Source organism: Pinus tabuliformis, chromosome Q, assembly GCF_031772625.1.
Source record: "Pinus tabuliformis cultivar Carrire ecotype Pingquan chromosome Q, CPIR1, whole genome shotgun sequence".
Classification (NCBI taxonomy): domain Eukaryota; kingdom Viridiplantae; phylum Streptophyta; class Pinopsida; order Pinales; family Pinaceae; genus Pinus; species Pinus tabuliformis.
Window position 1 is genome coordinate 474,610,406 of NC_142296.1, and position 576,716 is coordinate 475,187,121.

Consider the following 576,716-nt stretch of genomic DNA (forward strand, 5'->3'; position numbering starts at 1 on the left):
TCTTGCACCAAGTTTGTTTCTATGTATCTTTGGTATCAAGGCATAACAGGTGGAACCAAAGACCCTGAGATGCTTTACTCAAGGAATGTGCCCATACCACATTTCATAGGGAGTCTTGTTTTTGATAGCATTAGATGGACATCTATTCTTTATATATACAGCACATAGAACTACATTAGCCCAAAACATCAATTTTACATTTTTGAAAAACATCATGGAGTGCACCATATTTAAGATTGTCCTATTCATTCTTTCAGATACACCGTTCTATTGGGGATTATAAGGCACAGTTGTTTGATGTTTGATCCCATGTTGGTGAAGATAGTTTTCAAATTCATTTAAAGTGTATTCTTTTCCATTATCAGTGCGAATAGAGCCAATATGAGATTGTGCATCATTTTCAATACATGTATGAAAGTTCTTGAATGTTTGAAAAGCATCAGATTTGTTCTTCAATAGATAAACCCAACACATTTAGGTGTAGTCATCAATAAATGTCATCATATATTTATTTCCATTTACAGAAGGAATAGGCATTGGACCACATAAATCTAAATGAATGAGTTCAAGTTTTCTATGTGCTCTTGAATGTGAATCATGAAAAGACTGTTTGCTATGCTTTCCTAGAATGCAAGCATCACATTGCTTAAGTTTCCTAGGAATTGTAGGCAAACCAGTAACACCATTTTTCTTCAACAAGTGGAGGCTGTCATAGTTCAAATGTCAAAATCTAGCATGCCATAATAAACTTGATGGAAGTGTACCTTCTTCATAATGAGAATTGTATGAGAAATGTTGTGCACGAGTAAAGGTACCTTGCAGCTTGAGAAGCCTTTCTTCTTCTATCCCCCTCATGACAAGTGAGTGGTCGGATGCTTTTCTCACCTCAAGCTTGCCATCAAACATATGAATGGAGTGACCTTGATGGCAAATGTGGACCAAGGACAGTAAGTTTCTCTTCAACTATGGGAGATATAGAACATGATGCAGAAGGAAGTCTGGAAGACCAGGCAATTTAAGCATGATTGTGCTAAGCCTTGATATCTTGAGTTTTGATTGGTCTGCAAAGTATACTGCTCCATCAACATTGTCAGTAAATTCTTCAAAAAAATCTTTTCTATGAGTCATGTGGCAAGTTGCTTCTGAATCAAGCAAGTGAAGCATTAAATAAATCTTCATTTACTCCAATATTACATTGTGCCACAACATAATGAGCGGATTCAGGTGCTTTACCTTTGTCCATGTCATTATTTTTACCTTTGGGTTGGTTTCTTTGCTTCTCAATTTTGTCCCAAGGTAACTTGCATGTGAAGGCATCATGTGATCCATTTCTTTTGTAGCGTATGTAGTGCAAATTTGACTTTTCTCCTTGAGAGTGTCTGCCTCCCCTGCCTCTAAAATATCTTCCTCTTCCTCTTTGAACACCTCTTCCTCTGGAAGAATCTTGGGCAAGATTATTTTCTTTATGAGAAGAGCATGTAGCCTCTTCAGAAGATTCAGGGGCTGTCTTCTTTCCAAAAGCTTTCTCTCTTTCAGCAAAATTTTTCACAAGAGAGTCAAAGGTAATATCTTTGAGATTTCCATTTTCTTGCAAAGACTCAAGATAATTGGAGTAAGTAAGATAAAGTGCCTTGAGAAAAGCTATCAGAGGAATATCCAGTTCAACATTAGTGACTTTGATATCATGCATTATAGATTTTACTTCTGATGCAATAGAAAGAGGGTCATTTTTTTGTAATTCAAGAGTGAAGAGTTTAATCATGAGTTGAACAACTTCAAGTGCAGAGTGTGAGTCATAGAGTTCCTTTAGTTTTTGTAAGGCTTCGAAATCATTTGAAAATGGTGAAATATGTCAACTCACCTCTTCAATTACAGATGCTATAATTAATACATAAGCTTTGTTGTTCTTATTTTCCCAAATGGCGAACTCCTTATCTAAGGAAGGCTGTTCTGGCTCTTTATCTCCATCTCCAACACACACTCCTTTCCACAACTCATTGAAAATGAGGGTGTGTTTTATCTTCCTGGACCACTCAGGATAGTTCTCCTTGCCAGTGAGAACTACTCCCACAATAGATATGATTGAATGCATTATAAAATCTGAGTGCTGTAAAAATACTTCTGCTGTTAAATTTTTTTTGATTCTGATATATGGAGACAGAGGTATCACTGTATAAAATGTAATACCATACACCACAAGGTAATAGCATTCACCATTCACCGATTCTAATATTCAATGCCATATACAATGCAAAAACTCACAGTCACTAAAAAAATCATACCATTCGCGCAGGAGAGGAGACTCTCACTCCTAGGCTTTGGACAACAATAGCGTAGTGTGGGAGGAGAGGCCAATAGCATATCAATTTTAATGACAGAATGCTATTAATCAACAAGAATGTATACAAGACTCTCATGCATAGGCTCTGGACAACAATAGCATAGTGTGGGCCTTAGTTCTTCTCTCTATCCTTGTTCCATTAAAGAAGGCTTATCAGGGCTCAAAACTTGATTATTAAATTCAGAATTATGCTCTTTTCTGAAAAGACCTCTTTGGATTATAATGTGGAGTAGCGTATCAGTTGAAAAAAAATCAAGAAGTAGCGTTATCAATAATATTGTGATCCCACGCAGCAACGATCAGCATACCCCACATCTCCACCAGTGATCCCACGTAGCAACGATCAACCTTCTCATTCCAGATTCAACACTGTAGGCCCGTATGCATTCACCTCCACGTCTGTTGTGAGATCAATATACCAACAACGTTACAACCTTCAATGTAATATAACCTGGAGCGTTATATTGGAGCGGATTCATATGCCAAGGGCCGAGGTATCAGAGGACTATGAATGGAGGAGGGTCGTGGATGGAGAGTCATGGAGTTGATGAGGCGGGAGGTCGAATGAATCAATATTTGCAACCTTTTCCCTTCCCAGTTCATAGAGATATGCCTATATTCAGCATTATGGGAGTAGCATTCGTAACTATTGATATATTGCAGTTACGATACCATACATATCAGGTATGGGTATAGGTGGGGAGAGCGCAGAAAGGCTGAGCGTTTTGCAGGTATGGAGCAGCCACAAGAGCAGCATAGTAGAGAAGATAGCACAAGTAAGCTTTGATGGTTGTGGAGGGTGCCAAAATCAGTAGAATAATAGTGAGTCGCAGGGGAATAATAGTGCATTTAGGCCAGTGGAAGCGTCAGAGCTGCCAGGCTAGCTAGTCTGCATAGGATTTAGAATACCATAGGCAGAATAGGGAGTTACAAAGTAGAGGGAAGCCAAAAATGGTGCTAGCTCTGATACCATGTCAGACCAGGAGGTAACTTCTCAAAACAATTCATTGATATTCATTCAGGTTGGTCGTTATTATATACATGAGGGAGAGACTATTCATTTCATCTCCTGGTGGCTCTTCATATTCTCTATTATTTATTTACATCAGTTTCAGTTATTCACCCAATCCTGATGATTAGGTGTCAACAAGGATACAAAGAGAAGCACCTTCTTTAGCCAATTGATAAATCTCAAACAAAAGTGTTCAATGGCAGAGCACATGGAGGACTTTCAAAAATTGAATATAAGGGAAAATGATTTTCGAGAGAAGCAGAGGATTGATGTCTCCATATGGACTTTAAGGGATAACATTCAACATGAGGGTCGTCTTTGGGAACCTGATTCATTGGAGAAGGCATTCAGGTTGGCAAGAAAAGTGGAAAGCAAAATTATGGAAACAAGGAAGTCTACCCCTGATAACTATAAGGATGGAAGTGTTATTTCTCCTATCCTTCCACAACCTACAAGGTTGACACCACAACAATTGGAAGAAAAAAGAGCAAAAGAACTTTGTTACAATTGTGATAACAAATACATTAAAGGTCATAAGTGTGGTGAGAAGAAATTATTTTACATTGATTGTGAAGAGGAGGAAGAAAAGGATCAAGAAACATCAAAAGAAGAGGATATACACCACAAACCAAACCCAGAGAAAGAAGAATTGAATCCGACCATATCTTGTAAAGCATTGGCAAGAATTATCACTCATCAAACTCTCAAGATAGAAGGACATATCAAGAATAAAAAAGTTCAAGAAGTGAAAGATCACATCGAGAAAGAAGAAATGAATCCGACCATATCTTGTAATGCATTGGCCGGAATTACCACTCCTCAAACTATCAAGATAGGAGGATGTCTCAAGAAGAAAAATGTTGAAGAAGTGAAAGATCACATCGAGCATCAAGAAATGATTTCGACCATAACGCCACTTTGGTGCAGGATCGAATGAAACAACAGGCAGATCAAGGTAAAAATGGATCATGATAGTCTTAAATACTTTTTAGAATGAAGATTATCTTTAGAAGAGCAGAAAAAATGGGTCACAAATATGTTGGGTTATTGTGCCCTTACATTATTATTTTTATGTCGTCTCTAATTATATTATGACCCCTTAGACTCCTATATATAGAAAGGAGGTCTTGTCATTTGTATCATCCAAGAATTGTTCATTTGTGTAATGTAAAGGAGGTTACCCTCTCGAAGAGGCTTATTTCTAAGGTGTTGATCTATCTTTTCTATTTTTTTGTGAGATGGTTTAATAACACTCTATCAGTGCAAAGGAAGCTCAAGGGAATACTAAAAATGCAAAGGACAATGGTCCACATGTTGGAAGGCCCCACTACAGAGAAGTTAGTTGAGGAAGTGCAACAGGAAGCTATGCAGGGAATAACTGATATGCATGTTCTAAAGTTGGAGTTCCGTGAAATCCAAACGAGGATTGAAGTGCCAGCTGAGTGACTCGAGGATGAGTCACCAAATTGTATTAGGGGCCTATTGGGATGGGGTCCCCGGGGTTAAATTTTGTCAATTTTCTAGTTTCTTTTAGTAAATATGTAAAGTCTCCATGATTTGTGGAAGTGGAGCGCAAAGATAGTAAGAGTGAAAGGGGCTTGAGTCCCTTAGGTGGGTAGGTGATATGAAGATTTTGAGACTTGCCCATGGTCAATGGACCATGGTATTGTAAAAGCAAAGGCTATAAAGAGAAGAGTCAGAATGAGTCTAAGAGATCATATATTGATAGAAATCATTGTATTGGCAAATAAGATAAGGCAGGAAATGTATGTTTCATGTACTTAGGTGAAGGGGAAGGCTCCTACAACTAAGTGCGTGGAGAACTTGGTAAGTCCACATGATGAGTGCATGGGCCCTTGCAGCTAAGTGCACAGGGAAAAATAGTTTGTACTTGAATGATTACATCTAATAAATATTGTTTTGATCCAGTACTTGTGCATATGTGTATTTATTCTTACTTTTGTAGTTTTCTATATTTTCGCTCTGTATCGCAATTTATATGAATCAATGCTTACCTTATGCATGAAAGTGGTAGATCAATACAATTTATACATATTATGAATAATTAAAGGCCTTCATGAAGATCTAGAGGTTGTTTAAGTGAATTACTGTAATTATCTATTTTGGAAGGGTCAAGGTTTGTGAAGACAGAACTAAGTCCTAGAAGCTGTGGAAACTGATCACACATGCCTTTGGATGCAGAAACATGGTTCTGTCATCCCCCAATACCGCTTCGAGTGAGATTGCAGCCTGCACTACATGGGTTGTTGCTAAAAGGGCCAGCAATTTAGGGTTTTGTTGGTTGGCGCAATTAACTTTAAACCTGGGTCAGGCCCCAACAAGCTAACAAGAATCAAGTATACAAGGGTGATAAATGATGCTATAAAAACTATGAGCTCCTATGGGACAAATTTACAGGATAGGATCTTGCAGGTAGGTATGCAGGATGTCAGGTATATGTATATTGTGCACAAGTTACAACAGAGTACTGGTATAGGTACAAGTGATAGTATAGGTACAGGTACAGGTGGTAGTATAGGTACAAGTATAGGCAGTGGCACAGATAAAGGTGCAGGTGCATAGGATGTGGACTATTCCCTTACAGCAGATGGACTGGTTAGATTCAGAGACATGATATATGTGCCAGACAACAATGAGCTCAAGAAGGCGATCTTGAGATAGTTTCATGGGAAAGCATATTTGGGTCACCCAAGTTATCCAAAGACACTGATAGCAGTGAAGAGATTTTATTATTGTCCCTACCTGAGAGGGATGTAGCAGATTTTGTGGCTAGGTGTTTTGATTTTCAGCATTTGAAGGCAGAGTGTAAACATCCAGGAGGACTACTACAACCGATTACGATTCCAGAATGGAAATAGGAGGTCATTTCCATGGACTTCATGACAGGGTTGTCGAGGACAATGAGACAACATGATTCCGTCATGGTTTTTGTGGACAAGTTGACAAAGGTTCCACACTTCATCCCATTGAAGCCTACTTTATCAGCTAGCGATGTATCATTGGTATTCATGAGAGATATGATCAGATTGCATGGTGTTCCAAAGAAGATTGTGTAAGATAGGGATGCAAATTTCACTTCCAAGTTTTGGAAGGTGTTTTTTCAGGTTTGGGCATAGAGTTGGCCTTCACTACAACTTATCAACTATAGACTGATGGACAGATAGAGAGGGTCAATAGGATATTGGAGGACATGTTGAGGATGTATGTTATGCATCAAAAGAGGAAGTGGGAGGAGAATTTTCACTTGGCTGAGATCGCATACAAAAATGGTTATCAGGAGTCATTGATGATGAGTCCTTTTGAGGCATTGTATGGTAGGCATTGAAATACTCCCATCAGTTGGAGCGATCTAGTTAACAGGGTGTTGATTGGACCAGACATGTTGGTGAGCATGGAACATGAGATGTAGGTTATAAACAAGAATCTAAAGGTAGCACAAGATAGGTAGAGGATCTATGCAGATCGGAACAATGCATTGAAGGAGTTCCAGGTTGGGGAACAAGTGTACTTGCACATCAAACCAAAGAAGATCTCCTTGTGGATTGGATCATGTGCCAAGTTGGCACCATAGTTTTGTGTACCCTTTAGTATTATTGAGAGGATTGGACCAGTAGCCTATTGACTTGCACTAGCTCTGACAGTGAAAGTACATGATGTTTTCTCAGTGTCATTGCTTAAGAAGTATGTTAGAGATGTTGATCATGTGATTGACTGGTCTGTATTGCAGGTGGAACCAAATGGATAATTTCAGTTGGAACCCCAGTGTATATTGCAGAAAAATGTGCTCATGCTCTGGAACTAAGAAATAGAGAAAGTTAAAGTAGATTGGAAGAACTTTGGGTCCGATGAAGCTACATGGGAGATGGTGGATCACATGCGAGCTATGTATTCTTCCTTGTTTGGCAGTTGAGGCAAAGCAGTTTTGGTATGGTGTTTTGGTACATGTCTTTGGTATATATTTTGGTACATGTTTTGATGATGTTTTGGTATATGTACATATGTGTATGCATGTAAATATTGCCGTGAGATATGTTATAAAGCTCCAATAAGCATTATGGGTGTTATGTTATCATGCTATTATGTTATCATTTTGTTATGGTGTCATGAGGGTTGGCATTCAATAAGGTGATCATTTTAAATATTACATCCAGGTATGTCTTATTTCTAGCGGTTTTTATAAGGCATATGTGTGATTGAACACTAAGGACAGTGTCCCCCAAGGGGAAGGGTTCTATAATATCCTTGGTAAAAATTCCATGTAATAAAAGTTAAAAATAATAACCACGGTTGATGGGACACTTATTCCAAGCTGAATGTTGGGCAAGACATCCTAGGGGGTGTCCATTTGGTTTATTATGGCTAGAGAAATTGGAAAAGGAAATGGCTAAGGCTTTGGAAAGGTAAAATGACATTTTTGGCACATTTATTTATGAAAATAATGGAAATTAGGAGAAAAGGAAGGTGAAAGGTCACAGGTTGCATGTGAGGAGGAAAATAAGGGAAAATAATGGAAAATGAAGAAAATAGAGGCCTCATTAATAAAAAGGCTTCTTAGGATCAATTGGTAACTTTTTTGCAGTTCAGTTTTGGAGCTCTTTCATCATTCTCTCTCTCTCTCTCTCTCTCTCACTCTTGGACACTTAGAGTTTTCTTGGATCACTTGGGCATTGGATCAAGAAAGGCAAAGAAGGTAGGATGAAGTGAAGATCAACCATGGAAAAGCAGGATCAAGCAACTACAACATGATTCTTTGTAGGTATTTATTTGCATGTGTAATTTCCTTTCTAGATTCGGCATGTATTGTGTTGCATGCGATTTTTTTTTTATTTTTATTTTTTTTCTGTCACGGCATGAGTATTTCTAGGTGTAACATTATTTTATCAACCTAGCCTTGCCATTTCCTGGTGGCCTTGATGAGATGGGTTCTCATACCTTGGTTGAGATGGATTTCCAGATGGATTAGAAGATGAGTGGGCTGGATCTACAAAATGACAAACACATGGCCTAGTGGTCCCTCAACTAGATTGTGGATCATGGTAAAGCCACTGACCTAGTAACCCCTGAGCTAGACTATGGGTTGCGGTGAATCTAGGATTGTGTGCCTTGGTGGGCGTAGGAATCCTTTCCGGTGAATGGCAAGATATATGGTAAAGTCAAGAGGTGGATTTCTCTCCATTTGTCTTTGTAGTCCCGGGATGGGATGTACGGTAAAGACTAGAGAGTGGGTATCGATGTAGGGCATAGTGATCCATGTATCAAACTATGGATTACGGTAAATCTTGAGAGACTAGGAGGCACTCAAATTCCTCACGGTGTAGGTGGAGAACTATGGTAGCATCCATGCTTGTTTGGTTCTTATGACTCCCACATTCATGCATGGAATATGGCACGGGGTTGATTGGCTAAAGAGAGATTTGGTTTAGCCAGTCTATGGTCAGGTGCAACGTGGTAGTCCCATCCTCGGTTGGTTTCCATATTCATTAATGAGAAATTCATTCTCTTGGTTTTCATGCGTAAATGTACTCATTTATATGTGGATTCTATGGCTAATGTATTTATGGTATTTTTTTATTACTATGATGGTTATATATATGTTTTATGACAACAACTATGTATGAATCGAATCATGTTTTTACTTGTAAATGAATGGAAAATATATATATGACCTAATAGATGATAATGCAACAAATGACATGAGGGAACAATGGTTCTTAGTGTTTCTCAGATAATTATGAGATCCCTATACTTAAGTATGATTGTTTAGACCTTTACATTACATATTTGTGATGTGTTTGACGAAATTCTTGTCATGGCTAGTAGGGGTATTGTTAAGGGCTTGTTCAAATAATTTCTTTTGCATCATTGCTTCCCTGTTATTTCACTATTCTAAAAATGTAATTCCATTCTAGGCAGTCACCTCGGCTCTGGGCCTAAGAAAGAGGCTTAAATACTGGGGACGCTAGCACAAAACTGGACAAAATAGTCCCTAGACAGCGGCATACCTATAGCATGAGAGCGTCCAGAGCCTCTTGGATGTTGGGAAGCCTATTTCATGAGAGTGTCTAGAGGCCAACTGATCAAAAACTTCAGTGGGACCTAGGGGCAAGTTTCTTGCAGTGTTGGGATGGTTCTCAGGGTTCCTCTAGTTGATATGGAAAGTTTGTATGTGGTGTTTCCATCAATTCCATTTTCTTAAGGTCACATAGGAGGTTAAATATAATCATAGTAGCCTCTCATCGCATGTTTAACCCAGCTGGTCGGTTACTTGGGTAGATGTGGGAGGAGAGTGTTACAAAAGATCAAGATCACATTAAGACTCCATATTAATCAACCCCTTGGAGGATGAAGACAAATGACATGTAATATCTATCATGAAGATGAAGAGAAGGAAACATCTAGATTTACTTGGCAATGCTACATCATCATGGAGTTCCATGTCATCATTTTCAAGTCATGGCTTGTACAAGAGTCGTCTCAAGAGTCACATGTGTCATAGTGTCCTACCACCTCATTTTTGGAATGTAATTGTGTAATTTCCCAAAATCAGAAAATGTAAATATGTGGAATACTAAGTGTCCCACATGGAATATGAAGAGTCAGTGTTAAGTTCTAAAGTCATATAGAAGCTCAAATGTCATGTAAGAATTCAAAAGTTTATTGTATAAGCTTGGTCATGAGGGATGTCAAGAGTCACATGGGAAGTGGAGATTCACCTCATTTTTTATAAATACACCCTCATAACTCAAGAAAAAGGACTATGGGACTTAAATTCCCACCTTGGCTTCTCTAGCATTGGCATAGGAGAAAAGATCCTTCATTGGAGGAGCAAGCTGTGACTTAATGTTTCAGTATTGGCACTAGTATGGAAACATTGTACTTGTATATTTTTTCACTTCCACTTAATATATGAAGCTCGACGAGCCAACACATTTTCATGCATGTATCATGAATATAATAAGAATATTCTTTAGATGTTTCCAGTATGTGTTTTTTTGACATGTACTAAGGAAATTGAACTATTTTGGTGGATATGGTACTTACGTTGTTGAAGATGTGTTGTAATTGGTTTTATGATTGTGGTTGTCTTATAAACAACTTTTCAAGTTAACTAATGATCCTCTCATTCTCTTGTGTGTCTTTTTGAGGATAGTACTATTACTTTTCTTCTAGAGTCCCACTCTCTTTCTCCTTGTCATGAAAGTACCTTATATACATCTCACTTGTATGCCTCACAGTGTCAACTTGTTTGTTTCAAAGAATGTTTATAAAACCTCTTATGTTAATATTGGTAGCTACTAAGGAAAGTCCCTAAGGGAAACAATAATAGACCATATTTCTCGTTGGGGTTCCTACTCAAAACGGTGTGATGTCTAATTGGGAATTCACATCGGGGAGACCCCTTTGGTTGACAAATTTCCAACACCATCAACACCTTAACAAATTTATTCCAATGAGTCATTAAAAATGAGGTTGCACCTAATATTTCTAGACCACTCTTGGTAATTTTCCTTTCCAATGAACACCACTACAACAATGGACATGAGAGAATTAGTATTCAATAGATAAAATCCTCTATGAAATTATTCTATCCTAATGGAGAGGTTAAGGTGCAAGTTCAGAGTGCAGTCAAAACCCAAGGGTGAACATTGATGAAAATGAAAATGCGAATTTGAACTAATATAAGTGATCTATAAGTGATGGTACTATAGCTAATTACAAGACATAATTAATTCCTAATGCAAAATCAAAAGGAATGGTGCAAAGTATTCTCTATTGAGGACGAGAATATACTACATTTTATGCACATCCTCATATGAGTAGGATCTCACATTGGAATATAAAATAATAGTTCTTCGAATTTTATTATGATTGCCATGGATTTTAGATATTTTTATACTTCTTTACACATTTTTGAGTTACAATGGTAGTACCTACAAGAAATATATCCAAAGGAAGATCAGACAATCCAGTGAAAAGAGATATCAGATTCTCAAACACGTCTCTTCTCAGAACTAGCAAACTAGTTCAACACTTTATACATCTAATGCTTCTTTGTATGTGTCAGTGGTAATACCACATAATTGATCATCATTCTCTCTCAAATGATTAAGGCTAAATATTATGTTCATGTATGGTTGGTAGATGCCACCATTGTTTCATCCCTTTCATACTCTAATTGTTAGCAATGTCTCCCATTATGACTTTAGGGAATTTCAAAGAATGGAATACATAATTCTTTTATAAATCAATATTTTTGCCTATTGTATGAAGTTGCTTGCAACTCTTTGCTTCTAGTTTGAACTTCTTGTTAGACCAAATATCACACTGAGAGGGGGGGGTGAATCGGTGTAGAGGAAAATTTGTCATTTCAAAGCATTTCATCAATAAAAAAATATGTAGGAGTGTACCATAACCATTTTTAGCATAAAAATAAATAAAATCATGCATCAAGAATCCATTATCACATCAACACAAGTGGACATAAGCTTCTACATGGAAACCCTTGTAGGAGAAAAGAAAAAATTATTTTCTTCTTTCTCTTCAATTCATTACATAGATTTGCAGGCACCATCTTGCTGGAGACACCTACCCCCAACATGTGCAAGAAAATACGTGTTATAAGATATAAACCGATTGAGGCACCAACCTCGGTGGAGGAAACCACCTCCTTCTTCAACTTCTACTAGACCACTATTTATAATATTTGAAACTGGATCCACCTTCTCTTCAAAGTAGGTGTTGAAAACTGATCATTCTACTACTGCGATAGTTCTTTCATCAATTTGGCATATCTTGCCCATAAGCTGTTAAAACTTGTTCATGAATCTGGTCATGTAAAACCCTTCTTAGAACTTGCTCTAGCCCAATACATAGTACCAACTATTACTTGTTCATAAGCCCCAAAAACACATTAAACTGATATTGGACATCAAAAATATATGATTAAGCATTTTCATGCTTATAGAAATGTTGAACGTGACTAAATCTAGATCACCATGCATCTTTCGAAATCAAATTTTCATTTGAAATGAGCCAAGAAACTCTAAAAAAACATATAAAACAAAATTTCAATTAAGTATTCTACATAATGGAATATTCCAAGCACACTCAATAAAATGGTCAATTTCTAGTGGGAATTCTACAAAAAGGCCATCACTAGTTGATCCAAAATCGATCTTGAGTAAAACCTCTAAGTCTAAGGCTTCCATAATGTTAGAGACCTGACGGAGTTATAAAGGGAGAAGAGCAGAAAATCGCATTGGAGAAAACTAGCAGAAGTGTTAACGGACCATAGCCTTAAGAGAAATGCGATAGCGATTCCAAGTGAAACAACGTGAACCATTGATCGTGCGCACAGATCAACGGTCCAGATTAACTACAATATCACATCGCATGGAACCAAAGGGAGAACTTAAACACATGATAGCGGGCTTAAGCGATAAGCGATGGGAACTTTATCGCATCGCAATAAACTAAGGGAGAGGACTTAAAACAGGCACAAAGGCTTTCACCAGACCCGAAGGATTTATGAATAAACCAACAAAAGATTTGAGTTCTGTGGTAAAAGGTATTTTGGCCAGGCTTCAGGCGGTAAGTGGTATTGGAAGGGCTTCACCCGATCTGATACACTGGCCGACACGTAGCATGGCACAGGAGAGAGAAAACCACTTTTTTGGGTGGGTAATCCTCGTGAAAATGGGCCACCTGAAATAACCGTCTGTTGTTAGATTAATGATCATAGATCAATGTTCTGGATTAACTACAATATCGCATTGTAACATGGCCAAAGGAAGGACTTACCAAGGGCTCGAGACATTATGATATGCAATAAATGATCGCGATATCGCATCGCAACATGGCCAAAGGAAGGACTTACTAGGGGCTCGAGACATTGCGATATGCAATCGCCGATCGCGATATCACATCGCAATATCGCATCGCAACAATATAAAGGAGAGGGGCGTATGCAACATGCGACGTGAGATAGTGATAAGCCCGGAACCGAAAGGCTTATAAACATCATTTCATAGGATATTTGAGTTTCAATAAAATGTTTTTGTCGGGTTTTTCAATGTATTCTATGTATTTCTTTGTATTTCTGATCAAATGAAATAAGGTCCAAATATGTATTATGTCGGGGGATTTGTGCGGAAGAAGACCGAATAGTCGATTTCACCACGTCCGCCGATCCTTACGTTTCTAAAAGAAACTATTCTTATGCCTTAAGCGTTTTTAACAAAACGTGTCCACACCAAAAAGGGAGGTGAACAAACAGGGCCGAGAGGCTTAAAAACCACTCTATCGCAGACGAAAGAGGCAGAAGAGAGCGGAAGAGAAAGCAGAAGACAGAGAGCAAGAGGGAGCAGCTGTGTACTCTTTTAGACATGAGGTTTTCGAGGGAATCCTTGTGTTTTGACATTGTTTTGTTGAGGCTCTATTTGAGCTCACACTTGCAATCATTTGCTCTTGAAGACATAATATAGAGGTTGACACTGAAAGCTTGGACCAGGAGATGTAGCCAGGGGGGTCTGGTGAACTCCTTGATTATTTTGCTTGTGTTGATGTGTGACTGTTATGTTTTCTAATTCCTCATTGTCTATATTACTCACAATCTTTTCAATATGTTGCACTAAATAATCTAGGCACATTCCTGCACATAAGACTTCAATACCTTAATATTGATTTAAGATCTCATTTTCAGATCAAGTGGTATTAGAGCGTATGGTTTTGGTTTTGTTAAGGTTAGACAAGCTTGTGTTGGATTTTGAATGTTAACTAGATTAAAGCTCAAACTAGGAGAAGGAGAACTTGTTGAGGCTAATCTAGAGATTACAAAAGTCTATTCTTAGAGGAGAATGGTAGAAGAAGCTCCATTGGGATCAGAATCTCTATTTATAGACAGTTTTAAGGCACTCCAAGCCATGGTGGAAGAGATGTATTTGGAATTTAAGAAGGGTCGAGGTGAAAGCACTTCAAAACCTAAACCAGACAAAGGAGCAGAGGAACCTTTTCTAGTTTTCCCTCCAGAAGGCAAAGGAAAAGGGTAAATGCCTCCTCCACCATCTCCTCCATCATCACCTTCATCATCCTCATCATCTTCTAGCTCTTCTAAGAAGAAGAATAAAACTTCCTTAATCAAATTAGATGTGAAGTTTGATTTGCAAATTTATGATGGAGAACTTAATGCAGAAAAGCTAGATAATTGGATAAGACAAATTGATGTATATTGTAGGGTATAGAATGTTGATTCAGAAAGGAAGAAGATTCAACTGGCTAGCCTTCGACTTAGAGGAACTGCACTAGTATGGTGGGAAGGCAAGACACAAGCTGATCTAAAAAAACATGGTAAAATCATTTCTACCTGGAATGAATTTGTTTCTGCTATCAAAAAGAAATTCTATCCTTTAGCTTACATGCAACAGGAAATGATGAGTTGGCAAACTCCTCGTCAATTGAAGGGTCAAAGTGTACAAAGTTATACTCAGGAATTCAGAAAGAGAGCTTTAACTCTAGGTATATCATTAGATTCACCTGAGACTTTATTGAAGTATATAGGTGGTCTTCATAGCTATTTAAAGCATACTATTCTCACGTTTAATCCCACTAGCTTAGATGATGTATTAGTTCAGGAAACACATCTTGAAGCTAGAGGTAATAATGTAAACCCAGAGGTTGGGGGATCATCTAAATATTCTGTAAGCAAGAGCAAGGAAAAGAAGAAACTGAAATGGAAGGAGAGGAAAGCAAACAATGTAAAGAAGGATAAACCTTCATGCACTCATTACAAGAAAGAAGGACACGATGAGGCACACTGTTGGTTTTTGCATCCAGAACTAAAACCAAAGAAGTTCGGTGGTAAGAAGAAAAAGAATTCTGCTACTATTCAGCAGGACTTGGGATTAGATTCAGGCGATGAAACAACAATTACAGCCACATGTATTAAAGGTAAAGATTTTGAAGCATCCACAAGTAATTCTGCACGATCTGTTGATAATGAAAGTAATGAGAGGGAAAGAAATGAGCTTTTTCATATTAGAGTAATTTCCAAGCACAATAAAATTGATACTTTGTTTGATAGTGGATCACAAGTAAATTTGATTTCTTAAACAATTGTAAAGAAATTGAGATTACAAACAAAACCTCATGAGAAGCCATATCCATTAGGTTGGGTGTGTGATAAAATAAAGCTACAAGTAACAAGAAAATGTAAACTTAGGTTTGCTATTGGATCAACATTTGTAGATGAGGTTGAGTTAGACATAGTTCCATTGGATATATGTGGTATTGTTTTGGGAAGTCCATACTTGTATGATAGGAAAGCTATTTTCTATAGAGCTGAAAATAAGTATCAACTCACTAAAGATGGAATTGAATATATTGTAAGAGCTCATAAACTCAAAGATAACTATTCTCTCATAAACTCAGGACAGATGGAAAGAATTGTGAATTCAAGTAAGCAATTTTTACTAATGGTTGTAAAGGCAAAGGATCTTGGAAAATCCAATGCATTTGAAGGTTGTGATTCTAAACAGAAAGTTGATTTAGTTAAAGTTGTTTCAGAGTATGATGTTTTATTTCAAGAACCAAAAGGTCTGCCACCCAAGTGAGAAATAGTACATGATATTTATTTGCAGCAAGATGCTCCATTACCTAACATTGGAATGTACAGGTTGTCAGCTTTAGAGAATGTAGAGATAAAGAAGCAGATACAGGAGTTGCTCGATAAAGGGTTTATATGACCAAGAACATCACCATGTGGATCTCCAATCATGCTGGTGAGAAAGAAAGATGGTTCATGGAGAATGTGCATTCATTATAGAGCACTAAATAAAATAACGAACAAGAATCATTATCCTCTTCCTCGTATTGATGATTTATTAGATAAATTGAAAGAAGCAGTTCACTTTTCTAAGTTAGACTTGCGAAGTGGTTATCATCAGGTTAGATTTGTAGAATAGGATGCATGGAAGATTGCTTTAAAGACAAAGCAAGGACTTTATGAATGGTTGGTTATGCCTTTTGGCTTAACTAATGCTCCTGCTACATTTATGCGAGTTATGAATGATGTACTAAGACCATTTATTGATGGCTTTCTAATTGTTTATTTAGATGACATTCTTGTTTTTAGTAAGACATGGGAAGACCATGTAAAGCATGTAAGGTAGACTTTGGATGTTTTAAAAAGAGAAAATATCTATGTAAAACTATCAAAATGTGAATTTGGCAGAACATCTTTAAATTATTTGGGTTATATTGTAGGGGGTGGTGAATTGAAGATAGACCCCTCTAAGGTTGAAGTCATTGTGAACTGGCCTAAACCCAAATCTTCTACAGAGGTTAGGAGTTTCCTAGGGGTAGCACAATACTGGACAAAGTTTATTGCTAACTTTTCATTGATTGCAGCTTCATTACATGCTTTAACAGGATTGAAACTGTTGTTTCAGTGGGGAGGAAAACAACAGAAATCCTTCGACACCTTAAAAGAGAAAATCAGTACAGCATCACTACTAGCACTGCTAGATCTTCAACATCCATTTGAGATTGAGACAGATGCCAGTGACTACGCCATGGGAGCAGTGTTGATGCAACACGGAAAACCCATATGCTATCATTATGAGAAATTTACTTCTACAGTAGTTAATTATCCCACATATGATAAATAATTGTATGCATTAGTACAAAGTGTGAAAAAGTGGAAACATTACCTAATGGGTAAAGAAACAATCATACATACAGATCATCAACCACTTCAATATTTTCACTCACAAACTAAATTGCAGCAATCAAGACATTATAGGTGGATGGGTTTTCTACAACAATTTCATCTTGTCAACAGATATAAGAAGGGCATACACAATAAGGTTGCAGACATGTTATCAAGACCAATCATAAATGCATCTACTATACTTAAGCATAACTCAATAATGCATGAAAGTTACATTGAACAATATGATCAAGATGTAGATTTTAAAGATGTATATGCAACTTTAATTCATGGCAAGCAAGTAGAAGAATTGGATTATTATGTAAAGGACCAACTCTTATATCATTTGGGAAAGTTATGCATTCCAAAAATTGAAAGAGTTAACATAATTCGAGAAGCACATACTTCTCTTATATCAGGTCATTTTGGTGTAAGTAAAACAGTTGCACAATTGCAAAGGTTCTGTTATTGGCTAAGAATGCATGAGACAATTTCTAGATATATCAAAGGTTGTATTATGTGTGCTACAAGCAAGCCCAATAATCAGAAATTAGGCTTGTACACTCCACTTCCATTTCCTTCTTGTCCTTGGGAAAGTGTTTCCATGGATTTTGTTGGGGGATTGCCAAAATATAGGAAAGGTCATGATTATTTGTATGTTGTTGTGGATAGGTTCAGTAAAATGTGTATTTTGATACCATATAACAAGCAAGTTATAGTTGAACAAACAAAAAAGTTGTTCTTTTAGAATATATGGGTTCATTTTGGGTTACCCACTTCTATTGTATTTGATCGATATTCTCGATTTGTTGGGAAGTTTTGGTCAAATCTATGGGAGTTGATGGACACCAGGTTGAAGAAGAGCACATCATTTCATCCACAAATAGATGGTCAGATAGAAGTGGTCAACAAGACAGTGATCCAGTTGCTCAGAGGCTATTGCAGCAAGCATCCCAAGCTTTGGGATGAGCATTTGTGTTATGTGAAGCATGCTGACAACCGTGCCAAGCACTCTTCCACTCACAGATCTCCTTTTGAGACTTTTTTTGGTTTTATACCAAATCCTCCCTGTTGGCATTATGAGACAAGTGTCGTCCTTGATGGCAAACCACACTGATGAGAAATCATAGTGCAGAAGGACAGCAGCAAGGAATTGATGATCAGACTATAAGAAGAAGAGAAAGTTCATACACGCAGGTTCATTAAGCCCAAGTCGCGTGTACACGCTGGTTTTCTTCAGTAAAAGAGCGTGTATGTGAAAAACTTATCTTTGGTCCACGGCGGTTATTCCTTGGAAGTTGTGCCTATGGTTTTGGACCTTGGTGTCTCGACGGACGTGTTGATCCCTAGTTTTGAAGTTGATGGTATTGGATTTCTATGGTTGTGGCCCTTGGTATTGAACAAGGCCTAAAGCTATATAAGGAGAAGGAAATCATTAGGCAAGCGTATCGGAAATGTCTTGAATATCTGACGAAGCATTAGATCCAGTATGCAGGGTTATGGGTTGATGATGCATTGCTTGATCTGAGCTAAGGAGAGATCTCACCGGTTGATGGAGAACTAGATCTAAGGAGAGATCAGGGTCAAATGGTTTGAAATGAACTATCTTTATGATGCTTATTCTAGATCTACATACTGACGCATGTATTGTTCTATAAGTGTTATGAGTATGACTGATGTCTAGTACAGCTGCAAGTTATGAGAAATTATTTTTAGATCTGTACGCGGGTTGTCTTTGGAAAAAGCGCGTATACACGTGGGTTTGATTCATCGAAGTAGCGTATACATTGTAAAGCTTGATATTTGAAGTTGCAGATGGATCTGATGGTTATTACAGAGTTCTATGTCTGCTCTGTGTTCTGGTGACTGTTGTTAACAGGGTTTCAGTGATTCAGAGTTTGATGATTGTTTTGAGCTTCAATGATAGTTATGGGTCCAGTATGAAAATTGGATGAAAAGTGGCCTTTCAAATTATGTGTTGTGCTTCAGTGTATCCAGTCTGAAAATTGATGAAACGTGGTACCTGGAGGAGAGAAGATTGTAGGCAAGCACCTACGTACTAGTATCTAAGCTAGTACAAAAGCTAAAGGAGATCTTTGGAGCATTGTAGCAGGTAGCAGCCTGCGTACTAGTAAATGGATCGGCTAGTACAAGAGCAAAGGGGGTTGTAGCTCCCGTACTGGTATAAGACTGCACCAGTACAAACATTGTAAAAGGATTTTCTTATTAAGAAGAAGATTGAGATGACTTGCAGCAGGTGGTTTTCACCCACATTGGGTTTCCACCTTATATCTTTGTGTTCATGTGTGTGGCTCTTGTGTGATGTTCTGTTCTGTTATTCTGCACCTGGTTACTGTTAATATGCTTAATAATGATCTGATGTATTTACAGAAGATTAAAGCTAACTGAATTATAAGATCTCTGGGTATACGCTTGTTTCATTAGATACAGTCGCGTGTACACGCGGTTTCACTTAACTAAAGTAGCGTGTATGTTTCTGAGCATTGAAAAAGTTTTATAGTTCTGATAATACTGATTCACCCCCCCCCTCTCAGTATTATTTCCAATAATTGGTATCAGAGCTAGGTTCTTTGGTAGAAGCTTGATCGCTTGAAGGAGATCCGTGGAACAATGGGAAAGAAGCTTAAGAAGAAAGCTCATAAGAAGAAGAAGACATCTCAGAAGATCTATGACAGTGGGAGAGTCGATTGGGGATTAGGTATAAGAAGCTCTTCAGATTCAGAATCAGATTCAGAATCATTATCAGGTATGAATGTGTTATCCTCTGATGTTCCAGCTATATTTTCTTGTGAAAGAGATGGAAGTGATAGTGAAACTACTGAACATGCTTGTATGGGTGAGCAAGAAAAGTGTCAAATAGAGGCAGTATTTAGAAGGCTTGCAGACAAAGTTAAAGATCAACAAGATCTATTGAACAAAAGGGAATGTACTTTCAAAGAAGAAGTTACCAAACTAAAGGCCCAACTAGAAGAAGGAAACAAGGTAAGAAAGCTACTCAAGGACAAGGAAGACCAATGTCAAAAATTGCAGCATGAAGTGACATCATTAAGAAAAGAAGTCAACGAAAAAAGCACAACCATCAAGAAACTCAAAGATAGATCCAGCTACTATGAAAATCTTGAAGCTACAATCCTCTCACTAAAAGGAGATCTTGAAGAATCAAAGAAGCAGAATACAGATCTACTCCAAGCTATTGCAAAACAAGAAAACGAAGTCACCAGCTTAAAATCTCAACTGGAATGTGCCTTCCGAGTTCGTCAAATGCAGCAGGATCTGTATGAAGAACAAGAAAAAGAAATTCTCAAACTAAGGGAACAAATGGAAGAAGGAAGGAAAGCTGAAGAAGTTTTGAAAAAGAAATCTCTTGAAAAGGAAGAACAACTTCAGGTTGAGGTAAATATCTTGAAAGGTAAACTAGAAGAAAAGGATAAGCTTTTACGATTTCAAGATAGCTCTAAAGTATTGGATGATATTCTTAGTAGTCAAAGGTCCCCTGCTATAAAGACTGGTCTTGGTTTCCATGAATCTGTTGAAGGTGAATCTAGTTCACAAGGTGAGGCAAGAAACTCTAAAGAGAAAACCAAAATGATCAACAAGGAGATGAAAGGTCAATCCCATCAACAAACAAGGAAAGAGACTCCTCAAAGAAAATCCTTTACTCCTCCTATGAATAATATTGAATGTTATGCATGTCATAATCTTGGACATGTTGCAGCTAGATGTAGAAGAAGAAGAGTTCAAGACTATTATGCGGACAGGTCATCTCAATCAAGATACTTTAATGGATATTGCTTTGCTTACAATATGTATGGTCACAAAGCTGCTGATTGCTATAGAAGGAACATGAAACATGTTAGATGTTATGCATGTAACAAGCTTGGACATATAGCAAAGGAATGCAGGAACAAAGGATGGACATCACACCGAAAGGAGAAAACCTCATCACACTTGAATATATGGAGGAAGAAGGAAGTACAGTCAACACAATGTACTGAGACACAGCACAGCACAGACATATCAGACTCAGGGGGAGCTGAAAGTGTAAACCTTCAGTGTCCTGAATCTCATACGCAAGTTCCTTAAAGGGAAGTCACGTATATACGCGAGTTCGACACTGCAAAGTCGCGTATATGTCAGTCTGAGGAAAAGCAGTGGGGACAGGTTCAGAAAAGGGATCTGATATGATTCAGTCCATTATTTGCTCTATTGGTTAATAGCTACAGTCTGCTGAGGATGTGTGGAAATGTTTTGTTACTTGTATGATGTCTAGAAGTGTTTTGATCCTAACTTGAGGATGAAGATGTTTTGATGCTTACTGCTGATATATGCATGATCAGATCTAACAAATGGCACTGGTTGAGGGGGAGCATATGCCTTTAGTAATTCATTGTTGGCATTATGGTTAATAATCCTTGGTGATGATTCTTATATGGATAAATGATATATCTTGCTATGATGTGGTTGTGAGTTGTCTATGATAAACTCTCATATGATTCTTGAAGTTACATAGAAGATGTTCAGATCAGATTTATGATTGATTCTTTGATGTTGCATATATGGTGCTTACATGGTAATCTTCATAAGGACAAGGAGAAGTACAAAGCTTGAATACACATCTTCCTCTCTTGATGATGAGTCACTTATATACTGCTGTTGTCATATGCATAAAGATCATACAGTTATGATGCAGGCACTCTTGTGAATAAGGATTGTTGCTGTTGATGATATCAAGAAGTTTTGTCAAATGAACTTGAGCTCAAGATACATAGTGCTGATACATGGATGGCTACTCAAGGTTGCTTTGTTGGAGACATGGTGATGATTTCTTATCTATATAATGATAGGTTGATACTTGCATGTGTTGATTGATGCAGATGTTCCCAAGTAATGATACTTGGATCATGTAGAGCTTGATGAAATGGCTATGGTGGTTTCACACATGTGAATGACTCTGAATTCTGTTCAAAGGGATGAATTGATGCAGACATACCTTGTTATAGGTTGATGACTTATTCTCTACAGGACATTTACAGGTTGCTGATATGGAAATTGGTATACGCGAGTTGGATAAGGAATATCCGCGTATATACGCTTGTTTATGAAGATACAGTCGCGTATATGATAATTTGAAGGAAATCAGTGGGTCAAACTCAGGATGAGAAGATTCTGATATGGGTCTGACAGAGACCATCTGGCACAGGTTCAGGGGGAGCAGATAATCTTCCAATGATGCATTGTTGGCATTATCTTAGAAGCCTTTGGTTCTAGTTCACAAGTTGTTGTTGATTTCAGGTGAAACAAAGTCAAAATCAGAGGGAGAACAAAAGGATCTCTTGGTTGCTGATCTGAATGGTGATTGACAAGATGCTGGCGATTATTGGTGACTTTCATAAGTCTTAGTCTAGATTTGTTGTCTCTATGTCATATATCTCTTTTATCTCTTTCATGGTGTCAAGGTCATGTAACGGCCTATTTTGGTTTCCCCACTATGCCTGGGATGATTGATGCAATATGATTGGTTGTCATATGTAAACTTTTGATGTATCCCCACTTGGTTGGGTGGATGAGTCAATGTTTGTATATCCTCACTTAGTTGAGAGATGGATGTATGTATGAGTCTTTGGTGATAGGAAGGTCTTTTATGATGTATAGAGTCATGTTCTTCTTGAAGAACATCTTTTGTAGATCTTGCCTACAGTCAGGAAGAGCATGAACAGTACACTTCAGCAGTACAGAGATTCAGCATGTACTCAGAGGGAGCATGGATAGATTGGTACACCTTGGCATATACAAAGGGGGAGATTATTCAGAGATTTCAGCAGGTACTCAGGGGGAGTATGGACAGTGGAATGATTCAGCAAAGGAAGAGAATATCTTGGTCCACCCTTTGCCCTTGATGTCAAAGGGGGAGAGTGATTTGGTGTTGTTGCCATCAAGTCCAAAGGGGGAGATTGTTGGCATTATGATGCCTGTGTTGTACTTGATGGCAACCCTCTCATAGAAGAATATCTCACTTATGTATAACTGGATGAATCTTCAGAAGAGATATCAGATGTGACTGATGGAGGATAGCTCAAAGGAATCAGATGATAGTTCTAAGTGTGACAAGTTAGCTTTGCCATCAAGTCCAAAGGGGGAGATTGTTGGCATTATGAGACAAGTGTCGTCCTTGATGGCAAACCACACTGATGAGAAATCATAGTGCAGAAGGACAGCAGCAAGGAATTGATGATCAGACTATAAGAAGAAGAGAAAGTTCATACACGCAGGTTCATTAAGCCCAAGTCGCGTGTACACGCTGGTTTTCTTCAGTAAAAGAGCGTGTATGTGAAAAACTTATCTCTGGTCCACGGCGGTTATTCCTTGGAAGTTGTGCCTATGGTTTTGTACCTTGGTGTCTCGACGGACGTGTTGATCCCTAGTTTTGAAGTTGATGGTATTGGATTTCTATGGTTGTGGCCCTTGGTATTGAACAAGGCCTAAAGCTATATAAGGAGAAGGAAATCATTAGGCAAGCGTATCGGAAATGTCTTGAATATCTGACGAAGCATTAGATCCAGTATGCAGGGTTATGGGTTGATGATGCATTGCTTGATCTGAGCTAAGGAGAGATCTCACCGGTTGATGGAGAACTAGATCTAAGGAGAGATCGGGGTCAAATGGTTTGAAATGAACTATCTTTATGATGCTTATTCTAGATCTACATACTGACGCATGTATTGTTCTATAAGTGTTATGAGTATGACTGATGTCTAGTACAGCTGCAAGTTATGAGAAATTATTTTTAGATCTGTACGCGGGTTGTCTTTGGCAAAAGCGCGTATACACGCGGGTTTGATTCATCGAAGTAGCGTATACATTGTAAAGCTTGATATTTGAAGTTGCAGATGGATCTGATGGTTATTACAGAGTTCTGTGTCTGCTCTGTGTTCTGGTGACTGTTGCTAACAGGGTTTCAGTGATTCAGAGTTTGATGATTGTTTTGAGCTTCAATGATAGTTATGGGTCCAGTATGAAAATTGGATGAAAAGTGGCCTTTCAAATTATGTGTTGTGCTTCAGTGTATCCAGTCTGAAAATTGATGAAACGTGGTACCTGGAGGAGAGAAGATTGTAGGCAAGCACCTACGTACTAGTATCTAAGCTAGTGCAAAAGCTAAAGGAGATCTTTGGAGCATTGTAGCAGGTAGCAGCCTGCGTACTAGTAAATGGATCGGCTAGTACAAGAGCAAAGGGGGTTGTAGCTCCCGTACTGGTATAAGACTGCACCAGTACAAACATTGTAAAAGGATTTTCTTATTAAGAAGAAGATTGAGATGACTTGCAGCAGGTGGTTTTCACCCACATTGGGTTTCCACCTTATATCTTTGTGTTCATGTGTGTGGCTCTTGTGTGATGTTCTGTTCTGTTATTCTACACCTGGTTACTGTTAATATGCTTAATAATGATCTGATGTATTTACAGAAGATTAAAGCTAACTGAATTATAAGATCTCTGGGTATACGCTTGTTTCATTAGATACAGTCGCGTGTACATGCAGTTTCATTTAACTAAAGTAGCGTGTATGTTTCTGAGCATTGAAAAAGTTTTATAGTTCTGATAATACTGATTCACCCCCCCCCCCCCTCTCAGTATTATTTCCAACACTCCCTTGGATTTTGTCTTTGGTAAAGACATAGTAGTTGATGGACACAGTGATGTGGACAAAGCAACCAAGTTCATTAAACAAATCCAGGGAATTCACCAGGCGGTACAGGAACAACTGGAAAGAAGTCAAGCCAAGTACAAGGCAAGACATGACAAGCGTTGAGTTGAGCATAGTTTTCAAGTTGGTGATCAAGTCTGGTTTTACATCAGCAAAGACAGAATGCGAGGTGAAGGTAAGAAGCTAAAACCAATAAGGTATGGACCTTTCAAGATACTTGATAAAATTGGTGAAAATGCTTTTCGCCTTGATTTTCCAGCTTATATGTAGATCTATTCAGTTGTTAATGTAGAAAAATTGAGATTGTATGAACCTTCATTGATTGAAGATCCTGAAGAGCAAAGTCAGATGCCTCCTATTGAGGATATGTTGCCTGAGTATCTCAATGAGTTACAGGAAGACACAGTTTTGGACAAGAAGGTGAGAACTACGCGTCAAGGGGATGTTGAGTACCTAAGAGTAGGGCTCAAAGGTTCAAATCCAAGCAAGGCATGATGGATAGAAATTGGACAAGTGAGGGAACTGTATCCTCACTTGATCGATGCCTAAAACAAACTTTTGGTGGTCCAAAAGCTTTTCAGTGGGAAGGTGTGATCCAAAATGGATCTTGAGTAAAACCTCTAAGTCTAAGGCTTCCATAATGTTAGATACCCGACGGAGTTATAAAGGGAGAAGAGCGGAAAATTGCATCAGAGAAAACCAATAGAAGTGTTAACGGACCATAGCCTTAAGAGAAATGCGATAACAATTCCAAGCAAAATAATGTGAACCATTGATCGAGTGCCCATATCAATGGTCTAGATTAACTAGAATATCGCATCGCATGGAACCAAAGGGAGGACTTAAACACATGATAGAAGGCTTAAGCAATAAGCGATGGCCACTTTATCGCATCGCAATAAACTAAGGGAGAGGACTTAAAATAGGCGAAAAGGCTTTCAGCGGAACCAAAGGATTTATGAATAAAATAGCAAAAGATTTGAGTTCCGTGGTAAAAGGTATTTCAGGCAGGCTTCAGGCAGTAAGTGGTATTGGAAGGGCTTCACCCAATCTCATACACTGGCTGACACGTAGCATGGTGCAAGAGAGAGAAAACCACTTTTTCGGGTGGGTAATCACCCGAAATAACCATCTGCCATTGGATTAACGATCATAGATTAACAGTCCGGATTAACTACAATATTGCATTGCATGGAACCAAAAGGAGGACTTACCAAGGGCCAGAGACATTGCGATATGTGATCGTTGATCCTTACATTTCTAAAAGAAATTGTTCTTGTGCCTTAATCATTTTTAAAAAAACGTGTCCACACCAAAAAGGGAGGTGAACAGACAGGGCCGAGAGGCTTAAAAACCACTCTATGGCAGACAAAAGAGGGAGAAGAGAGCAGAAGAGAAAGAAGAAGATAGAGAGCAAGAGGGAGTAGTTGTGTACTCTTTTAGACTTGAGGATTTTGAGGGAATCCCTGTGTTTTGTCACTGTTGTGTTGAGGTTCTATTCGATCTCACACTTGTAACCATCTGCTCTTGAATACATAATATAGAGGTCGACACTGAAAGCTTGGACCAGGGGACGTAGCCAGGGGGGTCTGGTGAACTCCTTCATTATTTTGCTTATGTTGATGCGTGACTGTTATGTTTTCTAATTCCTCATTGTCTATATTATTCACAATCTTTTCGATCCGTTGTGCTAAATAATATAGGCACATTCCTGCACATAAGACTTCAATACCTTAATATTGATTTAAGATCTCATTTTCAAATCACTAGTTGACTTAATATTTTGATAAAATGTATTTCTATTTAGAAAAAATATCTTTTATTTCAAACCTCTGACCTCCCAAGATTCAAGCAACGTGGCAGCAAAATATGTTATACAATGCCTCATTTGAAGGAAGAATCATTGGTCCTATTTCTACTAATATCCACATCACTGTAAGCCAATCCATATTAGAGCCACACTGTACAATGTGAGCCAATCAAATCACCATGGCCTAGTCATTTAAGTCACCACAATCCAAACCACATCAGAGACAAATAGTCATAGACCGAGCCAATGTGAGCCCACCAAGTCACCATGAGTGAGTCCATGGGTGTTATAGCCGAACAGTCACAGAACAAGCCAATGCAATCCAACCAAGTCACCATGAGATAGTCTACCAAGTCACCATGAGCCAGTCCATGTTAGAGCCAAACAATCATAGCTTGAGCCAATGCATTATAACCAAATCACTATGAGCCTATAAATCAAGTCACCATGATCCAATCTTTATTAAAGCCAAACAATCATCGATTGAGTTTATGTGAGCCCGTGAAGACAATACACATTATAACCAAACAATCATAGCCCAAGCAAAAGCAAGCCAACCAAGTTACCATGAGCTAGTTATCCAAGTCAGTAAGAGCCAATCTAGGTCAAAACCAAATAGTCATATATTGAGCCAATGTAATCCCACCAAGTCACATTAGAGCCATAAAAAAAAATTGTGCCTTGTGGAACGCACCAATTTTGAGTTACTATAGTGACGAGCCAATGCAAGCCAATTGAGTGACTGTGAACCAATCCATGTTAGAGCCAAATAGCCATAGAATAAGCCAATGCAAGTCAAGTGAGCCACCATTAAGCCAAACAAACATCCTCGACATCCTCTAAGGCTTCAACCCTATGAAAACTTAATCAAACATACTACAGACTAGCCACACGGGTTGATATCTTTGTTTCTTCTATATTTTCATCCTTTACACTTTTGAACCACAACCTAGTGCCAATATATACATGTTGGGTCCTTACATTAAGGAGAAAGTTGAAGCATAAAAACTCACCATAAAATCCAGGGGATAAATTACAATTTTAAATCATCATCATGTTTTATAAATACCATGTGGCTCAGATTGAGTGTTCCACATGTCATCCATACTCATTCATTCTTATTGGTTTACCAACTGGGCATTGTTAGAATGCCATGTGTCAAGGTACCACATCATCCACTCTACCATGTCAACTTTTCCACCACATGGAATAATCATGAGGTGTCATGTGTCTTAGAACTACCACTCATATCTCCCATTGTACCTCTACTAAATGCCCGCCTTGTGTCAACATCTTATTGTATTGGTGGGAGTGCTTAAATTTCATGCATCTCTATTCATCATACACCATTTATATGTGTAATCACCATTATATTGGTCAAAATATTCATGTTCTTTAACCTCATTAAAAATTGCACAAGCTCACTAACCCAAAGCCATCCATTGACCTACCAGTGTTAGATCTACCCTCAACATGTGTGACCTTTAACGAATTTGGTGTCATAGGGTTTTAGCCCCATAGTTTAGGTCCTATGTTAATGTAAAAATTCAAATAGTCATAACTTCTCATCCTGGAGTAATTTTTATAAGAAAAATATACCAATGGAAATTCCCCAAAGAGATCTATCCAACCATACCATCCATAGATTCATTAGGACATAAAAACTTTGAAAAAACATGAGAAACTTCAAACAACTTAGACTTCTCTTGATGAGGGCATGTAAGATATCTAGTTATCATTCTACTTCATGAATGATAATGTTTCTTCCTTAGCTATCCTTTTTGACATCAATGACACTTGTTATCATTAATGAAAACACTATGTGCAACAATTTCCCCCTTTGTCATTGATGGAAACACTATAAGACATTGAGGTCATTGATGAAAATGACAAATATTTCCTTAACATGCACCAAACTAAAATATCATTGCTATGCACCAAACTCCCTCTGATATAACATTGGGGATGCCCCCTATCTTCCGTAAATATTCATCCTTATTTCATACCTTCCTTATTTATTCTCCAATGTCTCCCTTGTCAATGTTTATTTTTTCTCCTCTAATTTCTTCCTTGTCAGTTTCTATCAATATTTGCATTCGCTCATGATTTCTTCATTGTCAAAGTCTATCAATGTATACATTCTCTTCCCCTTTGAAATCAATGGAAAAGGAACTTGTTTGTCTACCAATGATTTCATTATTGTGTGCTAACTTGACTATATTCTTAATAGAGACCCCTCCTCAGATAATCTTCTCTTTATTCATTTGCAATTTCCTACCAATATTCTCCAAATGTTTCTGAACTTTCCTATAGACCTAATAGAGTCTCTCCCTAGGACCATGCTCTTATTCTTCATTTACAAGTGTCTGCTATTTATTTTAATGTCAAAATCCTCTAATTTCTCTTGTACTTTTTTGTAGACTTGATGGAGTCTCCCCTTCAAGTCATGCTTCCTATCATTGTTCTCCAATTGTGCCTGACCTCTCCTATGGACCTAATTGAGTCCCCCCATATAACCATGTTTCTTATTATTATTTTACAACTACACTTGACCTTTCATATGGACCTGATAGAGTCTCCCTTGAAACCATGTTTCCTATCTTTGTTGTCCAAATATTCCTAACATTTTCTATGGAATTGATGGACCATGCTTCGTTCATTTGTAAGGTCTTATCTATGAGTTCCATCAGTTCTATGGACTTGTGGGCCTAATAGAGTCTCCCCCTTATGTCTATGTGAATGTCATATTTTATTGCAAAGATTTTTATTTTTGATAATATCTATCCATGTACTTCTTTTATATATTGGATATTACCTTAAGTCCCTAACACAAATTCTTCAAATCAAAACTTTTGTTACTAATAATTGTTCTTTGTATATCTAGGCTTCCTTTTTGAAAAATCTCACTTCTTTAAAAAATACTAAATATATGCCAATGCTCTGAAAGTAAAATGATGTTTCTCTCATACCAATATATTCACATGGAAATTGATTAGTCTAATTGCATAGTCTTGCTTCTTCAAGTTTTGATTCAACTAGTTGTGATATTGAGGAAGTCTTCATCAAGGGATTAAATATGACGGGTCATATCGAAACTTGATTCTTCCTATCTCATCCTTTTTTGGAGGACTAAATTTTTTGAAAATATTTTGTAGTGTTAATGGAGGGGACCATGTGGAAGATATAGTGGTACAGAGAGAAGTATATGGTGCACAGTAGTAAGGACTAGCACAAAAGAGAGAGATGTGGTACAGGGAGGTACTGCGCATAAGGGAAAATAATGTCTAATAGGTGGTACACGCACGAACAAATATGGATGTTAATATTTTTCAAATTATGGGAAAGGGAGAGGGAGGTAACCATGGTAGGAGAATCTAGAGATATTTACAAAATGGAAGAAGTTGGTGGAGTGGTGACAAGCTAGTGGTAGATACTTTTAATAGGTTTGACTAGATGTGTTTATTTTGTGTGATAGCTAGAGAGAAGTTGTAAGAGCATATATAAGATAGTTAAGCTAACATGGAGGATATCTATAAGAGAGAGGAAGTAGGTTGAATAAGATTGAGAAGCTACGAAAGATCAATAAGAGGACCTGTTTGAGACAGTTCAAGAGTTGGGATGAAAGAAGAAGGATAAATAACTGAGACCATGTCTTTCATTACATTATTTCTAGATGTTAACTGTATGTGTTGGTAGCTGCTATGAAACATATGTGTAAAGGAAACAATCTATAGTGAAGCCTATTATGTTTTTTATTTATAATGGTTAGTGTACTCTTCCCTTGGAAAATACCGAAGGCTAGTGAGCCAAGTTTTAAATGATTTCCCTTGTAACACATTGTGCCTTTTTTCTTTCTTATGAAGTAATGAAAAGAACAATGGATCTCCTCCTTAGTATCAACATATAAATGTGATTTGTTGTTTCTATTATGACCTGTTTGTTTTAGTGCTTTAGTGATATAATGGTGAACTAGTATCTCTTAATGTCTCGAATGGTTGACAAGATCAATAGTCTTGTGACAGTTTATTATGTTAAGCATATATGTGATGAATGTTAAGTCATTTTCCTAATATTGAAAAGGGTGATGAGAAGGAAAATGTATTTCAGCCATAGTATAATTGTGGGTAATGAACAAAACATTAAATAGTAATTGTAAGAACCCAAGAATTCTTGCACAACACAAAAGCCTAAGATGACTACTAGGTGCTTTGGTGGTTAGTATCTGAGGTCTCACGCCGTAGGTTGAAGCCCTAGTATCATAGAATTCTAGTAATCCCATCTTTATGTGGAAACATGGTTCCAACAGTCCCCGATAGCACCTTGGGTGAGACTTCATCCACTTTGTGAGTTGTTGAAAGGGCTAGTGTTGAGCGAGTTTGTTTGCCAACTACATAACAAATCCTAGGTTTGTTAGAATCCAACATGCCAATAAATAGTTCCATTGTTGGGATTGAGATCATTTTATGATAGGATTATTCTAGGACAAAGATGTGGATAACATGGAATCCCATTGAGGAAGAGATTACTCAGTGGTTTAAGTGAAAGGAGCACAAGTTCATAACAAAACAAATCAGGGATAAAAGACTGAACATGGAGAATTGGTCGCAAAAGTATCTGTTTACTAAACTACATGAATTTTTCTTTGGATAATTCCAAAATATTTTAACTGAATGGGTCGAGTGGTTGAAGGATAATATGACCTATTTACATGAGGGACCAAGTCAATGGACTCTAGAGAAGGTATGTCAGTTACAAACAATAAGTAATAAAATTTCATGTGCTACATATTTCTAGATTGAAAGCATGTTGGAAGGTTATATTATTTAAATTACAACATAAGTGACAATATCCTATTGTGCATCACAGAGGAAATTCCTAAAAGGACCGTCGGGTAGATTCACATGGTTGCTACCATTATCCATTAAGATGCTATTGTGTGACCATGGATTCTTCCCATTAGAGTTAGACAACATGAATGCTAAACTACCCATGCACTAGGGGAAAGTGGGGAAGAACCAAGAGGTTGTTAGAATGAAAATGAAGGTGAAAAGGTGGGAAAACTATGCTCGAGGTTGACAGTAAGTATGGGATTGTGCAGCCGAGGAAGAAGAGATAGTATAAATATAGGGAGTTTTGAGAGTGGAACCTTGAGGAGTGGACGTAGGTTTTGACATAATGACGTGAGATGAGTTCAATCAATGTCAATTCCTGCCACACAGAGAAGCCTAGGGAGAGGGGAAAGGAAAGGCCACCAAAGGATGATGTAGAGCAAGCAACCAGAGATATGAGGGAATGCAATTTCATACCCCATGTACTAGAGCAGAGGAATAATAGAAGTTTAGTCCATAGAGCATAGAGTGCTTGGACTCTAGATGATAGAATCATACCATGCTTGGTGTCAGAGCCATGAACTCATGCACTTCTAAAAATATAGAAGTAAGTACTCAACACATTATAATAAATAGTGTAGAAGGTAATTATAGTCAAGGGGGAGGATGTGCTTGTAGTAAAGGAGTCGTTCAAGCACTATGTGGAGCAACACAAGGTTCCCAACTTTATTTTAGTGCATAAACAAGTGCATGGTTTTCTAGAAGTTTAGTGGGTGTGGTTGGAAGTACTTCATTAGGAAGTACTGCGGAGTGTATACTGACATGTGCAGAGATAAGGATTACTATGTTCCATGATGTTGGGGATCAGGACCCTAAACAACATTTCTTTTTGTGTGAGGCTATTAGGATAGTGAAGCAGGTCTAATACGAGGCAAAAAAGATTACATAGTTGGATCCTACCTTTAGAGATTGCACATTGACATTGTACATGAAATTTAAGTGCATGCCCCTAAATGGATAAAATAAGATGATGAATGATATTAAGTAGGATTTTTTTAGGGAGTTTCTGAATCCAAAGTATGAATTCCAATGTATTAACAATCTTAAGGAGATTAAGAAACATCCAAGTCATTTTGTGTGGGATTTTTACCAATGATTTAAGATTTTGAAGGATAGGTTGATGTTTGAGATTCTAGACATGCAATACAAGGAGTGGTTTATCGCTAGATTGTTTCCAGATATTAGGATACCATTAACACAATAGAAAATTGGATCATAGCCAAATGAATTGGTGCTTCCATTGAAGCTGAAATCTTTTCCCACCTAGAATGGAGAGAATAATGGTATGGCACAAGTATAATTACAACTAGTTGTGCTGACTCTTTAGCTACAAGATCTTACCAAAGGAAAAGAGAAGCGAGAGGTACCATTTTTTAGATGGAATATCACTACCAAAATGATTGGAGGTTGCTAACAGACTATATGGCAACCGACACAATGAATCTACTTACGTAGGGTAGAGGCATGTGGTGTGAAGCTTTCTAAATATGGGGCCATACCTTGCAGAACTAATTGATGATGAAAAAATATGAAGTGACTGTCCATACTTTGTTTTTTTATTTTTGTAAATTGGCAAGATATGATATCTACCATTATTGTGCATTCAAATTCATGCATGAATGTACCTTTGATTCATTTTAGGTACATGGACCCAAAGGAACCGATGTTGCAACAATAAGCTTCAATCAATCTAGATAAAATCAAACTAGACAATATGACTGACTTGTCCAAGGACAAGGAATGGAAGCTAGAGGTTTAGGAGGGCCAACTTGAGGAAGAGGATGATTTGGAAGAGGTTGGGGAATGATCTTTTGTTACAATAGTGGTCAACAGGGACACCATGGACATGATTTACTTAATCTTTATTATACGTTTACATATTGTAGAGAATTGGACCATGGTGGAATCACAATTTCCATTACAACAAAACTCGTAGGTGTCAGTAAATGAACACATTTCCAGAGTTAACAGATCCATGAAAGGGGGTTAAGAACATGTCATGAAACACACAGGAAGCACTGGTTTATCCAATGTCCAACAATCTTCCCCCCAACATGAGCCGAGTGTGATTTCAAACTTGATATCTTTGGCATTGATACCACCTGTTGGAATCATGATTTCCATTACAACAAAACCCACAATTGTTAGTAAATGGACGCATCACTAGAGTTAACAAATACACAGGAGGTGGTTAAGAACATGTTACAAAAGAGATGGGAAGCATTGGTTTATCTAATGTCCAACAAATCATTCTACTGAAAATTGTCCAGAACTAATTTCCAAATGGAAAGAGAAGAAGGGGAAAAACATACAAATGACAGTTGTTGAGCCCCGTAGATCCCAATAATAGGTTGGAACAGTAACTTGAGGAGGTGTCAGAACAAGATAAGATGTTACAAAGCATGTGACTCTACAACTAGAATGGGTTAGAAGGGAACCCGAACCTCCTTCAAAATTTGATCCCATCGAAGAGAAAGCAAGTTACAAGTAAGCTCGAAGGGAGATGGTTGTTGTAGAATGGGATAGACTAGATATAGTCCAAGAAGTAGCAAGGTCGATTTTATATGATGGAATTGTCTACAAGGAGCCCATGACAGAAACAGATCAAGTATGGGACCTACTACAAAGTTTCCTTGAGTTGGTGAAGAATGAACAGGCATTTGAGAAATTTAGGAAAATGGTAGAAAAATGTGCCAAGGACACTAAAGTATATATCATGTGAGCATAACCATATTTGGTAAGCTAGGTAGCACATACGAAGAAAATGAGTAAGTAATTAAAATTTGGTGCACAAATGGGAGAATATGAAATGGAAAGCATCATGTTGGACTTGGGGTCAAATCTGAATATTTTTCCCAAAAGTATGTGGGAAATGATGGGGAAAACAAAGCTAACCTAGTCCCCCATTCATCTAATATTAGCCAATCAACATTGTATCTTCCCCAGTGGTAGATTCAAAGGTGTAATAGTAAATATTGATGGAGTCATGAGTATTATTTATTTCAAAGTTATAGAGATCATTGATGACACCGCTCCATACCCAATCCTATTAGCGATTGATTGGGATTTTCATAATTAAGTGATTATCAACATGAAGAAGAGACAAATGATCTTCGAAGCTAGGGACATTCAAATTACAACTCCTTTGGATCCACGAGAAGGATACAAATATACTAAACTAGTTAAAGGTGAGTTGAGTAGGGAACAATTAGATAATATTTAGAATTTAACAGCTCATTGGGAGGATTATGTGGACCCTACCATTGATGGAGTGCTAAGTTGGAATAGTGTTGGATCATGTAATTTTGATCAATAGAGGCACTTTAAAAATGGGAGAACAGACTACATGAGGTCATCCTTGAAGGTGTTCACACATTACTAGGGTATTGTGCTGGATAGGAACCAAGGTGCATAACACACTTCACTTTGGTTTGAAGTGAATATTTTTGTCTAGGAATTTTAGGATCAGATACATGATTAGGTAAGGATTCCCATGATGGATGTTGCATTGCATGCAACTGTAGACATATGGTGGACTACACACAAGGATTAGGTTGTGGGATGGCAACAAGGAAGAGAGTTGATGTGCATCAAGGTGGAGACCAATTCTAGGGTACCCAGGGATAAATATTAGGGCATGGAGTGACCAAGGGCACACTTAAAATGGTGTGTTGTGGCATCAACTAGAGAATTATTACCACAATAGGAGTGGTTACATAGGTTTGTACAATCTCTGGACATTTTTCCTAGAAATTGGTATATTGATTTGGAGGTTTGTAGAGGGATGAAGGATTATGATGATATGGCGTTGAGATTTAAAGATACATTTAGTTTTAAGTCAGAAGAACCAACACTCGATGAGGCTTTGAAGGTATTGTGATAGGAATATTTTTCCAATGAAGACCCGAAAGTGATGGAAGAAATAACACTATGTATTACGCACAAACTTTCATAGAATATACATGAATTCATGGTGTTATGGCATAGAAAAATTTAGAGAGGATGATGAAAATCCCAGAAACATACAATTCCCAATAATTGAAGGGGAGAATCCAATAACTGGACCAAAGTTGCAATATGTTGAGTATGCACAGCCTATCAAAACCAGGGAAGTCAACACTGAGATAGAGGAAAGTACTAAGCTGAAGGTTATAGGAGATTATTTGGATGATGAAATGGTAGAGAAGGTTGTTGATATATTGTACGAGTACCACATTTTATTGCCCAACACATTCGAGGAGATGAATGGAATCGTAGGAGATATGGGTGACATGAGAATTCCACTAAAGCACGAGGCGAAGCTAGTAAAGTAGAAATCCTATCGTTTGAATTCAATCTACAAGGAGAAAGTCAAGAAGGAGTTCGATAGAATGCTAAAAGCAGGAATAATTGAACCCATGGAAGAATCCATGTGGATAATCCTGATGGTATTCTAGAGTAAGAAGACACAAGAAATCAAGATTTTTGTAGACCTTCAGAGGATAAATGATGCATGTGTATGTAACATGGCTCCCCCCACATTTACCCACTTTTATAAGGTCTCCATGGTAAACATGGGGCGAGTGTCACTAGAACATGACCCAACCTCCAAGATCCAGTTATGGAAGTGGGAATGACAAATCAAAAACAAATGAACATCCCTGAGGGACTCTAGACCACTCAGGAGTCTACAAACCACTCCAGATGGTTAACCCTTAAGTCGGAGATCTTTTCACAAGGAAAACTGCCCAACTAGATGCATAAGACATATTTAGTGCAGTTAGAAGGCTATAATCGCATGCATGAGCCTACTTCCATGTGGTTATGGACGAAATTTCACAGTTCATAGCGTACAGTCATGAGATTTGAGCCACTTTTTCAGGCCAACCTCCAGACCACTGCCCAAAACGGCCTGTAACTCTCCAAAATGATATCAAAGATGATGACAATTCTAGTCAAGCAAGATCTTGACTTAGACATGCCTAGTCCATGATATCAATTTCGTTAAACATATAGTAAACATGAAAGCTACAAGTCATGGATGCATATCTGATCATAAAATGATAGTCTTGATCTAAGAATATCCAAGAAGGCTCTATGCCCTTTTTTGCTAGCTTTCATAAGACTTTTTAGCCCATGCATTCATCAACCATTCAATAACTTATAAAAACATATCAAGAGGCATAGATAGAGTGCATCATAAAACCAAAAAATAACTAGAACAAAATCCATGGAAAATATGTTGGGTGTAGCCCAACTTGGCCTAGGTTTTGGAATTTTGTGGGGCGGAGCACACAATCGAGCTCACAGCGGAGTGCACAATGGAGCGTGCTACAACATGCATTTTTAGGAATTAAATATACCGCGTGGTGTCATGAGGGCTTTGGGGTCGCTCGAAGCCCCTCCTTTTTGTAAAATCACGTGATTTTATGAGGGATCAATGGTTTTGGGGCCATAGTTTCTTGTTTTAGGGAGTCCATGGTATTTGGATCATGGTATTTTAATGATATAAACCTATAATGTAATAATATATATAGGGTAAAATAATAAGAAGAGAATCATCCATTTTTTATCCATATCATTGTTATGGGTGAATTATTATCGTGATCTATAATTTGGTAGAAAAGGAGAGGATATGTCGCTGAGTGCACAAAGACCTGGAGAAGAGTCTACAACTGAGTGCACAGACAACCTATAGCTTAATTCGTGGGCCAAGAACTGGTTGTTATTCAAGGATTCATTATATTAAGAAACAGTTCTTATGTAGCCTTACACTGGGGTGAAGCACATTAATTTTGTGTTTTGATGTGTATATTTTCTTATTATCTATTGTAGAGTAGTAGTTATTATAGTTGCATTTTACTTCAGCACAGTGATGGTTTATGGTTTTATATGGCATGTTTAAGTGATTAATCTAATACAGAAAAGTGATTTATAAATACTACGAATGAGATAACATAAAAATACCACATCTCCTAATCCTTCAAGGCTACAGAAACCTTATTTTTCATCCTCCCATAATCACTTCGGGTGAGGCTACGATCTGCTTGCAGGTCATTGCTGAAAGGGTCAGTGATCAAGGGTTTTTCTGGTGCACAATATAGATTGAACCTGGGTCTGCCCAAATCAAGCCAACAAATGGTTCCATTACTGGTACCAGGATTTGTTTGAGGGATATGCAGATGTGGTACCCATCAAAGAAAGAGATTCAAGAATGGATAGACTTGAAAGAGTGAGAATTTGCAGATCAAGAGAGAAAAAACCCACATCTGACATCCCAAGATTGGTTAGAGAAGTATATTTTTACAGATCAATACGAGATTTTCTTCAGTGTTTTTCCTATTGGAATGTACGAGTGGATATCAAGGTTGACTGAAAGGAAGAACTATTTTAAGGGTGAATAACCTATGGTGTGTACTTCTGAACTGATACAATGACTCAAGAGCATTGAAAATAGGATTTCAAGGGCTATCGATTTCTGGATTGATAGTATCTTGGGAGGATTCAATATTAGTTTGCTGTAGACTCGACCGTGTCCTACAATGAAGTGAAAGGATGATTCTTCAAAGGACCGTGAGGTAAGTAGTTTAAACCTCTGAAACTTTGGATTAAGATGCTTCTATGTGAAAAGGGAGTTTTGTGGATACAATTAGATTTCTAGTTTACTTATGTTTGAAAGAAGAGAGAATAAATTTGAGCAAGATATCGGAGTAACACGAAGTGGAAAGAGATATACATTAGATACCAGAAAGAGATCTTTTGGACAAGACCCGAAGAAATTTGTAGAGATTGATTATAGTCCTCTTTTGAGTGGATCTGAAAGTGAAAGAGAAGAAAGCCACCCTGATAACCCTCAAACAACTTCGCAGTATTCACCCTCCTAGGCTGAGAGTTTGCAGAAGCTAGAATCCAGTAATAGCTGTGTGTTTTTGGCTTTCCCCCTCCCCCTCTCCCTCCTACCACCCATCCCCCTCCCATTACTCACCCCCCTCCTCCTCCAAGAAGAAGTATGGCTCACAATATTAAGCTACCCATTTTCAAAGGAACTAGATTGGAGGATTCGAAACAATTTTTGTTTTTATGTGAAGATGTATGGAAAACAAAGTAGATTAATGTTGAGAATATAAAGAAAGCGCAGCTCGTTACGACACTCTGGGATAAAGCATTGACAAGGTATATGAAGTATTCAAATAATCCGAATAGAACATTTGCAGATATTAAAACAACACTGATAAGAGAGTTTAAGAAACCAAAGTCTAAGTCATAGTGCCTCACCGAGTTGAAAGAGATCAAATAAAAACCTACTGAGTCTATTTATGATTTTGATCAGAGGTTTAAGGTGTTATTAGATCAAGTAATATTCAATGTAGCTCCGCAACAACATCAAGAATGGTTAATAGCTGCGCTTCTACTAGATATCAGATTTCCATTGATGCAACAAAAGATATAAAGTTAAGCCAAAGATATACAAATTGCGATGAAATTAGAAGCTTCGCCTATAGGAGATACTAATGTAGGCATGCAACAGGTTCATAATCAGTTAGTGAACCTAACCCTATAGATACAAGACATAAATAAAAGGAAAGAAGTTAGAGAAGAAGTTTCTAAATAACATTTCCCTATCTTCAGTGATTACATGGTTGGTGGGGCACTGAATCCCTTGATTACAGGATCTAGCTTGTGGTACAAAATATGGAAGACTACAAGCCAACATCATTAAAAATACTATTATTTGTTACATAAATATGTACAGACTCCAAGGAATCTATATTGCAAATTTTGTAAATCAGTAGGACACAATGAGAATAATTGTCATGCTTACGAACTAAAGATGGAGTGCAGTGTTGACGCTTATAGAATGCAAGCAGAAGAGCATGGACATGAGGAAAATGGACAATCTAATGTTCAAGGAGTTTACCAAGGAAGAGGTTGAGGTGGTGGAGCTAGTCGAGGATGTGGACAGATCATTTTCTATAACTATGGCCAGCTAGGTCATTTTGCAAGAGACTGCCAGAACCCCACAACGACATGTAAGTATTGTAAATCCTTTGACCATGTAATTGAAGAATTCCTGTACTTATGGAAAATATGCAAGAAAAAAGGAATCAACATCCGACACAGTATATTGAAATGATGACTGCTGAAAGGAGGACCGACGAACATCGAATTAGTATTTTCACTAGAAGTGGAGCTGCGACCGGTAGTGATAAAGAAGATGAAAATAAAGAATCTGAAAGTGAATGGGTCAGAAAGACTGCTGAGAAAGTTCTTGTTTTTTATATTAAGCAAGAAAAATAAGTATTTATGGAAGCAAAGCAAAGTTTTATGGATTTTGGATATTCGACCTCTAGTGCACAACCAAAGCCCGATAAAAAAAGTAACTACAATGTGTCATCAACTTCGATACAAAACCAAGCTCTGAAATAGGATTGTACTCCAACACAACACCAGGGTTCGGAAAATCAAGTAGGTATTTTAAAGTATTTTCTGCAGACTTGTATGAAATTTTTAAGATATCAAAAGGTTGTAGAAGGGCTTCAGGAGTTGATAGATTCCTGTGCATCCAAAGAAATACCGCGAAGTGAGATGCACGTAGTTAATAATTTGCATCAATGGAAGAGAATCATAAGAGAGATGATGCTTAAAGCGTAGATAGGAGAATATGAGGTGGATCAAATTATTCTGGATCTAGCATCTGATGCTAATGTCTTGACGAAACAAACATTGGAATTAATGGGTAATTCAGAGCTATTGTGGTCACCTATTTAGTTAAGGATGGAAAATGAGGAAAAGATCTTCCCTCTTGGAAGACTAACAGGTGTCACAGTGGATATTGAAGGAGTTTGCACTACTGCTGATTTTGAAGTAATAGAGATCGTCGATGACAGTAACCCTTATCTTGCATTGCTTGGAATTGACTGGGCATTTGACAATATCGACATACTTAATCTAAATAATAGATAGATGATATTTGAAGGAAAGAATACGAGAGTAATTATTCCCTTGGATCCATTAGAAGGAGTAAGATATACAGAACTAGTCAAAGAAGAATACCGCATAGCTGACATAGACAATATCTCTCAAATGACAGAGAAAGAACATGATTGTGTTAACCCTACTGCAGAGGGAAAGTTGAGTTGGGAGTGTGATAGTTCTTGTACCTCAGTCTCAGAAGAATAGTTGGAGAACTGGTAGAATAGGCTACATGAAGTATCCACAAGGCATTGTTGTTGGGCCTCCAAAATGTCATCCACTTTCACCTTCATTTCCATCATTTTACCCTCATTCTGTAACTCTATAGCCCCATAACCTTACATTAAGTAACCATTTTCATTATCATATGGGTTTAACATTAATATTTTCCAAGTCATTAATTTTAAGTATTTTAAGTGAATTTGTGATTAAATGTTAGGAAATTAACATATTTTCATATATATCTAAAAGTTTTATGAGTTTTGTGATATTGTAGGCCTACATGGAGATTCTAGAAGGGTCCTAATTGGCCACCCAACCAGAAATTCGAATTTCAAATTCCAAATCATGAAGATTTGTGGAGTAATTGTAGAAGATGTGGATCATTAACTATGCACATTCAAAGGAGAAGAATCATGGATGAGAGGATTTTGAAAGGATTTGTGTCTTACATTTTTAGGAGATTGGTTGTAACCACAAGAGATAAATGTGGATTTAGGAGAGATCTAAGGATCTATATTTATTGTGTAGTTATCCTCAATTTTTGTATAAATAGGATTGCACCCTTCATACAAAGGGTTGTTAATGGTTAGATTCAAGTTAGAGGTTGTGAGTGTTAGTGTTAGTTTCTAGTTGTTAGTTAGAGGTCCCAAGTTCTAGATGTAGTTTGTAAAGTGAGGAGAGAGAATTGTTGTAATATCTTGTAACTTCATATTTATGAAATACATACTGATATTTTGATCTCGAAGATGTGATAGTTGATTCAGTATGCTTGCTAAGGAATGGAGGGCCCCCATCAACCACAATTTGCATACCTTTGTACATATTGGTAACATAGTATAGTTTTTTTATTTCATTTCAATTATGCAAGTTTGGTGTGATTTCAATTCTACAAGTGTTGTGTGATTTCAATTCTACAAGTGTGGTGTGATTTCAATTCTGCAAGAGTGATTTCCTTTATGCAAGTGTGATTTCAATTTATTTATGTTTGGCTTGATTTGGTTTGGATTGGATTAATTTATTATGTTTTGTAATTAGTTTTAATTTCACTATAACTAATCTAATCTGAAAGATAAGCACCTAGCACATATAGTACATGTATACCTCATCAGTTCTACGAACCCTGTGTTGACAATTAATGACATGGATTTAACTTACAATTAAATCACCCAACAACTGTGAAAGAATTACCAAATTAGTTCATTGTATGATATCTGAGGTATGTAACCTTTCTTCTTATGATGGATTAGGTGATGTAAATATTTTTCTTAATGATTATGATGAACAAGTTCTAGAATATCAAAGGTTTTCAGCCTTGGATATAGCCCTGAAATCTACCCTTGCTAGATGGTGGAATTTAGACAAGAAGAATATGGGAGGTTTGTAGGAATGTCGAAGACTGATAGGGATAAGGTTCTGATAGATAGATACAGAGGTGGAGATAAAATATGATGGTGAAACTAATCCTAGGAAACATATCCGGTTATGCACTACAAAAAGGAAGGAGATTCTACAGCAAGAATGGGTACATGTATTCATTCATACATTAGAGACAATCCCTAAGAACTCGTACCTATAAATGGAGCTTTGACATGGTACCGAAAACTGGGCAGACATGGTTGATGGCTTCATATTAACATTTAGCTTTGAGGATGATTTCCCATACATATATTTGGCCCTTCAGATAGTCAAGAAGAGGATCTTTGAGAATGTAACCCCACTGACATGGCAACAACCTAATTGGGCTACACAAATAGAAAATGCATTGGAGTGCTATAACCTTACTGCAGATGAAGAAGAATATCCTCACAACATCGACATAGTAGAGTCATAAGGATACTACGAAGTAACTAGACCTGAGCTAGAGATACCAGACATAATGAAGCCACTAAAGACCAAGAAGGTGAACATAGGATCAGAGAAGGAACCCAAGTTTGCAACAATAGGAGACTACTGGGATGAGGAGACAGTCAATAAAGTTACAGAGTTACTTCATGAATATCAAGAAATATTTCCCACCAAGTTTTTAGAGATGAAGGGTATAATAGGATATCTAGGAGTCATGAAGATTCCCCTTAAGCCCAATGCGAAGCCTGTCAAAGAAAGACCTTATAGGCTAAATCCGAAGTATAACGAGAAAGTGGAAGTAGGGCTTGATAAGATGATAGCAAGAGGAATTATAGAACCTGTAGAAGAATCAGAATGGGTGTGTCCTATGGTGGTGCAAAAGAAGAAGAATCAAGGAGAAATTAGGATCTGTGTTGATCTGAGAAAGTTGAATGATGCATGTTTACATGATCCCTTCCCTACCCCTTTCACATATGAAGTGCTAGACAATGTAGGAGATTGGGAAGATTACTCATTTATAGATGGATTCTTAGGTTATCATAAGATTACGATTTCACTTGAAGATCGGCATAAGACCACATTTACTATAGAATGGGGCTCATATCAATACACAGTAATGCCTTTTGGATTAAACAATGCCCCTACTATATTTTCTAGGGTGGTGGTCACGGGTTTTAAGGAATAAATCCACAGGTATTTAGAGGTATATTTTGATGATTAGACAATATTTGGATTGTTGGGAAAACATGTTGGGAGTTTAAGACTTATGCTCAACACATGTAGACAATATCAGATCTCTTTCAACCTTAAGACGTGCATATTTTGTGTAGCTTTTGGCATATTGTTGGGACATATTGTTTGTAATCAAGGACTAATGGTGGAACCTGCTAAGATTGCTATCATTGTGAACTTGCCTCCACCTAAGATAGTAAGACACTTCGCACTATGTTGGGACATACTGGGTATTACAGGAAGTTTATCAAGGGGTATGTTCCGATCACTGTGCCTATGGAGAAACTGTTGAAGAAGGATGTAAATTTTCAGTGGAATGAAGAATGTTAGAAGAGCCTCGACATATTGAAAGAGAAAATGGTAACTATGACTATGCTAGTGTTCCCTGTTTGAAATGAGGCATTCCATGTCCATGCGGATGCCTCTTGTATAAATTGGGAGTGGTACTAACACAACCTGGTGTAGGATAGATTGATCATCCTATAGCTTTTGCAAGTAGAAAGTTATCTAAAGCTGAAATGAATTACACCACTACAAAATGGGAAGGACTAGCCATGGTGTATGTTTTGCGGAAGTTTAGACACTATTTTCTAGGGTCACACTTTAAAATGTTTACAGATAATTCTACATTGAAGTGTTTGGTTAATAAGCCTGTCTTAGGAGCAAATATTTGTAGATGGTTACTGTTATTCCAGGAATATGACTTTGAGATCATTGTTAAAATGCGGAGAATGAATGTAGGACCTAACCATATGTCAATACTGGAAACAGGGGAAGAACCAACCAGCATAGAGGATAATCTCCCTGATGCGCACTTATTTACAATCAGAGTGGCAGATGTCCATTTCATAGATATCATTCAGCTTTTTACCACAGGAATGACTCCTCTAGAGTATACTACGTAGCAAAAGAAAGGATTAGTGGTTAAGGCAGCTAACTTTTCATTAATAGAGGGATAGTTATATAAGATGGGACCATATGAGATATTGCGTAGATATGTTCCTGAACATGAAATATAGATGATTCTAGCAGAGGCTCATGGGTGTGTAACTAGTGGAAACTATGCAAGAAAAGCTACTACGTAGAAGATTTTGAGAGAATGATTGTGGTGGCCTACACTACATAAAGATGTGAAGGATTACTGTCAAATATGTGATGAGTGTCAAAGAACAGGGAAGCCTTCTAGAAGAGATGAGATGCCATTGGTACCACAAGTTACATTGCAGGCCTTTGATAAGTGGGAAATTGATTTTATTGGACCCATCAACCCAACTAGAAAGAGGACTAGTGCAAGGTACATAATTACAATGACTAATTACTTGACAAGATGGACTGAAGCAAAACTAGTAAGGGAATACAACGTAAAGACTACTATGAAGTTTATTTTTGAGTACATATTGTCTAGATTTGGATGTCTAAAGATTTTGATGAGTGACAAAGGTTCACACTTCCTAAATAAGACTATTGAAGCATTGACTGAGGAATTCCAAGTTTGTCATAAGAAGAGTACCCCTTATCACCCTTGAGGAAATGGAAAAGTAGAAGAATTTAATAATATTTTGGATAATGGACTTACTAAGATATGCAATGTGAATAGCTATGATTGGGACCTTACAATTCCAAAAGTGTTATGGGCTTATACGACCACATGTAAAAAGTTGACAGGTCAGACACCCTTCAGGTTAGTTTATGGGCAAGAAGTTGTGATGCCCATGGAGTACATCATGCCTAGCTTGTGGATTGCAACTTTTATAGATATGTAAGACCCTGATATAATGGAGGAAATAATGTCGTAATTGCTTGCTTTGGAGGAAGATAGATTTATAGTAGGATTCCATCAGTAGATACATAAAGCAAGAGAAAAGGCATGACATGAAAGACATATTAGGCAGAAGAAGTTCTAGGTAGGAGACCTTTCTCTCCTTTATGATAGTAAGTTTGTAAAGATTCTAGGAAAATTCAAGATACATTGGTTGGGCCCATACATTATCAAGCATATTATTGATGGAGGCGCAGTTCAATTAGCAAATTTAAATGGAGAATTGGTTCAAGGAAGAGTAAATGGCAGCAGGTTGAAGTTGTACAGGGACAACCCTACCCCTATAGCTTTGCTCAGAAGAAAGGAGAAAAGTCTTAGTGCCACTTGCAATTGAAAGTGGGCATTGGACTATAAACTATGTTGCAAAGAGAGCTTCGATGTAGGAAGTTACTTCACTACATTCTAGATTATGTCGAAGTTCGTAGGATCTTCAACATACAAGGGGTGTCTTCGCTACAATATGGGATGCATCAAAGTTTGCCGAGAAAATATGACTGTTAAAAAGGAAAGTTATCATTGAAACACGTGGAAAGATGCATTTATGAGGAAAGATTGAGTGGATCTAGCGATAAATATGCGATTAATTAACACAATCTAATCTAATTATGGGGTTAGAAATTCATATTTTTTTATAAAAAGCCGCATCCCACTTAGATTTGGCACTTTTTTGTCCTAAGAGTTCGAATATTGCTATTGCGGAGAAGTTGCAAAATTTTTTGTTGTCGTATGATGTTTGAGGGTTTTATTCATCTATTTAGTGAGAAGGGATTAGCTGAAGTCATGGAAGCATCATCTAATATAGCTGCAGTAGCATCACCACAACCTGGATGCATGTAGCAGAGATCTTTGTGAAAGAAAATGACCAAAAAGGAGAGAACAAAGAAGAAACCAGGAAAGAGACATATTGAGCCTCAGAAAGAGCTCGAACATGTGAGAGATAGTGAGGAAGAAGAAGAGAAAGTGTGAATGGAAATGGATGGAACGACATTTCCATCTCCTCCCCCACCATATATTCCACCAAGAAAACCAGATGTAAAACTGGTGACAGAGTCAAAGGACGTAAATTATGGCACCTTCACACCTTTATTGTCGGAGTCAGTGAAATTTATTAGAGAAAACCTTGGAAATATTCCATAGTTGGAGTTTGTGGACAATGATTTCACTGATAGAAAGAAATATTTACAGTTCACACCAGACAAATACTTAAAACAAGTGCACTACCCTAAGAGTGGTGTAACTAGGATAGAACTGCAACAATGGGTGGTTGGATTGGTGCAGTTGGACTTGTTGAATATGTTGAATGTGCCGAAATTCTGTAGAAGTCTAGGAAGCACAACTTGTGTGAGACAAATTCTCATGCTAGTGCACGATGGATGCCTATGGATGGGGAAGAGGATCCCTACCAATGTTAATATGGAGAATCACAAGGCTACCTTATCAAGGGTTGAGCTCCGCAGAGCAGTTTGTTGGGAAAGATTAGGACAGAACAATAATAGAAAACACGAAGAAGAGGTTTGGACTAACGAAAAGGAAGTAAGGTTATGATATCAACTCAATCAATAAATAGGGAGTTCGCTTCACAACACATATATTGGTTGGAAAATTCATGAGGAAGTGATCGGCTAATGAAGTACCTGCACTGGTGGTCTCATTAGCTTTGTAATGCTCTAATGGGGTTCAGTACAACTGGGCTGCATATCTTTGCCAAGAGTTTTTGGATGACTACTATGAGGCTCAGGAAAAAGGTACTCTATTTCACTATGAATGGTTAATTACGATAATTGCAATGCTTGCATGGAGAGAGGTGGAAGATTGATAGTTCCCTCTGCTAGCCTCAGATGTTTGTGAAGCCACACAATATGACTCACTGTGGTATACCACTGAACTGGTGTGAGCACAAGATAACATAATGTTTTTCATTTTATACGATATGGACTTGCACATGTTCATGAACCAACACTCTCACCTTTCACCAAGACTATACGAGTAGTATAACTTTGTCGCAAAGTTTAGGGCTGACTTTCACATAATTTACGTACAGGCTCGTAGGGACACAAGGAAGTCATGGAATCCTCTACCTTATTTAGTGAGAGAAGATGATCTCCTAGCATAGATACAATAGTGGCCCATGGAGTGGATCACTACGCTGGAGACACAGACAAAGGAGACTTCGATAGAGGAGACACGATGAAGCTCAAGGAAGTGAGTGGGAAATATAAGGATGAGCAAGGGTCATAGCAATAGGAGCAATATGACGAGGGTCTCCAAGATCCTCCTAGAGGTAATAAGAAGAACAAAGAGTCTGGAAAGATAAAGGCAGACCTAGTTATCATAGAGAAGAGGAAGGCATGTGCTAAAGCTGCCATAAGAAGAAAAAGGAAGAAGCAGGCAGACAAGACAAAGGACATAACTCCATGTGTCCTCACTGATGGGGAGTTGGACCAGATTGGGGATACAATTCATGAAGCATCATCAGAATCATGGAAGAAGCTAAAGGATCACTACGTCACACTTCTAACAGGTGTTGGAGAGTGCATTGTAGAACTGAAAACATTAGGATAGACAGTAGGACAACCAGTGCAGTCAGAGGAGAAACATGGAGAGGAAAGGCTAGTAGAGTCTACACTTGGGGTGCAGATAGTGTCGATACCTATCAGAGCCCTACAGTTTGACTCCTCCGAGGTACAACAATAGGCCAAAGAGTGGAATTACGTGAAGATGAACATCACAATAGTGCCACTTAAAAAATTACACAAGTTGCATCCAGAGATCATAGATGAGCTGAAGCAGTGTGAGAAACTCACTTCACAGTTAAATTTTCAGGTAGAGAGAGAGCGAGATTCTCTAAAGCAGAAGCTCGACCAGGTGATCCAGGAGAGGGATCAGGAAGTACAGCAACAACAAAAGATGAAGGAGGTGGTCGAAGCAACATGCCACAAGGTTATAAACATTGATGTCCGAGAAGAGGAACTAGTGGAGGAAAAGGTTGTGAAGCTCGACCTTGTAGTAGAATGATACAAGAATAAGATGGCAGACATAAAATTTACATATGAGATGAATATCAACAAGCTACAAATGAAGCTACAACCAAACACACCAAAGTAAGTATGAGAGCAAAGGGAGGCTGAATTGAAGGTTGTAATGGCCTGTTGGGTTGTGCTATATACTTTCCACGACTAGCCCACATAGTTAACCGGGGGGTTAGAAGGGGGGCGGAGCCCCCCCTTCGTTGTGCTGATTGTGTAGCGGGGGGGTCACAGGGGGTTTGAGGGGTGCAGGTAACCCCACTTTATTTTTGGACCCTATATTACGTTGGGCGGACCTACCTATGGTTTTGTGCATGATTTTTCACACATGATTTTAGACGCAATGGTTTTCGGTCCATGGTTTTGGACGCGATGGTTTTCGGTCCATGGTATTGGATGCTTTGGCATGTATAAATATGTATTGTAACATTGAAATGAATATAATGAAAAATCAAGTTGGTAGTCCCGGTTTTAGGATCCAGGGGAAAATCTCTATGTATATGTGTTTTATGTGTTATGCTCTCACATTGTTTATTTTTCTGTGTTCTTAGAATTCGTATGCAGGTAATTTGTATACTGGGTTAAAACCTACATTTGGTATTGAAGCTGTTTTGGCTTCAAGGGGATGCCTTTGTTGCTGAGGGGTTTCACTCGGGCCTGTGGTAGAACTTGTTCAGTGGGAGATCTGCAAGATCGATTCTGGTGGTGAAAGAAGATGGCGAGCAGTGGAAATATAGAGATCGAGAAATTTAATGGTCGGAGTTTTGAGTTGTGGAAACTCAAGATGGAGGATATATTGGTGGATAAAGATCAGTGGATCGCGGTAGATGCAGGTACTAAACCAAGGGGAGTGTCCAATGAAGAATGGAATAAGTTAGATCGAAAGGCAAAGAGAACAATACGATTGTGTGTCTCAGATTCAGTATTGCTAAATGTATCAGGGGAAGCTACGGCTAAGGCTTTGTGGGACAAGTTAGGGACTTTGTACCAATCTAAGTCTCTGGTGAATAAATTGTTCCTACAGAAAAAGCTGTATAACCTGAGGATGAAAGATGGAGACTCGGTGACAAAGCATCTGAACGCATTTAATACCGTGGTAAGTCAATTATTATCTGTTGATATTAAAATTTCAGATGAAGATAAGTGCATCAATTTGTTTTGTTCTCTACCAGATTCGTGGGATAGTCTGGTTATTGCAATAGGTAGCAATGCAACTGCCTTGCAGTTTGATGAAATAGTCTCATCCTTGCTAACAGAGGAGATGAGATGGAAAAATATGGAGAGCAAGAATGGTGATGCCTTATCTGTATGAGAATGGTCCCTGAACAGAAACAAAAATAAGTCATCAAGTGGGAGGTCTAAATCTAGAGGGAGATCTAAATCTCCAAGAAAACCTATAAGGGTGGTGTGCTGGAAATGCAGAAAGGAAGGGCACTACAAAAGGGACTATAAATCTAAAGCTCCTGATAAAGGAAAGGGATCTGATGATGCTCCTTCTGCAGAGGTGAAAACCACCTCAGATGAAGGTGGGGATGTGTACTTGGCTTCTTCAACTACACATGTAGATCATAAGGCATGGTTGATTGACTCAGTTGTATCCTTTCACTTCACTCCCCATAGAGAGTGGTTCTATGAGTATGAGAAATACAATGGTGGTGATGTCTTCTTAGGGGATGATAGGAAGGTTAGAATCATTGGTCGCGGAAAAGTAAAGTTGAAGTTGCAAGGTGGAAGGTTTAGAACACTTCCGGGTGTTCTGCATATTTCTGCATTGGCCAAAAATCTGATGTTTGTAAGCAAGCTCCATGATGCAGGTGTAAAAATAGTGTTCGAGAAGGATACCTTCAAGATGGTTCGGGGAGCACTGGTATTGATGTGGGGAGTTCGGATTGAAACTATGTACACGCTGCAAGGTAGCACTGTTGTTGATGGGTGCAATAGTTTTGTGGTTCTTGAAAGTGGAGCAGAAAATCTAGTGGTCTCTGGAGAGAAGACCATGTTGTGGCATCAAAGGCTTGGACATATTGGAGACAAGGGCCTTCGAATACTTCATGGTAAATCTATGGTAGAAGGTATGAGTAATAGCTCTCTGGATTTTGATTTTTGTGAAAATCGTGTATATGGGAAGCAGAATCAGGTGAGTTTCCCCTCTGGTGGTAAGAGGGCGAAACATATATTAGAGCTTGTGAACAGTGATGTGTTTGGACCTGTGAAGGTTCCATCACTGGGTAAGTTTGTGTACTATGTATCTTTTATAGATGACTTCTCAAGGAATACATGGATATATTTCCTTAAGAAGAAATCTGAAGTCTTTGACAAGTTTAAAGAATTTAAGGCTCTTGTGGAAAACCAGACAGAGAAGAAGATAAAGGTGCTGAGGACAGATAATGGTGGAGAGTTTTGCAGTAAGGAATTTGAAGAATTCTGTAAGAAGTGTGGTATAGCACAATAAAATACTACTCCATATACACCTCAGCAAAATGGAGTTGCAAAAAGAATGAACAAGACATTGATGGAAAGGGCAAGAAGCATGCTCAGTGGTGCTGAGTTAGGACAAGAATTCTGGGTAGAGGCGGTGGAGACTGCATGTTACTTGGTCAACAGATCACCTTCATCAGCGTTGGAGGATAAGACTCCACAAGAGGTATGGACTGGTAAGAAACCCTCTCTTTCACATCTGAGGGTATTTGGATGTGATGCATATGTACATGTTCCAAAGGGGAAAAGAACCAAGTGGGATAGTAAATCTGAAAAGTGCATCTTGATTGGGTATAAGGATGGTTTAAAGGGTTATAAGCTTTGGAACCTAATAACAAGGAAGGTTGTGTACAGCCGAGATGTGGCGTTAAAAGAGGTGAAAGATGTTATTGAACATGAAGTCCAACCAAAGGAACCTAAGAAGATAGATTTTGAAATAAAGGAGGAAGAATCAGACTCTACAGTAGAAGAGGAATCAGAAGATGAAGAGCCACAAACTCCGGGTGTAAGAAGATCAGTTCGAGAAAGAATAAAGCCAGAAAGGTATAGTCCATTTGCTTTCTGTTCAAATTTTTTTTTATATCTTTTGCTAATGATGATCCCAGAACTGTGAAGGAAGTAGTAGATTCAGAGGATGGAAATCCATAGAAAGAGGCCATGGTTGATGAAATGGCATCTTTTCACAAAAATGAGGCTTGGGATTTGGTGGAGTTGCCGGCTGGAAGGAAACCCATTGGCAACAAATGGGTGTTAAAGAAGAAGACAAATGTAGAAGGAAAGGTGGAGAAATACAAAGCTCGGTTGGTAGCAAAAGCTTATTCCCAAGTGTCGGGAATTGATTTTGGTGATATTTTTTCTCCTGTTGCCAAGGTAACTTCTATTAGATTACTTTTATCTGTTGTTGCTGCTTTTGATTTTGAGGTAGAACAGATGAATGTGAAGACAACATTTCTTCATGGGGATCTGGAAGTGGAGATCTACATGAAGCAACTTGAAGGCTTTGCGGTGAAGGGTAAGAAAGAACTAGTATGCAAGTTAAAGAAGTCTTTGTATGGGTTAAAACAGTCGCCGAGGATGTGGTATTAGAAATTTGATACATTTATACGGGGACTTGGCTTCACTAGAAGCAAAGCAGATCACTATATGTATTTTAAATTAATTGGTGACCGTGTTATTTATCTGGTCTTGTATGTGGATGATATGTTGCTAGCTGGAAATGACAAAGAAATTATCCAGGATTTGAAGACCCATTTTTCCTCCAAATTCAACATGAAAGATATTGGTGCTGCAGACTATATTTTTGGCATGGAAATTAAAAGAGATCGGATATAGAGGAAGCTCTGGTTAAACCAGAGGAAGTATGTCGAGACAATATTGTAGAGATTTAATATGCAGAATAGTAAACTGGTGAAGGTTCCTATTCCTGTAGGTGTAAAGTTATTTTCTGAACAGTGTCCCAAGACACAAGAAGAGGAAGAGGACATGTCCCATGTTCCATATGCAAGTGTAGTCGGTAGCCTGATGTATGTGATGGTCTGTACTAGACCAGACATTGCACATGCAGTGGGAGTATTGAGCAGGTTTATGTCAAAAGTAGGGAAGGAGCATTGGAAAGCACTGAATCGGGTTTTCAGGTATTTGCATGGCACTAATGATTATGGTTTGTGCTACCGACAAAGACCATGATTGGACAGAGTGTTGGATATTCGTGGATTTGTTGATGCAGATTGGGCTGGAGATCTGGATCAGAGAAGATCTACAAGTGGGTATGTGTTTAACCTATTTGGAGGTGCAATCAGTTGGATGAGTAAGAAACAATCTGTAGTGGCACTATCAACTACAGAGGCAGAATACATGGCAGCCACTCATGCAAGCAAGGAAGCAGTTTGGTTGCAGAGATTGTGTTCAAGTATGGGGTTAGTACAGGGAGCAATAAGGATAGACTGTGACAGCCAAAGTGCAATTTTCTTGGTAAAGAACCCTGCATATCATTCAAAGACAAAGCACATTGATGTTCAGTATCACTTTGTGAGGCATATGATAGAAGACAAAAAGGTGTTGTTTGTAAAGGTGGACACTTTGAAGAATACTACAGATGCATTGACAAAATATGTGAGCTCTGAGAAGTTCTCTTGGTGTAGAGAAACAATGGGCGTTGCAGGGCTGGATAAATGACTAAGCTCTCTTGTGGCCACCTATGGAAGGAAAAAAACAAGTGGGAGAATGTTGGGTTGTGTTATATTCTTTCCACGACTAGCCCACATAGTTAACCGGGGGGTGGATCCCCCCCTTCGTTGCACTGATTATGTAGCGTGGGGGGCGGGGGGGGGGGGTCATAGGGGGTTTGAGGGGTGCAGGTAACCCCACTCTTATAGGTTTTTGGACCCTATATTAGGTTGGGAGGACCTACCTATGGTTTTGTGCATGATTTTTCGCACATGGTTTTGGACGCGATGGTTTTCGGTCCATGGTATTGGATGCTTCAGCATGTATACATATGTATTGTAACATTGAAAGGAATGTAATGAAAAGTCAATATGGTAGTCCGAGTTTTAGGATCCAAGGGAAAATCTCTGTGTATATCTATTTTATGTGTTATGCTCTCGCATCGTTTATTTTTTTGTGTTCTTAGAATTCGTATGCAGGTAATTTCTATATGGGGTTAAAACCTACATGGCTAACATCTGTGCAACAGTGGTAGATTGTGGAAAGCTATTGGATGAGAGCTTACATATTTGGACTTTGCTGCATGAAGGTCCAAATGCGTAGAAACTATAAGAGGATATTCATCATAAGCAACAGGAACCGAAGGATATTCTACAAACAATGATAACCTGACCAATCTCACAAACCCTTGCAAAGGTCAATGAGGGAAATGCCCTCTAGAATAAGATAGAGGAGCTGAGGAAGGAAGATAATACTCTGATAGAGAGAACTCGAGCATGGAAGGATTAGGATCTCCAACTATCCCAAGCAGTGGATGAGAAGCTTCAAGAGCTTCGTCAAAGAGAGAAGGAAATGATGCATAAGGCTACGGAACTGGTGACAGAAGCACTACTAGGGGAAGTGTGCATCGAAGAGAAGAAGGTCATAAAAATTCTACAGCAATTCAACAATTCCTACAATAGCATTGAAGCTAAGATCAGAGGCAAATCAGCTAATCGACTAGGAACGAGTCACATGTGAGTGTTGGGGGCCTATTGGGTGCAACCCAACTTGGCCTAGATTTTGGCAAAGACTCCACATTTTTTGGGGCGGAGTGCATAGTGGAGTGTGCAGTGGAGTGCATTTTGAGGAATTAAATATACCACACAGTGTCATAAGGGCTTCGGGGTGGGTTGAATCCCCTCCTTTTTGTAAAAGCACATGATTTTGTAAGGGATCAAAGATTTTGGGGCCATAGTTGCTTGTTTTAGGGAGTCGATGGTATTTGGACCATGGTATTTTGATGATGTAACCCTACAATGTAATAAGGGTAAAATAATAAAAAGAGAATCATCATTTTTTATTGAGATCAATGTTATGGGTGAATTATTATCGTGATCTATAATTTGGTAGCAAAGGAGAGGCTCTGCAGCTGAGTGCGTAGAGACCTTGGGAAGAGTCTACAATTGAGTGCGCAGACAACCTACAACATAGTGCGCTAGCCAAGAACTAGTTGTTGTTCAAAGATTCATTATATTAAGAAACATTTCATGTGGACATAGCCCTACACTAGGGTGAACCACGTTAATTTGGTGTTTTGATGTTTATATTTTCTTATTATCTGTTGTAGAGTAGCAATTATTACAGTTGTATTTTACTTCAGCACAATGATGGTTTATGGTTTTATATGGCATGTTTAAGTGATTAATATAATGCGGAAAAGTGATTTATAAATACTAAGAATAAGATAACATAATAATACCACATCTCCTAGTCCTTCAAGGCTACTGAAACCTGATTTTGCATCCTCCCATAATCACTTTAGGTGAGACTATGATATGCTTGTAGGTTGTTGTTAAAAGGGCTAGTGATAAAGGGTTTTGTTGGTGCACAACATAGATTGAACCCGGGTCAGCCCAAATCAAGCCAAAAACATAGACCATAATGTCAAAATGATAACCAGTACAAGTGGTCATAGATCACAATACGAAAATAACTCTTATTAACATATCAAAATTCCAACCAAGTCAGGGACTTCCACATGCCACCCAACCATAGATTGGGATGAACCAAATATATCTTTTAGCCAATCACCCCCGTGCCATATTCCATGCATGAATGTGGGATATCATAGGATAAACAAAGATAAAACCAACTATGGCTTCTAGAGGCCAAAGAACCTTAATCCTCAACCACATTGATCTCACTTATATAGTCCATAAATCACTAACTTCAACCAGATCTGTCTCTGCCAAAGCTATCTAGGCTCTAGGAACTAGTAGCTCAACCCACGGCCAAATAAGGGCTCTAGAGAATTTGTTCCACCTATGGCTCTAGGGACTAGTAACTCAACCACCAAAGCTCTAGAGCATTTGTCCCAACCTACAAGTTCTAGGAACTAGTGACTCAACCCAAGCTATTAAAGGGCTTCCATAACATTTGTTCCAACCCACAGTAATAGGGAAGCTAAGAACCAATCAGAAAAATAAGTGTGAAAGCCACAACATGATGTTATCCAGGAAATGGTAAGGCAAGGCTGAACCCACTATCAATCTAGGAAATTCCTCATTCCAATGGCAATAAATAACCAAGGAATCACATTGATATACCATGCATCCATAAATCAACAATGGAATCACACATACAACCTATTACTTGCACATCAATCCAGGTATAGCCACTGATCCAACAATCTCCTTGCACTTCCTAGCTTTCATTTGATTTCTTTCTCCAATCCTGATGAATGCTAGAGTGCTCCAAGCATGCTCCAAGAATGATCCAAGTGTGCAAGAGTATGAGAGAATAAGAGAATGAAAGGAGAGAGCCAAAAGATAACTGAATAAAGCTAAGAAAAAAGAAGTAATGAACCAAAAATTGTGAATTGTTTCTCTGATGCATTTTTTATCATTGATGCCTCTATTTTTCCACATTCCTTCATTTCTCCTCTAATTTCCCTTGAATGAAAATTTGTGCCTCTTCACCTTCCTTTTCTCCTATTTTCCTTTATTTTCATAATTAAATGCCATTTATTCCTCTTTTTGTTTTCCAATTCCTTTGAAAATTTCCATAGCCATTATTAATCCACAAGTGATGCCCACTATAATCTTTTTCCCAACATTCAACTTAGAATATGTGTCTCATGACCTTGTTTTTATTTATTTACATGGAAAATCAACTAGGGGTTGTTACAATGTGCATGGCCCCTTTCCTACTCCATTTATTGATGAGATATTGGTAAATGTTGGTGGATAGAAGGCTTATTCTTTCATAAATGAATTCTCTGGCTACCATAAGGTCAAGATTCCTAAAGATGATCGTCATAAGACTACCTTTTCCATGGAGTGGGGATGCTTTCAATACATAATTGTGCCATTTAGATTAAAGAATGTGCCAGTTATTTTCTCATCCATATTGGTTGCAGTGTTTAAGGAATTCATTCATAATCTCTTGGAAGTTTATCTTGAAGATTGGGTTGTGTTAATTTTGTTCAAGAAGCATATTGAGGTATTGTGGTTAATTTTGGATAGGGGTAGACAATTTCATATTTAATTAAATACAAAGAAGTGTATATTTTGTTCACCTCTCAATACTTTTTAGGACATGGCATTTCCAAGCAAGGTTTATTAGTGGATCTTACCAATATTGTGGTGATAGTGGACCTACCACTTCCCACATCAATCAGGAAGCTACTATCTACCTTGGGACGCACAGATTACTATCAGAATTTTATCCAAGGATATGCTCGGATCATTGCCCCTATGGAAAAATTATCAAAGAAAGGGACCATTTTTCAGTGGAATGACAAGTTTTAGCAAGATTTAGATAGCTTGAAGGAGAAGTTGGTGTTGGTTTTGATTTTGTTTTTTCTGGATTGGCACAAGGAGTTCCACATGCATATTGATGCCTCATCAATTGCACTAGGCGCGATCTTTGTACCACCTAGGGAGGGAGATATTGATCATCCCATTTATTTTGCTAGTAAAACGATATCAATGACTAAGCGTAACTACATGAAAATAGAGGGAGAAGGTCTGACAATGTTGCATGCACTTTAAAATTTTAGGCATTATTTGTTGGGTAATAAGTTCAAATTATATGTTGATCATTCTGCATTAAAGTATCTCCTCAACAAGCTTCTATTGGGGGGGAGAATTTTCAAGTGGCTACTCTATTTTCAGGAGTATTATTTTCAAGTGGTGGTCAAGACTGGTAAGATGACCACAAGAACCGATCATTTGTTGCACCTAGAATCAAGATAGTATGCACATAATTTAGAGGACAGTATACCGAATGCACAATGACCATGTTGGATGACCATTTTGTGGATATTGCAAGATTCTTGAGTAATGGAATGGAATTAGAGTAGAATATTGTCACATAGAAGAAACACCTAGTGGTAAAAGTAGCTACCTATCAGTTAATTTCAAGTTCCTTGTATAAGTTAGGTGCAGATGGAATTTTGCACAAGTATGTGTTGGAGCATGAAGAACCTATTATTTTGATAGAAGCACATGTGGGTGTTGTGGGAGGACAATATGTGAGGCCGACCATGGCGTAGAAGATACTACACGTAGTACTATGGTTGCCTACTCTACATACTAGTGCCAAGGAGTTTTCTAGAGCCTGTAACATATCTTAGTGAGTGAGGAAGCCATACCATAGAGATGAAATTCTCTTTTCTACCCAACTCACCTTAAAACCATTTGACAAGTGGGAAATTGCATTTGTGGGCCTGATTAGCCCACCAACAAGGATTATTGTTGTGCGGTACACAATCACCACTACTAACTATCTAATTAGGTTAGCAGAAGCCAAGCCACACTAGTCAAGGAATGCAGTTTAAAGACAACTGCACATTTTTTATTTGACAATGTAGTGACTAGGTTTGGGTGTCCAAGAATCCTAGTGAATGATCAAGGCACTCATTTTTTGAATAAGACAATTGTGCACTAATAGAGGAGTTTCAGATATATCATCATAAAATTACTCCATACTATCAAAAAGCTAATAGTAAAGTGAAGGCATTTAATAAAATACTGGAGACAGTGCTTACTAAAGTATTTAATGCATAACATGATGAGTGGGATATGAGAACACCAACAGTTTCATGGGCCTATAGGACCACATGTAAAAAGCTGGCTAGATAGACACCTTTCCAGTTAGTATATGGGTAGGACGCAATAACACTAATGGAGTTTGTGGTGTCAATTTTGCACATTGAAGTAGCCACTTAACTTAGAAAATATGGCATAATGAAGCAGAGGTTATGTTAGCACCTAAATCTGCCTTAGGCTGAAGGAAGGCAGAAATTAGGGTAACCACAAACCATGCTCAGTCTGGTAGCTAGCCCTACCAGAGCAGGAGAGGGCTTTCTCCAAGTCACCCTCAGCGAATGGATAGGAAAAATGGTCTGAGATGACTTGCAATACAGTATTTACCTTAGGCTAGTAAGTGAAAAGGGATTTTGGAAAAGATTTTTGAAAGTGACCGAGCTTCTGGGATGTATGTGGGACTGGAGCTTAGCAAAGAACAGAGAAATGAGAATGAAGGCACAGATTATTCTGTGAGGCAAGGTAGGCGGGAAGCGCAGCAATTTCAACTTAAGGTGACGCGGAATGGAAAGATTGCTGAAGATAGTGAAAAGGGCATGGTTGCATGAATCCTTTTCAACAGAAGAATGACACTGCACATGAAATTTTCCCACAGGCAGAGCAATATAAACTGAATTCTACCTAATCTCACTTAGAAAATTTCACTGAAATGAAGCATGAAATGAATTATGAAACATAACAAGATACATATGGAACATAAGAACACATTTGCTACACTCACAACCACAAGAATCTCATGAAACAGAGCCGCTGCCTTTCATTAACTCTCTGTCAAAATATACACAGTGCAGAAACAAAGTTTCTTTCCCACAGTCTCCCAGAAGTTACAAGCCAGCCAACCCTTTGCAAATAACTTGCATACAATATATAGAAAGTGTAGAGAAGAGATGGAACACCCAGGGGTTGGGAAGTTACTCAAATCATTTCGAAAAGGAGATGGAGAGCCAACCATCAGCTACAGGTGTAGCGCTCTCAAGCATGACATTTGGCTGTGGTGACCCTTTGCATTCTTTCGCCACTTGGATGGATGCCCACCTCGAGAGAAAAGTATTTAAAAGCTGCCCTTGGTGCCAAAAAACTGAAGAGTAAATGACCGGGCCCACTTGGAGAAGTCGCGACCCGAAATTTCACGAAACGGGAGCATTTTGGCCGTTTTTCCCTGTGCGCCACGCCAAATTCCCTGTGCGTCGCGCCACTTTGGAGCCTGTTTTGGGGCACTTTCAGGTGTCCAAAATGTGCCCAAGTGGGCTTGTTGGAAAGCCTGTCCTGTCTACTTTCCAACCCAACTTTAATTTATGAATTTGAAGCTCATTTTCCCCTCCAAAGCTTCATTCTCCCAAGACTACTTTCTGTGTGTCCAAAAAGTGGCAGAGAGGCCATTTTTGGGTGTTTTTTGACCTTTAGGAGACCCAAAACTTGTCAAAACTTCTTGCCCAAACACCAGTAGATGTATTTTTCGATTATGAATTCAAATATGCAAGCGGTTTCTCCATTGGAGCCCTAGATTTTTAGCGTCGCGCCAGTGGTGCGGTGCACAGGGAGAAATTTCCTATTTTGTGCCCAAAAATTTTGCCTGTGACCAAAATTCGCCCAAATTTTTTGAAATTTGGGCTGGAGGTTCCCTATGAAGTGCTTTTCTATGCCAAGGAAGCCTCAGCCAAGATTCAAAGCCGATCTTGCTCCTTCGCCTCCTTTGCCTCTTTTGCCTCTTTTCTCGCTTTGCTCAATTTTGCCTTTAGGCTCCTGATTCTTGCTTTGGAACTCATGTTGCGTGCCTGGTAGTGATGAGTCATGTGCCTCAGCATGTCTTTCTCCCTGTTTGCTTTGTCCAACAGCCTCTCCAAATGCATGTTGACTCTCTCAAGGTTGGACTCCCGGTCTTCATTGATTTCTTGCTCCAAAAAGGTGAGCGGAACCCTTCTTCTTTGAGCAGCTTGGCGCTGCTCACGGATGTTCTGCAGCTCCATGTTTGTCTGTTGGTCCTCAAGCTATTTGTTTCTCCACTCTAGGTAGTTCATGTTCCACTTGGCCCTTTCTAGATCAATGGTCAAGTCTTCAATCTCTGAATGCTGCTCCTTGATGATCTCTATAAGCTCCTCATTGGTGGGTTCTGCATCTGTCTCATCATCCTGGAGGAGAACAAACTCAGTCTCTTGCTCACCTGATGGCCCTTCCTTCTAAACTGGCTCCTTGCCCTTACCCTGCTCCTGTGATGCTGATGGCAGAAGCGAGGCCCCTTCCACCCCGGGTGGAGATAACACTCGCTTTGCTGCTGCAAACAACGGTCTGGTGCCTTTCGGATAGCCTCTCTAATATGTGATGAAAACTGGCATGGTGGCAGTATCATGGCTCTCAAACCGATGTGAAGGACTTCCCATCTCAGGCTCAAACTGATATGAAGGACCTCCCAGCTCATGCTCAGACTGATGTGAAGGACCTCCCACCTCAGGTTCTGCCTCTGATATCACCGGTGGAACGCTGAAGAAATCACGAGAGATGAAGTCCTTCCAAGCAATACCCTACAATCCCAACTGATGGTCCACTAAAATTCAGATGAGAGCAAAATGATAGACACTGTTTAGCTGCTGTTGTGGGGTCTTGCGCTGCATGAAGTTTTTCATCTTCTCAATGTTGTTGCAGATGAAGAATGGGAGGCTCATTATTTTCACCCTGGTGAAGTGCATGAGCAAGCGGATGTGATAGGCATAAAGGTGAGAAAACCTCCCCTCGCAACTGAAATACTTCATGATCAATCTCATGAGTGGGGCATACTCCTCCCTCAAAAATCTGAAAGGAAAAACTCTAGTGAGCTGGCTCAAGTATCTGTTCTTGATGTAAGGCTCATAGTGATGCCTCTCGACCTTCTTTTTCTTATGCCACTGCTCCCCAACGTTAGGTATCCCTGTTGCCACTGATATAGCCTCCGGTGTCAAGGTGAAAGTGACCCCGCTAGGACAGATTGGACTCCCTATAGATGAAGTGCGAAAAGGTGGGCCAACTCATGATGTACTCTGACATTTGCCACCCTTTGGCAAAATTCATAACATGCCAAGTGTTGGAAACAAGACATGGCAAGTGGGCATGCTTGTAGCTATGTGAGGGTGTTGGGCTCGTCTCTGAGATGTCTGCCACTTCAGTGATGTCTCCTATGGGCCCTATCTCCTGAATATATGTCACTGTGTGTATCCCCCTCATAATCTGATGAATTTTCTGATGCCATCACTACTGCTTGTACCCTGAGTTTAATGCTGCCCTTTGAATCCAATGACACTGATGAATGCTCTGAAAATCTGTTACCAAGGGGACAATAAAATAGGGGAATGTTAGGAGGGGGATGATGAAAAGGGGAATAGGGGTTTAAAGGGGGAATTTATCAGGGATTTGGGAGTGTTTGGGGTGTGGTTTTGATGGGGTAGGTTTAAGGACATTTTGAGCTATAGGAGTAAAGGGGACAAAGGGATATGTTTACAATGTAGCGAGGGTAACTATTAGGAAAACTTGCTCCAGGAGAATTTAGCTGATAGAGATAAGATAGGAGCATATCTAGCTATCATGTTACTGTAGCATAACCCTAGCTCTTTGTCCCTCTTTGTGTCATTTTTGTGTTTGCTTAATAACAATTTTCCCTTTTTCTTTGAAATTTTGGCTCTCATGATAAAATTTTCGGCATTTCTTTGCGGTGACTGTGTGACTGGGCACCTGGCCATGAAAACCCTGACTGCATTTGAAAAAATCAACTGGCGATTTTTTGGAGAAATTTGTCATAGTTGACCTTGTTTGACTTTTCTTCAAAACAGAGTTTTGAAGAAGAGTCGATGTCTCTTCAGGTGGTGATGATGCTTTCTGAACCATAGCTGTATAAGATCTCCCTCTGACCTGCATGGCTTGTTTCTGGACATGTTTTTTCAAAGACCACATTGAAGATTTCTTAGACCCAACAATAAAATTGACTCTGTCCTGTAATATGACCAGACCTTGACTATCATGAATTTCATTGATTATGGACCAAGACCTGAACCAGCAGAGGCCAGACATGAGGGGAAATGAGTAGCATGACTTTCTCCATCAGATCATGGCATGTCCCTAGCGAAATGCAGCTGAGTGGATGGAGCGGGACACCTAAAATTGAAATGCACAAAGAGCTTTGATCTCTGACGGAGGGCTGACTAGACCGACTCTAACAGGTTACAGGAATTATTTCAGTTGGAGGAGGATCACATAGTAGCCAATTTTCACCAAAATGTATAGCAAGCTAGAGAGAGTGTGTGGCATGAAAAAAGGGTCAAGTAAAATACTTATTAGCTAGGAGATTTGGTACTGCAATATGAAATAGGAATTAAAGCACCAAAAATAGTAGTAGCTGTTACAGAGTGATGGGGAAGGAAAGTAGGTCATCATGGGAATGAAGGTCATGGACTAAGTGCCCTTTGTTACCTCATAAGGGTGAGGCCAAAGAATCATGGAAGAACACTACATCTCTGAGGATTGAAGATTCACATATCGGTTAGGAGAGTGTTAGTGTAGGGAAAATCTCAGAGACTATTAGGTCATTCTTTCCAATCAGTTACAGGGTAGAGCCCAAGTATGTACCACTGTTGATGGAGACAAAAACCGCTGCGTCAATTCCTTGCGATGCAAAATATGTTGTGGAGATAGAAGCCCTTCCACTTAGTGTTCACAAGAAAGGGAGGATTCAAATACTTTTTATTTTTCATTTTATATCTGGAGGAATCGGTAACTACAATAATTATTGTAATCGCATGACACAGGGTCAATACCCACCGACTACCAATATAACCCCAAGGTGAAACAACCCATCCCCCATGAACGAAGCATAGGTAAAGAAAGGATTGAACCCGTGACCTGCGTATCTGCATGAACACCTTAGTAGAACATTCGCTAACCAACAAACCAAACCCCTGTGGGTAGGAAGGATGTAAAGTTATCTAGATAGGCTTTGGTCTTTTGATCATGATATCTGTCGCACCACCAGACTTTTGGAGCAACAAGACTATCTGAAATGTACACAGATAGCTGATGGCTTAACTAAAATGGAGCCACAGGACTAGGCTCACAATTTAGAGGATAGTAGAATCATTAATATGTTTTTTATTTTACATTTTGGATGAGGGAGCGAAGTGAATGTGGTTTTCAAATTCCTACTAGCCTAAATTCATAAAATTTATTTGTGGCCAGACATGCTAGTGCAATTGACCATTGCTCTAATTCATGACATCACTGGCCTACCTATAGAAGGAGATGACCCAAAGGATATAATTACAAAAAAAACTCTTGGCACGCATGTTATTGAAAAATATAAAATTGTTAGGGGAGGTCGAGGGTAGGTAGTCTCATAAATTAATGATCGTGCTACTAGGTTTCCTATGTAAGCTCTAGCTTGTAAGTTGTTGTGCAAGTGTAGGAAAAATTAAGCGCCAATAGGTTTAATTTTCATATCCAACCGATGTACAAAGGGAGAGAAGTCGGGTTGAGGGTTGTACCTACTAAAACAATTCTAGAAAGACGACCTATATACCTAGAAAGACAATGTAAAATTTCATTACCCGTGGTTGTTAATCTCGATTTCCTTGGCTTCTTGGGAGAGTCTGGAGGGTTTCCAGCCAATAGATGACCCATCATTGTCCATCCTATCTCCCTTTAATTTGAATTTGTGGGCTTTTTATGACTTAGAAAAGAAAAAAACCAACATGATTATGTTTTATCTCTAAAGGGATATTGCTCCACAACACCATTCAAAATACTTTGTGTCTTCCTGATGAAAGTGTAGAAAATTTCAAAGGTATTTTTGTATTCAAAGTTGATCCACACTACATTTGGGTCTTTCCATGTAGGGATATGAATTTTTGTTGGATGGGAATGAGTTATAGACTGACAATCCAAGAAGTTCAAGAGATGGTAAGTACCTGGTACACCGCTTGGAGAGTGCTAATGGATGATACATAGGACGTTGAATAGATCTCAGGTAGTGAAGAGATTGAATAGCTCCAAAAATATAAGAAATAGTGGACCGATATGTATAATTGGGAATTGAAGGTTACTAATAAGTGTAATGAGTTATTGATAACAGTGCAACAAGCAAGCATTTATGACAACGGTGTTGTCACAGAGGATCCAACCACTGAAATTACAAAAGGAGTTATCAACAAAGGGGAAGAGATCAAGACTAAGATCGAGGCATAGGAGAAGGCCTTATAGGAACTAAAGAAGGCCACATATGGCAAGTTATCTTCCTAGAATAAGGACTGAGTGGCTCAAGACGAGCCACAGTTTTGCATTGGGCCTATTTGAGGTCGAAAAGTTTTAAAATTATTTTATAGTGTTAATGTAGGGGATCTCACACAAGAGATAATGACATAGGAGAGAAGTATCTAGAACACAATAGTAATGAATAACACATAAAAGAGAGATATGTTGTAGGGATATCCCATGCATAGTGTGTAGTAGCATCCAACAAACAAGATGCATGCAAATAAATCTAGTAGTTAGGATTTTGCAAATGATGGGAAAAGGCGAAGAAGGTCACTATGGAAAGAGAATTTGGAGATATTTAGAAATGGGAGGAAGTTGGTAGAGTGGTTATGAGCTAGGGGTAGATATTTTCAATAGGTTTGACTAGACGATTATATGGCATGGGATAGTCTAAGAGAAGTTGTCAGAGTATATCTCAAACAATTAAGCCAACATGGAGGTGATCCGAATCAGATCATGGAGGTGATCTGAATTAACTCACGGGACCACTTTTACCGATAGGACCCAGTTTGGTGAAACAAGATTTGAAACCTTCCTAGAGTATTTTGAGGCATCAAACGACGTTTTTTGGGGGTAAAAGTTTTCCGCTTTAGTGCCACATATTTTCATACTATTACACACACAGATACCTTTCCAATGGCGCCATAAGCACATCAATCAGAGTCTATATGCAAAGGTTATGCTACTCAGAAGTTGAACTTCCTGTTTTCATACCTATTTTTCGGGAGGATGCCACGTCAGACCCCATTACTCATGGTAAAGGGGATAACCACGTGTTCATGATGTAAAAGACTCTAAAAGAGTCTATTTTGTAAGTCTAGTTAAGAGTTAATGTAGTCAAACATAATGATTAGTAGGCTATCGGGTTGTGTTATAACCGAGCCACTAAGAGGAAGAGGCATTCAATTCTTTCAAGAGAATTTTGTTACATAGATGAGAAAAGATAGCCAAGATAGATAGGAGGTAGAGCACAAAAAGAGGATCTATGCACTGTAGCAGCCCACGGTCCACAAGCATTACTTCTTTGTACCTGTAGCCATATTTCCAGACAGATATAGAGAGCGAAGCGACCTCACCTTCCAACTGAGTTTTCTCCCAAAAGGGTTTCCTAGAGAGAATATCCTGTGTCTTGTGTGTGTGTGTTGCTTATCCACAAATTTGAAAGTTTAATAAACTATAATAGTGTAGAATTTTCAAAGTTTTAGTATAGAATTATTAGAGCTATTGTGACGAACCGTCCAATGGAATATCTATGGGAGTTTACACATAAGGAGGATAGCTATAAGAGAGAGGAAGAAGGTCGAATAAGACTAAGAATCTATGTTGGATCAATAAGGGGACTTGTATGAGGCAATTCAAGGGATGGGATGAAAGAAGAAGGATAAATCACCAAGCCTCTGTCTTTTGCTACAATAGTTCTATATGTTAATTGTATGTTCCCTTCGTTGATATGTAGCATAGGTGTAAAGGAAACAATCAATAATGAAGCCTATTATGTTTTTGCATTATAATGGTTAGTGTAATATGCCCTGATAAAATAATTAAGGATGGTGAGACAAGTTTTGAATGATTTCCCTTGTAGGGCATTGCATCTTTTTGATTTCTTATGAAGTAATGAAAAGAACAATAGATTTCCTCCTTTATATTGGCATACAAATGTGTTGTGATGTTACTATTATGGTATGTTTGCTTATTAGCAATTTAATGATATAATGTTGAACCAATATCTCTCAATGTATTGAATGAATGAGAGGATCGACATTCTTGTCACAATTTATTATGTTAATCATATCTAGTATTAATGGTAAGTCACTTTTCTATTGTTGAAAATGATGATGAGAAGGATAATATATTTCGGCCATAGTACAATTGTGGGTAATGGACAACACATTTACTAGTGAATATAAGAACCCAAGAAGTCTCATGCAACATGCAAGCCTAGGATGACTATTAGGTGTATGGCTGATAGGTATCTGAAGTCTTGTGTTGTAAGTCAAAGTATTAGATTCACAAAATTCTGGTAATCACACCTAACTGTGGAAACCTAGTTCTAGTAGTCCCCCATACCACCTTGGGTGAGACTTCATGCACTTTTTGGGTGATGTTGAAAGGTCCAGTGCTGAGTAAGTTTGTTGGCTAATTGGGTAGTAAATCACATGTCTCTTATAATATTGTGTTTCCATTTCATAAAGTTGATTATTAGATTAAAAGTCAGTTCATCTCTCTTGTTCTATCTCAAGTTGAGTCTACACTCGTGCAATATGTCCTTCACTGTGAGATACAAAATATACAATGTGGGTCTTTAATGTTGGTAGAAATTAACCATAAGATCTAGCTTTAATATGATCCTCATGTCTGAGCCTAGTTATTTGATAATACTCTCTACACCTAACACTCTCTACACCTAACCATATCATAGGTCCTGCAATCCTATGATTTATGGCTAAATCTTGTGCATGAAGAAAAATAGCCAAAGAACTTATTTTTATACCTAGAGGAATAGGGTGATCTTAATATTTTGAAGTTTTTCTTTGGAAGAGCCTCATCCATTTGTTCATTTCTAACTCTTTCTTGCTACTTGTGGATCGTTTGTGAATTTTGTTTTTCATGACAGGTTCCATTCTTTCATTATGGTTTCTTCCTTTTTGTGAATTAGATGTACCATGTTGATTCATGACATCATTCTGAGAGTCATTAGAGATGTTGAAATGAACATGTTTGGGTTGATTCATCATTTTCTTAGGAACTTCAAATGAGTTTTTTCTAGATGCGATGAATTTATGATCAAGCTTCTTAGGATGGTCCTCATTTGATGTGCATATAAGAGATGTATTCTTAGATGTATCACAACTTTCCTAATAACCAAGACCGATTTCAATGAGAGGAGATCTTTGAATGCTAAGGATGTGATTCAGATATTTAGATCCTCTATGAAGATTTAAGTTGTGTTTGAGATACTCCAATTCTTGTTTAAAAAGCACCACTTATCCTCTAATATTCCCTGAATAGGTTCCTTTTCATTCATATGTTCTAACAAAAAATCCTCTATCACTTTAGCTTCCTCTAGTTCAACCTTAACTGAAAGAATAGTTTGTTCATTTAGATCTTCATCTTGGAGTTGTTGCATTAGTTGACCTTCCCTTTTTCTAAGAGTTTTTATTTTCTTCAATGTGATTCTAATTTCTTATTCATAATCTATTTTTTCTTTAGGTTATTTAATTTTAGAGAAGAACAATATTTCACCTCATTCATAATTGATCACACTTTAATTTCTTTTGTAATCACTCTCTTCTTTTGAGAGGAATTTTTTCTTTTTGTCACAACACTTCTTATTTTGATTTTTAGACTTGAATCTTTGTTCACAATTCTGGAGAATTAAATAGGGAAGCTATTACTTTAATTTCTCCTTAATCTTAATAATTTATTCTGAACTTTATTTATCTTCTTATGTCTCTTTATTAGATCTTCCTCATCAAATAATTATAAAGTGCCAAAATAATAAAGGCAATGGACCTCCAAGCTAGGGAAAAACCAATCCAAGGGGAAAAGCCAAAAAATATCCTCTTCTTATAGAATATGCTTCAAATGAGAAAACTAGGACCCAAACCTCAAGACCAAATCCTCCTCTAGTACTAAGTCAGGCCTCCAAGAATCCCTTCCAATTCAGTCAAAGTCCAGTCAATTTCACAAGATTCAAGCCCTTCCAAAACTACATCAAACTCAGAATTTTGGCTCCCAACTTCAATATTTCAGACCTGTAGTAGGCATGTAACTTCAGCCCCTGCATCAGCTCAAAATATTTTCACATGTGAGAGAAAACTAGGGAAAAACTTGACCAAAAACCTGACTTTCCTTCCTTCTTGATTCAACTTATTTTTTCCTTGCCTTTATTGACTTTGCTCTTAAATTTTGCACCCTAGATCAAACTTCTTGATTGTAGATCAAATTTGGTTTCCAAGTGAGGTTGAGAAAATTCTATGTACACTCATCTATGGAGGTCAAATAACCCTCTTTGGTCCAACTTGTCTCGAGCAGGGACAACTTGTGCTAGGAGGCTTATTTTGATTGTATTGGCCCAAAATAAATTCTTTTACATGGTATATATTTCCCAAATGGATCGTATATACATGAAATTGATTCTCTTGAATCATGACAATAAATCCTATGATATGAAAAAACTAGAAGCATGAAGAATATGCTTTTCCTAGAAGACCTATCAAAAGAAGCATGAAACCCATGCTTTAAAATAATGAATTTTCTTTCTTATTTTCTTATTACATAAGATATACATATTAAGATTAATATAATGAAAATTATCCATATTGAAAATAGTTAGATTTTCCAATACTCCCTCTTAACTAGGGAGGTATTCATAATTGTACACCCTATTACATGGTTATTCTCAAATTAAAGAGTTCTCATAAGAAGAGTCAGATTGGTAAGTCATCATTAAGCATCAACATCATGACTAACATTGTTAACATAGTAAGGTCTTAACTTGAAAAGCTCTTTATAGTACCATAGCATATTGTTGAGAGGATTTATCTAAGATACCACAGTACCTCTACAAGGCACATACCCCATTCAGATGTTCATTATTTATGTTCTTTTAGGACTATACATATATTGGATTCCCAATCCTCAAAGAATATCGGTCCTCTTTGACCATTCTTGTCTTCGATACTTGTCCAATCCTCAAAGAGTGCTGGTCCATTTACTATATTGGATTCTTCTATCCTAAAGTAAAGCACATATTCTTATCTAATCATCTATTCTCCATTCTCCCTCCATGGTCTTCACTTAGATGTATGTTTATTAGTCCTAGTCAAGTGCATGACACATGCAGGAGAGAATACAAATGTAATGCTCATAATCACTCCCTCTTTTCTAGAGAGTATATCATTATTCCTGCTTTATTACAGAATAGATCCTTACTCCTATTTAAGGAGACTCCTTTACTCCCTCACAAATATAGACGAGATTCCTAATTTCCTTTCAATTGGGAAGTCATAGCCACAAGCTCTTTAGATTTTCTTCATAAATATATCAACTATCAATTCTTCGTGGAGATAGTTGCAAGGCTCCCTCTTTCCAATTTGTGTCTCATCATATTGAGCTTCTTCCTTCTTGGATATTATGGAGCCATTTTCTTCCTTTAATATTGTGACAGGTTTCGAGCCATCAAATTTTCACACCACTTTCCATCAAGCATCATCAATGAAGGAATTATGTTGAGTATTGTCAAACTTCAAGCTACTCATAGTTTCCTCATGAAAATGATCCTTTTTTTATGTAGGAACATGAACATCGAGTTATCTTCTTACACTGTTACCTTTCAATTTGAAGGCGATAATGCAAAAACCTTGACTATACGACCTTCCAATAATTGTAAAAACCATTTACTCAATTCATATTTTCTATGAATTGAGCTCATCACAACTAGCTGAACTTACCTCAATTGTGATCTTGTATTCCTATAGCGTCCTTCTAGGTAGAAAAATAATTATGTTAACCAAATAACCAATATCGAAATATAAATATAAAACTTACCTTATCATGATGGCCCCTTTCATCAAAATATTTGCATACTTGATTCCTTTTAGATCAATATCCTTTCATAATACATATCTACATTATATAATAATCCTTCCATGCATTCATTTCAATCAAACTGCCCATGGATCTAACTTGATTACCAAGCTACTATATATTCCTAGAATTTGTCATATTTAACTCCTTTGCTTTATTCTTGTACATTATACTTGATGTTGATCAACATTGTCATATTCCATGCAATTTTGTGAGAGAGTATTGATCTCCATTTATTCCATAGTATGTCAAATTTCTTCTTTCAAGCATCGTGGAGTCATATGGAAGACTTACCAAGAACATTCATAACTAACACTTCCTTCATGATTCTTGTAGATATTAACCATATTCTAGGGAAGAATATGCATACCTTTTCTTTCATATAATCATATATCCATCCTTTGAACGAAATTACTTATTATACGTATCAAATATAGGTTTATCTTTCCAAGAAGAGAAGGAATTTCATTATGTCTTTCATACTATAACTTGACCATTATCATTCCTTCATCCTTTAGAAATATTGTTCCCATATTATATACTAGTCATGATGTTGCTTCCAAAGATATTTAATGATGACTGTTATACAATATTGATGATCCATTTTTGCAAAATGACTACATCTAACATGATTTTATAAAATGCTTGGATGAACAATAATATGCAATATGGTCCCAAATTTCTCATTCTCTTTAAACTAGAAGATTTTTCCCAACGAAAATTAAACAAGTAGATTCTAATATTTCTATTATCATGTTCTTATATCTATGACACCATTTTTTTTACAGAACCAAGAATCTTCTAGAGTAATAATGCATGCTACTCTACTTTTTACTTAATAAAAGAAATACATAAATTGATAAAGAACCTGACAGAGATGAGACTTCCTTCAATAATAGAGATCCTTGGGATCTTCTCCTTTCAAATTCTTCTCAATTTCTACCATTTCCTTAGCTATGTTAGCTTCATTTCTTTGCTTTATATTGTTTTCCACTTTATTTTTTGGAAAATCCCTTTTAAAGTATCCATACTCATTGCATCCAAAGCATTGAATCTTGGACATGTTTGTTTTCTTCTTGGACTTTCCAAACTTCCCTTTCTTCAACTTCTTGGTTCTTGCAATGAAGGATTGAGAGCTTTCATTAGATTCAATGTCATCCTTTGCCTTGATCCCTTGATTCTTCCAAGATACATTGAGCCCAAAATTAATCAAAAGGAGTGGTATCTTTCTTTGAGTAGATGCTAGTTGCAAAAGTACTTCAATCAGGGAGTAAAGCATTTAGTACAAAGATATCCATCTCAGAGTTTATAATAGCCCCTCTAAGCCCTTTTAACTAGTCTCTTATTTGTGATATCTTAATTAGATAGGTGGCCATGTCTTCATCCTTTTATTTCCTTATCTGATATAATTAATTCCTCAAGGAAATCTTTTGACCTTGTGTGCTTATAGAGTACAACATTAGCAACTTATCATACATATACTTTGATGTCTTTAGATCAACAAAAGATAGAACAATATGATCTTTAGTGGATTAAAAAATGATCCTTTGTGCCCTTAATTCTCCATTTTTTTACTTTTCTAACTCTCGAGTCTTTTTTTTTTTTTTAGTGTTACTTATCCAAGGACATACTCCATGACTTCATACTCTATTAGTGTCAAGTTAATCATTTTCTTCCATGCTAGCGAGTTTTTTAATCCAACTAGCTTGTTGGTTTCCTTTCAAAATGTAGCCATGTTATCTGTAGATTGAGACATATAATACAATATACTACTTACTTTGTTAACCAATAGCCTTCCTTCTAGATGATGAATCCAACTATCTTGATGTTTTTCAAAACCTCCAATGAGACCTCAAAGATGTCCTGTATTTATGTTTTATAGGATGCCTTCAACCATGATGTCTTCAAAGAACTTCAAAGAGTGAATGATGATCCCAAAACTCCTTGCTTCTTCCTTATTTTTCAAGATGAAGTATACTAGAGAACTTCTAATGGGAACTTTGTTCTTTTCAATGAGAACTTGATGATGAGGTCTTCTTAAATGTATTAACCCTTATTCTAGGTCAATAGGTCTTCTTATTTTTTCCTTGTATCCTTCAGAAAATTATTCCCCTTGAAGAGAACCCTCTTCTTTGCCTTCCATATTCTCTTGCTCAACTTAGCTCTGTTTGCATGTTATAAAATGCAGTAGGTTAGTTCCTAATTTTATTTCTCCTTAACCTTAATAATTTCTTGTGAAGTTAATTACCTTCTTATGTTTTCTTATTAGATATTATTCATTAAATGATTTACAATGAAAAATAAATAAATATAATGAACACAAAAATTAGGCTCCAAGCGAAGGGAAAACCCTTCGAAGGGGAAAACCTAGAAAATATCTTTTCTTCTTATAGAATCTGCTTCAAATGAGAAAACCATGACCCAAACCTCAAGGCCAAAGCCTCCTCCATCACCAATGTATCCCTCTATGAAGAGATTATAATTAGGTCAAAGTATAGACAAGTCAACACAAGTCAAGCCCTTGCAGAAATGCACCAAACTCAGAATTTAGGCTCCCAACTTCAATATTTCAAACCTGTAGTAGGTATATAACTTTATCCCTTGTAGAAACTCAGAATCTTCACATGTGTGAGAGGAAGCTAGGTCAAATATTGACCAAAAACACGATTTTCCTTCCTTCTCGCTTCAAATTCTTGTCTCCTTTCCTTTCTTTATTTTCCTCTTGAATCTCGCGCCTAGATCAAACTTCTTGATTTCATATTCAATTTGGTTTCCAAATTATGTCGAGAAACTTTTATTTATACTCATATGTGGAGGTTGAATAGGCCTCTTTGGGCCGACTTGTTTTTGGCAGGGGTAACTTCTACTAGGAGGCTTATTTATACTGTCTTGACTCAAAATAATTTCTTTTATGTTGTACATCTTGCCCAAGTGGGTCTTACATACATGACATTTACTCTCTTGACTCATGATAATAAATATTATGAAATGAAAATCCATAAAAGCATGAATAACATGCTTTTCCTAGAATACCAATCAAAATAAGCATGAAACCCATGCTTTAAAATAATAATTTTTCTTTCTTCTTTTTCTTATTACATAATATATACATATTGACATGAGCACATTGACAATTATGAAGACCAAAACTAGTTACATTTTCCAATAGTCATCACTATAATTAATGTTTGCATAAGGACATTTATAATCATAATGTAATACTCTGCCACATTAAAAACACTTGAAAGGAAGCTTACCTTTAAACTTTCTTGTTCATGTCTTCAAAATTTTGACAAACTTGGATCCTTCTTTATTAGAGTTGGATTATTCTCTATTTTCAATATTTTTCCCTTACTTGGTTACTTGGAATGTTTCTTCCTTGAATCCCAATTTTTCCTCCTTTATCCTTAGCACATATGTTGATAGTGTTCCATGAAGTTCATCCATATCTATTAATTCTTGAAGGGTGGATACTTTTGAATTGAATCTTGATGGAACATATCTCAATACTTTTTGAGAAACAACATTATTCTTGAGTTCCTCACCAAGGCCTACAATATAGTTGACAATATTCTCTACTTAAATAAAATATGAAGCAATATCCTCATATTCTTCCATGTTGAAAATATTGAATTGGACCTTGAAATATTTTAGTTGGGCATCTTCAACCTCTGTGTCCCCTTCATAGAAAGTTTTAATCTTGTTCCATACATCATGAGCCAGCTTAAATATCATTACTTTGATGAGTTTTGAATCTTGAAAAACACTCAAAATGACATGCTTAGTTGTTGCATTAGATTAATAGAGGGCCTTACTAGCTATATCTATCATAGGAGCATCATGAATTTTACACTTGATTTCTAATAAGATTTACCAAACATTATTTCCCTAGGAAATGAGACAGGTCTCCATTCTTATATTCCAAAAAGAATAGTTTTATCCATCAAACTAAGGAGACTTGCTTACTAATATGATTGAGACCATATTTCCTAATATCAATCTTGTAGTAGACAATTGCTCCTGAAGGCGCTTTCTCTGATACCACTTGCTATACCAAACATCACACTAAGAGGGGAGGGTATGAATCAATGTAATGGAAATTTTGTCATTTTAAAACATTTCCTCAATAAACAAAATTGTAGCAGTGTACCATATCCATTTGTAGCATAAAAATAAATAAAATCATGCATGAAGAAGGCATCATACATACACAAGACGACACAAGATTTTAAAGGAAACCCTTGTAGGAGAAAACCACAAATTATTTTCTTCTTCTTCTTCAATTTATTACATATATTTGAAAGAACTAAACTACGAGAGGAAACCAACCCCAATATGTGCAAGAAACTAATTGCAATAAGATAAAACCTCATTGAGGCACCAACATTAGTGTAGGAATCCACCTTCTTATTCAACATCTTCTAGACCACTTTTCATAATATTTCAAAATGGATCCACATTCTCTTTAATTTAGGTCTTGAAAATTGATCATGCTACTATTATCATACTGATTTCATCAACCTATCATATCTTTTCCATGGAAAATTTTAGGGGCTAATGTTCGCCCAGTGGGCTAATTTTCCATGATTTTTCCACAAAAAAGATTCGCCAATTTCCAATTTTATAAAAGACGATTCGCCCAAATTTTAGAATATAAAATTATTTTACCTTAAAAATCGCCAACATTATATAGAGACTATATATAAAATAATTATAAATTTGATTAATTTTACAAATATATCAATAAACATTTATAATTTGCATATTAGGGATTAGTGAGATTCGCCAATGTTTTAAACTTCAAGAAAATTTTCCATCCTTAAAATTTTCCTTGATCTTTTCCATACCTTATTACAACTTGTTCATCAATATGGACACATAAAACCCTTCTTGAAACTTGTTCTAGAAATATCCACAATACCAACTACAAACTACTCATATGCCCCTAAAACACATTACAATATTATTGGACATCAAAAATATATCACTAAGGATTTTCATGACTTTAGAAATGCTAATCACTAAATCTTGGTCACTGTGTTATTTTTGAAATCAAATTTGGCTATGAAATGAGCCCATAAACCCCTGAAAACCATATAAAACCAAAAATTAAAATGTGATCTACCCAATGGCATATTTCGAGCACACTCTACAAAATTTCCAAACTCTAGTGGGAATTCTACAGAAAATCCACCATCGGTTTAATTAGTTATTAAAAAATGTATCTCGATTTAGAAAAATATATATGTTGGTTTGAACCTCTGGCCTCCCAAGAGTCAAGCAACATGTCAACCAAATAAGTTATACAATAGCTCATGCAAATGGAGGATCACCAATCCTATTTCTACTGATATCCACATTAATATGAGCTAATCCACATTACAGCCAAGTACTCCAATGCAAGCCAATCAAGTCATCGTAAGCCAGAAAATGAAGTCAATGCAAGCCAAATCATGCCAGAGAAAAACAATCATAGATTGAGCCAATGTGAGGCCACCAAGTCAACATTAGTCAATCCCCATCAAAACAAAATAGTCATATCTCTAGCCAATATGAGCCAACCAAGTCACTATGAGCCACTTTACCCACGGGGGCTTCACTATGGGAGAAATATGATACCACGTGGGTTCATATTGGGGGATGTATATTGAGGAAAAAATGACATAATATATTGGGGTATATATAGGGGGTAAAGTGTTTTTATATTGGCAGGTATAAAAATGGAGCTCAAAGCTAATGAAAAGATACAAACGGGTATAAAAAATGTTAATGAAAAAATGGGCACCTACAATATCTAGTGAATGTAGGGGTTTTTTCATTGGGTTGTGTTATATTCTTTCCATGACTAGCTGCCCTAATTAACCGGGGGGTTAGAGGGAGGGTAGAGCCCTCCCTTCATTGCGCCGATTCGTAGCGGGGGGGTCATAGGGAGAGCGGACGCCCCCCCTATATGGGGGGTTTGAGGGGGGTGGTTAGGCCCCTTCTACGGGGTCTGGGGCAGCACCCTAGGGAATATTATTTTTTTGACCCTATATTAGGTGGGGCGAACCTACCTATGGTTTTTTGCATGGTTTTCGCACAGGGTTTTGGGTATGATGGTTTTCAGTCCATGGTATTGGATGCTTCATCATGTATATATATGTATTGTAACATTGAAAGGAATATAATGAAAAATCAATCTGGTAGTGCCAGTTTTGAGATCTGGGGGAAAATCTTTGTGTATATTTGTTTTATGTGTTATGATCTCGCTATTATTTATTTTCTGTGCTTTAGGATTCGTATGCAAGTAATTTCTGTATGGGGTTAAAACCCACATTTGGTATCAGAGTTGTTTTGGCTTCAAGGGGATGCCTTTGTTGCTGAGAGGTTTCACTCGAGCCTGTGGTAACCCTGTTCAGTGGGAGATCTATGGGATCGATTCTAGTGGTGAAAGAAGATGACGAGTAGTGGAAAAATAGAGATCGATAAATTTAATGGTCAGAGTTTTGAGTTATGGAAACTAAAGATGGAGGATTTTTTGGTGGATAAAGATCAGTGGATCACAATAGATCCAGGTACTAAACCAACGGGAGTTTCCGATGAAGAATGGAGGAAATTGGATCAGGAGGCAAAGATCACAATACGATTGTGTGTCTTAGATTCAGTGTTGTTGAATGTATTAGGGGAAGCTACGGTGAAGGCTTTGTGGGAAAAGTTAGGGACTTTGTACCAATCTAAGTTTAGTGAATAAATTGTTCCTAGGGAAAAAGCTGTATAACCTAAGGATGAAAGATGGAGAATCGGTGATAGAGCATCTGAACGCATTTAATAATGTGGTAAGTCAATTATTATTTGTTGATATTAAAATTTTAGATGAAGATAAGTGCATTAGTTTGTTATGTTCTCTACCAGATTCGTGGGATAGTATGGTTATTGCAATAGGTAGAAATGCAACTGCCTTGTAGTTTGATGAAATAGTATCATCCTTACTGACAGAGGAGATGAGACGGAAAAATATGGAAAGCCAGAATGGTGACGCCTTGTCTGTATGAGGAAGGTCCTAGAAGAGAAACAAAAATAAGTCATCGAGTGGGAGATCTAAATTTAGAGGGTGATCTAAATGTCCAGGAAAACCTGTAAAGGTGTGATGGAAATGCGGAAAGGAAGGGCACTACAAAAGGGACTGTAAATCTAAAGCTTCTGACAAAGGAAACAGATCTGATGATGCTCCTTCTGCAGAGGTGAAAACCACCTCTGATGAAGGTGGGCATGTTTACTTGGCTTCTTCAAGTACACATGTAGATCGTGAGGCATGGTTGATTGACTCAGGTGCATCCTTTCACTTCACTCCCCATAGAGAGTGGTTTTGTGAGTATGAGAAATATGATGGTGGTGATTTCTTCTTGGGGGATGACAGAAAGGCTAAAATCGTTGGTCGCAGAAAAATTAAGTTGAATTTGCAAGGTGGAAGGATTAGAACACTTCCGAGTGTTCTGCATATTCCTGCATTGGCAAGAAATCTGACTTCTGTAAGCAAGCTGGATGATGCAGGTGTAAAAATATTGTTCGAGAAGGATACCTTCAAGATGGTTCAGGGAACACTAGTATTGATGCAGGGAGTTCAGATTGGAACTCTGTACAAGCTGCAAGGTAGCACTATTTTTGATGGGTGCAACAATTTTGTGGTTCCTGAAAGTGGAGCAAAAAATCTAGTGGTCTCTGGAGAAAAGAACATGCTATGGCATCAAAGGCTTGGACATACTGGAGATAAGGGCCTACAAATACTTGATGGTAAAGGTATGGTAGAAGGTATGATTAATAGCTCTCTGTATTTTGATTTATGTGAAAATTGTGTATATGGGAAGGAGAATCGGGTGAGTTTCCCCACTGGTGATAAGAGGGGGAAACAGATATTAGAGCTTGTGCACAGTGATGTGTTTGGACCTATGAAGGTTCCATCACTGGGTAAGTTTGTGTACTATGTATCATTTATAGATGACTTCTCAAGGAATACATGGATATATTTCCTTAAGAAGAAATCTAAAGTCTTTAATAGGTTTAAAGAATTTAAGGCTTTGGTGGAAAACCAGACAGAGAAGAAGATAAAGGTGCAGAGGACAGATAACAGTGGAGATTTTTGCAAGAAGGAATTTGAATAATTCTATAAGAAGTGTGGTATAGCATGAAAAAATACTACTACATACACACCTGAGCAAAATGGAGTTCCAGAAATAATGAACAAGCGCTGATGGAAAGGGAAACAAGCATGCTCAATGGTGCCAGGTTAGGACATGAATTCTTGGCAGAGGTGGTGGAGACAACATGTTACCTAGTCAATGGATCACCTTCATCAACGTTGGAGGATAAGAATCCACGAGAGGTATGGACTAGTAAGAAACCCTCTCTTTCACATCTAAGGGTATTTGGATGTGATGCATATGTACATGTTCCAAAGGAGAAAAGAACAAAGTTGGATAGTAAATCTGAAAAGTGCATCTTTATTGGGTATAAGGATGGTTTAAAAGGCTATAATCTTTGGAACCCAGTAACAAGGAAGGTTGTGTACAACCTAGATGTGGTGATTAGAGAGGTGAAATATGTTATTAAACATGAATTCCCATCAAAGGAAGCTGAGAAGATAGAGTGTGAGCTAAAGGAGGAAGAATCAGACTCTACAACAGAAGAGGAATAAGAAAATGAAGGGCCACAAACTCCAGTTGTGAGAAGATAAGTTCAATAAAGAAGGAAGCCAGAAAGGTATAGTCCATCTACTTTCTATTCAAATTTTCCTTTATATATTACTAATGATGATCCCAGAACTGTGAGGGAAGTAGTAGATTCAGAGGATGGCAAAGTCTGGAAAGAGGCCATGGCTGATGAAATGGCATCTTTGCACAAAAATGAGGCTTGGGATCTGGTGGAGTTGCTGGGTGGAAGGAAACCCATTGGCATAAAATGGGTGTTCAAGAAGAAGACAAATGCAGAAGGAAATGTGGAGAAATACAAAGCTCAGTTCGTAGCAAAAGGTTATTCCCAGGTGCAGGAATTGATTTTCGTGATATTTTTTGTCCTGTTGCCAAGGTAGCTTCTATTATATTACTTTTATCTATTGCTGCTGCGTTTGATTTTGAGGTAGAATAGATGGATGTGAAGACATCATTTCTTCATGGGGATCTGGAAGAAGAGATTCACATGAAGCAACCTGAAGCCTTTGCGGTGAAGGGTAAGAAATAACTAGTATGCAAGTTAAATAAGTCTTTGTAAGGTTTAAAATAGTCACCAAGTATGTGGTATCAGAAATTTGATACATTTATACAGGGACTTGACCTCACTAGAAGCAAAGAAGATCACTATGTGTATTTTAAATTAATTGGTGACAGTGTTATTTATCTGGTCTTGTATGTGGATGATATGTTCCTTGTTGGAAATGACAATGAAATTATCCATGATTTGAAGACCCAATTGTCCTCCAAATTCGACATGAAAGATCTTGGTGTTGCAAAACATATTTTGGGCATGGAAATTAAAAGAGATCAGGCAAAGAGGAAGCTCTCATTAAAATAGAGGAAGTATGTTGAGACAATACTGTAGAGGTTTAATATGCAAGATAGTAAACCGGTGAAGGTTTATATTCCTATAGGTGTGAAGTTATCTGCTGAATAGTGTCCCAAGACACAAGAAGAGGAAGAGGACATGTCTCATGTTCCATATGCAAGTGCATTTGGTAACTTAATGTATGCAATGGTCTGTACTAGACCAGAAATTGCACATGCAGTGGGAGTATTAAGCAGGTTTATGTCAAAACCAAGGAAGCAGTTGTTGGGCATTGGATCCCCCGCGCAATGGTTTTGGGGCTTAAAGCCCTACTTTTGGTCAAAGGAATGTAAATACCCCACAAAATGCGGGCACGGAGCGCGAGAGTCTAGGGTTGTCTGCCCTCAATTAATATATTTTAATATAGAGTGTCTCGGCCTACCCATGGTCCATGGACCATGGGATTGTATAAATAGAGTGAGGCTCTCAGTGTAAAAGTCAGTCTTAAGTCTTTTGGAAAATAATAGATAGACACGAAGGCATGGTTAGACTATAGCAGTGAATCTGAAGTGTATTGGGTTGTAGTTGAGGGTAGAGGCTCTGCAGCTGAGTGTGAAGAGGCCTAGTAGAGTCCACAGCTGAGTGCGTGGACCCCTGCTACTGAGTGCACAGGAAGGAGTCGAGTCCGTATGGGATCAAGCTTTGAAGCATTATTAATAAAGATGAGTTGGGTTGTGCATCTGGTTCATTGATCTGCATTTGAATGTTATGTATTGATAATACCTGTTTATTTATCTGTGCGCACTTATATGTATGCTTATAATTGAGAATCTCCTTAGTAATTAACGAACAAACCCTAAATAAGGAAGAACTGGGTAACTAATATTGATCGCACTGTGGTTGGGGCTGCGTGGTTCCACAGAACGCTAGAAACTGTTGAGTACGTGTAATCCAGTGAGCATGAAGGTTGGATCAAGCACCGATCCCCCACATCTAGACATCCCTAGGGTGAAAAAAGTTGGTTCTAGCACCCTCCCATACTACCTCGGGTGATACCTCAGTTTGCGCTCCATGGACTGTTGCTGAAAGGGCCGGTAGTACCGGGATTTGCTTGGCTAAACTCACTGCTGAACCGGGTTCAGACCCCAAGTAGCCAACAAATGGTTCTGTTGCTGGGACCGGGGTCTGCCTAAGCGATGTCTGATGTCGGAACACTGGAATCCCACGAAGAAGGAAATTGAAGAGTGGTTGGATCAGAATATTCACGAGTTGGTGACACAGGAAAACAAAACTCTGCAACTATCTGAGAAAAGGTGGCTAGATCACTACATGTATATGGAAATCCATGAGATTTTCTTCGCATCCTTTCCATCAAAGATGTATGATTGGATCGCGAGATTATCTAACAGGCAGGGAGGGTATAAGCTCGGTCAATCGATAGTGTCGACCGCAGAGTTGGTGCACAGACTAGAGGCATCCGAAGACAAGATCGCGAGAGTTGTGGACCACTAGCTTGACCGAATAATAGGGGGATTCATCACTGAGTTTGCAATAGACACAACCATGAGTTACAGTAAAGCAAAACTACGATTTCTCAGAGGACCGCAAGGTATGTATATTACATCTCTGAATACCTGGATTAAGATGTTGTTGTGTGAAAAGCAAGTCACGTGAATACATTAATGTTTGGAATGACACGGAGCGGAAAAATCTACAAAGGTAGCGATGATTAGAAAACAGTCCATTAATTTCACTGTCATGAGAAAGCAATGAAGACTTCGCTCGGTTCTCTCCAAGAAGTGCGGTCCGGTTGATAAAGCAGCGTATTCCGCAGTTACCACCTCCACCCATGCCACGACCCACTTCACCTCCTTCACCTACTTCTTCACCCACTCCACCTCCACTAACCCCACAGTTCAGCGTGGCAAATGCGATCAAGCTACTCATATTCAGAGGAGTAGGAAATGAGGACCCAGACCAGTTCTGGTTCGTGGTAAGAGTAGTATGGGAAGTGCAAGGGGTCATGGATGACAACATTAAGAAGGCTACATTGGTGAGTGCGCTGCAGGATCGTGCATTAACATGGTATATCAAGCACTCTAGTGATCACCCAAACGCAGGGATAACAGAGATCCAGAATGCGTTGAACAGAGAATTTAGCTGGCCGAAATCCGAGACACAGTCAATCATTGGGTTCAAAGAGATCATGATGCTCCTGGGCGAGACCCCCTGGGATCTAGATCAGTGGCTGAAGAGTATGATCTATGAGGCTAATATGAAGTTAACAGATGTGTAGCACTGCGCATGGTTTGTGGCATCTCTGACACCGCACCTGAGGACGGTGCTGTCAGAGCAGAAGCTTTCAACCTAAGCTAAAGCATTAGAAATGGCGATGAGGTTGCATGAAACTCCAATACAAGATCCTGGGTTGGGAGTTAAACAAATCCACGCGCAACTACAAAACCTATGCTTGGAGATGCAGAGTTTGAAACAAGATAGGGCACCATAGCCAGAGGCGCGCGAAGAAGTATGGTGTATAAAATGTAAAGGTCAGGTTCACGACAAGGATCACTGTCTAGTATTCGCAAACTACTTGGCAGGAGGGGGGCCAATGTTGTTGAGACTAGAAGCACAGGCAAGGCCAAGTGCGACACCCACGTTATGGTGCGCGATCTGTCAAGTAGGAGGAAAACACATGACGGACAATTGTCACTTGTTGCAGAATTATACCCAGACCCCACAACAACTGTTTTGCAAATTCTGTAGTTCGGTAGGCCACAATGAGCGCACTTGTCATAGTTATGAGCTAATGATGGATTAGACTCTAGCCTATAGGATACAAATAGAAACGGGAGCCCTTAACCCAGCTGCGGGGATGGCGCGCGTTGGATTTCAGGGCCGAGGTTGAGGACGAGGAGGAATGGGACTAGGAAGGGGCCGCAGACAGTTGATTTGTTACAATTGCGGAGGACCAGGGCACTATGCCTGCGATTGTACTAATCTAACGAGGATATCTTATTCGTATTGTGCTCAGTTTGATCATGAACCAGTGGATTGTCCTACGTTGATCGCACAGATGCACGAAAAAGGGGTACTCTAGTCCCCTCTGACTCAGAATATCCAAATGATGAAATCCAAACCCCATGATGAAGACCCCAACGTGAACGTGATGCTTAGAAGTGGTGCGACCATAGGGGAAGACAAGGGGAAGCAGCTTGAGGAAGATACATGGGTTCGGAGGGCTCCTGCAAAGGAACCTAAGTTCAACTTGGAACGGGCAAAGGAGACATTCATGGAAGCTAAGAAGAGCTTCACGAAGGCCTCCACTTCAGGTAGTAAGGATCAACCAGAGCCAGGAGTGGATCCTTCCATGCTTACTACCTTTCTAGAGACATGTATGAAATTGTTGTTCGACAACAAGGTAGTTAAAGGGCTACAAGAGCTGATCACTAGGTGCGTGGGGTCGGGAGAACCGTGCGTAGTCCAGAAATTGGGAAAGCATACATTGCGCACTAGGAGGGAGATGAGACTGATGGCGCAGATTGGTGAATATGACATGGATCAGGTTATCCTAGACCTAGGGTCAGACGTGAATGTGCTACCTAAGCAAACCTAGGAATGCATGGGCAGGCCCGTGTTGCAGTGGTCCCCTATTCAATTACAAATGGTGAACCAACAAAATATCATGCCCATGGGAAGGTTGCAAGGAGTAATAGTTGATATCGAAGGCGCGAGCACACAGACGAACTTTTAAGTGATAGAGATTGTCGATGACATCAATCCTTATCTCACATTGTTAGGAATAGACTGGGTGACTGACATGAATGGAGTCATCAACCTGAAGAAGAGGAAGATGGTATTCAAGAAAAAGTCCTTAAGTGTAGTAGTTCTACTAGACCCAGCCGAAGGAGTGTGGTACACTGAACCTGTGCACGGCGATGAGCTGGATTGTATTTACAAGATAATTGTGCGCGATCAGGATTGGGTGAATCCGACTGCAGATGGAAGAATCTTGTGGGAGCGCATAGGTTCCTACACCTCAGATTCAAACGAAGAAGATGAGTGCTGGCACAATTGGTTGAATGAGATAACAACGCTGAATTGCAACACGATGATTAGATCACTACATTGTGTAACAACACAGGCCCGAGAACTGCCAACATATGATGGATTGACAGCGGTGGATGAATTCTTGCAGAAGTTTGAAAGCGTAGTACCGGAACAACAGCGGTTCGATGCGTTGAAGTGGGCACCGCGTGCAACACCTACGCGCTGGTGGGGAACACACCAAGGAAGTTTTGAGAATTGGTGCGGATGTAAAAGGATGATGTGCCTACGGTTTGGGAAACTGCAACCACTGATAGAAGATAAGTACGATGGATGAGACGACCCGTGCACACACCTCGCGAAATGGACCAAGGCCTACGGAGAAGAACCACAGCCTGAATGGGTACATTTGTTCTACCATTCTCTGGATGTCATACCCATGAACTAGTATACTGAGACGAAACTCCGACATGGTACGGGTGAGTGGGATGTCTTGCACGAGGGCTTTTTGCTAACATTCACGTTTGAAGACCGGTGGTTGGATACTGTTGATGATGAGTTGCAAGCAGTAAAAGCCGCCATCTTTAGAATACCACAGGAGCCAATGGAAGTGCTTCAACCAGCATGGATGAACCAGTTAAGTAGTGCCCTAGAATGTTATAACATGCAGGTAGAAGAGGATGAGGATGACCCCCGAAAGGTTAATATTCCAAAAATTGAAGGTTGTCACGAGGTTCGAGGACCATCAATTGAGGATCCTGACTTCATCGCACTGCTAAAAACAAATCTGGTAAACATTGGCATAGAATCAGAGTCAAAGTACATGACACTTGGAGACTGTTGGGATGATGCTATGGTAGATAAGATTGTCGAGTTACTCCGTGAGTATCAAGACTTGTTCCCGACCAAAATCACAGACTTAAAGGGGATCATTGGCGACTTAGGGGTGATGCAGATCACCCTGAAACCGGATGTGAAGCCGGTTAAGCAACGACCTTACTGCTTGAATCCAAAGTATAAAGAAAAGGTCCGCGAAGAATTAGGCAAAATGCTCGCCGCCGGAATTATTGAACCCATGGAAGAATCCGACTAGGTGAGTCCTAGGGTAGTGCAGGAGAAAAAATAGAAGGGCAAAATTAGAATATGCATGGACCTCAGAAAGCTTAATGACACATGTGTTCATGATCCATTCCCGACACCATTCACAGATGAGGTATTGTAAAATGTGGGCAGTCAGGAAGCATAATCATTCACGGATGGCTTCTCCAGGTACCATCAGAACAAGATTGCACCAGAAGATAGGAGCAAGCCAACCTTCACAACAGAATGGGGCTGCTTTCAATACACTGTTATGCCCTTTGGACTGAAGAACGTGCCAGCGATATTTTCACGCATAGTGGTGGTTGCGTTCAAAGAATACATTCACAAGTTCTTGGCAGTCTATCTGGACGATTGTATTGTTTTCGGTTTAGTTAAACACCATATAGTGAGCTTACGATTGATGCTGGATACTTGCCGCCGACACCAGATTGCGCTGAACCTTAAGAAGTGCACCTTCCTCATTCCTTTTGGAAACTTGCTAGGATATGTGGTCTACAAGAAAGGCCTGATGGTGGACCCTCATGAATTATTGAAACAGTGCGAGAAAGCATGGCACGATTGCCATATCAAGTTGCGCACATTCAAGGTAAACGATTTAGTGTTGCTGTATGACAACACGTTCAAAACATTTTCGGGAAAATTTAGAATGCATTGGTTGGGGCCATATGTAGTAAAAGAAGTCACAGATGGCACTGTGGTTTAGCTAGTCAAACTTAATGGTGAACCCTTCCCAGGAAGAGTAAATGGCAGTCGCCTGAAGCCTTGCGCGGGTAGGCAGGCTATCTGACTAACCGACCAGAGCACAGTCCTCGCGACCCGAGAAGAAAGACAAAGGTGTGGGACTATAAACACAAGTAATAGAAGCTGGCACCAGAGTAGAGAATCAAGTCAGACGGAGAGAACTCAAAAGTAGAAATGGAGCAGATTCCACCGATGGTCGCATGATCTGCTAGGGACCTCCGCGCCGCGCAGGCACAGTGGGACAAACTTCGCGCAAAGATCGCTGCACCAGCCAAGTAACTCGAGGGTGAGTCACAATGTTTGTGTTGGGGGCCTGTTGGGCATTGGATCCCCCACGCAATGGTTTTGGGACATAAAGCCCGAGTTTTGGTCAAAGGAATGTAAAGAGCCCGCAAAATGCAGGCACAGAGCATGAGAGTCTAAGGCTGTCCACCCTAAAATAATGTATTTTAATAGACAGTGTGTCGGCCTACCCATGGTCCGCGGACCATGGGATTGTATAAATAGAGCGAGGCTGTAAGTGTAAAAGTCAGTCTTAAGTCTTTTGGAAAATAATAGATAGATGCGAAGGCATGGTTAGACTATAGCAGTGACTCTGAAGTGTATTGGGTGTAGTTGAGGGTAGAGGCTCTGCAGCTGAGTGTGCAGAGGCCTAGTAGAGTCCGCAGTTGAGTGTGCAGGAAGGAGTCGAGTCTGTACGGGATCAAGCTTTGAAGCATTATTAATAAAGATCAGTTGGGCTGTGCATATGGTTCATTGATCTGCAATTAAATGTTATGTATTGATAATACCTGTTTATTTATCTGCGCGCACTTATATGTATGCTTATAATTGAGAATCTCCTTAGTAATTAACAAACAAACCCTAAATAAGGAAGAACTGGGTAACTAATATTGATCACACTGCAGTTGGGGCTACATGGTTCCACAAAACACCAAAAATTGTTGAGTACGCATAATCCAGTGAGTGCGAAAGCTAGATCAAGCATCGATCTCCCACATCCAGACATCCCTAGGGTGCGGAAACCTGGTTCCAGCACCCTCCCATACTACCTCGGGTGAGACCTCAGTCCGCGCTCAAAGGACTGTTGCCGAAAGGGCCGGTAGTACCAGGATTTGCTTGGGTAAACTCACTGTTCAACCTGGGTCAGGCCCCAAGTAGCCAACAACAGCATTGGACAATAGTGAAGTGGGTTCTCAGGTATTTGCGTGGCACTAGTGATTCTCGTTTGTGCTACCAAGGAAGACTAGGATTGGACAGAGTGTTGGATATTCGTGGCTTTGTTGATGCAGACCGGGCTGGTGATCTGGATTAGAGAAGATCTACAAGTGGATATGTGTTTAACCTACTTGGAGGTGCAGTCAGTTGGATGAGTAAGAAACAATTTGTAGTGTCACTATCAGCTACAGAGGCAGAATACATGGCAACCACTCATGAAAGCAAGGAAGTAGTTTGGTTGCAGAGATTGTGTTCAAGTATGGGGTTAGTATAGGGAGCTATAAGGATAGACTGTGACAGCCAAAGTGCAATTTTTCTTGGCTAAGAACCCTTCTTATCATTCAAAGACAAATCACATTGATGTTTAGTATCACTTTGTGAGGGATATGATAGAAGACAAAAAGGTGTTGCTGGTAAAGGTGGACACTTTGAAGAATGCTACAGATGCATTGACAAAATCTATGAGCTCTGAGAGGTTCTCTTGGTGTAGAGAAACACTGGGCATTGTAGGGCTGGATAAATGACTAAGCTCTCCTATGACCACCTATGGAAAGAAAACAACACGTGGGAGAATGTTGGGTTGTGTTGTATTATTTCCACGACTAGCTGGCTTAGTAAACCGGGGGGTTAGAGGGGGGGCAGAGCCCCCCCTTTGTTGTGCCAATTGCATAGTGGGGGGGTCACAGGGGGGCAGGTAGCCCCCCCTATATGGGGGGTTTGAGGTGGGTGGTTAGCCCCCGTCTACGGGGTCTGGGGCAGTGCCCTGAAGAATATTTTTTTTGACCCTATTTTAGGTGGGGCGAACCTACCTATGGTTTTGTGCATGGTTTTCGCACATGGTTTTGGGCGCGATGGTTTTTAGTTCATGGTATTGGATGCTTCAGCATGTATATATATGTATTGTAATATTGAAAGGAATAGAATGAAAAATCAATTTGATAGTCCTAGATTTGGGATCTAGGGGAAAATCTCTGTGTATATTTGTTTTATGTGTTATGATCTTGCTATTGTTTATTTTCTGTGTTTTAGGATTCGTATGCAGGTAATTTCTATACGAGGTTAAAACCTACTTTTTTAAATTCATAAGGTGTATTAGCTTAATATTGGTAGGTTGTTAAATAATGTGATTTTTAGAGGTATATTCTAATACATAGTCAAATTAAGGGTATTGTTTAATATGCCATGAACGGACGCGATATGTTATAGGTTCATTAAGAGAAGCCCCCATGACTCTACCAGGTTAGGATGAGCCATTCCATGTTAGAGCCAAATAGTCATAGTCTTAGCCAATGAGAGCCAACCAAGTCACAATAAGTCAATTAACTAAGTCACAATGAGCTAATCTATGTGAGAGATAAATAGTCATAGTTTGAGCCAATGTGAGCCAACCAAGTCACTGCAATCCAACCAACTAATTCACCGTGATCCAATCCACGTAACAGCCAAATAGTCATAGAACAAGCCAAAGTTATACCACCAAGCCAATACACATCACAGTCAAATAGTCACAGCGTGAGCCATTGTAATATAACCAAGTCACTATCAGTTAGTCAACCAAGTTTCCATGATCCAATACATATCATAACCAAATGGTCATAGAAAAAGTCAATGCAAGCCCACTAACTCATGTCTGAGCCACAAAAAGAAATTGTGCCCCACGACACTCTCCAATTGTCAGTGACTACAGTAAAAATCCAATGCAATCTAACCAAGACACCATGAACCAATCCATGTCAGAACCAAGTAGTCATAGACCAAGAGAATGTAAGCAAACTGACTCATCATTAAACCAAACAAGCATCCTCGACATCCTCCAGGTTTTCAACCCTATGACCACTGAATCAAACACACAGTCGACTAGGCATGAGGGCCAAACTCTTTGCTGCTTCTAAATTCTCATCCACTACACTTTTCAAGCATGACTTGGTGCCAATATATACATGTAGGGTCTTTACATTAAAGAGAACATTTACCCATAAAACCCCGACATAAATTTTGGAGGCTAAATTATGCTATTAAATGCTAACATCATCATGATGTATACCTGCCACATGGCTTAGATTTAGTGAGCCATGTGTCATCCATAATCATTCTTATTGTCTAACTAATTACACCTTATGTTAGGCATGGGATGCCCTGTAACATGTTTTTGGGGCTCAAAGCCCAAGTTTGGTCAAGTATATTGCAAGACTCTGCGAATTGCAGGCGTGGAGCGCGAAGTCTAAGATGAGTCATAGGGTTGTCCACCCTAAAATATTGTAAGTTAATGTAAAGTTGTGTCAGCCTACCCATGGTCTACGGACCATGGGAATGTATAAATAGAGCGAGGCTCTAAGTGTAAAGATAGGTAATGATAGAGAGAATAGCGAAGGCATGGCTCGAGGTTAGAGTTGGATCTAAAGTGTATTGGCTCATTGTAGTAGTAAAAGGCTCTACAGCTGAGTGCACAGAGGCCTAGTAGAGTCTGCAGCTGAGTATGTGGACCCCAGCAGCTGAGTGCATAGGGCGAGATCGAGTCTATAATTGGGATTGAAAGCTAATAAAGAGAAGTTTACTTTGTGCATCTATTCTTGAATCAGTATTTTGTGGTTATGCATTACTTTTACTCTATGTATTTACTGCACGCAATTGGATAAATACTTGTATGAATTCTTATATATGAAAATAGTCTAAGTAATCAGCTAATAATGCATAACTAAGAAATACTTGGGTAAATAACACGGGTCACGTTGCGGCTAGGACCATGCGAAGAGGGTATCGCAGGGCGTGGGGTGCTCGCTGGTGCGCATAGCATAGTAAGTGTGAAGGTTGGACCGCGTGCTAATTCCATCAAATCAGACATCCCCAGGGTGCGGAAACCTGGTTCTAGCACCCTCCCATACTACTTCGGGTGAGACCTCAGTCCGCGCTCCATGGACTGTTGCCGAAAGGGCCAGTAGTACCAGGATTTGCTTGGCTAAATCACTTCTGAACCTGGGTTAGGCCCCACTAAGCCAACAAATGGTTCTGTTGCCGGGACCGGGATCTGTATAAGGGATGTCTGATGTTGTGCCATTGGAACCCAAAAAAGAAGGAAATTTAAGAGTGGTTGGACAAGAATATTCACGAGTTCGCGACACAGGAAAACAAAACACCGCAAGTATCTAAGGAATAGTGGTTGGAGCGCTATGTGTATATGGAAATCCATGAAATTTTCTTTACCTCCTTTCCTTTGGAGCTGTATGAGTGGATCACGAAGTTAGCTGATAGCTAGGGAAGGTGTAGGCTTGAAAAACCAATAGTGTGGACTCCGGAATTAGTGCATAGACTAGAAGCATCAGAAGATAAGATCACGCGAGCTATGGACCATTGGCTCGACCGGATAATAGGGAGATTTATCACTAATTTTGCAGTAGATAGGACCATGAGCTACAATAAGGCAAAATGATGATTTCTCAAAGGACCGCGAGGTAAGTATATTAAATCTAATACTTGGATTAAGATGCTATTGTGTGAAAAAAGGGTCATGGGAATACATTAATGTTTGGGACTACACGGAGCAGAAAGATCTACAAAAGTAGCGAAGAATTAGAAAACAGTCCCTTAATTTCACCCTTGCGGGAAAGTGAGGACCAGCTCGTGAAGGTTTCTCCAAGAAGCGCGGTTAGTTTGATAAGGAAACGAATTCCATGTTTACCACCTCCACCCACACCGCCACCTGGTTCGACCCCCCTCACCTCCATCTCTCCACCCACTCCACCTCCACCACCTCCATAGTTCAGTATGGTGAGCGCGATCAAACTACCAGTATTAAGAGGGGTAGGGAATGAGGATCCAGACCAATTCTGGTTCATGGTAAGAGAAGTATGGGAAGCACAAGGTGTCATGGATGACAATATTATGAAGGCTAAATTGGTGAACACCCTACAGGATCACGCATTAATGTGGTATATCAAGCACTCTAATGACCACCCAAATGTAGGAATAGCAGAGATCCATGCTGCGCTGAACAGAGAATTTAACAGGCCAAAGTCAGAAACACAATCAATCATCGGGTTTAAAGAAATCACAATGCTCCCAGGTGAAACTCTCAGGGATCTGGATCAATGGTTGAAGAGTACGATCCGCGAAACCAATATGATGTTGATAGATGGACAACATCGTGCATGGTTTGTAGCATCTCTGACACTGCACTTAAGGACAGCGCTGTCACAATAGAAACTTTCCACCTAGGCTGAAGCGTTGGAAATGGCGATGAGATTACATGAGACCCTGATATAAGACCCTGGGTTGGGAGTCCAATGAATCCACGCGCAACTATAGAATCTGTGTTTGGAAATGAAAAGTTTGAAGAAGGATAGGGCACCGTAGTTAGAGGCACATGAGGAAGTATGGTGCATAAAATGAAAAGGCTAGGGCCATGACAAAGATCACTATCCAGTGTTCATGAACTACTTGGTAGGAGGAGGGCCAATGCCTTTGAGACCAGAGGCACAAGTAGTGCTGAGTGCGATGCCTGCTTTATGGTGCATGATTTATCAGATAGGAGGGAAACACACGATAGATAATTGTCATTTGTTGCAGAAGTATACAGAAACACTTCGGCAATTGTTTTGTAATTTCTGCAGGTCGGTAGGTCACGATGAGTGCACTTGCCATAGTTACAAGCTAATGATGGATTGGACCCCTGCCTATAGGATGCAAACCGAAACACGATCCCTCGACCCAGATGCGAGGATGGCACGCGCTGGATTTCAGGGGCATGGTCGAGGATGAGGTGGAATGGGACCAGGAAGGGGCAGCAAACAATTAATTTGTTACAATTGTGGAGGGCCAGGGCACTATGCCTGCAATTGTACCCACCCGACGAGGATATCCTATTCATTTTGTGCTTAGTTTGATCATGAAAAAATAGACTGTCCTACGTTGATCACAAGGATGCGCGAAAAAAGGGTATTCCAGCCTCCTCTGACTCAGAATATACAAATCATGAGGTCTGAGCCGCGCGAAGAAGACCCGAATGTAAACATGATGCTCAGAAGTGGTACGACCACGAGAGAGGACAAGGGGAAATAGCTAGAGGAAAATATGTGGGTTTGCAAGGCTCCTAGTAAGGAACCTGAGTTTGACTTAGAACACGCAAAGGAGACATTCATGGAAGCTAAGAAGAGATTCACGGAGGCCTCCACTTCATGTAGTAAGGATCAACCAGAGCTAGGAATGGATCCTTCAATGCTCACTACCTTTCTGAAGACATGCATGAAACTGCTAAGTGACAACAAGGCAGTTAAGGGACTACAAGAGCTGATCACTAGGTGCGCAGGGTTAAGAGAACTACGCATACACCGGAAATTGGGGAAGCATGCATTGCCTACTAGAAGGGAAATGAGGTTGACTAGGCAGATTGGTGAGTATGAAATGGGTCAGGTAATCCTAGATCTGAGTTTAGTTGCGAATGTATTACCGAAGCAAACATGGGAATGCATGGCCTGGCCCGCATTACAATGGTCCCCTAATCAGTGACGAATGGTGGACCAACAGAAGATTTTACCAATGGGGAGGTTGCAAGGGGTGATAGTTGATATTGAAGGCGCGAGCGCGCAGGAAGATTTTAAAGTAATAGAGATTGTCGATGACAGTAATCCCTATCCTGCGCTGCTAGGAATAGACTGGGCTATCGATATGAATGGAGTCATCAACCTAAAGAAGCACAAAATGATCTTCGAGAAAAGTCACTACGCGTAGTGGTACTACTGGGGTACACATCAAGGAAATTTTGAGGACTGGCACGGATGTAGAAGGATGATGCGGCTACGGTTCAGAAGCACCCAGCTTCGAATAAAAGTTGGTCAACATGGACGGAGCAACTTGCATGCCCACCTTTCTCGATGGGTACAGACATGTGCTGTACAACCCGCACAAGCACACCCCAAACTCAAGATCGAAAATTGGAACAGGACGCAGCAATAGGAAAGGCGACGTGCACTACAAAGGTTCCACGTGGAAGCATTTAGTAAGGTGTACGGAGTCCTGAATAGGGTTCACCAAGTGAGATGAACTGATTGGGACCTGCGTGTGCCAGCGGTTCGATGGGCATATAGGACCATGTGCAAAAACCTGAGCACGGAGATGATTCCAAAGTTGCGGAGTAGAGTCGAGACCATAATTTCAGAAGAAAGGAATCCTCATGTAATACATCCCATAGGTGGAATAATACGCGAAGACCAGGACGAAGGAATCATACAGTTATGCAAGGGCGAACATATGCGGATTCACGAAGCCATTCGGTGAGGGAACCTTAGACTTCATGAGCTCGAAGAAGATCGGGTATGATTAAGGAAGAGAATCATGTTAATGGACGCTGAGATCAAAAAACTGGAAAATGAAATCGCGCAAGCATGTCTCGTCAATAAACTAAGAATGACAAGATAATATATGGACAACCATACTACTACATTAAAAGATTGTCGCTGAGAATTTATGACTCTGCTACCATGGTTGCGACCACACCTTACCAAACGAAGTAACTAGGGGAGCGCACCACATAAGGGAGACCGCGTGGTGCTGACTGTTGCAAGGGTAATCGAGGAGTGCCCACAGACTAGGCTGGAAGGTGAATTGAAGTCTCGCACAGGTGGTGTGACCACCTGACTAGCCGTAAGGAGCACAGTCTCAGTGCTCCAAGCAGTTGAAAGAGAGTGCGGGACTATAAAAGAGTCTGTGAGGGAGCTGCGCGATAAGGAGGTTGCACGCAGGATTATCCTGTCACAGGGGTCATGCCCACGCATAGGGCGCTGCGCTGCCAAGTGGGTAGGCTGGGAAGTGACCGTTGGTGTCACTGTTCATGAAAAGATGTCTAATTTAAGACAAACAAGAGCAAGCGGCGGGCAATTAAGACATGAATTAAGAGCTATATTAGGACGATCTGCCGCCAAGAATGCATTAATGACTAAGAAGTGGGGGGAATGGTCAAATTCAAATTCAAAAGATGCTATAAAACTACCAAGGCTGGCCACAATACAACACTTGTTCATTTGAAATTTGAGTTGTTACAAAGAGGATAGAGCATTGAGCACCAAGTAGTGTTTGAGCCCCAAAAGTCATGAACAACTATAGACAGTTTGAACAAAATGACAACTACTAGGAGAGGTGTGGGTTTTGTAGAAAGTACCACTGAGGAAGCCGCGCAGAGCCCTACAACACAGGGGGGGGATGCACCGGAAATTCCGAAATCACCTCGAACGCCGAGGCCCAAGAAGGACAAGCAGACAATGGCACTAGTCTGCATGTCCCCACGAAATCCTCAATTTGGTAAACTTTCCATGGAAGAAAAGGGTAAAATTGTCAACCTTGAGACAGACGATCAGTAGGAGGACCTATAGGCCTTCTTAGACGAGATAGAGGTAGATGAAGAGATGATAGAAGACATCCAACCAGTGCACACTGTAGCACAACTGCCTGAGTACGTTCCTCCATGGAAAGGGAAAGTTAAGGTTCCCAAGGATTTGGATGCCACTAAGAGCACACTCCAAACCCTGCTCCTCCCAGACGGAATTCTATTAGAAGGCTCGGCCCTAGGCTGAGTGCCCACAGTGAAATTTGAATACTGGGACATCGCAGATAGTGAAAAGTTCCCACATTTATCGACTGAGAACCTCATGAAAGAAAGTGAGGAGGGGTCCAATACAATGTTAGAACCGCAAAAATGGTTGCGCGGTGTGGAGAAGGCCAGGGTACCGCACCTACTATGGATTCCGCATTTTCACCGCACACCAATTACGATCTTTGTCATCAGGCAATTGCTTTGCCTGGTACATGATGGGTACTTATGGATGGAGGAGCCCATTCCCATCATGGCGGAGCTTATCCACAGGGTTTCTCAACTTCCTTGTAAGGGAAAGGACCCCATGGAGATAGTTGGAAAAAGCGGAGATTTGGCGCTTGTAGAGGCCATGAAAAAGAAGTACAAATTGGAAAAGAAGAAGAGAGGCTATGTCATCAGTAGCATTAAAGACAAAGGGGTGCACGTAGCCACCCAACTGCTGGCCAGAAAGGTGATGAGAAAATGTTGCAGCAACAAGGTACCAGCACCTGTGGTTGCGTTGGCCGAACAGTGCGCGGAGGGGGTCCAGTTCAACTGGGCTGAGTTCCTCTGTGAGGATTTTTTGACCAATTGCAAGGAAGCTCAGGAGCAGGGCAAGACCTTCCACTACACGTGGTTGCTCTTTTCCATCTTACTGGTGATAGGGGAACTGCTTGAGGACAGTCAATTTCCTCATATTGAACAGGACTTGCCAGAGGCTGCCAAATATGCATTGCTCTGGGCTAGGAAGGATGCCACATGGATCCACGAGAATAAGATCTTCTGGGTGCTCATGGAGGCTGTTATCAGTCAAGAAAAAATATTTCAAATTCTGAACATCAATTTTTAAATTTGTCAAAGGGTTGGTGTCAGTTTTGGGTCTCGTCTTTTCATCTTGTTTTAGAGTCTAAGAGTTTGAATAGGAGTCTTGTTGGTACGTAAAAAGGGGTCAATTCTCTACTTTAGTCTATCATTGGTCTCATATCTTACATGAACATCATATGTCGAAACTCATTTCAAAGTTCTTATGCGCTACGAAACTGTCTAGGTGATTTCGTAGTGCAGAAACCCAGTCTAGGTGATTTCGTAGCGCAAAACCCAGATTTTACACTGGCTGCGCTATGAAATCAAGGATTCGTGCAAATCCGTAGCAAATCTCATCTAGCTATCATATCTATCAAATTCCATTATTTTGGTACGTGCTTACATCATTAGTTGTCAGTCCATCAACTTCGCCTATCACATTCAACCGCTTATCCTTATCATTAAGGTCGTTAAATGTCTCGGTACGCTCAGATTGCAAGTTTCAAAAAGAGCCATGTTTTCATACTCGTCATTATGATTGGGTTCATGCATGAAGAGTGAATTGAGAAAGCTTTCAATTCGAATCTCTTAAAGATCAAGTGAGGTAGTTTTCAAGCGAGGCAGCTTTCAAACGAGGCAGTGATCGAAGTTGGAGACAGTACCAGTTTTTCAAATTTTCATTCCGCTGGAGTTTCATGGAGGGGTCTGTAGAAAGAAAAGAGAACAGGTCAAGAAAATGTTTAAGGAATGAACCTGAGGGCTTAGACAGCATCCTAAAGAATAATGAAGTTGAACAAGCTTTCAAACAGGTTGGCTGTTGGAGGTTTTGCGAAAAACTTCAAGGAGGCCATATGCAAGTCACCAAGGAGTTTGCTTTAAATTTCACAGGACTGAGTTCGAAAGTTGGGGTGCTTGAATTGCAAATATCTCCAGATGTTATATCAACAGTCACTGATATTCCAAGAGGAAAGGAAAAATGGTTCAAAAATTTCAAGTTTGACATGACCCCCTGCAAGGAATTTTTGAAACCAGAGTTCATTGATTCAGATTTAAACAAGTCCATGCCTAGAAGTTCTATCAAAGATTCATATGAAAATTTTCTTACCTGCATATAGAGGTATTTCACCTACGAAGGGAGGTATCATAAGGTATATCCTTATCACTTCAAACTGTTGCTTCATTTCACTGGAAAGATCTCTCTTGATCTACCCTTCTACTTGTTTCGTAGCCTGGGAAAAATGTGTGACAAGGTCTAGTTAAAGAAGGAAGCCTGTGAGACCTCATTGTTTCATCACGGCTTAGTCAAATTGATCATTTTACATGAGCTCCAAAAGATAGACAAAGAATGGTCCGTGTTCATGTTTATGTCTAGTTTCAAGAATGAAACTGGTCTCAGTCCTCAGGCTACAAAGTGCCCTCTACCAGAAATCAGTCATTGTGCAGAAACAAGATCTAGGAGATTCAAAAAATTGAAGGCTAGGAAACAAGTAGAGGAGCCGACTAGACCACTAATTATCCAAGACACACCCAATAGTCCCAGAAAGAGAAAATTCAGATCAAAGAAGGTGTACATGAATCATCTAAAGGTGAAGCAGTATACAGAAGAATAACCATGAGTCAATTAGCTAAAGAAAAAGGCAAGAAAGTGGTTGTTGAGGAAAGCCCGATCTCAAAGGGAAGTTTGAATGACTTGCTGCAAGCTATTGATATTGAAGAAACTCCTTTGGTTCGAGAAGACTTGATAGGATCAGGTAAAAACAGAACCAAAGGGGTCAAAGCCTCGAAAAAGCTCAAATTTGATGATCAGGTTTCAAAATTTGTCTTTAAACCAAGAAGACCTGTGACGAGGAGTTCAAAGGAGATACAAGAGGAGCTGCCAAAGTCAAGTGAAACAGAGGAGTTACCAAAATCTCATGAAGAACCTGTGATTATATCAGAAACACCATCTCAGCTGAATAAAAATGATAAAGGTAAGGAAATTATCCCTCAAGAGGAATATAGTGTTGAAGAGTTGAAAAAGAAGTTGAAATTAGAAAACCTTGAAATTGCTAAACTGAAGAAAGCCTCAAGGAAGCATGCAATCAAGGAAGCTCATTTTAACAAAATGGAGGCTCTGTGGGAAGACAAAACAATTTCAATACCTGAGGTGGTCGACTGTCATGCTCAATACTACACTTGGTTAGTCCCTGCAATAAAAGAAGCAAAATTCATCAGGAAAGTTAATACAAGACTGAGAGCGGGGATCAGAATCATGAAGAGGCAAATCAAGGATTTGAAGATACAGCTAAGCTAGCAGGAAAGATTTCCTTAACTAAGGAAAATCACGCAGCAAGTAAGGTTAAGTCCTCAAATTTTGATGATTTACCTTTTTGAATTTTTCCTTGAAAAATGATGCCTCTGCATTCAGTTTTGAACAACTTTAGGACAGATGAAAGGGACATTCCAAGATAAAGAAGCTCAGGACAGCCAAATTTTGGCATTAAGCTGTGTTTTCATGATTACATAGCAGTTTCATAGCGCGCTACGAAACTTCTAAAGATAATACCTAATGCACAGCAGTTTCGTAGCGCGCTACGAAACTGCTGTAGCTGCATATTTTGATGTAGTTGACCAATTTTGAGGGACAAAAGGGAAACCTTTTTGAAAGGGAGTTTCTGAAGAAGGATCATTTACACAATACAAGCATCCAGCAAGGGCAAAACGGGCAAAGGAAAAGCATATATGAACCATAAGCCATTTGTTATAAAAGTGATCACAACTAGCATTGTTCATCATACTTCAGGCAGCGTTGAAGAAGGTTTTGTCTTCATACAAGTGCATGGGCAAGGTCTACACATGAAAAACATGATAGTCCAAAGAATTTTTGTGTAATCAAAGAAGAACTGCATGGATAATTGATTTCGAATATCCTTGTGGAGACCAAGAGCAGAAAAACAGGGGCAGTTTCCTACTTTCCAGGAGCAGATAAGAGATGAGACATTAAGGGCCAGCAAGCAGCTTCAAACATCCACCAAAGCTTAACTGAAGAAGGCCATCTGTTAGAGAACGAATTTGGATTGTATTTAATGCTACTACCAACATGATGAAGAGTTAAAATCCTAATTGTTTTAGGTCTCTAAAACTGCTAGTTAGCAGTCAGTTGCATTTAATAGTTAGTTTTAAATGTTAATAGGTGTCATCATAGGAAAAATTCGAGTTCCCCTCATACTGGAGGAGGAATCTCAGTTATGGAAAGAGCTCTATATATAGTAGAAGAGATGATGTACAAAGGGTTGGAAAATTTCAGATAAATTGGAACTATTGTGCTATGTATATGACTCTGTTTTAGTAATACAATACTTGGCTTTGCTTCTCAGGAATCAGAAGGAATTTACTGTTCAGAATGTTGTGTATTATCCTCTCCTCAGTATTTGCAGTGGTATAGATGTGTGATTACTTAGAAATCATTGATTGTGCTCTAATTTCCTTCACATATTTATAAACTGTGTTGTCCTATATGTTTCTGGTGTGTTCTGAATGGTTGAATTCTAGATGTCCTGACTTCTATGTAAGGTTGATATCATTGTTATACTGAAATGATTTTGACTCCATAAGCCCAATGGATACTTTCTAATTGTGTTTCCACCACTTACATTTTCTACATTTGTTTCATAGAGTTAGCCATCTACTCATAATCAAAATATTTAATCTTGTGAGAGAGCCCTCTCAGGTTGAGGAGGCTAAGCCTCAGCCAAAAGTAGGTTTGAAATAGTTACTTAAAGTCTACCTGATCAGCAGCCTGTCAGGGTTTGATTTTGAGATAACAGAGGTGAGCGTCGGGATGTGGATTAACAGAAGGCCACGCCTATCCCCCACAATGTACAACAGTTTGCGGAGCTTTGCAGACTTCAAGGCAGATATGCACAATGTGTATATTAAGGCGCGTAATGATTCAGCGTAGAACTAGACCAAACTTCCTTTCATCGAGATTGATGATGCCATTTTCACCGTGCTTGACTCATGGCCTCCCGAGTGGTGCACCTCGGATCTAGCGGAGCGCGATACGACAATGGTACAAAAATAGAAGGATGCCACCAAGCTGTTAGCTCAGCAGAAGCACAAAGAGTAGTTGGCCATGGAGGTAAGGGTTGTCCGCGGAGCTAAGGGTTATCCATGAGGCAGCGAAGGCCGCCACAGAGCAGACCAAGGCCGCCGAAAAAGTAGCAACAACACAAGCAATAGGGACCACCACGGCACGGGAGGAAGGAGGCTCAGACTTGACCACGGGACAGGGAACAGAGGAAACAACAGAAGGCGCGGACCCAAGCATGACATCTACACAACTGAAACGGCCGTGCGGTATGGAATGACCAGGTCGACGGAAGAAGACCAAGGCTTCCAAACTGGACAGTGAACCTATTACACTAATAGAGGGTGACCTCTAAAACATCGGTGACATAGTTCGCGAGGTTACCAGGGAAGCGCTCCAGGAAGTGATGATGGAGTAGTAAAATGTGTTGGGGGCCCTCAGGGCATAGCTACAAGAACTTCAGGTGCGGGTCCCATAGGCGAGAACGGTAGCCACCTATAGTGCCACAGGTACATCAGTAGTGGAGCAGTTACTGTGGGCCAAAATGGCCAATGCCATCGTGTTGCCAGAAGGAGAACTAACAGTGGAAAGAACGGAGGACAGAGCCGTGGTGGGCAGGATCAAGGGACTTGGCCTAAACGTGGATACCCTTCCACGGGATACATTATATCAGCTACAGGACGGAGTGAAAACATAACTCCGAGCTAGGGAAGGACATGTAGTACAGGTGCTAAGTGAACAGAGAATCATCATCGAGCAGCTTAGTCTACAACACAATGAAGTGCTAGCGTAGAATCAACAGTTGGAGCAAATAGTAGAGGAAGCATGTCGTTGTGTTCCAGAGCTAGAAATTGCAACAGACCTACCAGTGGGAGTGAAAATTCACAAATTAGCCAGTGGATTTCGTGAGGAAAAGGAGGAAGCAACGAGGATATAGCTGGACCTCAACCTTCAGATTGCTGAACTGTGATTAAAGGCACAGTCATCCACGCCCCCATAAGTTAGGGAACAATGTGCTGGCACTATCCAAAAATCGCTGGAGGAAATAGGACAGGCAATACAGAACTGCACTACTATGTTGGAAGAATCCTTCGCGGTCCTCACTTCATTATAGGGGGACCCCACCATACATTGCCTGGAAACAGAGGTGCAGGAGCTTCAAGTGCAGTATGACAGTGTCCACGGAACATTGCAAAAATTTGTCCTAACCCAACGGCTGGCGAAGCTACAACAGGCGAAGGCGTTGAAGGAACAGGTGGATGCTGCGTGGCAGAAAGAGGAAGTACTTAAAGCACGCGCCCAGCCTTGGATTGATGAGGCCTTCCTCATCTCTACTGACATCGAAGGAAAGCTCGTACAGATGAAGGTGATGCATGCCTTATGACAGGGATTTTCCCCTGACAGTGAGCATTCGGTCAAAAGAGTAGAGCAGATCCAGCAGACGGCAGAACAGTGCGCTGCAGACCTTCGCGCAACATAGGCATAGTTGGAGGGGCTCTATGCCAAGATTGTCACACCAGCTGAGTGGCTCAGGATGAGTCACGATGATTGTGTTGGGGGCCTGTTGGGCATGGGATCCCTCGCAACATGTTTTTGGGGCTCAAAGCCCAAGTTTTGTTCAAGTATATTGTAAGACTTCACGAATTGCGGGCACGGAGTGCGAAGTCTAGGATGAGTCATAGGGATGTCCACCCTAAAATATTGTAAGTTAATGTAAAGTTGTGTTGGCCTACCCATGGTCCGCGGACAGGGAAAATTTTAAGAACCACCCTATATTTATATGTATAATAAATGGGCTAATCCCCATGATACATAGGAAAAATGGGAGGCAATTTTATCAATAATATAATATGTATATATAATTTTTTTGGCAAATCTCTCACCAGATTATATTATCTTGTATAGTGATGGAGAATCTTTCACTGAATTATAAAATCTTGTAAGATCTTGGCAAATCTTTTACTGAATAATAAAACATTGTGAAGTCTTAGCGAATGTTTTGTTAAAGTATGAAACCATATATGATAATAAGAAAACATATTCATTACACTGTAATATACTAACATAAATGTTTGGAAAAAATAAACATAATTTTCTCTTCCTACAAACAATGTTCCAAGTTTCAGTGGCCATGTTTGTCAAGGTTCTTACAATACACTCTTTCATATCCTTCTATTAGTTTTGATAATATTTCACAACAAAGTTCTTGTAGGTGTTGATATTGACCACAAGTTCTGTCAAGGTAGGAGAGATTAATCTTTTCTCTACAACTTTTGTCAAGCTACCACTTTTTTCAAGTTATCAAATTTCTTTCTTATTACATAGACTCCAACTGCGAGATAAAAAAGAACACATCAAGTTTGTTTACCCAAACATGCCAACAAGTAGCAAGCCCCAACTATATTATATAAGAAAGTATTAGGTATCCCAAACACTTGAAGGGGATCTAATTGAAAGAAGTGACCATTGTGAGAAGCCTTCCAATCAATATATGAATATATAAATGTAGATTTATTATTATTTTAATTGGAAATCTTCAATTAAATAATAAAATTTAATTACGTCTCTTCCAATCTAAATTTCTTATTAGCATAATTCACTACCCGTATACGTCTCACATTTTTTAACAGCGTTGTAACATGTAGATTAATTTCCTTTTTGGTAAACAATCTTCACCTTCTAGGAAAATATGGTGCAGTGGCTCCAACCCCTACAGATCATTTTGACAAATTAAGAATAGCACAGAAGATGAAAGGTTCTACAAACCAACTTATTCTTCAAACAACTAATCCAACATCAGTACCTAAACTTTTTCATGAAGATATCATATTGAGAATGTTTGAAAAATGGTGGGAAATCTTCTGCGAGGGTGATGCGGAAAGAGTGATAAGGTTTCACTGTTTTGATTTTTTTTTGTTAAATCAGAAAAACCAATATTAATGGAGATATTGGTATTTTTTACTAAATTTTGTGAAGTGACTAAATGTAGCTTTAACCATTCACCTTAAGATGTTTTTACAATATAATTTCCTAAGTCTATTTAATATCTTCATTATCATAAAAACCAACCTATATCCATCTTAACTCCACATCTACCACTCTTAGAGGGATGAAATCTATTTATCCCTCTGAGCACTTGGTAGACCCAGAATTAAGATGGATCTAAGATGATAGAATTTCCTATTAGTAATTTATAAAAATTAATAAAATTAATAATTGATTTTTATTTTATTTTTTATTTTAACCAAGTTAAAATGTTTAACATACATTAAATTACAACATCCATTTTTACTCTTGATCCACCAAGCCTTGAAAGGGATCAAATATTTTTTCACTCTATGCTAGTTTGCATATCACAATATTTGATCCCTCTCGGGGCTTATTAGATCCAGAGTAAAGATGGATCTATGCTGTTTTAATTCCCCCTTTAAATAGGCTACATTCCAAGTGAATACCATGGGTCAATACCATGTTCCAATTTTATTTTTATTAATACTAATATTAGGGTTAATAATGTTTTTTGCATGGTATTAATAATAATCTAGCCCATGGTATTTGGCCCATAGTATTTTGCCCATAGGTTTCACCTAAATATAACGCATACAATGCATTTTTTGAGTGTTCGTAAATATAAGGTGACTTATGGAGTAAATATAAAAAAATGTTTTATTTATTTACCATACTTCGTTTATTTATATTTTTATTAATTTTCCATACCTTTTTTACAAATATGGTATTTGGCCCATAGTATTCACTTAAATAAAACCTCTTTCTTGAGCCTTCATAAATAGAAAGAGGGTTATGGACTAAATATAAAAAGAGGTTTTATTTATTTACCATACCTCTAGTTTATTTATATTTTTATTTATTTACCATACCTTTTGAGTAAGTATAAAAAGATGTTTTATTTATTTACCATACCTCCACTTTATTTATATTTTTATTTGTTTACACCCTTGCATGCATATAAGGTGACTTACGGAGTAAATATAAAAAATGTTTTATTTATTTACCATACCTCTCATTTATTTATATTTTTATTAATTTACCATACCTCTTTTATAAATATGGTATTTGGCCCATAGGATTCACTTAAATAAAACCTATTCTTGAAAATTAGGGCAAATGGAAGGTTGTAACTCCTAATTTCAAGGGATAAATTTACCTTTTTTACCCTCTCCCTTAAAATAAGGTGGGCTAACCTCCATACCTAATTTTTTTATAAAATAAATTTGAGGCGATTTGTAAAAATGTACTATGATACAAAATATTTGCCCACTAAAAATTTAAAACCCCTTTATTTGGCCTAAGGTCGAAAATTCGCCCTTAAAATTTTCCATGTCCGCGGACCATGGGATTGTATAAATAGGGCGAGGCTCTAAGAGTAAAGATAGGTAATGATAGAGAGAATAGTGAAGCCGTGGTTCAAGATTAGAGTTGGATCTGAAGTGTATTGGGTCATAGTAGTAGTAAGAGGCTCTGCAGCTGAGTGCGCAGAGGCCTAGTAGAGTCCACAGCTGAGTGCGTTGACACCTGCAGCTGAGTGCGCAGGGCAGGAGCGAGTTTGTAATTGGGATTGAAAGCTAATAAAGAGAAGTTTACTCTGTGCATCTATTCTTGAATTAGTATTTTGTGGTTATGCATTACTTTTATTCTGTCTATTTACTGCGCGCAATTGGATAAATACTTGTATGAATGATTATATATGAAAATAGTCTAAGTAATTAGCTAACAATGCATAATTAAGAAATACTTGGGTAAATAACATGGGTCGCGCTATAGCTAGGACCGCACGAAGAGGGTATCGCAGGGCGCGGGGTGCCCGCTGGCGTGCGTAGCACAATAAGTGCGAAGGTTGGACCACGTACCAATTCCATCAAATCAGACATCCCCGCAGAAACTTGGTTCTAGCACCCTCCCATACTACTTCGGGTGAGACCTCAGTCCGCGCTCCACAGATTGTTCTCGAAAGGGCCAATAGTACCGAGATTTACTTGGCTAAATCACTTCGGAACCTGGGTCAGGCCCCACTAAGCCAACACCTTATTAGCATGATATGTGGTGGAGTGCCACATCATCCACTCTACCATGTCAACTTTGCTGCCACATGGACTAATCATGGGGCACCACATGTCTTGGAATTATCACTTAGATTTTTCATTTTACCTCCATTGAATGCTTACCATGTGTCAAAAACTTATTGAACTAGCGATAGTATTTAAATGTCATGGATATTTGTTCATCATCCACCATTTAAACATGTTATCACCATTACATTGGCTGGGAGATGCACATTTTTTAACCTAATTAAAAAGTGCACAAGTTCACATGCCCAAAGTTGTCAATTGACCTTCTAGTGTTGGATCCGCCCTCAACATGTTTGACCTTTAACAAGTTTGGTGACTTCAGTATAAGGAAAATACCTTCTAGTGGAGGTTATATTAGATGTTTTTAGTACTATAAAATTGAGAAACATTGTCAAAAAAACATCCACTAAAAAATCCATTTGTGATAGCGGATGTTTTAATGGAGATTATAATGGAACTTCATCACAACAAAAAAATATGGGCAACCAAAGGTTTTAGAAAATGGTTTTTTTTGCAATATTCTTCATGGAACAAGTAGCACGAGTAAACTACATATATAAATCCACTGGGCTACATACATAACTGAAAGCACGAAGGTGTTGAATGAAAATAACATATGTGCGTAATATATACCACACTAGTGCTAATATGAACAAAATAAATTTTGCACCGATTCTTTTGTTAATTTTTCAGAATGCATCAAGGCTAGAAATAATATTTTGTAGGACCAGGGTGTTGGTTCTACGAAAGCACTGGTGTGTTAATAATTATAATGTGCCAAGGCATTAATTGCAAACTATATCAGTTCTTGAAGAAATAAATGCCCTGGTGTTGTCCTTTTTCGAAAAGGAACCTGTCATGCAAAAAGATGTCCTCGTGGTGCTTTTATATAACATAACCCACGGTGTGTTTTTATGTTATGCACACAACAATTTTTTGTATGCGATTTTCTCTTTTTTGGAAACATCGACCCATGACAGTGCAATTATTGTAATTTTTTAAAATCCGTTATTCATTGAAAAATCGACATATATCATATAACAATATTCATATAAATTAAAATTTGATTAGTTAATTTGTATATGATGTTTGGATTCAATTTTTATATTATCAAATTTCACATCTCTTCATTATAATATTTAATCATCCATATATTTAATCAGTGGTGTAAGATTTCACAGCAACATTGGATAACACAATAGAATAAATTAAAATATATTTGATTATATATTAATAAGAGGCTCTTTGTTATACAAAATGGGATTTTTATTGGTAACCTCTTGTCTTTCAATTGTGAAGCTATATTCATTACATTAAACAAAATATTTGATTTTCACATACAATTATTTCAAAAAATACAAGAGGTTGCATTGAGATCCAAATATATCATCATTCTTCGCTGGAACTACTGTTAGTGTCGAGCCACTTCCATCACTTAGGTTATTTGGAGGAATGTTTTTTTGATTGCATCGATTGTTTTCATCTTCTTGATCTTGTTCCATCTACAAAAATAAAAATAAAGTACAATGAGTGTATCTACATTTGTGAGAATAATGAAAATTGAAATAAATAATATACGTAAATCTAAATCGAATATCAATGTACCATAGCAAGAAGTGACTCATACATTGTGCACATGATTTCAAAACCAAGTCTCATTCCTTGTTCCAACGAGTCTTCTACTGGCATAGTTCCATACTTTGTTTCTTGCATGTTTTAAACCCCATTATAAATCATAGATTTAATATAAAGGATATTTTTGTTCTATTAATTATAAAGCCAGAGAAGTAAAACAACATAGATACAATTTCCATAATTAATTTTTTATATGCCAACATATACTCACAACTCTTATTTAACCCAATGTCAATCAATTCTTCTAATGTATCTTCTTTGTATGTTAACACCTATTTGAATACATTCAAGGATAGTTGTTGTAAAACAACTTAAAATATACAAAAATGAAACATTGAGTTGTGTGGACAGTGCTGGATCCGCCAACATCAATGGATCACGCCAGTATGATGTCCCAACTAGACCTCACACCATTTGGTGTGGGAGTCCCATCCATTACGATGGCCCGATTGCCAGTATCTTAAGGATTTTCCTCAAATATTGCTTGTTAACCCAAGAGAGTGGTTTGCCTTGTCTTCGAGAAGTGAGGTCCGCGTGCCTGGTGAGTGTAAGTGTCACTTGTGTCAATGGTTCCTTCATTGTTGAGGGAAAGGGTGAGAGTGAGTTCCAGGTAGATTGGGAGCAGTCCCAACACTGCTAGGAACAAACAACACAATATGACATACACAGATTCTGATAGAGTAGTCCACACAAATGTGGCAGTCACACCACACAAGGGAAGATAACATGTGTAACACTCAATGGATTAGTCCACACGAGTGAAATCGTAGTTTACAACAAGTTCCTTGTCAAAGGTCTGTCTGATGTCCAGAAGAGTAGTCTACACGAGCGAGACAACGTTAACAGCATATACACCACATTCCCATTAATAGATTATGCATTACAATAAGTGAAATAGTTCAAATGTAGAACATGGGTTAAAGAAACATGCATCACAAGTGTTAAATATTAGTCTTACAACAGTTACAATACATGTGTCAAAATGTTCTGGCATGGTAGCAGTCTTCTGAATTAAGCAAAAGTTCCAAGACACATCGTTACACCATACATCACTGACCCCATGTGAGAGGCGTTGGAGCCATTACTTACTCCTCAAAGGTAAGATCACAAACTCTCTTGGCTATGAGGGAGGAGTTGAGGTGAAAAATCCTTTGCATTTAAAAATGAGGGGGTATCTATAGCCACAGATGAAAACTGACCCTTGTGGCTATTCGTCTACCCTCATGACTGTTTGACTTCCATGACTTTTCGACTTTACATGACTCTTTGTACAACAAGTGGGTCTCTTGGACTTCCACGTTACATTACATTGATTGACAACATAGCCCATAGTGGAGTGTAGGCGGTATGACTCATGACATGACTTGACATGATAACGCTGGTACATCCGTGCTGCTGCTCGATTACATGTCGAGCTACAATGTTGCTGGGTGATGGATGTCTTCATGGTGTATCATAGCTTCACCTCTGCATGGCAAAGTGTGCGGAGTCTTCAATGGTATTTGGTTTGCTTGATGATGCTTAGGCATGTTGCTCCTTGCTTGCATGTTGGAAGGCTTGACAGGATCATCTGTTCACGAAAGGTGCATTTTCGTCCGTTCATTTGTTCATGAGTACATCTTCCATGTTTGATCATCCGAACATCTGTGAACATATCTTTGCATGATCATCCATTCACAAGCACATCTCTTCGCATGCATCATTTTTTCATCCATTGGTGAACCTGTCCTTCTGGATGTGCTACCTTAGTTCATCCCATTCATCATCTTGCCATGTTTGTTGGCGTACTATACCTACAGTCACTCATGACAGGATGACATCAAATCCAAAACCTCCTAGTCTACCATGACACATGATTATTTCGGATGCAGGTGATTGACAGAGGCAACAAGGTTGTGAAGCAGGATGATGGCTCCAGGAACTACTGATGAAAACTACAAAAGAGTCACTCAGTGATGAATATGGGAAATCCAACTCGACATTGACTGTCTGTGAGGTTTGGCTCGGCTGGAAGGAAAAACTGTGCATATTTGTGAGGGATAGTCCAGGCTGCAGGAGGGCCAAGGTAGGCGAGATCTATGTAGTTTCCAGAAAGAGAGGGAAGTAGGGGTTGGAAGGCCAAATTTGTACAATTTTCTGGAGGAACAGGCTGGGCTGCAAGGAGGGTCAGCAGGAAGATATTGCACAATTTTTGGGAGGAACTACCTGGGAGCTTGGCAGCCAAACCTATGCAATTCCTAGAGGGAACTGGTAGTTGGCTGATGTGGTCACTGGCAGCCAAAACTATGAAATTCCCAAAGGGAACTAGTAGTTGCCTATTGGGGTCACTAGCAACCAAAACTGTGCAATTCCCAAAGGGAACTGGCAGTTGGTTGCTGGGTCACTGGCAGCATAAACTGTGCAATTCTTGGAGGGAACTAGCAGTCTGTTGCTAGGATCTCCTGGAAAAGGAAACTACACTGAGGTTGGGAGGTTGACCTACTAATCATCTCTGTGCAATTTCTGAGCTGAGAAAATTGTTGGGCAGTAGAAGGCCTGCTCATGAAAACTACACAATTTCTTGGATGAGCAGATCGTCGACTGCTGGGATGACTGACTGGGAAAACTGCACAATTTTATGAGGGAGACAGGGATGGGCACTTAGTGTCTGTCCATCCTATTTGCACAATTTCCTTAGTTAGTTGAGTGAGTAAGGTCAGTGGCCTCCGCGCAATTTTTGAGGGGAGTTAGTCCCGGGGTGACTGTCGGGTCCGACTATCTGGGTGGTCAGTATGAAAGTAGATTGAATTGCTTGTGGGTAGCACAGCCTGAAAATAATTGCTTGATTCTTCTGCACCGTCCTGGTTAACAATCGATCGAGTCGATGGCGGGGTGATGGTCTAGCTATCAGAGGTGAGTCTGATCATCAGAACTTTTGCAAAAATGACTAAGTGTCTTGTTTGGTTGTGTTATATTCTTTCCATGACTAGTCTGCCTAGTTAATCGAGGGGTTAGAGGGGGGCGGAGCCCACCCTTCGTTGCGTCAATTATGTAGTGGGGCAGTCATAGGGGGTTTGAGGGTGGTGGGTAGCCCCCCTCTATGGGGTGTAGGGCAGCACACCAAGGAAATTTTTTTGGACCCTATATTAGGTTGCGCGGACCTACTTATGGTTTTGTGCATGGTTTTCACACATGGTTTTGGACGCAATGGTTTTCGGTCCATGGTATTGGATTCTTTGGCATGTATTTATATGTATTGTAACATTGAAAGGAACACAATGAAAAATCAAGCTGGTAGTCCCGGTTTTCGGATCCAGGGGAAATATCTGTGGATATTTGTTTTATGTGTTATGCTCTCACCTTTGTTTATTTTCTGTTTTTTAGAATTCATATGTAGGTAATTTCTTTATGGGGTTAAAACCTACATTTGGTATCAGAGTTGTTTTGGCTTCAAGGGGATGCCTTTGTTGCTGAGGGGTTTCCCTCGGGCCTGTGGTAGACCCTGTTCAGTGGGAGGTCTGTGGGATCGATTCTGGTGGTGAAAGATGATGACGAGCAGTGGAAAGATAAAGATTGAGAAATTTAATGCTCAGAGTTTTGAGTGATGGAAACTCAAGATGGAGGATCTGTTGTTAGATAAATATTAGTCGATCGTAGTAGATCTAGGTACTAAACCAACAGGAGTGTCCGATGAAGAATGGAAGACGTTGGATCGGAAGTCAAAGAGCACAATATGATTGTGTGTCTCAGATTCAATATTGGTGAATGTATTAGGGGAAGCTATGGCTAAGGCTTTGTGGGTCAAATTAGGGACTTTGTACCAATCTAAGTCAATAAACTGTTCCTACAGAAAAGGCTATATAACCTGAGGATGAAAGATGAAGACTCACTGACAGAGCATCTGAATGCATTTAATACTGTGGTAAGTTAGTTATTGTCTGTTGATATTAAAATTTCAGATGAAGACAAGTGTGTTAGTTTGTTGTATTCTCTACCAGATTCGTGGGATAGTCTGGTTATTGCAATAGGTAGTAATGAAACTGCCTTGCAGTTTGATGAAATAGTCTCATCCTTGCTGATGGAGGAGATGAGATGAAAAAACATGGAGAGCTAGAATGATGATGCCTTGTCTGTATGAGGATGGTCCCAGAATAGAAACAAAAATAAGTCATCGAGTGGGAGACTGAAATCTCCAGGAAAACCTGTAAAGGTGTGTTCGAAATGCAGAAAGGAAGGGCGCTACAAAAGGGTGTGTAAATCTAAAGCTCCTGACAAAGGAAAGGGATATGATGATGCTCCTTCTATAGAGGTGAAAACCACCTTAGATGAAGGTGGGGATGTGTACTTGGCTTCTTCAAGTACACATGTAGATCATGAGGCATGGTTGATGGACTTAGGTGCATCCTTTCACTTCACTCCCCATAGAGTGTGGTTCTGCGAATATGATAAATATGTTGGCAGTGATGTCATCTTAAGGCATGATAGGAAGGCTAGAATTGTTGGTCATGGAAAAGCAAAGTTGAAGTTGGAAGGTGGAAGGGTTAGAACACTTTCGGGTGTTCTACATATTCCTGGATTGGCCAGAAATCTGATATCTATAAGCAAGCTAGATGATGCAGCTGTAAAAACAGTGTTCGAGAAAGGTACCTACAAGATGGTTTGGGGAGCACTAGTATTGATGCGGGGAGTTTAGATTGGAACTTTTTACAAGCTGCAAGGTAGCACTATTATTGATGGGTGCAACAGTTCTGTGGTTCCTGAAGTAGAGCATAAAATCTAGTGGTCTCTGGAGAAAAGAGCATGCTATGGCATCAAAGGCTTGGAAATATTGGAGAGAAGGGCCTTTGAATACTTCATGGTAAAGGTATGGTAGAAGGTATGAATAATAACTCTCTAGATTTTGATTTCTGTGAAAACTATGTATATGGGAAGCAGAATCGGGTGAGTTTCCCCTCTGGTGGTAAGAGGGCGAAACAAATCTTAGAGCTTGTACATAGTGATGTGTTTGGACCTATGAAGATTCCATCACTGGGTAAGTGTGTGTACTATTTATCATTTATAGATGACTTCTCAAGGAATACATGGATTTATTTCCTCAAGAAAAAATTTGAAGTCTTTGATAGGTTTAAAGAATTTAAGGCTCTGGTAGAAAACTGGATAGAGAAGAAGATAAAGGTGTTGAGGACAGATAACGGTGGAGAGTTTTGCAGCAAGGAATTTGAATAATTCTGTAAGAAGTGTGGTATAACACAACAGAAGACTACTCCATTCACACCTGAGAAAAATGGAGTTGCAGAAAGAATGAACAAGACGTTGATGGAAAGGGCAAGAAGCATGCTCAGTGGTGTCAGGTTAGGAAGGTTGTGTACAGCCAAGATGTGGTGTTCAGCGAGGTGAATGATGTTATTAAACATGAAGTGCAACCAAAGGAACCTGAGAAGATAGAGTTTGATCTTAAGGAGGAAGAATTAGACTCTATAGTAGAAGAGGGATCAGAAGATGAAGAGCCACAAACTCTAGGTGTGAGAAGATCATTTCGAGAAAGAAGGAAACCAAAAGGTATAGTCCATTTGCTTTCTATTCAAATTTTTCTTTATCTATTACTGATGATGATCCCAGAACTGTGAAGGAAGTAGTAGATTCAGAGGATGGAAAACTCTGGAAAGAGGCCATGGTTGATGAAATTGCATCTTTGCACACAAATGAGGCTTGGGATCTGGTGGAGTTGCTGGCTATAAGGAAACCCATTAGCAAAAAATGGGTGTTCAAGAAGAAGACAAATGTAGAAGGAATGGTGGAGAAATACAAAGCTCAGTTGGTAGCAAAATGTTATTCCTAGGTGCCGAGAATTGATTTTCGTGATATATTTTCTCATGTTGCCAAGGTAGCTTCTATTAGATTACTTTTATCTGTTGTTGCTGATTTTGATTTTGAGGTAGAACAAATGGATGTGAAGACAACATTTCTTCACGAGGATTTGGAAGAGGAGATTTACATGAAGAAACATGAAGGATTTGCATTAAAGGGTAAGAAAGAACTGGTATGCAAGTTATAGAAGTCTCTGTATGGGTTAAAACAATCACCAAGGATGTGGTATCAGAAATTTGATACATTTATACAGGGACTTGGCTTCACCAGAAGCAAGGCAGATCACTGTGTGTATTTTAAATTAATTGGTGACCGTGTTATATATTTGGTCTTGTATGTGGTTGATATGTTGCTGGTTGGAAATGACAAAGAAATTATCCAGGATTTGAAGACCCAATTGTCCTCCAAATTCGACATGAAAGATCTTGGTGTTGCAAACTATATTTTGGGCATGGAAATTAAAACAGATTAAGCAAAGAGGAAGCATTGGTTAAACCAGAGGAAGTATGTCAAGACAATACTATAGAGGTTTAATATGCAGGATAGTAAACTACTGAAGGTTCCTATACCTATAGGTGTAAAGTTATTTGATGAATAGTGTCCCAAGACACAAGAAGAGGAAGAGGATATGTCTCGTGTTACATATGCAAGTGCAGTCGGTAGCCTAATGTATGCGATGGTCTGTACTAGACCAGAAATTGCACATGCAGTGGGAGTATTGAGTAGGTTTATGTCAAAACTAGGGAAGGAGCATTGGACAATAGTGAAGTGGTTTTTAAGGTATTTGCATGGCACTAGTGATTATGGTTTGTGCTACGAAGGAAGACCAGGATTGGAAAGAGTTTCGAATATCTGTGGCTTTGTTGATGTGGACTTGGCTAGAGATCTGGATTAGAGAAGATGTAAAAGTGGGTATGTGTTTAATTTATTTGGAGGTGCAGTCAGTTGGATGAGTAAGAAACAATCTGTATTGGCACTGTCAACTACAGAGGCAGAATCCATGGCAGCCACTCATGCAAGCAAGGAAGTAGTTTGGTTGCAGAGATTCTTTTCAAGTATGGGGTTAGTACGGGGAGCTATAAGGATATACTGTGACCGCCAAAGTACAATTTTCTTGGCAAAGAATCCTGCTTACCATTCAAAGACAAAGTACATTGATGTTCAGTATCACTTTGTGAGGATATGATAGAAGAAGTGAAGGTGTTGCTCGTAAAGGTGGACACTTTGAAGAATACTGCAGATGCATTGACAAAATCTATGAGCTCTAAGAAGTTCTCTTGGTGTAGAGAAACAATGGCCATTGCAGGGATGGATAAATGACTAAGCTCTCCTGTGGCCCCCTGTGGAAGGAAAACAACAAGTGGGAGAATGTTGGGTTGTGTTATATTATTTCCATGACTAGCCTGCCTAGTTAACCGGGGGGGAAATCCCCCCCTTCGTTGCGCCGATTTCACAATAAGGGGGTCACAGGGGATTTGACAGGGGCGGGTAGCCCCCTCTACGAGGTCCAGGGCAGTGCCCCAGGGAAATGTTTTTTGGACCCTATATTATGTTGGGCAGACCTACCTATGGTTTTTTGCATGGTTTTCACACATGGTTTTGAACACAATGGTCTTCAGTACATGGTATTGGATGCTTTGACATGTATATATATGTATTATACATTGAAAGGAACATAATGAAGAATCAAGCTGGTAATCTCAGTTTTTGGATCCAGGGGAAAATCTCTTTGTATATTTGTTTTATGTGTTATGCTCTCGCCTTTGTTTATTTTCTGTCTTTTAGAATTCGTATGCAGGTAATTTCTGTACGGGGTTAAAAGCTACATGTGTGAACGATCGAAAGATGCATAGGTGATCATGCAAACACACACTATCATGACTCGGTGATGAAATGAATCAAACCATCCAAACACACATGTTCAACATGATTGAGTGACGGAGCAAGTGACAAGCGCGACACTCATGATTGACCATTCATTGATCGAGACGACGCTTGCATTACATTGAATGTTACTTCGTGTGTGAGTGCGACAAATGCTTACATATCAAACACAACAAGCACATACGAAGTGAAGACTTTGAGCATAACCAAAACATGGTAGCAAGCATGACTTAGACACCAGCATGCAGAAACTTAAATGAAATTAACAAGCAAGGCAGATGCAAGGACTCACACGAGCTCACAAAGTGAATCGGTGTGTGTGCATTCATCAAGTGAAAATCTCAAGGGAGTCTCCAAAATTGGGTGTGAGCTAATATTTTTGAGGGTGGTTGTAGCCTCTACAACACTTAGTGACACACTGGTAGAACTCGAGCTTCTTTGTTTCAATTCATTGCTAGAACATGGCCTTGGTATTTTGGGGAGTATTGAATCGTTATGCGGGTTACTTCAACTTCCCCACTTACCCCATGGACATAGATGGTCCACCCTTTGACAACTTAGTCAAACACAACCAAAAGTTCAGCTTGATCTCAGTGTTTCGAATTCGGGAAGGGTAGTTTAGCTTGCGAGTTGAATATTTTTAGAGTATAAGTTCTCATCTCTAGTGTTTCTCCACTGCCAGTAGGCCTGGACAGTACCTTGGTGGAGTCACACAGGAACACACACATTGCTCCACTGCCAGCGAGCCTAGACAGTACCACGGTGGAGTTGCATGCTTCACCTCTCTGCGCAGGAAGCCATTCTTTTCTTTCGCCTTTGTACTTTTCAAGAGGACTATGCGTATGCAATTATTTATTTTTGGGGAAGAAGAGGGATCCCAACTTATTTAGAGTAGAAGAGGTTGTTGCTTGAGAGAAGCATGTAAGACCTCTGACGTAGGATTGGTCGTTTAGATTTTCACCTTCTCCATTTCTACTAATTGGATGAGCTTGAACACATAGAGTAGAAGGTTGAGTATAGGCATGGGGCTTCCTAGTGTGGACATAGGTTCACGGTTGGACCAAAACTTCCCTTGCAGATGGTTCGTATATTCTGTCAATACTTCATTAACTAAAGGCTATAACCAAGCACAACGAAGATAGACACAAGATTGGCTAAGTGCTATAGTGTCACAAGTCTCTTCAAATTTCAACCACATACTCTATTCAAAAGCCAGAACATAGTAGTTGGAAACACTTATTCCTAGAAAGAAAATAGTAATATACCAAGAAAACAAAAGAAACATAAATAAAAATAGTAAGCAAATAAAATAAAGTGAAAACAACGACAAGAAAGCAAAGCAACCAAGTCAACAAGCAAATAATCATGTAAACTAGAAAGCAAATACAAGCGAAAGAGCAAACACTACTCCTACTCCTACGTTACACATTCGGGGTTACGTGAAACAAAATTTCCAATGAAGCCATCGTAGGTGTACCCGACTTGCAGTCACAAAGATACGAGCAATTAAATCAGATAAAAAATAGTTTTCAACAGAAAATCAAAAAACTTGAAAAACTTGCACACGAGGGAGAAGGTCTCGCCTGTGGGCGGAAGAATGTGTCACAACCACCCAACACACATGCTTACCTCTTCTGTGACTATTGTTTTTCAACAAACCTTAGAGGCCTCTTGCGATTGTGTGTTGTTCTACAACAAGTTTCTCCATGAGTACGAGGAAGGACTAAAGCTTGTTACCTGCAACATGACTCTCCAAGTAAGATTGTTCCAACCATTCAGCGATTGGATCATAAAATTTGTGATGGCTATTATGAAATATTTGTGATCTTTGAGAAGATGGATTCTTGATTCAAGATAGGGGATCATGATGGGAATCTGATACAGATAGATAGATCTGGTCATTCTCTCCAATCATGTCAAGACAATGAGGGCCTGCCATAGCCATCAGTGCAAGCCAAAGTGCCTTGCTTGACAGAAGTCTAATAAGAAAGATGTTACATGGTGAAGATCATAGTGCATGAAGCGACTGTCATTGGATGTATTGTTTGGAAAATGATAAACTACATGATAGCCACCCAAGATAGAAGAGAAATCAGACCAGTTGGTCGAGATGTTGGATTCCCAGTTTGACATGAATAAAGAAACCTTTTGAACAATTGTACGAATGCTCTAAATGAGGGAACCAAGTTCGTTGTGCACTAGGCATGATAGAACACCCACCTGCAACTGGTGAAAAAGTGCACAGGCATCATGGTCATCACAGAAATGTAGAAAGGATGCTAACACTATGAATGTGTGAAACTGGTTGGGGTGTGGCGAAATGAGAGTAACTTGATTCGCACGATAGGTTGTGCACTCGTCATCACACAGGGAGATTGTTAGTGTAATGAGTGGGCTGATTTGACATGAAAAAATTGCAAAAAGACCAAGGAGTTGATTATGAGAGAGAACATCTGATAAGTGTGATTCTAGATAGAGATGATCAAATTCACTGTCCCATGATTGGATGAGGGATGGACACTCCCAACCCGCACTAGATGTAAGAGAGGTGCATGAAGACAGACATATTGTAACGGACTCATGGATTCGATCATTAGCGAAAATATGAAATATCATACCCTGAATAGTAAATATTCTTTACACGGGGATCCACATCAAGTGAAACCATGAAGATAGATAGATTATGCGTGAGAAACGAGATTTGATTTGGTTTGTCAGGCTTACCAGAGTCGTGAGGTCTTGACGTAACCATCAACGAACGTTGAAGTCCCTAGACTCCCTGGCATGTCTCAAAACTTTCCAGAATTGAAAAATTGCATTTTTGGATGTGAACCAGATCATGCATGGCTTGAGGATGGATGTTGTTACTGATTTTAAAACTTCTCTTAGGATGGTAGCCATCTCTGTCATAGGCTTCATCAAAATTTTCAGCAAGCTCACTTAATGAGCTGTCTTCATGCAGCACACAAGATGATGACGAGTGGGAAGAGTCCTGTGTGTTGAAACTATTTTCATCATGGAAAACCTCATTGCCTTGTGTCGATCGAGGAGATAACTCATAATATGAAGAAAAAAGAGAATGTGGAGTGTCTATAATGCATGTTTATGCACTGTGAATGATAGGACACACGAGCAAGTGAGGTGCAGAGGAAGCTTCGATATGGATGTCCACTTTGATAGGTGCACATTCCAGATCTGAGTTAGAGTGTACATGAGATGATAATAGATCATATGATGTGCTTGGAAGTTCATCACAACATACAAAAGCGTGGGAGTGATAATAGCCCAATACTGGAGGTTGATCAAACAAATTGATTTTGTATGATGTTTCACCAAGATTCGTGGATCAAGGATCGAGCAAGAATGGAAGCTCAATGTTTTGGGAGATATTGATTGTGTCTTCACCATCCTTCTCCTCCACTTCTATGATGAGATTTCCTTGCTCATGAATGAAACTTGAGCCAGCAGCTCAAGAATCAAGAGAGTGTGCATAGGTAGCTTGTGAAGTAGACAGCTCAAGTGATTCATGCTGCAAGGAGTCATGGCTTGTAGATGATGGAGGATGGTAGAGATGTATATTAGACTTAAGAGTTGGGTCAAGAATGGTGATTTCCTCTTGCAAAATGGAGGGATGAGTTTTCGCCATAGGATTTCCTAACCTTTATGGAATTTCTTCTGTTGGGGTGGGAGACAGTTGAGCAGATGGATTGGGAACATGTTGCGCAGATTTCTCAGCTTTGAAACCACTGCAAGGGGGAGCCCTCTTCAAGACATGGGATGTCTCGTGATCTGCGAGAGTTGAGGAAGAAGGGAAATCAAGAATTTCACCATTTCTGGAGACATGAACTAAGAATTTTAGCTCTTGGCTCATGAAGTCAAGCTTGACAAACTACTCAGGAATTTTGTGACATAGGTGAAGGAAGTGGGTAGCAAAGTCCTCAACTATTTTCTAGGCTTCATTCTTAAACAAGAGATTCTTTCATAGAAATATTAGTGGTCACACCCATTGAAGGATTGATGGATCTCCATGACAAAAGTGAGAAGGGAATAGATGGAAGTAGGTGGTAGGGTATGACACCACCGATTAGCATGATCTTCAAGGGTGAGGAAGAAGAGTATGCAAACAAGCTCATCACTATAAATTTCATGAGATTCACAGAAATGAAGAAAATCAGAAATGTGCTTGGTTATGGATGTTTTTTCCTCACTGTCAAACTTTAACAAGGACAAGTGATCAAGAATCTCATCGGGAATTGATAACTGATTAAGGGATAAATGAGAGAAACACCCTAGGAGCACAAATCATGTATTATTCATTGGGTAAGAGATTCAACCCAGATGTACAGCCTCAACTTGTCATCTAGCCCTCCTTCTAGCACCAAAATTTTGATGGTGTTGGATCCACCAACATCAGGGGATCACCCTAGTATGAAGTCCCAACTAGACCTCACACTGTTTTGTGTGGGAGACCCATCCAGTACGATGGCCTAGTTGCTATTATCTCAAGGATTTTCATCAACTCTTGCTTGTCAGCATAGAAGAGTGGTTTGCTTTGTCTTTGAGAAGTGAGGTTCGCGTGCCTCATCAGTGTAAGTGTCACTTCTGTCAATGGTTCCTTCACTGTCGAGGGAGAGGGTGAGAGTGAATTCGAGGTCGATTAGGAGTAGTCCCAACACTACTAGGAACACACACACAACAAGATATACGTAGCTTCTGATGGAGTAGTCCACATGGATGCGGAAGTCACAACACACAAGGGAATATAACACATATAACACTCAATGGAGTAGTTCACACAGATGCGGAAATCACAACACACAAGGGAAGATAACACGTATAACACTCAGCGGATTAGTCCACGCGGTGCAATGGTAGTTTACAGCAAGTTCCTTGTGAAAGGTTTGTTTGATGTTCAGGAGAGTAGTCTACATGGGCGAGACAACGTTAACATGATATAAAACACATTCCCATTATCATATTATGCATTATAACAAGTGAAATAGTTCAAATATAGAACACATGTTAAATCAACATGCATCACAAGTGTTAAATATTAGTCTTACAATAGTTACAATACATGTGTGAAAATGTGTTGGCCTGGTAGCAGGCTTCTGAATTAAGCGAAAGTTCCAAGACACATCGTTACACCATACATCACTAACCCCATGTGAGAGGTGTTGGAGCCACTACTTACTCCTCAAAGGAAAGATTACAAACTCTCTTGGCTATGTGGGAGGAGTTGAGGTGAAAAGTCCTTTGCATGTACAAATGAGGGGGTATTTATAGCCAAGGGTGAAAACTGACCCTTTTGGTTGTTCAACTACCCTCATGATTGTTTGACTTCCATGACTTTTCGACTTTACATGACTCTTTGTACAACAAGTGGGTCTCTTGGACTTCCACGTTACATTACATTGATTGAAAACATAGCCCATAGTGGAGATGTGGGCGACATGACTCATGACATGACTCGACATGACAGTGTTGGTACATCTATGTTTCTGCTTGAGCTAGGTGATGGATGTCTTCATGGTGTATCACAACTTCAACTCTGCATGGAAAAATGCATGAAGTCTTCGATGGTCTTTGGTTCACTTGATGATGCTTAGGCATGTTGCTCCTTGCTTGCATGTTGGAAGGCTTGATAGGCTCATCTATTCACGAAAGGTGCATGTTCGTCCATTCATCTATTCGTGAGCAAATCTTGCATGTTTTCTCATTTGTCCATCCATGAACATATGTTTGCATGATCGTCCATTCGCAAGCACATGTCTTCGCATGCATCGTTCGTTCGTCTGTTGGTGAACTTGTCCTTCTACATGTGCTTCCTTCATTAATCCCATTCGTCGTGCTGGAATTTTTGTTGGTGTACCTATACCTTCAGTCACTCATGACGAGACGAAATCAAATCCAAAACCTCCTAATCTACCATGATACATGATCATTTCAGATGCATGTGACCCAGAGAGGCAGCAAGGCTATCAAGCGGGATGATGGATCTGGGTACTGCTGATGAAAAATGTGCAAGAGTCACTAGGTGATGAATATGGGCAATCCAAGTCGATAGTGACTCATTGCGAGGTATGGCTTAGGTGGAAGGAAGAATTGCGCAAATTTTGGGAGGGACAGTCCGGGTTACAAGAAGGCAAGGTAGGTGGGGTCTATGCAGTGTCTAGAATGAGCAGGCAGCAGGGGCTAGAAGGCCAAATTTATGCAATTTTCTAGAGGAATAGACCGGGCTGCAAGGAGGGTCAGTAGGCAGATATTGTGCAATTTTTGGGAGGAACTTCCTGGGAGCCTGGCAGCCAAAACTGTGCAATTCCCAGAGGGAACTAGCAATTGGCTGCTAGGGTCACTGGCAGCCAAAACTACGCAATTCCCATAGGGAACTAGCAGTTGGCTGCTGGGGTCACTGGTAGCCAAAATTGTGCAATTCCCTGAGGGAACGTGCATTTGTCTCCTGGGATCACTGGTAGCCAAAACTGCACAATCCCCAGAGGTAACTCGTAGTTGGTTGCAAGGTCACTGGTAGCAGAAACTGGGTAATTCCTGGAGGGAACTGGCAGTCTACTCCTAGGAGTTGCTAGCTGAGGAAACTGCACTGAGGCTGGGAGGTTGGCCTACTGATCATCTCTGTATAATTTTTTAGCTGAGCAGACTACTGGGCAGCAGAAGGCCTGGTCATGAAAATTATGCAATTTATTGGATGAGCAACCGATCGATTGCTGGGATGACTCACTCGGAAAAATGCACAATTTTCTGAGGGAGACAAGGGCGGGAACTTGTTGTCGGTCTAACCTATCTATGCAATTCCCTAAGTTAGTTGAGTGAGTAAGGTTAGTGGCCTCTACGCAATTTTTGTGTGGAGTCAGTCCCAGGGTGACTGTTGGGTCCTACTATCTGGGTGGTCAGTATGAAAGTGGATTGAATTGCTTGTGGGTAGCACAACCTGAAAAGACTTGCATGATGCTTCTACATTGTCCTAGTTGATAGTTGATCAAGTCGATGGCAAGGTGATGGTCCGCCTATTAGAGGGGAGTCTGGTCGTCAAAACTTCAGCAAAATGACTAAGTGTGTGAATGATCGAAAGATGCATAGGTGATCATGCAAACACATGCTCTCATGACTCGACGACAAAATGAATCAAACCATCTAGACACACATGTTCAACATGACTGACTGATGGTGCAAGTGACAAGCACAACACTCGCGATTGACCGTTCATTGATCGAGATGATGCTTGCGCAATAGTGAATGTGACTCTGTGTGTGAGTGCGACAAATGCTTACATAGCGAGCACATCAAGCACATACGAAGCGAAGACTTTGAGCATAACTAGAACATGGTCGTGTTGAAGCCCCAAAAATTGGGTCTACAACAAGGGGGATACCCACCCGGTCCGGACCTTGGTTAGCAGCTCCTTTTCCGTTTGGTATAGTGGGTCCGACTGGGGATATGGGACCAGTTTCCCAATTTAAGTGTGTGTGTGTTGAGAATTGATATTTCCTTTCTAATAATTTCTAAGTAAAATGATTTTATTCTAAATCTAATTTATCAACATGCAATTGTATCCTAATGAATAGAAATATCTAATTCTAAAACTAACCCGGGATTTAATCTTTCAGTTATGTGATCTAAAATAATTTCAAATGGAAATTGGTAATAAAGATCATTCAACTACTATGAGAAAATAATTCAATAAAGATAAACCATTTCGTATAAAAAGTTAGACAAAACAATTGTGAAAAACATATCGCATAATAAGTTACTCATATATTAAGCACAAATGGAATAGCTATCACCGTACAGAAGTGCCAAATGATAACTCAAGCGTTCAAGCATTCATATATAAATAACTGAACTTGAATATCTCCTTAACACATAAGCAGAAATCATTAAGAGATAAAAGTACCATTTATAACGAGTTCTACTCATGAGCTTCAGCGATAATGATCTATCTCTTCTTAATTTAACATCTACTAAGAGTACAAAAGTGCAACATCAGTAGTAGATATTAAACACAGATATCAATAAATCCTGTTCCATTCATTCATCAAAACCTCCCTGGAGGGTGCAGAAGTGCATGTTTTGAGGACAAGTTTTTGACAAATTTCAGGACCCTTCTCTAAATGCATGAGAAGGGTTTAAATACTACTAGCTAAATCTAAAAATAGTTTATTACAAAAATGTAGGAATCGGTTTAAATGACTGTCCTCATTTCAGGCAAAAATAAAGCAAAACTAAAACTAAAACTGGTAATTAACTATCTATGTATCTGTTCCTTGTAGTTGCAAGTGTTCAGCATTTTCTTGAGGAGAGTTGGATGGCCGACCTCTGACTTTAGCTATCTTGCGAAAATGGAATTGACAAGCGTTGGTGCCATCTTCTCGGCAGAATTAATGATACATTTGAGAGTCATGCGCTGGTTGTGTGGTTTTACCAAGTACGTCCAGTAAGAATCCCAATTCAACTTGGTTAACCTTTTGATGGACTCTGCTTTTTCTTGAGCCTTCTGCCTCCAGCTTGTCTGTAGATGCTATACATTTGGTAGAAATTTACATACCACTTGAGGATATCCTTGATAAATACCACTGGATTTTAGAGCTCAGGTTTTGCCTTTCACCTTTAGCACTTTTTTTTTCTACAAATTTCTGGGCTTACAGGCGACTGAGCATTTAGAGGCTTTCCTTCTCAAGGGGTTTTGCCTGGCGATGTGCTAATCGTGCATTGGAAACTGCCTCTGTTTCTTGATCCGAGCTTCCCTGGTGCTATTTTTCGCCTCTTGCGCGCTTTTTGTTAGAGGATATAAACCTTAAATTTTGTGGAAATAACGACTCCGTGAGTTCTTGGTTCTCAGTTTTAAATTCTCTGTCCGTTGTGTCAGGATAGTCTAGTAACCATTTGACCATGTCCGTGTAAGGAAGAATCTTGGGCCTCGCCACTATTTGGTGCGAGAATGAACATGCTAGTTCTGTAATCGATGCCTCAGACGACCCACGTGAATCTGCAGTAGCTGTAACCTCCATTACTCTGGGATTTTCTTCCTCGAGTAGGCTGTGCATGCTTTCCCAAGTAGTAACACCGGCATCTCTATTACAGGTGGTGTCCGTGTACAAGGACATCATTTCTTTATCTTCATAACTCAGAGCTTTACCCTTCTTTCCCATAATATTCTGAACACTGCTATGTATACTTCTCTGCTCTTCGCTCCTGTAGTTTATAAATGAGGTAAGAGTAATGATAAGAAAAAGGTGACGAGAAAGCTTTAAATGCCGAAAACATATAAAATATATCACCCTACGTGAAATGGCTCTTCGATCAGATCAAAACCATATTTCATTAATTATTACCAACGAACTCATTAATTATCATAAACGTGCATAACTGGGCATCAGTTTATGGGAAAAATGTTTTCGAATGACGAGCCCTGAAGATCTACTATAAGGCGATTTTGCGATTTGCTTCACAATATCGCAGATCGCAATATCATAGAACCGTTGCATGTGGCAATTATCCATCAATGTGTTTTCTGCGAAATGCGATTTGCAAGATGCACCATCGCATATCGGCGGTTTGAGGCATTTCACCTTAAGTGATATTTGAGGCATGCGATGCGATGAGTGTCTTTAGCGCATGATTTCACATCGCGATTTCGCAATCTTAGGATTCTGTTTGTAGGAAGGCATCCATTACCTTTTTGCGATGCAACGCTCTTTATTGAGAGAGTGGTTTTATTTGAACTTTATCATAAAACTTAAGTCTTTTTAGATTTTTTGGGTATTCTCCTAAGTTTATGATAGTAAGCTTTATTCAAAAATGGAATACAAGCACTAATTTATTTTTTTAATTTTTTGAATAAGGGTCCCCACTTATTTAGTATTAGTAATAAAACTAAATAAGAAGGGGGGTTGTTGCTGGCCACAACAATTGGTGATTCACTTGGAAGAACCAGTTATCTCCGCTTTTCTTTTGATTTTCTAAACTTCCAAAACTGAAAAATTTTCGAGAAAATCAAACTTTATTATAGAAAGATAAAGTACACTATGCTTTCAGTTGTTAAGGATAGTTTGTTTCTTCTATGTCAACTTTGGTTATTTACTTCCCAGAGCTAGTCATTATATTTACATAAGTCACTACTTGGTTTATAAAGATAAAAAACAAAGCCTTCTCTGTAAATCAGTTTTAAATATGCTCATTTGTCGTAAGTAGAGCCTCTGCTGCCAGCAGGCGTTTATAGCCTCGACAGGGTTACCTGTTACCCAGTAATGATCCTGTATCCTACTTGGAGAAATATACGATTTTCAAAGGGAAATCCATATCCACACTTATTTCTTTTATTTTTCTTTGAATCCTTAAAGAACAATAACTTGGTTTGGTAGCCAAATTATGACAGTGCCACTCACTTGATTTATAACTTTGCTGAACAAGCTGGCTTGTGATGAGACCCCTTGTCTTTTGATTGAAACAATCTCGAGTCATTGCCCTGTTGTGGTATGTAGTTTTGGCAAAGTCAGCAAGCTATAACATCTATGATCATGATAAGTCGGCTCGTGATGAGACCTCTTATTCTTTAAGTTAAAGTGTATCGCTAGATTTTTCCTTGAAGCTCGTAATTCCCTAAGTGGGGAGGAAGTTCATTGTTTCCTTAAGAATAGCTCTGGACGACAATTGTAGAGTTTTTGGAAAGATCTTTTCTACAGAGAATCTCCGTTTTGTTATTGATACCTTTCATTCGACTGATATAAAACAAATTCCCACTAAAGGTAGCTTTTAATCAAAATTTACAAGGTTGAAACTAGTATCATTTTTAGACTTATAGCCTTTGATTGTATTTTTGAATAATAATGACCAATTTCCTAAATCAGTTCTATTTATACAAGTGAAAAACAAAACTTAAAAGAAATACTAGTATTTTTCGTGAATTCCAAATGTAACCATTTACAACTGGTTTTATTATAAAAAAAAAGAGGGAAAAACTAATTTACAAAAAATAGAAGAATGATCTCCTATGGAAAGTATTTTTTGAGGATCTGCCTGTTAACAGGTAAAGCTTCTCTTTTTCCTGTAAAATCATGTAACATAAAAGTAGATGGACCTATGATTTCTGCAATTTGGAAAGGGCCAAGCCACATTCGTTGAAATTTCGCATGTTTGCCCTTTTCCTCATGAGCCTTATCCCATTTTAAAACTAAATCTCCAATCTGAAAGTCCTTTCTAGATATCATGTTTGAATCAAAAGAAGCTTTTACCAATGCTTGGTGATGCACATGAGTTATTTTAGCCTGTTCTCATTGCTCTTCTAGCTTAAGGATTTGCAGCTGCCTTAGTTGTAAGGAAGAAGTTGGTGTTTCGTCAATATATTGAACTAAGGCCAAAGAAGGAATCGCTAGATGAGTTGGAAGGACCACTTCTTTCCCATAAACTAAATTAAAGGGAGAAGTACCAATGGAGGCTTTCTACGTTATTCGGTCTGCCCATAGAGCATATATTAATGATTTGTGCCAATTCTTATGAGTTTGGTCGATGGTTCGCTTAATGATTTTGATTAAGTTTTTATTCATTGATTCGGCTAATCCATTCCCCTATGGGTAATAATTGGCAGAGTATTTGAGTTTAAAACCTCTTTTGAGCGTAAATTTAGTCATAACATTGCCAGAAAAATACGATGCATTATCAAACATTAAAGCAGAGGGTAAACCAAACCTGGTGATTATGAACTGATCTATAAAATCAATGGTATGTTCAGCATTAGCTGTCTTGAGGGGAACTGCTTCTACCCATTTAGTGAAATAATTTGTAGCTGTAAGGATATACCTATGTTGTTTAGAAGAGTGAGGAATGATCTCACCTATTATATCTAATTCCCATTGATCAAAGGGTTGACCGATATTGACTAGTTACAAAGGCAACGATAGTTTCTTTTGTCTTCTTGCAGCAGTTTGACAAACTTGACATGTAGCTATGTGTGTCTTTGAATAGTGTAGGCCAGTAATACCCTGCACGCAGGATTTTATGTGTTGTAGCATCTCCAGCATAATGTCCACCTGCTGGTCCATCGTGGAGTTCCTGCAACACCTTTTCAGCTTTAGATTTCTCAAGACATCTAAGGAGGACAAAATCATAATTCATCCTAAAAAGTACATCGTTTACGAGCTGATATTGCTTAGCCTTCAACCTTAGGGCTCTTTTTTTTGTATAATCAAGGTTTGAAGGAGCATATCCATTCTTTAGATAAAATATGATATCAATGTATAATGACTCAATATCGTTTAGGCTTACCTCATACATTTGTATTTCTGCAGATGGTGTTTCGGAAATAAGCGATGCTCCAGCCAGCATTTTACAAAAGCCTTGACCTTTTACAATATTTGCTAGTTTACTTTCAGCATCATATTCTTGTAAGGTAGTAACCCAATTGGCTCTTTTCTCACCCACATCTTTCTGTACTAAAAGATTTCTTACTACTAGAAACGGTACTATGATTTTTGTATGGGTTTTAAGCAGAAAGGGTCTGAAATGTTTGATCTCTTTGAAAACAACATAAGCTTGTTTCTTGACATCTGAATAATTTAATTCAAGCCCTTGTAGATTTGAACTGAAAAAGGCAATTGGGGTTTCCGCCTTGTCTTGATTTTCTTGAGTGAGTATCACAACATATGATCTATCAAAGGCAAATGTATACAAAATGAAAGGATCGGAAAAATTTGGAGTTGCTAAAGATGGAGTGTTTACAATCACTTGTTTAATCAGATCGAATGCTTCATATTCGTCTTGACCCCATTTGAAGATTGAATTCTTTTTAATCATTGCTTGTAAGGGAGATACGATTCTTGAAAAGTTGGGAACAAATCTCTTTACAAAATTAATCTGGCCAAGGAAAGATTGCATAGCTTTCTTGTTGTGAGGCAAGGGTATTTCGGAAATCTCCTTGATTCTGTCGGGATCAATATGGATTCTAGATTTTGACACTATAAATCCAAGAAGTTTTCCTTCACTTAATGCAAAAAAGGAATTTTTTGGATTAAGTGAAATTCCATACCTTTGGCAACGTTGGAAGATCTGTTTTAAGTCTCTGAGATGATTACCTTGTTTTTTGGAATATATAGTTATATCATCCAAGTAGATTACTACTGATTTGTTTACTAATCCCTTAAATGTGATGTCCATGGCCCTTTGAAATGTGGTGCCAACGTTGATCAGACCGAAAGGCATCTTTTGATATGCATAAGTACCCCATTTGGTTCTGAACGTGGTCTTTAATTGATCATCGGGATGGACCAAAACTTGGTTGTAGCCGGAGAAACCATCCAAGAAGGACATTAATTCTGACCCTGCAACTGCTTGTAATATTTGCTCCATGGGAGGCAAAGGAAAATTATCCTTTTGGCAGGCTTTGTTAAGATTTCGAAAGTCAATGCAAATTCTAATGTCTCCATTTTTCTTTCTAACGGGAACCATATTGGAAACCCATTTAAAATGTTGAACGGGAAAAATGATTTTGGCTTTCAATAATTTATTGAGCTCAGATTTGATCTAGTTTTATAAATTAGGATGGATCTTTCTCAGCTTCTGCTAGAAAGGTTTTTCATCATTTATCATTGGGATAGTATGTTGAATGATAGAAGTGTCGTAGGTCTTAAGTTCATCATAGTTCCAAGCAAAAACACTTTTGTATTGTTTTAGGAGACGAACATATGCTAATCTTTCTTTAGGAGTTAGGCCAAGACCTAGATTGATATTCTGCGGCTTGGTATTAGTTCCTAGATTTACTAATTCATAGTCCAGAGTTGAACTTTGAAGTTTTGAATTGGTAGATCTTTTGAATCGGTCTTTCAAATCATATAGGTCTTCTAATTTGACTACTGATTTTGGCATAGCATTATTAGTGCTATCTTGTTGCAATTGTTTATCATGTTGGTCCTCATCAATTATTTGATTAGTGTAAGATCCCTCTGATGTGAGGAAACTGACAATATCAGGATCATCGTTGAAAATTCTCCAATTGGTAATGTTATCAGGAGTCGAGGGTCTAAAGATTAATTCGATCGAAAATCTATCTGGGCTATAATCTTCTGAGGGAATGAGCTTGGAAGCTATGTTTGCCAAGAGGTCAGCACTAGCATTTTGGAGTCTAGGAATTGATGAAATATTGAATGCTATAAAATGTTCAGTCAGATCTTGTACTAAAGATTGATAATACTTTAAATGACTTGATAGACAATGTATAGTATTTCGTACCTGTCTAATTACAATTTCAGAATCTCCGAAGACTTGTAGATACTTGATATCTAATCCGATCACTTTGTATAATCCTTGTACTAAGGCTTCATACTTTGTAGTATTATTAGTGCAATCAAATTCGAGTCTGCAAGTTAGCATAGTTTTGTTTCCCTTTGGACTGATTAATACGCATCCTGCTCCTACTCCCTCGTTAGACTTAGAACCGTCAAAAAATAACTTCCAAAATAAAGATTTATTTATAGGACTATCTATGAAATTAACACATTTAGAACTATTTATTTGAGAAAAAATTTCTACTTGAGATAAAACAGAATGTTCTAAGTAAGGCGAAGTATGAGCATTAAAATTTCCTAAGAAAGTGTCAACAGAATAGTTGCCAATTATATTGTTGTTGTATGGTACAGGTTCATTTTCTCCTTCCAATTCTGTTACTATGTATTTTTGATGTCTTTCTCACTCAACCTTTATCTGATTTGGTTTACCATTGTAAGGGAGCCACATATGCGACCAGTCAGTTGCAAAATATCCATGAAACTTTTCATACCAATCCCTGTTAAGAATTAGGCCATAAAATTTTGGAATATCTGCAACTAAAATGTCGATAACTTGACATACCTTTGGGTTAGATGATAGCCTTATGGTAACCTGATTTAGTTCGCTGATCACTTCAACTTGCAGCCGGTCCAGCTGAACTATGCATACTGCTGAGTTTTGAGGTTGGATGTTCAACTTTGCACATATAGATTTAGGTAAGATATTAGATGAAGCTCCTGAATCCACTAAACAATTATGCAAATTTTTGTTGAAAACTTCATAAGTAAGAAGAAATGGGGGAGTATGAGATCTTGACCTTCCTCCAATTAAAACGATATCGTTTGGATCAACTTTATTAGTCACATTAGTTGGAGGTTGTCCCATCTCGTGAGAAGCTTGTGAGATTACAGCGGTAGGCAGAGGTGCAATAGGTATTGCATGTAACTCTTTCAAGAGTATTTTTTGCTGATGTTTTAACTTTATCAATTCAAAAAAAGTAATGTTAGCCCTAGTCTTCTTCATGTCTTATATGATGTTATACTCCATCTCATCAAAAACTATCAATGTTTTAGATGGAGCTGGTGAATCTGTTTGAATTGGGCTTGTTTGAGTCGCTTTGGGTGACATTTTCTTAGCTGCAACTTTATCTTTAGACATTGAGCTTGCGCTCTTTGGCTTCGAAGTAGGTTGTGGAGGATCGAGTTGATTTTCTACTTCTAGTACTGACTGGCGATGCCTCTTGATCCTCTTCATATGGGAGGATAAAATCCCACATTCCCTGTACTTCTACAACTTCCTCTTCATCGGTAGGCTGTTCGTTAGAAATTTCCTCTTCTTCTTCTTCTAATTCAGTATTTGTGATGGCATTGGGAGGCTTTGAATCAGTCGAAGGATTTCTTCTATAAGGCTTGTAAGGCTTTTTAGAAGAGGTATCTGCTACTTGTTTCTTAATGTCAACCATTTCATTAGACATGGTTTTCAAAACTTTCTGCAATCCTTCTAAATCGAATGGGTCTTTCGATTGTTTTTTCTTTGGATCTTCTTTAAAAGTAACCTTCTTGGATTTTCACTCATCAACAATGTTTTTCTTTTCTAAGGCTATGATACGTTTCTCTACGACTATTGCTTCCTTCATATTGTCAGCTAAAGTTGTTTTGTTAGCCCTATCAACGAAGATTGCTATGTTTGATGGTAGAGCAGAGATGTACCATACACTTCGAAATTCTTCACTAGGCTTGGAAGTGATAGGAATTTTGTTCAAAAGTTTATTGAAACGTGAGTTAAAATCTTTGATAGGTTCCCTTGACTCAGCCCTAAGATTAGACAGGTCGTTGATCAGTGTCGCAGTAGACCTGTCGTCTCCAAACTTAGTCAAGAATTGTTCTTGGAAAATATCCCAACTAGTGATAGATCCGGATGGTAATGAGAAGTACCATGATCTGGCTGCTCCTTGCAAAGTGTAAGGAAAAAGTTGGACAATAGCGTCTTCATTAGTAACCCCATTGAGATTTATAAATAACATAAAGTTATTTATGTGTTCTTCTGCTAGCATGCTTGCTTCAGGATTAAACTTAGGCAACCATTTTTCAGGATGGGCTGGTATTTGACTCAAGGGCATAGGCATTAAGACTGCCCCTAGGTTATTCCATGGAGTTTGGGCCATATTGAACTACTAACAGAGGAAAGCACAGATGATATTCCTTACAGTTGGGAAGATGAGGATATTACAGTTCTAGATGATTGAGAAGCAGATGTTGAAGTTCCAGTGGTCTGGTGAACAATAATTTGAAGTGGAGGGGTGGATGGTTGACTTCGCGGTGGAGAAGTTGAGATGGATGATGATGATGAACGAGTCTCACTATCAGACCCTTTAGGTGATTTCCTTGCTCTCTTCCTTGTAGGTAGAGGTAACTCAGTTGGTTCAGTACCAAACTTTTCACTCTTCAATCTGGTAAGAGGATGAGAAGGATTATACTGCGAAGTCACACTACCTTGAGATTTTTTAGATTTTTGGGGTGATATAGAAAATCACTGAAGTTTATGAATCAAAGATTCAACTTCAGGAGGTTCAATAGTAGATTTCTCTAAAATATTTGGGTTTGTGGCAGTGGTTGTTGTTTTATCGACTTCTTGCTCAAGATTTAAAGATTCTAAATGTGATGGAGAAGTCGGGGGAGATGGTGAGGGCGATTTACTCTTAGAATGGTATTTAGATTTAGATTTACTTGCCATTCATAGTTTGGGGCCCTCCTTCTAGCGCCAAATATGTTGAAGCCCCGAAAATCGGGTCTATAACAAGGGGGATACCCACCTGGTTCAGACCTTGGTTAGCATCTCCTTTTTTGTTTGGTATAGTGGGTTCGACTAGGGATATGGAACCAGTTTCCGAATTTAAGTGTGTGTGTGTTGAGAATTGATATTTCCTTTCTAATAATTTCTAAGTAAAATGCTTTTATTCTAAATCTAATTTATCAACATGCAATTGTATCCTAATGAATAGAAATATCTAATTCTAAAACTAACCCAGGATTTAATCTTTCAGTTATGCGATATAAAATAATTTCAAATGGCAATTGGTAATAAAGATCATTCAATTGCTATGAGGAAAGAATTCAATAAAGATAAACCATTTTGTATAAAAAGTTAGACGAAACAATTGTGAAAAACAAATCGCATAATAAGTTACTCATATATTAAGCACAAATAGAATAGCTATCACCGTACAGAAGTGCCAAATGATAACTCAAGCATTCAAGCATTCATATATAAATAACTAAACTTGAATATCACCTTAACACATAAGCAAAAATTGTTAAGAGATAAAAGTACCATTTATAACGAGTTCTACTCATGAGCTTCAACAATAATGATCTATCTCTCCTTAATTTAACATCTACTAAGAGTACAAAAGTGCAACATCAGTAGTAGATATTAAACACAGATATCAATAAATCCTATTCCATTCATTCATCAAAACCTCCTCGGAGGGTGCAAAAGTGCATGTTCTGAGGACAAATTTTTGACAAATTTCAAGACCCTTCTCTAAATGCATGAGAAGGGTTTAAATACTACTAGCTAAATCTAAAAATAGTTTATTACAAAAATGTAAGAATTGGTTTAAATGACCGTCCTCATTTCAGGCAAAAATAAAGCAAAACTAAAACTAAAACTGAATCTAAAACTAAAACTAGTAATTAAGTATCTATGTATTTGTTCCTTGTAGTCGCAAGCATTCAACATTTGCTTGAGGAGAGTTGGCTAGCTGACCTCCAACTTTAGCTGTCCTGCGAAAACGGAATCCACAAGCGCTGGCGCCATCTTCTCGGCAGAATTAATGATACATTTGAGAGTCATGCATTGGCTGTGTGGTTTTACCAAGTACGTCCAGTAAGAATCCCAATTCAACTTGGTTAACCTTTTGATGGACTCTGCTTTTTCTTGAGTCTTCTGCCTCTAGATTGTCTGTAGATACTGTACATTTGGTAGAAATTTACATACCACTTGAGGATATCCTTGATAAATACCACTGGTTTTTAGAGTTCAGGTTTTGCCTTTCACCTTTAGCACCTTTTTTTCTACAAATTTCCGGGCTTACAGGCGACTGAGCATTTAGAGGCTTTCCTTCTCAAGGGGTTTTCCCTGGTGATGCACGATTAGCGCTAGGCGCTAATCATGCATCAGAAACTGCCTCCGTTTCTCGATCCGGGCTTCCCTAGTGCTATTTTTCACCTCTTGCACGCTTTTTGTTAGAGGATATAAACCTTAAATTTTGTGTAAATAACGACTCCATGAGTTTTAAATTCTCTGTCCGTTGTGTCAGGATAGTCTAGTAACCATTTAAGCATGTCCGTGTAAGGAAGAATCTTGGGCCTCGCCGCTATTCGGTGTGAGAATGAACATGCTAGTTCTGTAATCGATGCCTCAGACGACCCGCGTGAATCTGCAGTAGCTGTAACCTCCATTACTCTAGGATTTTCTTCCTCGAGTAGGCTGTGCATGCTTTCCCAAGTAGTAACACCGGCATCTCTGTTATAGGTGGTGGCCATGTACAAGGGCATCATTTCTTTATCTTCAGAACTCAGAGCTTTACCCTTCTTTCCCATAATATTCTGAACACTGTTATGTATACTTCTCTGCGCTTCGCTCCTACAGTTTATAAATTAGGTAAGAGTAATGATAATAAAAAGGTGACGGGAAAGATTTAAATGCCGAAAACATATAAAATATATCACCCTACATGAAATGGCTCTTCGATCAGATCAAAACCATATTTCATTAATGATTACCGACTAACTCATTAATTATCATAAACGCGCATAACTGGGCATTGGTTTATGGGAAAAAAAAATTCGAATGACGAGCCCTGAAGATCTGCGATAAGGAGATTTTGCGATTTTCTTCGCAATATCGCAAATCGCAATATCACAGAACCATTGTGTGTGGCAATTATCCATTAATGTGTTTTCTGTGAAATGTGATTTTTGAGATGCACCATCGCATATCGGTGGTTTGAGGCATTTCACCTTAAGTGATATTTGAGGCATGCGATGCGATGAGTGTCTTTAGTGCATGATTTCACATCGTGATTTCACAATCTTAGGATTCTGTTTGTAGGAAGGCATCCATTACCTTTTTGCGATGCGACACTCTTTATTGAGAGAGTGGTTTTATTCGAACTTTATCATAAAACTTAAGTCTTTTTAGATTTTTCGGGTATTCTCCTAAGTTTATGATAGTAAGTTTTATTCAAAAAGGGAATACAAGCACTAATTTATTTTTTTAATTTTTTGAATAAGGGTCCCCACTTATTTAGTATTAGTAATAAAACTAAATAAGAAGGGGGATTGTTGCTGGCCACAACATGTCGCAAGCATGACTTAGACACCAGCATGCAGAAACTTGAATGACATTAACAAGCAAGGCTGATGCAAGGACTCACACAAGCTCACAGAGTGAACCCGAGTGTGTGCAGTCAACAAGTGAAACTCTCAAGGGAGGCTCCAAAATTGGGTGTAGGCCAGGGTGGTTGTAGCCGCTACAACAAGTTGTTATGTGGAAATATTAAAAATTTCTCTCAATCTTTGAAATCAACCTTTTTCTTCCTTGTATTTCTATTTTGTCTGTTGAATGAGTTCCATTTTGTTTTATTTTCTGCAAGAAAATACTTGAAAATTAGTATTTAATGCTAACTTATTTTTTTATATGTACAAATTCAATCATGATTACATACATTCAAAGCATGTTGTTGTTGAGATGGATCCTCCTGTGATGCAATTATGTCCATTTCTTTGACCATCTCCTTGTACACTTTTTTTATAATTAAATATTTAAATTAAATATTATAATGATTATAAACTCTTGATATATTATAATGATTATTCCAAATGATTATCATGTCTTCACATATCAACTTGCCGATCATTTGGGATTTTCATAATCTTCTTGAAAAAGTAACAAACTATTTTTATATTGATATATGAAAACTAAATATGACAAAATCAATATTAATAAATGAATCTTTTGTAGTAATATATACATATAATTCTAGAAAATAATTCTAATTAGTAATATTACCATCTTAATGATTATTTGTGTTGTATGTTTTTCCTATTTCAAGTCTAACATGTCTCATTGGCCATTTTTTTGGAAATGCTTCCTCTAGTTTATATATAATTTGGTTCCTAGAATCATTGGATTTATTTTTGTATTGTAAGTGTAAAGTATATATGTTTGTTCCATTAGATCCCTCAAAGTTTTGTAAAACAAATTCCCCCTTTCATTAACCTTCAACACCACTCCAGATGAGCTAAGTATCAACTCATCATCATTTACATGTTCTTTAATTTTTCTTTTCTTAGAAGGACATTGATCTTTTCGTTCATTGTAACTCACTGTATAATATTAAACATATATGAATTAGTAGATTATTTGAAACATGTTATTTAATATTCTTAAGTATATTATTAATGAAAAAAAAACTAATATTGAATAGCATTTTTTCATTCACCTGATTAATCCTTCTGCAATTTTTCTATCACACTTTTATGCTCTTCTGCACTTAGATTAGAAATAATCTTATCGACCTTATTCATTTTGTTGCTCTACATGACACACTCCAACCAATACATATTAGTCAAACATACATATAGTTAAAACACTACAAGAAAAAAGGACATTGGTGAGGGTGAAAAAATGTCACCATAAGCTCATTGGTGACGATAAAAAGAGCCTCCGTCACCAAAAATTGAACATCACCAAAAGTGGCGATGCCAAAAACTATAGGTGTTTTGGTGACATTCAGGGTCCATCACCGATAATGATTTATAATGACGGATAGTCACTGTCACTATTTCATATGAGCAATGGTGACAGACCTTAGCTTCTATCACCAAAAAGTTAAACGTCACCAAAGGTGGCGTTGCCAAAAATATAGGTGTTGTGGTGACATTCAAGGTCCATCACGAATAACCATTATAATGATGAATAGTTGCCATCACCATTTCATATGAACAATAATGATTTATTATGATGGACATTTCATGACTGTCACTATTGATGCATATATATATGGTGACGTTCCTTGATCATCGCCATTTCATATTTTGGCGAGGTTCGAAAAATGTCACCATAAGCTCATTGGTGATGGTCAAAAGAGCCTCTGTCACCAAAAAATGAACTTCATCAAAGGCCGCATCACCATTCCATATCAATATCAAGGCACAATGGAATCAAACCACCAACCTTCTGCTTGTAAAGAAGGTTCTCTTCCATTGAGCTAGCACCCTTTAAAGAATTAGACTTTAAAAAATTAGACCTTGAAACTTTATAAATTGTAAATTATACAACTTTCAATAAATTATAAAACATTGTAAATTCTTGAAAAATCTTTTACTAAACAAGAAAAATAGCATCAAAGTTGCAGGTCCCTACCTAATGGTTATGGAAGTTATGAAAAGTGGTTGGAGAGAAAAATAGTTACGTATAAGATAATATGTTCAGTTGAATATTCAATCAGAAGTGAATCTTTGAAGACATTTATATCCTATAAATCACTTATAATTATCAAACTTGAAATCTACAATTACACCAAAGATTGATTTCTCACCTTGTGAATCATGTAAATCTATTGTGACAGTATAAAAATATGTCTCTAAAAGGTTGATTTGCATGCCAAGAAGTAAAAAACAATGAGTATATATGATGCAATTATGAATAATGAGCTAAATACTTGAATCCAACTCTTTATGGGGTCTAAAAAACTAATTGGGAGTGCTTCTTGTTATTAATTAATTGGAGATGTCAAAATACAACACTCAATAACTATGATCTTGCAATGCAACCACCAAATAGATGTTAAAATTGTGAGCACAAAGTTTGGCTAATATCTGTTACACCAACAAAATATCCAACTGCATTCAAACACTTACAGATCCACACCAAGCATTAGTATCCAAAGATGCAATTGCATGGATACAAGGAAAACACTCTCTACCTCTCAATGATAACTACGCCCTCCCAGGAGTACTTCAACTAGAAAATGGGTGTGAAGACAAGAACCCCAAAGCAAAATGACCTAGACAATACAAGTAGTAGTTGCATCGAGAGGTGCAAAGGAATGTCAATAAGAGGACCAGGGGGGATGTGGAGGGCAATAATTCGTACATTATTTTGTGTAATATTTTAGGGTCGTAAGAGTTTCTATAGGTTGAATGATCATGATTAGCGCATCATAAGCTTAATATTTAGTTTCCAAATTGCAGTGGAGAGGCAAGAAAAGATTTTGCAGATAAGAGTAAGAGAACGTAAATATATCAAGAAAATTTGGTGTCATTCTAGTCAAAGTAGGCATATTATCATTTTGAATAAAGTTTTGTACAAGAAAAAAAATAAAATTACATGAGTAATTTTGCATGGTTGATTTGTAAAGATCATACAAATTAAAAATAATTGACGAGGTGTCTAATGATAAGTAAAGTTATATAACACCTCAATATCTTTCAAACTTGATTCTGACTACAAATCATCCAAAAAAGTTCAAGGACATATAATCATTGATGAGAAGTGTGCAACGACATAGCATCTGGCATAATATCAATGTATAATATGAACATCTACCCATAGTATAACTGAGCACCAGAGACCTTACATATCCTCTAGGCCATTCTCCAATTTATTTTGATGTTTCCAACTTAAGTTCCTTTTTCTGTTTCAATTTGAAAATAGAACCTGATAGTAAAGATATAAAAAAATGCCATGATCAGTATTAATGAAAAACTAGTATTATCACCACTATATCTAACATTGTAACATTGATAAAAGGTTAATTAGTTTCAACACAAAATTTTACAAGTTAATATAATGTTAAATAAAACTATGTAATCACTTCAGCAGAGAGAAATGAATCATGGATAACTATAATGCATCACATGAAATTTGGAATTTACCCCTAGTTGGGCTTCTTGTATTGTATCTATGTACACAAGCGATGTATACCAACAAATTGAGAAAGATAAGCAAAGCTAAAATCCTAAAATAGTAGGCTAGATGGCCTTCATTGAAATTGTCGAGTATCCATCCATGTTTTCCTCCTTTAGTGGTGACAAAAGTGACAATGGTAACAATTAAGGTGCTAAATTAGCTTCCTAATGCTATTATAAGAAGAGAAAGAGAATTGCTCGAGTTATGCATTGCATCAGGATACTAATCATAAAAAATATCTAGCTAGCCTATAAAGAAAAAAAAACAACTGAAGCACCAAGAAACACTAGGCAAATTTCCAAAACAAAGGTCATGGGAATTGGTGTGACTATATCATGTGACCAAATCAAGAGTTATGACAATATCAAAATGCTTGATTTCAACCAAGGCAACTACTACCATAGAAATTATTGATGTGAACAGCCCAATACCCATTTTTTGTAGCTCAGTAAACCCCCTCTTTTCTAGTGTACTTGCAAGCAATATGCACAATCATGCAATCATAAACTGGAACCCATATCATTACACTCAGTATACCAAATATAGACAATGATGCTGCAGGAATTTTGAAGGAACCAATTCTTGTGTTCATGGTCATTCCCTGTAGGACAAAAATTGTTGGCATTTGGGCATAAATAACAGAGAATACAATGGCATTCACCCATATGGGAAACATAGGAACCAAAATCGTCAGCTCCACTTGGGTCACAGTACATAGTTTCCAAGGATTGGAAAATCCATTGTCCTGAATATCATCATTTGTTATTATAGTTGTTTTTTCAAGACAATTGCAATAATTTTAAGCCAAAACCTAAATATTAATGGCCAATATCTATCTATATATCTATATATCTATATCTATATATATATGTATATGTATATATATATATATATATATATATATATATATATATATATATATATATATATATATATATATATATATATATATATATATATATATATGTATATATATATATATATATATATATATATATATATATATATATATATATATATATATATATATATATATATATATAATAATATATAATATATATATATATATATATATATATCTATATATATATATATATATATATATATATATATATATATATCTATCTATATCTATATCTATAATATATATATATATATATATATATATATATATATATATATATATATATATATATATATCATTTCACTTATAATACAATTATGTCAACTAGTAGTACTAGACTCTTGAAACTATCTGATGCACACTGCTCATTTCAATGAAATTATTTTGGTGAATAAAAAAATCATATAAAATCAGCCCTCAAAGTTAAAAAAAAAGAGTAAGAGAGGTACTTGAGATAATTTGTATGCTCTATCTTTTGGATTCCTTGAATAACATAACACTTGCCTTGCACCTCCTACAACACTGAACTATCTTGAGCGACTTCCTTTTGCAATTTACACAATGATGCAACTATTTCTTGGCATAACCTTGTAAGGGGATTGCCTCTAGGTTTCTGGAGTCTATATAATGGTGTCCCAAAAAATAAAATTGTTATATCTAATCCCATAAAAATGGTAGGGATAGTAAACCCCCATCCCCACAAAACGTTATCTTCAAACCATATAATAACATTGTTGGAAACAAGATCCTAAACATCAATTGAGAAGTAAAGCCAATTGAAGCTGGAAAGGCTGAGTTCAAACATAACTCTCTGATTATCAGAAGAACATGCTTCATCACCATGACTATAAAGGTTTGTCCAGACCACTTACAGAAAGATTTGAATCTCAGCTTATAATTGTATACATGCTTGAAATCACCTTCTCTTCAAAAGAAATATGATTTGAGCTTATGAGAGGCAGAGTGAAAAGTATTTACCTAACCCTTCCATGTACTGAGAGGAGGGTCAACATCACCCCTTGGGAAATTTCCTCTCTGGTCCAAAATAAAATTTAAAAATTAAAAATAAAAGTTACACCTCAATCAAACTGCAATAAAAGAATTACAATAAGATTGAATAAAAATGTCAATGCGACAATTGTTACATTATTGTGCACTCCTCTAATTTGCAAGTCAATAGCCAAACCTCTTGAAAATTAGTTGTTACTATTATTGAATAACTTTTGGGTTTCATGGGACATCTCAGAATAACATGGGAGAAGGCCATAACTTATTGACCACATTTATGGTATGCATAACTTGATTTTTCTAGTTATTATTAAATGAACCGATCATCTCCTCCTCGTTGTCCATTTACACTATAGTTAAATATCTGAACATTATCTTATTCTGAAATAAAAGGGAATGTTAAACATGTAACTTGAGTCATTTTATTGTTCTCATTTGAAAGAAGAGAATTAATACTTTGAAGGAAACAAGTGTTTCTGCAAACCCAAATTCTTCAAACGTGTCATTTGTCCATGCATCCAAAGTACAAGTCATTCATTTTGCATGTCATGTTAATAGAACTGAGTAATTTCAAAAGAAACATTGAATACCATAACATATTAGTTTTACATAAGTGGGTTTTGAACTCAAAAAAATGCACAAAATTTTAGTGAATGATAGCTAAAATTTTTGAAGAGGTATGCTTACTCCCAGCCATAATCAAATGCATAGTTGCAACTGACCTAATATTTAGTTTTGTGGTTATTTCCCACAAGTTAGAAAGACGAAAATCATTTCATAAGGAAGGCACTTGGAAGTAATCACTTTTTTTTCATTTGTAAAATTTTATGTTGTTGGATCTGTGAAAAATGAAAACTACAGTTTCAATTTGATATTAATAGTTTGGGTCTGCAATATGTGGCAAAAAATGAGATTGTTAGTATGAAACTCAACTCTCAAGAAAGATATCAAATGAAAGGTTGTGCTTATTTTTCAGTCACCTATATTTTAGTCATGATTATTTTGACTTAGCTGCTAAAGATAAAGTTGAACAATACATGTACATGGTGCAACTATGGTTGCATGTTAGCAAAAACTCTTGAAAATAACGGGGAAGGCTAATTTTAAAAGAAATACGTTATTTTTATAATCATTTGAAGACACAACAAAACAAAGGCATGCTATCTAGAAAATCTAGTGTCATCTATAAGGACTTCAACCTCAGTAAATTTAATGTTCTAAAATTATAAAAATATAAAATCCAAGCATAAAATAATGATAATTTCAGAACCATGAACCTTGAATCAAAATTTAAAACTCCCAAAGAAAACACTCAGATTACTAGCAGGTTCTAAATGCACACTGAAATATCATGCAATTTAACAAAGGTCTCAAAATGTCAATAGAATGATTTTCTCAGCAATGTTCTGTATAAATGGCATGAAAGGGACATGATCAACATTTAGTCCAAAGACAAAATTTTTCTAGGCACTATAGGTATCTTTAATTTCCAATACATTAATAAAATAAAAGAAGGAATGGAAGAAACAAATGTATATGATCCAAAACATACCTTGTATCCTAACAGTGAATGTATTATGTAAAACCAAGAAACCAGTGAAAATACCCTTTTCATAATAGTTTGTATGCGTTGAAAAAAAAAAAAAACAGACACACAAGGTTATTAAGAACTCCAAACTTTTCATTGAATATGAACTGAAATTTTTTAGTTCAGTACTAATGCACTCCCTTCAATTCCAAAATACCATGACCAAAATGACATAAAGAAGTTCAACAAAAGGGAAAAGCGACAATATGTAACCGTTTCACAATAATAATTATCTCTGGATATTTCCATGGCTTCAGGGAAGGCTCTTGAACATTTTATAAGGTGAATGTACTAAAACAAGATCCAAAAGAAGACATGTAGGGCTTAATGTCTCAAGTTCCTAATGTAATCAGGTAAAGTCCAAGGAAAGATACAACATATTCAAGCATTGTTGCCTTTCGGCAGATAGTCTGTGCAGGATGGAGGTTGAAAGGCCGAAACAAAGGCTAATTTTGTCAAAGTTTCCATTCCATGTAAATGTTAAAGTATGGTCATCACTAAAATATTAATCAATTAATAATAGAAAAATAAGCCAGCATGGAGTTGGTTCAATGCTCATGGAAACAAAGTGGTAAGCCATCCACAAGACTCCATTCTTGTTGGGGAGTTGGTTCACTGGTCAGGGAAGTAATGTTAAGTCATCTACTAAGCCCCATTCTTGTTATCGTCTACCCCATCAACACATGGTGTGAGTTACAATGTGGTGATACTGACTATAGATCCCAAGCAACATTCACAACATAGATATGCCAATCCCCTTAGATATAAAACCCTAGCCAAATAATTACCTTTCTATCACCTTAGATAAATAGATACCCCTCATACTTGACACCTTATCCCAATCTATATCCATGCACACTATGTAACAACAAAATATAAAAATAGAATTTAACATGCTTCGAAAACTAGAAAAAATTGGGCAAGATTTAATAATACAGTAAAGTAAATTCATTTAAACCAGAGAAAATTTGGGAAGGTTTCAACATAAAATAAATTAAATTGTTGAGAAAACAATAATTTTCCAGTATCTACGCCGGTATGCATCAACCAAAACTACCCGAAAACAATTATGAGATAGCATGTGCCTGACCAATTGCTGACATTCTTTGCAACATCCACATTCCCATAATGTAATTTTTTGACAAAATAAGTCACCAAATTTATGTTAATACCATAGTATGTCAGTCACTCACAACAGTCATTCCCTACATTGCATATCAAAGCATCCATAATGGGTATGATGTAACGATATATTTTGGCAATATTTTCTTGTATTTCCACAAATTCAAATGAAAATAGGACAAGTGTGAGGGGAACCTAGAACAAATGGGAAAGATCTCCATTTGTCTGTGTTTTGCCTCATAGAAAAACATCCATGGATATCCCCAAACCCATCCCCAATGTATTTCCCTTCTTGGCCGTCTTGAAACATACATATCTCAATAAATCGTGATAATCCCTACATGCAGGATGGAGAAAAAGGTTAAATCCAATCTCTTCCTATACTAAAAATATGAGCCAGAATGTACATACTATCATAAGGGTTAGCAATGTTTGAATGTGAGTCTTGTTCAAAGTTTTAGGATCACCCACTGCCTTGATTGTCTCTACTTTTCTTGATCTTGAGGCTCTAAGAGTTATAAGACCCCGTTTTCCCTTGTAAAATTCGATGGTGAAATATTCCACCCTAGTTGACATAGTTCTACTTTTTTTCTTATTTTTCTCTTTTCATTTTTGGCTCTGGAAAGGTTTTGGAAGTGCAACGGAATTATTTGATGATTTTGGTTCTTGGTTTTTACACAGAGATTCTAGAAGATCAACGAAACCCTCTCTGATCCTTATTTCTAGATCATGAGGTTTATTGCAAGGGCAACAAGTTTCTATAGTATTCTTGGCACACGAGTCGAATATTATGTGATATCAAACCACCTCTTGGAGAGATACCAAAGGTTTCAATTTTATTTAATCCTTTATTTTTGGCATAGGGTTATCATCATAAGGACAACATGATTTTTTTTTATCTTGGTCATGTTCTGAAGTAATATAGTAACGATTGCATAAATCTATTGTCTCCTATAGCAGACAAATTTGTGGAGCAGCATAAGAGTAGAAAAATTATGATCTAAGCCTATCCTGAGCATTTTCCAAAGTCTTACACCAACCCAAGTATCAGTCTAAGTTATTTTAGATAGGAACCAAATCATTGTGTCATTATACTCTTATCTGTTGGGCAAGAAAAGGAGTCCAGAGGTAGATCTGTAGTGTGAGAAAGTCAAACTTATTGGAAGGGTCAGATTTGGACTGGAAAATGTCCTCTGAAGTTGTCCATCAAAGGTTACTTCTGCAATTTGGATTTCTATATTGGAGAAGTCATCAGAACAGAACAGATTTCAAGACCGAGACTATTTAGACTAGAATTGGAAGACTAGAAATAAGGAATGAAATTCTCTTAAGAAGCATTGAAGTAAACATAAGATTGAAACGTCTAAGGCCAAATAATTTGTTGGAATCCAATTAAAGAATATCTCTAAGGCCAATAAACCACGCTCATGAAGCAACCAAGGCCTCCTATAATCATAATTCAAATTATGACTCCATCTCTAGCAAGTGGCCCAAATTCCCTAAGGCATGAATGAAGTTGACTAAACAACTGAGATATCCTACTTCCATAAATCAAGTTTGAATCTGTCTAACATAGGAAAATGCATTCACTATGGATAGTCATCTGAGCTAAACTTATTGTGTGACCGAATTGGGGGTGGTATTTTCGGTTAGTTGACTATGTAATTGAAAACGTTGGATTATAACTTAGTGTTAGGAACTTTATCTTTTGGACTTTCAGTTATTTCATTAACTATTGATTTGGTAATTTGTGTTATATGAATTTTCGGGGTACTAGATGGGCGTAGATTTATTATTAATAGTTAGATTATCATTGGAATAAATATTTTTATTTTTTGGGACAAAAGAAAGAAAAGTATAAAAAAATATAAAGAACCTAATTTCCTAGAGAAACCCTAGATCAAATTGCCCTATCTTATTACATGGTTTTTATGTATCTTATACTAGCAATGCATGTATCAGTGTCTGGGCCTCACTCTCGTATGAAGGGGATCAGTACAGGAAGATCACAAGGTTCTAATAAACATAATTCCATTGGATATGACAATAAAATCCAAAAGAGGTACATGCCTAATCAAGAGCAAGGGTCCTAGGCATGTATAAAGGAGAATGCAATTTGGGTCTTAATTACTCCAATTGTTTTACAAATTCCTTAGTATATATCCTTACAACAGGTGAAGGTGCACAACAACCCATTTTAAGTTGAAGAGCATGAAAAAATCCATCATCTGTCAGGCTCCTAATTCCCCTCAAAATTTCAATGTCAAAAATCTGTATGGTGCGTTATTCAAGCACTTCAGCCTTCGCAATACCAAGAAAATCCATAATCTCATTTGAAGGATTCTTACCTGGCCTCTTGGCCATCAATATTTATAAAATAAAAATATCAAAGTTGTAGATATCAGTCTTGGTATTAGCTCTCTTCATTTTCTGAAGCTCAGGAGCCTTGTAGCCTTTTAGACTTGTAGTTTCCATCATCTTGGCCGCAACATTAGAAATCATAAACCTAGCCATGGGATACATAGTATTCATCAACCAAAACATTCTTAGATTTAAGGTTTCCATGAATTATGAGTGTTTCAAGCGCTGTATGTACATGGGTGAGCCCCCAAACTTCTCTAAGAGCAATCTTTTACCTAAGAGCCCAGCTCAGAGGCTACATGCGTGAACCACAAATAACATCAGCCAAGCCACCTTTGTGCATAACAACTTTTCTCCCCTTTTACCCTCATAACATGCCCTCATAGGCCCTAAATTATTATGCCAAAGATGCCCCAGATCAATAACTGCAGGCAAGAATAATTCCCTACTACTAGGAATTCCTTCTTTAAGCAACCTAAGCACAATAATACCTCCTTGAACTAGAGTTTTCTTATACATAGTACCATAGCTTGCTTTCCCCAATAATTGTCTAGTTGCATTCAAAACATCTTAGACAGTGAGATGCTCCCCACATTCAAATAATCCCAACCTGCCCTCCCCTATTTCTTCTTCCTCAAAACACATTCGTAAACCTCCCGTTATCTTCCTATCATGAGTACTAAAAAGTGAAATCAAAATGGACGACACAACAACCAAAGAATCCATCAAACCAATCACAATTTTAGCCACCACACTAGGGCTCTCCTCTATCATGACCCTAATAAAAATGTACCCATAATTCAAAAAAAATCTCGATTTAATATGTCTATCTCATTGTAATTCTTAGAGATTGATATTGATGACCAGAGTCCCAATATAGGAAATTATTTTGATGATATGTAGGTATTTACTGTGGCATGCTTTTCTTTTGACATTATAGGCATCTAGAGCATCTTTGTTGATGTATTTTTGGTTTAGAGATGTATTTTTACATCTAAGTGTTATTTTGGTTATATGCATTCTTACTTGCCATATAAATGAAAATGTTTTGCATATTTTTGTATAAATGGTTTGGATTAATATGGATGCACATGACTATATATGTTTTTCTTTAAAAAATTTATATATTTTTTGGTTGATCAATTTTTTGGTCTAGTTTTTCCCTTCCCGATTCATGGGGTCGGATGGTTTGGTCACTGGTTTGATTTTGATAACATTGAGAAACATTGAAGAGCAGTGAGTCAGAGTGAGATTGGAAGCTAACAATTGTTTGGAAATGATATTGGGATATTTTTGGTGGATATTTGGCATCTAAGGGAGAGGCTACAACCCATTTTCAAGCTTGGAGGAGCCCACTATCCATTCTTCTTATTCCCAAGTATGTGAACAATAAAATGATAAGTTTGTTGCTACTTTTTTCTCTCAAAATGTGGATTTGATGTTTGGCCCTGCTTTTTTCTCTCCTTAAAATCCAGATTTCAAATCTGTCTTTACATTTTTGTACTTTCAACCCTCTATATTTCATAGTCCTACTAGCTTGAAACTTGAATTTGAAGTTTAAAGTAGGTTTTCAATGTTTCATATTTGGATATTTATTTCCATTTACCATGGCCCCAACAATGAAAGAACCTGCATGGATCCATCTTGATGTTTTTAATAATGATATGTACAACAACGTTTTCAAGAAACACAGTGATTCAAAGGATGAAACAACACTTCGCAGGTATGAGAGGCCAAGTTTCCCCATGCAAGTCACCATTAAATGATATTGGACAAATTATATTATAGATGCAAAGTTAGTTTGAAAAAATCGAAAAAGACAAGGCTAGGTAAGATGAGATAATTAATGAAATAGAGAGGAAGAGAGAACTTGTTTTAATGGCAACAAACGTTGGTTTTGAATTTGAGGTTGAAGACTCTTCCTCTATCCCCTATACCAATATCTTAGACCCCTTCCATTATGATCTTACTCCTGATAGTGCTAACAGGAAGCCTAACGAAGAACATCCAAAGTTATGTCACACCAAACCCCAAATCGCCTAGTGGCTCTCAACGAAGTCAAACTCATTCCACCTAAGATACCCATTGGAAGAAGAAATACAAAAATGCTACTTGCGAATACATAGCAATATTGTGGTATGATGTTGATATCCCCTTCAATGCTTCATGAGCTCTTTATTACCAACCTATGTGGGATTTTGTTATTGCTACAAGAAAGATTTTAAAGGCCCTAGTTTGCATGACTTGAGAGGATTTCTTTTGAAAAATTTATTTCATACATAGAGGAAAAATTAAAGGATTTTAGAGCTTCATTTGGCCAAGTTGTACCATGTGTTATATGGATGGACTACTGGAAAGAATCATATAATCATAAATTTGTGGAAATTGATGAGCCTCCTGTTAAGGTGTTGTAGTTAGTGGATGAGGAAAGGTTGGCTATGGGATACACCTATGAGGCTATGGATCAAGAAAAATAGAAAATACGAACATGCTATAAAGATAGAGTAGATAAGTATGGGTCTATCTAGGACACCATTGATAACAAATAAAACAATCATTTCCATTGCCATATACATGCAACTGAGTTTTTCTTGAAATCAAGGTATCATTACAGAGTTCACTTAGGGGAAGATAAAACTACAGAGGTCAAAGATGGATTACATAAGTGCTTAGAGCACATGGTTCCTAATGAAACAAAATAGTTGTAAGTACATCGATGGTTCAGTACTCTCACTACAGTGAGTTGGGTACCTTTCGCAAAAACCTAGAAAGGATTACAAAATATGTGGACCAACTAGGTAAGAAATTCCAAAGTATTTTTAAGATAAATTGTTTAAACTTTATATACTTGAATTTTTGACCACAGACACAATATGATTTGTTGAACTAAATTTGTCTCAACAACACATTACTAGGATTCAATTGGTATCTAATGTCCTCAAATGCAAAATTTTGCAGTTCGAGTCTTGAGCCAAACTTGTGATGCTTCTAGGTGTGAGAAAATTGGTTTGTCTTTGAGTGGATTCACATGAAAACAATAAACAATTTGGAAAAAGAAAGGTTAAATGATCCCATATTCATGCAATAAAACCTTCGACTAAGAAAAAAAATTGCTAAACAAAATACATGATACATATCCCATTACGTTGGATGATATTGATCCAACCTGAAAATGGGTGGAGTCTCACCTAGTAGTGTTTAATATTGATTTTAATATTCATCACTTGGAGTTGTGTGGAATTGGTTTGGATCTATATCCACTAGTATAGGAGAAGACATAGCACCAACCATGGCACACACAAGCACTAATCATGTAGCTCAACCAGCTTACGCTTCGACTAGTACTACTATAACCATTGAAATTGGAGATGTCCCTAAATAGTCTGAAGACCCTGAGGTAGAGAATGATTTTGTAGCTCCTCTTGAGGATTCCATTCCCAAAAATGGTCATGATTTCGATGGTTGATCATGTTGATCAATGATATGTACTATGTAATAATGTATTATGTAGTAGGCTAGACACGAATAACATGTTGCATGTCTTTTGGACTTTTGCGGCCACTTAGAGAGGCAAAGCATCATTAATTATGTATTTTCTTATTGATATGTATTGAAATCGATAGAATTTTGATATATTCATTGTGGAATTGAATATACATGAGTAGACTTTGCATTTTTTTGTTTGTAATAGTTTGAAATATTTGAAAAATAAATTTTCATTAAAATTTAGATATTTTTTTGTAGTTTTTTAGTAAACCAAACCATTGAAATCATATGAGTCCTAGTCAATATGAGTTCAAATCCAAGATCAAATTGATCATTGACCTGTCCCAAAGCCAAATCTGAGTTTTAAAACATTGATGCACAAACAAAGAATATGAATACCCTTTGAGAAATGACACCAAAGATAACACAGTACAGTCTCAATCAATAAGAGATTCCAACTGCCAAGGTATGGGTTCAATTACATGGAGTTGGATGACTTACTAAAAGAATAAAGGTGTCTAATTTCCATCAAAGGTTGTACTGAATAATGTCAAAATTCAAACACAAGCATCAATATCCTTCAAAATTTTGGGCTATAGCAAATTTAATTTTATAAGCCTCTTGGAAAAATAACGGATGCAATCCATGCATCTCATTTTACTAGCAATAAGATGTTCTATATACGATTATCTACAGTAAAACACAAACAAGAAATATTATTGCGTGACGTAGGTTGCTGAACACATGTTTTGTGTTCTTTAGACAATTTTATAAGGAAAATCAAAGTTCATAGCAAAATAAAATTTAATAAATATACAAAAAAATGACTTCAAAATATAACTATCCCCAACAAAACACAACAAAACTAGAATAAAGAGAGGTAATTTTACATCACCCTATCTGATCTGCGGAAGCTCTATCCAGCCCTATAGATTGCACCCATGAAGCTCCACAAAAGAAGTTCCTCCCTCCTACAACAATTGTAACCTGAGAAAGATCTTTATGTTTTGAGTCAACTAGCAATCATGAAATGTATATAACAATGTACAATAGTCTTTACCACCATTTAATGTCTTATCTCTCTCTCTCTCTCTCTCTCTCTCTCTCTCTCTCTCTCTCTATATCTATATATATATATATATATATATATATATATATATATATATATATATATATATATATGACACACTGAATCCATTGTTTCCACAAAAATAATTAAAAGAAGCATGCTTGTGACCATGTGTTTTTATAAGGAAAATACAACTAAAGAAATAATTAATAACAAAGATTCCATCCACTAAAGATTTGTTTGTAGAATCTAAAGGAAATGAAATTTTTTTGTAAATGTTAAAAATTAAAACAACTCTACACCAAGGCAATTAATTGTTGCAATTTCTTTGGCTATTGATGATGTCACTTATGGAAAAAGAAGATGAAGTTCCAATTGTCAACAGTCTCCATGAACACCAAGTCCCTTAACCAATAGTATCTACAATAGTATCTCGTAATTTTTTCTTATTCCTAACAACATAGAATACCACAAATGGTGAATCAAATATAAGTTAAAGTGTCCATCCCTTCTCTAGAAATACATTTTTTGAAGTTACATCCATTTTTATAATATGCATAAATATTTTTCTATTTCAATGATTTTGAAAAATATTCCAGTGTTGTTCTCCTCTACTTTAAGTAAGCCAAATCTCATTCAGAAAATTCGATTTCAATTTTAAATTTTTAATATTAAAAAACATCTAAATTTCTATGTTTTGACTTGAATATATTTCTTGCTATTAAAAAAACATGTAACCATATAACAATGAGGCAAATCGACTTAAACTTGAGTAATCCAGCAGTTTTAGCAAATTAGATTTCAGTTTAGACAATAGATTCTGTCAGCACTTACTAGCTATTCTCCAGCAAATATACATAAAATGGAAACACATAAAATAATGAAAACACATTATAATGTGATCAAGTTAAAGTAGTAACAATATGGTAATGGTTGAAATAAAATAAAAAATAAATTGAATTTATTAAACCTAAATTATGACAGGCACTGAACCTTGCTCTTCTCAACACTAATGGATTAGAAATTCAACTTATTTCATTATCAAATAATGCATAATTATATTTAACTATATAACGTTACTTCATTCTCCTTCCTCGGACATAAGAAACTATACAACCTAATACCTACTTCACCAAACTGTATCTACTACAATATTATTTTCAAGAAAATTATCTTCAAACACCTTCACATGGGATGAAATTTCTAGGAAATTAACTTCTACTCTTAACAAAAATGACCGATAGAGCATAGAAATAGCCACTAATAAGCACAACAATGTTTTAATACTAGTTTAGCCAACCAACATTACTAACCAACAGTGACTCAAAATGCTATTATTATGTTCACAGCTTCCACCTATCAGTACTTATCCATGGAATAATTCCTCAATTGATCAATCAATTAGAAATAATACATAAGATCATTATTAACCCTCTAGGACAAAAGCTGATATCTAAAGACCAATATTTCAAGAGAGGCCATCCTGATTAACCTTGCCTATGAAAGAAGCTTCAAAGCATGAGACTTTAACTAAGGATTGATGGGAATTTTAACGGCCAAGATAGATGTTTCAAACATAGTAGGTAGAGATGCAAGCCATACCTCTTGCAATCGAATGGTGTCTAGGGTGTTGAATATCGTTATGAGAGTCTCCTTTATACTAGTAGTCGGAAAAGGGTAAGTGCAAAGAAGTCGATGTGAGAGTCATGGGAAGTTATGAATCTGGTCCTCTTGAGGCCATATTACTTAACTCTCATCTGCCCATGGTGAAGCCTATGCAGGCCAACACGAAGCTATTGATGCACACATAAATGTTCAATGTGATGCAAAAACTTGAAATCCATGAAATTTCACACTCAAATCTTGTGCTCCAACATCACCACAATCTGATATTTTCTCAACTTCATGTCTCGAACCTTAGACCTGAAGGATAATTCCCTAGTATAGCGACTGACCATCCCAGATCATGACCTTATTAGGTTGGTACTAGGATTTGAAACCCCACCCACGAGGACCAAAATATTACATTGTAATCCACAATACCAATACCACCATTTTTGAAGTCCATTCTAAAGGTTTCTATGAACAGATCACAGTTGTAAACCTGGAAACCCAACTTTGTGCCATAGGTAAAAAAACTGAAGTCTAACCTGGAAACCTACATCTCTAGCTATTCTGTTTGAAACATTTATCTTGGACAACATGAAACTACTAATACACACATAAATATTCAATATGATGCAACAACTTCAATTCCACGAAATTGCACACATAAATTTTGTGCTCCAACACCACCACAATCCTGATCTTGTCTCAGCTCCATGGATCGAACCTTAGACTTGAAGGATAATTACCTAATATAGTAGGCTCTGATGACCATCCCATATGATGACCTTATTGGGTTGGTACTGGGATTTGAAACCCCGCCCATGAGGGCCAAAATATTACATTGGAATCCATAATACCAACACTACCATTGGGGAAACCTCCTTTACATTACACAAATGAACAATTCTTGGATGATACAAATGACGAAACCTCCTTTCTATATATAGGAGTCTAAGGGGTCACAATATAATCAAAGTCAACATAACAATAATAATATAAGGGCACAACAATAACAATAGTGGGCTTCTATGGGGCACAATAATAACAATATTGGTACAATAGGAGCACAACAATAACAATAAGGGCTACAATGACAATAGTAATGGGCGAACCACTAGTATTATAGGACCTAACATGCCCCTCTCCTTCAGAAACACGTTTTCCTCAATGCTTGAGTAGTTTTGGATGCTTCTGTAAAAAATTCCCATCCTCCCATGTGGAATCTTCATCGAGTAAGTTGTTCCACTTGAAAAGATACTCCGAAATTGAACGATTTCACAGTTGTCGAGTTCTTGTTTCTATGATTGCTTGAGGTTCCAATATGATTTTTCCTTCCTCGTAAATTTCTGGAAATATTGTTTGAACTAGAAGCTTGTCACCAATAACCTTCTTTAAGCATGAAACATGGAAAACTGGGTGCACTCGGGAAGCTGCAAGAAGATCCAATTTGTATGTCATAGTACGAATCTTTTGCAACACCTTGTACAACCATAATACTTTGGTGATAATTTATTATCCTTCTTAGCTTGCTAGAGGGACATTTTTTTATATGGATGTAGCCGTAGAAATACCCAGTCACCTATATCAAAACTTCTTTCGCTGTGATGTTGATCTGCCTGTTGTTTAATTCTATTATGTGCCAAAGTTAGGTTATCCTTTAAGAGTTGGAGAACTTGTTGTTGATGCTCGATGTTATCTTCCACTGCCTGAACCTTACAATTTTATCTTAAATATGATGTGATGGATGGTCGATGATATCCATAAAGTTCCATAAATTGGGTCATTTTTGCTGCAATATGGAAGGAAGTGTTATACCACCATTCAGCCAAAGGCAACCATTAGACCCATTGTGTTTGTTTATCAGATACAAAGAAACAAAGATATCCTTCCAAACATTTGTTTAATATCTCATTTTTCCCATCATATTAAGGATGATAAGATGAGCTATGAGCTAACTGAGTACCTAGAGAAGAAAATAATTATGTCCAAACAATTCCAATGAAAATGGGATCTCTGTCACTTACAATAATCTTTTGGTTTCCATGTAGTTTTTGAATATTTTTCCATAAATGCAGTAGAAACTGTACTAGCTTTAAATGGATGAGATATTGCACAAAAATGTGCATACTTGGTAAGTTTGTCAACTACCACCATGATGACACTCTTTCCTTCAGACTTGGGTAAACCTGTGATGAAATCCATTGAAACCTCCTTCCAACGTTGATTTGGAATGGATAAAGGTTGTCTTAATTGTCTCAACTTTATTTTTTTGGCAAACCAAACATTTCACCACAAACTTTTGAATATCAGATTTAACGCCATCCCGAAAAAACTCCCTCTTAACCCTGTGGTAAGTTTTTAAAAATCCCGACTGCCCTCCTAAGGGAGAGGCGTGCATTTCCATAAGAATCTTTTGTTTGAGTTGGGAATTCTGACACAAGTATAAGCGATCTTTGTACCATAATGAATCATTTTTCCAGCTAAATGTATCAGATGTACTAGGATCTTGTTGTAACTTTTGAATGAGTGCCCACACTTCTTCGTCATTTTTCTATTCATCCCTTTCTTCATTTATCCAATCTGGTTGGATAATATCAATGGCACAAAGCAATGCTTCCACATCCTCATCCTTTCTTGAGAGTGCATCTACCACAACATTTTGCCTCCATTTTTTGTATATGATTTCAAAGTCATAACCCAACATCTTTGTGACCCATTTTTTCTGCTCTTCTAAATATAATATTTTTTCTAAAAAGTATTTAAGGCTATCATGATCCGTTTTTACCTTGAAGTATCTTCCCATTAGGTAGGGTCGCCATTTCTTAAGTGCATGTAATATTGCCAACATTTCCTTCTCATAAATAGCTTTGTGTAAATACTTTCCTTTGGTTTGACGACCTTTGAAAGCAATGGGTCTTTATTCTTTCATTAAGACAACACCAATTCCATTTCTTGAGGCATCACATTCCACAATAAAGGTTTTTGTGAAGTACGGCATAGCTAAGACCGGTTCTTGGCACATTGCCTCTTTAAGATGTTCAAAGGCCTTCGTTGCTTCTGGAGTCAATAAAAATGTATCTTTCTTCAATAATGTTGTTAGAGGTGCTTCTATTCTCCCATAATTCTTAACAAACTTGCGATAATACCCTGTAAACCCAAGAAATCCGCGTAGATGCTTTATGGATGTGGGGATTTTCCATTCCTTAATGGATTTAATTTTGCTAGGGTCTACCTTAACACCTTCATGAGATACAATATGACCGAGATATTCCACCTCTTGTACTCCAAAGAAACATTTGGAGCCTTTTCAATATAATTGTTTCTCCTCTAATAGTTTCAGCACCCTGTCAACATGTTGAACATGATCCTTCCAAGACTTGCTATAGATTAGTATATCATCAAAAAATACTAACACAAATTTTCTAAGGAAGGGTTTGAAAATGGAATTCATCAAACCTTGTATTGTAGAAGGTGCATTGGTAAGGCCAAAGGCATGACCAAAAATTCATAATGACCCTCATGAGTTCTAAATGCTGTTTTCAAAATGTCTTCAGTCTTCATTCTGATTTGATGATATCTTGAACGAAGATCCAACTTGGTGAATTAAATTGATCCATGAAATTCATCCAATAGTTCATCAATGACAGGAATGGGAAATTTATCTTTAATAGTGATCTTGTAGAGCTCCCTATGATCTAGACACATGCGCCATGATCCGTCCTTCTTGAGTACCAATACCACTAGAGTAGAGAAATAACTTTGACTAGGTACAATTATACCAACCTCTAGCATTTCTGCAACCATATGTTCAATTTCACTCTTTTGGGCATAGGGATATCTATAAGGCCTGATGTTCGGAGGAACACTTACTGGAATCAAATTAATAAGATGATCATGATCATGAATAGGTGGGAGACCTTTGGGAGTCTCAAATACCTTGGAATGAGTGTCCAAGACATTTTGGAGATCTGGAGAAATAGATGATTTTGATGTGGGAACCTCTAGCGAACATAATTGTACAATTATGCCTCGTTGTTCTTTCTTTAGAAGCTTTTTCATTCCATTAGAGTTGATTATATTTCCTGGTTTCCTTGCGATACCTCTTAATTCAACTGCCTTTCTTTCCGAAGAAAATTTCATGAAAAGTTATTGAAAATTAAAAGCTATTGTACCCAAGGATTGTAGCCATTGGAGTCCTAGTACAACATCAGCACCACCCATTGGAATGGAAAGCATTGGGCTATTAAATACATATTCTCTCATGGATAGCTTGATATTATGGCACTTTGCAGAGCAATTTATTGTTCCTCCACTCGCAACCATCACTTGACATCTGGTGCTGGATATAGGAAGCAATTAAATTCCTTGGTTATCTTACAATGAACAAAATTATGGGTACTTCCCGAATCAATCAACACTACTACCGTTTTCTTCTTGATATGTCCTTCTATCTTGATATTTTTAGGAGTGGTAATTTCAGCCAATGCATTACAAGATATCGTCAGATTCATTTATCCTTTCTCTAGGATTTTTTCCAGGTGTATATCCTCTTTTTTTTACGTTTCCTGTTCCTTTTCTTCCTCCTCTTCACAATCTATGTAAAATAATTTCTTCTCAGCACACTTATGAACTTTAGTGTATTTGCTATCACAACTACAACAAAGCACTTTTTCTCTTTTTTCTTCCAATTGTTGGCATGTCAACCTTGTCGGTTGTGGAAGGCTAGGGGAAACAACACTTCCATCCTGATAGTTGTGAGTGGTAGGCTTCCGTGTTGCCATAATTTTGCTTTCCATTTTTCTTGCCAACCTGATTGCCTTCTCCAATGAGTTAGGTTCCCAAAGGTGAACCTCATGTTGGATGTTATCCTTTAAAGTCCCTATGAACACATCAATCTTATGCTCCTCTAGAATATATTTTACCCTTATATTCAATTTTTGAAAGTCCTCAATGTGTTCCATCATTGAACCCTTTTGTTTGAGGTTTATTAATTGGCTAAAAAAAGTGTTGCTTTTTGTATCCTCATAATGTGCTATCATTTCTTCCACAAAAATTTCACAAGTCACAATTTTTTTACAAGAGCAAAGTCATCGATACCATACAAACTGATTTGGTTCCAAATATAAAGTTGCAATGTGTACCTTTTGTGTGTTTTGCACATTATGGAGATCGAAATATTGATTCGTCTATAGTATCGATGTTACGAGATCCTTGCCATAAAAATTCCTCATATCAATCTTTGTAACATGGTGGGTCTTCAATCCAACATTAGAGTCTATGAAATCACAATTAACATTTCTTTTGTTATCATCATGAGTTTCCTTTACTACCCTTTCACCATTACTAATCATTTATTGTAGCAACTTATTCAAATCTATCTTCAAATCTTCCATCTTAGCGTCCATCACATTCATCTTAGCTTCCATGCCATCCATCTCAGCTTCCATGCCATTCATATTAACTTGCAGTCTATTCATATTAGCTTCCACACCATTCATCTTAGCTTTGGTTACCTTTTGTGAGAGTGAAATTTGTTGCACTTGGTCTCGTAATTCTGATATATCATGCTGCATTTCTTCCTCTTCTTCATGAGTCATGCTAGAGATTTCAGGTTGCTTACTAGGTGTTTCTATTTTCGTTCTTCAAGGCATCAATTAATGATAATTATCCTTCACTATTCCCTTTGAACTTCAACCTAATTTTTCAACCCAAACTTATGCAAAATCTTAAAAGGACTACACCCCTTTTTTTGCTTTGTAGAGGCTCGATAATGAATCTATTAGATATCTCTGTAATTTCGGATTTCCAAGGTCTGAAATTTATTCCTATGGTATCCCTCTGAGTCCTCTTTCCAACGCCACTAGTCTTATCAAAATAAGATTCTCTAAAAAGGATTTATGCCCAATCTCCCAAGATGACCTGATTATATAAGTTTTCGATAGAGCAAACTTCTATGACGTGCCGCGTGTCACTTTTTTGACCTTCGGATCTAAACGAGATACACAGAAAACTACTGTCTGTCCTCTTTTTGTAACTTCTTACAAAATTTCAATCTGATGCTCAGAGTGAAAGTGATGACGATTTTCCCAAGATCACATGTTTGGAATGTAATTCGAGAGTCTGCAAAAAACCCTAACTTTCTCAGATCATATCTCCGAAGCTATAGCAAGAGAAGCTTTGAAATTTAGACCCCATGTTCAAAACCATTTCGACTCAAATGGGTTTTTTTTAGATTCTGAAACGTTGTAGAAAAAAATTTATAGCGAAAATTCCACGATGATTTGTTTGGGGCAGTGAAACGCTAGAATCCAAAGCTCTGATACAAAATGTTATGAAACCAGCTCACGAAAAGATAGAAAATAAAGATCAACGCCTTATAATTCAACCTTTTCGAGGGGGAAACCTCCTTTACATTACACAAATGAACAATTCTTAGATGATACAAATGACAAAACGTCCTTTCTATATATAGGAGTCTAAGGGGTCACAATATAATCAAAGCTGACATAACAATAATAATATAAGGGCACAACAATAACAATAGCGGGCTTCCATGGGGCACAATAATAACAATATGGGGACAATCGGGGCACAAAAATAACAATAAGGGCTACAATGAAAAGAGTAATGGGGGAATCACTAGTATTATAGGGACCTAACAAAACCCAGGTCTGTGCCACAAGCAAAACAATTGAAGTCCAACCTAGAAACCTTGTTCTGTGCCACATGCAAAACATCTAAAGTCCTAGTTGAATGAAACATAGATCAATGAGGAATTTTCATTGGAATCCTCTGGGGAAGACGATGAATTTTGGATTCGGATCGAGAGATGGGTCAAGAATAGGGGTAGTACTACCGTTGTGCATTGAAAAATTTGTTGTCGTCGCTATTAATGAATTGCGAAATCACCATAGAGGAAAAGAAAATGATCGAAACCAAACAAAGCCATAAATACAAACATCTTTCATTTTAAAGAAAGTTGATCGTTGAAGCATTATTTTTAAATATTATTTTCATTATATAATTGTTTTGTTTTTTCAAGGTAATCTAAAACATCAAAATGTGATAATAATAAAATATGAGCATTGGACATGTATTTTGCAAGAGTCTTGCCAAGATATTTGATCTTTGGTCCTTCCCTCAGTTTCACTTGCATGAGGGATTGCAATTTCTTGTAGCTTTTGGCTATGAAAAGATTAATATTGTTATTGTTGGCTTAGATGGAAGGTCATTTTATGAATTTAGATTGGCTTTGAATGGTATTTCTTGTGTTTGTTATTGTTTGGAAGGAAATTTGTTAGCCTTATTGATATTTAACAAAATTATGATTTGGTATGATAAAAGCAATGTAGAAATACAATACGATAAGGAAAAGTTAAAAGTTCCTAACTATTTGGGCATTTTTATTTCATGTATGAAACTTATATAGACGTGTGTCTGATCCTGTAATTGGTGCAAAAGGAGTATGCTAGATTTTTGAAATCAGATGAATCTAGTGACAATTGATGTTTATTGATTTGATCTTGTAAGTGGTGGTGAGATATTGCAAAATAACTATGTGATATTTTCTTATATCAGATGTATCTAGTGACCCCTACACTAAAAAAAATGTTCAATTTTCTTGACTTTCCAAGGAGGTTCAAAAAACTGCTGCTAAATCCCCAAAAACCTTTTAGAGGCAATTTTGACAATACTTTCACAAGCCTAAACCACCCCTAAAGGTCTTTTTTGTAGTAGTGTTTTCATTATATCCCAATTACAAATAAGTTAACTAATCTAAAATTGACATGAAAATGACATTCACAAGATTGATGAAGGTAAAATAAGGAAATTTCAAATTTAGAAGGGTAGAAGTTTTAGAAATATATTAGGACAAAGATCAATAATCATGATAGTATACAAATTAGGGTTTTGAAAGGTACATAACTTAGCATTGACATAACATTGATTAATATTTAAACTATAGTTGTACCCTATGTCTCCTATATAATATGGAAAATAATAATGAAGCAATCATAACATAATTGCCAAACATAGCTGAGCAAGATGCCATAGAGGACATGGAACTCGATGATCTTGATTTCTCACCCATGGAAAAGGCTTTGACCATAAGAAGCGAGATCTAATGGAACACCCATAATTTGGTTTTATTGCAATAGTTCAATCAAAAAGTCTGATAAGAAAAAGATATTTGGGTTAATTACCATATAGAGTTAGAATATTGAGATTGTATTAGAGTTTAACTAGTTCTCTAAAATCAAGAGAATGTGATTATTTTAAGAAAGGAGCTCATAAAATGTTGGTTAAGGAGATTGTGACATAGATAAAGAATTTTGTGGTGGAAGAGGATTATGTGTCTTTTAGTTCACCAAACATGGAAGTGTAAGAACCAATGCTTGGAGGTGGCCTAGAATGAATTGGCTGAGATTGAATAACTAAGGGAATAAGGTGCCATGGAGGAAGCACATGCATTAAAGAGGGAAAAATAGGATTTGAATCAAAATGCAATAATTAAGAAGTGGTGGATGAACATAACGAAGGGGATTCATCACAATATTATGGTAATGAAGAGGATCATTAGTGAGGATGGAAACATAAAGACACAAGTAAAAGAGTTCAAAAGGTTTCAAAGGTCTCAAGAGAAAACCAAACATTTGTTCAAATAAGATTAATTAATAATTGGAAAAAGCTTGGAGAGAAGAATAGGTGGGGAGAATATGTCTAGAAATTTGGAAGAGAAAAGAGAAGTGATGGCACAAGGAGGTGAGCACGTTCAGTTAGATGGATCATGATTGTCCAAAAGGAAGCCTTAGTTTGTAAGGAATTGATTAGCCTATGGAGAGAGATATCATCACAAAGGAAGAAGAGGAAGAAACACTTGGTAATGTGATCTAATAGTTTGAGCTAGATGAAGTTCAAGTAGTAGATATTTTATAGCATAAGAAAAGTCAATCCAATCCAAACCAACCTGCCTATGAATTTTAAAAACCTAGAGGTAATCCCATTTTTTTCTTCTACTTTTGACTTGAAAGCACCAGTTGTTTTAGTAGTTTTGGGTATATTAGTAGTGAAAAAAAAATGAAGGTGGGAATACAAGTAGAAGTGGCATATGTTATGTTTGAATTTTAGTTCAAGTGGGGGAGTAAGAATAAGTATTCAAACATGTCCATAAGGTTTTATCTTGGTGAACAATCCAACCAATGATATGGTTATAGTAGTTCCAAGAGCTTTATGAAGGGTGATGGTGATGAAAAACAACATTGGTTCTTATGTGGATTCATCTAGAGGTTGAAAAGGATTGTGGTGCTAGTTTCTAAGTTGATAAAGTTCCTAACCACAGTGTGGGGGAATCTTCTCTAATGGTCCATGAATTTTATATAGATTTATCCCCAGGGTGTAGCTAAGGCCTTGGATGAATTAAAGGTGGGATTTATAGCTAAGTTCTAGACGGTAAACATTGAACAACAAATTTTCACTTATAAGATAGAGGAGATTACAAATATGGTTGGAGAAATTTCCCAAGAGTATGGTGAAAAATTACAAAACCTGATCAACAAACTCTCTTATACTATCCATGAAATTCAACACAAATAATGATCCATTCAAAGTTTGTTGCTCTTTAATAGTGTACCATTAGTGAAATAGTCGTGGGTGACATAGAGGGATGCCTTATCTTAGGCCATGAAGATATAATCTTGTAGGGTGAATGTCCATTTTACTAAAAATTGTCATGCTTGGTAGGAATATATAGGAGAGAATTATGTAAGGAGTTCCTTATAGGTAAACGACATTGGTATCACTATTTCTAAAGGGGGTGGCCTACGAGGATACATTGGTAGTTATTTATGCAAGAGCAACATTTCAACAATTTATTTCAAAATTTGTATTTGTCCAAGAGAAGGTCTTAAATATTTCTAGAAGAGGAAGTTGGTTTCCTTATTTCCCTACAATTTTGTAGAATTTCAAAATTACATCTTTAGCATAAGAAAGTTTAGTAATTTTAGTGAGAATTTTAGCCAAGTCAGCAGTGGCCACATTTTAGCTTGTTTATCACAGCGAGAAAAGAAAATTTAGAAAACGACAGTGCCATCATCCTTCCATGTCGAGTAGAGAGCCTGCATATGAAGCATTACATAATATAAAAACTTAGAAGCATACTCTGAAACTTCACTAATGGTTCTTGCCATAAGTAAGCCACCGCCTTGGTTCTCGCAAGCATATTACAACTTCTAAATAAACTTCACAAGAAAAAAGAACATGTACTAGAATTGCAACCACAATCTGAAGCACCTCACCAGTTGGCCATGTAACATTGCTTCTTTTGGCATGCTAGATCTAGTTTGAAGGACCTCCCAACATCTAACTTGGTAATCCATGTTCCAAAATATAACAAAAGATCAAAACAAAACATGAGTCCAAAATCATTACAATATGATTATCCCCAAAATATCATATGAATGAGTCCTCATTTCAGTAAATGGAGACAATTGAAAATAAGCCTGATTATCCCAGGATGTGGCCACCAAATAGTTATCTTTTGGATTAAAAGGGAGGCTTAAGATACTATCACTTGGGGATCCACGATCTAAAAAACAAATAAATTAAGAAGATAATCATCTTATTCTGTTACCTGGTTCATGAAGATGACTTAACACTATTATGTAACATATTACCAATAAAACAGTATTACATGACCCATGCATAAAATACCCACATATAATAACAACAAGAAAATACAATGTCTAGACTTTAGGAGGTCAAAGACATTTTCTCGTGATTACTTACAATAAATTACATGGACATAATGAAATTGGATGCAATATAAAATATGAATGCCAAGTAGCCCAATGGGCCTGCGGTTGATGGCCCTTGCCTGCCAACCTAAAATAACCATCGGGCACATGGAGGTAGGTGTTTGACTTGTGGCTCCCAGAGATGAATATTTAGTGCTCGTCTTACAAACCAAACCCAAGCCATGTTCTCTTAAGGCCTGGGAAGAAATGATTTTAAACCATTGACCAAGGTTCCATTCTTAAGGGATTTACCAGGCATATGTGGGGGTACCTAGAGGTAGATGTTGAAGTTATGGCACCAGGAGATGAATATAGAGTGCATGTATTATAAGCCCAAGCCCACTCTTGAATCCTAACTTCTCCTTAAATACTGGGAAGCAAAGAGCTTAGCACCATTAGCCAAAGTTCCATTCCCAAATTCTTTACTTGATAATCATGAGGGCATATGGAGGTAGGAGTTAAAATTAATGCACATATTTCATATTACATACCCAAGCCCACCCCAATGTTTCTTTAAGGCCTACGGAGTGGGAGCTTGATACCATCGACCTAGGTTCCATTTCCAAGGGCTTTACCCAACCCCTTAAGGTAGCCCTAGGGAATATTGAGGTAGGGAACAAACTCATGGCACATGGGTATCAAGCCATGTGTTTATATTAAATATTCAAGCCCACCTCCATGTTGTGGTTTGTCGTGAAATGGTAAATAAAGTGCACGGTTCAATTGTGCCAAAAAAACATGTTAATGTAGCCAATTTTTGTGCCATATTGTCATATGTATCAGGGTAGAGACAATGCTCTTTTCAGGTCATAAACAAATTCCCCTTGATAAATTTTCGTTTGTATAACTCTATATATACATGTATATCATATATAGACCAGATGGGGCATAAAGCTGACATTTTTCCAGACACCTACCAAAAAATAATTTAGAAATTATATGCTATTTCAAATGCGAGTAAATTAACTATTGGAAAACATCATTTAAGGACTTACAACCAGATTGTGATATTAATTAAAGTCTTGTGTTGTAAATTATTTGCTGGCATGGATCAATTTACTTTAATAAAGTGAAACTAACCTAAATCAGCTGCATTGAAACATGGAGGAACAATTGAATATAATAGGGATAGTCATTAATAGAATCAAAACCATGAAATCATACATTGGGCATATTTTTGGAGGATGTGACATGCTCCATATTTTCAAGAGGAAAAAATTGGCAAAATAAATGCATACCTCGAAAGATTTGTTAGGATTTGGTTCAATGCATCAAAGACACTCTTGATCAATAAAGTGTATATATGATCTATCTTGGCATTTGTGTCTCATTCCTCAATCATGTAGACATTACCAAATTTTCAACATCCACATAAAGGAGTGGCAATCCACCAAAATATAGGGGTACCTAACTATTGCAACTATTCACCCACTAAGATCTCCTTCGAGTACATGGTTCATTCATATTCTCAATGAACTCCACCTAAATGTATAGGAAACATCAGGTTGGTAGGCCTATCATGCCCCCTAGAGTTTAAAACTGACACAATCCACTCATATATAATTCAACTGACACATGGCCCATACTCTATCAGAGGCCATGCACTATATTAAACAAGTTATAAATATCTTCAAGGACACATGGATAATAGGCATGCCTTTTTACAAGAGTCATACAATGATATGCCCTTTACACAATACATAGATAGATATGGTTACATATTGTTTACATGCTCCATTTCATGAAGGAAATAAGTAAAAGCTTTTATAATATCACATGTTATTACAATAATCCTTCCAAGTACCAACTCTAGCTAAGATCAAGCTCAAAAACATCAATGACCAGTTTACATAATCTACACATACCATGTTAGATTTCCTCCAAATATGAGATGTGATTCATCTTTCTATATGGCCCTGGTTTTGATTCAATATAATAAAAGGTCTACCTCATTTGTCCATCTCCAACCAATCTCCATTGCCACCATGGGTGTCCCAAGGATGAAGTGTGCGAGGAGAAGTTCATAATAGGACTTGCAGGAGGCAAGCCTATGGTTGTGATAAGGGGCTATACAAAGCAGTTTCAAACAAAGGGAGACTTTGGGTTGGGAACAACATTATTTGTCCAATGCCTTGGTTGAGTTCCTAAGCTGCAAAAAAAGTAAGGTTATCTATGAGGGCATGACAACTACGGAGTTCCAAGGTGTGCCAGGGAATGCCAAGAAGTACTAAAACATGCTAGAAATATCCAAGGAATGTTAGGCATGTGAAGACATGCAAAGTGTTAAGGCTTGCCAAGATGTTCTAAGTGTCAGGGTGTGGCGTGATTGCATGATGAGTGTTCAGGCCAAGTGCTAAGGAAACACAAGGGAGCACTGCTTTCAAATTGATGGAAATGAAGTTTCAATGAGTTCCAAGTGTGATAAGGAGGGAGTGACAAATTATGCTAGACAATTCCAAGGCATGATAGAGTTCTAGGGAAGCATACCAAGATGTCCCAAGTGCCAAGGTGTGCCAATGCGTGTCGAGTGTTAGGGAGTGCCAAGGAAACACAAGGGAGAACTAGGTCAAAATGCTTGGAAATGAATGAATAAGAGTGTGTGACAGGGAGTTTCATTGAGTTCCATGTGTGCTAAGGAGGGAGTGACATTGTATGCTAGGCATTGCTAAGTCATGCTAGAGTGCCAGAGCAGCATGTGGCCAAGATTTTCCAAGTGCCAGGGTGTGCGAACACATGCTAGGAAGTGTTAGGGAGTGCTAGGGAAACAAATGTGGGCACTAGGTCAAAATAATGCATGCAAATCAACAATTAAGAGTTTATGATCAGAAGTGTCAGTGAGATCTAGGTGTGCTAAGGAGGGAGTGACAAGGTATGCTAGGCATTGCTAAGGAATGATAAAGTCCATAGAAACATGCAAAGATGTGTCAGGTGCTAGGGTGTGCCAATGTATGCTAGTGAGCGTTATAGAGTGCTAGGGAAACACAAGGGAGCACTAGTTTCAAATGTATGTAAATGAATGAATAAAAATGTGTGACTGGGAGTGTCAACGAGTTCTAGGTGTGCCAAGGAGTGTTAGGGAGTGCTAGGGAAACACAAGGGAGAACTAGGTCATAATGTGTTGGGATGGGGTCCCCCAGGGTAGAATGGAATTAATTAGTCATCTTTTGTAACAAATTTTGTAAAAGATGTAAAGTCTTCGCAAAATGTGGATTGCAGAGTGCATAGTTAGATAGAGTCAAAGGGGTCTTAGCCCCTTATTTTTGGTAGTCTCTTGGATTCTCCCATGGTCCACTGACTACGGTATTGTATAAAGAAATGGTATAAATAGTTGAGTCATAGCAAGTATAAGGGGTAGCTAAGTAATAAAAGATAGAGAATTGGGTTCGTTGGGGAGTTTTGGACAAGAGCTAGGGTAGGAAGGCTCTGCTTCCTGTGCTTAGGTAGAGAAGGGAAGGCTCCACAGCTTAGTGCGCAGAGGCTTGGGTATATTCCATAGCTGAGTGTGTGGACCCATACAGCTATGTGAATAGGGTAATTTGAGTCTTTAATAAGTGAATTGAAGATCAATAAAGACAATTTTCTAGAGAATTACTGAGTATTTCCATTTGTAGTTGTTTATGTTATATGATGTCGATGAATGACATGTTTGATGAAATAATGATTGAAAGCTACACGAATGTCTTGAATCTATCTTAGTAATGTATGAAATAAATGCTTAGGGACTTCTGTGAAGTTTGTGATGATTTCTCTTATGTTGTTTGGCGAATTAAGTCAATCTACACGAACCCCAATATAGGGTTACCTTTTATTGTGCGAAGTAGTTCAATTGACCGTTAAGGGTCTGCAAGGACTGATCATGGACCTTCATGAAGGTTTGAAGGCTACTTTAACAAGTTGTAGTGACACGCCCTAGGATTTTATTGATCTGCACAGAGGTAGATCCAAGACATTGGAAGACATCACACTAGTCTCTGGATGCAAAAACTTTGTTCTCGCATCCCCTATACTGCTTCCGGTGAGACTGGAGCCTGCGCTACGCAAGTTGTTGCCGAAAGGGCCAGTAGTGTATAGTTTTGTTGGTTGGCACAACTAACTCTGAACCTAGGTCAGGACCCCCTAAGCGAATAGATGGTTCCATTGCTGGGACATGAACTCGGGTCTCTCAAGTGAAAGCCAAGTATCCTAACCAGCTAGACTACAACAGAAACAAAAGGATGTAGAGGAAGGCGAGAAGTCTACTTCCCACCACACTGATGAGAAAGAGTTGTCAGACAAAGGAGGAGGTGGAAGTGAGGAGAAAACCACTCCTTTCATTGTGAAGAAGCATTTGCAAGAGCCGAAAGGTGGGAAGCGAAAGAAAGATAAGTCTGATAAGCAGACGCATGTTGATCCCATGGTACTGCTAAAGGGCGATCCTAATGAGATCAGTGACAAAATTCGGGACACAATGACAAAGGTGCTGCAAAAATTTGCACAGCAATACATGCAGATGCTAGGAGGCATCCAGAAGGATCTGCGTGAGCTACAGATCTAGGCGAACAGGATTCAACAGTATGTTGGAAAGGAGAGAAATGTGCACACGAGTCTAACGCAAGGCCATAGCATTGTAGCAGAGATTGACTGGCCTTTGGATCTCAGATTCTTTCCTCTCCCAGAGGGGTTAGTCCGCGTGGATTTGGATGATGATCATGCAGTGCTTGGCGCAGTAAAAGATATGGAGCTGAACCTTGTCGCGCTACCACTCAAGTCCCTTCATGTGTTACATGAGGGGGTCACTGATGAGCTAAAGATCAGAGAGAATCACACACTCACTTTGGCCAATGAATACAAAGTCAACAACCAGCAGCTTTTCACCAAAAAGACTCAGGCCCTAAAGGAGTAGGAGGAGTTGTAGACACAATGAAAGAACCTGGTCACAACATTTGAGAAGGCCTGCAAATCTGCACCTAAGTTAGGTATACTTGATGATGCTGAGGCTTCAGCCAAGGTAACGAAATTGGCTAGTGTAGTGTGCGCTTCAAAAGAGAAGGTCGAAAAGGTGACTTTCGACCTACGGCTGCAGATAGTTGAGCTGCAGTTGAGGTTGCATCAAACTACACTGCTGGAGGTTTTAGAACAAAGACGAGTAGGGATAAAAGAATCCATGGCTTAGTTAGAGGTCGTCATTCAAGGATGCGACCAACTCTTCACTCAGGCACTGGGCCTTTGGGATACACTGCAGGAGGATCCTACACTGCAATAGTTGAACATAGAACTTAGGGAATTGCAGCAGTAGTACGATGATCTTAGTACATCAGTGCGGACATTGGCACCAATCCAGTGCTTTGCACGCTTACAGAAAGGAAAATAATTTTTTTTGTAGATACAGGAATCGTAGAAGAAGAAGCTTGTGCTCAGCACATGGCTGGAGCGTTGGACAGAGGAAGCCAACCAGTTTTCAGAGACCATTCATGAGAAGATGAAGGCAATGTAGCAGACATAGGGGACTACACAGCTGGCAGTAGAAGGGCCAACCATAGAGAAACTGGTCCAAGAGGTGCAGTAAGCAGCAGAGCAGAGTACCATGAAGATTCAGGAATTGACCAAGGCATTCTTCGAAATCCGCCAGAAAGTAGAACAACCAACTGAGTGACTCAAGGTTGATTCACGATATTTGTGTTGGGGGCCTATTAGGATGGGGTCCCCAGGGGTAGAATTGAATTAATTAGTCATTTTTTGTAAATTTTTTGTAAAAGATGTAAAGTCTCCACAAAATGTGGATGCGGAGCGCGTAGTTAGATAGAGTCAAAGGGGCCTTAGACCCTTTTTTTTGTCGGTTCTGGATTCTCCCATCGTCCGCAGACCATGGTATTGTATAAAAAAATAGTATAAATAGTTTAGACATAGCAAGTCTAAGGGGTAGCGAAGTAAGGAAATATAGAGAATTTGGTTCATTGATGAGTTTTGGGCAAGAGCTAAGGTAAGAATGCTTTGCTTCCTACGCTTAGGTAGAGAAGGTAAGGCTCAGTAGCTGATTGCGTGGAGGACTGGGTAGATTCCACAACTGAGTGTGCGGACCCTTGCAGCTATGTGCGCAGGGTAGTTTGAGTCTGTAATCAGTGAATTGAAGATCAGTAAAGACTATTTTCCAGAGAATTATTGAGTATTTCCATTTGTATCTATTTATGTTATATGTTACTGATGAATGACATGTTTTATGAAATAATGATTGAATGTTATGCAAATGTCTTGAATTTATCTTAATAATGTATGAAATGAATTCTTAGGCACTTCCACGAAGCTTTTGGTGATTTCTCTTATGTTTTCTGTTGAATTAAGTCGATCTACGCAAAACCCAATCTAGGGTTACCTCTTGTTGCGTGAAGTAGGTAAATCAACTATTAAGGGTATGCAAGGACTGATCATGGAACTTTATAAAGGTCTGAAGGCTGCTTTAACTAAGTTGCAGTTACATGCCCTAGGAGTTTATCGATCTGTGTAGAGGTAGATCCAAGGCGCTGGAAGACATCACACTAATCTCTGGATGCAGAAACTTGGTTCTCGCATCCCCCCATACTGCTTCGGGTGAGACTGCAGCCTGCACTATGTGGGTTTTTGCTGAAAGGGCTGGTACTGTAAGTTTTTTTTGGTTGGCACAACTAACTCTGAACCTCGGTCAGGACCCCCTAAGCCAACATAATGCATGGAAATGAATGAATACGAGTGTGCAACAAGGAGTGTCAACGAGTTACAAGTGTGCTAAGGAGGAGTGACAAGGCATGATTGGCAGTGCTGAGAAATGCTAGAGTGTTAGGGTGGCATGTGGCTAAGATGTGCCAATGAGTGCAAGGAAATGTTAGCTTGGAGTTCCAATTAAACATAAGGGACAACTATGTCAAAATGCATGGAAATGAACAAACAAGAGTTTGTGATTGGAAGTGTCAGTGAGTTCCAGGTGTGTTAAGGAGGGACTGACAAGGTAAGCTAGGCAGTGTTAAGGCATGGTAGAGGAAAGGGAAACATGCCAAGATGTCCTAGGTACTAGGGTGTACCAACACGTGGCAAGGAGTGTTAAGGAGTGCTAGGGAAACATGAGGGAGCACTGGGTCAAAATGCATGGAAATGAATGAATAATAGTTTGTGATTGCGAGTGTCAGCAAGCTCTAGGTGTGTTAAGTAGAGAGTGACAAGTTATGCTAGTTAGTTCCAAGTAATGCTAGAGTATTAGGGCGACATGCAAAGATGTGTCAGGTGTCATGGTGTGCCAATGCGTGTGAGGGACTTTTAGGAACGGTCGAGGAAACATAAGTAAGAACTAGGTCAAAATGCATGGAAATGAACGATAAGAGTGTGTGACAGGGAGTGTCAATGAGTTCTAGGTGTGTTAAGGAGGGAGTGACAAGGTTATATGCTAGGTAGTTATAATATATCATGCTAAAATGCCAAGGTGTGTCAGGAAGTGTTAGGTTGTGCTAGGGAGTGTCAAAGCATGCTAATGAATGTAGGGGATGCTAAGACATGCCACATAGTTCCAAGGCATTCTAATACATACTAGGTGTTATGGCATGTCAAGATGTAAACTATGTTGCTTAGTTGTTTTACGACAACAGTTGGATGTGATGAGTCTTGTCTTGGTAACTTGTTAAGTGGGATGAGTTGAGATTGGAAATGAGGAAGCTAAGATGAGTTACATGTAGTTCTTAAGTGAACATGGCATATGTTTAATTTCCATAGCACATGAGAATCTAGGTTTTGTCTTAGAATATTTGATGCAAACACACTCAAGTGCCACAACACATCTACTTTTCTCAACAAAATCTACACACATCATGGAATCAACTAGTGCACATGAAAACTTTTAAATTTTTCAAACCATTATTCATTATATTATAAACTATAATATAACATGCCAAAAATCATGTACCAGGTATCGTGGCCCTTTACAATCACACCGATACAAGGAATACAACTAGGGCTTGGTGTTAGACTTTTGAAAACCAATATAACTTTAACAAGACTTCACTTGGCCTACTTATTGATGGTGGCCATAGACAACCCTTTCATTCCATGTGTCTTGAACACATCTGGCAGGTCCTTTTTCTTCCCATTTTGTAGCTCCTTAATCTATCTCTATCAATGAAATCAATTCCTTTAGGTCACTGAACTCGCCTCAAAAAACTTTTCCCTCTAGCTAACTCCTTTTTCCTTTACGGCCTACAACACTTAGGGTCTTTGATCAACTATTGATAACTCTTTTTGTGAACACCTCTTTGGTTTACCCACTTTTGCCATACTGTTGCTCCAAGATGACAAGTCTAGGGCTATGGAAGTTTCCCTTGTTCTCACTGACTCAATCCCCTACAATAAAGTGAGCTATGGCTAGTTGGATAGTCGACCTGACTGCTACTTTATTCCTTCAAATCCTGCATGACCTTAGACCCGATACACCAACCCCTCTACCAGTCTTGTTGTCCTTCATAGGTATAGGACTTGGGGATCTTCTCTCATACTTACCTAGAAATCCTTCAACTATACTTGGATTTCCATAAATTTACCCAACCATAGTCAATCTTTTTACTGATCTCAGGTCCACAACACTACCCTCAACTAGGGCTCTTCAAATCTGCCACCTAATAGTGATTTGAGTCCTATCAAAATCACTATTTTTGTGCACCAATTTATTTTTTGTCCAATCTATGAACAAATATGAACTACTCCTCCTATCATCCTTCTAACAATCTGTAGATGACTAAATTAGGGTAAAAAATCATCCACTCATATTCCATTAACTAACTGTTTATAGGCTTCTTTAGATCTCTATCCAAAACACAATGGACAATCCACTAAAAACAACTCCTATTCATGTCAATCTATTCCTCATATGACACATTTCTTATACTCAAAATTCTACTCAGGTTCCACCCTCCTTTTGTTCTGTTATCTCCACACATACTTCTACAAACCATCTTCCAGATTTGTGGTCTATATTACAAAGATAAACCTTTATCTAAGGGTCATGACACCTTTTCTTATACACAACTTTTTCATAGTCTTAAGGGAATACCTTATGGACTGAACATACTAGGAAACTACCCTAAATAGGGCATTATACTTTTGTTCTAATTTCTTTAGAAAAAATCCTATTCACCCATAGAAAAAACAACAACTCTTGCCTCCATAAGAGACTCATCCTAGCTCATACAGATCCATAGAGTTTTGGAATTTCTTTGATTGAATCTTGACCTAAATTTCAAATCTCTATGACCCTCAAAATACAATTACCTCAGTCAATATTACATCTACAATTACTTTTTTTCTGGCTCTAAATTCTAGTGCAGGCCCTCCTCCATTTGTGTTGGTATTTATCACAGGCATTACGGCCTACTAACCACCACAAGGTAGGGTCTCAACCCTCTCTTCTATTTCATAATTTGATGCAGCCTTCACACAGAAATGCCACTGAAATCACATGCCAAAATTCTCATGAGTCACCTCTCTTGAGCTCGATCTGCCAAAAGAGAACCAACAATATGCCATCCTACTTCCTAGCTCGAACCAATTAAGGTATGTGAAATTCTTGTGAACCGTCACATGATGATGTTGTTGTTGGTGGATGATCATGGCCTCCCATTAGCAACCCTTATTCAACCCTCTAACTTAGCCTACTTTAGGACTATATCTCTCCTAGCTTCCTTGATCAAATGATCTCCTTCTCACTTGATTTTACTGCCTTCACACTAAGGCCACCTTAAATAAATTTTCCTAGCTAGGCCTCTTAGGAACCCTCTAGAACATACTGGTTTTATCCACTTAGACCTTAGGAAATATTAATTTTCCTTTTTAATTTTCTTTTAGATTTTAAACGCCATCTTGGGTCAAAAACCCATTCACTCGGGTTCTTTCCCACAAACCACACAAATCCATCTCACGAGGCATATGGAGTACTTCCCAAGCTAAGTAATTTAACAACTTGGTCTAGTTGTAGTAACCGTAACTTGGTCAAGCTCTTGTAGTCAAGTGAGGACCTGGTTGGTTTCCCAAGTTGCAAATTAAGTATGGGTAGTTGTGAGGGCACGATAAATAGGGAGAGTTAGGGAATGCTAAGGATGAAAAGGTGTGCTAACACATTCCAGACAATGTCAATGAATGCTGAGGAGTGTTAGGGAGTGTCGAGGCATCACAAGGAAGGACTAGGTCAAAATGCATGGAAATGAACAAATAAGAGTGTGTGCCAGGGAGTGTTAGTGAATTCAAGTGTGCCAAGGACAAAGTGTGTTAGGAGAAGTTCATAATAGGATTTGCAGGAGGAAAGCCTATGGTTGTGATAAGGGGATTGATAGAGGAGTTTTAGACAAAGGGAGACTATGTGCTAGGAACAACATTGGTTTTCCTTTAGCTATTACTTTTCAATGACATGTGGCACACTTTGGTCAAATGCTAATGTTTTAAATTATTTTAGACAATTGCACATTGTACATTCTTGTCTATAAGTTTTGGGCCAATCAGCTTGTGCCAGCTTATTTCTTCTGTTCCTTGTGCATCTTTTCATCCTTGCCAACTCTCAGTTAATGTTGTATTGTTTATATGAACTAGACATACATGTGAAATATTTCCTGTGTAAATTATGTTGCTTAGTTGTTCTATGGCCATGGCTAGATTTGATCCTTGTCTTGGTAAGTTATTAAGTGGGACAAGTTGAGCTTAGACATGAGTGGCCTAATTTGAGTTATATTCATTTCTTAGGTGAAAAAGGAACAATCTACTTGTAGCGGGTGCAATTGGTCAAGTTGTTATGTCTGAAGCAAGTCAATGTCACATGGACTGTAGTATCGAAGGACTTGATTTCATTCCCAAGTCGTGAAAAAATGTAAGGCTAGTTATGAGGGAATTAGTTCCAAGGCATGCTAGGGAATGCTAACATGTGCCAAATAGTGTGAAGGGATGCCAAATATGCTAAGATGTGCCAAGTGCTAAGGCATTCCAAGATGTGCAAGCATGTGACAATACGTGCTAGAGACTGTCAAGGAAAAAAAAATAAGAAATAAGTTAAACTATAAGGAAATGAACACATAAGAGGGTTAATAAGTCATCAATTTACCTTTTCTAAGAGGGGCATGCTAGGCACACCAACACCAGGTGCCAATAGGTGCCAAGTGCCAAGTGTTAGTGCATTCTAAGTGCCAAATCTTCCTTTGTTACTTCTCATCTACTTTCCGATAATTGATCTCAAATAACTTTAATATTAAACCATGCCAAAGAATACCAAGGCATCTCAACGAATGATAGACATGCTAAGACTTTCCAAGCGCCAACATGTGCCAAGTGCCAATGTGTGTTAGCAAGTGATATACATGTTATGAAGTGGCAGGGCATGTTGAAGAGTGCTAAGGTGTGCCAGAGAGTGCTAATGCATGTTGATGAGTGTTAGGGAGTATTAGGGAAACACATGGGAGCACTAGGTAAAAATGCATGGAAGTTAATGAATATGATGGTTTTCCAGGGAGTGTGAATGAGTGTTAGTTGCCATGCCAAGGAGGGAGTGACAAGGTATGAGAAACACTAGTAAGGCATGCTAGGGAATATCAAGGCATGTGAAGAAGTGCCTGAGTGTGTTAGGGAGTTCTAGTGTGTGTTAACATGTGCCAATTAGTGCCAAGGCATGCCATATGCTAAGGCATGCTAGGATGTGGAGGGTGCCAAGGTATGCCAATATGTGGTAAGGAGTGTTAAGGAAAAGAAAGGAAGAACCAATATAAAATGAAAGGAAATGAACACATAAGAGGGTTAATAAGTCAGGACTTTATATTTTTCAAAAGGGGCATGCTAAGCACAATAATAATAGGTTCCAACACATGCCAAGTGTTAATTTGTTCCAAGTGCTAATGTATGTTAATGCATGCCAACGTGTTCTAGGGAATGCTAGGGACTAGAAGGCATTCCAACACATTATAGGAGAGTGCTATGCTATGCTAGGGCTTGCCAGCATGTGCTTGGGTGTCCTAGTCATGCCATGATGTTCAAGGTACAAAACTGTTCCAAGACATGAGAGGTGCCAAGGAATGTTAGTGTCTGCCAAAGCATGTTAAGGTGTGCCAAGAGTGTTGAGGAGTGATATGTCTCTCTCATTAATAGAATTGACAGAGTTTGATGATGTTTTAAATAATTTAGTTCCTACACACAATAGTGGAAGTTTATCTAAAGGGAATTTGTTATATAATAAACCTAATAGAGATGAATCATGTGTTGACTCATAGGAAAATTATATTCTCATTACGTGAGGGAAATGATACACACTAATTAATTATTAACTAATTGACTAAATCTAACAACTATGGGATTAGACATGTAATGAAAAATTCTCCACAACAATGGTATTAAATCATTATCTTTTGACAAAAAATATAGTAACATGCACATAGCATCATCAAAAACTCATTGGAATGACCAATGATGACGAACATTTTTTTACCGTCACCAAAAGTAACCAAAAAGAGCATTGATGAGGGTCAATAAAATATCGTCACTAGAAGTGTCACCAAAAAGAGAATTAGTGACGAGCCTTTAACAACCCTCACCAAACGTGTCACTGAAAATGGCTTTGATGACAAACCTTAAAGGACTGTCACTATATGCACTTACAAAAATGCTTTTTCAAGGACTGTCACCATATGAAACATTGATGATGGACCTTAAAGGTCCATAACGAGCATGACCCTCACCAATGACCTTTTTTGTTGTAGTGAAACATATTAATTTTGTAAAGAATTTACAAATAAATTACCTTCTCTATTTTTTTTATGTTCCATCATTATGTCAATCAATATTTTTATTACTTGACACCTTCTCAAACATTTTTTTATCAAGATATAACCTATACCATTGGATATAGAAGTCGTTAAATATATTTTACAAAAAAATGAAATAATTTTCATTCAAAAATAGCTCTGGCAACCAGTGCATTTATCTGAATAAATGCACTGGTGAATTTATCCCATTAAATGCACTGGGGGTTTAAATATTCAACACTGTCATGGAAAATTTATTTTTAAAATAATTTTAAATTATGACAGTGTGATTTCTAAGGATAAATACACCACAATGATTTAATTGTTCTATTTGGAAGAGGCACACTGGTGTGTTATATTACACCATGAGGGCTTCACTAAATGAGCCTCTGACATATCATGTGCATTCGTGGTGTACTAAAAAATACCCCCAATTTGACTACATATTGGAAAATACCTATAAAAATTACATTATTTAACCGCTCACCAATACGAACCCAATACACCTTCCGAATTTAAAAAACCTCTACTTTTAGTTATCCATTTTTTCATTATAATTTTTCATACCCCTTTATATTTGTCATTAAATTTGAGCTCCATTGTTTTATACCTACCAATATAAAAACCCTTTACCTCTAATTATATGCTCTATATATTATGCCATTGTTTCCTCAATATATATCCCCCAATATGAATGCATGTTGTATGGTATTGCTCTCCTAGTGGAGCCCCCATGTATTACACTGGGAGAAATGATGAACAAACTGAACTTAATTGACAATGTTATAATATGCTAGTATGTTGTATTATAAAGGGTGCATTGGTGTGTTACATTATACCAGGTGCACTGTGGAACATATATCCATTTTTTTTTAAATCGATAGGGTCGACAGGGTTTGGATCTAATGCAATAAGTGATTCCCCTAATTTACATGTCAAATTCCCTATATATAGTAAGTACACTAACCAATTAAATATAAAATGCCTAAATTGGAAAACCATAATTGTGAAGTGGTAGAGGAAGTTAAACCCTAAGGTGAAATTTTGCAAGAAGAAACAAGGGTTTAAGGTAAGTATTGAATTTTATTGTTTTTTTTTTTTTTTAATTTTAACTAAATTTAAACAAAGATCATAAAAAATTTTACTAGTAAAATCAACAGAATTTTTTTTATTATACATGGTTTTTATTTTATTTTCTTTGAATTGTGAATAAATGTAACAAAAATTGTAAAAAAAATTAATAGTAAAATTTAAAATTTTTTCTATCCAAGGTTTTGAGTGAATCAACATACCTTTCAAATTCTGATCTTTTTGCGGTTCCAAAATATTTTTCTCCTCCATAGTGCTCCCAGTATGTCTCTCTTGCAAGTTATCTCTCCTTTAGCAAAACCCTGACATAAATTGTAAATTTTTTTATTAGTAAAATAAACAATAAAATTTAAAACTTTTACTATGCAAGGTTTTGAGTGAATCACCATATCTTTCATCTTCTAATCTTCTGAATAGTTCTGCTACTCCAAAGTATTCTATTGTTGCACAATGCTCCTGGTATGTCTCTATTGCAAATCACTCAAAATTTTGGAAAAAATAATGAAATAGGGAATACATTTTTACTATTTAAAAGACTTTATGAAATTAGTTTTCAAAAAATTAATTGTCACTCATTTTTTAATTTTAAAAAAGAAAAAAAATAACATTTTTTATTTCAATTTATCCGAATATCGATGTGTTCGATAGTCAAGCGCACCAGTGCATTAATAAGAAAAGTGCACTGGCATTATCGTGGTGCGAAAATTTTTCAACGCGGGTCTCCATTCTTATATTACAAAAAGAATAGTTTTAACGATCAAACAAAGTAGGATTTCTTACTAATATGATTGAGTCCATCTTTCCTAAAACCAATCTTCCAGTAGTTACTTTCTCCTGAAGGCGCTTTCTCTAATACCACTTGTTATACCAAACGTCACACTGAGAGGGGAGGGTATGAATTAATGTAATGGAAATTTTGTCATTTCAAAACATTTCCTCAATAAACAAAATTGTAGAAGTGTACCATATCCATTTGTAGCATAAAAATAAATAAAATCATGCATCAAGAAGACATCATACATCAACACAAGAGGACACAAGATTTTACATGGAAACCCTTGCAGGAGAAAACCACAAATTATTTTCTTCTTCTTCTTCAATTTATTATATATATTTGCAAGCACTAAGTTACTAGAGGCAACCACTCCCAAGACTTGCAAGAAACTACTTGCAATAAGCTACAACTTGATTGAGGCACCAACCTTAGTGGGGGAATCCACCTCTTATTCAACTTCTTATGGACCACTTTTCATAATATTTCAAAATGCATCCACATTCTCTTAAATTTAGGTCTTGAAAATTGGTCATGCTACTACTATCATACTGCTTTCATCAACCTATCATATCTTGTCCATACCATATTACAACTTGTTCATCAATATGGACACATAAAACCCTTCTTGAAACTTATTCTAGACATATCCACAATACCAACTGCAACCTACTCATATGCCCCCAAAACACATTACAATATTCTTGAACATCAAAAATATATCATTAAGGATTTTCATGCCTTCATAAATGCTCATTAATAAATCTTGATCACGATGTTCTTTCTGAAATCAAATTTGGCTATGAAATGAGCCCATAAACACCCGAAAACCTTATAAAACCAAAAATTAAAATGTATTCTACCTAATGGCATATTTCAGGCACACTCTACAAAATTTCCAAATTCTAGTGGGAATTCTACAGAAAATCCATCATCAGTTTAATTGTTTATTAAAAAATGTATTTCAATTTAAAAAAATAGATATGTTGGTTTGAACCTCTGACCTCCCAAGAGTCAAGCAACGTGTCAACGAAATAAGTTATACAATAGTGCATGCAGGTGGAGGATCACTGATCCTATTTCTACTAGTATCCAGATTAACATGAGCCAATCCACATTATAGACAAATAGTCTGATGCAAGCCAATCAAGTCATCGTAAGATAGACAACCAAGTCAATGCAAGAAAAATCATGTCAGAGCCAAACAATCACAGACTGAGCCAATGTGAGGCCACCATGTGAGCATTAGTCAATCCACACCAAAACAAAACAGTGAGATCCATAGCCAATATGAGCCAACCAAGTCACTATGAGCCACTCTACACACGAGGGACTCTCTATGGGAGCAATATGATACCATGTGGGTTCATATTGGGGGATATATATTGAGGAAAAATGACATAATATATTGGGGGATATATAGGGGGTAAAGGGTTTTTATATTGGCAGGTATAAAAATGGAGCTCAAAGTTAATGAAAAAATATAAAGGGGTATAAAAAATGTTAATGAAAAAATGGGCACCTACAATATCTAGTGAATGTAGGGGTTTTTTAAATTCAGAAGGTGTATTAACTTAATATTGGTAGGGGGTTAAATAATGTGATTTTTAGAGGTATTTTTCAATACATAGTAAAATTAAGGGTATTGTTTAATATGCCACGAATGCACAATATATGTTAGAGGTTCACTAAGTGAAGCCCCCATGACTGTACTAGGTTAGGATGAGCCATTCCATGTCAGAGCCAAATAGTCACAATCTTAGCCAATGAGATCCAACCAAATTAAAATAAGCCAATTAAGTAAGTCACACTGAGCTAATCCATGTGAGAGATAAATAGTCATAGACCAAGCTAATGAGCCCACCAAGCCAATCCATTTTAGGGTTAAATAATCATAGTTTGAGCCAATGTGAGCCAACCAAGTCACCATGATCCAACCAACTAAGTCACCATGATCCAATCCATGTAAGAGCCAAATAGTCATAGAACAAGCCAATGTTATCCCACCAAGTGAATACACATCAGAGTCAAATAGTAATAGCCTGAGCCAATGCAATCTAACCAAGTCACTATGAGCTAGTCAACCAAGTTACTGTGATCCAATCCATATCATAACCAAATAGTCACATAACAAGTCAATGCAAGCCCACCAACTCATGTTTGAGCCACAAAAAAAAAATTGTGCCCTGCGACACACTATGATTGTGAGTTACTATAGTAGCAAACTAATGAAATCTAACCAAGACACCATGAACCAATCCATATCAGAACCAAGTAGTCATAGACCAAGCAAATGTAAGGAAACTGAGTCAATGTTAAACCAAACAAACATTCTCGACATCCTCTAGGGTTTCGACCCTATGACCACTTAATCAAACACATAGTAGAGTAGGCATGAGGGCCAAACTCTTTGTCACTTCTAAATTCTCATCCACTACACTTTTCAAGTATGACTTGGTGCCAATATTTACATGTAGGGTCTTTACATTAAGGATCAGTCTGACCCATAAAACCTCAAAATAAATTTTGGAGGCTAAATTATGCTACTAGGCTAACATCATCATGATGTATACCTGCCACGTGGGTTAGATTGAGTGAGCCATGTGTCATCCACACTCATTCTTATTGTGTAACTAACTAGGCCCTATTGGCATGCTAAGTGGTAGGGTGCTGCATCATCCACTCTGCAATGTCAACTTTTATTCTACATGGTCTAATCATGAGGCATCACATGTCTTGGAATTATCACTTAGATTTGTCATTTTACCTCCATTGAATCCTTACCATGTGTCAATAGCTTATTGACCTAGCGAAAATAGTTAAATGTCATGGATCTTTGTTCATCATCCACCATTTAAACATGTTATCACCATTACATTAGCTGGGAGATGCACATTTTTTAACCTAATTAAAAAGTGCACAAGTTCACATGCCCAAAGTTCTCAATTGACCTTCTAGTGTTGGATCCACCATCAACGTGTGTGACCTTTAACAAGTTTGGTGACTTCAATATAAGGGAAATACCTTATAGTGGAGGTTATAACAAATGTTTTTAGTGCTATAAAATTGAGAAAAATGGTCAAGAGCACATCCACTAAAACATCCATTTGTGATAGTGGATGTTTTAGTCGAGATTATAATGGAACTTTGTCACATCTAAAAAATATGGGAAACCAAAGGTTTTATCAAATATTTTTTTTGCAGTGTGCTACATGGAACAAGTAGCACTAGTAAACTACATATATAAATGCATTGGGATACATACATAGCTAAAGTCACCAAGGTGTTGAATTAAAATAACATCGGTGCATAATGTATACCACAGAAGTGCTAAAATGCAAAAAATAATTGTTGCACCGATTCTTTTGTTAATTTTCAGAATGCATCAGGGTTGGAAATCATATTTTTAGGACAAGGGTGTTAGCTCTATGAAAGCACTGCTGCGTTAAGAATTATAATGCACTCGGGCATTAATTTCAAACTATACCAGTTATTGAAGAAATAAATGCCATGGTGCTTTCATTTTTCGAAAAGGCACCTGTCATGCAAAAGGATGTCGTCACAGTGCTCTTATATAACATAACCCCTGGTGCATTTTTACGTCATGGACGCACCAGTTTTTTGTATGTGATTTTCCCTTTTTTGGAAACATCGACCCATGACAGTGCAATTATTGTAATTTTTTAAATCTGTTATTCATCGAGAAATCGACAATATCTTATAACAATATTCATATAAATTAAAATTTGATTAGTGCATTTGTATATGATGTTTGGATTAATTTTTATATTATCAAATTTCACATGTATTCATTATAATATTTAATCATCCATATATTTAATTGGTGATTTAACATTTCACAGTGACATTGGATAACACAATAGAATAAATTAAAATATATTTTATTATATATCAATAAGAGGTTCTTTTTTTATACAAAATGGGATTATTATTGGTAACCTCTTGTCTTTTAATTAGTATGCTATGTTCATTACATTAAACAAAATGGTTGATTTTCACAGGAAATTATTTCAAAAAATACAATAGGCTGCATTGATATCCAAATATATCATCATTCTTCACTAGAACTACTGTTAGTGTCAAGCTACTTCCATGACTTGGGTTATTTGGAGGATTTTGTTTTTTGATTGCATCAATTGTTTTCATATTATTGATCGTGTTCCATCTCCAAAGATAAAAATAAAGTGTAATGATTCTATCTACATTGGTGAGAATAATGAAAATTTAAATAAATAATATACAACAATCTAAATCGAATAGAAATGTACCATAGAAAGTAGTGACTCATAAACTGTGCACATGGTTTCAAAACCAAGTCTCATGCCTTGTTGCAATGAGTCTTATGTTGGCGTAGTTCCATACTTTGTTTCTTGCATGTTTTAAACCCCATTATAAACCATAGATTAATATAAAGGATTTTTTTGTTTTATTTACTATAAACCTAGAGAAGTAAAACAACATATATACTTACAATTTCCACAATTAATTTTTTATATGTCAACATATACTCACAACTCTTATTTAACCCAATGTCAATCAACTCTTCTCATGGACCTTCTTTTTATGTTAACACGTATTTGAAGAAATTCAAGGATGGTTGTTGTAAAACAACTTAAAATGTACAAAAATGAAACCTTGAGTTGTTATAAGGAAGTATTAACAATTACTCTCAAACTTTGAAAACAACACTTTTCTTCCTTGTCATCCTATTTTATGTGTTGAATGAATTCCATTTTGTTTTATTTTCTGCAAGAAAATACTTGAAATTTAATATTTAATGCTAATTTATTTTTTTATATCTACAAATTCAATCATTATTACATACATTTGAAGCACATTTTTGTTGAGATGGATCCTCTTTTGATGCAATTATTTCCCTTTCTTTGACCATCTCCTTGTACACTTTTTTGATAATTAAATATTTGGGATTAAAAATTATAATGATAATCAACTCTTCATATAATATAATTATTATCCCAAATGATTATCATGTCTTCACATATCAACTCGTTGATAATTTGGGATTTTGATAATGACAAAGGTAACAAACTATTTTTATATTGATATATGAAAACTAAATATAACAAAATCAATATTAATAAATGTATAGTTTCTAGTAATATAGACATGTAATTCTATAAAATAATTCTAACTAGGAATATTGTCATTTTAATGATTATTTTTTGATGTTTTATGTTTTTTCTATTGCAAGTCTCACATGTCCCATTGACAATTTCTTTGGAAATGCTTCCTATAGTTTAGATATAATTTGGTTCTTAGAATCATTGGATTTATGTTTGTATTGTAAGTGTAAAGTATATATGTTTGTTCCATCAGATCCCTCGCAGTTTTGTATAAAAAAATCCATTCTATAAGTTTTCTTTTCTTAGAATGACATTGATATTTTCCTTCGTTGTAAATCACTGTATAATATTAAATATATATGAATTAATAGATTGTTTGAAACATGTTATCTAATATTCTTAAGTATATTATTAATGAAAACAAAAATTCATATTGAATAGTATTTTTTCATTCACCTGACTCATCCTTATGCAATTTTTCTATCATGCTTTTATGCTCTTCTGCACTTACATTAGAAATAATCTTATCGAGCTTGTTCATTTTGTGGCTCTACATGACACACACCAACCAATACATATTAGTTAAACATGCATATAGTTCAAACATATTAATTTTGTAAATAATTTACAAATAACTTGCCTTCTCTTCTTTTTTTGATGTGCCATCATTGTGTCGATCAATATTTTTATTATTTGGCACATTCTCAAACATTTTTTTATCAATATATAACCTATACCATTGAATACAGAAGTCGTTAAATATATTTTACAAACAAATCAAATAATTTTCAACCAAAAGGAGCTCTGGTAACCAGTACATTTTGGTGAATTTATCCTATTAAACACACTGGGGGTTCAAATATTCAACATTGTCATGGAAATTATATTTTCTAAAATAATTTTAAATTATGACAATGCGATTTATAAGGCTAAATACACCGTAATGATTCAATTGCTCTATTTGGAAGAGGCACACTGGTGTGTTATAATACACCACGAGGGCTTCACTAAATGAACCTCTGACATATCATGTGCATTCATGGTATACTAAAAAATACCCCCAATTTGACTACATATTCAAAAATACCTCTAAAAATCACATTATTTAACCCCCCCACCAGTACGAACCCAATACACCTTCCCAATTTAAAAAACCTCTACTTTTAGATATCCATTTTTTCATTAGCATTTTTTATACGATTTTATACTTTTTCATTAACTTTGAGCTCCACTTTTTTATAATTGCCAATATAAAAACCCTCTACCTCCTATTATATGCTCTGTATATTATGTCATTTTTCCTCAATGTATATCCCCCAAAATGAATGCACGTGGTATGATATTGCCCCCCTAGTGAAACCCCCATGTATTACACCAGGACCAATGATGAACAGACTGAACATAATCGACAATGTTATAATATACTAGTGTGTTGTATTACAAAGGGTGCATTGGTGCATTACATTATACATGGTGCACCATGGAACATATATCCATTTTTTTTTAAATCGACAGGGTCGAAAGGGTTTGGATCTAATGTAATAAGTGATTCCCCTAATTTACATGTCAAATTCTGTATATATAGTAAGTACACAAACCAATTAAATATAAAACGCCTAAAATGGAAAACCCTAATTGTGAAGTGATAGAGGAAGTTAAACCCTAAGGTGAAATTTTGCAAGAAGAAACAAGGGTTTAAGGTAAGCATTGAATTTTATTGTTTTTTTTCTTTTGAACTTTAATTAAATTTAAAGTGGAAAAAAGATTGTCAAAAATTTTACTAATAAAATCAATAGAATTTTATTTATTATACATGGTTTTTATTTTATTTTCTTTGAATTGTGAATAAATGTAACAAATATTGTAAAAAAAATTAATAGAAAATTTTAAAATTTTTGCTATCCAGGGTTTTGAGTGAATCAACATACCTTTCAAATTCTTCTCTTTTTGTGGTTCCAAAATCTTGTGTTCCTCCACAGTTCTTCCAGTATCTCTCTCTTGCAAATGATCTCTCCTTTAACGAAACCCTAACAAAAATTGTAATTTTTTTATTAGTAAAATAAAAAATAAAATTTAAAAGTTTTACCATGCAGGGTTTTGAGTAAATCACCATACCTTTCATCTTATAATCTTCTAAATAGTTCTCTACTCCAAAGTATTCTATTTTTGCATAATGCTCTTGGTATGTATCTCTTGCAAATCACTCGAAATTTTGGAAAAATTAATGAAATAGAGAAAACAAATTACATTTAAAATATTTTATGAAATTATATTTCAAAAAATTAATTGTCACTTATTTTTTATTTTAAAAAAAGAAAAGAAAAACAAATCACATATTTTTTTTGAATTTAACTGAATATCGGTGCATTCAATAGTCAAGCGCACTAGTGCATTAATAAGAAAAGTGAACCGACATTGCCGCGGTGCCAAATTTTTTCAACGCACTGACAGTATACAATTCTTTTTTTATTTTTGAAATCCTGAAATGATGAGATAAACATTTTCGATGCAACAATGTGGTTTATATTTAAAAGAATCAGTATTGTAATTGTTATAAGAGCACTGAGAATGTTGAATTTTTTTTATTTTCAAAAATCCATAAATAGGGGCATACAAGTGTTGTTTTTTTTAAATGCATTGATGTGTTTTTTTACAAGAGCATCGATATGATAACATTTTTTTTTTTTTTTTTTTATTTATTTTTTTTTTTTTTCAAAATGCCAGAAACCGATGTGGATATTATTTAAACACCCTAGTGTTGGTGTTATTTAAATGGATCAATGCACTTTGTTTTGATAAGTGCACCGGTCGAGTTTAAAAGTTATTTCAAATTTTAATTTCACATAAAATTGTATATTAATCTCAAATTATCCTTTAGGATGCATCCACATGAATTACAATAGTTCATAGTATACATTTTCTCTTAAGGTTGCCTTATTATTAAAAAATGTTTTGAAAACTATATTGAAATTCAAATTGTGGTTATATGGTTCACGAATTAACTTTAGATATGAACACAAAATTTTATTTCTGGTTTTTCTCAAATGCAGGGACAATATACCAATAATATCAAATGGCCAATTCTTCAAATTACAACCATATTGTTGATCAAAGTCCTTCAGGGAGTTCTTCCTTTCCATCTCCAATAAGTTCATATTTTATTTATATTTCATTATCTAATTGATTTTTTTTTAATCCATGTCAATTTGAATAAAAATGTATCCAAATTTATAGGATCCTAATTCAAAATCAAGTTTAGATACAAAAAATATTCCTCCATTTCAAAATGTTAGAAGCTCTTATAAGGAGTAGCATATCACAAGCAGTTCGTAGATGAAAATGGACAACCTCTTCACACTGCCAATTAGAACATGGCATCTTCCAGTAGCGATCCTAGATCAAAGATGGTAATAATTGTTTGGTATAATGTAATTTCACTAAACTAATTGCATTGACATGCTTACTAATATCATTGATATTGTAATAATGAGGTTCAATATTTTTTGAAATTGAGATTTTAGTGATGATGAATGACCCACCTACCATATTGAGGTGCACCCCACTACAACGTAAGCCTGAGAGAAGGTTGCATTAAGAGAAAGACTCAGAGAGGAAGCATACAAAGAATGGTTGAATAGACCACCTATTCAATTCTCACTATGTCAGGATTCACCAATTAGGAATGACTACAACAATAGTAGCTCTTCATCACAAGTTGGAAATGGAGGCAATTAAATAAAGGTTCATATGGATGATTACTTATGAGATATGACTTCCATGGAGGTAATTTTATTAGAAGCATTCCAAAACAATGAGCTAGGGGATGATACTCATCTCAATGATACCTTATTCGAAAGCCTGAAATCTTCTTCCACCATCCCTCTCTTAGGACCTGATGGCAAGTCAAATTCCACTTTGATAGGGACAACGATGTTGTTGTACAACTTGAAAGCAAAGTTTGGCATGTCGAATGCATGTTTCTCAAAAATATTGAGGTAATTCACCTAGATGATTAATCAATTCCCTTATATTTTGAGAAATACTGTGACATAATCAACATTAAAAATGGTTAATTTTAACAACGTTAAATATTTATATTGTATAATTATATTTCCCACCAATTGTAGGTTATTCAAAGATAAGGTTCTTTTGAGTGATAATCTCTTGTCGGGTAGTTGCGAAGAGGCAAAGTAGTTGTTGAAAATGTTGGGTGTTGAGAACATACCATATCATGTATGTTTGAATGATTTTATTCTATATAGAGGATAATATGTAGACAAAGATACATGTTTGAAATGTGGGCATGATAGATACCGTAATTAAAAAAAATAGGTAAATCACATGGTCCTCTCGATAAGATATTGAGGCACATGCCTATAATCCCAAAGATTCGAAAGCCTTTTAACTGAAAAGAATTATCTATGTTGCAGGGATGGCATGCCTCACACATAAGTGAGTTAGGATTTATGCGAATCCCAAAATATTCAATAACCATGAAGAATATAGAGGATACATGGCCTAAAAAATTCAAGGATGAAGTACAAAGTCTACGACTCAGCATAGCCATGTATGGCGTCAACCCATATTCCCTCCAAGACATCAACTATTTTTTTTAACCTATAGTAGTGATCGATAATAATATCCCCCCATGGTTGTCCATGAAGAGAGAACATATTTTGCTGACTCTCATAGTCCTTGGTAGAAGACACGTAAAGAATATGGATGTCTAGTTACAACCATTGGAACATGAATTGAAGGAATTATGGGAAGGGATGCATGTGTACAATGTATCAAGACCCATCACAGTAGAGAGGAGTTTTACTTTGTATGGCATATGTGTTTACACCATACATGATTATCTAGGCTTGGGAGTTTGCTCTCGTAAATTTCATTTTTATTGATTTATTTATATACATAATGATATTATTTCACATATTAATTTAATTCACTGTAATTGTTCCTGATCTTCATGGTCGCTAATGTGGTTTCCTGTATATAATAATTGCATAGGCCTTGTAACAAAAGGGTGTCATGGATGTAAATTTTGTGGAAATTATCCTAAGTTTAGGTGGTCCAACCACCTACAAAAGTTAATGTATGACTGCTTCAGGGTATTCCTCCTAGAGGAACGCCATTACAAAAGAGCATTGCTGAGCATTAGAAAAGGTATGTAATTCCCACTTATTTCATTATGTTTTCCCTTAATTCATAACTTCTTTACATTATGAGATGGGCATATGATGAAGGATTATGATAAAGTTAAAGATATTTGTGAGTAACGTAAAATGACTAATTATTACCTTTTCTATGCAGAAAATGAAGAAAATGGAAGATCGCCATTTCAGAGGAAAGGACAAGGCAAAACCAATTGTTGTCCCTTTGACAAGGAACCGCATCCAGACGAGCAATCCAGATCGGAGCGCATGAGCCAGGAAAAGGAAGAGGAAACACCATATCAGTGCAAGAGGATGAAAAGATAACTGAAGGATAATGATATGGCGAATCCCTCAGGATCCTTTGATCCTGAGGGATCGCTACCTTAAGAATATCTGTATCTTTGGTATTTCCACATGGTCACTATAAAAAGGGACAGCACTGCTATCCCAAGGGGTAGATTATTGCTGCTTTTTATAGAATTTTCTATTGCAAACTGAACTTTGATCATCAACTCTCTTTAAAGAGTAATTACTGTAACTTTGTTTTCATGATTAATACATAAACTTTGTTGCTATTCCGTCTTTGATTCTGGAGTAACCGCAACAGTGCATCCCTGGTGGCTAAGGGCTCGACCCTAGTGGATCACTTTCTTTCTGTACCATTATTTTCCGATTACAAGTCCTTTGTGGTTTGATTTCTTTTACTTGCTTCATTCAATAATCTGTCGTCCTTAACATTTCATTTACTAGCTCTGTTATATTTAATTGTATTTCAATAGTAAGGTTATCATTTGCAACTAAAATGTTATGCTGTTCATTCTGGAATCATATTGCATTGTTGTTCCTTTAAAGATTGACATTACTGTGTAACATTGTTGTTCCTTTACAGATTGACATTACTGTGTAACATTACTGTTTACAAAGGAAAGAGTTATCATTACTGCATCCTTGACTGATGAGTGCTGTAGTTTCTTAAATGAATAATTTAGTTACAAAGCATTTCAATTTCTTGCCATTACATTTAGAGTTTGTTTCTAGCATTTATTTACTTCTGTAAAAAGCACTATACTACTAGCATTACTCTTGACAAGTGACCGCCTCAGACTGAGTACACTCTTGAGACAAAAAATTGTACCTGGATTGATAATTAATGTAGGGTAAATAGAGGCTAAAAAGACCCTTTTTACTGCTCAACATTTTGGCATCATTTCCGGGGAGGAGTGTAGCCATTTGTTTCTCTTGAGAGTAGTGTAAGTACCTGCTAGGAGAGAATTGGGTTTTAAAAATGGAAGGTAAGAACCTGCGTATGGAGCATGTAATAGCCCTACTTCCCTGCCCACTTTCCTGCAGATTTGTTGTTATTTTGGGTATAAATCAGCATTTGATTTGTGTGCATGACTAAGTAGAAAAATCCTGAAAAGAATCTTAAACCACTACCCAAGCCTGATAAAGCTAAGGGGCCGGTGACCCTTGGTCGATCGACCTTTATAGAGGAAATATTTAAAAAAGAAGAATCTCAGCCTTTGGTAGGACCTAGAAAAGCTACTTCTAGACAACCTACCAGTTCCCTTCAGGCCACAGGATCACCATCTGTAGCCTTTGCTGAGGTGCACAGCCAAACTGAGGAGCAAGATTTTCAAGAAATTGAGAATTCTAGCCCAAAATCATTGCAAGAAGGGAACCTTAGTAATCTCTGTGAGGGAAGAGGAGAAACAGGGGAAACTGAAGAACCAAGATCTTCTCTTGAAATAATTCAGCCATTAAGCAGGCCAGATAAGGGAAGTGCTATAAAAATCATCCAAAATGAAGAACCTCAAGAGCTAAAATCCCCCCAGACATTAGGAACTCTCATCATCCCAGACAAAGGAAGTGTTGTTAAGGCCATTCCTGCTCCGTCTAACCAGCCTAGGAATACCCTCCTAGAAATCCCAGAAGGTTATTGGCACATATTTGACCAAATGGCCTAGAACTAGCAAACCCCCCAAACCTCCACACTGCAATATCCCATTGTAGATACTGCAGTTAATGCACCTATGAAGGCAATTCCTCTCCAGCATATCCCTACATTCCATGGCCTAACATCGGAAGACCCAGATGCATTTTTGTTTGAATTCGATGTGCTGTGTAGGGGATACGACTATACCACCGATCCCCAAAAGCTGAAACTATTTCCCTCTACATTAAAAGGAGCTGCTTTACGATGGTTTATGGGGTTAGGTGGAGGTGTTATAAATGACTAGGATCAGATGAAAGGTGCCTTCCTGAAGAAATATCAGGATTATTGTAGGTCTAGAGAGTTAAAGGATGAAATATTTCAGATGGTAGCTAGACCTAATGAGACACTAGAAGAATATGTTGAACGTTTTCAGTATAATCTTCAAAGATCTCCTTATGCATCATTACCCTTACCTGACAATGTATTAAAAACAACATTAATTAAAGGTATGAAGGAACAATGGATTGAAACACTGAATATTATGGGAAAAGGAGACATCTATCAAGAAGATTTTGCTAACATCATTGATTTATGTATCAGGAGCTCACGAGGCAGCACAAGGCTAAAACCAGCGGAACATGATAGGTTTACAAGGGACAACAAGATCTCTGGAGAAGGAGTAACTCGTGCAGAAATCAGAAATTTACTAGAGAATTTCAAAACTGATATATTGGGGACTGACAACGCAGCTCGATATTATGCAAGTGAAAAAAAAAACAAGCAGAAGCAGAGCAAAATCTGGTAATATTCTGTCCCAGATGCAGAAAGAAACACAGCCAAAAAGAGTGCCCACTAGACGCAGTTCAAGTCTACGCTATTTGTATAAAATACCACTCTACGGAGAGCTGCCCCTCACTTCCTGGTTTGAAAGCAGTATACAAAGAAGTGGAAGAAGAACCAAAACCAATGTACCTACTTAATCAGCGCTGTCAATGGCAGTCACGACAATCAGGTATGTTCCCCGATCCATCTTCTTCTTTCCAGCCTCCACAATATCATGCTCAGCAATATAATACTATGTGGAAAAATCAACCTCCCTTCTCAAATTGGTCACCACAACCATTTCCTTCATCATCACCATGGCCAAATCAAGCAAGCCAATCTAATTGGCCAAATTTTCCCTATGCTCCACCATATTGGCAAAACAATGCATATCCAATACAATGGTCCCCTCCCACTTCGCAGAGTCGAGCCTGGTAGACAAACTAGCAAAGACCGATGAATCAGCCAATAGGAACCATTCCACTCCCTCAACCTACATTGCCAGCACTACAACAAAACCCCCAGTCCAACTTAAGACCGCAACTCCCAGCCCAACCCAACCCGAACCCAAATAATAGACTGGTTCAATCTGTTCAAATAATTGAAACACCAGAACTAGAAACCGATCTAAGGGAGTGCAATGACCTTCAATTAAGGTCTGGATGCATTATAGAAACTGAGGGAGATAAAAATGTTCAAGTTGAAAATCAGTTACCCGCAGAACAACCATTATAAGAAGAAGATGTGGTCAGACAATAGACTCATGACCAAGAAACCACATCTTCTCCCCCATTCCCAGAATGATTAATCATACCGAGCCCTATAGAACATCTTGACTTTGATACTCTAGGAGAACTAAATAATTTGTACATAAAAATCCCACTCCTCTAAGCTATCCAAGATATCCCAATATATGCAAAGACCATCAAAGAGCTGTGTATAAAAAAACCAAGGAGGAGAATAACAAATAACCCAACAATCCAAGTAGTTGGCACCCTATATGATCTATTGTTAGGAAGAGAGGCACCTGTCAAATATGAAGACCCAAGAAATCCAATAGTGATAGTGCAAATCAATGGACAAACCTTTTCAAATGCCTTAGTTGATTTAGGGGCTACAATTAATATTTTAACAACTACCACCTGTCAAAAACTAGGCATTACATCAGTAGAACCAACCTCCACCTTATTAGAACTGGCTGACCGATCAGTGGTTAGGACAGAAGGTACACTACATGATGTCATGGTATCAGTTGATTCCTGGGAATATCCTGCTGACTTTCTAATAATAAACCCCAAAAACCGACTCGATGGACATCCGTTAATTTTAGACAGACCTTAGCTTGTGATCGCTGATGCTTACATTGGCTGTCGACAAGGCAATATGACCATAACTAGAGGGAGTAACATCAAGAATCTAGCCCTATACCCTCCAGCCCAGCCAAGTGTAACAATAATAAAAACTAACAAACATCCTGTATCATACCTCACCGAAAACATTAGATCCCCATTAACCATAGAAGATGCCCTTGATTTTAAAGATCAAACAGAGGATGATGTTATTAACAACTTCATTAACCAAGCTGAATCCAGATCCCACGTACAATGTCACATGATAGAGGCAGCATTTGACAATGAACTAGAAGAAGATCCTCTCAAAGACACTCATGATCAGACAATACCCACTACCTCTGTTTCAAATAGCAAAACTATAGAGATTGAGCTAGGAAAAACCTTAAACATCAATAATAACCTGACTCCTGAACAAGAAGAGAAGCTGGTCCAACTACTGAGAAAATACAAGGAAGCTTTTGCATGGGATTATCTGGACATGAAGGGAATCGATCCCCAACTATGTACACACCACATTTATACAGAAAAGGATGCGAGACCTGTTCGCCAACCCCAACGGAGACTTAACCCTCACCTGAAAGACATTGTGAAAGCTGAATTACAAAAACTTTTGGATGTAAACTTTATTTATCCGATCTCCGATAGCAAATGGGTCTCTCCGCTAGTAGTAGTGCCAAAGAAGAATGGAAAGTGGAGGATTTGTGTATATTATAGAGAATTAAACAAAGAAACCCAGAAAGACCACTTTCCCCTTCCATTCATTGACCAGGTATTAGATACATTAGCAGGAAAGAAATTCTTTTCTTTCTTGGATGGCTTCAGTGGGTACAATCAGATTCAGATTGCCCCTGAAGACCAGGACAAAACTACTTTTACCTATCCTTGGGGAACGTTTTCCTATAGAGTCCTACCCTTTGGCCTATGAAATGCCCCTACCACATTTCAAAGGGCCATCCTCAACATCTTTTCAGATTTAATAAATGAAGGGCTCGAAGTATACATGGATGATTTCACACCATACAGAGATGATTTCGACCTAGCACTAGACACATTGGAAAAGGTGCTGCAACGATGTATCGCCACTAGGCTCTGCTTGAGCCATGAAAAGTGCTATATGATGATGACTGAAGGACTCATCCTAGGTCATTATATCTCAGCGGCTGGAATATAGGTAGATCTGGCCAAAATTCAAATAATTTTGTTAATACCTACTCCTACCACACAGACAGAGGTACGCAGTTTTCTTGGATTTTCTGGTTATTATAGGAGATTTATAGAACATTTTTCTCAAATAGCTGCACCTCTATACGCACTAATAGGGAATGTTGATTTTGTTTGGATAGATAAATGTGACCGTGCTTTTGAGGATTTGAAAAAGCTTGTGTCAACAGCCCCAGTGCTTAGAGGCCCAAATTGGGACCTGCCATTTCAAATTTCATTAGATGCTTCGGACACAGCTATTGGAGCAGTCCTTGGGCAGGAAGAAGACAAAAAACCATATGTAATCTATTATATTAGCAAGAATTTGTCTCATGCTGAGCTAAACTATACTGTTACTGAAAAAGAATTTTTAGTTGTAATACATGATGTGAATAAATTTAGGCATTATTTCATTGGATATCCTATTGTTTTATATACAGATCACTCTACCATAAAATATTTAGCAAATAAACCAATTACAAATGGTAGAGTAACAAGATGGTTGATTTTATTGCAGGAATTTGACATCACAATAAAAGATCGACTGGGAAAGAGAATCCTGTAGCTGATTTTCTCTCACGAATACCGAAGCCAGTGGACGCAGCAGCAGTCGAAGATCAATTTCTAGATGAACATTTATTCGTTGTTACTGTCAAGACACCCTGGTATGCTGATGTTGAAAATTATTTAGCAGTAGGCAAATTACCAAAGCATCTAACCCCCAATGAACGAAAATAGATTGTTCAACGTAGTACCCAATTTTCTTGGATTGGGGGCTACCTATCTCATACAAGGGTAGATATGCACATCAGAAGATGCGTCTGTGAAGACGAAATATTTGACATTCTAAAAGCCTGTCATGACAGACCATGTGGCAGAAATTTTGCAGATAGAAGAACTGGTCACAAAGTTCTGCAAACAGGGTATTACTGGCCCACAATCTTCAAAGATGCAACGAAATTTGTTCAAGCCTATGACAGTTACCAAAGAGTAGGATGCCCTGGACAGTTCGACGAAATTCTTTGAACCCACAGCTAGTAATCGAACTATTTGAGAGTTGGGCGCTCGATTTTCTTGGTCCGATCAACCCATCATCAAACCAGAAAACATATATTCTGGTAGCAACTAAGTATGTTACCAAATGGGTTGAAGAAGAGGCACTTCCAAGAGCTACAGAGGACTCTGTCATTCATTTGTTGTTCCAATATTTGTGTGATATGGCCTCCCAAGAGACATAATCACAAACGGAGGACCATAGTTTGCAGGTAATAAAATTGCTGCAACATTTAAAAACTATCACACTCAGCACAAGATTACCACTCTGTATCACCCATAGGCAAATGGCCAAGTAGAGAGCACGAATAAAGTCATAGAGGCAATATTAACAAAAACCATTGCGTCACATAGACGTGATTGGGCTACAAGATTTCCGGGAGTTTTGTGGGCATACCAAACAATGTGGAGAAACACCACCGATTATTCACCATATTAGCTAGTATTTGGAAAGGAACCCATCTTTCCAATAGAGTTCGAAATACAAATGCTAAGAATAGCACAGGAGGTTGGTCTAGATTTAAATGAGGCCCAGATTAATAGACTACAACAAATCAATGAGCTAGATGGAATTAGGCTCTCAACTCTTCAATATACTACATTAATCCAACAACAGAGAGCAACATGGCACGACGCCCTGATCAAAAAGAAAATCTTCCGCAAAGGAGAATGGGCACTCCTATACGATTCCAGGTTTTAGGATTTTCCGAAAAAACTTCAGACTCGTTGGTTGGGACCGTATGAAATCCAGAAAGTGCATGACAATGGCACTATTACTTTGACTACTATTGACAGATCTCGACATACCTTTAAAGCAAATGGCCACCAAGTTCGACTGTACCATAAACCACTTACTTGAGAATCCTTCTACCAACAACTCTGGGAAGATTCTGACATGCAGATTTTGGCTGAGGAAGAGAACTCTTCCTCGCCTTTGGTTCACTAAGTAATTTGATTGCTTTTAAATTTTGTACATAACTTTTTCTGTTCTGTTTGTGTAAATTACTTTCTGTACAAATTTCTGCATTTCTGCATTTTTTTTACATTTTGTTGTTCCTTTCCAAAGGAACAACACTTTCACCGCTTTGATATTCTTTTTTGAAGGAACAACACTTTTTGCATTTTGTTGTTCCTTTCCGAAGGAACAACATTTTTGTCATTTTACTATTCCTTTCTAAAGGAACAACACTTTCGTATTTTGTTGTTCCTTTCCGAAGGAGCAACATTTCCACCTTTTTCTGTTCCTTTCCAAAGGAATGACAATTTCACGTTTTGTTGTTCCTTTCCGAAGGAACAACACTTTCGTTTTTTCGTTGTTCCTTTCTGAAGGAACAACACTTTCATTTCTTTTTTTTCCTTTCCGAAGGAACAGCACATCCGTATTTTTGTTGTTCCTTTTTGAAGGAACAACACTTTCATTTTTTGTTGTTCCTTTCCGAAGGAACAACAAATCTGCATTTTTGATGTTCCTTTCTGAAGGAACAACACTTTCATTTTCTGTTGTTCCTTTCCAAAGGAACAACACTTTCATTTTTCTACTATTCCTTTCTGAAGGAACAACATTTTCATTTTTCTACTGTTGCTTTCTGGCGGAACAACACTTTCGTTTTTCTGTTGTTCCTTTCTGAAGGAACAACACTTTCGTTTTTTGTTGTTCCTTTCCGAAGGAACAACACTTTCGTTTTTTGCTGTTCCTTTCCGAAGGAACAACATTTCTGCATCTTTTGTTTGCGCTTGCTTTAGCTGATGTTCCTCTAAAGGAACAACAATTTTGAGTATGTTTTTTCCTTTTTCTTTCAGTTTTTGTGTGCAAATATTCTTTTGTTGTCCCTCTAAAGAAACAACAGCTGTTCCATCTAAAGAACAACACTTTTTGAGTGCATTTTTCTTCTTTTTGTGTGTATGTGTGTTTCACCATTTAGAATATTTTTGTGAGCAATGGTAATCTAAGGCATAGCTATACATTTATGCAAGAATACAAAAACTAGAAGATATTGAAATCAACAAATCAAAGAAAAATCGTTATCTTTAAAAGAAATTGCTTTGAATTGATAAGAGAAAAGAGGAAAGGACACAACTATTTATATCACTTTGCTCTCGTTATTTTCACTAATACCAATGTGATTGATTATTTTTATCATGGTGGTTCTTTCTAAATCCCCATAATTCTCTTTGATCATTCTTATTGAATAAGAATAAGGGCATATTTTTCTCTATTGAGATGTTCAGACTTCTTACACCATCCGTACTCTTAAGGAGTGTTGAGCCACCCTCTATATATAAATATGAAAGTGCTATATAAAAGAAAAAAGAATAAGAAAATATACATATCTATATGATTACTAACATGATTTGTCAGATGAAGGATAGGGGGTCTCATCAAGAGCCAGCCTACCATGATCATAAGGAAGAAAGTGAAGTGGCATTCCTACTATGGCCACCACACCAGGGATATGATCCAAGGGGTACATCAGAAAAATAAAAAGTCCTTGGAATAGGAGGTCTCATCACGAGCCGGCCTGTCCACCTTTCACTCCTTCCTGGTGAATGGCATTGTGATTCAACTAGTTACCAAGCCAGCACAATGGCCTCCATTCTGATTGTGCACAACACTTTCCTAGGCATACACAAATGATTATGGTTCCAAGGGTGAAATAAGAAACTCTATCAAGGTTATGGACACCTGTGGGCAACGGAGCCCTGCTGATGGTATTGAAGTCATAATTTCCATACACCAATAGTCATTATAAACCCTTCTTCTTATATCTTTATAAGTGATTTCACATGAGATTATGTCATATAACCCTTTCGAACCTTTGATACATGAAAATCATTTACAAATAAATCATGACGGTTAAAGTGGATAATGACCGCATAAGAACTTTTATTCACATCAATTGTTCTATCCTCCATTTTTCGCATCATATCACGGCATTTCCATATTTATTAGCGATTTCATCATACGCCTCGATTTCGGTAATCCGCTCATTTTTGTAAACATGTCATATATCTATACGTTGTTCCTTTATTCCACTGTACGATTGCAGTTCAGCATGCTGCTCCTTTATTTGACGGTCAAGGACGACCTATCACATTTCAGGGGGGCATGGGTGATCCCCATAATTCACTGGCATATGTTTCAGCTCATTATTCAGAGGTATTATGACCTCACCAAAACTCGGGAATAGCAAGTCTAACGGTATTATGTTTCCCAATATGCATGGCTTGCTATTCCAACGCCATTTCTATGTTTTGTTCTACAAAAATTAGCAGTGAATTAAAGTCTGAACAGCTTGTTGTTCCATCATCTTCTCTGTGTTCTTTTTTAACAGTGAGCTAAAAATTTGAACAGCTTGTTGTTCCATCATCGTCTCTATGTTTTTACAGTGTGCTAAGCATGAATAAGATGGGAGGAAGATCAATTCGCAGTGAGCCATAGGTGTTAATGGTCTCTGACACTACACGAGAAATCTTAGCAAGGGCAGGATGGATAACCTACCTTAACCGTCTACAACAATCTAACGAGATGGTGGCAATTGAATTTCTGCAGAATTTGCAGGAAAATCATTCCATGGTGAGAGGGAGACAAATAGCAGTCATAGATGACATAATTGCTGCAGTTTTGGGATTGCCAGCCATTGGACCTGTATGGACTCTAGAGAAGGTGAGACTGCGAGACGCCATAACCATCTTCCAGGACGAAGGGCAGAACCTTACTGTCAAAGGGAAAGGAGTCCTACTGGCAACCCTGGGAGAGCCTTAGGGAGAATTGGCAAGAATTATCCAAAGCTACATCACTTGCGATGTAGCTAATCTCTCAAATGATGTGGCTCAAAAAATTTCATTTTTGTCAAAATTACCAGGCAATTTAGGAGACCTCATTATGAAAGATCTAGATGTACAGAACAAAAGACTAGATCAAGTTTATTGGGTTGACCTTCTTTTCAGGGTTACAGAGAAAGTTAAATACTTATGCTGGCAGAAGAAGGTGCATGACATCACACCCAGTTCAGATGTCTGCAAAATAATGCTACCATGGACACCTTTCAGAAAGAAGAAGAAAACAAAAAGGTATGGTAGATTTAAACCCAAGAGAGTCTCAAATCCAAGAAAGCCTTTTCGTAAATATAAATTTTTGAAGAAAAGATCAAGACCCAGAAACAACAACTGTTGTTTCATTTGTAAAAAAGAAGGACATTTTACACGTAAGTGCCCACAGAATTCATCTAGTAAGCTTAAAGCCTGTATAGATATGGAAGAGTTTCAAGATGATTGGTCAGTAGTTGAGTCAGAAGATGATATTTCAGATGTATATATTTTAACTGAAATATCAGATGCAGAAGAGGAAGAAAATGTTCAAAAAATAAATATTTGTCCATCATGTTCTGATGATGAGTTTTCTGAAGAAAACCATTACAGTGAAGAAGAAAGTGACACTGAAATCACTAGTGAAACATCAGATGATTCAGATGATGAATCTCTAACTTCACAGTCAGAGAAGTTAATACAAAAAGGTAAGAAACCTCTGTTACCTTTTCCTGAAGTGAATGCTTTTTGCCCATTTGAGAAAAGAACAACAGCATCAACCAATCTTCCACAACCAGAGATTACGAGAACAGAAGAAAATACATTGTTAAAAAAGATAGTCAAGACTAATAGCCTTATTTATATCCCGGTTCAAGTTCAAGTAAGAAATGAGTGGATATCTGTAGATGCATTCATTGATACCGGTGGATCTAATAATTTGGCTAGACCATCTTTATTTAAATCTCTGTGGAAACCACTGCAAAATATACTGGTTTCAGAAACCATTGGAGGATCTGTCAGTTTAACTCATTATGTAGACAATATTTCTTTGAAAGTTGGGGGGAGTATTGTTAAGATCTCTGCAATACAGCATTTTGATCCCTCAGCTAGTTTAATGTTGGGAATGCCATTTTTAAATTCTGTGCTTCCAGTGACAATCAGCCAAGATAAGCTGATTATCAATTTGAAAAAGAAAGCTATTTCTGTCCCTAGGTTGTTTATTGCAAACTCAGAAGCAAGACATGAAAATAGCCAGAAAAGAGTAGGAGCCAGAAAGCCATTAAAGGATTCTGATGATTGGCAGGAAGTCCTGCAGTTCTATGAAGCAAGAGCAGAATCTAAAACAAAACAATTGGCATGCATAGATCCCAATTGGTCTACAAAACAAGATGATATCCAAAAAAGACTTCTAAAAAGTTGCTCGGAAAACCCACAACAGTTTTGGGAAACAGAAAGTCTGATGCAAGAAATTATAACCTTGCATGACAATGGAGTCAAGGGAAAGTTGATTCCCTGCACTCCCTCAGATGAGCAGGAAATAAAGAAACAGATAAAAGAATTACTACAGATGCAGCTCATTGAGCCAAGCGAGTCCCATTACGCTTGCTCAGCGTTTCTGGTAAGGAATCATTCTGAGATAGTTAGGGGAAAACCTAGAATGGTGATAAACTATAAACCCCTCAATGCCATCACTCAGAGCTTTAACTATCCATTGCCAAGGCCAGAGACTATAATGCAAAAAATTCAACACAGCAAGGTATTCAGTAAATTTGACATGAAGTCTGGGTATTATCAGATTCAGATCTAGCCAGAAGACCGGCATAAAACTGCTTTTATCTACGCAGCCAGATTTTACCAATGGAAGGTTGTCCCCTTCAGTTTGAAAAACGCCCCTGCATTCTTCCAGAGAAGAATGGATTTTATTTTTTCTAAGTATGATTTCATTGTAACATATATAGATGACATCCTCATTCACAGTCCAGATGTAAAAACCCATTTAGAGCATTTAGAAATTTTTCTAAAAGAAGTCCAACAGCATGGTATAGTTCTGTCAGAAAGGAAGATGTCTTTGTTTCAAGACAGTATAGATTTTATGGGAATTGATATTGTCAATGGTGCAATCCAAATGCAACCCCATGTACTAACCAAATTGACACAGTTTCCAGATGAACTGAAGGATACCAAAAAAATTCAAAGATTCTTAGGAGTTCTGAATTATCTTCACAAGTATATCCCAAATCTGATAGAGAAAACAACGCCAATTAGGAAACATCTCAAGCAGGGATGGTCACCAGAAGCAACAGCAGTAGTTAAACAATTGAAAGGAGAATGCCAAAAACTGCCAAAACTCCAGCCACCAGGTGATGGTTTTCTTATACTCCAAACTGATGCTTCTCTAGATTTTTGAGCAATCGTTCTTTTAGAACGAAGAGAGAAAGGTGAAGAAACACTTTTTGCTTATGCTTCGGGTGAATTTACACCCAGTCAAAAGAATTACTTCATAGCCGAAAAAGAAACATTGGTTATATTCAACGGGATACAATGATTTGAGTTATATCTTACTCCCGTAAAATTCTTGATTAGAATAGACTCCAAAAATTTCAAATATTTTCTATCTGCCAAAATATCAAGACAGATTACAAAGGGAAGAATTCTTGCTTGGCAGATTTGGTTTTAACAGTTTGATTTTGAAGTTGAGTGGATCCCAGGTAATTCAAATTTCTTGACAGATTCATTAACTAGGGATATGAATAAAGCATTCTTAACTTGTATAGGTTCGTGATTTACCATTCCAGGTAAAGGTCCACAGGATGATAGTTTCTCTACATTTGTTGATAGATTCAGGTTGTTTGAAGGACATGTAAGCCACCTTGCAGAAGAAATCAAAAAGGTTGTAGGAATGAGACTGAGAAGAAATACTTTGATAAGAAAATGCCAAGCATGGCAGTCCAAGAATATAGGTACTTCTCTGGGCCTAGACGATACATTGGTAAAGGTATATCCTCTGCCTAATATGAAGGTAAAATTCTTTTTCAGAAGTTTATTTGATCTATGGTCTAGCGAATACACTGACAAAATGATCTGGACCCTCAAAGTTTTAAATTTTGATCAACTTATTGGAGGGGTGGATTTTGCTCTCAGCATTTTCACAGGAGCAAAGCTCTTAGATCTTGAAGAAATTCCTATCAAATCTGAATTAGAAAAATTTATTTTATCTTTAAAAATCCCTAACATTTTTGAAGAGTTAGAAGCTTCTTTCCTGCAAAGGTTCGATGAGAATTATGCAGCAAGCGACACCTTCCCTCAATATTAGATATTTGAAGGATTTTCTGATTGGGAAATCGAAGATGGCCCCTGTAGAAAAAAGCCAACTATCAGGATATCTCAGTGCATTCAATGGACAATGCAATATCTTAGAACTTTCTCATACCCTTGGGATTTTCACAGCCTCAGATTGAGAGAAAGTATTGATCCTAATCCGTTTGCACAAGTGTTCAGTCATGAGAAGATTGGAGAAATAGAGACCAGCAACAATGAAGAGATGATTAAGCAACATGCTGGTTGGTTTCATGAATTTGGAAACTTAAAGTTGGGAGAAAAAATACAGATTCTGCAAAAAATGGATGATTTAAAGGGAGAACCCAAAGTACTAAAATTTGTGGTTAATCAAAAGGCTTTGGTAACTATCATTGTTCTCTCACCTAATTGGAATAGCAATGTCATCCATATAATAAGTTTGATGATTTCAAAAAGAATTTGTACATCCATGATTTTTGAGTTAGGCTGGCAGCATAAAGCTTTTATGAGCGATAATTGTAGATCATGGGTTCAACATGCTATAGAAAGTTCCACAAATATGTTTCAAATTTTTAAATGGGAACTCTTAGACGGCATCGAGTTGGCAGTATAAAGATCACCCACAGTAAGAAATGTCTTTAAAGATTCTTTTCTAGACATCGAGATCAGTGCTTTACCTTTTCTTAACAAGTGGGAAAAACAGGAAGCCATGTACACACCTCAGCAACCGGGCCTCCACTGGATAAAAACAAATACGGAAAAGGGAGAATCTTCAAAAACAACATCCAGGAGGACAATAATTTTAGATGAAGATGCCAAAGGAAAAGCAACAACATCTACTTTGCAAGAAGAATTGAGAGATGCCCAGGACCCAGCAGCAGATATCGATGAAGAATACAATCGGTTGATGGAACACCACTACCAAAAGATACTCAACGAGTACGAGCCAACACATGATTCATCCGACCACGACAATGACTATGATTCTGATAGGAGTTCGATGGGACCATGGTAGGGTAGGATAGAATCTTTTGTACCAGAAAAGTTGAGTAGACACCATCGGCGAAAATTATGCCGAGAGGACCCTCAATTATTTCTGTTTTGTCATTTTATTTTTAACAGTAGAAGTTAGGAAGTCTATATAAGAAAGGGTCTGCAGAAGTTCAAGATCATCGCTTGACAGAGAACTCTGAGATCTCTTATTGTAATAAGCTTTATGTATTCTGCTTGTTTTTATTAATATCGAAGCCTACTGGGCCGCCTGTCTGAGGACAATTTCTGTAATCCAAAAGAACCTTGAGTTGTAAGGCGAAGGCGTTTGAAGACCCGTGGAGAGAGAGAGAGGTCGTGTGTGCGCGTGCATGTTTGGTTTAGGAGAAGTCACCTACCTCAGATCTGCTGTGCCAGAAACCTCGAATTTAATCAGAAGTAAGTTCGAATGCACCAAATCTTTATTATATTGTCTTCTCGTCTGGATTATTAGTCTCTATTGGTCAATCAAATCTATTTGGAAGAAAAGACGTGGTAAGACCATGCCATCTCAAACTATTAGCCGTGTTAAAGCAAAAATGTGCTGTGAATTTGCCTGCGTTCTTAAATTTTTTATTACATGATGTTGCCCAAAGCATGAGAAAATCTCGCCATGTAGAGTCAGTAGTAAGCCATCATGGTTTAATTTGGTTGATAGTCAGTTACAGTCTTGCCCAACAGCAAAGTAGTTGGGAAGAATTGATTTTCTCAATAGATGGGGGACTGGCCTTGCCAACCCCAAAACGAAAACATATTGCTAGCACATCGAGTAGACCACCGAAACGAAGACAATCTGTCAGATTGGCAAGGAGTAGAGGAATGTTGGGGAATTCCCAGGGAAACATTAGCCAGCCTATGGAAATACATGATTTATAAGATGAGAAACCCCCATAGCTTGAAGGTGGGGAAAATGAAGAAGAATTAGAGGGAAACGAAGAAGAAGAACTGAAGGAGGAGACGGAGCAATCCGGTCAAGAAGAAGGGGAGGAAACAGAGCAATGCAGTGAAATTCCACTGCAAAACCCTATGCAAGAAGATGAATTGGCCCAAATTTTGGCCAATATGGGTGAGTATGTCCAACCTCACAGCCCACTCAACCCCCATACCAAAGAAGGACCACAGGAACACTCTGCTCATGATAAAAGTGCATCCGAGGAAATGTGTGACGAGGAGGAAGAAGAAGAGGATCACTCTGCTCATGATAAGAGTGTATCTGGGGAGAAGAGTGATGAGGAGGAGGAAGAAGAACAATTTGTTCCTAGTCAGAATACACCTAAAGAATTGCATGATGAAGAAGAGGTAGAAGAAGAAGCTGCCCAGGAGACAGCAAAACAAACCAGGGTTTCTACCCCTAAAAAACCTGATCAACAGAACACTGAAGAAGTGTTCCAAGAAGGAGACATGGAAATTGGCCAAGGCGAAGGTATAATGCCTGAAGTACAAAGCCCAGACCTGAGAAAAGAAATGACTGTTCCTTCTAAGAAAACATACGAAATTAAAAATTTGCGAAAGGAACAGTAGAGATTGCTTAACGTAATTAAGCAATTTCGACAACAAATAAGAGTCTTAAAAATGGGGAAGAACTCAAAAGGAACCTCTGGGGAAAAGCGTGCAGCCACCCAGGAAAAACCCCATAAGAAAAAGACCAAGAGGACTCAAGTCAAACATGTTATTCAGAATCGCAAGGAACAACATTTGGCTGTTGCAAATGCAGAAGCTCAAACGGACAACACACCGCCCTGTGATAAGGAAGTATAGATAGAGGCACTGTCCTCTAGCATTACAACCAATGGGATAGTCCGTGAGAAGGAAACTCAAACCATAAAATCCAGATGTTGCAATAAGGAAATCCAAGTAGATCTCCAGCCGAAAATTGTCATGATGGATAATGAACCGAGGATAGTAACTCTGCAAAAAGATTTGGCACAAGCCCAACAAATGATAGAGAAACTCACAGAGAAAGCTGTTCCTCAAGAAAAATATTAGAAGTTACAATAGCAGTTAAAGAACATCAATGCATCAGAAATCCAGGCCTTCGATGGATGGCGAAGGGCTGAGGAAAGAGTCAAAAAGGTAACCATAGACTAGACACAGTTATAAATCAAATGGATACCTTATGTTCTCTGTATACTGATGTTTTAGCGTGTAGGGCACCCGCCAGGAACTATGCTTTGTTTTTTATGGAAATATATTTACAATTGAAAATTAAGGATGTCAAGGCAAGAGTGCCTATAGAGATAAAAACCATTGATGATTTCATAAATTGTTGTAAGCATTACGGGGTGAAAGTTCAACGATTGTTATGTGAATTTTATTTGCACAATCTTGTGTTAGATGGAGAAACAAAACAAAACCCTAGCCCTTTTGTGGGTGATGTCCAACTTCAGGCATTTATTTCTCTTGGTGTTAATCAGATAAAGTGGCTTAAAGCCTACAATGTCTTCCAGAGACAGGAGAATGGGTTAGATCTGTGGATAAGGGGTGAACCTAGAAACCCATTGCAATTATGGAATAAACATAGGAGCTTAATGAGAACTCAGGGTGTGATCCAGACATTGGGACCTATTCACACAGCAGTCATCTGGAAAGGGGTAGAATACTTCCTAACCATCAAAGACCTTGCCATAGCAGCAGCTAAATTCTGATACCAGACTTCTAATCGGAATATCCAAAATAGAGAACCATTCAATTATGAGAATTTTAAGCTAGCTGCTAACCGCTTGGTTATCTATGGTGACCTCATCTTGAGAGAAGGCCCATCTTGGTTAGGCTGTAGGTTCCAAAGTCCAATCATTTGGTATCCTGTACCAGGGTATAGAGCCTTATATGAATTGCCTGAAGGTCAGACAGGGCATATTTTTGAAATCTTAGCTAGGAATCATGGTTGTAGACCACCGACTGAGAATCCTTCTCCAGCCTATTCCCTAACTGCCTTGCATGTCAATTACAATGTTTTCATGAGGTTATGAAAAAGGGTAAGCAGGGGGGTGTGTTGAGCATTAGGAAAGGTATGTAATTGCCACTTATTTCATTATCTTTTCCTTTAATTCATAACTTCTTTACATTATGAGATGGGCATATGATGAAGGATTATGATAAAGTTAAAGAGATTGTTGAGTAACGTAAAATGGATAATTATTACCTTTTTCTATGCAGAAAATGATGAAAATGCAAGATCACCATTTCAGAGGAAAGGACAAGGCAAAACCAACTGTTGTCCCTTTGACAGGGAACCGCATCTAGACAAGGCAATCCAGATTGGAGTGCATGAGCCAGGAAAAGGAAGAATAAATGTGATATCAGTGCAAGAGGACAAAGAGATAACTGAAGGATAACGATATGGTGAATCCCTCAGGATCCTTTGATCCTGAGGGATCGCTACCTTAAGAATATCTGTATCTTTCGTATTTCCACCTGGCCACTATAAAAAGGGACAGCACTACTAGCCCAGGGGGAAGATTATTGTTGTTTTTATAGAATTTGTTGTTGGAAACTAAACATTGATCATCGACTCTCTTTAAAGAGCGAATACTGTAACTCTGTTTTCATAATTAATACATAAACTTTGTTGTTGTTCCGTCTTTGATTCTGGAGTAACCGCAGCAGTGCGTCCCTGGTGGCTAAGGGCCCGACCCTAGTGGATCACTTGCTTTCTGTGCCATTATTTTCCGATTAGAAGTCATTTGTGGTTTGATTTCTTTTACTTGCTTCATTCAGTAATCTTCCGTCCTTGACATTTCATTTACTGGCTCTGTTATATTTAATTCATATTTGAATAGTAAGGTTATTATTTGCAACTAAAATGTTATGATGTTCATTCTGAAATCATGTTGGGTCCCTATAATACTAGTGATTACCCCATTAATACTATAGTTATACCCCTTATTTATATTGTTGTGCCCCTATTACCCCCATATTGTTATTTCTGTGCCCCATAGAATCCCTCTATTGTTATTTTTGTGGCTTTATATTATTATTGTTAGGTCGGCTGGATTATATTGTGACTCCTTAGACTCCTATATATAGAAAGGAGGTTTTGTCATTTGAATCATCCAAGAATTGTTCATTTATGTAATGTAAAGGAGGTTTCCCCCTCGAAGAGGCTGAATTCTAAGGCGTTGATCTATCTTTTCTATCTTTTCTTGAGCTGGTTTCATAACATTTGGTATCAGAGCTTTGGATTCTAGGGTTTCGCTGCTCCAAACAGGTCATCGTGGAATTTTCGCTATAACTTTTTTTCTGTGATGTTTCAGAAGTTTCAAAAAAAACCCATTTGAGAAAACATTGCGTTGAACCTTGGGTCCAAATTTCAGAGCTTTTCGCGCGATATTTGCGGAGATATGATTTGAGGAAGTTGGTCTTTTTGCAGATTCCTGAATTACATTCAAAACAGGTGACCTGGGGAAAATCGTCATAACTTTCTCTCTAAGAATCAGATTGAAAGTTCATAAGAAGGTACAGAAATAGGACGGACTGTAGTTTCTTGTGTATCTTTTCTAGAACCAAAGATCGAAAATTGTACATGTGGAACTTCATACAAGTTCGCTCTTCTGGAAAGGTCTATAATCAGGTCATCTTAGGAGATTGTGCATAACTCTTTCTTGGAGAATCCAATTTGGATTAGAATAGTGGCATTGGAAAGAGGACACAGAGAGCTACTATAGATCACAAATTTAGAACTAGATGATTGGAAAGTACAGAGATACATCAGAGGCAATATCGAGCTCCTACAAAGTGAAAAAAGGTGTGTAGATTTTTTTAAATTTTTGCTTAAGCTTGGTTTGAAAATTTATTTTGAAGGAATTCAAAGGGCATAGTAGAGCATTATTATCGGTAACTTATGCCCCGAGGAAAGAAAATGCAAACACCTAGTAAGGAACCTGAAAGCTCTAGCATGACTCATGAAGAAGAGGAAGAAATGCTACATGATATATCAAAATTACAAGAACAAGTGCAACAAATGTCACGCTTACAAAAGTTAACAGAAGCTAAGATAAATGGCGTGGAAGCTAAGATGAATGGCATGGAAGCTAAGATGGACAATTTGAAGATAGATTTGAACACAAATTTGAAGACAGGCATGGCAGATTTGAAGACAGATTTGACAAATTTTCTACAAGAAATACTTACTAATGGTGAAAAGGTAGTAAAGGAAACTCATGATGAGAACAAAAGAAATGTTAATCATGATTCCATAGACGCTAATGTTGGATCGAAGAATCACCATATTCCAAAAATTGATATGAGGAAGTTTGATGGCAAGGATCCCGCCACATGGATATTACAGATGGAGCAATTCTTCGATCTCAATAATGTGCAAAACGCACAAAAGGTACGTATGGAAACTGTATATTTGGAACCAAATCAGTTTGTATGGTATCAATGGCTTTGTTCTCGTAAACAATTTATCACTTGGGAAATTTTTACGGAAGAATTGATAGCACATTATGAGGATACAAAAAGCAACACTTTTTTTAGCCAATTGATAAGTCTCAAACAAAAGGGTTCAATAATGGAGCACATTGAGGAGTTCCAAAAATTGAACATAAGGGTAAAAGATATTCCAGAGGAGCATAGGATTGATGTGTTCATAGGGTCTTTAAAGGATAATATCCAACATGATGTTCGCCTTTGGGAACCTGATTCATTAGAGAAGGCATTCAGGTTAGCAAGAAAAATGGAAAGCAAAATTATGGCAACTAGGAAGCATACCACTCACAACTATAAAGACGGAAGTGTTGTTGCCCCTAGTCTTCCACAACCTACAAGGTTGACACCACAACAATTGGAAGAAAAAAGAGCAAAAGGGCTTTGTTACAGTTGTGATAGCAAATACACAAAAGGTCATAAGTGTGCTGAGAAGAAATTATTCTACATAGATTGTGAAGAGGAAGAAGAAAAGGAGCAAGAAAGGTCAAAAGAAGAGGATATACTCCAGGAAAAAAGCCTAGATGAAGAACAAATAAATCCGACCATATCTTGTAATGCATTGGCGGGAATTACCACTCCTCAAACCATCAAGATAGAAGGACAAATCAAGAAGAAAAAGGTAATAGTGTTGATTGATTCAGGAAGCACCCACAATTTTATTCATTGTAGGGTAGCAAAAGAATTGAATTGCTTCCTATATCCAGCACCAGAGTGTCAAGTGATGATTGCAAATGGAGGAACAATAAATTGCTCTGGAAAGTGCCATAATATCAAGCTATCCATGGGAGAATATGTATTGACTAGCCCAATGCTTTCCATTCCAATGGGAGGTGCTGATGTTGTACTAGGAGTCCAATGGCTACAATCCTTGGGTACAATAGCTTTTAATTTTCAAGAACTTTTCATCAAATTTTCTACGGAAGGAAAGGAAGTTGAATTAAGGGGTATTGCAGGGAAACCAGGAAAGATAATCAGCTCTAATGGCATGACAAAGCTTCTAAAAAAGGAGCAAAGAGGTGTAATTGCACAATTATGTTCGCTAGATGTTTCCACATTGGAATCATCTATTTCTCCAGATCTCCAAAAAGTCCTGGACAATCATTCCAAGGTATTTGAGACTCCCAAAGGTCTCCCACCTATGCGTGATCATGATCATGCTATTCATCTGATTCCAGGAAGTGTTCCTCCAAACATCAGGCCGTACAGATATCCCTATGTCCAAAAAAGTGAAATTGAACGTATGGTTGCAGAAATGCTAGAGGCTGGTATAATTCAACCAAGTCAAAGTTCTTTCTCAGCTCCAGTAGTATTGGTGCACAAGAAGGATGGATCATGGCGCATGTGTCCGGATTATAGGGAGCTCAACAAGCTCACTATTAAAGATAAGTTCCCCATTCCTGTCATTGATGAATTACTGGATGAATTGCATGGATCAATTTACTTCACCAAGTTGGATCTTCGTTCGGATATCATCAAATCAGAATGAAGATTGAAGACATTCCAAAAATGGCATTTAGAACTCATGAGGGTCATTATGAATTTTTGGTCATGCCTTTTGGCCTTACCAATGCACCTTCAACATTTCAAGGTTTGATGAATTCAATTTTCAAACCATTCCTTAGAAAATTTGTGTTAGTATTTTTTGATGATATACTAATCTACAGCAAGTCTTGGAAGGATCATGTTGAACATGTTGACAGGGTGCTACAACTATTGGAGGAGAAACAATTATATGCAAAAAGATCCAAATGTTTCTTTGGAGTCCAGGAGGTGGAATATTTGGGTCATATTGTATCTCATGAAGGAGTTAAGGTAGACCCTAGCAAAATTAAAGCCATTAAGGAATGGAAAATCCCCACATCCATAAAGCATCTGCGAGGATTTCTTGGGTTGACAGGGTATTATCGCAAGTTTGTTAAGAATTATGGGAGAATAGCAGCACCTCTAACAACATTATTGAAGAAAGATTCATTTTCATGGACTCCGGAAGCAACAAAGGCCTTTGAACATCTTAAAGAGGCAATGTGCCAAGCACCGGTCTTAGCTACACCGGACTTCACAAAAACCTTTATTGTGGAATGTGATGCTTCAGGAAATGGAATTGGTGCTGTTCTAATGCAAGATGAAAGACCCATTGCTTTTGAAAGTCGTCCAATCAAGGGAAAGTTTTTAAGCAAAGCTATTTATGAGAAGGAAATGTTGGCAATACTCCATGCACTTAAGAAATGGCGACCCTACCTAATGGGAAGACACTTCAAGGTAAAAACAGATCATGATAGCCTTAAATACTTTTTAGAACAAAGATTATCCTCTGAAGAGCAACAAAAGTGGGTCACAAAGATGTTGGGTTATGACTTTGAAATCATCTACAAAAAAGGGAAGCAAAATGTGGTGGCAGATGCACTCTCAAGAAAGGATGAGGATGTGGAAGCATTGTTGTGTGCCATTTCTATTATCCAACCAGATTGGATAAATGAAGCAAGGGAGGAATGGAAGAATGACGAAGAAGTGTGGGCACTTATTCGAAAGCTACAACAAGATTCCAGTACTTCTGATACATTTAGCTGGCAAAATGATTCGTTATGGTACAAAGATCGCTTATACCTCTGTAAGAATTCCCAGCTAAAACAAAAGATTCTTATGGAATTGCACACTTCTCCCTTAGGAGGGCACTCAGGATTTTTAAAAACTTACCACAGGGTTAAGAAGGAATTTTTTTGGGATGGCCTTAAATCAGATATTCAAAAGTTTGTGGCGGAATGTTTGGTTTGCCAACAAAATAAAGTTGAAACAATTAAGACACCGGGTCTATTACAACCTTTATCCATTCCAAGCCAACGTTGGGAGGAGGTTTCAATGGATTTTATCACAGGTTTACCCAAGTCTGAGGGAAAGAGTGTCATCATGGTGGTAGTTGACAGACTTACCAAGTATGCACACTTTTGTGCATTATCACATCCATTTAAAGCCAGTACAGTTTCTACTGCATTTATGGAAACAGTTCAAAAGCTACATGGAAACCCAAAGATTATTGTAAGTGACAGAGATCCCATTTTCACTGGAAATTTTTGGACAGAATTATTTTCTTGTCTTGGTACTCAGTTAGCTCATAGCTCATCTTATCATCCTCAATCTGATGGGCAAACTGAGATAGTAAACAAATGTTTGGAAGGATATCTTCGTTGCTTTGTATCTGATAAACAGACACAATGGGTCAAATGGTTGCCTCTGGCTGAATGGTGGTATAACACTTCCTTCCATACAGCAACAAAAATGACCCCATTTATGGCACTTTATGGGTATCAACCACCATCCATCACATCATATTTAAGAGAAAATTCTAAGGTTCAGGCAGTGGAACATCACATCGAACATCAACAACAAGTCCTCCAACTCTTAAAGGATAACCTCGTGTTGGCACAAAATAGAATGAAACAACAGGCAGATCAACATCGCAGTGAAAGAAGTTTTGATGTAGGTGATTGGGTATTCCTACGGCTACAACCATATAAGCAAATGTCCCTAAAGCAAGCTAAGAAGGATAATAAATTATCACCAAAGTATTATGGTCCATACAAGGTGTTGCAAAAGATTGGTACTATGGCATACAAATTGGAGCTTCCTGCAGCTTCTCGATTGCACCCAGTTTTCCATGTTTCATGTTTAAAGAAGGTTATAGGCGACAAGCTCCCAATTCAAACAATATTGCCAGAACTTGACGAGGAAGGAAAAATTATATTGGAACCGGAAGCAGTCACAGAAACAAGAACTCGACAGCTACGAAATCGATCAATTTCAGAGTATCTTATCAAGTGGAAGAACTTATCCACTGAAGATTCCACATGGGAGGATGAGAATTTTATGCAGAAGTATCCAGAACTACTCAAGCGTTGAGGACAACACTTTTTTGAAGGAGAGGGGCATGTTGGGTCCCTATAATACTAGTGATTACCCCATTACTATTGTAGTTATACCCCTTATTTATATTTTTGTGCCCCTATTACCCCCATATTGTTATTTCTGTGCCCCATAGAATCCCTCTATTGTTATTTTTGTGGCTTTATATTATTATTGTTAGGTCGGCTGGATTATATTGTAACTCCTTAGACTCCTATATATAGAAAGGAGGTTTTTTCATTTGAATCATCCAAGAATTGTTCATTTATGTAATGTAAAGGAGGTTGCCCCCTCGAAGAGGCTGAATTCTAAGGCGTTGATCTATATTTTCTATCTTTTCTTGAGTTGGTTTCATAACAAATCATATTGCATTGTTGTTCCTTTACAGATTGACATTACTATGTAGCATTGATGTTCCTTTACAGATTGGCATTACTGTTCATTTACAGAGTAACATTGCTGTTCATTTATAGATCAGTATTGTTGTTCATTTAGCTATGGTTTACCTCTAATTGTGATTGTTGTTCATTCGGATTACCATTCCATTGCAACTGCAATTGTTGTTCCTTTATAACCGTGGTTAATATTTATTATGCTAAACTTAGATTACTGATTCCATATTTATAGATTTGATGCGTGTTAACATTTGATTTAGTTCACTGTGCATTTACATTTGATTTAGTTCGCTGTTCAATATTTTGAAGACTTACTTAAGTTTGTTGTTCCATTCTTCGTTTGTTGTTCAATTCATTTACTAGTTAAAGATTGCTACTCAATTCCTTTAGATTATGATTGGTGCTTAATTCATTTCTGTAAGTTAAAGATTAGTTGTTGTTCCCTTTTCTGTTAATCGAATTATCATTTCAAGTAATTGCTTTGGTGTGAACAGAACAATCTGCAACTGTAGTGAACATTGACTATTGCTGTCTAGTTCCCAGAATGGAGATCTTCTCTTTGATTGCTTTTCATTTGCATCAGTTTACAAAGGAAAGAGTTATCATCACTGCATCCTTGACTAATGAGTGCTGTAGTTTCTTAAATGAATAATTTAGTTACAAAGCATTTCAATTTCTTGCCATTACATTTAGAGTTTGTTTCCAACATTTATTTACTTCTGTAAAAAGCACTATACTACTAGCATTACTCTTGACAAGTGACCACCTCAGACTGAGTACACTCTTGAGATAACAAATTGTATCTGGATTGATAATTAATGTAGGGTAAATAGAGGTTAAAAAGACCCTTTTTACTGCTCAACAAGCATCATCCACATTCAATGGTAAACCAGAGAGAACCTAAAGACCTATAACAATGACACTAGCTGAATGGATTAGAGCATATGAAAAAGAGAAGCAGAAGGAGTTTGTAGAAATGTTCGATTCAAATGGGGAGCCTATGTTTGATGATATATAATTATACGACACCTATGTTGAGAAATTTCCCATTGGGATGAAAAGGAAATATGTCTTTTATGAGCTCCCATATTGGGAGCATATTAATATTTGCCACTTACTAGATCCCATGCATATATTTAAAATGTTTCATCTTCTTTATGGAGGCATATATCATGGAAAGAATGTGACATATTGGTTGTTAGGAGAGATCATATTTCTCCAAAAACTAAAAACAAACATTGACCAAGACAAGGAACTAGAGGAGAGTTTGGTCCCTCTTGGTCTTTCAAAGAAGGTGATGTCCCATGTATTTTAAAGAAATATGATTTTTATTTGGCAAAGGAAGTTATAATGAGTGTGAGGGTGCCTTCTTTATATGGGTCTTCACTATGGTTTTATTTCACTGTGGAAGACTATTTTTCGAGGTTGAAATCACATGACCATTTATGCCTTCTAAGAGTACATATTTCAAAAACATGATTTTTTAATTTTATTTTTATTTTTATTTAATGTGATACTTTCTAATTAATTTTTTTTAACGTACTATTTATTAGAAGTGTCATTATCCTCTGCTCGTGCATGGGTGTGTGAGCCATGACTTCCCCCAAGACCTATGATGTGCCATATCTAAATTATATGCATTTGTATGTTGGATAATATTAAATGAGATTCATATGACTAGCATTCCATAGTGCCATTAAGAGATAGCTGAGATTATTTGTATGTTTGAGAAGGAACTACCGACAAGTTTCATGGACTTGCAAGTTCATCTTATAATTCACCTAGTAGATGAAGTTGAATTAGTTGGGGAAGTTTCTTTTTGTTGGATGTTCTTTTTAGAGAGGTACATGAATAAATTGAAAGGTTTTGTTCGGCAAAGGAAAAACCCGAGGGGTTTCTGGAAGAAGAGTATATATCATATGATTCTTTCTATTATGGCAGTGAGTACATCAAGTAGATCGAAAACACACCAGGTGTGACGGTTTGCGATGACGAAAGGGATGAAGACAAAAGAGAAGTGGAGCTTCTCCAAATGAATGGAAAGGGGGGCATTATAAAGAGTAATTGTAGGATTATCATTCGTCAAATTACTACATAGTAACTATTCACAATGAAATTCATATTAATGTGTATTATGATCTCATACGTACTATATATATATATATATATATATATATATATATATATATATATATATATATATATATATATATATATATATATATATATATAATTTCATCAACAAATTCAGAAATTGAAGCCATCAATAAATTCATTCTTTACGGTATGGAAGTGACACAACTATGGGTTGCATTGTATGAAAAAAAAGGGGAGGAAATGGGATAGTCAATGGAAATAATTCAAATGGTTGAATGGTAGAAGTGTGCCTTATCCTAATCATTTAAAATAAATATGTCAATTACATGGCTTAACAGTTTGGTTGTTGATCAAGTCAGAGAGAAATATGGTGCATCTAGTCGTTACCCACATGCTAAAGAGGATGTGCTAAACATAGGGATTGGGTGTATCAAAAATGTAATTATAATATCTTTCTATACAATTTTTACTCCATACTTCACCTTTGAATTCTAAAATCTATATATATTTTATATTTTTAATCATGTTTGTGTTATTAGATACATAACACTATGATTTTTTCTCTTTTTATAGGTGCATTTGTTCCCATCTATGTGGGCATATGGACATCATTTTTCCACAGAGGTTGTTGATGATGGATGCATGACATGAGACTGTGGAGTGGAAGTCGAGTTCAACCAATCTAGTCATGCTAGCCACTGTGAGAAAAACCTAATGTAGGGGGCATTAGGTTATGTTGGAATGATGCAATAGATCATTCAAGTGGAATTCACTCCATTCCAATGTGTTATTTTTAGGTCCAAGTGGTGGGACACCTTTGATAAGAATAATGTAAAGGCATATTGTGATAGTAGGCTAATATCTATCAACTCTAGAAATATGTGGCATGAAGCTAGGGAGCCTTATGTTTTCCCAAAACACTAAAACTGGGTGGTTTTTTACCCATATGTTTTGGATAGGTATTGGTGGTTCGTAGTAAGACACGCTCCTAGATCAAAACATATGTTTTAGAACAACATTGTTAACATTCCAAACAAAGAATATAATCAAGGTGATGACAATGGAGAGTGATATGTACTTGTGTTATTTCACCATTTATATTGTTGTTGTATGATTTTTTCTTTTTCTTTTTTTCACTAATTATATTGTTCTTTTATTTGTCTTGTTGGAATTTTATAATATAATTGGCAACCTTGACAAAAACAATTACACGTTGTTTTGTAGTGGAAACATTTTTAAACTTAAAACTAAGTATTTCTAATTGTGTACAATATCTATGATAATAAGGATTCAAGGTCATAATCCTTCTCAAATTGGAAAATGAGAAGAAACTAATTAATTTAGAAATAACATTGAATATTTAATCTCGATTTCGATACTTATTGGTTTATTAATCAGTTCACATGTTTGAGGTAAAGTCATGTTTACTATATTTATATTATAGTTCTTGCAACATTATGTTAACTTAAAGGAGGTCTTGTGTCTGTATAAAATGTTAATTACATTTTTTTAAGGACCATAAGAGAAACAAATGGGCTTACATGGATACATGAGATGTTTTAACTTTTTCTTGGTGGATAATGGAACAGCCTTGACTTCTCTTTTCAATGGTTATTATAACTAAAAGTTGAATTAATAAATATTTTGTGGCTAAGAATTAAATGATAAATAATGTTCTGGTGATTAAGAGGCATTTGTTTCAATTTAAAATAGACTTGTTGACGCATATTTATTTCCTATTCAAATGATGTAAAATAGATATATATTATTATGTAGTTATAAGAAAATTATTTAAAGTAGACATGTCTTTATCATTGTGAACATGATATAATGTTAGTTAGGAGAAATGTGAAAGCATCAATTTTAGTTACTATCTCATGATAAGTATGTGGAAAAAATAATATTTTTTGAGTTTTTCATTAAGAAATAATGAAATATATTATTTGTGAAAATTTTAAATCTAAAATAGTATCATTTTTGTATTGTTTAACTCATATTTATTATTAAAAGGAATTAAATTAAAACTAGTAAAATAGCAAATAAATAACCAAAATCACACCAAAATGTTATATCTTTATTACTATAAAAAATCTCACTTCCCTCTTTAAGGAAGAACATCCAATAGAGCAAATCTGTAACTACAAGTAACTTCACAAGCCTTATTTTACATTTCTTGATCCTCATCTTTAGAGAGAGAAATTTCTAATTTAAATTAGTAAGAGGTGCTTTAAATATTAAATTTAAATTGCTTGAAAATATCATAAATTTAGTAATAAATTAAATTTTATAAAAATACAATTTTTTAAGTTATATTAAATCTAAATTAATTATAAAAAATTATGACTTAAGTTTTTTAATTTAACAATAGATTGAATTTTATAAATCAATATTTAATTGGTTAAATTGTATTTTTGAATAATTTTCTATAATTAATATTTATATTAAAAATTGAATGAGTTACATATTTTCATCTTATTTAAAACTAACTAAATTATTTTACCATTAATTATTTTTTCTTGTGAGTATTGAAATATTTTACTAATTAAGTTATATTGAATATCAATGAACTATCTAAGCAATATAATAATATTTATCGTAATTCTACAATCATAGTTTCAACCATGCTAAACTTTGTAATTTATAAAATTATCTTTGCATTTTTTTTAAAGTCATTTCAAATGCAATTTCATATATAAAAGTTTGATATATATTCATAGATACGTACTCTATAATAAATATTATTTCATAAAAATAAACATCATGATGATAACCATCTAACAAACATAAACATCATCTAAGATACACATTCAAATTGACTACCATCGTCTAATTATATACACCTCTATCACATGTAAATGTCATTAGCTAGCACAAAAATCTAGTAATCTAATCTAATAGGGTATCAGCATCGTGATCACATATAACAAAACACAAAAATTGTAATCTAAAATCATCACCACACAAATCCTCAAATAAATATACATCTCATCTCAAATAAGTGCTATCACACACACATCTATCTGCAATCACATTAAATGAACATATATAATATGACCTAACAATATACACGTCAACACCAACATATAAATTAAGTGCATAATCATGAACCAAAAAATACACCATATATATATATATATATATATATATATATATATATATATATATATATATATATATGCAAACAAGGAAAATATGTACATCAAGTCAAATAAATGAAATCATATATCTGATACAACAAAAATAGTAGTGCTAGTTGTGTGGTCTGCAGTAGAAGATGATGGATGGTCAACTACTGCCTCAACGTCTATCAAGCTATGAGGTGGAGGAGGAGGTGGGTGGTCTGCAGTAGAAGATGATGGATGGTCAATTACTACCTCAACGCGATATGGGGATTTCTAAGGTGGAGGAGGAGGTGGATGGTCTACTCTATTAGGATAAACATAAGACACATCCTCTAGCTTTGGCATCTCATTATTAGGTGACTAATGACCATTATTTGATGAGGTAGTACTACCAGAAGCATCATGATCATCACCCTCATGTGACATATATGTCGCTGCATGCCCTGCATCCCTCATCGCTACTAGTACCCTACTAGCTCCAATGATATGGCACATAATAGACATCATCTCATGCCGAAAGTCCTTCTAGAGATCCATGGCCCTAGGATCTGCACTGATATCTCGAGCCCTCATAGGGTAGACTCCCTCCTTAACCAAAAATCTAACCAATCTGTCATAGTAGTCTATCCAAAATCATAGACTATCCCTATGACCCCGAATGCCCGTGCCCCCCTAGGGATGTGCCTCACCCATCTCCTCATCTCCTCCATCTAGTGGCAGAGGAGGCATGTCCCCATCAAATGTGTTGATGTCTGTTAGCGCTCGAATCTGCCTCAGGCTGAAGAAGGCAAAACTCGAGGCAACATCAAACCAAGCTCAGCCTCGTAGCTAGCCCTACGAGGACAGGAGAGGGCTCTCTTCGGGTCTATCTCGGCAGACAATTCTTCAAAGGGGCTGAGATGACCGATAAGGAATACTGATTTTAGGCTAGTAAAGAGATATGAAATGAAGTTTTAAATAAATGTTTGGGTTTTCTGGGCTACATGGGGCAAAGAACAGCTTGAACAGAGAAATATAATCAAAAACACAGATTATCTCCTGAGGCAAGATAGGCAAGAAATTAAACATCAATTTTGAAATTATATGGAGTGGGTGAACTGTTTGAGAGGTTGACAAGGGCATAGAGGATGAATCCTTGTCAAACAGAAGAAAACGTTTAATATGAAACACTTCCTTAAGACAGAGCAAATAATTTGAATTCTGCCTTTCTCACGTAAAAGTATTCATTTAGAAACGATTATGAAATGAAATAGAAACACAATAGGCTACATATGAAACAAAGGATGAGACAAATGTTAAATTTCATACCACAAGAATCTCAGGGGTCAGAGCTGCATTTTTTATTAAAATCTCTGTCAAAACTGTACAATAGAAGCTCTGTTTTTCTCCTACACCAGCTCTCAGAATTCTCTCTCAACAAATATTTTTACATACAATAAATAGACCCTAAAACCTTTCCCCTATAGGTCGATGAAAAATAATGAGCTGTTTCAACTATAATTGCAAGAATAGAAAGAGTCATCCATTTTTTCTAAAAACAGAGCATCATTTCCCTTGAATTCCTCTGATGACCAATTAAGAGACAAATATTGGAGCGCAGATCCATTTGGATTATTAACTAAAGTCATTAGTAGATCGGTTCCTATTTTTCTGTTGTGGTCGATGTCTTTGTGGTGTTCGGTCTTTTACTTTTCACCTTTCATTGCCAAGTTACATTTGCCATTTGAATAAAACCGATTTTAATAAAAATAGCCTTTAAACTAAAATTCTGCCAATTCCGGCTCATGATGACAACTGTACTTCAATTTAAATTTATTTGCAAGTCCATATTTCTGCAGGAACGACCCAATAGCCAGAAAGTCCTCGGAAATGATCAATTTGAAATTCATCGAAAAGGTCAAATGTCTGTTTCACTGCTTGTAGTTAACACCCAAATCCTATATGTGCAGCAATAATAGCGTAAGAATCGTTGTCTTTAACGTGCTCTGAAAGGATAACCTGTATTTTAGTTGTCCTAGCTGTTCCCGTAAAAACAATAGTGCTAATTTGAAATCCTTGAGAAACTCCTTTCCAAGCCATAACAAAAAGGGGTCTGTGTCAATATCCTTGTTGGCTTTGCATTTTCGAGGAAGAATATTTATACTATGCGCGCTGACTTTCCTTTATTTTCTGACTTCAAAGGAATGTTGATCACAGAATCAAACCAAGTGACCGATCCTTGTATTGTAGGCCGAATTAAAGCATATGTATACAACCCAATAGACATCCCACCTGCTGCCATTAAAATAATCTTTCGAACAGTACACTTCTTGTACATCCCTTTCCTTAATTGGTTTTTCATATTTTCAAACTTTTTCAACTGCTACAGGAATAAATTGAGATATTTCTTCCTTCTCCAATTCAAGCATATCAGCATAGAAAATGGCAACATTGAATTTTTCGCCTGGCCTATACTCATGAAAAAAATGCGACTTGATGTTCCCCACCAAAGCACGTGATTTTGATGCGACACTGAACATCAAAAGCCCCACTATACTTCTTATCTGTCACACCATTCATATATCTCGGAGATATTACCTCACACGATGACCTCAATCAGCAAGGGCAATAGGTAGAGAACCACAGTTCCTGTGCTAATTCCTTCTTTACTTCATCATGAGTTCTCTGAATAAGCATATTATTTGAAACCCATTTGACGAAGTAAATATGCCATTGTAGGTGAGTGACTGAAGGGGTTTATTGCCCAAGCACAAATTACAGTAAACATCCACATCAAACACGCTAATTTCCCCTTTAAAAACACATTTGCAAGCTGATCGTGGCATTTTGGCTCGAAATCGGACGCAAAGACAAAATTATTTAGTGTTGTCACTATATGGGTAGCACGCCTACCCAGTGTGTAGCGCAGCTCTGTGTGCGTAGCACCTGAGTAATTTAACACTGGCAAGTGAGGCCCGATGCGTAGCGCTCACCTCAGTGCGTAGCGCACACCTCCAGCTCTGCTCCACAATACTGAAAACTGATTTTCGCCCTTGTAATCTGCACTTTGACCTCTGCTTTGAGAATTGGTGAAAATGAAATGTCTCCCATGCTTTATATGAGATGCAAAATATCTCATAAAATCACATTTGATTTTAAATGTATTTCATGACCCACTTTTCTAATGTTTGGCACTTTGTCATTTTGTTCTTTGGCTTTTTATTATACTTCTGAGAACTGATGACACTTGGTTGTTTTTGCAGGGATCCAGCATTTGGCTTCGGAAGAGATCAGAGGCTTGCTTTGAATCTTCTTGTGATAAAACAAATATAATTATTACAAAAATGAAGTTTGACAATTTTCAGTTCCAAAACAGAGTTTTGGACTAAAAATGTCTTTAAATGCTTTTTTTTTGAGAAAAAATATGAAACGAAAATCTTTGAAACCAACCTCATGACTTGCAGGCTTCTATTACATATATGCAAAGAACTGAAAACCCTAGACTCTAGGACTAAAGACTCTTTTTTAACGAAACTAATTATTTATGATGATGAACTTTGGTAATTTTTTAGGAATTTGGACTAAACCTACAGGTACAAGCATGAGGAAACACAAGACAACCAGACCCCCTCGTCAGTCAATGACATTCCTTCTAGCGAAATGCAATGAAGTGAAACGAGCGAGACACCTAAAAAGTGATATGCAAAAGCGAAAAGATCTCTGACGGAGGGTTGTAAGGGCCGACTCTAACATTGGCTCCAATGGGGATGGTGGCTCCTTGGAGATGCCAAGAACAGCAGATCTCTAGGAGAGCAGACCAGTGCCTTCATCCATTGGGTGATGGAATCATTATTTCAAAGAAACGACAAAAGACTGATGACTCAATTTAACTAAGACCTGAACTTACAACTTAAAGCTTAGTGGCAGTACATGGCCACCTGTGTTTCTTACAAGACAATATATCCTCAAACTATATCAAAATGCCAATGCAACCAATCAAGAAGATGGCTTCTTGACTGATTCTTCCTATCAGATCTTCTGGTCAACAGTACAAACCTATCACTGGGCATCCAAAAACATAGTTGACCATGGCTGCAACAAAACACTGTAATAAACACTTTCACTGCTGGCTGCAACAAACTTGCTAGAGGATCGTGAAAAACATGAAGATTTGCCATTGCCACCTCCTTCTGAAAGATCAAGGTGTCCTTTGTTTCAAATTCTGATCTACCTTCATCATGTGCTTCGGTAAAAGTATGCTCATGGGCTTCAAAAAACTCTGAATAGGTAGATGAGCAGATCTCCTCTTGTAAAAACATTTCAGCACATGAAACATATGAAGAATCGGAAAGGTAATCCTGTATGCTATGATCTCCTGTAGTCTGACAATATGGTAGGTCATCTTCATATAATATCACAACCAAATTATCAAGTTCCTTATTACATTCTTCAATATTATCAAGCACAATATTATCATTTATATCGTTTGCCACAAATTCATTCAGGGAAACTTTTTCACTTGTTTGAGCAAAGATCTCACCTTGCTGTTCATGAGCAGACTGAATGACCTCCTCATGAAGACTCGGTTCTGATGGCATGAGAACATTTGGATCAAAAACTTTGTCTATGATGTCAACAACAAAACTCTCCTTTTCAGGATTCAGCACAAGGTATGCTTGGTCATCACAATCTGAATCTAGAACTGAAGTGGCTGTCCTAACATTATCACATTCTACAATCTGCATGCTGTCTTCTTCTGTGGGCAGATCTGAAACAAGCTCTTCTCTTTCATCAATTACAGCCATATTATCTTCAACCTGCTGCAAAGTCTCCTGAGCATCTTGATGGGTATCCACTAGGTTCTCTTCATGTTGCTGAAATGGTTTCTCATATAGAGCTTCCATGATTTCTCCGTCCATGAAATCATTATCACCATAAAAATTCTCTAGATCTTCAATGAAATTATGTACATGGCTACAACAATTCTGAACTAAAATCAAGGATGGATATGATTCTTTATACTTTTCAAAGAACACGGTATGAAAATCCCTTAAACAATAAATGGAAGCAGATGGCAAACTTTCATACTAGGATCGGGCTTCATCTTCCAGAGTAGCCATAAACATTTTCATCAAACAATCCTCAGGAAAATTGATCTGTAATCGATGCACATGCATGTGAAATTTCACCAGATGAAGAGCAGCATCATTACCTTCCTGATTTCTGAACACAGGTAAATTCTTTGACCAATCTACCTTGGGCATCTTATTCGGAAAACCTGGAATGTGATCTCGGCTCATGGGAGCATATCTTCTTGTGATTCGGTCCATCTTGAAAATCTCACAGCTACTGATGGCAGTGAAGTCACCATGAAGCACAGGTTGTTGGATTCTTCAGTGAAAGGAGTCTCCAGGTGAATGATTTCAACCTTAATATGTGTCTGACTGCTGTCCACCATCAGCATCAGATCTGCAACTTGATTTCATGTACTAGGGCAAGACAATCTACAAGTCGAATGTCACATCAACAGCAAACAATCTTCCCCAGTATGGTCGCCACTATGTTAGCGCTCGAATCTGCCTCAGGCTGAAGAAGGCAAAACTAGAGGCAACATCAAACCAAGCTCAGCCTCGTAGCTAGCCCTACGAGGACAGGAGAGGGCTCTCTCCAGGTCTATCTCGGCAGACAAATCTTCAAAGGGGCTGAGATGACCGATAAGGAATACTGATTTTAGGCTAGTAAAGAGATATGAAATGAAGTTTTAAATAAATGTTTGGGTTTTCTGGGCTGCATGGGGCAAAGAACAGCTTGAACAGAGAAATATAATAAAAAACATAGATTATCTCCTGAGGCAAGATAGGCAAGAAATTAAACATCAAATTTGAAATTATATGGAGTGGGTGAACTGTTTGAGAGGTTGACAAGGGCATAGAGGATGAATCCTTGTCAAACAGAAGAAAACGTTTAATATGAAACACTTCCTTAAGACAAAGAAAATAATTTGAATTCTGCCTTTCTCACATAAAAGTATTCATTTAGAAACGATTATGAAATGAAATAGAAACACAACAGGCTACATATGAAACAAAGGATGAGACAAATGTTAAATTTCATACCACAAGAATCTCAGGGGTCAGAGCTGCATTTTTTATTAAAATCTCTATCAAAACTGTACAATAGAAGCTCTGTTTTTCTCCTACACCAGCTCTCAGAATTCTCTCTCAACAAATATTTTTACATACAATAAATAGACCCTAAAACCTTTCCCCTACAGGTCGATGAAAAATAATGAGTTGTTTCAACTATAATTGCAAGAATAGAAAGAGTCATCCATTTTTTCTAAAAACATAGCATCGTTTCCCTTGAATTCCTCTGATGGCCAATTAAGAGACAAATATTGGAGCGCAGATCCATTTGGATTATTAACTGAAGTCATTAATAGGAGATCGGTTCCTATTTTTCTGTTGTGGTCGATGTCTTCGTGGCGTTCGGTCTTTTACTTTTCACCTTTCATTGCCAAGTTACATTTGCCATTTGAATAAAACCGATTTTAATAAAAATAGCCTTTAAACTAAAATTCTGCCAATTCCAGCTCATGATGACAACTGTACTTCAATTTAAATTTATTTGCAAGTCCATATTTCTGCTGGAACAACCGAATAGCCAGAAAGTCCTCGGAAATGATCAATTCAAAATTCATCGAAAAGGTCAAATGTCCATTTCACTGCTTGTAGTTAACACCCAGATCCTATATGTGCAACAACAATAGCGTAAGAATCGTTGTCTTTAACGTGCTCTGAAAGGATAACCACTCAATGTATTTTAGTTGTCCTGGCTGTTCCCGTAAAAACAATAGTGCTAATTTGAAATCCTTGAGAAACTCCTTTCCAAGCCATAACAAAAAGGTGTCTGTGTCGATATCCTTGTTGGCTTTGCATTTTCGAGGAAGAATATTTATACTCTGCACGCTGACTTTCCTTTATTTTCTGACTTCAAAGGAATGTTGATCACAGAATCAAACCAAGTGACCGATCCTTGTATTGCAGGCCGAATTAAAGCATATGTATACAACCCAATAGACATCCCACCTGCTGCCACTAAAATAATCTTTCGAACAGTACACTTCTTGTACATCCCTTTCGTTAATTGGTTTTTCAGATTTTCAAACTTTTTCAACTGCTACAGGAATAAATTGAGATATTTCTTCCTTCTCCAATTCAAGCATATCAGCATAGAAAATGGCAACATTGAATTTTTCGCCTGGCCTATACTCATGAAAAAAATGCAACTTGATGTTCCCCACCAAAGCACGTGATTTTGATGCGACACTGAACATCAAAAGCCCCACTGTACTTCTTATCTGTCACACCATTCATATATCTCGGAGATATTACCATCACACGATGACCTCGAGCAGCAAGGGCAATAGGTAGAGAACCACAGTTCCTGCGCTAATTCCTTCTTTACTTCATCATGAGTTCTCTGAATAAGCATATTATTTGAAACCCATTCGACGAAGCAAATATGCCATTGTAGGTGAGTGACTGAAGGGGTTTATTGCCCAAGCACAAATTATAGCAAACATCCACATCAAACACGCTAATTTCCCCTTTAAAAACACATTTGCAAGCTGATCGTGGCATTTTGGCTCGAAATCGGACACAAAGACAAAATTATTTAGTGCTGTCAATGTATGGGTAGCGCGCCTACCCAGTGCGTAGCGCACCTCTGTGTGCGTAGCGCCTGAGTAATTTAACACTGGCCAGTGAGGCCCGATGCATAGCGCTCACCTCAGTGCGTATCGCACACCTCCAGCTCTGCTCCACAGTACTGAAAACCGATTTTCGCCCTTGTAATCTGCACTTTGACCTCTGCTTTGAGAATTGGTGAAAATGAAATGTCTCCCATGCTTTATATGAGATGCAAAATATCTCATAAAATCACATTTGATTTTAAATGTATTTCATGACCCACTTTTCTGATGTTTGGCACTTTGTCATTTTGTTTTTATTATACTTCTGAGAACTGATGACACTTGGTTGTTTTTGCAGGGATCCAGCATTTGGCTTCGAAAGAGATCAGAGGCGTGCTCTGAATCTTCTTGTGATAAAACAAATATAATTATTACAAAAATGAAGTTTGACAATTTTCAGTTCCAAAACAGAGTTTTGGACTAAAAATGTCTTTAAATGCTTTTTTTTTGAGAAAAAATATGAAACGAAAATCTTTGAAACCAACCTCATGACCTGCAGGCTTCTATTACATATATGCAAAGAACTGAAAACCCTAGACTCTAGGACTAAAGACTCTTTTTTAACGAAACTAATTATTTATGATGATGAACTTTGGTAATTTTTTAGGAATTTGGACTAACCCTACAGGTACAAGCATGAGGAAACACAAGACAACCAGACTCCCTCGTCAGTCAATGAAATTCCTTCTAGCGAAATGCAACGAAGTGAAACGAGTGAGACACCTAAAAACCGATATGCAAAAGCGAAAAGATCTCTGACGAAGGGCTGTAAGGGCCGACTCTAACAATGTCTACAAAATATATAATACACAACAATAGTTAAACAATTTCACTAAACAGTTTAATAAAACAAGTTAAAGAACGTGCTAAAATAAATTGTATTCTAATTAATTAAAACAATAAAATGAACCTAGATTAATTTAAAAAAAAACACTAATATTGCCTCTATCATCTGGAGGCTCAGCCGATGTGAAGGGGATGTTGGTACACTGTCTTGAATTAATGCCTGCGTTCGTAAATACCAATGCGACAAATACATGGTCATCCTCACTGGCTCGTAGCACCAGTGCCTTGAAGAAAATCTAGGATGAATACTCTGGTAGGCCCCTCTTGGGCATCATCTACCCCCACATGCACATATGGACCTCAATGATTGGCCTAAGAGGGTGACAGACAAATGTAGGCATCACCTTTGGAAACCTCTCAAAAAATAAATAAAAATCTCTAAAGCGAAAGGGAAGTTCACCCTCTCATCTCTCAACACATGACATCTATCTAAGGCCATACAAAGCTACTTCAAAAAAATGGCAGGCCATCTAATACAACATGGTACCTAAATCAAAGAATCGACATAACACAAAAGAGGGAAATTGATGTGATACCCATTACTACTAGAGTGTGGAATGGTGGTGACTAATAACAAGAGCCACTTAACCTCCTGTGCATCAAAAGAAGAAATTCATAGTTTTCCACCGCGCAACTGAAAAACTATTGGACATACTACATGAGGCCCAACATATCTCTGAGTGTAGGCAAGTTGAGTCTTATTTGAAACCCCATGGGAGACATCATGGAATTAGAGAAAATCTTCCCCTTTCGTAGATATGCAAGTGATAAAATATATGTCCTCCTCAGAGGGCCTATACCATGCCCTAGGATCGACATGGAAACCCCGCTCCCAGGCACTCCATTGGCATATCAGATGTGTCAATAAGACAAAGTGTGCCTTTAGGGATGTAGACTCCTCATAGTTCTTGAGGAGGAATACATTCCTTAAGAGTGCTTGGGTCCCCGAAGTAATAGGGCGATGGCATAAAGCCCTCTCCCTCTCCCTCTCTCTGGCCTCCCATGGTCAAACTATATTGTATGGTTCCACCATTTTCTCCTACTCTTGTTGTTGCTCCCCTTGCTGACATCTATGCTACATGACTGACATATAAAATATATCAACCCCATACACAAAATAATTTTTTTTATTAAATGAAAAATGTATTTATAAATATAAAAAAATAAATATCAATTAAAAAACAAACATCATCTATGCACCCAAAACATAGTCATGCACCGGCTCTGGTGCAATGTAAAACACAACCACACTAGCATGAGTTCACACATATGTATGATGGACAGTTCTTGGTTCAAAAATTTAAAATTTAATTGTAGTGTGTCACACTTATGCACCAATGAGCAAGTATAACCTTTTCGCACCAGTATGGAACATCCAGGTTATCGAATGCACCGATCTATAGCTTTTTTTTTTTTTTTTTTTTTTTTACTGATGTGTTTGGTAAATATAAATGCACCATGCATAATGCACTAATGTAAAACTTTTAGCTTTCTTGGTGTGTTTTCATTTTTGAAATCAACTGTAACAATAGAAGTGTATTACATTCATGCACCAAACTGTGGTGCACCCTATAAATTTATAGAGTGCACTGCTATCGGTGTGACCCAGATATATCAAGTCCACAATGCAGGGATTCTGTTTTTAAAAAAAATGGAAACTTTAAGCTAATTTACAATTTTAATATTCTAAAAAATTAAATTAGAGAGAAACATAGACATTACCTAAATATTTGGTCGTCGAGGAGGCATTGTTGACATGTAATGGAGAAAAACAAATTTTACGACAGTTTGAAAAAATTGAAAAGTTCGGTAGTAAGCATGGTATGGAAGGATGGTGAGAAAGAGAAGATTTGATGTTAGGGTGCTTGCATGAGGAAAGAGTGGAACCAGTGCTTTAGAGCTCTCCAACATTGTAGATGGTAAAAATGAAACTTACAGCTGGGAGGGTTTATTTTATTTAACTCTCCTCCGGTGTGTTACTATAACAACACCGATGCAGAAGATATCCAAGAGCACTGAGCTTTTTTTTTAAATTAAAAAAGTTATAGTTGTGCTTTTGTTACGACACACTGGGGTGTTCTAATGCAGTTAACGAAGTAGTTTTTTGTTTGGCTATAACACCGCTTCTTTTTTTAATTAAAAATTGCCTAGTGATGCTCTTTAGAAGATGTCTCATGGTGTTTTAGTACATTTACCGCACCATTGCATCATTGGAAAATAACACCACTTTTTTTTGAAATTTAAACACTATAGAGATGCTCCTTAATATGCACTGGAGTGTGTTACTACAAGAAGGGCATCAGTGTTGCTGGTGTATATAGCACAGATACTTTTTAAAAGTAACATATTTTCTAGTGCTATCGATTATTGAAGCACTAATGCATTGTGAAATTTAGGGCACGGTGTTTTTTTATTTTATGAGAATAAATTTTGTACAGTGCACCATGTTCTATGTGACACTGGTGGTTGTATGGATAGTAAATCACCGATGCATTTGTATATTGTAGATGCACCATCCAAAAAACATTCGCTAAAACATCCACCCACTCACCTCCGCTAGTGACCTCCAATACAAATGTATTTTTGGACTATTTTTATAGGGAATTCTACATAAACCTCCACTAAACGTCTTGTCCTTGTAGTGCTTTGGCCCCATAGTTTAGGTCCTTTATTAATTTTTAACTTCAAATATTCATAATTTCTCATCCACGAGGATTTTTTGAAAGTGTGATATACCGTTGGAAAGGTCTTGGAGAGGACTATCCAAGACATCCACCCACTCACCTCTGTTAGTGACCTCCAATAAAAATGTATTTTTGGACTATTTTTATAGGGCCTTCTACATAAACCTCCACTAAACGTCTTGTCCTTGTAGTGATTTTGCCCCATAGTTTAGGTTCTTTATTAATTTTTAACTTCAAATATTCATAACTTCTCATCCACGAGGATTTTTTGAAAGTGTGATATACCGTTGGAAAGGTCTTGGAGAGGGCTATCCAAGAACTCAACCCATATATTCATTAGGACATCATAACTTTGAAAAAATTTAAAAAATTTCAAACCACATACACTTATCTTGATAAGGGGATGCAAGAGATATAGTTATCATACTGCTTTATGAATGAAATTGATGCTTCCTTAGGCATACCCTTTGACATCAATAACACTTATTTTCATTAATTAAAACAATATGTGCAACAATTATTGATGCAGGAGCATTCACCTCAACATTATCATTATATTTTTGTAGACATAGGGGTATTGTGTTTTCAAGGAAGTTGGTTTCCTAAGTATTGAATTAATGCAATTATTTAGTGTTTTGAGTGATTTTAATGAGAATAGGAATTAATTGAATATTGTGAGGCATAATTGTAAATGTTCTCGAATATAGGAGAACATGAGAGATTTAGGATAGTTGAGTGATGAGAGGATAGAGAATTGATTGTAAATCCTAGATTAGGAGTCAGTTCATGATTTTGTGGATTAAAGAGAATCCTTAGGAACAAGGGAGAGATTTAGGAATTTTGTTGAGGAGATTATGGATCTAAACCAGAAATTGGTTTAGAATTCCTTTGTATAGATGCAAGCCTAAAATGCATGAAGAGAGGTTGGAGAGGTTAAATAGGTCGATAGATAGCAAAATGGAGTGTGATTGTAAGCCCATGGGCAACTTGTAAATCAGAGGCCACTGTAAAGAAGAATCAGGCCGAAGTTAGGGAAACTGTGTAATTATTTGGTTATCAATACAAAGGTTTAAATTCGAAGCCCATATAACTATGTGTCGATATTTGACTGATAAATTAAAGTAAATCAGAGAGTTACATAGATATATGTATGTAGGCGCGGTCAAGGCAAACACACAGAGAAATACATGAAGAGGAGGATCATAATGGAGTAGTGAATCCATTCAATGATCAAATTCAAACTTAGGAGGGAGTGCGTAGTTAAAAACACCGAGAGACCAGAGCTTTGAATAAAGCCGGAACCCACAAAAATGTTAAAGAAATGGCACAAATCACAAGTGAACAGAATAATGGAGAATTGAAGAAATGATGCACAGTAGCCGTCAGGTCTTGGAGATCAACGACCAAGATTGAATCGCGATGGTGAACCATTTGGGATCACATCGTAACCTTTCATGTTACATGTATCCGGACCCGAAAACTTATCAAATATAACACAGAACCCTATCAGGTTTGTAAGCAATATCAGATTGGAACTTTTAAGTGGCAGATTTTAATACAATGGTCCAGTGATTGTGATCGTGCGATTAATCATCGACCGTCGGATCGTGAACCTGATCGATAGTCACGATTAAATCAGCCATGGCATATCAGGGAAGCAGAGACCAGAGATTATAGCGAGAGGGCTCAAGGAACCAGACCCGATGAAGTTATGGATGCGGGTATATATATTTTGAGATCCCGCTATGTGGTTCGGAGTGGATTTTTGACATATTTCCTTTGTATTTCGATACAGTGTTGTGCCGAGAGGTTTAATGCAAAGGGTGTTATTTAATGTTCCGATAGTCAAATATCGGAGTCGAAAGGGGTGATGGATCATACATGTGGTACGACCATGGTAACAGCGATGAGATAATTGCGATAAAGGTGATTCTCGGTAACTGTGCCAAAGGCCGAGAATCAGCGGGAAATGGTATGTTTGTGCTTGTTTTGCGTGTATTCTCTTATAAGGGAATTATAATGGATTTAAGCATTGATAGAATATTTTTAAGCTTATCATCCAATGATATAAGTGGGATTTTATATGTATGAGGCCATAAGGATTTATAAAGGTTTGTAAGGGTTAACTAGTCACGATAATGAAGGTTTAGACTTTGGTTAGTCTATTTATATGTTTCTGCATGAGTTCTAAAGAAAGGGGCCTTAACCATCACTACGGATGAAGTTTTGACCTGGTAAGTCATATCTATTCTTGGGAAAACGATTTATGCATAGGTCTACATGAATACTGTGAGTAAAACAGGGGTTACCCTGTGTCATTTGGTATTAGAGCTAAATTATAAATGAACCATTTGGTGTCAGCGCTGAACAAAGAAATTATGTATGAAAGTTTCTTTGAAGGAATTTAGAATAGAGATATTTGGAAAGATGTGTATGCAGGCAAGGGAGATCAGATTCTAATCTGATAGAGAAGTAACTAGAGTATTGCTGGGAGAATGGAGAAGAACAATTAAGTTCTTAGAGCTAGGTGAGTAAGAATTAAGAAGAGACTGCAAAAACATAAAGAATCCATAGTGATGTTTGGAGAATGGGGATTCATTCGTATGTGAAAAGTGAATGGAGACTGCTTGTGAAATCATGCAGGTATTGTTTTATTTAACTCTGATTTGAATTTTGCTAGATAAAGAAATAGATTGAAGATTGATAGTTGCAGCTAATGAAGTATCTCAGCGAAAGGAAATCAAGCCTTAAGAAGCAGTAATGAAGGAAATTGTTAAGGATTTTTGAGTGTAATAAAACTCAACAAAGGAGAAATTGTCACCGATAGCTAAAGCTTTGCGAAGATAAATTTGGAAGATTGGAAGAAAGAATCAGATTCTAAATCTGATTGACAGTAGCTGAATATTGAGAATTTGTACAATGGAAGCATGAAGATCTACTGAAACAGATTTGCAAAAATGGTGAGATCCTGAAGGTAGGTGAAGGTATGCAAATTTGTCTAATGATTAGTAGATATTGAATGCGTTAAATTTTATAGTAGGATTACAGTAGTTAAACTGTAAGAAGGATGTTTGTAAGTTTTTGAAGTAACGGAGTTTGAAGATACAGTTGAAGGCTAGTGAAAAGGACAGTCCATTCAAAAGTGTAGGTGAATGGGAGGACAAGATTAGATAAAGATCTTGAAGGTAAAATGATATGGTTTTATTTTAATTGGATTTGAAGATTGACAAGTTGTAGTCTTTGCATTGAAGAAAAAGTATTGTTGCAACTCCCAAAGGAAATTCCACAAAGGATGTGGTAGAATTGCTAAGAGATAAAGGAAGCTGGTAAGAGTTTCTAAGTGAAAGAAGAAATGTGGCAAGACCTTGAGGAATTCCAATAGAGATTGGATAAAGAGGACAATTATTTTCTTGGAAAGTACAGATGAGTTGAAGACTAAAGAAGCAGAGAAGAGTGCTCAAAGGAGGTTCCAGAGATAGATAACCAATTGCTTGCCAAAATACTGAGTGAGGAGAGCTTGGTGAGGTAAGTGACAGCAGGGAGGACTTGTTGTTGAAAAGGCTTTAGTGCAACTCATAGTGAATGAGAGAGGAACTCATAGAGATGGAGAGAATGATGACTAGTGATAGTCATAATAGATGCTCTGAAAGAGATCACAACAGAGGACAAAAGGAGAAGGATGCCAAGAAAAATGCCATGAGAATGAGTGATGAAGAATATGAGAGGGAGAGGACTGAGATAGTAGTTTAGCTTCAAGTATTAATGGAAATGTTGTAGAGCAATGAAAAGGACCAGAAATATGGTTATGTCATGAGAAAGAAAGTGAAGTGGCAGAGGCTACAAGAGAAGAGGAATCAATAGGTGAATATGCAGATAATAAAGGAGCTAAGGGAACTTGAAAAGATTTTAGATGCCAAACTCGAAACAGAGAAAATCGAAAGAGTTGAGCTACAACAAAAGGGAGATGGTGAAGAAGATGTTGAAGTTTCAATATGTGAACCAGAACTTGGACCATTACTTTTTGAAAGTGATGAAGAGCTAGAGGTGTTGAATCATATGAATGATTCGAAGCAACCAGAAGAATTGATGACTGAAGCATCAAGTGAGACCAGAAGGCCTTGTATTTTTAAAACTAATGATTTGTGTATGATTGCAAGTTTGGAAGAAGATAGGTAGTCTTTTAAAGCTGTCAAAGATGTGAAAGAATACCTTCCAAAAGATGAAAGTTTTGAAGTAGAATATGACAAAGAGACTGGGAAAGAATCAGTTCACTACAGTGAACAAGTGCTGAAAGACATCATTGGAATAGATGATGAGAAGAAAAGACTAGCTGACAGTCTCAAGAGTTCTTTGAGTTTGAATCAGCATACTGATATGTTGACAGGAGAAGAGAGATCATAGCAACATACTGAAGTGTTGCCAAAGGAAGAAGAGGTACAGAGACCTTATATTTTTTATTATAATGATTGTCTTATAATTGAAGATGTTGTTGTAGAAGCTGGAGTATATTTGGCACAGGTGGACAACCAAATGAAAGAAGAAGAGGAAGAACATCTACTGAAGGATGTCAAGAAAGATTTAGCAGAGGAAGAAGGACCATGTGATGATGGATCAATAAAAAATTAAGAAATGGGAGATTATGTAAAATTTCCAAAGTTCACTCCAAGTAAAATCATTAAGTTATATAGAGAATTAGACTTTCAAAGGAGAAAATTAGAAGAGTAGAGGATGAATGTTTAGGATAAATTGTTGAAGAAAGATGACAAAGAATTTGTCATAAATAATAATCAAGAAGAAGTTGACAGGTGCAGAAAGAAAAATCAAGAGATTGTTTAGAAAGACAATATAGCAGCAGCTGAAAAGGAGCAAAATAACAGTAAAGAAGAGGGTAAGGATGAAAAGGGGGCGATCAGAATAAGTGAAGAACAAGCAAGAATGAGAGTTCAACAATTAAGAGATGAAAACAATCAGCAAACTGAGGATATATTGGACAAAGAAATTGAGTTGATAAGAAGGTTAATGATGAAAGTGTCTCAGAAGAAGACAACAACAAGAAGGGAGAGGAGTGACAACAAGAAGACAATAGTAGCAGAATATGAAAGCAGGGCAAGTGAAGCATTATAGCATAAGGTATGGAGACCTGGAGAATAGTAGTAGACAACAATAGCAATAGAACAATTGACAAGCAAAGATAGGTTACAAAATAAAGTCTGGGATCCAGGAGGAAACAATTATCCAGACTTATGACCAGGAGGTCATAAATTTTCTCACTTGGGGAGTCTGATGCAGGAGCATTCAGCTCAACATTATCATTATATTTTAGTAGACATAGGGGTATTGTGTTTTCAAGGAAGTTGGTTTCCTAACTATTGAATTAATGCAATTATTTAGTGTTTTGAGTGATTTTAATGAGAATAGGAATTAATTGAATATTGTGAGGCATAATTGTAAATGTTCTCGAATATAGGAGAAGATGAGAGATTTGGAATAGTTGAGTGATGAGAGGATTGAGAATTGATTGTAAATCCTAGATTAGGAGTCAGTTCATGGTTTTGTGGATTAAAGAGAATCCTTAGGAACAAGGGAGAGATTTAGGAATTTTGTTGAGGAGATTATGGATCTAAACAAGAAATTGGTTTAGAATCCCTTTGTATATATGCAAGCCTAAAAGGAATGAATAGAGGTTGGAGAGGTTAAATAGGTCGATAGATAGCAGATTGGAGTGTGATTGTAAGCCTACGAGAAACTTGTAAATTAGATGCCACTGTAAAGAAGAATCAGGCCGAAGTTAGAGAAACTGTGTAATTATTTGGTTATCAATACAGAGGTTTAAATTCCAAGCCCATATAACTGTGTGTCAAGATTTGACTGATAAATTAAAGTAAATCAGAGAGTTACATAGATATATGTATGTAGGCGCGGTCAAGGAAAACAAACAAGGAAATACATGAAGAGGAGGACCATAATGGAGTAGTGAATCCATTCAATGATCAAATTCAAGCATAGGAGGGAGTGCACAGTTAAAAACACCGAGAGACCAAAGCTTTGAAGAAAGCCGGAACGCACAGAAACATTAAAGAAATGGTGCAAATCACAAGCGAACAGAATAGCGGAGAATTGAAGAAATTATGCACAGTAGTCGTCAGATCTTGGAGATCAATGGCCAAGATTGAATCGCGATAGTGAACCAGTCGAGATCACATCGCAACTTTTCATGTGATATGTATCTAGACCCGAAAACTTATTAAACATAACATAGAACCCTATCGGGTCCGTAAGCAATATCGGATCAGAACTTTTAAGTGGCAGAGTTAAATACAATGGTTCAACGATTGCGATTGTGCGATTAATCGTCGACCGTCAGATCATGAACCTGATTGATGGTCATGATTAAATTGAACATCGCATATCAGGGAAGCGAAGATCGGAGATTATAGCGGGAAGGCTCAAGGAACCAGACCCGATGAAGTTATGGATGCGGGTATATATATTTTGTGATCCGCCTGTGTGGTTTGGAGTGGATTTTTGACATATTTCCTTTGTATTTCGATACAGTGTTGTGCCGAGAGGTTTAATGCAAAGGGTGTGATTTAACGTTCCGATAGTCAAATATCAGAGTCGGAAGGGGTGATGGAGCATACATGTGGTATGACCACGATAACAGTGATGAGTCGATTGCGATAAAGGTGATTCTCGGTAACTATGCCAAAGGTCGAGAATCAACGGAAAAAGGTATGTTTGTGCCTGTTTTGTGTGTATTCTCTTATAAGGGAATTATAATGGATTTAAGCACTGATAGAAGAGTTTTTAAGCTTATAATCCAAAGATATAAGTGGGGTTTTATATGTATGTGGCCATAAGGATTTATAAAAGTTTGTAAGGGTTAACCAGTCCCAATAATGAAGGTTTAGACTTTGGTTAGTCTATTTATATGTTTCCACATGAGTTCTAAAGAAAGGGGCCTTAACCATCACTACGGATGAAGTTTTGACCCGGTAGGTCATATCTATTCTTGGGAAAACAATTTATGTATAGGTCTACATGCATACTGTGGGTATAGTAGGGGTTACCCTGTGTCAATTATTTTCTCTTGAATGCATTTTTTTTGCATGGATAAGTGATTGAACCACTACAACAAAAGGAGATATTCACTAGTTCCTCTATATTGGTGGCATTGCTATTGGCGTGGTGACTGAGCCCTCATTTTCGGATACCAAATGAAAAATGAATTTGAAATACATTAGTTTTTAAATTAAATAGATTTCCATATGTCATTTCCCATGTGGTGATACCATACCACTTTCATACTAGCACGAGTAGTGGAGCATTAGGGTTTTAAAGACTAGAAGTGATTGAGACAACAAAATATGTTAGTATGGAAATTCTTAGAAAGTGTACCAAAAACACTTCACTTAAGTCACTGCTGACAAGTGACCCTAACAACAATATGTGGTTTCTTATGCTTTAGATATGCAATGATAAAATGAGAAAACATTTAAAATGCTATATGTAATCCAAAATAGTAAACAACAATATATATGCAATGTAATAACCCAATATGGAAATATTTTTAAAATGAATAATATTTATTAATAACACTTGGTGAAGGAGATCTACAAAAATGGTCTACAAATCCCCCTCCGTGGGATGGGTCCTTTGATGTCTGTGTGCTTCAAAAATCTATTCTCTCTATCAATATGTGAAAAACCAGAAACAAATAATGGAACTCAAGCGGGAGCTGAGATGTGAGAAGACAATAATGGTGACAATGATAATGATCATGATGAAGAATGAATGGAAAACCCTCTTATTTATAACAAAGTATTGGGTTGATCTCAAAAATGGAAAATAATAAAATAATATTGACCAAATCAAGATCTAACCATTAGGAATACTTTATTATATTTTTTGGAGAGGGAAAGGATATTCAAAATGGTCAAATATATTTATTTATAAATAATTAACAACTAAAATGATTTATTAATTATTTGATGAGGATTAAGAATGTTGTGAAATTAAAATAAGTATTAAATAGTGATTAAAGAAATATTCCAATAATAAAGTTAAGGAATAATAAATAATTAGTGATTTATTTAATTATTCCTATGTGATTTAATCAAATGTGACAAGGAATAATTATCGAATAATTATTTAATAATTATTCCTAGAGAAAATTAAATAAATAATGATTTATTTAATTATTCTCATGGGGTTTTTTAATTTTAATCAGAAATAATTTAATAAAAATGGTTTACTAAATTATTTCCCATGGTGAAAGTGATTTTACTATGGTAAAATTAATCCTACATGGTGTATTTCAATATGCCTAGTTAGAAAAGGATAGCTGATCATTTTTTGGTGACAATAGATTCCCCCCCCGCAACGTATGGGTGTTAGGAGAAAACTGTATGACCGAAATATTTTGTAGGTTACACTTCCACGAGACATCGAAGGGGAGTCACAGAGAGAGAGAGAGAGAGATAGCTGAAGCAGTTTAAGAAAGGATGAAGGAATGGAGGGGGTGAGACCTACTAAACTAATATAAGTCTCATTTTGTTTTGAAGTACATGATCTCAAATTAGGTAGGGGAGGCATACCCATACCCATCGAGATAACTGAGTACAAAGAATAATGGTGAGCCCAGTAATATGGGACTGAGCTACAAGGTACATGATACATGGTTGGCATTAATAGGCCAGAAAATAATACAATTAATCCCATATACATAATGTTCCTAGAAAATAGAGGCCACGAGTGTATACAACAACATCTGTGTACATGAGATGTAATGCCCCTCAAGCTGACATGGTGAGGGGGTGTTCTCACCAAAATGACCCTCCTTATAACTAGGTCTCCTTTGAGGATGTTTCTTTATGTTTCTTTGCCATTTAACTTCTTCCCATGATCCTATGATTCAAATGGCTCCCTAAAATTCAAAAGGGGAATCAGTAAAAGGGACTAGAACAAAAATACGTAGGGCTTGTAACTAAGTGATGTTAAAGAAATGTCATACTATAAATATGCCTATGAAATACTTAATTATTATTTTAATTATATATATCACATATAAATTCAAAATACAAATTATTAGAAGATTAAATAACACTAACTAGTATATGTGACTAAATATAATTGAGATATTATTAATATCATTAAGAACTAGTAAGAATGGGGAAACAATTTCCACAAAATGGGGAAGCATTGTCCACAAAATGGGGAAATTAAATATAGAAACAAATTTTTTATCATCCAAATCCTTTAATTTCTATATATTTGGGAGTTGAATTTCCTAAAGAACATATGTAATGAATATTGAAAATAGATTTTCATGAATATTAAATCTCTAGTTTTACATCACATAATATCACCATTGATCTTATATGAATTACTTGTCAAATTTTAAAACTTACCTTTACTTCTGGATATCTAAGCCTTAGGTGCAAACCAAATTCAGAAATAATTTATTCTAATTTTTACTATTTCAAAGCCATAAATCTTGAAAATTTATAAATAATAAAAAATAATTAACCACTAAAACCACATGAAATATCTAAATCCATTTATTAAAATGATTTTTCTGGAAATGTTTACAATCATATATTAAAATTATATTAAGGTTTATTAAAAATGTGTGAGTCATGTTGAGTAGAAGCTTATGGGGAATCAATGATTGAATCGTTTGATATTCAAACATAGCTAAAACATTAAACCTCATGAAATTGAAACCTTGTTATATTAGATGATAGTTATGCTATCATATTTATAAGTCATCGTACATAAGACATGAGTTGTACAAAACCACATGATAAAATTATTTCTTAGGGCCCATTGACCACACATCATGCATATGGTTCCATCGGTTCAAGGGAGGAAGTTAATCCACTCATAAATGACCTCCCGATGTGAAGAGAGCACCCTTCATAAAGAATTAGATCGACGACTAAAAGTTCCATCGGGTGTGAGGAGGGTCATTAACCTCTATCCAACTCACCACCTGATGGGAGGTATCAACCATCGATTAAAGGTGGCTCTCATCTCTAGACTACTACATGTTTACTTGAAAATCTGAAGCTGTATTTGTAAATTTCATTCAACTCTGTAAAAGGTTTATAAATACACGTAAAACATTTAGGGTTTTGAATTTAACCTACCTTCACCTATGCATTTTCTCCTGTGACTAATCCGCTCCAAAACTTGATATGTTCTTATAGTTCTAAGGTATTTACAGTGTTTTACCATGGAGGTGAGAATGTACTCCATAATTTATGGTTTTGTTGAAATCTTTGAAGAATTTATGACGATTTACTATGAAAGCCACTAGTACATTCACGTGAAATTAATTTCATAATTTTGTTATGAAGAATTGAATTGAAAATCCATTTGGTTCAAATTAATCAATTCCTTTTGGATGGAAATTATTCGAAATAAATTTAACAAGCTTGATAAGAATTTATGTAGGGTTTAGTTATATTTTAAAGAACTTAAACAAGGTTTACCGCGATGAAGAATATGAGGTACGTAATTTTATTTTATTTTCCCGATATTTTTCCTCCATTATTATGGAAACAAATTTTGGAAATAAGATAAGAGAAATATGTTTCTCTCATTTACAATTTGTTATCTCATTACTTAAGAAACTAACTCCCATTTTCTTGTTATATAGGTTATTCATTAGGGGAGGATTGTATTTCAGATAAACTATGATTATGGAAGACTATATTAGCATAATGTTACAACCATTCAAGGAAAATGTGCATGGAAGTCCTAAGTTCAAAGTTAAAGTGAAAAAATAAATTTTTAAACCATTTATGAGAGACGATAAACTATTTTCAAATAATTATTTTTGAAATATGCATTTGTTTTCTAAAATTTAATAGACAATTATTCGAATAGTTATCGAAACCATTGAATAAAACCCTCATTCTCTCATTCAAGAAGGGGGCTGGAGGCTGGTTGATGCAGAGAGAAAGAAGACTCAGATTTAACGGCTGATTGCACCTAATACACAAGCCAAGATATGATATTATGTAACTTTTAATTATGCAGTTTGAATATGAAATTCCAATACCTTTTTCTTTTGATTTCCTGTGTAATACATACTGATTAATATTTCATTTTAAATTATTGACATGATCAATATTTGAATTGTTCTCATTATTTAATCTTACCTCATGTTTGATATACATACCATTAGAGGTAGGATAATTAAATTATTTACATTTTTGTTGTTAATAGAATTTCCTAATGCACGTCATTGTTATTTTGTTGCAATAATTGGTGTGAATACTTTTTCTCAGTTATATGTTTTTTCTATTCCATTCTTCCTCTTAATTTTCATTTCATATTCTTATATATCAAATCTATGAACCTGATTATGCAACGAATTGATCACGGTTATCTAGTTGCAACCTATGTAGGGTCAGTTTAATGACCAATAGATACATTATTGGATGATGATATTATCCTTGATACCCTTCTGTTTCTGAGTGACTGATCAATAAGAATACATTATATTATATTGCATCACATTTAGCACTGTGGTGTGTTACCATAAATGGGAGATAAGCATAACTAACATTTAATTGTTTTTCTTTTATCTCTAACCTTTTCTTTTCCTTTATTTAATTTCTACTAGAATGTTGTTTCCATACTGTATAATGAATATTACGTTTTTATATCATTCACCAGATGTCGTGTAGGTATCTCCCACCTAGAACTTCACACTTTGTACTTATTTTCATCATATCTATCAATTGGCCTTATTAATTTTCCTCAATTGTATAATTCTTTAGTTAATATTATCACCAACGAATACCCCCTGTGGTGAAAGGGAGGCTAACCCTTATCACCTAGAGTGGGAGGATCTAGGATCCTTAGTGATGTGGTCTTAGGTTTTCCTTAGTTACTGGGACAATTTGAGCACCAACAAGGTGGACCATAACCAAAGAAGCCCTATTGAATAGGACAAGGATCTGAAGATTAGAATGGATCATCTGAAGGAGACATGCATGTTGTGGGCATTACAAGAAACTAAAATGGACCCATCAAATCTTTGGAACTACATCTGAGGTTGAATCAACATCTGTAGATATTTGGGCATGTTGGGGGATACCTGAAGGGCGACCTTGTCATGAGGTCTAGAATATATCACACATACTAGGTTATCACTGGTACAACTGTGAAGATCACCAGACCATCAAGTTTACGATTCTCAATCATGTGATAATGAGCTAGCGTCGAGCACATGAGAAACAACCAAGTCAAAGGGAAATGATGATTCTCTCTTATTGATCCAAGGAAATGAATAATCAAGGCTAGAACCAAGGTGAACCACCCTCTAGACCATACTTTTAGAATAAATGTGCTGAAGTCAACATAAGAGGGATCACTAGAGTTATGGCAATGAGGAATCCTCGAAAAAGGCATGAGGGATTATATGAAAGTGATTGATGGAATGAGACCAGGGATGATGATGGAAGGAAACAAGATGAGTGGTGGGAAGATGACTTCCCTTATTAGAGCATGATATTCATGGTTGACCTGGCAGCGACTGACTCAATTATAGAGGGGATGGTTAATTACTCAAACGAGGGATTTTCAAAGACCGAGAAGTGTATCTAGAGGCCAAATATGAGTAGGATGGGATGAATGTGATAGAAAAATGTATGATATACTGTAACAAGACTCAAGGGGATTAGGAAAAGACTCCATAGATGCAAAGGGTGACTCATCTAAGATGCTCTGGACAAGGGTGACTTGATGATGTTTCCCTATCGAGGAGGCCAGGAGGGGACCATAAAAACATTAGTAGATGATGGTTACTCATGATGAAAATCAACACGTGAGTCAACTAGTGCAAAGGTAAAGTGGTACCAGATTATGGGTGGCTCAAATGAAGAAATTCAATTTTAATAGGCGGAAAAGTGGGACTCCATGAAAAAAATGGATTCCTAGTGAAGTATCAAATTACCATAAAAAAAGAGATACCTATTATAGAACTCAGTGAGATATTTCCAATGGTGTTGATGATTTGTCAAAATTAGTTATGGTTTGGTCATAATGGGTGATGCAAAAACTAGGGGTTTTCCTATAAAAGGGGCTTCTTACCCCCAAATTCAATTTATTTGCATAGTGAGACATTAGAGAATTTGGAGAGGAGGAGAAGGCCCTAAATCTTGCAAATATCATAGTGGAAAAACCAACCGTCAGAATCTAGATCTGTGAGTTGGAGGTAGGTGGCATAACATGTCAAAAAATGACCTTAATGCTTCTTGGAAGGATGGTTCCTTGTGACCAATCAAGATAAGAAAGGATTATAGGAATGAACTACTAGAAAAGGTATAGGATCATCCCTTCCCACCAAGTCAAACATGGGTATTAGATGGTAAAGGTGGCATCACATAGAGTAAAATGTTTGAAAATATGGTATCAAGCGTCTACGATATGTGATGTATATATGGCTCGTCGGAGAGGCTAATAGGACAAACTATCCAAGGAATGAGAGGATAATAAACCATACCTTGATTGTTGGGGTATAGGTTGAGACTTATCTTAATCAAGTGAGAAGGTGGTCAGGAGCCACCATGCCCCTAAGCATGGGATATTTCCCCCCCATCATATGATGATGGTGTGGACTTATCAGGTATGCAAAGGTGGGAATGATGCCCCTAGTTGGATGAGTTTATGGAGTGTCGTTGTGTTCCTAGTGTTCAAATAATGGATTCAAGCATTCTTTCCTATTGGCATAAGATCCTGCAGAGGATCATGAGGAGAGGTAGGAGCATATGTTCCTCCCAACATTTGATGGATGGATGTAGCATGCTATGGGAATACCAAATTTATTGATAATAGTGGACTCTAAACACATTTTGATGATGTGGTTCACCATTTGTTTATGTTATGGAAGTCTTCTTATGGGAAGAACAAATAAAGGATGTAGTAAGAGAAAGGAAATGGTGGATTACTAATCTCATTTGGAACTACATATTATTGGTTTGAGGAGCTTAGACCCAGGTTCAGAGTTAGTTGCGGTATCCAATAAAACCCTATACGACTGACCCTTTGGGAAACAACATGCTCGTGCAGACCGCGGTGTCACCCGAGGCGATATTGGGGGATTCTAGAACCAGGTTTCACATATAAAGGGACTATGCAGTGTGGTTGTAAGGTTTTTATCAGTTTAGAACTTAATCTGACCTTTGTGAATCGTTAACCTTATTGTTATAGTATTAAAGAATTTTCCTACTTAACAGATTTGCGAACTGTGCGTAACTAGTCTAACATGTATTATTCATCCTATAAAATAGTATTTGAACCTTCGTGATGAAATTGCAAAAGAAATGTACAAAACGAACCATAAATAGGCTAAAACATAGAAACTATGTGAACATAAGAAAACACATGGGTCTGCCTCAAATTCTTCTTTATTAGTTCAAGTCTTCATAGATACACTCTTTTTGACCATGCACACACAGCTGCAGGGGCCTACACACACAGTTGCAGGGGCTTGCATACACAGCTGCAGACTTACCAAGGTCTTCACACACATAAGTGCAGGAGCCTTTCCCTTCACCTGAATACAAAAATATCTTCTAATTGGTTCATTGATTGATTTCCTTAGACTTGCTAAACCATCCCTTTATATATTCTTTTACCCTTACAATACCATGGTTCAAAAACCATGGGCGAAGCTCAAAATTATCTAGATAGTCCCATCCCTTTACAAAAGAAGGGGCTTTGAACCATCCTAAAGCCCCTTTAACTCTTATAACCCTGCACTAATAACACTCCTCTCCTCAAAATGTGGAGTCTTTACATGACTTAGACAAAACTTAGACCTGGGGGACCCCTACCCAACAAGCCCCCAACACAAATATGCGAATCATCCTCAAGTCACTCAGCTGGTACGTCCTCGATCTTTTCCTTTAGACCTCTATGTGCAGACATTAATGGATGAAGTGTTGTAGGTTGTAGCTTCATCTAAAGTTTTGTAATTTGCAACTGCAGTTCAAATCTAACCTTGCCCACCTCTTCCTTTGATTCTATGATTGTTGCTACCAACTTCTGAAGTTTTTCTATTGAAGCTGCCTCGACTGGGATCTAGCGCTCTGGAATCTCACTACATACTTTGGTTATGACCTCTTCCAGCTATTGGCTGCCTGTAGCTACCTCCTCACGATCCTGCATCGCTTTATTCTTTTTTTCGATCATCTGTTGGTTGTTGATTTTGACTTCATTGATGACCAACAGAGTTTGATAATCATGTACCTTGAGCTCATCCATGACACCGTAATGTAGCTCATGCAACGTCTGAAGGGGGAGTGCCACAAGATTGAGGCTCAAATTCTTTAATTTTTGTGCGCTCTCCTTTTCTTCTGCAGTCTTGACGTGTAGTGATCCTTCTAATAAATGTAATGCCCGGAGGTTTGCCGTAAGCTCTATTGTCGAAGGTACCACTATTCATGCGAGTGTGATTCATGTGTTAAGAAATGGCAACAAAAAATTCTAGTTTAATTTGTCCTTGAATTAAACTGTGAATTAAATTCGAATTCTATTCTCATAGCAACTTAAAATTAGTTATTTAAGTTTATTAAACTTACTTAACTTAGGAAATTCGAGTTGGAAGTCTTTTTTTCATCATGTGTATGTTCTCACTACTTTGTAGGAGTATAGTGTGAGTTAATTGTGAGTTGTGAAATAGAAGACTCAGTTTCATGAGTGATTTTAGTTAAATTAGTTCTCAAACTGATTGAGAGAACTAATAGTGAGTTAACAGTTAGTGGTGTCACTAATGAACTCCACGAGTTCTACTCTAGTTAACTAAATATTTACTCATCAGAAACTCATGCATGTCGATTCTGAGAAAGACCCAGTTGAGACTACAGTGTAGGGACAATGTACTATTTGTTTTAGATATTTTATAGTTGCACTGATATTGCATGGATTCAGGAATTGATCCTTGAGGGATTGCACAATTTTTAGAGGCTTTATTTCCCTTTAAATACAATCTATCCTCCATAGGAATTACACATTGGAATAGATACTTGGAGAGCTTGTGAAGAGGATGATATTTTTCCTTCGACTTTATTATGAGTTAGAGATTGAATTTGTTGAGTACCTGTATTGTTCTCAAGAGAAAAAGCATCATAATTTCATCTTGATTTTCCAGATTAATACAAAACAGATAGTGGGGTTTTGAGATGTGGCTTTCCCTGGATATCTATTCTGTTATGTGCCTTTGATTCTCTTCCTCTATTGATTATTGTTTTCTCGATGTTTATGGGAATATTATTTAAAGAGTAGAAGTATATTCTTGTCTCTTACTTTAGAAAATTGGATTAGCTTGTGAATCTACAAGATTTTCTCCATGGTATTGGAGCAAGATTGTTTTTTGGGTCGTGAGTTTGCAGAGCAGATCTGAAAATTTATGCGAAAAATTTTTAGAAATAAATAGCAGATATGGATTCCTTGGGAAAATATACCCAAATTCAAAACAAAAAATTAGCTAAATCGGAGTTCGGATGAGGAAGATATCGTTGATTTAAAATCATCTCTTTAGAGGCAATTTCGATGTTTTGAGTTTCTGGGTTACAGGTGAAATTCAAATTTGCAATACATCCTTCAGGATCAGTAGATGATGTTCCATGGGTTGAGGCTTGAGTATGCCTTGGAAGGAAACTCAAATTTTATAGCCTCTAAGGACATGATGGAGGTTGTGCTAGTGGACAATGGCTTGAATGAATTTGTTGAATAAGCAACTCCTAAGCCAGCAGTTAGTGATGCACAAAACTTGGTCGAGTGGAAGAAGTGCGTGGCGAAGGCAAGGATGATAATCCTTGAGGGAGTTTGAGATCATATTCTCTCAAGTCTCCATGGAAAGGAAACCTCGCATGATACATGGGAAACATTGACGAAATTGTATCAGAATAGCAGTGATTAAAGGAAGTTGGCACTGAAGGATAAACTTCGTAAAATCAAGATGGGGAAAGGTGAGACGATTCCAAATTACTTGACCAAGTTCACTCAATGTCAGGATGAACTTGGAAGTGTTGGAATCACAGTTGCAGAGGAGGATATGGTGAGTCTTTCTCTTCTTGGACTCCCAAAGAGTTGGCATATTTATCAGGACTCTGTCAATGGTCAGGAGAAGTTGCCAGATTGGGAATGACTATGGTCAGATTTGATGCAAGATGAGATTAGGAGGAACACCAAGGATGCCGCTTCATCAAAGACTGATGATGAAGATAATTGTGCCTTAGCAATTAAGGCAAGGAAGGGGAAAGGTAAAATTTCTGATTCCAAATCATATTCTTATCATGGAGGTAATAAGAAGGACACGAGGAAAGTTAAATTATTTCATTATCACAAAATAGGACACTTTGCTACAAATTATCCATTGAATAAATCCAAGGAGAAGTCCTCAAAAGGAGTAGCGGGTGAGGACTTGGCCCCCCAATTTGAATTGGACTTTTTTCTGATTCCATGCAAGGTGTCTTCAATGATGGGAAGTGTCTAGTACTTAGATGGTGGAGGTTCATTCCACGTGACTGGTGAAAGATTTATTCAGTGAAACGAAGGAGAAAGATCTCAAGATGCATATCGAGATGGGTGATGACGGTAAGCATAGTGTTACTCATGTGGGCACTATTACTTTTCAGAGGGAGAATGTGGATCCACTCACCTTGAAGAATGTTATGCATGTACTCGGACTGACGAAGAACTTGGTATCCGTTGCGATGCTTGAGGATAGAGGCTATGATGTGATCTTCTCAAAACGCGTTCCTTCAACACATAGGTGTCGATCAAGTAAAGAAGATAGGGATTCGAGTGCAGAATCTCTATAAGATAGAGGTAGATGATTTTGTTGCCTTGAGTTCAAAAGAGGAAAATATTTTGAGTTGAGATGTCGGCGAGTTGTGGCACAAGCAATTGGGCCACTTTCATCATGGGGCTTTCAATATGTTGCAGAAATTCTCTATTGGTCTTCCCAAAGATATGCTTGAGAAGGTTGATACATGCAAGGGTTGTACTTTGCGAAAATACACCAAGTCTTCCTTTGGAGACAGAGACAGTCGAGCATAATTTGTTCTGGAAAGAGTCCATTCAGATGTGTGTTGACCATTCTTGACAGAATCCATGACAAAACACAAGTATTATGTTATATTTGTTGATGACTATTCTCATAAATGTTGGGTATTTTTTAATGTAAAAAATAGATCAAAATTTCACAAAGTTTTGTGAGTTCAAAGCATTGGTAGAGAAAGAGTCTGGCAAGAAGGTTAAAGTTATACAGAGTGACAACAGTGGTGAGTATGTCTCCAATGATTTTAATAACTTCTGTGTAGCGGAAGGGATTAAATGAGAGTTGACGCCACTCGATAACCCTCAACATAATGGGGTTGCCGAAAGGAAGAACAAGAGCATAGTAGGGGCATCAAGGGTGATGTTTCATGATCAAGGTCTACCACTACACTTGTGAACTGAGGCATGCAACATGGTGATTTTTGTTCAGAACCATAGCCCACATTGGATTCTTGAGGTGAAGACACCAGAGAAGGCTTGTTCCGGTAAGAGGGCGGATGTTGGTCACTTCAGGAATTTTGGGTCATCGGTTTATTGTCATGTGACAAAAGGTGCACGGAATATGCTTGAGCCAAAAACAAAGTTGGGGATCTTTGTGTGTTACACTGATACACCCCACAACTATCAAGTGTACACGCTGACCAGTCAGATGATAGTGGTTCGCAAGGATATCATGTTAGATGAGGAGAAGGCCATGCGAGTATCCCTTGAGAGGTAGCTTGAGCTACATGCGTATGATGAGCATTTAGCTCCTAAGGTTGAGGGGCCTCAGATTGATGTGGAGCATCCACATGCAAAGGTTCAGAGAGTGGAGACATCAACTCACGTAGAGTCTTCCATAGAGGGAAGAAAGCACACTAGAGAGGCTGATAGATTGTTGGATGATGTGCAAGAGAATGTGGGAGCACCCTCTTCTCAGCACAAATAGAGGAGGTCACCAGAGAGGTACACTGGATACATGGAAATTATGGGTGCACGTGTTGTGGCACAACCATCTTCCTTTCAAGAAGCAGTGCAGCAGACGGTTTGGGTTGATGTGATGGTGGAGAAGTATAACTCCATAGATCGAAATAGTGTTTGGGATATGGTCCCGAGATCGGAGGACAAGTCAATTGTGAGCTCCTGTTGGCTTTAATTGGTAAAGGAAGCTATATATGGTAGTGTGGAGAAGCATAAGGCCAGATTTGTGGCGTTTCACAGGTAGAGGGGATTGACTATGATGAGACTTTTGCTCTTGTTGCAAGGTACTCATCAATCAGATCTATTTTGTCACTATCAGCACACATGGGTTGGAAGATCCATCAGATGGATGTGAATACTGCCTTCCTCAATGGCATGATTGAGGAAGAGGTCTACATAGAGAAGCCCAATTGTTTTGAAAACTTGGAGTGTGAGTCGCATGTGTGCTGACTCAAGAGAGCATTGTATGGGCTGAAGCAAGCACCCCATGCTTGGTACACCAGGATAGATAGCTACTTCACTGGGTTTGGTTTCACTAAGAGTGAGGCGGATGTGAACCTGTATCACATAGTGATGGAAGGTAAGTTGTTGATCATTGTACTTTATGTAGATGATCTTATACTGACAGGTGATGAGAAGCTCATCAAATGTTTCGAGGAGGACCTTGCAAGAGATTTTGAGATGAAGGACATGGGGCTCATGCATTACTTTCTTGGCATGGAGGTATGATAGGGAGATGAGGAGTTGTTTGTATCTCAGGACAAGTATTCCAATGAGATACTCAGGAGATTCTGCATGGAGAGCAGTAAACCCATGGAGACTCCTCTTGCTGGTAACTGGATGAAGGAGGATGCTACCTTAGGGGAGGCAGTGGAATGTATTGTTTATAGGAAGCTTGTGGGCTCACTCATGTACTTAGTGAACACACGACCGGATATGTGATATGTAGTTAACCAGCTTATTCAAATAATGGCTAGGCCTACCAAGCTGTATGGGAAGGTGGAAAATAATGTATTGAGATACCTCAAAGGCACTACTTATTTTGGGTTATGGTATAGACATATAGATGTAGTGAAGCTTCAAGGCTTCACCAATGCATACTGGGTAGAGAGTCCATCTGACAGGAAGAGCACATCAGGAGGGATCTTCAGTATTGGGTCAGTGACAGTTTCTTGGTACAGCAAGAAACAGAGATCGGTTGCACTTAGTTCGGAAAAGGTAGAGTACATGGCTGCAAGTCAGGAAACACGTGACGCTATCTGGATTAGGAAGATCTCGGTTGGTTTGTTTGGTCAACAGATGGATCTAATAGTGATTTATTTTGATAATCAGAGTTGTATCAACCTCTCTGAAAATCTACTCTTTCATGATCGGTCCAAGAATATTGATATCCAGTATCATCATCGCAGAGATTTTTTATTGAGGCAGATCATGTTGTTAGATTACATTCCCACGGAGGAGCAAGATGCTGACACCTTGACAAAGGCATTGTCAAGATGTAAATTTAAGTTTCACAGAGACAGGATTGAGGTATTTGATAATCCCTTTCTTATTGAGAGGGAGTGTTGAGGAATGGCAACAGGAAATTCTAGTTTAATTTGTCCTTGAATTAAAATGTGAATTAAATTCGAATTATATTCACATAGAAACTTAAAATTAGTTAATTAAGTTTATTAAACTTACTTAACTTAGGAAATTCGAGTTGGAATTCTTTTTTTTGCCATGTGTATGTTCTCCCTACTTTGTAGGAGTCCAGTGTTAGTTAATTGTGAGTTGTAAAATAGAAGAATCGGTTTAATGAGTTGGTTCAATTAAATTATTTCTCAAATCAATTGAGAGAACTAATAGTGAGTTAATAGTTAGTGGTGTCACTAATGAACTCCACCAGTGCTACTCTATTTAATTGAATATTTACTCATCATAAACTCATGCATGTCGATTCTGAGAAAGACCCAGTTGAGACTAGAGTGGAGGGACAATGTACTATTTGTTTTATATTTTTTCAGAGTTTCACTGATAGTGCATGCATTCAGGAACTGATCCTTGAGGGATTGCACAATTTTTAAAGGATTTATTTCCCTTTAAATACAAGCTATCCTCCATAGGAATTACACATTGGAATAAAGACTTAGAGACCTTGTGAAGAGTCTATGCTTTGGCCTTGAGCTTTCTTATGGGTTGGAGATTAAATTTGCTGAGTGTTGGGATTGTTCTAGAGAGAACAAGAATTGTAATTTGATCTTGATTTTCCGGATTAATACAAAACAAATAATGGGGTTTTGAGTTGTGGCTTTCCCCGGATATTTATTGTGTTATGTGCCTTTGATTCTCTTCCTCTATTGATTATTTTTTGCTTGATGTTTATGGGCTTCCGCTATAAAGAGTAGAAGTATATTCTTCTCTCTTGCTTTAGCAAATTGCATTATATTGTGAATCTAAAGAATTTTCTACATCACGCTCGCCTGAACCACGCTCGCTTGGATCATGCTCGTTTGAACCTACAATTCTTTAAGGCCTTGGTAGACCTTTGTCAATATTGTCTTGTATTGATCTCCAATATTCCCCCACATCTCCTCCATTGCAGCTCGAACAGTGTCCCTAATTTCATCAAAGTCCCCCTAAGTTAGGACCAATGGTTCTGCGCTAGTGGATTTATCTAATTTCTGCTTCTTTTGCACACCACCAATACTCTAATTATGTTGTTTCCTTATTATAAATAGGGAATCAACATCCTCTGTATCCACAACAAGGTCTTGGCCACCCAAATCACCCTTGTCAGCCTCCTACTCTACTGCACACTCGATTTCCTACATAGTTTTTCCTCGAGGTCAATTGTGACTGTCGCAGGCACCTTCTTGGTATCCTTTGTGGTTGTCGATTTTTTAGCCTGCGTACCTATAGTGGGCTTACTTGTGACTACCTTCTCTATCACTATTACATTTGTTGGTGTAAGTCAACTACTCGACCACTTACTGATGACCATCAACATGTCATCTTCAGAAACTAAGTATGGTAGGTCATGCCATAACTTCTCCAAATATTTCTTAGTATGGATAAAGACACTGTGAAAATCTACTTTAAAGTCGGCAATGTCACTATATTGTTGAAATAATGTGGGTGATAGTCGTGACCTTTGGTTGATGATTGTGTGTAGGTCCATCTCAAATAGAACCCAAAATATTTTTTTCTCTGTAACCCAGGTTGGTTCCTTAGATTCCCACAATGAGGTAAACTTTGTAGCCTCACACACATCAGGGTCCACATTGAGGAACTAGGAAACCTCTGGTGTTCACCATGCTACCAATGCGATTAAGAGCAATAGCCACGTGTAGTGGAATGACTCCCCTTCTTCATGTGCTTCTCGATAGTCATCTAAAAACTATTGGCATAGATACCTGACCCAGTTAAACTGGAACCCCTTGCTGCACTACGCAACTAAGGATACAGCTGGGGCTGACACTTTGTTCACTCGACACTTCCTCATGATCTTATTGACCAAAATGGATGCATAAAAATGCATAGACTCATCATTAATAGAACTGATAACATAGCCCCAAGATTTATTGACTAAGCCAAAGTCATTCTTCATCTGATCGGACAGCTTTTTCTCCTCACACTTCCCCACAAATGTGCCTTTGAGTTTTACTCCTTGATAAGGTAGTGTAGTAATCCTCCAGATTGGCATATCGTCAATCGAGATTGGCATTCTGAGACACAGACACCCATCATGTACTAATGCCAGTAGTTGGAGCACACAGATTATGTTTATGTTGTTGCGCCAAAGTGTGGAACATAAAGCATATTCAACAACTCAACATGCTAAATCTCGGCTACCCACTTCATTAGTTCAACCCTTTTCACTCTGAATTCTTCATAATAAACATATTGTAGGTACTTGCTAGGCTCAGGGATAGTTGTTGTGATCATTGAAATCCAGTCCTCCATGCGCAGTTGTAGCACATTAGCCACCAACTCTCCCTCAGTCGACACTTCCTTTGGTAACATGGGTGTAAATATCTTATATTTGATAGAATCTAGGTCCTTTATCACCTTTGAAGTTGGCTTCCTCGACAACATATAGGGCAAAAAATTGGAGATTGGTTCCACCTTGTTTGCGCTGATATCCTCAATTCCGCCAGTGATTTCTTCCTGATCTAGATCTTGGGGCTCCATTGGTTGCTTCTATTTATCCATTTTCTCCTTACTCCATTTTTATGTGGGGATTTTTCTTAGTGATTACCTAACCGGGTTCATTTGAGGCTTCTTCTACTTCTTGGTTGTTGTTGTTGCTATGGCAGTAGGCCTAGTTCGTGGCAATCTTAGTGCAGTAGTATATGCTAGTTGTGAAGCAGTCGTGATGGACTCTAACCCTCGACTCAGAAACTCCTACTCAAGCTCCTTCCAACTCCAATCAAACATGCACCAAAATTCTCGTCTCACACTTAGGTGCAAAATCACATAACAGATTCTCAATAAACAATGTGTTTGAATGTGGAGCGAGGTTCCATATTAATAACCTTTTTCAAAGTCAAACCATTTAATCCCCTTTAGATACTCCTCATAAATGAAAATTTGGCAGCAGATTTTCCCAGATATGCTCCTTAAATGTGTTTCCCCTACTTTTAATTTCCATTCCCTTATCAAATCAACGCCAATGGTCATATTCGGGACGAACTATGTCTGACCCCTCCTTGTAGTGCAGTTACCCCTTCTTCATCACAGCTTCCTCCGCTTATGCCATCCTCTTGAATGTCGTGCAACCCTCCTTCTTCGACAAGGTCCTTCATTGGAAAAGTACTTTATAGTCCCATGCTTCCTTCCAACTGCCTATAGCACTAAGACTGTCCTACATACATATAGTCATCGTGCAACCCCACGGATAGAATCGTCCCTATAGAGTTTCGACCTACTTCCATTTACTCCCCCAACAAATAATTATCCATTCAGCTTCTCGAGTTGTACTGCGCCACCATCTGAGATATTCCTGATAACGTACGTGTCTAGCCAATGCATCTTGAACTTACCAAGGAACTGCATGAACTTCCTATCATATAGCAAAACCAAATCTACATTCTTAAAATTTTGATGATTAATATGTCAATCGTGCCAGGCCTTTTCTTAGGAACTTTGTACTTGTTGGTGAAATCCTAAATAATATATACTCAAATATGAAGTGTGTAGCAGTGTTTGTGTTGCAATCCTTTACTAGTTGTGGCTCAACCCACTTGGTCAGATAATCCATCGTCGTAATAATATATCACACATCAGTATTTTTTCTTGGCGGATTGATTGACACCACAAAATCAATCCACCACTTATCAAAATCTTGCAATGTAACTTGTGGATTCAGTAGCAATTCATATCTCCACGATGGTCTTCTGGTCCTCTAGAAAACATCACAAGCACTACAATATTCCTCAGAATCCTTGCCCACCATGGGCCACCATAGTCCTGCCCTCAAAATTATCTGCGTAGTTGTTTTCCCTGCATAGTACCCTCCCACAACACCACCATTGATTTCTACCAAAATAATGTGTCTTTTATGCTCTGGGAGATATATGTGCAATATTTCATCAGGGTGCATTTTATAAAGATGCCCAACAATCAAAGAAAAATTATTCGCTCTCACTAATAGTTCTTTCTTCTATTGTATTGCATACTCCACAGGGGCTACTCTAGTGGTCAAAAAGTAAACAATATCTGCAAAATTATCATCAGAAACCCTTATTGCGAAGAACTATGCATTAGGTAGTCCTTCTTTGATGTTGGTCGGTTCTTTGCTGGTCTCAATTCTATACAGATGATCTGGTCCAATGTTCAGTCATCCTGGCTTGACTATTACTTCAAAATCATATTCTTCGAACAACGATAGCCATCTAAAAACCTCCTCACTCAAAATAGGCTTGTTCACCAAGTATTTCAATGTTGAATGGTCCGTGAACACCTTGAAGTGTGCACCCAACATGTAATGCTTGAACTTCTGCAGCACGTACACCATAGCCAAGCCTTCTTGCTCCATCGTGGAATAATTCCTCTCAGCCTTAGACAATTTCTTACTCACAAATGCAATGGGGTGATCAAGATCCCCCTCTCCTGGTTGTGTTAAGACAACTCCAAAAGCTATACACAATGCATCCACATGAACATGGAAATCCTTCCAATATGGAAACACCAGGATCGGCGCAGTGGCCATTTTATCTTTTAAGATATCAACACTCTTATGACACGCATCGTCCCAACATAAAGTGGCATCTTTCTTTAGTAATTTCTCCATCGGCGCAGTGATCTAGGCGTACATCTTAATGCATTTTCGATAATATATAGTGTGTCCAAGAGTTGCGTGTAGTTGTTTCACATTCTTCGGAGGATCCAAATTAATAATAAGAATGATTTTTGCAGGATCTACCATCATCCCTTGCTTACAAACAACATGTCCCAGTAAAATTCTGTAAGGTATACAAAAAATACACTTCTTCAGGTTCAATGAGATTTGATACTTCTTGCAGATATCCAACATCAAGCACAGGATTGAGATATGCTTTTTCAACAATCCAAAGACTTTCCAGTCATCAAAGTAAACTTCTAGAAACTTGGGAATGAATTCTTTAAATGCTGCGAGGATAGCTCTAAAAAATATCATTGGTGCATCCTTCAACCCAGACAACATGACTATATATTGGAAGCATCTTCATTTAGTGGCAAAGGTGGTATTACTCCTATCTTATAGTGCTATCTTAATCTAATGGTACCCAGAAAACCCATCTGTAAAGGAGTAGGCCTCTTATCCTCCTACATTTTCCAAAACTTCATCCGTGAATGGTGTTGTGAACGGGTTATGTATGCATGGGTCATTTGGATTCCTTAAATCGACATAGATCCTTATTTCTCCCTTGGTCTTTTTCTCCAGCACTACCATTGGACTCACCTAGTCAGATTCTTCGACAGGTTTGATTATTCTAGCTTTGGCCATCTTCTCAAGTTCCTCCTTCACCTTCTCCTTGCATTTTGGGTTGAGTCTATACGGTCACTATTTTACAGGCTTCACATCTGGCTTCAAAGTGATTTTCATGATGTCTAGGTCTCCTATAATGCATTTTAACTCTGTGAACTTTGTTGGAAACAACTAATGGTACACATGCAGTAAATTGATGGTCTTTCCTACTGTATCTTCATCTAAGTAATCTCATATGCATGCTATCTTGGGCTCTGCCTCTGAGCTTATGTTGACCTTCCTCGTCTTAACATGTTGTGCTACATCGGGTATTTCAACATCGCATCCTGACACTATGCGTTGTCCTTCTGACTCAAGAATATTAATGTTGTGCGGATCTTCCTCACCCTCCTAAACAGTCATCTTATAGCATTCTAGTGTGTGTTGCAACTGCGCGTTCCATTCGGGCTGTACCCAAGTCGTTGGCTCATTAGGTGTTCGGAAAATTGTTGCTTGTTGATTTTTAATGTACCTTGGACAAGTGGTTTCCCATGGGTTAGTCTCTACCTAGGGAAAATTGTTCAAAATAATTACTTTCCTAAGTGTGACTTTATAAAGTGAAAATGACTTTATAAGTGGCAAAGTAAATGTTAAATTGTAAAGTGAAAAGTGACTTTAGACATAAAGTACAATGTGGCTACTTTATTCAATGGGTGTGTAAAAAAATAGAAAGTGAGAATTAAATGCAAATTTATTCTCATCCCTTGATCTAAATGAATCTAGGCCATTAGATCTTAGGGTTTCCCAAAAGTCATTTAGGGAAACAAAAGGGGGAAAAGAAAAAAGAGATTGCATTCTTTCTTCATGAGCAGATTGGAGAGAGGAGGCTGACAGCTAGAGAAAAGTTCTGAAGGAGAAATTTGTTGCAACAAGCTGAAGGAGTGATTTTTGGGCAAAGATGGGCATGAAAATCAAGGAATAGAAGACAACAGAAGGTATAGTACGAACAAGATTGAAAGTTGTGATCTGCATGCCATTCAAGAGAAGTTTATGAACAAAAACCGAATTCTTAAAAAATAAAATTATACAGTCCGTATGGAATCTGTACAGTACAGTCTATATAGTCGTATCTATACAGTACATATTTTCAACTTCAAGTGGGCACGAAAATCGAGGAAAATTTGCCACGATTTTCAAGGAGTTTTGGGTTGAAGAGATAAGTTATATTTTGCTTTTTTGTTTTGTTTACAAATGTATTTTTCCTAAACTTGAAAGATAAATAAATTTGAAAATCGGTCTAACAGGGTTTGCTCGAAGAAGATTGAAGGGGTTTTTCTTGGGTCTAAGTTGACTAAAAATCTATGTGTATTTTTATGTGTGTTTCTGGTCTGTTTATGTCCATATTTATTTTCAGCAAGTGTTGACAGTCCCATGTGTTTTAATCTGGAAATTTGCTTTCCAGAATTCTATATGTTGAATGTATTTTTATGGGAAAGGGAATTTAACAAAATGGGAGTGACAAGGTGAAATTAAAACTCGGTTGGGATTGCAGGAAACATTTTAGTCATCAAATTCCAACATGGTATTAGAGCTACATACTGAAAATTGTAGTTTGAACAGCAGACAGTAGTTTGGGACAGAAAACACTCGTTTGGACAACAAAATGAATTTTTGGACAACAAACTGATATTTTGGGACAATAAGGTGAAATTTCACACAAACTGAACTTTTGGGATACCAAGGTGTGCTGGAAATTTCATTTCTCCATTTTCTTGGTTTTGTAAATTTTGGACAGCAGTCATGGCCATGTTCTTAACACTAGAGGATAGATTGGATGGGATATCCAACTATGCCATTTGGAAGGAAAGAATTCAAACAGTGTTTGAGGAGGCAACAATTTGGGACATAGTGTAGCAAGTGGTTGTACCTTCTACTGTTGCAGATGAACTTGATAATTTCATAAAAAATAATGCAAAGGAAAAAATGATTTTGATGGACAGTCTGAAGGATCATGTGGTTCCTTAGGTGAGAGGAAACACATATGCATATAATATGTGGACATCTCTAACCATTCTCTATCATAGTACCAATGAGAGAAGGAAGATGGTACTCAAAGAACAATTGAAGAAAATTAGGATGACAAAGGTTGAAAGTGTAGTTCGTTATCTTGGTAGGGTCAAATAGGTAAGTGATGATTTGACTGTTATTGGTGAGGCAGTTGCACCCACAGAGTTAGTCAAGATAGTTGTAGTGCGACTTCCTCAGTCTTGGGAGGTATTTGGAGATGTTGTTACCTCTAGGGAGAATCTTCCCAATTAGGATAGATTTTGGGATGATTGTGTGTAGCATGAGATATAGAAGACTGGCAATGGTCAGGTGAAGATATCAGATGAGGAGGATGTAGCCTTGACAACCAAGGGGAAGAACAAAGGGAAGGCCAAGAAAGGTGCCCCATTAGATGGGGATAAGGGAAAAGAGAAGAATAATAAGAAAGATACAAATATGTCCAAAGTCAAATGTTGGGCATGTGAGAAGATGGGACACTATGATACTACATGTCGTGAGAGGAAGAACAAGGGGAATAAGGGTATTGCAGCTTCAAGAGAGGTGGAGTAGTTTGCTTCATAGTTTGACCAGGACTTTTCATTTATTACTTCTACATCTGGTAGGAGTAGATCATCCGATTTGTGGTACATAGATAACGAGGCTTCCTGCCATATGAAAGGTGCACGAGAGTTCTTTTTAGAGCTTGTAATGAGGGCACTTGATATTGAGATTGTACTAGGAGATGACCGCACTGTGAGAGCTGTTGGTGTGGGGACTGTGACCTTTTAGAGGGAGTCTTTGCCTCCATTGAATGTCATGGATGTTTTGTATGTTCTGGGGATGAAGAAGAACTTAATTTCAGTGTCTAATGTGGAGGAGAAGTGGTTTGACGTCACATTCTCAGGAGGGGAAGTACTAATGCATCCCAGGGGAGCTTCCATCACTTTGGGTAAAGTGATTGGAGTATGTTCTGGGAAACTATATAGGTTTTTTTTTTCAATCGGCAGGTGCATTGGTGAGTAGCACATCTGGTAGCACTCACACTAGTACCATGAGCACTAGAGACTTGTGTGAGTTATGGAACTAGAGGATGGCACCTATGCATCATGGAGCTTTGACAGTAATAAGGGAGATCACTATTGGAGTTCCTGATTTCAACGTCAAGCATTATGAGGTCTGTAGAGGGTGTGCTTTGGGCAATTACACCAAGTTACCATTTCCAACGAGTGACAACAAATCCACAGGTATACTGGACTTGATTCATACTAATGTTAGTGGTCGTATGTCTCATGTCTCTTTGGGTGGTTATGAGTATTATGTTATATTCATTAATGACTACCCTAGGAAGACTTGGATATATTTCCTGAAGACCAAGGGTGAGGCCTTTAGTTGCTTTAAATAGTTCAAATATCTTGTGGAAAAGTAGATAGGTAGGAAGATTCGGGTCTTGAGGTCAGGCATTGGTGGTGAGTAAACCGATGGTGGGTTTTCTGACTTCTATGCACAGGAAGGCATTAGGAGAGAGTTCATCGTTCCTTAAAACCCGCAGCAGAATGGGGTGTCTGAAAGAAAGAATAGATCTATTGTTGGGGTTGCTAGAGAGATGATTCATGATCAAGGGTTGCCTTTGTTTTTGTGGGCTAAGTCTTGTAATACTGTTGTTTATCTTTAAAACAGGAGTCCTCATAGAGTATTGGGGAATATGACTATGGAGGAGACTTTCTCTAGAGAGAAGCCTCACGTGGGACATCTTTATATCTTTGGATGTCTCACATATTGTTATATCCCCAAGGAGTAGAGGACGATGCTGGAGCCCAAGGCAGAGAAGGGTATCTTGATGGGTTACAACGAGACTTCAAAGGCCTATCGAGTCTTCATTCCTTCTAAATAGAGAGTTGTGATTAGGAGGGTTGTGAAATTGGAGGAGGAGAGGGCCTGTGGGAGATCACAGGAGTATGAGGAGAGAGAGTCACAAACTTCTCTTCAGCATGGAGGTCAGGCATAGGGAGCAAGACCTCAGGTTTCTGGATTGACTAGTATAGGATGTACTTCAATTTTAGTCGCATCTGGGGCACCATGGCAAGTTCACTAAGCACTTCTTTAGGGAGTCCACTAGTACAAAGTTCACATGGAACTGCAGCTAACACAGGCACAAGTGCAAGTATAGGTTCTTCGAGGACAAGTACTAGTATAGGCACACTAGGGTCAGTTGTCAAACCTTCAAGTTCACCAGACGGGGGGGCAGAGGATGAGGTTCCCTATGGGGAATGTTCGTCAGGGAAGAGAAGGCCCAAGCGGCTTCAAGACACCTTGAAGGAAGCGGAGTCCGTTGGTCCTTCGAAGAGGGTGAACAGGGAGAGTTTGCCACCTGGGTGTTTTTGTAGTTATGTAGCCAAGGCTACCATCATTATTGACTCTGGGCCTACTAGCTATGAGGAGGCTTCTAGAAAAGAGGTATGGAGAGAGGCTATGGTGGGGGAGTATTCCTCTTTCATTAAGAAAAATATCTGGGAAGTGGTGCCTGGGCCTGAGGGCCTGTCAGTTGTGACTTCTAGGTGGCTCAGCAAGATCAATCATTCTGCGGATGGTAGCATTGACAAGTTCAAGGCAAGGTTTGTGGCTAGAGGGTTCTCACAGATAGAGGGAGTTGACTATGATGAGACCTTTGCTCTCGTAGCTTGGTACACTTCTATCTGGCCCCTTATTTATATCACTGTAGAAATGGGTTGACAGATCCATTAGATGGATGTGAAGACCACATTTCTGAATGGAGTTATAGAGGAGGAGGTGTATGTTGAGCATCCATAGGGATTTGAGGTACCTGGGTGGGAGACCTATGTATGCCAATTGAGGTGAGAAATCTACGGACTTAAGCAAGCTCCGAGAGCTTGGTATTCGAGGATTGATAATTACTTGCAGTAGATGGGTTTCACGAAGAGTGATGCAGATTTGAACCTATACTACATTGTTGTAGGGGATGATCTGCTCATCCTTGTGTTGTATGTTGGTGACTTGTTCATTACTGGGGAAGAGAGACCGAATAGTTGTTGCAAGGAGGATCTTGCTATGGAGTTTGAGATGCAGGACATTGGATTCTTACATTACTTTTTGGGGCTTGAGGTGTGGAAGGAGGAGGGGCATATCTTTCTAGGGTAGGGGTAGTATGTTGTGGATGTATTGAGAAGATTTCACATGGCAGAATGTAGACCCATGTCTACACCGATGATCACCAACTGGAAGAAGATTCATGCTTCATATTCTAGTTTGGTGGATCCCACATTGCATAGGAAGTGTATTGGGTCCTTGATGTATCTAGCCAACACTAGTCTAGATATATGCTTTGCAGTGAACACATTTAGCCAGTTCATGGTCGAGACTAGGAGGGTGCAATGGGTAGATGTAAAGCACATTCTTCGCTACGTGCAGTGGACTGTTCATTATGGTTTAGACTATAGGCGGGGAGATGGAGTGAGGTTGGCAGGTTACACAGATTCAGATTGGGCAAGGTGTGCTTCTGACAGGAAAAGCACTTCAGGGTGTTTCTTTGGATTGGGTTCAGTAATTGTGTCATGGTTTAGTCAAAATAAAAATTTAGTTGCTTTAAGCTCTTTTGAGGCTGAGTATATGGATGCTAGCCAGGCTAGTTATGAGGTCATTTGGCTTTGCAAGTTGTTGTATTGCCTATTTGATCAGGAGTTGAGACTGACGATTATTCACTGTGATAATCATATTTGCATTAAACTCACAGAGAATCTAGTGTTTCATGACATGTCAAAACACATTGACATTAGATATCATTTCATCAGGGACTATGTTCAAAATGAGATAGTGAAGCTGGAGTATATACCAACAGATGAGTAAGTGGCCGATGTTCTCAGGAAGTCCTTGCCAAGAGGCAAGCATGTTCATTTTAGGGACAAGATGGGTGTGGTGAGAAACACTTTCCTCAGTAAGAGGGAGTGTTTATTTTTAATGGACCTTGGACAAGTGGTTTCCCATGGGTTAGTCTTTACCTAGGGAAAAGTGTCCAAATTAATTCTTTTCCTAAGTGTGAATTTATAAAGTGAAAATGACTTTATAAGTGGTAAAGTCCCTATTAAATTATAAAGAGAAAAGTGACTTTAGACATAAAGTACAATGTGGCTACTTTATTTAATGGGTGAGTTAAAAAATGGAAAGTGAGAATTAAATGCACATTTATTCTCATCCCTTCATCTAAATGAATATGAGCCATTAGATCTTAGGGTTGACCAAAAGTCATTTAGGGAAACAAAGGGGGGAAAAGAAAAGAGAGATTGCATTCATTCTTCATGAGAATATTAGAGAGAGGAGGCTAAGAGCTGGAGAAAATTTCTGAAGGAGAAATTTGTTGCAGCAAGTTGGAGTGATTTCTAGGAAAAGTTGGGCACGAAAATCGAGGCATAGAAGACAACAGAAGGTACAATATGAAAAACATTGAATGATGTGAGTTTCACGTCAATCGAGAGAAGATTTTGAAAAAAAAATAAAAAAAAATCCGTACAGTCCATACGGAATCCATACAGTACAGTCCCTATAGTCATATCCGTACAATACATATTTTCAACTTCAAGTGCGCACAAAAATTGAGGTAAAGTGGGAACAACTTGTTGGGAATAATACTTAAAGGGGGGGGGGGGTGAATTAGTATTTATAAATAAATAACTTTTTCTGTTTCATAATCAGATTTATATACACTACTTCAGTGAAGGTAACTCGCATGTGCATGCAACTGTTCTTAAGGCAACCAACATATATCCATTGAACTTATGATTCAGTTAATTCATCATATGTTGATCTTTAGTCAGTGCATTAGTACTTTATTAAACATTAAATATAACCATGTGGAGTAATAATAGAATAAACCATCACACATAAGCAACACATATGAATGCCAAGATTTAAGGTGGAAACCCAATGTAGGAGAAAAAAACACCTACTATTGTTGTCTTTGTCTTCTTTTAATATAACAAAAACCTATTTAAAATATTGTACTAGTGTAGACTCATACCAGTATGTAGGCACCCACCTAAAAAAGGCTACAACCTTCTCTCGTTCTCTAGCTTCTATTGGAAGGGAGCTACAACCCCCTAGCTCTTGTACTAGCTTCTATGTTTACTAGTATGTAGGCGCCAACCTACCATCTTCACTCGTTCTCCAACTTCTACTAGAAGGGAGCTCCAACCCCTTGTTCTAAACACCAGTCACTACTAGCAAGAAGCTTTGACTTTATCACTGAAATCTCCAACCCTTAGTATCCTCCAGGTACCATGTTTCATAAATTTTCATACTGGATACTCCTGGTACACACCAACACACTATGAAGGCCATGTTTCATCAAATTTTCATACTGAACCCATAAGTAACAAAGAAGGTCAGAATCACCCATCATTGCAATATAATCAACAAAAACATTTGCATCAACCAATCGCTGAAACCCAATTATTAATCTCTGATATAACTGAAACCTGATCATCAATCTCTGAATCAACCACAACTGAATCAATCAATCATTGAAACCTATGACACAACTAAATAAACCATTCATTAAAAGCTTAATCAAAAATAAACCAATCAACTAGAACAGACAAATCACTATAACCAGTACACAGATCTGAACCCAGAACATTGCATCAACAATCAGAGCCAACTATAACCTCAAAAATGTTAGGTCCCTATAATGCTAGTGATTACCCCATTACTATTGTAGTTGTATCCCTTATTAATATTGTTGTGCCCCTATTGTCCCCATATTGTTATTACTGTGCCCCATAGAATCCCTCTATTATTATTTTTGTGCCTTTATATTATTATTGTTAGGTCAGCTGGGTTATATTGTGACTCCTTACACTCCTATATATAGAAAGGAGGTTTTGTCAATTGAATCATCAAAGAATTGTTCATTTGTGTAATGTAAAGGAGGTTTCCCCCTTGAAGAGGCTGAATTATAAGGCATTGATCTATCTTTTCTATCTTTTTGTGAGCTGGTTTCATAACATTTGGTATCAGAGCTTTGGATTCTAGGGTTTCGCTGCTCCAAATAGGTCATCATGGAATTTTTCCTATAACTTTTTTTCTGCGATGTTTCAGAAGCAAAAAAAAAAACCCATTTGAGAAGAAATCGCACCGAACCTCAAGCCCAAATTTCATAGATTTTCGCGCTATATTTACAGAGATATGATCTGAGGAAGTTGGTCTTTTTGCAGACTCCTGAATTACATTCCAAACAGGTGACCTGGGGAAAATCGTCATAACTTTCTCTCTGAGCATCGGATTGAAATTTTGTAAGAAATTACAGAAAGAGGAGAGATTGTAGTTTCGTTTATATATTTTTCAGAGCGAAAGGTCGAAACAGTGATACGTGGCACGTCGTACAAGTTCGCTCTACTGAACTAGTCTATAATCAGGTCACTGTGGGAGATTTGGCATAACTCTTCCCTAAAGAATCCAATTTGGATCAGACTGGTGGCATTGGAAAGAGAATGTAGAGGGATACTGCAGGTCACAATTGTAAAACTAGATGATCTGAAATTGCAGGGATACATTAGGTTCAATATCAAGCTCCTACAAAGTGAAAAAAGGTGTGTAGTTTTTTTTAAATTTGTGCGTAAGCTTGGTTTGAAAAATTAGTTTGAAGGAATTCAAAGGGCATAGTAAAGCATTATTATCGGTAATTGATGCCCTGAGGAAAGAAAATGCAAACACCTAGTAAGCAACCTGAAAGCTCTAGCATGACTCATGAAGAAGAGGAAGAAATGCAACATGATATATCAAAATTACTAGACCAAGTGCATCAAGTGTCACTTGCACAAAAAGTAACAGAATCTAATATGGATGGTTTAAAGAAAGATGTAGAAGCTAAGATGGATTGTTTAAAGAAAGGCATAGAAGCTAAGATGAATGATGTGGAAGCTAAGATGGACGATTTGAAGATAGATTTGAAGACAAATTTGAAGACATGCATGGAAGATTTGAAGACAGATTTGAAGAGAGACTTGACAAAGTTTCTACAAGAAATGCTTACTAATGGTGAAAGGGTAGTAAAGGAAACTCATGATGAGAACAAAAGAAATGTTAATCATGATTTCATAGACTCTAATGTTGGATTGAAGACCCACCATATTCCAAGAATCGATATGAGGAAGTTTGATGGTAAGGATCCCGCAACATGGATATTACAGATGGAGAAATTTTTCGATCTCAATAATGTGAAAAACACACAAAAGGTACGCATTGCAACTTTATATTTGGAACCAAATTAGTTTGTATGGTATCAATGGCTTTGCTCTCATAAACAAATTATCACTTGGGCAATTTTTACGGAAGAATTGATAGCACATTATGAGGATACAAAAAGCAACACTTTTTTTAGCCAATTGATAAGTCTCAAACAAAAGGGTTCAATAATGGAGCACATTGAGGAGTTCCAAAAATTGAACATAAGGGTAAAAGATATTCCATAGGAGCATAGGATTGATGTGTTCATAGGGACTTTAAAGGATAATATCCAACATGATGTTCGCCTTTGGGAACCTGATTCATTAGAGAAGGCATTCAGGTTAGCAAGAAAAATGGAAAGAAAAATTATGGCAACCCAGAAGGATACCACTCACAACTATAAATATGGAAGTGTTGTTGCCCCTAGTCTTCCACAACCTATAAGGTTGACACCACAACAATTGGAAGAAAAAAGAGCAAAAGGGCTTTGTTACAGTTGTGATAGCAAATACACAAAAGGTCATAAGTGTGCTGAGAAGAAATTATTCTACATAGATTGTGAAGAGGAAGAAGAAAAGGAGCAAGAAAGGTCAAAAGAAGAGGATATACTCCAGGAAAAAAGCCTAGAAAAAGAAGAAATGAATCTGACCATATCTTGTAATGCATTGCCTAGAATTACCACTCCTCAAACCATCAAGATAGAAGGACAAATCAAGAAGAAAAAGGTAATAGTGTTGATTGATTCAGGAAGTACCTATTATAGACATATTTGGGCACTTCAACCCCAATCACATATGTCAATAACAAGGTATTTTTAACCCCTAAAAGTGTTGTTTCATACCCTAAAGGATCATGGTCAACTGATTACATCATTTCCCAAAAGTTCCACCTGAAAAAACTACTCAGAATTGGCCAAAACTGGACCATACTGACTGCTCCACTGTCAAGGTGCAATGCATACTGGATCCTACACTAGCTAGGTGCGATGCATAATGAAGAGGCCTTCTGTAGGGTGCGATGAGTGAGAATGGGCAAATGGTTGAGACAGTTTGCTAAGTGGATGCTCATGGAATCTTCTAGAAACTTCTCCTATGACACTTGCCTCTCTGAATTCGCCCAGGGATGAATAAGAGATCAATGAAACCTCCATGTGGAACCAAGAAATATCAGTGGAATGACACTAATCAAAAAACCTAGAGATGATTCACACCCTTGCAAGACATCTATAAATGGATCCCTCATTTGAGAGATCTAGAGGTTGGAATTTTGTAATTTGTAAGGAAGTGCTGTTGGTTTATCTTTGAGAAGGAACATTGTATTGTTGGGTGATCTTGCTTTTCATGAGGTCAAGAGGGCTTTGATGCTGGGAGGATGACGCTGGATCAGACAGATGGGTTGTAATCCTCTCTTCTATTATTAATAAAGTTCTTTGAGTTTTCCTCCATACAATCGTGTATTTGTGAATCTTGTTATTTGTGAATACAATTGTATGTTCAATGTATTTTTGATTCTGCATTGTTTATGATATTATAGATTGAGATGCTTTGATGGTGTTTTGTTACTTTGTCTCTACAGATATTCTCTAAAGCAGGACAAGTAGGAGAGGAGTTGCAAGCTCTATCAAGGGAGAGAGAAATCAAGCAAGGAATCAAGCGGATGATCCAAGTTGGTCCCCTTTGGTTCTCTCTTATCCATCATACATAAAGGAAATCACAAATTGCTTTGATTGTTTGTTTCTAAGATAGCTACCAATATTAGTGGGACTAGCAGATCGAAAAGACACTAGTTTTCCTGGAAACAAAATGGCGACTCCACTGGGGAATGAATAGCTTGTTTGTTTGTTATTGTTGTTTTCTTTATAAACTACAGACGAAGCCTGAAGTTAGCTAGATAGCCTTCGAACTTCTCTTGCTATGCAATTGCAAAGTAGATGAATGTTGCTTCAGTCAATCTCCAGGTTGGTTTATGAACTGAACATCTGACTTACAAGCATTCTAAACACCCTTGTGGTAGCTCAATAACCTCTTAAGATCATACCCCTGTACTTTGTTCTTTACTGTTCATAATAGCTTAGCCTAAATCTTTGAACTTAGCTGCAAATTTGGGCAAAAACCCACCTCAGTTTCGCTCCCTGGCCCATTGCACTGTCTGTAACTAGAAACCAGTATGCATCACACCTCCCGTGTGTAGCAGGTGAGATGCATCCCTATTTCTGAGAAGCACAGGTGTGATGACTGAGTAATACTATTTCTCTCTTTGAAATTTGGGTTTTTCCTCCTTGTTTTCAGCTCTATTCAGTTGTTTTGTTGCTTATGATCAGTATCTCATTGCTAAAGCCTCCTTCCTTTACATTGTTCAGCCTCCATTGATTAGGATTAGTAAATATTTTTGTGTATTTGTCCATCATTTACGATCCTTTGTCAAAAGGTAGCTTAATTGAACTGTCGTTTTTTGATGCAAAAGTGTCGTAATTGTCATTTTGAGTCAAAAAGAAGAGTGTCGTAAAGTCTTCCTCCTCTAGATAGTTGATTGTACTTTTGTCATTGTATTTGATTTGAATTGTTAATATTTGAAGTGTCGAAAGCAGTTTTCTATTCAAAATCGAAAAGTGTCGTTTAGTCTTCCTTTCATTTTGAAAAGAAATTGTCGAAATGTCGCTTTGAAGAGAATAGTTCAAATCTATACTTAGTTTTCTTTTTTTTGCATTCTCACATTAAGGAAATGAAAAAAAATACATGCATTTGCATTTGCATTTAGACTGTGTGCGAAAATGATTTAGGAAAAGTGCATTTAGTGTGTGCTCTTTTCTCTCTGTTGAAAGAATCATAATCTTCTTTCCTTAGTAGCTAGGATTTTCATTGCTAAAAGATAATAAACGACTGTTTATCATCTTAGATTGCATATTTAGGAATTTTATATCTACATCATGCGGTGAACCTTGAAAGACAAACTTATAAACAAGATCAACTCTAAAATAAATCTCAAATGAACATAAAAATGCTTTGGAACCTAACGCAACACATTTAGAGGTCTAGGCTAGAGACGTGTTTCGATGTCGTAAAACCTGGTAACTATCATTTTCATCGAAGGTTGGGTGATTCCTCCTCTTTGATACGACAAGTGCTAGTATGGACTTGTGCTCCCCGTACCGTCGAGTATATATTGGGAGACCACTATAGGCTGATATCCTTTATCCATAGGAAGCCGTGTCTGCCGTCCTATCGATCGAAATGCACTGAAGATAGCATTCGGGAAGATTGACTGCCGTACATAAGTCCTTGGTAATTTCTCTTTAATTTACCACCAAGGTGTATATTGCAGTTTTGCAATTGGTTTGGTAATCCCTCTATCTAGATTTCCAGAGTAGTCACTTTCGTTCCTTTTTGACTCCTTAAAAGAAAAGGTCCATATGAGCACTTGTCACTTTAGGCTCATTAAAAAACGAAGGGGACTAGAGTCATCTTTAGCTTTTTCTCAACTCTTAAAAATTGAAAAAGAAAAGTTGTGTCAAGGCATCTTTAAAATTTATCTAAATTGGAATAACATCCCTGTTCCTTCGTTGATCTTAGGTTGAGATAATGGAGTCCACCAATCAAGGAATCCCTCTTGGGGGGAATCCTAGTCCTTTCTCTTCTTGGGGAGATATTGGTGCTCTGTATATGGCTATATTGTCCCTTCTAGGAATCACAATTCGCCTGCCAGTATGGCTATTCTCAACCTCTGTCATTCAAAATACTGTAATTCCTCAGCAATCGAATCAACAACCAGTTGATACCGAAAATGACCCTTCACCTTCTATTTTGTTTGTTTCTCCCTCCCCTTCTTCCTCTTCACTTGGTGAAAATAGTGATACTAGTAACCAAGTGGCTGAGAAGAAGAAGAAAGGGAAGGAGAAGAAGAAGAAGAAGTCAGTTAAGCAAGGGGGCAACAATGAATCATCTAGTGAAAATCCACACATTAAATCTCCTAGATATCCTTGTCTAATTTGCAAAGGAAACCATTTTCATTGAGATTGTCCTTGCATTCTACGGATCTTGAGAGAATGGTCTCCCTGTTCACACCGTCCGATGTCATCAACCTCTACCGATCATGTTGACAGCACACCATCAACTAGTGAAAATGAAAGTCCTGGACAGAAAGGAAAGGTCAAAATTCCATGTCTATTATGTGAAGGAGACCATCACCTTCCCCGTTGTCCTTTTCTAGATGAGGCCAAGAGAATCTTGCATAATCATCCTGCTTCACTGCAACGACTTCCACCTGGATACAAGAAACTCTTACCAAGTCCATCGCTAGTTGAAAATCTGATTGACATAACTCAATCATCGATCGAAATGCCTAGCATTGAAAGTGAATCTTTTGAGCCCATATCAGACCAAAGTCAACAGGTTGAGATGGTAGTCGACCCAGTCTTTCCTTCAGAAGGTCCACCTTCAGATGATACAATTTCCAAAGGGAATGAGAACGATACCGTTCAAATTCTTTTTGTTAATACAGAGTCTGATGAACTTGGGGACAATCCAACAGTTCCTTTACAATAGGAGGAAAGTCCCCTAGTTCAAGGGGTTCATCCAGCCATTTATCTGGTACCCCCCCAAGCAATCTAGTCGTTTCCTTCGATTGGAATCAACTAGCAAGACCCCGCCTTCCATCTAATGTACCATTCTGAATCATAGTACAAGTTTACAAAATGATCATGTCTGGCACTATCATAGATGAAGGGGCTTTAGTGAGTATCCTTTCCTCAACTATTTGGAAAGCGCTTGGTTTGCCATCGCTTATGCCTGAGACACAAAATTTATCAGGATTTAACAAAGGAACTAGTCGACTGTTAGGGATCCTTCCGAAGTTGCCCATAACTTTGAAAAGGAAAACCATTCACTTGAACGTGATGGTAGTCCAAGGAACTTTAGATTATAATCTACTTCTTGGACGTGACTATATATATAGCATGGAAGCTATTGTTTCCACATTCTTTCAAGTGATGTGTTTCTCGCATGAAGGAAAAATGGTACAGCTGATTGACCAGCTTTCATTTCCCGGTTCAAACACAGCTCCAAGTCAAACATCATCCCTAAATGTTCTCTTTGCATCAAGAGTGTCTCTTCAACCTTCATTCCATCCACCTAATTACAGTAAGTAGTCCGGTGAATGTAACAAAGCTTAGGGGGAATGCAGCCTGGTCTGCTTCGGCAGATGAACCCAACTGAAAAGATAGGTTTCCTGATAGGTTATGTGATTGGTTTGAAACACCATTCACTTTTGTCCACTATGTGGACAAAGCCAAGGAAGTGTTTTTTCTAACCGTGGACGAAACAATCCTGCTTAACTGCAGTGACTTCCATATGGTAACATGGAGACTCTCCTTTTCTCGATGCCTGGGGGCATGCAAACCTTTTTATGAAAGTGAAAAATGACCAATTTCATTTCTTAGCTTTTTAGATTTTTTAGCTTTTTAGTTTTAGCATCTTAGGTTAGGAAGTTGGTCCAGAAACGTCTGCTCACCAGACGGACCAAAGGAAGGGTTTTATCTAAAAAGAAGACAAAAACATCCTACCTAACCTCAGTAGTTCCTTAGCTTTTTAGTTTTTCTAGCTTTGTAGTTTGGTCATTTCTAGCCTACATAAAAAGGCAATGAGCACATGTTATCGTAGAGTTCAAGCTCACTAAAAAATAAACCTACCAATGAGAGATATCTTTAGCTACTGGTATGAGCAATGTTTCTGCAAGGTTCAAGCTCATTAAAAAATAAACCCGCTAATGAGCAATGTTTCCACAAGGTTCAAGCTCGTTAAAAAATAAACCTGCTACTGAGCATATGTTAACACAAGGTTCAAGCTCATTAAAAAATAAACCCGCCTTCAGTAAATGACCTCTATGATTGCCATGCTATCAGCCTTTTAAGCCTTGGTTGTGTTCTACCATCACCTCCATTCTTTTGGCCGATCATACGCTTCCACTTGATTGTTTACCCTTTTCAGGAATAGCTGCAATGAGTGGTTCTGTTAGCCACCCTCTTCACACCGCCATGTTTTGAGAAGTTCCAAACTTACCTGGAACTAGTTGCTACCTGAAAACACCACTCGTTCCTCAAAAAATGAGTCTCTTCTAAACTCTTTTTAGACTCATTAAATACGAAAAGATTGTCAAGCTATTGGCCTTTCCAGCTCATTAAAGAAAGGGGAAGTGCCATCCCTCCTGTATTTTAATCTTTTGGACCTGAGGGATTATCCCACAAAAAGATTGAGTGCTTGTTTTTTCGGCTCACTAAAGCAATCGAAAAATCATCCCTTACGTATTATTTTATACTTTTTCAGACTTAAGGGATTATGCTATGAAAAAGGACCACTGGAGTTTCCTTTTCATCCCTTTTCAAACTCTCTAAACATGAAAAGGACCGAGTTATCCTTGTCGTTAAACTCATTAAAACAATAGCGACAAACTTGTCCACCTAGACAAGAACGAGTTTCACTGTCGCTAGGCTCGCTAAAACATAGCGACAGGTTTGCCCGAAGGGAAAATTATAGAACAAGCATATGTTATCCTCCTCAAGCTTGACAAAAATAAAGAGGTACTGGTAAGAAATGACTGGGGAAAAAGGGAAGAAAACTTGAAGAATTCTATTGGTAGCAGGTCGCTCTTAAACATGACACTTTCACTCCATCACCATGATTGAGTCAGGTTGGGTTATTCCGTTCATCGGTCATATCACCATTGGTTCTCCGTACCATCCATCTTTTGTGGTTAACGCTACCAATCCATCTGAGTGTCACTGATATGTTCAAGAGAAGTCATTCCAAGAATTCACCATCCAGCTAACATCTCATCCACTGCAATACCTTCACCCTCCATTTTTCATGACTGCCATTCCTGAAACTTGCATCATCAGATCGTTTTCACCTCCAGAAAATCATTTGCTTTGTTTCGTGTCGTAGATGTGGGATACATCAAGGCCCTCCTACGATGGGTCACTTCTTGTTGACATCAGCTCATTATCCAATAAGTTGAAGTAGAAACAACCCTTTCAGTACTTTGAAGCTTGCATGCTTCAATGGCAAGTTTCTCACTTCTGGCGACAGGTTTACATCGATGGCCTTCGACCGAAAGATTTTACATGGTATTCAACATCAGATCGTATATTCACACCACGTGAATTATACTGTAGTGCCTTGAGGGTCATTAACATTATCGGTGATTCCTCTCGCGCCTGTTAACAGCTCACATCATTGGCTGGTAATCATGCGATGTCCTTCCATGTTCAACTTCAGGACATCTTTTCACATGGATCGACTTGCACATCGAGCGAAGATTGAACGAGTTTGAAGACCCCGGATCTAGTTTCATCCATCTGGGCTGCGATATATTCAAGAATATAAAGACATCAAATGTACACAGAAGCTGCATAGATGGTCATCCAAGCCAGGGATGATGACCCTTCATATGAAGAATCACCAGTCTGCAACTGCAGACGATTATCTATTCTATGTACATGAAAATGAATTTATAAAGCTGAGCATGGGAATGACTGCCTCAGCTAGATCATGAAAATAATATGATGATGATGTATTGTATTGTATCTTATATAGGTCACCTTCTAGTTCAAACTCCTCGGATCCTCATGATAAAGCATTTCACCCAACATCAAAAGACTTACGACCTCATGCTTTAGGGGGCAACTGTTTAAGACATATTTGGGCACTTCAACCCCAATCACATCTTTCAATAAACCAAGGGCTCTTTAACCCCTAAAAATGTTGTTTCATACCCTAAAGGATCATGGTCAACTGATTACATCATTTCCTAGAAGTTCCACCTGAAAAACTACTCAGAACTGGCCAAAAATGGACCATACTGACTGCTCCACTATCAAGGTGCGATGCATACTGGCTCCTACACTAGCCAGGTGTGATGCATACTAAAGAGGCCTTCTGTAGGGTGCGATGAGCGAGAATGGACAAATGGCTGAGACAGTTTGCTAAGTGGATGCTCATGGAATCTTCTAGAAACTTCTCCTATGACACTTGCCTCTCTGAATTCACCCAGGGATGAGTAAGAGATCAATGAAATCTCCAAGTGGAACCAAGAACTATCAGTGGAATTACACTAATAAAAAAACCCAGAGTTGACTCACACCCTTGCAAGACATCTATAAATGGATCCCTCATATGAGAGATCTAGAGGTTGGAATTTTGTAATTTGTAAGGAAGTGCTGTTGGTTTATCTTTGAGAAGGAACATTGTATTGTTGGGTGATCTTGCTTTTCATGAGGTGAAGAGGGCTTTGATGCTGGGAGGATGATGCTGGATCAGACAGCTGGGTTGTAATCCTCTCTTCTATTATTAATAAAGTTCTTTGAGTTTTCCTCCATACAATCGTGTATTTGTGAATCTTGTTATTTGTGAATGCAATTGTATGTTCAATGTATTTCTAATTCTGCATTGTTTATGATATTATAGATAGAGATGCTTTGATGGAGTTTTGTTACTTTGTCTCTACAGGTATTCTCTAAAGCGGGAAAAGTAGGAGAGGAGTTGCAAGCTCTATCAAGGGAGAGAGAAATCAAGCAAGGAATCAAGTGGAAGATCCAGGTTGGTCCCCTTTGCTTCTCTCTTATCTATCATACATAAAGGAAATCACAAATTGCTTTTATTGTTTGTTTCTAATATAGCTACCAATCTTAGTGGGACTAGCAGATCGAAAAGACACTAGTTTTCTAGAAAACAGTACCCACAATTTTATTCATTGTAAGATAGCAAAAGAATTGAATTGCTTCCTATATCCAGCACCAGAGTGTCAAGTGATGGTTGCAAATGGAGGAACGATAAATTGTTCTGGAAAGTGCCATATGTATTGACCAGCCCAATGTTTTCCATTCCAATGGGAGGTGTTGATGTTGTACTAGGAGTCTAATGGCTACAATCCTTGGGTACAATAGCTTTTAATTTTCAAGAACTTTTCATGAAATTTTCTGTGGAAGGAAAGGAAGTTGAATTAAGGGGTATTGCAGGGAAACCGAGAAGGATAATCAGCTCTAACGGTATGACAAAGCTTCTAAAAAAGGAACAAATAGGTGTAATTGCACAATTATGTTCGCTAGATGTTTCCACATCGAAATCATCTATTTCTCCAGATCTCCAAAAAGTCTTGGACAATCATTCCAAGCTATTTGAGACTCCTAAAGGTCTCCCACCTATTCGTGATCATGATCATGCTATTCATCTAATTCCAGGAAGTGTTCCTCCAAACATTAGGCCATATAGATATCCCTATGCCCAAAAGAGTGAAATTGAACTTATGGTTGTAGAAATTCTAGAGGCTAGTATAATTCAACCTAGTCAAAGTTATTTCTCTACTCCAGTAGTATTGGTGCACAAGAAGGATGGATCATGGCACATGTGTCCAAATTATAGGGAGCTCAACAAGCTCACTATTAAAGTTAAGTTTCCCATTCCTGTCATTGATGAATAACTAGATGAATTGAATGGATCAATTTACTTCACTAAGTTGGATCTTCGTTTAGGATATCATCAAATCAGAATGAAGACTAAAGACATTCCGAAAACAACATTTAGAACTCATGAGGGTCATTATGAATTTTTGGTCATGCCTTTTGGCCTTACCAATGCACCTTCTACATTTCAAGGTTCGATGAATTCCATTTTCAAACCCTTCCTTAGAAAATTTGTGTTAGTATTTTTTGATGATATAGTAATCTACAGCAAGTCTTCGAAGGATCATGTTGAACATGTTGACAGGGTGCTACAACTATTGGAGGAGAAACAATTATATGCAAAAAGATCCAAATGTTTCTTTGGAGTACAAGAGGTGGAATATCTGGGTCATATTGTATCTCATGAAGGAGTTAAGGTAGACCCTAGAAAAATTAAAGCCATTAAGGAATGGAAAATCCCCACATCCATAAAGCATCTGCGAGGATTTCTCGGGTTGACAGGGTATTATCGCAAGTTTGTTAAGAATTATGGGAGAATAGCAACACCTCTAACAACATTATTGAAGAAAGATGCATTTTCATGGACTCTAGAAGCAACAAAGGCCTTCGAACATCTTAAAGAGGCAATGTGCCAAGTACCGGTCTTAGCTACACCAGACTTCACAAAAACCTTTATTGTGGAATGTGATTCTTTAGGAAATGGAATTGGTGTTTTTTTAATGCAAGATGAAAGACCCATTGCTTTTGAAAGTCATCTAATCAAGGGAAAGTTTTTACACAAAGCTATTTATCAGAAGGAAATGTTGGCAATACTACATGCACTTAAGAAATGGCGACCCTACCTAATGGGAAGACACTTCAAGGTAATAACGGATCATGATAGCCTTAAATACTTTTTAGAACAAAGATTATCCTCAGAAGAGCAACAAAAGTGGGTCACAAAGATGTTGGGTTATGACTTTGAAATCATCTACAAAAAAGGGAAGCAAAATATGGTGGCAGATGCACTCTCAAGAAAGGATGAGGATGTGGAAGCATTGTTGTGTGCCATTTCTATTATCCAACCAGATTGGATAAATGAAGCAAGGGAGGAATGGAAGAATGATGAAGAAGTGTGGGCACTTATTCAAAAGTTACAACAAGATTCCACTACATCTAATACATTTAGCTGGAAAAATGATTCGTTATGGTACAAAGATCGCTTATACCTCTGTAAGAATTCCCAACTAAAACAAAAGATTCTTATGGAATTGCACACTTCTCCCTTAGGAGGGCACTCAAGATTTTTAAAAACTTACCACAAGGTTAAGAAGGAATTTTTTTGGGATGGCCTTAAAGCGGATATTCAAAAGTTTGTGGTGGAATGTTTGGTTTGCCAACAAAATAAAGTTGAAACAATTAAGACCCCGGGTCTGTTACAACCTTTATCCATTCCAAGCCAATGTTGGGAGGAGGTTTCAATGGATTTTATCACAGGTTTACCCAAGTCTGAGGGAAAGAGTGTCATCATGGTGGTAGTTGACAGACTTACCAAGTATGCACACTTTTGTGCATTATCACATCCATTTAAAGCCAGTACAGTTTCTACTGCATTTATGGAAGCAATTCAAAAGCTACATGGAAACCCAAAGATTATTGTAAGTGACAGAGATCCCATTTTCACTGGAAATTTTTGGACAGAATTATTTTCTTGTCTTGGTACTCAGTTAGCTCATAGCTCATCTTATCATCCTCAATCTGATGGGAAAACTGAGATAGTAAACAAATGTTTGGAAGGATATCTTCACTGCTTTGTATCTGATAAATAGACACAATGGGTCAAATGGTTGCCTCTGGTTGAATGGTGGTATAACACTTCCTTCCATACAACAACAAAAATGACCCCATTTATGGCACTTTATGGATATCAGCCACCATCCATCACATCATATTTAAAAGAAGGTTTTAAGGTTCAAGCAGTGGAACATCACATCAAGCATCAACAACAAGTCCTCCAACTCTTAAAGGATAACCTCGTGTTAGCGTAGAATAGAATGAAACAACAAGCAGATCAACATGGCAGTGAAAGACGTTTTGATATAGGTGATTGGGTATTCCTATAGCTATAGCCATATAAACAAATGTCCCTCAAGCAAGATAAGAAGGATAATAAATTATCACCAAAGTATTATGGTCCGTACAAGGTGTTGCAAAATATTGGTACTATGGCATACAAATTGGAGCTTCCTGCAGCTTCTCGAATGCACCTAGTTTTCCATGTTTCATGTTTAAAGAAGGTTATAGGCGACAAGCTCCCAGTTCAAACAATATTGCCAGAACTTGACGAGGAAGGAAAAATTATATTGGAACCAGAAGCAGTCATAGAAACAAGAATGCGACAGCTACAAAATCAATCAATTTTGGAGTATCTCATTAAGTGGAAGAACTTATCTGCTAAAGGTTCCACATGGGAGGATGAGAATTTTATACAGAAGCATCTAGAACTACTCAAGCATTGAGGACAACACTTTTTTTGAAGGAGAGGGGCATGATAGGTCCCTATAAGGCTAGTGATTACCCCATTGCTATTGTAGTTGTATCCCTTATTAATATTGTTGTGCCCCTATTGTCCCCATATTGTTATTACTGTGCCCCATAGAATCCCTCTATTGTTATTTTTGTGCCTTTATATTATTATTGTTAGGTTGGCTGGGTTATATTGTGACTCCTTAGACTCCTATATAGAGAAAGGAGGTTTTGTCAATTGAATAATCCAAGAATTGTTCATTTGTGTAATGTAAAGGAGGTTGCCCCCTCGAAGAGGCTGAATTCTAAGGTGTTGATCTATCTTTTCTATCTTTTTGTGAGCTAGTTTCATAACAAAAAATCATGTGTTAGAATGTATACACTACTTTAATGAAGCCAACCTGTGTGTCTACACGACTTCCTTTAACCCAACTTGTGTATACCTCTAAATATACTGAATCTTAAAACTTCTGAATCAAAATTGTACCATCCAGTAACATTTTGAAGATCTACTATCATATTACAAAGTTCTAAACATACAACAGCAAAGATCACCCTTCTCACTTAATCAATCAATCAATCAGACTCAATCTCCTTATGAATTCAGTTCTACTTTCAGATCTAAGAAGACATCACTGACAAACAGTAGTAAAATAGCAACACTGATCAGATAGATCAGTCACCTCTTAACATCAAGCTTTTCTTTTTCATACACTACTTGGAAGAGCCAAACTAGCGTGTAGCGCACCTTCACCAAAGAAAACCAGCATATAGATCTACAAATAATTACTTATAACTTTGCAGCTATTCCAGACTTCAGACATACCCAGATCATAGAATTTAAGGGACAAAACATTTGTTAGTACTCAGATCTAGCATATACATTATCAGATCACATAATGATAAGTCATTATGATCCTGATCCTGATCCATCATCAGATCTCATCCATCATCAAACACTTAGGTGCGTACTTAGTTCATATCAAGCAAAGCATCGGAAATCTATAACATGAATATTTTCTTTTGATCTAACACTTCATAAGATATTCATTACTTGTACACTTAGCCCTTTGATCTTCTCCTCCTTATATAGTTTTAGCCTTTCTCAATACTTCGAACCAAAACAACACTTAGAACCTATCGTATTCTTGGATGGGATCAAATAACCGTTACTTCGCTCAATATTATGGGCTAATACCATGGTATTGACCCTTGGTATTCTTTCACCTTAATTTCCTTAATTTTTCATCCCATACGCACTTTTCCTCTTGTGAAAGTGTGTGCATATATATACGCTCTATTTGTATAGTGAACCCTTGTGTATATGCTCTTTTTGTATAGTGAACTCGTGTATACAACTTAATATATCTGAAAACATCCTTTTTCTTCAACTTCTTGATTCTGATCTCTAGTCCTTTGTTCCAACATCCTATTATTCTATACCATTGCCATGTTACCTCTGAATTGACATATTATAATGTGATTTTCCATGATACATCACTTCTGAACTGATTTCTTTGAACTGCCTTGCATTTTGTCACATCTATAAACACAACTGCCATGCATTCTATCACATCCTATTTATACTTTTATCAATTATTTCATTCATCAAGGACAACACACACTAACAATCTCCTTGTATCAAACCTTTGACCATTATTCTCTTCCATCATTCTGTCACCTCTGACCTGTAGATTCATCTATGTTCCATCATTTTGTCACCTCTGATCTATCCTGTAGATTCATCTAGTTTCCATATACTTGTTCTGCTACAAGTGGGTTTCCATCAAGTACAACACATGCATCATAATGCCCATAATCTCCCCCTTTGGACTTGATGGCAACTACTTTGGTGTTTGGTCACCACAACCTGTAAATAACACCAAGTTGTTCTAAACATCTAGCTACTCTCCAAACAAAACTCTCCAAACACCAAGCTACTCTCCCCCTTTGACATCAAGGGAAAGTGACTGAATGACCAATGTTAAATGAAGACTCCCATATCTGAACAGCTGAATATGAACATTGATCATGCTCCCCGTATGAACATGCAGAGTCTGCAAAAATATTTTCCAAAATAATAACATGACTCTATAACTCAACTATGTGAGTATGACCTTCCTATCACGAATGACTCATACATACATCAGTCTCATAACCAAGTGGGGATATACCAAATGACTCAACCACTCAACCAAGTGGGATTACATATTCGACATGATATGAAAATTCCATACATGACTAACTATGAAAATTATTACATCATAGGTCTTTTCATGACCTTTACATCAAATGATACACATGACATTTATAACAAACACCAAAGACCTAAACAAGACCATGATAGTCATCAACAACTAGCATACACCATATATGATCTGCACCATAAGAATCTCTCAGCAACATCTAGATCAACAACCTATATATTTCCATCATCAGTTCCCAAGATATGACAATGTAAACATCATCAACCTGTGACAAAGTATGCTACATATAGATATCAACTCATCCTCTTGATCTCATCAAGATCAACTTTCTCTGTTTCCTTGGTAGAAAGAGCCTTATCATAACCTTCCATGAATCAACTAAGCATATGTCATATCTCGAAGCCATAAAATCATTCACATCATATCATATGTATGTGAAAACACCATAGTCATCATATATGATCATAACATCATCATCAAGAACTGCATGATCTCTCCACAAGAACCCTCAATATATCAACCATATATCATCACTAGGGAACATCCCACATTTGATAAGCATCAACCATGATAATCAACATATGTGAGTATCAAGCTTATCATCATAAAGTAAGAAGTCATCATCATTATGTGACTAAGTAAGCTATGCCTCTGAATATACATGTCTTCAAATAGCTATGTCTTCATGAGACCTGCAATAACACCATTCTCTTGGCCAACCAAAAATATTTATCAATATGCAACTTAAGTAATCATCCATGTATCCAGGATAATGTGTATCCATCAAAGACATAGAAATATGTATCTAGAAAACCATGAGCTCATAGTTATTTTTCAATCTTTCTTGATACCATCAATAGCAGCAATCCTCAATCATGTGAGAGCCAAGAACTATAGGAATCCTCATCCATAACTGCACCATATGAAGTTTATCCATGATAACATGACACTTATCAAATAATGAATTTGTGTACTCAAGCTTTGTTCTTCTCCTTGTCTTTATGAAGATCACCATATAATAAACATACCATATGTACTATATGCATCATCAAAAGGGTCATCCACAATCATCCATAAATCTGATCTGAATAACAACTATGTGGCTCAAGCAATATAAGTATCATCTGAGATTTCATCATAGGCAACTCATGACTGCAACATAGAATGATGTGTAATTTTAGAACTTCAACGACATAAGCACCAAAGACTTATAAACATAATACCAACAATGCATTATTAGAAGCATAGCATATTCTCCCCTTGAACCTGTGCCAACTATTCACTGTCAAATCTGATCATTGCATATATCAGTTAGAATCATCAAGGCATCATCATCAACTAGTTATACAACAAGTCATTAACAACTTATGAGGTTCAAAATCACTTCTACATATCATCAACAGACTGTAATCAATAGAAAGGATAATTGATAATTGACTAAACCATATCATACCCCTTTTCCTGAGTTTGTCTTACTGCTTCTACATCAAACCAACATATATGTGACTGTGCAGCTTCTAACTCGCGTATATACATGACTTGTCTTCATGATAACTGTGTATGAAAATTAGAACACTGAAATTTCATACTTTCAGTTCCTCCTAAGTCTATTATGTCTGTATACTGAGCTATGCCACATATTGCTAACTGTACTTCATTCTTCTTCCATACCTTGGAGTGTGATGATGTTTGCTCCTTTTGGTATGTTAGCCAAAATTTGCTCCTGCATTCTTTTTCTATATGCCCAAACTTGTTACAAGAACAACATCTTATATGTTTCATATTCCCTATATAGAAGTAAATGGCTTTGTGACAAAACATATTGCAAGAAAAACAATATCCCTTAAAGTACCTGGAAGCTGATGATCTTTCTGTGTGACGGTTATGAGCTTGAACCATTCTACTTCTACATCTAGCTACAACATGTCCAAAATTATGACATATAGAACATTCAACATTATTCATCATAGGAAATAACTGATTATCACTTCCATAGTTAGGAGTAAATGATTTTCTTTGAAGTGTTTCTTTGCTTGGTTGTTGATGGGGTTGACCTCTTTTCTTCTTGTTGAGCATTTTAGATTTTGCATTAGAGTTTATTGCCTCATCTTGTGAGCTAGATTCTCCTTCAACAGTTTCATGGAAAACAAGACCATATTTGATGATAGGAGACCTTTGACTTCTAAGAATATTATCCAAAATCTTAGTACTATCTTGAAATCTCAAAAGTTTATCTTTTTCTTCTAATTTACCTATTAGGATATTTACCTCAACCTGATATTTCTCTCCCTTTTCTAGATATTGCTTCTTCATGATTTATTCATCTTTTCTTCCTTCTTCCACTTGTTTTTTTAATTTGAGAATCTCATTTTCTTGTTCTTAATCTGCTTAAGGTAGTTCTTCATTCTTATTATTTGAATTTTCAAGATCTTCTTTTAGAGAGACTATCTCATCTTTAATACTTTTATAGTAACTTAATCTTTCTATAATTTTCTTGATTGTTGTATCCTTTTCATTACTTCATATCTCAATGACATTACTTCACCCTACAACCTTTGACATTGATCTTCCTTTTCCTTGTACTGCTTCCTTACTTTGTTTCCTTCCTCCAACTGAGCTTTTAATCTGGTAACTTCTTCTTTGTAGGCATATTCCCTTTTATTAATTAGATATTTTTTATCTCTAATTGTATTAGTGAGATTTATAAATTTTGCCTCTATTTGATTTCTTTCTCTTTCACCCATAAGAGAAAATTCAGTTGTTTCGTTGTCATATTCATTATCTTCAAATGAACAGAGAAATGTATCACTAGAGGATAAGAAATTCGTTCCTGATAATTCTTTTACTTGTTCATCTTCATTCTGAGGTGATTCTGAATCTGAAGAGTTTCTTCCACATAATAGCCAATCATCTCTCCCACTGTCACAGTTCCTTTAATATGTCTTCTTCTTTTCAGGTGCTTTCATCTTTTGCTTCTTTCCCATTGTTACTACGAATCTCCTTCAAGTGATCAAGCTTCTGCAAAAGGACCCACTCTGATACTGATTATTGGGAATAATACTGGGTGGGGTGAATCAATATTTATAAATCAATAACTTTTTCCATTTCATAATCATATTTATATACTCTACTTCAGTGAAGGTAACTCACGTGTGCACGCAACTGTTATTAAGGCAACCAATGTATATCCAGTGAACTTATGATTCATTTAATTCATCATATGTTGATCTTTAATCAGTGCATCAGTACTTTATTAAAAATTAAATAGTAACCATGTGGAGTAATAACAAAATAAATCATCACACATAAGAAACACACATGAACACCAAGATTTAAGGTGGAAAACCAATGTGGGAGAAAAACCACCTGTTGTTGTTGTCTCTGTCTTATTTTTATATAAGAAAAACCTATTTACAATCTTGTACTCGTGCAGACTTATACCAGTACGCAGGCACCAATCTACAGAAGGCTACAAATTTCTCTCGTTCTCCAGCTTCTACTGGAAGGGAGCCACAACAACCTAGCTCTTGTACTAATTGATATGTTTACTAGTACTTAGGTGCTAGCCTACCATATTCACTCGTTCTCCAGCTGCTACTGGAAGGGAGCTCCAACCGCCTATTTTAATCACCAACCACTACTGGCAGGAAGCTTCGACTTCCTCACTGAAGGCTCCAACCCTCAGTATCCTCCAGGGAGCACGTTTCATAATTTTTCATACTGGATACTCCTGGTAGACATCAACACACTATGAAGGCCACGTTTCATCAAATTTTCATAATGGACCTATGAGTAACAGTGAAGCTCACAATCAATCATCACTGCAATATAATCAACAAATACATCTGCATCAACCAATCACTGAAACCCGATCATCAATCTCTGATATATCTGAAACTTGATCATCAATCTCTGAATCAACCACAACTTAATCAATCAATCACTGAAACCTCTGACACATCTGAATCAACCATTCATTAAAAACTTAATCAAAAATCACCCAATCAACTAGAACAGATATATCGTTGTAACCAGTACACGGATCTGAACCCAGAACACTGCATCAACAACCAGAACCATCTGTAACCTAAAAAATCGTGTGTCAGAATGTATACACTACTTTAATGAATCCAACCTACGTGTATATGCTACTTCCTTTAACCCAACCTACGTATACCTCTAAAGATACTGAATCATAAAACTTTTGAATCAAAATTGTACCATCCAGTAACATTCTGAAGATCTACTGTCATATTACAAAGTTATAAACAGACACCAGAAAACATCACCCTTATCACTTAATCAATCAATCAATTAGACTCAATCTCTTTATGCATTTAGTTCTACTTTCAGATCTAAGAAGACATCATTGACAAACAATAGTAAAATAGTGGCACTGATGAGATAGATCAGTCATCTCTGAACATCAAGCTTTAATTTTGCATACACTACTTGGAAGAGCCGAACGAGCGTGTATACGCACATTCACCAAAGAAAACCCGCTTATAGATCTAAAAATACTTATAACTTCACAACTATTCTAGACTTCAGACATACCCAGATCATAGCATTTAAAGGAAAAAACATTTGTTAGCACACAGGTCTAGCATATCCATTATCACATCACATAATGATAACTCATTATGATCCCGATCCATCATTAGATCTCATTCATCATCAAACACTCAGCTACATACTTAGTTCAGATGAAGAAAATCATCAGAAACCCATAACATGCATATTTTCTTTTGATCTAACACTTCATAAGATATTCATTACTTGTACACTTATCCCTTTTATCTTCTCCTCCTTATATAGTTTTAGCCTTTCGCAATACCTCAGACCAAAACAACACTTAGAACCTGTGGTATTCTTGGATGGGATCAAATAATCATTACACCGCTCAATATTGTGGCCTAATACCATGGTATTGGCCCTTGGTATTCTTTCACCTTAATGTCCTTAATTTTTCATCCCATACACGCTTTTCCTCTTATGAAAGTGTGTGCATACATATACACTCTTTTTGTACAATGAACCCTCATGTATACGCTCTTTTTGTATAGTGAACACACGTATACAACTTAACATACCTTAAAACATCCTTTTTCTTCAATGTCTTGATTTTGATCTGTAGTCCTGTTACACAAAAATATCGTCACCATGATTATTTGCAGTCAATATGGGTCCATCATCACTTGTACTATCCTCCTAAGCAAGTCTCAGACCTCAGCTCTTCAAGTCAAGCTTTGAAAATGAGAGAAAGACATTGAAAATCAATAAAAGCTCTGGTTCCGCACTTTCTCTCATTGGTACTTGTGGTCCCACACCTCCTGTTCATAAAAACTGCGGACCTGCCCGCTCTGTCCCTAAAGGAGTAGGTGCGGACCCCTGTGAAAGTCAAAAAGGCACAAGTTTATTCTAAAAGACTCACTTTGGGTTAATTCTAGATGATTCTAGAAGGAATTTTGACGTGGATTGTTCGCTCTGAGGTGGTTCATGCATCCCAAAAGAGAAGGAGCTAATCCCTTGATGAGAGGAGCTATCCCTTTGAAGGAGGACCTAGTAACTTCCCTCCATTGCACTATAAATTAAGGCATTGGGGTGAGTACTAGGGAGGTTAGAAGCTGAACATTTTGAGGGTAAATGCTGGTGAAATTAGGACTTCTTAGTTGAGCTTGAGAGGAGAGATCACATACCTCTTGGTTCCATTGGGAAGTGAGTGAAGCTTGTCAAAGTAGAGGAGACCTCTTGCTGGACCCTGGGAGGAGCTTGTACAGCATCAAGGCATAGGTTGTAAAGTTCTTCTTTGATTTTAATTAATGCAATCAGATTCATTTTTCTCAACAATGTGTCCTATGTCATTGTTTCATGAATTCCTTGATCTTCATGTTAAATATGTTTTGTGATATTGGTTTTTCAGGTGCTATTTAATTTGTTTGCTTGTTTGTGTTTGCAGGTGTGCAACAAGGGAGCTCATCTTTTGGATCAAAGGAGCAAGGCTTCCACAAACTAGCGTTGGACCCAAGGTAGGCCTAAACACTTGATTGCCTTTGTTTATAAAAGCATATTTAGAGAAAGATAGTTTTTGATTGGCTTGCTTGTCATTAGACATCCTTAGATTTCTAGGAAGGTCTATCTTGTCCGCAAGATCGACTCATTCCGTGTGACAAAATGGCGACTCCACTGGGGACTTGATTTTTTCCTTGTTTGTACTTTGACCTGAGAAACTGTGTTTTTGTTTTTGTTTTTGGCTTGTTGTATGTGGAATTGGGTAGAATTAGTAGATCCAGGGTTGCTTTTTGTTTTTCATAACTTTGGGAGAGGACCGCACCCTAGCCTTTTGACACAGTGCGTACTTATCTACACTTTGGCTTTTAGCACAGAGCGGTACCGCACTTGTGTCAACTATGGGCCTGCAGACCCTGTCAAAATTTTGAAAAACCTAAGTTTTCCTCTGTTAGTCAGCTTAGTTTTTATTTAGATGTTATTATCCACTGCCCAGACCTGCATATAACCTGTTAGAAGCTTTCCTTAGAATATTTTCATTGGTGTTAGGGTTTTAGGTGAAATTCCTAGGAATTTTGCTTGTTGGATTTGTTTTTCATTTTGGTCTTGTAGTAGCTCTGAGCTTAGAAGCTGTAGGGACCTCAGATCACCTTGGCTTCTACCAGTTTTCTTATGAGTCTGACCATTTATGAAATCTACCCTTGTTGAGGAATCCGCTTTGTGTTTTCTCATTACAAAACTTCGAAAAGCTTGTGTTTAAAAGTTTGGATTTTCATTTTTAAGAAAAGAAAACAAAATTGGTTGTTTTTGACTAATTGTGATTCTGCATAAATTAGTCCTTAGCTCACATTTAACTAAGTAAAACATCCTCAAAAAGACATCTTGTAGGCTTTGACTTCAAATAGGTTTTTATAGTTTATAGATCTCAAAGTTAGTTTATAGTTTTGAGTGTTTTATAAAAATAAAAAAAAATCTCTTTTGGAAAAAGTTTGTTTTTGTAGTCTTTGAGTGCTTTGAAAAGAAAAGGGAAATTTTTGTGAAAATAACTAGTTGTCTCATTTTGAGTGCATTGGAAAGGACAAAAGCTCTTCTTTTAAGTTATTTGTTAAGAAAGATTTGTGTTTACAAAGTATTTGCATTCTCAAACTCTTTCCTAGCTAGAAGTTCATCGAAGAGAAAAGATTGTTTAAATCATCTTAGGTGCATTTTTAGTGATTTTGAGTCGAGTCTTCATACCATGAGTTTCATCTCCGCACCTTTTGACTTAAACAAAAACCAATAAAAATAACGCTTAAAGTAAAATTCATCTAGTAACATTTTTATTTCTAGGGCTTTGATACACCAACTTAGCTTAGGCTAGTGTCTTGGAGTAGGAGAGTAATTAACTCTCCAAGACAGTAAAAACAAACAAGTAGCTGTATCTTGTGGTAGGGAAGAAATCCAATTGTTGCATTTATGCTCTGGGAAAGCTCCTCTTAAAGGAGAAGCACGATATCGTGTCCGAACCAGTGTGGGAATCAATCCTTCCTCATTGGGAACGATGCCAGATATTCACGTATTAAAAACGGTAAACCTCGGATTAACCATTGTCGAGGAGCCTGGGGTCACTTGTTGGTAAACCTTGGATTATGTCAAGGAGCCTTCTAGGGGATTGAGCTTGCTACTCTGCCCTTGCGTGCGTATCGGATCGTAGACTGTTCCCCCAGGTATATTTGTTTCAGTTGGTAACCTTAGTGGCCATATTCTTTAGGATTCTTCCTAAGGTGACAGTGGTGGGAAGATCCCACTGTACCTGGAGCAGACATCGGCTAGACTCACTTGGATTTTCTTAGGGGTTCTCTTCACTCGAGACGGTTAAGTGGAGGAACTTGTGCCAGTCTATTCATTAAGCAGGTTGTCGGGCTAACTGTTCCAACCGCCATTTCTGTATTGAACTCTGCGACGTTGGACTTCATCACCAACTAGTGTTTTCAGTACGGAAAGTTACTGTTTGTGTGTGTTTGATCTCCTAGATTCTTTAGGCGTGTGATTCAAATTTGTTTGGTTCTTTAGAGGCTTTAGGTGGTTTTCATTGAGATTTTACTTTGTTTGCATGTGAAGTAGTTAAATTTTTTTAATCGTGGCTGAATTACCGAGGAAGTCCCGTAGACTTCGGGGCCAACCTCCTGAGTTTTCACCAAGTTGGCCTGAAGGGTTAAGAGCCCTCGTCACTCCTAGAGACAGTAGAGTTGGATCACCTGAAGAAGGAGAGTCTTATTTGGTGGTACATCCTGATTTTCAAGCTTTAGTAGCAGATTATAATCCGCAATCAGTGTCTGTTTCCGAAGTTACTAGTAGCTTTTCGTCTACTAGTGATATAGGTGAGGAACCTGAAATATCTGAACCTGAAAGTGAATTTGCTGCTACTCCGACATCGGGGTTTGCTTCTCCAGCTTCTAGTGGTCCTGGTTCACCTAGGGTAGAAAGAGTAATCACCCAAGATCTTCCTTCTGGACTCATAGCTATTGAATAACTTGCTACTCCGGAAGAAGAAGTAGGCATCCCTATCCCTGAAAATCAACCTGTTATTGAACTTAGGGAGCGTGAATCAATTTTTTACAGTCCACCTAGGAGCAGTACTTGGTATCTTTCTTTGAATAATTTCTTAGAAAACCCAGGGTTAAGTTTTTCACCACCTCGTATTCCTTATCACCCAACACCTAGGGGTTACTATCCTCCATTAAATATGTCAAGACAGTCGTCCATGTTTACTCAATCGCCCGAATCCTTTTTGTACGGCGGTCCTTCTGTTCCCTCTGGGTATCAGTCACTTTCTGGTACTTTTTCGAGAGCATCTCCTCAACCCATTGAACAAGGGTTATTAACTGGAAGCAATGGTACTAAGCCGTTGAGCGTAGAAGATATTCTCATGTTGTCAGGTTCTATTCCCAATCCTCAACCTCAAGGTGACCAGTTACCGCCTGGGGGGCAGCCTCAAAATCCTCAATTATTGCCTGGGGGCAACCTCAAGGTACCCAATTTGCGCCTGGGGGGCAACCTCAAGGACAGTACATACCTACGGGATAGTACGTTCCTCAAGGTCAACCCCAGACTCAATATGTACCCCAAGGTCAACCCCAGTATCAATTTATACCTCAAGGTCAACCCCAGTATCAGTACGTGCCACAAGGTTATCAACCCCAAGGTCAGTACTCGAACCAAGGTTTCCAACCACCCTCCGGTCAATCGTATGTTCAAGGAACGGGAAATGTACCTTTGAATTATCAATCTTACCCTCAACCAGGTTATGGTCCTCAATATTCTCAACCTGTTATGGGTCCGTACCCCGGAATGAATATAGTGTGGGATCCATCGCAAACTCAACAGGTGTTGCAGCCAAATGTACAGTTGTCATCTCAAACTGGACAACCCTTAGTTTCTGGTACACCCCAGCAACCAGTCCAGTCTAATATTCAAACTTCTGTACCTTCGGTAGTTTCTCAGCCTGGGCCTAGTACGCCTCGTACTCCGCCTCAAATGACTGTTGCAACTGCCGCAACATCTGTTCAATCTACCCCACCTACTTCCGAAGTATCGACAGCTCCAGTTTCTACTGTTCCTGTATCTACTCCTCAGACATCTTTACCACCGTCTGGATCTACGATTCAAACTTCGGTTCAGATGCTTGTAGGACAACCTAGTTCAAGTATGGTTGTCACAAGTCAACCACAATTTACTTATCAACCGTACTAGGGACAGTACCAATTTGGTCCTGCTGTGCAGCAGCCAGTCTATCAGTATCAACCATACCCTGGGTACACTTATCAACAACCTCAACAACCCCAGTATGGTCCAGTTAATCCTGGTTTTCTGGGAGGATACAATATCCAAAATGCAATTCCCATTCCTAGTTATCCTGGATATCCTCCTCCGGGGGCTGGTCTCATGACCCAGATTTTAGGGACCCTAATCGTCAGTTACCATTTATCGCAACTTTGGACTTGCCTGACTTGTCGTGCCTAACGAATGATCCCATTAATTATCTTCTGTTTTGGCCACCAATGCCGAATAAGTTGCCTAGTGATATTCCTAAGTTCGAAGGCAAATCAGGAGAGGACCCATCGAACCATGTGATAACTTATCACCTCTGGTGTGCGTCTAACTCCATTTCAGATGATTCAATCCATCTAAGACTTTTCCAGCGCACTCTAATTGGTCTTGCGGCCAAGTGGTACATTGAGTTACCACGAGGCACTTTTTATAATTTTAGTCAGTTAGCTACCTCGTTTTTAACTCATTTTCAGTTGCCAGTCAGATATGACAATGGCACAGAATTGTTAACTTCGTTAAAGCAATCGACATCCATTTACATTTCAGATCATATTCATGAGTGGAGACGTCGACGGCGTTTAGTGAAGGTTTTTATTCGGGATCAGATTTTGGCTGAGTGGTTTGTAAAGTCTTTGTTGCCAAAGATCACTGAAGATGTAGCGAAAGCCGGAGTAGTTACTGAGGAGCAAGTAATTGCTCAAGCACAGTACCTTGACTTGGTCTATACTCAGTCAAGTACGTTACACGAGAAAATCCCCGATCTTCCCAAGCAGAATCAAATCGCTGCAGCTCCTTCGGGATCTCATGCCGCTGATGGTATGATTGGTACGGTTAACACTAAAAGTAAGAAGAAGTCTTCCAAGAATTCTTCTCCTATCATAACCTTGCCTGATTCCCTGACAGGAGATTCTTCCACGGAGATTTCTGCCGATATTCACGTTGTAGAGTCATCTACAGCCAAATCAAAATCCGGTGGCAAGAAGAAAGGGAAGAAGAAGAATAAAACGGACAAGAATTCAAAGGAGAAACCTGAAAAATCGGAATCCAATGATGAAAAATGCAAACCTCGTTATCCTTGTCTCATTTGTGACGAAGAACATTTTACAAGAGATTTCCCTCATCGTGCAGAGGTTGTGAAGATTGTCAAAGGTTCCCAAACACCTGCTGTTTTGAAGGATCCTTTTCCAAGTCAAGACAGTAAGATGATAGGTTCCTCCTCGAGTGCCAATGAAGAACCCATACTGATGATGTCCCATGTTAGGATTGCGACTCGATCGTAAGATTATGGTAGTAAAAGTCCTGTTGATGGTAAAGAAGCAGAATCTTCTCATTCTAATCCATCAACCTCAGCTCCCGATTCCGATCCACTACAGATCGAGAAACCTAACCAAGACTTGGTAATCAAACCGCCCGCCAAGGGTATACTTCGAAAGTCAGCTTTCAATCCACATGCGAGAGCAGCTCAGAACTATAACATTGTTGAGGATTTAGCTGTCTCACCCTCAGCAATGTCGGCTTTGGAAGTGCTGCAATCATGTCCAGCACAACGTAAATTACTTTTGTCGGCTATAGGAGCTGTTGACGTTAAGGACTCGAACCTAATAATTTTCGATCTAGAAAATAGTACACCGCGCTTACCTCATCAAATGGCTTTCCAGATTCCAGTGATAGTCAAAAACAGGCCTATTCATCGGACTGTGATTGATGAGGGAGCCTCAACGTGTATTATGTCGATACAATTTTGGAGATTGCTTGGTTCTCCTTCACTAAACCAATCCCCGACGATTCTAAAGGCCTTTGATGGCCGTGGGTTTCATCCTTTTGGCATTCTAAAGGATTTGCCTATAGGGGTTGAAGGAAAAACTGTTAATCTAGATGTGGAGGTGGTTGATGCCCCTCTAGATTACAACCTTCTCTTGGGTCGAAGTTGGTCTTACGCTATGACAGCTGTCGTTTCATCGGTCTTTCGGGTTATAAAGTTTCCTCATAATGGAAAGATCGTAACAATAGACTAGCTAGCTTACTTTTCATCCGACCCAGCCTCTGCTGAAAGCATTCAGCATGTCGGTAAAACGACTATCCCATATAAGGATGTTGGAGTAGGACTAGTTAAAGATGTCGGTTTACTGGGAACTTTTCCTTTTCCTCTGATCAACGCATTGTCTTCATTTGCAACCATTCATATGATTACGTCAGACACCATTGTTTATGATGATCCTTGGATCGTTCCTTCTGAATCTGAGATAGACTCATTTGGTGATGTCATGCCTTTGAGTCCATATGAAATTGCATATGAGGTCGTGCAATCGTTTACCGACCCATCTTCAACCGAAATTGACTTAATGAATGTGGTCCGTGAAGAATCACTTTTCACATCAAGCTCGGATTTAATCACGTTTTCTGAACTTGTTCACTCTAATGAGCAAATTCGTGAAATCCTATGTGTAGATGATTTACCATGGGAAGATCTCCATCACAGATCTTCGTTTTTACCCGAGAATGATCGTTTTGAAAATGATTTTTCATCAATTTTTACGACTGAATATGTCAAGGAACCTCAGAATCCAATGAAGCATCCTGATTCAAAGTTAAATTTGGGAAACATCTCTCGAACTATTCCTATTGACATTTCGGTTAAGCCTGGAATTGTTGAGAACATTCATATAGGTGCCTCGTGTACAGATGACAAAATTCAAATATATAAGGCCCTATTTCAAGAATTCTGCGACGTGTTTGCCTGGTCCTATGAGGAAATGCCAGGAATTGATCTCGCGATTGTTGTTCATGAAATAAAGACTTACCCGAACGCTAAACCCGTCCAACAACGTTTGCGTCAGATTCACCCGAGAAAAGCTGCTGCAATTAAAGCAGAAGTTGAAAAATTACTCAAAGCAGGTTTCATTTATCCGATCCCGTTAACGGATTGGGTATCGAATATTGTTCCGGTTAACAAAAAGCAGGGAACAATAAGAATATGTATCGATTATAGGGACATTAATCGAGCCTGTCCAAAGGACAATTACCCAACTCCCTATATCGATCAAATCATTGATGATTGTGCCGGCAGCGAAATATTCTCCTTCATGGATGGTTTTTCCGGATACAATCAAATCAATATTCTACCTGCCGATCAACCAAAAACGGCTTTCATTTGTCCATGGGGGACATTTGCTTATTGCAAGTTACCTTTTGGGCTCAAGAATGCTGGAGAAACTTTTCAAAGGGCCATGTCTTATGCGTTTCATGAAATCAAGCACATTGTGCAACCCTATCTCGATGACTTGCCTGCTCATTCATTACATCGAGCTGATCACCTCATCCATTTACGAGCAATCTTTTTGAGGTGTAGGCATTATCGGATTTGGTTGAACCCACACAAATGTGTCTTCTGTATAGAAACGGGTCGATTGCTGGGGTTTGTAGTTTCGAAAGCCGACATTCGCGTCGATCCCTCGAAGGTCGAAGCTATTGTCAAATTGCCTCCTCCTTCGAGTCTTCGCCAACTCCAAAGTTTGCAAGGGAAAGCAAACTTTTTACGACAATTAATTCCTAACTACCCGAAGTTACAAAGGGTTTTACCCGGTTGTTGAAACAGAATACTCCATTCTATTGGGATGAGATAACTCAGAAATCTTTTGATGCACTTAAACATGCGTTAACCCATGCACCGTTATTGCATCCTCCCAACTACAACCAGGATTACTTCTTGTATCTCGCCGCCTCTCATTCCACCATTGGAATGGTCTTAGTTCAGGAAGATGAATTCGGAACTGAACATGTGATATATTACCTTAGTCGAACTTTAAATCCAACTGAGCTAAAATACTCACATGTGGAGAAATTGGCATTGGCAGCTGTTCAAGCTGTCCAACGTTTTCGTCACTACATTTTACTACGTAAAACTACAGTAATTTCAGATTGCAACCCTATGATCTACATTTTGACCAAGCAATTGCTAGGGGGCAAGTACTCTAAATGGATCATTATCTTGCAGGAGTTCGACTTGGAATTTGAAAAATCTAAGTCTAAGAAATCTTTAGTCTTTGCAGAGTTAATGTGTGACTTCCCGCGTGCTGACACGGAAACTGTGGCGAAGGAGCCCATTGCAGACGAATCCTTGTTTCTAATCAGCACTTTAGATCCATGGTATGGGGATATCATCGTTTATCTCCAGACCTAATCCTTTCGGCCAGAAATTTCAAGGTCAGAACGTCGGAAAATACAATTCCAGTCCCAACAATTCAGGATTATTGGAGATACTCTTTATCGCCGTGGGGCAGACTTTGTTTTTCGACGTTGTTTAACTCACGAGGAAGCTGAAAGGGTTATAAATGACTGTCACTCTGGAGCATGTCGCGGTCATATGTCTGGGTATGACACAGCCCAAAAGATATTGCGCGCTGGCTACTTCTGGCTGTCTTTGTTTAAAGATTGTATTACTGCGGTTCGAAAATGCCACAACTGCCAAATTTTTGATCGAAAGATGCACGCTCCACCTGCTCCTCTCCACCCTATAATTTTCGTTTGTCCTTTTTCCAAATGGGGTATCGATTTTATTACATGTAACCCTCACTCGGCTGGGGGGCATGCGTATATCATCCTTGCGGTAGATTATTTTACCAAGTGGGCCGAGGTGATGCCTACATTTGAGGCAGACGGCAAGACAGCTGCAATTTTCGTGTTCAATCATATAATTGCTAGGTTTGGTGTCCCACAAGCAATAATCACTGATCATGGGCGTCATTTTCAAAACGTTATGATGACCGAACTTACAGGCTAGCTTGGGTTGCGTCACGATAGTTCAACTCCTTATTATCCACAAGCTAATGGTCTAGTTGAATCCATCAACAAAGTTTTAGTCATCATGATCCGACGAATCATTGGGATTCATCGGTCGAATTGGCATAACATGATATTTTCAGCGCTTTGGGCATATCATACCTCAGTACAAACATCAACAGGGTTCACTCCTTTCCAACTAGTCTATGGTCTGGAAGTTGTGTTACCCATTGAATGCGAAATCCCGTCACTGCAAATGGCCATCGAGTTACTTCCAGCCACTTCCGAAGAGGAAAAGCGTTTGTTATACTTGGCTCAATTAGATGAGAATTGACGTGATGCTGCATTGGCGATCGAGACTCACGCAAAACGTATGAAAGCTCAGTATGATCGAAATGTGACCCCTCAAAATTTTTCGGAAGGAGATCTAGTCTTAGTTTATGATCAAGCTAATGATAAATTAGGCGCTGGAAAATTCGTTCCTATGTGGCATGGTCCCTATGTTGTCAAGCGAAAGCTAGCAAAAGGGGCCTATGAATTGGTAGACTTTGACGGGTACTCTTTGGGTAAACCCAGAAATGGTCTTTACCTGAAGAGGTATTATGCTTAAAGAATGGGTATGGATATTTTTAGTTAGGGTAGTTTTTCTTTCTAGCTGGTGTGTTTTAGTTTAAAACAGTGTGCTTAGCTTAGAGAGTGTTTTTCGTCATTATTCCTGCTTATCTTGGTTTTACTCTTGATATTGCAGATGTCGATGCCTCTCCAAACATACATTGGTTTCGCTGATGGTGCTTGTCGTAATACACGGAACATTTCTTCCGCAGCTTGGGTTATTTATTCGCCCTCTGACGAGTTGCTATCTATGCATGGGGTAAGCCTCGGTCAAACAACGAACAACATTGCCGAGTATAGTGCAGTGATTGAGTTATTATCTGAATCTATTTCATTTGGGATTCGGAGTTTGATAGTGAGGTTAGATTCTGAACTCGTGTTACAGCTTAATAGAGTGTATGCCATTAGAAATCCAGTGTTATTGAGATTATTTTTGAGAGTGCATCTCTTGGAACGTGAATTTGATTATATTGAATATCAGCATATTCCAAGATCTTTAAATACATTAGCAGATGCAATTGCTTCTCAAATGTTAAGTAGACATTTGCAATAATCATACATGTAAATTTAAAACCATTCCATAACATGATTTACAAGATAAGCCGGTAATAGTGATATATATATATATAGGAGTGTGTCAAAAAATACATCGTCTTCGATCATAGGTTGAAAAATACCTTATGATCGGCAAAAATGATAAGTACAAAAAGCAAAAATGTCATATGTGCCCACAATAGGTGATCATCCTATCACTAGTGATGATCTCGATAAGAAACCACTGCACGGCCACCTTGCAAAGGAACCTCCTAAAAGGTCCTGGGACCCCAATCACATAGCGCTGAAGTCGATGAGGAATGTCATCTATAGTGGTCTCTAGAATATCTCCTGTCAAGCACTCGAGATGACCCTCCAACTCGGCCAAAACCTCTGCTGATTCGTCCTATGGGGCTAGCGCAGCTGCAACTGGTTGTTTCTTCTCGTAAGGCCGGAGAGCAGCTGGTCGCTGTGAACCCACATCTGCGTTTTGAAACTTTTACTATCAGTTTTGGGACGATAGAGAAATAATAAAAAATTAAAATAGGGAAAAATGTTGAAAATGATTTTACCTGAGTCATCCCATTGCTCTCCTAGTGGAAGAGCCATGTCTGGGTCACCACGAAAATCTACCCCAGCGTAAGGGAAGTCCTGAATAGAAAAAACCTGGTTTTCCAACCATTGGAAATACTCAGGTGTGAATCGAGCAACCTCTGTCCCCTCGTCCAGATGACGGGCCATAACTGCGACCCATCGCATCAGTTTGGGCTCTCGAGGAAGCCCAGCTCCAACAGTAAGGTGTTGTGGGATCAACATGGGAACCCTCTCCAGACCAAAGATCACAACCAAAGCCCCATAACCAAACGTCTTTAGTTGTCCGTTCTTCACTCTGGTCAGTTGGCCTTTCACATTGGCCAACACAGCATCGCACCAATTGAAGATGGTGCCTCGAAAGCAATCAACTACCATACGCATCTGGGATCCGGTGGCAACATGTAATGCGCCACTCCCGCAAAGTCTGGTGACAGTAAACGCGATCACCATGAGTTCAGGAAGGGATATGGTTTTTATGTCTATCCCTTTGTCTCTAGCCTGGTTGTTGCAGAACTCTAGCCGGAGGCTATTGACAGACTGGCCACCTAGCCTAGCCCCGAATAGAGTCAAGTCTTCGCCTCTCTTAGGCAAACCAGTCAAGAAATATATGTCTGCCGGCTTGATTTCGAGCTGGTGGCCACCAATGAAGAAGCACTGGTCCTGTATGCTCCATCTGTCAACCAGCCACTGTAAGAAATCCATCTGAGCCCTCATGCCAGGAATGGCCCAGAATTTGTACAAGCCGCATGCCTTCAAAGCATCAATCGAAGGTTGATGATTCCATGCGGCAGCATCCACGTCCTCATGCTCTCATTCACAGCAATCTAGCATGATGTACTCTCTGCATCAAGTTAAAAGACAAATTAGAATGCTAGAAATTAATTTGTTTGGGTCAATTTTGAGAATTTTTGGGTTAAAAACCCTTGCGGCGAGGACCGCACCCTCCGGGTTAGACACAGTGTGTGGGACCGCACCTTGTCTACATGGAAGGTGCGGACCCCTGACTTTTTCCCAATGGAGAAAAAGTCGGGGTCTGCGGGCCAGCAATGGTACACCTGCGAGCCCCCGCGCGCGGGTTTTAAGCCTAAAAACCCTCCAAAAAATGAAATAAAAACCTAAAACAAGAAATGAAACAGTTAAAAATGAAGAGTAGGATGATGTGGATTACCTGGAGAAGACGGCGTTCGATTCCGACGGTTGGATTTTCCGCAATCTTCACGGGAAGTTTTCTGAACAAAAGCACTTTTTTCTCACCCAAAACTCAAATGGTAAAAATGAATTGATGAAGGCCCTTTTTATAAGTTTTTTGAGTAAATAAATTGCAAATTTGTTTATGTTTCACTTTGGAAAGGTATTTTTGCAACATTTTTATCCATTTCAAACAGGTATGAGTAATGTTTGCGTTTTTGTTCAGGATAACGGATTATTCAGGCGAAATCTATCATTTTCGACAGAAAAACATTTAGAGTCACCTTTAAGCTCTTTTCTGACTCCTAAAACATGAAAATATTGCCGAGTTTTTCTTTTAAACTCGTTAAAATGGAACTAAAAGACGGTCCACTTACAGCTCTTTTCTAACCGTAAAAACATGAAAAGATTGCCAGATTTTTGTCGTTTCAAATTCGATATTGGTTATAAAATGACGTGTCGTTGATCGCTTTTTTACTTTTTCGGATCAGGGACACTAATTACGAAAAGTACTCCTTGGTCGTAAAGATCAAGCGGTTCTCTCAAGTATTATTTTATACTTTTTCTGGCTTGGGAGACAAATTTACGAAAAAGGTCAACCCTGGAGTCTTCTTAAGTTTTTTTAGACTCTCTAAAATTGAAAAACACCGAGTTTCTCCTATACTGGACTCGTTAAAATTTCACAGTAAAGGACCTGTTCGATTACAAACAGGAACGAACCACTCCTTCTTAGGGTTCGAATTTAAACTTAGTTGGACTCATCCAAAGGATGAGCTTATAATCAAGCAAATGTTATCCTCCTCAAGCTTGTCAAAAATAAAGAGGTACTTGCCAGAAATGGTGGGGGAAAAGAGAGAAAAATGAGCCTATTTGTCATATTTTGTAACCACTCTTGAACACGACACTTTTATTCACCTGGGTTGGGAAATCCTTTGCCTAACAATTGATCAAACCACTTTGAAAGTCTTCAGCCGGTTTCTGGGTATTAACTTTGGGTCAATTGTCACCAAACCATCTGTTGTGTCGTTATGTGTTCAAGAGGTCACTGCCAATAAGCCATTCATCTGCAAAATATCTGTCATCCATCTCGACCATCCATGAGTCAGTCCTTGCAACAAAATTTCTTCAACTTGATCTATGATTTCGTGTTGTGGGCTTGCCTGCGACGGATCGCTTTCTATCGACTTTAGCTCATTATCTAGAAAGATGATCTAGAAATCGTCAGTACCTTGGGATCTGCATGCCTCAATGGCAGGTTTCTCGCCTTTGACGACAGGTTGCATCATTGACCTTCGATCAAAGGATTTCATGACATGTTCGACATCAACACATCTATTCACATCTCATGGATTGTACTAGGTACTTTGAGAGCCATTGACATCACTGGTGGTTTCTCTCACACTTGTTAACAGTTTACATCATTGACTGGTAATCAAGTGGCTTCTACCATGTTCGACTTCAACACATTCATTCGCATGGATAGAATCGTACTGTTTCGGGAAAGAGAAATGAAGACCCTGGATCTAGTTTCCACAATCCAGGATGCGAGGAATTTTGTATTCATTATATAATGGACTATTCATAAACAGATGGTTGCGTCCATACTGTGTCCACATGAGTCTATACTTGTGATGTATTACAAGATCATTCCTGTATCAGAGCAGTAGTTAGTTTTCTAAGTCAGTTTTGATCTGAGTATGGGAATGCCTACCTCAGCGATGATATGATCTCATATATGTATCTTGGATTGAATGCTTTTACAGGTTCCAACCGGGCTCTCCACAAGATGATCCTCGAAATGATAAAGTACTTCACTCTTCCTAAATGATAAATGAAATCCTCATCTACTACAAACTTCGCACTTTAGGGGGCAATCTGTTACACAAAAATATCATCACCATGATTATTTACAGTTAGTATGGGTCCATCATCACTTGTACTGTCCTCCTAAGCAAGTCTCAGACCTCAGCTCTTCAAGTCAAGCTTTGAAAATGAGAGAAAGACATTGAAAATCAATAAAAGCTCTGGTTCCACACTTTCTCTCATTGGTACCTGCGGTCCCACACCTCCTGTTCATAAAAACTGCAGACTTGCCCGCTCTGTCCCTAAAGGAGTAGGTTTGGACCCCTGTGAAAGTCAAAAAGGCACAAGTTCATTCTAAAAAACTCACTTTGGGTTAATTCTAGATGATTCTAGAAGGAATTTTGACGTGGATTGTTCGCTCTGAGGTGGTTCATGCATCCCAAAAGAGAAGGAGCTAATCCCTTGATGAGAGGAGCTATCCCTTTGAAGGAGGACCTAGTAACTTCCCTCCATTGCACTATAAATTAAGGCATTGGGGTGAGGTCTAGGGACGTTAGAAGCTGAACATTTTGAGGGTAAATGCTGGTGAAATTAGGACTTCTTAGTTGAGCTTGAGAGGAGAGATCACATACCTCTTGGTTCCATTGGGAAGTGAGTGAAGCTTGTCAAAGTAGAGGAGACCTCTTGCTGGACCCTGGGAGGAGCTTGTACAGCATCAAGGTACAGGTTGTAAAGTTCTTCTTTGATTTTAATTAATGCAATCAGATTCATTTTTCTCAACAATGTGTCCTATGTCATTGTTTCATGAATTCCTTGATCTTCATGTTAAATATGTTTTGTGATATTGGTTTTCAGGTGCTATTTAATTTTTTTTCTTGTTTGTGTTTGCAGGTGTGCAACGAGGGAGCTCATCTTTTGGATCAAAGGAGCAAGGCTTCCACAAACTAGCGTTGGACCCAAGGTAGGCCTAAACACTTGATTGCCTTTGTTTATAAAAGCATATTTAGAGAAAGATAGTTTTTGATTGGCTTGCTTGTCATTAGACATCCTTAGATTTCTAGGAAGGTCTATCTTGTCCGCAAAATCGACTCATTCCGTGTGACAAGTCATTTGTTCCAACATACTATTCTTCTGTACCATTGCCTTGTTACCTTTGAATTGACCTGTTATAATGTGATTTTCCATCATACATCACTTCTAAATTTCTCTGAACTGCCCTGCATTTTGTCACATCTGTAAACACAACTGCCATGCATTTTGTTACATCATGTTTATACTTTTATCAATTAGTCCATTCATTAAGGACAACACACACTTACAATCTTCCTGTATCAAACCTTTGACCATTATTCTCTTCCATCATTCTATCAACTTTGACCTATAGATTCATATATGTTCCATCATTCTATCACATATGATCTGTCCTATAGATTCATCGAGTTTCTATATACTTGTTCTGCTAAAAGTGGGTTGCCATCAAGTACAACACATGCATCATAATGCCCACACGGTTTTCAGGGAGTTTTGGGCTGAAGAGATAAGTTGTAATTTGTTGTTTCATTTTGTCTACAAATGTGTTTTTCTTGAACTTGAAATAAATAAATTTGAAAATCTCTCTAACAGGTTTTCCCTGGAGAAGATTGAAGGGGTTTTTCCTAGGTCTAAGTTGACCAAAAAATCTCTATGTATTTTTATGTGTGTTGGTGGTCTGTTTATGTCTATATTTATTTTGAGCATGTGTTGATAGTCCCATGTGTTTTAATCTAAAAATTTCATTTCCGGAATTATATATGTTGAATGTATGTTTATGGGAAAGGGTATTTAACTCAATGGGAGCAATAAGGTGAAATTAAAACCAGGTTGGGATTGCAAGAAACATTTTAGTCATCAAATTTCAACATGGTATCATAGCTACAGGCTTAAAAGTGTAGTTTGAATAGCAAACAGTAGTTTGCGACAGAAACCACTCGTTTGGACAACAAACTAAATTTTTGGATTGAAAACTGATATTTTGGGACAGCAAGGTGTGCAGGAAAGTTCATTTCTCCATTTTCTTGTTTTTTTAAATTTTGGATAGCATTTATGGCCATGTTCTTAAGGATAGATGATAGACTAGATGTGATATCCAACTATGCCGTTTGGAAGGACAGAATTCAGATGGTGTTTGAGGAGGCAGCAGTTTGGGACATAGTGTGGCAAATGATTGTACCTCCTACTGCTGCAGATGAACTTGTTGAATTCACAAAAAATAATGCAAAGGAAGAAAGTATTTTGATCGACAGTCTGAAGGATCATGTGGTTCCTCAGGTGAGAGTGTTATACGAAATTTATACCTACTGATAAGTATATCTTCCCTAAGTGGGTAGTTACACTTAGAACAACTGAAGTAAAGATGTTTAACCTTTTCCTACAATAAATAGATAAAATAAAACAAAAGATGACAACAATCAAAGCGTATGATCTGTTTATTGTAAACAAATGGAATATACAACATTTGAACATACATTCATCATAGATATAGACAAAATTATTAGAAAAGGAACAAACAAATTTATTGATTGATAGAAGGAGAAATTAAACCCAATGTGGTTCGATCCCGTGACACTCATCCAGCTTAGTCCAAACTCTCATCACACCAATAACAACATCAATCCAGCGGCATAACATTACTTTGACAATGATTTCAAGTCTCTAAACCAATAGTATTTCTCTATAATATCCAAGCTCCTTGGCTCTATGATGGGAGGCCAATTTATAGATGAATGCAAGTGGTTTTTTCAGTCATATGGCATTGAATAGTTTTCCATAATTAGATGATTAGTTTCCATGTTCAAAGCAATGAGAGGGTAGATGATTAGATGATCCAAGGCTATCCTAATTTGAGCTCATCTTGATAGGATAGGAGCTGGGTTCCTTCTAGAAGGCTCTAGAAAGGAGGAATATACTTAGGATCCAATGAACATTTCAAAGATTCTCACCCAGCGCAGGCTTGAGTGGGCTTAGGTGCTCTGCAACGCAGCCTTGAATGGGGCTACCTGCTCTACAGAGCACTTACCCCTGACCACGGGTGTGCTGGTGACCCAAGGAAGCACTTCAACAAGGTTTGAAGTTAGGAAACTCTCATGGATGAAAGAACTCAATGAGGTGGCATGTCTAGGGCATGTAACAACTGAATTAGAGTTTGATAGACCCTGTTTACATTGATTTGATCATCAGGAGTGATGTGCCCAAATAGACCTGTAACAACTGCCCCCTAAAGCATGAAGTCAAAAATGATAATCTTGAGTGATATGCTTTATGATGTGATGAGGAGGATTTGAAGCAGACGGTGACCTGCATCAATTACAATACATAATATCATGATATCTTTGAATTTTTGATGAATTGCTGAGGGAAGGCATACCCATGCTCAGCATATAAAGTTTTCATTACATGTACATAAATCAGATAGTCGTCTACAGATATATATATCCATGATAAGATGAATATCTGTGTAAAGCCATCGTACAGATGATTTAGTACTCTCCTGAAATCGCAACCCAGATGGATGAAACTAGATCTGGGGTCCTCTATCTCGTCCAATCATTTTCTCAAGTATGAGTCTAACCACGTGAAAATGTGATCTAAAGTTGAACATGGGAAGACACCATCTGATTACCAGCCAATGATGTAAACTGTTAACAGACGTGAGAGAAATCACCAATAATGATAATGATGTTCAGGGTACTACAATACATTCTACATGGTGTGGATAGATGTTTTTATGTTGAACACCATACAAAGTCTTTCGGTCAAAGGCCTATGATGTGAACCTGTCGCCGGAAGCGAGAAACTTACTATTGATGTATGCAAGCCTCAAGGTACTAGAACGGTGTTTCTAAGTCAACTTCCTAGATAATGTGCTGATGTCGACAAGAAGCAACTTGTCACAAGAGGGCCTTGATGTATCACCCATCAACGACACGAAACGAGTGTAATGATTTTGAAGACAAAATGTGACTGGTGACACAATGTTTAGGAATGGCGATCATGAAAATGAAGTTTTATGAGTGTTATGAAACCAGCTCACAATAAGATAGAAAAGATAGATGAATGCCTTATAAATCAGCCTCTTCGAGGGGGCAACCTCCTTTACATTAGACAAATGAACAATTCTTGGATGATACAAATTACAAGATGTCCTTTCTATATATAGGAGTCTAAGGGGTCATAATATAATCAGATCCGACATAACAATAATAATGTAAGGGCACAATAATAACAATAGTGGGCTTCTATGGTGCACAATAATAACAATATGGGGACTACATGGGCACAAAAATATAATATGGGGGTTGTTTTAATAACAATAAGGGGTTACACTAGTAGTATAGGGACCGAACATGCCCCTGTCCTTCAAAAAGTGTTGTCCTCAACGCTTGAGTAGTTCTTGATGCTTCTGTATAAAATTCTTGTCCTCCCATGTGGAATCTTCAGTGGGTAAGTAATTCCACTTGATGAGATACTTTGAAATTGATTGATTTCATAGCTGTTAGGTTCTTATTTCCGTGACTGCTCCAGGATCCAATATGATTTTTCCTTCCTCGTCAAGTTCTTACAATATTGTTTGAAGTGGGATCTTCTGCAACTTTTGAATGAGTGGCCACACTTCTTCATCCTTCTTCCATTCATTCCTTGCTTCGTTTATCCAATCTGGTTGGATAATAGAAATAGCACAAAACAATGCTTCCACATCCTCATCCTTTCTTGAGAGTGGATATGCCACAACATTTTTCTTCCCTTTTTTGTAGATGATTTCAAAGTCATAACCCAACATCTTTGTGACCCATTTTTGTTGCTCTTGAGAGGATAATATTTGTTCTAAAAAATATTTAACACTGTCATGATCTGTTTTTACCTTGAAGTGTCTTCCCATTAGGTAGGCTCACCATTTCTTAAGTGCATGTAGTATTGCCGGCATTTCCTTCTCATAAATAGCTTTGTGTAAATTCTTTCCTTTGATTGGATGACTTTCGAAAGCAATGGGTATTTCATCTTGCATTAAAATAGCACCAATTCCATTTCCTGAAGCATCACATTCCACAATAAAGGTTTTTGTGAAGTCTAGCGTAACTAATACCACTGCTTGGCACATTGCCTCTTTAAGATGTTTGAAGGCCTTTGTTGCTTCTAGAGTCCATGAAAATACATACTTCTTCAATAATATTGTTAGAGGTGTTGCTATTCTCCCATAATTCTTAACAAACTTGCGATAATACCCTGTCAACCCGAGAAATCCTCGTAGATGCTTTATTGATGTGGGGATTTTCCATTCCTTAATGGCTTTATTTTTTCTAGGGTCTACCTTAACACCTTCATGAGATGCAATATGGCCCAGATATTCCACCTCTTGTACTCCAAAGAAACATTTGGAGCTTTTTGCATATAATTGTTTCTCCTCCAATAGTTTGAGCACCTTGTCAACATGTTGAACATGATCCTTCCAAGACTTGCTGTAGATTAGTATATCATCAAAAAATACTAGCACAAATTTTCTAAGGAAGGGTTTGAAAATGGAATTCATCAAACCTTGAAATGTAGAAGGTGCATTTGTAAGGCCAAAAGGCATGACCAAAAATTCATAATGACTCTCATGAGTTCTAAATGTTGTTTTCAGAATGTCTTCAGTCTTCATTTTGATTTGATGATATCCTGATCGAAGATCCAACTTCATGAAGTAAATTGATCCATGCAATTCATCCAATAATTGATCAGTGATAGGAATGGGAAATTTATCTTTAATAGTGAGCTTGTTGAGCTCCCTATAATCTGGACACATGTGCCATGACCCATCCTTCTTGTGCATCAATACTACTGGAGCAGAGAAAGAACTTTGATTAGGTTGAATTATACCAATCTCTAGCATTTTTGCAACCATACGTTCAATTTCACTCTTTTGGGCAAAGGGATATCTGTAAGGCTTGATGTTTGGAGGAACACTTCATGGAATGAAGTGAATAGAATGATCATGATCACGAATAGGTGAGAGGCCTTTGGGAATCTCCAATACCTTGGAATGATTGTCCAAGGCTTTTTGGATATCTGGAGAAATAGATGATTTCGATGTGGGAACCTGTAGCGAACATAATTGTGTAATTACGCCTCGTTTTTCTTTCTTTAGAAGCTTTGTCAGTCCGTTAGAGCTGATTATCTTTCTTAGTTTCCTTGTGATACCCATTAATTCAACTTCCTTTCCTTCTGAAGAAAACTTCATGAAAATTTCTTGAAAATTAAAAGCTATTGTACCCAGGGATTGCAGCCATTGGACTCCTAGTACAACATCAACACCACCCATTGGAATGGAAATCGTTGAGCTATTCAATACATATTCTGCCATGGATAACTTGATATTATGGCACTTTCCAGAGAAATTTATTGTGCCTCCACTTGCAACCATCACTTGACACTCTGGTGCTGGATATAGGAAGCAATTCAATTCCTTGGCTATTTTACAATGAATAAAATTATGTGTACTACCCGAATCAATCAACACTATTACTTTTTTTCTTCTTGATATGTCCTTCTATCTTGATAGTTTGAGGAGTGGTAATTCTAGCCAATGCATTACAAGATATGGTCAGATTCATTTCTTATTTCTTGATGTGATCTTTCACTTCTCGAACCTTTTTCTTCTTGATATGTCCTTCTATCTTGAGAGTTTGAGGAGTGGTATTTCTTTCCAATGCTTTACAATATATGTTCGGATTTATTTCTTCTTTCTCTGGGGTTGGTTCTTGGTGTATATCCTCCTCTTTTGATGTTTCTTGATCCTTTTCTTCCTCCTCTTCACTATCTATGTAAAATAATTTCTTCTCAGCACACTTATGACCTTTAGTGTATTTGCTATCACAAATGTAACAAAGTCCTTTTTCTCTTTTTCTTCCAATTGTTGTCATGTAAACCTTGTAGGTTGTGGAAAGCTCGAAGAAAAACACTTCCATATTTATAATTGTGAGTGGTAGGATTCCTTGTTTCCATAATTCCACTTTCAATTTTTCTTGCCAACCCGAATGCCTTCTCCAATGAATCAGGTTCCCAAAGACGAACCTCATATTGAATGTTATCCTTTAAAGTCCCTATGAAGACATCAATGATTTTCTTCTTTGTAATATCATTTACCCTTATATTCAATTTTTTGAAATCCTAAATGTGCTCTACCATTGAACCCGTTTGTTTGAGATTTATCTATTCGCTAAAGGAGGTGTTACTCTTTGTATCCTCATAATGTGCTATCATTTCTTCTATGAAAATTGACCAAGTGACAAGTGCTTTACAAGAACACAACCCTTTATACCATAAAAATTGATCCGGTTCTAAATATGAAGATGTAATACATACCTTTTGTAACATTTGCACCTCATGTATATCAAAATATTGTTCCATCTATAGTATCCAATTTACCGGATCCTTGCCATAAAACTTCCTCATTTTGCCTTTTCTTGATTTTAGGAGATCGATCTTGAAACGATTGTAACTCTGTAATTTCGAATTTTCTAGTTTTAAAATCGTGACCTGCAATAGCCCTCGGCATCCTCCTTCGAATGCCACCAATCTGATCGAAATTGAATTCTCCAAGAAAGAGTTATGCACAATCTCCTAAGATGACCTGATTATATACCTTTTCAGAAGAGAAAACTTGTATGAAGTGCCACGTGTCACTGTTTCAATCTCAGGATCTGAAAAACATATACAACAGACTACAGTCCATCTACTTTCTGTAACTTCTTATGAAATGTCAATATGATGCTCAGAGAGACAGTTATGATGATTTTCCCAAGGTCACCTATTTACAATGTAATTCAGGAGTATGAAAAAACCCTAACTTCCTCAGATTATATCTCCTACAATATAGTGATACAAGATCTGAAATCCAAACCCGAGCTTCACCAAGATCACGGTTCAATTGGGTTTTAATTTCAGAGTCTGAACCTTTGCAGAAAACAAATTATAGTGAAAATTCCACGATGACCTGTGTGAGATGAAATTCTGGAGCTTGCAAAAACCATAACTTCCTCAGATCATATCTCCGAAAATATAGTGAGACAAGATCTGAAATTCAATCCTGAGGTTCATTGAGATTTTTTCTCAAATGGGTTTTTTTTCTATCTTCTGAAATGAAGTAGAAAAAAAGTTATAGCGAAAATTCCACGATGACATGTTTGGAGCAGCGAAACCCTAGAATCCAATTTAAGCTCTGATACCAAATGTTATGAAACCAACTCACAAAAAGATAGGAAAGATAGATGAACACCTTATAAATCAGCCTCTTCGAGGGGGAAACCTCCTTTACATTATACAAATGAAAAATTCTTGGATGATACAAATGACAAGACATCCTTTCTATATATAGGAGTCTAAGGGGTCATAATATAATCAGATCCGACATAACAATAATAATGTAAGGGCACAATAATAATAATAGTGGGCTTCTATGGGGCACAATAATAACAATATGGGGACTACATGGGCACAAAAATATAATAAGGGGGTTGTACTAATAACAATAAGGGGTTACACTAGTAGTATAGGGACCTAACAATGAGTACTGCAAAGGATGAAGTTTACTAAGTGACTTCTCTTGAACATGTTGGCGACACTGAATGAATTGGTAGCATTGACCCAAAACCAAAGTGATGGATGGTGTGATAGACGATAGGTATGATAACCATCAAGCATATAACCCAACCCAAATAGTCACAGAGATGAAGTGAAAGTGTCATGTTCAAGAGCGACTTGCTACCATAAAGTGATTTATCCCTTTTCCCATTTTTCCCAGTCATTGCTGACCAGTACCTATTTGATTTTTAACAAGCTTGAGGAGGATAACATATGCTTGATGTATAATTCTACCCTTCGGGTGAATCCATCGCTATGTGATGTTTTAACGGGTCTAGCGAAGGTGAAATTCGGTCTTGTCATGATGGACAAGTTTGTCGCTCTTTAATGCTTTAATGAGTTTAACGACAATGAGAAATCAATACTTTTCATGTTTAGAGAGTTTGAAAAGGGACAAAAAGAAAACTCCACAAGTTATTTTTCGTAAATTTTCCTCTCAAGTCCGAAAAAGCATAAAATAATACAACAGAGGATCTATCGACCATGTTCGATCAACGTATTCCTTTTTTGTAAGTAATCTATCTTAGTCCAGAAAAGGGTTAAACTTATATTGAGTAGATCTCATTTCCAATCCGTTTACGAGCTAAAAGGACAAGCGCCTGACAATCTTTTCATATTTTGAGATTCTAAAAAGAGCTGAAAGAGGACTCTATGGGGATTCCTTTTTTGATGTTTAACAGAGCTCGAAAAAGAGATAAAAGTATGCTCTGTGGTCAAAAGTACATTTTACGATCATGCATGTCAAATTCACTATATCAGTTGTAAACCTGCTCAAAGAACCACCAAATGAATGAAACATACCTATTTGATTGGTAAAAATAGGTAAAACCTATAGTTTATTCATTTAATGAACATGAAATAACCATAAAACAAGAATTTACCAAGTCATTTTACCATTTAGTTTTGTGCTATGAACCAGTTTTTCACCTCAAACTTCAGTAGCTGATTGAGGGAGATTTTGTGGATCATTCTTCGTGCCATCAGGACAAGGTAGGAGATGTTAGAGTCAGTCCTTTGGCCTTTCTTTAGTGATCAAAATGGGCCTCTTATTATGTCTATTTTGTTAGATGTTTTTCACATGATCTTCAGTGCAAAACATGTCATAAGTGTGTCCATCAGAAAAATATCAGAAAGAGTTTTCCAACGGTATATCGCACACCCGAAACCAACTCCCGGATCAGAAGATATGGTCGAATGAAGATTGTTGCTCGTTTGATGGGACAACTGCTGTTCCAACCAGCTGTTACTCAAATTGTCACAATTCTAAATCCTGGAAATTTTCATGAACATAAAAGTTTTTGTCTTCATGTCTGATAAATGCAGCAATTTACTATTATTCATCTTCTTCATGGGTCCTTCAAAGGGTAACCTCATTGGAAGATAAATTGTTTCTATATGTGTCAGAACAAGATGATCAAGGTTGCTTCAGTGCTGCAGGGTTACCAGTGGATGAGAGTTATGTCAATTTAATGGAAGTTGCAATTATGTTGCACAACGTTTGAAAGATTATCAATCATAAAGGCTATCATAAACATTTTTATTATCTCATCATGAAATAATGAGCACCTTCATGGTTACAGTTCTATGGAGACAGAGGATAGTGACTTGGCTTCTAGCCTAGTTGCATTGGCTTCCAAGTTAAGGCATGCCTCTGCCAATGATGGAAAACCCTTGTCTCTGAGAATTGTAGGTCCTATTGTTGCTTCATCCATTAGCGAGCTGGATTCAGTATCAAATAGGTTGAAAGTGAAGGGGCTAGAGTTGAATGGATATCTCAATACCAAAGCAGCATTTTAACTTTAGGCCAATCAGTGAAATTGAGCACATGAGACCAATCATCCCTTTCAGATCCAGAGAACATGCCTCCAACGGTGCTTATTGCTTCAAAGAACAACATTCTGCCACCAGAATCTCCAGGGACAAGTTCATTGATGGCAAAGCAGGGTCAACAAAGCGATGATCCCAATGGAAAGTCAGGAAACAAATCACAGGGATTCCTTCCTTGTTTTAGTCATCGTTTCTAATCAGATACTAAAAGTGGATATCACAAGACAATTTATCATTTTCAGTTAGCTTCTGGACATAAAACATTAAAGATGATCGTCCTCAGTTTCAATCGGTTCAAACAATTCTGTTTGGTTCTTATCTGTTAGCTAACATGACTAATGGAAAATGGATAACTGTGTGCCATGAGCAGCATGACTGGCAAAATGAAGGAGCAATGTCTTCTCTTGGGGAGGGGAGTAGGAATGTAAAAAGGAAGCAAGGTGAAAGAGCAAGACAAAGGAATAGTGGATCAGTGAAGATAATCCCCTGAGTCAAGTTTCGAAAATTACAATTTTTATTAAAAAATTGAGCACCCGAATGGCCAAGCTCAACTCCAAATTCCATGCGCCCTGCAGCCACAACACACAAGTCAAACATCAAGCCAAGCCAATCCAAGGAGGTGTATAATGTGCACAACGTGTCGAAATATGTTGTGAGTGGTAAGTATTATAAATAACTATGTTTTATTTTTCTGCTCGCATGTGGGATAAATCCCATTCAGAAAAGTGCGGTCATCTATATATGCTGCACCCTTGGACTCATCGAAAAACATGATGGTGATCAGCATGAATTGAGTGCATACTCGCTGGAGAATTTTAGTGGCAAAAAAAAAAAATCATCTGCAACAGTGACCACGAAAGGAAATAATATCAGAGCCCATGTGGGCATCTTCCCAAGGGATTTTCTTTTTTTTTGGAATGATCATCTGATACATAGAGGCTAGGGGCATTGCGCGTAGGGCCATCCTCAAGTTTACATCAATGAAGGACACCCAGCATTGGGAGGCATTGACTGGTGATGAGAAGCACTTCATCACTCACGTCCTTGCATTCTTTGTTGCCTCTGATGGGATTGTTCTCGAAAACCTGGCTGGGCATTTCATGAAAGAAGTTCAAGTTCCAGAGGCTCGTGCATTTTATGGGTTCCAGATTGCCATTGAAAATATTCACTCAGAGATGTACAGTTTACTGTTGGAAACATATGTCAAAGATCCTAAGGAAAAGAATCACATGTTCAATGCAATTGAGACAGTTCCTTGTCTGGCAAAGAAAGAAGATTGGGCTCTCAACTGGATAGAGAGTGCTGAAAGTTTTGCAGAAAGGATTATCGCATTTGCTTGTGTTCAGGGCCCTTTATGGTTGGAGTTTTTGCGCCATTGGTCTTTGTGGGAAGTTACTTTGGCTACAAGAAATCTGCAATTGAGGATCCAGTGAAGACCAATAAAATCCCCAGGCAGATTCCAGTGCAAGCTTGGTATATGTGGCCCATTTTCTCAATACAATTGGAAGCATTTTTCCTTTTTGGAGTATATTAATTGAATTGTTCTTCATATTAACTTCAATATGGTTACATCAGTTCTACTATATATTTGGGTTCTTGTTCATTGTCTTTGTGATCCTCATTATTACATGTGCAGAGATTTTAGGCAATAAAAAGGAGATCCCGTGGGCAAATAAAGGACATCTAGGGAGCATTGAGTTTTTGAAGGAGATGTGGTAGTATTTGAGATTCCTAGGAGCAGATGGCAGAATTTCTTAGCCATAAAATCAACAGTTGTTTCAACATCCCAGATTTCCAGCGATGACACCTTCAGCAATTCGAGTGCCAGCAAACCAATTCTTCTATTTTAGTGTGATTTAATTTAATTCTTAAATTTTAATTTATTTTATTTTACTGCATAAACATATGTGGTTATTTGTTTTTTTATTTTTATTTTTATTTTGATTCCTATGTTTAGGAAATCACAATTAATATGTAATAGGGTATATATAGGATGATTTTTGAAGATGTAAGGGGTCAATTTTTTTCAACAGAGGGAAGCTGCTATTGGACTGTGTAAATATTAAACTTTTCTGAATATTATTCTATTGGAGCAATCTCTACCCTTTAAATTTAGGATCCATCATGGTGTTTAACAGGTAGCATGTTTTTCTTGTAAATTCATTTCGATGCTTTGTTTTTTCTGCTAATTTCGTTACAACATTCTCTAAGGGAAGTGTTAGGAATCCATCTATGCACGATGCTCCTTTCACAATGATTATGTTGTTTAATGTAGTGGTTATCTTTTCAGAATCCATCCTCTGTTAGATGCTCTATTGAGTAATCCTGTGTTTCTCTTTCTCCTAAAGTTTTCACTGTAGATCCATCTCCTAATTGATGCCTGTAGGGAAATGGTCGTTTTCCTCTTTTCTTCTCTCATTACATCTTTAATCCAGCTAAACATTGCACTTACTTTGCCCCAAGTTTTCTGATAGAAACTAGCCTCAATTCCATAGCCCAATGGTCCCTTTTCTTGCTATTTTCGACCCACAATTTTCAACCAAATCTTCATTCTTCATAACTAGCCTAAGATTCATTCATTTCAGCCATCCTCAGTTGGCAAAGAGAGAGCCCTCTTTGCTCTGGTAGGTCTAGATGCCAAATCAAAGTTTGGTCTGTAGTTACCTCAGAATTGCCTCTTCTCAAACTCGAGGTTCATTCTGAGTGCTAACAGGAGATCTACCTCTTCTCTTTCATTTAAGGTCATTCTTTTTCAATTTCAGGAAATTATTTTAGGGTTTTGGGGTCTCCAGGGTAAATATATCATGCCCTATGATAAACGCACCCTTATGCATGGAAAACTACACTGGAGAGTAGTCAAGCAGAAGGGAAACTGCTTTACATTGCACTGTCTAAAGATCAGGGGTGCGTTGGGCGTAATTTAGAAATTTGATTCATCATTTCTACCCATAATCTCTTTAGTTTTTTGCATGAAATGGATCCTAACTAAGCCTATGGTGTGATTTTAGACTTTGATCAGATCACAATGGCTATCACATGGCGTGAAAGAGAACATGAAGAATAGGATATGGTTTCCCTAAATGATCCTGGTACTATTGAGGCCCTTAGAGATTGCGGGTTACTCAAATATTTTAGGTTATCTGGGATGAGGCAATAGTTAGAACTGTTGTAGTTCTTGGTTCATTCATGGGATCCAACAGAATAGGTTTTTCACGTAGGAGAGAAAGTGCTCCCTATATTGATCAATGATATTTACTTTCTCACACGATTGTCTGGATGTGGTGCCCCCATTTCTCTTTCAGGTTCTGCCCGTGGGGGTGAATCAATGAGGGACTACATTTGACAATTCTGTCAGCTAGGTACACAGCCTAGCAAAGATGGAAAGATAAACATCAGGGATTTTCATGATATTCCCTTGCAAACAATCCTCTTTACTCTCACAAAGTTGGCGGGTAGCGTGACACTTCATGTCACGAATGGATCATACATGTAGTATGTGCTCGAGTGTCTCGAGCCAACTATGTTCAACTCATGTGAGGCAGTACTCTCTTTGATGAAAGAGCAGCTGACTAAAGTAAAATGTGGTAAGACAGAAAATTTTAGCTATGGATCAATCTTGATCACTTTTACTTTGGAGAGAATTCCAATGATGCAACCTTAGTATGTGACACTGAGTTTTGTTGGTCCTATAGATCAACGGATGTAGATATGGGTAGAGTTGATGGCTAGACATGTTGGTCTGTCATCAATCTCATTTTCTATCGCATTCTTCAGTTGGCTCTGTCAACAGCATATTTTCATAGAGGAGAATCCCTATGCAGGGATGGATTTCCATAGAGATCCATATTTGAGATTACCAATGGGTGATCAATGGGGTGCTATAGATAAATTGTTTTGACCATGTATTTTTTATTTTTTGAGTTTTTACATGTTTTTGTGTTTTTTGATGTTTCTGAGACTAAACTAAAAATGTTCTCATGTATACAGATGTTGGCACTGTTCGACCAATGGGTCATCAACAGGAGGTGGGTGAACGAATGGGGAGAAATGTCAAAAGAGAAGTTCTCTAGGATTTAGATATGATCGAGACATTGGCAGAGTTATAGCATCATATAGAGCGGTTAACCCTCGGTATACCGGAAGTTCAGATAGAGGAGCTACCGATGAGACTACAACGCTATACTATTGGTGTACCTAGCCATTGGATGAGGCTATTGCACATGATAGCTCAAGAAGTGACCTGTTATCATGAGCATCATTAGATCTACTTAGGATGATTTACTGTATGCATTTTGAGGTTTTGAGGTCAAATGACCAACATGTCTTGGACACAAATTTTTGTAAAAACTTTGAACATATATCTATTTCACTTTCAGTGTTTTTGTATGGATATGTGTAATCCTATTCAACTATTGATGTGAATTGAAAATTTACTCTTTACAAATGTCGTAAATCTCTGTTTAACACATAATTTAATAAAGAATCAGTCAATGTGTTAAAGTTTATGGAGATGTGTTGATATTGAATGTAATCAAAATGTCTTTCCAAGAGATGAACTCTAAGGAATATATGATGAATAGTTGGATTTTGGATGGTATAAACATTCGTAAGTTGTAGTACGAAAAGTTGTGAGTCTAGCCTAATGATGACTCAATGAATGCCAAGTGAAATGGCATCAAGGAGGAGTTCGATCAATTTGCTATACTCAGCGATATTGTTCGTAGAACGACCGATACAAATCCCTTGAAAACTCACTAACTCACCACTTGGAGTGAATATGGCCCATGCTGCAGAGGTTAGGTTCTGCGTACTATGACTAGCACCATCGGCATAACCAACAAATGGTTTCAAAGATTCTGACATCTGCAAAAAATGCAAAGCGGATTACTAACCACATAAAAACTCTAAAAGTCACATTGTGACACACACACGCAATCAAAGCATATATATAGTGTTTTTAGTACGCACAATCAAGCATAGTAACATTTAAGATACAACCCATTTTGGGGTTGTGGCAATGGAATTCCATCATAATCAACCAACTCGTAAGCGCCTTTTGCCAAACCACACTTGACAATGTAGGGGCCCATCCATAATGGTTCAAATTTTCTTGTTCCTAATTTATCGGCTTCTTGATCATAAAGCAAGACCAGGTCTCCTTCTGAGAATATGTGAGGCTTGACATTGCAATCATATTGCTCCTTAATTCATTTCTTATGTGCTTCATTGGCCAATGTGGCTTCATGACGTGTTTCATCTAGATGGATGAGGTCTAAGAAGTGTGCTTCCTCATCAGAAGTTCTAGGTAACAAGTAAATTGTGATTTTTAGTGATGGAATCTCCCATTGTATTGGCAAGATTGCCTCAAGACCATACAACAATTGGAAATGTGTGAATCCAGTTGCGTCTCTTACCGAGGTTCGGTAAGCCCACAAAGTTGAGTACAAGATCAAATGCCAGTTTCGTTTGTGAACTCATATCATTCGTTGAAGCATTCGATTAAGGACTTTGCTGATGGCTTCAGCTTGTCCATTAGCCTGTGGATAATAAGGAGTATAATTATCATGTGAGATTCCTAAGTTGGTAGTTAATTTAGTCATCATGTGATTGCGAAAATGTGAACCATGATCTGTAACTATAGCTTGTGGTACACCAAACCGTGCAACCACATGGTTGAAGAAAATAGGTGCAGCTGTCTCACCAATGTTGTTTAATGTAGGCATCACCTCAGCCCATTTTGTAAAATAGTCAATGGCGACAATAATATACCCATGCCCCCGGCTGAGTGAGGGTTACATGTCATGAAATCAATGCCCCATTTTGAAAATGCTCCAATAGCGACGACAGGATGCAGTGGTACAGGTGGTAATCGAGTTTTACGGTCAAAAATCTGGCATGCATGATAACTTCTGACAATAATAATCCAATTGTTAGATATGGTAGGCCAGAAGTAACCATCACAGAGAATTTTCTGTGTGGTAGCATAACTAGATAAATGTACACCACAAGCACCAGAATGGCAATCATTTAGAACTTTCTCGACTTCCTCATGTGTGAGGCACCTACGAAAAATCATATTGATACCACAACAGTAAACGGTGTCACTAATGATTAGATAATTTTTTCCTTGATATCGAGTATGTCATTGTTGCAAGTGAGAGGTATCAGACCAGAAAGTTTGGGTTTGGAGACAGATCGGTATATCTCCATACCAAGGGTCAGATGACGAGATCAGAAACAGAGACTCATCTGGAATTGATGGTTCCGTTGTTGAGTCGATGGCGGTAGACGGAAGGTCACAAAGAAGCTCGGAAAAAACTAAAGATTTCGTTGACTTGGATTTGATGAATTCCAAATCAAATTCCTACAAAACGACGATCCATTTTGAATATTTTCCCCCTAGAAATTAACGTGACAAGATGTATGTCAGAGGGTTGCAATATGAAATGATAGTGGTCTTTCGGAGCAGGATATAATGGAGAAATCTCTATACAGCTTGAACAGAAGCCAAAGATAGCTTCTCAACATAAGAATACTTAACTTTCGTATCATCGAGATTACGACTCAAATAATAGATCGGATGTTCAATCCCATCTTGTTCTTGGACTAAAACCATAGCAATGGTTGTATCTGCAGTGGCGAGTATAGGAAATAGTCATTCTGATAATTAGGGGAATACATTAATGACATTTGGATTAGGGTATCTTTGAGAGCATCAAAGGAAACTTGCACAACCTAGTCCCAATGGAGGGGGATTCCCTTTTTCAAAAGACAAGTATATCCTTTAGCCATTTCGGCATAGTTCAGAATGAATCTCCTTAGAAAGTTAGCTTTCCCTTGGAGTCTCTGTAACTGAAGTAAATTGCAAGGTGGAGGCAGATCAAGAATTGCCTTAACCTTCAAGGGGTCAAGTCAAATTCCTTCTCTGGACACTATGAAACCAAGCAAACAACCAGAACCAACACAAAACACATATTTATGTGGATTGAGTCAAATTTTGTAGTGTCAGCACCATAAAAAGATGGATCTCAAATGTTGTGGGTGATTAGCCCGTTTCCATGAATGAGTAGGTAAGTCATCTAGATAGGGTTGAACGATGTGTTTGATGTTGTGGAAGGCATAATTCATTACCCTCTGAAAAGTTTCCCCAACGTTCTTCAAACCAAAAGGGAGTTTCCCAAATGCGAATGTGCCCCATGGACAAATAAAGGCAATTTTAGATTGCTCTTCTGGGTGGATATTGATCTAATTATAGTCGGAAAAGCCATCCATAAATGAAAATATTTCACATATGGCACATTCATCAATTATCTGGTCGAAAGGGAGTGGAATAGTTGTCTTTTGGACAAGCATGATTAACATCCCTATAATCAACACACACTCATATTGTTCCTTGTTTCTTAATTACAACAACAATATTGGAAATCCAATCGGTAAGAGGAACGGGGTATATGAAACCATCATGCAAATTTTTTTCAACTTTTGCTTTTAGGGCAATAGCTTTCTTCAGATGAACAGGATGGAGGCATTGTCGTACCAGCATGCCATCAGGATATATTTTAATCTCGTGTTCAACTATACTAGAATCAATACCTGGCATTTCCTCATATGACCAAGAAAATATATCACGGAATTCATGAAAAAGAGCACGGTAAGTTTCAAGTTCCGATGGAGAACACGATTTGCCAACATGGATGTTTTTTAAAATTCCAGTTTTGGTCAAAATATCGATGGAAATGGTTTCTTTGATATTCGATAAGTTTCGTTGGGAATCAACTGTGTCTATAAATACAGAATTTGAAAGGAAATTAACGATTGAAGGGGGATTTAGTTCATTTGGAATATCTTCTATGTGATCTGGAAGATGGGATTGATGATGATAATCTACCCATGGTTCTTCTTCTGTCATCATGGATTGGATGATTCCTTCATCAGTAGAAAATGTACGTGAAAAAGGATCAGAGGAAGTCCCATATTCTAACGAAGGATAAACCCATAAAATCAGTGATGATGGATTAGGATTTGTTGCACAAGACAAAAATATTGATTGATATGTGAGCTCAATTGGGCTTCGCGGCATGGTTTCATTACGCATATCAACTTCGAAATTATTGTAAATCTTCCATGAGTCAAATGAAGTGGAAGATATCATGTTATAGGTCTCAACTTTTGCAACTTCCACCATTTGTGATGGTGACGGTAGTGAAAATGTGCCCATTAGGGAAGAATCTTTGAAGAGAACTACTCCAATGTTCTAAAGAGATAGCGGAGGTCTGTGAACTAACATAACACTTCCAGTTGCCTATGAAATAGAGGCGAAGAAGGCGAGTTTATCAATTACTATGATTCCACCTTTATGAGGGAAATCAATCATATGAAAGTATGTTGAAACCACAGTAGCCATAGCATAAACCCATGGTCTTCCTAGTAAAATATTGTAGTCAAGGGGTCCGTCAATGACCTCAACTTCAACAATTACAGTTTCCCCCTAGTCCTATCTGTAGGTTACTTAAAATTCCACAAGGTGTATAAGTGCGACCGTCAAAAGCTATTAACGTCGTAGGTGATCGTGACAAAGGTGGTGAGCCAAGTGTTTTCTAGCAATTCATTTACATGATACAGGTAGATGCACCTTCGTCAACAATGGTTTGAGGAATGAGGTGATTCAAAGCATTTACTTGGATTAACTATGCTGGTAATTGTGGCGTATAACATGCATGGTTAAAAACTACGAGATTGGAATCCTTTGGATCAATTCCACCAATTACTGACAATAAATCATGCTTTTGGGAGGGACAATTTTGAAGCACCTCAAGCATCGACATAGCAGAAGGTGACTGAGCCAAATCTTCTATTATGTTATAATTTTTCACTGCTCAAGCTCGAGGGTTGAATGTAGATTTATGAACAACTCCCTTAAGTGGTTTTATTGTTAACTCTGGTGCAATGGGTGGTGGAATGGTGTCAGACGAAGTCGAAGTCGAAGTATTGGATTGATCTATAGACTAGTTATTTGATGACGACAGTGGATTATCATAATATTTACTTCATGTAGTCACCAAAACATTATTCTTAGGTTCAGTGGTGGATAGCATAAGCACTTGTGAAGTGGAAGCATGATCTGTAGAAACCAAATGCATCTCTGGGTTTGGAAAAGGGTCTGTCAATACAACAGATGTAATTGAAGTCTTAAGAAGTTTTGATACTTCAGAGTAGTGAGGACAGTCTCGCATAAAGTGCTCCTCATTACAAATTAGACATGGGTAACGAGGTTTCCTAGCCGGAGAAGAGGAATAAGGTGATTTCTCTTAAGGGGGGGAATTTTGTTTCCTTTTGGTTTTCCCCTTTCTCTTGCTTCTAGGTTGCTTTTCATTTTTACCTTTGTCAGATGACACGGCATTTATTTTGGAAGAAAGTGTATTATCAAGTGTATTACAGGTTTGATTTGAAATAGTAAGTGTTTGACTAGATGGTCTACTTGTTTTTTGGTTGCTTGAATAACCTATCACACCATCACTGGCATGAGAGTCCTTACTAGATAGAGGTGGTGGAACAATAAAAGTTTGTCTAGGTGCATTTTGAATCTTATTATAGAGCATGTCAAACTAGGTGTAAATCAAGTCTAAGTATTGGGCACAAGCAATTGCTTGCTCTTCAGTAACAACTCCTCCTTTAGCCACATTATAGGTGATAGATGGAAACAAGGATTTAATAAACCACTCAGCTAAAATCTGACCAGGAACAAAATTTTTGACCATTTGACGATTACAACACCACTCATGAATATGATCAAAAATGTGAGTAGCAGTGGTCTATTTAAAGTTGGTCAACAGTTCCATTCCAATTTCATATCTGATGGGTAAATGGAAATGGGTTAAAAATGTAGTGGCTAAGGCTGTGAAGTTGTCAAATGAAGCTCATGGTAATTCAATATACCACTTTGTAGTCGGACCAATGAGAATTCGCTGGAAAAGACGTAGTCTTACTGAATCATAATTTAGGGAGTTGGATGAACACCATAAATTAAAAGTCATAACGTGATTGGATATATCTTCTCCAAGGTTTCCATTGAACTTAGGAATATCATAAGGCAATTTGTGTGGAATCACCAGCCACCAAGATGAATAAAGAATGGGATCATTGGTAAGACGATTTAAATCTGGTAATTCAAGTGTTGTGACAAAAGGAAACTGTCAATTTAGGTTGGGTTGAGCGTAACTAGGGTAAGATGGAATTTCCTAGGCATTAGGCCTTTGCATACCAGCATAAGGAGTCTGTTGCTGGTAACCTTGATAGGGGTAGGTTTGTTGAGCATATCTAGTATAAGGTTGTTGTTGGGAATCAGGATAAATTTGTTGTTGAGCAAAACTAGCATAGGCTTGTTGACTAGAACCTGTGTAAGCTTGCTATTGACCAAACCCAGCATAGGCTTGTTGACCAAGTCCAGGATAAGTTTGGTACTGTTGGAATTGCTATTGTTGGTATTGTGGCTGCCACGGTTGTTGATATAATGGTGGTTGCCCACCAGTATATGTTTAACCAGGTTGTGGATAAATTCAACCAATATAAGTCTAAATCATCCTAGTTAATGGTAAATTGGCCTGAGGTTGTTGGATTTCAGACACAAGTGGTTGTTGTAAAATGGCCTGAGAAGACTGAGTTTGTAGACCTGAAACTTGAGGGTAAGAGGTTGAAGGATCAGCTTGCAAAGGTTGAGATACAATAAATTGAGCTTGCGACTAAGGTAAAGTCATAACGACAGCCGTAGTAGGTATGGATGAAACAGGTTGCATTGATTTTGATGAATACACAAGCCTTGGTTAAACAGGCATTGTAGGCTTCCATTGACAAACAATCATTCTAGAATAAGTTGGACCTAAAGATGATGATATATTGCCATATGATGCCCCTCCAGAGTATGGACAATAAGCAGATTGGGCATATTGTTCTCCATATAGAGGTAATTCAGTGTTAAGTGGATACATTGGACGTTAACCAGATGGACCAGCTTGATATTGACTTGATGGATCAAACTGTTCAGTATCCGTAAGTGAAGAACTAGGTAAAATTCATGTGGACGACATGGGTGAAGACTGTGGACTAGAAGAAACACTAGAGTTAGTTCCAGATAATGATTGGTAACCCAGTGGAATGGATGAACCAACATACAGATGTGACTCAGGTGTTATGGTAAACATCAAAGAAGTAGCGACAGTAGATGTTGCCACAGTTGTAACAGATGATATAGTCTGGGATGTTGTTTTAGCCATAGTCAAATGACCTAATAAATTTCCTAATGAATCTATGGTAGTTTGAAAGTAAATAGGATCAAGAGGAGTAGTATAAGTTAATCGAGGAAAAGAATTGGAGTTCTAGGTGAAGTTTCTTCTTCAAATTCCTCTTCAATAGCAACCAAACCAGGTGGAAGGATTTCACCATCAGGTCCATAATAAATTTCTAGTGTTTGACTCTGCGGTAAAGGAGAAGTCTCAATAGTTATAGATGTCTGAGGATAAACTGGTCGATTGTCTTCCAGTATGGGAACAACTTCTGGTTGTTCAACTTCGAGATCCAAGTGTTCTGGTAAAAGAACAAGGGGTTCAAGATGAATATCTTGAACAACTTCTGGTCGAGGATCAACTTCTTGGTGGACAACTTTAGTTACCATTTCACTAAGTTTAGTTTCAATGTCCTCATGTAATTGTAAAGGTTCCACTTCAATAGCAGATAAACTAGTAAAAGTAGGAGTAACTGGAACCGCAATATGTATCGTATAGGTGATTTTGGTAAATCAGATGAAGAACCAAAAGTTTTTGATGTACTGGATTTAGTTAAACGAGACCACTTTCATCAACTAGGTGTAGCTTCAGGTGGTAAAGGTGGTTTACTCGCTATCCTACATGAACGACGTGGTAAAGGTTCACTTTATTCCATGATTGCTAATTGATTTTATTATAAAAAGAAACAAACAGAAAGAGGGTAATATAGGAAAAAGAGTTACCAAGTAACTGTGAACTGCAATATACTGCCTCGGAGGAGCCAAGGAATTAACATACGCTCAGGTAATCTGCCACTCAGGGTTGTGCTGGACCCTGTCAAGCCAAACACCCATCTTTTTACTTGATTTTTTCCAAACTGTTTCACATCTTGTTTGCTGAATGGTCAATGTTTCTTTGTCCCTGAAGTCCAAATTAGCATTTCTTTTCCATGCCCACTTTGGCTTCATTTGTTCAATGTTTCTTTATGTTTTCTTTATCATTTTTGAATCAATCCCAAAGTTAGCTTACATTGATTAGTCTTTACTTTTATGAAAAGGAAACTGTCATAAAGTCTTTGTTTTTTGTGAAAAGGATTGATTGATCATTTATGCATTTAGTTTCTTTATGTTCATCTAGACATTAAAGGATTGAAAAGAAAAACATGTATAATGCATTTATAAGTTTTTGTGTGCTTGTTGGAATGATATAGGGAAAGTTGCATTAGATGTTCTCTATGATCTTTCTTTAAATATTTTGATTGCTCTATCCCTTTTAGTTACGGTGGAGTCACCAATTTGTTATACGGAATTTATACCTACGGATAAGTATATCTTCCCTAAGTGGGTAGTTACACTTAGAACAACTGAAGTAAAGATGTTTAACCTTTTCCTACAATAAAAAGATAAGATAAAAGAACCTATTTGTGATACTTTGCTTCCTTTGATCTCCTTTGAGTGGCTCCCGTCACTCTTGCTCAAACTGAATTCACTCAATTGGTACCTACCAACATAAACAGAAGATGACAACAATCAAAGCATATGATCTATTTATTGTAAACAAATGGAATGGAAAACATTTGAACATACATTCATAATAGATATAGACAAAAGTATTGGAAAATGAACAAACAACTTTATTGATTGATAGAAGGAGAAGTTACACCCAATGTGGTTCGATCTCGTGTCACTCATCCAGCTTAGTCCAAACCCTCATCACACCAATAGAAACATCAATTGAGTAGCATAAAATTACTTTGACAATGATTTCAAGTCTCTAAACCAACAATATTTCTCTATAATATCCAAGTTCCTTGGCTCTATGATGGGAGGCCAATTTATATATGAATGCAAGTGGTTTTGTCATTAATATGGCATTGAATGGTTTTCCATAATTGGATGATTAGTTTCCATGTTCAAAGGGATGAGAGGATAGATGATTAGATGATCCAAGGCCATCCTAAGTTGAGCTCATCTTGATAGGATAGGAGCTAGGTTCCTTCTAGAAGGCTCCAAAAATGAGGAATATACTCAAGATCCAATGAACATTTCGAGGATTCTCGCCTAATGTAGGCTTGAGTGGGCTTAGGCACTTTGCAACATAGCCTTGAATGGGGCTACCCTATCTACAGTGCACTTACCCCTAACTAGGGGTGTGTTGGTGACCCAAGGAAGCACTTCAGCAGGGTTTGAAGTCAGGAAACTCTCATGGATGAAAGCGCTTAATGAGGTGGAAAGTCTAAGGCATGTAGCAATTGAGTTAGAGTTTGATAGTCCTTGTTTACACTGATTTGATCATCGAGAATGAGGTGCCCAAATAGACCTGTAACAAAGAGGAAACACATATGCATATCAAATGTGGATAACTCTAACCACTCTCTATCGAAGTATCAATGAGAGTAGGAAGATGGTACTCAAAGAACAATTGAAGAACATTAGGATGACAAAGGCTGAAAGTGTAGCTCATTATCTTTGAAGAGTTAAATAGGTAACTGATGATTTGACTGCTATTACGAAGGAAATTGCACCCACAGAGTTAGTCAGCATAGTTGTAGCAGGACTTCCTAAGTCTTAGGAGGTATTTGTAGATGTTGTTACCTCTAGGGAGAATCTTCCCAATTGGGACAGATTCTGGGATGATTGTGTGCAACATGAGATATGGAAGACTGGCAGTGGTGGGCTGAAGATAGTAGATGAGGAGGATGTTGTTGAGTGATAAAAGGTGTCTTTTTAACTCCTATTTATCCTACATTAATTATCAATCCGAGTAAGATTTTCTATTTCAAGAGTGTACATAGTATGTGGCAGAAATTTCTTCAAGAGTAATGTTTCTAAATTGCAGTACAGTGCTTTCAAATACAAGAGTAAACAGATTCTTGAAATAAAATTTACTTGCAATTAAAAGAAACTCAATGCTCTGAAACTAAATCATTCACCTAGGCAATTAACAACAATTATCAGTGAAGGATGCAGTAGCAATAACTCTTTCCTCTTTTAATTGATATAAATGAAATCAAACATAAATAAGATCCTCAATCTAAGAACTCTGACAGTAATAGCCAATGTCCTTTACAGTTGTTGATCTCACACTCCACACTAGAATGACCGATTGGAAATGACAATGAATTAAATCAACAATGCTGCTGATAGAAATGGGATAACTATGTTAACTGTAACAATGATGAAAGGAAAAACCAAATGCTTGCAGAAAGGAAATGAACAACAATGCTATTTAGTAGAAATGAACAGCGGAACTTCTAAAACTATAATGAACAACAAACTCAGTTTACTGGAATGAACAATGAAGCTCTGTAATTGAAATGAGCAGCATAACAATATGGTTGCAGAGAATAATAATCTTATTATGATGAGAAGGAACGGCAATGAAATTCAGTTACAGCATATATAATGAAACAATTCATAAATTCTCGAAACAAGGAACAGTAAAGCAATGCGATTCCAATAAACGAAGATCAAACCAAACCATCACACAACTGTGATTGTAAAGGAATGGTATAGAATAGCAAGTGGATCCACCAGGGCTGGGACCTTAGCCGCTAGTGAAGCACCGCCAGACTACTTCAGTACAAATGAAGGAACAACAACTAGATTATGTATTAATCATATGAAAAAATGGTTACAGTCAATCGCACTCTGTTTTAATCAACGAGAGTCGATGATCAAAGTGAAAATACAACAGTAAGTTCTGAATAATGATGATGAATGAATGAATCCCCATTCTTTACAAGCATTGTCCCTTTTATAATGGCCAGGTGGATAAAACAAGAATAATAGATAGACTTTGAAACAACGATCCCTCAGGATCAAGAGATCCTGAGGGATCCGCTCAATCTTCTAACTCCAGTCAACTCTTTGTCTTTTGCACTGATGCTGTGATCTTTTCCATTCTTATCCTTAATTGTGCACTCCAATATTGACCTGCTTGTCTGGATATGGCTTCCTGGTGAAGGAACAACAGTTACTCTGTTTTCTCTTTTCCTCCGGAATGGTAATTTTCCATTTCTTCTCTTTCCTGCATGAGAAAAGACAATAATTAACTAAATTTCAATAATCGATAACTCCCTAGTTTTCGCTATAATTCATTGATATATTACCATCTTAGAATATAAAGGAGATATGATTCAGGAAAAATATAAGGAAATAAATGTCAAATTCATACCTTTTCCATAGCTCAACACACTCCCCTGCTTACCCTTTTTCATTCCCTCATGAAAACCATGTAATTTGCGTGAAAAGCACTCAAAGAATAGGATGGAGAGGGATTGTCATGAAGTGGTCTAAAACCATGATTTTTAGCTAAAACTTCAAAGATGGGCCCTGTCTTCCCTTCAGGAAATTCATATATGGCTTTATACCCTTATGCAAGATACCAGATAATAGGGCTTTGAAACCTACAACCTAGCCAATACGCGCCTTCCCTTAAGATGAGGTTACTATAGGTAACCAAGTGATCTGTAGCTAATTTAAAGTTTTTGTATTTGAATGGCTCTCTGTCCTGGATATTCTGATTGGAAGTCTTTCATTTGAATTTAGCTGTTGCCAAGGATTTGTCTTTGATAGAGAGGAAATATTCTATACCTTACTGGACAATTCCTTTGTGGATGGGTCCCAAGGTTTGGATTACTCCCTCCTTTTGCATTAGACTTTTATGTTTAGCCAGCAGTTGTAATGGGTTTTTCGGTTCACCCCTGACCCAAAGGTCTAACCCATTTTCTTGCCTCTGAAAATTGTTATGGGCTTTGAGCCACTTCAACTGGTTAACAGCAAATGAAATGAATGCTTGAAACTGTATATCACCCACAAAAGGACTGGGATTCTTTTCCATTTCTTCTTCTAATATAAAATTATGTAAATAAAACTCACAGAGTAATTGTTGAACTTTTACTCCATGGTGTTTACAGCAGTTTATAAAATCCTCAACAGTTTTTAGTTCTATAGGTTTCCCTGCCCTAATAGCCTTAATTTTTAACTGTAAATACCTCTCTAACAAAAATAAAGCATAGTTTTTGGTAGGGGACCTGCATGCTAAAACATCTGTATATAAGGAACAGAGAGTATCCATTTGACACATGACTATTTTTAGTCTGTTCTTTATCTCTTCAGCTCTTTCTTCTTCCCTCCGATATTTATCGAAGGCTTCATTTTCTGATGCATTGATGTCCCTCAATTGTTGCTGTAATTTCTAGTATATTTGCTGAGGAACAGTCTCTTCCTCAAGCTTCTCTATAGTCAGCTGAGCCTATGCCAGGTCCTCTTGGAGTTTTGTTATATCAGGGTTGTTGCCTATCAAAACATCTTTGGGTTGAAGATCTATTTGGGTACTCTTATTACAAGACTGAGTGCCTATAGTTTGCGTCCCTTTATCATGGAATGGAATGCATGAGGTCTGCGTTGCATGCTGTTCCTTATCGTTTTGAATGAGTATGGGCTTGGTTTGAGTCTCTGTGGCCCTTGTATCATGGAGTTCAGTTTGAATAGAGGCATTCACTATTTTCGGGGTTCTTCTTGAGATTTTCCCCCTTTTTAGTGCCCTTATCTTTTGTCTGAGTTGTTTCACTAAATTTTGTAGTTTTTGTTGTTCCTTTCATAGCCTCTTGATTTCGCTTTTCTTCTTCTTGGGAGGAACAACTATTTCCCTAATTATTACTATTCTTTTTAGACTCGGCCACTCAGTTGGATTTTTCTCTTCAAGGGCTGTGCCTTTGCCCTGGCTAGTTTCCATTTCCTCTATTTGGAACATCTCTTCAGTGTTCGCATTATCCTGACTAGGTTCCTCTGGAGAGGTAACCCTAGTTTGGCCTACCACTTCTTGAGTGGCTTCTACTCCTGCTTCTACTTCATCATTTATTTCCTCTAATATACTCTTACTGTGGGCAGAGTTTTCTTGTGATTTCTCTGCTTCAATATTAAGGTTGAGCGAACTTTGGGGCTAAATATATTCACTCATATTGGCCAAAATCTGGGCCAATTCGTCCTCCTATAATAGGATTTGTGGTGGACTTGCGCTGGGGGTTAAGGGAAGTTCCACTTCCTCCCTCTCTTCTTCACTAGTATGCTCTATTTCTTCCTCCAATTCTAATTCTTGGTTGTCTCTTCCTTCCAGCTGTAAGGGTTGTTCATTCTCAGAGCTATGTAATTCTAAGGGTTGGCTACTGCTACCCTGGAGGTTCTCAAATGTTCCCTTGTTTTTCTTAATCTGGAAGGGTGTCTACGTTTTTGAGGTCTGCTTGTTGTGCTGGTGGTTCTTTTTCTTTTTGGGGCAGGTAAGGCTAATCCCCCATCTATAGAAAACACCAATTCTTCCCAACTGGTCTGTTGCTGAGCAAGGCTATAACTTACTATCAATCGAATTAAACAATGGTGGCTCACTACAGTATCTATATGGCAGGATTTTTTTATGCTCTGAGTAGCATCATGCAGCAAAAAATTTAAATATGCAGGCAAATTTACGGCACATTTATGTTTTAGTACTACTAGTAATTTAAGGTGGCATGGTCTTACCACATCCTTTCTTCTGTCACATGTAATGTAGCTCTACACTACTCTAGCCAGTTCTGTCCATGGTTCTCCTAGAGATGAAGGCTGGACTCCTTTTCCTTTGACAATCAGGTTCTGTCCCTCGTCCCGAAAGGTGGCCATGGCATCTTGAAGTCTCAATTTCTTATGTGTCCATATGGGCCCGACTGCTGGTAGTCCAGATACCTCAACAATTACTGTATCTGTTTTGTCTTCCTTTTACTATGGAATGATCATCTTGCAAATTTTGCAAAAATTTGATAGCCACAGTTTCATGGGGTTGCTATAGTCGTGTAAAATATGTGATCCATCCAGCCCTTACTAAAATTTCTCGTGCAACATCGGACACTACTAGTACCTGCAGCTCGCTGCATACTGATCGTCCTCCCGTTTCATATAAGTTCTACACACTCTTATTTTTACACAGCAATACATAGAGATAACAATGGAACAACAAATTGTGCATATCGGATAATACCCCTTTTTTTAACATCAATACCGTTAAAACTTGCTATTAAGGGATCTAATGTAGTTTAGTACACCCAAATAAAAGACTGACATGTATGCAGGAGTATTTTGGAAGTAACCCACGCCCCCTGAAAAATGATAGGTCGTCCTCGACCGGTTAAATGGAGGAGCGATGTACTGGATGGCAATCATACAGTGTAAAAAGGCCAAGGTGTACATATTCATGACAAGATCACAAAAAGTATTGAGTTGCTAAAATTGAGGCTTAAGATGGAAATCGTGAATAGATATGGAGATGCTATGGAGTGATGCGAAAATGGGAAAAGGACAGCTAATGTAGGTAAAATGCTATGCAGTCATTATTTCACTTAAACCGTTATGATTGACTTTTTTAAACGATATTTCATGCATAAAAGGTTCAAAGGGAATTGAGAACATAATCTCTTTTGAAATAAAGATAAAGAAATAAGAAAAGGGTTTATAGTTACTATTGATGTTGAAAAATATGACTCCAATACCATCAGCAGAGCTCTATTGCCCACAAGTGTTTATAACCTTGACAAATTTGCTTTTTCACCCTTTGGAACCATAATCCTTTATGTATGCCTAGGAAAGTTCTTTGTGCTGTCAGAATGGATGCCATTGTGCTAGCTTGGTAACCAGATGAATCACAATGCCATTCACTGGGAAGGAGTGAAAGGTGTACAGGTCGGCTCGTGATGAGACCTCCTGTTCCAAGGACTTTTATTTTTCTGATGTGTCCATTGGATCATATCCCTAGTGTGGTGGCCATAGTAGGAATGCCACTTCACTGCTCCCTTATGATCAAGGTAGGCTGGCTCTTGATGTGACCCCCTATCCTCTATCTGACAAATCATAGAATTGTTAGTAATCATATATATATATATATATATATATATATATATATATATATATATATATATATATACATATATTCTTTTATATAGCACTTCCTATTTATATATAGAGGATGGCTCAACACTCCTTAAGAGTAGGGATGGTGGAAGAAGTTTGAACATCTCAATAGAAGAAAATATGCCCTTATTCTTATTCAATAATAATAATCAAAGAGAATTATGAGAATTAGGGAAGAACCAACATGATAAAAATAATCAATCAATTTGAGTTTTAGTGAAAATAAGGACAACAAAGTGATATAGATAGTTGTGTCCTTTCCTTTTTCTTATCAATACAAAGCAATCTCATTAAAGATGATAATTTTTCTTTGATTTGCTTATTTCAGTAACCTCTAATTTTTGTGTCCTTGCATAAATTTGTATCTTTGCCTTGAAAGGATCATGAAGAGTGAAACATTATTCACAAAAACTCCAAAAAAAAGTGTTGTTCTTTAAGAGGAACAGCAAAAAAATGCACTCAAAAAGTGTTGTTCCTTAGATGGAACAACTGTTGTTCCTTAAGAGGAACAACAAAAAGACAGCTGCATGCAAAACTGTGGTTCCTTTAAGAGGAATGACCAAAAAGAAAAAAATTGCACGCGAAACTATTGTTCCTTAAGAGGAATAGCAACTGTTCTTTAGGCGGAACAGCAAGTAAAACAAATGCAAAATAAAGTGTTGATCCTTAGGAGAAACAACCCAAAAAACACTCCAAATTGAAACTGCTATTCCTTAGAAGGAATGGCAGAAAGTAAAAAAATAGCAAAACTGTTGTTCCTTTAAAAGGAACGGTAGCTGTTCCTTAAGAGGAACAATGCAAATGTAAGCAGGCAATATCACTGTTCCTTAAATGGAACAGCAAAATAAAATACACGCGGATTGTTGTTCCTTAAGAGGAACAGCAAAATATGAACACACAGAGTTGTTTTTCCTTAAGAGGAACAACAAAAATAGAAACACGTGAAAGTGTTGTTTCTTAAGAGGAATGGCTGTTGTTCCTTAAGAGGAACAACAAAAATAGAAACACACAGGAACGTTGTTCCTTAAGAGGAATGACTATTGTTCCTTAAGGGGAACAGCAGCTGTTCCTTAAGAGGAACAACGAAAATAGAAACACGTGAAAGTGTTGTTCCTTAAGAGGAACAAATGTTGTTACTTAAGAGGAACAATAGTTGTTCCTTAAGAGGAACAGCAAAAGTAAAGCGTCAAACAGTTGTTCCTTAAGAGGAACGGCCACTGTTCCTTAGGAGGAACAACAGTTGTTCCTTAGGAGGAACAACAAAAATATATGGACATGCAAAGATGTTGTTCCTTAAGAGGAACGACTGCTGTTCCTTAAGAGGAACAACAACTGTTCCTTAGGAGGAACAACAAAAGTATGAGCACGCAAGATTGTTGTTCCTTAAGAGGAATAGCGCGAAAATAAAGAAACCTCTGTTGTTCCTTAAATGGAACGGCTGTTGTTCCTTAAGAGGAACAACAGCTGTTCCTCAAATGAAACAACACTAAAATTTGTACAAAAAAATAGTTTATACAAGCGAAATTAAAGAGAAAAGTTTATATACAAAAGTAAAAACAAAGGAATTGTTCAGTGAATTAATGATGAGGAGGGGTTATCTTCCTTAGCAAGAATTTGCATAGTGGAATCTTCCCGTAATTACTGGTAAAAGGATTCCCTGGTAAGCGATTTGTGATAAAGTCACACTCGATGACCATTCGCTTTGAAAGAATGTCCAGATCCATCAATGGTTGTCAATGTAATGGTGCCATTGTCATGCACTTTCTATATCTCATAAGGTCCAAGCCATCATGTCTGGAGTTTCCTGGGGAAATCCTGAAACCTTGAATCATATAGGAGTGCCCAGTCTCCTTCATGGAAGATTTTCTTTTTAATAAGGGCGTCATGCCATTTTGCTCTCTGCTATTGAATTAATGCAATGTGTTGAAGAGCTGAGAGCCTGATTTAATCTAACTCATTGATTTGTTGTAATCTATTGATCTAGGTTTCATTTAAATTCAAACCCACCTCCTACGCTATTCATAATGTTTTAATTTCAAATTCGATTGGGAAGATGGGTTCTTTTCCAAATACTAATTAATATGGTGAATACCCGGTGGTGTTTCTCCACATTGTGCGGTATGCCCACAAGGATTCCGACAATCTTGAAGCATGGTCACATATGTGTGATGCAACTGTTTTTGTAAGTATTGCCTCAGTCACCTTATTAGTGCTTTCTACTTGGCCATTTGCCTGTGGGTGGTATGGAGTCGTAATTTTGTTCAGAATGTGTTAATTCTTTAATGTTGTAGCAATCTTATTACCTACAAATTGTGGTCCTCCATCTGTAATTATGTCCCCCAGGAGGCCATATAGCACAAATAATTGGAAAAGAAAATGTATCACTGAATCCTCTGTAGCTCTTAGTAGTGCCTCTACTTCAACCCATTTGGTAACATACTCTGTTGCAACCAGTATGTATGTTTTCTGATTTGATGATGGGTTAATAGGACCAATAAAATCAAGCGCCCATCGCTCAAATGGATCGATTACTAACTGTGGGTTCAGAGGAATCTCATCAGATCATCATGGGCGTCCCGCCCTCTGGTAGCTATCATAGGCTTGAACAAACTTTTTAGCATCTTTAAAGATAATGGGCCAGTAATAGCCTATTTGTAAAACTTTGTGACCAGTCTTGCAATCTACAAAATGTCCACCACACGGCTCATCGTGGCATGCTTTCAGAATGTCAAATACTTAATCTTCTCGGACGCATATTCTGATGTGCATATATGCCCCTGTATGAAATAAGTAGCCCCCGATCCAAGAGAATCGGGTACTATGCTGCACTATCTGTTTTCGTTCATTAGGTGTTTGATGCTTGGGTAATTTGCCTACTGCTAAGTAATTTGCAACGTCGGCATACCATGGTGTTCTGACAGTAACAACAAACAAATGTTTATCCGGAAATTGATCTTCGACTGCTGCTGCGTCTGCTAGCTTTGGCATTCGTGAGAGAAAATCAGCTACAGGATTCTCTTTTCTAGGTCAATCCTTAATTGTGATGTCAAATTCCTGCAAGAGAATCAACCATCTTGTCACTCTTCCATTTGTAACGGGTTTATTTGATAAATATTTTACGACAGAGTGATCTGTATATAAAACTATAGGATACCCAGTTATATAATGTCTAAATTTATTTATAGCATATATTATAGCTAAAAATTCTTTTTCAGTCACAGTATAGTTTAATTTAGCAGGAGATAGATTTTTGCTAATATAATAAATTGCATATAGCTTTTTATCTTATTCCTACCCAAGAACTGCTCTGATTGCTATGTCTGAAGCATCAGATGAAATTTGGAATGGAAAATCCCAATTTGGGCCCCTTAGCACTAGGGCTGTTGATACAAGCTTTTTTAGATCCTCAAAAGCATGGTCACACTTATCTATCCAAATAAAATCAATATTCCCTGTTAGTGCATATAAAGGTGCAGCAATCTGAGAAAAATGCTTTATAAATCTTCTATAATAACCAGAAAATCCCAAAAAACTGTGTACCTTTGTTTGTGTAGTAGGAGTAGGTATTAACAAAATTATATGAATTTTAGCCGGATCTACCTGTATTCCAGCTACTAAAATATAATGACCTAAGATGAGTCCCTCAGTTATCATCATATGACACTTTTCATGGCTCAAACAGAGCCTGGTGGCAATGTATCTTTGCAACACTTTTTCTAATGTTTGTAATGCCGGCTCAAAGTCATCCCCGTAAGGTGTGAAGTCATCCATGTATACTTCGAGCCCTTCATTTATTAAATCTGAAAAAATTCTGAGTACAGCCCTCTGAAATGTGGCAAGGGCATTGCATAGCCCAAAGGGTAAGACCCTATAAGCAAATGTTTCCCAAGGATAGGTAAAAGTAGTTTTAACTTGATCTTTAAGGGCAATCTGAATCTGATTGTATCCACTGAAGCCATCTAGGAAAGAGAAGAATTTCTTTCCTGCTAATGTGTCTAATACCTGATCAATGAATGTGTTATCTCAAAATCAGACCCTGACAGGCTACTGATCAAGTAGACTTCAAGTAACTATTTCAAACCTACTTTAGGCTGAGGCTTAGCCTCCCCAACCTGAGAGGGCTCTCTCAAAGGATTAATGATCTTTGATTATGATAAAGATGGCTAACTCTTATGAAACAAATGTAAAAATATGAGTGGTGGAAACACAACTAGAAAGTATCCATTGGGCTTATGGAGTCAAATTCGTTTTAGAATAACAATGACATCAACCTTACATAGAAGTCAGGGCATACAAAATTTAACCATTCAGAATACACCAGAAACATACAGGACAACACAGTTTATAAATATGTGAAGCAAATTAGAGCACAATCAGTGATTTCTAAGTAATCACACATCTATACCACTGCAAATATTGAAGAGAAGATAATACACAACGTTTTGAACAGTAAACTCCTTCTGATTCCTGAGAAGTAAAGCCAAGTCTTGTATTACTAAAACAGAGTCACATACATAGCACAATAGCAGAGCTTTTTTCAATAAATTTCCAACCCTTTGTACATCAGATGTTCTGCTATATATAGAGCTCTTTACATGCTTGGATTCCTTCCTCCATCATGAGGGGAATTCGAATTCCTCCTAATTTGACACCTATTGACACTTAAAATTAACTATTTAATACAAAGGACAGCTAACTAGGAGTCCTAGAGACCTAATACAACTAGGAGTGTAACTCCTTATTATGATTACAACAACCTTATCTAAACATTTAAAGCATTATTTGACACCTAAAACTCCATGAATTCGAATTTTATGGTGCTCATAACCTTCCAGCTGGCCCTTGATGACTCATCCTTTTGTTGTTCCTAGAAACTAGGAAACTGTCCCTTGCTCTGTTCTGGCTGAAAAATAGGTCTTGGGACAGAGCTCATAACTTCTAAAAAACAACGTATTTGGAAAAAATGAAGGAGGCTTTTGTGAACCAATCCATTCTAAACAAAAACCTCTCTTGGTTTTTTGAAACACCTTCGCTACCGCCCAGAATGTGTCTTTGAAAAACAGGTGTAAAACAGAGAAATATGCTTGTGAAAAACTTGCACCTACAGCAGTTTCGTAGCGCAAGTTTAGTCATCCATTTCTCCCAGCTCATAATGGATTTGAGGAAACTGATTTTTTTTTTCTATTTCAGTATGTTAGGAATAAAAACCTCTTTCAATTTCCCAAAATATGCTTTCAATTGCTCTAGAGACCTCCTGGAAGTTGACTACCTTTTCATAACATAAAACTTTGGAGTTCATAAATGTCTTTCCTTACCTTGCTTTGCCTTTGCTAGAATGCTTGTCTTGTGTAAGTGATCCTTCTTTAGAAAATCATTTTTGAAAAGGTTTCCCTTTTGTCCCTCAAAATTGGTCAACTTCATCAAAATATGTAGCTACAGCAGTTTCGTGGCGCGCTACGAAACTACTATGCATTAGGCATTATCTTCAGCAGTTTCGTAGCGCGCTACGAAACTGCTGTGTAATCACAAAAACATAGTTTAAATGCCAAAATTCGACTGTCTTGAGCCTCTTTGTATTGAAATGTCCTTTTCAACTACCCTGAAGCTATTCAAAACTGAATGGAGATGCATCATTCTTCAAAAAAACTTGCAACAAGGTAAATCATCAAAATTTGGTACATGACCTTACTTGCTGTGATCTTCGATTTGCCTCTTCATATTTTGTGATTCAAACTCTAACACCTTTGAACATAGTTTAACTGCTTTCTTGAAGTCTTTCAATTTAAGACAACATGCTGCATGATTCAAGTTACACAATACTTTCAAAACCTTTGATTGCTTTTTCTCCTCAGCACTGAAGGAACTGTCGTGCTCAATATATTTTGCAGCCTCCTCATATTTCTTTGTATCTCACTGGTACTTTCCAACCTTGAACAGAGAATTTCCTTGCTCCTTTTTGAAACTTGCAACCTGTTCATACCAAGACACCTAATGACCTAATGATGAGGATAATCAGTTGAATTGACAGGCAAAGTGTATGGGCTGATCACTGATAATGTAGAAAAATAACGGATTTTGATAAATTTGACAACTGGATGAGATTTGCTATGAATCAGCACGAATATTCATAAGAAATTTGAAATAGGATTGAAATATGGAGCTTAGGTGTGGTGTGAGACCAGTGATGGATGAAAACAGAGTGTTAACCTTTATTTAATCATACCAACAGGACTCCTAGGACTTAGACACTAAAACAAACATGGAAAAACTAAACCCGGAGTAACACCTAACTTTTACAATCAAACTGATGTGAATAATATTGTTTCTTAAGTGATAACAGAATGGAAGGGGGAAGTGGTCTTTTTGGGTTGCTTTCTTTAATTCTCTGTAGTCTACACATATCCGCCACTTTCTATTCTTCTTTGGCACCACTACTAACGGAGAGACCCACTTGCTGTTAGATATTGGGTAGATAAAGTTTACATCTAAAAGTTTTTGCAATTCAGCTTTCACAATATCCTTAAGATGAGGGTTTAATCTCCATTGGGGTTGGTGAATAGGTCTAGCATCCTTTTCTGTGTAGATGTGGTGCGTACACAACTAGGGATCAATTCCTTTCATGTCTAGGTAATCCCATGAAAAAGATTCCTTATATTTTCTCAGTAATTGGACCAACTTTTCTTCTTGTTCAGTAGTCAATTTTTTGTTAATGTTCAAAGTTTTTCCCGGCTCAATCTCTATGGTTTTGCTATTATAAATAGAGGTGGTTGGTATTGATTGATCATGAGTATCTTTTAGGGGATCCTCTTCTACTTCATTATCAAATTTTGCCTCGATCATGTGACATGGTAGATGGGATCTGTTTTCTGGTTGGTTAATGAAGCTATTAGTGATGTCATCCTCTGTTTGGTCTTTAAATTCGAGGGCATCTTCTACGGTTAGTGGTGATCTAATGTTTTCAGTTAGGTATGATACAGGTTGTTTTTTGTTTTGATTATTGTTAAGCTTGGCTGGGTTGGAGGGTATAAGGCTAAATTCTTTACATTACTCCCTCTTGCTATCGTCATGTTTCCTTGTCGACAACAAATGTAAGCATTAGCAGTTGCTAGCCAAGGTCTACCTAAAATTAAAGGGTGTCCATCCAGTCGGTTTTTGGGATTAATGATCAGAAAGTCTGCAGGGTACTCCCAAGAGTCTACAAATACCATTACATGATGTAGTGTGCCTTCTGGTCTGACTACCAATTGGTCAACCAACTCCAATAAGGTTGTGGTTGGGTCTAATGATGTAATGCCAAGTTTTTGACAAGTGGTGGTTGTCAGAATATTAATTGCAGCTCCTAAATCAACTAAGGCATTGGGGAAGGAGCATCCATTGATTTGCAGCGTGACTATAGGATTTCCTGGGTCCTCATATTTCACAGGTTCTTCCCTTCCTGATAGTAAGTCAGATAGGGTACCGACTACTCGGACAGTTGGATTAGTTGTTATTTTCCTCTTTGGCTTTTTTATACGTAATTCTTTGATGGTTTTTGCGTAAATCGGGATGTCTTGCATAGCCTGGACGAGTGGAATTTTTATACACAAATTTTTTAGTTCTCCTAGAAGATCAAAATCAAGATGTTCTATTGGGCGAGGTATGATCAGTCGTTCTGGGAATGGTGGAGAAGAGGTGGTTGCTTGTTCATGAGTTTGTTGTCTAACCAAATTCTCTTCTTATGGTGTTTGTTCTAAAGGTAACGAATTTTCAACTTGAACATTTTTATCTCCCTATGATTCTATTATACGCCCAGATATTAATTGAAGGTCATTACACTCCCTTAACTCGGTTTCTGGTTTTGGTCCTTCGATTATTTGCACAGATTGAACCGGTCTATTGTTGGGGTTCAGGTTGGGTTGGGCTGGGAGCTGCAGTCTTAAGTTGGTTTGGGGATTTTTTTGCAATGTATAAGGTGCTGGCAGTGTAGGTTGAGGGAGAGGAATCATTCCAGCTGGCTGATTCATAGGTCTTTGCTAGTTCGACTACCAGGTTTGACTCTGTAAGGTGGAGGGTGACCATTGTGTTGAATATGCATTATTTTTCCAAAATGGTGGACAGTAAGGAAAGTTCGGCCAATTGGTTTGATTTGTTTGATTTGGCCATGGTGATATGGGGAATGGCTATTGTGACCAGCTGGAGAAAGGTGGCTGATTCTGCCACATTCCATTATATTGTTGAGCATTATACTGAGGAGACTGAAAAGAAGAGGATGGATCAACGAGCATACCTGTTTGTCGTGGCTGCCACTGGCGGCACTGATTTAGTAGGTAAACTAGTTCTGTTTCTTCTTCTACTTCTTTGTAGACTGCTTTCAATCCTGGGAGTGAGGGCAGCGTTTTGTGGAGTGATCTTTTGTGCAGATGGCGCAGACTTGGACTGTATCCAGCGGGCACTCTTTGTGGCTATGTTTATTTCTGCATCTAGGGTAGAATGTTGCCAAATTTTGTTCTACTTTACCTACTTTTGTTTACATAATGTCGAGCTGTGTTGTCAGAGTCCCTAGAATATCAGTTTTGAAATCTTCTAGTATATTGTCGATTTCTGCACGGGTTATACCTCCACCGAAGATCTTGTTATCCCTTGTGATCATGTCACATTCTGCTGGCTTTAGTCTTGTGTGGCCTCTTGAACTCCTGAGACACAAATCAATGATGTCAGCAAAATTTTCTTGATATATGTCACCTTTGCCCATAATGTTTAATGTTTCATCCCATTGTTCTTTCATCCCTTTAATTAATGTAGTTCTTAACACATTTTCAGGCAAGGGTAAAGATGCATAAGGAGATCTTTGAAGATTGTATTGAAAGCGTTCTACATATTCCTCCAATGTTTCACTAGGTCTTGCTGTCATTTGAAATATTTCATCCTTTAATTCTCTGGACCTACAATAATCCTGATATTTCTTTAGAAAAGCAGTTTTCATCTGATCCCGGTCATTTATAACACCTCCACCTAACCCCATAAACCATCATAAAGCTGCTGCTTTTAATGTGGAGGGAAATAATTTTAGTTTTTGGGGATTGGTGGTATAGTCATACCCCCGACATAATACATCAAACTCAAATAGAAATGCATCTGGATCCTCTGATGTTAAGCCATGGAATGTAGGAATGTTCTGGAGAGGAATGGCCTTCATAGGTTCATTAACTGCAGTGTCCACGATGGGATATTGCAGTGTGGAGGTTTGAGGTGTTTTCTGGTTCTAGGCCATTTGATCAAATATGTGCCAATACCCTTCTGGGATTTCTAGGGAGTTATTCCTAGGATGACTAGAAGGAGTAGGAATGAGCTTAACAACACTTCCTTGGTCTGGGATAATGAGTGTTCCTTGCTGAACTACGATCTGGGGGGATCTTGGCTCCTCAGGTTCTTCTACTTTGTTTTGGATGATCTTGACAGCACTCCCCTTATCTGGGCTGCTGAGTGTTTGAACTATTTCGAGAGGGGATCTTGGCTCTTCTGTTTCCCCTGTTTCTCCTCCTCCTTCGCGGAGATTACTAGAATTCCCTTCTTGTAAAGAAATTGGGCGAGAATTCTCAATTTCTTGAAAATCTTGCTTAGTCTCTTTTGTTTTGCTGTGCACCTTAGCAAAGGCTACAGATGGTGAGCCTATGGCCTGAAGGGAGCTAGTAGGTTTTCTAGAAGCAACTTTTCTAGGGCCCACTGATGGCTGAGATTCAGCTTGCTTAATGATATCGTCTATGAAGGTTGATCGACCAAGGGTCACTGGTCCCTTAGCTTTGTCAGGTTTGGGTAGCGGTTTTGGATTATTTTCAAGTTTTTTCTTCTTAGTCATACACAAAACTCAAATATTTATTTCTACCCAAAAAAATTAACAATTCTGCTGGAAAGCAGGTCAGGGAGCAGGGATTTTACATGCTCCATACACAGGTTCTTACCTTCCATTTTTAATACCCAATTCTCTCCTAACAAGCACTCATCAGATGCACACTACTCTTTAAAACAAATGGCTACACTCTCCCCGGCAACGGCACCAAAATGTTGAGTGATAAAAGGTGTCTTTTTAACTCCTATTTGTCCTACATTAATTATCAATCTGGGTAAGATTTTCTATTTCAAGAGTGTACACGGTATGTGGTGAAAATTTCTTCAAGAGTAATGTTTCTAAATTGCAGTACAATACTTTCAAATACAAGAGTAAACGGATGCTTGAAATAAAAATTACTTGCAATTAAAAGAAACTCAATGCTCTAAAACTAAATCATTCACTCAAGCAATTAACAACAATTATCAATCAAGGATGCAGTACTAATAACTCTTTCCTCTTTTAACTGATATAAATGAAATCAAACATAAATAAGATCCTCAATCTGAGAACTCTGACAATAATAGCCAATGTCCTTTACAGTTGTTGATCTCACACTCCACACTAGAATGACCGATTGGAAATAACAATGAATTAAGTCAACAATGCTGCTGATAGAAATGGGATAACTATGTTAACTGTAACAATGATGAAAGGCAAAACCAGATGCTTGTAGAAAGGAAATGAACAACAATGCTATTTAGTAGAAATGAATAGCGGAACTTCTGAAACTGTAATGAACAGCAAAGTCAGTTTACTGGAATGAACAGTGAAGCTCTGTAATTGAAATGAATAGCATGACAATATGGTTACAGAGAATAATATTATTATTATGATGAGAAGGAACGACAATGCAATTCAGTTACAGCATATATACTAAAACAATTCATAAATTCTCGAAACAAGGAACAGTAAAACAATGTGATTCCAATAAGTGAAGATCAAACCAAACCATCACACAACTGCGATCATAAAGGAATGGTACAGAATAGCAAGTGGATCCACTAGGGCTGAGCCCTTATCCGCTAGTGAAGCACCGTCGGACTACTTCAGTATAAACGAAGGAACAACAACTGGATTATGTATTAATCATATGCAAAAATTGTTACAGCCAATCGTACTCTGTTTTAATCAACGAGAGTCAATGATCAAAGTGAAAATATAATAGTAAGTTCTGAATAATGATGATGAATGAATGAATCCCCACTCTTTACAAGTGCTTTCCCTTTTATAATGGCCAGGCAGATAAAACAGGAATAACAGATAGACTTTGAAACAATGATCCCTCTTCTAACTCTAGTCAAATCTTTGTCTTTTGCGCTGATGTTGTGATCTTTTCCGTTCTTATCCTTAACTGCGCGCTCCAATCTTGACCTACTTGTCTGGATATGGCTTCCTGGTGAAGGAACCGCAATTACTCTGTTTTGTCTTTTCCTCTGGAATGGTAATTTTCCATTTCTTCTCTTTCCTGCATGAGAAAAGACAATAATTAACTAAATTGAAATAATCAATAACTCCCTAGTTTTCGCTATAATTATTTGATATATTACCATCTTAGAATATAAAGGAGATATGATTAAGGAAAAAGATAAGGAAATAAATGTCAAATTCATACCTTTTCCATCACTCAATAGATGTAGCCTTGACAGCCAAGGGGAAGAACAAAGGGAAGGCCAAGAAAGGGGAATCATCATATGGGGCTAAGGGAAAAGAGAAGAAGAAGAAGAAAGATATAGATATGTACAAAGTCAAATTTCGGGCATGTCAGAAGATGGGACACTATGCTACTACGTGTCTTGAGAGGAAGAACAAGGGGAAGAATGGTATTGCAGCTTTAGTAGAGGTGGAGCAGTTGGCTTCACAACTTGACCAGGACTTTACATTTATTACTTCTACATCTAGTAGGAGTACATCATCCGATGTGTGGTACATAGACAATGGGGCTTCCCGCCATATGACAGGTGCACAACAGTTCTTTTCAGATCATGGAAAGAGGGCACTTGATATCGAGATTGTACTAGGAGATGACCACACTATGAGAGTTGTTGGTGTGGGGACTATGACATTTGAGAGGGAGTCTTTGCCTCCTTTGAATTTCATGGATGTTTGTTATGTTGCGAGGATGAAGAAGAACTTGATTTCAGTGTTTGCTATGAAGGAGAAGGGGTTTGATGTCACATTCTCAGGAGGGCAGGTATTGATGCATCCTAAGGGAGCTTCCATCACTTCGGGTAAAGTTATTGGAATATGCTCTGGGAAACTATACAGGTTTAGTTTTCAGCCGGCAAGAGCATTGGTGAGTAGCACATGTGGTAGCACTCACACTAGTACCACCAGCAGTAGAGACTTGTGCAATTTATGGCAACAGAGGATGGCACATATGAATCATGGAGCCTTGAGAGTATTGAGGTAGATCACTATTCGAGTTTTTGATTTCAGTGTCAAGCACTATGAGGTCTAGAAAGGGTGTGCTTTGGGCAAGTACCCCAAGTTACCATTCTGAGTGAGTGACAACAGATCTACAGGTATACTAGACTTGATTCATACTAATGTTAGTGGTCGTATGTCTCATGTGTCTTTGGGTGGTTATGAGTATTATGTTATAGTCATTGATGACTACTCTAGGAGGACTTGGATATATTTCTTGAAGACCAAGGGTGAGGTCTTTAGTCGCTTTAAAGAGTTCAAAGCTCTTGTGGAAAAGCAGACAGGTAGGAAGATTTAGGTCTCAAGGTTAGACAATGGTGGTGAGAACACCAATGGTGGGTTTCCTGACTTCTATGCACAAGAGGGAATTAGGAGAGAGTTCACGGTTCCTTACAACCCCCAACAGAATGGGGTGTCTGAAAGGAAGAACAGAGTTATTGTTGGGGCTGCTAGAGAGATGATTCATGATCAGGGGTTGCCTCTATTTTTGTGAGTTGAGGCTTGTAATAATGTTGTTTATCTTCAGAACAAGAGTCCTCTCAGAGTATTGGGGAATATGACTCCAGAGGAGGCTTTCACTTGAGAGAAGCCTCATGTGGGACATCTTTGTATCTTTGGATTTCTCACATATTCGTATATCCCAAAGGAGCATAGGATAAAGCTGGAGCCCATGGCAGAGAAGGGTATATTTATGGGTTACAACGAGACTTCAAAGGTATATCAAGTCTTCATTCCTTCTAAACAGAGAGTGATGATTAGGAGAGATGTGAAGTTTGAGGAGGAGAGGGCCTATTGGAGATTATAGGAGTATGATGAGAGAGAGTCACAAACTTATCCTCAGTAGGGAGGTCAGGTACAGGAAGCGGGACCTCACGGTTCTGGATCAACTCGTACAAGAGGTACTTTCATGTTAGTGACATCTGGGGAACTAGTGGCAAGATCAATGAGCACTTCTTCAGGGAGTCCACTAGAACATATTTCACATGACACTTCAGCTAACATAGGGATAGGTTCTAGTACATGCTCTTCGAGGACAGATCCTAGTACAGACACACCAGGGTCAGTTGACGGACCTTCAAGTTTAGCAGACTAGGGGGTAGAGGATGAGGTTCACTATGGCGAAGCCTCTTTAGGGAAGAGGATGCCCAAGTGACTTCAAGACACCTTGAAGGAAGTGTATTCCGTTGGTCCTCTGAGGAGGGTGAACAGGGACAGTGTGCCACCTGAGTGGTTTTGTAGTTATGTAGCCAAGGCTACTAGCATTTATGACTCTAAGCCTACTAGTTATGAGGACGCTTCCATCCAAGAGGTATGGAGAGAGGCTATGGCGGAGGAGTATGCCTCTATAATTAAGAAAAATGTCTGGGAAGTGGTGCCTAGGCCTAAAGGCAAGTTAGACTTCGAGGTGGCTCTATAAGATCAAGCACGATGCAGATGACAACATTGACAAGTTCAAGGTGAGGTTTATGGCTAGAGGGTTCTCACAGATAGAGGGAGTTGAATCTTATGAGACCTTCACTCCCATAGCTCGGCACAATTCTATCCAGTCCCTTATTTCTATTACTCCAAAATGGGTTTGGAGGTCCAGCAGATGGATGTGAAGACCACATTTCTGAATGGATTTATAGAGGAGGAGGTGTATGTTGAGAAAGCACATGGCTTTGATGTACTTGGGCTGGTGATCTGAGTTTAAACAGGAATGCAAAAAATTATAGATGTGACCATAAATAAAGATATACAATAGAGATAATACTTCATTTCATTGATGTAAAATACTAAAATATGCTTACAAACAGAAATTGAAATAAGCTAGCTCGGGCGATGGTAGCTTATCTCTGAGAAGAGATGTGGTGGCTACATGCCTCTGAAATATGTTACAATGAGGCTCGAAGGCCTATTTATTTTTGAGAAACAATGGAAAACCATAAACATCCAAAAACCTAACCCTAGGAGATGAAGCACCTATGGGCCCCTTTTAGGGTAAATTGGTACATTAACCTCCCGGGGTTGTAACTTTCGCATACGATCTCCGTTTCACATGCACAATACCTCGTTAGAAATATCTATTTGAGGAATATAACTTTTGAGTGAGAAACATCAGTCCATGGACCCATGTTGCTTCCAGGTTTCCAAAAAAACTTCGTTTAGGGCCTCAAAACGACTCTAGAAGTTCGGGACCCAAAAAACATCCAAAAATAGTAAATTGTGCTACAATTAAGGAAACTTAAAAACTGAAAGAGACAGTTGTGGGGGTCCAAGTGGGATAGGTGGGTGGCCACCAACATCCACCTGGATCATTCCTCCCCCCTTAGGAAGAAATGGTCCCCATTGCGTTGAGTTCGTCCATGAGATGAGGAACTTCTACTGAACTTGATCCTTGGTGAGCTATTCTGCAACCTTTGATGTGTCCAGTAATGGTGGGAAGCATGGTCGAGGGTGGTCCACATTGAAAACTTGATGCAAGTGAAGGAATGGGGGAATGCTGTGCTCCAAAGAATTGTTTCCCACAGCCTTGGTAATGGTGTAAGGACCATACCAGAGTGGTCTGAGCTTATGATGGGCTCTTGTAAGGTGTTCTTTCTGTAGATGCAACTAGACTTTGTCACCCACCCGCAACTTGTGTGGCACCCGATGTTGATTATGTCATTGCTTGTACTTGGCATTTTCCACAATGTAGTGGCAATAGATAGGCCTGTTGGGTAGAGGTGCTCCGGAAGTCAGATTGGATGAATGCTTGACCTGACAATGCAACGGTACCCCTGTGGGTGAGGAGAAGATGTTCCTATATTCTTTCATGATTGTATCCATCTGTTGCTCCTGCTACATGGAGGAACCCTTTGCAGGGGTCATGGATGTGGTGATAATCCTTCCTTTACTTTGGGAGTGAACCAGACAGAAAATAAATTTTCTAGTCTGGGAGATGATCTTACTGCCTTTCTTAGCAGAGATCAAAGAAGTGGCGGTAGGTGGAGCTACCTCTGGTATCCTGTATAATGTATTACACAAAGAAATAATAATAGTGTGAGGCCTTGACTCATACATAGCATGTCACTTACACAAGTATGGTTTGCCTAATAATACATCACAAACATCAAGAGGTGCAACATCACACAGTACCTCATCTGTGAAGGGCTTGATGTTGTAGGGAAGCCAACACTACTGGCGAACTCGGAGATCTCGCCCTTGGTGAAGCCACCCAATGTTGTACGGTTTCAGGTGTGGTGTGGTTGATAGGCCAAGATGCTTTATGACCTCTACTGAAATGAGGTTCTTTTGGCTCCCACTGTCAACAATGAATTGCAGCGGCGAACCCTTCACTCACATCTATGAGTGGAAACGACGCTCCCCCTCCTCTGGATCTTCGGGCTCATTCTTCTAGACCTTGGTGGTGGCAACAGTGGCACTGGGCTCTGCATCAATGATTTTCTTCCCTTTTTCATTCCGCTTGTCGGGTTCTGACTCAGGGTCGGAACATGCATCTGATTCTTAAGCCTTCAACTTGACCGTCAATGACTACTTGGTCTGACACTCACTTGTGTTATGAGTGGGGCTCTTATGGAACTCACACCACTTTCATGTGTCCTTCTTTAATTTTGTGGTGTTGTTATTTTCTTGCGGCTTCAACGGGTTGTCTTGGGTCACCCTGTTTTGGCTTTTTCCTTGGTTCTGTGGCTTGGGGAAGCCTTTCCTTTGCTTCGGATTCATGGATCCAAAGTCTCGCTTCTTTTGTTTAAACTTCTGTTGGATCTTGATAGTGCATTGGTATGTCGTGTCGAGAAAGGAGATGTTCAAGAACTCCATCTCATCCTGGATGTACCTATGTAGGTAGCCATGGTACTTGAGTACCAAATGCAGCTCAGAATCCTTCATACCCAACTTTGTGCGAAGAGTATGAAAAATATGTGTAAAATCTGGCACATCTTGTTCCCTTCCCTGCCGCAGCGTGGTCCACTTTATGTATTTATCCTCATAGCTTTTGACAAGGTAGTACTACTCCTTAATGGCATCCTGGAAGGAATTCCAAGTGGGTGTGGGTGAAAAACCTGAGTTCATACTCTCATCCTTCTGCTTGTAGTAGGTTTCCCACCAATCCTTGACGTGGGGGGCTGCTTTGAGAAGAGCGAAAGCAATCTTTTCCTAGCCAGAAAAATCATGAACAGAAAAATACCCTTCTAGCAGATTTAACCATTTATCTACAACATCTGCATCTATCTAACCCTAAAATATGGGAATGTCAAAGTTAACTTGTACCTTAAAGGGTGTTGTGCTTCCAAAGTAGCTGCTGGAAGTAGATGTGTTGCCCCTAGGTAGCCACTGAAGGATCTGGGCAAAGTTGTCCATCATCGTGTTCCTTTGTCACTTGAGGGCCTCTTCAAGCAAGATCTTGATAGGATCTCTTGCCCCCTCATATTTCTTTTCATCTTCCATGGGAGGTCATCAGGATCTGTGAGGCTCGTCTTGCAAAGGTTCGACCAGTTCAAGCCCTAACTCCATATATCCCGACCTCGTCGGGGACATGCAAAGAAAAGCAAAGAAAGAGTAGACCGCTTTGATACCACTAATCCAGATTTAAACAGGAAGGAAAAAAATTGCAGACGTGACCTTAAATACAGAGATGCAATAGAAATAATACTTCATTTCATTGATGTAAAATACTGAAATATGCTTACAAACAGAAATTGAAATAAACTAGCTCGGGCGATGGTATCTTATCTTTGAGAAGAGATGTGGTGGCTACATGCCTTTGAAATGTGTTACAATGAGGCTGGAATGCCTATTTATTATTGAGAAACAATAGAAAACCCTAAACATCCAAAAACCTAACCCTAGGAGATGAAGCGCCAAACTATGGGCCCCGTTTTGGGTAAATTGGTACATCAACTTCTCGGGGTCATAATTTTGGCATACGATCTTTGTTTGACATGCACAATACCTCGTTAGAGAGATCTATCTGAGGACTATGACTTTTGAGTGAGGAACATGGATCCATATTGCTACCAGGTTTCCCAAAAAACATTGTTTATGGCCTCAAAATGGCTCCGGAAGTTCAAGACCCAAAAAACTGCCAAAAATAGTAAATTGTGCTACAATTAAGGAAACTAAAAAACTGAAAGAGATAGTTGTGGGGGTCCATGTGGGATAGGTGGGTGGCCACCAACATCCACCTGGATCAATGGGAGACCCATGTATGCTAGTTGAGGCAAGCACTCTATGGACTTAAGCAAGCTCCTAGAGCTTGGTATTCGAGGATTGATACTTACTTGCAGTAGATGGGTTTCACGAAGAGTTATGAAGATCTGAACCTATACTAAATTGTTGTAGGGGATGATTTGCTCATCCTTGTCATGTATGTTGATGACTTGTTCATTACTGGGGCAAAAAGACTGATTAGTGGTTGCAAGGAGGATCTTTCTATCGAGTTCAAGGTGAAGGACATTGGGCTGATGCATTACTTTTTGGGGCTTGAGGTGTGGCAGGAGGACGGGCATATCTTTCTGGGGCAAGGTTAGTATGTTGTGGATGTGTTGAGAATATTCCACATGGTGGACTATAGACTCATGTATACACCTCTGATCACCAACTAGAAGAATCTTCATGCTTCAGATTCTAGTTTGGTGGATCCCACATTGTATAGGCAACTTATTGGGTCCTTGATGTATCTGGTCGACACTAGGCTGGATATATAATTTGCAGTGAACACAGCTACGTAGTCCATGGTTGAGCCCAGGAGGGTGCATTGGGTAGCTGCAAAGAACATTCTTTGCTACGTGCAGGGGACTGTTGATTATGGTCTAGACTATAGGTGGGGAGATGGAGTGAGGTTGGTAGGTTACATCGATTCAGATTGGGTAGGGTGTTGCTTCGGATTGGGTTCGACAATTGTGTCATGGTTTAGTCAAAAGAAAAAGTCAGATTCTTTGAGCTCTTCAAAGGCTGAGTATATGGCTGCTAGCTAGGCTAGTTCTGATGCCATTTGTCTTCGCAAGTTGTTGTATGTCCTATTTGATCAAGAGTTGATACCGACGGTTATTCACTGTGATAATCAGAGTTGCATTAAACTCACGAAGAAACTAGTGTTTCATAGTAGCTCAAAACAAATTGACATTAGATATCATTTCATCAAGGACTATGTTCAGAAGGGGGCAGTGAAGTTGGAGTATATATCAACATATGAGCAGGTGGTCGATGTTCTCACGAAGTCCTTGCCAAGATGCAAGCATGTCCATTTCAGGGACAAGATGGGTGTGGTGAGAAACACTTTCCTTGGTAAGAGGGAGTGTTGATTTTTAATGTACCTTGGACAAGTGGTTTCCCATGGGTTATTCTCTACCTAGGGAAGAGTGTCCAAAATAATTATTTTCCTGAGTGTGACATTATAAAGTGAAAGCGACTTTATAAGTGGTAAAGTCAATGTTAAATTATAAAGTGAAAAGTGACTTTAGACATAAAGTACAATGTGGGTACTTCATTTAATGGGTGAGTTAAAAAATAGAAAGCAAGAATTAAATGCACATTTATTCTCATCCCTTGGTCTAAATGAATCTGAGCCATTAGATCTTAGGGTTTCCCAAAAGTCATTTAGGGAAACAAAAGGGGGAAAAGAAAAGAGAGACTGCATTCATTCTTCATGAACATATTGGAGAGAGGAGGTTGAGAGCTGGAGAAAAGTTTTGAATGAGAAATTGTTGCAGGATGCTGAAGGAGTGATTTCTGGGTAAAGATGGGCATGAAAATCGAGGCACATAAGACAGTAGGAGTTACAATACGAACAACATTGAATGTTGTGAGTTGCACGTCATTTGAGAAAAGTTTTTGAAAAAAAATTGAAAATAAAATCCGTAAAGTCCGTACAACGGTACAGAAATACATACAGTGTATATGAAATCCATGTAGTAGAGTCAATACAGTCATATCCGTACAATACATATTTTCAACTTCAAGTGGGCACGAAAATCGAGGCAAAGTGGGCACAGTTTTCAAGGAGGTTTGGGCTGAAGAGATAAGTTGTATTTTGTTGTTTTGTTTTGTCTGCAAATGTATTTTTCCTGAACTTGAAATATAAATAAATATTAAGAGCTCTCTAGCAGGTTTCCCCGGAGAATATTGAACGGGTTTTGCCTGGGTCTAGGTTGACCAAAAATCTATTTGTATTTTTATGTGTGTTGCTAGTTTGTTTATGTCCATATTTATTTTCATCATGTGTTGATAGTCCCATGTGTTTTAATTTGAAAACTTCATTTCCATAATTCTATATGTTGAATGTATGTTTATGGGAAAGGGCATTTAATGGAATGGGAGTGACAAGGTGAACTTAAAACCGGGTTGGGATTGGAGGAAGCATTTTAGTAATCAAATTTCGACACTGCTCTAATTTATTGAAGGGCATCATATATACACTCAAAACCATCTTCAAAGCTAAAGGTCAATATAAAAATTTCCTTCATATGATTGCAATTGGTGGTACCGTGGCATAGCTTCGTTTCAAGACACCAATTCATTGGTATTACATCCAAAGTGTGAACAAATATATGTACCCATTTCGGTCGAGGTTCTTTGCCCCGTGCATTAGTCCAATGAGATAAATGATCTCAAGGATCATCCTTGCTAGTGTACTTCTCTGTGATCCTTGTGTTTGCATGACCAAACCTGAGCCCCATCAACCTTCAGTACTCCCACCCATCTCCTATATTGATTTTTATATGAAACTGCTTGAGGTTTATGTAAATTGCAAGTGATTAAATTTGAGTTTCAAGGAATTTATGTTAAACTCATAAACACATAAATAATGAATTTAAACTGTAGAATTTGAAGAATAATGCAGACAATACCATGATAACAGTAAACACAAAACAACAACTGACGAAGGATCTCACCCCTCCTGAGCTATTTCTCCTGGTCCAGCTTCCAATGCTTGGGCCTATATCATTATGCTCATAAAAATAATGATTACAACATGTTACAATGCTCAAATTGCTTCAACAACATCTCCATTGGCTTCAGAGCTATCAAAAACCCCTGTCTACCCTCTTTTTGCTCCCAAAAGACCAAAAACTAAGAAATTTATGCCTCTTTCCTCCTTTTCCCAAGTTCTGCAGTTAACCATCCTATAATTTAGCCGAAAACTAGCTTAGGCACCCTGAATGTGGAAACTGCCCACCAAACCTGGCACGATTCCTGCTTGGTGGGTAAAATTGTAGGACATATAAGGGTGCCTTTAAGCCCCCAGTCCCTAAACTTTCGACCACATGGAGGCCATATGACTGCATAAAGTGCTAAATTTAGGGGGCTCTATCTAGCCCCTATTTGCGCACGCCCTGGGTCACGTGGATTCCTCATAGAACTTGTGGTTGGACCCCTTCAACTAGCCCCTCAACTCCATTTGTGCAAGGTCACATGTTGTGAAATATGACCCTGAGGCTAGCGCTTAAAGTCCCCCCCCCCCCCCCCCCCCCCCCCCCCCCGACTTTTTTTCCACCGCTAGTCTCATTGTGTGGCCATATGATGTGAAATGGTTTTTGTAGTGTTGACCCATGGGCTGGGCTAAGGCCTAGCCCTTGGCCCCCCTATTGGGTCTGGAGCCTAATTATCTTCTTTATTCAGAGGTCTTTGTTTTAGCTAGATGTATACCCTGAGAACATTGTACATTCCTCCGCGTGAAGGGGACTTGTTCCCCCCATAGGGGTTCAAGGACTAGTGGACCCTCGATGGGGGTGCGCAGGCAGCGTCCCTGAAACTAAAAATAGATGTAAAATTGCCTTGTAAAATATTGTAATTTCGTAGTCAATCTGGATCATTCGTTAGGGGGATGATCTAATGGTATAATTTATGTTTAATTTAGGGTTTTTTTCCCTAGAAAGAAACGCCTCACTATATATGAGGGAATTGTATTATGACTGTGTATATGTGTATTCTGAGTGAGAAAGAGAGAGGATATTGTGTGAGAGTGAAGAGGGAATTATAGCGGATCTGATTTAGGTTGTATCTATTCATTTTGTTGGATAATATAAAAGGAAGGATTGGTTGCTTCTTCATGGACTTAGCCCAAATTGGGTGAACCACGTATATCTATGTCTCTCTTGCTTTATGTGTTTTATGTGTTAATATTTCTGCAATAGCTTATGTGTTCCATTGCTCTGTAATATATAATTTTCTAACACCCCCACCTATGGTCCCATGGTGCTGGGGTGGCCAAGGGCTAGGCCTTAGCCTGACCCTTCCCCAAAAGTGCGCCAACATCACATTCAATTACATGTGGCATATTACAAATAACAAGAAACATTGCGTGGTTCATTGGTGAGGCCTGAGGTATGCTTGAACGAGGTCATGTGTTCGATTCCCATGAGGTGTAATTAGACCTTAACCAAATTTTTGGTGGTCACCAAGGTGCCACGTGGTAGCCTCTAGTTGGGCCACGTGGCAACCTCCTATTTTTCCACCTCATCCAATCAACCCCCAATCAAATTCAACCCAATCAGTGCCAGTAGAAAATTTCCAATTGTCACATGGAGATTGGCCCATGGAGCCTAGTCACCCTGCTAAGTCGGTAGGCCCAGTCATCTGTACGGACTGCTGACTGGGAAGCCTACACACTACCTTTTTTTAAATTTAGTTGTTTCCACAAATGAATAGATAACATTTCCGAGAGCATACATCGTCCGTTTTGAATGAAATGAATTGCAGCAGATTCAAAATGATGATATCTACGTGGTTGTTCTAGTTTTGAGCCATTACGAAAACTTTGAAATTTGAGCAGATTTTTGATCCACGAGATCACTCCTCCCTACTGGAAGCTTTTGGACCCAAAAATATCATTAATACTGGAAAATTTAAATGAGGGTACAACCCCCTCACCTTTTTAGTCTCAATGCACTGGATTTTTCCTGAATTCAACAATTTGAGCTTTTCATGAAAACTGATCTTTTTCCTTGATTGTGGAAACCCTGTCTTGTTGTTGTAGATACCATATTACTGCAATTTCCAAGAATTTGAAAAAAAATAAATTCATTTGAGGAAAAAATATATTCCCTCCTTAGTCATCAATAAAAGGAAACTTAAAAAACTTGAAATTATTCTCACCTCGAACACTGTCGACATGACGATGTTTAGCTTGTCTTGCCTTGTACTTTGCTCAACTCTTGACCAAGTGTTTTTTCCATTTCCATGCACCATTTTGAAAGCCCCAAGAAGAACTTGTGGAACCTATGCCTTCTTTTTCAAATTTTTTGGCACTCTCTCTTTGACCTTTGCACTCTTTAGCACTGCCATCTTGTTCCCATCATTGTTCAACAATGATGTATGTTGCTACAAATTTTCCTCATCTTGTTTACTTGTTTTAGGAGGAAACATATTCAATCCCTAAAAAAAATCATCACAACCATTAGAAACCTCAATTAAATTATATTTTTCACTTGATGCATTTCCTTGAAAGGCCTCATTCACAACATCTTGATTCTTGAACATTAACAAAGGAAAATTTTGACTTTTATTCACAATTCTCTTCATTTGTCCAGCATGCATAAGAGAAAAACTCATCTTGTTATGATGCACTGTAAATATATAATCAATACCATTCTTTAATAAGTGATACTTATTCTCATGGTGATAAAATATTTCTCTCCTATCATAAATATATGGGCTTCCCAAAAGAATACGAGAAATCTCAAGCAGAACTACATCAAGTTCAACTTCGTCAAGAAAGTTTGCAATGATTGCAAAATTTAAGGATGCACTTATTTGTCACATAAAAATTTTCATTCTTACATATCCAACATAAAGGATAAGGTCTTGGATGTGGAATGGTTTCTAGATTTAACTTCTTGACTAAGTCTTCAGAAATCATATTTTCTTGTGACCCACTATCAAATAGTGTGTCAATTTTGGTATGCTTTGAAATAGGTCTAATTTGGAAAAGTTCAATCATTGTTTCATCATCTTGAGTATCATTGGAACACCTTGAAGAACTAGTGCTTTCTATGTTCTTACCTTTCAAGCCCGTCATTGTAATCTTTGTTTCCTCTCATGAGTCAGAACCTAAGTCATGTTCTATAACTGCAATTGTTTTCTTCTTCTCTTTGTTTTTAAGTTTGTTCGGTCTCATCTCTGGATGATGTTTCCAACAATGATATTCATCATGGCCATTTTAAAAAAAAAAATTGCATGTGAGCTTTTCTTTTTCCATCTTAATGGAAGCATTCTTCTTCCATTTTCCCTTAAACTTACCCTTTACTTTTTCTCCAATTTCAAGGGAACTCTCACTTTTCTCATCTGAAATATTTTTCCCTCTTTCTTCTAGATGTGTGGCTTGAACACAAACTTCATCTAAATTTATGGGATGGAACATGAGAATAGTGTTCCTTAGATAACTATGTAAACCTCCAATATATTTTAACAAAGTCTCTTGAGATGACAAATCTACATCCAATACTAGTGCTCTTCTCCTAAACTCTTGAGTATAGTTTTGAACACTTTGTCCTTTCAATAGCCTAATATTATGCCAATCCATAATATCCTTTTGCATATAAGCTAATGGATAAAACGGTCTTCTTAATGCCACAATAAAATCAATCCAAGAAGTTGATACCTTACCATTCTTTTTCATATCCTCTTTTGTTTTGGATTCCTACCAAATCAGTGCTGCACTCTCCAACCTTAATGAAGCCAGCTGAATGTTTGTTTCATATTCCTTGATGTTTTGTACCGTGCAATATACTTCAAGTTGAAAAACCCAATTATCTAGTCTTGCAGCATTAACCTCACAATTATACATAGGCAATTCGAATTTAATATCAGGTTTCAACAAGGGAGTTTTACCATGTCCCTTGGAGTATGTGGAGGTGTTTGTGAAAGGGTTGTTGTCGAAGAGGATGAATATGAATGTGAATATGGAGGTGAAGATGATGGTGGATAATATGGTCATTTATCTCCATTCTCTTTTTGAGGCTAGTCCTCATCTCCTCCTTTTCCTCCTGAAGAACCCTCTACCTTTGGAGGCTTGGATCTCTCACCTTGCAATCCCGCGTTTCTCTCTTCATAGAGAACTTTCACCATTTGGGTCATGTCAAAGAATGATTTTTGAAATCCTTCTCATCCTTTGACATATTATCAGGCCCTCCTTCATGTGACATGATTGCTAAAGCTTCAGGTACAATTTGAGGTGAAATTTGTGATGGAGATTGTGGAAAATGTGCTCTCCTTGTCCTTGTTCCAACTTGAGGACCTGAAACCATAAGATTTCCTTATTGTCTCTTGAGCTTCAACCTTGTAAGCATAAAAAAAAACTTACAAACAATTAAATCCTCACAAAACCAAAGAACCTATGCTCTGATACCAAACTTGATCTGTATATGAAACTGCTAAAGGTTTATGTAAATTGCAAGTGATTAAATTTGAGTTTTGAGGCTCTTATGTTAAATTCATAAACACATAAAACATGAATTTAAACTTCAGAATTTGCAGAATAATGCAGACAATACCACCATAATAGTAAACACAAAACAACAAGTGATGAAGGAGTTCATCCCTCCTGGGCTATGTCTCTTGGTCCAACTTCTAATGCTCGGGCCTATATCATTATGCTCATAAAAATAGTGACTAAAACATGTTACAGTGCTCAAATGGCTTCAACAATAGCTCCATTGGCTTCAGAGCTTTCAAAAACCCATGTATAACCTCTTTCTACTACCAAAAAGACCAAAAACTAAGAAAGTTATGCCTCTTTCCTCCTTTTCCCAAGTTCTACAACTAATCATCCTATATTTCAGCCAAAACCTGGCTCGGGTGCCCCGAACGTGGAAAATACCCACTAAACCTGGCGTGATTCCTACTCAGCAGGGGAAATTGTAGGATAGATAAGGGCACCTTTAAGCCCCTAGTCCCTAAAATTTTGGCCACATGGAGGCCATATGACCGCAAAGTGCCAAAGTTAGGCAGCTCTATCTAGCCCCTGTTTGCACATGGTCTCGGTCATGTGGAGGCTGCATAGAACCTGGGGTTGGCCCCTCACCTCCATTTCCACACAGTCACATGTTGGGTCATATGACCCTAGGGTTGGTACTTAAAGCTACCCCCCCACCCCGACTCCATTTTCGCCACTGGTCTCACCGTGTGGCCACATGGCGTTAAACGTTTGATGTGGTGCTAACCTGTGGGTTGGGCTTGGGCCTAGCCCTTGGCCCCCGACCCGCGGTCACATGGCGCTAGGGTGGCTAGGGACTAGGCCTTAACCTAGCCCTTCCCCAAAAGTGTGCCAACATCACATTCAAATACATGCAGCCTGTTACAATGAATAAGAAAAAATGTGTGGTTCATTGGTGAGGACCGTGGTATGTTCGAAAGAGGTCATGTGTTCGATTCCCATGAGGTGTAATTTAACCTTAACCAAATCTTGGGTGGCCACCAAGGTACTACGTGGAAGCCTCTAGTTGGGCCATGTGGTAGCCTGTGGTTGGTCCACCTCAACCAATCAATCCCCAATCAAATTTGACCCAGTCAGCGCCAGTATAAAATTGGCAAGTGTCACATGGAGATTGGCCCATGGAGCCCATTCACCCTACCAAGTCATGAGAGCTAGTTAGTTGTACGGACTGCTGACTGGGCAACCTGCACACTGCCTTTTTGTTAAATTTAGTTGTTTCCACAAATAAACAGATCGCGTTTTCAGGAGCATACCACATCTGTTTTGAACAAAAAAAATTGCTCCAGATTCATAACGATGAGATCTATGCGGTCATTTTGGTCTCAAGCCATTATGAAAACTTTGACATTTAAGCATATTTTTTATCCACCGAATCATATATTATCCTTATGTGTGCCCCACCATTGTACAAGCATAGCCCTCAAGGCTATATCCAAGGTCTAGAATCATTTTTCTTCTGGTAAATTCCTTTCAAATTCATCCAGAAATAAACTCACATCATTGATTCCATCATAATAGGGAAATTACCTACCTCAATTGATATGCAACGTAGCTATTTTTTCATTCTATTACAATGCTTATTAGAAACTGCGTGCAACTCATTCTTCTAGTTCTCTAATTTTTCATCTAAGTCTGAATGACATGAAATATCCTTCTCCTAGCTTATCCGTCCATCTGTGTTGGGGTTGATCCAATCCTCATCGTGCACAATTAAAATGTAGATGTGGTAAATATCTTTATCACCATATTCTTCATGGATGGGTTCTGTATAGCGCGCTCGTTTAGAGGGATCTAAGGGAACAATGACCCTGTTATCGTTCTTTTCACATACCATACTCTTCCTTTTTAGATTGATTATGGCATCCATATCAAAAGCCCAATCCATTCTGAGAAAAGTTGGATATGGATTACTGTTGTCCATAATCTCAATGACTTTGAAGTCCGCCTTCATGCTTGCTCCTTCAATATCCACCATAACACCCTCCAACCCATCAGGATAATCTTCTATTGATTGGCCATGCGCAGCTGAATTGGTGACCATTGTAGGTTTGGTTACCCCATCCACTCCAAAGTCTACTTTTGAAACACATTTGCATTCGATGCTAAGTCCAGAATCACTTGATCCATTTCAAATTCGCCAATCTACATAGTTAATCGCATTTGCTAACCAATTCTTTTCTTATTTTTGTTGACCTTATTTATTTTGCATTTTTTAGGCTATGGCTTCTCTTTATTGGCATAGTTGTCAATCAGTTCTTGTAACCCTTCCATTTCTTTATATTCCCTTAGAAACTTCATACACATCTATAGAAAGGACTTCAGAATAGTCGAATCGGGGTTCTTTGTCATAGTACCTACTTCTGGAGTGTTCTTTTGGGGTTCTTGTTGGGCATGGAATCCCCCCACGGCATATTTTGGGGCTCAAAGCCCAAGTTTTGAGTTGATATTGTTGTAAAGCTTCGTGAATTGCGGGCTCGAAATGTATGTTAGAGTCATGGGGATATCCGCCCTAGTCTTGAAATAGAGCGAGGATCTAAGTTGTAAAGAGAATAAAATCTAATAGACAATGGGCATGAAAGGTCCTAGAAATTAATTCAAAGTACGAAGTGTGTCTTGGGTCGTAGAGTAGGAAAAGGATCTGCAGCTGAGTGCACAAAGGCCTAGTAGAGTCCGCAGCTGAGTGGGTAGGGTGGAGTCGAGTGTGTAATTGGAGAAGAGATTAATAAAGAAAGGTTTTTTTACCAATTATGTGTATCTGTTCTGAGTTATTATATGTTTGATATCATTTGCGAATATATTGTTTCTTTACTGCACGCACTTGTATGAATTGTGAATATTGTTAAGTATAACTGAAAGCATACAAATAAGCTAAGTTAATCAACTAATATCAGATTACTAGTAAGGACTTGGGTAATAACAATGTTCGTCCCTCGAGTAGGGCTGCATGAAGGTAGCACCTTAGGCTGCAAGGAACGGGTAAGTGCGTGTAGTGACGTACGCGCAGGGTCGAACCGCGGACCACTTGAAACCATCAGATATCTCTAGGGTTTGGAAACCTGGTTCTAGCACCCTCCCATACTACTTCAGGTGAGACCTCAGTCCGCACTCTGCGGACTATTTCCGAAAGGGAAAGTAGTACTAGGATTTGTTTGGCTAAATCATCTCTGAACCTGGGTTAGGCCCCAACAAGACAACAAATGGTTCCGTTTCTGGGATCGCGATCTACATGAGGGATGTCTGATGTCGTGTCACTGGAATCCGACGAAGAAAGAAATTGAAGGGTGGTTGGACAGAAAGATTCACGAGTTCATGGCACAGGAAAACAGGGATTTGTGAGTATCAAAGAAACAATGGTTAGAGTGCTACTTATATACGTAAATCCACGAAATTTTCTTTGCATCCTTCCCCTCTAAGTTGTATGAGTGGATTGCGAAGCTAGCAGATAGTCATGGAAGGTGTAGGCTTGACAAAATGATTGTGTGGACTCTAGAATTGGTGCGCAAACTAGAAGCAGGAGAAGATAAGATTGCGCGCATTGTGGACCATTGGCTTGATCGAATTATAGGAGGGTTTATCATTGAATTCGCAGTAGACACATCAGTCAGCTACAGCAAGGCGAAATGATGCTTCCTCAAAGGACTGCGAGGTAAGTACATTAAATCTTTGAACACTTGGATTAAAATGCTATTGTGTGGAAAGCAGGTTATGTGAATAAATTGATGTTTGGGGATATGTGGAGTGGGAGGATCTATAGAAATTAAGGTAGCACAGAGATAGAGAATAGCCCCTTGATTTCGCCTCGGCGAAAAACTAAGGAAGAGCTCACAAACATTTCACCAAGAAGTGCGATCAGTCTAATCAGGTAGCGAATTCTACACATACCACCTCTACCTACATCACCACCAGTCTCCCCATCTTCACCCCCATCTCTGCCCACACCACCTCCGCCACCACCACATTTCAATATGGTGAGTGTGATAAAATTGCTGTTGTTCAAAGGAGTAGGGAGCGAAGATCCGGACCAATTTTGGTTCTTAGTAAAATTAGTATGGGAAGCACAAGGAGTCGTGGATGACAGTATAAAGAAGGAAACACTAGTAAGCACATTGTAGGATCATGCACTGACATGGTACGTTAAGCATTCTAATGGCCATCCAAACGTGGGGATCGCAGATATCTAGGCTGCGCTGAACATGGAATTTAGCAGGTCAAAATCAGAGACACAGTCGATTATCGGGTTTAAGGATATCGTGATGCTTCCAGGCAAGATCCCTTGGGAGCTAGATCAGATACTGAAGAGTATGATTCACGAAGCCAACATGACCTTGACGGATGGACAACACCGCACATGGTTTGTAGCATCACTAATGCTGCATCTAAGGATCGCGTTGTCGCAATAGAAGTTATCCACCCAGGCCAAAGCTTTGGAGATTGCAATGACACTGCACGAGACCCGATACAAGATCCTAGCCTGGGAGTCCAACAAATCCATGCGCAACTGAAAAATTTTTGTCTGGAAATGCAGAGTTTGAAACAAGACAAGACAACTCACCCAGAGGTGCGCGAGGAGGTATGGTGCATAAAGTGCAAGGGACAGGGACACGACAAGGACCATTGTCTAGTCTTCGCGAACTACTTGGTGGGAGGAGGGCCGATGCCATTAAGACCAGAAGCATAAGCAGGACCGAGCGCGGTGCTTGCATTATGGTGCGCGATTTTTCAGATAGGAGGAAAACATGCTACGGATAATTGTCATCTATTACAGAAGTATACATAGACGTCCCAGTAGTTGTTCTATAATTTCTGCAGATCAGTAGGCCATGACGAACGCACCTGTAGAAGTTATGAACTAATGATGGATCAAACTCCTGCCTATCGAGTTCTAACCGTAGCACGAGCCCTCGATCAAAATGTAGGAATGGCACGCACTGGATTCTAGGGGTGCAAACGAGGTCGAGGCAAAATGGGATTAGGAAAGGGTCGCGAACAACTAATTTGTTACAATTACAGAGGGCCAGGGAATTATGCTCATGATTGTACAAATCTGATGTGAGCATCATGTTTATATTTTACCCATTTTGATCATGAGATGGAGGACTACCCCACACTGATAGCGAGGTTGCGTAATAAAGGAATACTCCAGCCTCCACTGACTTAGAACCTACAAATGATCAGGTATGAGCTGCATGAAGAGGAGCCAAATGTAAACATCGTGCTCCGAAGCAGTGTCACAACAGGATATGACAAAGGTAAGAAGCCAAAAGAGAGTGCATGGGTTTGCAAGACTCCAACAAAGGAACCAAAGTTCGATTTGGAGCGTGCGAAGGAGACATTCATGGAAGCTAAGAAGAGCTTCATGGAGGCCTCCACTTCAGGTAGTAAGGATCAACTAGAACCAGAGATGGATCCTTCAATTCTCACTACCTTTCTGGAGACATGCATGAAGCTGTTGCATGACAGAAAAGTAGTGAAAGGACTACAAGAACTCATCACTATATGTGCTGGATCAGGGGAACCATGCATAGTCTAGAAGTTTGAAAAGCACACATCGTGAAAAGGAAGGGAAATGATATTGACTACGCAAATTGGGGAGTATGAAATGGATCATGTAACTCTGGATCTAGGATCGAATGCAAATGTACTACCAAAGTAGACATGGGAGTGCATGGGTAGGCCTGCGTTGCAGTCGTCCCCTATTCAATTACGAATGGTGAACTAGCAAAAGATCCTACCCATGGGAGGGAGTAACGACGAATATTGAAGGTGTGAGTGTGCTTGTAGATTTCAAAGTGATAGAGATTGTCATTGACAACAATCCCTATCCTGTGCTACTGGGAATAGATTGGGCCATTGATATGAATGGGGTGATAAATCTCAAGAAGTGCAAGATGATTTTTGAGAAAAAGTCACTGCATGTAGTGGTACCTTTAGACCCTATGGAAGGATCACGCTACACGGAGCCAATGCACGAAGAAGAAAGTGATGACGATATAGACTGTATCTAAAAGATAACCACTTCAGAATAGGATTAGGTAAATCCTACAGAAGAGGACAGGATTTCATGGGAGCGTGAAAGCTCCTGTAGATTAGATTCAGATGAGGAAATAGAACGATGGCAGAACCGGCTACACGAGGTAACCATCCTCAATTGCAACATGATGGTAAGATCACTGCGTTGGGTGATAACAAAGGTAAGGGATCTGCCTATGTATGATGGGTTGACAATGGTGGATGAATTCCTGAACAAATTTGAAAGAGAGGTGCCAGAACAGCAGTGTTTTGATGCACTGAAATGGGCACTATGAGCTACACCCACAAGATGGTGGGTGTTATTGGGAAAACTAGTGTCCATTCAGAGATGCTAGTCCCACTAAGATGGGTAGCTATGTTAGAACAAACAAACTAAAGTTACTTGTGTTTTCCTTTATGAGAGATAGATGAGAGAGAAGCAGGGAGTACCAACCTCAGTATTTCGCTTGGATCCTTGCTCGTTTCCTCCCTCCTTTGACAGAGCTTTGCCACTCTTTCCTCACTTGTCCCGCTTCAAAGAACACCTATAGAGTCAAAGCAGCATAATACCATCAAAGCATAGAGATCTATAACCATAAACAATATAGGATCAGATGTATATTAACCATAAAAATACATATATCAATACAAGATTCATAGATATGTAAGAATATGGAGGAAAACTCAAATAGCTTTATTGATAGAAGTAGTAGAAGAGATGATTACAACCCATTGGTCTAGCCCAGTGCCATCCTCCTAGCATGAAAGCCCTCTTCACCTCATGAAAAGCTTAGATCACCCAACAATACAATGTTGCACAGAGAAAGCAACAGCACTTCCTTACAAAATACAAAATTCCAGCCTTCGGATCTCTAGGATGAGGGATCCATAGATAGATATTTGTAGGTGGGTGAGTCAGCTTCTAGGATTTTAATTAGTGTCATCTCTCTGATAGTTCTTTATTCCACTTGGAGATTTCATGATCTCCTACTCATCCCTGGGTGAATTCAAAGAGGCAAGTGTCAAATGGGCAGTTTCTAGAAGATTCTCTGGGTTTCCACCTAGCCAACTGCCTCTGCCATTTGTCTACTCTCACTCATTTCACCCTACAGAAGGGCTTTCCAGTATGAATCACACTTTTTTCATGTGGCAAGTGAGATGCATCACACCCTTAGCACTGAGCAGTCTGTATGGTCCAGTTTTGACTAGTTCTGAGTAGTTTTTCATGGAGAAATTCTGGGAGATGATGTAATCAACTGACCTTGTTCCTTTAGGGTATGAATCAACACTTTTAGGGGCTTAGAAGCCCTTATTTTATGGACATATGTGATTGGGGTTGCAGTCCCCAAATATGTCTATAACAGTTGCCCCCTAAAGCATGAGATCGTAAATCTTTTGATGTCGGGTGAAATGGTTTATCATGAGGATCCGAGGTTTTTCAAATTGGAAGGTGACCTGTAATAAGATACAATACAATACATTATCTTCATAATATTTTCATGATCTAGCTGAGGCGGGCATTCCCATGCTCAACTTTATAAATTCATTTTCATGTACATAGGACAGACAACCGTCTGTGTGGCAGACTGATGATTCTGGTAGAGCCATCATCTTTTGGCTTGGATGATTATCTGTGCAGCTATGATGTACATTTGATGTCTTTAATTTCCTGAATATATTGCAGCCTGGATGGATGAAACTAGATCTGGGGTCTTCAAACTCGTTCAATCTTCGCCCGAAGTACAAGTCGATCCATGTGAAAAGATTTTCTGGTGTCGAACATGGAAAGACATCGCCTGATTACCAACCAATGCTGTAAGCTATTAACAGGCATGAGAGGAATCACCGATAATGATAATGACCCTCAAGGTACTACAGTACAATCCACGTGGTGCGAATACATGAGTCGATGTCGAACACCACGCAAAATCTTTCGGTCAAAAGCCATTGACGTAAACCTGTTGCCGGAAGTGAGAAACTTGCCATTGAGGCATGCAAGCTTCAAAGTACTGAAAGGGTTGTTCCTAAGTCGACTTCTTGGATAATGAGCTGATGTCGACAAGAAGGGACCCATCGTAGGAGGGCCTTAATGAATCCCACATCTACGACACGAAACGGAGCAAATGATTTTGCGGAGGTGAAAACGATCTGATGATACAAGGTTCAGGGTGGCGGTCATGAAAGAACGAAGCGTGAAGTTATTGTAGCAGATGAGACATAAGCTGGGTTGGTGAATTCTCTGAGCAACTTCTCTTGAACATATTGGCGACACTGAAATGGATTGGTAGCGTTAACCCCAAAATGGATGGTACGGAGGACCAATGGTGATATGACCGGTGAACCCAACCCAACTCAATCATGGTGATGGAGTGAAAGTGTCATGTTCAAGAGCGACCTAGTACCAATAAAGTTTCTTCAAGTTTTCTTCCCAATTTTTCGCCAGTCATTGCTGACCAGTACCTCTTTATTTTTTTCAAGCTTGAGGAGGATAACATATGCTTGTTCTATAATTTTCCCTTTGAGCAAACTTGTCACTATGTTTTAACGAGCCTAGTGACAGTGAAACTCGCTCTTGTCTGCATGGACAAGTTTGTCACTATTGCTTTAACGAGTTTAACGACAAAGATAACTCGGTCCTTTTCAATTTTAGAGAGTTTGAAAAGAGACAAAAAGGAAACTCCAGTAATCCTTTTTCGTACTATAATCCCTTAAGTCCAAAAAAGTATAAAATAATACGAAAGGGATGATTTTTCAATAGTTTTAATGAGCCGAACAAGACAAACGCTCGATCTTTTTGTGTAATGATCCCTCAGGTTCAAAAAGATTAAAATCTAGAGGAGGGATAGCACTTCCAATCACTTTAACGAGCTGGAGAGGCCAATTGCTCAGCGATCTTTTCATATTTTACGAGTCAGATGAAAAGAGCTTAAAGGAGACTCGTTTTTTGAGGAACGAGTGATATTTTTGGGTAGCAGCTGGTTCCAGGTAAGGTTTGGAACTTTTCAATCACGACAGTGTAAAGAAGGTGGCTAACAAAATCACTCATCGCAGTTGTTCCTCAAAAAGGGCTAAACAATCAAATGGAGGCGTATGATCGTCTAAAAAAGAGTGGAGGTGATGGTAAGAACATGACCAATGTTCAAAAGCTGATAATTATGTGATCGCAACGGTTATTTACCGAAGGTAGGTTCATTTTTTAATGAGCTTAAACTCTGGTGGAAAATATGCTCATTGCTGGGTTTATTTTTTAATGAGCTTGAACTTTGCGTAAAACTGCTCGTGCCAGTCATATAATAAGGATGTCTCATCAGTAGGTTCATTTTTTAGGGAGCTTGCCCCATTCGCAACTTTGCTCCGGAGCCTTTATTATGCGAGCTAGGAATGACCCACCTATGAGGTTAAAGGGTTGAGAGCCTACAAACTAAGAAAATAAGCATACAAACTACGAAAATAAAAGGTCACTTTTCACTTGCATGCAAAAGGTTTGCATGCCCCTAGGTATAAAGAAAAGTAGATTTTCCAGGTTACCATATGAAAGTTCTCGCATTTGCAGACAAAACACTTCCTTGGCTCTGTCCATCGAAATAGACAAAGGTGAATGGTGTGTCGCCTCCACTCACATAACTTTGACAAGGGAATCTTATTCCAGTCTAATCCCATTTTCCTAAACGGACGGGTGTGTCAGACCAGTCATATACCCTCTGCGGAAACCTACCCTATACCTAAAGTTTTCCTGCCGAAGCTGACCAGGGTGCATGCCCCGTGGGTTTCAGTCACAATCACCGAATCACTCGTGCTCATCAGTTGGGCAGACTGGATATTGATGAGACATTCCTTGTGCAAAAATACCAGTTAGGGACTAGTAGCTATGTGTGAACTGGGGAATGAAAGCTGGTCTACACGCTGGACCACTCTGCCTTCATGTGGAAAACACATCACTCGAAAGGGTGAGGAAACAATAGCTCCCATGCTATAAATGTAGTCACGCCCAAGGAGTAGATTGTAATCTAAAGGTCCTTGGACTACCATTACGTTTAGATGAATGGTTTTCCTTCTCAAAGTTATAGGAAAATTTGGAAGGATCCCTAACGATCAACTGGTTCCTTTGTTGAAGCCTGTCAGATTTTGAATCTCAGGCAGAAGCGATGGTGAACCAAGTGCTTTCCAAGCAGTTGAGGAAAGGATACTCACAGAGGCCCCTTCATCTATGATAGTACCAATCATGATCATTCTGTAAGCTTGTACTATGATCTGGAATGGTACGTTAGATGGTAGGCGGGGTCTGCCTAGTAGATTCCAATTGAAGGAAATGACTAGGTTGCTTGGAGGAGGGACTAAATAAACGGTCGGGTAAATCTCTGACGAACTTCCTTCCTGCGGTAAAGGAATGGGTAGATTGCCCCCCGTGTTCATCATATTCTGTGTTAACGAAGAGAATTTGAACGGTGTCATCCTCATTCTCTTTGGTGACAGTATCATCTGAAGGTGGACCTTTTGAAGACAAGATTGGGTCGACTGCCGTCTCAACCTGTTGACTGGTCCAGGGTGGACTCAGAGGGTTTATCTTCAATGATAGGTGCTTCGACTAACAACAAAGGTGTGTCAGTCGGGTTTTCAACTAGTGATGGACTCGGCAAGAGTTTCTTGTATCCAGGAGGAAGTTGCTGCGATGACGCAAGACGGTTATCCAAGACTCTTTTAGCTTCATCTAAGAAGGGACAACGGTGGAGGGCATGATTACCTTCACACAGTCTACAAGGAAATTTAGATATTCCTTTCTGTCCATTGACTTCATTTTCACTAGTTGATGGTGTACTCTCAACATGATCGTCAGAGGTTGAGGACACCGAATTGTGCAAGCGGGGAGACCAGTCCCTTAAGATCTGGGGGATGCAAGGAAAATCCCGATGATAGTGGTCTCCTTTGCAAATGACACATGGAGATTTAGGTTTGGAAGGTGCAGTGTGTGGATTTTCGCCAGATGATGCATGGTTTCCCCTTTTTGCTGTTGGCTTCTTCTTCTTCTTCTCCTTCCCTTTCTTCTTCTTTTCAGTTACTTGGTTTTTCGTTTCACTAGCTTCACTAAGCGAAGAGGAAGAAGGAGAGGGAGAAACAAACAAAGTAAAAGGTTTGGGGGTAACTCTAGTATCATCTGGTTGCTGATTTAATTGCTCAAGAATCACGGTGTTTTGAATGACAGAGGTCGAGAAAAGCCATACTGGCAGGCCAATTGTAAGCCCTGGAAGGGACAATGTAGCCATATGAGGCGCACCAACATCTCCCCAAGAGGAGAAGGGACTAGGATTCCTCCCAAGGGGAAATCCTTGATTGGTGGACTCCATTTTCTCAACCTAAGACCAACGAGGGAATAGTGATGTTATTCTGATTAAAAATAAATTTTGTGACGCTTTGACACAACTTGCTTTTTCAATTTTTAAGAGTCGAGAAAAAGCTAAAGATGACTCTAGTCGCCTTCGATTTTTAATGAGCCTGAAGTGACAAGTGCTCAAATGGACCTTTTCTTTTAAGGAGTCTAAAAAGGAATGAAATTGACTACTCTAGAAATCTATACAGAGGGATTACCAAACCAATCGCAAAATTGCAGAATACTTTTTACGGTACGGCAGTCAATCTTCCTGAATGCTGTGTTCAGTGCATTGCGATTGATAGGGCGACAGACATGGCTTCCTAAGGATAAAGGATATAGCCTATTGTGGTCTCCCAATATATACTCGATGGTACGTGGGAGCACAAGTCCGTACTGGCACTTGTTGTCTCAAAGAGGAGGAATCACCCAACCTATGATGAAAATGATAGTTACTAGGCTTTACGACGCCAGAATACGTCTCTAGCCTAGAATTCTAGATGTTGTGTGTTAGGTTCCAAAGCATTTTTATGTTCATTGAAATTTATTTTACAGTTGATCTTTCTTGAGAAGTTTTCCTTTAAGGTTCACCACGTGATGTAGATATACAATTCCTAAATATGCAATCTAAGATGATAAATAGTCATTTACTCTTCTTTTTGCAATGAAAATCCTAGCTACTAAGGAAAGAGAAGTAAGATTCTTTCGACATAGAGCAGAGAGCACACACTCAGATGTACTGTCCTAAATCAATTTCCACAAGAAGTCTAAATGCAAATGCACATGCATGTACTTTTTTTCTGCTTTCTTAATGTGTGAATGAAAAAAAGAATGCTAAGTACAGATCTGAACTATTTTTCTTTCAAAGCGACAGTACTAACAATTTCTTTTCGAAAAATGAAAGGAAGACTAAGACAACACTTTGCGATTTCGAATTTAAAATTTCTTTCGACACTAGAAATACTATTAATTCAAATCAAATACAATTGCAAAAGTGTAATCGACTATCAAAAGAAGAGGGTTCTTTTCTCTGACTGAAAACAACACTTGCGACACTTTCAAATCAAAAGATGACAATTCGATTAAGCTACTGTTTGCAAAGGAGAACTGTAAATGACAAAAAATACATAAAAACATTCACATTTCTTTATCAATGGAGGCTGAATAATGCAAAGGAAGGGAGTTTCAACAGTGCTATACTGACCACAGACAACAAAACTATTGAATAAAGCTGAAGACAATGAAGAGAGAACCAAAATCTGGAAGCAGAAACAGTCTTACTTGATCATCGCACCTGTAACACAGGAAAACAGAGATGCATCTCACCTACAGCACATGGGAGGTGTGATGCATCTAGACTGCCAATGAGAGATAGTGCGATGGTCTAGGGACGAGACTGAGCTTGGTTTTTCTCAAATTTTGCAGCTAAGTTCAGGGGTTTAAGTCTGAGCTAATGATAGGTAGTAAACACAAAGTACAGGGGCTGATCTAATGAGGTTATTTGAGCTACCACCAAGGCACTTAGAATGTTTTCAAGTTAGTTGTTCAGTTCATAAACAAATCCGGAGATTAACTAAAGCAGCGTTGATCTACTTTGCACTTGCATAGCAAATGCAGTTCGAAGGCTAGCTGGCTTAACTTCAGGCTTCGTCTATAGTTTATAAAGCAAACAAATAGAAACAATCAAACAAGCTATTCACTCCCCATCAGAGTCGCCATTTCGTTATCGGGAAAACTAGTGTCCATTCAGAACTGCTAGTCCCACTAAGACAGGTAGCTATCTTAGGAACAAACAAACTATAGTTACTTATGTTTTCCTTTATGAGAGATAGATGAGAGAGAAGCAGTGAGTACCAACCTCGGTATTTCGCTTGGCTCCTTGCTCGTTTCCTCCCTCCTTTGACAGAGCATCGCCACTCTTTCCTCACTTGTCCCGCTTCAAAGAACACCTGTAGAGTCAAAGAAGCATAATACCATCAAAGCATAGAGATCTATAACCATAAACAATATAGGATCAGATGTATATTAACCATAAAAATACATATATCAATACAAGCTTCAGAGATATGCAAGAATATGGAGGAAAACTCAAATAGCTTTATTGATAGAAGTAGTATAAGAGAGGATTACAACCCATTGGTGTGACCCAGCACCATCCTCCCAGCATGAAAACCCTCTTCACCTCATGAAAAGCTTAGATCACCCAACAATACAATGTTGCATAGAGAAAGCAACAACACTTCCTTACAAAATACAAAATTCCAGCCTTCGGATCTCTAGGATGAGGGATCCATATATAGATATTTGCAGGTGGGTGAGTCAGCTTCTGGGATTTTGATTAGTGTCATCTCTTTGATAGTTTTTGGTTCCACTTGGAGATTTCATGATCTCTTACTCATCCCTGGGCGAATTCAGACAGGCAAGTGTCAAATGGGCAGTTTCTAGAAGATTCTCTGGGTTTCCACCTAGCCAACTGCCTCTACCATTCGTTTGCTCTCGCTCATCGCAACCTACAGAAGGGATTTCCAGTATGCATCGCATTTTTTGCATGTGGAAGGTGAGATGCATCACACCCTTAGCACTGAGCAGTCTATATGGTCTAGTTTTGACCAGTTCTAAGTAGTTTTTCATGGAGAACTTCTGGGAGATGATGTAATCAGCTGACCTTGTTCCTTTAGGGTATGAAACGACACTTTTTGGGGCTTAGAAGCCCTTAGTTTATGGACATATGTGATTGGGGTTGCAGTGCCCAAATATGTCCATAACAGTGGGGTATGCATCAGAGGAGTTTTCAGGACAGGTGTGGATGCAGAAGGATAACGCACCTACAATTTGGGAAATCGCAGATGCGGCTAGAAGACAAGTATGAAGGACGAGATGATCCATGTATGTACCTTGTGAAATGGACCAAGGTCTATAGGGAAGAGCCACAACCTTAACGGGTGCATTTGTTATGTCATACTCTGGATGTCATACCTTGGTATAGAGAGACAGAGCTCTGCCATGGCACGAGCAAATGGGATATATTGCGCGAAGGATTCTTGCTAACCTTCCCATTTGAAGATTATTGGTGGGATGCTATTGATGATGCACTACAAGCAGTAAAAGCAACTATCTTCAAAATACCCCAAGAACCAATGGAAGTGCTTCAGCCAGAATGGGCGACACAGCTGAGCTGCGCGCTGGAGTGTTACAATGTAAATGTTGAGGAGGATGATGAGGATCCATGAAATATTAACATTCCAAAAACGAAAGGTTGTCACGAGGTTTGAGGACCATTGATTGAGGATCCCGACATCACTGTGCTGCTAAAAACGAAGCAGATAAATATTGGAACAAAGGCAGAACCAAAGTATGAGACGCTTGGAGACTATTGGGATGATGCCATGGTGGATAAGGTCGCTGAGCTACTCCGCGAATACCAAGACTTATTCCCGACCAAAATTATAGATTTAAAAGGGATCGTTGGCGACTTAGGGATGATGAAGATCACCCTGAAACCTAATGCAAATCCATTTAAGCAGAGGCCTTACCACTTGAATCCAAAATATAAGGAAAAGGTTCGCGTAGAACTAGACAAAATGCTCACAGCCAGAATTATTGAGCTAATGGAAGAATCCAACTGGGTGAGTCCTATGGTAGTACAGGAGAAAAAACAGAAGGGCGAAATAAGAATATGCGTGGACCTCAGGAAGCTGAACGATTCCTGTGTACATGACCCATTCCCGACATCGTTCAACAATGAAGTATTGGAAAATGTTGGCAGACAAGAAGCAGACTCATTCACGGATGGGTTCTCGGGGTACCACCAGATCAACATCGCACTGGAAGATAGGAGCAAAATGACCTTCACAACATAATGAGGCTACTTTCAATACACTGTTATGCCATTTTGATTGAAGAATGCGTGTTGTATGGAAAAGTATCCAATACGAAATGACCCCATCCCACTCTAAGGGTGATAGTACCTCAGCAACAACTGAATACAAAGCTATTCAAGATTACTTCTTTATGAGATGTAAGAGAGAGGAGGAAGAGATCCACTAACCATTATCTTCCGCTAATGATTGATCCAATCTTCCCTCTTTGCTGCCTGCTCCCAGTTCCTTGCTCTTTCACTAGCCCAGCTACACAAAGATCCTGCAAAAGCACAAGAAAAGGAAACTACAAGAGGCATACATCCATAACTGATTCAAGGATTAGAATAAATCAAATATACAAGCATCAATACACCATTAAGATACATGCATATAGAAGAACCTCAAATGCTTTATTAATGGAAGAAGTAAAGTTCTGAGAGTGTTACAACCATAAGAGGCCCAATCCAGCAACACCTCCCAGCAGAAAGAAATCTCCTCTTCACCTCCTTCAAAGCAATCACCCAATAGTTCTAGACTCAAACCAACAGCACTTCCTTACATTCACAAAATTCCAGCCTCCTTAGACCTCATGAGAGAGCTCTATATATAGGAGATTTGGAGAAAGGATGAGTCAGCTTGAGGCTGGCATGAAGCTGACTAGTGTCCTCTCCCACTTTAGTTATACTTCAGTTCTTGAGTCCACTTGGAGTTTCTTGCTTCCACTTGGAGATCTAGATCCTCTTACTCATCACAAGGCGAATTCCCTGATCCAAGTGTCATTTTGGAAGCTTCCTGGGCATTTGACACCTTGCAGAATGACTGTGCCACTTGGCCAATCTCGCCCAGCGCAGGTAGCCTTCATTGCTTTTGACATTCAGCGCAGGTACAGAGTGGAGCAGTTGACATTCAGCGCAGATGCTCAGTGGAGCAGTTGACATGATCCTGAAATTGCTTGTTTTTGAGCGTTTTCAGGTGGAGAACTGATTTTTAGTGTTGTGGTTTGCTGACCTTGTTCCTCTAGGGGCAAGAACAACATGTTTAGGGACTTTGGATCCCTTAGATTATTGACATTTCATGTTTCATGCTGTTAGGCACAAAAATGTCTATAACAGTTGCCCCCTAAAGTATGAGGTCGTTTATCGGGTGAAATGCTTTATCCAGAGGATCCGAAGTTCATTCAATCGCTGAGAGGTGTCCTGTAATAAAATACAATACAATACATTATTTTTCATCTTGTTTTCATGATCTAGCTGAGGCGGGCATTCCCATGCTCAGCTTTATAAATACATTTTGGTACATAGAACAGACGATCGTCTGATGGTAGACTGATAATTCTCTGCTAAAATTATGATCCTTTGAGTAGGATGATCATCTGCTGCAATGATGTACATAACAAATGTCTTTATATCTTGAATGTATATCGCAGCCCGGATGGATGAAACTAGATCCGGGGTCTTCAAACTCGTTCGATCTTCACTCTAAGTACAAGTCGATCCATGTGAGAATTGCGCTGAAGTCGAACATGGAAAGACATCGCTTGATTACCGGTCAATAATGTAAATCGTTAACAAGCGCGAGAGGAATCACCAATAATGACAATGACCCTCAAGGTACTGCAGTACAATTCACGTGGTGTGAATAAAGGACTTGGCGTCGAACACCACGCAAAATCTTCTGGTCGAAGGTCATTGATGTATACCTGTCGCCGGAAGTGAGAAACTTGCCATTGAGGCATGCAAGCTTCAAAGTACTGAAGGGGTTGTTCCTAGATCGACTTCTTGGATAATGAGCTGAAGTCGACAAGAAGCGATCCGTCAAAGGAGGGCCTTAATGAATCCCACATCAATGACACGGAACGGAGCTAATGATTTTAGTGGAGGTGAAAACAAACTGTGACATATGACTCAGGGTGGCGACCATGAATGGATGAAGGATAATGTATGGCAGTGGATGGGACATGGTTGACTCTTTCTGAACGACATCTCTTGAACATATAACAACACTGATGTGATGGATCGGTAGCATTACCCCAAATGCGGATGGTTTGGCGAGGACCATGGTGATGAGACCGGTGAATGAAACAACCCAACCCGATGTGATACGGAGGACAAAGTGTCATGTTCAAGAGCGACTTGCTACCATTAAAGCTTTGAGGTTCTCCCAATTTTTCCCCAGTCATTTCTGACCAGTACCTCTTTATTTTTGTCAAGCTTGAGGAGGATAACATATGCTTGTTCTATAACCTGCCCTTCGGGCAAGCCCATCGCTATGTTTTAACGAGCCTAGCGATAGGGAAACTCGTTCTCGTCTAAAGACAAGTTTGTCGCTATTTAATCATTTTAACGAGTCTAACGACAATGAAAACTCGGTCCTTTTCAATTTTAGAGAGTCTGAAAAGGTACAGAAAGTTAACTCCAAAATTCCTTTTTCGTCATCTAATCCATTAAGTCCGAAAAAGTATAAAACAATACATAAGGGATGAGTGTTCGGTACTTTTAACGAGCCGATCAAAACAAGCGCTCGATCTTTTTGTGCAATAATCCCTCAGGTCCAAAAAAGATTAAAATCTAGAGGAGGGATAGCTCTTCCGGTCACTTTAACGAGCTAGAAGGCCAAAACTCGGCAAACTTTTCATATTTTACGAGTCAGAAAAGAGCTCAAAGAGGACTCGTCTTTTGGGGAACGAGTGATAAACAGGGATAGCAACTGATTCCAGGTACAGGTTGGAATTTTCCAATCACGGCAGTGTCACAAGGATGGCTAGGTGAAATCACTCTTCGCAGCTGTTCCTCAAAATGGGTAAACAATCATATGGAGGTGAACGATCGGCCAAATGACGGTGGAGGTGGCGGGTGCAAACACGACCAAGGCTTTTATGGCTGATAAAATTACGATCACAAAGGTTATTTACCAGGATAGGTTCTTTTTTTAGATAAAAATGAGCTTAAACTCTGGAGGAAACATTGCTCACTGCTTTTATTTATTTTTTAACGAGCATGAAGACCGCGTTAAAACTGCTCGGATCTTGCGTTTATTTTTTAACGAGCATGAACTTTATGCTAAAACTGCTCGAAATACCAGTCATAAAATCAGAATGTCTCCTGAAAGATCCCATTTTTTATAGAGCTTGCGCCTTACCAAAGCTATGCTCTATATTTGGCACATTTTGACTTTTGCCCCACATCCTTTCTTTATGCAAGGTCGGAAACGACTAATCTAAAAACTAGATAAATAACCGCTCTTTGCTTGCACTCCAAAAGGTTTGCATGCCCCCAGGTATAAGATAGAATTTCAAGGCTGCCCCTACTTATCCGATAAAACATTTGTTTTAACGGGTGAGGCTTGCCTCTTTCTGGTTACCCGAAGAATGGTTCTATTTGCTTCCGCAAATGAAACTCTTTCTTCGGCGATGTCTATCATTAGGTTACACAAAGACGGTTACAATTTGTTGCAGCAATAGAATCTCTTTCTTTGGAGGCTGCCCCTACTTATCCTTCAAAACATTTGTTTTAATGGGTGAGGCTTGCCTTTTACCCAAAGATGGTTACTACTTGTTGCCGCAAACGGATCCCCTTCTTTGGCAGAGCCTACTTTTCTAGACAAAGATGAATGACCTTTGTCAAACAAGTAACCTTGACAAAAGAATCCTGTTCCAGAACAACCCCTCTTCCATCCACGGACGGGGTACGGACTAGTCATATTCTTTCGCGGAAATTCTACCCTATACCCAAGGTCTCTTCTGCCCAAAGCAGACCAGGATGCATGCCCCCTGGGTTCCAGTCCTATCTTTCCGAATCACTCGCACTCATCGGGAAGGAGGACTGGGGGTGGAGACATTTCTTGAGTAAATAGACCATTCAGGGTTGGTATTTGACTATTTGCGATGCGTGATCCCAGAAATGAAAGTTGGTCTACGAGCTTGACCATTCTTCCTTCGTGTGGAAAACACATTACTCTAAAGAGTGAGGAGACTATAGCTCCCATGCAATATATATAGTCTCGTCCAAGGAGTAGGTTATAATCCAAGGGTCCTTGAACGACCATCACGTTCATTTGAACGGTCTTCCCTTTCAATGTAACAGGCACATTGGGGAGGATCCCTAATGGTCGACTGGTTCCTTTATCAAAACCCGAGAGATTTCTTATCTCAGGCAAAAGCTCCGGGGAACCCAGGGCTTTCCAAGCAATAGAGGAAAGGATACTCACAGATGCCCCTTCATCAATGATAGTTCCAGCCATTACCATTCTGTAGATTTGGACTATGATTCTGAATGGTATACTGGCTGGTAACCGGGGTCTGCCTAGTTGGTTCCAATCAAAGGATACAACCAGGTTGCTTGGTGGTGGGACCGAATACACGGCCAGATACGATCCTGACGATGTTCCTTCCTGCGATAAAGGAATGGGCGCATTGCCCTGATGCTCATCAAAATCTGTGTTGATGAAAAGAATCTGGATGGTGTCATCCTTTTTCTCTTCAGTGAGAGTGTCACTTGAAGATGAATCTTCAGTGACGGTGTCATTTGAGGATGAAGCCTCTGAAGGAAGAACCGGGTCAACTGCCGTATCGACCTTTAGACTTTCGTCTGGTCTGGATTCAGTAGGTTCATTTTCAATGACTGACGCTTCAGCTGACCACTTGAGCGGGCCAGCTGTATTTTCAACCAATGAAGGACTTGGCACGAGTTTTTTGTATCCAGGAGGAAGTATTACCGGTGAAACCGGACGATCTTCCAAAACTCTCTTCGCTTCGTCTAAGAAGGGACAACGGTGGATGGCGTGACCGCCTTCACACAGTCTGCAGGGGGATCTTAGTCCCCCTCTTTGTCTTGATCCTTCACTTTCGCTGGTTGACGGTACGCAATCAACATGGTTATCAGAGGTTGATGCTCCCGAATTGTGCAAACAAGGTGACCAGTCCCTTAGTATCCGGGGAATATAGGGACAATCTCTATGGAAGTGGTCTCCTTTACATATGACACATGGCGATTTAGGCCCAGTCTGTGCTGTGTGTGGGTTTTTGTCAGATGTCTTTTGCTTGCCCCCAGTCGCCTTAGGCTCCTTCTTCTTCTTCTCTTTCTTCTTCTTTTCCTTCTTCTCCATGGGAGTTTGGCTTTTGCCAGCCCCACCTTGTGAAGATGAATGATTAGAGGAAGAGTTATAAGAAGTAGAAGGCTGGTGGGTAGCTCTAGACTGATCTAACTATTGACTCGACTGCTCAGGAACCATGGTGGTCTGAACTACATTAGTTGAGAATAGCCAAATAGGCAGGCCAATCGTCAGTCCTGGAAGCGACAATGTGGCCATGTGGGGCGCACCGACTTCTCCCCAAGAGGAGAATGGACTAGGATTTCCATCATGTGGAGTTCCGTGGTTGGGGTGTTCCATGTTCTCAACTTAAGATCAACGCGGGAATAGGAGGTGATTATGTTCCGTTTAAAATAAATTTTATAACGACACTTAGACACAACTTGCTTTTTCACTTTTTAAGAGTCGAGAAAAAGCTAAAGGTGACTCTAGTCTCCTTCGATGTTTTAACGAGCCCGAAGTGACAAATGCTCGGATGGACTTTTTCAGTTATAGAGTTTGAAAAAGACCAAAAGAAACTGCTCTGGAGTTCTAGGCAGAGGGTGTGCCAAACTTTTCGCAAAACCACAGAATACGTTTTACGGTACGAGTGGTCGATCTTCGTGAATGCTGTGTTCACTGCATTGCGATCAGTAGGGCGGCCGACACGGTTTCCTATTGGATAAAGGCTTTGTTCCTATAGGGGTCTCCCAATATATACGCGACGGTACGTGGGAGCACAAGTCCGTATTGATACTTATCGCTTCACCGTGGAGGAATCACCCAACCACTCAACGCTAAGATATCACGTTTAACGACGCCGGAACACGTCTCTAGCTTAGACCTCTAGATGTTTGCGTTATGTTTCAATGCGTTGTTATGTAAATTCAATTTATTTTAAGGTTGATCTTGTTTAGCAGTTTGCCTTTATGGATCACCACGAGATGTATAGTAACACTCCTAAATGCAGTCTAAGATGATAAGCAAGCTTTTCAATCTTTCAACTTTGAAAACCTTAACTACTGAGGGAAAAGAAAGATAACACCTTTTCACACAGATCATAGAGCACACACTAATGCACTTTTCCTAAATCAACATGCAAGCTGTCATAATGCACATGCACAATGCAAGTATTTCTTTTCTCTTTCTTAATGTTGGTGAAATGCAAAAAGAAAGCTGTTGTATAATTTTGAATTCAATTTCAAGTGAAAGCAAACAAGCTTGTCCAAAATCAAAAGACACCTTAAGATTTACTTGTTTCGACACTAGAAATATATAAACTCAAACCAAATGACGAAAGCAAAAGCTCAATCAGCTATGAACAGCAAATAAACTAACTCTTAAGATCAAAACGACACTTTATCACAGGTCTAGATCTAAGAGGTCACAGCAAGACTAGTTCACTTTCGTTATGGGAAACTGTAAATGCATAAGAAATACACAAAGAACAAACACAGTTTCTTTATACAACTGAGGCGGAATAGTGACAAGGAAAGTTGGTTTCAGATAGGCCTACTGACTGGTAACAAACAGCAAAAACAAGAGTGAAAACAAGGCAAGAAACAGTAGGAAACCCCAGTAGCACAGTGTACCACTGGTTCAGCATAGGTAAAGGACTGTCAAATTGACATTCAGCATAGTTCCCGAAGGGGCTACTTGCGCTGAAATGCAGACTGCCTTTGTACAGCCTGCACTGAAGAACGAGACTTTCGTTTTCATAGTTTCCGGGTCACAGATTGCTCAAAAATTCACAGTTTTTGCTCAAATCAGAAGCTATCAGTCAAGGACACACTAAGGGATGACAAGGAGGATGAAAAGCTATCACTAAGAGCTTATTAGAGTCCTTGTGGATCAGCTCTTCAAATCATAAACATGCCCAGAAACTGAGCTAGAGTAGCTGCCCTCTACTTTGTATTTGAAAGATTCAAACACAGTTCGATTCGGTACTCCCTTTGTTTATGAAATGAATAGCAAAAAAAACAAACAACCAACAAGATACGTCCCCAGCGGAGTCGCCAATTTGTTGTAGGGAAAAGTATCCAATACGGAATGACCCTATCCCACTCTAAGGGTGATAGTACCTCAGCAACAACTGAATACAAAGCTATTCAAGATTACTTCTTTATGAGATGTAAGAGAGAGGAGGAAGAGATCCACTAACCGTTATCTTCCGCTAATGATTGATCCAATCTTCCCTCTTTGCTGCCTGCTCCCAGTTCCTTGCTCTTTCACTAGCCCAGCTACACAAAGATCCTGCAAAAGCACAAGAAAAGGAAACTACAAGAGGCATACATCCATAACTGATTCAAGAATTAGAATAAATCAAATATACAAGCATCAATACACCATTAAGATACATGCATATAGAAGAACCTCAAATGCTTTATTAATGGAAGAAGTAAAGTTCTGAGAGTGTTACAACCATAAGAGGCCCAATCCAGCAACACCTCCCAGCAGAAAGAAATCTCCTCTTCACCTCCTTCAAAGCAATCACCCAATAGTTCTAGACTCAAACCAACAACACTTACATTCACAAAATTCCAGCCTCCTTAGACCTCATGAGAGAGCTCTATATATAGGAGATTTGGAGAAAGGATGAGTCAGCTTGAGGCTGGCATGAAGCTGACTAGTGTCCTCTCCCACTTTAGTTATACTTCAGTTCTTGAGTCCACTTGGAGTTTCTTGCTTCCACTTGGAGATCTAGATCCTCTTACTCATCACAAGGCGAATTCCCTGATCCAAGTGTCATTTTGGAAGCTTCCTGGGCATTTGACACCTTGCAGAATGACTGTGCCACTTGGCCAATCTCGCCCAGCGCAGGTAGCCTTCATTGCTTTTGACATTCAGTGCAGGTACAGAGTGGAGCAGTTGACATTCAGCGCAGATGCTCAGTGGAGCAGTTGACATGATCCTGAAATTGCTTGTTTTTGAGCGTTTTCAGGTGGAGAACTGATTTTTAGTGCTGTGGTTTGCTGACCTTGTTTCTCTAGGGGCAAGAACAACATGTTTAGGGACTTTGGATCCCTTAGATTATTGACATTTCATGTTTCATGCTGTTAGGCACAAAAATGTCTATAACAATGCGCCAGCCATATTTTCACGCATCGTTGTTGCAGCATTCAAAGAATACATCCACAAGTTCCTGGAGGTCTATCTAGATGATTGAACGGTCTTCGAATTGGTTAAGCACCACGTAGCAAGCTTATGCTTGATGCTGGATACTTGCCGATGACACTAGATTGCGCTAAACCTTAAGAAGTGCACATTCCTGGTTCCCTTTGGGAACCTGTTGGGACATGTGGTCTGCAAACAGGGAATGATGGTGGACCCTACGAAGATTAGAGTAATTCTAAATTTGGAAGCACAGTGAAGTGTTAAACAGCTGCATGCTACCTTGGGACACACAGGATACTGCAAAAAGTTCATCAAAAGATATGCCCAAATCACCGCACCAATGGAGAAACTATTGAAAAAAGATGTCACATTCTGCTGGAATGATGATTGCATGAAGAGATTGGATGTCCTAAAAGGGAAATTGGCATCCGCTCTAATCCTGGTCTTCCCAAAATGGGATGTGGAGTTTCATGTCCATGTTGATGCGTCATGTATCGTGTTGGGAGCAGTGCTCACACAAGAGGGCGGTGAGGGCTTGGACCACCCTATTGCATTTGCAAGTCATAGATTGTCTAAAGCCAAGAAGAACTATTCCATAACTGAGTGCGAGGGGTTAGCGATGTTGTATGCGCTCCAAAAATACTAACACTATTTGCTAGGTGGACATTTCAAGATGTATACAGACCATTCCACACTGAAATACCTAGTCAATAAGCCTATGTTTGGGGGGCACATATGTAGGTGGTTCTTATTATTTCAAGAATATGACTTTGAGGTCATGGTCAAACCTAGATGCTTGAACACAGGACCGGATCATTTGTCGCCTATTGAGACGGGCGAGGAACCTACTAGTTTGGAGGAAGGATTACCTGATGCACAGCTCTTTGCGGTGTGCGTCACGGATGGACACTTTGAAGATATAATCCATTTTTTGACAACAGGGACTGCACTGAAGGAATACTCTATCCAATAGAAGAAGGAATTGGTGGTGCATGCGACGGATTTTTCTATCATCGCGAGGCACCTATACAAAATGGGCAATGATGACATATTACAAAGATACGTACCTGAATTTGAACGAAGTCATATCCTCGTGGAAGCACATGGGGGCACTGTAGGAGGACACTATGCAGGACGAGCAACTACACAAAAGATTCTCCATGCAAGGTTGTGGTGGCCAACCCTGCACTAGGATTCGAAAGTGCACTGTAAGGCCTGCGATATATGTCAAAGGACTGGAAAACCATCGCGGAGGGACGAGATGCCATTAAATCCACAAATGACACTGCAGTCATTCGAAAAATGGGCAATCAACTTTGTAGGACCAATCAAACCTCAAGGAAAGATGGGTGCATGCTACATCATCACCGCAACGGAGTATCTGACACGATGGGTGGAAGCGCAGCCAGTCAAAGACTGCACAACCACTATGGCTACGAAGTTTTTGTTCAAAAACGTGTTGACTCGAATTGGCTGGCTGAAAATCTTAATGAGTGATCGTGGAACAAATTTCTTGAACGAAACCATCAGCGCGCTCACAGAATAATTCCAGGTGTATCATTAGAAAAGTACACCATACCACCCATAAGCCAATGGGACTGTAGAAGCCTTCAACAAAATACTGGAGACTATGTTGACCAAAGTGTGCAACACGTAGGGAAGCGATTGGGACCTGCGCATACCTGTAGTGTTATGAGCTTATAGAACAACGTGCAAGAAACTGATGGGACAAACACCTTTTTGGTTAGTTTATGGCGTGGAAACTGTCATGCTGATGGAATATGTTGTACCTATTCTGTGCATAGTCGCGCTCATAGGGATGACCGATTGCGAAGCTTTGGAAGAAAGGCTCGCGCAATTGGAAGAACTTGAGGAAGAGCGGTTCTTGGCTGGGTTTCATTAGTAGGTACAAAAGCAATGTGAAAAAACCTAGCACGATTGCCATATCAAGTTGCGCACCATCAAGGTAAATGACTTAGTACTGATGTATGATAGTAAGTTTGAAAAATTCCAGGAAAATTCAGAATGCATTGGCTGGGACCATACATGGTTAAGGAGGTCACAGATGGAGACACGGTCCAGCTAGTCAAACTAAATGGAGAACCCTTCCGAGGCAAAGTAAATGGTAGCTGCTTGAAGCCCTACACAGGTGGGCTGGCTATCTGACTACCCGGCCTAAGCAAAGTCTTTGCGCTCCGAGGAGTTGGACAAAGGTGCAGGACTATAAGCATACACAACAGAGGTCGGTACAAATGTAAGGAAACAATTCAAACACAAAGGTCTCAGAACAACGGATGCAGCAGGCACAGCAAGCAGCAACCCAGTGTGCTGCAGACATCAGTACCATTCGAGAACAGTTGGAGGGACTCTGTGTCAAGATTGTCGCGCCGACAAAGTGACTCAAGGGTGAGTCACGATGTTTGTGTTGGGGGCCTGTTGGGCATGGAATCCCCCCACAGCATGTTTTGGGGCTCAAAGCCCAAGTTTTGAGTTGATATTATTGTAAATCTCCGCAAATTGCGGGCACGAAATGTATGTTAGAGTCATGGGACTGTCTGCCCTAGTCTTGAATGTAAGGTCGGCCTACCCATGCTTCACGGATCATGGGATTGTATAAATAGAGCGAGACTCTAAGTTGTAAAGAGAGATAAATTCTAATAGAGAATGGGCATGAAAGGTCCTAGAGATTAAGTCGAAGTATGAAGTGTGTCTTGGGTCATAGAATAGGAAAAGGCTCTACAGTTGAGTGCACAGAGGCCTAGTAGAGTCCGCAGCTGAGTGCGCGGACCCCTAGAGCTGAGTGTGCAGGTTGGAGTTGAGTCTATAATCGGAGAAGAGATTAATAAAGAAATTTTTTTTACCAATTATGTGTATCTGTTCTGAGTTATTATATGTTTGATATCATTTGCGAATATACTATTTCTTTACTGCGTGCACTTGTATGAATTGTGAATATTGTTAAGTATAATTGAAAGCATACAAATAAGCTAAGTTAATCAACTAATATCGGATTACTAGTAAGGACTTGGGTAATAACACTATTCGGCCCTCGAGTAGGGCTACGCGAAGGCAGCACCTCAGGCTGTGAGGAATACGTAAGTGCGCGTAGCGACATACGTGCAAGGTCGAACCGCGGACCACTTGAAACCATCATACATCTCAAGGGTGCGAAAACCTAGTTCTAGCACCCTCCCATACTACTTCAGGTGAGACCTCAGTCTGTGCTCCATGGACTTTTGCCGAAAGGGCCAGTAGTACCTGGATTTTTTTGGCTAAATCACCTCTGAATGTGGGTCAGGTCCCAACAAGCCAGCAGTTCTAGTTGCATCTGCGTCCTTGATGTTGAAGCTCCTGGGTCTATGAAACTCTTCTTCACCTCCAAGAAAGTTGTTTCTTCCTTCTACAGATCAAACCCAATATTCTTCTCTCCTGCCTTTCTAATCCATGTATCTACCACAGGATTTTTACCTTCTACTCTATCTTTGCATGTAGTCTCACCACTTGATGTCACAATATTAATTCTTGGGTTATCTTCCTGTGGCTCAGATCACATCATTCGTATATTCTGCATAGGCTGCTAATTCTTCTTTTCCTACATTTTAGCCTTAAAATAGGGCAATACTCTATCACATGATCAAAATGTCTACAATACTGACATGAAGGGTGAGTGGGATTCTGACAATATCATGCATAATGTCTAGCTTCACCACAATTATAGCATATGATCTAATCCCGTCCTTGTCCAGCGCCTCCTCCTTGACCACGTCCTCAACCTTGAAATCCTCTATGGGCTGCAGGTGAACAATTATCTTCATGTGTGCGGCCTTCAACTTGCATCCTATATGTCGAAGTTCAATCTACCATCAAGTCATAGCTGCGACAGTGGCTCTCATCATGTCCTACTAATCGACATAGCTTACAAAATAATTGTTGCGGTGTCTACACATATTTCTATAGCAAGTAGCAATGATCAGTCGGGTTCTGGCCTGCAACTTGGCAAATACTACACCATACGCTCGGTTTTGTACTTGGTCTAGCGCTAGGCTCTAGTTTCAAAGGATTGGGACCTCTTCCAGCCAAATAGTCAAGATAGATAGGACACTAGTCCTTATAGTGACCTTCATTTTACACTTTAGACACCATACTTTTGAGTGCATATAAGACCGAACATCCTTTCCTTTCTTCAAGTCTTGGAGCTCCATATGCAAGCTTGCTAACTGGGCTTGTATCTTCTAAACCCCTATGTGAGTATCTTGTATCGGTGAAGATGCTAACTTCATCGCAATCTCTAATGCTTTGGCCTACATCCCAATCGTTTGCTGCAATAGTTGTACTCTGAGGTGTGACAATAGTGTAGATATATAACACTCTTTGTACAGTTTGTCAGTGATCTAGAAGTTGGCTTGTCCCATCAAAATTTTTAACCTATGATCTACATCCCAAGTAGTTTCATTGATGGCTTGCTCAATTTCTTTTATTCCTGTAATACACTGTGACTATGACTTGGGCTTCTTACACTATGCATTCAGTGTGTTCTTCCTCACAAATAGATTCACCATAGAGTACTTGATATACCATGACAGCGCTATGTCTTGCAACATTGTGACAAGCTATGCTTTCTTCATATCATCATGATTGATCTGCTGCGCTTTACACACAACTTCTGCGACAAACCAAAATTGATCAGGATCCTCTGATCCCTAGCCCTTAAAGATAGGCATCTTTGTTGTGTTAGCCATTTCGAATAATGGAGGTTAAGGTGGAGGTGGAGGTGGAGGTGGAGGTGGAGGTGGAGGTGTAGATGTATGAGGTGGAGGAAAGGGTGGGGGTGGAGTGGACGTGTGAGGAATCCCAAAAGTTCCTTGAGTTTCTAACTGTGCGGCACCTCTAGGTGTACTAGGGTTTCTCCTTTCTTCTAGGCTTTCTGATTCACCCAATAATGGACTGTACTACCCTGAATGTTCTTCCGCTTCGCATAGATCTAGTATGGCTTCTTTTAAACATAAATCTATAAGAATAACACCCTTTTCACATAACAACATCTTAATCTAGAGATTTAAGGAATTTAGTTACTTACCTCGTGGGTCTTTGAAAAATCTGCGCTCAGATTCACTATATCACACTATTGTGTCAATGTTGAATTTAGTAATGAAGCCTCTGAGGATACTACCGATCCAGTAATCAATAGCCCTTGCGACCTTATTTTCAAACTCCTTAAGTCACTTAATCAGCTCTGGGGTCCACACAATAGGATCGTTGTGTTTCCAACAGGGTTCGTTTGCAACTAGCTTTAAAAGCCACTCATGCAGCTTGTTAGTGAATGATGAGAAAAACATATCATGTTGTTTCATATAGATATACCTCTATAACCACCTTTTCTTTTGATTGGTGTGGATCTCTTCTTTCCTGTGCTATAAATTCAGAAAAATTCCGATCTACCCAATTTTGGATCTCTTTTCTAGTCAGTTGCCACATGACACATCCCTAAGAAAGATCTCGGTCTTAGAAACAGAACCATTTGTTGGTTGGAGGGGCTTAGACCCAAGTTCAAAGTTAGTTGTGTTAACCAGCAAAACTCTATACCACCGGCCCTTTCGGCAATGACCTTCTCTTGTAGACCGCAGTCTCACCCGAGGTGATATTGGGGGATGCTAGAACTGGGTTTCCACATCCAGAGGGACTATGCAGTGTGGCTGTAAGGATTTTATTAGTTAGGGCTTATTCCAACCTTTGCGAATCATTAACATTATTGTTATAGTCGTAAAGTGTTTTCCTACTTAACATATTTGTGAACTATGCGTAACTAGCCTAACATGTATTATTCATCATATAAAATAGTATTTGAACCTTTGTGATGCAATTGTAGAAGAAATGTACAAAACAAACCACAAATAGGCTAAAACATAGAAAATACACTAACATAAGAAAATACACAGGTCTATCTCAAATTCTTCTTTATTAGTTCAAGTCTTCACAGATACACTCTTTCTGACCCTACACACACAGCTACAGGGGCCTGCGCACACAGTTGCAGAGTTACCAAGGTATCTGCACACACAGCTGCAGGAGAATTCCCCTTCACTCGAATATAGAAAGATATTCTAATTACAGACTCGAAACATTACATTCATTTAATTGATTCATTCATTGACTTCCTTAGAGTTGCTAAACCATCCCTTTATATATTATTTTACCCTTACAATACCATGGTCCATAAACCATGTGCAGAGCTCAAAATGCTCTAGATAATCCCATCCCTTTACAAAAGAAGGGGCTTTGACCCACCCTAAATCCCCTTTGACTCTTATAACCCTGCGCTAATCATGCTCCGCTCCTCAAAATATAGAGTCTTTACATGACTCAGACGAAACTTAGACCTGGGAACCCCTACCCAACACATATATGAATCAAATGGACATAATTTTAGGTTCGCATACATGGTGTCAACATACCAAAGAGTGCCTTCAGATATAATGAACTGACGCTCACTAAAATAACATGGTGGTTGAACAACAACAATGTCTAAGGGACTGGATTGTTGATGTAAAATGGAGGAATGACTAAGTGGATCATACATAAAGTGATCTGATGTGATATGATACACTAGTGGTTCTTATAAATGGGGAATAATAATGGTACTAGAGTCGACACTACCATATGCACTAGGAGGTTTGGGGAAAATTGCTTCTCTTGGGCTCTCAAAAATAGATGCCCCCTTACCCAAACATTGTGAGGCAATAAAATGGCCACAAGGGGGATGTGGTTTGAGTTCTTGGGTTCAAAGTAAGGGGTTATTGAACCAATCAACCTCACTATGGATGAATTATTTTGATGTCATAACATATTGATCATGGGTTTGCTATGGAAGGAGGTAAGCACGATGGTGCATATCATACCAAGGATAATTAGGGGTGGTCATGGCTTACATGATGTCTTCAGCGGAATGAAAGATGGGAGGATGGGAGGAAGAGAGACCACATGATGAAGAGGAGCTACCTGAGGCATCTTCATGAGAGACAAGGTTCACATGCGCATTGTCAACAAGCTGAGATGGATGACTAGTAGATGTAACATCTACTGATGTTGAGACCAAAATGTTCATCAAAGAAGGTTCAACTGAATGAAAATAGGAAATGTCAAGGAGTCCCAATGGATCGATACCATGGATGATGATAGGTAGAGAATAGGGGCGATACTATCCATCATCTCTAAATCAGGAGGAGGCATCACGATGGGTGGTTGAGAGAACTCTTGTTATAGCATAACGGTGGGACCAGAAACCGTGGGTAGAGGAGAAGTGGAATCACTACGAGTGACTTCTAACTCATGAAGCACTTGAAGTGTATCACAAAATTTTTCGAGACAGGGACAATGATGAGAATAATGGCCATATTTATCACACAAAGAACAAGGGTGATTTGTGCGTAAGGATATGTTCTTCCTAGCTAACTTCAGTAAGGTGACATGGAGCTCTAGAATGTTAGAATCAGGAAATGTATAAAAGAACACATTATTGATATGAGGGAGTTCAAGGAAATTATTGGTGGTATTACAAACAACATCACACAAAACACATGGAGAAGTAGGCTTTGGAAACTTAGGTGGAGCTAGAGTTGGTTGGGGTGCCTTGTCTTTGGTTCCATTTTTCTAGCATTTTCCCCACTCACCAGATTATTTCACAATAGGAGTGGCTTCTTGTTGACATTATTGTGGAACTAAAGTAAAGGAATGGGTAGGAAAAATAGGTTGAATCGGGTTCAGAGAAGTATAAGGTTTGAGTTGATCAGGAGGACTATTTGTGGGAGGATCAATGTACTAGGTTAGGTTTCCCAAGGTAATTTTAGGTAAACTCAATGTAGCCATGACAAGTGTAGAATAAAATCCATGGGGATGGAATAAGAATGGTATTTGACTAGAATGGTAATGACTCGGTGGAACTACTCCTCGTTTGTTAAGACCTGGGGGAACAACTCTGGGTTGGAAAGGACTAGGAGAGATACTAGCAAAAAGAAATGGACCTTGAGGAGTAATAGCTAAAGGATGGGTTGAACTGGGAACAATAGGTTGTGTAGGTGCTAGCTACTATAAAGGCATACCAGACTGATTTTGGGTAGCCCATGACACTTGAAGCATGAAAACATTGGAAGAGATAGGCTCTAAGGGGGTAGGTGATGGACCATAATAAGCACCAAGTAGTGTGGAATCTTTGTAGACTCCAGGTGAGACATTGGTGAGGGATGAGATAGTCTTATTTCTAGTCACTAATGATACAGTGAACTGATGGGAAGTCTGAGAGTTAGGATCATAGTAAGTCAACTAATCGATAGTGACATATTTCCATTATGAAGAAAGAACATCTTGCGAAAAACCACAGATGCGACAACGGACATGTCATTGGTGTAAGTATGACCCATAAGGATGTTATAATCTAATGGGGCATCATTGACCTCAATGTCAATGTAAAATGTCTTTCCTACAACAGTAATTGGATAGTTGCAATATAAGTTGAGGGGTTGCCAGGGATGACCATCCCAAGCACGAAGAGTGATGGTGGATGGGGAAGGGTCAGGTGAACTGAGTTTCTTCCAAACACTAGTAGCCATCACACAGGTGAAGTTTCCTTCATCTATGATACACCACTGAACAGTGGTGTTTCTTATGGAGACAGGTATTTGAAACAAAATAGATGAAGGAAGGGGGGGATGTTCTAATTTGTCAACATGAAAGACAATAATATGATTGTCAAAAGGGTCCATAGCATCGAAAGTAGAGAGTAGAGTTTTCCATTGGGATGGGAAAGTCTGGAGGACTTCCATCATTGACATGGCAACAAGAGACTGTGCCAAGTCATCTATTAGGTTATAGGTATGGGTAGCTTTAGAAAAAGCAACGTTTCGACGTAATGGACCTTTGGGGATCTTGGGGATAACCCATACCTTAGGCGGAGGGATATGTAAGGCACCATTCGATGATGACAAAGGCTAATTGGAAACTTGAGGCTGATTTAGCAGGTGGCTTGTCATATTGGTGTGATCGAGTCTGAAGATTGACTTGTTTGGTATTGACTACGTCAGACTTCATTATAAGGATTTGTTAATCATGGGGCCAGATTGTGAAGGTGGAGGAGCTGCGTGACATTGTGCAAGCTTAGAGGCAATATATCCTTGATGAGGAAAATGATTGGTAAGAACAATCGGTTGAGATGAAGCAGGAGGAGGAGGTGGTGGAGCCATGGGTGGAGGTCCTCTAGAAGTAGTTACTTGAGCTTCCCATACTTGGTGCATCTAAGGTAAATGGGAACACTCATGGGTATAATGGTCGTATACGCCGCAACATGCACAATGTTTATTCATATCAAGAGCCTTGTTTTGCTTTGGTTGGCCGCCCTGTTGTTGGGTTGCAGGAGTAGGGTAGTTTTCCCTGAGGTGAATTAGGTTATGGACCCTGGTTAACCTGATTACCTTGAGACTTAGTTCCAGTTACTTTTCCCCTTTTTCTGTTTCTTGGGGTTGGGGGGATTGGTTGCACTCTGCTGAGCATACACTTAACCTTGAGGAGGAGGTTTCTATTGTGGCAAAGGTGGAGGAGGCATAGCGGACTGAGGCACTAGTGCTAAATCTGATGGAGCACTAGGTGGTGCATACATATACTAAGGAGAGGGGAGAACATTTGGATAAATAGGTGGAGAAAAACTATCCCTGACGTCGACTGATGTAGAGGGGGATATGAGTATGACATGTTAGGACCTAGATAATCATTTCCATGAGAAGTATTTGGAGGGGGATAAGTGTAAAAGGAACTGGTTCCCCCCTGGGGTTGACCATAACCCATCAGATGGGGAGCATATGGATAAGTTTGAGGTTGTGAAATTGATCCAACAATACCATTAATGACATGAGATGCCCTTGGAAAATTAGCAACACCAGGCGAGGTAGATCAGGAATGATAGTATAAACATATCATGATTGTGCATAGATCAAGTCATATTTCAAAGCTACTTGGAGAGGATCTTCCTCAAACTAGGTGAAGTGGGAGGCGATATCTTTACCAATGGGTGCCAAAAGTGATCTAAGGAACTAATCCATATAGACACGATCCTTAAATTCAGGAGTTTTACATATGCTCCTCCTTCTATGTCATTCTTGAACATGGTCAGGTACGTAGGTTGTAGAAGTTTGGCGGAAAGAGGTCAAGAGTTTGGTACTAGTGTCATATCAGAGAGGTAACTGGAAGTATGACATAAAATCTTTGGCTAGAGTTGTGAATGTGGAACGGGAGGCATGTAGTTGGTCCACATACCACTTGGTAGTAGCTCCAGTAAGGGTGCGTTGGAAAAACTGAAGAAGAATGGAGTCTTTAGTGATGGAATTAGATGAAAACTAGATATGAAATAAATGAACATGTTTTGTGGGATCTTCTCCAGGATTACCTTCGAACTTGGGAATGTTTGAAGGATGCTTGGTAGGAATAGAAGGAAAACTGGGGTCATGGTGAAGAGGGTCGTTGATGATTTGGATGAAATCAGGAAGGCTCAAACCAGCCAAAAAAGGAATCAATGGAGTAGGAGTGACCATACTGATGGAGGTTCCACTTGTCGGGTTACTCGGGTTGCCACCCTGGTTACCACTTGGGTTTCCTACACCCATGTTTGTGCCTGACATGGTGGTGATATGGGGTTGGGAAGATGCAAAATAAAAGGAAGAACTAGAAGAATCAACAGAACCAGAGTGAGAATGATGACTCAATGGAGGACTAGGAAGATGAACTCTAACTTGATGGGGAGGAGTAAAATGTCCTAAAGGAAACTGGGGACAAAGGCCATGAAGTCTCCACGAAAAATTCCTAGGGGATGCAATGATTTCAAGACAAAGATGAATCAATAAACTAAAGGGCGATGATAAGAGAAAATTAGAAACAAATAGCAGGCAAATACCTAGTGCTGTGGTTCCAAGTGTAAACTAACTATATTAAGATGCTACTCTAATTGAAGAAAACACGTTCTATCAAAGAAAAATGACCTCTAGCCTATAGGTAATCTAAAACATAAAACAAGTAATAAATCTATTGTTTCATATGGCCTTCCAAAGAACTTCTTACTTGACAAAATTTGATCCCCGCAAATAGAGTTGTCTAGAGAAAAGTGGGGTAGAGAACCAACTACTACCCACAACCCATCCTATAGGGTGTTTCCTAAGATTGATAACTACAATTACCTTCATCCCAAGGGGGTGGTCAAGTTTTGAGCTTCTTGGTGATCAACCACCATAAGGGATTCCCTGCCATAGGTTGTGTAGCCCAGAGGAGAACCGCTCGCACAATGACCTAGCCTAAACCCCTCTGAATTAGGTATTTGATGCAATCTGGATTTGGACTGTGGGATGGTGAAGGATTTTAAGCTCCCTAATATTTCAACTTCTATCTCCCAATGTAAGTGATCTATGGGTGTTATTGGAAGCCTATCCCACCGATCCTACACCTAAACTACATAAATTATTTGTCACCGGTGCCCAATTGGACTTAATCTATGTGTGTTGAATTTTTAAGGTGTAGTGTTTCAATTCTAGGCTTGGAAATGTTAACCAAGCTCATGTTCTCTTAGGGTGGGAGTGTGTAAAAATTATGTGTAAAGTGGATTAGTTGATTAAACATGTTTTATGATGCCTAGTGCTGCTGAAAACAAAGTGGTAAAATATTGTAAATAATGCTGAAAAATGACAGAAAAATAAACAACAAATCAAGCACACAAAACCCCACCCAAAAAGGCTATCAAGAAGCTAAGAAAGAGAAAGAAAACAAGCTACTCAAATAATCATAAATGGCCTAAAATATCTAATGTCAGAGGAATTGAGATCTAAAAGCACTAATCTATTATAAATGGTGTAGTCACACAGAAAAACTCAGAGGTGAAAAATGTTGTAAAGGATAGGTACGAAGCTCCAAAACCTAGTGTTAGGGCCCTATAATTTTTATAAGGTAACTTGATTATAGCTGATGATTATTATATTTGAGATGTTGTAAATAATATTTCATCTTGCAAATTATTTCCAAGAAGGGACAAAGTATGAAGTTTAGGGATATTTTTGCATAACAATGTTAGGATCAGATCATGTAAATAATATTTCATCCTGCAAATTGTTTCCAAGAAGGGACAAAGTATGAAGTTTAGGGATATTTTTGCATAACAATGTTAGGATTAGATCATGTCGCAGGTATGCCCATTAGTAACTTCTCATAATAAACTTTCCAACAATGTATCTGGTGCTTCAAATAATATTTCATCCTGCAAATTATTTCCAAAAAGGGACAAAGTATGAAGTTTAGGGATATTTTTACATAACAATGTTAGGATTAGATCATGTGGCAGGTATGCCCATTAGTAACTTCTCATAATAAACTTTCCAACAATGTATCTGGTGCTTCAAACCGACATCCAGATCAAAAGAAAGAGCTAGTTGAAGAAAGCAAATAAGAAAGCCTAAGTGAAAAATTATTTGTTTCGAATTATTAGAATTAATTGAAAAAAACAATAAATAAATAAAAACTTTAAAACATGAGAACCAATTCATCATGCGTGAGCGAAATACAAAAGTCTAAGCCTATTAATTTTCCCCAATATCAAAGGCCTCAAGATGTGTGCAAATAAAAATCAAGGGTTATTAAAAGATTTTGGACCCCCTAGCCAATCCGACATTTAAAAAAGAGGGGGTCCGAAAAGTGGTTTTCACTTTTACAGGGTTGTGCATGTTTCCCTTCATTTGGGAGCCCCCTTCTAAAAACCTCTTAATGCCTACCCCTCCGAAAACCATTAATTATATTCTAAAAAACCTCTTACTACTACCCAAAAAACCATTAATTATATTGTTTTGAATTTTATAAAATGCGGTGGGAATGGAATTTCATATGGTTATTAAATAAATGTTATTCGGATGGGAAGATAAGTGAAAGAGACGAGGTGAAATGTAATGGAATTCATGGATGGAAAGAAAAGTATTAAAATAATTTTACAGCAATAGGTAAAAAGAAATTCATGGGAGCAAGAAAATAAATTTATGAGAGAAAACAAAAGGGAAATTTTGTGATCATATGAAAGTAATGTATAGGTGAGGATAAGTAAAATAAGACTTATAGATGTAAAAATAATTTATAGGTATATGGTCAAATTGATTTCCAGTTGTAGGTGAAACAACACATGGTTTTGGAAATCCATCCAAATATTTACAGGAATAAAAGGAAATTTACAGGGGAAGGTAAAAGGAGAAATAGGACATGGTTTTTGAAAAGAACACATGGGTTTCAAAATCCATGGGAAAAACATGTGTTTCAAAATACATGGATTTGAAAACATTATGGATTTATAAATCATTATGATGAATACTTTGAATTTTGAATTTCCTTTAAATAATTGGAAATATTAATTTAAATATATTATTTAAGTCCAAATATTTTGTGACAAAACAAAGTATTCAAAATATGATGAACAAGGAAATGCACAATCAGTCAACAAATCTCCAGAAGGAAATCAACAACCTGCTGCTATTTTTGAGGTCCAGTCATCATCAACCCATCCCCAGCAGCTTCAACAGTTTCATATATCCTAGATTTTTGTTCTATTTTTGTAATAAGTTTGAAGATATTTTTTTAATTAATTCTATATATTTTCCAATCAAAGTGTTTTGTAATAAATTTTATAAATACTTCATAATTTGAAGTAATAGGGGTTGAGATTTGTTTGAATAACACAACTAGTATTTTAAAGTTGCTCACAGAGCCACCATTGATCAAGTTTTGAGTAATGCAGTGCCATCATTACAGGATTCTTGTGTCATTTTCATTGGTGAAGTGAATTTCTCCTTGTTAATTTGTTTACTCTTTGTTATACATATGTTATTCCTAATATTTGTTTAATAGAAAGTTGAAGAACATAATTTGTTTTGATGTACACTCTTATTCTAGCTTTGAATAATTTCTATGTTTTATACTGAAAATTAAAAACAAAATTCTTAATTTCTCTACTTTTAATCGAATTGTTCAATCTTTTCCTTCTCCTCCATGCCATATATCTTAAAGTATCCAATGAAATTTCCTACCCTTCCCTGTAAGTTTAGCCTATAAATTCTGCATTTGATCAATCTAAACCTGTGACTCCATTGCCCAATGGCCTAATTTCCACTATCTCATCCTTACAACACAAAAACCCAAATCTAAAATTGATAACTAGCCTAATATATTTATTCAAACAAAGCTAAAATATAAAGAGAGATCCCTCTCTGAAGCTGGGAGGGCTAGATCCCAGCTTCCAAAGTAGTTTTGTGGTTACCTATGAAATTACTTCCCAACCTTATTAAATTACAGTGCTAACACCTAGGACACTTAAGGGGATCCTAAGGGGGAAGGAAAAACCCAAACTCTACAGGGAGAAGAGCATAAATAAAATTATCCAAAAGTGTTGTAAAATAATGGATCAGACACTGCAAACCAGTGGCCAAAAGTCCTATATCCTAGACTCCTCAACCCATCCAATCCCTTCATAAAAAGGTGGATGATCAGGTGCTTAGTATTTAGCTCAAAATTCAGAGTTCTCAGATTGGCTCGAAACCTGAACGACCATGTCTGTCTCGGAAAAAATATCCTAATCCAACTTGTTTCATCAAAAAATGAGTTCGTATGGGGAAGTTATTATGTTCTGATCGCTTTTCTAAATAGGTGAAATTTAAAAAAAAAATGGCTAGTCATTGTGTGGTCAACACTCTGTATTGCTCACTTGGCAGGGGACTAGGCATGGTCAATGATTGGTCAACAACGAATCAGGATCGGACAAGTGTCATCACATGGTTGGGTTGTACAGTGGTGATTTGGTGCATTCTTATTGGTTTGATTTTATACCAATGGAAGAATGCCATGTGGCAAGCCTAGAGGCCACCACGTGGAACCTCCTATGGGTCGAATTCATGTTTACATTGGAGAAAAAATTATTGGAAGAAGTTGAGGTCGAACACATGACCTACCGCCTACCAACCTCAAGCCTTAACCATCCACTCTACACAAATTTCTTAACCATAAGAGTTCACGGTTTATATTTATGTTGTATTGGTATGGAGTTCGACGGATAGTAGACTTCCATGGTCACGGTAACGCCAATGGCTCCAACCAAACAGTTTGGCTCCAACATTCAATGCGACGTTTTTGCATGTGAACAAGGCCATAACTTCGACGATCAGTTAACCCGACGGGTCTGGCTATCCATTCCACATCTCCAACTGTTTCATGTGAACGCAAGTGGGTAACATCTAATGGTTAGTAGTTCTGACAGTTCCGACAGACCCTAACTGTAATGTTTAATGCATCCTAACCACCACATGTGAACAGTTTATCATTGCTACCAAAAGTCACAGTTAGGCTTACCACTAATATGATTTTGTGTTAATTAAGTGCAATTTTGTATTAATTAACTACAGTTTAAAGCTAGCGGTGATTTTAGCAGTGCCCCTAAATTCGGCCTGCCACTGAATTTAGCGGGACTAACTGGAGATGTTCCATATTTAGAGGAGAAAATGTAGGAAAAGACTGACTAAGCTCTACAGAAGTCAAATTTTGACCAAATTGAGCTCATAAAGAGGTGTTCTTGGCTAATTTGGACATTCTGAACACATTAGTGTAGGTATTGGGAGCCATAGAGCTTTGTAAACATAATTTTTTCCACATTGATCTAATACAAAGGCGCAAGCCATGGAAGCTCGACCAAGGAGATGTAGCTCAAGAGGAGTGAACTCCTTCATCACACTGTGTTAATGTGTCTCTTTGATGGTTTGTTGCACTATACATGTTTGTTGTTCAGTATTTTTTTTTGAAGTTATTTTTCTCATTAATGTGACCCCAAACTTAAGGAAATTTACCTAATTGTATGCACAAATAACTAATGAAACCTCAACACAAGGAGAAACAAGCAAGCATATGTTTATAATTTTGTAATTGTCATTAGCACAAAAAAACTAATCATACAAAAACAGATCAAGTTGGTATCACATCAAAGGTTGAATTACTTGATTGCTTGAGTTCGTGCAATTAGGGTTTTAATGGTTGCAAAATTGTGATGCTTACAAGGCTAAAGTTGCAGAGAGGAGAAGGGAAGCTATTGGTTGCAACTCCTGAGGTAATGCCCACAAGAAGGAGAGCCACAAGGCCATAATCACCACCACCCAAAGTTCCAATTTCAGCTCCACTTGAAACTTCTCAAGTTTTTCCTTCAACTGAGATTGAAGAGCTACAAGCAGTACCAATTTATGAGCCTGAACACATAGCCATTATGTCTGGAGAAAGAGAGCCTGAAGGTCCCTCTTCAGAAGAGGAATAATTAATGAAATTTTTCTATACTTTGACTGAGATGGTTAAAGTCCTCTATGAAGAGAGGAACACTATAATGGTTGGAGAGAGTTCTAAACCTCCACATGGAGAAGGAAGCTTAGAGGAAAAAAAATATGAGAATAAATATTCCAAAGGGAATGGTGGAAAGCCACCTCCATCTCCACCATCCTCATCATCTTCCTCATCACCTTCACCATCTCACACAACATCATCTTCCACTACCACCACTAAAGCTACCCATACTCATTCCAAAACCCCAAAAGGAAAGACTCCATTACTTAAATTGGACATAAAATTTGAACTTCCCATGTACAATGGAGAGGTGAATGCAAAAAAGTTGGACAATTGGATTCGACAATTGGAAGTATACTGTAGAATTTAGAACCTTCAAGAAGATGACATAAAGATCCAGTTGGCTTCATTGAGGCAAGAAGGAGATACACTAGTATGGTGGGAAGCAAAGACTCAAGAGAAAATGAGAATCCATGGTAAGATATCCATCACTTGGGTTGCATTTGTTTCTGAAATTAAAAGAATATTTTATCCTATAGCCTATATGCAAATGCCATTATAAGTTGGCAAAATTTTAGGCAACTTAAAGGCTAAATGGTCCAAGATTATACACAGGAGTTTAGAAAAAGGGCTTTGTTATTAGGAGTGAATTTGAATTCCCAAGATACACTGCTGAAATATATTGGGTGTTTACATTCCTATCAGAAACATACTGTCCTTATGTTTAATCCAAATAACTTAGATGAGGTATGAGTGCAAGCCATGCACCTTGAATCTAGAGGAAAGAACATTCAGGAAGAGGGTAGTAAGAGAAATCCATTCGAGGGTAAGGAGAAAGAAAAGGGTGGAAAATGGAAGGGAAAGAAGAATACAAGTGTGAAGAAAGAAGGGGAGAAAATCACATGCAAACATTATTCCAAAGAGGCGAATGATGAAGCCCACTACTAGAAATTGAATCATGAATTAAGGCCTAATAAACAAAACAATAAGGGAAGAAAAAGATGACCGCTACCACACAACATGACCTTGGTTCAGATTCTGGTGATGAGACCAATATTTCAGCCATGGTTACAAAAGGAAAAGAAACTGTTGCAAGCACTAGTTCATCACATAGTCAAAATTACACTCCAAATGAAGAGTCAAGAATAGAGTTGTTTCATGTTAGGGTGATTTCAAATCATACAAATATTGATGCTTTATTTGATAGTGGGTCACAATCAAACTTTCTTTCAGAAGACTTGGTTAAAAAACTAAACCTTGAAACTGTACCTCATCATAAGCCATATCCATTGTGTTGGATAGTAAACAATGAAAATTTACAAGTTACATGGAAGTGTTTATTCAAGTTCGCCATTACTGAAAAGTGCATTGATGAAGTTGAGCTAGATGTAGTTCCACTTGACATCTCAAGAATAATTTTGGCTAGTCCTTATTTGTATGATAAAAGAGCAGTATTTTATCGCCATGGCAACAAATACATATTTCTTAGGAATGGGGTGGAGTACATAGTGAGAGCCCATCGCAAAAAGCTGAATATTTATTTGGTTAATGTAGGGAAGATGAAGAGACTAGTAAATGCAAGTAAAATTTTTTTGCTTCTCATGATCAAGAAAAAGAATGATATTGATTATGAATCTTTTGAAGGTTGTGATGATAAATTGAAATCTGATTATTTTGATGTGGTAAGCAAGCATGGTGAAATGTTTCAGGAACCAAAGGGGTTACCTCCCAAGAGGGTAATTTAGCATGAGATTCAGTTGAAATAGGATGTTTCACTTCTGAACATTGGCATGTATCGCATCTCTATTATGGAGAGTTTGTAAATAAAAAAGAAAATTCAAGAATGGTTGAGAAAAGGTATCATATGCCCATCTACTTCACCATGTGGTTCACCTATTGTCTTGGTTCCAAAGAAGGATGGAACTTGGTGCATGTGTGTGGATTTTCATGCACTAAACAAAATCACGGTAAAGAATTGTTATCCACTCCCAAGAATTGATTCTTTTCTTGATCAGTTGAGGTATGCAAAGTATTTCACTAAGTTAGATTTACAAAATGGTTATCATCAAGGTAGGATATCTGAAAAAGACATTTGGAAAACTGCATTTAAAACTAAACGAGGATTGTCATGAGGGTAATGAATGATGTATTGAGACCATTTATAGATGATTTTTTCATTGTCTACTTAGATGATATCATCATATTCAACAAGTCAAGAGATGAACATGTCATGCACCTAAAAAAAGTACTTGATGTCTTGATAAAAGAACAATTATTTTTAAAGATGTCGAAGTGTGAATTTGGAAAGACTTATTTGGTGTATTTGGGACACATTGTTGGAGGAGGTGAACTGAAGATTGACCCCTCTAAGGTTGAGGTCATTTTGAGTTGGCCCAAGCCCAATACAGTTATAGAGGTAAGAAGCATTTTAGGGGCAACACAATATTGGAGAAACTTTATTGCTAATTTTTCTTCCATTGCAGCTCCATTACATTCATTGACAAGTGTCAAGAAAGTCTTCCATTGGGGAGATGTATAACAGAAATAATTTGATGCTTTGAAGCAAAAGATAAGTTCAACACCGGTATTAGCACTTCCGGATCTTAGACAACCATTCAAGATTCAAACAAATGAAAACGATTATGCCATGGGAGCAGTTCTATTGCAACATGGTAAGCCCATTTCATTTCATTATGAAATCTTTAATGGAGCTGTAACTAAATATCCCACATATGACAAAGAAATTTATGCATTGGTACAAAGCGTTAAGAAATGGAAGAACTATTTGATGGGGAAGGATACCATCATCCATACTGACCATCAACCATTGCATTATTTACAGTCCTAGTCAAAGTTGCAGATGTCACAACATTTTAGATGGATGGGTTTTCTACAACAATTTCATTTGGTCATCAGGTATAAAAAGGGAATCTACAATAAGGTAGCTGATATGCTTTTAAGGCCTATTGTAAATTCATCTATTATACTCAAGCATAATTATGGTTTGCATGAAATTTATATAGAACAATATGAAAATGATAGTGACTTTTAGGAATTATATGCAAGCTTGAGTCAAGGAAATCAAATTGAAGAGTTGGATTATCCTATACATAACAATTTGTTGTATCGCCTGGGAAAGTTGTGCATTCCATAGGGAGAAAGAAACAATATCATAAGGGAGGTGCACACTTCATTGATTGTTGGACACTTTGGTGTATGCAAGACAGTAGCAAATCTTCAAACCTATTTTTATTGGCCATGCATGTTGGATAATATTTCTCGTTTCATAAGAGGATGTTCTTTATGTGCTACAAGTAAGCCTAGCAATAGGAAAATTGGTTTATACACTCTAGTCTCAGTACCTTCATGTCCATGGGAGAGTATATCAATGGATTTTGTAGGAGGTCTTCCATTCTCAAGGAAAGGTCATGATTACTTGTATGTAGTTGTAGATAGGTTCATCAAAATGTGCATACTAACACAATATAAAAAGAAAATTAATGTTGAACAAACGGCTCATATTTTCTTCCAAAACATTTGGGTTCATTTTGTTCTTCCTACTTCTATTGTAAGTGATCGAGATTCTCGATTTGTTGGGAATTTTTTGTCAAATTTGTGGGACATGATGGACACAAAGTTGAAAAAGAGAACAAACTTTCGTCCACAAATAGATGGACAAACCGAGTTGTTCAATAGAACAATTATTCATCTTCTTAGAGGATATTGCAACAAACATCCCAATGTTGGAAATAATACTGAGAGGGGGGGTGAATCAGTATTATCAGATCAATAATTTAATTTTCAAAACTGATTTGTATACGCTACTTCAGCTCAGTGAACTAGCGTGTATACGCAACTATACTTAATGAAACCAGCGTATATGCAGAGATCTTTTGATTTACCCAAATTATCATGTAGTGAACTTTAATCAGTATATCAACAAATTCATTAGACAGTGCAGTAAAAGCAGAATAAAGCATCACACATAAGCAACACACATAAACACCAAGATATAAGGTGGAAACCCAATGTGGGTGAAAACCACCTACTGCAATCGTCTCTGTCTTCTTTTAATAATAAGAAAATTCTGTTTACAATTTTTGTACTGGTGCAGCCTTATACCAGTACGTAGGCTTCTACCTGCAGAAGGCTACAACCTTCTCTCATTCTCCAGCTTCTACTAGAAGGGAGCTACAACCCCCTAGCTCTTGTACTAGATGATATGCTTACTAGTACGTAGGTGCCAACCTACAGAAGGCTACAACCTTCTTCTTTCTTCCAGGGACCTTGTTTCATAAATTTTCAGACTGGATCCATCAACAACATCATTCAATCATCAAATATATCTGCATCAACCAATCTCCTATTGAACCAACCACAACCAAGTCAATCAATTACTTTGACAACCCATCAATCTGATCTTTCAGAATGCTGTCACCAAAATACAGTAACTAGAACCCAAGCCAGAACCCAGAATACTGCAACAATAAACAACAGTAACTAAAACATAGATTATAAGGTATACGCTTATTTGTTCTGCTAAACCTGCGTGTATACATACTTTCCTTAAAGAAACCAGTGTATACATCTGTAAATATTAATTCATAATTCTGCAGCTATACCAGACTTCAGTTATACCCATATCATATCATTTACAGAATAATATATGCGTGAGTATTCAGATCTAGAATATTCAAGAGAAAAAACACATAATGATAGTTCACTTTATGCCTTAATATCCCAATCCATCATTAGATCTTATCCTCCATCAACTACTAAGGTTCCTCCTTGGTTCAGATCCAACAATGCACCATAACCCAATAACCTACATACTAGATCTCACTCTTCATTAGATATTCAATGCTTGAGTGCCTTGGCCTAATGATCTTCTCCTCCTTTTATAGTTTTAGGCCTTTCTCAATACCATGGACCAAAACCACTTAGGACTAATACCTTGGATCAAATACCTAGGGTCAATACCTCAGATCAAATACCATGGACCAATACCATGGATCAAAATACCATGGACCAAATACTTCGGACCAAAACTTAGTTTTCCAAGGTATACGCGCTTTCCTTTCGGTGAAAGTGCGTGTGTATGTTATACACACCTTTTGTTCTGTTAACTTGCGTGTATACATGGCTTGGTCAATGGTGAACCTATGTATACCTCTCTTTCTTCATTATGTGAAGACTGGTCTGTCATTCTTTGTTATTTTCCTAGTATAATGTGATCTTTCATCTGAGTGAGTTGCCTTTTGAACTAATTCCTGGAAGCTGCCCTGCATTTCATCACATCTGAAGCTACCCTGCATTTCATCACATTTTGTCACATATGATATCTCTTTTGTAGATTCATTTAGTTACCATATACAGGTGAGTTGTTCTGCTACAAGTGGGTTGCCATCAAGTACAACACATTCATCATAATGCCAACAATCTCCCCCTTTGGACTTGATGGCAACAACAAGCACACCAAGTCATTCTCCCCCTTTGACATCAAGGGAAAAGGGTCATGCTCCCCTTGAGTGCATGTTGAATTTTATGATATGCTGAAGTGTGTTGATTGAGCTCCCCTGATCAAGTCCATGCTCCCCTTGAGCATAAGCAAAGTCTGCAAAAAGATGTTCTAGAAGAAGAACATGACTCTATACATGCATCACAAATGACCTTCCTATCACCAATGACTAATACATACATCCATCTCCCAACCAAGTGGGGATATACCAAATTTGACTCATCCACCCAACCAAGTGGGGATATATCAATTGTTTATACATGACAAAAACAAGAAACATTACATCATCCATCCCATGCATAGTGGGGTTACAAACTAGGTCTTTTTCATGACCGTTACATTAAAAGATATACATGACATATATAACAGAGACCAAATATCTTAAACAAGACCGTGATAGTCATCAGCAGCATATGTCAATTAGCATCCAGACCAACAACCATGTTCTCCCCCTGAACCTGTTCCACCTAAAACAAAATATACACTGAGATCTTCTAAGATAATGCCAACAATGCATTATTAGAAGCATATGCTCCCCCTGAACCTGTGTCAAATGTTCACTGTCAGATTTGATTATTTCATATATTAGAAGAGTTATCAAGGCATCATCATCAATTAGATATATATCAAGTTATCAACAACTTATGAGAGCCAACATATTTCCACATGTCATCAACAAACTGTAACCATCATCAAGCAGAGCAGATAATTCACTGAACCATATCAGACCCCTCTCTCCTGAGTCTAGCCCACTGTTTTTCTTCAAACTAGCATATATGCAACTGTACCCACAGAAACTGGCATATATACGCGACTATGCTTCATGAAACTCACATATAACCACCTTTCTCTGAAGAAGATAGGATTTAACAGCAGGATGATGCAGCAACTACTCCCAGCTTTTGTCTGAGATATTCAAATGTCTCTCTGGGCAGTGGTTTAGTGAATATATTAGCAACCTATTCTTTGGAGGGAACATACTCCAATTTGACCTTTTTTTCAAGAACTTGTTCACATAGAAAATGATATTTGATGGGTATGTGCTTGGTCTTGGAGTGCATGACTAGATTCTTTGAAATACTGATGGCACTTGTATTATCACATAGAATGGAGCTGGGTGGAATACATGTGATCTGAATGTCTTGCAAGGTCTGCATCATCCAAAGTAGTTGTGTGTAGCAAGATGCAGTAGCCACGTATTCTGCTTCAGTTGTAGATAATGCAATTGAACTTTGTTTCTTGCTGAACAAAGACACTAACCTGGAACCCATATAGAATGCAACACCACTAGTGCTTTTTCTGTCATCAACACTTCCTGCCCAATCTGCATTTGTATATGCATGAAGTGTAAGATCTGTATCTCTAGGATACCATAAACCAAAGTTCCGTGTTCCTTGAAGATATTTGAAAATCCTTTTGACTGCCTGAAGGTGTGTTTCCTTAGGATTTGCTTGGAATATTCCAACTATTCCCACTGCATGCATGATTTCCGGTTTGGTACCTGTTAGATAAAGCAGACTGCCAATCATGGATCTGTAAGTTGGTTGATGTATTGTTGTTGATTCATCATTTGAGCTAAACCTACATCCTGTTACCATTGGGGTACATACTGGTTTAGAGTCTTCCATGCCGTACTTTTTCAGGATCTGTTTGAGATATTTGGTTTGTGAGAGGAAAATACCATCTTTATTCTGCTAAACTTCTAGACCAAGAAAGTAGGTGAGCTCACCAAGCAAGGACATTTCAAATTCTTCCAGCATTACTGAGGCAAAATTTTAACTCATGGATTCTTCATTTCTACCAAAAATGATATCATCAACATAGACAACAATTATTAGCAATTTATCAGTGTCCATCTTTGTATATATTGCTATCTGCTGATCCCTTTGAAAAGCCTTGTTGGTGGAGATATTTTTCAAGACAGTAATACCATGCTCTTGGAGCTTGTTTTAGACCATAGAGAGCTTTTCTGAGTTTGCATACAAGTTTTTCATCATTTCCAAGAATGAATCCTTCTGGTTGTTCAATATAGACTTCTTCTTCTAAGTCTCCATTAAGAAAGGTAGATTTTACATCCATTTGGTATACTTTGAATTTCTGAAAACTAGAAAGAGTAATAAACATTCTTATGGCTTCAAGTCTAGCAACAGGTGCAAAAGTTTCTTCAAAATCTATACCTTCTTGTTGAGCATATCCTTTGCAAACAAGTCTGGCCTTGTTTCTAATAACTTCTCCATTTTCGTTTAGCTTGTTTTTTAATATCCATTTAGTTCCTATGATATTCTTATCATGAGGTCTAGGAACTAAATCCCAAGTATTATTCTTTTCAATTTTCTCAAGTTCTTCATTCATGGCCTTGACCCAACATTCATCTCTGCATGCTTCATTCACATTTTGAGGTTCAGTGGAGGATAGTAATGCTAGATAGCTTGAGGTTTCAGCAATAGTTCTTCTTGTCTGCACACTTGCCCCTTTTTCCCCCAAAATTTGAGTTTTTGGATGATTTTTCTGAACATACCTGGATGGAGTCTTTTATTCTATCGTTATCTCTTCTTCTGGTGCTTCATTGGTTTCTTCTTTAGAATCAGTGTGATTTGATGTGGGAAAATGATCCTCATCTTCTTCATTGTCATGATCTTCGGTTTTTATCTATTTTGGATTTTTGCATGTTTCATCAACTACAACATCAATACTTTCAATAATTTTCCCAAGTCTTTTGTTATAACATTTATATCCTTTACTTCGGGAAGAGTAGCCAAGAAGAATGCCTTCATCTGCTCTAGGTTCAAACTTACCAAGTTTTTCATCAGTCCTTTTGATGTAACACTTGCTTCCAAAAACTTTGAAGTACTTTACCGTAGGAGTTTTACCATACCAAAGTTCATGCGGAGTTTGAGTGTTGTTTACCCAAACATTTACCTAGTTGAGAATAATGACGGTGGCGAATGCAGCTTCACCCCAGAAGGTTGCAAGAGTTCCAGATTCATCTAGCATAGCACAAGCCATTTGTTGAACAGTTCTGTTCATCCTTTCTACCACTCCATTTTGCTGAGGAGTCCTTGCAGTGGAGAACTGCCTTTTTATTCCATGTTGTTCACAAAAGTCAAAGAATTCATCTAAGGTAAATTCCCCTCCTCGATCAGATCTGAGGCATTTGATTTTGCGATCTGATTCATTTTCAACCAAAGCTTTGAAGGCTTTGAACTTTTAAAATGCTTCATCTTTATGCTTTAGAAGACCTATCCAACACATTCTGGAAAAATCATCAATGAACAATATAAAGTATTCTTCTCCATGAGGTGACTTTTTCCTTGATGGTCCACATAAATCAGTATGAACAAGTTCAAGAGGCTTACTAGCTGATCCTTCCTTTTTGATGAATTGAGATCTGGTTTGCTTACCGAATTGACATGATTTGCATATAGTATTTTCAGGAATGTTGATATCTAGAAGATCTCGAACAACCTAGAATCTGCATGCTTTTCTTATTTGAGAAAAGCTTAGATGTCCCAATCTTCTGTGCCATAGCCAGTTTTCATCATTTTTTCTTAGATAACACTGTTGTTGTCCTCCCTTGAGTATGTATAGGTTGTTTGGAGTTTGTGTACCTTTAATCAATGTTTCTCATGTATGAAGCTCACGAACAACACATCCATTTGATCAAAACACTACCTCATTTCGTTGATCACACATTTGACTCACACTCAACAGGTTATGTTTTAAGCCATCAACATACATAACATTTCCAGCTTTAACTTTTCTTTCAAGAAAATAGATCCTTTACCTTTTATGACAACAGGAGTGTCATTTCCAAATGAGACACTCTTTTCCTTTTCTAAGGCATTATATGAGTGTAGTTTTTCTCTGTCACCTATCATGTGTTTTGAGCATCCACTGTCGATGTACCACTGGTTTTCTTATCCTTCTGCATATAAGGCTATACCACATCTTTCTATTTGTGGTTCTTTCTTTCTCCATATTTTAGGATTCAATGGAGTTTTCTCCTTTTGAGATATTTGCTGAAATTTGCTCCTGCATTTAGATTCTTCATGCCCAAAGTTGTTACAGATTGAGCATTCTATTTCATTTTCAAGTAGAGAAAAGTTATTATAGGAACTTGTCTTGATCCCTGTCACATTCCTTTCATTTCGTGCTTCTCTAGTCATGATGGTTTTGTAAGCAACACATTGAGTAGCTTTGTGTCCAAAATTATGACATGAGAAACATTGACCATTAAAGAAGTTCCTGCGATTATTGAATCTACTGACCTAGTGATTGTAGTTTCTATTGATATTCATCTTTGAAGAAAATTGAGTACGATTTACCTGAGGTTGGTTGTGGCTTCTGTTCATCCTTGAAGTAAATTGAGCCTGGTTTACCTGGTGATCTGCTTTATGCCTTTGCTGATGATTGTCAAACTGTTCACTACTCCTTGCTGCATCAAGATAGATTTTAGTGGAGGTTGACGGCTTCTATCATTGAGATGATTCTTCAACATATCCAAGACCTATCTTTATCAGAGGAGAACGCTACACTTTGATAATTTCGTTTAAGGTTTCTGATCCTTTAGCAAATCTGAGATTGAGAGCTTTTTTTTTCTCAAGATCCTTTCTTAGACCCACAATTTCACATTCTAGTTTTTCATTGTGTTTTTCTCTTTCAGCAAGTTGGTATGTCAAGGTATCTATAATCATATTCTTTTCTTCTAAACATATTTTAAGTTTAGAGATTTCTTCATAAAGGTCATCTTCATCTAAAGCATCCAAAAAATCATCATCTTCATAAGCCATGATAAGTCTATGGTCATTACTATTTTCATCTTCATCACTATTTGATAAACCATCGCTATCCTCATGAATATAGTAGCTCTTTTTTACTTACACTTTGTTTTCTATTCCATTTTGCAGATTCCTTCCCTTTATCATATTTATCTTTATGAGGACATTTGGCAGCATAATCATTGACTCTACCACAGGCAAAACATTTGAAAGGTAATTTACCTCTGAATCTTCCGGAACCCCGTTGAAGGTTCTTAATAAAGTTTGCTTCTTCTTCTCCTTTTGAAATATGTCCTGATTCATTGAGTTCTTCTTTTCCTTTTGCTAAAGCTTTAAATGTAGCTTCTCTCATATCTGATGGACCTCCTTTTCTCATCTCAAAGGCAATTAAGATTCTATGAAGTTCTGTCATAGTAATAGTATGTAGATCCTACTTTTCTTCTATGGTAGATACATTTGATCCAAATTTAGCAGACAAGGATCTTAAGACTTTTTCAGCTAAGGTAACTTCCTTTATCTCTTCACCCGGATTCTTCATGCAATTAACAACCTCATTTATACGCAAGAAGTAACTAGCTATACTTTCATCATTGTGCATCTTGAGAGTTTCATATTGAATTCTGAGAGCTTGTAGTTTAGCACGTTTTACCTGAGAGTCTCCTTCATAGCTTAGAACAATTTTGTCCCATATTTCTTTGGCTGATTTGAGCTGCATAAATTTGACAAACTCTGTTTATGACAGACTTCCTAATAATGTATTGACATCCTTGGCATTGGTTTCATATTGCTTTTTACGTGCCATATCTGTAGGAATTGCTAATGGAAATGTATATCCTCCTTCCACGATTTCCCAGACATCTGTTCCAAGAAATGGAAGATAGGTTGTGGTTCATACCTTCCAATAAACGAAGTTGCTCCCATCAAAGATTGGTGGTCTAATGGATCCCCTTCTTTCTTGATTACTCATGATGATGGATTTGCCTTCAAGTGATCAAGCTTCTTCTGAAGAAACTGCTCTGATACCAATTGTTGGAAATAATACTGAGAGGGGGGGTGGGGGGGTGAATCAGTATTATCAGATCAATAATTTAATTTTCAAAACTGATTTGTATATGCTACTTCATCCCAATGAACTAGTGTGTATACACAACCATACTTAATGAAACTAGTGTATATGCAGAGATATTTTGATTTACCCAAATTATCATGTAGTGAACTTTAATCAGTATATCAGCAAATTCATTAGATAGTGCAGTAAGAGTAGAATAAAGCATCACACATAAGCAACACACACAAACACCAAGATATAAGGTGGAAACCAAATGTGGGTGAAAACCACCTACTGCAATTGTCTCTGTCTTCTTTTAATAATAAGAAAATTCTGTTTACAATTTTTGTACTGGTGCAGCCTTATACCAGTACGCAGGCTTCTACCTGCAGAAGGCTACAACCTTCTCTCATTCTCTAGCTTCTACTGGAAGGGAGCTACAACCCCCTAGCTCTTGTACTAGCTGATATGTTTACTAGTACGTAAGTGCCGGCCTACAGAAGGCTACAACCTTCTTCTTTCTTCCAGGGACCTTGTTTCATAAATTTTCAGACTGGATCCATCAACAACATCATTCAATCATCAAATATATCTACATCAACCAATATTCTATTGAACCAACCACAACCAAGTCAATCAATTACTTTGACAACCCATCAATTTGATCTTTCAGAATGCTGTCACCAGAATACCGTAACCAGAACCCAGAATACTGCAACAACAAACAACAGTAAATAAAACATAGATTATAACGTATATGCTACTTTGTTGTGCCGAACCCACATGTATATGTGCTTTCCTTAAAGCCAACCAGCATATACATCTGCAAATATTAATTCATAATTCTACAGCTATACCAGACTTCAGTTATACCCATATCATATCATTTACAGAATAATATATGCGTGAGTATTCAGATCTAGAATATTCATGAGCAAAAACACATAATGATAGTTCACTTTACGCCTTAAGATCTCGATCCATCATTAGATCTTATCCTCCATCAACTGCTAAGGTTCCTCCTTGGTTCATATCCAGCAATGCACCATAACCCAATAACCTGCATACTAGATCTCACTCTTCATTAGATATTCAATGCTTGAGTGCCTTGGCCTAATGATCTTCTCCTCCTTTTATAGTTTTAGGCCTTTCTCAATACCATGGACCAAAACCACTTAGGACTAATACCTTGGATCAAATACCTAGGGTCAATACCTTAGATCAAATCCCATGGACCAATACCATGGATCAAAATACCATGGACCAAATACTTCAGACCAAAACTTAGTTTTCCAAGGTATACACGCTTTCCTTTCTGTGAATGTGTGTGTGTACATTATACGCACCTTTTGTTCTGTTAACCTACGTGTATACGCAGCTTGGTCAATGGTGAACCTGCATATACCTCTCTTTCTTCATTCTGTGAAGACTGATCTGTCATTCTTTGTTGTTTTCCTGGTATACTGTGATCTTTCATTTGAGTGAGTTGCCTTCTGAACTGATTCCTTGAAGCTGCCCTGCATTTCATCACATTCTGTCACATCTAATATCTCTTTTGTAGATTCATCTAGTTACCATATACAAGTGAGTTGTTCTACTATAAGTGGGTTGCCATCAAGTACAACACATACATCATAATGCCAACACCCAAGTTATGGGATGAACATTTGCATTTCATACAACATGCATACAACAGGGCAAAGCATTCTTCCACAAACAATCACAATTTGAGGCATGTTATGGGTACTTGCCAAGATTGCCATTGGACTTCATCTTTGAGAAATCTATCTCCATCGAAGGTCACAGTGACATTGATAAGGCAAGGAGGTTCATAGAGAAAATTCAGATGATACACCATACAGTGCAAGAATAGCTTGAGAAAAGTCAAAGCAGTGATAAGGCAAGGCATGAAAAACACTGGATTGATCACAAATTTCAATTTGGTGACGAAGTTTGGTTATATATTAGCAAAGAGAGACTTCAAGGGGAAGGTAAAAAGCTTAAACCAATCCATTATGGGCCTTTTAAAATTTTGGAAAAGATTGGTAACAATGCATTTAAGCTTGATTTTCCTCGTTATATGCAAATATACTTTGTTAGTAATGTTGAGAATTTGAGATTCTTTGAGCCTCCTTTAATTAATGATCAAGGAGAGCATGTTCAACTGCCATCAATAGATGATTTCTCGCTGGAATATCTAGATGAGCTTCAACAAGATCTCATACTTGACAAAAGAACCAGGAGTTCAAAGACATGGGATGTTGAATACCTTAGAGTGGAACTCAAGGGAAAATAGCCTTCTCAAGCCAAATGGTTGCAGACCAAGAAGGTGAGGGAGTTTTACCCTCACCTGCTGAACAATTGATAGTATCTTTTGGGGTCCAAAAGGCTTCTAGTGGGGAGGAATGATCAAGTGCTCAGTATTTAGCTCAAAATTCAAAGTTCTTAGATTGGCTCAAAATCTAAACGAATGTGTCTGTCTAAAAAGAAAATCCTAATGCAACTTGTTTTGTCAAAAACTGAGTTTGTAGGATGAAGTTATTGTGTTCTGATCGCTTTGCTAAACAGGTGAACTTAAAAAAAAAAAAAAATACATAGTCACTGCATAGTCAGCAATCCATACTGCTAACGTGGCATGTGACTAGGCATGGTCAATGGTAGGTCAACAAAGAATCAGGATCAGAAAAGTTTCATCATATGGTTGCGTTGTACAGTGGTGATTTGGCACATTCATATTGGTTTTATTTTAGACCAATGGAACAATGCCACGTGGCAAGCCCGGAGGCCACCATGTGGCACCTCATAAGGGTTGGATTGGTGTTTCCATTGGAGAAAAATTTATTGGCAGAAGTCGGGGTCGAACCCACGACCTACCGGCTACCAACATTAATCCTTAACGGTTTGCTCTACGTGAAGTTCTTAAGCATAAGAGTTCACGATTTATATTTATGTTGTATTCGTATGGAGTTTGGCGATTAGGGGAGGGCCAGCCCATAGGCTATCCCTACTCCAATGTGAACACAATACAACAGACTACCATGGTAATGGTAATGCCGACAACTCCAACCAAATGGTTCAGCTCCAACATTCAATGCGACGGTTCTGCATGTGAACTAGGCCATAACTCCGATGGTCAGTTAACCCGATGGTTCCAACGGACCCTAACTGTAATGTTTAATGTGACCTAACCACCATATGTGAACAATATATCATTGTCGTCGAAAGTCACAGTTAGGCTTAGTGATAATCTGATTTTGTGTTAATTACACGAAGTTTTATATTAATTAACTGCAGTTTAAAACTGGCAGTAGTTTTAGCGGTGCCCCAAAATTCAAGCCCACCACCAAATTTAGTGGGACTAATTGGATATGTTCTAGATTTAGGGGAGAAAATGTAGTAAAAGACAGACTAAGCTCTAGAGAAGTCAATTTTCGACCAAACTGAGCCGAGAAAGAGGTGTTATTGTCTAATTTGGATATTATGAACACATTGGTGCAGGTATCATGAGCCATAGAGCTTTGTAAACAACTTTTTTTCCACATTGATCTAATACAAAGGCCCAAGCCATGGACTCTAGACCAAGGAGATGTAGCCTAGGAGGGGTGAACTCCTTCATCAAAACACTGTGTTAATGTGTCCTTTTGATGGTTTGCTGCACTGTACATGTTTGTTGGTCAATATTTGTTTTTGAAGCTATTTTTCTCATGAATTTCACTTTAAACTTAAGGAAATTTACCTGATTGTATGCATAAATAGTTAATGAAACCTCAGCACAAGGAGAAATAAGCAAGCATATGTTTATAAATATGTAATTGTTATTAGTACAAGAAAACTAATCATACAAAAATAGATCAGTGGAGGTGTACTCTAAACTCTATGACGATTTTCCCTTCCTCATAGAGAAAAAATAAGAGAATCTAAATCTAGGGGAGACTTAAAAGGAGATAAGAAGCCCTTCCCACTCCACACACAACACTCTCGGAAGTTCTCAAAAAATATTGAAAAATTCTCAAAAAAATTAAAACATAGGTACTCACTTGGAAAGAGTCGAAAACACAAAAATTATGACAAAAAAGGTGTTATAGAACATAGATCATGGGCTGAAAAGTGCATTTTATCTAGGGACTCTCAGTAAAAGGATATCGTATAAATGTTTAGTCTCTTGCTCAGCTAGTACCTATGACCTGTGGAAAAAACCAGAAAACCACCGAAATCCAAAAATTTGATAGAAAAATAAAGGAGGGCTAAAAATAGAAATTGTGGGGCTAAAAATAGTTAAATAAAATACCAAAACCCACTGAAATGATAATCGCCAAGGATCTTAATTACTACACGATTGGAGTCACCAATTGTTGATGACAAATGTAGCTAAAAACCCAGTGGAGTCGCCATTTGTTAGTATGAAAATTCTTAGCAAGTGTACCAAAAATACTTCACTCACGTCACTGGTGAAAAGTGACATTTACAAAAATATGTTGTTGCTTATGCTTCAGATATGTAACGATAAAATGAGAAAACCCTGAATTGAAAAGATATATGTGATCTAAAACAATAAAAAACAATAGATATCCAATGTAATAACCCAATATGGAAAGACTTTTAAAATGAATAATATACCCACTGAAATGACAATCACCAAGGATCTTAATTACTACAAGATTGGAGTCACCAATTGTCGACGAAAAATGTAGCTAAAAACCCAGTGGAGTCGCCAATTGTTAGTATGAAAATATTTAACAAGTGTACAAAAAAAACTTCACTCACATCACTGGTGACAAGTGACCCTAACAGCAATATGAGGTTTCTTATGCTTCAGATATGTAATGATAAAATGAGAAAATCTCGAATTGAAAAGATATTTGCGATCTAAAATAGTAAAAAATAATAGATATCCAATGTAATAACCCAATATGGAAAGACTTTTAAAATGAATAATATTTATTAATAACACCTGGTGAGGAAGATCGACAAAAATCGTCTGCAAATCTGCCCCCTTGGGATGGATCCTTGTAGGAATATATAGGGCAAGTTCCTCAGACAGAACACCAAAGGACACCGCTCACAAATAGATCACAATTGAATACACCAGTATTCTTGACATGGTTAAAACCCTCAAAGAGGGAAACAATCCACGACCTGAGCCAACGCGGCCACTTCAGGAAAGTTATTAATAAAAGAAATAAAATTTACATAAGTTTCTCTCATGAACGATTACCCTACAAATGACCCTCCATGCTCTTTAAATAGAGAACATGGACCAATCGGGTGTTAAGACATGGATCAAGTGTCGATAATACCGAGGAGGGAATGAATTGTCAGATCACTTCATGTCTAGAGAATATTGTGACCATTAGATTGTAAGTTACAAATGTACATAGTAAAGAAACACACTTTACCTAACTCTACACTAGACCAAGTTATACTTAACTATTTCCTATGTGTCGGAATATCCTAACATCCCCCCTTAAGAACAACTTGGGATAGGATTGAAGGATGCACAAATATGACATAATAGGAGAAGGAAGGAGGCATTAGAGCCTATCCCCCCTTAGTGAGAACTTCATGAACTCCAACCATAAATCGAAGTTTAGTAAACTTTGCCTCTATGAGAGCCTTTGTAAAGATGTCTGCAACTTGATCATCGGTTGAAGAACATTGCACTTCAAGAACATGGTGATGAATGAGCTTTCTGATGAAGTGCATGTGTAGCTTAATGTGTTTGCTGTGCTGATGATGGACTGGATCTTTTCATAGTTGAATGGCACTTTTATTATCACACCAAAGTGTAGTCGGATGCTGCTGCTGAAAGCCAATCTCTGACAGGATCTAGCGAAGCCACAGGGCTTCCTTACTAGCTTCTGTGGTGCCACGATACCCTGCTTCTGCTGGAGAAAGAGAAATGGCACTTTGTTTCTTACAAGCCCATGTAATAGGTCCAGAACCAAGAGTGAACACATAACCTGCAGTAGACTTCCGATCATCAGGGTCACCAGCCCAATCAGAGTCAATGAAGCTAACCAATAGAGGAGATGCTTCTACACTTTAATGAACCCCAAACTGAATTGTACCTTGAACATAACGTAGTATTCTTTTAGCTACTTTCCAATGAATTTCATGTGGGTTTTTCATAAATCGAGCAATAAGGCCAACAAAAAAGGAAAGGTCAAGACGAGTATGGGTCAGATAGAAAAGTTTTCCTACAAGCTGATAGTGTAAGGTAGCATCAACTTCAGGGGAAGTACAAGTGACTAAAAGTTTGGCTCCAGACTAAAAGGGAGAAGGGGCTGGCTTACAATCTTCCATGTGAAAGTGGCGTAGAAGATCACGGGCATACTTGGACTGGGAAAGGGAAATACATTCCTTGGTTTGCAAGACTTGAAGACCAAGAAAATAATGCAAGTGTCCTAAGTCTATCATTTCAAACTTCTTTTTAAGGCTAGACTTCACATGGTTTATAAGGTTGGGATCACTACCAGTAAGGATAAGATCATCAACATAAAGAACAAGAATGATAAGGGACTTACCCACTTTCTTGGTGTAGACAATATTGTCAGAATGACACCTACAAAAGCCAGTATCTAAAAGAAAGCTATCCATTTTGGCATACCAAGCCTAAGGGGCTTTCTTGAGACCATAAAGACATTTCTTAAGCCAACATACAAGGCTAGAGTCTGTTTTTATAAAGCCAGGAGGTTGTTCCATATAGATTTCGTCATGCAAGTCCCAATGGAAGAAGGCAGGTTTAACATCCATCTGATGGACTTCCCATTTGAAATAGGAAACAAGGGAAAGAACAAGGTGGATAGAGTTCATTTTTGCAATAGGGGAGAAGGTTTCAATATAGTCAATGCCTTCAACTTGTGAAAAAACCTTAGCAACAAGATGATCTTTATGTTTATTAATTTTTCCATCATGTCCAAACTTGGTTCTGTAAACCCATTTTCATCTAACAAGTTTTTGTCCCTTTGGAAGAGGAACAAGATCCCATGTATCATTTGCCAATAATGAACGATATTCTTCATTCATAGCTACGTCCAAATTTGGATGGCCTAAAGCTTCTGTAAAGGTGTCAGGATCATGAGTTAGTAAAGAAGAGGCTCTATCGAACTAAGAATGTGTACATCACTAATCTGTAGGATCACATGCAAGAGCACCTGCTGCATCTCGAGTGGCACAGACCCATTTTGGAAGCTGAGGAGTTGAAGGAGGATGCTGAGAAGGTGGGTGATTATTGTCATCCTCGTTGTCATCATCTGTAGAAGAAATATTTTCAGAAGTAGAAGGGATAGAGAGAGGTGGCACATCCACCGAACTAGGCTCGTAGGCCGATATATTTTAAACAACAAACTTTACATCTCTTCTAATGATAGCTTTTTTGGAGTTAAGTGGAATAAGTCTATATCCTTTGACATCTTTAGAATATCCAAAAAAAATACATTTTTCACTCTTAGGTTCTAAAGCTTTATGTTTCTCATCTAGAATATGGGCCCATGCTTCACTTCCAAAAACATGAAAGTGACTTACATCTAGTTTAATTGAGCTCCATGCTTCTTCTAGAGTGATATTATTTAAACCCTTAGTAGGAGTGCGATTTACTATGTAATTTGCATAGTTAATTGCTTCTGCCCAAAAATTAAGACTAAGTCTTTTAGATTGAAGCATACAATTAGCCATTTCCTTTAAGGTGTGATTCTTCCTTTCAGCTATGCCATTTTGTTGTGGAGTATATGGAATAGTATGTTGCATTTGAATTCCATGTGTAGTGCAAAATTTGATGAATTTGTTGTTAACATATTCTCCGCCATTATCAGATCTTAGCTTAAGAATTTGATGTCCAGATTGTTTCTCAACAAAGGCCTTAAAGGCCAAGAACATGTTAAATACTTCACTCTTGAGTTTTAAGAAGTATACCAAGTGCATCTAGAGAAATCATCAATGAAAGTTAAGAAATACTTGTAGCCAAAGAATGAAACAACTGGAAGTGGACCACATAAATCACTATGCACAAGCTGTAAAGGGGCTGAGGCATGCCAAGTGGCACGTTTTTCAAAACTATACCGATGATGTTTTCTGAGTACACATCTGGAATAAACACCATCTCTGCAAGATACCATAGGAATACCTATCACCATATTTTCTTTACATAGATTTTGAAGGGAGCGATAGTTTAAGTGACCAAATCGCTCATGCCAAAGTTTGCTCACTTCATCATTATGAGAAACAAATACTGAGGGAAGAGTTGATGACCCAAAGTTGTTAAACTTATACAACCTTGTAGAATCATCAGCAATTCCAGTAGCTAAAATCTATCTAGGATCTCTTAGGTCCTTAATTACAACATCATGAGGTGAGAATTCAACGATTTTACCTTCACTAGAATGAGTTATCTGATATACAGATATAAGGTTGCAGGATAAGGTTGGAACACATAATACGTCATTAAATTGACCATTGTCTAGATGAATAGTTCCAGTCCCTAGAACACTAAGAGATCTATCATCACCAACATATATATTTTTGGTGTTACAATCATTTAAAGAAGAAAACATGGCTTTTTTTTTCCATGTGATAAGAATCTCTAGAATCAATGCATCACTCATGAGAATGAGAAGAAGAAGATACATTTAGTGCATAACCAGAACGAAATGCTTGAAAACCACATGCAAAAAGCGCAATTCCTGAAGATGAAGTTGAAGTTGAAGAGTGTTCCAAATGGATGTTATGCTTCTTCATTGCTGCTTCCAAGGCTTCCATCATCTTAAAGCATTTAGATTCTAAGTGGCCATCTCGATTACAAAAATTGCAATTTCTATCCATCTTCTTCCCTTTGTTTTTATTTGCCTTATCATTTTGTTGAATTGATTTTTCATTTCGAGAATGAAATTGCTTAGGACCCTTGTTTGGTTTAGGACCATTCCTTTAGGATACTGCTTCTTAGGATTCTTTGAATTTGGTTGTTGCTGGGCAGCTAAAGCTTTCTTAGAAGGGTTTCCAAGATTAAGAAGACCAAGATGTAAGATTTTTTCTTGTTCTCTTATTAAAGAATCACAAAAGGCATCAAAAGAGGGGGACTTGTAGTCTTTTCCTTGAGAAATAAAGGCTTCTCTAGTAGAACGAAAGGTGGAAACAAACAAAGAGTAGGTTGGTCCCAACTTAGTAAGAATGGAATATATAAGGATACCATATTCTTTCTTAACCTTAACACCTTCCAAGAGAAGTCTAAGGGTCTTGAACTTGGACAAAAAATCTTCAATGGAAGAAAAATTATTCAGGTCCAATGTAAGCAACTCGTTTTCAAGTTGATGGGCTCTAATTTCATTTTTAATTCCAAAAACTTTAGTGAGTTGTTTCATTGCTTTATTAGGGGTATCAAGTTCTGGGATATGGAATCTAAGGTCTGGAGAAATAGACATCCCTATCAACCCACGTGCTTGATCTTGCCTATTTTCCCATTTGGCTACCTTATCTTCATCTTTAGGTTTAGTTTCTTGGCCTGAGGCTATTCTGTAAAGACCTTTACTTCTAAGTAAATCCATAATGTAGGACCACCATTGGAATTAGTTGGTGCTATCAAGAATAACTTGGCATGTGCTTTCCATTTAATAGAAATTGAAGCTGTAGATGTTGAAACTAAGTGTTTCAATGGAAATATCTCGAAACATTAGGCTGATTCAAAAAAACAGCTCTGAAAATGGCTTCCGGATGAAGAAGTTATGGCTTTTTGAAGAAAAGCTGTTGAAGATGTCGACGAAGTGCATGAATGTGTGGAAGTGAATGATAATTTTATATTTAAACCCCCCCACCCCTTCCAAACTTAATCTAATTAGCTCACCTTAAAAAATATTTTATGTGACTCACTTTTATAAATAAGTAAAAGTCACTTTTACAATGGTACTTTATGAGCTACCCACTAAATTGTAACTTAAATAAACGATAAAGAGACTTTAGAATTATAAGTGACTCTGTTAGGAAACCAGCTTACCAAAAGATAGAAAAGATAGATCAACGCCTTAGAATTCAGCCTCTTCGAGGGGGCAACCTCCTTTACATTACACAAATGAACAATTCTTAGATGATACAAATGACTAAACCTCCCTTCTATATATAGGAGTCTAAGGAGTCATAATATAATCAAGCCAACATAACAGTAATAACATAAGGGCACAAAAATAACAATAGTGAGTTTCTATGGGGCATACTAATAACAATATGGGGACAATAGGGGCACAATAATAACACTAAGGGATATAATGACAATAGTAATGGGGGAATCACTAGTATTATAAGGGCCTAACATTCACCTCTCCTTCCAAAAAGTGTTGTCCTCAACGTTTTAGTAGTTCTAGATGCTTATGTATAAAATTCTCATCCTCCCATGTGGAATTTTCAGCAGACAAGTTCTTCCACTTGATGAGATACTCCGAAATTGATCGATTTCGTAGCTGTCGAATTCTTGTTTCTGTGACTGCTTCCGGTTCCAATATGATTTTTCCTTCCTCGTCAAGTTCTGGAAATATTGTTTGAATTGGGAGCTTGTCACCTATAACCTTCTTTAAACATGAAACATGGAAAACTGGGTGCACTCGGGAAGCTACAGGAAGCTCCAATTTGTATGCCATAGTACCAATCTTTTGTAACACCTTGTAAGGACCATAATACTTTGGTGATAATTTATTGTCCTTCTTAGCTTGCTTGAGGGACATTTGTTTATATGGTTGTAGCCATAGGAATACCCAGTCACCTACATCAAAACTTCTTTCGCTGCGATGTTGATCTTCCTGTTGTTTCATTCTATTCTGCGCCAATGTGAGGTTATCCTTTAAGAGTTGGAGAACTTGTTGTTGATGCTCGATGTGATGTTCCACTTCTTGAACCTTAGAATTTTCTCTTAAATATGATGTGATGGATGGTCGATGATATCCATAAAGTGCCATAAATGGGGTCATTTTTGCTGTAGTATGGAAGGAAGTGTTATACCACCATTCAGCCAGAGGCAACCATTTGACCCATTGTGTCTGTTTATCAGATACAAAGCAACGAAGATATCCTTCCAAACATTTGTTTACTATCTCAGTTTTCCCATCAGATTGAGGATGATAAGATGAGATATGAGCTAACTGAGTACCGAGACAAGAAAATAATTATGTCCAAAAATTTCCAGTGAAAATGGGATCTCTGTCGCTTACAATAATCTTTGGGTTTCCATGTAGATTTTGAATTGTTTCCATAAATGCAGTAGAAACTGTACTGGCTTTAAATGCATGTGATAATGCACAAAAGTGTGCATACTTGGTAAGTCTATCAACTACCACCATGATGACACTCTTTCCCTCGGACTTGGGTAAACCTGTGATAAAATCCATTGAAACCTCCTCCCAACGTTGGCTTGGATTGGATAAAGGTTGTAATAAACCTGGGGTCTTAATTGTTTCAACTTTATTTTGTTGGCAAATGAAACATTCTGCCACAAACTTTTGAATATATGATTTAAGGCCATCCCAAAAAAATTCCTTCCTAACCCTGTGGTAAGTTTTAAAAATCCTGAGTGCCCTCCTAAGGGAGAAGTGTGTAATTCCATAAGAATCTTGTGTTTGATTTGGGAATTATTACATATGTATAAGCGATCTTTCTACCATAATGAATCATTTTTCCAGCTAAATGTATCAGATGTACTGGGATCTTGTTGTATCTTTCGAATGAATGCCCACACTTCTTCATCATTCTTCCATTCCTCTCTTGCTTCGTTTATCCAATCTGGTTGGATAATAGAAATGGAACACAACAATGCTTCCACATCCTCATCCTTTCTTGAGAGTGCATCAGCCACAACATTTTCTTCCCTTTTTTGTAGATGATTTCAAAGTCATAACCCAACATCTTTGTGACCCATTTTTGTTTCTCTTCAGAGGATAATCTTTGTTCTAAAAAGTATTTAAGACTATCATGATCCGTTTTTACCTTGAAGTGTCTTCCCATTAGGTAGGTGTTATAGACATATTTTGGCACTGCAACCCCAATCACATATGTCCATAAACCAAGGGCTTCTAAGCCCCTAAAAGTTTTGTTTCATACCCTAAAGGAACAAGGTCAGCTGATTACATCATTTCCCAGAAGTTCTCCCTAAAAAACTGCTTAGAACTGGTCAAAATTGGACCATACAGACTGCTCCATGCTGAGGGTGCGATGCATCTCACCTGTTACACATAGAGGGTGATGCATACTGAAAACCCCTTCTGTAGGTTGCGATGAGCGAGAGCAGACAAATGGTAGAGGCAATTTGCTAGGTGGAAACCCAGAGAATCTTCTAGAAACTACTCATTTGACACTTGCCTCTCTGAATTCGCCCAGGGATGAGTAAGAGATCATGAAATCTCCAAATGGAACCAAGAACTATTAGAGAAATGACACTAATCAAAATCCCAGAAGCTGACTCACCCACCTGGAAATATCTATGTATGGATCCCTCATCTTAGAGATCCAAAGGCTGGAATTTTGTATTTTGTAAGGAAGTGCTATTGGTTTCTCTATGAAACATCTTACTGTTGGGTGATCTAGCTTTTCATGAGGTGAAGAGGGCTTTCATGCTGGGAGGATGGCGCTGGGTCAGACCACTGGGTTGTAATCCTCTCTTCTACTACTTTTATCAATAAAGCTATTTGAGTTTTCCTCCATATTCTTGTATATTTCTGAATCTTGTATTGGTATATGCATTTGTATGGTCAATATACATCTGATCCTACATTGTTTATGGTTATAGATCTCTATGCTTTTATGGTATTATGTTGCTTTGACTCTACAGGTGTTCTTTGAAGCGGGACAAGTGAGGAAAGAGTGGCGAAGCTCTGTCAAAGGAGGGAGGAAACAAGCAAGGAGCCAAGCAAAAAACTAAGGTTGGTAATCTCTTCTTCTCTCTCATCTATCTCTCATAAAGGAAGACACAAGTAACTTTAGTTTGTTTGTTTCTAAGATAGCTACCCGTCTTAGTGGGACTAGAAGCTCTGAATGGACACTAGTTTTCCTGGTAACAAAATGGCGACTCCACTGGGGAGCGAATAGTTTGTTTGTTTGTCCTTGTTGTTTGCTTTATAAACTACAGACGGAGCCTGAAGTTAAGCCAGCTAGCCTTCGAACTGCTTTTGCTATGCAACTGCAAAGTAGATCAATGCTGCTTCAATCAATCTCCGGGTTGGTTTATGAACTGAACATCTGACTTGCTAACATCCTAAGAGCCCTGGTGGTAGCTCAATAACCTCATTAGATCAGCCCCTATAATTTTTGTTTACTGCCTATCATAAGCTTAGCCTAAATACCTGAACTTAACTGCAAACTATGAGTGAAAACTAAGCTCAGTCTTGTCCCTGGACCATCGAAATGTCTCTCGTTGGTAGTATGGATGCATCGCACCTCTTGTGTGTTGCAGGTGAGATGCATCCCTATTTCCCTTAAGGACAGGTGCGATGATTGAGTGAGACTGTTTCTGCCTCCAGATTTTGGTTTTTCCTTCATTGTTTTCAGCTCTCTTCAGTAGTTTTGTTGTCTATGATCAGTATATCATTGTTGAAACCTTCTTCCTTTACATTATTCAGCCTCCATTGATAAGGAATTGTGAATGTTTTTTATCTATTTTTCATCATTTACAATCCTCCTTTGCAAATAGTAGCTTAATCAAACTGTCGTCTTTTGATTTGAAAGTGTCGCAACTGTTGTTTTCAGTCAAGAAAAAGAGTGTCGTAAAGTCTTCCTCTTTTAGATAGTTGATTACACTTTTGCCATTGTATTTGATTTGAGTTATCAATTCTTTGAAGTGTCGAAAACAGTTTTCCTTTCGAAATTGAAAGTGTCGTCATAGTCTTCCTTTCGTTTTTGAAAAGAAATTGCTAAAGTGTCACTTTGAAGAAAAGTAATTCAGATCTGTACTTAGTTTTCTTTTTGTCATTCTCACATTAAGGAAACTGAAAAAAAAAATACATGCATGTGCATTTGCATTTAGACTGCATGCGGAAATTGATTTAGGAAAAGTGCATTTAGTGTGTGCTCTCTTCTCTATGTTGAAAGAATTTTACTTCTCTTTCCTTAGTAGCTAGGATTTTGATTGCAAAAAGAAAGTAAATGACCGTTTATCATCTTAGATTGCATATTTAGGAATTGTATATCTACATCACGCGGTGAAACTTAAAGGCAAACTTCTTAAGAAAGATCAACTATAAAATAAACCTCAATGAACATAAAAATGCTTTGGAACCTAACACACAACATCTAGAAGTCTAGGCTAGAGACGTATTCCGGCGTCGTAAAGTTTGGTAACTATCGTTTTCATCGTAAGTTGGGTGATTCCTCCTCTTTGATACGACAAGTGCCAGTATGGACCTGTGCTCCCACATACCGTCGAGTATATATTGGGAGACCACAATAGGCTATATCCTTTATCCTTAGGAAGCCGTGTCTGCCGCCCTATCGATCACAATGCACTGAACATAGCATTCGGGAAGATTGATTGTCGTACGTAAAAAGTATTCTACAATTTTGCGATTGGTTTGGTAATCCCTTTGTCTAGATTTCTAGAGTAGTCACTTTCATTCCTTTTCAGACTCCTTAAAAGAAAAGGTCCATCTGAGCACTTGTCACTTTAGGCTCATTAAAAATCGAAGGCGACTAGAGTCATCTTTAGCTTTTTCTCGACTCTTTAAAATTGAAAAATCAAGTTGTGTCAAAGCGTCATAAAATTTATTTTAATCGGAATAACATCACTGTTCCCTCGTTCATCTTAGGTTAAGAAAATGGAGTCCACCAATCAAGGATTTCCCCTTGGGGGGAATCCTAGTCCCTTCTCCTCTTGGGGAGATGTTGGTGCTCCTCATATGGCTACTTTGTCCCTTCCAGGACTTACAATCAGCCTACCAGTATGGCTTTTCTCAACTGCTGACATTGAAAACACCATAGTTCCTGAGCAATCAAATCATCAGCCAGATGATACTAGAGTTGGTCCCCCACCTTCTACTTCGTTTGTTTCTCCCTCTCCTTCTTCCTCTTCACTTGGTGAAACTAATAACACTAAAAACCAAGTAATTGAGAAGAAGAAGAAAGGGAAGGAGAAGGAGAAGAAGAAGCCAACGACAAAAGGGGGAAACCATGCATTGTCTGGAAAAAATCCACACACTGCACCATCCAAACCTAAATCTCCATGTCATTTGCAAAGGAGACCACTATCATTGAGATTTTCCTTGCATCCCACGGAACTTAAGGGACTGGTCTCCCCACTTGCACATTCCGGTGTCTTCAACCTCTAATGATCATGTTGAGAGCACACCATCAACTAGTGAAAACGAAGTCAATGGATAGAAAGGAAGATCTAAATTTCCTTGTAGACTGTGTGAAGGCGATCATGCCCTCCACCATTGTCCATTCCTGGATGAAGCGTAAAGAGTCTTGGATAACCATTCTGCTTCACCGCAGCGACTTCCTCCTGGATACAAGAAACTCTTGCCGAGTCCACCGCTAGTTGAAAATCTGACTGACACACCTTTGTTGTCAGTCGAAGCACCTATCATTGAAGATAAATCCTCTAAGTCCACACCGGACCAAAGTCAACAGGTCGAGACGGCAATCGACCCAGTCTTGTGTTCAGAAGGTCCACCTTCAGATGATACAGTCACCAAAGAGAATTAGAATGACACCATTCAAATTCTTTTTGTTAACACAGAATCTGATGAACCTGGGGGAAATCTACCCATTCCTTTACCGTAGGAAGGAATTTCGTCAGAGATTCATCCGGCCATCTATTTGGTCCCTCCTCCAAGCAATCTAGTCGTTTCCTTCGATTGGAATCTACTAGGGAGACCTCACCTACCATCTAATGTACCATTCTGAATCACAGTACAGGCCTACAGAATGATCATGGCTGGTACTATCGTAGATGAAGGGGCCTCCATGAGTATCCTTTCCTCAACTTATTGGAAAGTGCTTGGTTCGCCATCGCTTTTGCTTGAGATTCGAAATCTGTTAGGCTTCAACAAAGGAACCAATCGACCGTTAGGGATCCTTCCAAATTTTCCTATAACTTTGAGAAGGAAAACCATTTATCTGAATGTGATGGTAGTCCAAGGGCCATTAGATTACAATCTACTCCTTGGACGTGACTACATTTATAGCATGGGAGCTATTGTTTCCTCACTCTTTAGGGTGATGTGTTTCCCGTATGAAGGCAGAATGGTCCAGCTCATAGACCAGCTTTCATTCCCTGGTTCAAACACAGCTACTAGTCAAATACCATCCCTAACTGGTCTTTTTGCACAAGGAATGTCTCATCAACCTCCAGTCCATCCACCTGATGAGTGCAAGTGATTCGGTGAATGTGACTAAACCCAGGGGGCATGCGCCCTGGTCTGCTTTGGTAGGAAAACCCCAGGTATAAGGTAGGTTTCTGCATAGGATATATGACTAGTCTGACACACCCGTCCATTTAGGAAAATGGGATTAGACTGGAAAAGGATTCCCTCGTCAAACGTTATGTGAGTGGAAGCTCCCACCATTCACCTTTGTCTATTTCGATGGACAGAGCCAAGGAAGTGTTTTGTCTGCAAATGCGGATGAAACAACCTTGCTTTAATGCAAGAACTTCCATATGGTAACCTGGAAACTCTACTTCTCTTTATACCTGGGGGCATGCAAACCTTTTGTACGCAAGTGAAAAGCGACCAGCGTAACTCTAACCCCGTAGTTTTTTACTAACTTCAACTGCTTAAGTTAGGTGATTGGTTTGATCAACCATTCACCTTTGTAGGGGCCAAATGGCACCAGCAAAGTAAAGGAAAGGTTTCCCATCGAGAAGCTATCCTACCTAACCTCAGTAGTTCTTTAACCCCTAGGACAATAGTTGGTCATTCCTATCTTGCATACAAAATGCTCCGGAGCAAAGTTGCACATGGGGCAAGCTCCCTAAAAAATGAACCTACTAATGAGAGACATCCTTATTATATGACTGGCACGAGTAATGTTTCCGCAAAGTTCTAGCTCGTTAAAAAATAAACCTAGTTACGAGCAATGTTTCCGCAAAGTTCAAGCTCGTTAAAAAAAAAACCTAGTTATAAGCATATGTTCCCCCAAAGTTCAAGCTCATTAAAAAATGAACCCACTTTCGGTAAATAACCCTTGTGATCACATTACTATCAGCTTTTGAGCCTTGGTCGTGTTCTTACCATCACCTCCACTTTTTAGCCGATCATCTAACTCCACTTGATTGTTTACCCTTTTGAGGAACAACTGCGACGAGTGATTCTGTTATCCACTTTCTTTACACTGCCATGATTGAAAAGTTCCAAACCTTACCTGGAACCAACTACTACTCGAAATATTACTCGTTCCTCAAAGACGAGTCTCTTTCAAGCTCTTTTTAAACTTGTAAAATATAAAAATATTGCCGAGCAATTGGCCTCTCCACCTCGTTAAAGTAATTGGAAGTGCCATCCCTCCTCTATATTTTAATCTTTTTGGACCTGATGGATCATTACACAAAAAGATTGAGCGCTTGTATTTTTTGGCTCGTTAAAGTGATCAGAAAATTCATCCCTTTCGTATTATTTTATACTTTTTCAGACTTAAGGGATTATACCACGAAAAAGGATTACTGGAGTTTCCCTTTCATCTCTTTTCAGACTCTCTAAAACTAAAAAGGACTGAGTTATCTTTGTCATTAAACTCATTAAAACAATAGCAACAAACTTGTCCATTACAGACAAGAGCGAGTTTCACTATCGCTAGGCTCGCTAAAACATAGCGACAGGTTTTCCCAAAGGGAAAATTATAGAACAAGCATATGTTATCCTCCTCAAGCTTGACAAAAATAAATAGGTACTAGTCAGAAATGACTGGGGAAAAATTGGGAAGAAAACTTGAAGAACTTTATTGGTAACAGGTCGCTCTTGAACATGACACTTTTACTCCATCACCATGATTGAGTCGGGTTGGGTTATTCCGTTCACCAGTCATATCATCATTGGTCCTCCGTACCATCCATTTTTCGGGTTAATGCTACCAATCCATTTCAGTGTCACCGATATGTTCAAGAGAAGTCGCTCAGAGAATTCACCAACCCAGCTAACGCCTCATCCGTTGCAATACCTTTACGCTCCATTCTTTCATGACCGCCACCCTGAACCTTATATCATCAGATCGTTTTCACCTCCACAAAATCATTTGCTCCATTCAGTGTTGTAGATGTGGGATTCATTAAGGCCCTCCTACAACGGGTCACTTCTTGTCGACATCAGCTCACTATCCAAGAAGTTGACTTAGGAACAACCCTTTCAGTACTTTGAAGCTTGCATGCCTCAATGGAAAGTTTCTCACTTCCGGCGATAGGTTTACATCAATGGCCTTCGATTGAAAGATTTTACGTGGTGTTCGACATCGACTCATGTATTCACACCATGTGAATTGTACTGCAGTACCTTGAGGGTCATTATCATTATCGGCGATTCCTCTTGCACCTATTAACAGCTTACATCATTGGCTGGTAATCAGGCAATGTCTTTCCATGTTCGACATCAGAACATCTTTTCACATGGATCAACTTGTACTTCAGGCGAATATTGAATGAGTTTGAAGACCCCGAATCTAGTTTCATCCATCCGGGCTATGATATATTCAGGAAAAATAAAGACATCAAATGTACATCATAGCTGCACAGATAATCATCCTAAGGGATGATGGCTCTACCAGAATCATCAGTCTACCACACAGACGATTGTCTGTCCTATGTACATGAAAATGACTTTATAAAGCTGAGCATGGGAATGCCCACCTCAGCTAGACCATGAAAATATTATGAAGATAATGTATTGTATTGTATCTTATTACAGGTCACCTTCCAGTTTCGAAAAACCTCGGATCCTCATGATAAAGCATTTCACCCAACATCAGAAGATTTATGACCTCATGCTTTAGGGGGAAACTGTTATAGACATATTTTGGCACTGCAACCCCAATCACATATGTCCATAAACTAAGGGCTTCTATGCCCCTAAAAGTGTTATTTCATACCCTAAAGGAACAAGGTCAACTGATTACATAATTTCCCAGAAGTTCTCCCTGAAAAACTGCTCAGAATTTGTCAAAACTGGACCATACAGACTACTCCATGTTGAGGTGTGATGCATCTCACCTGTTACACATAGAGGGTTCGATGCATACTAAAAAGCCCTTCTGTAGGGTGCGATGAGTGAGAGCAGACAAATGGCAGAGGTAGTTTGCTAGGTGGAAACCCAGAGAATCTTCTGGAAACTGCTCATTTGACACTTGCCTCTCTGAATTCGCCCAGGGATGAGTAAGAGATCATGAAATCTCCAAGTGGAACCAAGAACTATCAGAGAAATGACACTAATCAAAATCCCAGAAGCTGACTCACCCACCTGCAAATATCTATATATGGATCCCTCATCTTAGAGATCCAAAGGCTAGAATTTTGTATTTTGTAAGGAAGTGTTGTTGGTTTCTCCGTGAAACGTCTTAGTGTTGGGTGATCTAGCTTTTCATGAGGTGAAGAGGGCTTTCATTCTGGGAGGATGGCACTGGGTTAGACCACTGGGTTGTAATCCTCTCTTCTACTACTTTTATCAATAAAGCTATTTGAGTTTTCCTCCATATTCTTGTATATTTCTGAATCTTGTATTGGTGTATGCATTTGTATGGTCAATATACATCTGATCCTATATTGTTTATGGTTATAGATCTCTATGCTTTGATGGTATTATGCTGCTTTGACTCTACAAGTGTTCTTTGAAGTGGGACAAGTGAGGAAAGAGTGGCGAAGCTCTGTCAAAGGAGGGAGGAAACAAGCAAGGAGCCAAGCGAAAAACTAAGGTTGATACTCTTTGCTTCTCTCTCATCTATCTCTCATAAAGGAAGACACAAGTAACTTTAGTTTGTTTGTTTCTAAGATAGCTACCCGTCTTAGTGGGACTAGTACCTCTGAATGGACACTAGTTTTCCCGGTAATAGTAGGGTCGCCATTTCTTAAGTGCATGTAGTATTGCCAACATTTCCTTCTCATAAATAGATTTTTGTAAATACTTTCCCTTGATTGGATGACTTTCGAAAGCAATGGGTCTTTCATCTTGCATTAAGACAACACCAATTCCATTTCCTAAAGCATCACATTCCACAATAAAGGTTTTTGTGAAGTCCAGAGTAGCTAAGACTAGTGCTTGGCACATTGCCTCTTTAAGATGTTCGAAGGCCTTTGTTGCTTTTGGAGTCCATGAAAAATGCATCTTTCTTCAATAATGTTGTTAGAGGTGCTGCTATTCTCCCATAATTCTTAACAAACTTGTGATAATAGCCTGTCAACCCGAGAAATCCTCACAGATGCTTTATGGATGTGGGGATTTTCCATTCCTTAATGGATTTAATTTTTCTAGGGTATACCTTAACACCTTCATGAATTACAATATGACCCAGATATTCCACCTCTTGTACTCCAAAGAAACATTTGGAGATTTTTTCATATAATTGTTTCTCCTCTAATAGTTTGAGCACGCTGTCAACATGTTCAACATGATCCTTCCAAGACTTGTTGTAGATTAGTATATCATCAAAAAATACTAACACAAATTTTCTAAGGAAGGGTTTGAAAATGGAATTCATCAAACCTTGAAATGTAGAAGGTTAATTGATAAGGCCAAAAGGCATGACCAAAAATTCATAATGACCCTCATGAGTTCTAAAGGTTGTTTTCAGAATATCTTCAGTCTTCATTTTGATTTGATGATATCCTGAACGAAGATCCAACTTGGTGAAGTAAATTGGTCCATGCAATTCATCCATTAATTCATCAATGACAGGAATGGGAAATTTATCTTTAATAGTGAGCTTCTTGAGCTCCCTATAATCCGGACACATGCACCATGACCCATCCTTCTTGTGCACCAATATTACTGGAGGAGAGAAATAACTTTAACTAGGTTGAATTATACCAGCCTCTAGCATTTCTGCAACCATACATTCAATTTCACTCTTTTGGGCATAGGGATATCTATACGGCCTAATGTTTGGAGGAACACTTCCTAGAATCAAATGAAGAGCATGATCATGATCACGAATAGGTGGGAGGCCTTTGGGAGTCTCGAATACCTTGGAATGATTTTCCAAGACTTTTTTGAGATCTGGAGAGATAGATGATTTCAATGTGGGAACCTCTAGCGAACATAATTATGCAACTACACCTCGTTGTTCCTTCTTTAGAAGCTTTGTCATATCATTAGAGCTGATTATCTTTCCTGGTTTCCCTGTAATACCCCTTAATTCAACTTCCTTTCCTTCCACACAAAATTTCATGAAAAGTTCTTGAAAATTAAAAGCTATTGTACCCAAGGATTGTAGCCATTGGACTCCTAGTACAACATCAACACCACCCATTGGAATGGAAAGCATTGGGCTATTCAATACATATTGTCCCATGGATAGCTTGATATTATGGCACTTTCTAGGGCAATTTATGGTTCCTCCACTTGCAACCATCACTTGACACTCTGGTGCTGGATATAGGAAGCAATTCAATTCCTTTGATATCTTACAATGAATAAAATTATGGGTACTTGCCAAATCAATCAACACTATTACCTTTTTCTTCTTGATATGTCCTTCTATCTTGATAGTTTGAGGAGTGGTAATTCCAGCCAATGCATTACAAGATATGGTTGGATTCATTTCTTCTTTATCTAGGGTTTTTTCCTGCAGTATATCCTCTTCTTTTGACATTTCTTGTTCCTTTTCTTCCTCCTCTTCACAATCTATGTAGAATACTTTATTCTCAGCACACTTATGACCTTTAGTGTATTTGCTATCACAACTATAACAAATCCCTTTTGCTTTTTCTTCTTCCAATTGTTGTGGTGTCAACCTTGTAGGTTGTGGAAGGCTAGGGGAAACAACACTTCCATCTTTATAGTTGTGAGTGGTAGGCTTCCTGGTTGCCATAATTTTGCTTTCCATTTTTTTTTGCTAACCTGAGTGCCTTCTCCAATGAATCAGGTTCCCAAAGGTGAACCTCATGTTGGATATTATCCTTTAAAGTCCCTATGAACACATCAATCCTATGCTCCTCTGGAATATCTTTTACCCTTATGTTCAATTTTTGGAAGTCCTCAATGTGCTCCATCATTGAACCCTTTTGTTTGAGATTTATCAATTGGCTAAAAGAATTGTTGCTTTTTGTATCCTCATAATGTGCTATCATTTTTTCTGTAAAAATTTCCCAAGTGACAATTTGTTTATGAGAGCAAAGCCATCGATACCATACAAACTGATTTGGTTCCAAATATAAAGTTGCAATACATACATTTTGTGTGTTTTGCACATTATGGAGATCAAAAAATTGCTCCATCTATAGTATCCATGTTCTGGGACCCTTTCCATCAAACTTCCTCATATCCTTTTTTGGAACATGGTGGGTCTTCAATCCAACATTAGAGTCTATGAAATCATGATTAACATTTCGTTTGTTCTCATCATGAGTTTCCTTTACTACCCTTTCACCATTAGTGACCATTTCTTGTAGCAACTTATTCAAATTTATCTTCAATTATTCCATCTTATCGTCCATGCCAATCATCTTAGCTTCCATGCCATCCATATTAGCTTCCATCTTAATTTGCATGCCATTCATTTTAGCTTTCACGCCATTCATCTTGGCTTCATTTACCTTTAGTGAGAATGAAATGTGTTGTACTTGGTCTTGAAATTTTGATATATCATGTTGCATTTCTTCCTCTTCTTCACGAGTCATGTTAGAGCTTTCAGGTTGCTTACTAGGTGTTTCCATTTTCTTTCTTCAGGGCATTAATTAATGCTAATAATTCTTCACTATTCCCTTTTAATTCCTTCCAACAAATTTTTCAAACCAATCTTATGCAAAATTAAAAAAAAACAACTACACACCTTTTTTTTTCACTTTGTAAGAGCTCGATATTGAATCTGTTGTATCTCTATAACTGTGGATCTCAAATATCTGAAATCACGTCCTGCGGTATCTCTTTGAGTCCTATTTCTAACCCCGCAATTTTGGTCAAGATTGGATTCTCCAAGGAAGAGTTATGTCAAATCTCCCACGGTGACCTGATTATAAACTAGTTCAGTAGAGTGAACTTGTATGACGTGCCACGTGTCCCTGTTTCAACCTTCATACCTAAAACTGATAGAAAGAAAACTAAAGGCCATCCTCTTTCTAAAACTTCTTATGAAATTTAAATGTGGTGCTCAAAACAAAAGTTATGAAGATTTTCCCTACATCACCTCTTTGGATTGTAATTCAGGAGTCTGCAGAAACCCTACCTTCCTCAGATCATATATCTGCAAATATAGCGAGACAAGCTCTGAAATTTGGACCCGACATTTAGAACGAGTTCCGCTCAAATGAGGTTTATTTGCAACTTCTGAAACGTCACAAAAAGAAAGTTATAGTGAAAATGCCACGATGACCTGTTTAGAGCAGTGAAACCCTAGAATCCAAAGCTCTGATACCAAATGTTAGGAAACCAACTCACCAAAAGATAGAAAAGATAGATAAACGCCTTAGAATTCAGCCTCTTCGAGGGGGAAACCTCCTTTACATTACAAAAATGAACAATTCTTAGATGATACAAATGACTAAACCTCCCTTCTATATATAGGAGTCTAAGGGGTCATAATATAATCAAGCCGACATAACGGTAATAACATAAGGGCATAAAAATAACAATAGTGGGTTTCTATGGGGCATACTAATAACAATATGAGGACAATAGGTGCACAATAATAAAAATAAGGGATACAATGACAATAGTAATGGGGGAATCACTAGTATTATAGGGGCCTAACAGACTCACTTTTTATAATTGGTGAGAACACTTTTGCATAAAATAACTTTAAAACATAATCTACATGTGCTTTTTGAAAAAGTAACTCTACAAAAAGAAAGACTTGAACCCAAGACCTCTATTCTCATAAAGTAACTTTGGACCAAGTGAGCTAGTTTAAAAGGTTAGTAATTTTTGGAAAAGAGGAAGGGGTTTTTTTTTAGTCACTGAAGTTTTTGGGTGTGTGCTTACTCGAAAAAGATCTTTTTACCAAAAAAAGAAAACCACAAAAACCAACACGAAGATACCAAAAAACAAATGTTGGGCATGGGATCCCCCGCAACACATTTTTGGGGCTCAAAGCCCAAGTTTTGGTCAAAGATATTATAAGACTCTGTGAATTGCCGGTGCGAAGCACGAAGTCTAGGATGAGTCATAGGGTTGCCCGCCCTAAAATATTTTAATTTAATGTAAAGTTGTGTCAGCCTACCCATGGTCTGCAGACCATGGGATTGTATAAATAGAGCAAGGCTCTAAGTGTAAAGATAAGTAATAATAGATAGAAATGTGAAGGCATGGTTAGAGCATAGAGTTGGATCTGAAGTGTACTGGGTCATAGTAGTAGTAGGAGGCTCTACAGCTGAGTGCGCAGAGGCCTAGTAGAGTCCGCAGCTGAGTGCGTGCACCCCTGCAGCTGAGCGCGCAGGGTGGAGTTGGGTTTGTAATTGGGATTGGAAGTTAATAAAGAGAAGTTTACTATGTTCATCTGTTATTGAATCCATATTGTGATGTTATGCACTATTTTTACTCTGTTTATTTACTGCGTTCAATTGATAAATACTTGTATGAATTCTTATATAAACAAATAATCTAAGCAATCAGCTAACAGAGCCTAATTAAGGAAGACTTGGGTAAATCACACGGGTCGCGTTGTGGCTAGAACTGTGCAAAAATAGTATCGCAGGGCGTGGGGTGCTCGCTGGTGCACGTAGTGCAGTAAGTACGAAGGTTGGGTTGCATACCAATCACCACCTATCAGACATCCCCAGGGTGCGGAAACCTGGTTCTAGCACCATCCCATACTACTTCGGGCAAAACCTCAGTCTGCGCTCTGTAGACTGTTGCCGAAAGGGCCAGTAGTACTGAGATTTTCTTGGCTAACTCACTTCTGAATCCGGGTCAGGCCCCATTAAGCCAACAAATGGTTTTGTTGCCGAGACCAGGATCTGCATAAGGGATGTCTGATGTCGTGCCACTGGAAACTAATAAAGAAGGAAATTGAAGAGTGGTTGGATAAGAAGATTCACGAGTTTGTGACACAAGAAAACAAAACTCCACAAGTATCTAAGGAAAAGTGGTTGGAGCGCTACGTGTATATGGAAATCCACGAGATTTTCTTTGCATCCTTTCCTTCTGAGCTATATGAGTGGATCACGAAGTTAGCCGACAGCTGAGTAAGGTGTAGGTTCGACAAACCAATAGTGTGGACTCCGGAATGAGTGCACAGACTAGAAGCATCAAAGGACAAGATCGCGCGAGCTGTGGACCATTGGCTTGACCAGATAATAAGAGGATTTATCACTAAGTTTGCGGTAGACATGACCGTGAGCTACAGCAAGGCAGAATGACGCTTTCTCAAAGGATCGCGAGGTAAGTATATTAAATATTTGAATACCTAGATTAAGATGCTATTGTGTGAAAAAAGGGTCATGCAAATACATTAATGTTTGGGACTACGTGGAGCAGAAAGATGTACAAAAGTAGCGAAGAATTAGAAAATAGTCCCTTAATTTCACCCTCATGAGAGAGCAAGGAAGAGTTTGCTAAGGTCTCTCCGAGAAGCATGGTCAGTTTGAAAAGGTAGTGCATTTCGCGGTTACCACCTCCACCCACACCATAACCCACTTCACCTCCCTCACCTCCATCTCCACCCACTCCACCTCCACCACCTCTACAGTTCAGTATGGCAAATGTGATAAAATTACCAATATTCAGAGGAGTAGGGAATGAAGATTCGGACCAATTTCGGTTCATGGTAAGAGCAGTATGGGAAGCACAAGGTGTCACAGATGACAATATTAAGAATGCTACATTGGTGAGCACGTTGCAGGATCGTGCATTAACATGGTATATCAAGCACTCTAACAACCACCCAAATGCAGGGATAGCAGAGATCCAAACTATGTTGAACATGAAATTTAGCAGGCCAAAGTCAGAAACATAATCAATCATCAGGTTTAAAGAAATCACGATGCTCCCAGGCAAGACTACTTGGGATCTAGATCAACGGCTGAAGAGTATGATCCGCGAAGAAAATATTTGACAGATGGACAGCATCGCGCATGGTTTGTAGCATCTCTGACACCACACTTGAGGACGACACTGTCACAACAAAAACTTTCCACCCAGGGCGAAGCGTTGGAAATGGCAATGAGATTACATGAGACCCCGATACAAGACCTGGGTTGGGAGTTCAACAAATCCATGCGCAACTACAGAATATGTGTTTGGAAATGCAAAGTTTGAAGTAGGATAGGGCACCACGACCAGAGGCGTGCGAGGAAGTATGATGCATAAAATTCAAAGGATAGGGCCATGACAAGGATCACTGTTCAGTGTTCGCGAACTACTTGGTAGGAGGAGGGTCAATTCTGTTGAGACTAGAGGCACAGGCAGGGCTGAGTGTGGCACCTGCTTTATGGTGTGCAATCTGTCAAATAGGAGGGAAACAAACGACGAATAATTGTCATTTGTTGCAAAAGTATATGCAGACACCCCAACAATTGTTTTGTAATTTCTATAGGTTGGTATGCCACGATGAGCGCACTTGCTGCAGCTATGAGCTAATGATGGATCAGACCCCTACCTATAGGATGCAGACCGAAACGCGAGCCCTCGACCCAGAGGCGATGATGGCGCACGCTGGATTTCAAGGGCGCGGTTGAGGACGAGGTGGAATGGGGCCAGGGAGGGGCCGTGGGAAATTAATTTGTTACAACTACAGAGGACCACCACACTATGCCTGCGATTGTACCAACCCGATGAGTATATCCTGTTTCTATTGTGCTTAGTTTGATCATGAGACAATAGACTGTCCTACGTTGATCACAAGGATGCACGAAAAATGGGTATTTCAGCCTCCCCCAACTCAGAATATACAAATGATGAGGTCTAAGCCACGCGAACAAGACTCGAATGTAAACATGATGCTCAGAAGCAGTACGGCCATGGGAGAGGATACAGGGAAGTTGCCAGAAGAAAGTGCATGGGTTCGTAAGACTCCTACAAAGGAACCCGAGTTTGACTTAGAATGCGTAAAGGAAACATTCATGGAAGCTAAGAAGAGCTTCACGGAGGCCTCCACTTCAAGTAGTAAGGATCAACCAGAAATGGATCCTTCAATGCTCACTACCTTTCTGGAGACATACATGAAATTGTTGCATGACAGCAAGGTAGTTAAAGGACTGTAGGAGCTGATCACCAGGTGCGCGGGGTCAGTTGAACTGTGTGTAGTCCAGAAATTGGGGAAGCATGCATTGCACATTGGAAGGGAAATGAGGTTGACTGCGCAGATTGGTGAGTATGAAAGGGATCTAGTGATCCTAGATCTAGGTTCGGACGTGAATGTATTACAGAAGAAAACATGGGAACGCATGGGCAGGTCTGCGTTACAATGGTATCCTATTCAATTATGAATGGCAAACCAACAGAAGATTTTTCCCATGGGGAGGTTGCAAGGGGTATTAGATGATATTGAAGGAGCAAGCGCACAGGCGGATTTTGAGGTAATAGAGATTCTCAATGATAGCAATCCCTATCCCACGCTATTAGGAATAGACTGGGCCACCAATATGAATAGAGTCATCAACCTGAAGAAGCATAAAATGATCATTGAGAAAAAGTCACTACGCCTAGTAGTCCTGCTAGACCCAGCCGAAGGAGCACGCTACACTAAACCAGTGCACGAAGATGATCTTGATTGTATTTACAAGATAACCATGCGAGACTAGGATTGGGTAAATCCGACTGCAGATGGGAGAATCTCGTGGGAGCGTGAAAGCTCCTGCACTTTGGATTCAGACAAAGAAGTAGAACGATGGTAGAATCGGTTACACGAAGTGACAACGCTGAATTGCAACATGATGGTTAGATCACTGCATTGCATGACAATAGAGGCAAGAGAGTTGTCGACATATGAAGGATTGATAGTGGTGGATGAATTCCTGAGCAAATTTGAAAGCGCAGTCCCCGAACAACAACGGTTCAATGCGTTGAAGTGGGCATTGTGCGCAACACCCGCGTGATGGTGGGGTACCCATCAAGGAAATTTTGAGGACTGGCGCAGATGTAGAAGGATGATGCACCTACGGTTTGGAAGCCCCCAGCTTTGAACAAGAGTTGGTCAGCAAGGATGGAGCAACTTCCACACCCACCTATCTCGATGGGTACAGACATGTGTTGTGTAGCCCACAAAAGCACACCCCAAACTCAGAATCGAAAATCGGAACAGGACATAACAGCAAGAAAGGCGACGCACACCACAAACATTCCACGTGGAAGCATTAAATAAGGTATGCAAAGCCCTGAGCAGGGTTCACCAGGCGCAACAAAATGATTGGGACCTACGCGTGCCAGCAGTTCGATGGACCTATAGGGCCATGTGCAAAAACCTAAGTGCAAAGATGATTCCAAAGTTGAGGAGCAAAGATGAGACCATACTTTTGGAGGAAGGGAATCCTCACGCAATAGCTCCCACAGTTGGGGTAGTATGCGAAGATCAAGACAAGGGGATTATGCAGCTATGTGAGGGCGAACATATGTGGATTCAGGAAGCCAGTCGTCAAAGGAACCTTAGACTTCAGGAACTCGAAGAAGATCTAGTATGATTGAGGAAGAAAAGCATGTTAATGGACGTGGAGATAAAAAAACTAGAAAACGAAATTGCGCAAACATGTCTCGTCGATAAACTAAGAATGACAAGACGAGATACGTACAACCATACTACTGCATTAGAATATTGTCACCAAGAATTTGTGACTCTTCTACCATAGCTGCAACCGCACCTTACCAAACAAAGTAACCAGGGGAGCACACCGCATAAGGAAGAATGCGTGGCACTGACTATCGCGAGGGTAATTAAGGAGTTCCCACAGACTAGGCTGGAAGGTGAATTGAAGTCTCGCACAGATGGTGTGACCACCTGACTAGCCGTAAGGAGCACAGTCTCAGTGCTCCGAGCAGTTGAAAGAGAGAGCGGGACTATAAAAGAGCCTATGGGGGAGTTGCGCGATAAGGAGGTTGCGCACAGGATCGACATGTCACAAGGGTTGCGCCCACATAGAGGGGGTTGCGTTGTTGTGCAGGTAGGCTGGGAGGTGACTGTTGGTGTCACTGTTCATGACAAGATGTCTAATTTAAGACAAAGAGGAGCGGGCGGTGGGAAATTAAGACATGAATTAAGAGTTAGATTTGGTACGATCTACCACCAAGAAGGAATTAATGACTCAGAAGTCGGGGGAATGGTCAAATTCAAATTCAAAGGATGCTATAAAACCCCTAGGGCTAGCCACAAGACAACACTTGGTTGTTTGAGATTTGAGCAATTACAAAGCATTGAGCGCCGAGTACTCTTACCACCTTTGAGTGTAGACATAATGACTGCTACCAGACCGAGAGTTTGATTCACCGAAGATACCGCTAGTGAGGCCGTAGAGCCCCATATGGTCCATGAGGAGCCTGGAGAGGCAGTAGTTGTGCCAGAAGTTCCAAAATTGCCACGGATTTCGTGGCCTAAGAAAGATAAGTAGACTATGGGACCAGTCTGCGTATCTGCAAGAAACCCATGGTTCGGCAAGTTGTGAATGGAAGAAAAAGGCAAAGCCGTCACCATTGAATTAGACGAAGAGGAGGAAGACTTACAGGCTCTAAGTGATCAAATAGAGGCGCAAGACAATGTGGAGGAGGATGTCCCACCAATGCCTTCAGCAACAAAGTTACCCGTGTGCGTCCCTCCATGGAAAGGGAAAGTTAGGGTGGTCAAAGACCTGGAGGCCACGAAGAGTGCACTCCACATCCCGCTCCTCCCTAATGGCATTACTTTTGAAGGTCCACCCCTTGGCTGGGTGCCTACCCTGAAACTCGAAGATTGGGACCTTGCAGATAGTGAGAAGTTCCCACACCTTACAATAGAAAGCTTGATGAAACAGAAGTTGGAGGGGCCAGTGATCACGATGGAGTCATGAAAATGGCTATGCAGTGTGGAGAAGGCTGGGTTACTTCATCTACGATGGATACCCCACTTTCACCGCACACCCATCACCATTTTCGTCATCAGGCAGCTATTGTGGCTGGTGCATGATGGGTATCTATGGCTGGAGGAGCCTATTCCCTTCACGGCAGAACTTATTCATAAGATTTCTCAGCTTCCCTGTAAGGGAAGGGACCCCAGGGAAATAGTTGGTAAAATAAGCGATTTGGCTCTCGCGGAAGCCATGAAAACCAAATACAAGATGGAAAAGAAGAACTACAGCTATGCAATTGCGACCATCGAGGACAAAGGCGTGCGTGTAGCCACCCAGCTCCTGGCCATAAAATTAATGTAGAAGTGCTGTGCAGATGAAGTACCAACACCCATGGTTGCGCTTGCCGAACAGTGCACGGAGGGGGTCCAGTTCAACTGGGCTGAGTTCCTCTATGAGGAATTTTTGATGAACTACAAGGAGGCCCAAGAGCATGGTAAGACCTTCCACTATGCGTGGTTGATCTTATCCATCTTGTTGGTAGCAGGTGAACTACTGGCAGATAGCCAGTTCTCGCCTATCGACTAGGACCTACCTGAGGCCGCAAAGTATGCTTCACTCTGGGCCATGAAGGACGCAAAGCGGATTCACATGAGCAAGGTTTTTTGGGTGCTGATGGAGGCAAGCATCCAGATGTGGATCAATAGAAGATGACGGTTGTCTCCCACAGTGCATGCCACTGTGCAGAGCTTTGTAGAGTTTAAAGTGGACATGCATAACATTCATGTCCGGGCACAGAAGGATCCAACAAAGGAATGGACAAAGCTTCCATTTATTGCTACTGATGACGTCATCTTCACAGCATTGGAAACATGGCTTCCGGAGTGGTGCACCCCGAACTTGACAGGAAAGGACAAGGTTGTAGCCCAACAAAGGAAGAAGGACACCAAGCTGTGCATCGCGCAACTGGCCGAAGAGAGGTGCCAGGAACAAGCAGCAGCAAATGCAGCTGCACAATAGAAGACAGCTGATGCAGCAACAATGGTGTAGACTGCTATAGGATAAAATGCATGGTGTATGGAGAATGGAGATACCCTCAAAGGTCTTCCCGGGACCTTTGGCAAACTGTAAGATTATTTGCAACCGTCACAAAGTTACATGCATGTTCATAAACAATAACTAACTATCAAAGTAGGACAAATAGATTACCTCAAGCCTCCATATAGATTTGCTGGAGAGCACAATGCAGCCAGGTGAAAGTCCCCTAAGCCGGCTCCAGATCAAGTCTTGCACATAGAAGAGACAAGCATAATCACAGCATACAACTCTGATAACTAATACATGAGTACATAAAAGAACATCTAGTTACACATAACGAAGCTACTCATGCTAAAAGGTATTGGACAAACAAATGAATGAATGATAGTACCAACACCACGCAGTAGACAGCACAACTACAGTTCTATATTAATGTCGGAAGAGTGATTACAACCATTTGTTGCATCAGCCTTCCCTTACCCCTCCAGCTTCTCTCTCTCTCTCCTTTCTTACCAACTTCTTCTAATTTGAGACAATGCTCAACAATCAAGTATGCTATCCTTTCAAATGATCTGACCTCCATCACCATAGCCTTAGCTTTGCTTATGTAGCAATTGAGTTAGGGTTGCCAAGTTCCTCCATGAGTTCCTTAGGGTAAAAGCAATGAAGTTGCCATGCTTTTCAGCTCTTTCCCATTTGCCTCCTTCATTAGGATTAGAAATCCCCCAAATAGGTCGAACTTGAGATGTTTCCTTGCTTTTCTTGAGTAGATCTAGGAGCAAATATCTAGATATTTATGAGTCAATTCGCTCCTTTGACCCTTAGAACTTCATTAGGGTCCACTAACACTATTCCCAAACTAGCAACTAGAGTTAGTTGGGTCACTAACGCACCCTTAGGCTTGCAGAGAAGCTTTATAAAGCAGGTTGTGTGTGCATAGCCAGCGTTAGTGTGGAAACAAGGCATGTGATCTTGGTCTTTCCCCTCTGAGCTAATGAGGGGGTCAATTTGCTGTATAACAGATGCCCCATGAAGTGTGAGATTAGAGGCTATGATGATGGCTGAAATACTTTACTTAACTGTAATTTTCCTTCTTCGACAAAAAGAGAGAGAGGATCAGAGCTTCGGGTGGTACGGGAAACCTGATACAACACACACACACACACACACACAGATATATATATATATATATATATAACTACTAAAATCATGTCCTGAGTCAGGCATTCCCATGCTCAGTAGCTATGTCAGAGTGATTTTCTCATAAAAGAGATATGACGATGTTGGCCACCGATAAGCACAATGCAGATCTAGTGTCATAATAGGATCATTCTAATGAGTTGTCTCCAAAAAACAATATACGCAACTTGGGAGAGGAAGCAAGGCTGATTGATGCAAGCCTCTACCCAAGGTCTTGATTTCCGCTTCACCAAACAGCATAGATCGATACATGTGAATATATGCATTGATGTCGAACATGCATGAAATCAGCTGATTACCAGTCAATAATGGAGACCGTTAACAAACACGAGGAAGGCCAACAATAATGGTGATTGTCTCCAAGATGCACAGTACAATCTAACAAGTGTGAAAGATGTTTTTGTCGTCAAACACTCGTAGAATCGCTTAACCAGGAGCCAATAATGAGAACCTCTGATCAAACACAAGGAAACCTGCCACTAATGTATGCAAGTACCAAGGCACTGAATGTGTTTCTAGGTTGTCTTCCTAGATAGAGTGTTGAAGCCGATAGGAAGATACCTATCGAAAGGCAGGCAATAATGTGTCCTACATCAATCAACACGAAACGAGACAAGAATGATTTGGTTTTTGAGGAATCTTTGAGCATTGGGTCTAAACAATAGAGGGCAAGATGAAAGGATATGCTTGATGGGTTGATGGAGGAAACAAAAGGTTAACCCTTGAACAATAGAAGGCATGACAACAGTTTTAACCATGCAGCACTAGACTCATGAACACTAAAGAGTGTTGGGATACAGAGATGCAAGAACATCGAGGTACTTAGGCTAAACTCATAGGATGGTAGGATTCATATTGAGAGGCTGTCACAAGGAAGGTTTATCTGAGGGAGTGCCATGTTCAAGGGAACGACTACTGCCAAACCACGCTTTCTAATACTGAATGCAGTTGCATTGTCTACTTTCCTCGTCTGATTAGTTTAGTGAGTCCAGACGAGTAAACTCGTCGATCTTTTCATATTTTAAGAGTCTGAAAAGGACCACGAAAAGAGTGACTCTATATCCTATCTGATTAGTTTAATGAGTCCAGACAGGAAAACTCGTCGATCTTTTCATGTTTTGGGAGTCTGAAAAGGATCGTAAAAATAGTGACTCTATATCTTGTCTATTTAATTTAATGAGTCTAGACGATACAACTCAACAGTCTTTTCATATTTAGAGAGTCTAAAAATATCATAAAGAATGACTCCATGGTGGTCCCTTTGTCATAGTTGTTAACCGGTAATAGTATACCCGGATCGGTTACTTTTCCGTGAGTTAATCTATTGAATCTGGATAAAGAGAAACCTATGTTTAATAGATGTTAACCTCATTTTGTTATGAGTATGAGGAGATGGACTAAACTCGTTTTTCGTCGTGAATTTTTAATGAGTCACGCGACGACAAACTCAATACCTTCATCAAATTTTAACGAGTCAAATAAAGAAAACTCAAGGTATCTTTTTCAGTTTAGTGAGCAAGGAAAAAGAGGGAAAAGAACTGCTCATTCCTTCTTCATAGATTTAATGAGCCTGAAGAAGGGAAAAACTCGGGGATTTTTCAATTTAAGAGCCAAAAATGGTCCCAAAAAAGTAAGTGCTCTTATTGCTGCCGTAGATTTTTAACGAGCCCGGTGACAAAAACTCGGGATTTTTCATTTTAACGAGTGAGAAAAGTACCTAAAAGAATGCTCGGGTCATATTTATAAATGTTTAACGAGCCTAAAGAAAAAACTCAGGATTTTTGCAGTTTAATGAGCAAGAAAAAAGCGCCTAAAAAGAATGCTCTAATGGTCTTTTTCAGTTTAATGAGCTAGAAAAAGAGCAAAAAAGAGTTTCTTAGACCGTCGTCATATGCGTTTAATGAGCCCAACGATGACAAACTCGAGGATTTTTCAGTTTTTGAGAGTGAGAAAATATCCCATAAAAGAAAAGTGCTCTTTGAGAATTGCATGCAACTTTTACTACTTTTCATTCCTGAAGGTACTTTCATCAAAAGCGGAAAAAGTATAAAAAGCAACAATTCCTATCCATATGGGTTCATATATGATAAAAAATCATGGGGAATGGACTACTTCCTCTTTAATTATTTCAAAAAATCATGTCTTCAAAAATAAATATAAGGAAGTGTTTTGAGCTTTCACATTCACCATTTTCACTATTTGAGATTTGTGAGAGCATTTTGGAGCTAAAGAGGAGTAGATTTTCCGCGGACCATTGTAGGATATCCAGGTGACCATTTGACGTGCTGTCAGTCCCAGGTAGAGGCTAAAACCTTGCTCTATGCATTTCTTAACCTTTCTTGACAGTTTCAGGGGTGGATTTTTGCAGATCTGAGGTGCCCTAAAGCAATGTTTGCGCACTAACGCCCTCCAGATGGCTTGTAGGGAGCGTTAAACACTCTGTACAACTTACTAGAGGGCGTTAATCCTCCCTGTGTACCACTGGGGGCAGCGTTAGAGCTGAAGGGCACAGTTTAAAACTTCATGCAAGGATTCTTGAAGCTATTTTGCAATATTTTGACTATTTTTAGGGTTATTTTGCACAGGTTTCAGGCCATAATGACTAGTCTATGGAGAGAATGGGCCCATGATAGCCAGGAATTGCTGATGCAAAATGATCCAGCATGCATACTTGCATTGCACCACTACGGTTTACTGAAGTATGCAAAGTTGGAGCTGATGAAAGGGCAGGAGGATTTATTGAGATGGATTATCCAACGCTAGGATGAACACGAGCAAGTGTTCAGGATTGTAGATCAGGAGTTGGTTATTGACCGTGATGACATATACTTTTTAACTAGTTTTTCATGCCATGGGGCATAGGCAAACCTCACCGAGGGTAGGCCAGATCCATGATCTACCCTAGAGCTGGTGCAATCCTACTGCATCCTTGAGAGCGAACTAGTCAGCAACAGAGTCCCCATAGAGAGGATAAGGTCCAGGTCTATGAGGGAAATTTTATGGTTGATTGTGGAGTTGGCAGGGTCAAAGAGTCCCCACATTGCAACAAAGGCCCAACTATTTCTTACAGTTGACTGTGTCCAGCCACAGATGTTCAACTGGTGTGAAGTAGTGCTTCACTAGTTGAAGGCAGAGTTAACGGCATGCAAGACTCATACCCAACACAGTTTTGGGTATGGTACTATCATAGTTTCATTCATTCTTGATAGGGTACCTATTATGCGCCCAAGAATGATCTTAGGTCCCCTTGATCTAAGGGAGCCGAGGTAGGGGCGATGGTCATCACTCAATCCTCGCACAAGAGGAGGACCGATCCAGCATTTCTTCGAGGAAGATTTCTTCCAGTAGCTTCGTGGCCAAATTGTGATGATTGATGACTATGCTTATGAGGGCATGGACTTTACCGATGACCCTGACTTGATGCTATCGCCCGAGACCAACTAGGGTCCTCAAGGTGAGAATGAGTTTTTACAGTACTTCAGTTATTTTTTAGGTTTTGAATGTTTATTTCATGTTTTTATAGGTGAAATAAGTACTGACATGAAGCTTTAACACTGATGTGGTGCCATTACGACCTACAGGCGAACCCTGCCATATGCGATGAGGAGGCCAACTACCTGCTGGAGGGGGTGATGCTGACAGTCTTCGCGAGGTTCTGAGGAACTTGGAGGGCTTGAGCATGGATGTTCCCCCCTTCCTATGAGGGAGATTCCTGCTCATATGCAGCGGCACACAGTCGGTGTACCTGAGCGGTTTCTAGTTCCTCTTTAGAGGATAGCTAGAGCAGTTTTAGCATTTTAGGAGCAATAGGCCTTTTTTAGAAGGTGTTTTGGCGTAGCCAATGGGTGTTTGTAGTTGGGCTTAGTAGCCATTTTGTACTTAAAACATCAAAGTTTTGGAATATTTCGATGTAAAAGACTGGATTTTGATCTATATATATATATATATATATATATATATATATATATATATATATATATATATATATATATATATATATATATACAAACATTTTGGTATTTTGATGACGTAAATGTTTTTGAAATGTTTTTGTAAAATATTTTACTCAGTAAATTTTTACTTTTCATGCATGCTTCTATAGTGAATGAGACAGATGGCAATCTAATACATAGTTAGCTAATAAATCAGCAACCGCATTAAATTCTCTAGGAATGTGTTCATATGTGATTATTTCAAATTGACGTTCCAGGAGTCATACCCTTAAATAATGACGTAACAAGGTTGGATTATGAATGTGATAATGATTTGTCAATTGCATAACAACTAGCTGGGAGTCTAACCTGACCACCAGATTGGAGATGTCCCTTGATGACGCTTCTGTGAGAAGTGAAATTACGGACATGTACTTGGCAATATTGTTGGTGGTGGTACCAAGAAAGACTCCTCCGGAACAAAATAGTTCCAACTCAGGTGTGTAGATGACCCAAGCAGTTGATGCAATGTGCCGTGTGTGACAACTGGCACCATCCGCGTATCCTACGTATGCTAAGGGTAACGAAGACATCTGCATTGCGAGAAGAATGTATGAGACAAGTACTCCAATAAATATCAAAACAATCCAATCACACCAAAAAGGGAAGAAAAACTTATGAATACATAAAATTACAAAGCACATGCCTAGTGCAATACTAGGCATAATACTTTTTTAGATAGAGCCCATTTCTGGGCTCCGCGAGCGGGACTCCTTCCCAGTCCTATAGTTCATATGCCCCTTTTGAGAGGACTTTCTTGATGACATAGGGACCTAACCATAAGGGTTGAAGTGTTCCTGCCCCCAAGAGGTCATGTTTTTTATCATAGAGTAAAAGAAGATCTCCTTCTTGGTAAGAACAAGGATTGACCTTTTTGTCGTATTAGGTTTTTACCCAACGCTTGTGAGCCTCAAGTGCCAATTCGACATCTCGACGGGTTTTGTCCAGTTGATTAAGGTATAGTAAGTGTTCTTCTTCAGAAGTAGTGCGAGGCAGGAGTTCAGCGGCTATTTGCAGGGAAGGGATCTGACATTTGATGGGTAAAACTACTTCCTGGCTGTAAGCGAGTTGAAAAGGTGTAAAGCCCGTGGCAGTTTTTATTGAAGTTCAGTATGCCCGTAGCGCCGAATATAACATTTAGTGCAAATTGTTTTTATGATTTCCTACTAACCTATAGATCATGGTTTTTAAGACACCATTGACGTCTTCTACTTGACCATTAGCTTGGGGGTAGTAGGAGGATGATTGATCCTGATGAAAACCAAGCAACGCCGTTAAATCAGACATCATATGGTTCTAGAAATGAGATCCATGGTCTGTAACGATCATGCGGGGTACACAGAAATGACAGATAACCTGATTGAATAGGAATAGTGCCGCGGTTTCTCCATTGGATTTGTAGGTGGGAAGGGCTTCAACCCATTTTGTAAAATAGTCCACAACTACTATGATATAGTTGTGTCTAGCAGAGGAAACATGATTGCAGGTTACGAAGTCTATCCCCCATTCAGCAAAGGGTTCAATGGAGATCACCGGGTGTAGTAGGGCCAGAGGAGCATGCATTTTCTTTGTCAGTACTTGACAAGGATGGCATTGCCGAATGGCCTTGACATAATCTTTGAACAAGGTCGGCTAGTAATAGCCTGCGCGCAAGATTTTCTATACAGTAGATATGCCAAAAAGATGACCGCCACATGCCCCAACATGGCAGTCATTTAAAATGTGTTCCACCTCTTCATGAGTGAGGCAACGTCGAAGAATTGTATCCACACCGTGACGATATAATGTATCGTTAATCACTAGATAGTGTCGTGCTTGGTGGCAGATGCGACGACGGTCGCCTGTCGATAGTACGAGGTGGAATCGTTGTGCTTGGAGGTAGACAAGAATGCCACCGTACCAAGGGTCAGTGGTGTCGATAAGATAGATAGCCTCATCCGGGAGAGGATCATGGGCTATCTCGTTCGGATTGATGATGGGAAGTTCCGACAAAAGTTCGGCAAAGACTAAGGAGTTCTTCGCCTTAGCAGTTGTGAAAAATAGATCAAATTGTTGGAGGATCATGATCCATTTTGAATATTTTCCTCCAATTACTCGATGAGACAAAATATGTCTCACAGGATTCTTCAAGGTGATGACAGTAGTCTGTCGTAGCAGTATGTAGTGTTGGAATCGGTTGACAACAAAGACGACTGCCAATGACAGCTTTTCCACATGTGAATATCTGAGTTCAGGCCCAGCTAGGTCTTTGGATAGATAATAGATCACATGTTCACTTTGGTCATCATGAGTTTGAACCAAGACCATTCCAAGAGAGGATGGCGAGGCTGCCAGGTATAGAAGAAAGTCGCGGCTATATTTGGGAGCATTAAGGAGTGGGGCTAATATAAGCACCTTTTTCAAGGCATCAAATGATCGTTCAGCTTGCTCATCCCACAGATATGGCACTCCTTTCTTAAGTAGGTGCACAAAGCCTTTCATCAATTCAGCATAATTTACGATGAACCATCGTAAAAATTTTGCTTTCCCTTGCAAACATTGGAGTTGTAGAACAGATTGTGGTTCAGGCAATTGAGTAATTGCCTTTACCTTATCGGGATCAACCCTAATCCCATACTTGGAGACAATGAATCCAAGTAAGCATCCAGACTCGATGAAGAAAATGCATTTATGTGGATTCAGGCGGATGTTGTAAAACTAGCACCTTAGAAAGATTGCTCTTAAATGGTTTAGGTGTTGCGTTCATTGCTTGGAATGGGTTGGGAGGTCATCCAAGTAAGCTTGAATGATCTGCCTGATATCGTGAAATGCGTAGTCCATGGCTCTTTGAAAAGTTGCTCCAACATTATTTAAACCGAATGGGAGTTTTCGGTAGGCAAAGATTCCCCATGGGCAGACGAAGGTGGTTTTATGCTGGTCTTTGGGTTTTATAGAAATCTGGTTGTAACCTAAGAATCCATCCATGAATGAAAATGATTCACAACCGGCGCAGTCGTCAATGATTTGATTGATGAACAGTGTTAGATAGTTATCCTTGGGACACACGGAGCTAAAGTTTTGATAGTCGACACATACGAGGATGGTTCCTTATTTTTTATCGATAGGAACTAGATTGGAAACCCATTTCGTTAAAGGAACAGGATAGACGAAACCAGCATGTAACAATTTTTCTACCTCTTTTTTTATGGCTGCCGTTTTGTGGGGATGGACTGGTCGAAGCCTTTGACGTATAAGTTTTGCATTGTCGTAAAGCTTGATCTCATGCTCGACAATAGATGGATCTATGTTGGGCATTTCCTCATAAGACCAGGCGAATTCATCACGGAATTCCTTAAAAAGGCATGTGAAGCTTGCAATTTCCTCAATATTGCAATCTACTCCAATCTGGATGTTTTCCACAATGCTTGTCTTGACAGAAATATCGATGAGCAATGTCTTTGAAATATTGCCCATGTTTCCTTCCTCCTCCAAAGTTTGGATGGTATTATAGGGTGAGGAAACTATTTCTGGTATGTCAGGGGACAAGATTTGAAGAGGCATCGTGTCCAAATCATATATTGAAACACGATGATGTGAGTCCTCCCAAGGTTTCTCTTCTAAACACATGATTTCTTGAATAGCTTCTTCTATAGGTAGGACTTGATTGAGTGGATCAAAAGAAGGAGTGCTTATGGGAGGGGCAGTGGTACCGTTGGCCGTAACCAAAGTGATCGGAGATGCAGATGTAGATTGAATGGCTTGGTAGGCCAGTTTAGCTGGTGATAGCAACATTTGTTCTTTGTATGTGTCAATGTCTAAAGGAGCCAGTAGGATCCATGGATCGGTCAGTTCATGAGGAATAGATGAAAGCATATTGATCGCCTATGAAACCTTGAGTGGCTGAAGAGGGAAACAACCCATGAGGGAAGAAGCCTTCAGTAGACAGGTACCAATACTGATGTAAGAGTCAGTTACACCACCTACTAGGGGTACAGAGCCGCTTGGTAATGGGGAATAATCAGGGGTGTAGAAAGACAACTGATCTACTATAACTACCTTTCCATCCAATGGGAATAGGATGATGCGAAAGATAGTAGATACAATGGCCATCATGGTGTACATCCAACTGTGACCCAGCAAGAGATTAAAGTCGAGTTTTTTATCTACAACTTCTATGTCCACCGTTAACGTTTTCCCATACAAAGTGATGGGGTAGCTAGCTAGGTAACCTTTTGGGATGAAAGTTGTCGTCAAAAGCTTTAAGGGAATTCGATGGCGGGGATAGGGTTGGAGAACCCAAAGCGAGCCAACATGAAGCCGACATGACGCAAGTAGAAGCACCTTCACCGATGATAGTTCTGTGTATACCTTTACCTTTCAAAAGAATTTGCACTTGAAATGTAAGCTGGTTGGAAAGGGGAGGTTTACACTTTTCCATGTCAAAAATTGTAAGCATGGAATCCTGTGGGTTGATACCACCAATAGCTGAAAGCAAAGCCTTCCTTTGTGCTGGACATGTTTGTTATGCTTCGAGTGCCGACATAGCCGACGGTGCTTCCACCAAGTCTTCTACAATGCTGTAGTTTTGGGAAGCACGTGCAGATGTATTGTGCGTTGTGTGTTGAAGTACCCCTTTAGAGGGGCGAATTACAAGGTCAGCAACTAGCCGTTCGATATGAAAATTGTTAGGCGGTAGTGGGTTTTGACTTGAGGAAGGTTCCTCTGCATGAGTAATAGGAGCTCCATAGGATTTGGCTCTTGTTTGTAGATCTACTATTTCAAAGGTGTAAATGGTAGAAGATTCTTCACCAACTGAAGGATGTTGTGAACCACCATTGCCCCCTTATAGGGGTTGGGGTTGGTTTGTAATAAGGTTTTTCTATTGCTGAGCGGGGAAAGGATTATTAAGGACAACGGGGGTCCTACCAGTATCCTTTTTGGCAATGTATTCTGTGCATTCCTGAAGACACGGGCAACGATAGGTCATGTGGTCTTTAGCACAGATTTTGCAAGGGAATCTGGCGGGTTTATCCTTTCCATCATCAGGAGGCACAACGACCTTCTGTTTTGGGTTTTGCTGCTTTGTTGACTGCTCCTCAGAAGGAGCGATCTTTTTCTTATTCTTCTTGTTCTTACCATCGGGTTTTTGCGTAGACTGCACAGAGTTTATCGCGGTGGTAGGAAGAGAATTCGATTAGGTAGAGGGGTCCATTGACATCTAGGCAATGTAACTGCTGAGTTGTTTTACAGCAGCCCCAGAGGTTGCACTGATAATCCCATCGGCGTGCGCTCCGGGGTGCTGAGTAGCAGAGACATTGGAGTTATGAGGGGCATTGGGGATTACGTTGTAAAGAGTGCCAGACTGTGAATATATCAGATCTAAGTGCTGGGCACAACGTATGGATTGGTCTTCTGTGACCACACCACCTAAAGTGACATCTTTAGCGATTTGTGGGAGTAGGGACTTGCAGAACCAGTTCGCTAAGAGATAGTCTGGGAGGGGAGCTTTAACTAACCTCTGCCTACGTCTCCATTCATGTATATGATCAGAGATGTGGGTGGCAGTATCCTGACGTAATGAAGTGAGGAGCTCTGTCCCAGTCTCATAGCGGATGGGTAGCTGGAAATGCTTTAGGAATTATGTCGCTAGAGCGTCGAAGGTATTTACTGACGCGCGTGGTAACTCAATGTACCACTTAGCTGCATTTCCAGTGAGGTTGTGGGGAAAAAGACGTAACTAGAAAATATTGTCCACCATGGAGCTGGAAACACACCAAAGATGATAGGTGGTGATGTGAGTGCCCAGATCCTCCCCTTGTTTCCCTTTGAACTTGGGGATTTCTATTGGTATCTTATGCGGGATCGGCATCCAAAGTAAGTTGTGGTAGATGGGGTCATTTGTAAGTTTGTACAAGTCGAGGATATCCAATGTTGCCAAGAAAGGCAGAGTGTTTGGTGCCCCTGACTCGGACCAAGGTGATGACATATGACTTGAGGAGCCTTGCGGTCCTCCCATCGTTTGAGTCCCAATGTTATGCATAGGTTGCGTGGTATACTAGTTGCCTTGGGGTATGGCGTTGTAATGTGGATTTCCATGGGGATTATGATGCTGGGGCATCAAATTGCCCCTAGGATAAGCAGTGCCCCCTTGACTCATTTGAATTTGTGAGTAGGGTGCCCCCATGGATTGGTTGGGACCTCCTTGAGGATTCTCGCCCACCACAGAACTAACCATATGTCCTTCATTGACATAAGGAATGCTCATGTCAATCAAGTGATTGACCATGCATGCCTGAGAATGGAGGGGGAACTATTACATTGCCGACTGGTATGTGCATATTGGGAATGCCCCCAGATACTTGAATCTGGGGGTTTGAACTATACAATGGTTTCCGACCATATTGTTGGTGGATGAGAACTGCGCTAATAGTGCTATATTGAGCGTTATAAGGAGTGTTGTATGTGGCACTTGTCGAAGGTATACAGTTTGACACTAAAGGGGTGGAACCCGACATCGATTGGGTTCCACTCGTGGAGGGTGTCATATGAGTGGTTGTACCTGGGACAAATGGGATAGCGGGGTTCTCCATCAACGGTGTGGTGGTGACTGTCGATTGGGGGAGTGGTGGAGGACCAAAAGTGTCCCTAAAGTTCCACGACCTGATAGTTATTGATGGGATGGATGGAAATGTTCCACCTAAAGAAACAGGGAGTACAAGTGCCACGGGAACCAAGAGTAGGTCCAAAGGATTCGTGAGCGGAGGGTTAAAGGGAGGAAGAAATCCTTCGGTAAAGAAATCCTCTGGCAAACTTGAATCATCAGTTGTCCAAATAGATTTCATGTGAGATCAAGGAGACTGATTCCCCGAAGTTGGGGAATCCGATTCACTGGAGCTCGGCAGATCTTCCACAATGAGTGGAGGAAGTCCTAACAATCATCTAGATTGACAGCGAGGGCCGGATGTAGCCACGGTGACCGTTAATTTTTTATCAATAAATTTTATCGTGATATTTGTTAAAGTCTCAAATGATAACACTCGGGTGCCTAAAAAATATAAAAAATACACTAAGTTGATCAATCAGCGAACAGAGAGAAATGACCTTGTTTGATAAGCACCAATCACTGGAGATGAAACCCAGTATCACAGTGAATAACAAAGAGTGATGGCCAAATGTATAGTTGTGTTTACTCTCAAGCTTCACCCAAACCTCAGATTGAGGGGCCAATTACTCTTGTGAAGAGGAGCACCCTCCCAAAAACTGAAGACAATGTAGGTCCGTCTGTGTTAGGTACCAAGGTAGCTCGCCCCAGTCACCTTGTGTAAGTCCCTAAAATCTTGGCCACTAAGGATACCTCAAATCACAGAAACTACTGGGGGGGGACAGAGTTACAGACAGTATGCTGTGTGGGTAGGATACCTGAGTCCCCGACTCAGCTCCGAAATCCCTGAAGGGATCCCCAATACACAGAATACCCAAAGGAGTTGCAAGAGAAGGTGGGCTACCTTCACTTACAGTCTGATGTTGTCTTGTATTTAGCTTCGCTTTGACTATAGTGGTCCCGGTAGTATGAGTGCAGCAAGAATTTTCTCTCTTTTAATGACACTAGTTTTGGTTTTCGATCTTGGGCAGTTTACTCACACTGCCTATCCCAAGATCCTAGCCTGAACTAATGTTTGTTTGCTCAATAAAGAGTTACTGATTGATTTTAGGTAAATTTTATGTGTACTTTTTTATTGTCTTTGGTAGGGGAGTTGACGTATGAAATGTGATGGGACTCTCACTCAAAAATGATGCACAAGACAATGCTTTAAAAAGTATTCAATTCGATGAAAACAAGTTGTATTCTACAGGTGAGAGTCTTTCACATATTCATATTTGTTCCATGCATCTTAGTCATTATAACACATGCATAACCAACAGAAATCTTTCCAATGCTTTCCTAACAACTACTTGAAACCAAAATAAAGCAGTTTTTAACCAGCTAGCAGAGGAATGAATAAAAAATGTGGATCTTTCTTTCATAAAAAATGTTTTAAGAAAGAAAAAAAAAACTTATTTCCTTAAAAAAAAAACTTTTAGGACACCTATCTTGCTAACAAAATGCAGTAGCAGATCCTCTTTTAGTCCATGAGCAAGCTTCCTATCCCCTTGGGTTTGCAGACACAGCTGGAAATCAAGATTTTGGGAGACTAACGCTCCGTAGTAGTGGCCACAAAGAGTTAATGGGTCCACTAACGCTCTGTGTGTGCAGACACAGTGCTTTATAAAGCACTTTATAGTCTGCTAACTTGTGTTAGTGTGGGAAAACAGTTCAAAACAAGGCTTCTTGGATCAGATTCAATGATGAATATATGTAGGCAGGATGCAACAAGGTTTTGGTGGGTCAGAAAGGGAATGCAGAAGTATAGGGAGGTCTTAGAAGGAGGAGGAAACTGAGAACTATCTAAGTAAATCGGGAACTAGATGTATAGTCCCTAGTGGAGTCGCCAATTCTGCTATAGGATAAAATGCACGGTGTATGGAGAATGGAGATACCCTCAAAGGTCTTCCCGAGACCTTTGGCAGACTGTAAGATTATCTACAACTATCACAAAGTTACATGCATGTTCATAAACAATAACTAACTATCAAAGTAGGACAAATAGATTACCTCAAGCCTCCGTGTAGATTTGTTGGAGAGCACAATGCAGCTAGGTGGAAGTCCCCTGAGCCGGCTCCAGATCAAGTCCTGCACATAGAAGAGACAAGCATAATCACAGCATATAACTCTGATAACTAATACATGAATACATAAAAGAACATCTAGTTACACATAACTAAGCTACTCATGCTAAAAGGTATTGGACAAACAAATGAATGAATGATAGTACCAACACCACGGAGTAGACAGTACAACTGCAGTTCTATATTAATGTCCAAAGAGTGATTACAACCATCTGATGCATCAACCTTCCCTTACCCCTCCAACTTCTCTCTCTCTCTCCCTTCTTACCAACTTCTTTTGATTTGAGACAATGCTCAACAATCAAGTATGCTATCCTTTCAAATGATCTAACCTCCATCACCATAGCCCTAGCTTTTCTTATGTAGCAATTGAGTTAGGGTTGCCAAGTTCCTCCATGAGTTCCTTAGGGTAAAAGCAATGAAGTTGCCATGCTTTTCAGCTCTTTCCCATTTGCCTCCTTCATTAGGATTATAAATCCCCCAAATAGGTCGAACTTGAGATGTTTCCTTGCTTTTCTTGAGTGGATCTAGGAGCAAATATCTAGATATTTATGAGTCAATTTTCTCCTTTGACCCTTAGAACTTCATTAGAGTCCACCAACATTGTTCCCGAACTAGCAAATAGAGTTAGTTGGGTCACTAACGCACCCTTAGGCTTGCAGAGAAGCTTTATAAAGCAGGTTGTCAGTGCACAACTAGCGTTAGCATGGAAACAAGGCATGTGATCTTGGTCTTTTCTTCAGCTATCATGTATTTCCCCTCTGACCTGATGAGGGGGTCAATTTGCTGTATAACACAGATGGCAGAAACAACAACAATAAAAGAGGCCGAGGGGGTGTTGTAGGGAAAAGTATCCGATTCGGATGACCCTATCCCACTCTAAGGGTGATAGTACCTCAGCAACAACTGTAAACAAAACTTCTTAAGGTTTACTTCTTTATGAAAGCAAGAGAGAATGAAGAAATGCACTAACCGTTGCCTTGTGCTTAATATTTGCTCCAATCTCTTCTCTTTGCTGCTTGCTCCTAGCTCTTTGCTCTTTTGCTGGCCCAGCTACAATGAGATCCTGCAAAATAACAAAGAAGGAAACTACAAGAAGCATGCATTCATAACTGATTCAAGGATTAGCATAAATCAAATATACAATCATCACAATACATCATTGAAACAAATGCATATAGAAGAACCTCAATAGCTTTTATTAATGGAAGAAGTAAAGTTCTGAGAAGGTTACAACCATTGAAGGCCCCAATCCAGCAACACCTCCCAGCAGAAAGAATTTCTCCTCTTCACCTCCTTCAAGCAATCACCCAATAGTTCTATAGTGAAACCAACAGCATATCATTACTTTGCACAAAATTCCAGCCTCCTGAGCTCATAGGAAAGAGCTCAATATATAGATGAATTGAGAAAGGATGAGTCAGCTTGCAACTGATGTGTAGCTGCCTTGTGTCCTCTCTCTCTTCAGTTGATCTTCAGTTCTTGAGTCCACTTGGAGAACCTTGCTTCCACTTGGAGAAACAGAGCCTCTGACTCATCACAAGGCGAAATCCCTGATCCAAGTGTCATTTTTGGAAGATTCCAGAGCAATGACTCAGTGTGCCACTTGTCCCATCTCGCTCAGCGCAGGTGGCCTTTGTTCTACCTGCTTTGCAACGCAGGTACACCATGGAGGAGTTGAGTTTCAGCGCAGAAGCCTAGTGGAGCACCTGCTTTGATTTCAGGATTGCTTGTTTTTGAGTGTTTTCAGGTGGAGAACTGATCTGAGAGATGTTGGTTTGCTGACCTTGTTCCTCTAGGGGTAGGAACATCATGTTTAGGGACTTTGGATCCCTTGGATTATTGACAATTCATGCCTGATGCTGCAAGGCACAAAATTGTCTATAACAGATGCCCCCTAAAGTATGAGGTCGTTTATCGGGTGAAATGCTTTATTAGGAGGATCCGAAGTTCATTCAATCTGCTGAGAAGTGTCCTGTAATAAGATACAATACAATACATTATTTTTCATACTTTTTCATGATCTAGCTGAGGCGGGCATTCCCATGCTCAGCTTTATAAATTCATTTTGGTACATAGAACAGACGATTGTCTGATGGTAGACTGATAATTCTCTGCTGAAATTATCATCCTTTGAGAAGGATGATCATCTGCTGCAATGATGTACACATCAAATGTCTTTATATCCTGAATATATATCGCAGCCCGGATGGATGAAACTAGATCCGGGGTCTTCAATCTCTTCCGATCTTCACTCGATGTACAAGTCGATCCATGTGAGAATTTCTTGAAGTCGAACATGGAAAGACATCGCTTGATTACCGGTCAATGATGTAAACCGTTAACAAGCACGAGAGGAATCACCGATAAGGATGATGACCCTCAAGGTACAGCAGTACAATTCACATGGTGGGAATAAAGGACTTGGCGTCGACCACCATGCAAAATCCTCTGGTCGAAGGTCATGGATGTATACCTGTCGCCGGAAGTGAGAAACTTGCCATTGAGGCATGCAAGCTTCAAAGTACTGAAGGGGTTGTTCCTAGATCAACTCCTTGGATAATGAGCTGATGTCGACAAGGAGCGATCCGTCAAAGGAGGGCCTTAATGAATCCCACATCATTGACACGGAACGGAGCTAGTGATTGTGATGAGGTGAAAACAAACTGTGATGTATGATTCAGGGTGGCGGTCATGAAATGGATGAAGAACAATGTATGGCAGTGGATGGGACACGGTTGACTCTTTGCAGAACAACATCTCTTGAACATATAATGACACTGATGTGATGGATCGGTAGCATTACCCCAAATGTGGATGGTGTGGCGAGGACCATGGTGATGAGACCGGTGAATGAAACAACCCAACCCGATGTGATACGGAGGACAAAGTGTCATGTTCAAGAGCGACTTGCTACCATTAAAGCTGTGAGGTTCTCCCAATTTTTCCCCAGTCATTGCTGACCAGTACCTCTTTATTTTTGTCGAGCTTGAGGAGGATAACATATGCTTGTTCTATAACCTGCCCTTCGGGCAAGCCCATCGCTATGTTTTAACGAGCCTAGCGATAGGGAAACTCGCTCTCGTCTAAAGACAAGTTTGTCGCTATTTAATCATTTTAACGAGCCTAATGACAAGGAAAACTCGGTCCTTTTCATGTTTAGAGAGTCTGAAAAGGTACATAAAGTCAACTCCAGAATTCCTTTTTCGTCATCTAATCCCTTAAGTCCGAAAAAGTATAAAACAATACAGAAGGGATGAATTTTCGATTGCTTTAACGAGCCGAACAAAACAAGCGCTCGATCTTTTTGTGCAATAATCCCTCAGGTCCAAAAAGATTAAAATCTAGAGGAGGGATAGCTCTTCCGGTCGTTTAACGAGCTGGAAGGCCAAAACTCGGCAAACTTTTCATATTTTACGAGTCAGGAGAAAAGAGCTCAAAGAAGACTTGTCTTTTGAGGAACGAGTGATAAACAGGGATAGCAGCAGATTCCAGGTACAGGTTGGAATTTTCCAATCACGGCAGTGTCACAAGGATGGCTAAGTGAAATCACTCTTCGCAGCTGTTCCTCAAAATGGGTAAACAATCATATGGAGATGAACGATTGGCCAAATGAACGGTGGAGGTGATGGCTGCAGTAAAACACGACCAAGGCTTTTATATGGCTGTCAAAGGTTACATTCTTTAAATGGTTATTTACCGGGCAGTTCATTTTTTAACGAGCTTAAACTTGCTCAAAAGCTTATGTTTATTTTTTAACGAGCATGAACTATGACGCTAAAACTGCTCGGATCTCGCGTTTATTTTTTAACGAGCATGAACTGTGTGCTAAAACTGCTCGATAATACCAGTCATAAGATAAGAAATGTCTCCTGCAAGATTCCAATTTTTATAGAGCTTGCACCTCACATAAGCTATGCTCTTTAGCAAATTTTGACCTTTGCCCCACATCCTTTCTTCATGCAAGTTCAGAAATGACTAATCCAAAAAACAGATAAATAACCGCTCTTTGCTTGCACTCCAAAAGGTTTGCATGCCCCCAGGTATAAAATAGAATTTCAAGGCTGCCCCTCCTCTCCCTCACCTCTGCTTTTCTTTGGGTGTTCCCAGCTACTTGTCATCTTGCCAATCTAATGTTAACGATACTTGTCTTCTCGTTATTCTAAGGGATCTTACGCGGTACTTGTCTTCCCGTCGGCCCAACTTTTAACGAACAGCTATTTGTGACAAGAGAAGAACACTACTCAAAGACAAAACATTAATGTTATCGAGGGAGGCTTGCCTCTTTCTGGTTACCTGAAGAGTGGTTCTATTTGCTGCCGCAAATCAATCTCTTTCTTCGGCGATGTCTATCATTAGGTTACACAAGGATGGTTACAATTTGTTGCAGCAATAGAAACTCATTCTTTGGAGGCTGCCCCTACTTATCCTTTAAAACATTTGTTTTAATGGGTGAGGCTTGCCTTTTATCCAAAGACGGTTACTACTTACTACCACAAATGGATCCCCTTCCTTGGCAGAGCCTACTTATTTAGATAAAGATGAATGACCTTTGTCAAACAAGTAACCTTGACAAAAGAATCCTGTTCCAGAACAACCCCTCTTCCATCCACGGACGGGGTACGGACTAGTCATATTCTTTCGCGGAAATTCTAACCTATACCCAAGGTTTCTTCTGCCCAAAGCAGACCAGGGTGCATGCCCCCTGGGTTCCAGTCTTATCTTTCCGAATCACTCGCATTCATCGGGAAGTAGAACTGGGGGTGGAGGCATTTCTTGAGTGAATAAGCCGTTTAGGATTGGTATTTGACTATTTGCGATGCGAGATCCCGGAAATGAAAGTTGGTCTACGAGCTTGACCATCTTTCCTTCGTGTGGAAAACACATTACTCTAAAGAGTGAGGAGACTATAGCTCCCATGCAATATATATAGTCCCGTCCAAGGAGTAGGTTATAAACCAAGGGTCCCTGGACGACCATGACGTTCATATGAACTGTCTTCCCCCTCAATGTAATGGGAACATTGGGGAGAATCCCTAACGGGCGACTGGTTCCTTTATCAAAACCTGATAGATTTCTCATCTCAGGTAAAAGCGCCGGGGAACCCAGTGCTTTCCAAGCAATAGAGGAAAGGATACTCACAGATGCCCCTTCATCAATGATAGTTCCAGCCATTACCATTCTATAGATTTGGACAATGATTCTGAATGGTATATTGGCCGGTAACCGGGGTCTGCCTAGTTGGTTCCAATCAAAGGACACAACCAGGTTGCTTGGTGGTGGGACCGAATACACGGCCGGATACGACCCTGACGATGTTCCTTCCTGCAATAAAGGAATGGGCGCATTGCCCTGATGCTCATCAGAGTCTGTGTTGATGAAAAGAATATGGACGGTGTCATCCTTATTCTCTTCAGTGAGGGTGTCATTTGAAGATGAGTCTTCAATGACGGAGTCATTTGAGGATGAAACCTCTGAAGGAAGAACCGGGTCAACTGCCGTTTCGACCTTTAGACTTTCGTCTGGTCTGGATTCAGCAGGTTCATTCTCAATGACTGACACTTCAGCTGACCACTTGAGCGGGCCAGCTGGATTTTCAACTATCGAGGGATTAGGCGCGAGTTTTTGGTATCCAGGAGGAAGTCGTAACGGTGAAACCGGACGATCTTCCAAAACTCTTTTCGCCTCATCTAAGAATGGACAACGGTGGATGGCGTGATCGCCTTCACACATCATGCAGGGTGATCTTGGTCTCCCTTTTCGTCCTTCACTCTCGCTAGTTGACGGACTGCAATCAACATGACTACCAGAGGTTGATGCTACCGGATTGTGCAACCTGGGGGACCAGTCCCTTAGTATCCGGGGAATACAAGGACAATCACGGTGGAAGTGGGTCCCTTTGCAAATGACACATGGCGATTTAGGCCCGGTCGGTGCAGTGTGTGGATTTTTGTCAGATGTCTTTTGCTTGCCCCCAGTCGCCTTCGCCTTAGGCTCCTTCTGCTTCTTTTCTTTCTTCTTCTTCTCCTTCTTCTCCATGGGAGGCTGACTTCTGCCGGCTCTACTTTGTGAAGATGAAGGATCAGAGGAAGAATTGTAAGAAGTGGAAGGCTGGTGGGTAGCTCTAGACTGGTCTGACTGTTGATTCGACTGCTCAGGAGTGGTGGTCTGAACTACATTAGTTGAAAAGAGCCATACAGGTAGGCCAATTGTCAATCCTGGAAGTGACAATGTGGCCATATGGGGCGCACCAACATCTCCCCAAGAGGAGAAGGGACTGGGACTTCCACCAAGGTGACTTCCTTGGTTGGTGGGCTCCATACCTTTCAACTGAAAGATCAACGCGGGAATAACAGGTGATTATGTTCCGTTTAAAATAAATTTTATTAACGACGCTTTAGACACAACTTTGCTTTTTCATGTTTTAAGAGTCGAGAAAAAGCTAAAGATGACTCTAGTCTCCTTCGATGTATTAACGAGCCCGAAGTCACAAATGCTCGGCTGGACTTTTTCAGTTATAGAGTTTGAAAAAGGCCAAAAGAAACTGCTCTGGAGATCTAGGCAGAGGGTGTGCCAAACTTTTCGCGAAACCACAGAATACGTTTTACGGTACGGGTGGTCGATCTTCGTGAATGCTGTGTTCACTGCATCGCGATCAGTAGGGCGGCCGACACGGCTTCCTATGGATAAAGGCTTTGTTCCTATAGGGGTCTCCCAATATATACGCGACGGTACGTGGGAGTACAAGTCCGTATTAGTGCCACCGACTCTCAGGAGGAATCACCCACCTTCGTAGAGATCGACAGTCACTACGTTTAACGACGCCGGAACACGTCTCTACCTAGACCTCTATGTGTTTGCGTTATGTTACAAAGCGTTGTTATGTAAATTGAATTTATTTTAATGTTGATCTTATTTAGCAGTTTGCCTTTAAGGATCACCACGAGATGTATGTAACAAATTCCTGAATGCAGTCTAAGATGAGAAGCAAACTTTTCAATCTTTCAACTTTGAAAATCTTAACTACTGAGGAGAAGAAAGGCAAATCTTTTCACACAGATCATAGAGCACACACTAATGCAAAATTTCCTAAATCAGCATGCAAACAGTCAAATGCAAAATGCACAATGCATGTATTTTCTTTTCCCTTTCTTAATGTTGATGTATTACAAAAAGAAAGTTGTTATATAACTTTGATTTCGATTTCAAGCGAAAGTAAACAAGCTTGTCCAAAATCAAAAGACACCTTAAGATTTACTTGTTTAATCACTGGAAATACATGAAATCAAACCATAATGACGAAAGTAAAAAGACTAATCAGCTATGGACAGCAAACAAGCTAACTCTTTAGACCAGCAACATGCCTAACACAGGTTCAGATCTAAGAGGCCAAAGCAAGACTAGTTCACTTTCGTTATGGGAAATTGTAAATGAGGTAAGAAATACAAAAGAACAAGTACAATTTCGTTATATAACAGAGGCAGAATGATGGCAAGTAAGGTTGGTTTCAGAATAGGTACAAGACTGGTAACTGGATGCAAAATCTATAGTGAAAAAGGCAAGAAAAAGGGAGGAAATCCCAACTGCACAAGGCAAAATTGGGCCAACGCAGGTGCTGCACAGCCAGTCTGGCTCTCAACGCAGGTAGCCCCTTCGGGACCTGCGTTGCAAAGCAGGTAGCCTGTGTACTACCTGCTTTGGAAAACGAAAGTTGCGTTTTCACAGTTTCCGGGTCACAATTTTCTCAAAAATTCACAGTTTTTGCTCAAATCAGAAGCTATCAGTCAAATACACACTAAGGGATGACAAGGAAGATGAAAAGCTATCACTAAGAGCTTACAAGGATCCTTGTAGATCAGCTCTTCAAATCATGAACATGCTCAGAAATGAGCTAGAGTAGCTGCCCTCTACTTCGCTTTTGATATAGTCAAAAGCTTTTCGATTTGGTACTCTTTTGTTCAGGAAATGAATAGCAAAATACTACAGACAATCAAACAGATACGGTCCCCAGCGGAGTCGCCAGTTTTTTGTAGGGAAAAGTATCCGATTCGGATGACCCTATCCCACTCTAAGGGTGATAGTACCTCAGCAACAACTGTAAACAAAACTTCTTAAGGTTTACTTCTTTATGAAAGCAAGAGAGAATGAACAAATGCACTAACCGTTGCCTTGCGCTTAATATTTGCTCCAATCTCTTCTCTTTGCTGCTTGCTCCTAGCTCTTTGCTCTTTTGCTGGCCCAGCTACAATGAGATCCTGCAAAATAACAAAGAAGGAAACTACAAGAAGCATGCATTCATAACTGATTCAAGGATTAGCATAAATCAAATATACAATCATCACAATACATCATTGAAACAAATGCATATAGAAGAACCTCAATAGCTTTTATGAATGGAAGAAGTAAAGTTCTGAGAAGGTTACAACCATTGAAGGCCCCAATCCAGCAACACCTCCCAGCAGAAAGAATTTCTCCTCTTCTCCTCCTTCAAGCAATCACCCAATAGTTCTATAGTGAAACCAACAGCATATCATTACTTTGCACAAAATTCCAGCCTCCTGAGCTCATAGGAAAGAGCTCAATATATAGATGAATTGAGAAAGCATGAGTCAGCTTGCAACTGATGTGTAGCTGCCTTGTGTCCTCTCTCTCTTCAGTTGATCTTCAGTTCTTGAGTCCACTTGGAGAACCTTGCTTCCACTTGGAGAAACAGAGCCTCTGACTCATCACAAGGCGAAATCCCTGATCCAAGTGTCATTTTTGGAAGATTCCAGAGCAATGACTCAGTGTGCCACTTGTCCCATCTCGCTCAGCGCAGGTGGCCTTTGTTCTACCTGCTTTGCAACGCAGGTACACCATGGAGGAGTTGAGTTTCAGCGCAGAAGCCTAGTGGAGCACCTGCTTTGATTTCAGGATTGCTTGTTTTTGAGTGTTTTCAGGTGGAGAACTGATCTGAGAGCTGTTGGTTTGCTGACCTTGTTCCTCTAGGGGTAGGAACATCATGTTTAGGGACTTTGGATCCCTTGGATTATTGACAATTCATGCCTGATGCTGCAAGGCACAAAATTGTCTATAATAGGGGGGCCATGAAATGTCCACAGGGCAGGGGGATGAGGACATCGACCTGGACGAAGAGCGCGCAGATCCAGAAACTACCTCGCAACAATTGAAAAAGTCGCCCATCCCTGAGAAAACGGTCCCCAAAAAGAAGACTAAGGCATTGAATTCGTCCATTGACCCAATCACGCTTACATAAGGTGATCCTTTTGACATTGGCGAAACAATTCGCGATGTCAGTAAGGACGCACTCCAAGAGGTGATGGTGGAGCATAACACTATGTTGGGGGTGCTGCAAACGTAGTTATAGGGACTTCAAGTGTAGACTCTACAAACAGGAACGATGGCCCCATATGTCGCAGCAGGTAGATCAATGGCGAAACAGATGTTGCGTGCCCATGTGATCAATACTTTCATGTTCCCCGAGGGCGCGTTAGCGGCAACAAACGAAGTTAACAGCACTGCTGTGGGCAGGATTAAGGGGTTGGGCTTAAACTTGGCTGCCCTTCCATGAGAAACCCTGTACCAGTTACAGGATGAGGTCATAGTCAAGCTCTGCGCTAGAGAATGCTGTGTGCTACAGGTATTGAGCGAACAGAAGATCAATATGGAATAGCTCAGCTGGCAACATGATGAACGCGTTGCGCAGACTCAAGGATTGGCACAAGTGGTGGACGATGCTTATAGAACTGTCCCAGAATTGGTTGTCCCGACAGATCTACTAGTTGGAGTGTGAATTCACAAGTTGGCCAGTGGATTCCGCAAGGCAAAGGAGGAAGCAACGAGGATACAACTGGACCTCAACCTTCAGATTTCCGAACTGCAATTAAAGGTGCAGTCATCCATGCCCCCGGATGTTAGGGAACAGCGCGCTGGCGCTATCCAAAAAGGGCTGGAGGAAATAGGACAGGCAGTGTAGACCTGTACTACTATGTTGGAAAAATCCTTCACGGTCCTCACTTCCTTACAGAAGGACCCCACCATTCAACACCTGGAAACAAAGGTGCGGGAGCTTCAAGTGCAGTATGATAGTGTGCACGGAACGGTGTAGATAGTTGTCCTGAACCAATTGCTGGTGAAGCTACAGCAGGCGAATGCATTGAAGGAATAGGTGGATGTCACACTAAAGAAAGAGGTAGTACTTAAAGCATGTGTCCAACCTTGGATTGATGAGGCCTTCCTCATCACTGTTTACATCGAAGGGAAGCTTGCACAGATGAAGTTGATGCATGCCTTATGACAGGGATTTGCCCCTGACAGCGAGCATTCAGCCGAAAGAGTAGAGCAGATCCAGCAAATGATAGAACAGTGCACTGCAGACCTTATCGCAGCACAGACAGAGTTGGAGGGGCTCCATGCGAAGATCGCCACACCAGCAGATTGACTCGGGACAAGTCACGATGATTGTGTTGGGGGCTTGTTAGGCATGGGATCCCCCGCAACACATTTTTGGGGATCAAAGCCCAAGTTTTGGTCAAAGATATTCTAAGACTCCACGAATTGCGGGTGCGGAGCACGGAGTATAGGATGAGTCATAGGGTTGTTCACCCTAAAATATTGTAATTTAATGTAAATTTGTGTTAGCCTACCCATGGTCCGCGGACCATGGGATTGTATAAATAGAGCAAGGCTCTAAGAGTAAAGATAAGTAATAATAGATAAAAATGTGAAGGCATGGTTAGAGCGTAGAGTTGGATCTGAAGTGTATTGGGTCATAGTAATAGTAGGAGGCTCTACAGCCGAGTGTGCAGAGGCCTAGTAGAGTCTGCAGCTGAGTGCACGGACCCCTACAGCTGAGTGCGCAGGGCAGAGTCGAGTCTATAATTTGGATTGGAAGTTAATAAAAGAAGTTTACTATGTGCATCTGTTATTGAATCCGTATTGTGATGTTATGCATTATTTTTACTCTTTTTATTTACTACATGCAATTGATAAATACTTGTATAAATTCTTATATACGAAAATAATCTAAGCAATTAGCTAACAGAGCCTAATTAAGGAAGACTTGGGAAAATCACACGGGTCGCGCTGCGGTTAGAACTGCGCGAAGACAGTATCAAAGGGTGTTGGGTGCCCGCTAGTGCATGTAGTGTAGTAAGTACGAAGGTTGGGCCGTGTACCAATCACCACCTATCATACATCCCAAGGGTGCGGAAACCTGGTTCTAGCACCTTCCCATACTACTTCGAGTGAGACCTCAGTTTGTGCTCCACGGATTGTTGCCGAAAGGGCCAGTAGTACCGGGATTTGCTTGGCTAACTCACTTCTAAACTTGGGTTAGGCCTCATTAAGCCAAAAAAAAAACAAACCTTATGGTTTGAAGTTAGATTCACCCAAAAACTAAATATTTTCCTCAATGTTTCTGATTTTCCAAGATCACACTAAGGCGCGACGGAAAAGAGCATACGCATGAGAAAAATCATTCCTTTTTGTTTCTGATTTGCCTAGATCGCACATAGTCGCGGGGCAAAGAGCATATGCAGAAATGAAAGGTATAGATCTGGTAATAAAAAACAGAGAGATAAAAAAACCGAAATAAACAGAGAGAATGTAACTAAAAATCGCAAATAAACACTATACACCTCCAGATCTTAAAAATGACGTATCTAGGGCTACCAAAAACCTTTTCGCATGAAATGAAGGGGGTTCCTTAATGTACAGATTATCCTAAGACAATAGAGCAGTCCTCTCTGCCCAAAAGCCTTCAGAAACAGTAGATCTAGAAAATGACAATCAGATGCAGTTGTATCGGCTTCGGATTTGGATCACCAATGGATGCGGCCCTCAAATAGATTTGATACCATGTAGGAATATATAGGGTAAGTTCCTCAGACAAAACACCAAAGGAAACCCCTCACAAAAAGATCACAGATCAATACACTAGAATTCTTGACGTGGTTAAAACCATCAAAGAGGGAAACAGTCCACGACCTGAGCCAACATGGCCACTTTAGGAAATTTATTAATAAAAGAAATAAAATTTACATAAGTTTCTCTCATGAATGGTTACCCTACAAATGACCCTCCATGCTCTTCAAATAGAGATCATGGACCAATCGGGCGTTAAGCCATGAATCAAGTGTCGGTAATACCGAGGAGAGAATGAACCGTCAGATCACTTCATGTCTAGAACAGATCATGACCATCGGATTGTATGTTACAAATGTACATACTAAAGAAACACACTTTACCTAACTCTACACTAGACCAAGTTATACTTACCTATTTCCTATGTGTCAGAATATCCTAAAAGTCCTTTGATGTCTTTGTGCTTCAGTGATCTATTCTTTCTCTCAATATGTGAAAAACCCAAAACAAATAATGGAACTCGAGTGGGAGCTCAGATGTGGGAAGACGATAATGGTGATGATCATAATGATCATTGTGAAGAATAAATGGAAAACCCTCTTATTTAGAACAAAGTATTGGGTTGATCTCGAAAATGGAAAATAATAAAATAATATTGACCATATCATGATCTAACTGTTAAGAATACTTTATTATATTTTTTGGAGAGGGAAAAGATATTCAAAATGGTAAAATATCTTTATTTAGAAATAATTAACAAATAAAATGATTTATTAATTATTTCACAAGGATTAAGAATGGTGTGAAATTGAAATAATTATTAAATATTGATTTAAAAATGATTCCAATAACAAAATTAAGGAATAATAAATAATTAGTGATTTATTTAATTATTCCTAGGTGATTTCGTCAAATATGACAAGGAATAGTTATCAAATAATGATTTAATAAAATTTCCTGTAGAAAATTAAATAAATAATGATTTATTTGATTATTCTCATGGGGTTTTTTAATTTTAATGAAATAATTTAATAAAAATGCTTTACTATATTATTTCCCATGGTGAAAGTGAATTTACTATGGTAAAATTATTCCTACATGGTGTATTTCGATTTGCCTAGTTAGAAATGGCTCGGTGATCATTTTTTTGTGATAACGAAATACTTGAGCCTGACACAACTTAGGCATGAGGAAAATAATGGAAAGGTCTAATGCACAAACATGTTGTAGACCTAACAAGAATGACAAAGGGAAAATTTCTAATGAGGTAACAATAAACAAATATGGAAGGGACCATTTCTAAGGGTTGCAGCAACAAACAAGGAGTTATAAAAGACAAGTCAAAATGCCTAAGCTTAAAACTTGAGACCTATGCTCTATTACCATGTCAGCTTAGATGGTTTAACTCCCCAAAACTATATTTTGCACTAATGTGAGCATCATTATATACATGGAGAGGGGTGACCTTTTGGATCCATATTCCAATGTCTCTTTTGATTCTAACAATTCAAATATCTCTTTACATATTTACACGTTCTCTCCTAACCCCTAAGGATTAGGTGCCTAACAAGTAGAGAGAATATTAACACCTTAGTAAAGTGACCCATTCGCCACCTATCACACAAATGACAACACTAGAGGGAAAATACCTTGTAGTGGAGGTTTTTGTGGAAGCCCCTATAAAACTAGCGAAAAAATTCATTTGTAGTAGAGGTGGGCAGGCGAATGTTTTAGCATATTTTTTTTAATGGTGCATCTATAATATAAAAATGCACTGGTGCTTTACTATACAAATAAACATCGATGCATAATAGAATATGGTACACCATCGAATATTTATTTACTAATTGATATCAATGGAAAAGGATTAAATTTACAAAGATGTCGGTCATAAAAATCTTTTTTCCCAATGGAATGCTACACTGTGACAAAAACTTGGTGTTAAATCAGTACTCTAATGCCTCAGTGCGTACACAGTATACATCGCACTAGTGGTTACACTAATCGAAAACACTAGATAAAGGTTAATTTTTTAAAAAAAGTCAGTGCTATATACACTAGAAGCACCAGTGTTGTTATTGTATTAAAATACATCGGTGTGTACTTAGAAAGAGCATCGCTATAGGATTCTAATTTTTAGAAAAATGTGGTTCTATATTCCAATGAAGCACCAATGTTGTTCATGTATTAAAGCAGACCAGCCTATCTTAGAAAGAGCACTGCTAGGGGGTTTTAATTTTTAAAAAAATGTAGTGCTATATTTCCATGAAGCACTGATGTGGTTCATTATTAAAAACATCCCAGTGTCTTTTAACAAGATCATCGCTATAGGTTGTTTTTTTTTTTTTTTTTTCTAAATGTGGTTCTATATTCTTATGAATCACTAATGTTCATGTAACAAAACGCCCTGATACATTTGAGAAAGAACAATTCTATGCATTTTATTTATTTATTTTTAAATGTGGTGTTATAGTCCCACAAATAATTGGTGAAGTTAATGTATTAGAACACGCCAATGCATCTTAAAAAGAGCATTTCTATAGGGATTTTAATTTAAGAAGAAAAAATGGTTCTCTTGGAGATGTTATGCACTGGTGCAATTATAATACTGAATTGAAATAGGGTTAAATACAAAAATCATACCGGCCAAAAATTTCATTTGTGCCATGTATAATGTTGTAGAGCTCTGAAGCACTGGTGCCACTCTTTCCTCAGTCAAGCACCCTATCATTTGTGCTTCTCTTTCTCACCATCCTTTCATACCATTCTCAGTGTGTGGCTTTCCAATTTTCTCAAATTTTGGTGAAATTTATTTTTCTCAATTATGTGTCAACTATGCCTCCTTGATGACCAAATGTTTAGGTAATATATATGTTTCTCTCTAATTTATTTTTTTTAACATATTAGAATTGTGAAATAGGTCAAATAATCCACTATTTTTGAAATTTGTTTTCCTGTGTGGAGTGTTCAACAATTTTGGCTCACACTGATAACTTTGAATCACAGTTCGATCCATGAACCTAACGCACTTCAATTTTTGTGGTGTGTTTCATAAATTACATTTCACTAGGAAAAGCTATAAATTGTACGTCAGTGTGTACATTTTTAGGTTATGCCTAGTCCATTTATATTTACAAAATGCACCACACAAAAAAATATAGCTCGTTGCATTCGATAGCCTAAATGTTCCATATCGATGTGAAAAGGTTATACATGCACATCAATGCAAACTTATTTCTAGACACACCATGTCGAAAATGTGTTCATATCAACCAAAAATGGTGTGTCCTACATATGTATGCATTGTTTTCAGTGTTGTTGTGTTTGATAGCGCACTGGAGCTGGTGCATTACTATTTTTTGGGCGCACCAAGGATTTTTTTTCCTTTTAATTGAAAGTTATCATTCCATATTTAGAAATAATTTTTACATTTAATATTTTTTTTTTTTGTTTTATGTGATGCATTTTATATGCCAATCATGTAACAAAGATGTCAATAGAGGGAGAAACAACAAGAGCAGGAGCAAATGGAGGACCAACACAATGTTGTATGACCATGGGTTTCCCGAGAGAGGGAGAGGGATTTATACCCTTGCCATATTAACGCAACGACCTGAGAACTCTTGAGAAATGTAGGCCTCCTTAAGTACTATGAGGAGGCTACATCCCTGAAGTCACACTCTATCTTTTTGGCAGAACTAATCCATCGGTGGAGTGTCGAGGAGAAGTTTTTCTATGTTAGTCCTCAGACATGGTATATGCCCTCTAAGGAGGACATATATTTTATCACTGGCCCATCTAGGAGAGGGGAGGATTTACCTGAGTTCTTTGATGTTCCCCATGGGGTTACAACAAAGAATCAAATTGTATACTCTCAAAGATATGTTTTGGGTCATGTAGTACATCTAGCATATTTTTAGGTGCATGGTGGATAAGTATGGATTTCTTCTTTCATTGCATACGAGGTTAGGTGCCTCCCATTATTAGTGATCATCATTGCATATTATACTAGTAATGGGCAGTGAATTAGTTGCCCTCTTTTGTATTATGTAGATTCTTTGATGCAGTTTCCATGATGTATCAGATAGTACGCCAATTTTTTGAGGCGGTTTTGTAGGGATTTAGATAGATGTCATGCGATGATACATAAGGGGGGACAACCTTCCATTTCGCTTTAGATATTTTTTGTTTATTTTTTTAGAGGTTTCTAGAGACGAGGCCTACCTTTGACTGTCACCCTCCTAGATCGATAAATGAGGTGTGGATGCGCATGTGGGGCCAGATGATGCCCAAGAGGGGCTTGCTAGAGTATTCGACCAAGTTTTTCACACAGGAACTGGAGCTCCTGGCCAATGAGGATGACCACATGTTTATCTTTGTATTAGGTCTATATGCAAGGATGCATTGTAGACATTGTCCCAACATCCTGTTCACATTGGATGAGCCTACAAATAGTAAAGGTAATATTAATGTTTTATTTAAATTAATCTAGTTTCATTTTATTGTCTTAATTAATTAGAATAAAATTTATTCTAGCACATTTTTTAACTTGTTTAATTGAATTTTATAATGAAATTTTCTAATTATTGTTTTGTACTATATATTTTGTAGACATCGGCACATTCGTTGGGGACATTCCTTCTCTCCCATCGGAGGGATCAGATGTAGAGATGGACGAGGCCCAAGATGGTGAGGCACATGATCCTCAGATGCAGAGGAGTAGCGTGGGCATCTGAGCCCGTAGGACTCGTATCATATTTGGGATGGACTACTGAAACTAGTTTTCTATAATTTTGGCAGAAGAAGGAGTCTTCCCTCAGAGGGATCGATACATCAGGGAAAATCCTAGTCTCCTGTAGCTTTTTAAGGATTTTCCACACAATTTATGACTCTTATGCATCATATCGTCAGAGATATTAGGTTGAAGACAACGAGGAGGGATGTAGGGCATGCAATATAGTCATCATATGAGTCTTCATGCAGTGCTAGCTCGTCGTATCATGACGACAAGGGTGGTGATAATGGTTCTAGTAGTACAACCCCATCAGATCATGATCAGGGTGTCAGTGATCCTTCTGGTTTTTACTCCACCTCGTCATCATTCGCCTCATGATGATCACCCAGTACTGGTGAAATTGCCTCATGTTTCTCATGAGAGAGAAGACCAGCCAACACCTTCTCCTCCACTTGATAGTTTGATTGTTGAGGCAGTACTTGACCAAGCTATAGGCCAAGCTTCCAATACTATGTTTGTTGTATCAGATATTCGATAGCATTTATTTGACTTGATGTAGTTGTTTGACTTGTTTATATATATATATATATATATATATATATATATATATAGAGAGAGAGAGAGAGAGAGAGAGAGAGAGAGAAAGATCATGTTTATGTACTTAATTTATATGTTGGTATTGATGTGTATATTGTTAGGTCATGCTAGATATGTTCAATTATGTGCTTGTAGATAGATGTGGATGTGATAGAATTTATTTGACATGAGATGTATATTAATTTGAGAATGTGTGTGGTGATGATGTTAGATTACAAAGCTTGTGTTTTTTCAGATGTGATCACGATAATGATTCCATGTTAGATTATTAGATTTGTGTGCTAGCTAATGATGTTTATATGTGTTAGAGGTGTATATAATTGGATGATGGTAGTGAATTTGAATGTGTATATTAGATGAAATTTATGTTTGTTATATGGTTATCATCACGATGTTTATTTTTATGAAATAATATTTATTATAGATTATGTATTGGTGAACTTATATCAAAATTTCCTTCATGAAATTACATGCAAAATGACTTAAAACAAAATGCAAAGATTTTTTTTATAGTTACAAAGTTTAGTATGGCTGAAACTATAATTGTAAAATTACGATAATATTTTTCTATTTCTTAGATAGTTCATTCATATTCATTCTAACTTAATTAGTAAAATATTTCAACACTCACAATGAAAAAATAATTAAAGGTAAAACATTTTAGTTAGTTCTTAATAAGACAAAAATGTGTATCTCATTCAATTTTTAATATAAAATATTAATAATAAATTATTCAAAACTACAATTTAAACAATGAAAAATTACACTATGGTCAATCTATATATAAATATATAAAACCACTATAGATCCATCTTAATAATAGATTTATCAATCACTAAAAGAGATTAAATCTTTTTCTTTTGTGGTTTAAATTTATCTTTTCTTTTAATAATAAAGATGAGTTAAATAATGCACAACTAATTCTGTATTAGATTTAAATTTTTGACAAATAATATATTTTACTATTTCTTAATGAACTCTTATCATATGAAAATTGTACAGTCGTTTTTATGCACTAGAAGACACTCAAAGTCATTGATCAACACATACAAAGGTTACGTTTTCAGCTGGAAGCACCATGAAGACGCAAAAATTAAAATATTTCCTAAATTTCAAGTTAAAAAATTAAATCGTGCAGTTGCACCATTACTAGAAATTAACAATCGTGTCATTATTTCATCGATAGTCGCACGGTTGAAAAAATAGATTCAACACCTCAGGCCACAAATGTGCTTGAAGAACACTCCAAATCCTGACATGATGGGATGATGAATCTAGGCCTTGAGCCCCAAGAGGCCTTAAAGGCAAGGAGATGATAGCTCTCATCTATTTTATGAGGTGAAAAACCACATTGATGAGCCAAGATGGGAAGGAGTGTATAAAAATATCTATCAATACAAGTTCATGGAGAACCAAGAAACAAGAAGAACTAGAGCATTGTTATGCTATCAAAATTGCTCCATAGCAATCAAGCATACCATTGAGAAGAGTATTATTTCCTTGATAGTGCCTACTATACTTCTTTGAGAGAGAGAGAGAGAGCTTGCAAGGAGATTAGGAAAGGGAAGTCCTTGTTGATAGCTTTTGAGCACCATTGCTTACAAAATTCTCTTCAAGTGTCTTGTATTCATCTATTGCAACTCTTCTACCCATACCAACAGTCAATAAAGAGGACCCTTTTCCTAGTAGTTATTGATTTGTTTCCTTCAGTAAGCTTGTTTATGTGTTATCTAGCATATTTTTTATTTTATGTTTATTTATGCATTGCTTCCATTACTTTTAATGCTTTGTTTATCCATGTTTTCCCTCTAACAACATGCAATTGTTTGTATGCTCCTTGTAGGTTACAACTAACTCCATGGAAGGTGTATTTGGTACCCATAGACAACAAACACACCACTACAATATGGAAACTCCATTTTTTTACTTTCTTTGATCTAATGTTTGTTTTGCAGGACCTTTCTCTCTGCATTTTCACTCCATTGTGCCTTTGTTAGTTCTCTGGAATTTTTACAGCCCCCCTTGGACCTAATTTTGTCTAGGAAAGAATTATTTCTAAATTTTTTCATTGATCATGCGACTTTTATTGTAGACATATATGCGGTTCACATGCCTATGCAAATCATGAATCATGTAGGTTACAAAGAGCTCAATAATTTGCTGTAATTTTCCTTTCCTGAGTGATATGTAGCCTTTATTGAACTGACTTCACTTCTGCAATTTTTTTTATAGTTAGTTAGATTTTTTAATTTCTTTACTAACCACTGTTGGTAGGGTAATTACTTAGTATTTACTTTCAAAATTTTCATTCCAAACATAGCTTAATTGGTTGAAATGTAAGTGGAAAAAATAGACACATATTTTCAACTACTTTTTCTATTTATTCATATGTCACATAGCTTAATTAGGAGGAGAGTAAGTGGCCCAAAATCCACACATATTTTTGAATAACCAAAGCATTTTTTCTTCATTAGTTTTGGGATTAGGACCAAGTGTTATTAAAGAAAGGGAGTAGCTAATGCTTCCCTTGCATATTTCAAATGATTCTGGGCTTGCATCTAAGAGCTTTCTTAATGCACTAGGTTTTTCCATCTCCCTTTTAGGCACACATAGTGTAATAGGAAGGACGTAAGTGGCCAATTATCCACATATTATTTCTTTTCATACAAGGAACAAGAAAAACTTAGTGTAAGTAGGGGATTTTGTAAAGGATAATCACATATCCACACCTTTATGCACTTTTTATGCTCACTTTATAACTTCCATACACATTGCACTCCACACACTATGCTACTCTAAACTTTGTACAAAGGGCATCTAGTTTCAAGAGATTTTGTACTTAGTTTATTTTAGCTTAAATTTTCACACTATAATTGAAGTAAAACTCCATAAAAGAAGCCATAAACTTGAACACATTTCAATTCCCCACAGGGGCAATAAAAAAAATTATAGTTCAGGTTAGTACCATTGGGTGTAGGCATCCCATAAACCACTATGGTCATGTTACATTTTGAAACATAGAATTTTCCTTTTAGGGTTCTTCAAATCCTTGATCATCCCATAGAAAATACTAATCAGTCACATCAAAAACTCGATTAAGAGGGGGTTCAACTTAGGTCCCAGTGTGTATGGTACTATGTGGGGCTACCCGATCTATATAGTATTCGATATTGATGACTGACTACCAGGAATATTAAGACTTGACTGCCCCCGTGGGATGAAGGTATCCTACCAGCCAATTTTATGCCATATTTCCTAATAGGTGGAGGTGTGGGAAGAACTAAAATCTCTTCATTACCTTGGTTGATTATTTTGGCTATTGGAAGCATCGCCAGTTCTTTCGAGATATGGCCCCAGAACCTGCCAAAAAGAATATCTTCACAAGGCACACTTACTTTGAGAGTGGAAAGGATGAATAGGTCTTATTAGGATTTTTTATCATGCGCAAAACAAAGTTTGATGTACATGGGTACCAAATACACCTTCCATGGAGTTGTTTATTACCTACAAGGAGCATACAAGCAATTAGATTCTCTTAGTGGATAAACATGGATAAACAAAGCATTGAAATTAATGGAAGAAATGCATAAATAAAAATAAACTAAAAAATACACTAGATAACACATAAACAAGCTTAATTAATTAAACAAATTAACAAATGTTAGGAAAAGGGTCCCCTTAATTGACTAGTGGTAGAAGAGTTACAATAGATGAATACAAGACACTTGAAGAGAATTGTTTTAGCAATGGTGCTCAAAAATCTCAACAAGGAATTCCCTTTCTCAATCTCCTTGTAGGCTCTCTCTCTCTCTCAAAGAAGATTATAAGAGACTCTCAATGATGGAATACGCTTCTCAATGATATACTTGATTGGCAGGGAGCAATTTTAACAACATAAAAATGCTCTACTTTTTTTTCTTGGCTCTCCATGAACTTGTGTTTATAGATTTTTTTGAACACCCCTTCCCTCCTAGGCTCATCAATGTGGTTATTGACCTTATAAATGAGATGAAAGCTACAATATCATTTTCTTTAAGTATTCTTTGGGCTCAAGGCTCGAATTTAGAATCCCATCATGTCAATATTTGGAGTGTTCTTCAAGAAAGTTCATGGGCCCAGGTGTTGATTTGACTTTTGGCGACCATGAGGCTATCAAAGAAATAATCGTGCTATCGTTAATTTCCGGTAATGGTGCACCCACGCAGTTCAATATTTAAACTTGAACCTGATGAAAGATTTTTATTTTTGGTCTTCATGGTGCTTCCATCTTAAAATGTAACCTTTGTATGTGTTGATCACTGACTTTGAGTGTCTTCTTGTTCATACAAATGAGTGTCTGATTTTCATATGATAACAGTTTCCCCCTAATGTATGAGGTTAGGAGAAAGCCTTTTTTTGGCATTAGGGGGCCTAACCCAGGTTCAACATTATTTAGCCAAACAAATCCCTACACTACTGGCCCTTTCGGCATCAGCCCGCATAGCATAGACCGAAGTCTCACCCGAAGCAGTATGGGGGGATGCTGGAACCAGGTTTCCACACCCTGAGATGGTCGTGATGTCGGTTTATTCCCTTTATTCCTTCCTTCGCGTAGGTCACTTCACTCTAGGGCTTTCTAGACGAGCCTTCTATTCCTCCCTTCAATACCTCCGTGAAAGGGTATGATTGTCCTTTGTGCAACCCTAACCTGTGGAATAGGTACTTTCGCGATGCAATGGCAGCGTATCGTGCAGATTCCTAAACTAGTCTAAGTGTCTTACTTATCTCATTAGATAATCACGGTTAGTACCGCGTAAATGGATATCCTTAATTGCGTTCAGTTATCCAATGTAATTTCATTCATTTGTGCATCATATAAGCATTAAAAAGGGAATTCATACATAAAATGACAAGATGCATTAATCAGAAACAAAGACACAAAATTGCAAAATACTCTTCTTTATTGATACTTCCAAGTAATTGCAGACTCTATCTTCCTTGCGCACTTAGCTACAGGGGTCTGCACACTCAGCTGCGGACTTCCACTGTAGGCCTTTGCACACTTAGCTGTAGAGCCTCTACCTACACTATGACCCGAAACTTAGACTTCTTACTTCAGAGCTATGACTCTCTTATCTTGTGTGTCTCTAAAACTACTTAGAGCTTAGCTCTTTTTATATAATCCCATGGTCCGTGGACCATGGGTAGATCTCTTACAACCAACTTTACTTTACAAAACTAAGGGCGAACAACCCTTTATGACTTATGACACCTTCACGCTCCGCAACCACAAAATGCAGAGTCTTTACAAGTTTATTACAAAATTTGACCAAAACATGGGCTTTTAGCCCCAAAACTGTCCTTTGAGGGATACCATTCCCAACATGTATATTCAAAATACATCATGTTTTTCTATTCTAACTGAGAGTCTTGACAACCTCTTGAGATATAGAGAAACTTATAATAAGGATGATTAGGGAAAATCCTTTAGTGAGAACTAAAGACAACCATGCTCAACAGAAAAAATGATACAAAAGTGTCTATGCAAGTCAGACATATCCCATTCTCGTTATGATGACTACGAATAACTATTACAATCATATAGGAAATGGTCTTGTCAAGTCAACATTGATGTGGCTTACATGTTGATAGATGATGACAATAACTAACACCCTCAGGGACGTGTTCGACAAATATATTGAAATGGGTACCCCCATGCATCAAAGGTGAAGCAATGTTGGATGAACTACTAATTTATTCATGGGTCTTTGACTTTGGGTACATCCCATGCATCAAAATGCAAGCACTATTGAATAAGGTTATAAGCCATGCATGGGTCTTCGACTAAATGAGAGAACTAAAATGGTGACAAAGTGTGATAATACCTTGACATAAGAAGACATGCTGGCGTTGAATGTCAAGGAGACCAATGACATCAGTAGGAAATAGTGATTCTCATGATGCCACCCATGGTTTTCCATTAAGGGAGGGAGAAACCAAGGTACTGCTTCGATCCTAAATGATGATTGTTGAATTCAATAGGAAAGAAGTGTCATCCGCCTAAAAAACCTGATATGGGGAATTGTTGTAAAGGAATAAATATGGTTGTAATATAATCGGTCATAAAGGAAATATAACAAGAGCTTACAACATGGGTGGATACATAAAACTACCTAAGGTTGGAGTTGTAACAGGAATGGTGGTAGTCAAAACCATTTTTCTAGGGGAAATTCCCCTCAAGTTCGTAGGACATCCAGGGTGGGTATGAGTATGTTGTAACTCTCATGGTAGATAATGAATAAACATGGGTCATGGTGTGGTGAAAAAAGAAAGCTCCAACCAAGGGTGACTAGGGATTGTTGTTGGGTTAACGACACAAAAATATGGGTGAGAGTCCTTTTCCTTAAAAAATATTTGTACACTTTCCAAAATAATGTAAAACTGGTTTTGGATGTACAAACATGGAGATGAGTGCGCCAAGAAAATGGTGGCCTACATAATGATGTAGGTGGGTTTTTTGCTGAGGGAGGGGGGCCCATTGGTTGGTCTTAGTGTGAGGTTGATGAGGTAGATGAAGTCATGAAAATGGGTTATTTCCATATGGAGGGGTGATAGGCCAAATCTAAAATGCGGTTGCGCATTTGATTCAATCCGAGAAAGAATAAATATGGTGGTCTCGAAGTGGGTTTGGTAAGAAATGAGTAAAGAAGAGGAGAATGAGGCTGATCTTTAAGATATGCACTGGCTGCCAGGCCTGTGGGAATGGTCATGGATCCTAATAGAATAAGGTGAACTACAAAATGAGATGATACATGTAGGGAAAGTGCTATCGACTGGCATGGGCATTTACCATGTGAAAGTGGAAGGTGTGTTAAAAATTAGTTAACAAAGGAATGAAATACACAAAATATTAGGGAAACACAAACACAAAAATGCATAGAACAAGAGAGACCGAGATATGCATGGTTCACTGAGTTTGGGCTAGATCCATGAAGAAACAACCAATCCTTCATTTTATATTATCCATCAAAATGAAGAGATATGACCTACATTAGATCCACTGTAATTTCCTTTTCACTCTCACATAGTCTCCTCTCTCTTTCTCACTCAAAATAATAATACACATCTGCAGTATGATTCCCTGATATAAACCCAGGGGTTTTCTGATAGGAAAAATAAACCTAAAGTAAACATAAATTCTACCATTAGATCTTATGACTAACGAATGACCTAGATTGACTATGAAATTACAATATTTTACAAGGAAAATTTTCATCTATTTTTAGCTTCAGGAGCATTACCCTTGAACCTCGCCAGGGGGGGCTCCAAACATGCATCTACCCCCCTAGACTTTCCAGGTAGCTATAGTGGGGGGGGGGGGGGGGGGGGGAACCCCCACATCTCCCCTTCGGGGATTGAGATCCAAATACAGTTGAAAAAGGCCTCTGAATCAGGAAGATAATTAGGCTCCACATGTAAGAGGGTGGTGGTAAACATGGTGAAGAAGATAGGCCCTATCGTTTATTTTAGAGAAATGATGTTAGGATATGAATTTTTTTTAAGAAATACTATCATGCTGAGTGAAGAATGATATCTTAACTCTTGATTTTCACTGGGGGACTGATGTTGCTGAGAAAATGTGGGTAACCTACAACTTCGAAAACAATACCGCAAGTGAAAACATATTGATGAAACCATGTGTAAACTAAAATGCGCTTAAAAATATGAATAAAAAAGACATATAAAGGCACACCTAATAGGTACTCTGAAAAGAGAAATGGGTACTTAGAACCCTCTATGGATGAAGTAGGAGGAGTTCTTATTCATTGTGATTCAGATATGACAACTAGATAGAAAGGTGTATGATATCTAAGGCTGAGATGTGGCATTCATCACTGAGGTGGATATGTACTTCATGACTAGGTAGGATTCCTTCATAGGAGGATGATGAAGTAGATATCACAGGTTCATAGAGGCAAGGTGAGTAGCTTCTACTATGGCAGTGTCTTATGTAGAATCCTGTAGGAGAGTACAGTGATGTTGCATCTAGTACTAGCACTGTTGGTTAGGCCACTAAGGAACCCATCAATATGGTGAAGGGCACCTCTAATTCCACTGGAAGGTGGAGGTGAGGAATGGTAGTATTAGATGCCCACATTTGAGGGTTGGTTCTTTTCCAACCCTCATGTTATTCTCAAGTTCTTGTATGTTGGCGTGGATTTTTAAGGAGATATCGAGATGGGAGTCCCCCCAAGTGATGCTTAGGGCCCAAAAGGTACAGGATTATGAGTTACATGTATTTTGGGTTATGATATGTCTCCATGATTATACCATGTATGTTTGATTGCAGATGTCGGACCTACTTAATGCCCGTTGGCTAGGTTAGTGGGAAACAATCGTCAGAGTCCTGGTGGGGTAGGTGTGACTGCTGGCCAGCGACTTCGGAGGGACGATATGAGAGAAGAGGACATGAACAGTCCAAATTGGCACCAATAGTGTTGGAAATAATACTGAGAGGGGGGGGTGAATTAGTATTACAAATCAATAACATTTTCATTTCCATAATCAGATTTATATACACTACTTCAATGAAGGGAACTATGCACGCAACTATTCTTAAGGCAACCAACATATATCCAGTGAACTTATGATTTAGTTAGTTCATCATATGTTGATCTTTAGTTCGTGCATCAGTACTTTATTAAATATTAAACAGTAACCATGTGCAGTAATAACAGAATAAACGATCACACATAAGCAACACACATTAACACCAAGATTTAAGGTGGAAACCCAATGTGGGTGAAAAACCACTTGTTGTTTTTGTCTATGTCTTCTTTTAATATACAGAATAATCTGTTTACAATCTTGTACTGGTGCAGAGTCACACGAGTATGTAGGCACCCACCTGCAAAAGGCTACAACTTTCTCTCGTTTTCCAGCTTCTACTAGAAGGGAGCTATAACCCCCTAGCTCTTGTACTAGCCAATGTGTTTACTAGTACGTAGGTGATGGCCTATAGAAGGCTACGACCTTCACTCATTCTCCATCTTCTACTATAAGGGAGCTCCAAACCCCTTTGGACAAATCACCAACCACTATTGGCAGGAAGCTTCGACTTCCTCACTAAAGGCTCCAACCCTCAGCATCCTCCAAGGACCACGTTTCATGAATTTTCAGACTGGATACTCCTCGTAATCAAAACTACAATATGAAGGCCACGTTTCATCAAATTTTCATGTTTGACCCATTAGTAACATTGAAGATCAAAATCAATCATCACTGAAATACAACCATCAAATACATATGCATCAACCAATCACTGAAACCCAATCATCAATCTCTGATATAATTGAAACCCAATCATCAATATCTGATATAATTGAAACCCAATCATCAATCTCTAATATAACTAAAACAATCAACCCCTGAAACCTCTGAACCTCTGACACAATTGAATCAACCATTCATTCAAACTTAATCAAATTCAACCAATCAACTAGAATAGACAGATCACTGTAACCAGTACACGGATCTAAACCCAAAACACTATATCAACAATGAGAACTAACTGTAACCTCAAAATTCATGTGCCAGAATGCATACGCTCCTTCAATGAAGCAAACCTGTGTGTATACGCTACTTCCTTTTTCCCAACCTGCGTATACCTCTAAGGAAACTGAATCATAAAATCTCCGAACCACAAACTGTATGAATGCATGACATTCTGAAGATCTACTCTCATAATATAGAGTTATAAACAGATAGAAACAAGGATCACCCTTCTTTCTCAATCAATAAATCAACCAGACTCAATCTCCTTATATAATCAATTTTATTTTCAGATCTAATGAAGACATCATTGACAAACATCAATAAAACAACAGCACTGATCTAACAGATCAGTCATCCCTGAACATCAAGATTTTCTTTTGCATACGCTACTTGGAAGAGCTGAACCAGCATGTATATGCACCTTCACCAAAGAGAACCAACGTATAGATATGCAAATACTTACTTATAACTTTGCTGCAATTCCAAAATTCAGACGTACCCAGATCATCACATATAAAGGATAAAACATGTGTTAGCCATCAGATCTAGCCTATCCATTATCAGATCACATAATGATAAGTCATTATGATCCTTATCCATCATTAGATCTCATCCATCATTAAACACTCGGGTGCATACTTAGTCTAGATCAAGCAAAGCATCAGAAACCCATAACATGGATATTTGCTTTTGATCTAACACTTCATAAGATATTCATTACTTCTGCACTTAGCCCTTTAATCTTCTCCTCCTTATATACCTAGATCCTTTGTCAATAACTCAGACCAAAACCTCAGGCCAATACCTCGAACTAAAAACCTGAGACCAAAACCTCGGACCAATACCTCGGACCAAAAAACCTTGGATCAATACCTTGGACCAAAAGCCTCGGACCAAAACCACACTTAGGATCTGTGGTATTCTTGGACCAGATCAAATATCCATTACTTTGCTCAATATTTTCAGCTAATACCATGGTATTGACCCTTGGTATTCTCTACTCTTGAAATTCCTTGATTTTCCAACCTATACGTGCTTTTCCCCTTGTGAAAGTGCATGCAGACGTATATGCTCTTTTTGTTCTGTGAACCCATGTGTATATGCTACTTGGACAAGGTGAACCAGTGTATACTTCTTAAACCATTATCTTTCTTCAATTTCTTGATTCTGATCTGTAGTCCTTTGTTCCTTCATCCTATTCTTTTGTACCATTACTTTGTTCCCTCTGAATAGACCTGTTATAATGCAATTTTCCATATTACTTCTGAAATAATTCCTTTGAACTGCCCTGTATTTTGTCACATCTGTAAACACAACTTCCATTCATTCTTTCACATTAGATATCTCTCTTGAAGATTCATCTAGTTACCATATACAAGTCAGTTGTTCTGCTACAAGTGGGTTTCCATCAAGTACAACACATGCATCATAATGCCAACAATCTCCCCCTTTGACATCAAGGGCAAAGGGCGGACCAAGATATTCTCCCCCTTTGATATTAAGGGGAAAGGGCTGACCAAAATGAAGACTTTCATATCTAAATAGCTGAATATGAATATTGATCATCCTCCCCCTAGGCACATGCTGAATTCTTTGATTAAACTCCCCCTTTGTACATGCTAAGATGCACTATACCATCCATGCTCCCCTTGAGCACATGCAGATTCTGCAAAAGATATTTTCCAAAAGAATAACATGACTCTATAACTCAACTATGTGAGTATGACCTTCCTATCACCAATGACTCATACATACATCAATCTCCTTGTTATCACTCAGGTTGTTCCCTTTGACTCCAAAGGGAATACGGCCGAGGTAACCACTAACCAATCTTTCAGCCACAGGTCCTAGCCTACCTGCAACTAGAGAGGGCTCTCTCTTTTTGATTTAGCATTGTTTTGGTGTAATTTTAGGCTAGTTATGGTGCACAGGATTTTGTTGTGAGTTGGTTGGGATGATGATTTCAGTCAGAACAGGTATGTTTTTGTAGAATAATCTAGGCCATTGGGCATGGAGTCGATGATGGTGAACTGCTGGAAATGTCTTTGAGGGAAAAGGTTATGCTACAGAGCTAGACAGGTGTCTATGGAACAATTTTTCAAATCTGTAATAAGATGGAATGAAAACAGGGAGTGAAAGGCAACTAAGGATCTTTCACTAAACTGATAGAGGGAATGGTGGGAATATTATTTAGGAGCATTTAAGAATTCCTGAACAACATTCATAGTGATAGAACGAATACAAACATGAGCACTTAAGAATTCATGCATATGATTAATTCTGAAGAAAACACATTTAACAACAAAGATTGAGCATAGGGTGTATTCAAACAATTCCTGTGCTATTCTCTTTCTCTATTGCTAAGCTAGTGAAACATATATATGAGTTAAGCAAACATAGAAAGACAAAACATAGTTTAGGATAACTTATTGCTCCATTAGACAACACAGGAATTCTGTAGCAGAACGCAGATCAACATTTAGACATCAAACAGCGCAGCGATGGTGAAATTTTCTAGCCTTTTGTATTAGATAGTCTGAAAATATACAAAACAGTGTCTCAGAGGTAAAATCACCAACCCCAAATACGTTGTGTGGGGAGGTATATATACAAAAATTAGATACAAAATATCTAGCTGATGAGTTAATGGCTCATAAATTCTATGCCAACCCCTGAGGAATTACAGTTGAGAGAGTAAATGCCGAAATAACTATTTAGTTCATTAGCTGTCCATCTTTGTCAGAAAACATTGAATTTTGTGACCCATTGAGTCGGCTGGAGCCGTGCTGTCCAAAATTTGCGCGTTTCCTTTCCTTGGCTTGCTGTCCCAGTATTTGGCTGAGTCATCATTCTCACCCGCTCTGCCTGCTGTCTTTATGTTGCATTTGAGCTTTATTGACCTGAAGCTGATTAGAAGAGACCGAACTGAGATTATTGAGGCAAAATTTGTAGCATTGCCTACCACCAATCCTCCTTGGGTAGTTGGTGTCTTCGTATTTTTATTAAATTTTCATCTACGTCTGTATACCTGTAAAAATTTGGTGGGACCTCAAACAAGTGATTAATTTCGTGCTCAATGTAGAATAAATTTTCTAACTTGTTATAGAGGCTCTGCCCTGATGGAGGTCCTGCTTCTTCAGAAGTGCTGGTGGACGTTGTGATCTGATTTGCAATAAAATTGGTCATCCTAGTGGCATATTGCTCCCGGGTGAGCAGTCTTCCTGCACCGGTCAAAAGGCTGGGCAATCCTTTGTCTTGTAATGCTCCCATTTTAAGCTTGTAGTCATCCACCTCAGCCTGCATTTCCTAACATTTTCTTTCCACAGTCTGCACAAAATTTCTGAGGGTCAACACTTTTTTAGCTATTAGAACAGCATTTGTTCTGCTGCTGATGTTTAGGGCTGTCAACTCCTCCTTGGTGTGATTGTTGAGGAAATGTATCATCCTGTTGGCCTGCTCAAGCATATTCCGTAGTGCTGCTCTGGCCTTCTGGCTTTCAGCTTGTGCTTGGCCTATTAACTCCATCTGTTCATGTACTATTTTGATTGACTTCCACTGTTTGGTAATAGAGTGGTCAATCCGAGTCCACAAAATCTTCTTTATCTCTGCCAGAGTATTCTCTAAATTTAGTTCCTTCTCCAAGGTCTTTATTTTGTCCTTTAGGGCCTTAATCTCTTTGGTCTGCTCTGCTACTCTCATTTTGGATTTGTCATATTTTGTTTCCAGCTCAGCCAATATTTCTTTGGCTTGTTTGATCTCTGTAGCCTGAAGCTCCAGCTCTTTGACAGCTTTGGTCAAATCATCCATGTTTATGCTAGCTTCAGGAGCTGTTGTTGTTGCCGCTACAGCATCTGTAGTTGTTGTAGCCGTTGGAGGGGTCACTGCTGCCTCTATAGTTGCTGTAGTAGCTGGGGCAGTTTGAGGAGGTTGGGAGGTTGATTCTCCCTGTTTGTCTTGCAGTGCTTTCTCCAGCTCCCCTTCCAGATCAATTACTCTTTGGTCAGTTTCATCATTAGATCTAATTGATCCTCAGCTTCCTTTTCTTTATGCAATTCTCCTATTTGAGGGTGCTCCGTAGGAAGCAATCTCAATCTCTTCTTTAATGCAGCAATGTCATCATCCTTCTTTTTCATAAGGGCCCTCACACCCTTAGGATCCTTAGGATCATGTCCTAAGTCCACAATAATGTCCTCCAATGTCTTGATTCTATTGTCTTTGGCTGTGGAGGACATTCTCTCTAAATCAAGCTGAGTATTAGTGTTATTCAGTGATTCCTTTAATTCATGTGCCATTGTGGCCCTGTCTACCAATGTATCATAGACCATTTCCCCTGTTTGCTTATGCAGTTCTATCTGATCCATGGGGTGAATGTCTTTTGCCATGACCTCCAACTTTGTTCTAACAAAATCTGCAGCTGAGTGAGGCTGCTGTATTTTGGGTTTAAAATGGATGAGGATCATCTTTTCCTCTTTGATATCATATGCTGCCATCAGCCTTTCTTGTTTGGCCGGTGTTGCCTTGAGAAATTGCTCATATAACTGCACTTTAAGCAGCTCATTTTGTGCCTTAATTTCTTTGAAGGTAGCCTTGGTGCTAGATGGCTTCTTGCTTTGCTGAGTGGAGGAGGACACCTCCATGCCATGCTGTCTTTCTTGCTCTTTTAGAAAAGAGCTTGTAGTTGTTTGCTGACTGTCTTCTTTATCTTTCCTTGGACTTCCAAGGATTTATTCACTGATTTCTTCTATAACTGGAGAATCAGCCTTTTGCCTTTTGGCTTTGGGTTGCTGAGTGGATCCACTAACAGGTGTGGACTCCTCTCGGTCACGTTTTTTGCCTCTTTCCTCATGTGCAGGAGTCTGCAATGCAGGCACTGTTGGTGCCTCTGTTTGTTGCGGAGGAGTCTGTTCTTGCTGCTGCCCAATTGAAGAGGCGGGCTGCTCTGTGACCACTTCTTCTTCTGCACCCATTATACCCTTGCCCGTTTCTGTACCTGTTGCTGATGTAGATGGCCCCTGGGTGGCTGGTGTGGATGAAGCAGTGGATGTACCTTCTCCAATTTGATGTGGCTGTTTGAAAGTTACCTGCTGCACAGAATCTAAGTCGAGTTTTTTCTAAATCCTTGACATTTTTCTCCATTATTTATTCTTGAGTTAATTCCTCAACTAATGTGCCTTGCAACCATTCATCTTGGTTGGCATACTGCTCAATTTCTGGATATTTACAGTGATTATAACCTAGCAACCTGTATTTGACTCTTCTAGCACTGATGAAGCCTTCTGGGTCATAAGGGACCCACCAGAAGCTCCTCTTTAGTTTATATTTATCCCTGAGAATTTGATCAGCCTCTTGCCAACCTTCTTTCTTATTCATGATGAAGGGGCCTAGATGATCTTTGAATTTGAGATGTGCCTTTTTCTTGGCACTATGAAAGTGGGTGAGGTCAGAACTAATGAGTTGTCTATAGTATTCCAAGGCGAACAATCTCATCGGTACATACCTTGGGAGCCTGTAAGGACAGAGCTCACAGCCATAGATTCTGATGACAGTATGGTTTTGATATAGGTACCAATCACCTATTTTATAACTCTTGGACAGTTGCAAAGTTTTCTGAATTTCAAATGACAGTCTGGGAGGAGGGGATCTCATTAAGAGGCAAGAGACTAGGTAAACAAATTGGTCAACAAACTCACAGTAAGAATATGGAGAGTCTTGAACCTGGTGGAAAACTGATGACTAGAAGATGACAGACCTCTTCTCTCCTCTAGAATCCAATTTCTTGATAGGGCATTGGAAGATTTCAGATTGATAATACATGAATAAGTGGTAGATATATGATGAATATTTAAATACTCCCTCCCTATCCACTTTCAATAGCTGGTCATGTATTTTATTGGCTATAAACTTAGCAAAGTTATACTTGTAAGCAGGGGGCTGGCCTGGGCTATATGCAGCTAATAATACCAACACTGTTTCATCAATGTGCTCACTGGTTTTGAAGCCCAACACATAAGAGATCATATCAACTAGGAGCCTGCCTACATCATTGAAATGGATATATAAGAAAGGAGGAGGCCCTGTAGGCTGGCGGTCTGCCCTCATGAATGTCTTGGTGACCTTTTCAATGTCAGCACTGGAGAGTTTGGCGCCTGCATCCAACAAATAGTTCATGGAGAATGGAAACAACAGCTGAGTCTGCTTGAAATTGAGCATTTGGTTGATGGATTCAGGATTAATGTGAAAAAGTATGCTCCAGATGGAGACTTAATAGTTCTCTGAGTTGGATCATAGTTCTCTCAGCACATAAGCGAATGAGCTCTAGAAAGATATTGACAGATGGGAGGAAATAATAAGGCAGATTGGACTCCCATATACCATATGTGTCATTGTTGCTTAGATAGCTGTCTCTCAACTGGCAGAAGGTCTGTAAGTGGTTTCTGTCACCAACAAGATCTTGGATAAGATAATCTCTATCAGCAAGAGGCATGGCTTCAAGCTCCTTGTTTAGTGGATTCATAGGAGTGACACTGAGAGCTGATGGTGTAGCCATTGTAAAACTTTCAGGTGTTATCTTTAGAATGAAGTTTTTGAGTATAACAGGCTGAAGATGATAGCTTATGAGGATTTGAAGAAGAGTGGCAGAATGAGTGTAGCTAGAGTGAACGTTGCTTTCTTGAAAAAGACAACTTGAAGAATTTGACTCGAACTTTGGATTGTTCTGGTGAACTCTCAGGATTTAGAGACAGTGAGGGTAATTGCAGAGGAGAAAAGAAATGCAGCTTAGTATAATGCGAGCTTGAATCAAAACACGGCAAAAGGGAACAATGCCGGGCATGAGTGAGAAGATATGGAAAATTCAAGCCCGAAAACAATTCTGTGACAGTGAAATGATGCATGGTGCACGGCTATCCTAAACAGGGGGTACTTTAGATTACTTTAGGCCAACATTTACAGGTCAACACCATTAATTTAGGAGTTTTTAGGCAATTCAGTGGAGAAATTTGCAGAGAATGGGAAGAACACGGGCAATCGGGTTGAATTTGGTAAATACCTGTATTAGCGAACGCTGAGGGTGGTCGAATTGATTGGAAGACAAAGACTGTCGTTGAATTTGCAGGTGGCGGCGTCCGAATCGTTCAAATTTGAAATCTGGAGGCAATTTGGCATAAACAGCAGAACAGCGCACCCGAAACTTACCAATGAAAATGACCAAAAATGGTCACTTTCCGTGTTTTTAACAAAAAAATTGGCGCATACGCGCTTTTGGCGCTTTCCAGTGATGACGTCATCAGCGGGCCCCGGGTACGGATGGGTGACGTGGATGCTGACTGGGATGATGACATGGCGGGACATGGAGGACAGCGTGGGCGCGGGAGGACAGTGTGGCGGGTGACGTGGAGCAGCAGCGGGGGACTGGGCGTGACGTCATAGTGATGAGGGCACTAACGTAATGGGGGTGGCCGGTTTGCGGGAGGTGGTTTCTGGTTTCCCCGCACCACCTTTGGGGAGAAGCGGTTTCGGGGAGGAGGCCTCCGAACACCCCGGGCTGCCGACACGTGGCGGGGGTACGGCGGCAAAACCACCCATCCCCGCGACGTTAAAGCCTGGCATGTTGGCGGCTCAGATCACCCGCCCACCATTGGATCGGGCGCGGTTGGAGATCAACGGCTGGCGGAGCCTCCGGCTTGACGTGCAGGTCTTGGAGTGGGACCCGCCCAAATTTTTAAATGATATTTAATGGCGGGGGTTAAAAACTATAGTCCGGGTGGGTTTTGGGGGTTCGAATTAATGCAGGTGATGGCACCACAAGGTATAATAAAAAGTATTTAAACGTTCTATCATTAAAAAACATTGGGTTTCAACTGAGGGGGGAATTTTTGCAAGGGTTTAGGTGAATGAGGGTTTAGGTATAGGCTATTAATCTTAACCAGGGGTTAGATTAATTCCGGGGTAAGGACACAGAAGGGTTGACTATAGTCCCAGATGGACTAATGTCTCCCATAACCATGCTATTTAGCTATAATGCTAAAGGGGGGGGGGGTATTTAATATATTTTTTGGGAATTTTCTATAGTTTTTTGTAAGAAATAGGGAAGGGGATGTACTAGGGAGCTATATAATAGGGTCAGAAGTTAATATGGGTATGTGAAGTGAAGTGGGAAAGCAGAGATAGATGGAATATGAAGTGAAGGCTTTACACAAGAAATGTGGCCTTTTCTTGAAGAAGAAGGTCACAACTTGTAATGGCTTTCTCAAGGGAGAAATGCAAGGAGGACTGTTTAGGCAGATCCTAAAGTCCTCAAGGGGAGGTTAGTAAGAAATCTTTTGAAGGGAATGAGGGAAGTTAGACATGCTTTGATAGTTTTCCATATGGACCATTGTTCTTGCCCTTCTCCTATTGATGAGATAAGATAATATTTTCAATCATGTCATGTGATCAGACCTTACTTCTGCAACCTCCAACTGCCTACCCTGCCTAATAGACCTAACATTTTTTCTTCTTTTGGATGGGTGCACTTAACCTTGCAAACCCTGATAATCCTCTTTTCTTTTTGCTGCCCTCTTATCTAAATCTACCCTTATATCTTCCAAGGGCCTAGATTAAGCAGATGGGCTCCTTTCTTTCTCTATCCAGCTACTCATCTGTCAAGCTTGAACTGTTTGAGCAGGTACTCAATCTCTAGTCTAGAACAGGCAATTTAAAACATGGCATGGCCCAGCTTGAACTGTTGGATCATCCATCAAGATAGCAGTGGCATTTTGATTGGCCACTTTCCTGGTCTTTCTTTGGGGTTCATTTCAATTATTTTTTCTGACCAATTCATTTTCTTGCCTTTTGATTATTCTTTTAAGGCATACCCTCTTTACATTTTTTAACTGTCTGTTTCTTTCACAAAATATGGAACCTTTGTATCATCAAAGATGAAAATTTTTGGCACTTCCACTGTCAATCATGAAAAATGAAACCTATTGGTATAGGAGACTAATAGTGGCTCCACTTGGGGATGACTTTTCCAGATGAAAAGTCAAGAACAGCAGGTCAAACCGCCTTATTTTTTCGATTCTTGCTGCAGCCTAAATTCTCCTTTTGTCAAATACCATTCATCTGAATCCTTGAAACTTGTATGAAATACCCATTAGGCTGATCCGCTGTGAAATTACAGCTCTGTTTTTTACTCGTTTCTCTGAGTGTTCCTCATCACCTTGATAGTTCCCATGTGTTTTCTCTTGCTTTCCAATGATTGGATCAAAATATGTATTAAAAATGGTGCAGTACCCTGATCTTTTCTCAAAATTAGCTCCACTTGGCCCTTTATCTATCTGCTGTAAATGAAAATACTGAAAAATACAAATATTTATGTACAATATATAACTGTGTAGTGTTTCATCAAAGGGGGTCAAAATAATGCTTGAGCATCCTCCCATTGACTGGGCCTTCCTCAGTACTTGAGCCATCCAAACTCTTTAGAAAATAGGTGTTATTACCTTGTACAGCATAAATGACATAAGGTCCCTTCCACAAGAAATCAAATTTACCATGTTTTCCTTTGTCCTCCCTCCTGGAATCCCATCTCAGCACTTTGCTTCCTATGAAGAAGTCTTCAGCTTTGGTCCTTTTGTCAAATATTCTTTTGAGTTTATCTTGCAGTATTTGGGTTCTCTGATAGACTTCCTCTCTTGTTTGCTGTAGGTGAATTGTCTGATTGATCCTTCTTTGAATGTCATTTGGCTTGGCTTGTATCTCCTTCAGCAACTTGATTACAGGGATCCCCAAGGATGAAGGAAATCTTGCTTCCATTCCATAAACTAGTTCATATGGGCTTGTGCCAATGGATCTCTTGGTGGTCAGCCTGTCTGCCAGAGGATGAAGGGTGGATTTCACCAATGAAGTCTAAACCCCATTGCTGGAATGGTCTCTCAGTTGAAATAGGTTTGAGTGGTAAAGGCAACAGCTTTCTCTTGCCTTCAAAAATTTGGCATTTGTGACAAGACATCACAAATTTTCTCACATCAGTAAACAAGGAAGGCCAATAAAATCCAGCCCTTAGAATTTTATCAGCTGTGGATTTCCAGTATAAATGTCCTCCACAGTCACTTGCATGAAATTCCTTGAGGACATTGTTAGTTTCATCCAATGTCAGGCAATTAAGTAAAATTCCTTCATGATTTCTCCAAAACAAAACATTATCTATGATACAAAACTTAGATGCTTTCATTTTCAAGAACCTTTTCTTAGTTTTGGACAACCCTGGAGGAGCTTGCAGGTTTAACAATACAAAACATATATCAGCATACCAGGGAGATTGCAAAAAGGCTTGGTTTATCTGTGGAGTCGACATCTCCTCTTCGTTGTCCAGTTCATTAATGTCAAGGGCTTGGAAATTGGTTTCAGTCATTAGCCTGGCTAGACCTTGTCCTTTTATCAGTTTGGTAGGCTTGATTTCAATGTCATATTCTAAGATATTGGCAATCCATTTGCCCCTTTTTCCTTCAATTCCTTCTTGGGTTAAAATGTCCTTAACCACTGCATTCGGGACATAGGCAATTACATGAGGGTATAAAATATAGATTCTAAAGTCTTTGATGGCTTTTACCAATGCATAGGCTTGCTTTTCCATAATCTGATATTTTAAGGGGGCATCTCTAAGGGCTTTGCTAAAAAATGCAATGGGTTTTTCACAACCCAGGTCATCTTTTTGTAATAGGACAACAGCAATTGTATGCTCAGATGCGAAAGAAAAAATTATGAAATCCCTATCAAATCTGGGACTTGTGAGGACTGGTGTGTTTGTCAATGCTCTTTTGATATCCTCGAAGGCCTATTTAGCTTCCATGGTCCATTTGACCTTAGAATCCTTCTTCAACATATTATTTAACAGTCTTATGAGCTCAGCCAAATTAGGAATGAATCTTCTCAAGAAGTTGATCTTTCCTAGAAAGCCCTGTAGTTCTTTGATGTTTCTCGGATGAGGCACTTGAAGGATGGCTTGAATTCTGTCCGGATCGATCCTGATACCATCTTTTGAGATTATATGACCTAGAAGCTTGCCTTCCTCTAGGCCAAACAATGATTTCTTTGGATTCAAAGATATGCCATACTTTCTACAAATTAAGAAAACCTTCCTCAAATGTTCCAAGTGCTCTTGATCTGATTTAGAAAAGGCAGTAAGATCATCAAGATAGATAACTAGGAAGTCATGGATTTCTTTAGCAAAGGCTATATCCATTGCTCTTTGGAATGTGGCCCCTACATTCTTAAGCCCAAAAGGCATTTTGACATATTTGAAAGTTCCCCAAGGTGTTGTAAAGGCAGTTTTGTCTTGATCATCGGGGTGTACTAAAATCTGATTGAATCCAGAAAATCCATCTAGTAATGAGATCCTAGAGGCTCCCACTACCCTTTGTAGGATATGATCCATTTTTGGTAAGGGGTAATGGTCTTTGAGAGAGACTTTGTTTAAATTCCTTAGGTCAACACACAGTCTAATCTCTCCCGTCTTCTTCCTAGTAGGGCCCAGGTTTGAAATCCACTCTGAAAACCTGATTGGAGCAATGATTCCTGCTTCATACATACGTTTAACTTCTTTTTCGATAAGGGGAAGGAGGACAGGGTTCACTCTCCTAAGCTTCTGTTTAAAAGGTTTTTGGTTTTCTTTCAAAGGTATAGTGTGTTGGATGACTGAGGTATCATAGGACTTGAGGTCGTCGTAACTCCAAGCAAAGATATCTTGGAATTCTTTGAACAATTCAATTTATTTCAACTTCTCATCAGCTGGTAATGCCTTGGATAATTTTACCATTTTGGGATTGTCTGTGGTTCCAATATTACAGTCTTCAATTTCAGCATTCAGTGGTTGCATTTTTGGTTTCCTTGAGATATCATTTGAATCAAACAAATCCTCCAAAGGGGTTAAACCTATGGGCAGAAAATTGTCTTTTAGATCAATTACTTCAGCTTCTGCCTCAACTATTTCATCACAGTCAATTCGCTTCAGCTCCTGTACATTTTCGTTATTGAAGGTGGTAGGATGCAAAACCAGATTCGCTGTTTCCGCTGATATATTCTGCTTGCTTGTGTATGCCTGTTGTTGATCATATTTAGTGCTAGTATCAATGTTAATGCTGGAAAATTCTTCCCTTAAAGTGAGGAAGTTATTTATCTGTGTGTCACTCTCAAAGACTTGCCAATTCTTGATGTTATCCGGGACTACAGGCCTATGTTTTATTTCAGCAGTGAAACTGTGATTGGGTTTGAAAGGAAGCTTGCAAGTGCTGGCGAAGGTTGCCAAGCTATGAGCATGTAAATTGAGCTTTCTGGAAATTTTAGTTAACTGAGACTCTGAGAAGGTGTCAAGTACTTGAATAGCTGCTCCTTTATAAGCTCTTAACCTTAGATCATTTGTGATAAAGTTTCCTTTCATCTGTTGTATGATCAGGTCTAAATCTCCTAAGATTGAAACTTTGGTTGCACCTAAATTTTTTATGAGTTTGAGACCTAACAACAGGGCTTCGTACTCAGCCATATTGTTTGTGCATCGAAAGTTTAACCTATATGCATGACCTTTAGCTTGGTCATTCTGCATATTGTGAATCCAGACTCCCGCCCCAGCTCCCAACTTGTTTACAGAACCATCAAACTCTAAATACCATAAGGTTTCATGGTCAAGGTTTGAATTGAGACTCTTAGAAAGTTGGATCATGGGCAGATTGGTTACTTGCAAGTCATTTGATGCATCATTCTCCTTTGCTGTATCAGTTATATCAAAAGTCTTTTGGTATTGGGAGGCAAACTGTTCATTCAATCCGTCTGTCTGTGCTGCCACTAATAGTTTAGAATAAGCCTTGGTGCACATGTCAGCATTATACAAAATGAATGAGTCCATGTCGGAATGTATTGAATAGATGGGGAAGTTTTAGGGCTTCTCTTGACTACTCACCACATATTTCATTAATGTTTCACGGTATAATCTCTTTGGCTGTCCAAAGACTGAAATGGTAGCGTAGGACATGTCTAATTGCAAAGATCCTTGGAGTTTGGCCCCCCAAGATCTGGATAAAAGCATACTGTACTTAGGTGGAATATCAGCTACCACCACGTCCATCAAAATTGTTTTGGTTGGGTATTGGACCAGGGAGACACACAGATCTTTAATCAAGCCTAGGCACCTGACTTGGCTTGAATCAAATGAGAAGAGATCTTTGTAAGGTCTTGTGATATCTAGGTCTAGTTTTTCCATTACAGATTTGGGCATTAAATTATGTGAAGCCCCGGAATCAAACATTGCGTTGTGTAATACCTTGTCATGAATGTTTAAACTGACATAGAAGGGTGGAACCCCTCCATTTGCTATCTTTCCGTTAACCTCAGGACCAAACAGTAACTCAGTTTGGTCATCTAGAACATTCACAGCATCCTTATTGTCTGACATTTGGAGTGACCTATTAATCTGCTGTCTATAGATTTGATGTTTGGCTAATTCAGAAAGAGGGACAACTATCTTTAGCTTACTTATTTCTGTTTCTAAGTTAAAGGGCTTTTCGATTTGAGTCTTGCCATTAAGTGCAGCAGATTTTTCCTTTTCAGCTGAATTTTCAGTAACCCTTTCTTCATGGTTGGCATGATTTTGAATGAAATCAGTCCTAGATTTATTTTCAGGGATGCTGTTTAAACTTGCTCTTGGAGGGTGGGATGGGGATGGCTGGTTTCCATAGGGCTGCGCATCTGATATATCCTCCACTGTGACTTCTCTTGGATGTAGATCTATTTTATTAGAGGATTCTGGAAACACAGTTTTGTCCTTTGTCTTTTTAGGCTGTTTATTGTCCTTTGGTTTAATAGGTTCAGGTCCATCTATGGTTCTACTCCTTAGTTTATACTGTTTATGCACCTCATACACCGCTGCATCATAGCCTTCCCTAAAATCAAAAGACTCTCCTGATTTGGTTTGAAATTGATTGCAATTATGGGCCTCTTGATCTTCTTGAGTTAGAAAGACCTGATGTTCGCTATCCAAACCCATTAGGTTGATGTGAGGGTCCTCGGTTGGTTCACCAGATGTTGAGGCCTCAGCATAATTTTCTTGAAAAGGAGGTCTAATGTGCTGGTCGGGATCAGCTCTTCCAACATTTGGATTTTGATTCTTTCTAAAATTTGGGTTCCTTATGGTATTGGACTGTTGTCCTTCCCATGATGCTTTCCTCTCAACATTTTCTACTCTCTCTCCCAGCCTTTGTAGGCAATTGATAATAGCATCGAGCTTTTGATCAAAGGCTGAGGGTTCTTCCTTAAAGGTGGTTCTTCTTTCCGCGAAAAGAAGAACCACTTTTTGTTACAGGGAAAAGTGTCTATATAGAACTGCTCTATCCCACTAAGGTGTGACAGCTGCCTTAGAAACAAACAGAGAAAAGCTACTCTTGTTTTTCCTTTATGAATTATAGATAGAGAGGAATAGAAAGACCAACCTCTGTCTTGCGCTAATCCTTTGATTCGATCCCTCTCTCCTTTGATAGTCTTCAGCTACCTGCTCCCTTGCACGCCCAGCTTCACAAAGCACCTGCGAGATCACAGAAGAAGAACACTATACAAAGACATGGATCTATATTCATAAAAAACTTAGGATCAGATTTAAGTTAACCATACAAATGTAACAAGCATCAATGATACAAAAGCATGGAGGAAAACTCAAATAGCTTTTATTGATAAACAAGAAAAGATCCAGGAGGAGTTACAACCAGTGGTTCTGACCCAGCATCAACCTCCCAGCAAAGAAGCCCCTCTTCACCTCAAACAAAGCATAGATCACCCAACAATTTGATGTTTGTCTCAAAAAACCAACAACAATTCCTTACAATATGCAAAATTCCATCCTCTGGATCTCTGGGATGAGGGATCCATATATAGATATCTGTAAGGAAGATGAGTTAGCTTGTGATTTGATTAGTGTCTTCTCTCTATCAATTCTTGCTTCCACTTGGAGACTGAAGGCCTCTTACTCATCCTTGGTCGAATTCAGTGAGGCAAGTGTCACAGGAGAAGATTCTGGAAGCTTCCATTGCCTCTCCACCTCGCGGAATGACACTGCCATTTGTCATTTCTCGCCCATCGCACCCCACAGAAGGGAGTTTTGAAATGCAACGCACCCTCACAGTGTATTTAGGTGCAATGCAACGCACTTAGCCAGTGGAGCAGCTGCAATGATCCTGATTTGACCAATTTTGAGTAGTTTCTAGTGGAGAACTTCTGGGAGAAGCTGTAATCTGTTGACCTTGTTCCTTTAGAGGTTAGAACAACACTTTTAGGGACTTAGGAGCCCTTGATTTATGGACATTTCATGCTTGGGGTTGTAGGGCCCAAAAATGTCTATAACAGTTGCCCCCTAAAGTATGAGGCTGTTAACCTTTTTTGGTGTCGGGTGAAATGCTTTATTATGAGGATCCGAAGTTCTTTCAATGCTGGGAGGAGACCTGTAATAAGATACAATACAATACATTATCTTCATTTTATTTTCATGATCTAGCTGAGGCGGGCATTCCCATGCTCAGCTTCATAAATTCATTTTCATGTACATAGGACAGACAATCGTCTGAGTGTAGACTGATGATTCTAGTAGAGCCATCATCCTTTTGAGTGGATGATTATCTGTGCAGCAATGATGTACATTTAATGTCTTTATTTTCCTGAATATATATCGCAGCCCGGATGGATGAAACTAGATCCGGGGTCTTCAATCTCATCCGATCTTCACTCGAAGTACAAGTCGATCCATGTGAGAAATGTTCTGAAGTCGAACATGGAAAGACATCGCTTGATTACCAGTCAATGATGTAAACTGTTAACAAGTGCGAGAGGAATCACCGATAATGATAATGACCCTCAAGGTACTGCAGTACAATTCACGTGGTGTGAATAAAAGACTTGGTGTTGAACACCACGCAAAATCTTTCGGTCGAAGGCCATTGATGTAAACCTGTCGCCGGAAGTGAGAAACTTGCCATTGAGGCATGCAAGCTTCAAAGTACTGAATGGGGTGTTCCTAGATCAACTTCTTGGATAATGAGCTGATGTCGACAAGAAGTGATCCGTCACAGGAGGGCCTTAATGAATCCCACATCAATGACACGGAACGGAGCAAATGATTTTAATGGAGGTGAAAACGATCTGGTGATATAATGTTCAAGGTGGCGATCATGAATGAATGGAGTATAATGTATGGTAGTGGGTGAGACACAGGTGAATCCTCTGAATGACTTCTCTTGAACATATCGGCGACACTGATGTGATGGATTGGTAGCATTAACCCCAAATGTGGATGGTATGGCGTAACCATGGTGATGTGACCGGTGAATGAAACAACCCAACCCGACTCGGACACGGAGTGGAAGTGTCATGTTCAAGAGCGACTTGCTACCAACAAAGTTTCTTTGAGTTTTCTTCCCATTTTTCCCCAGTCATTGCTGACCAGTACCTCTTTATTTTTGTCAAGCTTGAGGAGGATAACATATGCTTGTTCTATAATTTGCCCTTCAGGCAAACCCATCGCTATGTTTTAACGAGCCTAGCAATAGTGAAACTCGTTCTCGTCTATAGACAAGTTTGTCACTATTAATCTTTTTAACGAGTTTAACGACAAGGATAACTCGATCCTTTTCAATTTTAGAGAGTCTGAAAAGGAACGTAAAGGAAACTCCAAAATTCCTTTTTCGTCATCTAATCCCTTAAGTCCGAAAAAGTATAAAACAATACAGAAGGGATGAATTTTCGATACTTTTAACAAGCCGAATAAAACAAGCGCTCGATCTTTTTGTGTAATAATCCCTCAAGTCCAAAAAGATTAAAATCTAGAGGAGGGATAGCACTTCCTGTCCCTTTAACGAGCTGGAAAGGCCAATGGCTCGGCAATCTTTTCATATTTTACGAGTCAGTTGAAAAGAGCTTAAAGGAGACTCGTCTTTTGAGGAACGAGTGATAAAACGGGTAGCAGCTGATTCCAGGTAAGGTTTGGAATTTTCCAATCACGGCAGTGTCACAAGGATGGCTAGTGAAATCACTCTTCGTAGCTGTTCCTCAAAATGGGTAAACAATCAAATGGAGGTGAATGATCGGACAATGTAAAAGTGGAGGTGACGGTGCAAACACGACCAAGGCTTTAATGGCTGAAGTACTACATTCACGATGGTTATTTACCAGAGATCGGTTCATTTTCTTTGTGACTGAGCTTAAACACTGGGGGAAACATTTGCTCATGTTTTATGTTTATTTTTTAACGAGCATGAACTATGTGCTAAAACTTCTCGATTAATCCAGTCATATGATAAGAATGTCTCATATAAAAACGGCAAATTTTAGATTTTTGCCCCACATCCTTTCTTTATGCAAGTTAGGAAACGACCAATCCTACGAGTTTAAGGGTTAGAGGTCCTACAAATTTAAAAAATAAATAGTCGTTCTTTGCTTGCACTCCAAAAGGTTTGCATGCCCCCAGGTATAAAACAGAGTTTCAAGGTTACCCCTTCTTTAGTCCGTTAAAACATTTGTTTTACCGAGAGAGGCCTACCTCTTACAGGTTACCCAAAGATTGTTCTATTCACAGCGCAAACAAAACACTTCTTCGGCGATGTCTACTGAAATAGACAAAGGTGAGTGGCGCAGATGCCTCCAATCACATAACTTTGACAAGAGAATCATGTTCTAGAATAACTCCCTTTTCCAATCACGGATGGGAGTACAAACTAGTCATATTTTCTCGCGGAAACCTACCCTATACCCGAAGCTTTCCTGCCGAAGCAGACCAGGGTGCATGCCCCCTGGGTTTCAGTCATGTCCCCCGAATCACTCGCGCTCATCGGGTGGACGGACTGGGGATTGAGACATTTCTTGCGTGAAAAGACCATTTAGGGTTGGTATATGACTATTTGCTATGTGTGATCTGGGAAATGAAAGCTGGTCTACGAGCTTGACCACTCTTCCTTCGTGCGGAAAACACATCACTCTAAAGAGTGATGAGACAATGGCTCTCATGCAATAAATATAGTCTCGTCCAAGGAGCAGATTGTAATCCAGGGGTCCTTGAACTACCATCACGTTCATTTGAACGGTTTTCCTTCTCAATGTTATGGGCACATTGGGAAGGATCCCTAACGGTCGACTGGTTCCTTTATCAAAGCCCGTCAGATTTCTCATCTCAGGCAAAAGCGATGGTGAACCAAGCGCTTTCCAAGCAGTCGAGGAAAGGATACTCACAGAAGCCCCTTCATCTATGATGGTACCAGCCATAACCATTCTATATATTTGAACAATAATCCAGAATGGTATACTAGCTAGTAAACGGGGTCTGCCTAGTTGATTCCAGTCGAAGGAGACAACTAGGTTGCTTGGAGGTGGGACCGAATAAACGGCCGGGTACGACTTTGACGAATTTCCTTCCTGCGGTAAATGAACGGGTAAACTGCCCCCATGTTCTTTGGAGTCTGTGCTTATGAAAAGAATTTGGACGGTGTCATCCTTGTTCTCTTCAGTGACTGTATCATCTGAAGATGGAACCTCTGAAGGCAAGACCGGGTCAACTGCCGTCTCGACCTTTTGACTTTCGTCTGGTGTTGAATCATATGGTTTTTCTTCGATGATAGAAACTTCGGCCGACCATCTGGGCCGGTCAGCCGGGTTTTTGACTAGTGACGGACTCGGCAAGAGTTTTTTATATCCAGGAGGAAGTTGTAACGGTGAAACCGGACGATCATCCAAAACTCTTTTAGCTTCGTCTAAGAAGGGACAACGGTGGACGGCATGATCACCTTCGCACAGTTTACAAGGAAATCTATATTTTCCTTTTTGTCTAGGGGCTTCACTTTCACTAGTCGACGGTGTGTTTTCAACATGATCATCAGAGGTTGACGACACCGGGTTGTGCAAACGAGGAGACCAGTCCCTTAAGATCCGAGGGATGCAAGGACAATCTCTGTGATAGTGGTCTCCTTTGCAAATGACACATGGCGATTTAGGCCTGGTCGGTGCAGTGTGTGGATTTTCGCTAGACGACACTCGTTTGCCCCCATTCGCTTTTGGCTCCTTCTTCTTCTTCTCTTTCTTCTTCTTTTCCTTCTTCTCCTTGGGTACTTGACTTTTGGCTTTAACAGCCCCATCAAGCGAAGAGGAAGGAAGAGAGGGAGAATTAGAGGAAGTAGAAGGTTGGTGGGTAACTCTGGATTCGTCTAATTGATGATTTGATTGTTCAGGAATAGTGGTGTTCTGAACGACAGAGGTTGAGAAGAGCCATACAGGCAAACCAATTGTCAGTCCTGGAAGCGACAATGTGGCCATATGGGGTGCACCAACATCTCCCCAAGAGGAGAAGGGACTAGGATTTCCTCCAAGGGGAATTCCTTGGTTGGTGGACTCCATTTTCTCAACTCAAGATCAACGCAGGAAAGGGTAATGAATATTCCATTTAAAATAAATTTTAGACGCTTTGACACAACTTGTTTTTCCAATTTTTAAGAGTCGAGAAAAAACAGAAGATGACTCTAGTCTCCTTCGATTTTTAATGAGCCTGAAGTGACAAGTGCTCAGATGGACCTTTTCCGTTAAGGAGTCTGAAAAGGAACGAAAGGGACTGCTCTGGAAGTCTAGGTAGAGGGAGTACCAAACCAATCGCAAAACTGCAGAATACTTTTTACGGTATGGCAGTCAATCTTCCCGAATGCTGTGTTCAGTGCATTGTGATCGATAGGGCGACAGACATGGCTTCCTATGGATAAAGGATTTAAGCCTATAGGGGTCTCCCAAAATATACTCGACAGTACGTGGGAGCACAAGTCCGTACTGGCACTTATCGTCTCAAAGTGGAGGAATCACCCAACCAACAGTGAGAACAACAGTTACCAGGCTTTACGACGTCGGAATACGTCTCTAGCCTAGACCTCTAGATGTTGTGCGTTAAGTTCCAAAGCGTTGTTAGATTCATTGAATTTATTTTAAGTTGATCTTGCTTATGAAGTTTGCCTTTTGGGTTCACCACGAGATGTAGATGTAATTCCTAAAATGCAATCTAAAGATGATAAACAAACTTTTTATCTCTTTTATGCAATGAAAATCCTAGCTACTAGGGAAAAGAAAGACAAAATCTTTTCACAAAGAGCAAAGAGCACACTGTAAATGCACTTTCCTAAATCAAGCCAAACAGACTGTCTATATGCAAATGCACATGCATGTGTTTGTTTTCGACTTTCTTAGTATATGGATGCTAAGAAGAAAGTTGATGCACAAATCTGAATTTCTTTTCAAGCGACAAATATAAACAAGCTTCTTTTCGAAATCAAAAATAGAGATGATTACGACACCTTACGATTTTGAAATGAATACTTGTTTTTGACACAAGAAAATTACAAATTCAGACCAAAAGCAATAGTAACAGGATAATCAATTATCAACAACAATCAAACTCTTTCCTACGATTGAAATCGACACTTAAGACAGTTTCAAATCAAAGGACGACAGTACGATTATGCTACTTTTGCAAAGGAAAACTGTAAATGACTCAACAAACACACAAAAACATCTACAGTTATTTTGTACAAAGGAGGCGGAATAACAGCAAGGAAAAGGGGTTTTAAACAGACATATACTGATGACTGGCTGCAAAATTCAGGAATAGAACTGGAAAGAATGAAGCACAGAAGCCACAACTACACAGAGCTAGTCTGATCAGCGCACCTGTAACACAAAGAATCTGAAATGCAGCGCAGGTTGTCCACTCGAGAAGTGCGCTGAAATTCAGAATCTCTTAACAGTACCTGCGCTGGGCCAGAAACGAGACTCTGTTCGGGTTCCGGGTCACGGTTTGCAGTTCAGTTCTTGGTTTTTGGCCGAGTAAAAAGCAATCAGTAATACAACAATCAGGGGTAGATCTAAGGAGGATCTAAGAGCTATCACAAGGGCAATCAGATAGTTTGTAAATCAGTTGTTTAAATCATAAATAGATCCCGGAGGTCGACTGAAGTGGCATTTATCTACTTTGCATTTGCATAGCAAATGCAGTTCGAAAGCTACCTGGCACAGCTTCAGACTCCGTCTGTAAGTTTATGAAAAAGACAACAAAGAAGATAAACAAACAAACTAATACTTCCCCAGCAGAGTCACCATTTTGTTACAGGGAAAAGTGTCTATATAGAACTGCTCTATCCCACTAAGGTGTGACAGCTGCCTTAGAAACAAACAGAGAAAAGCTACTCTTGTTTTTCCTTTATGAATTATAGATAGAGAGGAATAGAAACACCAACCTCTGTCTTGCGCTAATCCTTTGATTTGATCCCTCTCTCCTTTGATAGTCTTCAGCTACCTGCTCCCTTGCACGCCCAGCTTCACAAAGCACCTGCGAGATCACAGAAGAAGAACACTATACAAAGACATGGATCTATATTCATAAACAACTTAGGATCAGATTTAAGTTAACCATACAAATGTAACAAGCATCAATGATACAAAAGCATGCAGGAAAACTCAAATAGCTTTTATTGATAAACAAGAAAAGATCCAGGAGGAGTTACAAGTAGTGGTTCCGACCCAGCATCAACCTCCCAGCAAAGAAGCCCCTTTTCACCTCAAACAAAGCATAGATCACCCAACAATCTGATGTTTGTCTCAAAAAACCAACAGCAATTCCTTACAATATGCAAAATTCCAGCCTCTGGATCTCTGGGATGAGGGATCCATATATAGATATCTGTAAGGGGGATAAGTCAGCTTGTGATTTGGTTAGTGTCTTCTCTCTATCAGTTCTTACTTCCACTTGGAGACTGAAGGCCTCTTACTCATCCTTGGTCGAATTCAGTGAGACAAGTGTCACAGGAGAATATTCTGGAAGCTTCCATTGCTTCTCCACCTCGCGGAATGACACTGCCATTTGTCATTTCTCGCCCATCGCACCCCACAGAAGGGAGTTTTGAAATGCAACGCACCCTCACAGTGTATTTAGGTGCAATTCAACGCACTTAGCCAGTGGAGCAGCTGCAATGATCCTGATTTGACCAATTTTGAGTAGTTTCTGGTGGAGAACTTCTGGGAGAAGTTGTAATCTGTTGACCTTGTTCCTTTAGAGGTTAGAACAACACTTTTAGGGACTTAGGAGCCCTTGATTTATGAACATTTCATGCTTGGGGTTGTAGGGCCCAAAAATGTCTATAACAGCCATTGATAATAGCATCGAGCTTTTGATCAAAGGCTGAGGGTTCTTCCTTAAAGGTGGTTCTTCTTTCCATTCTAGCTCTATTTCTCTTGGCAATTAAATTCGCCTCTACGCTGACAGCAACATTTTGCATATCTGCTAGGGTCTGAGGAGCTCTTTCTTTTAACTGGTATGCCATATCCGGGTCAAAGCCATCGGGAAATTTGTACAAGGCAAGGTCAGGGGGCGGTCTTAAGTTCTGTGGTATTGCGTTATAGACATTATTGAATCTTGCACAGTACTCCAAAACAGTCTCTTGAGGGCCTCGTTTAATTGTATCATATTCTGCTAGTATGTGCAAGGGATCTTTCTTTTTCTCCCATCTGTTAGTAAAGGAGTGGTAAAGCTCATCTGGAGTAGTTATGGAGTTTGCAGCAAGTGATCTGAACCAAGTTCTTACATCACCTGTTAAACTCTGAACAAAAATTCTCATTCTCACGCTATCATCATCTATCTCGTAATTCTCAAAATAATCTTGCATCTTTTTGGTATACTGTAGGGCTGTGAAAGGACCAGTACTGTCAAAATGAGTGATTTTAGATTGGTAATCCTGAGGGAGGTCCCTAGGATTAGCAGGTAGTTGCAGGGGTGCATATCTATTGGCCATATTGGCGGGGATAAGTGGAACAACTGGGACAACAGGGATGACAGGAGTAACTGGAACAGTAGTAGTGGTAGTTATAGTATGTGCAGTGAATGAAGGTGTGGAGGGAGTGCTTTGAGATGTGGATGATGAACAAGGGGAAGCAGGGGTTGAACGAAATAGAACCTTGACAGGAGTTGGAACACTGCTTGGGTAAACTGTTTCAGGACTATTATCAGCAAAATCTTCTTGTCTTTCTTGCTTCCTAAGGATCTTTGGGATTAAATTAGGATTGTCAAAAACAACTGGGGGATCTGGGTCAGGATTTGACCTAGTATATCGTGGATTCTTTTTAAGCGCCAGCTTCCGAATTTGTTTTTGGTATTTTTGGGGATGTTTTATGAATTAACAAGGAACTGCTCAAATTTGGGAACAACTATCTAGAGTCTAAAACTAGCATGAAGTTTGACTGAAGCAGCTTTTATTTACTCCTGTAAATGCAAAGCAAGAACAATTTCAAAGGCTTCCTGGCTGACATTCAGGCTTCATCTGTAGTTTTAAAACGTAGATAGCAGTTGAAAAAATTCGTTCTGTTCCCCAGTGGAGTCGCCAATTATGTTATCACTCAGGTTGTTCCCTTTGACTCCAAAGGGAATACGGTGGAGGTAACCACTAACCAATCTTTCAGCCACAAGTCCTAGCCTACCTGCAACTAGAGAGGGCTCTCTCTTTCTGATTTAGCGTTGTTTTGGTGTAATTTTAGGCTAGTTATGGTGCACAGGATTTTGTTGTGAGTTGGTTGGGATGATGATTTCAGTCAGAACAGGTATGTTTTTGCAGAATAATCTAGGCCATTGGGCATGGAGTCGATGATGGTGAACTGCTGGAAATGTCTTTGAGGGAAAAGGTTATGATACAGAGCCAGACAGGTGTCTATGGAACAATTTTTCAAATCTGTAATAAGATGGAATGAAAACGGGGAGTGAAAGGAAACTAAGGATCTTTCACTAAACTAATAGAGGGAATGGTGGGAATATTATTTAGGAGCATTTAAGAATTCCTGAACAACATTCATAGTGATAGAACGAATACAAACATGAGCAGTTAAGAATTCATGCTTATGATTAATTCTGAAGAAAACACATTTAACAACAGAGATTGAGCATAGGGTGTATTCAAACAATTCCTGTGCTATTCTCTTTCTCTATTGCTAAGCTAGTGAAACATATATATGAGTTAAGCAAACATAGAAAGACAAAGCATAGTTTAGGATAACTTATTACTCCATTAGACAACACAGGAATTTTGTAGCAGAACGCAGATCAACATTTAGACATCAAACAGCGCAGAGATGGTGAACTTTTCCAGCCTTTTGTATTAGATAGTCTGAAAATATACAAAACAGTGTCTCAGAGGTAAAATCACCAACCCCAAATACGTTGTGTGGGGAGGTATATATACAAAAATTAGATACAAAATATCTAGCTGATGAGTTAATGGCTCATAAATTCTATGCCAACCCCTGAGGAATTACAGCTGAGAGAGTAAATACCGAAATAACTATTTAGTGCATTAGCTGACCATCTTTGTCAGAAAACATTGACTTTTGTGACCCATTGAGTCGGCTGGAGCCGTGCTGTCCAAAATTTGTGCGTTTCCTTTCCTTGGCTTGCTGTCCCAGTATTTGGCTGAGTCATCATTCTCACCCGCTCTGCCTGCTGTCTTTATGTTGCATTTGAGCTTTATTGACTTGAAGCTGATTAGAAGAGACTGAACTGAGATTATTGAGGCAAAATTTGCAGCACTGCCTGCCACCAATCCTCCTTGGGTAGTTGGTGTCTTCGTATTTTTATTAAAGTTTCATCTGCCTCTGTATACCTGTAAAAATTTGGTGGGACCTCAAACAAGTGATTAATTTCATGCTCAATGTAGAATAAATTTTCTAACTTGTTATAGAGGCTCTGCCCTGATGGAGGTCCTGCTTCTTAAGAAGTGCTGGTGGACGCTGTGATCTGATTTGCAATAAAATTGGTCATCCTAGTGGCATATTGCTCCCGGGTGAGCAGTCTTCTTGCACCGGTCAAAAGGCTGGGCAATCCTTTGTCTTGTAATGCTCCCATTTTAAGCTTGTAGTCATCCACCTCAGCCTGCATTTCTTGACATTTTCTTTCCACAGTCTACACAAAATTTCTGAGGGTCAGCACTTTTTTAGCTGTTAGAACAGCATCTGTTCTGATGCTGATGTTTAGGGCTGCCAACTCCTCCTTGGTGTGATTGTTGAGGAAATGTATCATCCTGTTGGCCTGCTTAGGCATATTCCGTAGTGCTGCTCTGGCCTTCTGGCTTTCAGCTTGTGCTTGGCCTATTAACTCCATCTGTTCATGTACTGTTTTGATTGACTTCCACTGTTTGGTAATAAAGTGGTCAATCCGGGTCCACAAAATCTTCTTTATCTCTGCCAGAGTATTCTCTAAATTTAGTTCCTTCTCCAAGGCCTTTATTTTGTCCTTTAGGGCCTTAATCTCTCTGGTCTGCTCTGCTACTATCATTTTGGATTTGTCATATTTTGTTTCCAGCTCGGCCAATCTTTCTTTGGCTTGTTTGATCTCTGTAACCTGAAGCTCCAGCTCTTTGACAGCTTTGGTCAAATCATCCATGTTTATGGTAGCTTCAGAAGCTATTGTTGTTACCGCTACAGCATCTGTAGTTGTTGTAGCCGTTGGAGGGGTCACTACTGCCTCTGTAGTTGCTGCAGTAGCTGGGGCAGTTTGGGGAGGTGGGGAGGTTGATTCTCCCTGTTGTCTTGCAGTGCTTTCTCCAGCTCCCCTTCCAGATCAATTACTTTTTGGTTCAGTTTCATCATTAGATCTAATTGATCCTCAGCTTCCTTTTCTTTCTGCAATTCTCCTATTTGAGGGTGCTCCATAGGAAGCAATCTAAATCTCTTCTTTAATGCAGCAATGTCATCATCCTTCTTTTTCATAAGGGCCCTCACACCCTTAGGATCCTTAGGATCATGTCCTAAGTCCACAATAATGTCCTCCAATGTCTTGATTCTGTTGTCTTTGGCTGTGGAGGAAATTCTCTCTAAATCAAGCTGAGTATTAGTGTTATTCAGTGATTCCTTTAATTCATGTGCCATTGTGGCCCTATCTACCAATGTAGCATAGACCATTTCCCCTGTTTGCTTATGCAGTTCTATCTGATCCATGGGGTGAATGTCTTTTGCCATGACCTCCAACTTTGTTCTAACAAAATCTGTAGCTGAGTGAGGCTGCTGTATTTTGGGTTTAAAATGGCTGAGGATCATCTTTTCCTCTTTGATATCATATGCTGCCATCAGCCTTTCTTGTTTGGCCAGTGTTGCCTTGAGAAATTGCTCATATAACTGCACTTTAAGCAGCTCATTTTGTGCCTTAATTTCTTTAAAGGTAGCCTTGGTGCTAGATGGCTTCTTGCTTTGCTGAGTGGAGGAGGACACCTCCATGCCATGCTGCCTTTCTTGCTCTTGTAGAAAAGAGCTTGTAGCTGTTTGCTGACTGTTTTCTTTATCTTTCCTTGGACTTCCAAGGATTTCTTCACTGATTTCTTCTATAACTGGAGAATCAGCCTTTTGCCTTTTGGCTTCGGGTTGCTGAGTGGATCCACTAACAGGTGTGGACTCCTCTCGGTCACGTTTTTTGCCTCTTTCCTCATGTGCAGGAGTCTGCAATGCAGGCACTGTTGGTGCCTCTGTTTGTTGCGGAGGAGTCTGTTCTTGCTGCTGCCCAATTGAAGAGGCGGGCTGCTCTGTGACCACTTCTTTTTCTGCACCCATTATACCCTTGCCCTTTTCTGTACCTGTTGCTGATGTAGATGGCCCCTGGGTGGTTGGTGCGGATGTAGCAGTGGACGTAGCTTCTCCAATTTGATGTGGCTGTTTGAAAGTTACCTGCTGCACAGAATCTAAGTCAAGAGTTTTTTCTAAATCCTTGACATTTTTCTCCATTATTTCTTCTTGAGTTAATTCCTCAACTAATGTGCCTTGCAACCATTCATCTTGGTTGGCATACTGCTCAATTTCTAGATATTTACAGTGATTATAACCTAGCAGCCTGTATTGGACTCTTCTAGCACTGATGAAGCCTTCTGGGTCATAAGGGACCCACCAGAAGCTCCTCTTTAGTTTATATTTATCCCTGAAAATTTGATTAGCCTCTTGCCAACCTTCTTTCTTATTCATGATGAAGGGGCCTAGATGATATTTGAATTTGAGATGTGCCTTTTTCTTGGCACTATGAAAGTGGGTGAGGTCAGAACTAATGAGTTGTCTATAGTATTCCAAGGCGAACAATCTCATCGGTACATACCTTGGGAGCCTGTAAGGATAGAGCTCACAGCCATAGATTCTGATGACAATATGGTTTTGATATAGGTACCAATCACCTATTTTATAACTCTTGGACAGCTACAAAGTTTTCTGAATTTCAAATGACAGTCTAGGAGGAGGGGATCTCATTAAGAGGCAAGAGACTGGGTAAACAAATTGGTCAACAAACTCACAGTAAGAATATGGAGAGTCTTGAACCTGGTGGAAAACTGATGACCAGAAGATGACAGACCTCTTCTCTCCTCTAGAATCCAATTTCTTGATAGGGCATTGGAAGATTTCAGATTGATAATACATGAATAAGTGGTAGATATATGATGAATATTTAAATACTCCCTCCCTATCCACTTTCAATAGCTGGTCATGTATTTTATTGGCTATAAACTTGGCAAAGTTATACTTGTAAGCAGGGGGTTGGCCTGGGCTATATGCAGCTAATAATACCAACACTGTTTCATCCATGTGCTCACTGGTTTTGAAGCCCAACACATAAGAGATCATATCAACTAGGAGCCTGCCTACATCATTGAAATGGATATATAAGAAAGGAGGAGGCCCTGTAGGCTGGCGGTCTGCCCTCATGAATGTCTTGGTGACCTTTTCAATGTCAGCACTGGAGAGTTTGGCGCCTGCATCCAGCAAATAGTTCATGGAGAATGGAAACAACAGCTGAGTCTGCTTGAAATTGAGCATTTGGTTGATGGATTCAGGATTAATGTGAAAAAGTATGCTCCCAGATGGAGACTTAATAGTTCTCTGAGTTGGATCATAGTTCTCAGCACATAAGCGGATGAGCTCTGGAAAGATATTGACAGATGGGAGGAAATAATAAGGCAGATTGGACTCCCATATACCATATGTGTCATTGATGCTTAGATAGCTGTCTCTCAACTGGCGGAAGGTCTGTAAGTGGTTTCTGTCACCAACAAGATCTTGGATAAAATAATCTCTATCAGCAAGAGGCATGGCTTCAAGCTCCTTGTTTAGTGGATTCATAGGAGTGACACTGAGAGCTGATGGTGTAGCCATTGTAAAACTTTCAGGTGTTATCTTTAGAATGAAGTTTTTGAGTATAACAGGCTGAAGATGATAGCTTATGAGGATTTGAAGAAGAGTGGCAGAATGAGTGTAGCTAGAGTGAACGTTGCTTTCTTGAAAAGGACAACTTGAAGAATTTGACTCGAACTTTGGATTCTTCTGGTGAACTCTCAGGATTTAGAGACAGTGAGGGTAATTGTAGAGGAGAAAAGAAATGCAGCTTAGTATAATGCGAGCTTGAATCAAAACACGGAAAAAGGGAACAATGCCGGGCAGGAGTGAGAATATATGGAAAATTCAAGCCCGAAAACAATTTTGTGACAGTGAAATGATGTATGGTGCGCAGCTATCCTAAACAGGGGGTACTTTAGATTGCTTTAGGCCAACATTTACAGGTCAACACCATTAATTTAGGAGTTTTTAGGCAATTCAGTGGAGAAATTTGCAGAGAATGGGAAGAAAACGGGCAATCGGGTTGAATTTGGTAAATACCTAGATTAGCCAACGCCGAGGGTGGTCGAATTGATTGGAGGACGAAGACTGTTGTTGAATTTGCAGGTGGCGGCGTCCGAATCGTTCAAATTTGAAATCTGCAGGCAATTTGGCGTAAACAGCAGAACAGCGCACCCGAAACTTACCAATGAAAATGACCAAAAACGATCACTTTCTGCATTTTTAACAAAAAAATTGGCGCATACGCGCTTTTGGCGCTTTCCCGCGATGACGTCATCAGTGGGCCCCGGGTACGGATGGGTGACGTGGATGCTGACTGGGATGATGACGTGGCGGGACATGGAGGATAGCGTGGCGGGTGACGTGGAGTAGCAGCGGGGGACCGGGCGTGACGTCACAGTGACGAGGGCGCTGACGTAATGGGGGTGGCCGATTTGTGGGAGGTGGTTTCTAGTTTCCCCGCACCGCCTTTGGGGAGAAGCGGTTTCGTGGAGGAGGCCTCCGAACACCCCGGGCTGCCGACACGTGGCGGGGGTACGGCGGCAAAACCACCCATCCCCTGGATGTTAAAGCCCGGCATGTTGGCGGCTCAGATCACCCGCCCACCGTTGGATCGGGCGCGGTTGGAGATCAACGGCTGGCGGAGCCTCCGGCTTGACGTGCAGGTCTTGGAGCGGGACCCGCCCAAATTTTTAAATGATATTTAATGGCGCGGGTTAAAAACTATAGTCCTGGTGGGTTTTGGGGGTTCGAATTAATGCAGGTCATGGTGCCACAAGGTATAATAAAAAGTATTTAAACGTTCTATCATTAAAAAACATTGGGTTTCAACTGAGGGGGGAATTTTTGCAAGGGTTTAGGTGAATGAGGGTTTAGGTATAGGCTATTAATCTTAACCAGGGGTTAGATTAATTCCGGGGTAAGGACGCAGAAGGGTTGACTATAGTCCCAGATGGACTAATGTCTCCCATAACCATGTTATTTAGCTATAATGCTAAAGGGGGGGGATATTTAATATATTTTTTGGGAATTTTCTATAGTTTTTTGTAAGAAATAGGGGAGGGGATGTACTAGGGAGCTATATAATAGGGTCAGAAGTTAATATGGGTATGTGAAGTGAAGTGGGAAAGCAGAGATAGATGGAAGATGAAGTGAAGGCTTTACACAAGAAATGTGGCTTTTTCTTGAAGAAGAAGGTCACAACCTGTAATGGCTTTCTCAAGGGAGAAATGCAAGGAGGACTGTTTAGGCAGATCCTAAAGTCCTCAAGGGGAGGTTAGTAAGAAATCTTTTGAAGGGAATGAGGGAAGTTAGACATGCTTTGATAGTTTGCCATATGGACCATTGTTCTTGCCCTTCTCCTATTGATGAGATAAGATAAGATTTTCAATCATGTCATGTGATCAGACCTTACTTCTGCAACCTCCAACTGCCTACCTTGCCTAATAGACCTAACATTTTTTCTTCTTTTGGATGGGTGCACTTAGCCTTGCAAACCCTGATAATCCTCTTTTCTTTTTGCTGCCCTCCTATCTAAATCTACCCTTATATCTTCCAAGGGCCCAGATTAAGCAGATGGGCTCCTTTCTTTCTCTATCCAGCTACTCATCTGTCAAGCTTGAACTGTTTGAACAGGTACTCAATCTCTAGTCTAGAACAGGCAATTTAAAACATGGCATGGCCCAGCTTGAACTGTTGGGTCATCCATCAAGATAGCAGTGGCATTTTGGTTGGCTACTTTCCTGGTCTTTCTTTGGGGTTCATTTCAATTATTTTTTCTGACCAATTCGTTTTCTTTCCTTTTGATTATTCTTTTAAGGCATACCCTCTTTACATTTTTTAACTGTCTGTTTCTTTCACAAAATATGGAACCTTTGTATCATCGAAGATGAACATTTTTGGCACTTCCACTGTCAATCATGAAAAATGAAACCTATTGGTATAGGAGACTAACACTCCCAACCAAGTGGGGATATACCAATTGTTTATACATGACTGAAATATAGCAATTATTACATCATCCTTCCCATGCATAGTGGGGGTACAAATTACATCATATGAGCAAAAAGGACTCATTAAAAGACTATGATAGAAAAATACATATTATGGTCCTTTATATGACCTTGACATCAAATGATATACATGACATTTATAACAAAGACCAAAGATCTAAATAAGACCATGATAATCATCAACAACTTTCATACACCATATATGATATGCTCCATAAGCATCTGTCAGCAACATCCAGAACAACAACCTGTATATGTCCATCATCAGTTCCCAAGATATGACAATGTAAATATCATCAACCTATGACAAAGTATGCTGCATATAGATATCAACTCATCCTCTTGATCTCATCAAGATCAACTTGCTCTGTTTCCTTAGTAGAAAGAGCCTTATCATAACCTTCCATGAATCAACTAAGCATATGTCATATCTCCAAGCAGTAACACAAAATCATATCATATGTATGTGAAAACACCATAGTCATCATCTATGATCATAGCATCATCATCAAGAACTGCATGATATTTCCACAAGATCCCTCAATATATCAACCATGTATCATCACTAGGGAACATCCCACATCTGATAAGCATTAATCAACATATGTGAGTATCAAACCTATCATCATATCATCATTATGTGACTAAGTAATCCATGTCTCCGAATATCCATGTCTTCAAATAGCTATGTCTTCATGAGACCTGAAATAACACCATTCTCTTGGCCAACCAACAATATTTATCAATATGCAACTTAAGTAATCATCCATGTATCCAATATAATTTATATCCATCTAAGAGATAGAAATATGTATCTAGCAAACCATGCGCTCATAGTCATTTGTCAAGCTTTATTGATATCAATAACAACAACAATCCTCAACCATGTGAGAGCCAAGAACTATAGGAATCCTGCATCATAATTGCACCATATGAACTTTATGCATATTTGAAGGCATGATGACAACAACATAAAAGAAATGAGTGGCTCATCATCAAATAGTGAAGTTGCGTACTCAAGCTTTGTACTTCTCCTTGTCCTTATGAAGATCACCATATAAGAAACATGTATGTACTATATGCATCATCAAAATATCATCCACAATCATCCATAAATCTGATCTGAATAACAACTATGTAACCCCAAGCAATACAAGTATCATTTGAGACTTCATCATATGCAACTCATAACCGCAACATAGCATGATGTATCATTTAAACACTTTAGCCATACAAAAATCATCACCATTGATAAGAATCATTAGGTACCAAAGACTTCTAGACATAATGCCAACAATGCATTATTAGAACCATAGCATATTCTCCCACTGAACCTGTGCCACTTGTTCACTGTCAGATCTGATCATTGCATATATCAGTAAGAAATATCAAGGCATCATCATCAATCAGATATACATAAAGTCATCAACAACTTATGAGGATCAAAAGAACTTACAAATAACATCCACAAACTATAGTCATCAATCATAAATACAGAAAAAATAATTGATAATTGTCTGAACCATATAAGATCATTTTTCTGAGACTGTCCCACTGCTTCTTCATCAAACCAACATATACATGATTGTGCAGCTTATAACTCGCGTATATACGCAACTTATCTTCACGAAAACTGTGTATGAGAAGTAGAACATTGAAATTTCATACTTTCAGTTCCTCCTGAGTATGTTCTATATACATATTGAGCTATGCCACATATTTCTGGCTGTACTTCCTTCTTCTTCCATACCTTGAAGTGTGATGATGTTTTCTCCTTTTGGTATGTTGGCCGAAATTTCCTCCTGCATTCTTTTGCTATATTCCCATACTTGTTACAAGCATAAAATCTTATATGTTTCATATTCCCTCTATAGCAATTAATGGATTTGTAACCAAACATATTGCAAGAAAAACAATATCCCTTGAAGTACCTGGAAGGTGATGATCTTTCTGTGTGACGGTTATTAGCTTGAACCATTCTACTTTTGCATCTAGCTGCAACATGTCCAAAATTATGACATATAAAACATTCAACATTATTCATCAAAGGAAAGAATTGATTAACACTTCCATAGTTAGGAGTAAATTATTTTCTTTGAAGAATTTATTTCCTTGGTTGTTGATGGGGTTGACCTCCTATCTCGTTGAGCATTTCAGATTTTTCACTAGAGCTCCTTGCTTCAATTTGTGAACTAGATTAACCTTTAACGGTTTCATGAAAACCAAGACCAGATTTGATGGTAGGAGACCTTTAACTACTAAGAATATCATCCAAAATCTTAGTACTATATTGAAATCATAAAAGTTTATCCTTTTCTTCTAATTTACCTTTTAGGATATTTACCTCAACCTGATATTACTCTTCCTTTTCAAGATGCTGCTTCCTCATGATTTCTTCAAATTTTCTTCCTTCTTCCACTTATTGCCTTAATTCAAGAACTTCATTTTGTTTTTCTTCACATGCTTGGAGTAGTTCTTCATTCTTCTTATTTGAATTTTTGAGATCTTCTTTTAGAGAAATGACCACAGCTTCAAGACCTTCACAGTAGCTAGTTCTTTCTATAAGTTCCTTGGTTGTTGTGTCCTTTTTATTCACTTCATTTCTCAATGATGTCACTTCATCCTCTAGCCTTTGATATTGGTCTTCCTTTTCCTTGTACTACTTCCTTACTTTGTTTCCTTCCTCCAACTGAGATTTGAATATGGTAACTTCTTCTTTGTAGGCACATTCCCTTTTATCAATTAGATCTTGTTGATCTCTAATTGTGTCTGTGAGGTTTTTAAATTATGCCTCTATTTGATTTCTTTCTCTTTCAACCATAAGAGGAAATTCAGTTGTTTTGTTGTCACATTCATTATCTACAAATGAACAGAGAAATGTATCACTAGAGGACAACAAATTCATACCTGATAATTCCTTTGCTCTTTCATATTCATTTGGAGGTGATTCTGAATCTGAAGAGTTGCTTCCACATAATGGACAATCGTTTCTCCCACTGTCACAGTTACTTTGGGATGTCTTCTTCTTTTGAGATGCTTTCTTCTTTTGCTTCTTTCCCATTGTTACTACAGATCTCCTTCAAGCGATCAAGCTTCTGCAAAAGGAACTGCTCTAATACCAATTTTTGGAAATAATACTGGGAGTGGGGGTGAATTAGTGTTACAAATAAATAAATTTTTCATTTCCATAATAAAATTTATATACACTACTTCAATGAAGGGAACTCACGTGTGCACGCAACTATTCTTAAGGAAACCATCGTATATCTAGTGAACTTATGATTCAGTTAATTCATCATATGTTGATCTTTAATCAGTGCATTAGTAATTTATTAAAAATTAAACAGTAACCATGTGAAGTAATAACAGAATAAACCATCACACATAAGCAACACACATTAACACCAAGATTTAAGGTGGAAACCCAATGTGGGTGAAAAACCACCTATTGCTATTGTCTCTGTCTTCTTTTAATATAAAGAATAATCTGTTTACAATCTTATATGGGTGTAGACTCATACTAGTACGTAGGCACCCACCTGTAGAAGGCTACAACCTTCTGTCATTTTCCAGCTTCTACTGGAAGGGAGCTATAACCCCCTAGCTCTTGTACTAGCCAATGTGTTTACTAGTACGTAGGCACCGACCTACAAAAGGCTACCACCTTCACTCATTCTCCAGCTACTACTGGAAGGGAGATCTAATCCCCTTTGGACAAATCACCAGCCACTACTAGAAGGAAGCTTCGACTTCCTTACTAAAGGCTCCAACCCTTAGCATCCTCCAGGGACCATGTTTCATGAATTTTTAGACTGGGTACTCCTGGTACACAACACTACAATATGAAGGCCACGTTTCATCAAATTTTCACACTGGACACATCAGTATCATTGAAGCTCAAATCAATCACCACTGCAATCTGGACCCATTAGTAACATTGAAGCTCAAAATAAATCACCACTACAATACAACCATCAAATACATCTGCATCAACCAATCACTGAAACCCAATCATAAATCTCTGATATAACTAAAACAATCAATCACTGAAACCTATGAACCTCTAACACAATTGAATCAAACAATCACTGAACCTCTGACACAACTGAATTAACCATTCATTCAAACTTATACAAATTCAACCAATCAACTGGAATAGATAGATCAGTGTGACTAGTACACATATCTAAACCCAGAACATTGTATCAACAACCAGAAATAACTGTAACCTCAAAAGGCATGTGTCAAAATGTATACACTCCTTCAATGAAGAAAACCTGCATGTCTATGCTACTTCCTTTTGCCCAACCTGTGTATACCTCTAAAGATACTGAATCATAAAACCTCTGAACCACAAACTATACCAATCAGTGACATTCTAAAGATCTACTATCATATTACAAATTTCTAAATAGATAGCAACAAGGATCACCCTTCTTTCTCAATCAATCAATCAACCAGACTCAATCTCCTTATACAATCAATTTTATTTTCAGATCTAATGAAGACATCATTGACAAACAACAGTAAAACAACAACACTGATCTGATAGATCAATCATCCCTGAACATCAAGCTTTTCTTTTGCATATGCTACTTGGAAGATCTGAATCATCATGTATACGCACCTTCACCAAAGCAAGCTAGCATATAGATATGCAAATACTTACTTAGAACTTGATGCCATTCCAGACTTCAGACATACCTAGATCATCACATATAAAGGATAAAATGTGTGTTAACCATTGGATGTAGCCTATCCATTATCAGATCACATAATTATAAGTCATTATGATCCTGATCTATCATTAGATCTCATCCATCATCAAACACTCAGGTGCATACTTAGTCTAGATCAAGCAAAGCATCAGAAACCCGTAACATGCATATTTTCTTTTGATATAACACTTCATAAGATATTCATTACTTCTGCACTTAGCCCTTTGATCTTCTCCTCCTTATATACTTATATCATTTGTCAATACCTCTGACCAATACCTTAGACTAAAAACCTCGGACCAAAACCTCAGACAAATACCTCGTACGAGAAAACCTCAGACCAATACCTTGGACGAAAACCATACTTAGGATCTGTGGTATTCTTGGAATGGATCAAATAGTCGTTACTCCACTCAATATTGTGGGCTAATACCATGGTATTGACCCCTATATTCTCTACTCTTGAAATTCCTTGATTTTCCAACCTATATGCGCTTTTCCTCTTGTGAAAGTGTGTGCATATGTATATGCTCTTTTAGTTTTGTGAACCCGCATGTATACGCTACTTGGACAAGGTGAACCAACATATACTTCTTAAACCATTCTCTTTCTTCAAATTCTTGATTCTGATCTATAGTCCTTTGTTCCTTCATCCTATTCTTTTGTACCATTATTTTGTTCCCTTTGAATAGACCTATTATAATGTGATATGCCATATTACTTCTAAAATGATTCCTTTGAACTACCCTGCATTTTGTCACATCTGTAAACACAACTTCCATGCATTTTGTCAGATCTGATATCTCTCCTGAAGATTCATCTAGTTATGTAGATTCATCTAGTTACCATATACAAGTCAGTTGTTCTTATACAAGTGTGTTTCCATCAAGTACAACACATGCATCATAATGCCAACAAATAGTTGGAGATAGGTGGACCCTCTAGGGAGGGGGAGGTTTCAGTTCTTCGAGCTAAGGTGGACAGGTTGTAGGCATGCGTTGAGGTTTCCAAGGAATATTAGGATCATGCAACAACCTTATCTCAGGGGCTAGCTATTGCTGGATGGGACATCCTGGATGAGGACGCCATTAAGAGGATGATTGCCCAAGATAGGGTGAGTTTCCCTGTCCTCTATCAACGTCCATTAGTTCTGGCCATTGTGAGATTGATCTTGGTTTCGGTACTGGGTGAGGCAGGGGGGCCTCATGGAGGAGGTGCAGGTGGTGATGGAGGTGTTGGACCCCAAACATATAAGTACTTATTGTATGTACTAGGGGAAGCCCCCATTATAAGGATTCTCCCCTTTTTGATGACTTGTTTTATGGCATGGGAAAATGGATGTACATTTGTATATTTTTGGATGTTATATTATGTGTGTGTCTTATTTTAGGTTTTTTTGGCTCTCATGATGTGTCAATGTGTTATTCATTTCATACATTGTGATGTAATTTGCATTTATTTGATGGATATATTCATTATGCTTATGTGTCTCGATGATGATATATATGTGATGCACGAAAATACGGGATTTTATTAGCTATCTCATCCACTATATGATTATGATTTGTTAGTATATGTGAAAATGTGATATGATCGAAACCACGAGCTAACCTTTGTGAATGAAAATATTTATGAAAAAGGTAAGGATCACGTACCTTGATGATTCTATAAAACTATGATACAACAATCCAGGAGTCAAGGAATCCATGCAGGTGATTGATACCTATGTGGGAAGCATCGGCCAAAATGGTTATGATGGAATTGTATTCCACTTGATTATTGGTGGATGACCTGATGCAAAGCCCATTTTGGTGGAAGGGTGTCAAGTCAGGGGAGTATATGGCCTAGGATTCTATAGCGAGATTTTGAAACCATAGAGAAGCACCATCAATGAAACTATGATGATTGGTCAATGAATGATCCATCGATGACACATCATGAGAGAATTTTAATAGAGTACATCCATGATGAGGTGATCATCATAAAAATTAATTCAAGGTGAATTTAGTTATATCCTAGGGCTGAATTAAGTGTTATGGATAAATTTTTTGAGGTAGAGTTCATTGATGGGGTCTTTGAGGAATGTCCCATTAGGCTTTACTAACATTTATGCTCCTTTAAGTAGACAATGTTTAGTTATAAACATGCCTTTCCATAAAATTTCAAACTTCTCTGGTCTTATAGCTTCTTTGGATACATCATAGTGAAGGACTAGATCCCCTTATGTGAATGAAAAGGGGTGAAATTACAATAAAAGGAGGCTTTAGTCATATTTTTGTGGGCTTCATTATGTTGGAGAGATTCTCATGGACTTTTTTCAATGTGTTGCAACTGCACTAGCCCCTACCCTAAAGGTGAGGTGTCTCGAAGGAGTTTGATGGCTTGGTTAAAGGTAGGGATCTCACACTCAATGCGAAGCATGAATTCAACCCCATAAAATAATTGGAAAGCTATGAACCCTATGTACACCTTGACTATTGTTCTGTATTCCCATAGGGCTAAACAAACAATGTGATCCCAATTTGTTTTGTGGTTGTTCACCATACACTGCAATGTTATTTTGAGGACTTTGTTGATAACTTCTACTTGGCTGTTAGACTGGGGGTAGTATGGGGAAGAAAACTCATGTGGAAAACCAAGGTGTTGGGATAGTTCTTGAAATATCTCATTCTCAAAGTGTTTCCCATGATCCCAGACCAACTCCTTATGAACACTGAACCATGTGATGGCATGTTTGAAGAAGAATAGCGCATCCGTTTCAGTGGTGTTATTATAGGTGGTCATGGATTCTACCCATTTGGTAAAGCAGTCAACAATGACCACAATGTACTTATGGCCGCCTTGAGACTAAGGGTTGCAAATCATGAATTTTATGCCCGATTTGCGGAAAGGGCCTATGACAATGACTGGGTGAAGGGGAGCTAGTGTAGCTTGTGATTTCTAAGCATATCATTGACAAAGTTCACATCATCTTACTACTTGAATATAGTCACGAAACAAAGTGGGTCAAAAATAACCGACGAAGAGGATCTTTTAGGCATTGGACATCCATAATAGGTGGTTGCCGCAGGCACCGCTGTGGTAGTCATTTAAGACTTGTTCAACTTTCTCAATGGTAAGGCATCGACAAAGAATGTTTTCGATGCCTCAACAATAGAGGATTCCCCTTACAAGAAGGTAACATGGGGCTTGGTGGTGAGTGCGCCTATTTTCGTCACAAGTGAGTTAACAGTTGAACTTATGAGTTTAAAGGAAGAGAAGGATATTGTCGTATAAGGGATCATCCATAGATATGATGAAGAACTGTTCATCTGGGGAAGAATCATTAATAGGAGACTCTTGGGATTCTGTGGTAGATCTGCAATGAATTCTGTTAGTGGCTAAATCTACCTCAGGCTGAGAAAGGTAGGATCTAGGATAACATCAAACCACGCTTAACCTGGTAGCTAGCCCTACCAGGTCGGGAGAGGCCTCTCTCCTTGTCACTATCAGCAAAATATGATCAATGAGGGTTTGAGATGACTGATATGATAACTGATCTTAGGCTAGGTATGTGTACAGAGTTGTTTGATTGAATTTAAAGATGTTTTTTTGGCTCAAATGGAAAGGCAAATTTTGGGTCTTGGGAATGAGGCTCAGTTTTGCAGAGGTCTCAATGGGGCAAGGTAGGCAAGTGATTTGATACTTCAAAATGAATGAAATGGAGAGATTTAGATAGGTGAGGAGTTGAAGAGGGCAAAAAAACCTCAGGGATCCTCTTCAAACAACTGAAAACATCAATAACTAAACAAACCCTAGGTAGAGCACTGCAATTTCAATGGATTCTACCTTTATCCTTGTTTGCTTTAGTTGAGAAGAAACAAGAGAGATAATGGCATACATAAAACATAAGTAAACTCACAATTATAGAAGAAAGCACAATACCAAAGCAAGATGCCACATGAATCCCAAAGAGTGTTGCAAACCCTGGTCTGTTCCTTAGCCAAAACTGCTGGTATGAGTATACAATGAAGCTCCAAACTTTATCAAAAGTCCAACCATGCTAATGACTGAAGAATTACAAGATATAGACAAACCATAACTCATCCTAGCATCTAGGGGTCGAGATCACAAGTTTAGGAGCTGTTCCAACCAATTCTAAACTGAGAACTACAAATTAGGCAGTGAAACAGCTTGCCTCTAGAAACTAGGGAACTGATTCATTCAGTTGCAAACTACTTTTTGATAGATGAATCTACCTCCATGAGTGAATATTTGACATAATTACATCAAGATCCATCAATTTACATTAAATTACATCATAATTTTGACATTAAGAAAGAGAAAAGTCAAACTGTCAAGTAACTAGGCAAAAAACAAAGTATTCCTGGTCAAACTGAGCAAAAGTTACCCAATGCGCCGCGCTGATTTCCCTATGCATAGCGCCTGTTTGCAGCCACTTTTGGAGGCCTTCCTGGTGTCCAAATTTTCTCCAAGTGTTCTTGTTGGAAATTTCTGCCTATCTACTTTCCATAACAAGTGGAATTTTTAAATTTGGCCTCCATTTTCCCCTCCAAAACATAGTTCTCCCAACACTGCTTCCTGTGTGTCAAAATAGGGGTAGTAAGGTCATTTTTTGGGTATTTTTGACCCTTTTGGGGGCCCCAAACCTGTCAAAATTTCTTGGCCATTGGTAGGAATGCATATTTTTCCAAGAAAAATCCAAAGATGCTGAGTTTTTCTCATTTGGAGGCCTCCATCAAAAGCGAGCGCTAGGTGGCGCGGCGCATAGGGCAGAAAATTCTGTGTTTTAGCTCAAAAATTTCAAAAATGCAAAAAGTATCCCAAATTTTTTGAAATTTGGGTTGATTCTTCTCCATCAAGTGCTATGTTGGGCCAAGGAATCCTCAGCCAATATCTGAAGTCTATCTTGCTCCTTTCGCCTCCTCGATGCCCTCTTCAACTTTGCTTTCAAGCTTCTAATTCTTGCCTTGCACACTTTGTTTCTCGCCATGTAATGATAGGCCATATGCCTCAACTTTTTCTTCTCCCTGTTGGCCTTTTATAGCAACCTTTCTAAGTGTATATTAGCTTTCTTAAGACAAGATTCCCGATTGGCATTGATTTCTTGCTCAAGTGATGTGATTTTCACTTTCCTCTTCTTGGCAGCTTGGCGGTTTTCTCGTATGTTTTGCAACTCCATAATCGTTTGTTGATCCTCAAGCTGCTTGTTTCTTTGCTCCAGGTACTTTATTATCCACTTAGCTCTTTCTAAGTTGAGGGACAAAGCATTGATGTCTGCCTGTTGCTCTTGGATGACATCTTTGAGCTTTGAGCTTTGTGGGCCCAAATTTGTGTCATCATCCTAAATGAGAATGAAATCGGTCTCCTGATCACCTGAAGGCCCCTCATCATGTAATGGCCTCTTTCCCTTGTCCTCAACCTATTGTGCTGATGAAGGAAGCGAGACCCCTTCCACCCCAGGTGGAGATAATACTCGCTTTGCTGCTACAAACAACTGTCTAGTGCCCTTTTGATAGGTGACAAACACCGGCACACTAGCAGTCTGTGTCTCATGACCCTCCTGCTGATGAGAAGGTCCACCTGTCTCATGAAAATTCTTTGGAGGTACTTGAGGAGCTGTGAAGAACTCATGAGAAATGAAATCCTCCCATGTGATGCCCTGCAAACCAAGCTGATGCATGACCACAATTTTGATGAGTGAAAAATGATATATACTGTTAAACTGTTGCTGAGGAGTCTTCTATTGTACTAAGGTGGTCATCTTCTCAATATTTCAGCACATGAAGTAGGGGAGATTCATCATTCTCACCCTGGTAAAATGCATCAACAATCTGATATGATAAGCATATAGGTGAGAAAACCGGCCCTCACAGCTGAAATATTTCATTATAAGTTTCATAAAAGGAGCATATGAATCTTTTACGTACCAAAAGGGAAAACATTTGCTGAGCTGTCTCAAATAACCGGGATTGATGTATGGTTCATAATGTTCCCTGTCAATCTGCTAGCTTTTATTCCACTGCTCTCCGATATTAGGAATGCTGATTGCTAGAGAAATAGACTCCGGTGTCAAGGGGAATAACACACCAGCTGGAGTGGCTTGACCATTATGTAGATGAAGCACAAACAACCAGGCTAACTCATGATGATACTGGACTCTAGCAACCATCTCACAGAACTGATAACAGGATTGGTGTTGGAAGCATGTAATAGCAAGAGGGCAGGCCCGCATCTCGGTAAGTGAAGTAGGCTCCTCTCGTATATGTTTTCCACCCTTGTGAGGTCTCCTTGGTGCATGCATTTCTGTAGGAGAGTCACTGTGTGTCTCTTCATCTCGGTCATATGAAGGATCCGATTCCATGTTTGCTAGTGTGTGAGTTTTCTTGATGAGTATGAAGAGATTCATGATGTTTTTGTTTTCTGCAACCAAGGGTAAGAAGGTATGAGGGATTGTGGAGGGAGAGGGTATGAGGGGTTTTTGGGACTATTATGACAAGTTTTTTGGGAAATAGGGGCTTAGGGAATAATATGGAAGCTTTAGGGACAACAATTAGGGTTTGGGGATTTCTTAGTTAGGAGTTGGGAAAATGGGAATTGGGGATAGGGATGAATGATTTTTTTAGGAATATGGGAGTTTAGGGAATGGGCGGATAAGCTGGGAAAATAAATGGAGTGGAAAAGTGAGGGAGTGGTAAAATGAAATTGGCAGCAAAATGACAAATGCAAACCCTAGGCAATGGCTTTTGAGAAATCGCAAGGAAGTAGGGTTTGAGTTTTTTCACACAACCACCATAAATTTTTAAGAAAAACTCCTTCACTAGCAAGGAAAAAGGCTTGACTTACATACACACCATAAGATTGAGCGATTTTGAAAATTTGAGAGAGTTTATGGTGGAATCGAGCTTGCGGCTTTATGCACCGCGCCCTTTATATGCATCGCTCCAGTGTATTTTTACATTGTGGAGGCCGGCCCAATGCGCCACGCCACTTATATGCGCCGCGCCTCTCACCCAATGCGCTGCGCCCACGAACTTGCACAATTTTGCTGCACTTTTGCTCCCTTTGTTCAACACGGATTTTTCTTGTTCAATTCTTTCTTCTTGGAATGCAAATGAGCTCTTTGAACATGAAAAATGATTTATATACAAGGGATTTTGATTTTTCATTCATAAAACCCACTTTTGTAATGTTTGCATTATGACTTACTTTTAAACTCTGTTTTTTGGGTAGTTTACTTCATTTTTGCCTTTGATGAACTGAATGATTTGATTTTTTGTTTTCTTTGCAGGGGAAAAAGATGCTAAAGCTTGGCAAGGTGACTAGGGTTGCTACTAGAGTTATTTATATATGAAAGAACTGAAATTACATCAATTTATACATAAAAATGTAAAATACTTTATTTTTCCTCAAAACAGGGTTTTGAGGAAAAATACATTTCTGAGCATGTGATTATGAAATTTACTGGTACTAGAACTTTATTCAACCTCCTCGTGTGCTTACTGACCATTATTGGACATTTTGAAGACCTTTTTGATGAAACCCTAGACCTAATAGAACTGAAACCCTAGAAATGACTCTTGTAAATTTAAAGACAAAATATGACTGCAGATAAGCTTGATGAAAGGAAATGGGCCAGCAGGTAAAGGGCATGAGGGAAAATTTACAACAAGCCACTACCGTTAGATGATCCATGATCCTAATGGAATGCAGCTGACTGGGTGAGACACCAAAAATGCATGCAAAAAGAGAATTTTGATCACTGATGGAGGGATGAAGATACCGACACTAACAAATTCTTTAAGGATGACAGATTTCTTACTTTTAGGGGAAGAAAATTGTAAGTCAAACTATTGCAAAATAACTACCCATTGAGTGTACTTTTGCTTCATCATACGAAAAGTGAGAAAGTATCTCACGGGGTTAATGTTTTCTATTACGGTGGTGGTCTGCAACATGACGTAGTGTTGAAGATTTTATATTGAGTGTACAAGGGATAGGGATATTTTTTCTGTTGGATCATACTTTAAAGTTGGCCCAGAGATGTTTTTTCTTATGTAAGAGATGATATGTTCTCTATTATTTGTTCCTTCTTGGACTAATACCCCCACAATGGCTACTTCAAATGCTGATAAGTAGAGCATATAGTCCTTGGTATGGTCAGGAGGGCTAATAAAAGGTGCCTATGACAATGTATCTTTCAAGGCCTCAAATGATTTTTGGGCTTCTTCATCCTAGTGGAAGAAAACATCTTGGCAAATAATGCCTAAGAAACCATGTGCACAAGTGGCATAATCAGCGACAAAACGACGTAAGAAGTTGACCTTACCTTGAAAGCTTTGTAATTGCCTCAAATTTATTAGTGGGATTTATTGGATCACCTAGACATTTAGATGGTAAAATCTAATGCCTTACTGGGAAACAATGAATCCTAGCAGTTGTCATGCATTGATGCAAAAGACACACTTGATAGTGTACAAGTGTAGGTTATATTTCTCATGTTGATGAAAAAATATGCGGAGATATTCCAAATTGTCTGAGCGCTTTTTGGATCACACTATAAGGTCATCAAAATAGGCTAGTATAAGATTATCTAAGTCATCAAATATGTATTTAATTTCCTATTGAAAGGTGGAACCAATGTTTTTAAGGTTGAAGGGCATTACTTGATAGGCGAATGTGCCCCATGGTGTAGTAAAAGCTTTTTTTCTACTGATCAATATGTCATATCAGAATCTAGTTATACCCTTAGAAGCCATCCATGAAGGATAAGGCTCGTGTTTGGCACATGAGTCGATTACTTGATTGATGAAGGATGTAGGATAATGGTCTTTGGGATATGCCTTGTTCAAATCTCTGAAGTCAGTACAAACTCGAATGGTTCTCTATTTCTTCATGACAGGTATAGGGTTAGAAACCAAATATGTATAAGAAATAGGGTAGATTAAACCATCCTCATGAAGCTTGTTGATTTCTTATTTAATCGCTTCTACTTTAGAGGGGTGGATATAAGACTATTTTTTCCTAATATAGTAGGCATCAGGCCATGTATCAACGTGTTGCTACACGATTTTAGTACTAATGCCTAGAATTTCTGAATAAGACCATGCAACAATGTCCCTATATTCTTGAAAGAGGGTTTTGTATGAGTCTTCTTCATCGACTATTCCAGGCTTGGTGGAAATATCTACCTTGACTATAGGTGAGATATTGGACATGTTCCCTTCCTCAAATGCATCTAGTGTAGGAATGGGATTTTTGAACCAATCTACCTATCTTGGTGGTAGGAAGTCCTTCATTTCTACTATGCAAATATTATGGTTTGTTCCATCAATAGGTGAGAATGATTTCTTTGGAAAAAAGAAAGAGCGATGATGCATAACATCCCAAGGAGAATCTGGTTCTGTCATGGCCTCAAGAATATATTCATCTGAGTGAAAAGTATTTTCTAATGGTGAGAGAGGTTGCGGGAGGTCGTGAGGATGGGATTGGGACCTAGTGGTGTTATTTGACAAATAAGAATATGATTTTCTAGTCGTTGTCATAAAACCCAACGATGTTGACAATTTGTAGATTGCATGTGTATGCATAGTCAAGGGTGATACTACCTTCACAGTAGGAAAAGAGGTCTCAACACCAAAAAATGATGAGAAGAAAGCATGAATCAAGGTTCCTATATTCGAGGAAATGAATCATATGTGGTGTTGTGTGTTGTTAGCACCAGGTGATGGGAGAATTTCCCTAATGGGGGCTTCATGATGAGTGGGAGAAGGTTCTCGAGATAATGTTGGTGTCCTAGGAGCCAAGGCATCTTCTTCTAAGGAGGGTTTTCAGGTATTTCATGAACTGGGTGGCACCGTATGATAATTTGTCCAAGTGTTCGCAACATAGGACATGTCTCTGAGCTATGAAAGTTTCTGGTACAAATTTTGCAAGTGTGCACTACAGGTACAACAGGTTCCATGATATTGTAATAAATTATGTGGATATCATCATTTCACGTGGTCCATGATGATGATGTGTGGTTCATGTCATGGGGTGGGGAATTTAAGGGTGCAGGTCGCCTCTAGATCTTACTATCAGCGATAAGAGGAGGATTTGTAATCCCAATGTCAGTTTGACACAAGGCTACTCTTGTTGCTTCAAATCATGAGAAATATTGACAGTTTTGTGTATGATGAACTTGGGAACAAATGCAATAATGATTGTGTGTGCATCTAGACTGGCTTGAGTGGGTACTGTTAGGTTCCTATACCAATAGGAGTCATAATTTTGAATGACTAAGGTTAAGCCTTGTAATATTATACATACCTTTGCTAACTGCAAATGTTTTCCCTATTATAAAAATAAAAAAATGTAAAGAGGGTATGTCCTAAAAGAAAAATCAAAGGACAAAAATGAAATAAGAGAAGGCCAAAAAGAAGATGAAAATATATGAACCCCAAAAACAAAAAGACCATGAAAGTGTGCAAGTCTAAATGCCACTACTATTTACTTTTATGCATAATAATGATTGTGTGCAACTTGTTATTCATGCCACAATCCATGGTAATCAAACTATTTAATCTTGGTTATTCCATGCTTTGAATTTTATGTTTATAGATTAGAGAATAAAATCTGACCAAACAGTTTAATCTTGGCAGATCATAGTTAGGTAGAGAAAATAAAAGGAGCTCATAAGCTTAATCTGAGCCCTTGGATGATATAAGGTTAGAATTAGATAGATTACTTTTCAAAAGAAAAATATATGAATAAGGGTTTGCTAGCCTAAATGCACCCTAAGAAATGAAGAAAATATGTTAGAGGTAAGAAATGGGTAAGTAGAAGAAAGGTTGCTGAACTACAAAGTTAATTGGATCAAAGCACATGCATCATGCTTAGATACATCTTTCAACATGTATGGTCAACTATGAAGGCAAAGACAAAGATTTACAAGTTCATATGATTAACTCCCCCTCATTCACTTTTCCCCTTTACTTACTAATTTCCTATCTACAAGTATATTCTAAGTACTTTTAATCCTACAAGTCAAAAAGGCTCAGAGCATTTCTTTGACTTTTGGAGGGACCGGACCCTCGGCTTAATGACTTATGGACACAAGTGCTTGAATCCCCTTCATAAAATCTTTCCCCCTTCATAAAATCCATTTCCCCTCATCACCCTAAGAAAACCCCTTTTCCTAAGGTTAAAACACTTTTTACCTAGGAAAAGTAATAACCCTCCCATGTAAATCCCTTTCCACTCAAAAACCCACAAAAGCCTTTTATCGTAAGTATTGCGTGTATATAAAGCTAAGTGTGCCAATACTTACACTTTACCCCTTTCACTTAGAAAAACTCACTCTTCCCGCTCATTTCATATTAATTATTAACATTATTATATAAATCCCATTATAACCCTTTTCCCATAAATAAACTAAATCCCTATGTAAAATACCCCTGATCCTTAGTTTTAAATAAAAACTATATGATTTACCCCTTATCCCAACAAAAATATAAATTCCCCATTAACCCCAAATAAACCCAAAATTACTTTTGATTAAAAGCTTCGGGCCCCCCTTAAGCCTCCATATATTTCACCCATGCTCCATCGGCCCGACCACCATCCGATCATTCGCGTTGAAATCCAATGACGTGGAGCCGTATCGGCCTCACCTGACATCTGACTTTTACCCAAAGAGTTAAATTCCCTCACTAAGCCTGACCTAATCCTTTTAAACCCATTATTTGTTCCTAAGCTAATCCCAAACTACCATGATTAAGACCCCTGGGCCCCCCCAACTCCCGTTCATTTCCTCCACGTAGCTCTTCAGCCCAACTACCATTAGATCACAATTTCCCATATCCAATGGCCCAAAGCTATATCGGCCGCGCCTGATGGACTGCCTATACCCACTTGATAAGGTGGTTTTCCCCCGACCCCCGATGGCTACGTGTCAAGCCCCGACGTAGATCGGATGACCCCTCCTCAAAACTGCCCACGCTACAAAAGCCGTGCGACAACTCTTAAAACCACCTCCCCTCCATTTCAATAAACCACCCATCCTTGGTGAATATGAAACTTCGCGCCATATTTGAAAAGCCGCCGGTTAGATTTTAAACATTGAAAAAACCCATGTTTTCAAACCTTTTGCCTGTTTAACTGTGTAAACCTATGAAACCCTTCATCACCACCCTGAACCTCTGTGATGCGATTCCACCTCCATTTTACGTCCAAAACACTGCCACGACCCCTTCCCGGCATCCCTGTGCTAAAGAAGCCATCAAGTGCCTTTCCAGCTGAGAAATATCTTCTTAATTATTGTTGGATTTTAGAGAGAATCAATCAGAGCTAGAGCTTGGATAAACAGTTCTGATACTAGTCACATAACCTGTTTACTCCAAGACTCTACCAAGATACCTGTTAAGATCCTATATACAGAAGAAGAAGACCAATGTACATGAACATAAGATGAAGATCATTACACACAGAGCTAAGAAGAGGACAACTATACAGACAGTGACATTCAAAACAGAGGAACCTAACCAGAGATGCAATTAGAAGACAAAAAGATTAAACATTCCGAGACTTAATCAAAATCCACTTCCCAATTTTGATTCACACAAAAATAAAAGAATTTACTGTTGAAAGACATAGTAAAAGGTTAAATTGTAACAGTAAAAGAAAAGACACAGTAAAGGATAAAGACAGGTCATAAGAGTGAAAGAGTATCAGTGACAGAGAGTATCATATGAAAGACAGAAGTAAATAAAACCTCCAGTAAGATAATTCAAAAAGAAAGAGCATAAAGAGCTAAAGACAAACCATAATAGCTAGCAATACCACAATAAAAGGGACAGCATGAAAGCAGTTCATTAGCTGCCTTTATCTTCATGCGAGACGATATTTGTATTTCCTAGATTAAATCTCAAGTCAGTTTGAAATATTTGTAATAACACCTTAGTATAAATACTTCACAAATCGAAGTATGTAGTGTGGACTCTTAGAAATTTATATAGACTTCTTGATTGAAAGACTATAAAGCCATTGGAGCATTGACTGAGCCAGCAAGCTGGATTGATGAATAAAGACCCGATATTTCAAAGGATTCATGTACAGAGTGAAGTGTAGAGAAGTATATTCTCACGTTGTTGTTATCTCTTAAAGTTTTTCATACTGTTGATCTAAATGTGAATGCCATAATTCGAATATTGTATTAGAATTTGTTTAATTACACTTTGCTATAACAATTAGGCAAATACATGTTTTCTACTGATAATCTAAGTTAAGGAATTCTTAATTGCTCCTTAGTTTAGGTTGTTTCCTTTTAATCTATAGCAAAGGATTATTAATTGCCCTTTGTTTTCTATTATCCTCTATTCCTCGTTTCAATCCCAGTCTGAGAATTCTTAATTGCTCTCTCACCCTTGTTAAAACATTTTCCATCCCTCTAGCCTAATGACCTGCACTCTACTCTGCTATCTTGCCCTTTGAAAATTCCCTTTAGTGAGTTGATCCAGTTCTGTTGCCCTTCTTTTGACTCCATATGCCCAATGGTCTAGAGACATCATTCTATCCATATGTTTAAAGAACCCCACCACCCAATCTTCAATACAAATAAAAAAACCCCCTAAACCTTGAGAACTAGCCTAATATCCTAGCAAACAAAGCTAAATCATATAGAGAGAGCCCTATCTAGACTTAGGTTGGCTAGAGCCTAAGCCTAAAAGTTGGTTTGTGGTTACCTCAGTCATTTTCTTTCTTCTAATAACTTCTAAAGAAAATTCTGAGTGATAATAGGTACATCGAAGAATGTGGACCAACAAGAGAAAAATATCTATGATTTTTCTCAACTCTCGACATTGAATAATCAAATGGCCCAGTCCATTGCATATGGTGCATGAATGGGAATGTTTTAGTAATACTATCTTAGGTAGATTTGTCATCCTTCTCAATACTGACTGCAGGCAAGAGGTAGAATGAAAATGGGTGCAAGGATGAACAAGGTGTGAAGCTTCTTCAAAGAAGACACAATATATGGTTTTGGACCCATCATCTGTCACCGATGGGGTAGGAGGTGATGGTGTCAAATTATTGGCTTGAGCAAGGGCTACCAATGCATCTCAATAACAAGGAATTTTGGGACAGTGATACGTGTAATGTTTTTACTCTACACATATAACACATTCATGGTTGGTGTGTAATGACTTATTATGTGTTGGTGTGGAATTTTATCCTGAAGGTGGAGGTGGGGTTGTTGTCATTTTTGGGGTGTAAAGAAGAGATCTTAACTCCTCTACTTCTAGGTACACATTTGTAAGACGTCATGATACTTCATGTAATGCATAGGATGGTGGTACCCTAGACGAGGAAGTGGTTGAGGCTTCCACCTTCTTTCCTTTCTGCTTATCGCTTTTTTTGATACCTACTAGTGTCGATGTAGATGTACCTCTTTTGGGGTGGCTTCTTGAGGGGTGGCTACACGAATAATTCTTATTGAGTTAATACCTGAGTTTGTTGAAATATCATATCGGGCCAAATACAAAATAGGTATCATGAAAGCCATATTTGGAAATGCACTCATTGCCATGACTTGATGCGAGACAAACTTAGGTGGGGGATACAAGAAAGGTTTCTAACTAATTTCTTATGGTAGGAATGTTGAGTCAATAATCGCAACATTGGGGGTTTCTAGAACTAGTTCTTGAGGATGGGGTATGTTTGAAAAACTGATCATACATGTCGAGGTTGTATGAGGGGCCTCAATTAAAGGTGGGTCGCCAGGCTATGTGCCAAGAAGGGTTGATGACTTCAACATCCCTAGACTTAATTCAGTGAAAGTTGTGACCAACTCTTTGTGGGATCCTACAAAGGGTAATACACCATCAGGGGAGGTGTACGTCCTTTTCTCATAGTATGTGAGTTGATCTATCGTAATGATTTTCCCATCATGGGGAAATATCATTATATTAAACACTAAATATGATACTTTGATCATCACATATATGTAGCTATGACCTAGCAGGATATTGTAATTTAGCTAGGTGTCAAGGACCTCTATATCTATGAGAACATGTTTTCCTGCAAGCTCTATTAGAACATCTTGCAAAATTCTTACGTAGCTGAGGGGTGCCCGCCGTATGCTCTAATTGTAATGGGTGATTCTTTGACCTTGAGAGGTACTAGTTTCTACCAAACTTATTTGGACATGATACACGTATATTCTACCTCATCAATAATGCAACAATGGATATTAATATTTTGAATGGTCACTGGAATTTGAAAAGTGACTATCAATGGAAGGCAAAAAGTATTGTTATCTAAATCGATATCCATTGATGCAAATTGGCTGGGTCGATTGCACCTAATGCAAAAGGAAGGGATTTCTAGAGTTAGGAAAGTTTGTAAGACTTCCAATGTTGACATATTTGATGGGGATTGAGCTATATCATCTACGATTGTAAAACTATGAGAAACCTTTGAATTATGTCATGCTCGATGTAGTGGCCCTTTGACTATTCATCCGATGGTTTCCACTAGGGGTTGAGGTAACATTAAAGGTGTCATGGATACAATGGTGGTTTATATGGATGGGTTGGTTTCTGGAGGGGTTCCATAATCCTAGTTTCATGTCTACAGGAGAACATCTTCTCCTTCCATGAGAATTTCACAATTGGTGGGATTTTGGGAAGTTCCTCCAGGAGGATTCTGATGCCAGTGGTGCGAGGGTTTGTGCTGAGTATTCACCACTCCCTGGTGGGGGAAGGTATTCTACATAACTACAGATTGTTGGTTTTGGCACCCCTGCCCCTTGGCATATTTCATCCTTTTCCATTTAGGGAGTAGAGGGAAATGATGGGTGTAATGCCCATATTCCTCACAAATAGAACAACTATTATTGGTCCATAGACTAGAGTTATTGTTTTACTTTTGTGGGTTGTAATTGTTCTTACCCTAGTTTTGGTTCCAATTAGGGGGATTTCCCCCAACCAATGCTTGTGAAGGTTGTTGATGTTTGTTTCCCCCTACCAAAGTTCCTCTTTTTTCTTTTTCTTTCCTTTTTCATTATTGGCATTTGGAGGGTTGGTCGTATTCATCTGGTCAAAATAGTACCATTATTTCGGGAAATAAGTTTGCACGATATTAACCCTAGTGTTAGGATGTGCTGGTGGGTTATTCTATTGGGTTGTTGTAAAGGGAAGTAAAGGTGCACTTACCCTAGGGTGGCATAAGTTCTTTCGTAGGTAGAAACCACCTCTGTGACATGTGGAGGATACTGACCACCTTTCATGGGATGGTATTGGCTACTTTGCATGGTAGAGTATTGGTTACTCAACATAGGAGGGTTCTGCGATGGTGTAGGATGATTGGGACAGTATCCTATGTTGGATGGTGGTTGTACTGTAGGTGGGGTACTATATGGTTGGTAAGTGGTTAGGCCACTGTACACCTTTCTAGGCACTAGAAAGTGTTTCTGGGTTGATTTTGGACTATGGTTCTAATCAATCCATCTGCAACACTTGATCCTCCTAGCATATTTGGTCTAAAATATTATAAGAGAGGGGAATCAGGTTGAACATGATAGAGGTATCCATATTGAGTATAAATGAGCTCAATTTGTTGAGATTTACTTATATACACTTCTTATGTTTGTGGGAATATGGAAGCCACCTCTCTTGAGATCTTTGATGTAAGAGATTTCAAAAATAACTCGAGGAGGAGGTCCTCATCTATGTGCACCTTAAACAGGCTATAAAGTTTCCACCATTCACAGATATGGTTCGATATATGTATGGCAGATGTTTGTCAGAAGTGGGAGAGTATCTCTAATCTAGTATCATGATGTATTAGGAGTTGGAAGAAAGTGAGATATGACCTAGCTAGAGAGTCAAAGGTCCCATGTGAACAAAAGGCTTCACTTATGTACCATCTCACCACAGGCCTGATGAGGGTGAATTGAAAATGTCGTAGGCCAATTGAGTCATCTATGATTCTTTTGTATGAGCTACAAAGATGAAAGGTCATTATGTGTTTCCCTAGATCTTCCCCCTATTTCCCTTCAAATTTTGGTATATTAGAAGGTAAATTGGTTGGCATAGGGGGGCAATTATAACTATGTGCAATGGGGCCATTTCTCAACTTGCTTAGATCTGGGAGATTTAAGGAAGCTAGAAACAATACTTTGGTGTTTTTCACCATCATAAAAAAATTTGAACTGTGATGTGCAAAGGAGTTCCCTGTGGAGAAGTGTGATATGGACAACCTAGGGGGGTAGCGTGTGGACTCCACAAAGGGGTGGTATATTGATTCCCATGAGGGGTAGTGAGAGGAGTAATTTCAAGGGTAGGGGTCCCAATCAAAGTTTCCTCAATAAAGGATGAACCAATAATAAGTGCTATGTGATGTCGTCTACGTCGAAATGGAAAGATACCTGACACACATCCTAGCAATGGGGGGCAGGTTTTAGAAGCGCCTAGAGCAACAGGGTACCGTTGGGTCCCCTATGGTGTCAAATGGAGTGTGTATTACTTATGTGGTGGGGGGCATTTGTATCAAAGAAGTTAAATCAAATACATAAAACAAAGTGAAAAGTAAATGGTTACTTTCCCTGTAAGTTATGCTATGTGATCAATCAAACAAGAAAAAGGTATTTGTTTTTTTTGTGTATGATAAAAAATCCTAACAAGATATATTCATCCTTTCCACTTTTAAAGTAACTGGGCCTTGCAAAGATATACTTTTTGAAAGGTAATGGGGCCATGTCCTGAAAGAACTAGAAATTCTTCTAGTAGCCAAAAGAATAAACCAAGGTAATGAAGAGGCTTTAGTGTTTCCCACGCCTCCACCTATAGGGGAATATGCCCTAAAATTGGCCACTAAGATACCTTCATTCCATGGGGGTAGTCGAGTCTTTAGCTTCTTGGTAGTCAGTCATTAGTTTCGAGCACTATATAGGGAGGGTAGCCTGGTATAGTACCACATGCACTGAGATGTAAGACAAACCCCATTTGAATCGGGTATTTGTCATGACCGAGTAGTATTTTCCATGGGATGATGAAGGATTTGAAGCACCCAAAAAAAAAAAATCTATATTTCAAAATGTAACATGACCATGGAGGCTTATGGGATGCCTATCCCCAATGGTCCTAACCTGAACTATAAATTATTTTAGGGCCCCTGTGGGGAATTTAAATGTGTTTAAGGTTATGGTCAATTTAGGGAGTCTTATTTCACTTATGGTGTGAAAATGTAAGCTAAAATAAACTATGTACAAAATCTCCTGAAACTGAATGCCCTTTGTACAAAGTTTATAGTAGCCTAGTGTGTGGAGTGTAATGTGTGTATAAGTAACAAAGTGAGCATACACAATGTGTAAAGCTATGGATATTTGATGATCCTTTACAAAATCCCCTACCTATACTATGTTATTCTTGTTCCTTACATGAAAATAAATAATATGTTGATAATGGGCCACTTCCTTCCTTCCTATTACACTATGTGTGCCTAAAAGGGAGATGGAAAAACCAAGTGCGTTAAGAAAACTTTCAAATGCAAGCCCAGGATCATCTGAAAGACACAAGGGATGTAGGGGCTACTCTATTTATTTAATAGCACTTGGTCCGAGTCCCAATACTAATGAATAAAAAATTCTTTGGTTAGTAAAAAAGATGTGTGGATTTTGGGCCACTTACTCTTCTTCTAATTAAGCTACATGACTTTTGAAAAAATAACAAAGGATTTTGAAAATATGTGTGGATTGTAGCTACTTAATGTTCCCCTAATTAAGATATATGATCTAGGTGGATATTGGTGCCCACCCACCTATTCCAACTAGACCTCGAGTCAGTTTCATCTATATCCTTGATTATAGTAGAATTTACTATTTTTAGTAGTTTTTTGGGTCCTAAATTTGCAGAGTTGTTTTGTCGCCCTAAACAATGTTTTCTTTGATATCCACAGCAGACCTGTACTTTTAGGTAGGAGACTGATGCAAATCTTTTATTACTTGGAGATATCTTTCCAACGAGGTACCATATGCCCCAAATGGAGATCATACGGCCAAGTTACGACCTCGGGAAGTTGGCTTCCCAACTAACCCTAATGGGGCCCACAAAAGCTTGGAATTCCATATCTTGGGGGTTAAGGTTTTGTTTTTTTCAGGTTTATGTTTGTTGATCAATAACAAAAAGGCCCTTTAGCCTCATTTTAACACATTTCAGAGGCATGTAGCTGCCACATCTCTTCTCAAAGATAAGCTACCATTGCCCAAGCTAGTTTATTTCCATTATGTATGTAAACATGTTTTAGTTATTCAATATTAATGCAATGAATTTTTAGTTCTACTGCATCTTTGTTTTTATGTTTATATATGTATTCTATTGTGTTCTTATATAAGTCTATTAAGTGGTATCAGAGTGGTCTTCTCTTTCTCTATTTTTCTTTGCATGTCCCCAAGAAGGTCAGGGTATAAGGCGTTAGGGCTCAAAATGGTTGAACCTTTGCAAGATCAACCTTGAAAACCCAAACACCCTCCTATGGCAGGAGAAATGAAATATGAGGGAGTAAGAGATCCTTTCAAATATTGCTCAAAGAAGCCCTCGGGCGACAGTGGAACGCAATGATGGAAAAATTTACCCAGATCCTTTGGCGGCTACCCATGAGCGAGACAACTTCATCCAATAGCCACTCTGAAGGCACGACTCCCTTTAAGGTACAAGTCAACTTTCACATCCCCATATTTGAAGGCTAGATAGATGCGGATGTTGTAGATAAATTGTTAAATATGCTAGAAGGATATTTTTTGGTTCATTATTTTTTAATTCAGGAAAAGATTCCTTTTACACTCCTCAAAGTCACCCCCCACATCAAGGACTAGTGGGAAACCTACTGTGAGAAGAGGGATGAGAGGGAACCCTCACTATTTTCATCTACACCCACTTGAAATTCTTTTTGAGACGCCATCAAGGAGCAATGTTACCTTTTCGTGATCTATGAAGATAAATACATAAAGTGGACCGCATCATGGGAGGGAAGGGACCAAGACATGACAAAGTTTACAAGTATTTTTCATACCCTTCACATGAGGTTGGGTATCAAGGATTCTGAGAGGAATTTTGTACTCAAGTACCACAACTATTTACACAAGTACATCTAGGATGAGATGGAGTTCCTAGAGATCTCATTGCTTGGCACTACCTATATATATGCTTTCAAGATCAAGTATAAATTTAAATAGAAGAAGTGATACTTTTGATATGAAAATATGAAGAAAGGGAAAGGTGCCCCCAATACATAGAAGAAAGGAAAGAGCTAAGGTGGGGCAACCCAGAACAACTCACCAAAGGTGCCAGTAAAGAAAAAAACCATGAAGACAAAGAAGGACATGGGAAAATGGTGTGAGTTCCATAAGATCCCCACTCACAACATGAGTGAATGTCAAGCCAAGTAGTCACTAGTGGCCAAGATGAAGGCTTCTGAATCAGGTGCATGTTCTGAATCTGAGTCAGAACCCAACAAGGGGAATGAAAAAGGGAAGAAGATTATTGACACAGAGCCAAGTGCCATTGTTGCCACCACCAAGATCCAGAAGATTGAGCCCGAAGATCCAGAGGAGGGAGAGTCATAGGCAGGGTCGTATTTTAAATCCTATAGTACTTGGAGAAATATTTTCAACAAGCTATTGTATGCGGCAAACAAAGATCATATGACCAAGGTACGACCTCGTGAAGTTGGTTGTCAAACTAACCCCAACGGGGCCCATAAAATCTTGTTGTTTCATCTCCCAGGGGTTAGGGTTTTGGTTGGTTATGGTTTCCATTTATTGTTAAATATTAGAAAGGCCCTTGAGCCTCATTGCAACATAGTTCAGAGACATGTAGCTGCAACATATCTTCTCAAAGATAAGCTACCATCGATCTACCTAGTTTATTTCCATTCTGTATGTAAGCATATTTCAGTTCTTTGATATTAATGCAATGAAGTTTTATTTCCATGACATCTATGTTTTTATGTTTATCTCTTTATTCTATTATGTTCCTATATAATTCTAGATCAGTATGTTTGGAATGAAAATTTTGAAAGTAAAGGCTAAGTAATTTCCCTACCAATAGTTGCTAGTAAAGCAATTAAACAATCTAACTAACTATAAAAAAATTGCAGAAGTGAAGGAAGTTCAGTAAAGGTTTTCTATTACTCAAGAAAGAAAAGTGACAACCAATTTTTAAGCTTTATGTAACCTCCATGGGTTATGATATTCACAGGTGAGTGAATTATGTGTATGTCTGTGTTGAAAGTTGCGTAACCAGTGAAATAATTTAGAAAGAGGTCTTTCCTGATCGGAAAAAGGTCCAAGGGGGCCTGTAAAAATTCTAGAGAACTAATAGAGGCACAATGGAGGTCTCTTTCCATTTCAATATAGACGAAATCACATAACCATTGTTATTGGTTCATACTTTATTGGGGAAACTTTTATTTGGACAACTCGCCCTCAAAGTTATCCATTCACTACCCCTTAGGGGATTCCACACACTACCCCTTGGGGGAGTCCACATGCTACCCACCAAGGTAGTCCGGCTCACACTTCCCCACAGGGAACTCCTTTGCACATCATAGTACAAAACCACTTTATGATGGTGAACAACACCCAATTCTTGTTTCTATATTCCTTAAATCTCCCAGATCTAAGCAAGTCGACAAATTACCACATTTCACATAGTCAGAATTGGACCCCTATGCAAATGAAGTTACCTTTGGATATACCAAAATTTGAATGGAAATAGGGGAAGATTTGGGAAACCATGTAATGGCCTTTCATCTTTGGATCTCATCCAACAACATCATAGATGACTATTTCAATGCACCCTCACCAGGCCTACAATGAAATGGTACATAAGTGAAGCCTATGGTTATGATGGGACCTTTGACTATCTAGCATTAAGAAATCTAGGGTATTAGTATTAGTTGATTTCTCTTCCATTAGTGACTTCTTATGAATTCATTTTACTTTGTTAGATTATGATCTTCTTCACGTTAGATTATTAGTGTTCTTCTTCATCAAACAATAACCAATGCATGAACATAAATACACAAGAGATACATCATGTAGGCTATAAACCAAGACCAATACCCTTGACCTATTAGCCACTCCAAGACCAATACACATGTTCTCTTAACAATTACCATTATTCTTGACTCCTCTTCCACTTCGACCTGTGAGACCTTCACATTGTCATATTACTAAGATCTTTCCTCTATGATCGAACAGATATAGCATCAAGACCCTTACTGAGATTCCATTAAGATTGTGGCACTATTTCATCACTATGTATACTGCAAACTTATCACTCATTTATTGTGATCCGAATTACATATCTCCTAGACTTCACACCTTACCATAGCCTCCTCTCTGAATTGTGTTTCTCTGTTTAGGGTACCGAAACTTCTTCTCCAAAATAGTCATCCAAATATCAATGAAGATCCAAACTTCTCACTATCCCTGTCTACCCGAGAACACAAAGGGACATATCTGAGCTTCATTTTGCCATTGACCATAGAGAAATACAAGCTCCTCAAATATCTAAACTGTAATACTTCATTAGGCCACTCAAGATCCGAACCTGCCTATTTCACTATCAACCTAAAATCTCAGAGAAGATGTCCGAAAATCTCATAGGAGATCAAACTCATGAACTGTTGAAGTGTGAATACACTAGCCACATATATATAGTATCATGTCCCATAAATAAGATGACCTGTATACAATGGAGGGATGTGTCTTTTATTTGTGATCCGACTGTTACACAATATTTTGTCACACTTGTCGTCGCATACCTCGAGTTGTTGAACTTTGCTCAAAATGTTGCAAAGTGACAAAAGTTGTTAGTGTACTCACTATGAAACACATAAAGAAACATCACTACACAATAGAAGAAAAAAAGCCATGAGTTAATTCTGGAGAAATTTTCTTGAAACCCTAGTTTTTAGGACCACCGTGATTTGCACTATTGTTGGCTCATGCTAATAGAAGGTTGCATTTTTTTTACTTAGCACTACCAGTGAAACTTTTGATATGAAAACCCATGTTGAACCTCTTTTGGCAGTCTTTCCTAAAGTGGAGGAGAAGCTTTGCCTATTAGAATCTTCGAGAACAATGAGCTAGATGTTGTTGGATAGAGATATGGTCGAGCTCTCCCATTTTGAGTCCTTGATCCTACCTTTAGGGATCTTCCCCTTGAGATGTGGACCTTTCTCCCTCTTTTTTGAATCCCTAACTCCCTCTCCCTTCCTATAAATCAATTCCCTTATATCCCCAAATGGTTGGTCATTGCTTTCCTACATTCCCATGCTGAAAATATGCCCAAATGATTCCCATCTAACTAAGGAGGAGTTCTTGAATGGTCTTGGCTTGGACTTGGAAATCCACTACAAAGGAGATCTCCAACATCAAGGAAATGCTTGTATTCTTCCCTTTTTTATTCATTAATATATACGTATGGTGTTTACTTGCCATAAATGTCTAAATATTTATTCATTTAGCATGATGCTCCTTGATGTGTCATGTAGTTTATGTTTGAATTATACTATGTATTCTCTTGTATCTTTTGTTGTCTTTTGATATCTCTTGCAGGTATTTGGATGCAAGGAATAGCTAGGAATGAGCCTGGAAGCTAAGGTATAGAGATATTCATCAAAGTTTGAGCACTTAGCATCAGAGTGAGGTAGGTTTCTCTCTCTCACTTTGCATTTTTCAAAATAAAATAGGAGAGTTTTTCACTAGTTTGTCTGGTTTGTTACTAGATCCTTTCATAGGACTAGAGAGATCGCTTTTGTAAGCAGAAGGGATTTATCTTCAAAAAAAAAATGGTGAATCCATTGGGGTGCCTATAGTCTTTTCAACCTATTTCTTGTGTTTGGTCTTTTGATTAGTTTGGCCAACCATCACATTATTAGTCATTTGAATCCTGTATAGGTTTGCACTTTGAGTGATTATTGCTTCAAAGTGTTAAGTTTGGACTTCTTGTTGAAATTCTTTTTATTTTTCTCAATATTTCTCGTCCAACATGTTTTTTCCTACAACAGTTTCACTGCCAACACATTTTTCTTGATAACAACCACACTGAAACCCTTGTCATCATGGGTTTGACTGTAACAATCGTGTTGATCCCAAACAATTGAGAAAATCTAGGGTTTTGGTCACATGGTTCAGCATGTCTTGACCTCTAATATATTTTCTTGTCTTGTATCCTTGGATTTCAGTGTTTTTGACTGATTATCTTGATTAATATGCAAGATTTGTCTCATTGGACTTGAAGTGAAATTTCATTGAGTTCTAGGATTTGTAGTCAATTGGTCATCACTTGCTGCTTGTTTGTGTCATTGAGATGTTGGTTTTCTTGATTGATTGAGTGTTATATTTTGTGGAAATCATGGAAAACATCACTTGTCATTTGTTTTAGCTTGTCTTTGAAAATTTAATTTCCGTAAAAGTGCGTTAGATTACTTGCATTGAAAAGTCTTTTTTGAGATTCATCATTGAAAATACATCACATTTTTCGGTAATTGAAAGCTAAATACTGTATTAGGTGGATTAAATCATCCAAAACGAAAATAAAATCATAATTCATATAAGTGCATCTTAGTAAAAGTAAAAATCATTTTACTCTTGAAACGTTGCATTCAGGATAGTGGAAAGTGAAAATTGATTTTTACTTCTTGGCATCTCATTTGGAAGACGAAAGTGAAAGTTAATAGAAGGTGTTTTGTTTGATGCATTTCATTTGATGAATTATTGATTGAAACGTCTTCCCTTGATTAGTCTAGCTTTCATCAAAAACATAAGTTTTTATTTTCTCATGATAGTTGCATCATAGGAGTTCAGGTGACATTGTTTTGAGCCCCAAAACTAAAACATAATTTAAGATAAAAATTAAATATACTTAATTAACCCAAGGAGCATTTGGAACTTAACAAAAACATTTAGAGGTCTAGGCTAGAGACATGTTCTTGCATCTATAAACCTAGCAGGTGTCACTATCTTCGAGTATTATATCCCGAGGGTGATATCCTATTCCACGTACGGAAGTATATAGGATTGTTCTCCAATAATTTCAGGTATATCATAGGTGCTCCACATATCGTAAGTATATGGGAACTATCTCATCGAATGGTTACACATTAGACAATGCTAACACAAACTTGTGCTCCCCGTACCATAGCGTATATATTGGGAGACCCCACTAGGTTGCAATCCTTTAGCGACAGGTAACAAAGTAAGTCGCATTGTAGACGTGATACACCAAACACACCATTTAGGTACATTGGCCATCGTACATTAAGTCCTTGGTTCTGCCAAGGTGTATATTTCGATTCACGGATACTTGGTAAACCCTTTTTCCTATATTACCCCTTTTTTTATTATTTTTGTTCAGTTCTAAAATCAATTAATTGACCACGGAAAAAACATCCTTCTTGTGGAAATACTCATTTAGAAATCTTAGGTTGAGACTAATGGAAACAGTTCCTGAGTCTACAAACCAGGGAAATCCCTTTGATGGGAATCCTAGTCCTTTTCCTTTTCTTGGAAATGTTGCTGCTCCTTATATGGCAACATTGTCCATGCCTAGGTTTACCATTAGTTTTCTAGTTTGGTTATTTTCGACCTCTATGGTTATGAATGTCCAAATTGCTCCTCAACCGACCTCTCATCAACCTGAACTATATCATCCTCCTGTTGATCTTAAAGTTGATTGTTTACCTTCTTCACCTATTCAGTGTTCTTCTTCTTATTCCTCTCTGTCTGGTGAAATCCTGCAAGATAGCAACCAGGTGGATAAGAAGAAGAAGAAAAGGAATATTAAGAAGAAGAAAAATAAGAAAAAGGCCAACCAAGTTGTCATTGCTACTGATGCAAATGATGTTGCAAAATCTTCCAATCAGGCTCGAAAAGTGAAATTCCCGTGCATGTTATGTAAGGGTGACCACCTTCTTAGAGATTTTCTTAGTATTCCCAAGGTCTTACAAGTTTGGTCTATAGGTTCACATCAACCTTTATCATCAACTTCTGGATATCATGCTGGGGATAAACCTTGAACTAGTAATACTAAGTTCCATGGGGAAAAGGGAAAGGTCAAATTTCCCTGTAGGTTATGTGAAGAGAATCATCCTATTCACATTTTTCCTTGTATGGACAAAGCCTTAAAATTGTTGGATAACCTTAATGATTGTCAACCCCATCTTCTAACTGGTTATTAGAAGTTTTCCCTCAACCCTCCACTAGTTTATCAAGTGATTGATATTAACTCATCTATGGTAAATCCGACTCTTTTTGAAGATAAATTCCATGAGTCTATTCTCGACCAACCATTTTTCGAGAAAATGGTTGAACCGATTCTGCTTCTAGTCGATCGTATCCATCCTATAGAGAGTGAAGTTCATACCTCTCAAGTTATTCTACTTTCTCCATATTCCAAAGAATTAGGGGGCGATCCTCCTATTTCCATGATAGAGGGGGATGCTCCTCCTATTCCCACGATCCAGGAGGGCTATCCTCCTATTACTGTAATGTAAGGGGGAAATTCTCCCATGATGATGGAACCCCCTCCAAGTAGTTTAGTTACTTTCTTTGATTGGAGTTGACTCACAGGATATTGTCTTCCTTCTTATGCTACCTTCCAAATCACGGTGCAAGCTTATAATATGGATGTACCTAGCACAATTATATATGAAGGCACATTTGTTAGTATTATTTCCTCCACTACTTGGAAAGCTTTAGGTTCTCCACAGCTTGTGCCTGTTACCCAGAATCTATTAGCTTTTAACAGAGGAACTAGTCAACTGTCAGGGATCCTTCCTAAGTTTCCCATTACTTTGGGAGGAATAACTGCCTATCTCGATGTGATGGTTGTCCAAGTCCCTTTAGATTTTAATATACTCCTTGGCCATGACCATGTTTATGTCATGGGAGCTCTTGCCCCTTGTCTCTTTCATGTCATATGTTTCCCACATGAAGGAAGAATTGTGGCCATTGATCAGCTTTTGTTCATTGGTCTTGATTTAACTCCCGGTCAACCATATTTCCTGGATGATCCTTACCTGCAAGTGGTATCTTCCTCACCATAGGTTAATTATGTGGGCACCTATTCCATGCCCGTGTCTACTAATGATATAGTCAATGATATAGTGCATCATCTACTAGGGGCATTAGAACCTAATATTTCCATTAGATCCCTTTACTCATATCCATTCTAGAGCATTGTTCTTGTGTCTAATGAGAACCTCTTGGAAGTTATGACCTCTTATAGGGCATGATCAAAGCCCCCATGAGGATAGTTCTTTTACTATGTCAACCTCATTAAAAAATGAAATAGGTTTCGATGAGGATATTTATTTTACTATGTCAACCTCGTTAAAAAATGAAACATGTCCCTATGAGCATGGTTCTTTTTTTGTGTCAAGCTCATTAAAAAATGAAAGAAAGTGTCTAAGAATTGTTCTTTTCTTCTGTCAAGCTCATTAAAAAGTGAAACAAAGTGTCGGAGTAGAGTTCTTTGTCTTGTGTTAAGCTCCTTAAAAAATGAAACAAGGTGTCATGAGCATGGTTCTTTTCCTGTGTCAAGTTTGTTAAAAAATGAAACAAATCCCCTTCCAATTTGAGTCTTTGATTAGATCTCATAAAATCCCAGTCGACTCTTTCACTTGATCTCGTGAATGAACCTTCATTACATCCACCTATTAGTAACTAGTACTCTTCTTAGGTGAATGAAATGAACCTTGGGGGCCATGTACCTTGAATTGATTCATTATGTTGGGGGTATGCAAACTCATCTCAAGCATAGTTTATCTTTGTTTCAAGCTTGTGTAAAAATGAAACCAAACCCAAGCATAGTTTGTTTCCATTTCAACCTTGTGTAAAAATGAAACCAAATATAAGCATAGTTCTTTCTCATGTTTCAAGATTGTGAAAAAATGAAACCATCTTCAAGTATACTCAATCATAGTTTCCCATGTTTCAATATTGTGTAAAAATAAAACCACTTTGATTTTACCTCTCATGATTGTCATTTTTATCATTCTGTTTTTGCTAGATGAGCTGTGGTTTTTTCATTCCATTGTCACCATCTCTTTGGCCAATCATACACTTTCACTTGGTTGTTTTACCCTTTCCTGAGGAAAATCTGTGATGAGTGGTATTATTAGCCATCCTCTTGACCTTTACATGTTTTAAGTAGTTCCATCATGACCCGAACTAGTTGCTATCCTTTTATACCACTCGTTCCTTTAGGAGGAGTCCTCTTTTAGCTATTTTCAGACTCTCAAAATATGAAAAGATTATCGAGCACCTGTCTTTTTGAACTCATAAAACTAAATAAAAAGACATCTACTCAATATAAATTTAACCCTTTTCCAAACTCAAATAGACTAGCTACGAAAAAGGAATACCTTAGTCGAACATGTATAAGAGGTTCTCTTGAATATTGTTTTCTACCTTTTTCGATTCAAGGGACTATCTACAAAAAGGGACCTTTGGAGTTTCCTTTCTACCTCTTTTTCAAACTCTCTAAACATGAAAAATATGTTGAGTTACCCTTCCGTCGGACTCATAAAACTTAAACGACGTAGGACTTGTCACCATGAAGAGACTAAGCTACTCCTTCCTAGGGTTCATTAAACTTACTGTTATGGATTCATATGAAGGATGAACGTATATGACAAGCATATAGTATCATCTTGAAGCTTGTGTATAAAGAGGTACTCGCTAGCAATAGCGGGGGAAAAATGAAAGTCAACATCCCTTGTATTTTGTGTAAAGACATCATGTCACTCTTGAACATGACACTTATTTGTTTCTCGTGTCGGTTTTGGGATATTTTTTCTCTACCACTTTCCTTTCTGGGTCTGGGAAATCTTTTTTCCTATGTTTTGATCATCTTGGTTGTCACCATGACCTCTGATCCCATTTTCAGTCAAATTTTGCTGAACTTTGGAGTTGTGTCCTTGATATGGTCAAGAGAAATCCTATTTTCACAGTAAAAATTCCTATACCTATGTGACCCTCTCTGCAACAATCTTGAATCACTCTTATAATTTTGAGATATCCTATGCTTCGTGTTGATGATGTGGGAAACATTATGGCCCTCCTTCGATGGATCATTTCCTGTCGACTTCAGCTCATTATCCAGAAAAATGATCAAGAAATTCCCTTTCAGTACCTTGGATCGTGCATGCCTCAATGGAAAGTTCTTCATGTTTGATGATAGGCTTACATCATTGACCTTCGATCAAATTATTTTGCAAGTGCTCGACTTTAGCTCACCTATTAACACTTGTAGATTATGATTGTATACCTTGAGGACCATCCTCACTATTGGTGGTCTCTCTCGTGCCTGTTAACAGTTTACATCATTGACTGGTAATCAGGTGTTTCTCTATCATGTTAAACCTCAACACATCTATTCACATGGTAGAATTCATACATTGATCGGATCGGGACAGATATGAAGACCCTGGATCTTATCTGTCAAAGTGCAAGTTGTGAGGAGTTATTGAGTATTCATGATTGTATACATGGTCCTTTTCAAACAGGTGGCTACGTCCATATCGTGGATCCATAGACATTATCCTTTTTAGTTGGATGGTTGCATCCATGTCATGGATCTACGCACATCATCCTTTCTAATCGGATGGTTATGCCCATGTCGTGCATTTGTGTATTGTTATATGCCTATTCAGAGATGTATCATTAGGAATGTCTGTATTAGATATGTTAGATATGTATATTGTATCATGCTTGATTTGCAGGGCTCCTAACATTGTTTCTACAGGTCCTTACCTTGACTTGTAAATAATTTCAGCCATCACTCCCTATTCTACCATCATGCTCTAGGGGGCATTTGTTACACAATATTTTGTCATACTTCCTGTCTCATACTCTGAGCTATCGAAATTTGATAAAAATATCGCAAAGTGACAAAATATTTTAGTTTACTCACTATGAAACACATACAGAAACATCCCTCAAGAATAGAAGAAAAAATGCCCTGAGTTAATTCTAGAGAAATTTTCCTGAAACCCTAGTTTTTAGAACTAGCACGCTTTGCACTACTATTGGCCCGTGTTGATAGGAGGTTGCAATTTGTTGACCTAACATTTCCATCATGGCTTTTAATATGAAAACCCACACTGAACCTCTTCTGGAAGTCTTTCGTGAAGTGGAGGAGAAGCTTCGCCTACTAGAATCTTCGAGAACAATGAGCTGGATGTTGTTGGATAGAGATATGGTCGATCTCTCCCATTTTGAGTCCTTGATCCTACCTTTAGGAATATTCCCCTTGAGATGTGGACCTTACTCCCTATTTTGTGGATCCCTAACTCCATCTTTCGTCCTATAAATCAAGTCCCTTCCATCCTCAAATGGTTGGTCATTGCTTGCCTACATCCCTATGCTGAAATTAAGCCCAAATGTTGTCCATCTAACTAAGGAGAAGGAGTGCTTGAATGGTCTTGTCTTGGACTTTAAAATCCACTACAAAGGAGGTCTCCAAGATCAAGGCAATGGTTGTATGCTTCCCTTTTTTATTCCTTAATATATACATCTAGTGTTTACTTTCCATAAATGTCTAAATATTTATTCATTTAGCATGATGCTCCTTGATCTGTCATGTAGTTTATATTTGAATTATACTATGTATGCTCTTGTATCTCTTGATATCTTTTGATCTCTCTTGCAGGTATTCATATGCAAGGAATAGTGAGGACTGAGCCTGGAAGCTAAGGGATTGAGATCATCATCAAAGGTTGAGCGCTTAGCATCAGAGTGAGGTAGGTTTCTCTCTCTCACTTTGAATTTTTCAACATGAACTAGGAGAGTTTTGCATTAGCTTGTCCGGTTTTTTGTTAGATCCTCTCATAGCACTAGAGAGATCACTTCTGTCTATAGAGTGTATTTGGTGCATTAAATTATCCAGAAAAAAAAAGAAAATCATAATTCATATAAGTGCATCTTAGTAAAAGTGAAATTAATTTTACTCTTGAAAAGTTCCATTCAGGATAGTGGAATGTGAAAAAACATTTTTACTTTTTGGAATTGCATTTGGAAGACAAAAGTGAAATTTAGTAGAAGGTGTTTTTTTTATGCATTATTGATTGAAACTTCTTCCCCTCATTAGTATAGCTTTCATTAAAAAGGAAATTTTTTCTTTTCTAATGATAGTTGCATCAAAGGAATTCAGGTGACATTGTTTTGAGCCGCAAAACTGAAACATAATTCAAGATAAACATTAAAATTTACTGAATTAACCTAAGGAGCATTTGGAACTTAATGAAAACATTTAGAGGTCTAGGCTAGAGATGTTTCTGGTCATTTATAAACCTAGCAGTTGTCGTTATCTACCAGCGTTGTATCTCGGGGATGATATGTCGTTCCATGTACGAAAGTATATAGGATCGTTCTCTAGTTCTTTCATGTATATTGGAGGTGCTAAAAATATGGGAAGTATATGGGAGCGCTCTCATCAAACGATTATGCATTAGATAGCGCTAACATATACTTATGCTCCCAGTATCATCACGTATATGTTAGGATACGCCACTAGGTTGTTATCCTTTAGCCACATGTAATCGAGTTAGCCGCCTTGTAGACATGATACACCGAACACAACATTCAGGGGGATTGGACACCGTACGTTAAGTCCTTGGTTCTGCCAAGGTGTATATTGCAGGTCATAGATACTTGGTAAACCCTTTTGCCTAGATTACCCCTTTTTGTTTTATTTTTGTTAAGTTATAAAATAAATTAATTGACCACAAAAAAAAATCCTTCTTATGGAAATACTCCTTTATAAATCTTAGGTTGAGAATAATGGCAACAGTTCCTGAGTCTACCAACCAAGGAAACCCTTCTGATGGGAATCCTAGTCCTTTTCCTTCTTTTGGAAATGTTGGTTCTCCCTATATGGCAACATTGTCCCTTCCTCAGTTTACCATGGGTCTTCCAGTTTGGTTATTTTCGACCTTTATGGTTCTAAATGTGCAAACTTCTCCTCAACCAGGTTGTCCTCCACCTAAACTATATCAGCCTCTAGTTGATATTAAAGTTGAACCTTTAACTTCTTCACTTATTCATTCTTCTTCCTCTTCTTCCTCTTCGTCATGTGAAATCCTGCAATATAGTAACTAGGTGGATAAGAAGAAGAAGAAAAATAAGCAAAAGGTCAACCAAGCAGTCATTGCTACTAATGCATCTGGTGTTGAAAAATATTCCAATCAACCCCAAAAAGTGAAATTCCCTTGCATACTATGTAAGGGTGACCACATTATTAGATATTATCCTGGTATTCCTTAGGTCTTAGAAGTGTGGTTTACAGGTTGACATCAAACTTTATCATCAATTTTTGGAGATCATGTTGGTGATAATCCTTCAACTGGTAATAATAAGGTCCATGGGAAAAAGGGAAAGGTTAAATTTCCCTGTTGATTATGTGAAGAGAATAATTGTATTCACCTTTGTCCTTGTATGGATGAAACCTCAAAATTGTTGGATAACCTTACTGCTTCTCAACCTCATCTTTCGACTAGTTATCAGAATCTTTCCCTCGACCCTCCACTAGTTGTGATTGATCAGAACTCATCTATGCTCAACCCCACTGTCTATGTTGGCTACGTCAAGCCTGACCCAGGTTCAACAATGAGTTTAGCCAAGTAAATCTTGGTACTACTAGCCCTTTCAGCAAACAGTCTGCGGAGCATGGACTGAGGTCTCACCCGAAGTAGTATGGGAGGGTGCTGGAACCAGGTTTCTGCACCCTAGGGATGTCTTGATGTGGGAGATCAGTACATGATTCAACCTTCACGCTTACTAGATTACGCGTACCAGCAAGCTTCTAGCATTCTGTGGGACCACCTTCGCATGGCTCTTGCCACAGTGCGACCAATGTTAATTACCCAAGTCCTCCTTAATTAGGGTTTGTTCGTTAATTACTTAGAAGATTCCCATTCATAAGCATACATATAAGTGCGCGCATATAAATAAACAGATATCATCAACACATAACATTCAAATACAGATCTATGAACCAGATGCACAATATGTCAAACCAACTGATCTTTATTAATGATGCCTTCAAAGTTTGATCTAGTACAGACTCGACTCCACCCTGCACACTCAGTTGTAAGGTTCCACGCACTCAGTTGCAGACTCTACTAGGCCTTTGCACACTCAGCTACAGAGCCTCTACCTACTACTATGACCCAATACAGTTCAGATTCACTTCTATCTTCTCACCATGCCTTCGCATCTATCTATTCCTTGTCAAAAACTCCGAACTATCTTTACACTTAGAGCCTCGCTCTATTTATACAATCTCATGGTTCGCAGACCATGGGTAGGCTGACACAACTTTCTATTAAATTACATTATTTTAGGGTGGACAACCCTAGACTTTCACGCTCCGCACCTGCATTTCACGGGGTCTTTGCATTACATTGACCAAAACTTGGGCTTTAAGCCGCAAAAAATTGCCATGGGGGGATCTACTACCCAATAGGCCCCTAACAAAATCATCGTGACTCGTCCCAAGTCACTGGTGGCAATCTTGGCATGAAGCCCTTCCAACTGTTCCTGAGTTGTGCGAAGGTCCGCAGCACATTGTTCTGCCATCTGTTGGATCTACTCTACCCACTCGGCTGAATACTCGTTGTCCTGGGCAAATCCCTCTCGGAGAGTATGCAATACTTTCATCTATGAGAGTTTTCCTTCGATGGCAGTGGTGATGAGGAAGGCCTCATCAATCCATGGCTAGATGCATGCTTTAAGTACGACCTCTTTTTAGCATGCTGCATCCACCTGCTCCTTCAATGCCTTCGCCTGTTGTAGCCTCGCGAGCCGCTGAGTCAGGACGATGATCTGGGTTGTCCCGCACACACTATCATATTGCATTTGGAGCTCCCAGGCCTCTATTTCCAACCGTTGTATGGTGGGGTCCTCCTGTAAGGCTCTGAGGACCCAAAAGGATTCTTCCACCAAAGTGGTACAGCTCTGCACTGCCTATTCAATTTCTTCCAGCCCTTTTTGGACATTGCCAGCGCATTGTTCCCAAACTTCAGGGGCATGGATGACTGTGCCTTTAACCGCAATTCAACAATCTGCAGGTTGAGGTCCAGCTAGATCCTCGTAGCTTCCTCCTTTGCCTCATGGAATCCACTGGCCAACTTGTGGATCTGCACACCTATTGGTAGGTCTGTCACAATTTCTAGTTCTGGGGCGCGGCGACATGCTTCCCCTACGATCTGCTCCAACTGCTGGTTCTGCGCCACCGCTTCATCGCATTGTAGGCTAAGCTACTCGATGTTGATTCACTGTTCACTTATCATTTGCACTGCGCGTCCTTCCCTAGCACGGAGTTTTGCTGTCGTGATGTCCTGTAGCTGATATAATACGTCCCACAGAAGGGCAGCCAAGTTTAGGCCAAGTCCCTTGATCTGGCCTACCGTGGCTCTGTCTTCCATGCTGTCTGTTGTTAGTGCTCCTTCTGGTAGCATGACGGTATTAGCCATTTTGGCCCATAGCAACTGCTCTGTTGTTGATGTACCCAAAGCCCTGTAGGCGGCTACTGTTCCCTCTTGTGGGGGTCGCACCTAAAGTCCCTGCAGTTGTGCCTTAAGTGCCCCCAACACATTTTGCTGCTCTGTCATTGCTTCTAGGAGCACTTCGCTGGTGACCTCGTGAACTGTGTCACCGATGTCATATAGGTTACCCTCGGTCAGTGTAATAGGTTCCCCATCTAACTTGGAAGCTTTAGTCTTCTTCCGGGGCCCTGTCCATTCCATACTGTGCGGTCATTTTAGCTGTGTCGATGATGTGTTTAGGTCCACACCTTCCACCATGTCATCTGTCACTTGTCCTATGGTCAGGTCTGGGCCTCTTTCCTCCTGCATCATGGTTACCCCAGATGTCGGTGTTGTTGCTGCTTTTTCCCCGACCTTGGTCAGCTCCACGGCAGCCTTCGCCACCTCACGGGAAGCCCTTACCTTTTCAGCAAACTGCTCATTCCACTTCTACTGTGCCAGTAGCTTGCCAGCATCCTTCTGTCTTTAAATCGCCATCTCATCACACACCGTTAGATCTGGTGCATGCCATTCGGGTGGCCATGAGTCGACCACTACAAAAACAGTGTCATCAATTGCAATGAAGGGGAGTGTCATCCATTTTTGCTTCGGATCCTTCTGTGCCCTGATATACACATTGTACATATCTGCCTTAAAGTCTACAAAGCTCCGTAGACTATCGTGTACTATACGCGATAGGTGCAGTCATTTGTTGATCCACATTCGTACAGTTGCCTCCATAACTATCCAGAAGATCTTGGTCTCGCGGATTCGCGTGGCGTCCTTTGTCGCCCATAGTGATGCGTATTTTGCTGCCTTGGGAAAGTCCTTGTCAAGGGGAGGAAACTGACTGTCCTCAAGTAATTCCCCTGCAACCAACAGGATGGATAAGAGCAACCACGCATAGTGCAAGGTCTTACTCTGCTCCTGGGCCTCCCTACAGTTCGTCAAGAACTCCTCGCAGAGGAACTACGCCCAATTGAACCATACCACCTTTGCGCATTTTTTGGCCAACATAATGACCATTGCAGGTACCTCATTGCCACGACATTTTCTCATCACTTTTCCTGCCAGCAACTGGGTGGCTACGCGCACCCCTTTGTCTTGAATGCTAGTAATAATGTAACCCCTCTACTTTTTCTCCAACTTGTATTTCTTTTTCATGGCCTCTGCGAGTGCCAAGTCTCCACTTTTTCCAGCTATTTCTGTGGGGTCCCTTCCCGTATAGGGAAGCTGAGAAATCCAATGAATAAGCTCCGCCGTGATGGGAATGGGCTCCTCCAGCCACAAGTACCCATCGTGCACTAGGCAAAGTAGTTGCTTGATGACAAATATCATGATTGGTACCCGATGAAAGTGTGGAATACCTAGTAGGTGGAGTAGCCCAGCCTCCTCCACCCCGCGTAGCCATTTCCGTGGCTGTAGCACTGTAACTGCCCCCTCCTTGCATTGTTTCATCAGTTGGCTAGTTTCCAAATGTGGGAACTTTTCGCTATCCGCGAGGTCCCAATCTTCAAATTTCATCGTGGGCATGCAACCCAAAGCTGAATCTTCAAATAGAATTCCCTCAAGGAGGAACAGGGTTTTGAGTGCACTTTTAATGATATCCAAATCTTTAGGTACTTTTACTTTCCCTTTTTGTGGAGGGACATACTTAGGTAGCTTTGCTGCAGTGCGTATTGGCTGAATGTCTTCCTCCATTTCTATCTCTAGTTCAATCTCTTCTACGAATGCCTCGAGATCTTCCTCCTCATCATCTGTCTCAAGATTAACCATCTTGCCCTTTTCTTCAAGTGCCCTTGCCGAATGGCTTCCTGAATCCGCATGTGTTTGACCCCACGTGGCTACATAACTCCTTCGTCCCGGTCCTCACATGTTGTTCTAGCTATGTGAGGATTCCTTCCTCCAAAAACTATGGTCTCAATGTTGTCCCTCCTTTTTGGGATCGTCTCCACGCTTACATGCGTGTACAAGACCCTAGGGGCCCGCCAAACCATTGGTACGTGCAGGGCTCAATCAGTTCGTTTAGTCTAGTGAATCTTGGTGAGGATCCTACATACCTTCTTGAATACTTCTAAGTGGAATGTTTGTGGTGTGCGCCACTTTTCCTACTGCTACGACTGGTTCTGATTATCGATCCTTAGTCTGGGGTGTGTTGGCGTGGACTGCATAGCCCAAGTCTGCACCCATCGACACAGGTGAGTGTGTAAGCTTCTCTGTCCGGGCTACCTGATTCTCGTTCAACGCTGGGAGCTTCCAACCCATTTGCACCAATTTACCATGGTATCCTAATGTGTACTTGACCTTCATGCGGGTGTTGCGCACAGTGCCCCTTCCAGCGTAGCATACCACTGCCATTCCAGTACTGCGCTTTCAACTTTGTCCAGGAAGTCATCTACCGCTGTCACTTCATCATGTGTTGGCAGTTCCCTTGCCTCTATCGTCACGCAACAGAGTGATCTAATCATCATGTTGCAATTTAGCATTGTCACATTGCACAACTGGTTCTGCCAGCATTCTACTTTCTCGTTTAAATCCGAAGTGTAGGAGTTGTCACACTCCCACGAGATTCTTCCATCCATGGTCGAATTCACCCGATCCTAGTCTTGTGTAGTTATCTAGTAAATGGAATCTAGCTGATCGTCGCTTTCATCGTCGCACACAGGTTCAGTGTAGCGCGCTCCTTCGGATGGGTCTAACGGGACTACCATGCGTAGTGACTTTTTCTCGAATATCATCTTCCTCTTCTTCAGGTTGATGACTCCATTCATATCAGTCACCCAGTCTGTTCCTAACAAAACAGGATGAGGATTGTTGTCATCGACAATCTCTATCACTTCAAAGTCCGTCTGTGTGCTCGTGCCTTCAATAACAACTATTACTCCTTGCAACCTTCCCATGGGCACAATATTCTGTTGGTTCACCATTCATAATTGAATAGGAGACCACTACAACGTGGGCCTGCCCATGCGTTCCCAGGTTTGCTTGGGTAATACATTCGCGTCTAACCCTAGGTCCAGGATTACCTAATCCATTTCATACTCACCAATCTGTGTCGTCAATCTCATCTCCCTCCCAGTGCGCAATGTATGCTTTCCTAGTTTTTAGACTACGCGCGGTTCCCCCGACCCTGCACACCTAGTTATCATCTCTTGTAGTCCCTTAACTGCCTTGTTGTTGCGCAGTAATTTCATGCATGTCTCTAGAAAGGTAGTAAGCATTGAAGGATCCATTCCTGGCTCTGGTTGATCCTTACTACCTGAAATGGAGGCCTCCGTGAAGCTCTTCTTAGCTTCCATAAACGTCTCCTTTGTGCGTTCTAAGTCAAACTTAGGTTCCTTGCAGGAGCCTTGCGAACCCATGTATCTTCCTCACATTGCTTCCCCTTATCTTCCCCTGTAGTCGCGTCGCTTCTGAGCATCATGTTCACGTTGGGGTCTTCGTCGCGGGGTTTAGACCTCATCATTTGGATATTTTGAGTCGGAGGAGGCTGGAGTACCCCTTTCTCGCGCATCTGTGTGATCAACGTAGGACAATCTATTATTTCATGATCAAAATAAGTGCAACATGAACAAGTTATTCTCATCAGGTTAGTAAAGTTGTGGGTGTAGTGCCCTGGTCCTCCACAAATGTAGCAAATCAACTGTCCGCGGCCCCTTCCTAGTCCAATTCCTCCTTGTCCTCGACCTCGCCCCTGAAATCTAGCGCGCGCCATCCCCGCAGCTAGGTCGAGGGCTCACATTTTTGTATGCATCCTATAGGCTGGCGTCTGATCCATCACTAGCTCGTAACTGCGACAAGTGCACTCGTCGTGGCCTACCGATCTATAGAAATTACAAAACAGTTGTTGTGGAGTTTTTGTATACTTCTGCAGCAAGTGAAAATTGCTTGTCATGTGTTTTCCTCCTATATGACAGATCGTGCACCATAACATGGGTGTTACACTCGGCCCTGCCTATGCTTCTAGTCTCAACGGCATTCGTCCCCCTCCTACCAAGTAATTCATGAATACTGGACAGTGATCCTTGTCATGGCCCTGGCCTTTGCATTTCATGCACCATACTTCCTCGCGTGCCTTTGGCCGTGGTGCCCTATCCTGCTTCAAACTTTTCATCTCCCAACCAAGGATCTTGTATCAAGGTCTCATGCAACCTCATCGCCGTTTCCAATGCTTCGGCCTAGGTTGAAAGCTTCTGTTGTGACAACGCCATCCTCAGGTGTGGTGTCAGAGATGCCACAAACCATGCACAGTGTTGTGCATCCATTAGCATCATATTAGCCTCGTGGATCATACTCTTCAGCTGCTGATCCAGATCCCAGGGGATCTCGCTCGGGAGCATCGCAATCTATTTAAACCCGATGATTGACTGTGTCTCTGATTTTGGCCACCTAAATTCTCTGTTCAATGCATTCTGGATCTCTGCTATCACTGCATTCGGGATTATTAGAGTGCTTGATATACCATGTTAATGCGCGATCCTACAGTGCGCTCACCAATGTAGCCTTCTTAATGTTGTCATTTGTGACCCCTTACGCTTCCCACACTGCTCTTACCACGAACTAGAACTGGTCTGAATCCTCATTCCCTACTCCTCCGAATACAGGTAGCTTTATTGCGCTTACGATGCTGAACTGAGGGGTTAGTGGAGTTGTAGTGGGTGGAGATGGAGGGGAGGGAGGCGAAGTGGGTGGTGGTGTGGGTGGAGGTGGTAACTATGGAATATGCTACTTTATCAAACTGACCGCACTTCTTGGAGAAAACCGAATGAGCTCTTCCTCACTCTCTCATGAAGGTGATATTAATGGATCTAATTCCCCGCTACCTTTGTAGATCTTTCCACTCCGCGTCGTTCCAAACATTAATGTATTCACATAACCTACTTTTCACATAACATCATCTTAATCCAGGTATTCAAAGACTTAATGTACTTACCTCATGGTCCCTTGAGAAAACATCACTCTGCCTTGCTCTAGCTCATGGTCATGTCTACCACTAACTCAGTGATGAATCCCCCTATTATCCGGTCAAGCCAATGATCTACAACTCATGCGATCTTGTCTTCTGATGCCTCTAGTCTACACACTAATTCTGGAGTCCACACTATGGGTTGGTCGAGCTTATACCTTCCCTAGCTGTCGGCTAATCTCGCGATCCACTCATACAGCTTAGAGGGAAAGGATGCAAAGAAAATCTCGTCGATTTCCGTATTCATGTAGCGATCCAGCCACCTTTTCTTAGATACTTGCAAAGTTCTTTTTTCCTGTGTTGCGAACTCGTGAATCTTTTTGTCCCACCACTCTTCAATTTCCTTCTTGGTTGGGTTCCAGTGGCACGACATTCAACATCCCTTAGGCAAATCCTGATCCTGGCAATGGACCATTTGTTAGCTACATGGGGCCTAACCCAAGTTCAACAGTGAGTTTAGCCAAGCAAATGTCGGTACTACTGGCCCTTTCGGCAAACAGTTCGCGGAGCATGGACTGAGGTCTCACCCGAAGTAGTATGGGAGGGTGCTGGAACCATGTTTCCACACCTTAGGGATGTCTTGATGTGGGAGATCGGTACCTGATTCAACCTTCGTGCTTACTAGATTACGCATACTAGCCAGCTTCTGGCGTTCTATGGGACCGCCTTCGCACGGCTCCCGTCGTAGTGCTACCAGTGTTAATTACCTAAGTCCTCCTTAATTAGGGTTTTTTCGTTAATTACTTATAAGATTCCCATTCATAAGCATACAGATAAGTGTGTGCATATAAATAAACATATATCATCAACACATAACATTCAAATATATATCTATGAACCACTTGCACAATATGTCAAACCAACTGATCTTTATTAAGGATGCCTTCAAAGTTTGATCCAATACATGCTTGACTCCACCCTACACACTCAGCTACAGGGGTCCGTGCACTCAGATGCAGACTCTACTAGGCCTCTGCGCACTCAGCTACAAAGCCTTCGCATCTATCTATTCCTTGTCAAAAACTCTGAACTATCTTTACACTTAGAGCCTCGCTCTATTTATACAATCCCATGGTCCATGGACCATGGGTAGGCTGACACAACTTTATATTAAATTACATTATTTTAGGGTAGACAACCCTAGACTCTCGCGCTCCGCACCCGCATTTCGTGGGGTCTTTACATTACATTGACCAAAACTCGGGCTTTAAGCCCCAAAAACTTGCTATCGAGGGGATCCTCTACCCAATAGTCTCTGAAGTTGAATCCCATGAGTCCATTCCTAACCAACCATTGGTAGAGAAAATGATATGCCCAATTCCGCTTTCATTCGATTATATCCATCTTGTAGAGAGTGAAGTTCATACCGCTCATGTTCTTTTGGTTTCTTCATATTCCAAAGAATTAGGGGGTGGTCCTCTTGTTCCCACAATACAGGGAGATGATCTTCCTATTCCCATGACCCAAGAGGGTGATCCTCCTGTTCCTATAATGCAAGGGAGAAATTCTCCCATGCTGATGGCATCCCCTCCAAGTAGTTTAGCTACTTTCATTTATTGGAGTCGAATGGTAGAATATCGTCTTCCTTCGTATGTTCCCTTCCAAATCATGGTGAAGGATTATAATAAGGTTGTACCTAGCATAGTTATATATGAAGTTGTGTCTGTTAGCATTATGCCATCCACCGATTGGCAAGGTTTAGGTTCTCCGCAGATTGTTCCCGTTACACATAATCTATTATCTTTTAACAGAAGAACTAGTCAACCGTTAGGGGTCCTTCCTAAGTTTCCCATTACTTTGGGAGGAAAAACCGTCTATCTCAATGTGATGGTTGTCCAAAGCCCTTTAGATTTTAATCTACTCCTTGGTCATGACTATTGTTATGTCATGGGAGCTCTTGTCTCTTCTCTCTTTCATGTCATATGTTTCCTGCATGAAGGAATAATTGTGGCCATTGATCAACTTTCGTTCATTGGTCCTAATTTGAATCCTGATCAACCATATTCCCTAAATTATCTTTACACACAAGTGGTATCTTCCCCACCAGAGGTTAATTATGTCTCCACCTATTCCATGCCCGCATCTGCTGGTGATATAGTCAATGATATAGTGAATCATGTATTGGGGTCATTGGAACTTGATATTTCGATTAAATCGCTTGACATGTATCCCTTCTAGACAATTGTTCTCCAATCTGATGCTAACCTCCTAGAAGTTATGACCTATTATAGGCTGTGATCAAGGTCCCCATGAGGATAGTTCTTTTACTATGTCAACCTCACTAAAAATTGAAATAGGTTTCCACGAGGATAATTATTTTACTATGTCAACCTTGTTAAAAAAATCAAATAGGTCCCTATGAGTATGGTTCTTTTCTTGTGTCAAGCTAAACAAAAAAATGAAACAAGGTGCCATGAGCATGGTTCTTTTTCTATGTGAAGCTCATTAAAAAAGGGAACAAATCCCCTTCGAATTTGAGTCTTTGTTTAGATCTCGTAAATTCCCAGTCGAGTCTTTCACTTGATATGGTAAGTGAACCTTCATTCCATCGACCTATTAGTAACTTGTAGTATACTTAGGTGAATGAAATGAAGCTTGGGGGCCATGTACCTTGAATTGAGTCATTATATTGGCAGCATTCAAACTCATCTCAGGCATAGTTTATTTTTGTTTCAAGCTTGTGTAAAAATGAAACCAAATCCAAGCATAGTTTGTTTCCATTTCAAGTTTGTGTAAAAATGAAACCAATTCCAAGCATAGTTTGTCTCTGTTTAAATCTTGTGTAAAAATGAAACCAATATCAAGCATAGTTTTTCTCTGTTTCAATCTTGTGTAAAAATGAAATAAAATCCAAGCATAGTTTCCCGTGTTTCAGGCATGTGTAAAAATGAAACCATTACTACTTTACCTCTCATGATTGCCATTTTTATCAACGTATTTTTGCTAGATGAGCCTTTGTTTTTTCATTCCATTGTCACCATCTCTTTGGCCAATCATACTCTTTCACTTGGTTTTTTTACCCTTGCTTGAGGAACATCTGTGATGAGTGGTCTTATTAGCCAACTGATTTGAATCGGATCCATAAAAGACTGTCAAGAACCTTGACTGAATCGAGTTGAACAAATCTCTAATGAACTCCAAAACAACAATCGAAAACACCTCGAACTAGTGGCCATGGAAGCCGGTGTGGAACGACAAGGACCTCGGTCAAAGCGCGTTGACCGAGGCCCATGGAGACTGCGTGGGAGGTCAAAACAACCCCTGGGAGCCTCAGATCGGGGAAAGGAGGTGATTTTGAGCACATCGTTGGGCAAACAGGGCCGAAATGGAGGGGCCTTAAGCCCTTGGTCCCGTTGGGAGCCAAAGGACTGCGGGCGGAAAAAGGAAAAAGGGCTAACGTATGAAGGCGGGACCCGCACCGTGGAAACCGGTGGTTTTGATCGGGTGCCCTTGAACAGTAAGAGGTTTTGAAGGAAGCGAAGCGATCACACTTAGCGATCGATGCATGGCAGCGGAGGTGAGAGAAAAACCGCCGTGATCGCGCGTTATCGGTCGAGCAAGTCAACTGCGCTTGATGTGCGTATGACATTGGATCTGGAGGAGCCCAGATCGGATGGTTGAGATTGCGCCCGATGGAGGAAGCGGAATCGACAGGGGATTAAGCTACGTTCTAAAGGGATTTGGAGTCCATTTGACTGCCATGGTGGAGAAAAAACGCATACTCGACGTAACGGAAGAAAAGAACCAACGAAGCATGCTGGCACCAGTTAGATGGAGACACGTGGCCACTTCCCGAGCGTTTATGCTGACGCCAGATAGGGAACTCCCAACATGCAGGCGGAAGGTGAATTAACGTAGGCGGGAGAGGAACCGAACAGGAATAGGGATCGAATGGCTAAAGCCATGAACAGAGACAGTCGAAAGAAGGGGGAACAGAGAAGAGTTCAAAAGGAGACGAAGAGAGACAGTGAACAGTGAACCCTGAGAGGAGGACTGAACACAGAGAGCAGTAAAGCCAAGCAGAGGAGACAGAGGGCCGAGCTGACCACAGGCAGCATCGAGCACCAGAGAGCTTGAAGATTCAAGCCTTCCCATAGAGGAATCTGTTCGGATTGAGCATCACAGTTGGCTCTTTCCACTGTAGACTGAGGGTCACAGAGCTGGTAGGAAGAACAAGAGTCTGTGTACTCTGAGTGGCTTGGGGAATCCAAGAACCACCCTACCAAGCAAAATCTGCTTCAGGAGAACTCATATTGAGTCCCTGTATTTTGTAATTCTCTGCTTAAAGACGCAATAAAACAAGGCCACCACTGAAGCTGGACCGGAGATGTAGCCCTGGAGAATAGGGTGAACTCCTTATTAAAACTGTTTGTGTCTTTGTGTTGCTTACTGTATTTCTTTGCTGTCTTTCCATTTAAATGTCTATGTATTGGCAATCTTATCGATCCGTTGCTTAAATAACATAGAACACACACCATCACATGAGTCTGTAATACCTTTTGTTTTTAATAAATCTTTAACTGATGGCACTCATAGGGTGATTATCAGATCAAGTGGTATAAGAGCTCTAGGCTGTAAGGTTAGACAAGCTTGTGTTGGTTTAGCTATGAATGCTCACTAGATCAAAGCTCAAATTAGGAGAAGGAGAGTTGGTGGAAACTAATCCTGAAATTGGGAGAGTCTATTCTCGGAAGACAATGTCAGAGGAAGGTTCTATAGGGCCAGACCCTCAATTCATAGAATGTTTCCTAGCTATAAAGTCTATGGTAGAGGAAATGTATAGAGACTTTAGAAAGCATAAGGATGAAGATTCATCAGGTTCTAAACAAGATAAAGAAGAAGATGAGTCTCATTCCCATGACCACTCCAAAGGAAAGGGGAAAGAAGAAAACTTTCTCACACCTCCTAATAGCCCTGTGCATAATAAGAAAGCATCTTTGATTAAGTTAGATGTTAAATTTGATTTTCCTATATATGATGGAGTGCTAAATGTTGAAAAGTTGGACAATTGGATTAGACAAATTGATGTGTATTGCAGAGTACAGATAATAGACTCAGACAAGAGTAAGATTCAGCTGGCAAGCCTATGCCTAGGAGGCACTGCCTTGGTTTGGTGGGAAGGCAGAACCCAAGCTGATATGAAAAGACATGGTAAGACCATCTCTGTCTGGAGTGAATTTGTTGCTGCAATCAAAAGGCAGTTCTATCCATTGGCCTACATGCAACAAGCCATGATGAGTTGGAAAACTCTTCGCCAATTGAAAGGCCAAAGTGTAAGCAAGAGCAAGGAGAAAAGAAAGCAGAAGTGGAAAGCAAGTAAGGCTAACACTGCACAAAAAGGCAAAGCTTCATGCACTCACTGTAAAAAGGAGGGGCATGATGATGAGCACTGTTGGATTCTGCATCTAGAGATGAGACCTAAGAAGTCTGAGGGCAAGAAGAAGAAAGCTGCTGCAGCTATTCAGAAAGATTTGGGGTCAAAATCGAGAGATGAAACATTCATTGCAGCCATAGGTATAAAAGGTAAGAATTCTGAAGCATCTACTAGTAATTCTGCTCAATCTGTTATTGATGAAGAACACGAGAGAAAAAGACATGAGCTTTTCCATATTCAAGTTATTTCCAAAAATCAAAAGATTGATACTTTGTTTGATAGTGGCTCACAAGTAAATCTGATTTCTGAAGCAATTGTAAAGAAATTGGGATTAACAACTACGCCTCATAAGAAACCATACCCATTAGGATGGTTGAATGATAAAGCACAACTACAAGTGACTAGATAGTGCAAACTCAAGTTTTCTTTTGGGTCAGCATTTGTAGATGAGGTTGAGTTAGATGTAATTCCTTTAGATATATGTGGAATTGTTTTAGGAAGTCCCTACTTGTATGATAGAAAAGCTATTTTCTATAGAGCTGAGAACAAGTATCTACTTGTTAAAGATGGAATCGAATACTTTGTAAGAGCTCATAAGCTCAAGAATAATTATACTCTGATAAACTTAGGGCAGATGAAAAGAATGATAAATTCATGCAAACAGTTCTTACTAATGGTTGTAAAGGAAAAGAAATCTGATAAAACCAATGTATTTGAGGGCTGTAATGCTGATCAGCAAGCTGATATAGAAAATATTGTTTCAGAGTATGATGTCTTATTTCAAGAACTACAAGGTCTGCCACCCAAAAAGGGAATAGTACATGATATTATTTTGCAGCAAGATGTTCCTTTGCCTAACATTGGGATGTACAGGTTATCTGCTTTAGAGAATGCTGAAATCAAGAAGCAGGTGCAGGAGTTGCTCAAGAAAGGGTTCATCAGGCCTAGCACGTCACCATGTGGGTCACCAATCGTTTTGGTGAAAAAGAAAGATGGCTCATGGAGAATGTGCATTGATTACCGAGCACTGAATAAGATAACAATTAAAAATCGTTATCCCCTTCCTCGCATAGATGATCTTTTAGATCAATTGAAGGAAGTTGTTTATTTCACCAAGCTAGATTTGCACAGTGGATACCATCAGGTCAGAGTTGCAGAGCAAGATGCATGGAAGACTGCTTTCAAAACAAAGCAGGGATTGTATGAATGGCTGGTTATGCCTTTTGGCCTAACTAATGCTCCTGCTACTTTCATGAGATTAATGAATGATGTACTCAGACCTTTTCTTGATGATTTTGTTATTGTGTATCTGGATGATATTCTGATTTTTAGTAAAACGTGGGAAGAACATTTAAAGCATGTTAAGCAGACATTAGATGTTTTAAAAAGAGAAAAACTTTATGTTAAACTCTCCAAATGTGAATTTGGCAAAACCTCTCTAAATTATTTGGGTCATATAGTAGGGGGAGGTGAATTGAAAATAGATCCCTCTAAAGTGGCAGTCATTGTAAACTAGCCTAAACCCAAGTCTGCTACAGAAGTGAGAAGCTTCTTAGGAGCAGCACAATATTGGAGGAAGTTCATTGCAAATTTTTCCTCAATTGCAGCTCCCTTACATGCTTTGACAGGATTGAGCAAGGTGTTTCACTGGGGAGGCAAACAGCAGAAAGCCTTCGACACCTTGAAAGAAAAGATTAGTACAACACCTGTACTAGCACTGCCAGATCTACAAAGACCATTTGAGATCCAAACTGATGCCAGTGACTATGCCATGGGAGCAGTGTTGACACAGCACGGTAAACCCATATGTTATCATTCTGAGACTTTTAATCCTGTAGTAGTTAACTATCCTACATATGATAAAGAATTGTATGCATTAATTCAGAGTGCGAAAAAGTGGAAACATTACTTAATGGGCAAAGAGATAGTAATACATAGTGATCATCAGCCACTTCAATATCTACACTCCCAAACTAAGTTGCAACAATCAAGACATTACAGATGGATGGGTTTTCTACAACAGTTTCATTTAGTCATCAGATATAAAAAGGGCATACATAACAAGGTTGCAGACATGTTATCTAGACCCATTATAAATGCATCTACCATACATAAGCATAATTCTGTGCTGCATGAAAGCTACATAGAACAGTATGCTCAGGACATGGACTTTAAGGATGTATATGAAACTTTGAGTCAAGGCAAAAGAGTAGAAGAATTGGACTATCATGTGAAGGACCGACTCTTATATCATTGTGGGAAACTCTGCATTCCACAAACTGAGAGAGTAAAGATAATTAGGGAAGCACACACTTCTCTGATATCAGGTCACTTTGGGGTAAGTAAAATAGTTGCACAGCTGCAAAGGTTCTGCTATTGGCCGAAAATGAATGAGACAGTTTCTAGATATGTAAAGGGATGTGCTATGTGTGCTAAAAGAAAGCCCAACAACAAAAAACTAGGCTTGTACATTCCATTACCAGTTCCTTCTCACCCTTGGGAAAGCATTTCCATGGATTTTGTTGGAGGACTGCCTAAATCTAGGAAAGGTCATGATTATCTGTATGTTGTTGTGGATAGGTTCAGCAAAATGTGTATTTTAATACCCTGTAGTAAACATATTATAGCTGAACAAACTTCAAAATTATTCTTTGAACATGTATGGGTTCATTTTGGATTACCCACTTCTATTGTATCTGATCGAGACACCCGATTTGTGGGGAAGTTTTGGTCAAGTCTGTGGGAACTAATGGACACCAAGTTGAAGAAAAGCACAACTTTTCATCCACAAACAAATGGCCAAACAGAAGTAGTTAACAGGATGGTGATCCAGTTACTGAGAGGATATTGCAGTAAACACCCTAAGCTTTGGGATGAGCACTTGTGCTATGTGTAGCATGCTTACAATAGAGCCAAACACTCTTCTACACAGAGATCTCCTTTTGAGACCTGTTTTGGTTTCATACCAAGGTCTCCTTTGGATTTTGTCTTTGGTAAAGATACCATGGTTGATAGACACGGTGATGTGGACAAGGTGACTAGGTTCATTGAACAGATCCAGGAGATCCACCAGGAAGTACAAGAACAGCTGGAAAAGAGCCAGACCAAGTATAAGGCTAGGCATGATAAGCATCGGATGGAACATAGTTTTCAAGTTGGAGACCAAGTTTGGCTATATATCAGCAAGGACTAGATGCAAGGTGAAGGTAAAAAGCTAAAACCTATTAGGTATGGACCCTTCAGGATACTTGAGAAGATTGGTGAAAATGCTTTTCGCCTTGATCTACCAGCATACATGCACATCTACTTAGTCGTGAACACAGATTGCTTAAGGTTGTTTGAACCTTCAATGATTGAGGACCCTGAAGAGCAGAGTCAATTACCTTCTGTTGACGACCTGCTACCTGAATATCTTAATGAGTTACAGGAAGATACAGTGCTGGACAGGAAGGTAAGGACGACACGCAGTGGAGAAGTGGAATACCTCACGATTGGGCTTAAAGGTTCAAAGCCGAGTAGTGCGAAGTGGATTGAGATTCGACAAGTGAGACAGCAGTTTCCTCACTTAGTCGATGCTCGAAGAAAACCAAATTTTGGTGGTCCAAAAGCCTTTTCAGTAGGGAGGCCGTGATCCGAATCGGATCCATAAAAGACTATCAAGAACCTTGACTAAGTCAAGTTGAACAAATCTCTAATGAAATCCAAAACAACAATCGAAAACACCCTGAACCAGTGGCCATGGCAGCTGGCGTGGAACGACGAGGACCTCGGTCAAAGTGCGCTAACCGAGGCCCATGGAGACTGTGCAGGAGGTCAAAAAAGCCCCTGGGAGCCCCGGATCAGGAAAAGGAGGTGATTTTGATGCACGATTAGTGCTTAGCGCTAATCCCGCATCGCTGGGCAAACAGGGCCAAAATGGAGGGGCCTTAAGCCCTTGGTCACGTTGGGAGCCAGAGGACCGCGGGTGGAAAAAGGAAAAAGGGCTAACGTACGAAGGTGGGACCCGCGTCGTGGAAACCGATGGTTTTGATCGGGGTGCCCTTGAATGGTAAGAGGTTTTGGAGGAAGCATAGCGATGACACTCAGCGATCGACGTGTGGCAACGGAGGTGAGAGAAAAATTATCGTGATCGCGCGTTATCGGTCGAGAAAGTCAACCGCGCTCAACGTGCGTATGATGTTAGATCTGGAGGAGCCCAGATCGGATGGCTGAGATTGTGTCTGATGGAGGAAGCGAAATCGACAGGGGATTAAGATGCGTTCTAAAGGGATTTGGAGTCTGTTTGACCACCACAGTGGAGAAAGAACGCATACCTGATGTAAAGAAAGAAACGAACTGACGAAGCATGTTGGCACCAGTTAGATGGAGACATGTGGCCACTTCCCAAGCGTTTATGCTGATGCTGAACAGGGAACTCCTAGCACGCAGGCGGAAGGTGAATCGATGCAGGCGGGAGAGGAACCGAACAGGCAAAGGGATCGAATGGCTAAAGCCATGAACAAAGACAGTCAAAAGAAGGGGGAACAAAGAAGAGTCCAAAAGGAGATGAAAAGAGACAGTGAACAGTGAACCCTAAGAGGAGGACTGAACACAGAGAGTTGTAAAGCCAAGCAGAGGAGACAGATGGCTGAGCTGACCATAGGCAGCATCGAGCACTAGAGAGCTTGAAGATTCAAGCCTTCCCATAGGGAATCTATCCATATTAAGCATCACAGTTGGCTCTTTCCATTGTAGACCGAGGGTCACAGAGCTGGTAGGAAGAACAAGAGTCTCTGTACTCTGAGTGGCTTGGGGAATCCAAGAACCACCCTACCAAGCAAAATCTGCTTCAGGAGAACTCATATTGACTCCCTGTATTTGTAATTCTCTACTTAAAGACGCAATAAAACAAGGCCACCACTGAAGCTGGACTGGAGATGTAGCCCTGGAGAATAGGGTGAACTCCTTATTAAAACTGTTTGTGTATTTGTGTTGCTTACTGTATTTCTCTGCTATCTTTCCATTTAAATGTCTATGTATTGGCAATCTGATCGATCCATTACTGAAATAACACAGAACACACACCATCACATGAGTCTGTAATAAATCTTTAACTGATGGCACTCATAGGGTGATTATCAGATCACCAACCTCTTGACCTTTACATGTTTTGAGCAGTTCCATCATCACTGAAACCAGTTGCTATCCTTTTATACCACTCGTTCTGTTAGGCAGATTCATCATTCATCTCTTTTCAAACTCCAAAAATATGAAAAGATTATCGAGTACTTGTCATTTCAAACTCGTTAAAGTAAATGAAATGACATCTACTTAGTATAAGTTTAACCCGTTTCCAGACTGAGATAGACTAGCTATGAAAGAGGAATACCTTAGTCAAACATGGCTAAGACATTCTCTTGAATATTGTTTTTTACCTTTTTAGATTCGAGAGACTATCTACAAAAAGGGACATTTGGAGTTTCCTTATTACCTCTTTTTAAACTCTCTAAACATGAAACAAATGTCAAGTTACCCCTCCGTCGGACTCATAAAACTTAAATGACATAGGACTTGTCACCATGACGAGACTAAGCTACTCCTTCCTAGGGCTCATTGAAATTACTAGGATGGATTCATCCAAAGGATGAACTTATATGATAAGAATATGGTATCCTCTTCAAGCTTGTGTAAAAATAAAGAGGTACTCGCTAGAAATATCAGGGGAAAAATGAAAGTGAACATCTCTTGTATTTTGTGTAAAGGAAACATGTCGCTCTTGAACATGACACTTATCTATTTTTGATGTTGGGTTTGGGATATCCTCAGTTGATCAATTCCCTTTATGGGTGTTTTGAAAATCTATTTTCCTCTCATTTGATTATATTTTCACCATGACCTCTGATCTCATTGTGAGTCAAATGCTGCCAAACATCAGAGTCATGTCGTTGATATGTTCAAGAGAAGTCCCATCTACATTTTTTACCACTTATACCTTATTTGACCCTCTTTGGAGAAATCCTAGATCACTCCTATCATTTTGACATATCCGATGTTTTGTGTCAATGATGTCGGAAACATTATGGCCCTCCTTCAATGGATCACTTCCTGTTGCTTTAGCTCATTATCCAAGAATATGATTTAGAAACGCCCTTTCAATACCTTAGAGCTTGCATCCCTCAATGGCAAGTTCTTTGTGTTCGAAGATATGCTTACATCATTGGCCTTTGATCAAATGATTCTATAAGTGTTTGACTTCAGTTCACCTATTCACACGTGTAGATTATGCTAGTGTAAGTTGAGGACCATCATCACTAATGGTGGTTTCTCTCATTCATGTTAATGGTTTATGTCATTAACTAGCAATCAGGTGGTTTTATATCATGTTTGACCTCAATACGTCTATTCACATGATTAAATTCGTACATTGATCGGATCGGGATAGATATGAAGACCTTAGATCTTATTTGTCAAAGACCAAGTTGTGAGGAGTTATTGAGTATTCATGATTGTATACATGGTCATTTTCATACGAATGGCTATGTCCATGCCATGGATCCATAGACACGATCCCTTTTAGTCATATGGATACATCCATGATATGGATCTATGCACATGATCCTTTCTGGTCGGATGGTTACGCCCATGCCATGGATTTGTGTATTGTTATATGCCTATTCAGAGATGTATCATTAGGCATTTCTATATCAGATATGTTAGATATGTATATTGTATCGTTCTTGATTTGCAGGTCTCCTGATGATATTTCTCCATGTCCTTTCCTTGACTTGTAAATCATTTCAGTCATCACTCCCTATTATGCCTTCATGCTTTAGGGGGTATCTGTTATACAATATTTTGTCGCACTCCGAGTCTCATATACTAAGTGTTGCACTTTGTATCTTCCATGTCGTAAATATCACAAAGTGATGAGAACTATGAAGTTTGCTCACTATGAAACACAAATAGAAACATCTCCAAAGAATAGAAGAAGAGCTGCCCTGAGAGAATTCTAGACAAATGTTTTCGAAACCCTAGTATTCAAGACCAACGTGCTTTGCACTAATGTTGGCTTGTGCTGATAGCAGGTTGTAGTTTATTGACCTAGCACTGCCAGTGCGACTTTTGATATGAAAACCCATGCTGAACCTCTTTTAGCAGTCTTTCCTAAAGTGGAGGAGAATCTTTGCTTCCTAGAATCTTGGAGAACAATGAGTTGGATGTTGTTGGATAGAGATATGGTTGATCTCTCCCATTTTGATTCCTTGATCGTACCTTTAGGGATCTTCCCCTTTATATGTGGACCTTCCTCCCTCTTTTGTGGATCACTAACTCCCTCTCCCTTCCAATAAATCAAGTCCCTTCTGTTAGCCTCCTGTTGCAACAGGTATTCATCTTTCATGATAAACATTTTTACATGCCAAATATGTCATACTTTGCATGCTGCAATGTTCCATATTTCCTTAAGAGGCCAAATAAGAGGCCATGAGAGTGTGCTAGTCTAAATGCCACTACTGTATTCCAAATTTTGATGAGTTAATCCATTTTGATGAGTTTTTCAGTTAAGGGAAGTCCAAACAGCTTAATCTTGGCTTCCCTAGGTTTCAATTTCTTGTTGTAGAATATAGAGAATGAATATCTATCCAAATAGCTTAATCTTGGCAGATTTGTAGATAGGTAGAGAAACAAGGGTGCTCAACAGCTTAATCTGAGCGCCTGGATGCAATAAGTGTAGATTTAGATAGGAGGACAGCAAGAAGAAAAGAATGAAAAGCTGGGTATGCTAGTTCAAGTGCACCCAAACCAAAAAGAAGAGAAAATGCTAAGTGAGTAGGCCGGGTAGGTAGCTTTGTGGTTGTAGAATCATAGCTTGTGATCCATTTCATATTTTCAAGTGTCATATCTATTCACATCTCAAGCATGAGGCAGTTTTCCATTTGAAGGAGCTCAAGCGAGGCATGTCTAACTTCCCCTTCTTCCTCTATCCCCAAATCACTCACTAACTTCCCCTAAAGAGGTCAAGATCTGCTTGATATCTCTTAGTCTCATCATTTCTCACATCAGTTGCCTTGGTAAAGATCTACTTTACTCAAGGAATGTTCATACTTCCTCTACAAGTCTCTTTTCCCCCTTAATAGCCTAAGATCTCATACTTAGCGCTTTTTCTTATCATTATCATCTTAACTACTAACTTTACTATGTAACTCCCTATCTATCTCCCCTCCCCTTACTATAACAATGTTAATAACTCCCCTATATACTTATCCCCTCCCCCTGGTTGAAAAATAACCATAAGTGTGCCTGGGAATTGCTAAGTTTACCTGAAACTTAGCAAGAGCCCTCAAACCATCCTCTCATGCATTTTGACTCCTTCCGATGCATAAAACCCCTCATCACTCCATAAAACCTCCCAAATGTTTTGGGACTTCTTCCCAAAGCATAGATTTGCCTTCAAATGTATAAAAACCATCCTTTTTGCTTTGTTTTTACCTCCTCAAGGCATAAACCCCTTGTTTGGCCTTAAAACCCTTCTCAAACCGCATAAAATTCCTCTTGAGTGCCTTTGGACTCCTTCCAAGGTATGAAAATCCCAAAAATCATGCAAAAAACCATGAAAATCCCTCAAATGCATGAAAATTCCTCCTTTTTTGGGCTATAGGACCCCTTCCGATGCCTTATAATCCATGCCAAACTCTAAAGAAAACCCCTATGACTTCACAAAACTTACCTTTTTTCCAAAAATCATGGTCCGATTGGTAATGGGCTTCATTTGGGCCCCCTCTGATGTGATACCGCTATTGGGAGGGGGCAAACATATGTTTTAAACATCAAATAGACTCCTCTGAATGCATGACCCTCCCTCCGACGCGATATCGCTGTCGGAGGTCGGGCAGTGTTAAAGTGTTGGCATTATTTGCATGAGCGATGGGTTCAGCGACAAAAGGTTTATCGCCGATCGCGACTTCGCGTCGGCGTTTCGCAATGTGCCCAACACATATTACATTCACCTCGCCCTACCACCGATGCGATATATATTTTGTATCGCAAATGTTTCATTTGATATATATTATATTTGATATATATTATATATTATCACATCGTGCGTTGATCGCATATAACACAATATCGCATCGCTTCAATTCATATGGGCCACACCTTCTGCCCTGCCGATTAGCGATATGCCGATTGATCTAGAGTCGTTGGATCAGGCCCTCAAATCAACGGCCCCGATCGTATTCGCTCCACTAGAGACTCGCTCTGTATGTTTGATGATTTCTTTAATCAAAGACTACTGAAAGCTTGGAGGACAGACTGTTTGCTGTGTTATTAATGTTTTGAAGAGTGAATTATGGGATTCTTGTGCTGCAACATGACTCAATAAGTGTTTCCTACCTCTGTTTTCCATTGATATATGCTCATATCATACATATGTCACCATCTAAAATAGCAGGAAAAATTAATAGCTTAGATTTTGTTTAACTGCACTCTATGCTCAATTTCTACTGTTTCTTTATGTTTTCATCCGAATTGGTAATGAATATGAATTTCCTTTGGCTCATATTTCCCCTAATTCACCCATGTTTGACATTTATCTAGGGATTCTTTACTGCTCCTAGATAGAGCTCATTCACCTTCCCTCTGTTAAGCTGAATGAGAGATTCTTAATTGCCTCTCATTCCTTAGCCTTCAATCCATCTCCATTTAGCTTGAATGTTGTTTCATGTGTAGCTATCTTGCTCCATATTCCTCTTGTGACCAAGAAAATGCACCAGCAGTCCTACTCCTTGACTCCATGCCCAATGGTTTGAAACTCTCATACTATACCTACCTCTCTACTTGAAGGCATCATCCTTCCCACCAAAACTTAAACAAAACCCCTTGAACTCAATAACTAGCTTAAAATCATCATCAACTAAGCTAAATCATTAAGAGAGAGCCCTCTCTGATTGCAGGTGGGCTAGAACCTGCAGTCCAAAGATTGGTTTGTGGTTACCTCGGCCATATCCCTTTAAGGAGCTTTAGGGACAACCTGAGTGTTAACATAATGGCGAATCCACTGGGGATAATCCTCAGATAATTTCACAAATCAAGTTGGAAAGCTCCAATGGGAAAGAACCAGACCTTCAAAAGTTTCTTTCTAATCCATACATTCTTAGAAAAATCCCCAAAAAACAAGCTAGAAGCTAGCTCCCAAGAAGAATTCACGCTATACAAGGTCAAATCCAGACCCAAATCCCCTAGCTATTTTTGATAATCCCAATTTAATCCCTAGAAACCTCAGCAAACAAAAACAAGAAGATCTTGCTGATTCTAGTCCTGAAACAGTCCAGCCAAGCTGTGTTCCAACCCCTGTCAAAGTTTTATTTCGTTCAACCCCTAGTTCCCCTTGTTCTTCATCCACCTCTCCAAGCACCTTTTCCACACCTTCGTTCACTGCACATACTACCACTACTACTCCTATTATCCCAGTTGTTCCAGTTGTTCCATTTATCACTGTTTTTCCACTTATCCCTGTGAATATGGCGAATAGATATGCACCTTTACAGCTGCCTACAAATCCCGGGCTATGCCTCAGGATTACTAGACTAAAATAACTTATTTTGATGGCACAAGTGCCTGCACAACCCTTCAGCATACAAAGAAAATGCAGGATTACTTTGAAAGCTATGAGATTGATGATGATGGTGTGAGAATGAAGATTTTTGTCCAAAGTTTGACAGGTGAAGTCAGGACTTGGTTTAGAGCACTCCCAGCCAATTCCATAGCAGACCCAAAAGCCTTATACCAGTCATTTATCAACAGATGGGAGAAAAAGAAAGACCCCTTGCACATATTTTCTGAATATGACACCATCAAAAGAGGCCCTCAAGAGGCTGTCTTAGACTATTGTGCAAGATTTAACAATGTTTATAATGCAATACCACAGAACTTAAGACCTCCACCTGATCTTGCCTTGTATAAATTCCCTGATGGTTTTGATACTGATATGGCTTATCAGTTAAGGGAAAGAGCCCCTCAAAGCCTTGCAGACATGCAAAATGTTGTTGTTAGTGTGGAGGCAAACCTAATTGCCAAAAGAAACAGAGCTAGAACTGAGAGAAGAACCACCTTCAAGGAAGAACCCTCAGCCTTAGACCAGAAGCTGGATGCTATTATCAGTGGCATGCACAGGCTGGGAGATAGAGTGGAAAGCGTTGAGAGGAAATCATCATGGGACAGGCAACAAGCCAACACTGTTAGGAACCCAAATTTCAGGAAAAATCAAAATCCAAATGCTGGAAGGGCAAGCCCAGATCATGATATAAGGCCTCCTTTCCAAGAAAACTATACAGAAGCATCCACTTCCAGTGAGCCCATAGAAGACACTCACATAAACCTAATGGGTTTGAAGAACGAGCAGCATGTCTTCTTATCCAAAGAAGACCAAAACAGTGATGATACCAATCATTTCCAAACCCAAACCGGAGAGTCTTTTGACTTTAAACAAGGCTACGATTCTACTGTGTATGAGGTACACAAACAATATAAACTGAGAACTAGAACAATTGATGTGCCCGAGCCCATCAAACATAAGGAATCAAAGCAGCCCAACAAGGTTAGAGGCAAGGCTACTATCGTGGAACACACTGATATAACTGTCCCAAACCCGCATCAAGTGACTGTAGAGGACATAACAGACGTGCAGCCTTCTATTGATTAGCCTCTACCACCTTCTTCCTCAAAAGAGAACTCGAACAACGTTCCAAAAAGCCCTCCTAAAACTAAAAAACCGCAAGCAATCACTTCCCATAACGCTGATAAACAAGAGCAAATCGCTGATACTCCAATGGAAAAAGGGAAGCCTGCCTCTCACAATACTAAAACCCAATCAGAAAAATCATTTGATTTAGAGGCAGAAATAGGTAAATTGAAGATATCTGTCCCTCTCTCGGAACTTGCCAAGCATGATGTGTATAGGCAACAAATTCAAAGATCACTTCAAATGCCAGAGGTCAAGGATGATGTAAATGTTTTAGATGATACCCCTGAACTGCTGTTTGGCCCAGAGGTCAATGGAAAAACAGTCAATGGAGCAGTTTTTCCCTTTTATATCAGTTTGCATATCCATGACAAAGTCTTGCACAATCCTATGTTCGATTCAGGAGCATCGCACAATCTTATGCCCAAAGCAGTTATGGAGAAGCTAAACCTTGATGTCACTAGGCCATACAAAGATCTATTCTCCTTTGACTCAATTCAAGTCAAGTGTTTAGGCCTTATCAAAGACTTATGTGTCTCCTTAGTCCAATACCCAAACAAGACAATCCTCATGGATGTGGTGGTTGCTGACATTCCACCAAAGTATGGCATGCTCTTATCAAGATCTTGGGGAGAAAAACTCCAAGGATCTCTCCAACTAGACCTCTCTTATGCCACTATTTCAGTCTTTGGGCAACCAAAGAGACTGTATAGGGAAACACTCATGAAATATGTGGTAAGTAGTGAGGAAAAGCCCCAAAACTTTCCCATTTACTCAATCCATTCTGATATGGATTCATGTATATTGTTTAATGATGATAGTTGCCCTTTAACTGATGTGAATCCTTTGGCTTTAGAATAGCAAACATGCATCAATCAAGAATCGGTTGCACATACCCAAGAAATTGTCAAGGAAACCAATGCAACCAGCATACTAGAAGAATCTGCCCAATCCTAAAATGGCTGAAACTCTTAATACTAACCACAAGCAAGAAATCACATGGTATTTAGAGTTTGATGGTTCTGTTAACAAGTTAGGAGCAGGGGCAGGAATATGGATTCACAATACACATAACAGCCATGTAGAGGGTCATGCTTACAGACTAAACTTCAAATGCACCAACAACATGGCAGAGTATGAGGCTCTCCTTTTAGGCCTTAAACTGCTCAAAGCTCTAGGAGCTGCAAAAGTATCCATTCTAGGTGACTCCGATTTAATCATACAGCAAATGAAAGGAAACTTTGTTACTAATGACAATAGAATGAGGGCCTATAGGACTGTTGCCACTAATATACTCAATGCATTCACTGAATCCAAGCTTGCCAAGATTTCAAGAAATCATAACATTCATGCACACAGCCTAGCCACTTTTGCTAGTACATGCAAGCTTCCCTTTGAGCCAAATCACCATTTCACTGCTGAGATAAAACATAGGCCTGCTGTCTCAAATAATGTTAAAGATTGGCAAGTGTTTGAAAATGATGCCCAGATTAACATTTTCCTCACTCTTGAGAATGAGTTTTCAAATATTAACATTGACATGGATGCTATGACGGATGAACAACAACAAACAAATGAAAATCAGCAGGCTGTAACAGCTGTAACAGCCAAACAAATGCTAAACCCAACTATTTTTGACAATGCAAACATAGAAGAGCTGAAACAGATGCATTTGGAGGAAATAGCCAAAACAGAGGCTGAGATCATTGATCTAAAGGATAACTTTCTCCCTGCTGGCCTCACTCCATTAGAAGATATGTTTGATGCAAATGATGTTCCCAAAAAGCCAAAAATGCAGCCCTTAAACGCTGCTATAGAAGAACACAACATTGGGACAGCAGAGAAGCCCAAAATGATCAAACTATCTCAATCTTTGCCACCCGATCAAAAGCCCAAATATGTTGATTTGTTCAAATAATTCCAAGATGTATTTGCTTGGAGTTATGAGGACTTGAAGTCCTATGACACCTCAGTGATCCAACACACCATTCCCTTAAAACCAAACCAAAAGCCCTTCAAACAGAAACTTAGAAGAATCAATCCTATGCTTCTTCCCTTGATTGAGAAGGAAGTAAAGAGAATGTTTGAAGCAGGTATCATAGCACCCATCAGATTTTCTGAATGGGTATCCAATCTTGTTCCCACAAGAAAGAAGACAGGTGAGATTAGGCTATGTGTAGACCTAAGAAATTTAAACCAAGTCTCCCTAAAAGACCACTACCCATTGCCAAAAATGGACCACATCCTACAAAGAGTAGTGGGGTCATCTAGAATCTCTTTGCTAGATGGCTTTTCAGGTTTTAATAAAATACTGGTTCACCCGGATGACCAAGACAAGACAGCCTTTACCACACCGTGGGGAACATTTAAGTATGTTAAAATGCCTTTTGGACTAAAGAACGTTGGTGCCACCTTTCAAAGGGCCATGGACATTGCATTTGCCAAGGAAGTCCATGATTTCTTGGTTGTCTATCTTGATGACCTTACCCCTTTCCTCAAATCTGATCAAGACCACCTCAAACACCTTAGGCAAATATTCATGACATGTAGGAAATATGGCATTTCCTTGAACCCCAAGAAGTCTCTCTTTGGCCTTGAAGAAGGCAAACTTCTTGGCCATATCATATCAAAATATGGGATTAGAATAGATCCGGAAAGGATCCAAGCCATCCTCCAAATCCCATATCCAAGGAACATAAAAGAATTGCAAGCGTTCCTTGGAAAGATCAATTTCCTAAGGAGATTTATCCCAAACTTGGCTAAACTAATAAGAATGCTAAACAACATGCTTAAGAAGGACGCCAAGGTAAAATGGTCTCTTGAAGCCAAGCAAGCCTTTGAGAGTATCAAAGCTACCTTAACCCAAGCCCCTATCCTCACAAGTCCTAAATTTGATAGGGACTTTATCATATTTTCATTTGCATTTGATAATACTATAGCTGTTGTCCTTTTGCAAAAGGATGATCAAGGAGCTGAAAAGCCAATTGCATTTTTCAGCCGAGCCTTAAGAGATGCACCCCTGAAGTACCAAATCATTGAAAATCAAGCCTATGCACTTGTCAAAGCAATCAAAGACTTCCGAATTTATATCTTATACTCACATGTGATTGCTTATGTGCTAAATGCTATTGTAAAAGACATATTAACCCAAGAGGGGTTAGAAGGAAAAAGAGGCAAGTGGATTGCTAACATCCTTGAGTATGACATTGAGATAAAACCCACCAAGCTCATAAAGGGACAAGGTTTAGCCAAACTGATGTCCGAAACAAATTTTCAAGCCTTAGACATTAACCAACTGGACAATGAATAGGAGCTGGCGACTCCATAGATCAGTGAAACCTTTTTGCAATCCCCATGGTATGCTGATATATGCTTTGTATTGTTAAACCTCTTTGCTCCCCCAGGATTGTCCAGAACCAAGAAAAGATTTTTAAAAATGAAGGCTTTAAAGTTTTGTGTCTTAGATGGTGCATTATTTTGGAAAAATCATGAAGGCATATTGCTTAATTGTTTAACCATGAATGAAACTAACAATGTCATGAAGGAATTCCATGCATGGGACTGTGGAGGACATTTATATTGGAAGTCCACTGCTGATAAAATTTTAAGGGCTCGTTTCTATTGGCCCTCTTTGTTTGCAGATGTAAAGAATTTTTCTATCTCATGTCACAAATGCCAAATCTTTGAGGGCAAAAGAAAGTTGTTACCTTTGCCTCTTAAGCTCATCTCAACCGAGAAGCCTTTTCAACAATGGGGTCTTGACTTCATTGGAGAAATTCATCCCTCTTCCTCAGGCCAGCACAAGTGGATTTTAACAGCCACCGACTATTTCACCAAGTGGATTGAGGCCATCCCATGTAGGCAAGCTAATGACACCACCATTATCCAATTCCTCGAATGCAACATCCTTTCTAGATTTGGCTGCTCGAAGAAGATCATTACTGACAACGCTGCTGCCTTCAAATCCAAAAAGATGATCAATTTTTTCCATAAATTTCACATTACCTTAGGCCACTCCATAGCCTATTACCCTCAAGGTAATGGCTTGGCCGAATCATCCAACAAGAGCCTGATTAATATCATTAAGAAAGTGCTAGAAGAAAACAAGAAGAACTGGCATAGAAAGCTCACAAATGCCCTATGGGCAGATAGACTTTCAACAAAGAGATCCATTGGGATGAGCCCTTATGAGCTGGTGTATGGCATGGAGGCCAAGTTTCCATCTTCTTTGGGCATTTCCATTATGAAGCTGTTACAAGAGATTCAGGCAGAACCAAATGATATTCAACGAAGAATAAATCAGACCATTCATCTTCAGCAAACCAGAGAGCAAGTGTATGACAGAGCTCAAATTGTGCAAGAGAGGCTGAAGAAAGCATTTGAAAAAAGGACCAAGGCTGAGGATTTCTACATTGGTGACAAAGTTCTAAGGTGGGACTCACAAAGAGAAGACAAGGGGAAGCATGCAAAGTTCAATTTTTTATGGAAAGGCCCATTTGTTATCAGCGCTGTGCAGGGCAATAACACGTATTTTCTTAAATCTATAGATGATAGCACAGTGGAAGACGGCCCTGTTAATGGCCGAATGTTAAAACATTACCATGTTCCCTTTTAAGGGATACAATGCACCTGTGTATATATTTGTATATTAACGTTTGTATATACATCAGCACTGTCTTTTTATTTTTTATAAGCAATCCGATTGCTAGGAACCGAACAACAAAATTATGGAGATGGTCTGATCCAAGTCATCCATGTTAAACGCTCTGACCATAGCATTAACTTCAGGAGAACAGCACAACAAGATTGTAAAGGCAGAACCTATGCAAGACATCCATTACAAAGCTCTATTTTTTGTATAGGTTTCAACATAAGTACACAACATAGTTTTGGTTGAAAGGAGCAATAAAACGCAGCACCCAGCTCTCTGTTCTTTTGAAATTAATTTCAAAAGGAATCATCCATGTTTGTCCCCTGTTTTCAAACAAATGGCAGAAGATTTCCCAAGGCAGATTTCATTACATTCAAAGCACTCAGTGGATAAAGGGCCAGCGCTGTATTTTACAGCGATTCAGTTAAAAGAGGTTGTGTTCAAAGTTTGAGCTTAAAATCATGTGGCAGCCAATAAGAGAAAATGCTCCTTTTATCCATGTGTTGAAGCGGTTTCAAAAGGAAAGGAACAAGCAGTTTCAACTATATACAGAGCACTCAGAACAAGACAAAGCATCGCCGTTATATCAAATCAAATTCAGTTAGAAGTGCTACAATCAAGCTTCCCACTTCAGTCAATAGTATCAAAACAGAGGAGCGTTTTTAGTTTTATATCAGCATCCTTGGTCAAAGCAAAAATAAGGGAAATACATCAGTTTTGATCCATGTTTTGGATCTATTTCAAAGGCACATTCTCAGGCAATTGTACATAATATTAAGCACACAGAAGAAAGCAGGAAGTGCTTCATTTTCACAACAATTCAGTTGAAGGAGAGTGCTGCTCATATTTCAAAGTTTCACACATTTAGTAGCCAGCACAAAGAAATTTTTTAGTCCACAGCAACAATAGAAGATCAAGGCAGTCTGACCTGCTGTTCTTGGCTTTTCACAAGGAAAAGCCATCCCCAAGTGGAGCCACTGTTAGCCTCCTGTTGCAACAGGTATTCATCTTTCATGATTGACATTTTTACATGCCAAATATGTCATACTTTGCATGCTGCAATGTTCCATATTTCCTTAAGAGGCCAAAGAAGAGTCCATGAGAGTGTGCTAGTCTAAATGCCACTGCTGTATTCCAAATTTTGATGAGTTAATCCATTTTGATGAGTTTTTCAGTTAAGGGAAGTCCAAACAGCTTAATCTTGGCTTCCCTAGGTTTCAATTTCTTGTTGTAGAATATAGAGAATGAATATCTGTCCAAACAGCTTAATCTTGGCAGATTTGTAGATAGGTAGAGAAACAAGGGTGCTCAACAGCTTAATCTGAGCCCCTGGATGCAATAAGTGTAGATTTAGATAGGAGGACAACAAGAAGAAAAGAATGAAAAGCTGGGTATGCTAGTTCAAGTGCACCCAAACCAAAAAGAAGAGAAAATGCTAGGTGAGTAGGCCGGGTAGGTAGCTTTGTGGTTGCAGAATCATGGCTGGTGATCCATTTCATATTTTCAAGTGTCATATCTATGAACATCTCAAGCATGAGGCAGTTTTCCATTTGAAGGCGCTCAAGCGAGGCATGTCTAACTTCCCCTTCTTCCTCTTTCCCCAAATCACTCACTAACTTCCCCTAAAGAGGTCAAGATCTGCTTGATATCTCTTAGTCTCATCATTTCTCACATCAGTTGCCTTGGTAAAGATCTGCTTTACTCAAGGAATGTTCATACTTCCTCTAGAAGTCTCTTTTCCCCCTTAATAGCCTAAGATCTCATACTTAGCGCTTTTTCTTATCATTATCATGTTAACTACTAACTTTACTATGTAACTCCCTATCTATCTCCCCTCCCCTTACTATAACAATGTTAATAACTCCCCTATATACTTATCCCCTCCCCCTGGTTGAAAAATAACCATAAGTGTGCCTGGGAATTGCTAAGTTTACCTGAAACTTAGCAAGAGCCCTCATTTCCCCCCTCAAACCATCTTCTCATGCATTTTGGACTCCTTCCAATGCATAAAACCCCTCATCACTCCATAAAACCTCCCAAATGCTTTGGGACTCCTTCCCAAAGCATAGATTTCCCTTCAAATGTATAAAAACCATCCTTTTTGCTTTGTTTTTACCTTCTCAAGGCATAAACCCCTTGTTTGGCCTTAAAACCCTTCTCAAACCGCATAAAATTCCTCTTGAGTGCCTTTGGACTCCTTCCAAGGTATGAAAATCCCAAAAATCATGCAAAAAACCATGAAAATCCCTCAAATGCATGAAAATTCCTCCTTTTTGGGCTATCGGACCCCCTCCGATGCCTTATAATCCATGCCAAACTCTAAAGGAAACCCCTCCGACTTCACAAAACTTACCTTTTTTCCAAAAATCATGGTCCGATTGGTAATGGGCTTCATTTGGGCCCCCTCCGATGTGATATCGCTATCGGGAGGGGGCAAACATATGTTTTAAACATCAAATAGACTCCTCTGAATGCATGACCCTCCCTCCGACGCGATATCGCTGTCGGAGGTCGGGCAGTGTTAAAGTGTTGGCATTATTTGCATGAGCGATGGGTTCAACGCCAAAAGGTTTATCGCCGATCGCGACTTCGTGCCGGCGTTTCGCAATGCGCCCAACACATATTACATTCACCCCGCCGTACCGCCGATGCGATATATATTTTGTATCGCAAATGTTTCATTTGATATATATTATATTTGATATATATTATATATTATCACATCGCGCGTTGATCGCATATAACACAATATCGCATCGCTTCAATTCATATGGGCCACACCCTCCGCCCCGCCGATTAGCGATATGCCGATTGATCCAGAGCCGTTGGATCGGGCCCTCAGATCAATGGCCCCGATCATATCGCAGTGCCCCCATATATGGCTCCGACTGGCGGAGCCGAAATAACAAAAAATGCGGCATATATAGTTTTCGGGTCCGTGGACCCATTTTCATCAAATCCACCGATTGGGTTTCACCAACGGGCCGGACCCGATTTCAAATAAAAGGGGCCTTAATGCATTTTCGGGTCCGCGGACTATATCGCTCGTCGGAGGTTTTATATGTTGGGACTGCCTATCCACCAAACCGCCGATTTAGCGCCAGCCGTTGGATCGGCCCGCGCCGGATCCAACAGCCACGATTTAATATTTTGAACAGTGCCCGCCAACGCTAAAATTTCAATGAATTTTCATGTTTTCAGGCTTTTCGCCTGTTTTAAAGGGAAAGGGCGTTTTTCAAAGTTTTCATGCGGCGCCCGCGCCCGCCCAAATACAAAGGAACGATGCTTTCCTCAACAATTTTTGAGATCGCTCCAGGCCCTAAATGCATCCAAATGCAGAGATTTTCTCTTTGGCGTACCTCCAGAGCCCCTTTTCCTTAGTTTTTGCAGCATTTTATCAGTTTTGAAGCATTTTTGGATCGGCAAGGGCCGATAACAGCTCTTAAGGCAACAGAGGGCCGAACAGCAGCCATAAAGTATAGATGGGACAGTTTAGAGCATTCGGAGGCCAAGAAGGGACCAGGTGCATGCCAAAGCATATCAAGGAAGCAGCAAAGAGTATCAGTGAAGCATTTTCAAAGCAAATGAAGTCATGAATGCCTACAGCAAAGTCAACAAACAGTCCTGGGCCATAAAAGGCTCACCCACTCATAAATTTTGGCTTTAAAGCCACTTGAAGGCGCAGACAAGGATTCAAGGCACAGTTTTTAGAAGAACAATGCATCTAGCCACATTTTGGAGCAGTATTACTGAGCCCCATGCGCAGTTATTGCCATGAGGCCAGCGCATAGCTCAGAGGATAGTTTTTTATTCATTTTGTGAGGCTGCAGGCCCAATGCGCAGTCTTGAGTGATCATTTTGTGAGGGCGCTGCCTCCCAGCGCACCTCAAGTAGATCTGTTTACATTTATTTCTAGCATAGAATAGGACTAATGGCATTGATTTCCACAGATCAGTTTTAGATCTGTTTTGAGATATTTTGGGATATTTTTCTCCCTTGACATCTGTTCAAGGGCAAGTATGTAAATATTTTTCTTTATAGACCACCCTCTACACTGTTTTAAGGGTTGGTTGGTTGATTCGCTCCACTAGAGACTCACTCTGTATGTTTGATGATTTCTTTAATCAAAGACTGCTGAAAGCATGGAGGACGGACTGTTTGCTGTGTTATTAATGTTTTGAAGAGTGAATTATGGGATTCTTGTGGTGCAACATGACTCAATAAGTTTTTCCTACCTCTTTTTTCCATTGATATATGCTCATATCATACATATGTCACCATCTAAAATAACAAGAAAAATGAATAGCTTAGATTTTGTTTAACTGCACTCTATGCTCAATTTCTGTTGTTTCTTTATGTTTTCATCCGAATTGGTAATGAATATGAATTCCCTTTGGCTCATATTTCCCCTAATTCACCCATGTTTGACAGTTATCTGGGGATTCTTTACTGCTCCTAGATAGAGCTCATTCACCTTCCCTCTGTTAAGCTGAATGAGAGATTCTTAATTTCCTCTCATTCCTTTGCCTTCAATCCATCTCCATTTAGCTTGAATGTTGTTTCATGTGTAGCTATCTTGCTCCATATTCCTCTTGTGACCAAGAAAACGCACCAGCAGTACTACTCCTTGACTCCATGCCCAATGGTTTGAAACTCTCATACTATACCTACCTCTCTACTTGAAAGCATCATCCTTCCCACCAAAACTTAAACAAAACCCCTTAAACTCAATAACTAGCCTAAAATCATCATCAACTAAGCTAAATCATTAAGAGAGAGCCCTCTCTGATTGCAGGTGGGCTAGAACCTGTAGTCCAAAGATTGGTTTGTGGTTACCTCGGCCGTATCCCTTTAAGGAGCTTTAGGGACAACCTGAGTGTTAACACCTTCCATCCCTAAATGGTTGTTCATTGCTTGCCTGCATCCCTATGCTAAAATGATGCCCAAATTTTTCCCATCTAACTAAGGAGAAGGAGTGCTTGAATTGTCTTGGCTTGGACTTGGAAATCCGCTACAAAGGAGGTCTCCAACATCAAGGCAATGGTTGTGTGCTTCCCTTTTTTATTCATTAATATATACATCTAGTGTTTACTCTCCATAAATGTCTAAATATTTATTCATTTAGCATGATGCTCCTTCATCTGTCATGTAGTTTATGTTTGAATTATTCTATGTATGCTCTTGTATCTCTTGTTGTCTTTTGAACTCCCTTGTAGTTATTCAGATGCAAGGAATAGTGAGGTGCGAGCCTGAAATCTAAGGGATTGAGATAATCATTAGAGGTTGAGTGCTTAACATCAAAGTGGGGTAGGTTTATCTATCTCACTTCTCATTTTTCAACATAAACTAGGAGATTTTTGCACTAGTTTGTATATTTTGTCACTAGATCCTCTCATAGGACTAGAGAGATCACTTCTCTCCGCAGAAGGGATTTATCTTCACAACACCGACTTGTGTTAGTTGTTCCTTCTAGTAGTTGACATGAAGAGGAGAATTGTGCTTGTCATTGGAGGGCTATTTGACAATCCTATATACTATAATACATTTGACATATGACATTGACTCTTTGACAAATCCTAAATCTCTAAATGGGAGCCATATAGAATAAAATATCTTTCTCATGAAAACCATGAAGCAAGTCATTACAAAAATAATTTTATTCTCTTTATTTCATGATTTACAAAGATCATAATTACATGTCATTATGAAGACTCAACGTAGTTACACCTTTCAACACTCCCTCTTAACTAGGGAGGTACTCATAATGGTACTTGTTCATTTTCAATTTGAAGGATCTCTCATAAGAAGAATTCAGCTTTGTAACTCATTTTTATAGCATCATATCAACCAGCATTGTTATATAGAAAGGCCTTGACTAACAAATATATCTCTCCACAAGATCAAAGCACAATGCTGGCAAGACCAATGATTTATAGACATACTCATCGTCTCTCTAGGAACATAACCCACCCTGGTTCACTCAGGATATGTTCCATAAGGACTATTCTTTTCTTAGACTCCCAGTCCCAAAAGAATATTGGTCCTCCACGATTACTCTTATTGTTGGATTCCCTATCTCATCCTCAAAGAGAATTAGATGCCAAATGATTACACAAACCTCCATTCTCTCTTCCTAGGTGAAGAACAGAATGACATGTATATTGCTCCTTTTCAAACTAGGAGGTTTTATTCCATTAAAGGAATATACTCATTCCTATCACAAAGAAATTTACATAAGCTTCCTGCTTAGGAATTTCCCAAGTTTCTTCCAAGTAAGAAACTTTTACTGAGGCTCGTCTTAACCAGGGACCTATCATAGCTCCTTATGTGGAGATCCTAACACAATTGGCTACTTGAAGGTATCCTTCCTTTGATGTCATAAATTTATTTTTTGTCAAGGAGTCTTCATCTTTGGGAACTTCTATATAGGGCACATATCATACATCACTTTATTCATGAGTTAGGCTTGTATTCAACTCATCAGAAAGTGATCCATAAAATTTTCCATTTGGTTTTTCTTCATGTCATTTTGCTTTCATGCCATATTTTTGGAAGGAAATTACATCCTTCTATATGTTCTACTTGAAATTAATTCACATATATTCCCTTTGAAAAACCTACATAAGCCCAACCAGATGTTTGTTCAAAACTAATCAATGAACACTTCAAATCAGAGTTACCTTTATGATGATCTTTCACCATGACATCTTCCTGTAGGTATGAGTATCCTGCATGCAGATTGACACATCTCCCACAGATATTTAGTGTTAATGGTCTCTATATTTTTCTCACTTCCATGAGAGTCTTCACATCCTTCCAAGAGATCTCGTAGTCAAATATTCTTGGACTTCGAATGTTGAATGCCTTCTACCTTCATCGCATATTATCACGATTTCTTCCTACCTTTTCACACACTTGATTCCCAAGGGATTCCAATCAGAGTTCCTCAATCATAGTCAGCCACCTCATACTTCATATGAGGATATATTATGTTGATTTCACCAAGTGTGACTCATGCCTTCCGACATTCTTTCATAGGAGGAGATTCATTTCCTTTGATCATGCTTCTCAAAATAGAAGTAGTGATCCTTGTTACCTTCAACCATATGACATGCCTTTATAATATTAGATACAAGCATACATACCTCATTTTACCTTTGGGTCATCTAGGCTTCCTTTAGCAACTTCATTGATTGAAAAGATCTTCAACCCCTTGATATTCTTCATTTCTCATGTCATCATACCATCATCCCATGAACTCCACAAGTTGGAGTTCCTAATGAAAAACTTGCTTCCTCTATAGATCAGTGAATCCTACAATGAGGATTCCATCTCGCATATCCTTATTTAGTATATGTTTCCCTTTTAAAATGATGTATGATGAGATTTGTCTTGGATGACTTCTTCCTTTGATCTTTCAATGAGGTCACCAAGAGCTATATCCTTCAAAGTTGACTATCAGACATATTCATGCTTCCTATGATGATATAATGATGCATATTATTATTTTTTATTATAGCTATATCTCATAACATAATATTTAGAAGCTATGTCAAGTCCCTTTGAGAGGGAGACTGCCTTAGACCTAGTAGAGATCTCTTACTACCTCTTTTCTTGGAATTCTTCTTCTCAGCTTCCTCCACTTATTTGGTGAATGGGCCTATTCTCTTCTTCTAATATTATCCCTTTAAGACAATATTTTATGTAATGTCCATAGTATTTACATCCATAGCATTGAATCTCATCTATGCTCTTCTTTCCTTTCCGAGGATCAGAATTTTCCAAACTTCATTTCCTTCCAACAAATTTTTGAGTCCTTAAACTTCAATACTTTTTCCCTCAACTTGTCTTCTTCTATATTGCATAGAAATCACAAGTTTTTGAATGAGGTAACTTTCTTATCCCCATGGATACTTTTTACCATGATCACTAGTTAGTGTATTTTAGAATAATGATGTTTTTCTTCTTATCATCTCTCCTAGATCTCACAGTTGAGATCTTTATGAAGATATCCATTCGTTATTTGACACCTTCAATTTTGTGTAGACCGCATATTCAGAGAGTATTTT

At 38.7% G+C, this 576,716-nt stretch overlaps 1 protein-coding gene and 2 pseudogenes across 1 annotated transcript; 1 reads left to right on the plus strand and 2 right to left on the minus strand.

Moving 5' to 3' along the window:
- Positions 1 to 136,386: 136,386 nt before the first annotated feature.
- On the minus strand, positions 136,387 to 138,161 carry LOC149220256 (protein NRT1/ PTR FAMILY 8.3 pseudogene; annotated as a pseudogene).
- Positions 138,162 to 143,144: 4,983 nt separating this feature from the next.
- On the minus strand, positions 143,145 to 144,209 carry LOC149220257 (putative kinase-like protein TMKL1 pseudogene; annotated as a pseudogene).
- Positions 144,210 to 306,184: 161,975 nt separating this feature from the next.
- On the plus strand, positions 306,185 to 306,637 carry LOC149220258 (ribonucleoside-diphosphate reductase small chain-like). The gene has a single exon (XM_089387035.1). The coding sequence runs from the start codon at positions 306,185 to 306,187 to the stop codon at positions 306,635 to 306,637; it is 453 nt and encodes a 150-aa protein (XP_089243161.1).
- Positions 306,638 to 576,716: the final 270,079 nt, after the last annotated feature.

Excerpts from the sequence above, each read along its gene's own strand:
- LOC149220258 (XM_089387035.1), top strand. The coding sequence starts at position 306,185 with ATGAAGGACACCCAGCATTGGGAGGCATTGACTGGTGATGAGAAGCAC.